The 513,816-nt window shown below is 44.4% G+C and overlaps 7 protein-coding genes across 16 annotated transcripts; 4 read left to right on the top strand and 3 right to left on the bottom strand.

The window, feature by feature from the left end:
- Nucleotides 1-112,268: 112,268 nt before the first annotated feature.
- Nucleotides 112,269-123,871, bottom strand: LOC117346360 (cytochrome c oxidase assembly factor 7). Of its 3 annotated transcripts, XR_004536571.1 has the most exons (4): nt 123,651-123,871; nt 122,046-122,186; nt 114,043-114,594; nt 112,269-114,010 (listed from the first exon to the last, which is right to left on the bottom strand). XR_004536571.1 is itself a non-coding variant. In XM_033915782.1 (3 exons), exons 1-3 carry the CDS (start codon nt 123,754-123,756, stop codon nt 114,146-114,148), a joined length of 696 nt encoding a protein of 231 aa, XP_033771673.1. In that variant the 5' UTR covers nt 123,757-123,871; the 3' UTR covers nt 112,269-114,145. The 3 variants fall into 3 exon arrangements, 2 of the variants coding, with proteins under 2 accessions (XP_033771673.1, XP_033771674.1); XM_033915782.1 differs by having other exon boundaries at nt 112,269-114,594; XM_033915783.1 differs by lacking the exon at nt 123,651-123,871 and adding an exon at nt 122,638-123,564 and having other exon boundaries at nt 112,269-114,594.
- A 6,944-nt stretch (nt 123,872-130,815) lies between these two features.
- On the top strand, nt 130,816-175,925 carry ZYG11B (zyg-11 family member B, cell cycle regulator). Of its 5 annotated transcripts, none has more exons than XM_033915780.1 (14): nt 130,816-130,966; nt 145,002-145,167; nt 147,977-148,731; nt 152,617-152,757; nt 153,262-153,438; nt 154,245-154,309; nt 158,843-158,942; nt 159,039-159,089; nt 165,347-165,508; nt 165,598-165,645; nt 168,295-168,492; nt 169,451-169,503; nt 169,863-169,960; nt 175,432-175,925. In XM_033915780.1, the coding sequence occupies exons 1-14, from the start codon at nt 130,964-130,966 to the stop codon at nt 175,620-175,622; spliced, it is 2,208 nt and encodes a 735-aa protein (XP_033771671.1). In that variant the 5' UTR covers nt 130,816-130,963; the 3' UTR covers nt 175,623-175,925. The 5 variants fall into 5 exon arrangements, with proteins under 5 accessions (XP_033771671.1, XP_033771672.1, XP_033771668.1 ...); XM_033915781.1 differs by lacking the exon at nt 130,816-130,966 and adding an exon at nt 131,090-131,182; XM_033915777.1 differs by lacking the exon at nt 130,816-130,966 and adding an exon at nt 131,181-131,294 and having other exon boundaries at nt 175,435-175,925.
- Nucleotides 175,926-185,884: 9,959 nt separating this feature from the next.
- ECHDC2 (enoyl-CoA hydratase domain containing 2) lies at nt 185,885-218,521 on the bottom strand. The gene is made up of 10 exons (XM_033916382.1): nt 218,342-218,521; nt 214,936-215,003; nt 211,195-211,282; nt 208,415-208,501; nt 201,077-201,169; nt 200,434-200,490; nt 200,160-200,347; nt 197,470-197,520; nt 188,334-188,381; nt 185,885-186,007 (listed from the first exon to the last, which is right to left on the bottom strand). The coding sequence occupies exons 1-10, from the start codon at nt 218,460-218,462 to the stop codon at nt 185,930-185,932; spliced, it is 879 nt and encodes a 292-aa protein (XP_033772273.1). The 5' UTR covers nt 218,463-218,521; the 3' UTR covers nt 185,885-185,929.
- A 4,013-nt stretch (nt 218,522-222,534) lies between these two features.
- Nucleotides 222,535-308,200, top strand: SCP2 (sterol carrier protein 2). 2 transcript variants are annotated; one of them, XM_033916238.1, is made up of 16 exons: nt 222,535-222,679; nt 240,524-240,581; nt 245,287-245,358; nt 246,764-246,895; nt 249,009-249,073; nt 253,139-253,265; nt 267,154-267,217; nt 272,347-272,433; nt 277,958-278,108; nt 283,543-283,690; nt 283,820-283,927; nt 288,464-288,620; nt 295,186-295,285; nt 297,852-297,981; nt 302,200-302,279; nt 307,311-308,200. In XM_033916238.1, the coding sequence occupies exons 1-16, from the start codon at nt 222,614-222,616 to the stop codon at nt 307,404-307,406; spliced, it is 1,641 nt and encodes a 546-aa protein (XP_033772129.1). In that variant the 5' UTR covers nt 222,535-222,613; the 3' UTR covers nt 307,407-308,200. The 2 variants fall into 2 exon arrangements, with proteins under 2 accessions (XP_033772129.1, XP_033772130.1); XM_033916239.1 differs by lacking the exon at nt 222,535-222,679 and adding an exon at nt 234,697-234,784.
- Nucleotides 308,201-323,344: 15,144 nt separating this feature from the next.
- PODN (podocan) lies at nt 323,345-376,386 on the top strand. Of its 2 annotated transcripts, XM_033915191.1 has the most exons (11): nt 323,345-323,477; nt 328,798-329,127; nt 332,461-332,554; nt 335,210-335,274; nt 341,239-341,348; nt 343,677-343,833; nt 347,151-347,266; nt 348,047-348,704; nt 360,733-360,881; nt 367,884-368,063; nt 374,116-376,386. In XM_033915191.1, the coding sequence occupies exons 2-10, from the start codon at nt 328,876-328,878 to the stop codon at nt 368,050-368,052; spliced, it is 1,770 nt and encodes a 589-aa protein (XP_033771082.1). In that variant the 5' UTR covers nt 323,345-323,477; nt 328,798-328,875; the 3' UTR covers nt 368,053-368,063; nt 374,116-376,386. The 2 variants fall into 2 exon arrangements, with proteins under 2 accessions (XP_033771082.1, XP_033771081.1); XM_033915190.1 differs by lacking the exon at nt 374,116-376,386 and having other exon boundaries at nt 367,884-368,089.
- A 15,978-nt stretch (nt 376,387-392,364) lies between these two features.
- SLC1A7 (solute carrier family 1 member 7) lies at nt 392,365-478,045 on the bottom strand. Its single transcript, XM_033915242.1, has 11 exons — nt 477,911-478,045; nt 475,383-475,462; nt 458,631-458,846; nt 446,117-446,159; nt 435,079-435,301; nt 424,272-424,371; nt 423,644-423,877; nt 411,973-412,167; nt 400,848-400,982; nt 399,348-399,447; nt 392,365-393,041 (listed from the first exon to the last, which is right to left on the bottom strand). The coding sequence occupies exons 1-11, from the start codon at nt 478,043-478,045 to the stop codon at nt 392,814-392,816; spliced, it is 1,689 nt and encodes a 562-aa protein (XP_033771133.1). The 3' UTR covers nt 392,365-392,813.
- Nucleotides 478,046-485,455: 7,410 nt separating this feature from the next.
- CPT2 (carnitine palmitoyltransferase 2) lies at nt 485,456-509,410 on the top strand. Of its 2 annotated transcripts, none has more exons than XM_033917271.1 (5): nt 485,456-485,811; nt 499,791-499,871; nt 500,067-500,173; nt 502,753-504,057; nt 508,996-509,410. In XM_033917271.1, the coding sequence occupies exons 1-5, from the start codon at nt 485,672-485,674 to the stop codon at nt 509,325-509,327; spliced, it is 1,965 nt and encodes a 654-aa protein (XP_033773162.1). In that variant the 5' UTR covers nt 485,456-485,671; the 3' UTR covers nt 509,328-509,410. The 2 variants fall into 2 exon arrangements, with proteins under 2 accessions (XP_033773162.1, XP_033773163.1); XM_033917272.1 differs by having other exon boundaries at nt 485,670-485,852.
- Nucleotides 509,411-513,816: the final 4,406 nt, after the last annotated feature.

Genomic DNA, 513,816 nt, shown 5'->3' with positions numbered 1-513,816 from the left:
CAGTAACAGAGAATCAAATACAACATGCGCCAACTACAATGGACCTGGGAAATATTTCAGAGATATTGGAATCAACGGTGTCAACAATTGAAGAAAGAGCCACTTTGCTTGTTTCCTTTATTTTTCAGCAATCACAGATTCCCTTCCTTGGGCAGCGCTTATGGATATTCCCTGATGTGAACAAGCAAACTCAGGAGAGAAGGAAACTTTTCTTAGTAATGAGGCAAGAGACAAAAGAGATTGGGGCTACCTTTTAACTAATGTATCCATGCAAGTGCCTCCTTAAATATGCAGGGACAAAGTACACCTTTTTTGTTCCCGACCATCTGCGGACTTTTCTAGACTTAAAGAAGATCTCGAGAGGCTAAAAGGATGTAATTATAGATGTAGGAGTCACCGATTAAGCCTTTAAGTTTCTTTTCTCTGTTTTCTTCATTAATTTAAGTCCCATGTAGTAGGACCTTTCCCACACAAAATTGTTGAGGTCTAAGAAGAGAATACAGTAAAACCTTGGATTGCAAGTAACTTGGTTTACAAGTGTTTTGCAAGACAAGCAAAATATTTTATTAAATTTTAACTTGATATACAAGCAATGTCTTGCAATACAAGTACATACAGTATACACACATCGCAACTGAGCCGATGGTTCTCTCTCTGACACTGCAAGAGTGTAGTATACGAGCAAAGTCTTGCAATATGAGTACATGCAGTATACACACGTCACGTGTATCACAACTGAGCCGATGGTTCTCTCTGACGCTGCGGGAGTGTAAATGAGCGAGGTCTTGCAATACAAGTATGTATAGTATTTTGTATTAAAATTTTTGGGTTGTGGAACGAATCGTCTGAGTTTCCATTATTTCCTATGGGGAAATTCGCTTTGATATATGAGTGCTTTGGATTACAAACATGCTTCTGGAACGAATTATGCTCGCAAACCAAGGCTTTACTGTAATTTGTTTCTACAACACATAGGGCTCCTTTTACAAAGCTGAGCTAGTGGTTTTAGTGTGCATGCTACATGCTAACTCCTCCATAGAGCTGGTGTTAGTATTTTCCATGTAGCACAGGGTTAGCATGCGTGGCATTGTAGCACGCACTAAAAACGTTAGCGCTTTTTCGTAAAAGGAGCCCTCAGTTAAATCTGAGTTTGTCAAATGTTTCCTTTCGTTTTTCCTGCTCAAGTTGTATGGCTTGTATATTATTTCAAATTACAATAAATAAAGAATTTTTTTTTAAAAAGAATACTGTAAGTAAAGTACATCCCTGCCTCATTATGGAACCCGCAATTATACCAGCTCTATAGGTAGTGTATACGTAGGTATCTAAAGGTTAGTCAATGCCAGGTTATGCTAGTATTCTATGTTTCAACAATTTTTATTGACAACTGAACACCACAACAGCAGAGAAAATTAACAAAGATTAAAGTACAGTCATCTGTTATTCAGAAGTAATAAAAACTAAAGTCCCCCACCCTCCCCAACCCAGACAAACGTTTAAGATTCCCAGGGTCCCAAGCTAATAGAATCCAAAAAGGATCCTAAACCTCCAACTAAGTCAGGAGTCAGGGTTCTTATGACTCTCACAAAGGGTACCCAAAGGACCAACCAATCTCCCCCCCCCCCCCCCCACCACCACACACAGGAGAGAATGGAGCAAAACTACCTAAGTGCGAGGGGACAATCCCCTAAAAAAAACAAGCCAAGAGCTCTAATAATAATAACTTAATTTTTCTATACTGCCAACAACCAAAAAGTTCTAGATAGTTCATATAATATAGAAGACTGGACATTCCAGTGATGATACAAAGCACACAGAAAAGCAGTACAATATTTCAATAGTGAAAAATACAATAAGAAACTATGACTTATGGTGCCTATTTGTTAATAATAAGTTGAAGTCTTTTTCTCAAAGTTAGACCAACATCCATATTGAAAATTCTCAATTTTAAAATTGGTTCCTTTAAGTAGTTCTATTAAGCATTGTCAAATTTCCACTACAAATATATCTATTATCGGAATCTCATTTGAATTTCCCATTCTTTCTTACATGTTCCAATTCCTCATTCTATAAATTTTCTTTTGGTTAATGGGCTTGAGTTTCCTTTGCATTTGAGGACTTTAATTTTGATGGTGGATTATTAATTACCTTTAACATTTGTTTTGTTCTGAAATTATTTATCCACCATCTATTTTATTTTAGTGTTAAACTTGGAATAAATCCTAGATAATTAGAAATAATTATAGAAGAGCAGAGGTTTGACATTTTTCCATTATAACAGAGTATCCCACTGAACTCCGTGCACCCAACAGATATTAAATAAAGCAAAGACAAGCACTGAAAAGTATAAACCTTCCTCTGAAACACTTTATAAATACAGCCTCAATATGCAAAATTTCACACAGTATGACTTGCAAATTGTAATTGAACTTTCCCCCAAGGATATCACCAGTTGATTCAAGATATGGCTGCGAATCTCGGGGCTCAAAGATTGTATGTATGCTCCCCATATCACATAAAAACGTTTTTGCCTTAGACCTCAGGCTGTACAGTTAGGGGCAACTTTTGTTCTAAGATACCCTTGTATGTGTGTTATGACATTCAGAGGTAACAGATAATAATAATAATAATAATTTTATTCTTATATATCGCCAAAGCCATGGAAGTTCAAGGCAGTTTACAGCAAGAAGCGCTGGACAATCAGTGAAGAGGTTACAATCAAAGTCAACAGTTCAATCTTACATAATGAAAGAATTGGAAAGCTATATAGTTCTTAGCAGAGCTGTATAGATTCTTAGTTTACAAATCGATTGAACAAATTCGTTTTTACCAATTTTCTAAAATTGAAGTAGGATGAGGAGAGCGTGATAACGTTACTAAGCCAATCGTTCCATTTGCCTGCCTGGAAGGCAAGGGTTCTGTCCAAGAATCTTTTGTAGTGGCAGGCCTTTATTGTCAGATAGGTGAACAGATGTATTCTTCCTGTGGGCCTAAAAGAACTTGCCAGATTAAAATGGGAAACTAGGTAAGTGGGGGCCAGACCAAATATTGATTTATAACACAGACAAGAGAACTTAAACAGGATTGGCGCCTCCAGGGGCAACCAATGGAGTTTTTGATAGTAGGTATGTGTTCTATGAGCCACAGCAGTTGTCTAAGGTCTTCTTTTACGAAAGTGCGCTAGCGGTTTTAGCGCGTGCAATACGCTAACGTCTCCATAGAGCTTGCACTAGTATTTTTGTGTAGCGCGGGGTTAGCGTGCACTAAAACCGCTAGCACACCTTAGTAAAAGGAGCCCTAAGTTTATTTCAGATAGAGAGAAATCTTTGCCTATGACATGAGTCTTGCTGTTTTCAAGATAGCTCCCCAAAAAAATATTCACAAGCCTCTTTAGTTTGCCCAATATTTAATTTTCTTGATGTTTTATTTCAGTTTTTCTTCAGCTACGTCTCCGATTATTTAGGTCTAACTATACGTTGTAATAAGGAGATATTCTTTAAGTAATTTGGAATGTTATTTTTATTCTCAACCTACATCGTATTTTTTCTTATTATTGACTTGTAAAGATTGTCAGTTGTTAAAGCTTATAAATAAAGAATTAAAAAAACGTTTTTGCCCTTTAAAGTTAAGCCTTAACGGCTCTAAGCTCCATCAACAAAAGTGTGGATTTTATTGCGCCAATGCCAGAAAGAAATAAAAACCATCCTATTCAAGACATCCTTGAAGACAAACTAACACCGCAAGACTCAGCCCAATTCTCTGTAGCAAATCGCTTTACTATTCAATTCCTCTGGAAATAATAATAATAATAATAATAATTTTATTCTTATATACCGCCATGCCCATCGAGTTCTAGGCGGTTCACAACAATTACATTAGGATCCGCATTGACATGCCGATTTACAAACAATGTATTGGATTTACAACACCTTCAGCCGAACATGGCTGAAGAAGCGGAAGTGGGAAGGAGAGAAGGAGGAAAGCGGTCAATAGAGGGGGGGGCAGGGCCGAACGGGCCGATTTACCACAATTTATTGGATTTACAACAACTTTAGCCGAACTTGGCTGAAGAAGAAGGAGGAGGGTAAGTGAGCTGGAAGACAGCGATCAATAAAGGGGGGGAAAGGGTCGGGCGTGTGGCCAGGTAATTCCGGAGAGGGGGTGTTACGGGGCTTGTTTGTTGAATAGATAAATTTTGAGTGTTTTTCTGAAGTCGAGGTAAGTGGGAGCCTCGAGAATCATTTGGGCGATCCATGGGTTCATCTTGGCTGCTTGGAAGGTGAAGGTTTTGTCTAGAAATCTTTTAAGATGACAGAGCTTAAGCGAGGGGTAGGCGAACAGTTGAATTCTGCGGGATTTCTTGTTGGTACAGTAAAGGTTAAAGAGGGGATTGATGTATCTTGGCGAGAGACCATTTACCGATTTGTAGCAGAAGCATGCAAATTTGAAGAGCACTCTGGATTCGAAAGGCAGCCAGTGAAGTTGGTGGTAGAAAGGGATGATATGCTCCCATTTCTTTAGGCCATAGATGAGGCGAATGGTGGTGTTTTGGATCACTTTTAGTCTCCTGGTAGTTTTCTTTGTGGAGTTCCAGTAAATAATATTACAGTAGTCTAGAATGCTGAGAATGGCAGATTGCACTAGAAGGCGGAACGAGGAGTCATTGAAATATTTTTTTATGGTTCGGAGTTTCCAGAGTACCACGAAGCATTTCCTGACGCTGAGGTCGGTGTGAGATTCTAAGGATAAATGTCTGTCCAGCGTAACACCCAGGATTTTTACGGTGTTTTCAAGGGGGAAAGGCCTTCCTTTCAGTTGGATTGTGGTGTCCTTGATTTTGTCGTTGGGGGAGGCCAGAAAAAATTTTGTTTTGTCGGAATTTAGTTTCAGCCTGAATGCTAGCATCCAAAGCTCAATCTGGTTGAGGATATTTGTAATGTAATCGAGTGTTTCAGGTGAGAAACTAGTAAAAGGGATGACTAATGTGATATCATCTGCATAGATGAAAAATTTGAGTTTGAGGGTGTGTAGTAGGTTGCCTAGGGAGCCTAGGTAGATATTGAACAGGGTGGGGGATAGAGGGGAGCCCTGCGGTACACCGCAGGTGTTTTCCCAGCTGTATGAGAAAGCGTTGTTCTGGTGTACTTTGTAGGATCTATTTTTTAGGAACCCCTGAAACCAGTTGAGGACCTGATCAGAGATACCAATGTGTGACAGACATTCAAGGAGTATGGTGTGGTCGACCAGGTCGAAGGCACTGCTTAGGTCTAGTTGTATAATCAGTGCACTAGAGCCCTGACTAAAGAGCGTGTGGAGATGGTCAAGATGGGTGGCTAAGATGGTTTCGGTGCTATGTTCCATGCGAAAGCCAGATTGATAGTCACTTAGGATGTTGAATTTTTCTAGGTATGTGGAGAGTTCTACCTTTACTACCCCTTCTGCTATTTTGGTGAATATGGGGATGCTTGCGATCGGTCTATAGTTGGATGGGGAGTTTGGTGATTCTTTTGTGTTTTTTAAAATGGGGGTAATCATGATGTGACCTTGCTCTGGTGGGAAGATTCCTGCGGATAATAGGGAGTTAACCCATGTCATCATGTTTGCTTTGAAGTGGCTCGGGGCTGCTTTCATGATGTTTGGTGGGCATGTGTCCAATTTGCAGAAGGAGTAGTTGTATTTATTATAGTAGGTATTAAAGGTTTTCCAGCCAATTGTTGAGAATTGGCCAGATAACTTCTTTTGTAATCCGCCTTGAACTGCAAGGTATTGGCGGAATAGAAATCACTAATGTAATATAATGTAATGTAAAGAAGGAGCAGAACTCTGCGTCCAATAGCAAAGATATGCCAGTATTCTAAAACATAACCTAGGTTCCATTAAATGGAGATGTCCTGTAATGGAATTTCCCTCTTAGAAAATTAAGTAGAATTCTTGATAACATTTTCATTGTTCCAGAAATCTTTGTTAGGAATTTAGTCTGATTTTGATTTTGCATTGTATGTTTATATTATGTGGAGTGATAATGCTGTTTGTAACCCGCCTCGAACTCCACTTTGCAAGGATGTGGCAGGATATAAGATTACAAATAACGTGTTTTAGACCAGTGGTCTCAAACTGAAACCCTTTGCAGGGCCACATTTTGGATTTGGAGGTACTTGGAGGGCCTCAGAAAAAATGTCTTATTAAAGAAATGACAATTTTGCATGAGGTAAAACTCTTTATAGTTTATAAATCCTTCCTTTTGGCTAAGTCTTAATAATAATATTGTCATGTGTAGCTAAAGAGACATTGTATGATCAAGAAACTATATTATTTTACTTTTGTGATTATAAACATACCGAGGGCCTCAAAATAGTAGCTGGCGGGCCGCGAGTTTGAGACCACTGTTTTAGAAGATTCATCCTTGGGGCCCCTTTTACAAAGCCATGGGGGCATTTTTCCTGCGCCAGACGTACCAAAGCCCACAGGAATTGAATGGGCTATGGCGCCTTTGCCGTGGGAGAATCACTTCCGTGACTTTGAGAACTGAAAAAAAGTAATCTAATAACATGAAAACCACCAAAAGAACACTGATTTTAAGCACCTTCACAAAAGGTTAATGGGGTGAAAACATTAACCCCCCCATTTTACAAAACCGTGATGTATTTTTTTAGCGCCAGCCGTGATGGTAACAGCTCCAATGCTCATTGAATTCCTATGTCTTCACTCTAAGTCAAAAATTTCTTCAATTCAATTCCATTCGTAATATTCTTTATTAAATAAATATTCTTCAATAAAATCTTCATCCTTTCATAACCTATAGACCTCAGAAACATCACTCCTCCGCCCTATATGAATTCTCTGTCAGCGGGGAGAATTATGTGTTAAATCCTTACAGGTCTAGGTTATATTGCCGATTTTTACAACATATAAATATAAGTTTACTTATCTCAATGGCTGTTAAAGTCTTTAATACTTATTAACAGACTGAGCGGCTGGACCCGACATGTTTCGTTATGGCTTCGTCAGGGATCCGCCCTAAAAAAGTAATAAATATATATTCCTTATCACACTATAATTAATTTAACAAACTACATATTTGAGAACAGATAAAAGGAATTGAATACTTTAAACCTATTGTTGCCACTGTCATCCGACCCACATACAAAGTTTTTGAATAAGATGGCGGCGGCCTTCTAAGGGCTCGTTATTAACTCCCACTTTAATTAAACCACCTGAGTTTATCAGCTCCCCATTGGAGGACTCTCGCTGTCAGTGGCTCATGCCATGCCCCTCTGGAGAGAGACGCTGACAAAATAACACAGCAAACCGACCCTACCTAGCAATAGACTGTTACATCAATGGCATTATATTTCCAAATGTACCCCCCCCCCCCGGTTCAACCATGTTGAGCCAGTGAATCCAACGTTGTTCTTTAATATTTAATGCTTTTTCTGGGTTACCTCCCACCCTCCCCTCATCGATTTTAATCAATGATCCACCATCTCAGATCCTCAATTATATGTTGAAATTGTATTGTATAACCTAAACACATAACACATAATTCTCCCCGCTGACAGAGATTTCATATAGGGCGGAGGAGTGGTGTTTCTGAGGTCTATAGATTATGAAAGGATGAAGATTTTATTGAAGAATATTTATTTAATAAAGAATATTACGAATGGCGTTGAATTGAATTGAAGAAATTTTTGACTTAGAGTGAAGACACAATATGACAAGAAGTTAAGGCTCTAGATATAGTATTAATTTTCAGAGGCCAGTGCTGGGGAGAATTAAGTTCATAGAATTCCTATGAGCATTGGAGCTGTTACCGTCGCAGCCAGCGCTGAAACCCATACTACAGTTTTATAAAGGGGAGGGGGGTAAACACAGAAATGTTACATTTTGTAAATGTCTAAGATCAGAAATCCCTTTCCCTGTTAAAATGTCTCTTTCCATGTCAAGTGGCAATATGTCTCTTTCCATGTCAAGTAGCAATAGCATGTAATAGAAAAGTTGGATTATATAATTACAGTATAAGGTTGCTATTGCTTTCTTCTGCATGCATGAGGATGCCCTGAACTAAAGGCCTTTCTTCCTTAATATTTCTAAATTATAAGTTTCCCTCTATCACATAATGCTGGTACTAGTATCCCAGCAACACTGATAATTTTATTTAACAAAGCAGAGCATTTATGGTACCTGGTAGTGTTCCCAGTAATGAATAGGTCTTGATGGATGAATGCAAAGCAAGTAAATAGATCCTTTATATTAAAAGGAAAGGTACATTTTTCTTTCTAAGGTCCATGTTTTTTATGGGGCAAAGGGAAATCTGATTTAGGGTATGGGGTCTCCTGCTCCCCTTTCCCGACAAACCTGCGCCTCCAGCAGTGTGAGCAGTACTCTACACACGCTGGATGGAGGGTCAGCAGGGGTTCAGCTGTGCGGCAGGGGCGGAGGTTTAAGGGTTCTGCTGCACGAGGGATGGGAGGGAAGGAACGATAGAAGCTGGGCAAGGGTTCTGTCGCACAGGAGGATGGGAAGGATGGAGGAACAGAAAGGTACTCTTGGTCCGGCCCCTCTGTCAAATTTAAGAACCCATTGTGGCCCATGAATCAAAAAGTTTGCCCATCCCTGATCTAGTACCACCCTCGTCATCTCAGTCTCCCCTTTCCCCTAACGCTGATGATAAAGGCGCTAAAACCTGAAACTATCAATATATTATTCAGCTAATCTTCAGTGCTATTTAACCAGCTAGGAATGGCGCTGACCACTTAAATAGCGCTTAACTGGTTAAATGTGAATGTTCAGCATGAGATCACTGGTGATCTCCATCGAATATGTGCAATTAGCGGTTAAACATTAACTGGCTATATTGCACAATAACTGGCAATTTTCAGTACTGAGCGGCTAAACTTAGCAGCCAAATTACACCGGATAAATTACACCTATCTTGGGCCGCCATAAACTTAACTGGCCACGCTGAATAATGACTTAGCACAGTTTGCACCAGCCATACATAAACCAGATACTCGATGCTTGTCATCGAAAATGGCCTGGCATTGAATATCCACGGTCAGCGCGGACTGTGGGAGTTGGCCTGCCTGCCTCCCATGGTCTGACTATCAGCCCCTATTTGCTAATTTTAGCTTGACGGTGTTGTCCCTTCCCCCACTGAGACTCCCATCATATGCTTCGAGTGCAGGCATACTTGGTCCTGGTTCATTTTTGTCTTATTTGGAACACAGGCTGCAGATGTGTGCCTGGCACTGGCCTGACTTCCCTTCTACTGGAGCTGCCATCTAAGCCACAGAAAAAAGAAAAAAAAAATCCAACAATATCTACAGTGAATGTTGAGCAACAAGAACCGAAAAAAGAGAGAATTGCAGAACTGATGTACTTGATACCAGGTTTTTGTTATAGAGCAGGGGTGTCAAACTCAATCACATTAAGGGGCCGAAATTCAAAACACAGGCTAAGTCGCGGGCCAGACCCCGCCCAATCTCCGCCCCCAAACCCCGCCTAATCTCTGCCCCAGATCCTGCCCCCATAACAATACTAATTATAACACCATTTTTTCCATTCATTTTTCATATATATATACACACAATATAATCTTATTAACACATAATGGTAATGGTTAACCACAAAATTAAACTACACAAAACACACTGTATGCTTCTCAACATTCATTCCTACCAGAACTCAGATAACCCCTATGCAAGTATGGGACCAAAAACTAAAAGTACTAATATATTTTAAAAAAAAAAACACTTTAAGATTCAAGATTCTGCATGCAATACAAGCTCCCAGAGAAAAAGAAACAAATATATTTCTTCCTGAGCAGTGCAAAAGATAGACAGCAGATTAAAATGCTCAAAATTGACACAATTCAAACACTAACTTAAAAATAAAATCATTCCCCCCTACTTTTGTTGCCTCCCTCCCTCCATGTTGCGCCTCCCTCCAGCGGGTGTCTAACCTTCTGGCCGGCTCCAACTTGGCCATTTTATGCGGCCCGCAGCCTGATGCCCCCAGTGATACCTTGTGGCCGGCTCCCTCCTCCTCACAGCCGTAGTGTGCATGGAACCCGCGTGCAGGGGCTCCTCGCACGTCCTGCACCTGAACCGGAAGCCTTTCCTCTGACGTCGCAACATCAGAGGGAATGCTTCTGGATGAGGTGTGGGATGCGCGAGCAGCTGCTGCACGCTGCTCCGTGCACACTACGGCTGTGAGGAGGAGGGAGCCGGCCACAAGGTAAAACTGGGGGCATCAGACTACAGGCCGCATAAAACAACTAGGCGGGCCAGAGGGCCAGTGGGCCTTGAGTTTGACACCTGTGTTATAGACAATAAAACGTTGTATAGAAATCGGTCCACCTGTACCCTAAAGAAACGAGGACAGCACGGTCCGTGTTCCGATTAACACATCTTCCTTGTTACATATGGATGTTTCCTTAACATATGCGGGAGCAATTTTCAATATCTTTGATGCTCCCATCGACATGACTAATGATCACATGAGGTTAATAGCAATACTTGCTGTTGCGATCCAACCTATTTTGAAAACATGGAAAGAAGCTTCTTTATTGTCTTTTCAATTTTGGCGGAACTCAGTTTGCTCAGTTGGAAACTATGAGGCAGCCAAAACGGGAAAGAGAGGCGAGAAGGCCCATGGTGGTCAGCTGTTTTAAAGCTTGTGCTGACCTCCGTGGGCTGAACCTAACCGACCCCCCCATTTTACAAAAGCGTAGCATGGTTTTTAGAGACGTCCATGGCGGTAACAGCTCCAGTGCTCATAGAATTCCTATGAGTGTCGGAGCTGTTACCGCCATGGCCGGCGCTAAAAACCATGCTACGCTTTTGTAAAGGGGAGGGGTAAATTATTTAATGTAAGGGCTATGTCATGGACACCAGCATTCTTTTTTCAATATGCCAAATTTAAACTAAACTAAACCTTAGGTTTGTATACCGCACCATCTCCGCAAGCGCAGAGCTCGGCACGGTTTACAGAGGTTGAGAGGAAAGGAACTACAAAGAAGGGATATAGGAGAGGGGCTGAGAAGATAGAGAGGGACAGGGTACTAGAGAACGGGAGGTGATTAGATTTTTGAAAAGAGCCAAGTTTTCAAGTGTTTGCGGAAGGATTGGAAGGAGCTAGAATTTCTGAGCGGGGATGAGAGGTTGTTCCAGAGTTCTGTGGTTTTAAAGGGGAAGGATGTTCCAAGTTTTCCTGCGCGGGATATACCTTTTATAGATGGGAAAGATAGTTTCAGTTTTTGGGAGGATCTAGTAGAGAGCGGGTTTGAGGAATTCTAAAAGAGTGGGATAACGGGAGGAAGGACGCCATGTAGAATCTTGAAGGCTAAGCAGGCACATTTATAGAGGACTCTGGAGTATACTGGGAGCCAAAATTTATTTTGTATTGCTTGTATTGCATTTACCATTGTCATCTTGCCCTGTTTTTAGAACTGTTTTTCTATGGTTTCTGGACTCTGCTTAGGACCATGTATGAATAAGCTAGCAATTCTTTCCTATAAAATAAAATAGGTGTGGACATGTGAGAAAATGCATTGTCTCCTTCTTTGCTCCTTCCTCTTCCTCTACTTTGCATCAAAACATTATTTCTCGTGATTCGCAAGGCTTGTTCTTGAAAAAGCTCTGCTCTGCCAGCAGTACCTCTGCTCACAAAACAACTCATTTTCAATTGTGTGGAGAGCAGAGCCTAACCTCTCGCACTCACAAAAGGAGAACACTCCACGCAGCGTCTCCTTCACCACCAGACACTCACGGTTCTAAGTAGCTGAAAGCTTCCTTAAGATATTTCTCAAAAGACCAGGGCACAAGCGAAGAATGTCAGTGGGGGTGAATTGTCCTAATCATAAACCCTGAAATTATCGGAAGCAGGTTTGGTGAGAGATTGCTGAGGAGTTTACTGCAGCGGTTTTCATCTGGAAGATTATGATTGCATAAAATTAGTGTAATAGCAATTATCAAAACAGTAATTGGGCAATTTAGGCAATCGGCTAGCGTGCATTAGTGAATGACCCAGCACTGAAAGCGCATTGTCCAGGGCTAATGGACAAGCTAGTGATGATTCATTTAGGTAATCTTACCTGCCCTCTGTATGCCGCACACTTAGCTGTTATAAAGGTGAGTAAATCCAACTTTCTGTATGGCCTAGATAGCAATTTTTGATGCAATGTGCAGTATTTTTTTATTGGTTTGCGAGAATAATTTGTTCCAGAAGCATGCTTGTAATCCAAAGCACTCGTATATCAAAACAAATTTCCCCATAGGAAATAATGGAAACTCAGACAATTTGTTCCACAACCCAAAAACTTGAATACAAAATACTATACTGTACATACTTGTATTGCAAGACCTCGCTCATTTAGAACAGTCACTACACTCCCGCAGCGAGAGAGAGAACCATCGGCTCAGTTGTGATGGTGTGACGCGTGTATCCTGTATGTGCTCGTATTGCAAGACCTTGCTCGTTTAGAACAGTCACTATACTCTTGCAGCGTCAGAGAGAGAAGAGCCATCGGCTCAGTTGTGATGATGTGACACGTGTATACTATATGTACTCGTATTGCAAGACTTTGCTTTTTTAGAACAGTCACTACACTCTTGCAGCGTCAGAGAGAGAAGAACCATCGGCTCAGTTGTGATGATGTGACACGTGTATACTATATGTACTCGTATTGCAAGACCTTGCTCGTTTAGAACAGTCACTACACTCTTGCAGCGTCAGAGAGAGAAGAGCCATCGGCTCAGTTGTGATGATGTGACACGTGTATACTATATGTACTCGTATTGCAAGACCTTGCTCGTTTAGAACAGTCACTACACTCTTGCAGCGTCAGAGAGAGAAGAGCCATCGGCTCAGTTGTGATGATGTGACACGTGTATACTATATGTACTCGTATTGCAAGACTTTGCTTTTTTAGAACAGTCACTACACTCTTGCAGCGTCAGAGAGAGAAGAACCATCGGCTCAGTTGTGATGTGTGTACACTGTATGTACTTGTATTGCAAGACTTTGCTTGTATATCAAGTTAAAATGTAATCAAATGTTTTGCTTGTCTTGCAAAACACTTGCAAACCAAGTTACTTGCAATCCAAGGTTTTACTGTATTTGAAAGCTATAAAGGGATGTTTCATGTCAGCCTTTATTTGGCAACCATCTACTCTGTATCACAAGCTGGTGAGAAAGAAGCAAGCAGCCCAAAGAGAAAAGGAAGACGTTGCAAGGTTCACATGTCAGGGGTAATTTTCTAAGTGAGTTGAGTGTGCACAGCAGTATTTCACACGTTCAGGTAAGTGCACATAAAGTTGAATAAGAAGAAGGGAGAGGAAGAGCAAATGAATCACACGTCTATTTTCTAGCGAGCCAAGCTCCGCCCCCCCCTTCCCCCCCCCCCCCCCCCGGTTTTCTTTCTTTCAAAGATTGTAGTTCTGGCCCATTTTCCCCTTGTTTGGCATTCGTCTATATGTTATGTCAAGTTACGTGTTTGTTTCACTAACAATCTCCCGAAATGTCTTGCATTGTTAATTTTATGACCTAATTTTCTTGTATTATACACCGCCTACAAGTCTGATTAGGTGGTATAAGAAATTTTAAATAAACTTGAAACTTGATTTAATGCTGGGCCCAAATGGCTCTCAGTAGCTTAAAACTGGGGTTGACGGCAGTTAAAGAATAGAATGGGAATGGTGGTTGAAGCGAATTGGGGTGGAGATGGAGGTGGGTATGGAGAGGGATAGGGATATGATGTATTCCGGAAAGGCATTTAAGATCTGGTGTTAAATGATCATAATAATTACAAGTCAAAGATCTTGATGCTTTTTTGGAGTGTGTTTCTGTTTTTGCTTATTTTTATCTCTATTTTGTTTACTTTAATTATTATTTTAATTGTATCTTTAAATTATTTATTCATTACTTGTTGGAATATTTCATTTCTATCTCTATCTCTACCTCTGTCTTTTTATTTTTATTTTTCATACTGTTTCTTCAGGTACTTTAGTTAGATTGTGAGCCTTTGGGAGAGTTAGGGAATTTCCAAGTACCTATCTTATTTATTTAGTTTTTATTTATTGTATCTTTAATGCATCATTTTTGTAAACAGCTTAGAAACCTCACGGTTATTAGCGGTATATAAGAATTAAATTAAATTAAAACTGCTGACTTCCAAGGACTGAATATTAGCCTCTTACCAGAGGCATAGCCAGACCCAGTGCTTTGGATGGTACCACAGTTAACTTGGATGGGCCCCTCTCCCCCCTTAAGAGAGATATTTAAAAAATACATGTTTTTACATCCATTCAACATCTGTAGTGTTCTGACATCTGGCCACCTGTCTCCCCAGTATACCTTAACACAGCAGAGATTCAATTTTGCTGCTGGTGCTAGCCCCGAAGACTTTCTTATGCCACATCCTGCCAGAGAGGAAACAGGAAGTGACATCAGCAAGGGCGGGATGCAGCAGAGAGAAGCCTTTGGGGCTGGTGTCAGCAGCAAAAATTAACTGCAGCAGGCGCCGGGGATGCATGTAAGGTATACCGAGGAGAATCGGGCTTGAGAGATAGGAGGGCAGATGCTGGGACACTATGGAGAGAGGGCAGTGTGGTGCCACCGCTGGGAGGGTCTGAAGAAAAACGGGAGGGCATGTGCCCACCCAGGCCCACCTGTAGCTACGCCACTGCCCCTTACATTAAGGGGTAGATATGGCAGAGTCGAAGTACCATGCAGCAGTGGTCTAAGTGTTGTTGAAGCCTTGGGCAACAGAGAAATCTGATTTGCCTTAGAAACATTGTTTTATTCCCTATATCCAAGTTGTATATTTTCAATTTCAATTTCACTTTGTCATACCCATAAAACTGCAGTGAAAGTTGTGTCATGGAACTCTTTAATGTTCTTTGGGGAAATTAGCTAACAGATTGAGTGTTAAAATGCGAATGAAGCAGTATCAGGGGTAGTGTCTAAAATGGGCTAGTAATGAACCTCACATTATATACAATATTTACTGCTAACGCTTGCTGTATTGCTTGCATCATGCCAAAGAGAGTTTGGCGTTCATAAGATGTAACATTGATAGGCACTTTACCCAGTTGTGCTCGAAAATTCCTTTTAATCAAGTCTATGGCACTGTGCGCAACTGTTCAAGCCCAGCGTCTGAAAACAAATGACTAACCCACAGCTCAGAAGTAACAAAACTCTTTACTATTATAGTTAAGTTCTAACACAATAATAGGTCTGTTTTCCTTATCAGGTTTGATAATTATTCAGTATAAACACAAGAGAGGCCTGGTTCCCTAACAAGCGAAAAAGTTTGGGCTCAGAAAGGGTCTCTTAGCAGTCTCTGGCACTCAGAGCCAGGCTTAGCAATTTCAGGGCTTGGTTTGCGAACAAGTTTGACGGTGCCCCATGATTTAAGATTTCAGATAAACCAATACTACCATCACGGTCCAGCGTCTGACCCCCCTCTCTGAACCCTCACGCCCCCCCATATTGTATCTTAAATGGTGTCTCTCCCTGAGTCTACAGCTTGCTGACAGCAGCAGTAAGGTGGTCCAAAAAAAAATCAAGTTCATGGGACATGACTTTGCCAAGTCTATTTTTGTTCTATGTCTGGCTACTGTTAACTGTGCCAAATTATAAACCTTTTAAGAAAATAAGAATAGCCTTACTCATTCAGACCAATGGTCCATCAAGCCCAGTAACCCGTTCTCATGGTGGCCAATCCAGGTCACTAGTACCTGGCCAAAACCCAAGGAGTAGCAATATTCCATGCTACCGATCCAGGGCAAGCAGTGGCTTCCCTCATGTCTTTCTCAATAACAAGACTATGGACTTTTCCTCCAGGAACTTGTCCAAACCTTTCTTAAAACCAGCTAGGCTATCCACTCTTACCACATCCTTTCCAAGCTGAATAGCACTAACTGTTTTAGTCGTTCCTCATACGAGAGGCGTTCCATCCCCTTTATCATCTTGGTAAACATTTAGAGGTCGCTCAACAGTTTTTAATTTAATCCCACACTGCTTCTTGTGACCCTGGGCAAGGTACACTAGATAGAGTGTGAGCCTGCCAGGACAGATAGGGACAAGTGCTTGAGTACCTGAATGTAAACCAGTTAAGACTATAAGTGGTATATTAATGCTTAAATAAATAAATAAAATACACAAACCACCCCTTTTTACTAAGCCACACTAGGGGTTATTATTGGGGTCGGAGCGCTAAATGATCCGATGCTCATAGAATGCCTGTTTGGAACACTTAGCACCTTGGGCTACTGTAAAATCTGTACCGTGACTTAGGGGTCCTTTTGCTAAGGCGTGCTAGCCGTTTTCGCATGCGCTAAATATGAGCGGTTATAGTCTATAGATGTGTTAGCGTTTAGCACGCGCTCATATTTAGCGCACAGTAAAATGGCTAGCACGCCTTAGTAAAAGGACCCCTTAGTAAAAAGGGGGGGGAGGGGGGAAATGCAATTCTAGTATTTATATAAATTTTCCATCTAAACCAAAATTGTCAGCAAATGCACAAGGAAAGAAGTTAAAATCCACACTGTGCTGCTTACAGCCGAAAACAGGCTCGTTGGCTTCATGATTTATTAGGCAGGGTTCAATTTTCAGTGATGACTGGTAACTAATAATAATAATAATAATAACTTTATTCTTATATACCGCCAACAATCTTGCGACTTCTAGGCGGTTTACAATAAAGAGAAACTGTACATACAGCGAATTACAGGGTATAGCAGTGTACATCTGATAATGGGAACCTTAATGATAATAACAACAGTTCGTATGCTACAGGGCCTTGAAGTGCCATGCGGCTTACAAAGAATTAGAAAAATTCCATAAATTGATTGGGCTATTCATAGTTTGTGATTGGGGTTAACGGTTTACAAATTCAGTTTTGGGGATGATATTGCAAAGGGGCTATTGTCCTGGTTCATTACCTAGGTGTTTCGAGTACAGGTAGGTTTTTAGGTGTTTCCTAAATTCTCCATAGTCGTTTGTGTGAGTAATTAGTTTTTCTAAGTCTTTGCCCCATAAGGCTGCTTGATATGATAGAAGTTGTTGGTGGTATCTCTTATATTTGCATCCTCTAATGTTACTGGCTGCCGGTGGAGGCAAGAATCACCTTTAAATTCGCTTGCCTCTGCTTCAAAACCTTAGCAGGCTCTTCACCAATCTACCTATCTGAGCACCTTGAAATTGCTGGCCCCTCTCGTACTCGAAATACCTACCTGTTCTCCTTTCCCTCCCTGAAGGGCTGCCTCTACAAAAAATTCCTTGACCGATCCCTAGCATTCCAAGCGGGCAAATGGAACAAATGCCTCTCTACTTTCATCTCCAATTCCCCCCCCCCTATCAAACATTCAGGAAATTAATCAAAACCTACCTTTTTGACAAATTCCTCTGATCTACCCTCCCTCCTCCTTTGACCTCGACTCACCCCCAGACTCTTTACCTCCGTATGTAACACTGCCATTTATAACACCGCTGTATGTAACTTATAGCGAATGTAACTACTCCGAATATATAACCTAGCTGTAAAAATAACTTCACCGTAAAGTTATCGTCTAAAATGTAAATGTAACATGACTGAAAATGTATCGTCTATTATGTAAATGTAACATTAACGAAATTGTAGCTTCGCTGTAAATGTACAGTCTCTTCATCTGTTAACCGCATAGAACTTCCATGGTAATGCGGAATACAAGAATAAAGTTATTATTATTATTCCACAGTAAATACAAAATGTTTGTTAGGTGCGAATGCTCAGTGTGGCTTTGGAGCACATTGGATAGGTCTTTCGGAGACAGCGTCTCTCAGACTGCGTGACATGGAACTACATTGCCCATGATTCAATGTTCCTCCTCCCTTTGGGCTGTGATTTTCTACAGTACACATTGTGTCGCTGCCCCCCCCCCCCCCAACTCCTAGTATCCAGCTCCTATTGCTTCTGTCACCCAAAGGCTCCTCCTTATGAGCTGTTTCCTGTGGCTCTAGAGGGGAGATTTAGCACCACCCCTACTTGGGGCCTTGATTTCCCAAGCTGTGTCCCTGAGCTGGTTTTCCTTACTTGATACTGCAGCTTGCCTAGAGGTGAATGGCACTAAGGACTACATTTCCCACAACACCTTGGGGTTTCTTCCTCTCTCAGAGCTAGAGCAGGAAGTGAGCTGGAGCTGGCTGCTTTCTGAAGCCCTTGCAACTGCTGCTCCCTCACAAATCACAAAAGTGCTTTTCAGGCTCTTCTCTATAGAGATTCTGAGTGCCGAAGAGATTCTGAGTGTGCCACGAGAGACTTCAGAATTTTACTTTATTTTAAAAAATTCCCTTCGTAAGTATACACTAGAATAGATAACATGTACGTCGCATAAGAGTGTCAATATTATGAGAGTCTGCATACGCCAGGATACAGCCGCCCAGACAAGCATGATTGGTCCTTGAAAACTAACGGCAAGTATTTTTTTTATTTTTTTTTTGTGCAGTAGTTATCATAACTGGAGCAACAAAGCAATCAAGGCTTTGTTCCCTATTTGGATCTTCTTATCTTTGCAAACTTGGATTTTCAGTTCCGACAGAAATGAAACCGAAGAAAAGAAAAACGGCCTCAGTCGGTGGAAGATGAAATGCCTGTTTATCGACTATCGAGCCACATTTTGTGTTAATTTGCACTCACAAACAAGCTCATCCATCGCATCGATTAGCAGTTCTATTCTATCTACTTTAGTTTCGCCGTTGTTACAATTATCCATACATAGCTTAAGGAATTTTAAATCAATAACTCTCAAATTTAGTTTTTTGTTGGTTTTGCAATGTTAGAGTTTCAATTATAATGTGCCGGGAAAAACATTTGCCCCGTTTAGTGCGCTGGAGCTAAAAAGGTTTGGGATACTGTTCTGTGCTGAGCAACAAGGGGAAGGAGGAGTTGCTTCTGCTCCTCGTTCTTTCTGAGACTTGAATTATACTGCAGCATTAAGCCAATTTGCTCTTTCAAAGGTGTCGTTGACCACTGTCATTGATGATGCCGACTGCTTCAAATACTGGTAGCTTGGATCATCTCTCCAGGTTGCAAGATCTTTAACCGGAAATTGTTGACATCAACTTGGTTTTCAACTGCCTATTTATCACTAAACTATGTTGTTTCTGCTTTGCAGCAGTAGGAATACAGTAGTACTAAGTTATTATTCAAATAACAAAACTGTTGTCAATAACAGCTGCAAGGAATAGCTATTTAGCATCCAACCAATATTGAGTATGTTCCAGTTTCTAACCACATTACCATTTTGTTATGAATAACCAGCTGCATTATGAGGATATTGTAGGACAAGGAGCAACCTCTACATTTGTCCCAAACTCCTTCAGATTTTAACCATATCTTATCTACACGAGGTAAAACCTATTCAGACTTGTGGAGGCATGTTCTGGTAAGGTAGATTTTTACCATAGTCTTATGGACCACCCTAAGGAGCAGCAATTCACTTGCGCTGCCAGGGGCCGGTCCCAGAACCTTCTTTCACTGCATCTCACCCCCTACATAGGGTTGCTAGATTTTCCAATTGGAAAATACGGACCTCTAGACCTGCCCCCAGGCTCGCCCATCCCCGCCCTGTAATATCCTAATCCCGCCCTAGCCCCGCCCCCCACCATCTGCTCTTGTCAGGCAGGAAGGAAGTCCGTGCATGCACGGACTTCCTCCCTGCCAGCCGCGATTTGAGGAGGCTTTTCATAACTTGGACAAAGTGCCGGGTTTTGAAAAGCTATCCGGGCCCCCGGACATGTCCTCAAAAGGAGGACATGTCCGGGGAAATCCGGACGCCTGGTAACCCTATCCGTACAGAATCAGGAAGTTTCATCAGAGGGGGCAGAATACCTCAGTAAGAAGGTTCCGGGATCAGCCCCTGTCAGCACAAGTGAATTGCTGTTACCAGTGAACTATAGACTCAGGGAAAGGGTGAGGAGGGGGGGAGGTCAGAGAAAGAAGGAGATGCCAGAATGAGAGGGGAAGGTGTTCAGAGATATGGTGGACCGTGGATAGGAGGGGTTGACAGACACGTCAAGTCACGCGCTTCAAACCTGTGTCACACACGCAGTGGCCCCCTTCTCCAGCTCACAAGCACAAGACCTTTTCTTCAGCAGTCACCTTGATTGCCCCTTCCCCTTCTTTATTTATCTAAATATTTATATCCTGCTCTATCAAATATTCTAGAAAGATACCATCCAGTACACGATCATTACCATCACAAGCAACACAGTACAAAACAAATAGCACATTTACAGAAAGGCAGCACTCCCCTCCCCCCCCCAGTTTGGCAACTCTCTCATCTCTCCCCCCCCTCGGGTCCATTAAGCCTCTCAATCTGTTGCAGAGCAGAAGTAGCAACTGTGTCAGCCAGCCTGTGGGACCTTCCCTCTGTCGGTCCCACCTCCTCTGATTCTACTTCCTGTCTGTGGGTTATTAGACTAAAGTCAAATTGTTTTTTGCCCCAGATACAATACTGAATATTGTCATTTTTAAGTGTAATACATTTGATATACCCCCTTTCTGCTGTACAGCCATATTATCTGCATTTGATGTGATATGAGCAGGATTTCATCATGGGCCACAATTTTTGATGGTGGCTCGACGTTACAGCCCCCTTTGTTACAGTTATACTAAACTAAACTAAAGCTTAAGTTTGTATACCGCATCATCTCCATAAAGATAGAGCTCGGCACAGTTTACAGGTTATTCAATAAATGAGGGAAGGACATAATAAGAAATTAGAGGTTATGAAGAGGATAGCTAGCTTTACATTTTAAATAGATAACTTTACGTTTTGGAGAAAAGCCAGGTTTTCAGATGCTTTTGGAATGAGCCTAGGTTCTGCAGCGGGGCAGGGAGGTTATTCCAAAGCTCAGTGAATTTGAAGAAAAGGGATTGCCCTAATTTACCTGCATACATGACGCCTTTTAATGAGAATGAGAAAGAGAGAAAAAAAGGAGAGAAAAAAAGAGAGGGGGAGAGAGAGAAAAAAGAGAGAGGAGAAGAGAGAAAAAAAGAGAAGAAGAGAGAGAGAAAAAAGACAGAGAGAGAGAGAGAAACTAAACGAAACCTTAAATTTGTATACCGCATCATCTCCATAAAGATAGAGCTCGGCATGGTTTACAGGTTATTTAATAAATGAGGGAAGGACATAAGAAATTAGAGGTTATGAAGAGGATAGTTAGCTTTACATTTTAAATAGATAGTTTTACGTTTTGGAGAAAAGCCAGGTTTATAGATGCTTTCGGAATAATTGGAATGAGCCTAGGTTCCGCAGCGGGGCAGGGAGGTTGTTCCAAAGCTCAGTGAATTTGAAGAAAAGGGATTTCCCTAATTTACCTGCATACATGACGCCTTTTAACGAGGGAAAAGATAGTTTGAGTATGTGTATGTATAGTTTGAGTAGTTTGAGTTAATTATGTCTTAGTAATCTTTGGGTATAACTGAATGCGTTTTTGTATGGTTTGAGTCTTACCTGATTTGTGCATTCTTCATGAATAGACATTTCCTCTTGGGTCTACAAGGCTCTGCCTGGTGTGTAGTGTTATTTATCATCTACACTGCACCAATTTGTGATTTGCTTTCTTGTTTGGGTGTCAGTTATCGGTTATATATGGATAATGTGCCATTTCCCCCCCCCCCCAATTCATTCCTTTATAACGGCGGCTATCGATTACCTATGTCTGTATTTAACAGCCATTAAAGTGTGAATGTCTGTAGTTCTTTTTGTTTAAACGTGAGCAAGACTTAAGTTTTGTTTTGCCTTCTGTCTCTGCTGCACAGTCTAGCCCTGAGAGATTTTTGATTGATGGAATCAATATTCCCATTCAGAGAGACGTGAATTATTTAGAGATTTGGGCTAGACTTGTTTTTGTCTCTTTGTTCACATTTTTTACAGTAGAGATTATATTTTAAAAGCTGAAACCTTTCTAGACTAGGATGTTAGTATCTCTCTGCTCTTCGCTATTGAGGAGGGGGATTATAAACTGGGAGAGGAGGCCGAGATTTTTATTTGTGCCATATGATGAAGGGTGGGGGGGGGGGGGCTTATTGGTAAAATCATTGATGGCTTTGTACTGTTCTTCTTAAAAACAAACAACACTGTGGGGTAGTCAACGCCAAAAGAGACGGTCCACAGCAATGGACCTTGGTGCCACAACAGTACAAATGTGTTTAGAAAAACAATGTGGCACCAGTCCCTGGACTTCTTTTATACTAGAGAAAGACACGAGGACAAATATGTGCCTGTCCCCACAGGAACACAATTTCCCTGTCCCATCCCTGTAAGTTTTGTTGCTGTTCCTGTCCCATTCCTGGAAGCTCTGCCTTAACCGCACAAGCCTCAAATACTTATGATTTTAAAGTGTTTGAGGCTTGTGTAGATGAGGACGGAGCTTAGGCATTGGTGGAATGAGGCATTATGACATCACAATCTGAGCTCTAGAATGTTGCTACTTAGGATTTTAAAGTGTTGAAACTTGTGCAGATGAGGACGGAGCTTAGGCATTGGTGGAATGAGGCATTATGACATCACAATCTGAGCTCTAGAACGTTGCTACTTATGATTTTAAAGTGTTTGAAGCTTGTGCAGATGAGGACGGAGCTTACAGGAATGGGTCAGGGACAGAAAAAGAACTCGTCTGGACAGGGCAGGAAAATGAGTTCCCACGGGGACAGGGAAAAATTGTCCCCGTCTCATTCTCTATTTTAGAGTTTTTCAACTTCTTCAAGCCAAGTACCCCCTAAGTCTAACAAATATCAACCGAGTACCCCTGCCCAAGCTCTGCCTCAGACATCTAAGCTCCACCCCTGACCCCACCTTCATAATAATAGTATTAGTTATAATGCAATTTGTTCCATTCATTTTTCAAATACACACACAATATAACCTTATTAATACATAATGGTAACCGCAAATTTTTTTAAAAAAACCAAAAGCACACTGTGTGCAGAGAAAATGCTAATTATCATTTATATATATATATATATATATATATATATATATATATATATTTTTTTTTTTTTTTTTTTTCAAAGCGGTCAAGGCAGATGACTTTAAAATATGCAATGTCACCTCAGTAACAACTATAGAAAAATAGAGAAATATAGTGCAAAATATAGACAGCAGATATAAATTCTCAAAACTGACTCATTTCGATCACTAAATTGAAAATAGAATCATTTTTCCTATCTTTGTATATAAGAGGGTTAATTTGTGTGGGACTAGTGATTACATGTCAGAGTGATTTTTGGCATCGTCTTTGATTGCTGCAGTAAGGCTCATTGGTCCAAAGATCCCTAAATTAATTACTTATTACCTGAAGCGAATTGGAGATGTATGGCTAAAGGGGAGAATGGTCCTGCTTGCTGTGCATTGCAGCTGATTAGAGAGCAAAGACCATGCAAAATGTTTCATAAGCATGAGACTGGTCTGCTCTTTTTAAAAATTTATTTTATTACTTCAGGATGTATGCAAACATTTTCTAATTTCTCTATATTTTTCTCATAACTCATTTCTAATTATGAGAGTCATCCCAGCAAAAATCTTAAAATTCTTTCTTAGTTTGGCTGTTCCTTTCCCTCCCTCGCCTGAATTGAATGTAGCTGACTAGGGAGAGACCGAAGGTCCATCAAGCCCAGTATCCTGTTTCTAACAGTGGCCAACCCACGTCCCAAGTACCTAGCTAGATCCCAAGTAGTAAAACAGATTTTATGCTGCTTATCCTAGGAATAAGCAGTGGATTTCCCCCAGGCCATCTCAATAATGGCCTATGGCTTCTCTTTTAGGAAATTATCCAAACCTTTTTTAAACCCCGTTAAGCTAACCAATTTCACCACATTCTCCAGAACAAATTTCAGTTTAATTACACATTGAGTGAAGAAATATTTTCTCCGGTTTGTTTTAAATCTACTATTTAGTAGCTTTATTGCATGTCCCCTAGTCCTAGTATTTTTGGAAAGAGTGAACAAGAGATTCACATCTACCTTTTCCACTCCACTCAGTATTTTATTTTATGGGCCTCTATCATTTCACCCCAGAGCCGTCTCTTCTCCAAGATGAAGAGCCCTAGCCGCTTTACCCTTTCCTCACCAAGAAGTCATCCCATCCTTTTTAATCATATTTACATTACATTACATTACATTAGGGACTTCTATTCCGCCTATACCTTGCAGTTCAAGGCGGATTACAAAAGAGCTAACTGGACATTTCCAGTGAAGTTACAACAGTTTTGTTTTTTGGTTACAAGGGAGGAGAGGTAGCTGGATTAATTCTGGAAGAACTTGCAAATTGGATATTAAATTGACTGTACGTTACTGTGTGATATAACAAATAGATTACAGTTAGAGTACAAATAAGATTACGTTACATTTCAGGGATCTGACTACTTGGTTGGTGTTTTGGGGAGGAAGAGTTTATTTAAGTGGAGGTTTTGGGGGAGAATTTATCTAGGAGGAGGGGGAAGGGTTGGGTTAAGATATCTGGATAAATATTTGTGCCCTTCTCTGTACCTTTTCTAATTCTGCTATATCTTTCTAATTCTGTTATATCTTTCTGCTATATCTTTCTTCAGCGACCAGAATTGCACACAGTGTTCGAGGTGCGGCCGTACCAGAGAGCGATACAAGGGCATTGTAACATTTTCATCTTTGGTTTCCATTCCTTTCCTGATAATCCCTAACATTCTCTTTGCTTTCTTAGCCGCTGCTGCACACCGAGCTGAGGGTTTCAACATATCCCCAACGATGACTCCCAGAACAGATCCTAATGTGGAACCCTGCTTCATGTAGCTATAGTTCGGGTTCCTCTTTCCCACATATATCACTTTGCACTTAATCTATTTGCTGTTCAGAACATGGTAGGTGTTTAAACTAGGTATGAAATGTTATTAGACCATGTTTATGCTTTTAGCTGTCTGCAATTTAGTGTAATATATGGAAAGCTAGTAGTTATTATGTGTGACATTTAAATGGAAGCCAGCAAGCTAAAGAGCTGTTAAGGCAAGCTTCTTTTTCATCAGTACACTACGTGGTGCTACTAATTGCTGGATGCTTCCTTTGGGTTAGGGATAAAAAAATGGAACATTTCAATCTTATGCTTCAGAGGAAAGCAATGAAAATGCATCAGAAGATGCATAAGAAAGAGACTTGAATATTGTGACCAAGTGCCTCAGTCACAAACTGCAGGGCTAGGGGCTGATGACAAGATACGCTGAATCCCTGTTTTTATTTAGAGGTAAGGGAGATAGAACGAATCTGGGGAAGCCCACCTCTATAGAGAAGAGCCTGAAAAGCACTTTTGTGATTTGTGAGGGAGCAGCAGTTGCAAGGGCTTCAGAAAGCAGCCAGCTCCAGCTCACTTCCTGCTCTAGCTCTGAGAGAGGAAGAAACCCCAAGGTGTTGTGGGAAATGTAGTCCTTAGTGCCATTCACCTCTAGGCAAGCTGCAGTATCAAGTAAGGAAAACCAGCTCAGGGACACAGCTTGGGAAATCAAGGCCCCAAGTAGGGGTGGTGCTAAATCTCCCCTCTAGAGCCACAGGAAACAGCTCATAAGGAGGAGCCTTTGGGTGACAGAAGCAATAGGAGCTGGATACTAGGAGTTGGGGGTGGGGGGGGGGGGCAGCGACACAATGTGTACTGTAGAAAATCACAGCCCAAAGGGAGGAGGAACATTGAATCATGGGCAATGTAGTTCCTGGTCTGGCCACCACTAAAAGAACTAGATATCACTGACCTGATCCCAGAACTAGGGCACAATGGGTGGAACAAGCAACTTTCCTGAACCCAGCTCGGAAGTATAATAGGTGGATTCAACTAAAAACACCAGGGCAAAAGATCTTGAAGTTTCATAGTTTATTTAAGTTTTGATTAAATGCTTATCCAAAAGTACAAAGCGTTGTACAAAGTATTTAAAAATAACTGGGAGACAAACATTTTTAAATTAATTAGACATACATGAACTAAACAAACATACTTATGACTTGAAAAAAATGGGAAAAGAGGGAAGAACTACAATTTTATAAAAAGAATACATAAAAGGAAAATACAATAGGAAAACCTGAAGAGAAACAGGACACATCAGGTGCAGGGCTGAGGGCTAGGAGGTTCCTGCATAGCCTGCCAACCCAGGAAAAAGCCATGGGCTGAAAACCCCAGGGCAATGGACGCTGAAGTTATTGAAGCCAAGAGCAGGAGAAATGAGAACCAGCCCAGAAATCCCACAGACAGGATACGGTAAACGGCAATTAGAAAGTCTGTTTTAATAGTAGATAAACTCTATTTAAGGTTGGAGTCCATGACTGATATGGCCTGCCACAGCACGTCCATATCTATTTTCTCTGGTTTCTTCATCTCCCCAAAACTGATGACATTCCTTCCTGAAGCACCTCTCACTTCCTCCTCTGTGTTACAGGGAGACTGCTGATGATTCCCATCTCCACCTTCTTCCAAAGGATTCAGTAGAAATGTCCCTCCTGTACTGGGGTCGAGTTCTCCCTCTCGGGGCTGCAGGACTCCAGACATTCCCTGCACTGAAGTACTTCCGGGTTGGGGAGGAACCAGCCTCTGTTCTGGGCTTAACGAAGCCCGGCTCACTGCACTAAGGTCCCCCGAGGATTCCAGGTTCTCCCCCGAGGTAGTTCGGGTCACTTCACCCGAACGGGCAAAGACGCTCATAAGCGTCGTCTGGACCAGTCGTTGAGGGGCAAAGTGGGAGACTCCCTTTCTCTTCCCCATATCACTGCCAGGAAAGAGACTTGCAAACGCGGCACCAGGTGAGACGAGCAGCACAGCTCGTTCAGGCATCCGCTCCCGATGCCATCTTGATCCTTGAATAAATATAGCAATTGTACTCACAATTATCAAGATTTTCTCAGAGGCTGGCAGTCTCCGGGCTCAGGTTTCTTGGTTACAATACGATACAGAAATAGGTGAGGTTTTGGAGAGCAGGGATGAAGAAAAGCAGGCCAGTGAAGTATTCCAGGTACCAGGAGAGAAATAAAGAGATTATAGGGCCCAAAAGTTAGGTGCTTATATAGCAGGGGTCTCAAAGTCCCTCCTTGAGGGTCGCAATCCAGTCGGGTTTTCAGGATTTCCCCAATGAATATGCATGACATCTATGTGCATGCACTGCTTTCAATGCATATTCATTGAGGAAATCCTGAAAACCCGACTGGATTGCGGCCCTCAAGGAGGGACTTTGAGATCCCTGTTATATAGGCACTGTTCAGCGCGATTCAAGCACAATTGGGTGCTGTTTAGTGAATCACGCTGAGCGGCACCTATTTTGGAGGCGCCCAATAAATAGGCCAGCTCTAGGCACAACTAAAAGTTAGGTGGCCATGCGAGCGCCTAAGCACGCTTAAGAGAAGCGATTCTGTAAGAAGGCACCTAACACATAGCCACGCCCACGCCTAACATGCATAGTGCCTATTGTTTTGAAGGCCGCCTAAATTTTTAGAGGCGCCTTGTTACAGAATCGCTCTTTCTTGATAGGCGCCTACGTTTCAATTATTGCTGATTAAAAAGCTTAATTGAGCTTGTTAATCAATTTAGATAGGCGTCTATCTAGTTGGGCACCTCTGAAATAGGTACCTAACATTAGGCGCCAGTTACAGAATTTGGGCCTGTGTACTTACCCTGGTAAGCTCTTTTCCAGTAGATAGGTGAGACATTCTAGACAAGTGGGATAGTGTCCCCATGACCGTATGCCATCTGCAGAAGGAATCCAGTTCGAATTTTTCTCTGTGTCTCTTCTGTACTTCACTAAGCTCCTTAGCCCCACCAAGGACCAAGAGCCACCAAACCAATGTGAAATGATAAATTATGAGGGGACTATGGTGAGATGTATTGTTCATCTGGTATCCTTTTCATGAAATTCACAGCAGTGCCCTCTAAGGTGCCCCGCTGCTCTGTTGGCATGTCTGTGTGGCCAGTCCATTACAATGTTGGGGGGCAAGATGGCGACTGAGCAGGCTGCGTGAGCTCTACCATTGCATTGCAATGTTTCTTTCCAAACCCGATTGTATACTTGCATTCAAGAGACAATGAAGGTCATAAATAACTGTTCTGCTCAAAGAAGTAGCATGAGAATATCAGCTGCAAACAGCCAGCAAAAACCTCAAGGGAGCTCATAAACTACTCCCACAGAAAAGAGGAACATATAGACAGTACACTCCCCAGCCCCCAAGGGCTGACTGGCATCCAAGGTACAACTTGGAGATGCATAAACAAACTGAGACATGCTTTATTATAAAATTGTAGCTCATCTCCCTCCCCATTTATCGTGTACTGTTTTGGTCCACCCTCCCACTTCATCTTTTGTACACTTAGACCAGGGATATAAGAACATAAGAAGCGCCATCTCCGGATCAGACCTTTGGTCCATCAAGTCCGGCGATCCGCACACGTGGAGGCCCTGCCTGGCGTAATTTTAGTCACCCATATCCCTCTATGCCTCTCGTAAGGAGATGTGCATCTAGTTTGCTTTTAAATCCTAGAACGGTGGATTCCACAATAACCTCCTCTGGGAGAGCATTCCAGGTGTCCACCACTCGTTGCGTGAAGCAGAACTTCCTGATATTTGTCCTGGACTTGTCCCCACTTAGCTTTAGTCCATGTCCTCTTGTCCGTGTCACATTGGACATTGTAAATAATTTTTTTTCCTGCTCTATTTTGTCGATTCCTTTCAGTATTTTGAGTCTCGATCATATCCCCTCACAGTCTCCTTTTCTCAAGGGAGAACAATCCCAGTCTCTTAAGTCATTCCTTGTATTCCAGTTTCTCCATACCTTTTACTAGCTTCGTTGCTCATCTCTGCACCCTCTCCAGCAGTTTTATATCCTTCTTTAGGTTGAGAGAACAAAGTTGGACACAATATTCCAAGTGTGGTCTGACCATTGCTCTATAAAGCGGCATTATAACCCTCTCCAATCTACTTGTGATTCCCTTCTTTATCATGCCTAACATTCTATTTGCTTTCTTTGCCGCTGCTGCGCATTGTGCCGACGGCTTCAAGGTCCTATCTATCAGTACACCCAGATCCTTTTCTTGTTCCCTCTTACCCAGAGTTGCTCCTGACATTCTATACTCGTGTTCCTTGTTTATTCTGCCTAAATCTCAAAGTCCCTCCTTGAGGGCCGCAATCCAATCGGATTTTCAGGATTTTCCCAATGAATATGCATTGAAAGCAGTGCATGTACATAGATCTCATGCATATTCATTGGGGAAATCCTGAAAACCCGACTGGATTGCGGCCCTCAAGGAGGGACTTTGAGACCCTTGACTTAGACCATCTGCTTGGAAATTTGGATTGGTTCCTCTCTGTGTTCTTGTTCTGGTCATACTGGATAAAGGTTCAGCATAAAATCTGTTCTATTACTTGGGATCTCACTAGGTCAGGGCTACCCAAGTCCGGTCCTCGAGTTCTACTGGCAGGCCAGGTTTTCAGGATATCCACAATGAACATGCATAAGAGAGATTTGCATACCAAGAAGGCAATGCAGGCAAATCTCTCTCATGCATATTCATTGCAGATATCCAAAAAACCTGGCCTGCCAGTAGATCTCGAGGACCGGACTTGGGCAGCCCTGCACTAGGTACTTGGCACCTGGGTTGGCCTCTGTTGGAAACAGGATACTGAGCTTAATGGACCTTTGGTCTATCCCTGTATGGTAATTCTTCTGTTCTTATACGAGCCAAGTGTAGGACAATCAAGCCATTGTGACATCGCTGATGAGGTTGGCTCTTAGGCACCGGTGGAATGAGGCTTTATGATGTCACAATCTGAGCTCTGGAATATTACTGCTCTTTGGGTTTTTGCCAGGAACTTGGGACCTGGGTTGGCCACTGTTGGAAACAAGAAGCTGGGCTTGATGGACCTTCAGTCTCTCCTGGCATTGTACAATTTGACCAAAAGCCCTATCTTGGAATGAAGGGTAGACCAAGCAATTGTAAGAACCTATGGCAATTCTTATGTTCTTAAATATATGAACTGATATGGAGTGTACTGAGTATCTAACAGAGTAACAAACCGCTGAAGATAATTATTCTGCTGAAAACCATTTGCCTCACCAAGGACAAGGTTGATGTCTTCTTTTTTTGTTTAAAAGGGTTTTTTTTTTCGTATCTTTATTTTTCATTTTAATGCAGCCAGAGAAGTACATTATTCTTGTCCTTCATCATAAGTATTTTATATCTACATGAACTCATCCTACAATTACTGAATGATCTGCATTGACTTCTTGTGCCTGGCACAGGGCGAGCTTCTTTATAGAGCATATTATGCAGCTGTGTGAAGAACAGCAGTTCAAAGCCAGGGATTCCTGTCAATTCTGCCATTCTCAAGCATTAATTTTTCAAATTTCTTCACAGCCTTTTTGATCTGTCGTTCCATGGTTAAGCTGTTAGTTACGAGACAGAGAGCAATTTTTGCTAATTTGATAGTAATCTAGAGTGAATGCAAAGTTTATTATGTATAAAAAGTGAAGTAAAGTTAAGTGACATATTAATGAATCTCTAAATGGTGCCTGAATATGACGTGACTGGCTGCTTAGTGCTAGACGAATGCATGCCTGAAAAATAAATGGCTGTTAGGTGTAACTAAAGGGTGACACATTTCGTAGGCTGAAATTGATAGTATGAGACGCTGTTCAAATTAAAGGAGTCTTTTACTAAGTCGCGCTAGACGATTTAGTACGTGCTAACTGATTTAGCATGCGCTAAATACTAACGGACCCATTATATTCTATGGGCACGTTAGCATTTAGCATGTGCTAAATTGATTAGCGTATGCTAAGGGGTCCTTTTATTAAGGCGCGCTAGACGATTTAGCATGCACTAAATACTAACGGACCCATTATATTCTATGGGCACGTTAACATTTAGCATGCGCTAATCTTTAGCATGCGCTAAATCGATTAGCGCACGTTAAGGGGTCCTTTTACTATAGCACGCTAGCCGATTTAGTGCGTGCTAACCGATTTAGCATGTGCTAAATACTAACGGACCCATTATATTCTATGGGCACGTTAGCATTTAGCATGTGCTAAATTGATTAGCGTACGCTAAAGGGTCCTTTTATTAAGGCGCGCTAGATGATTTAGTACGTGCTAACCGATTTAGCATGCGCTAAATACTAACGGACCCATTATATTCTATGGGCACGTTAGCATTTAGCATGTGCTAAATTGATTAGCGTACGCTAAAGGGTCCTTTTATTAAGGCGCGCTAGACGATTTAGTACGTGCTAACCGATTTAGAATGCGCTAAATACTAACGGACCCATTATATTCTATGGCACGTTAGCATTTAGCATGTGCTAAATTGATTAGCATATGCTAAGGGGTCCTTTTATTAAGGCGCGCTAGCCGATTTAGTGCGTGCTAACCAATTTAGCATGTGCTAAATACTAACGGACCCATTATATTCTATGGGCACGTTAGCATTTAGCATGCGCTAAATTGATTAGCATACGCTAAGGGGTCCTTTTATTAAGGCGCGCTAGCCGATTTAGTGCGTGCTAACCGATTTAGCATGCGCTAAATACTAACGGACCCATTATATTCTATGGGCACGTTAGCATTTAGCATGTGCTAAATTGATTAGCGTACGCTAAAGGGTCCTTTTATTAAGGCGCGCTAGCCGATTTAGTGCGTGCTAACCGATTTAGCATGTGCTAAATACTAACGGACCCATTATATTCTATGGGCACGTTAGCATTTAGCATGCGCTAAATTGATTATCGTACGCTAAAGGGTCCTTTTATTAAGGCGCGCTAGCCAATTTAGTGCGTGCTAACCGATTTAGCATGTGCTAAATACTAACGGACCCATTATATTCTATGGGCACGTTAGCATTTAGCATGCCCTAATCTTTAGCGTGCGCTAAATCGATTAGCGCACGCTAAGGGGTCCTTTTACAAAGGCGCGCTAGCCTTAGTAAAAGAACCCATTAAAAAGCTAAAAAAATAACAAGCTAATAAATGTCGGTCTTGACCTGAAACGGAAACATTGCGGCAATCAAAAATTGAATGAAATAAACCAATAAATGAAATTAAACCAGAACACAGTTATTGAATGAAATGTAACGACACATGATTTCAAAATATCGACAAGAGGAAGCTATAACTGAACTTTAAACAAGGCAAAAAGTGTAATAAGACAGAGAACGATGGATGAAATATAATAAATGACAAACCGCCCCTCCCCTTTTACAAAACCATAGCGCAGTTTTTAGTGCCAGTTGCGGTGGTAACAGCTCCGACGCTCATAGAATTCCTATGAGCGGTTGAGCTGTTACCGCCATGGCCGGCACTAAAAACCGCGCTACGGTTTTGTAAAAGGAGGGGGGAGGGTAAATGATGAAATATATTAGATAGAACCAAAGGAGGGGACAATGTGAAAGGTGACATAAATTAGGGGCTCCTTTTACAAAGGTGCATTAGGGCCTTAACGCACTGGCCGCTACCGCCTCCTCTTGAGCAGGCGGTAGTTTTTCCGGTAGTGCACGCCATAGCGCGCACTAATCTGGTGCGTGCGCTAAAAACGCTAGTGCACCTTTGTAAAAGGAGCCCTAAATGCCCTTAAGGGAAACTGTGATCTAAATTTTAAAAGGAACTTTAGTATATATCAAGTGAGTTGAAAGAAAATGCACCGAGGGACTGTGATGTCGTGAAACTATAATTTGAGAAAATGAACTATAGTGTGTGAAAAATGTATTCAAATTTTTTTTAAACAATTAAGGGCTCCTTTTACGAAGCCGCGTTAGCGGCTTTATCGCACAAACTTTTTTTAGCGCGCGCTAACCCCCGCACTAGCCGAAAAACTACCGCCTGCTCAAGAGGAGGCGGTAGCAGCTAGCACAGCCGACAAATTAGCGCATGCTATTACCCACGTTAAACCGCTAACACGGCTTCGTAAAAGGAGCCCTAAATAGCTTGGGAAGCTCCGATATGTCTGACAGTGCGGTGAATATAAATGTTAATGATACTTAACGAAGATATACTTACAGCATGTGTTTTTTTAAGATAATCCATTTTTCTCCTTTCATTTTTTTAACATAATTCGTCTTCTTCCATTTGGTTATTATTTTTCAATATCATCCAACATTTCCACATCATCTTTCATCTATTTTACACTCTTATCACACCATTCTCACAATCTACATATTATTACACTTTTCCAATACACTATTTATATTCACAATTTCACAATCAGAGATGTGATTCAATTACAAGCTCATCTCTTCATAAATATTTTATCATTTGATATGATTTCCCATTTTTTAGGACCCCTGATGAGGTTTACTGAAACATGGTCTTGGATTGATTTGCATTATCTATTTGCATAGATTTTAATATTTGGACTTTATATATCCTATCCTATATATAATAAAACCCTAGCCGTGCATGCGCACTCCTACCTGCATGTTCCAAGCAATTCCTACTATTGGTACAATCTCCTATCCTTGGGATGATAGACTACTGCAACATACTATACCTACCATGTCCCGCGACCATGATGAAGCAATTGCAGACAATACAGAATACAGCCCTAAGACTTGTCTATTCACTAAAAAAATATGACCATATCACAGAGGCATACCATGACTCGCACTGACTTCCAATAGAAGCGAGAGTGCACTTCAAATTCCACTGCTTACTTTACAAGGCTATCAACGGAGAAAGCCCAACCTACTGGAATAACCGACTAAATCAATCCTCCACAACCAGACACAGAAGATCCCACTCATTATTCACTCACTCATCATCCAAAAATGTCAAACGAAAAAAACTTTATGACAACCTAATAGCCTCCAAAGCAGCTAAACTGGACAGACAAATCACCACTCTGTTATCTTCAACTACAAACTACAAAATCTTCAAGAGAGATACTAAAACCATACTCTTCAAAAAACACATAAAACCTATCCAGCATGACCAATCCCAACCCAACATCCAATACTCTATTTACCCTTAGTACTCTCTAATATTCTTCTATCTACCAAACGTTATCTAAAACCCCATAATTCACCCTATTCTTATCTCCTAAAGACCTTCACTTCCCTTTGGTAACTCTTTACCCAACGTTTTATTACCTTAAAAATTTAATGTTATCGCTTATTCTATTCCTTCAAATTTTGAATGTAATTCTTGTTTTAGTTTGGATGTAATCCGCCTTGAACCACAAGATAATGGCAGAATAGAAATCACTAATGTAATGTAATGTAGGTCCGTGGTGGCAGGAGTGCACATGCGTGGGTCCCCAGCCTTACAGCACCTAACTACACTCGCCGGCAGGACTGGCCGCCAGCACTGGACTCCCTGCTCTGGTAAAAGTAAGTTCTTCGCCTTGCCACCCCCCCCCCCCCTTCTCTTCCCTCCCACGGTCCCAACTCCAAACCTGCCGACTCCAGCAGCGTCTGCATCACTCTACACATGCTGCTTCGGTGCCGTAGAAGGCCCCAAAGCAGTGTGTGTACAGTGCTGCAGACGCTGCTGGAGTCGGCAGGTTTGGAGTCGGGACCACGGAAAGGGAAGGCGGGGGGCGGCAGCAAGGGACTATGAGAGCCGACCAGACTTCTAGGACCCGTTAATGTAACGGGCTAAAATACTAGTGTATATATAATAAACTTTGCATTCATTTATCAATTTTCTCTGCGATATCCAGAAACCATAGTTCCACTTTGTTTTGGCTTTTGGACTTTCCCCATATGCTAATGTTGCCAATCACACGTGACCATTTGAAAAATTTATCACAGGATCGCTTACCTCCACCTATTTCATAGACAGGGCTCCTGTGTTACCTGTGCGCTTACCAGTTAGCGCAGGAATGCCCACTTTCTACCCATGACTTCCACTCAAAAAAAAAAGTTTAGCCTGCACCTTGCAATCACAGATTACAAAGTTACCACAGGAGGCCTGCGATACTCCATTCTTTGCTATGTTAGGCATGCAGTACTGCTTAGAGTAAACAAAACAAAACTGCAGATCTGTACAAGACGTAGGCAAATTTTTATTAATGACAAAAAATGATATGCAAAAAATAATAATATGCAAACCCTTTTACCAATTACCAATCAAGGGACCCGACACGGTCCGTGTTTCGGACACACCTTCGTCAGGGGTCCATGGTAAAAGTAGAGGGAGAAAACAAAAAAATCACAGAAATACTGTATAATGGTAACTCAAAGATAAAGCGACGTCTCAATCCGTCACTGTAAAAAGCCGTCAAACGGAGATAGCTTTTGACGGCTTTTTACAGTGACGGATTGAGACGTCGCTTTATCTTTGAGTTACCATTATACAGTATTTCTGTGATTTTTTTGTTTTCTCCCTCTACTTTTACCATGGACCCCTGACGAAGGTGTGTCCGAAACACGGACCGTGTCGGGTCCCTTGATTGGTAATTGGTAAAAGGGTTTGCATATTATTATTTTTTGCATATCATTTTTTGTCATTAATAAAAATTTGCCTACGTCTTGTACAGATCTGCAGTTTTGTTTTGTTTGCTCTTGGCTGTTTTTAACTGCAGTTTAGGTTGGACCTCCTTTTGTTCTTATGCAGTACTGCTTGCCATTTGAGGCTGGCACGGGGACAAATATGTCCCCCATCCCCGCAGGATCTATTTCCATCTCTATCCCGTCCCCCTGAGTTCTGTCCCTGTCCCTGACCCATCCCTGCAAGCTCTGTCCTCACCTGCACAAACCTGGAACACTTTAAAAACATAAAGACATTGTGAACTGAACCCCCCCCCCCACCAAAATGTTTTTTTTTTGTCATATCCTCCACAGAACTCGACCGATTCTTATGAAATTTAGTGCGTCGTGTCCTGCCTACAGGCAGTTTCTCCTTCTGCTGTACAGCGAGAGATTGGAGAAGTTGGGTCTCTTCTCCCTTGAAAAGAGGAAACTGCGATGGGACATGATCAAAACATTCAAAATACTGAAGGGAATAGACTTAGTAGAGAAAGACAGACCGTTCACCCTCTCCAAGGTAGGGAGAACGAGAGGGCACTCTCTAAAGTTGAAAGGGGATAGATTCCATACAAACATAAGGAAGTACTTCTTCACCCAGAGAGTGGTAGAAAACTGGGACGCTCTTCCGGAGGCTGTCAGGGGAAAACACCCTCCAGGGATTCAAGAAAGACAAAGTTGGACAAGTTCATGCTAAACTGGTGAGACTGGACTCATTTGGAGCACTGGTCTTGACCTAGGGACTGCCACTTGAGCGGACTGCTGGGCAGGATGGACCACTGGTCTGACCCAGCAGCGGCAATTCTTATGTTCTTATAATACCCTTGTATTACTCCATGGTATGGTCGCACCTTGAATACGGTGTGAAATTCTGGTTGCTGCATCTCAAAAAATTGAGATCAGCTAAGTTACAGTTTATGGTGGGATTCTTTATGCCATATCTTCAGAATGGGACGTGCTATAGCTATTCAACAGGGGCATTTTAAGAAATTTGAGGATGTTTGGGAGCCATTAACTAATTACTGTAAAGAATGAATATTACTTTTTCCCTTTGAATATACATATCCAAGAGGGGGGTGGGGTGGGGATGATTTAATGTTTTCTTATAATTGAAGTTAATTGTTTGGGTGTTAGGGGGTGGAATATTAGATTTGAATTAGTTTCTGATAGAATATTAAGTGATCTTAAAGTATAAACAGTTTTTATCTTATATTGCACTTATTGAAAGTTTTAAAAATGAATAAAGAATTACAAAAAAAAAAAGATATAGCAGAATTAGAAAAGGTACTCGTATAGAGAAGGGCAATGAAAATGATAAAAGGGATGGGATGACTTCCCTATGAGGAAAGGTTAAAGTGGCTAGGAGAAGAGATGGCTCAGGGAGATATGACAGAGGTCCATAAAATACAGAGAAGAGTGAAATGGGAAGATTTGGAATTCTGGTTTACTCTTTCCAAAAATACTAGGACTAGGGGACATGCGATGAAGCTACTAAGCAGTAGAGAGTTGCGGGGGACAGAAATCCCACACATCCCCGCCTGTCCCCGCCAGATCCTCTCCATCCCCACCCGCCCCGCCAGGATCCTCTCCATCCCCACCCATCCCTGTCAGGATCCTTTCCGTCCCCACCCATCCCCGCAAGGAATTACCTCCATCCCCACCTGTCCCCATAAAAAGCAGCAATTACTTCTGACAGGATCACCAATTCCAGTTTCTTTTGTGTTTGTGCTGCTGTTTTCCTTGTGGAATCTCTTTGGTGGAACCCTTTTTTTGTTTTCTGTTCAGGTAATTAACTTATAAACCTCCTCTTTTACTAAGGCTGACGTGTCCATTATATTATATGGACGAACCCTGCTTCCAAAGCCTTTCATCCCCTTGGGAGTCCCATTGGCTAGAGGGGGGTCCCCGTGGGAGTCCGGTGGGCCAGAGGGGGGTCCCTGTGGGAGTCCGGTGGGTTATGGGGATTCCCGCGATCCTCGTTCCCATGCAGACCTCTACTAAGTAGTAGATTTGAAATGTGGTGAAAGCTTTGAGATCTCACCTAGTTTCGCCACTGTTGGAAACAGGATGCTGGGCTTGATATTGCGTTTAAATCAAAATCTCAATAAACTTGAAAGTTGAAACTTGATGGCAACTCTTATGTTCTTATGTAACTAGTTCCCGGGCAAGACCTAAATCTTTTTTTTGTTATTCAGTCTCTATGAGTTGAAAATACATTGGGAGACTCAAGCCCTGGGTGATCTTGCTAGCTGAAAGATTTAGTACTGACTATTAGATGTATCTGCTCCTCTCTATAGTTTAACAAGAAATAAAAGTGATTATAACTGCTTCTTTTGGATCCAGAGGGCAACAGATGGTTCTCCATCTTTCTCCCCTGGGACTCCATGTCAGTGTTGATCTTTGTCAACTAAGACAGCAAACGTTGCAACTGCTTCGTACATTTTAATGAAAATAAATGTTTCCACTGCATAATTCACAATAGCCTAATGCTGTGGGGCTCGTTCACAGTCAGATAGCAATTTAAATAAAAAAGTACGGTGAGAATATGACTTTGCATTTATTAACTCATTATAATGTAGTTAACCTCACTAGGGTTATCCTTGCTTTGCGTTCTGTTCAATATAATGATGCAGACTGAAACACATTGATTGAATTTTTTTTTTTTTACAGTAATAACTAAAACGCTGAACTGTGCCAGCTTTTCCTGTTAAATAATTTCAGTTGCTAGAAGAGCTTCACTGCTATCTCTGGGCTCGAGTTCCTGTGGGGTCAATATTCAGGGTGACTGACGTGGACAAGAGATGCTGCTCCTCCTACCTGCCTAAACCATGCTGAGTGGGCTGCTATGTTTTCTGTACAGGCAGTCCCAGAGTTACAGACGCCCGACTTAAGTACGTCTCCTACTTAAGAACGCGATTGCGGCTTCATTTGACTTCACTGAGCAGCATTTCCAGTGGCATAGACTCCTACACTTCTGTGGTAGATTCAGGAATGATGCTTGGCCACATTAAGAACAGTATTTGATTGTGCACCTTAGAGGGAACACTTGACCTTTTTGTCCGCTGGGAGCAGAGGGAAGCTGCAAGAATCTTAAAATCTACAGGTTCTGAGTTACATACAATCCGACTTAAGAACAGCTTTAAAAACTTAACTCGTTCTTAACCCGGGGACTGAATGTATAGGAATAATCAAGCCATTGTGACATCACTGCTGAGGTTGGTTCTTAGGTATTAGTGGAATGAGGCATTATGACATCACAATACGAGCTCTGGAATGTTGCTACTCCTTGGGATCTTGCCAGGCACTTGTGACCTGGGTTAGCCACCATTGGAAACAGGATACTGGGCTTGAGGGAACACTGGTAGGGACCGTTGGCCCTTTTGTCAGCTGGGAGCAGAGGGAAGCAGCAAGAATCTTAAAATCTACAGGTTCTGAGTTACATACAATCCGACTTAAGAACAGCTTTAAAAACTTAACTCGTTCTTAACCCGGGGACTGCCTGTATTCCATATTGATAATGATACAGTGTCTATATAACATGTCAAAATAAAATAACATGTATAAAAGTAATGTTTAATAGTTTATTAGTTTTAAAGTTTTGATAAACCACCTTTCAATAATATGTCAGAGTGGGAAACAATATTAAAATATCAAATAAAAAATACAATTTAATCTTAATGACAGCTTAGTCGTACATACACACAATAGATTAAAAAGATACACATATACATTCAACTGTTTTAACCTATATTTTGCAAAGGCCTGACCCACTTCAGCGAAATCCCCCCTCCCCCATGGCCTTTTCAAATATGTTTTTAATTTTTTCTTAAAACTTGTTAATGAGTGTTCCTCCCGCAAACTTACAGGAAGCTCATTCAAAAGCTCCAGAGCCTTCCGGATAAATGCCCATTGTCTTGTATCCATTAGATGGGCATCCCGTGTTGGAGGCAGAGCTAAAGTTTGAGAGTTCAAAGACCTCAAGGCCTTTAGAGGGATATAAATAGTCAGCAAAAATGCTAAAAACTGTGGCTCCTTATGATACAAAACTCTGTAAACACAAGAAATTTATATACAGTAAACCCCCGTGACTTCACGGTTCGCGAATCGCAGACTCAGTAATTCGCGATATTTTCCAACTGCCTCTTCCTGGTACTAAAGTCAGGCTACACCAATCAGGAGCTGCTTTGACACGCCAGATAGCATGTCAAAGCAGCTCCTGATTGGTGTAGCCTGACTTTAGTACCAGGAAGAGGCGGTTGGAAAATACTGAGCATGATTTTCAGCACCTGCCGGCGCCCCAGCTGCCCTCTCCTGCCTTCAATCAGCTCCTAAACCACATTTGCGGTTTTTCAAAATTCACGGGTGTTCCTGGAATGGTGGCACCCAATGAAAACATACAGACAGAGGGGTTAGAAACATAGAAACATAGAAAAAGACGGCAGATAAGGGCCGCGGCCCATCTAGTCTGCCCACCATAATGACCCTCCCCTATTTATCTCTGTGCAGAGATCCCACTTTCTTATTCAATGATGCCTTTATCGATTAATTAATCTCTTTTTTTTTTTTTTCTTTTTCCCCTCCCTTTGTTTTTTTCCCCTAATATATGTTTTTTCCTCCATTAAGAGAAAAATTTGTAACTTTTTCCCCCCTTTCCAAGTTTGTTTTTAACATTATGTATAGAGATTTTTTCTGTTTTATGTAATTATTTAACAAATATTTATTTTGCTGTTATTAATGTATTACTAATATGATTGTATGTTCTCTTACAATTTGTTTTTTTAATTGTACATCGCTTAGAATGTTTTAAATAGGCGATTCATCAAAAATAAAGTGAACTTGAACTTGAACTGTGACGATCCCATTTCTTCTTAAAATCAGGCACGCTGCTTGCCTCGATCACCTGAAGTGGAAGTCTATTCCAGCGATCAACCACTCTTTCGGTGAAAAAGTATTTCCTGGTGTCACCGTGCAATTTCCCACCCCTGATTATAGAATCACAGTTACAGTTTCATAATGACCTATCTCCCCCTGGATACAAAAAAAACTCCCAGTAGATCAGAATGGAAGTCCAAAACTCAAGTGCAAAATTTGCTCACCACATAAACTAATGAAAACATAAATAATTAAAAGCCCAACACGACCATGCTTTGCCCTCACAAGGGCTGCATCAGTAAAAAACAAAAGGTCAAGTTTCAAGTTTATTAACTTTTTAATATACCGACCATCACCAAGTATCTGGCCGGTTCACAGTACAATTTATAAAAAGGAAAGCAAAGATAATATTTAAAATATAAAATGTGGTGAGTAAACATTAAAGACATAATTGACTAACATGAAAGTGAGGATATGAGGGGAAGGGGAGGGAAAGTTACATATTCTGGAGAAGAGAGGGAAATAGTGGGGGTAGGGAAACACATATTGGGTAGGATCGCTTTAATTAAAGCGGTTGGCTAGATAAGTTAAAACGAATCAGTTGAAAAGGAAAAAATGATAGGAAAGAAGAGTGGAATAGAGGAGATAAAGGTAGGCAGAGATTGAAAAAGTGGGGTAAGTAAAAAAGAGAGTTTAGGGGATAGAGAAAAGAGAAAAAGAAAAAAAAAAAAGAAAAGGAGGAACTAAAAACTAACAAAAGCATCGCGGAATAAGAATGTCTTCAGATTGGTCTTGAAATTATCTAGATGTTGTTCTTCTCTAAGTTCTTGTGGTAAAGCATTCCATAGTGTTGGAGCGACAACTGTAAAATTTGTTTTTCGGGTATAATAGAATTCTTTGATTGAAGGAATTTGTAGAAGTTTTTGGTCTGCTGATCTCAGAGCACGTGGAGAGTAATGGGGGATTAGTTTCTTATAAAGATATAAAGGCTGATGTGCAAGATTTATTTTAAACGTAAGCAGAATGATTTTATAGGTTATGCGGTGTGTAATAGATAACCAGTGTGCCTCTTTCAGTAATGGGGTGACGTGATCATATTTGCCTATTTTATATATGATTTTTATTGCCATATTCTGTATTAATTGTAAACGACGGGTTTCTTTTTGTGGAAGACCAATGTAGAGAGAATTACAGTAGTAGGTATCACCTATTGGCAGTTTGCAAGAGAGAAGAGAGAAGCTATTGCCAGTAGGTGATACCTGTTGAATAAGACCTTTTGGTTTTTACAGCCCCTGATGCAGCCCTTATGAGGGAGAAACATGTCTGCGTTTTAATTATTTATGCATTTATGATTTTATATGGTGAATAAGAACTTAAGAATTGTCGTACTTGGACAGACCAAAGGTCCAATAAGCCCAATATCCAGTTTCCAACAGTCACCAACCCAGATCACAAGTACCTGGCAAGATCCAAAGGAGAAAAATCATCCTAGGAACAAGCAGTGGATTTCCACAAGCCATCTCAATAATGGCTTATGGACGTTTGTTTTAGGAAATTATCCAAACCTTTTTTAAACCCTACTAAGCTAACTGCTTTCACCACTTTCTCTGCCAATGAATTCCAGAGTTTAATTACCTGTTGAGTGAAGAAATACTTTCTCCTGTTTATTTTAAATAGTAGCTTCATCGCGTAGTATTTTTTGGAAAGAGTAAACAAGCCATTCACACTCCACTCAGTATAATAGACCTCTATCTAAATTAAGACAACACTTGTTTGTTTGTTTTTTTATTCAGCTCCAGGGCTAGGTTCACGTAAAATTACTTTTGAAAACAAATGAAAATGATCAACATTTCCCTTTGTCTTTAATTATTTCTTTCCAGCAAAATTAAATGAAAATGCATCCTCGGCAGACAGATCCAGAACTGTGCGGCTGTGAATGTAAGGAGCTGCTTCTTTTATAAATGTTATTAAAAAAAAAAAAAAAACCCACACAATGGAAATAGCAGAGCAAGATCTATAACGAAATTAAATTCAGCGTAGGAAAGATAGAAAACACTGGTTACAGAATCCAGATCTGATTGCTTTGATTAGGCTTCCTTGACATCTCAAACCTCTGTGAAATTGCTGGTCATTGTAATTTTCTAAATAATGGCTCAGATAAAAGTAACTCTAATTACCCATTTACATGCCAATCATTTTCTTCTTTCAAGAGCCCTATCTGCCATCAGTTATGAGTCATCGGATTACATGCAGTGACATGGTCCAAGATCAAGGACATGGAAGAACAATAAGACATTTGCATAGGGACGAGAGATGAGGCTGCTATATATGAAAAATGATTTTCAACCCTATCTTGGAAACACTGAACAATTCCAGGGTCAACATTCAACAGGGCCCTGCCTAAAGATATCTACATAAGCCATCTGGATACCTTTAAGCAGATTTTAAGATAGCCGGTTCTTTTAATTCAATCCTACATGACTCGTAAAATGATAGTACGATTTGTACACACTGCCAAATTTAAGCATGGGTGATTCATATTATTTATTATCCAACTATAAGTGTCAGCTCTATGGGTGCATTTGACTTTGTTTGATGTATAATTGTTTGTATTATTCGGCAATACTGGATGTGATATTTGTATTTTGAATCTCAGTTTTTTTCTTGGATTTGACGTGGAACTAGCATATGTTATCTACCAGTGGTGGTATGTATGACATGTCTTATTGTATTTTTCCCCCCAATTCTTTATTCATTTTTTAAAAAACTTACAATAAGTGTAACAGTATTTATAGCATTTAAAATTCAAATACAACACTTAATATTCTGTTAAACACTATATCAGACTTTAACCCCCCTCCCCCCTAATCAATTACATTCTTAAAATTCCAGAAAACCTATCATAAACCCCATTCTTATATACCTTATTTAATGTTCGAATCAATAAAAATCCCTTCCCTCCCCTCCCCCCATCCTGGATATGTATTTTTAAGGGAAAAAGAGAAAAAAGAAAAAGAAATATTCAATCATTACAATATTTTGTTAATGGCTCCCAAATCTCCTGAAATTTTCTAAAAATGTCCCTGCTCTTTGGCTATTATCTTCTCCATTTTATAAATATGACATAAAGAGTTCCACCAAAATCCTGAAAATTTCCCAAATTTCTCTATCAATTCCAGCAAATGTGGAATGGTTGTTTCAGGATTTCTCAAATGAAGCAATATGTCATCTGCATAAGTGGAGACTTTGTATTCCCGACCTGTGAAAGGAATACCCTGGATCTCCTTTGCTTGTTGAATAGCTAACATATATTCATTAAATATTAATAGCCTTAATCACCCAATTAAAAGAAAGAAAACGCTTTCTTATCTGAAACAACAGAATGTAGATATATGCTATATCCAAGAGACACATCTATCAGCCATAGAGTCATTGTATTTTATTGGGTATCTTATAACCTTTTTTAGTTTTTATTTATTTGGTTTTCCATATATCCTAAGGGGCTCATAATCGAAAGAGAAAAACATAAAAAAACCGGCCTAAGTCGGCACTTGGACGAACATTGTCCAAATACGTCCAAGTGCCGATAATAAAAACGGCTTTTGGACGTATTTCTAAACGACCTAGGCCTTCATAGTGTCGCTGAACGACCAAAGCTAAATGGGGCGTTTCAGGAGAAGTGTCAAGGGTGGGACTTGGGCCGGCTTAGACTTAGTCATACAGCATGTATAACCAAAAGTTATACAGCCCAGGATTGATGGAACTTGGACATTGTGACTTAGACCATTTAAAACATGGTCTAAGTCACAAAAAAACACCTAAAGTCACCAGATAAGCACTGCAAACACATAAAACAGACCCCCACATACTACCCCAGTGATCACCAGCCCTCCCCTCCCCCCTAAAAATATTAATCACAACTTTAAAATTCAGCCTCCAGACCATCATCACCTGGCCGCCTGGCATAGGAAAGCCTAGTTGTCCAGCTCAGAGGCAGCTTAAGTCATCTTGGGGGTGGGTTAGGGACCCATAGAGAGGAGGACCCATGCCCATAAGCCCCTGTAATCACTGCATTGATACTGAAACATGTGCACTCCCCTATACACCCCCAAAACCCTTTTTTTACTGGCATACAAGTGGCTCCTGCAGCCATAAGTGCTATTGGGGTGCTAGATAAGTGGGTCTAGGGGATTCTGGAGGTGGTTTAGGGGGCTCACCATGACCTATAAGGGAGCTGTAGTGAGGAGAAGACATGGCACCCTTTTTGTGAAGTTCATAGCAGTGTCCTGTAAGGTACCCCCACTATTTAGGTGCCATGTCTGGGTGTTCAGTCCATCACTTTGCAAACCCCTCCCATGTCCAACAGGGCTTGTTCTAGGCGTTTTTGACTTGGACAAAAAGTTGGACGGAAATGTGGTATAAAGATGGACGATTTAGCGGCTTGGACAATCAGATCGGCAGGACGTATAGTTAGATGATTTTCGAAAGAAAACAAATTTTGGATGTATTTTTTGACTGTTTTTCACTTTGGACAACTTTCGACTTAGACGAAAACGGACTTAGACATTCCTTTCGATTATGCCCCTCCACGTATTCTATATTTTGTATGTTTCCAGATTTCTGTTATTTATTTAATTCACTTTATATCTCGTCTTTCCCAGAACGGGTTACCAGACGTCCGGATTTCCCCTGACTTGTCCTCCTTTTCGAGGACATATCCGGGGATCTGGACGGCTTTTCAAAACCCGCCACTTTGTCCAGATTTTGAATGGCTTCTCATCAACATCGCGTTGGGAAGGGACATTCACACATGCGGACACAATGCGGTGACATCATGGCGTCGTGTCCGCGCATGCGCTGATGCATCACACAGGTGGAATGGGGCAGAACTAGGCGGGCCTGGGAGCGTGGCCATGGGTCCGGGTTTTCCTTTGGGAAAATCTGGTAACCCTACACATAATAATTAACAAGGAATAGAAGACTAAGGCAATAGTTTAATTGTTCTGGATTAACAGATACTTGGAGCTTGAAGCATGCACAGGGAGAGAGTCAGTGTGTACACGGTTGAAAATCTATTAAGAATACATTGGTTTGGGAGTAACAATCGGAATGCTAGCTTGTCCTGAGGAGTCAGATGAAGAGGTAGGTTTTTATTGCTTTTCTTAAGCTCAAAAGTCCATCAAGGAATCTGATGTTCAGAGGTAGTTGATTCCAGTACTTTGGTAAGAAGTGAGAGTATGACCTTCATCTGGCACTTTCTAGTTGGAGACTCCGACCAAGGGGGTATTTGAAGATGGGTTTCCTCCTGGGAGCGGAGGGCTGTATTTGGGACATAAGGTGGGAGTTTGGCTGATATTTTTGGGGAAACACAGTACTTGCTTTCAAGTCCTTACACAACATGGCGCAAGCTACATAAGACAGTGTCTTATATTAATTTTGGGTCCAAAAACGCATTAGGGCTTACTTTCGGGGATGTTTTATTTTTTTCATGTACAACAATCATTTCTTCCTTCTTCTCCTCCACCCCAATTCTGGCTCTTTCCTTGCTGCCCCTCCCCCCAGGTGCAGCATCTTTCTAGCCCTCTCTCCCTCCCATCCCCATGTGCAGCAGAACCCCACCAACCCTCCCACCATGAGACTGATATACCTCCGCTCTGAGGCCTCCTAAAGCAGCAGGGGTGAGGGTTGCTGAATCGACGAGTCTGATTTTTTTTCAGCAAATCAGGCAGCACTAGTGTCAAGGATGGAGTCAGGGAGTGTTGGGGACATTCGGGGGTCAATCTTAACTAGGGCTTATTTTGGGGTAGGGCTTATATTAGGAGCATCTTTAAAAATCATGCTAGGGCTTATTTTTGAGATAGGTCTTATTTTCAGGGAAACAGAGCACTAAGCCTTTGTTGATGTATTATATTAGTGGACTGTATTTCAAAACACCTTTTGGCAATAGCATGTGCCGTGATTAGACCAGAGCTGTTACCGCTGTGGCCGGCGCTAAAAAAAAAAAAACCTACGGTTTTGCAAAAGGGGAGAAGGATAAGTTAGTATGATTTTGTAACTACAAAAAAGGGCGGTATACAAGTCCCAGGAGGTCAACTGACTCGGAGAGGTTAGATGTAAGAGAGGGTGCTCTGAATCTTACATCATTCTTGGAATCTTCTCTAGAAGTTGTTACCCAGATAACTATGCTGCTAGTATCTTTAACTTTTGGAAATTGATCACTATTAGGAATGGAAGTGGTCCAATATTTACAAAAAGCGATTCTTGGTTGTTTACTTTGCCAAATAAACCTACTAACCTCTTTGTCTAAATCCTTATACAAGGTAGGAAAGAAGGGGTTAGGAATCATGTTCGGATAAGGGATGGGTGGGTTGGATTGGGTGTTTTTATAACATATTTTATGCAAATTCTCAAATACCCTATGCTGTGGATATGTTTGTATTTACGAGCATATTTTTATGAGCATATGTTCTCATTTGGATTTGTTATGTATATTTCAAAATTCAATAAAAATTTGGAACTATGAAATTGATCGCAATACAGTTTTGAGACTTTCCTTTAGGCATTTAGAACTGATGATTTTTTGGTTCAAAATTAAGAGTTTTCCCTGATTTTAGCCAGAGAAAACACATGGAACGCAAGGCCTTCCTTAGTCTTCAAGTAAGAGCGCAAGCCATAGCCTCTAATTTTGTGTTATGATTTCCTTGTATGTGTATTATTGTTTATGAAGGTAAACAATTTCAATTTTTTGACTCTAAATAGCCAGAAGACTTTCTGAGAGCTATGGAGGAAGTTAAGGTCATTGTATAATCTTTTATGTTCACTGTTTGACTGGCCGGTGAGCGTGTTTGGGGGTGTCATGATCAATTTATTATTCTTAACCCCGCCTTTTACAAAACTGTAGCGCGGTTTTTAGCGCTAGCCACAACGGTAACAGCTCTGATACTCATAGGAATTCTGTGAGCGTTGGAGCTGTTAACCGCTGTATCCTGCGCTAAAAACTGCGCTACAGTTTTGTAAAACTGGAGGTTAGTCTAATTTGACTTAGGATTTCCTTAATTCTTGGATCATATTGCCTATTTATAATCAAGTCCTCTTAAGCCCTACCTCTCTATCTCCAACCAAATTGTTCCCAAGATCTCTCAAGCCTCACCTCTGTATCATGCTCTCCTGTATTTTGATGTTCTTACATTGTACCTATATTCGCTGATTGTCCAGCTCTTCTTTGTTGTAAACCGCCTCGAACTACCACGGCTTTGGCGGTATATAAGAATAAAATTATTATTATTATTATTATTATAGTTGTGGACGAAGAAAGTATACCTGTTTCTATTATTTAATTATTTTTTGTATTTCTTCTTCCTTTTTTTTGTTTTTGCTCTGTACCCCAAAATTATAGTGGTCTGTATTTGAAAATCTGAATAAATATATAATAATAATATAGATATTTCTTTGCTGCAGTCAATCAGCGCTTTGTATAGTTGGCAAACATGTCTGGAATTCAAGGACTGATTATATGATTCAGGGTTCCTGACAACACAATTTGCATCTCAAAGTCTGCTTTCAAAATTTCTATTGCTCTTTATTAGTAGCTGTAGGGCTTTAGTTTTGTTTAGACATAATGTACACAAGTGATTGAAATGTACGGCATTTTTTCACGAAGAAAAGTTATCGTATTTTTACCATGTGGAGATGATTACGATTCAGGTATAGTAGACCTAAACATGCCTGTACTCTAAGGAACACAAGGATAGATTATGTTCTTACCTAGGTAATCTTCTTTCTTGTAAATCCACACTCCATCCCTGAACAAGTGGGTAGTCAATCCCATCTCGTGAGATCACTTGGAAGCAGTGGCGTAATAAGGGGGGGAGATGGTCTGCCCCAGGTGCCGTCTTGGTGAGGGCACAGACACCCGTCTTCCTCTCCACCCCATCCCCCATCCCCGCTCCTTCCCTGCCTCCCGCTTCCCTTCCCCCGTACCTCTGTAAGGTTCCTGGTGCAAGCAGCAACACCCAAGCTGTTGTCGCCCCAGCATCAACACTTCCTCTGATGTCACTTCCTGGACTCATGCCAGAGGAAGAGCCAATGCTGGCATGCAGCAGCTTGGGGGTTGCTGCTCACGTCAGCAATGTTATAGAGGTATGGGGGGGGAGGGAAGCGGTGTGGGGGTGGGGAAGGAGCATATGGAGGTGAAGGGGGTTGGAGAAGAGGGGAAGGGAACCACTGCCCTGGGCACCTCTCACCCTCGCTACACCACTGCTTGTATGAAGCCTCATTAGCATAACTTTTTGCTCCTCTTCTCTTACCTCTGGACGACCCTCCAGCTTCCCATGTGTGACAAAGCACACAGTCATTCCTGTAGAGGATACAAAAGATGAAGGGGTATGGGGAAACTGCCCAAGAACAAGCTTAATCTGCTCATATTAATATTAACAAACATTAGAATAACAATCAAACAGGTTGTGTAAACATAAGAAACATTAAAACTTGGAAAACAAGGAGACTCAGCCTGCACTAACAGTGTGGGGCCCAATATCAAAAGACTCCTTGGAGCAAAGTGCACAATATTTGTGGAATTCGATCTTGGAAAGGCTAGTCAAAGAAACAGAAGCCCAACTTACTGATTGAGGCAGATGATTGGTGAATCGGCAACTCCCAGGGCGGGCTTCAGGAATGGCATGTGGATTTACAAGAAAGAAGATTACCAAGGTGAGAACCTAATCTTTCCTTCTTGCACAATCCCACTGTATTCCTGAACGAGTGGGACATAACAGAGCAGTCCCTGAAAGTTAGGGTGGGACCGATGAACTTGCTGCCTCCAAATGCAGAATCCCCCTTGGTCGCCACATCTATAAAATTTCATAAAGGCATGCAAAGAAGACCCTGTGGCAGCTCTACAAATCTCTTCTGGGGAAACCACAGAAGATTCCGCCCACGAGGAAGTAACTGCTCAAGTGGGGTGTGCCTTCACTGAAATTGGTGGCCGTTTCCCAGCTCGAAGATACATTTAAAATGCGCCTAAGTAGCCAGCCCAAATTTATTGGCAGTCTCCTTATCCCTTATAGTCCATCTAAAACTCTTCGCTCCATGACTCATAATCTCCTCACCATCCCGCCTTAAAACATATTAACACAATGAGATCTAATATCTTTGCCATTACAGCACCCTTCCTCTGGAATTCCATACCTAATTATTTACGTAACAAGCCATCCTTAAATCAATTCAAAACGAAACTATAAACATTTCTGTTCCATGATGCCTTTGGGCCATAACTGTTCTTTTAAGGGCCAAATACCTCTCTTCCATTTTAGTCTTCCCCCTACCTATTGTTTGTCCCTTTTTTGTTTTCTTTTTCTCCAAATATTGTAGTTCTTACCCATTTTCCTCTTGTCTATGTTCATCCATGGATTAAGATATGTCTCTCATTGTTAATTTTATAACCTAGTTTTACTGTATCTGTACTTTGTATATTTTTTTTATTATTGTACACCGTACACCGCCTAGAAGTCTGATTAGGCGGTATAAGAAATTTTAATCAAACTTGAAACTTGATATAGGCAGCTGAAATTGCCATCCTGATGCACCTGGAAATGGTGGCTCTTGATGCCGGTTGACCCTTATGGGCTGCTTCTGCCAGCACAAATAGATGAACTGGCAAATAAAACTCATCTGTGACTGCCAGATATTTCAGCAACAGCCTGCGTACATCCAGAGATTGTAACACTCTGTCCTTCTCATCAGAACCCGACGGTGCATAAGCTGGCAAGTACACCTTTTGATTGATGTGGAAGCTAGAAACCACTTCTGGTAGGAAAGAGGGAACTGTGTGCAGGGTCACTCTTGAGTCCGGAAACCAAAGAAAAGGATCCCTACTGGACAAAGCCTGAAGTATGGACCATCTCCAGGCAGAAGTAATAGTCACCAAAAATAATAATAATAATAATAATAATTTTATTTCTTATATACCGCTATACCATAAGTTCGAAGCGGTTTACAAAGAAGGTCGTGCAGTGTTTACAGCAGGAGACATATGTTTACAACAAGATACATATGTTTGGAACAGGAAATAAGCTAGGAATTGGAACCAGGGATTTGAGATACATAAGCTAAGTGGAAGAGTGTGCATGATAAGTCGGAATTACAATGAATAATATACAGGGAATTACAATTTGGAAGCGATAATGGATGGTGAAATGCATCAGAGAAATTTGGTCCAGTGGCTCATAGGGCAAATTCGCCAATGCCTGAAGAACCAGATCAAGATTTCAGACCGGAAACAGCTGACGCAGTAGAGGGCGGGGTCATAACACATCTTCCAAGAGGTGCCATGATATTCAGGACTGAATCAAGGGATGCTGGCTATCTGAACTCTGACATCCAACTGCTAGACCCTTCTCAGGGCCCTCCTGGAGAAAAGGCGATCATCACTGGGGTCGGCGCAGAGCCCAGGTCATTACCCTTCCAAGCTCACTAGGACTGTAAACACAGTCAGGCTTTCACTTATGCGGCAATGGTTGACTTATTTTAACTCAGCAAAAGGGTAGCAACAACACCCGCCGAATAGCCTCCCACCTAGACTGTTCATGTGTCGGGACAGCACCCACGCATGTGCGGATGCAACACGAATGGTGTCGCCCACGTGCAATGCGATGACATCGTGCGCGTGATGTCACCGGGTTGCATCCGCGCATGCGTAGACACCGTCCCGTCGGAAGCTTTTCAAAACCAAAAGCCATCTGGACTCCCGGAGATGTCCTCAAAAGGAGGACATAGCCAAAGAAATCCGGAGCCTGGTAGCCCTAGTACACAGCATTGCCATTCAGCAGGTGTTGAACTCTCTCCCAGCCCCAAGTGCCAAGGGAGCGCTGGTTAAGAGTTTATTTATTTGATTTTTTATTTTAAAATTTCACTACTCGCGCTCATCCTACATTTCTGAGCGAGCTACAATAAAACATACATATTAATCAAATATCTCTAACAGCACCGCATAAAATAACTAGCCCGGTACGGTAGCAAATGGTGTATGTTGGCAGCAACGGCTACAATTCTTTCCAAGCAACTGAACTGTAAGGGCTCCTTTTACGAAAGCACGTTAGGGCCTTTAACATGCGGAATAGCGTGCGCTAAATCGCCACGCACGCTAGCCGCTACCGCCAGGTGTTTCAGAGGATGGCTAATTTCACCAACTACAGAAGAATGGTCACCACCGCTGCTTCTCTTAATCGAAATGCGGCTCTGGCGCTGGGGACAAGAACAGAATGTGACAGAACGGTCCATAGGCTGGGAAACCAATCTTCATAGGAGCCAGTGAAGAGCTAAGCGTGAAAAGACAGCGCACTCGAGTTTCAAAATGCTAAGGTCAACTCTCATTCTGTAAAACAAGCATCTAACAAGTCAACACAGTTCAGAGAAAATTTTCAAAGGCCTCTTTAAACACCCCCCCTCCCGACTATCTATATATATAAAATTGGAGGTATGTATGTGTGTGTGTATGTGTGTATGTGCCGCGATCACGCAAAAACGGCTTGACCGATTTGAACGAACCTTGGTATGCAGATCCCTCACTACCTGGGGTGATATGTTCTGGGGGTCTCGCGGCCCACCTGCACACGTGGGCGGAGCTACAAACATAAAATCAGATTTCACCCATTCATGTCAATGGAAAAAATGTAAAAAGCTGCCAACGCAAAAACGGCTTGCCCGATTTGAACGAAACTTGGTATGCAGATCCCTCACTACCTGGGGTGATATGTTCTGGGGGTCTCGCGGCCCACCTGCACACGTGGGCGGAGCTACAAACATAAAATCAGATTTCACCCATTCATGTCAATGGAAAAAATGTAAAAAGCTGCCAACGCAAAAACGGCTTGCCCGATTTGAACGAAACTTGGTATGCAGATCCCTCACTACCTGGGGTGATATGTTCTGGGGGTCTCGCGGCCCACCTGCACACGTGGGCGGAGCTACAAACATAAAATCAGATTTCACCCATTCATGTCAATGGAAAAAATGTAAAAAGCTGCCAACGCAAAAACGGCTTGCCCGATTTGAACGAAACTTGGTATGCAGATCCCTCACTACCTGGGGTGATATGTTCTGGGGGTCTCGCGGCCCACCTGCACACGTGGGCGGAGCTACAAACATAAAATCAGATTTCACCCATTCATGTCAATGGAAAAAATGTAAAAAGCTGCCATTCTCACAGTAATTCAAAAACGGCTTGACCGATTTGAATGAAACTTGGTATGCAGATCCCTCACTACCTGGGGTGATATGTTCTGGGGGTCTCGCGGCCCACCTGCACATGTGGGCGGAGCTACAAACAGAAAATCAGATTTCACCCATTCATGTCAATGGAAAAAATGTAAAAAGCTGCCAACGCAAAAACGGCTTGCCCGATTTGAACGAAACTTGGTATGCAGATCCCTCACTACCTGGGGTGATATGTTCTGGGGGTCTCTCGGCCCACAACTCTATGTTGCTTGCTCAAGGGTGGGTTCACCCAAGAATTTATATGTTCTTGCTCCTGGAGGTGAAACTAAAAATGTTGTTTATAATCAAGTTTTGTGTTAGTTGTATTGTATTCATTTTGTCAAATATTTCACATTATAATTTGAATATTGTACTTTTTATAAAGCTGTAAAAAAATAATTTCATTCACCACTATAAAGTATCTTTATTTGAATCCATTTACAGTGTTATTGCTATAATTAAATACCCGTGCAACGCCGGGGCATCAGCTAGTAAATGATAATTAACATTTTCTCTGCGTACAGTGTGCTTTTTTTTATTATGTGGTTGCCATTATGTATTAATAAGATTATATTGTGTGTATATGAAAAATGGATGGAAGAAATTGCATTACAATTAGAATTATTATTATGGGGGTGGAGTCAGAGGGTGGAGCTTGGGTGGGTCTGGGGTGGAGCTTGGGCGGGGATGCTCAATTGGCAGAAGCAAGTTGAATGCATCGTCTTGCATGGACACTATGTGCAAAACTGATATATTCAATTGCTCACAGTTACTTCTATTAAAGCCATTAAATGTACAGTAAAACCTTGGATTGCGAGTGACTTCGTGTGCGAGTGTTTTGCACGACGAGCGAAATGTCTTGTTAAATTTTAACTCGATAAACGAGCGAGGTTTTGCAATACGAGTATGTACAGTAGATGTGCGTGACAACTGAGCCGACGGTTTTTCTCTCTCTGACGTTGCGGGAGTGTAGTGACTGTTCTAAACGAGCGAGGTGTTGCGATACGCGCGTCACGTCATAGTGAAAGTCATCCTACACAATAACCCTCACCCTCTCCTCTTTCTCTTGTCTCCCTCACACCAAGCCACGATTCATTTCAAAAGTGCCTGATTTTAAGGCCAAATGGGATAGACACGTGGGATCTATTCACAAGGTAAAGGTAGGGGAGGGTCATTAGGGTGGGCAGACTGGATGGGCCGTGGCCCTTATCTGCCGTCTATTTCTATGTTTCTATGTTTCTAAAGTGCAGGGCGAATGTATTAATGTTTTTGGGTTGTGGAACGAATCGTCTGAGCTTCCCTTATTTCTTAAGGGGACATTCGCTTTGATATACGAGTGTTTTGGATTACAAGCATGTCTCCGGAACAAATTATGCTCGCAGACCAAGCTCTAACTTTATTTTGCCTTTTCTTTTTGATTCACCTGCATATGGGACAGGCAATTTTATGAAAGCCCACTCCTGTGTTTAGCAATTTTACACATAGAAACATTTTTGAAAATTCTCCTCACAACATTTGTTCTGTAAACCCTAGAGAAATGACTTTTGGAAAAGCAATAGCTGGAACCGAACTTCGGTCTTTAAGATTTTACATTCTTCCAGAGGTTTCTCTCTCTAAAAAAAAAAATAGAGTGTAAACGTAAGATGATCATTATGTTTCTATAGAGAGGAGCAAACCTTGAGTATTGTGTGCAAGTCTGATTACCTCATCTCAAGAAAAATACAGCAGAGCTAGAAAAGGTTCAGAGAAGGGCCAGAACGATAAAGGGGATGGAATGGCTTACTGACGAGGAAAGGTTCAACAGGTTAAGGCTCTTCAGCTTGGAGAAGAGTCTAGCAAGGCGCTTTTGTTAAAAATGAACAGGACATTTTAACCATTTCTTGTTTCATCATCTTTTGCTTTGAAGATGAGACAAAAGAAAAAAAAAAAAATCAACAAAATTACTTTCATGTTTGCGTTAAGGCTCAGTAGTTGATTGCTGCCAAAGCCCCCTCCTCCAGAATTATGGCTGTCCCTCTCCCCTCTGCTACTACGAAAGCCAAACCAGGCTCATCCACAGCTATTCCCTGGTGACGGGACGAAAGCACGCCGGACAAACAAATGGAACCAGACAATTGAGCGCAAGACTTCAGCGCGCCGCACAAAAACCTTATTGTAAAAGGCTCCAATGGGGGGTGTGGGGGAGTGGAACCCCCCCCAGTTTACTTAATACTGTTTGCGCTGCCATGTTGGGGGGGGGGGGTGCGGGGTGTAACCCCTCACATTATACAGAAAACTTAACTTTTCCCTTAAAAAATAGGGAAAAAGTTAAGTTTCCTCTATAATGGGGGGTTACAACCCCCCAAAACCACCCCCAACAGCAGCGTGAACAGTATTAAGTAAACTGGGGGGGGGGGTTCCCCCCACACCCCCTGTCGGAGCCCTTTAAAATAAGGTTTTTGTACGGCGCGCTGAAGTCTTGCGCTCAATTGTCTGCGCCCGTTTGTCGGCGCCCGTTTGTCCGGCGCACTTATGACTATGAACCCTATTCCCCAGTACCCTGTAAATTCAAGGGAGAGAAGCAATCTCCAGAAAGAGATTTGGGGCTCCTTTTACAAAGCCGCGTGAGGGCCTCAACGCGCGAAATAGCGCGCGCTAGCTGCTACCGCCTCATTTTGAGCAGGCGGTAGATTTTCGGCCAGCGCGCACTAACCCAGTGCGTGCGCTACAACCGCTTGCGCGGCTTTGTCAAAGGAGCCCTTAGTTTCTAAAACAAAAGCTTTGGTTGAAAATGCTGCCATAAAAATGTATACAATCAGATCTTATTTAAAAAAAAAAAATAAAAAAATGCTGCAGCCATTTTGAGATGAGCTATAAGAATGTTATGAAAAATTCAGTGACGTATAACACAGGAGAGTCAAATCCGCAAACACAAAATTGCAAGTCAAGTAGTGGACATGTCCAATACAGAGTGGTGGACTCGGATATATTTAAAAAAGATCCTTTAATTCATCCAAAAAAGTAACTCAATGACTCAATATGTACATGTTTCGGCCCGAATGGCCTGCCTCAGGAGTCTTACAAATCGCGTAGCTGATACAAATAGATTGGTCCACATAAAGGCATCCCCTCAAGTCGGCACCACTTCTCTCTAGAACGCACCCAGAATTGACTGTGCTCCAGCATTCAGTACGGAGCTTCCAATTATCCATAGTTTTGTACCCACGACTTGAGGGGATGCTTTTATGTGGACCAATCTATTTGTATCAACTACGCGATTTGTAAGACTCCTGACGCAGGCCATCTTGGCCGAAACATGGACATGTCGAGTCATTGAGTTACTTTTTGGATGAATTAAATGATCTTTTTGAAATATATCCGAGTCTGCCACTCTGTATTGGGCATTTCCACTACTAGGCTTATGAAAAATTCAGTAACATGATATGTGGATCGGGGGCTATGTTTGAAGATATTTTTTATTTTTGTTACAAGTCTATAGCTCTAAAAGTGAGCTTTTATTTACGGAGGCCTTCCCATGAAGCAGCTGGATGTGAAAATATGAATTTGTGTTGGGTGGATCTCTTTGACTTCAGCTTGCACAGCTTGAAAGATCACAATTAAAAGATCAGTTCAAAGCATGTACATGATTGAAGAATGCGTATTTGGACAAATATGTAACAGAGCAAAAGTTTTCATGACCAAATTTAGTCTGCTATTGAGCAGATATGGGGGAAGCCACTGCTTACCCTGGATTCGTAGCATGGAATGGTGCTACTATTTGGGTTTTTGCCATGTACTTGTAGCCTGGCTTGGCCACCGTGAAGACGGGATACTTAACGTGATCATATGTCCCGTTTGGAACGCTACCCTTTCCCGTTGTCCCCAAGCATAGCTTCAGGATGCTGAAATGTTCCATTTTCAGAGAGAGAGAGCACTAGGGCCCGAATTTGTCAGGGGGGCCCGCTGAAGAAACAAGTACTGTAGCGAATCCAGCCCCCTCCCCCACCCAGGGTACCTTTTTTTTAATCCCGGTGGCTGCCTCCTGTCCTGATATCTTCTGGCAGTGGCAGAGCAGCGTGCCTGCCTGGTCCCATGCCGCTCACTGCCGAGCCCTTCTCATCCAGCCCTTTAGTCACCAGAATTAATATGTCATTTTACTGAAAGGACATGGGGAGGAGGAAGGGATTGTGCCAGTATTTGATGCCATAGTCTGAAAAATATATCTTTAAGATTGCTTCTTTTTTGGTAGCTCTGAAATATAGAGACCTGTGATTGAGTCTCAGATTGAAAAGAGAATAGATAGTAACATCATCTCTTTTTTTTTCCACAAAAATAAAACACTCACTCCCTTGTTACATCTTACAGGAGACAGTAGTATGATACTACGAGGGCTCATTATGCCGTATAGTCCCACAGAAATAGCATAGTCATAGCAGGAAGAGGTTACAGGAGAGAAGGGTGAATTTGGAAGGGGGGGGCAAGAGGTTCTTGGTTTGGTTTTCCTCTTAGCTCAGCTGCTAAGCCCTGGCTTTCCATTCTCCCTGTCAGCACAGTTCTGTTACAGGCTAGCTTTTGGGGACTATGAGCTTTGTGGCTGGGCAGGGCACCATGAATGAGGGGGTATGGTTTATAGTGGTGGGCCACCCCATATCCTTCTGCATAATGTGAGCCAGGATAAGAAGGGAGTGGGGGTAAAATGGTGCTGGCCAGAGAATGGAGGAGAAAGAAGGGGGAGTTGGTAAAAAGAGAAAGTAGGATGTTATGCTGGAGTCACCCCTAATAATGGAGGGGGCATTGTGCCAAAGTTGTTACCACCAAATGAGGTGCTAATTTCCACGTTGCAGAAGGCACCAGAATAAGTGCTAACCCAGCCCCCCCCCCCCCCCAAGTCAAGCACTTACTCTGTAACCACTAGAGCAGCGGTCTCAAACTCAAACCCTTTGCAGGGCCACATATTGGATTTGTAGATACTTGGAGGGCCTCAGAAAAAAAATAGTTAAGAGCATAAGATTTGCCGCTGCTGGGTCAGACCATCGTGCCCAGCAGTCTGCTCCCGTGGCGGCACTTAGGTCAAAGACCAGTGTCCTATTTGAGTATAGCCTTACCTGTGCATGTTCTGGTTCAGCAGGAACTTATCTAACCCTTTCTTGAATCCCTGGAGGGTGTTTTCTCCGTTAACAGCCTCCGGAAAAGCGTTCCAGATTTCTACCACTCTCTGGGTGAAGAAGAACTTCCTTACATTTGTACGGAATCTTTTCCCTTCTAATTTTAGCGAGTGCCCTCTTGTTCTCTTCACCTTGGAGAAGGTGAACAATCTCTCTTTCTCTACTAAGTCAATTCCCTTCAATATCTTGAATGTTTCGATCATGTCCCCTCTCAGTCTCCTCTTTTCAAGGGAGAAGAGGCCCAGTTTCTCTAGCCTCTCATTGTACGGCAACTCCTCCAGCCCCTTAACCATTTTTGTTGCTCTTCTCTGGACCCTTTTGAGTAGTACTATGTCCTTTTTCATGTACGACGACCAGTGTTGGATGCAGTATTCCAGGTGGGGGAGAACCATGGCCCGGTACAACGGCATGATAACCTTTTCATATCTGTTTGTGATCCTCTTCTTAATCATTCCTTATTAAAGAAATGACAATTTTGCATGAGGTAAAACTCTTTATAGTTTATAAATTTTTCTTTTTGGCTAAGTCTTAATAATAATATTGTCATTTATAGCTAAAGAGACAGATGATGAAGAAACTGTTTTATTTTACTTTTGTGATTATGATAAACATACCGAGGGCCTCGAGATAGCTCAGTTGTCTGTGCGCTGTTGTCTCGCGTGATTTATTCCCGTCACCGTTTTATTGTAACTCGCTCAGAAATGTAGGATGAGCGCGAGTAGTGAAATTTTAAAATAAAAATCAAATAAATAAACTCTTAACCAGCGCTCCCTTGGCACTAGGGGCTGGGAGAGAGTTCAACACCTGCTGAATGGCAATGCTGTGTACTAGGGCTACCAGGCTCCAGATATGTTCTCCTTTTGAGGACATCTCCGGGAGTCCAGATGGCTTTTGGTTTTGAAAAGGTTCCGACGGGACGGCGTCTGCGCATGCGCGGACGCAACCCGGTGACATCACGCGCACGATGTCATCGCATTGCACGTGGGCGACACCATCCGTGTTGCATCCGCACATGCGTGGATGCTGTCCCGACGCACGAAGAGTCTAGGTGGGAGGTGATGAAGGAATGGAGAAGGGTTTTGGTAGTGTGCTCAGGGGAAAGGTTGGATTTTGGTGATGTTATAGAGAAAGAAGTAGTCCGTTGGATTTGCACAGAGAAGGAGAGAGAAGAGTCAAAAATGACACTAAGGTTGTGGGTGTCAGGTCAAAAGCACGCCGGGACAAAGGCGCGCGCAGACAACTGAGCGCAACGTGGAGGTGCGTGCTGAAGAAAATGACTATTTTAAAGGGCTCCGACGGGGGTGTGTGGGGGGACCCCCCCACTTTACTTTATACAGATCACGCCGCGTTGTGAGGGCGTTGTGGCGGGTTTGGGGGTTGTAATCCCCCACATTTTACTGAAAACTTCACTTTTTCCCTAAAAAACAAGACTTATAATGCCTCTTTATTGCTTCATGGTTCAATCTCAGCTCCGTAATAACCCGCGTCTACACCCCGGACAGATGGATCTCAAAGGCACCGCCTAATATACCAAACGACATCTCTAAACTCACAGGCCACTGCAAATATAATCTGAATCAGGTCCGCCCCGGGTGCACGCCCCAAGGGGGTGCATAGCCGGCCACCCTCCCTATTCTGCTGCTGCTCCTTCTAATCACCGCATCCTGGCACCGGCTCCCCCATAGAGTCACTCCTTAACCCGGCCGGCAACTCCGTGGTAGGTGGAGGCAAAAGGTGAGGTGGGCTGGTGGGCGGGGAAAAAGTGCAGGGCCCACAAGACTTCACCTCCGGTGTCAATTCTAATGTCGGAGAGGAAGTTCTGGGCCAGCCAATCGCTGTCTGGCTGGCCTGGAACTTCCTCCCCATTAGAGCTGACGCCGGAGGTGAATTCTTGTGGCCCCGGCGCTTGTACGCGCCGGGCCTGGCTCGGGGAAAGAGCAGGGAGAAATCGGCTGCTGGCTTGGGGGTGGGGGTAGGGAAAGAATCGGGGAAGTAGAGAAATCGGCACGATGGCTTTGTGGGAGCTAGGGGAGAGAGAAAGAAAGGCAGAAATAAAGAGGGGGGCCAGGGGGAGAGAGAAAGAAAGGCAGAAAGAAAGAGGGGGAACAGGGGGAGAGAGAAAGAAAGGCAGAAAGAAAGACATATTGGCTTTACAGAAAAAGGACCAGAGACTCATGAAATCACCAGACAAAAAGGTAGGAAAAATGATTTTATTTTCAATTTAGTGATCAAAATGTGTCCGTTTTGAGAATTTATATCTGCTGTCTATATTTTGCACTATGGCCCCCTTTTACTTTTTAGTGCCGGGAGCCTATGAGTATCGAGAGCAGCGCGGGGCATTCAGCACAGCTCCCTACACTAAAAACCACTATCGCAGTTTAGTAAAAAGGGCGGGGGTATTTGTCTATTTTTGTATAGTTGTTACTGAGGTGACATTGCATAGAGTCATCTGCCTTGACCTCTTTGAAAACTCCCCCGAATATAAATGATAATTAACATTTTCTCTGCATACAGTGTGCTTTGTGTTTTTAAAAAATGTTATTGTTGGTAGATCATTTTGACTTGGTCATTTTAAAAGTAGCTCGCAAGCCTAAAAAGTGTGGGCATACCTGCTGTAAACAGTGGTGTCCGTCCAAGCTTGTGCTCCCTCCGGCGGTTGTTTCACTTCTGGACGGCTCCTCTGCTCAAAACTGCGGGCGATGGCTCCTCACGCAATCCGCAGCTGCATTGGAAGCGTTCCCTCTGATGTCACGATGTCAGAGAGAAGGCTTCCAACGCAGCCGCGGATCATGTGAAGTGTAGACGCCCGCTGCTTTGAGCAAGAGAACTGGCCAGACACGCTGGGCAGGGAAGAGATGTTGCTGCTGCACAGGGAAGGGGGGGAGAAATGCTGCACAGGCAAGGGGGGAGAAATGCTGCTGCTGCTGCACCCAATTGGGGAGGGAGAGGGAAGAAGGGAGAAGGAAGACAAGGGAGAGGAACCAGAGATGCCAAGTCCATGGGAGGGAGGGAAAGGAAAAAAGGAAAAGAGATACCAGATCATGGAGGGGGAGGAAGAGATGCCATGGCATGGGGGAGGGAAGGGAAGGAGATAGAGATACCACACCATGGTATGGAGTGGGAAGGAAGGAAGGAAAGGAGAAGAGAAAGAGAGAGAGATGCCAATGCTTAGGGGAGGGGGTAGAGACAGAAAAATGGAGAGGGGGTGAAGCTGAAATGAATCATGTACAAAGGAGAGAAGGGACCCCGGATATACAGTTTATTAAAGGGACATAAAGAGGGAAGATGCCATATGGAAGAGAGAGAGGGTGGACAGTAGATGGAAGGGGCAGAGAGAGTGTGGGCAGTAAATGGAAGGGGTAGAGAGAGAAGGCAGAAGCTGGGTGGAAGAGGCAAAGAGAGGGCAGATGTTGCATGGAAGGGAGAGAGGACAAGTGCTGTATAGAAAGAAGAGAGCAAAGAGAAGATGATTAAAGCAGAAACAACATAAGGTAGAAAGATTTTTTTTGTTGCTTTACTTAGAATCAAGTAGTATTGTAACTGTATTGATAAAAGTTTATAAATAGGAAATGGAAATAAGGCAATTTTTGGACTAAACCCCTTTCCTCAGGACAGGATAGCATAACAGCAGTATACTGTACTGTTCTGAAGAAAGATTTGGCCTCTGAAAGCTAATTGAAAAATGGATTAGTCCAATAAAATGGTATTTTCATATTTCTCATTATTTGTTTTATTTTTATTTGTTAATTTGTAAAGTGGTGATTGTTATGTACCAGTTTTTTTCAAATTTACATCTACTGTCTTTATATTTTGCACAGTATTAGAGGACATGCATTACTGTTTTTGTGGTGTTGCATTGTATGCAGAGTCTGGTTTCTTGGCAGTTCAGTTTAACTTTTGTCTACATATTTCTATTTTTAGATTGTGATTATTCCATATTGGGCAAGGGTGTATCTGTCTGTGTGTATGAAAGGGACATGGCTTTCTGATAGCATCGACTGTACAGGATCAATTGACTGTACAGGATCTGGTTTGTTTAGTTTTACAATGTATGTGCTGGTGTTCTAGTGCTCACTGCAGTGTTTAAGATGCTGCCTTTTCCTAGGTACACTCTTGTTGTGCGATATGTGGATTGTTACTAAAAATCATATTTATGATATAGATGGGGGGGGTCAAAAAGTGATGGGCCCGCGTGTCACATATGCTAGGTACGCCACTGATCTGAATTACCACCATATTGTCGACAAAAAATATACACCCATCGCTAGGAAACCTATGTTACCTCCTTGTTATACCTACATTGTAAATCCTGCAATTTAATCCATCCTATGCCTACTAAGTCTGTATGTTATGTCTACTGTCAAGTCTGTATTTCTCACTAAAGTTTGTCCTACCCATACTATGAATGTAACCTGTTCTGGGCTCCTTTGGGAGGACGGGCTAAATAAATAAATAAATAAAATAAAATAAAAAGTATTACATTCAATTCTGGTTGCATTATCTCAAAAAAGATATAGCAGAACTAAAAAAGGTTCAAAGAAGAGCGACTAAGATGATAATGGGGATGGAAGTCCTCTCGTATGAGGGAAGGCTAAAGAGGTTAGGGCTCTTCAGCTTGGAAAAGAGACGGCTTAAAAGCTTTTACAGATATTCAGGATCAATATCAATTAGAAATGAGAGATCTTTTCCCTTACCTACAGATAAAAAACTATAGATTGACATATAAGGCGAAGAGTAATGGAATTTTACAGAAATCTGAATTTGAAAAAAGGTTAGGAGAACCAGTAGTAAAAGGATGTGTCTCTTGGTTATATAAAATTATAAATGAAGATAAAGTAACTAAAACATCATATATGAAAGCATGGGAAAAAGACTTGGGGAAGGAATGGTCCATAGAAGAGTGGGGTTAATTGTATCACATCTTTTCCAGACAGCTAGGGCTGCCACCTTGGTGGAAAATGCTATTAAACTCCTAGTTTGTTGGTACACTACCCCGGTTTTAATTAGTAAATGTACCAAGCCGAGTGATACTACTTGTTGGAAGGGATGTGGTGAAAGAGGTACATTTTACCATATGTGGTGGGAATTAGAGAATGACACGGTGACAAAATTCATCACCATTCCTGTCCCCGCGGATAACCGCGGGAAATAATCCCATGTCATTTTCTAGTGTCTATTTCAACCTCAATCCTTCTACACCAGCATTCTTCAAAGCAAAGCTTGCGGGTCAGTGGTTGTGGCCATTCATACTCTGATTCTTATGGGAGCCAAGGATAATGAAGCCATTGTGACATCACTGATGTGATTGGCTCTTAGGCACTGGTGGAATGGGGCATTATGACATCACAATATCTGCTCTGGATACCAGAGACTGTCATTCTGTAGTGTCTGTTTCAACCTCAGTCCTTCTACACCAGCATTCTTCAAAGCAAAGCTTGTGGGTCAGTGGTTGTGGCCATTCATACTCTGATTCTTATGGGAGCCAAGGATAATGAGGCCATTGTGACATCACTGATGTGATTGGCTCTTAGGCACTGGTGGAATGAGGCATTATGACATCACAATATCTGCTCTGGATACTAGAGATTGTCATTCTTCAGTGTCTATCTCAACCTCAGTCCTTCTACACCAGCATTCTTCAAAGCAAAGCTTGCGGGTCAGTGGTTGTGGCCATTCATACTCTGATTCTTCCCTCTCTCCTTAAAGAATGACATGAAGATGGTTTCCCGCGGTTATCCGCGGAGACGGGAACGGTGATGAATTTTGTCACCGTGTCATTCTCTAGTGGGAATGTCAAAGGGTCAAGAAGTTTTGGGAGCAAGTATTTGAGCATGTAAGTAGATTAATTCAGACGCCACTTAAGTTGAATGCTGAAAGGGCATTTTGGGGAGTAAGAACAGAAGGTTTAGCACTTTCTCAATCTAAACTTTTGGATTTGGCTTTCACAGCTGCTAGATTGACACAAGCTCAGCAATGGCATAGGTTAAACATACCCTCTTTAAAAGATGTGAGGGAACATTTAGGAATAGTGTGTGAAAAATTAGACTCTCGGCCCCTTTAACCAATCAATGGGCAAAATTTAATGCTATATGGGAGAGATATATTGAATTGGAAAAAGAAGCTCTATGAAAGAATTATCCTATTCCTATGGAACCAGGTCTCCTGGGAGGGGGGGGGGGTAAGATAGGGAATGGAATTGTTTTAATTGTAGTAGTGATAAGATGCATTGATCGTATTAGTCTATTAAGCTTATGAATTATATTTAATGCTGATTGTGTGCTGTATGAGATTATTGTATTAAAATTAATAAATAAATAATTTTAAAAAAAAGGAAAAGAGACGGCTGAGGAGAGATATGATTCAAGTCTACAAAATCCTGAATGCCTAAGTGGGTGTTTCTACGGGCAGAGTGCTACTAAGCAAGATTCTCCCCAAAATGTAGGCCCTTAAAACGCTGACCTACATTTCAGGCACCCAAGTTTTTGAATAGGTGCCGCTAGCCACAATTCCGTACATGGTGCCTGTGTGACTGACACGCGGCCAGCGCCATGTTTCTAGGCGCCGTTTATAGATTTAGTCCCTCTCTCTATAAAATCTGGGGTATTTGTATAGGAGCTTAAAGTCTACGAAACGAGTTATGCCTTTAACAGCCATCAAAGAACATAAAATTCCATATGAATATTGGCCTTATAACCTATGATTAATACATATCTGGGACTACAACATATTTTAATAGTGTTCTTTTACTACATTCAAAATGGAAGGAAAAACAGGTACTCAAAATAACTGGTACCCACTTAGGGCCCGATTAAGAACATAAGAATAGCCTTACTGGGTCAGACAAATGGTTCTAGCCCAATCTCACAGTGACCAATCCAGGTCCCTAGTACCTGGCCAAAACCCAAGGAGTAGCAACATTCCATGCTACTGATCCAAGCCAAGCAGTGGCTTCCCCCATGTCTTTCTCAATAACAGACTATGGACTTTTTCTCATCCCAACCAAGAAGAGAATGACGTGGAACCATGAAACTTACAAGTTATTCCACACTTTTCTTGACACATATCATTTAAATATCCTATCATTGAAACAAAAAGATCTTAATACTCAGTATAGTTTGGAATCCCTATGCTTTCAGGCGTATTTTTGGGGTCACCAAGCCACGCAGTGATATAAATTATTATATGGTTATTTGAACAAAAAACTGGACTTAGGGATATTTGGAGCATTGAGATCAAGCCCCAAATTTCTGCTTCTCAATGGCCACGACGTTGGTCTTGGAGATTAAAAATTACAAGGTCAGCATCTATGAGACAAACTTGGTTCTTTTTGTTGCATAGAGCTTTTTGGACCCCAGTTCGTTTACAAAAGTTGGATAGCTCTAGGTCTAATAGATGCTGGCATTGTAATTTAGATGCTGGGACTCTTGATCATTTACTTTTTTTTTGTCCCTTTGTCAATACCTTTTGGAAGGTAATTTGGTCCCAAATTAATTCATTATTAGAAAATCATGTTGCCTTATCCTATGATACTATTTTATTTGGAACATCTATGAGATTCAAGAGTCAAATTTTGGCAAATAACAATAAACTTTTATTAATACTGACGGGGGTTGCCATTCAACATATTACAACATATTATACTAAACTTAATTATACCTTTTGGTGGAATTCAGTTTGTCATATTTATAAAATGGAGAGGGTGCTTGCTCTTCAGCAAGGAAGTTATAATAGATTCAAAAAGATTTGGGGGCCATTGATTGCATATTCTAATGATTAGACACTTTGGACACCTTGTTATTACATAGGAATATAATTAGTGTGGGGATGGGGAGGTACGTTATGTGATTTAATGAATTTATTATTAATGATTGGGTTGGGTGGGGGGAGGGGAGTCTTTGTTTTTATATGTAATGGATAATAATTTTTAAGAATGTCAAGTGATTTGTACAAATTATCTGATTGAATATTGTACACTTGTTGCAAGAGTCAAAAATGAATAAAGAATTATTAAAAAAAAAAAAAAAAAAGTGTGGAGAAACTTGTAAGTTTCATGGCTCCATATCATTCTCTTCTTGGCTGGGCCAAGAACTTTTCAACAGCTCTTCATAACTGCACCCATTCAAGCCAACTTTTCCTTTTGGTACAGTAACTGACCAGTACATAACCCCCAGAAAGCTGTGTTACTGTTGGTCCATCCAAAAAAAACAAATCCTCACAACCTCCAAGGCAGAACTTCCCAGACTACGAGTCACAAAACCCACTTCTGGGTCACGACTTGAGTGGCCTCTCGATATGTGCATCATTATTCTGCACCTCTGGGGAGGAGAGTCACAGTTTTAATTGGCTGCTACTAGGGGATCACAGCCACAAAAAATGATTGACAATCACTGCTCCTAGACTACCAAGGTAGCTTTTTTTTTGCAGAGAGATTTTGGAAGAAAGAGGTCATTGTAAGAGCATTCCTCTGTTCCCAAGGTGTTTGCACAGACCTGCATCTTAGCACAATTAGTCTGCGATGCAGTATACTTTAGAGCCTGGGCTTGAACAATGTGTTCCACAAAAATATTCTAAAACAAGCTTCCTGCCTTAGGACTGCTGGATGCTTGGGAACATCAATTTAATCATTACCCAGATGCAGGTACAATATGAATATGCATTTTATATCAGGAAGACCTGAAGCGCTAGGAGCTGAATAAACCAAAATAACCCATCACATTTATTACCAGGGTTGAATCATTTTGTGACATGATTACTTTGGGTACAGGACTTGCATAAAACTTACGAGAAATAAGTCCGGTACATCCCTCTGCGTGAGCAGAATGCAAAATCAGTTCTGGCTAATCCTGCTTTCACGAGGGATTCAAGATAGCCTTTTACGCTGATTTCATATTTCCACCACATCTTTGCTTACCCGGGGGGGGGGGGGGCATGCAGTTAAAGCCTGCTTTTCCAGAAGGATCAAAAATCTATCAGATGAAGATTTTGTGATAATACAACATCGTCTCTTATCTACTTTTACCTACATCTTTCAGCATCTGTGTAATTAGGTAATTAATTTTGGGGCCTTTTTACCACGACACATTCTAATAGCCGATTGCCCCATGTGCTAAGCCCGGATTTATTGTTGCATTAAAGCTGGGCTTTTTCTTTGCCTTTTTTGCATGTCTTGTGCCAATCTTCCCATTAGCATGCAGCCAGGGCCGGATTTTCCTATAGGCTAACTAGGCTTCAGCCTAGGGCCTCAAGATCAAGAGGGGCCTACATTCAAATTGTTAGCAAAATTAAAATTACACTATTCTAAAAACAGTGAACACTAAAACACTGAACCGAAAATAAGGAGAAATTCTACGCTTCGGGATCGGAACCGGCTCCGGCCGCAACGGGGCGCCAACTCGGCTTCTCCCTTTCTTTTTCTCGCCCTGGGAGGAGGATCGGGGAGGGAAAGACGTTAGTCCGGAAACAGCTGGGCAAAGCCCAGCCCCGTGGGGAGAGAGGCAAAACGTGGGTCCGTCAGGACAGGGAGGCCCAGACTGGCCTCGGAGGGGGGGGGGGTTTCAGTGGAAGGGGGATAGGAGGCAGGCAGGCATCGGAGGGGGGGGGGGGTGAGGTGAGGAAGGATGCACTGGGAGCACTGTGGACATAGGAAGGGGCAATGTTGTGTGTTATGTTTGATTAGTTATTGTTATAAGTACTATATATGGTGCTGAGAATAAATGTCCAAATAAGTGTTCTCCACTTTTTTTTATTTATTATCCGTGTCACATTTTTTATAAAGGTTAGTACTAATAACATGTTTCATTTAACATATTGATATATATCACAGTAATGATGTATTTTATTATCTCTCATGCAATTTACAAACTTAAAAATGGGAGGTGAAAGGGCCTCATAAGTGGAATAGCCTAGGGCCTCTTTTCATCTAAATCCGGCCCTGCATGCAGCACCTGCAAAAAAATATCACAGGAGTAATTCCCACCTCCTGTTTAGGATATCCTAAGTGATCCTGTTAACTCCGCGCTATCAATCTAGTGCCAAATTCTGTATATGGTGTCAAAAAAGTCGATGCCGACTAGAACAGCACTTATAGCGATTCTATAAAAGCTATGCGCACCATATAGAATTGCGCTAAGTGCCAGCGTGCAACATAACTTATAAGGGCACCCATTTAGGCCAAGGAAAACCAGGCTTAAATACCTGTGTCTAACTTGTGGGCAGATCGGATGTACAGTATTCTATAATGAGGTACATAAATTTTAGGAACGCCCATAATCCACCCATGCTCCTCCCCTGCCATGTCCCCTTTTCAGATTCACGCACTAGAACTGGCGTGCATCACTTTATAGAATATGCCTACTAAGTTGGCATAGCTTCTAATTAGTGACAATTAGCATCAATTATGAGGTGTTGATTGCCAATTATCAGTGCCGCTTAGGCTTGTTAAACAACTAAGGGCCAGATTCACTAATCTGCCTGATCAGGCCCGATCCGGGCAGGTCCGACGAATTCAGTAAAGAAGGAAGATGATGGATACCAGACCAAGGGGGGGTAGGAGAAGGCAGGAGGAGACAGAGTTTCTGGAAGGGTCAGACTGTGGAATGAAGGAAGAGAATGACAAGAAGATGAGGAAAAGGGGATATATATATATATATGGGTTTCAAAAAGGGCCTGGATGACTTCTTGAAGGAGAAAGGGATTACAGGGTATAGATAGAGGAGTACTATACAGGGTACATCAGGATTAGGGCATAAACAATTCAGGTGGTGGGAACTTACAGGTCAAGGACCTCGAGGGCCGCTGCGGGAGCGGGCTGCTGGGCACGATGGACCCCTGGTCTGACCCAGCAGAGGCAATACTTAAGTTCTTATGTTCTTATTTAATAAAAAACATAAAACCAAATAAGAAAGCAGGTAAATAAATGGGGTAGGGGTGGGCCAGGGGTCCAGTGTACTTGTGTGCCCAGGGGCCCTCAAAGAATTAATCCTGCTCTGCTTAAGACTTTGCTCTTTCCGCATGCTTTTGCTGCACTTTGACTTGATGGGCAGAAAGGGGGGTCTAAGATATAAGCTTAGACCCCATACTGGGGTCAACATTAGCCGCTCTTACCACAACCTCTGGCAGTTAGTTCTCTGAGTGATCTATGAATTAAGAAAGTCAGATAGGATTATATCATCTTCTATAGCTTTACACTGGCTCCAAATGGAGGCCAGAGTAATGTTGACTTGATGGACAGTAAGGGGGGTCTAAGATATATGCGGGGGATTCTGTTTTAAGGTTTTTTTTAAAGACGTGTGTATTTTTTTACTGTATTATGTATTTTGATTTTATTTTGTGTATGTTTAGCTCCTGCCCCCAACATCCCCCACAGACCACCAGGAGCAATAAATAGGTCCTGGAAGAGGGGGGGCTACCCAAATAGTAGGGGGGTTAGGGGAGGTGTCCTGCACGGGAACGGGGATCGCGGGAATCCCCCCTAACCTACAGGACTCCCACGGGGACCCCCCTCTGGCCCACGGGACTCTCACGGGGATGGAAGGCTTTGGAAGCAGGGTTCGTCCATATAATATAATGGACACATCAGCCTTAGTAAAAAAGGGGGTTTATAAGTTAATTACCTGAACAGAAAACAAAATAAGGGTTCCACCAAAGAGATTCCACAAGGAAAACAGCAGCGCAAACACAAAAGAAACTGTGGAATTGATTATCCTGTCGGAAGTAATTGCGGGCGGGGATGGAGGTAATTCCTTGCGGGGATGGGTGGGGATGGAGAGGATCCTGGCGGGGATGGAGACGATCCTGGTGGGATCGGGTTGGTACGGAGAGGATCCTGGTGGGATTGGGTGGGGACGGAGACGATCCTGACGGGGACGGTTGGGGATGGAGAGGATCCTGGCGGGGACGGAGAGGATCCTGGTGGGATCGGGTTGGGACGGAGAGGATCCTGGTGGGATTGGGTGGGGATGGAGACGATCCTGACGGGGACGGGTGGGGATGGAGAGGATCCTGGCGGGGACGGAGAGGATCCTGGTGGGATCGGGTTGGGACGGAGAGGATCCTGGCAGGGACGGGTGGGGACGGAGAGGATCCTGGCGGGGACGGGTGGGGACTGAGAGGATCCTGACGGGGATGGGTGGGGACGGAGAGGATCTTGGCGGGGACGGGTGGGGATGGGTGGAATTTCTGTCCCCGCGCAACTCTCTAGTACAGTTGCAGGCCATAGAGAAAATTCCTGAGAACAAAGACTGACTTTTTTCATGTTAATTTCTCTCCACCTGTAAAAGGACCAGGTTACCCGTACATTACCTGTACATTAATAAATTGTTTTGTTTCACTTTTGACCTGCTGTCTGGCCATGATTAATCAAGGCCAGGGGTTCGGACGGCTTTTTAAAACCTGGCACTTTGTCCAGGTTCTGAAAAGCTTCCAGCTAGCAGCGACGTCAGGACAGCGTCTGAGCATGCCTGGATGCAACATGGTGACGTCACGCGCCTGCGTACATGCATGTGATGTCATTGTGTCATACCAGCACACGCGCAGATGCCCACCTGACAAGCGAGCCGGTTGACGGGGTGGGGCTGGGGGGTAGAAGATAGCGTGACTCGGGCAGAACTGGACGGGCCTGGGGGATGGTGCCATAGGTCCGGATTTTCGTTCCGGCAAATCTGATAACCCCAATCAAGGCTCCAGGCCTCTTTGTCACTCGTTAGAGTTGCCTACCTCTAAGCGTCACGTGACAGAATTACCCCCCCTAAACCTCTGACGAACCCATGACGCTGCTAAAAAGAAGCAGTAGAAGCCAAATCCTTTGGAACTTCAAAATGTTGTAAATAGGGGAACTTCGGATTCCTGAACCACGGCGAGATGCTCCAGGGACTGCAGGGACCAGACGGACTCCACCTGACCAGAAGAGGTAGAAACGTATTTGGACATCGATTAGCCCGCCTACTCCATAGGGCTTTAAACTAGGTAAGTTGGGGGAGGGTACATACTTATATCCCAGAGCAGTAAGAAACCACCCTGAGGAGGCAAGTGGCATTCACACTACAAAGTCTAAGGTAAGTACCAAGGATACCCACAACATTTCAGGGAGAAAGATCACTGATAATTTAGGAGCCACACTAACTCACAAGGGAATCTCTTCACAGATATGGAGGGCTATGTATGTTAATGCACACAGCTTGGGAAATAAAATTCTAGAATTAGAGACTGAGATAACAAATGCCGATCTTGACGTGATAGCGATATCCGAAACCTGGTTCACGGAATCGCATGGGTGGGATATGGTTATACCAGGGTACAACCTACTTCGTTGCGACCGAGTGGGTAAATTGGGAGGAGGAGTAGCGCTATACACTAAGGAAAGCATCAAAACCACCAGAATCACAGATATTAGATACACCGGGGAATCCCTCTGGGTGAACCTGGCCAGAGGGAAAGAAAAATGCCTATACCTTGGTGTGATATATAGACCTCCCAGGCAACAGGAGGACAAAGACATGGAATTAATTGAGGACATAGAGAACATCACGCTGCGCGGAGACTTAGTAATGCTAGGAGACTTCAACATGCCAGATGCAGATTGGAACACACTCTCCGCGACTACGGGTAGCAGCAAAAGAATATTAAACTCCATAAAGGGGGCACGTCTCAAGCAAATGGTGTTGGAGCCCACCAGGGATCAGGCATTACTAGACCTGGTCCTCACCAACGGAGATAGCGTCACGGAAGTCTCAGTAGGAGACACACTGGCCTCCAGCGACCATAATATGGTATGGCTCAACCTTAAGAAAGGTTTCCCTAAGACAAACACAGCAACAAGGGTTCTCAACTTTAGAGGTACAGACTTCAGCAGCATGGGAGATTTTGTCCATCGGGAGCTATATAAACAAGCAAAATCTGACAATGTGGAGGGTATGTGGTCGTCTCTGAAATCCATACTACACGAAGCAACAGACCGATACATAAAGACAGTAAGTAAACGCAGGAGAAACAAAAGACCCCAATGGTTCAGTAAAGAAATTTCAGACCTAGTTAAACAGAAAAAAGACGCATTTATCACCTACAAACATCTAGGCAGAGAGGGGGCAAAAGAGCACTATCTAGACAGATCTAAAGCTGTCAAAACAGCAGTCAGAGAGTCCAAACTCCAAATGGAGGAAGAGTTAGCACGGAAAATTAAGAAAGGGGATAAATCTTTCTTCAGCTATATTAGTGACAGGAAAAGAAACAAAGATGGAATAGTACGCCTGAAGCAATCGGACGGTAACTTTGCGGAATCAGATTCTGAGAAGGCAGAACTACTAAACCAATACTTCTGTTCAGTATTCACCCAAGAAGCGCCGGGAGTTGGTCCACAGCTGCAGACGGGAGATAACCAGAAAGACCCGTTTCAAGATTTTGAATTTACGCCCAGTAGCGTCTACGACGAACTATCAAGACTCAAAGTAAACAAAGCCATGGGACCAGATAACCTACATCCCAGAATGCTAAGGGAGTTAAGGGAAGTCCTGGCAGAACCATTATCTGTTCTTTTCAATCGTTCCCTAAGCACAGGAAGGGTCCCCTTGGACTGGAAAACCGCCAACGTAATCCCACTCCACAAAAAGGGCTGCAGGACAGAGACAGCAAACTACAGACCAGTGAGTCTCACGTCTATAGTGTGTAAACTCATGGAAACACTGATCAAACAGAATATTGACACAATCCTAGACGAAGAAAAACTGCGTGATCCACACCAACACGGGTTCACCCAGGGTAGATCCTGCCAATCTAATCTGATTAGCTTTTTTGACTGGGTTACTAGACAACTGGATGCTGGAGAGTCACTGGACGTAGTGTATTTGGACTTCAGTAAAGCATTTGATAGCGTCCCTCATCGAAGATTACTGAACAAGCTAAAATCGATAGGATTAGGAGACACTCTAACTACATGGGTTGGGGATTGGCTGAGCGGCAGACATCAAAGGGTAGTGGTGAACGTTACCCCATCTGAAGCATCGGACGTGATAAGTGGAATGCCGCAGGGCTCGGTCCTGGGTCCGATTCTATTCAACTTATTCATAAGAGATATGACGCAAGGACTAAGAGGAAAGGTATCGCTGTTCGCCGACGACGCCAAACTTTGCAACATAGTAGGCAGAAGCTTATTACCTGATAATATGACACACGATCTACTGCTGCTGGAACAATGGTCAACTACTTGGCAGCTTGGCTTCAATGCTAAAAAATGCAAGGTAATGCACCTGGGAAAGAGAAACCCGCGTAGAACTTATGTACTAAATGGTGAAACCTTAGTTAGGACCACAGCGGAACGCGATCTAGGAGTGATCATTAGCGAGGACATGAAGGTTGCCAATCAAGTGGAGAAGGCTTCCTCCAGAGCAAGACAAATGATGGGGTGTATCCGCAGAGGTTTCATCAGCAGGAGACCTGAAGTTATGATGCCGTTGTACAGAGCCATGGTGAGGCCTCACTTAGAGTACTGCGTTCAGTTTTGGAGACCTCACTACCGAAAGGACGTGCTGAGAATCGAGTCGGTACAGCGAACAGCCACCAGGATGGTCTTGGGGCTCAAGGATCTCACGTATGAAGAAAGACTAGAGAAATTGCGGATGTACTCACTTGAGGAAAGAAGGGAACGGGGAGATATGATTGAAACGTATAAGTATATCACGGGGCACATCGAGTCAGAAGATGATATCTTCCGGCTCATGGGACCCTCGACCACCAGAGGGCATCCGCTAAAAATCAGGGGAGGGAAGTTTCATGGCGATTTCAGGAAGTATTTCTTCACCGAGAGAGTTGTGGATCATTGGAACAGACTCCCACTCCAGGTGATAAAGGCCAGCAGCGTGACGGATTTTAAGAGAAAATGGGATACTCACGTGGGATCTTTAAGGGAGTAAACTCAGGGGGGGAGGATACTTGGAATGGGCAGACTTGGTGGGCTATAGCCCTTTTCTGCCGCTTTTTTTCTATGTTTTTTCTATGTTTATCTGCTTCACTGCAGAGTCTCTCACTTAGGGAAACAATTGTCTCTCATTCATACAGCTATTTCTCTTATAATATGCCTTGGATTCAATAGCTACTTTATTCTGCTCTGAGCACTTCTCTTTCAGAAAGTCTAGTGGAAGCTTTTGCAGTATTTTTTTAAGGAATCTTGACTACTTAACTGTAATGTAAGCATTTATTCCAGAGCCAAATGCTGATGGGAGCATTAGAGAGGACTGAAGTTCAATTGCCTCTAGTCGCTCCATTCAGTTTACGAGGAAAGGCAAGAAAAGATCATTCATTGAACTTGGCGCCAACTTTAGTTCATTTAACCCCCCTCTTATACAAAGTCCCAATAACGTGGGCCGACATGGTAAATGCTACAATGCCCCTAGGGGTTGGATGGGCATCGGAGCATTTGCCTCATGGCACTCGCTCGCGCAGCTTTGTAAAAGAGGCCCTTAACCTAACTCATGAAAAAAAGTGTGCCCAAATGAATGCGTGTGAATCTAACAAGCTTATTGTTTCTATACCACTACTAATGACTGGGGAGTTGATTCAGAGCAGTTTCCACGAGCTTCTGTAACGGTGTTACAATACATGAGCTTCTGTAAAGGTGTTGCAATACATGAGCTTCTGTAACGGTGTTACAATACATGAGCTTCTGTAAAGGTGTTGCAATACATGAGCTTCTGTAATGGTGTTACAATACATGAGCTTCTGTAAAGGTGTTGCAATACACGAGCTTCTGTAACGGTGTTACAATACACGAGCTTCTGTAACGGTGTTACAATACATGAGCTTCTGTAAAGGTGTTGCAATACATGAGCTTCTGTAACGGTGTTACAATACACGAGCTTCTGTAACGGTGTTACAATACATGAGCTTCTGTAACGGTGTTACAATACATGAGCTTCTGTAACGGTGTTACAATACACGAGCTTCTGTAACGGTGTTACAATACATGAGCTTCTGTAAAGGTGTTGCAATACATGAGCTTCTGTAACGGTGTTACAATACATGAGCTTCTGTAACGGTGTTACAATACATGAGCTTCTGTAACGGTGTTACAATACACGAGCTTCTGTAACGGTGTTACAATACACGAGCTTCTGTAACGGTGTTACAATACATGAGCTTCTGTAAAGGTGTTGCAATACATGAGCTTCTGTAACGGTGTTACAATACACGAGCTTCTGTAACGGTGTTACAATACATGAGCTTCTGTAAAGGTGTTGCAATACATGAGCTTCTGTAACGGTGTTACAATACACGAGCTTCTGTAACGGTGTTACAATACATGAGCTTCTGTAACGGTGTTACAATACATGAGCTTCTGTAAAGGTGTTGCAATACATGAGCTTCTGTAACGGTGTTACAATACATGAGCTTCTGTAAAGGTGTTGCAATACATGAGCTTCTGTAACGGTGTTACAATACACGAGCTTCTGTAACGGTGTTACAATACATGAGCTTCTGTAAAGGTGTTGCAATACATGAGCTTCTGTAAAGGTGTTACAATACATGAGCTTTAAAATTCTTTCTAAAATATTAGCCGATAGACTAGCTACTCTTCTCCCGAATATTATTGCACCGGCACAGGTAGGTTTTGTGAAAGGCAGACAGGCGGTACATAATGTTCGAAAGGCCCTATTATCACTGGCCCATACACAATCTCATAATACACCGATGTTGCTGCTTAGTTTAGACGCAGCCCAAGCTTTCGATCAAGTCAATTGGAATTATTTATTTGAGGTGTTGGAATATATGGGAATGACAGGTTGGTACGCCAGAGCGATACGCACAATGTACTCGACACCAAGGGCGAGATTGCTTGTTAATGAGATCATTACAGCCCCTATTTTAATTGAAAGAGGTACCCGACAGGGGTGCCCTTTGTCTCCCCCTCCTCTTTTTGTTATACTTGGAGCCATTTCTCCGGACAGTGACTCTGGACCCCGACATAGTGGGAGTGGACTTTGGGGACTGCACTATCAAAGTGTTAGCTTTTGCAGACGATTTATTATTTACACTGACTAACCCCACTCATTCCATTGCTCATCTGCTGCAGGCGCTAAGGGAATTTAGATTCTACTCGGGCTTTACTTTGAATTATCAGAAATCTATAGCTCTAGCTAGTCTGGCGGCTCTACAGCAGACATGGGTGGGAGAGTTTCCTTTTGCATGGGCGACAACATCGATTCGCTATTTGGGAATTTGGATTCCCAGAGACCTCAAAACTCTTTACGACAGTAATATTAATTCCCTAATGCAAGACACCTTACAACATCTACAAAATTGGTCTTCTTTCCCACTCTCAGTAGCGGGATGGGTGGCTCTTTTTAATATGGTGCTCTTTCCCAAATGGTTATATCGCTTTCAGGTGTTACCAATACTCCTCTCCTATACTCATAATGCACGTTTAATTAAAGGTTTACAATGTTTCCTGTGGGGTGGTAAACGACCCCGTATGCAATTTCTTAGGATGTGCTTACCTAGGGAACGAGGGGGCTTTGGTTTATTAAATGTCCGTTGGTACGCACTAGCATGCCAGATGAGACATCTCAATGATTGGTTTAGGGGGACATCAGATTTCTCTGCTACTCCTTTGGAATTATCTTTGTTGGCTCCGTACCATGTAAGCTATTTCTTGCATGTGGCGGACCCACAGATACGTCCTTTGGTGTCTCCCTACCCGATATTTGCGCCGGCGCGGCGAACCTGGAAGTGGGTATGTAAAACAGCAAAGTTGTCTTCTGGGGTTTCCTTATATTTACCCATCCAGGGCAATGGAGCTTTTCCGCCTGGACTGCAAAATACATCCTTCCAGAGGTGGGGTAAACTGGGATTACAATATCTTTTCCACCTGTTTCTGGAGGAGGGGAGAATAGCCACCTTTGCGGAATTACGTCAGACATTTGATTTACAGCCAACTGACTTTTTTGCTTATTATCAGATCCGACATTATGCACAGTCTCTACCTGGGGAACACCTGACCGAAGATACCCGGGAGGCCCTCTCGGAACTTTTCAGTCTTTCTGCACAACAGAGGGTTCCTCTTCGTTTTCACATTGTGGGAGTCCGGGACTGTCAATCGGGCACTAATTTGGCCATCTTAGCGACAACATGGGCAGAGGACTTGCAATGCACTTTAACAGACCAGCAGTTGCAGCGGGTTTTGAAACATATTCAGAAGGTCTCTCCTAACATTACGCATTGGAAAATGCAATTAAAGATAGTCTTGCGACTCTACATCCCGCCGGAACGAGCAGCTCGGATGGGGATTACTGCATCTCATTCCTGCCCGAAATGTGATCAGGCTCACGCTTCTTTAGGCCATATGCTCTGGACTTGCACTAAAATTCTACAGTTTTGGAGATATTTGGGACATTACATTACGATGCTATGGGGGAGGCGATGGCTTCCGCAACCAAGAGCACTATTCGGATTCTACAATATAGCCACGCCCAAACCCAAGGGCATGTCGGCTTTCGTCACTAGAGCGCTTTTGATGGGGAAAAAAGCAATACTTACTAACTGGCTGTCCCGCAATCCCCCATCTTATGCACAGTGGCGATCCCTGATGATAATCCATGCTACATTGGAATGAAGACTGGTGGGAGCCTTGGATCGTAGCCTTGGTCGTAGATTCAGTCAGACCTGGGAATGTTTCTGGCAGGATCTTACTCCGCATGCCCGCAGCAGATTATTGAACCTCTAAGTTTGACTCTTGCTCTCAATTTTTGTTGTGGTACTGGACTCCTGGGGTGGGAAGGGATAGTGGGGGGGGAGGGAGGTTGATAGTTGTTCTGTTTTAATAACAAAAGCCTATGCGGTTTGTACTGGTGTGCTTTACTATTTTCATAATAAAAACTATTTGAACATACAATACACGAGCTTCTGTAAAGGTGTTGCAATACAGAGTTAGCATTTTCTGAGATGGTTTGCAATATAAGACACATTTATACCATAATAGATCATCTTACGTTCATGCCCCAGCATTGAATATTCAGGATCATCACCTACCATGAGAGGTAGCCAGGCCGCCTTCCGTGATCCGAATAGCAGGGCCTATATGTTTTATTCCATGTATGCTTTTACGTTATGTTGTCAAATCTGCTTTATATGAGTCAACTCCTTTCACAGTGCGGGGTAAAATCAAAAACAAACTTCAAAAGAAACCCAGCACTCAAAGAAAACCAAAACGTGCCGCAGTACTTGCTTAGACGTGAAAACATATGCTCCGGGGATCCTCTGTGCTGAACTAAGAATGCAAAAAACTTTGAGCTGTTTTAATTGGACCCTCTACCAAGTTTCAAGTTTTAGTGTATTTTTATGCTTCTCGAAGCATATACACATTGTATTGTTTTGCTATTTGTATTATCATAAACTCAATAAAGCTTTGAAAAAAAAAAAAATTTGATAATATCGTTTATCCAATTTCTAAGTGAGATACTAGCACTATTAAATATTTCTATAGTGCTACAAGACGCACGCAGCGCTGTACAGAGTCACAAAGAGTAAGAAAGCAGGGATCTTTTCCAGATAAGCCCCGCCACTAATGGAAAAAGTGCACGCGCCGAAAGTTAAGCCCTGCCACCTTTTGCCAGCGCACGCAACCTTAACCAGTGAAGTTCTCAGCACAACGCCCCCACAACGTGGCGCGATGTGTATAAAGTAAAGTGGGGGGGTTCCCCCCACGCCCCCCCCCGTCAGAGCACCCAAAAAAGATTATAAAAAAGAGGATATGAAACTTAACATTATAAAAAATAGACTAAACTGTCGACCATTTTTTTAAGGGCTCCGACGGGGGGGGGGCGTGGGGGGGAACCCCCCCCCACTTTACTTTATACAGATCGCACCTCTTTTTTATAATCTTTTTTGGGTGACGGGGGTTAACTTTTTGGCGGGGCTTATCTGGAAAAGATCCGAAAGCAGTCCCTGCTCAAAAGAGCTTACAATCTAAACAGGCAAGACAGACAAACAAGATGTCGTGGATACAGTTAAGAGGAACGGTTAATCAGCTGGCTGGGTTGGAGGGCAACGGAGTAGGGTTAAGGATTGAAAGCTATATCAAAAAGGTGGGTTTTCAGTCTGCGTTTTTTTAAACAAGGGAAGGGAAGGGGCTTGACGGACAAACTCGGATAATTTATTCCGGGCACAGGGGGCAGCTAGATTAAATATATACTGAGGCAGCTGCTGCCTCCCCGACCACTTGAAGAACGTAGAGAGAGAGGAGACATGATAGAGACGTTTAAATATATCACCGGCCGTATTGAGGTGGAGGATGATATCTTCTTTTTTAGAGGCCCCTCTGCCACAAGAGGCCATCCGCTGAAAATCAGGGGTGGGAAATTTCATGGCGACACCAGGAAGTTCTTCTTCACCGAAAGGGTGGTCGATCGTTGGAATGAACTTCCACCTCAGGTGATTCAGGCCAGCAGCGTGAAGGATTTTAAAAGGAAATGGGATACACATGTGGGATCTCTAGGGGGGTAAATTCAAGGGGGTAGGGTTGTTGGAGTGGGCAGACTTGATGGGCTGTGGCCCTTTTCTGCCGTCATCTTCTATGTTTCTATGAAGACAAACAAAAAAATAAAATACGCCAAAACCAATATTTTAAAAAGAGCAAAAAAAATAAAATATGGATTTAATCATTGCAAAACTTGACTACTGTAATTGTAATGTAATGTAATTCCTTGCTAATAGGAATTACAAAAAAAAAGATAAAAAAATGTCTGCAAATAATTAAAAATACCACTATCAAACTGATCCATAATGCCAAAAATTATGATCATGTAATGCCCCCTATTAGTTAAATCTCACTGGCTTCCGATCACCCATAGACTCATCTTCAAAATTCTACTTTTATCATTCAAAACCCTGTCTACAAATGAACCACAATTTATCGATAAATTGCTCATTCTGTAAAGTATCTCACGCTCACGTCGGTCAATGGGTCAAAAGCTTCTAAGAGTCCCCTCCCCAAAAATCATTGGCATACGACGACAAGACATCTTCTCAGTGATGGAGCCACAGCTCTGGAATGCTATACCACAATATCTAAGTGAGGAAGTTGATCTGACCCGCTTCAAAAGTAATCTGAGAAGCTTTCCAGTCAAAGACGCTTTCAATGTTTAACCTCTTTTCTGTCCGTACACATAATATCCTTTTACCCTCACGCGATCAATTCATCTCTCATCTCTCTTCTTCTGTACATTTTATTCTCTCTCTTTTCCTCTTTCTTTCTCTTCTTCCTTTGATTCTTTTTGAATCCTTACCCTATTGTTATTTCCATGCATGTTTCTTCTTTGTACTTGAAACCAAATTTTACCGTGTTTCCCCAACAATAAGAAAGTGTTTGAGGTCACAATCACTTGATATCAATTTGTTCTCTATTTATATGATTCATTAGATCAGGGCTGCCCAAGTCCGGTCCTCGAGATCTACTAGCAGGCCACGTTTTCAGGATATCCACAATGAATATACATGAGAGAGAGATTTGCATACCAAGAAGGCAGTGCAGGCAAATCCCTCTCATGCATATTCATTGTGGATAACCTGAAAACCTGGCCTGCCAGTAGATCTCGAGGACCGGACTTGGGCAGCCCTGCATTAGAGTGTGTCACTCTCAACTGAAGGTCCTCTCACACCCTGAGCGCCTTCTCTCACTCATTAGGAGGGTGTTACACACAGGTGAGAGAAGGCGCTCAGGGTGTGAGAGGACCTACAGTTGAGAGAGACACACTATCACACTCTCTGAACCCATTCTCTCAATCATTTGGCATATGTCACACTCATTTGAAGGCTCTCTCATACTCTCTGAGCCCCTACTCACACTCATTAGGAGGGTGTCACATTCACCTGAAGGAATTTTCACTCTCACACTCTCTGAACCCATTCTCTCAATCATTTGGCATATGTCACACTCATTTGAAGGCTCTCTCATACTCTCTGAGCCCCTTCTCTCACTCATTAATGTCTCTCTCACACAAAATCTACATTGACCTGAGACTATTTATTTATTTAATGTACTTGGTTCGTTTTATATCCTGTCCTCAATGAGCCCAGAATGGTTGACATACATAATGCATAGTCAAACAAATTATGAATCTACATGTGTGCAGTAGCGTTAGATATACAGAGAGTCAAGTTTAGCATACAATTTGGTCATTTTAAGTTAACATATGATTATTTCCATCTTCAGATAAAAACCAGAGTGGATCCAGTTCACCATACATTAGAATACATATGGTTGGAAGGGAATGACTGGATTTATGGGAAGAGGTAAGTTTTTTTTCCTATTGCTTTCCTGAAGTTCAGAAGCCCTTTGAAGGATCTGATGTGAGGAGGCGGTCGATTCCAATAGCTTGGTAGGAAGTGGGAATAGGAACAGCGTCTGGCGCTCTGGAGTTGGAGGGCACAACCGGAAGGTATTTGCAGACTTGTTTCCTCCTGGGAGTGGAGTTCAAAGAAGCGTGGGATGAACACAGAGGATCTAGAATCAGAAAATAATATTAAATATTGAACTAAGGCCAGTACTGGGCAGACTTGCACGGTCTGTGTCTGTGTATGGCCGTTTGGTGGGGGATGGGCTGGAGTAGGTTTTAACGGAGATTTCGGCGGTTGGAACCCAAGCACAGTACCGGGTAGAGCTTTGGATTCTTGCTCAGAAATAGCTAAAAAAAAAAAAAAATTTAAAAAATTTAAATTGAATCAGGTTGGGCAGACTGGATGGACCATTCGGGTCTTTATCTGCCGTCATCTACTATGTTACTATGTCTGTTTGGGACATATGGAGGAAGTTTGGTTGATAGATAGCTGGGTGCCATGTTTCATAGGGACTTGTTCTGCTTGGACGACAGTTGTGGTTGATGTTGTAATAAAGATTATATTACAAAAATAATTACCCAAATATATTCCTGAGCTGTCCCATATTGTTTATTGAAAGCTTCTATACCACTGCTAATGACTGGGGGAGTCAAATCAGAGCGGTTTATATGAGCTTTGTATTGATGTTACAATACAGAGTTTGCATTTCCTGGCATGGTTTCAATACAGACAGTATTAAGCATGCTACAGGGGTTCAAGGAAGGTTTAGATAGGTTCCTAAAGGATAAGGGGATTGAGGGGTACAGATAGAAGTAGAGATAGGTTATAGGAATAGTCAGGGACCACTTCAGAGGTCATAGGCCTGATGGGCCGCCGCGGGAGCAGACCGCTGAGCGCGATGGACCTCTGATCTGACCCAGTGGAGGCAACTTCTTATGTTCTTAAGCTATAATCAAGACGTTATTAAACCTTAATCAATACTTGTGCTTTTGTAAAGGTGTTACAATACAGAGCTAACGTTTTCTGAGCCCTCTTAAACCATATCCACCCATGACACACTCTACATCACTTCCACCTGTTTGAGAACTCCTGTGCTAATAGCATTTGCCATTGGCCATCACTAGCAACTTGTCACAGGGAAATTATCACAAACTTGAAGAAATTTGATCACGCCACCCCCCCTTACTGCCAATCCCACACCAAATCAAATATAAAATAGCTATTCTCTCCTTCAAGTCCCAAAATACTAAAGAACTGTCCTTCATTCCACATGATCCTTCAAGAGCCCTAAGATCCTCCTCTCAATATCTCCTTCATATACCGTCCTTGAAAATCATTAGTACGTGTTGAGCCTCTTCATTCGCGATTACGGCTCCCACAGTATGGAACTCCTTACCACCTCATATTAGGGCCGAACAAAATTTAGATAAATTTAAGGGAAATCTAAAATGCTTCCTCTTCCAAGACGCATATGATTGCTGAATAGGTTTAGCGACCGCCTGGGTTGTTAAATAATCTGATCTCCCTAAACTCCCTACTGTTTTTTACCCTCTATGTCTTCTTTAATTTAAAATTGTAGTTCTCCCCACTTTACTTTCGTTTTTATGTTTGTCAAGTATTGTCTAGTCCAGTGGTCTCAAACTCAAACCCTTTTCAGGGCCACATTTTTGATTTGTAGGTACTTGGAGGGCCTCAGAAAAAATAATTAATGTCTTATTAAAGAAATGACAATTTTGCATGAGGTAAAAACTCTTTATAGTTTATAAATCTTTCCTTTTGGCTAAGTCTTAATAATAATATTGTAATTTATAGCTAAAGAGACATATGGTCAAAAAACTGTTTTATTTTACTTTTGTGATTATGATAAACATACTGAGGGCCTCAAAATAGGACCTGGCAGGCCATGAGTTTGAGACCACTGGTCTAGTCAGTACTTATCTGTTCAATATTTTCCCCTTTGTATATTATTGTAAAACGCTTAGAATTTATGATTAGCATTTTATCAAAATTTTCATAAACTTGAAACTTGTCTTCTGAAAAAAGCTAAATGCTGAATTTTCGAGAATCCTGGGTCCACGCCCCCTCCCGCTTACTGAATTTCAGATTTCATTGTGATGGAAGTATTAACATAATGACATACCGCTTGTCGGGATAATAGTCCTGGTTGCACAAACTGTCAATCTGCAAGCAAGACTCCCTCCAGATATACAGTATATATATATATATATATATGTGTGTATGAGAAGACATAATAACTGGAGCTTTATAACATAGTGGAAGTTCTCCCAAGGCGTCCAACTGCCAGTTTCCTGTAAATGCAATAGGCCTACTGAGCTGTTTCATTTAAGGATTAAACTTTATCAGCCAGCAGGATGACAAGAAGTGCCTATTAACCAGTATTAAAGAGAAAGGATGTTATTACTGTGCCCAGCACATTTCACTGACAAAGGTGTTTAGGCTGTGAAGGCAAATGGAACTGAAGTGCCTTCTGCTTTTATCTTAAGATGGTTCTCATTGGTAGCAGCTGCAACTGGCATTAACTCTCACTATTCTGGCTTCTAGTCCAGACTGCACGGGTAGCCTGTGACGGCAAGCGACTAAGCCATCTCCTCTGCTGTCCAAGCGCTTTCGTGCAGAGAGAGGGGCCGTCTTCTGTCAGTCAGTCCAATGCAGGCTTTCCAGAGAGAAGGCCGAATTTTTAGACAGGTGCTATATACAGTATGTGATCGAATAACTGGCCGACTTCTGGTCGACTTTGTTTATGTCTTGCTGATTTTGTAAATTTGTACCTAAAAATGAACCTCTTTCACTTCGTGAAACTGAATACACGCCTCTGTAGCAGTTAAGGCCCAATTCTGTAAAGTATGCCCACAGAACTGGCGCCAACTAGCGTGACATTAAGCATGATTCTTTAAAAGTTAGGCGCGCTTTATAGAATCACGCTTAAACATAGAAACATAGAAGATGACGGCAGAAAAGAGCTACAGCCCATCAAGTCTGCCCACTCTGCTTACCCACCCCCTATCTATGCCCTAATGACCCGATTCCTTATCTTGACCCTCGTAGGGATCCCACATGGGTATCCCATTTATTCTTAAAGTCTGGCACGCTGTCTGCCTCGATCACCTGCACTGGAAGCTTGTTCCGATCAACCACTCTCTCTGTGAAGAAATACTTTCTGGTGTCTGCAGCAGCCACTCTCTCCTCCTCTCCCTATTGGCTAAGGCTCTTAACATTTGCATCTCCTCTTCCTATAGGCTAAGGCTCTTTACACCTGCATTGTGATGTCACAGAACTTTCTGATTATAGAAACATAGAAACATGATGGCAGATAAAGGCCAAATGACCCATCATAGAAACATAGAAGATGATGGCAGAAAAGGGCTACAGCCCATCAAGTCTGCCCACTCTGCTTACCCACCCCCTGTCTATGCCCTAATGACCCAATTTCCTTATCTTGACCCTCGTAGGGATCCCACATGGGTATCCCATTTATTCTTAAAGTCTGGCACGCTGTCTGCCTCGATCACCTGCACTGGAAGCTTGTTCCAATGATCAACCACTCTCTCTGTGAAGAAATACTTTCTGGTGTCTGCAGCAGCCACTCTCTCCTCCTCTCCCTATTGGCTAAGGCTCTTAACATTTGCATCTCCTCTTCCTATAGGCTAAGGCTCTTTACACCTGCATTGTGATGTCATAGAACTTTCTCATTATAGAAACATAGAAACATGATGGCAGATAAAGGCCAAATGACCCATCATAGAAACATAGAAGATGACGGCAGAAAAGGGCTACAGCCCATCAAGTCTGCCCACTCTGCTTACCCACCCCCTGTCTATGCCCTAATGACCCAATTTTCTTATCTTGACCCTCGTAGGGATCCCACATGGGTATCCCATTTATTCTTAAAGGCTGGCACGCTGTCTGCCTCGATCACCTGCACTGGAAGCTTGTTCCAATGATCAACCACTCTCTCTGTGAAGAAATACTTTCTGATGTCGCCATGAAATTTTCCGCCCCTGAGTTTGAGCGGGTGCCCTCTTGTGGCCGAGGGTCCCTTGAGAAAGAAAATATCATCTTCCACTTCGACACGTCCCGTGAGATACTTAAATGTTTCGATCATGTCTCCCCTCTCCCTACGTTCCTCGAGAGTGTAGAGCTGCAATTTGTTCAGTCTCTCTTCGTACGAGAGTCCCTTGAGCCCCGAGATCATCCTGGTGGCCGTCCGCTGAACCGATTCAATTCTGCGCACATCTTTACTGTAACGTGGCCTCCAGAATTGCACACAGTACTCCAGATGAGGTCTCACCATGGCCCTGTACAACGGCATTATGACTTCAGGCTTTCGGCTGACGAAACTTCTATTGATACAACCCAATATCTGCCTTGCTACTGAAGTGGGCTTAGGCATCGCTAGGTATTCTAACTTTAGGGACGCCCTTTTTATGACAAGGTTTTCTTCCCCTAAATACCTGCACCCAAGTTAGGCACCTGCCAGCGCCCAATTCACAAAGAGGCACCTAATTCGAAAACATGCCCACAATCTGCCCACTAACCACGCCCACTTTTAGGTAGGTGCTTTGGACTAGGCGCCTACTTTCTATACAATCATGTTTTTTGAGTTTGGCGCCTAACTTTCAATTGAGTCCAATTATAGCCAATTATGAGGTGTTAAAGTGCTGATTTATCAGCCCTGATTAAGACTATTGATCAATTTAGACACCCACATCGGCGAGGCACGCCGATGTAGGCACCTAACTTTAGGCAGACTATGTGAAATTTACCAGTATAATCTAAGATGCACTGTGGGTTACATTGGTGTGATACACAGGCCTCCTTCATAGTCAGAAGTGGACAAAGATTTAATTGAAGACATTCACAAGATAGCTAGGAAAGGGGAAGTACCACTGGTTGGTGATTTTAATATGCTGGATGTTGATTGGACCGTCCCAGCTGTGGGATCGTCTAGAAGCAAGGGGATCTTGGATTCGCTACAGGAAGAATTGTTCCGGTAATTAGCAACAGAACCCACACGGGTTAGAACTATTTTGGACTTGGTGCTTACAAACAGGGGAAGTGTTTCTGAGGTTAAGATGGGTGATCATTGAACATCTAGTGATCACAGAATGGTGAGGTTCAATATCAAAATGCAAGATGAGAGGACTTACTCAAGACTGAAGGTTCTAGACTTCAAAAGAACTAACTTTGTCGAGATGGGGGAATACCTCAAGGAAGAGTTGGTTGGATGGGAACAGCTGAACGAAGTAGAAAAGTAGAGGGCAAAACTGAAAGAAGCAACAAATCTTTATGTTAGGAAAGTAATGTATATAAAAGTAATAGGAAAAGAAAGCCACTTTGGTTCTCAAATGCAGTAGCTGAAAAGGTGAGAGAAAAAAGGTTAGCCTTCATAAATTACAAGGTGTCACAGAAAGAGGAAGACAGACAAAAATATGTGGAAAAACTACGAGAAATGGGAAAAGCTGTCAGGAAAGCAAAGATGCAGAAGGAAGAAAAGAGCCGATAAGGTAAAATTGGGGGACAAAACGTTTTTTTTTAGATATGTAAGTGATAGGAAGAAGTGTCAAAATGGCATAGTGAGGCTTAAGGGGACAAATATGCAGAAACTGATAAGGATAAGGCTGAAGTACTTAACAATTATTTATGTTTTGTGTTCATGGATAAAAGACCAGGGGTAGGACCACAAAAAATGAATGCAAATGGGAATGGATGTGTAGTAGACTGCGAAAGATTCTCAGAAGACTGTGTTTGTGAGGAACTAGCTAAATTAAAAGTAGACAAAGTGATGGGGCCTGACGGGATACATCCTAGGGTACTCAAGGAACTCAGAGAGGTTCTGATGGCTCTGTTGTCTCATCTTTTTAATGCTTCCTTAGAGTCTGGTGTGGTCCCAGAGGACTGGAGAAGAGCAAATGTGGTCCCTCTGCACAAGAATGGAAGTAAGGAGGAGGTTGGGAATTACAGGCCTGTTAGTCTGACCTCGGTAGTGATTAACATATAGAAACATGATGGCAGATAAAGGCCAAATGCTGCCCATCCGCAGTAACCATTATCTCTTTCTCTCTCCGAGAGATCACATGTGCCTATCCCAGACCCTCTTGAATTCAGACACAGTCTTTGTCTCCACCACCTTTTCCGGGAGACTGTTCCACGCATCTACCACCCTTTCCATAAAAAAGTATTTCCTTAGATAAGTCTGGAGCCTATCACCTCTTAACTTCATCCTATGCCATCTCATTGCAGAGTTTCCTTTCAAATGAAAGAGATTCGACTCATGCGCATTTACATTACATAGGTATTTAAACATCTCTGTCATATTTCCCCGCTCCCGCCTTTCCTCCAAAGTATACAGATTGAGAACTTTAAGTCTGTCCTCATACATCTTATCATGAAGACCACACACCATTTTAGTAGCTTTCCTCTGGACCGACTCCAACCTTTTTATATCTTTTTGAAGGTGCGGCCTCAGATTTGCACACAATATTGTAAATGAGGTCTCACCAAAGTCTTATACAGGGGCATCAATACCTCCTTTTTTCTACTGGCCATACCTCTCCCTATGCAACCAATGGAAGCACTTCTTAAGCGGGAGATAGTGATATTTCTAGAATCTAATAGACTGCAGGACCCAAGGCAGGTTTTATGAGAGGCAGGTCTTGTTAGACAAATCTGATTGATTTCTTTGACTGGGTGACCAAACAGTTGGATATGGGAGGGGCACTAGATGTAGTATACTTGGACTTGAGCAAACTTTTGACACGGTGCTGGACAGGTGACTGATAAATAAACTGAATGCATGCGGTATGGGCCCCAAAGTGACAAATTGGATTAAAAGCTGCTTAAGTGGAAGGAGACAAAGGGTAGTCATAAATGGACTTTGCTCGAAGGATAAGGATGTTGTTAGTGGAGTGCCGCAGGGATCAGTCCTTGGGATGACTCTATTTAACATCTTTGTAAGTAATATTGCGGAAGGACTGTCTGGCAAAGTTTCTCTTTTTGCAGATAATACCAAGCTCTGTAATAGGGTAGACACACAGGAGGGTGTGGATAACATGAGGCAGGACCTGGCGAAGCTTCAAGAATGGTCTGGTAATTGGCAACTAAGATTTAATGCTACAAAGTGCACTTGGGCTGCAAAAATCCAGGAGAACAGTATAGTATAGAAGGCGAAGTACTTCTGTGTGCGGAAGAAGAGCAGAACTTGGGGTGATTGTGTCCGATGATCTCAGGGTGGAAAAACAGGTAAAAAAGGTGACGTTCAAAGCCAGGAGGATGCTTGGGTGCATAAGGAGAGGAATGGTCAGTAGAAAGAAAGGAGGTGATAATGCCATTATATAAGTCTCTAGTGAGGTCCCATTTGGAACATTGTGTGCAATTTTGGAGACCTCACCTTCAAAAAGATATAAATAGGATGGAGTTGGTCCAGAGAGCTGCTACAAAATTGGTTAGTGGTCTTTGTCAAATCATATGGGGACAGACTTAGAGACCTTAATATGTATATTCTGTAGGAAAGATGGGAGAAAGGGGATATGATAGAGATGTTTAAATATCTCTGTGACATTAATGTACAGGAGGTGAGTCCTTTTCAAATGAAGGAAAACTCTGGAAGGAGAGGGCATAGGATGAAGTTAAGAGGTGATAGGCTCAGGGGTAATCTAAGGAAACACTTCTTTACAGAGAGGATGGAAGATGCTTGGAATAGTCTCCCAGAGTTTTTCTACAAAACCTCAGAAACTTATAGTTTCTCTGTCTGATATCAATGATAATGAGACAAGCAGAGACATCTATTTAGTCCTCTACAATGTATTTTCAGCCATTTCCAGCTCCATCATGCCTAACCTTCTCTATGTACATACCAGACTCATTTGTTGGCCTTTTAAAAAAAATCTATTAGTAACTATGGTAACAGACTCTTCTAAAACAAAGTTAAGTGGTCCAGAGAGCTGTTGTCTGAATTTGCCGAAAAACTGGAAACAATTTCTTGCTTTTCTGATGTTTGCAATACAGTTTTGCCCATCAACCCATGCAATTAAAAAAAAAAAAAAAAAGAACATTTTGCACACTCCATTGAACAATAACAAAGTGAGTGAACCAATATAAACATGGCAAAAATGCAGAAAATGAATGCTGGATAATAAGTGAGGGTTAAGAATCAAAATGGGAGGCAGCAGAAGCCTTAATGGAGACTGAAGAACAGGAGCAGTTTTTGTGGGGGAAAAGGTAACCATAGTAACATAATAGATGGTGGAAAAGAAAGGTCTGCATGATGCATCCACTCAACCCAATAGTCAGCATTCATTGTCAACTCATGGCTGAACCAACGATCCAACAGTATTACTAACTAACAACATTTTACTTGCTAAATTCCACTTTAGGATGTCTTCCCATGCCCCCAATGAGATATACACAGCACCTGCACTCAGTGTATGATATGAATGTGGTATAAAATACACATATTTGGTCCTGATCCATTCTTGCCATTTTCAGGGCACAGACCATAAAAGTCTACCCGGCACTGGCTCTATTTACCAACTACTGGAATTGCTATCAAGGCCCACACCGGCACATTCTGATCAGTCTTCCCGTATAAAGAATATAGTCTATAGATGAATGAAGGCTCTCGACAAAGTTTTCAAAGGCAAGGAGGTAACACTCCAAACGATGATCAGACTTTTTCCATGCACTTATTTTCTCAATGGTCAGTTACGGATGCGAAAGCTGGACACTACGGAAACAAGACAGAAAGAAGGTTGACTTATTTGAGCTTTGGTGACAGAGAAGGATTTTAGGTGTGCCATGGACTGCCGGAAGAATGAACAAATCGATTCTGGAAGAGATCAAACTGGTTATGATGAAGTTACGACTGTCTTATTTTGGTCATATCATCAGAAGAGAGAGATCACTGGAGAAGGACATCATGCTTGGGAAGATCAAAGGAACCAGGTGAAGAGGGTGACCTGCAATCAGATGCCTGGACATGTTGAAAACGACCATGGGGATGACACTGAAGGACCTTTCTGGACTAGAACAAAACCGATTTCTTTTTAGATCCGCAATTTATCAAATCGCTAGGACTCAAAAATGAGTCGATGGCACTTAAAAACAACAGTCCATAGATGTCCATCCAGCAGTAGCCTCACCTCCCCACTGCTGGAGCTGCCATCTAAACACTATTCCTGCTCATCATAGAATTAACATGTAGCTATCGATGCATTAAGTTTTGTTTTGATACTATTCTCTTTCTATTTGGGGATCCTTTGTGTCTATCCCATGCATTTTTTTTAAGTCCGTTGATGATTTTGTCTCTACCATGGGCATTCAAGGCATCCACCTTCGTCTCCATGAAAAAGTATTTTCTGATGTTACTGGTAAGTCTTCCACTTTGCAACCCAAATTTATGTACTCTAGTTTTGCCGCTTCACTGTCTCTGAAAAAGATTTGTTTGTAGGTTAATACCATTCAAGTATGAGGTCTGGCAATTAAGTTTGCAAACTCATCCTAGAAAGAGTGCTACATACCTCATTGATGAATATCACTACGGTCACCTTAAGGAAACTATGCTCCGACGCCAGGCCTAGTCCACTTTTCAAAGCAATTTTGGAACTCTTTTTCTGGAATGCCCATTAGAACTGTTGTATTGCCCTTGATGTCCTGAATGTCATCAAAATGTCTTCCTTTCAATATTTCCTTTATCTTCGGGTAAAGAAAAAAGTCACTGGGGGGCCAGATCAGGTGAGTAAGTAGGGAGGATGTTCCAATACAGTTATTTGCTTTCTGGCTAAAATCTTCCTCACAGACAGTGTTGTTTGAGTTGGTGCATTGTCATGATGCAAGAGCCATGAATTGGCAAAACGTTCAGGTAATTTTCGTCTTTTTCATGCAGCCTTTTCAGCACTTCCAAATAGTAAACTTGGTTAACTATTTGTCCAGTTGGTAAAAATTCATAATAAACAATCCGTCTGATATCAGAAAAGGTTAGCAACATTGTTTTGACTCTTGATTTGGACTGGCAGAACTTTTTTAGTTGTGGAGAATTAGCTGACTTCGATTATGCCATTTGATGCTTTGTTTCAGGGTCATATTGGTATATCGATGTTTTATCACCAGTGATAACACGGCCCAAAACATTGTCTTGCCTCTCCAAAAGGTCTTGGCAGACTTTGACTCTCCTTTGCTCATCGGTGAACTCATTTGGGACCAATTTTGCACACACCTTTCTCAAGATTTTCAGTTAAGATTTTCCTGTTTCTCTATCGATTTTTACTTGATCTGCTATGCTTTTCACAGTCAGCTGACGATTTTGAGGCACAATTTGATGAATTTTTGCAATGTTCTCATCAGTTTTGCTTGTTGCTGGCCGCCCTGACCTTTCTTCATCACTGACGGTTTCTCTCCCCTCAGAAAAACGTCCCTGATTTCACTTCCACGCTTGCCAAGTTTAACAAGAAATTTAATGCTTGTTTGTTGCTCTAATTCAAGCTCCAACATTCTTGTGACCGCACACAAAAACATGCAATAACAATAATGAACGCCACTCAGCAAGATACCGCCAGACATTGGCACGAACACAGCTGTGAGACACTGAGGCGTAACTAGGGTATGTGACACCCGGGGCCCATTGTTTTTTGACACTCCCTGCCATCATTTTTGACACCCCCCCCAATGTAAAAAAATATTTTTAGTAATGTTCCCCCCAGGTGCCAGCCATGAGGGGGTGTCCCCAGCCTGGGAGTCATGGTCCGGGAACTTCTCTTCTCACGGCCCGGTGCCAAGGCTCTGGATAGTCCCCGTGGCCCAGCATGTTCCCAGCCTTCTCTCCCTTTACCTTCCGTGAAGCTGAAAAAACTGCTGGCCTCGGCAGTGATTCAGCTCCATCGCCCGCGGCTCCCCTTCCTGCTTTCCGCGTCTGCCTCTGCAATCCACCCGGGCGGAAACAGGAAGTTGCGTCATTGGAAGATGCAGAAAGCAGGAAGGGGAGCCGCGGGCGACGTGGATGAATCACTGCCGAGGCCGGCAGTTTTTTCAGCTTCACAGAAGGTAAAGGGAGAGAAGACTGGGAACATGCTGGGCCACGGGGACGATCCAGAGCCTTGGCACCGGGCCGTGAGAAGGGACGTTCCCGGACCATGACTCCCAGGCCGGGAACACCCCCCTCATGGCTGGCACCCGGGGCAGACCGCTCGCTCCCCACCTTGGTACACCACTGGAGACACTGATATACCGAGATTATGAAACCTTACCGAGTTGCTTGTACAGTGCTGCCAACATAAGCGCACGGAGACAAGTTTGCGAACTTAATTGTCAGGTCTTGTATTTAAACATCTGTATCTTATCTTCTATCTCTGATCTTTCCTCTAGGACAGTGGTCTCAAACTCACAGCCCAGGGGCCGCATGTGGCCCACCAGGTACTATTTTGAGGCCCTTGGTATTATACAGAATGATTCTTTACGGAAAACTTATGCCTTAGGGGTCCGGCGGTCGTGTTCTGGAACATTGCCCGCCTCATTGCTGTAACCTCACACAAGCGCTTTCCTGTGTCTGTACACGGTTGTCCTCTCCACTCCACCTCACAATCACGTACAGACATAGGAAAACGCTTGTGTGAGGTTACAGCAGTGAGGCGGGCAATGTTCCAGAACGTAAGGTAATCATTGGAGGCAGTGCAGCTTGTGCGTGTGTCCGGTGGTGGAGGAGGTGAGAGCTGAAGACGGTTGCGGACGTGACCACCGGACATTTAAGGCACAGGTTTTCCATAAAGAATCATTCTTTATAATACCCAGGGCCTCAAAATAGCTGGTCCAAAATCTTGTCTTTTGCAGTTGATACTTTGATAGTTTTTCCCTTTCTGCATGTTGCACTGCTTTCAGATAATCCACATTTTGGATGTGTGGGTACTTACCTCACGCAAAGTTGTCATTTCTTTAATAAGACATAAATTACTTTTTCTGCGGCCCTCCAAATACCTACACATCCAAAATGTGGCCCTGCAAAGGGTTTGGGTTTCAGACTGCTGCTCTAGGGTTACATAGACAGGCCCTGAAGTCTGATTGATTTGATTTATTAAATTTTATATACTGCTTGCAGTTTACAATACTAATACGATTGAAATACATTAGAGACTGTCCCAGCGGGCTTACAATCTAAGTTATATTAAATACATTACATTAGAGATTTCTATTCCGCCATTACCTTGCAGTTCAAGGAAGAATAATTACTTACTAAAGTAGAAGAAGAATTGATTACTAAAGAGATATGAAGAAAATACATGTTCTCTGGTGCAAAAACATGTCTTTTTCTTTTTTTTTGTTGCCTTCCTCTGGACTTCAATCCAAAGCCCTTCAATGCCAGTTCATGTTTCCCTTTATCTTGCTACATGAAACTTGACTGGAATGATGAGACTTGACTGAACAGGGATCTGGTTTGTGCTCTTTTGGAAATCTTTTCTGTTATTATCCATTACTGCCCAACCTGTAGAAGAGTCAGAAGGTTACCAGGTGCTACAGGAATTGATAACTGACTCATTTTCAGATAGTCAGTTTGATTCCATCTTGTTTCTGCCCCTTTGCATGTGTAGACTCATAGTGTTGGTTTGGAAATTTGGAACTACAAGCATTTACATGTAATGGGAATAAACCCAGCACTGGACCAGCCTGACTTATAATAATGGAAGTGTTGCTGAAAGAAAGGATAGTGTACTTTCTTGAATCTAATGGGTTACAGGATCCGAGGCAACATGGCTTTACAAAAGGTAAATCGTGCCAAACGAACCTGATTGAATTTTTTGATTGGGTGACCAGAGAGCTGGATCAAGAACATATGCTAGATGTAATTTACTTGGATTTCAGCAAAGCCTTTGATACAGTTCCTCATAGGAGGCTGTTGAACAAACTTGAAGGGCTGAAGTTAGGACCCAAAGTGGTGAACTGGGTCAGAAACTGGCTGTCGGACAGACGCCAGAGGGTGGTGGTTAATGGAAGTCGCTCGAAGGAAGGAAAGGTGACTAGTGGAGTCTCTCAGGGTTCGGTGCTGGGGCCAATCCTGTTCAATATGTATGTAAGTGACATTGCTGAAGGGTTAGAAGGAAAAGTGTGCCTTTTTGCAGATGATACCAAGATTTGTAACAGAGTAGACACCGAAGAAGGAGTGGAAAATATGAAAAAGGATCTGCAAAAGTTAGAGGAATGGTCTAATGCCTGGCAACTAAAATTCAATGCAAAGAAATGCAGAGTAATGCATTTGGGGATTACTAATAGGAAGGAACCGTATATGCTGGGAGGAGAGAAGCTGATATGCACGGACGGGGAGAGGGACCTTGGGATGATAGTGTCCGAAGATCTAAAGGTGAAAAAACAGTGTGACAAGGCAGTGACTGCTGCCAGAAGGATGCTGAGCTGTTTAAAGAGAGGTGTAGTCAGTAGAAGGAAGAAGGTGTTGATGCCCCTGTACAGGTCATTGGTGAGGCCCCACTTGGAGTATTGTGTTCAGTTTTGGAGACCGTATCTGGCGAAAGACGTAAGAAGACTTGAGGCGGTCCAGAGGAGGGCAACAAAAATGATAGATGGCTTGCGCCAGAAGACGTTTGAGGAGAGACTGGAAGCCTTGAATATGTATACCCTAGAGGAAAGGAGAGACAGGGGAGATATGATTCAGACGTTCAAATACTTGAAGGGTATTAAGGTAGAAAAAATCTTTTCCAGAGAAAGGAAAATGGTAAAACCAGAGGACATAATTTGAGGTTGAGGGGTGGTAGATTCAGGGGCAATGTTAGGAAATTCTACTTTACGGAGAGGGTAGTGGATGCCTGGAATGCGCTCCCGAGAGAGGTGATGGAGAGTAAAACTGTGACTGAGTTCAAAGAAGCGTGGGATGAACACAGAAGATTTAGAATCAGAAAATAATATTAAATATTGAACTAGGCCAGTTACTGGGCAGACTTGCACGGTCTGTGTCTGTGTATGGCCGTTTGGTGGAGGATGGGCAGGGGAGGGCTTCAATGGCTGGGAGGGCGTAGATGGGCTGGAGTAAGTCTTAACAGAGATTTCGGCAGTTGGAACCCAAGCACAGTACCGGGTAAAGCTTTGGATTCTTGCCCAGAAATAGTTAAGAAGAAAAAATTTAAAAAAAAAAAAATTTAAATTGAATCAGGTTGGGCAGACTGGATGGACCATTCGGGTCTTTATCTGCCATCATCTACTATGTTACTATGTTACCTAAAGCTTTCTTTAAAGTGGGCAAATCAGGGCAACCATTTTGGTTCTGCACTTTGATATCATGAGGTCTGGAGCGTGGGAGATGATTTTTTTTTTTTGTTTTGCCAGTTGGTTAACTGTGATTCTACTGTAATAGGAATCAGGAACTGGTTAACAATTAGTGGTCCAATTGATAAAAGCATTATGACTGCTAAAGACGGATAAAGTAGGAAGTATCAAATCATTAATACCCATGACTTTGATGACACGTTTTTAACTATATCTGGGCGTTTTTTCACGTGACCAGCAGTATCATTCAGCTACTCAGTTTATTCGTTTCAGTTACCTTTGAATTTTCAGCCGTCCTGCCGATTTTTACACCACACGTCCGAGTTGCAGCTGTGAAATTTCTTCAGCAGCAGAGCTGGAAGGTTTCCTGGGACGTTTGCAGTAAACTGGCAGGAGCCTGGCTGTCAGCTTGTTTGAAGGCCACGAAAGCAGAAGCACGTGACGTCTCCAAATCATGAGGTGAGAAACGAAAGAACCAAATCAATGGTCTGTTATTTAAAGGTTAAGGGGGTAATCTAGAAGCTTCTGGGACTGTTTGCATATTTACCTTCATCTTCTATAACTGTACGCTTAGGACCAGAATCGTGTCCAGCGGAGCCTGAATCGACTTAGGTGCCACTAGGCACGAACAACTCAGGCATTAGCTTATTTAGCCACCTCTGCTCACATCTGAATGTAGCCCATTGAGTGGTGACGAGAAAAAAGCGTGCGAGACACCATGAACCAATTGAGTTGATGGTTCTTCACTTCTTTTCCTCCATTTTATGCTGCAGACCATGCATTAAATCCTGATGTGGAACAGAAAGATGGACTTAAAATTGAAATAGTGTCTGCCTCAGATCAACCAACAGAATAGGGGAGTAGAGGGGCAGAAGCAACTGGAATTTCCCTTGCCCTGTTCCGGAAGGCACTTTTTTATTTTTATTTTTTTTGCTTACTCAGGACACACCCAGCAAAGTCAAGTTTTCAGAATACCCACAATAAATATGCACAAGATAGATTTGCATATACCCTTGAGTACAGGCTGATCGAAACCACTTCTTTCAGTTTTGAAACCAAATCTGTGGTCTGAATTCACCACTTGGTTTTGGCTGAAACCGAGAAGAAAACCAACCCAGCCCTGTTCCCCAAACAGCAACCATTCCCTCCCCCTGCAACCAGATGGAGGCTTTGTTCTGCACCCGCCTCCCCCCCCTCCCCACCGACCAGAAAGAAGCTGTTTTCATCCCCCACTCCCATAGCCAGACAGAGTCCCCCTCCCAGACTGACCCATGAACTCCCCCCCCCATCAGGGCTGTCTGGTTAGTCAGGGCAGGAGCGATACTCAGTTGCTCCTGTCCGCACTGTCTCCATTGTCAAAATGGCTGCAGAAGCCTTCAGTGGCAGTCTCGTGAAACTTCACTGAAGGTTGTGGCAGCCATTTTGAGATTGGAGTCAGCATAGGCAGAAGCAATTCACAATCGCTCCTGCCCCAACTAGGCCACCAGAGAACCAGGGCTTTTCAGGTAGGCTCGGAAAGGGCCTACAGGTAACGGGAAGGTGGCGCTTTGATTAAGGGAGCAGGCGGCGCTTTTGGTCAGGGAAAGGGAAGTTTCAGATTCAGTCGAAAATGCACTGGTCTTTTTGCTGAAACTGAAATATGGTCGAATCTAAATTCTGGGCTGGTTTCGGCACCAAAGCCAAAACCAAAATTTGGTTGACCACGTATTCATTGTGAATATCTTGAAAACTAGACTGCCTTGGTGTATTCTGAGGACTGGGTTCAAAATACCAAGTTTATCCAAGTTTATTAGGTATTTTTGATTTATCGCCAATTCAAAATTCAAGGCGATGTACAAATAAAATAGTTGGTGATCAGTGTTCCCTCTAAGCGGGCGGGTGTTGTGAGCAAACTTTTTTCACCGTGAGCCAAAAATATCGGGCGCCAGCAAGTTATGAGCCAACTCGCCCGATTCTCCTCTCGCCGCCCTGCCATCTGCCGTACGCCTCTTCCGATCGTGCGCTGTGACGAGAAACGTGTGCGCTGCGATGTAATATTTTGTGCGCCAGCGCAGCTTAGCGGGAACACTGGTTCAAATGGTTTTATTTATTTCCCCAAATTTATTTTTGTTATACGCATTGAAAATATTTGATATTGCGTTTAAATCAAAATCTCAATAAACTTGAAACGAGTGCCCGTGAGATTGTGGGAGGGTTAAATACTCAAAACTTAGAAGTTTTTGCTACGCCAGCTTTCTGGTATCTTTACATACAGTGGCGTACCTAGCATATGTAACATCCGGGGCCCATCATTTTTTGGCACCCCCCCCCATCTGTAAGAAAAACATGATTTTTAGTAACAAACCACACGTCACACATGAGTACCTAGGAAAAGGCAGCATCTTACATATTGCAGTGAGTACATCAATACACCCATTGTAAAACTAAACAAGCCAGACCAGCACAGATCAATCCTACACCGTCAATCCTAACAGAAAACCATGTCTTTCGAACACACAGAACACAGAAAACACCTTCGCCTAGTAAGGAATATGTAATCACAAACTAACCCCTCCCTCTTTTACAAAACTGTAGTGTGGATTTTAGCTACGGAGGTAACAGCTCTGATGCTCATAAAATTCTGAGCATCAGAGCTGCTACCACCAAGGCTGGTGCTAAAAACGCTTCACAGTTTTGTAAAAGGGGGGATAAAATAAAAATACATAGACAAAGGTTAAATTGAACCAGCAAGAAGCTGGACTCTGCATACAATGCTTCACAGAAACAGTGACACATGTCTCCTAAAGCAATAAATAAATAGAAATTTTTTTCTACCTTTGTCTTCTGTGGTTTCTCCTTTCCTCATCTTCTTGTAACTCTCTTCCTTCCATCCACTGTCTGCCGTCTCTCTTCCCCTATATGGCATCTTCTCTCCTTCTATGCCCCTTCCAGAAACTGTATGCCTCCCCCTTCCATCTCTCCTTTCACCCCATTGGTCTGGCATCTCTCTCCTCGCCTTCCCTCTCCCACACCTCTCCTCATAGTCTGGTATCTCCCCTTCCCTGATTCTCTGGCATCTCTCTCCTTTCCTTTTCTTCCATCTTTCGCTCCCCCTCCATGCTCTCACATCTCCCCCTTCCTTTTCCCTTAGACTGGCATACCTTCCTCCTACGCTCCAAGCCCTGGCATCTCCTTTAATTCCCTCCCTCATCTTCCTTCTCCCTCCAGCTGGGTACCGCAACACTCTTCCCTGCAGCTCTGCACTTCCCCACAATTGCCATGCTTCGGTTCCTCTTCTTCCTTCCTTCCTCCCCCCCCCCCCCCCCCGCGGGACCCTGCGGCACCATCAACTCTTACTCCCTCTAATGTCGGCCCTGCAGCTCCAGACTTCCTCGCACCTTCTCCCCTCCCCCTTTGGATCGCTATTATTTTAAATGTTATAGCCGCGGAGCTGTATCCATCAGTGGAGATGTCTAACCTCGGCCTGCCCCGGAACTCTTACTGCAGCAGCCGCCCGTCTAGGCAGGAACAGGAAGTCACTGTTGCAGTAAGAGTTCCGGGGCAGGCCGAGGTTAGACATCTCCACTGATGGATACAGCTCCGCGGCTATAACATTTAAAATAATAGCGATCCAAAGGGGGAGGGGAGAAGGTGCGAGGAAGTCTGGAGCTGCAGGGCCGACATTAGAGGGAGTAAGAGTTGATGGTGCCGCAGGGTCCCGCGGGGGGGGGAGGAAGGAAGGAAGAAGAGGAACCGAAGCATGGCAATTGTGGGGAAGTGCAATCCCCCCAATGCGTCCCCTTACCTTACCGACGCGTGTGTGCGCTGTGAAGAGAAACTTTGCGCTGCGATGTAATATTTTGTGCGCGAACGCAGGCCAACGCAGCTTAGCGGGAACACTGTTGGTGATACACTTGCAATTATTAAATTAAGCAAACAATTATCTAAAATACAAATAACACAAATAACATTACATTTAAAGGTAGTTTAAATAGGTTATAGTGAAACAAAAGGAAAAATTATTAAATGGTTACATTCGATAATACAATCACTAATTCAAATTTAAAATATTTAATTAAATTCAGGGGAAAAACAATAGGAAGGGGGACAAAGACAATTGACCTTTTAAATTATGGTTGCGGAGAGAAAAAAAAGAAAAATCAGTTATTAAAGGCGTCTATAAATAGAAAACTTTTAAGTTCTGACTTAAATTTTGTTAAGTTTTTTTCCTGTCTTAGGTACAATGGAAGATTGTTCCAAGATTGAGGGGCTGTTATGGAAAAGATAGTGTTACGCCTTGTGTTAATAACTTTTAGTGAGGGAATAGCTAAAAGTTGCTGATCTTGAGATCTAAGAGATCTAGAGGAAGTATAGGGTATTAAAAGTCTAAATATAAAGGCAGGAGTTTTGTGTTCTAAAGCTTTAAAAATGAGTAAACATTGTTTGAATACTATTCTATGTGCTACTGCATATATGTCTTTGTAATACAGTAGCACAAATTCTGCAGAAACTGTCCTAGATTGTGGGTGTTGACATGCTTAACTGTGGACTTGCGATAGTATTCTTTGACAATCCAGAATTCACGCTTAACATGTGGCATCCTGGCCTCTAACCTTACACAATTCATATAGAATTATCCCCTTGGTAGGATTACCAGACATCTGGATTTCCCAGGGCGGCTTTTCAAAACCTGGCACTTTTTCCGGGTTTTGGAAAGCCTCCTCAAATCAATCAGGGGGTGGGGCTAAGGTGGGACTGGGGGCAGGATTATGGCATTACAGAGTGGAGATGGGCTGAACTGGGTGGGTCTGGGGGGTCTGGTCTAGGGGGGGTCCAGATTTTCTGATTGGAAAATCTGGTAATCCCTACCCTTTCGTATATAGTCCTCTGTAAAAGGATTGATTTGTTCATAAGATCTCAGTTTCTAAGAGTTTTACAGTCTTAAACCTGAGCATGGGGAGGCCAAGTGACTTGCTCATTGCCATTCAGTGAGAGGCGAGTAGGGGGGGAAAACCGCCGGGTTCTCTAGTTTGGGTGGAACTGAAGGCTCGCAGTCTACCTACAAAACCCATTTATTAAAAAAAAAAGAAGCATCAATTTGAATCATAAACGTGAGTTATGAACAAAAGCCCATCATCAAAATTTAGAGGATGCAGAATTACTCTAGCAAATATCAGTCATTACCTTCTGGACCGTCAGAATAAAATAATTATTTATATCTGCCCATAAGTGACGGTCACTAAGGAAACAAAAGCTTCTTTTTTTTTTTTAATCTCTCAGTGTTTTATTAAAGCTAAAATGAGTTCTTTTTGGCCTTTAGTAAGAACTTGCTGATCATATCCTTAATTATATAATTAACATGCTATAACATTTGCATTCCAAATATTTTATGTAGATGATTAGAATACTGAACTTAATATAATTATACGGTATTGCTTTTATAGCTCTTCAAAGACAACGTGGCCTTCATCGGCTCAAAACTTCATCACCAATTGGGATTTAAACTTCCACTTGACACTGGTCTTCTCATATCTATTAATCATACTCATACTATATCTACATTATATTTCAGGTCGTTGGTATCGTGCAACCTCTCCCTCTGCCCTCCTCCCTTCATTGCCAAAAGCTCTGTGGGCATTCTCGCCCCAGTCCTGAAATGAAATGGCAAATTTGATATGTAACAGCTTCACTGCAACTACCCTGTTTCCCCCAAAATAAGACCTGTCCCGAAATTAAGCCCTAGTTAAGATCGACCCCCCCCAAAGCACCTCCCCTCCCCGAATATCCCTGACACTCCCCGACTCCATCCCTGACACTAGTGCTGCCCGATTCACCAAAAAAAAGAAAAACCACCTGCTGCTTTAGGAGGCCTCGGAGCAGAGGTATGTCATTCTCACGGTGGGAGGGTCGGTGGGGTTCTGTTGCACAAGGAAATGGGTGAGAGGGGAGAAATGATGCTGCACGGGGGGAGGGGGAAGAAAAGAGGAAGAATTGGGGTAGAGGAGAGGAAGGGAGAGATGATTAATGTATATGAAAAAAATAAAAAACAAACAATCCAAAAATGTCAAGAAAAGGATGTCCAAAAAATCAAAAATTAACACAACACCCTCAAGACACAGGTCTACATATATTATATTCAAAAAGGAGAAAAGACCTCAGTGTCCAATAGGGGCTCTATAGGCTACCCACATAGACAAGCTGGTTTCAAACTGAGTTTGAGACCAGCAGACACATCCTTGGTCAAAAACTCCAAAAGTACAGAAGAAATGGTGTGTACATCATTTTAAATAAAAACACACTCTTAAAAATTCTATTTTATCTTTTTTTCTTTCTTTTTTCAATACAGAGTCTCTCTCACTCAATATAATTTATAGTGTTTTTCAATTCTTTTCAATAAATGTCACTTATCTGAATAGAGCTGATTAAATGTAGTCCTGGGGTTAGAAAGCAGGAAAAAAACTGCTCCGTGGAGAACAAGCTGAAAGTCATTCAAGCTTAACACACTTCCACATCACCGTGCACCCCTTCCCTCCCTGCCTCATAGAAGAAGCGTAGGTTTCCCCCTGGGCCTGCCTTGGGCACTGGTGGTCCAGCAGGGTGCGTCGGGGCAAGAGCGATCCTCTTACACTCCTGCCCTTGCAGTCTCACTGAAAAAAATGACAGCCGGGTTATAATCTGCTCAGGAAAGACAACATAGGAAGAAAAGGAGAGAGAATGGCGGAATATGCAGGGTAAGGAAGAGGTACTGTGGGTCAATCTGGAATGAGGGAATGGAAAAAGTATGTACATGGGTGTGATATACAGGCCTCCTTCGTAGACAGAAGAAGTGGGCATTCTGAATACAGCTATAAAAGGGGAAGTGTTACTAATAGGTGCTTTTAACACGCCAGATGCTGATTGGGGTATTTATTGTGGGGTCTTCTAGAAGCAGGGAGAACCTGGATTCTCTACAAGAACTTTTCTAGCAGTTGGTAATGGAACCCACATGGAATGGGGCTGCACTGGACTTAATGATTAGAAACAGGGAAAGTGTTTCTGATGTTCCTACAGTGGGTGATCATCTGGCATCCAGTGATCACTGCAAGGTACGGTTTAGTGTAAATCAGGTTTTATTGATGCACAATCAACAAATACACAATACAAAATAAGAGTACAGCAAGGTCGAGATCACCAAAAGTACAACAAAACAATTTTTCAAATAAGCCCCCATCCCAACCCCCACCCACTCCCAAGTGCAAACACCCCCCCCCCATCCCGGAAGCCCCGTAACCCCTACCCATACCCCCCAAACTAGCAAAGGCAAGGTACGGTTTAATATTAAGACAGGTGTAGCGAGGGCTCATTCGAAAGTAAAGGTTCTAGATTTTTTAAAAAACTAATTTTGGTCAGATGGGGGATTACATCAAGGAATTATCTGGATGGGAATATCTGGAAGAAGTAGGAAAGCAGTGGGCGAAACTGAAAGGAGCTATTGTGAGGGAAGACCGCTTTGGTTCTCAAAAGTAGTAGCTGAAAAGGTAAGGAAGAAGAGGTTAGCTTTCATAAACTACAAAAGATTGCAGAAAGAGGAAGACAGGCAAAAATATCTGGAAAAGTTAAGAGAGGCTGGTCGTGCAGTCAGGAAAGCAAAGATGCAAATGGAAGAAAAAAAAATAGCTGATATGGTAAAACAAGGGGACAAGACATGTTTCAGATATAGTGATAGGAAGAAGTGCAAGCGTGGCATTGTGAGACTCAACGGTGAAGGGGAAAAATATGTATGAAACCCTCCCCCATGGGTCTTGAACAGAAGTGTTTGTGAACAGAAGATTTAAAACCAGCAGTTATCTGCCTGTGTTAAAACTGAAGAGTGAGAGGGATTTCTGTCTGCCACTTAGCTGACTGCAGGAGGTTTGAATCCAATTTGTGAAAGTCACGTGGCTGAGTGTGCAGAGATTTGGCAAACATCCTGTGCAAATTATGCACTCAGGGATGAACATTCAGACACTATGGGTAAAAGTTGTGCATTTTAAGAGATTATTTCATTAGTGGGAATAAAGCTTGTGGGCTCAAATGAATGTGGGGATGTGAACTGAACAGAGCTGAATCAGAATAGGGGAAGTGGAAAGCCACTCTCCATGAGTTCAAAGGAGGGAGAAAATAACGGGGAAGCAAGCCCAGGGAGCTGAAAATTGATTCGGAAGAACCTAGACTCTATGGGCTAGATGCACTAAACGCTCCAATCGTGTACCAATGGTCACTAAACCAGCTTGACTGGTTTAGCGACTGATGGAATATGCCGACCTCATGTTGAAAACAGCTCCCCATGTGGTTTTCCACGTGGTCGTACATTCTCCGATTCTGGCATACAAATGACCTCCCAAAGCACCCTTTGGCAGTGGGAGAGATGCCCCCTCTCCCCTCCTGCCAAGCAATGCCCACTCCCTCCCGCTGCCGCTGTCAAGCAACACTCCCCATGACACCCCCGCAGCAGTGGTTTCATTGCAGTAGTATGACAAGCCCAGCACTCTGTATTTAAAGCCCAGAAAAACTCTAGTTTGCATTTTTCTTTATTTAAAGGGCTACCACCTTGCCTTTAGTACTAAATCCTATCTGGGCAGCTGTAAAAATAAAATCCCAAAAACCCAGCCCCCCAAAAAGGCAACACATCTTGTCTTCTGCAGCACTGATGTGGATTGATTTTTTTTTTTTTTTTTTTTTTTAAATCTTCATGCACCACTTCCAGAAAGCAGAGAAATAGGAATTTAGAAAGGCTTGAACAGACTCGCATCACATCGTTCATATATCCTCACAAGCCATTGGAAATAACAGGTATCCGAACTGAGAATAGGTTCAATGCAGAAATAATATGGCACACAATTAAAATATTTGCAGTTCTGCCTCTGCAAAATCTATTTGGTCTAAGTGGGGCTGCTTCACAAAAGCTTTATGGTAAATTGATGTTAGAATTTGAATTAAAATTGTCAACTGAAAGACATGATGGACTGGTTTGCTAAGCATTCCACAATTAAATAAACATTTCCTTGAAGAGAAAAAAAGCAACCTGGGGGTCCAAGAGGTTCCACAGCAAATGCTAAAAGCTAGTTAGGGGGATAGAAAGTTTAATTCCTGCTGGTCTAGTCAAGCTAAGCTTGTGCATACATAATTGAAGGCAGAGGATAAAGAGGAAATTACATCCGAGACCAGATAAACCAGATCTGAAAGAAAAATTGCAGACAAAACTCAGAGAAATATAATCAACTCTTCCCCGATTGCTTATTTGCAAACCACAGCCGTGAGGAAGGGAACTCTGCCCCTCCGATAACACTGGATAGTTTATACATGACAAAACTACCTTAAGTGAATCTCTTCATATAAGGTCAAATAAATAAATGTGTGCTCTAAAATCCGTCCACCTGATATTCAAAGCTATTTAAACAGTAAGGAGAGGCCCCTGGCCGTTTAAATAGCTCGCCTGGGGCTAGACAATGGCATTTAACGGGTTTGTACTGCTCTAGATCCCGTCTAACTGGCCATCCGTTAACTGGCTAGGTTAGGGGGTGGGCTGGGGGCAGAGCTTAAGCCAGGGCCATAACAAGCTATGTGTGGGCAGTGCGGCCGCTCAGGGTGCAAGTGAGGCAGGGGTTGCAAAACTGTGATCTGTCCATTGTCTTACCTGCCTGGGAAGGATAAGAGCTCTAGGGCAGTGTTCTTCAACCACCGGTCCATGGACCAGTGCCGATCCACAGAAACTTCCTGCCGGTCCACAGGGCCAGCACGTGCATCGGGCCCAAAACAATGTTCTTCAACCGCCGGTCCACGGTGCGATCGACGCGGCGTTACCTTCGAGCCAGCTCCCTCTTCCTAACTGATTCAGTGCACAAAGCCACGGGCATCCTACGCCTGAATCGGAAGCCTTCTCGCTGACGTTGCAGCGTCAGAGGGAAGGCTTCCAGATGAGGCACGGGACGTGCAAGGTGCAATTAGTACTATTATGGGGGCGGGGTCTGGGGTGGAGATTGGGTAGAGATGGGCGGGGTCTGGCCCACGACTTAGCCCAGTGTTCCTCAACTGCCGGTCCACGGACCGATGCCGGTCCACAGAATAATTATTTTATTTCTGCTAGTCCATAGGTGTAAAAAGGTTGAAAAACACTGCTCTAGGGGGGGCATATCGCAAGGGGCATGTTTCTGGTTCGGGACAGTCCTGGCGTAGGCGGAGTGCAAACTTAGGCAGTAAGATAACCATCTACGTAACTGCTTAAAAGCTGTCCTAACGTTATGCAGGGAAGAGAATAGGGCAGCGTCCTGAATATCAGCTAGTGGATGACTGCTGAGACCTGGATATTCAATGCCGGGAGCCGCACATGCTCTGGCATGGAATATTTGGGGGGTAGTTCAGTCCACGGCTGTGAGTGGCTCAGATGCCGCTGTTTACTGCCAAGGACTGCATATCGGTTAGGGTCTTTTAACACCATTGGTCCTTTTCGCTAGTACAAATCTTCCTGGGGGTGGCACCAATGCTCCCTCTGAAGATTGGCTGGATGTGTGCACATTTTTCCTCCTGTGAGTGTGTAGTGCACTGGTTAGAGCTACAACCTCAGCACCCTGAGGTTGTGGGTTTGAATCCCGCACTGCTCCTTGTGACCCTGGGTAAGTCACTTAATCCCCATTGCTCCAGGTACATTAGATAGAGTGGGAGCCCACCAGGACAGTTAGGGAATAATGCTTGAGTACCTGAATAATTTGTAATCCACATAGAATTGTAGGATTTGGGGAATATAAATTATGATTCAAAATGTTGTGTGATCGTGGTACCGAGGTACCCCCCTCTTCAAACCCAGCATGCACCCAAAAAGAGGGAGAAAAACCACAGACTATAGAACCAAAAGGTATAAATCAAAACTGCTTTTGATACTTTCACTGGCAAAAAAAACTCCCTCACAGAACAGCTCAGGTTTAGAAAAGGACAAAGCCACTCGGAGGCATGTTCAAGGACATAGCTGATAAAAGACGACTTGAGCTCCAACGCTGTCACGTCTTCTCCAATCTTCCCAACAAGCGACCTTGTTTCATCAATGTTTGGCTCATCAGGGGAACCAACAATGCAGCTTTGAAAAGTGCAGCCATGCTGAGACCAGCCCCAGAACAAAGGAAACAGACAAGAGCACTTAAAGCCCTCCCTCCAACACAGACCTCACGTCCGGTCTGAATCAACCAATCAGCACTGCTGGGACAAATAGGTAAAATACTTAAGAGTCCCTGATTACTATTCAATGTGTTGTAAACACTTTGAGTGAATTTTTTCATTAAAAAAAGGTGGTTAATAAATCAATAATATGATTTGATTAAAGCTCTTTACCTTTTACGTATGTCTGGTCTGCTGTATGCAGGGTCTGAAAAGGTACCATCCGCTCCTCCTCCCAATATAAAGTCCCCTTTTTCCCCAGTCCAAAAAGGTCCTGTCAGAATAGGCCTTTGACTGCATTTTAAAGCTGCAGTTTCAGCAGCTGTTCTAAAGCTATTTTATAAATACACAATGCAGGTGTAAAGAGCTATCTCCTCCTCTCCCTAAGAGATCCCACGTGCCTGTCCCACGCTTTCTCGAATTCAGACACAGTCTTTGTCTCAACCTACTCCACGCATCTATCATCCTTCCTGGAAAAAAGTATTTCCTTAGATTACTCCTGAGTCTCTCACCTCTTATGTTCATCCCATGCCCGCTCACTCTGGAGTTTCCTTTCAATTGACATAGACTGCTCATCGGTAATTTCACTCTCCCTCAGATGCACTGATTTGAATCTGATGATGATACATTGAGGAGACCGGGTTGACCACCAGACTCATGCTGTTTGGATACAACGTGGAGTGAAAAGAGGATTTAGATTTTGCTAGGACCTGTGAGGGGTTTGTGTTTTGTGAATGATAGAACTGTTAGCTCAAGCTCACATGCTTTATTAAAAAAAAAAAACATTTTTGATTTTTAATGTGTTAATATAAAATCATCCTTCTGCATCTTCTGTGGTTTCAAATGCCTAATGTTTTTGTGATAACAGTTACCGGTGACTGAGTATTGTAACCACTCTTAGAGAAATGAGAAATAAATCACAGTGGCATGTAGTCTTCCAAAGGAGACCCTGCAGATAAAAATCAATTGTGTAAAAACAAGACCATATTGTTGCCTGTGGGAGTCATTCCAAGGTCTACATGTGAAATCTGACCAGTTTTAGGCTCAAGATCATGCATGGTTGGAAGACGGGACAGAAGGGGTTGATACAGTACTTAGTAAACATATGAAGGAGTTTTGCAGCCCAACTGCATGACCCTGCATCTTTCTTAGCATTAAATCTTGGTTGCCAAATTCTGGACCATTCTTTAGGCTTCACTAGGCCCTTTCTCGTGTTATCCACACCATCAGGTGTATCTACCCTATTGCAGATTTTGGTATCATCTTCAAAGAAGCAAACTTTACCAAAAAGCTCTTCAGCAATATCACTTCCAAAAATATTAAAAGGAACTAGCCCGTGAATTGAACTTTGCAGCACACCACGGGTAACATCCTTTTCCTCAGAGTGAGCTCCATTTACCACCAGCCTCTGTCACCTTCCCCTCAACTCATAGGCGTCGGAACGGCGGAGGCCACAGGGGCCATGGCCTTCTCAAAAATTGGCGGTTGCCGGTTGGTTCCCACATTTCCTTAGGTTTGCCAGATTTTCATTTTTAAAGCCCACAATAAGTGTAACATATAATACAATCATTTATACTTTAACATCACTTAATATATCATCAAATTCTAACTCGCATCAAATAACCCCCCTCCCTTATACCCAACAGTTATTCATAAGCAAAAGAAATCATAAAATATTCCCACCCACCCTGGACGTGTATGAACAAAAGGGAAAAAATTAATATTTATGCTATGCAGTAATTTCAATCTTTACAGTATCTTGTTAATGGCTCCCAAATAACCTAAAATTTCCCTGCTGCATGGCAATTATACTTTCCATTTTGAATATGTGACACAAAGAGTTCCACCAAAAGCTGTAATTCAGCCTCTCCTAATTTTTCTAGTTATTTGTAATCTGTTGTATGGCAACCCCTGTCATAATGAGTAGAAGCTTATTGTTATTAGATGATATTTGGCTTTTAGCCCTCACTGACATGCCAAACAATACGATGTCATATGATAATGCCACTGGATTATCTAACAAATTATTTATTTGACCCCATATTGATTTCCAAAAAGCAAGTATTAATGGACACTAGAATAACAAATGATCTAATGTCCTGGCTTCGAGATGACAGTGTCAGCATCTATTAGATTTAGAGCTATCTAACTTCTGTAAACGAACCGGGGTCCAAAATGATCTATGTAACAGAAAAAACCAAGTTTGTCTCATAGATGCAGACACTGTACATCTCAGTTCCTGATTCGGTGCATCTTGTTCCCTCTCCCAACTTACACAAAACTAGTCTAATCACTCCCTTTTTAAGTCTGCTTTAAATTTTAACCATTTTCCTAATGAACAAAATTCGCTTTTGTTCCATGCTTGCTTTCGTTAGACTGTAAGCTCGTGGATCGGGAACTGTTTCTTATGTGTATTTCTGTATGTCTAGTAGTTTTATAGGAATAATAAACTGTAATAGTAAATAAAGTATTCAGTGTGCCCAAAGTCTACATTCAGAGAATACAGGTGAAATGTAAATCCAGTACGACACTGGGCCCAAGATTAGCTGTCTAAAATCATTGTTCTCTTTTTAATGCTATCACTATTAAAATACACCAATCCTATGAAGAAAAAAACGATTAGTATTATTACACTTTAAGTGTTTATGGAACTATGATTAATGAAGACATTTGTGTAATCATAGAAATGTACTGTGATATGCCGCCAGAATAGATGCAGAGTGAATTTGATCAACACTGCCACCTGCTGGTAGATCAAGTCAATGTGTTGTGTCTTTCAGTATTTGGTTTTGTGGTTTGTTTGTTTTTTTGTGGTTTTTTTTTTTTTTTTTGGGGGGGGGGGGATTAAATTAATTATGAGTTGCAGGATTCTGGGAGCCTCCTAGTTTGCCCTGGCCTTATTGCTATGGTTTTCTGTACAACCCTGACTAGTTGTGTTCCAGTTAATGACAAAGATAGATAGGCAGGATAGATACAGATGCTTTTGCTAGTACACAGTTTAATCTAGAGTTATTTCTATGCTTTTGTGAATGAGGAAAAAAAAAAGACAGCATTTCCTAAATAGGTACTGTGAGGGGGGGAGAGAGGGATATAAGTAAGAGTCCAGAGCGTGGGGATACATGAGAGGAGACTTTTCTAGGTTGGAATCTTGTTCTAAAAATAGCATCTATTGTTAATTACATCTTTTTCCAGCATCTTCCTCTGCCATCCTTAATTGATAAGGAAGGTATGACATTTACAGGAATGGTAGATGGAATTATTCTGTCTGGGTTCTTTGTCCCATTCAAGTAGCATATCTTCTTGCTAAACAGTCCAGACTGGCTAGATACTTAAGGTACGTGGATTCTGTGCAGGGGCTTTTTAGTGTTTATCTGCACTGACATTCCAGAGTCAGATTGATATAATGTCCCAAAGGCCTTTGCTGACATTGGTTAGGCCATGCTGACAACAGCCACTTTGTAGAGATATTCAGCAGCACTATATACACAGTACTGATGCATATCCTTACAGACCATCTCAGCATTATCTGGAAAGCACCAGGGCAGAGTACGGATGGAACAGGAGTGGAGCAGCAATATATGTACCGTGTTTCCCTGAAAATAAGACAGTGCCTTATATTCATTTGGGGCCCAAAAACGTCTTGTTTTCGGGTAGGGCTTATTTTTTTCATGTGCATGATCCTCTCTCCCTTCCTCTCCTTCTCCCCAATTCTTCCTCTTTCCTTTCTCCATGTGTTACATCTTTCCTCCCCTCTCACCCATCCTCTTGTGCCTTCCCTCTGTATCATCTTTCTATCCCTCCATCCCCCTGTGCAACAGAACCCTTGCCCATCTTCCATCCTTCCCTCCCTCGTGCAGAACCCTTGAGCAACCGCTGCCACCCCCGCAGCGCAGCCGAATCCCCGCTGACCCTCCATCCTTCCCTCCCAACCAATCCCCACTGTCCGTGACCATAAATATCTTCCAGCAGAGGAGCGTCAGGCCAGCAGCACTCACAGGCTGCTTCATGGCCTTCTCGCTGGGGAATTCCCTCCTCCGCGTCACTGATGTCATCAGTAACGCGGCACACAGAAGGCCCCAGCAAGAAGGCTGCGAAGCAGCATGTGATTGCTGCTGGCCTGACGTTTCTCTCTGCCGGAAGGTATTTATGGTCACGGACAGCGGGGTTCGCTTGGAAGGATGACCAGCGGGGGTTTGGCTGTGCAGTAGGAGGAAGCATGGCTGCCTACGACTAGGGCTTATTTTCAGAGGTAGGGCTTATATTAAGACCTACCCCGAAAATCATGCTAGGGCTTATTTTCGGGGTAGGTCTTATTTTCAGGGAAACACGGTATTAGCCAAAAGGTGGCAATATAGGCAGTCCCCAGATTAAGAACGAGTTGCATACAAATCTGACTTAAGAACAGTGTCAAAAATGTAACTCAGAACTTGTAGATTTTAAGATTCTTGCTGCTTCCTTCTGTTCCCAGCTGACAAAAGGGTCACGTGTTCCCTCTAAGGTACAGCGTGCACAACCACACACTGTTCTTAATGTGGCCAGGCATCATTCCTGAATCTGCTGCAGAAGAAGTGTAGGAGTCTCTGCCACTGGAAATACTGCTCAGTGAAATCAAATGAAACCGCAACCGCGTCCTTAAGTCTGACGCCTGTAGCTTGGGGACTGCCTGTATTCAGACCATGATCCAGATAAAGTTACCACTCAACCTGCTCTATCCAGATAATGGTAATGAATATGCATGATTAATTTAAACACCGACCGTGATGTTTTAAGTATCAACCTAAAAGTTAATTACAGCATGACCATGACAAAACCTCACTACATTAAACAGAAATCTCAAAAGAAGTCTAGCTAGCAATGCTGGAGAACTCACATTTAATAAAGTGCAGAGGATGTAAGCTAGACCACTTCAAACCACTATAATAGTGCAGAATTTGCAAACAGAGGTGGAAAGGACAAGAGATAGGCCCAGAAACCACCTCTAGTATGCCATGAGCCCATGGCCAACCATACATAAATGGAACTATTGGCTTAAATCCCCGGTGTCTTCCATCCAAAACCTTTTAGTGAATCTCCTATTGAGAGTGAAGATTAACAGCTTTGGAGCTCTCCACCAGAGAGAGAGAGAGAGAGAGAAAAAAAAAGTAGGGAATCCCTGATCATGACTCCAACATTTCCTGGTAACACCGATTTCTTATGGTGATGCAGCATCCAAAACGTGACTTCAATTAATATTTCATTAGAAATATCCTAAGAAAACAAAATGTTAAAGTAATTTTAACTCTTAAGGCAGAAGCAGAAGGCACCTCTCTTTGGATGTGGGATCTGGTCAGTGGAGGGAGGTCAATCAAAAGAAGCAAAGCAGTCCAAGTCTCCAAACCAACAGGAATTTATTAGCAAACGGGCAAAATAATATAGTGACTCGACTAGACATGGGCCGTATTTCGGCTGAAGATCCTGCCACAGGAGTCTAAGGCCTCCTTTTACGAAACTGCGATAGCAGTTTCTAGCATGGGGGAGCTGCGCTGAATGGCCCACGCTGTTCCTGACGCTCAATGGGCTCCCCAAGCTAGAAACTATCGCAGCTTCGTACAAGAGGGGGTTTAGAGTCTGTTAAAAAATTATTATAAACAATCGGCAAAATACAAAAAGCAATAAAAAGTTTAAAATAATTTTTTTTTAAATGAGGTTGAAAGAGTAAAAGAATAAAAAACACACTTCATAAGCTGGGTCAATTCACACATGGAAATAAAACACTAAAATTGTATAACATAATATAATAATAATAACTTTATTTTTCCATACCGCCATAATCTTGCGACTTCTAGGCGGTTCAGTATAGCGAGTCAATAACATTGAAAAAAACACTAATACAAATATTTAAATAAAAAGAGACAAATTGTGATTGGACTCCATGAAAGTATGTGTGAATAAGAATGTGAAACAAGGAAGAGATCTTGAGAATATCATCATACAGTGGAGGGAGGTGACACTCGAAATTGTCCAAACATATATCATGAAAGGATGCCTCTGTAATATTTAACCCTTTCAACAGTGTCTCATCATACCCACCCCTTACAAAAGTGCACGGGTGGGCGAGCAGCGATTCCATTTTACAGTGTTTCACAAATTCACATGCCGCCAGGCCACAAACCCTTCTTATTTTAAGGGCGGGTAGGCGCAGTCCCTCTGAGCCAGGGGTACTTGGGAGAAAATGCCAATGGGATGGAAGAGGATGAAGTAATACCTTTTATTGCTGCCCCCTCCGGCAGTCTTCTACTCTGCCTAGTGTGAAATGTGGGCCTGCTCATGGCAGTGGCCTAGTGGTTAGAACCCCTGCCTCAGCACCCTGAGGTTGTGGGTTCAATCGTCCCGTCACTCCTTGCGACCGTGGGCGAGTCACTTAACACTCTGTTGTTCCGGGTACTGTAGTTAGATTGCGAGCCCACCAAGAGAGACAGAAATACTTACGAGTACCTGAATGTAAACCACTTTGAACAGAAGTGGTATATAAGAAATCAAAGTAAATATATAAAATAAATAAACATGTCATAGAGATGAGGTACCTGAGCCTAGGAAAAACAGGACAATAAAATACTACAGGAGTGACCTCTGCTGGCAGGTGAGGGTAGCGAAGGGTTCAACTTTAGACACTTCCCTTTCACTAAGGATATATTTTTATTTCATTCTGAAAACAAAATACAACAAATATTACCAATATTTTAATTGTTTCCAAGCTGAAACAGTAACCTTCTAGTCAGGAAAATAAATAATCAGTAAAATTACAAAAAAAAAAAAATCAAGGGCCACTCCCACACCCAATCTTACCCCATTTGTGGAGCCTTCAGAGTAGAAATGATCCCTAGCTGGTCTGGTTTTTCAAAATGGCAGAAGCTCACCCCTATTTTTACTACTTCTTAGATAAACCTCAGACCATTCAGAGCCATTTTGAAAAACGGGACCAGTAGGCCAGGAACAACTGGCGATCACGCCTTCCTCTGAAGACTATTTTCCTCTTTTTTTTTAAATCAGAAAACATTTGTATAGATATTGTATTGCATTTCTGTTAGCTTTAGAAACTCAATAAAGATTAAAAAAAAAAAAAGAAATCAGAAGACAAATACAGTCAGAAAGGTCAGAGAGCAAATGAACCTTGCATTATTCAAGAAAGTATGTGTGGAATTAAAATATAATAAGAAAGGGGCTGTTTTTCTTCTTAAAAAATGAAAACCCTCAAATTGTCATACTTATATTGTAAATGTCAAACAGAGCAATGGAGCCAGCTGCTTCTCATGCATGACACAGCTCATCAGTTTGTTTGGGTTTTTTTTTTCCTATCTCCAGATTACACTTCTCCCTCCGAATATGCGAGGGTTAGGGGCAGAACCGGCTCGCGAATATGAAAAACCGCAGATAACTTTTAGGGCCGACTCTGACTCACCCCCGCACCCTCCTGCGTCCCAGACCTCCCCAGACTTTATCTGGTGGCCTAGTGGTGATGCGGGGCAGGAGCGATCTTCCTACACTCCTGCCCCGTGCAGAGTCATCATAAAAAACGGCTGCCGTGAGTGTACATTTAACAACAACAACAAAAAAATTCAATTAAATCATTAGATGTTGAAAAAGAAGATAGTTCTGTGACTGTCAGTCCCCAAATGTCAACTGGACCTTGGCTTCCTGCTGTTCCTCCTTTAGGACTTTTGCCTTGTTTATCAGGGCTTCCGCTTTCACATCGTTCTTCTCTATGCCATCCCCCAGCTTGTACATACGACTGGCATTAGCACAGCCCCACATGTGACCCAAATCGCAGGCTTTCAGAGAGTAATTCAAAGCCTGGTTCATGTCCTTCGGGAGCCCTTGAGCTCCCTGGAGGTAAAGGGCACTCAGATTAAAGCAGCTGGCCGCAAAGTTACCCTCACAGGCCTTGCTGTAGTAGTCTCTAGCCATAAGAGGGTCGGGTTTCTCGTCAAACAACCGCCCGTCGTGTGCAAGTAACCCCACGTTGTGGCAAGCGTCTCTGGACTTTTTCCCGCCTTTGCTGCAGGATGTCAGGAAGCACTCGTAGGCCGCTTTCAGATCTTGTTTCAGTCCACCTAAAAAAAAAAAAAAAAAGTAGCCTTTAAAAGAATGTACACTTCATGCAAACATTTCCAGGCACAAAGCCAGAGGACCCGTGCAGCTGATAAATGTTCATTTTGTGTTAGTTACTTGAATTTTTGTTTTATAAGAGTGTTTTTGGTCATTTTGTTGCTATGAAAGCAATGTTAGGAGAGTGCACCATTACAGGAACACATTCTAGAACGTTCCTGCACTCATATAAACCCAGCTATTTCCACCTGGACTGCACCTCTCATCTCTTGCTACCGTAAGGTGAACAGAATGCTAGGAATGATTAAGAAGGGGATCACGAACAGATCGGAGAAGGTTATCATGCCGCTGTACCCAGGCATTGAGGAAGCAGTGCGGTGGTGGCTGGACACTGAAAAGATCGCTCCTGCCCTGCACCGCGGCCGTAACATTGCAGGAGGCAAGCGAGGGAGCTGCATTATTTTAAAAGGTACGGGGGGGTCTACTAATGGGGTGGCTTATCTATGATGTCTTTATAGGCCGCCCCCATATAAGGAAGCCGCACCCACTGTTTGGATTGCAAAACTCATATATAGGCCATGGCCTATATATGGGGAAATATGGTGCTTCAGGGACCCTTCTGAAAATACCCCAGCCTAAGTGACTCCCTTCCCTTCTCACCTTAAGAAACAACCTGAAGCTTGTGAACCCAGGCCAGCTATTTCCACCTGGAATGCACCTCTCATCTCTTGCTACTTCTGACTCTCTTCAGGGACACTTCTGAAAAATGCCCATTATTAAAGTAAAGTGGAGACGATCTCTTAAGATCGTCTCCAAAGCCACACTGTGAAATTGTATGTATGTCATATATGTCAAATTGTAACCTGTCAACTATATAATATGTTTGTTTAACCTGTAAGACGTTCTGAGCTCTTTGGGAACAGGATAGAAAATGAAGAAAAAAAAAAAAAAAGACAGACTAAACGCAATGTGTGGGGGTTTTTTTTGCTTATTTTTATTTAACAACATGGAATCGAGCATGGGTGACTGGGGCCGCACAGAGTTGGAGGCAGGGCTCCGGGTACCTTGTTGGACAGACTGGATGGACTATGTGGGTCTTTTATCTGCCGTGTACCAATGAAGTGGGAAATGTCGACAACACATCACACATTTTTCAAGTCCGAGGAACTGAAAGAGGTAACGGGCGAGATACCAACGTATGATGAGCAAACAAGAGGATGAAACCTGGGGATGTTGGTCTGGTTTGGCTTTCCTTTCCCTTTGGTCCTGCCTCTCACCCCCCCCCCCCCCCACATCTAATAAATTTTAGGATATACAGGACTGTCGCTCTTTAGTCTATATAGGAGGGCCATTTTTGACATGATGTCCAAATCAAAATTTGGATATTTTGCAGAACATGCACAAGAATTCAGTGCCAAAACTGCAAAATATGGGGGGAGGGGTGTGTGAAAATTGCCATTTTTCAGATGTGTATCTATCTTTTGGAACCATTTTCCAAAAGAAAAAAGTAGAAAGCAAGCCACTGGGATGTAGGAGAGGCCAACATTTGTCGTAGACTGCTACATAGAATGGTGGTACCAGAAAAAGAGAGGCAGTAAAGATCAATCGGTCCTCAAAGAGACTGCTCACTGATCAAACACTTGTGAACACACAAACGGTGAAACTCCGAAGAGTAGTTAATATAATATAATTTAATTTAGTGAAGAAGTGCCCTCAGTGTGATAAAGCAGCGAAGGGAGCAATACTCCTACGCTCACATCATGAGACAAGGACAACCAGTCCCTGCCCCCACACCATCATGGGGTACTTCCAAGGTGTGTGATATAAATCAATAAGTGCAAAAAGTGCAAAAAATAAAGCACAAAGCAACAAACACAAGTGAGGTCAATCAACAGTCTCTTAAGAGGACCGATTGATCTTTACTGCCTCTTTTTTTCTGGTATCTTGTTAAGTTTCTTTGGCAGGTTTTTTGGAGCTTATTTTTGTTTTTGACATAGAACGGTGGGGCACCTTGGAAGCAATTCTAATGAAATGCACATAAAGAGGCCCAGAGAGTATGGTGAGCATCAAGCACCAAACTGTACCCCACACCAATAGCCCTTATACCTGCAGGTGTCACCTATATGTAGGTACAGTAAGTTTTGGAAAGCTCATATGTTCCACCACAAGTATACTAGTTACGGTAAGATATGGGCCCGAGTCCCCATCTCTGTGACCACACCGCTCACTAGGCTACTCTATTGGGACTGGCCATAACATCTAAACCTATCATATAGGCAGGTTTGTACCACCTTGTTCACACATCGCACTGCCCGATTCACTTTGGTGAATCGATGTTTCCCCCCCAATTTGGACTCACCCATTCAGTGAACAGTCCCGTCCCCCCTTCGTGAGGACAGGACAGTGAACTAACTGCAACAAGGTTCACAACAAATGCAAAAAAAAAACAAAAAAAACAAATGTAGATTCTGTAAAAAAAAACAAACCAACTATAAATGTGATATTAGAAGGGGATACACAGTTCGCCCAATGGAAACTGCAAACACTACCCCAAAAAATACTGGAATCATGAACCTAAGACAGGGGTCTGCAACCTTTTTAAAGCAAAGAGCAATTTTATCGTAGATGTTTGCTACAAAATTTACAAAGAGCCACAATGGGTACAGAAGGGGGTTTGAGATATGATTTTTTAAAGTGATATGGGTATATATGCATGTAGCATAACATCAAAATAGTTACAGAAAATAAAAATAATGAGACTTTGACACTATTTCTGCACAGAGTTGTTTCACATCCAACATTTCTCCCTCTCATATTCCCTGGACCCTGTGCAGCATCTTTTGCTCCTGCCCACAATTTCTCCTTCTATCACCCTTCTCCAGCACCATGCTGCATCTCTCCCTCCATCACCATGTCCAACATTCTTGCATCCGTTTCCATTTGTCCCACTGTTCCCTCTCCACCATCACATCCAACATTTCTCCATCTCTCTTCCCCATGCATTTCCACCTTATTCCTCTACCAGCACCATATCCAATAATTCTCTCTTCCTCCCTATGCCCAACAATTCTCCTTTTTCTTCTTTTCCCCATGTGCACCATCTCTTTCCCTCTCACTCAGACATCTATGTCCAACAATTCTCCCTTTCTGTTTCTCCCCCACCTCAGCATCTTTCCCTCCCTTCTCTGTCCTTCCATCCTATGTCTCAAGTTCATGCCCCCTCCCTCCCTTCTGTGCCCCGTCTCCTGGCATCCTCCTCCCTTTCAGGCAGTCGCAGGCAGCGGTTCTAGCATGCTGTATGCGGGTGACCCAGAAGGCTTCCCCGACGTCGGCCCCCGAACAGCTAACGGAAGGGAAGCCTTCCGGGTCAGCCGCATACAGCATGCTGGAACCGCTGCCTGCAGCCTTGTGAAGAAACACATGCGTCTACCTGAAAGGAAGGAGGAGGCTGCCCACAAGAGAAGAGCCACAGCCATGTGGTCAAAGAGCCACAGGTTGCCGACCCCTGGCCTAAGAGAATGTGATCATCTGAGATATTCTAATCAATAAGATGCTTGATGTGAGTACCCCAGATATAACAGTAAAAGAGAAAAATGGAAGAATAGCATTGTTCATAGAACTGCCAAGAATTTATTCATTCCATCAGATTGGGATCATTTAGAGATGTTACAGAAGCGTATGGTGAGGGCGGAACTACACGCAGCCACTTTGGCAGAATACTGCCGTTTAAAAAGAATTCCGCGGGGGTTGCGTATGCGCACTGAACCTAGACTATTTTTGGATAATGTCAATTTTTTAGACAAATGGAACGCCATTTTAAACAAGTGCTCCTTAGATCTAATGCTCCTAGTTATAGAAACCACTAAAAGTGAATTACAAACATATACTGCTGAGTTTCAAACAGCTAAAGAGGGATTAGAAGGTGGTTCAGCAGTTGAGGATTATAGTAAGTCTTTACAGGAGTTCAATACCAAAATAGAAGGGTTCAGGGAAGATCTCAGGAAGAACAAGATCAAAAAACTACGTCGGGACGAGTTGGATTATACAAAGGGGTTTGTCTATGCGTGGATGGACAAATCCCGATCCACCAGGCGCAGTACAAAACACCCCACCTACACTCAAACGTCATCCGACTCATCTGAAGATGATAATAGACAAAAAACCTCAGCAGGAGGCCCTAATGTCCATTTTCAAGGGGGGCCAAAACCCAGCGTAAAAAGGTCCACCAGAGCAAAACAATCCAGGAATCCTCCTTAACATCGAGCATTTTCAATTTATCTCACAGAAATCTTACTGCAGTAGAAACTTCTGTGTTGAACAAAGGGCTTTCTTTTGTACCATCTCACACTTATCAACCTGTGGACACCAGAATAGCTGTGTTCAAATTTATTAGGAAATGTAAACTTAAAAATTTTTTTCACAACAAAGAGACAGTTAGTCATGATGATAACATGGCAGATCCAGAACTTCCAGTACAAGCAAAGTTATATTTGAAGTCTACATGGTGCCCTCCTGGCACCGTGGATCCTCACATTCAAACGTTTGAGAATCTTATATTGAAGGACATTGCCCATCTAGAACATCAGCAGTCTCCCCTCCGTTTTAACTTGTCGCGTTTACAGCAAAAAGCTTTAAACACCTTAGCTGGAGATGATAGCATTATCATAAGACCCGCTGACAAGGGAGGAGGTATAGTTATTTTAGATACTGAACAGTATGTGGCAGAAGCCCATCGCCAATTATCTGATACTACATACTATGAGGTCCTTCATCATGATCCAGTAGAAGACATACAAGATGTCATTTCAAATATCTTGGTACAGGGGGTAGAAAGGGGAGTTATCACTGAGAAGGAATATAGGTTTTTACATTGCAAGTACCCTAAAATTCCAGTCATTTACTTTGTTCCAAAGATTCACAAGTCACTCAATAACCCCCCAGGTAGACCAATAGTCTCAGGTACAGGATCAATATTGGAACCTTTATCATCTATGCTGGATTCCTACCTGAATGGACGAGTCCCCCTAGCACCTTCATATGTTCTGGATTCTGCTAGTATGATACAATTTTTGGCTCAGTTCACCAACATTCCACATGGTGCCATATTGTTTACCCTAGATATCACTGCGCTGTACACAAATATACCACAAAGCGATGCCATTGATGTCATCAAGGAAGAATTGCAGAGGATGGATATTTCTGGAAGTAAGACCAAATTTTTGTTGGAGTTGGCTTCTATAGTACTAGGCTGTAATTATTTTCAGTTTGGAGAGGTGTTTTACAAACAAATTAAAGGCACCGCCATGGGAGCCAAAGTGGCTCCTTCTGTAGCTTGCCTTTACGTAGCTAAATTTGAGAAAGTTTTTCTGTATCCATCCATACATTGGCAACATCTGGTTTTCTGGAAAAGATACATAGATGACATCTTTGGTATATGGACAGGCACAGCAGACGAGTTGGACCATTTTTTAGCCTGGTTAAACAGTTGTGATGTTAACTTGCATTTCACGCTGACGAAAGACTACCACCAAGTGCCTTTTTTGGATATCAATATCCGGTTGATTGATGGGAGTTTTCAAACGAGCATCTACCGAAAACCCACTGATCGTAATAATTTACTTCAATATGACAGTTTTCACCCAAAACATCTAAGGGACAATATCCCTGCCGGACAATTTCTGAGACTCCGGAGATTGTGTACTTCTACACAGGATTACATCTCTAAGGCAGAAACCATGAAAACTAGATTTGAAGAAAAAGGGTATCCTGGCACTGTAATTAAGAAAGCATATAAGAGGGGCTTGTATGCCAATCGTACCTTACTGTTAGAACCACATCCTAGAAGGGAAGACCAACCTCTAGTATGTGTGTTACCCTACTCTCACCTGGCATTCCACATCAAACGCACTATCAAACAACATTGGCATGTGATGCAGTACCATTCGGAGTTTCAGGAGCCCCCTCGGTTTGCGTTTTCCAGAAATCAAAACTTGAAGCAAAGGCTGGTTCGTTCCCAGTTTTTATGCTGTCAACGGAACACCCCCACCGCCACGAGTGGGCATAATCCGTGTGGTCACTGCAAAATGTGCCAGTATAGTGTTCCTTTACAGGATATGAGTCTCAACATCAAAAGAAGACCAATTTCTTTTGTCTCAGATTGCAACACGAAACAAGTCGTGTACATAGTACAATGCCCTTGTGGCTTATGTTACGTGGGTTGCACAGTGCGGAGTGTCAAGACTAGAATAGGTGAACATATAAGTAGAATAAACTCAGGCATACAAGAAGCCCCCCTTGTACAGCATTGGATGCAACAGCGTCATGACATCTCTGGTTTAAAATTTTCTGTGTTAGACACAGTACATTCTGTCAGAGGGGGTAATATACCTAAACTCCTCTGGCAGAAGGAACAGAAATGGATTTTCGAGTTGAACACACTTCATCCCAATGGACTTAATAACGAGATTGAGTGGGTGGCTTTTTTATGATTTCAGCTTTTGATTCCAGCTTTGCTATGATTTCAGCCTTTTTAGTGAATCTGGCCAGTAGTTTGGACATTTTGGTGTTTTTTCAAATGAACTTTATTTACAGTGATTGCACCATAATCATTACAGTAACCTTTGACGTCAGCAGTTCAGTGACGTCATCACGTTCCGTCGGAGGTCACCCCTCCTCCTCACAGTAGTATAAAACCAGTGAGGAGTGAAGCGGTCTCCGTCGTTTGGACTTTCTAAATTTGGCAAACGGTATGTGGATAATTTTCTGCTTTCATGTTCTACTTGTTCATACACAGCGCTTCTCACCTTCATGTTTGCTACAAACAAGTATAAGTTTTTACAGCGCACTGCAAGTATATTTTGTGCGCTGTGATTGATAAATGTCTGTTGTAATTTTAGATCATCTCTTGTTGCAAAGATACGATTAGCACAAGGTCTCAGAGTGTGCAGTATCGGGTCTCCTGAAGAAGATTATCGAAACGGGGCCACGTTGAGACCCCTAGAGCCCTTACTACCATAATCCTTACAAGCTTGCACAGATAAGTGTACAGTATCGTTTAAAGAGCAAGAGAGTTCGTGTATGATAGATTTTTGAACAAAAATTTTGTCAACTAAAATTATTGAATTGATTAAGCTTTACCAGCGGTCAGAGAGTGATGCTTCAAACAGCAAATGCAATGATTGGATTGTAAACTCTTGCCCAAGGGGAGGTATTCACCCCCCTCAGAGTTTCACTTTTTCTGAGCGTTTTTCTAAGTTGTCATCAGCCCTCTTACCGCTGATATTTATTACCAATGCAGTCAGTCTTTATTTTTCATCAAGAATTTATTCTCTGCAATATATGGAGAGACAGAAAATCCCCCAAGTACAAACAAATGTAAATCAGAGACCAAGAACATGTGACAGAAAGATAAATAAATATTCCATTAGCAGCAGAGACTTCACTGGGCCAGGCTCACCTTTCCCGGTTATATAATAGGATCCTAGTTTGTAGCAGCTCTCACTGTGCTGAAACTGATCACAGTTCTTTTTTAATATTTTTGCAGTAGCTTCAAAATTCTTCTTTATTCCTTCCATATAATCAGCTAGCCGATGACAGCCTATGGAGAAAAATATTCAGTGTAGCCAAGTATTTATAACTAAAGTCACTGCACTGCCTTCATTTTGGCCAATACAGTCATATAATCAAGTTTTCAACACCGTAAAACCCATAGGTCAGCAGACAAGATGTAGGTCACCTCCTTTTATTGGACAAACCCAGGACTTAAACGTGTCCTAGTCAGTTATATGCATGAAAGAAATTTGCATGTAATGGGTCTCCAGTCTGCGAAAATTTCTACCCCTTTCTGCAAAGAAGTATTTTCTTATATTACTCCTGAGCCTATCACCTAACTTCATCCCATGCCCTCTCCTTCCAGAATTTTCCTTCATTTGAAAAAGACTCAGCTCCTGTACATTATCGCCAAGGAAATACTTAAACATCTTTCCCAAAGTATACATATTAAGGTCTCCAAGTCTGTCCCCATACGATTTATGACTAAGACCACTAACCAGTTTTGTAGCAGCTCTCTGGACCGACTCCATCCTATTTATGTCTTTTTGAAGGCATGACGTACAAAACAGCACACAGTATTCCAAACGGGGCCTCATCAGAGGCATTATCACCTCTCTTTTCCTACTGGCCATTCCTCTCCTCACGCACCCAAGCATCTTCCTGGCTTTGACCGTCATGTTTTCTACCTGTTTTGCCATCCTGAGATCATCAGACACAATCATCCCCCAAGTCCCGCTCTTCTTCCGTGCAGTAGACCAGTAGCTTCAATTCCACTGCATGTTAAACTAGCAGAAAGTGTGGTAGCAACTCAAATAACAGAATATCTGGAACACCATAGTCTACACATGCTACAGTCAGGTTTTTGCAAACATTACAACACTGAAACCCTATTAGGAACAGTGACCTCTGAGATAAAGAAATGTAAGAGAATTGGACAATTTCTCATGTTACAACTTGACCTAGCTAGTGCATTTGATGTGGTTGACCATCAACTCTTATTACTGATGCTAAACATCCTAGGGATTGGCTTCCTGGTTGGAAGGATTTAAAACAAATAGATCTTACAATGCAAAACTGAGAGAATTATTATCTATTTGAGCATCAAAGGACAAAGTATGATCTAAGATAACTCCCAGTGTAGTACTTTCTCCTTCTGAAGTCAAGCCGGGATGTTAATGAGACATACATATTTAAAACGATGTAGCCAGCTCTTGCATTTTCAAGGTTTTATGCTGTTGTGTTTTTTGGTTTTACCTTTGTGTTTGTCTTATAAGTAACTCCCATATTCGCTCAGATTGTGGTTTACATTTTCAAAATTTTGACTATAAAAGGAAATATTTAGAACAACAGAAACAGTAATCGTATAGCACCCCGCAGAGATTTGGGACTCTTGGTTATTTTAAGATAACCAGCACATTTCTATTCGCTACAGGCAGGAAGTTTTGCCCCTACATTACTACAGCACAGCTGCTGAACGCCCTTTGCTCCCACACTGCCTGCCCTTTCTCACCATCGGGATCTCTCTCCTTGTGGCACTGGTAACTATACTCTGTCCCGATGTTATCCAGAAACACCTTCACCTCCTCCTCGTTCTGGAAATCTACCGGACCAGCCATGCTGCAAACAGGATTGCACCAAAGCGCACTCCTCTTCCTCTATGACAGCACACACACACGTGTAGAGCTCAAGGTCACCTGACCTTAACCGGAAGTATCTGAGCACGCTCATGGTCCTGCCTCTGCCTCTGTCATGCAACGGCTATACGTCTATAAGGTCTCGACCAATTAGCTGACACTTTTTTTTTGTGAATGTGGGAGGAGGGAGACAAAGAGGCGCGGCTATGAGCCAGAAGGAGGCTTGGAACGCGGAATCGGATAATTTGTGTACGGAAAGGGGAGATATTAGATTTTGGATTTAGCTCAGGTCTTTCTCAGTACTAGATCAACACTCTTGGGTTGCAGGGTTTGCGACTGTTCTATGAAGGCAGAAAGATAAATCGGCCTGATTTGGGGGTGGGAGGTTTCCAGTGAATCTACAACTGTTTTTCTAAACCTTAAATTTGGTTATTATTCTAAAATTTCTGGTGCTGTAGCCTCTTGCTGCTGCATATGATGGAAGAATCGGGTTCGACACAGTATAGAAAGCAAGAAAAGAAATCTTGGGTTTTGTCCGGTGCTAGTAACCTTTAAGGTTTACAGCTTACAGTTTCTTTTCTTTTTTTCAATAAGTTTTTTTGTTATAATTTGAATAATACATTATCCATTAATAACAGGGGAAAAAAAGAGAAATCTGCAATCAAAGTACATAATTTCATCATACATAAATCCTTTTTAAGCCCACAAAAAAGGGGGGGCAGGATACTAATACAACAAGAAAAAAAGAAAAGATAAAGGAAAGATTCTCAGCTCACTTAGAACAAGAAAAAGTAAAAGAAAAGATAAAGAAAATATTCTCAGCTCGACCTACGCGAACCTTATATCAATCCTTACTATTATAGGGATACTTGTCTCCTAATAATCTTAGGGATGAAAACAATCAGACAGCTTACAGTTTCATCTCCTGCTTCCCCTGCTCCATTAGTGAAACTACAATTTTGTATACTGGTCTCCATCAGTGCAATTGAAAACAGGTGGCTGGACGATTGCTGACTGTTAAACACGAACTCTTATTTTAAAAACGAAATAGTTCTGTTTTCACTAGGGGACGCTGGTAGGAATGTATACAGAAGAGAGTTCAGTGTTGCAAATGTGGGTTTCAAGTTAACTCTCATATTTGTAGCTTAAGGGGGAGAATTCAGGAGAAAGCAGGTCTTGAGTATGTTTTGCATAGACTCCCTATTTTCTTCATTCGTAAGAGAAATGGAGATGAATTTTCCTGTTCATTTTTTTCCCACAGAACAGAAATGTGTTCGGAAATCTGTCCAAACGGTTGAGAAATATTTTCCATTGTACTAGGTTTCATCACAGGTTTGTTTTAAAAGCATTTTCCAAGCATACTTTGATAAGTTGCCTATACATATTAGATCCTATGAACTCCCAAGTACTATAGCAAGCATTCTTGGTAAATCTGAGAGACCAAGATAATATTCACATACTGTGGCTTAGGTGTGAACATAAGAAGAGCCATACTGGGTCAGGCCAATGGTCCATCTAGCCCAGTATCCTTACAACAGTGGCCTTCCAGGTTACAAAGTACAGCACCTGGCAGAATGCCAAAGAATAGCAACAGAAATTCGTTACTGTCATGTATGCACAAAACTGACATTGCCCCTGAGGAAAAATGGTGAACCAAAGACATGGACTCCTAAAAGAGGAATCTCTTATTACAGTCAGTCTGTTATTCATTTGAAAGTATTTTATTATATTTAGAAATTTGTTATTCACAACATCCAACAATTCTGTGCAAGGTACAGTAAAATATACACAATAATACTGAATTAACAAACTCTACAAAGTCATAAAAACAAACATACACAAAATATGTTTTTCTTTAATGCATGGCAAGTGGTTGATGTGGGAAAAATGATGATAATTTATCACATGGCAATCACTCTGCATTAAGCTTCTGGTTGAAAATGACGAAACTAGAGTGTACTATTTATAAAATTCAATTGTATTTGGTTTTAGAACTAAGCACAATATAGAAACGTTACTTTCCCTCTGTGATGAAATTTGTGTTGATTTCAATGATGGGAAAAAGTTTGTGCTCATATATCCTGATGCTGCTGCTTTTGACACGGCTAACCGTGTCAGTTGAGATCTTTGGGCATTTCAGGAAAGCTGCTTATTTGGATTCAGTCATTTTTAACAGACCATTATTTTTAGGTTTTTGATTGGGACTCTGAGTCAGCATGCTTTGCATTAGACTTAGGAGTGCTACAAGGTTCTTCACTCTATGTTATTTAAACACCCCCCTTCCTTTACAAAACCATAGCGCGGTTTTTAGCACCGGCTGCGGCAGTAGTAGCTCCGACACTCATAGGAATTCTATGAACATCGGAGCTCTCACCGCTGCGGACGGCTAAGGGGTCTGGTGGCCCTCTAACTCCCCTGTACGCAATCTCCCACTACCTTTTTCTCAGACTTGCTGCTGTCTTACCATCATAACATTTATTCTGCTTAATACCTATATCACACAGCTCTCAGTATCTTTTGAGCTATGCATTGACCCCCCCCTCTTCTATTAAACTGCGTTAGCAGCTTTTAGTGCAGAGAGCCGTGCTGAATGGCCCGCGCTGCTCCCAATGCTCATAGGAACTCTATGAGCGTCGGGAGCAGCGCAGGTCATTCAACGTGGCTCCCCACAGCAGAAACTGCTAGCACAGTTTAATAGAAGAGGCCCTGAGAGCATTATGCTTCTTTAATTCACTGTGAGCTATGTGGTGCTAAAAGAAAGAATAGCTGTTCAAAAAGTTTCCCTACAAACAAGCCTCCCCCAAAAAAATGTGAAGGGGGGATTAAACTTTGGAGAAGGGGGGAATCAGCTTGATATGGATAAGGTTGAAGATGGGATTGTGGAGGCTGACAGTATCTGCCCCCTCCCCCTTTGAAAACTACTGAAAATCTTTGGTCTAAGTCAGGGGTCCCCAAAGTCCCTTCTTGAGGGTCGAATCCAGTCGGGTTTTCAGGATTTCCCCAATGAATATGCATTGAAAGCAGTGCATGCACATAGATCTCATGCATATTCATTTGGGGAAATCATGAAAACCCAACTGGATTCGGCCCTCAAGGAGGGACTTTGGGGACCCCTGGTCTAAGTCATGACTACCTACCTGTTTTCCCAGGCCAGGATGGTAAAGTGATTGTTACTATCAATATGATTTGTATAGTACATAAAAAGTGTACTTCGTGCTTTAGGATAGTCCCCTTAGAGTTAACAGCGTAGACAAGACAGGTTCCAAAACAACCAATACTTTATAGGACAGTGTGGTTCAGTGGAGGATTGTAGAAACAAACATAGAAACATGATGGCAGATAAAGGCCAAATGGCATCGAGGACAGATGCTAACGCAGAGCGTCTTCACAGATGAAGTTCTGATCACCAAATTTACCTTAAAGTTATTTTTTTTCCTTTTTGAGCTATGGGGAAGCGAAAAGGAAGTTCCCGGCCTGGTTCTCCAATGGCTGGGAACTCATGGCGACTGGTTCAGACAACTATCTGTGGAATAGCACTGCACCAGATGACGGAGACATCACTGACTTCAGGAGGAATACTTGAACCTACAGCGGACCTTAGTTTGGAATGGGGTTCCCTGTACCCGGACCAGGCTCCTCGCCAACCCAGCAGTAGTGGAGGTAGCTTACTCCCCCCCCGCCCCCCCCCCCGAGGAGTTGGTGCTAAGCTCTGGAGGAGCAATGGAAGAGAAGTCAGTGGTTGTGGATTGTCCCGTGAAAGCCCTAACATCAACATCCTGTGATGGGGCTACAAGTTATGCCTTTCCGGAGAGAAAACATTCAAATTGGAGAGCTGGTAAAGCCTGACACAGTCAATTTGGACATGCTGTGGAAGGCTATTGAAATCATGGACTCCAACCTGAGGAAACCAGTAACTACATTACAAAGTGAAAATATCTCTATCAACTCAAAGGCGAATACTCGGGGTGAAACGCTGCAAGAACATGGTGAGAGTATTTAAAAGCATGAGAATATTTAAAAGCAAGAAGAACAGATTAATCAAATTAAGACTTTAGAAATGGAAATTATTAAAGAGAGATTTTTTTATCCAGTAAAGTTAGAATTCATGGAAAATAAAGGAAAACTAATTTGAGAATGTTGAATTTTCCAAAATCTCCAGTCGCGCCAGCTGTTGAAATGGTACGGAGGTATATGAGAGATATTTTTAGTTTCAACAAAAAATTTACCACCAATATTGAGAGCTCAGTATGTCTCACTTGGTAATAAATTAGGAAGTTCGCTCCTACTGTCATGGCTGGAGGGATTGATGGTGAGATGAATTTAACAGATTTTCTGGAAAATTATTTGGAAGTAATTAAACATTCACTTTGGACTTACCCCCTCTTCTATTAAACTGAGATAGCAGTTTGTAGCGCAGAGAGCCGCGCTGAATGGCCCACGCAGCTCCCGATGCTCATAGGAACTCTTTGAGTGTCGGGAGCAGCACGGGCCATTCAGCGCGGCTCACCACGCTAAAAACTGCTATCGCAGTTTTGTAGAAGAGAGGGTTAATTCTTTGAACTTATTTCAGACATATGAATGAGCAATTTCTAGGTTCAACAATTCATTTGTTTCTGATATATCTCAAGTAACACAGAAAAGAAGGACTTTTTGGCATATAGGTCTAGAGTCCTTGCTTTGGGTGCATCCTTCGTATTAAAATTTCCCGCAAAATGTTGTGTTTCAATAGGTGGAAAAAAATGTCTTATTTTTGGAACCAAAGTAATTACCAGAGGAATGAGAGGAGGAGCAAAAACCAAGTGAAAGAAGCTCTCTTCAACAAGAGTTCTCTTCAGAAGAGGTTGATTACCCACAGGCTCAGGAATGGAGTGTCTGTCCCACTCCAGGCATCTTTGGGGAGGAGGGAGGTTGGAAGGAGGAAGGGAGGGATAGAAAGAGAGAAGCACCTGCAGGAAGGAGGGTTAGAAAGAGAGAAGGAAAGAAAGAAGCACCCATAGATGGGGGAGAGGGGGGTTGGAAGGAGACAGAGAACTACCCGTGGGGGAGAGGGACTTGAGGGAGAGAGAAGCACTAAAAGGGTACAGAGGATGGGAAAGGGGGGGCAAGGAAATGGGCGAAAAGTGTGGGGTCTGGGTGGCAGTCTTTTTTTTTTTCTTCTTCACAAATATGGTAACCCTGGAGATGTGGAAATAAGGATCAACGTTAAGCTATAGGTCAGGGGTGTCAAATAGAGCAGTGTTTTTCAACCTTTTTTGGGCAAAGGCAAACTTGTTTCATGAAAAAAATCACGAGGCACACCACCATTAGAAAATATTAAAAAATTTAACTCTGTGCCTATATTGACTATATATAAAGTAATTCTCTTGAATAGGAATCAAATAAACACAAAGAAAGTATTTTATAATTACTTTATTATGAAATATTAAGTAAACAGAATAGTGAAAAATTATAAAATACTTTATTCAGTGCGAAACCTGGGCCTGTTTGGCTGAACACAAAGCTGATATTCTGGCTGGAATCGAAGAAAGACACACACGTAGCTCTTCGTCAACAGCTCTCAGTCTCTCTCTGTATTTGGTTTTTATAGCATACAAAAATAGACAAATATACCCTCCATCCTTTTTATTAAACCACAATAGCAGTTTTTAGCGCAGGGAGCTGCGCTGAATGCCCAGCGCTGCTCTTGACGCTCATAGGCTCCCTGCGCTAAAAACCACTATTGCGGTTTAGTAAAAGGGGACCATATTGTAAAATATAGACAGCAGATATAAATTCAGAACTGTGCATAGTAAGTGAAGGGAAGTTTTCATCTCTGGGAATTTACCCAGTTAACTATTAAGTTATTTGGGCAAATTCCTTTGAAAACTGTGGTAATACTGCCTCCACTTTGCTAAATTTAAAATAAAATCATTTTTCATACCTTGTCTGGTGATTTCTGGTTGCACTTTCTTCTTCTGACTGTGCATCCAATCTTTCTTCCCTTCTATCAGCCTGTATGCTTTCTCTCCTCCACACCTCATTCCCTCCCCCAACTTTTTCTTCCTCTCTCCCTGACCTTTCTTTCTTTTTTTCTGTTTCTCTTCTTTCCTTGTTTCCCTGCCTGCCCCCTTTCTTTCTTTCTCCCTGCCGTTCCCCAAGCCTCTGCCACTGCCATCGGGGAACAGGACCCACCAATGGATAACAGGCCCCAAAGCCGACGCCGACGCATGCTCTCCCTGACGTCAATTCTGCAATCGGAGAGGAAGTTCCGCCCAGCCAGGCAGCGATTGGCTGGCCCGAACTTCCTCTCCGACTGCAGAATTGACGTCGGGGAGAAGAAGACTTATCGGCTCGATAGATTAGATCGCCAAGACAAAGTGAGTCCTGGGTGATCGACTCACTTTGCCTTGGCGAGCTACTGGCGCCCCTGCCTCGGGCCCCCTGTCAGCTCCAGGCCCCTGAATGCAGGACTGGTAGTACTGCCCTGATGTCGGCCCTGCGGCACACCAGGCAACATCTCGCGGCACACTAGTGTGCCGCGGAACAGCGGTTGAAAAACACTGAAATAGAGAATGACACGGTGACAAAATTCATCACCGTTCCCGTCCCCGTGGGAAACCATCTTCATGTTATTCTTTAAGGAGAGAGGAAAGAATCAGAGTATAATTGGCCACAACCACAGACCCGCAAGCTTTGCTTTGAAGAATGCTGGTGTAGAAGGACCGAGGTTGAAATAGACACTAGAAAATGACATAGGATTATTTCGCGGTTATCCGCGGGGACGGGAACGGTGATGAATTTTGTCACCGTGTCATTCTCTAGTGTCAAAGTCCCTCCTAGAGGTCGGGTTTTCAGGATTTCCCCATTGACTATGCATGAGATCTATTTGCCTGCACTGCTTTCATTGTATGCTAATAGATCTCATGCATATTCATTGGGGAAATCCTGAAAACCTGGCCTGGCGAGGGCCAGAGTTGGGCATCCCTGGTTTACGATTACCCCCCCCCCCCTCCAAATCATCGTGAAAAAGTGCTCAGCCCTTATTTCCGCCGGGAACGACTTGAAGCGCGCTGGCCCTTTAAGGGGGCGGGTCCCTCCGATTCACTTCCAGGTCGGTGCCGGCAGCTCCTCCCGCCGCCACCCCTCCCCCCCCGGCCTTGTTTACACTCCGCCGGGGGCCCCGGGCCTGGGCGGCCGTGACACCGCAGACATGGTGAGTCCCTCTAACGCCGCAAAGGGCGTTTCCTCTCTCTCCGCAGCGCGGACGCCGGCTCCCCTCCCCGCATAGAAAGCGCAGCGGCGGCCCGCACAGGTCAAAAGAGCGTTATAACGGGGCCCGAGTGCGTGTCTCCGCCCCGCACGGGGAGCAACAGACGGGCCTCGGTTACTGTTTGGGGGGCTTTTGTCGTGGTTTACATTAAAGGCAAAGGGAAGAGGACTTTCTCTGTGCTTGCAATGGAAGCGCTTTAGGCAGACTTTATTTTGTACCGGGGGCAATGGTGGGCGAGGGCTGGATCCGGTGGCACCGGTACAGGGAGAGGGTGAGTGTGGGAAGGGATAGAGCCCGGGAGGTGCTGAATTTGTGCCACCTGTGCAGCTAAGGGAGAGCTTGATGCTTGTGGAGGGAATATTGCCAGGGAAGAGAATTGGATTTACTGCCACTTGTGCCAATAAGGGAGAGAGCCTGCTGCCGCCTGAATAGGGTGACAGTGTGGTAAGGGATTGCCCCTCCTGATAGAGCCCGGGAGGTGCTGAATTTGTGCCACCTGTGCAGCTAAGGGAGAGCTTGATGCTTGTGGAGGGAATATTGCCAGGGAAGAGAATTGGATTTACTGCCACTTGTGCCAATAAGGGAGAGAGCCTGCTGCCGCCTGAATAGGGTGACAGTGTGGTAAGGGATTGTCCCTCTTGTTAGAGCCTGGGAGGTGCTGAATTTATGCCACCTGTACAGATAAGGGAGAGCTTGCTGCCTGTGGAGGGAATATTGACAGGGAAGAGAATTGGATTTACTGCCACCTGTGCTAATGAGGGAGAGAGCCTGCTGCCGCCTGAATAGGGGGACAGTGTGGTAAGGGATTGCCCCTCTCGATACAGCCCTTAGGGGTGCTGAATTTATGCCACCTATTCAGGTAAAGGAGAGCTTGCTGCCTGTGGAGGGAATATTGCCAGGGAAGAGAGTTGGATTTACTGCCACCTGTGCCAATAAGGGAGAGAGCCTGCTGCCGCCTGAATAGGGTGACAGTGTGGTAAGGGATTGTCCCTCTTGTTAGAGCCTAGGAGGTGCTGAATTTATGCCACCTGTACAGATAAGGGAGAGCTTGCTGCCTGTGGAGGGAATATTGACAGGGAAGAGAATTGGATTTACTGCCACCTGTGCTAATGAGGGAGAGAGCCTGCTGCCGCCTGAATAGGGGGGACAGTGTGGTAAGGGATTGCCCCTCTCGATACAGCCCTTAGGGGTGCTGAATTTATGCCACCTATTCAGGTAAAGGAGAGCTTGCTGCCTGTGGAGGGAATATTGCCAGGGAAGAGAATTGGATTTACTGCCACCTGTGCCAATAAGGGAGAGAGCCTGCTGCCGCCTGAATAGGGGGGACAGTGTGGTAAGGGATTGCCCCTCTCGATACAGCCCTTAGGGGTGCTGAATTTATGCCACCTATTCAGGTAAAGGAGAGCTTGCTGCCTGTGGAGGGAATATTGCCAGGGAAGAGAGTTGGATTTACTGCCACCTGTGCCAATAAGGGAGAGAGCCTGCTGCCGCCTGAATAGGGTGACAGTGTGGTAAGGGATTGCCCCTCCTGATAGAGCCCGGGAGGTGCTGAATTTGTGCCACCTGTGCAGCTAAGGGAGAGCTTGATGCTTGTGGAGGGAATATTGCCAGGGAAGAGAATTGGATTTACTGCCACTTGTGCCAATAAGGGAGAGAGCCTGCTGCCGCCTGAATAGGGTGACAGTGTGGTAAGGGATTGTCCCTCTTGTTAGAGCCTGGGAGGTGCTGAATTTATGCCACCTGTACAGATAAGGGAGAGCTTGCTGCCTGTGGAGGGAATATTGACAGGGAAGAGAATTGGATTTACTGCCACCTGTGCTAATGAGGGAGAGAGCCTGCTGCCGCCTGAATAGGGGGACAGTGTGGTAAGGGATTGCCCCTCTCGATACAGCCCTTAGGGGTGCTGAATTTATGCCACCTATTCAGGTAAAGGAGAGCTTGCTGCCTGTGGAGGGAATATTGCCAGGGAAGAGAGTTGGATTTACTGCCACCTGTGCCAATAAGGGAGAGAGCCTGCTGCCGCCTGAATAGGGTGACAGTGTGGTAAGGGATTGTCCCTCTTGTTAGAGCCTAGGAGGTGCTGAATTTATGCCACCTGTACAGATAAGGGAGAGCTTGCTGCCTGTGGAGGGAATATTGACAGGGAAGAGAATTGGATTTACTGCCACCTGTGCTAATGAGGGAGAGAGCCTGCTGCCGCCTGAATAGGGGGGACAGTGTGGTAAGGGATTGCCCCTCTCGATACAGCCCTTAGGGGTGCTGAATTTATGCCACCTATTCAGGTAAAGGAGAGCTTGCTGCCTGTGGAGGGAATATTGCCAGGGAAGAGAATTGGATTTACTGCCACCTGTGCCAATAAGGGAGAGAGCCTGCTGCCGCCTGAATAGGGGGGACAGTGTGGTAAGGGATTGCCCCTCTCGATACAGCCCTTAGGGGTGCTGAATTTATGCCACCTATTCAGGTAAAGGAGAGCTTGCTGCCTGTGGAGGGAATATTGCCAGGGAAGAGAGTTGGATTTACTGCCACCTGTGCCAATAAGGGAGAGAGCCTGCTGCCGCCTGAATAGGGTGACAGTGTGGTAAGGGATTGTCCCTCTTGTTAGAGCCTGGGAGGTGCTGAATTTATGCCACCTGTACAGATAAGGGAGAGCTTGCTGCCTGTGGAGGGAATATTGACAGGGAAGAGAATTGGATTTACTGCCACCTGTGCTAATGAGGGAGAGAGCCTGCTGCCGCCTGAATAGGGGGGACAGTGTGGTAAGGGATTGCCCCTCTCGATACAGCCCTTAGGGGTGCTGAATTTATGCCACCTATTCAGGTAAAGGAGAGCTTGCTGCCTGTGGAGGGAATATTGCCAGGGAAGAGAATTGGATTTACTGCCACCTGTGCCAATAAGGGAGAGAGCCTGCTGCCGCCTGAATAGGGGGGACAGTGTGGTAAGGGATTGCCCCTCTCGATACAGCCCTTAGGGGTGCTGAATTTATGCCACCTATTCAGGTAAAGGAGAGCTTGCTGCCTGTGGAGGGAATATTGCCAGGGAAGAGAGTTGAATTTACTGCCACCTGTGCCAATAAGGGAGAGAGCCTGCTGCCGCCTGAATAGGGTGACAGTGTGGTAAGGGATTGCCCCTCTTGTTAGAGCCCGGGAGGTGCTGAATTTGTGCCACCTGTGCAGCTAAGGGAGAGCTTGCTGCCTGTGGAGGGAATATTGCCAGGGAAGAGAGTTGAATTTACTGCCACCTGTGCCAATAAGGGAGAGAGCCTGCTGCCGCCTGAATAGGGTGACAGTGTGGTAAGGGATTGCCCCTCCTGATAGAGCCCGGGAGGTGCTGAATTTATGCCACCTGTACAGATAAGGGAGAGCTTGCTGCCTGTGGAGGGAATATTGCCAGGGAAGAGAGTTGGATTTACTGCCACCTGTGCCAATAAGGGAGAGAGCCTGCTGCCGCCTGAATAGGGTGACAGTGTGGTAAGGGATTGTCCCTCTTGTTAGAGCCTGGGAGGTGCTGAATTTATGCCACCTGTACAGATAAGGGAGAGCTTGCTGCCTGTGGAGGGAATATTGACAGGGAAGAGAATTGGATTTACTGCCACCTGTGCTAATAAGGGAGAGAGCCTGCTGCCGCCTGAATAGGGGGACAGTGTGGTAAGGGATTGCCCCTCTCGATACAGCCCTTAGGGGTGCTGAATTTATGCCACCTATTCAGGTAAAGGAGAGCTTGCTGCCTGTGGAGGGAATATTGCCAGGGAAGAGAGTTGAATTTACTGCCACCTGTGCCAATAAGGGAGAGAGCCTGCTGCCGCCTGAATAGGGTGACAGTGTGGTAAGGGATTGTCCCTCTTGTTAGAGCCTGGGAGGTGCTGAATTTATGCCACCTGTACAGATAAGGGAGAGCTTGCTGCCTGTGGAGGGAATATTGCCAGGGAAGAGAATTGGATTTACTGCCACCTGTGCTAATGAGGGAGAGAGCCTGCTGCCGCCTGAATAGGGGGACAGTGTGGTAAGGGATTGCCCCTCTCGATACAGCCCTTAGGGGTGCTGAATTTATGCCACCTATTCAGGTAAAGGAGAGCTTGCTGCCTGTGGAGGGAATATTGCCAGGGAAGAGAGTTGGATTTACTGCCACCTGTGCCAATAAGGGAGAGAGCCTGCTGCCGCTGAATAGGGTGACAGTGTGGTAAGGGATTGTCCCTCTTGTTAGAGCCTAGGAGGTGCTGAATTTATGCCACCTGTACAGATAAGGGAGAGCTTGCTGCCTGTGGAGGGAATATTGACAGGGAAGAGAATTGGATTTAATTGCCACCTGTGCTAATGAGGGAGAGAGCCTGCTGCCGCCTGAATAGGGGGGACAGTGTGGTAAGGGATTGCCCCTCTCGATACAGCCCTTAGGGGTGCTGAATTTATGCCACCTATTCAGGTAAAGGAGAGCTTGCTGCCTGTGGAGGGAATATTGCCAGGGAAGAGAATTGGATTTACTGCCACCTGTGCCAATAAGGGAGAGAGCCTGCTGCCGCCTGAATAGGGGGGACAGTGTGGTAAGGGATTGCCCCTCTCGATACAGCCCTTAGGGGTGCTGAATTTATGCCACCTATTCAGGTAAAGGAGAGCTTGCTGCCTGTGGAGGGAATATTGCCAGGGAAGAGAGTTGGATTTACTGCCACCTGTGCCAATAAGGGAGAGAGCCTGCTGCCGCCTGAATAGGGTGACAGTGTGGTAAGGGATTGTCCCTCTTGTTAGAGCCTGGGAGGTGCTGAATTTATGCCACCTGTACAGATAAGGGAGAGCTTGCTGCCTGTGGAGGGAATATTGACAGGGAAGAGAATTGGATTTACTGCCACCTGTGCTAATGAGGGAGAGAGCCTGCTGCCGCCTGAATAGGGGGGACAGTGTGGTAAGGGATTGCCCCTCTCGATACAGCCCTTAGGGGTGCTGAATTTATGCCACCTATTCAGGTAAAGGAGAGCTTGCTGCCTGTGGAGGGAATATTGCCAGGGAAGAGAATTGGATTTACTGCCACCTGTGCCAATAAGGGAGAGAGCCTGCTGCCGCCTGAATAGGGGGGACAGTGTGGTAAGGGATTGCCCCTCTCGATACAGCCCTTAGGGGTGCTGAATTTATGCCACCTATTCAGGTAAAGGAGAGCTTGCTGCCTGTGGAGGGAATATTGCCAGGGAAGAGAGTTGAATTTACTGCCACCTGTGCCAATAAGGGAGAGAGCCTGCTGCCGCCTGAATAGGGTGACAGTGTGGTAAGGGATTGCCCCTCTTGTTAGAGCCCGGGAGGTGCTGAATTTGTGCCACCTGTGCAGCTAAGGGAGAGCTTGCTGCCTGTGGAGGGAATATTGCCAGGGAAGAGAGTTGAATTTACTGCCACCTGTGCCAATAAGGGAGAGAGCCTGCTGCCGCCTGAATAGGGTGACAGTGTGGTAAGGGATTGCCCCTCCTGATAGAGCCCGGGAGGTGCTGAATTTATGCCACCTGTACAGATAAGGGAGAGCTTGCTGCCTGTGGAGGGAATATTGCCAGGGAAGAGAGTTGGATTTACTGCCACCTGTGCCAATAAGGGAGAGAGCCTGCTGCCGCCTGAATAGGGTGACAGTGTGGTAAGGGATTGTCCCTCTTGTTAGAGCCTGGGAGGTGCTGAATTTATGCCACCTGTACAGATAAGGGAGAGCTTGCTGCCTGTGGAGGGAATATTGACAGGGAAGAGAATTGGATTTACTGCCACCTGTGCTAATAAGGGAGAGAGCCTGCTGCCGCCTGAATAGGGGGACAGTGTGGTAAGGGATTGCCCCTCTCGATACAGCCCTTAGGGGTGCTGAATTTATGCCACCTATTCAGGTAAAGGAGAGCTTGCTGCCTGTGGAGGGAATATTGCCAGGGAAGAGAGTTGAATTTACTGCCACCTGTGCTAATAAGGGAGAGAGCCTGCTGCCGCCTGAATAGGGTGACAGTGTGGTAAGGGATTGTCCCTCTTGTTAGAGCCTGGGAGGTGCTGAATTTATGCCACCTGTACAGATAAGGGAGAGCTTGCTGCCTGTGGAGGGAATATTGACAGGGAAGAGAATTGGATTTACTGCCACCTGTGCTAATGAGGGAGAGAGCCTGCTGCCGCCTGAATAGGGGGACAGTGTGGTAAGGGATTGCCCCTCTCGATACAGCCCTTAGGGGTGCTGAATTTATGCCACCTATTCAGGTAAAGGAGAGCTTGCTGCCTGTGGAGGGAATATTGCCAGGGAAGAGAGTTGAATTTACTGCCACCTGTGCCAATAAGGGAGAGAGCCTGCTGCCGCCTGAATAGGGTGACAGTGTGGTAAGGGATTGTCCCTCTTGTTAGAGCCTGGGAGGTGCTGAATTTATGCCACCTGTACAGATAAGGGAGAGCTTGCTGCCTGTGGAGGGAATATTGACAGGGAAGAGAATTGGATTTACTGCCACCTGTGCCAATAAGGGAGAGAGCCTGCTGCCGCCTGAATAGGGGGGACAGTGTGGTAAGGGATTGCCCCTCTCGATACAGCCCTTAGGGGTGCTGAATTTATGCCACCTATTCAGGTAAAGGAGAGCTTGCTGCCTGTGGAGGGAATATTGCCAGGGAAGAGAGTTGAATTTACTGCCACCTGTGCCAATAAGGGAGAGAGCCTGCTGCCGCCTGAATAGGGTGACAGTGTGGTAAGGGATTGCCCCTCTTGTTAGAGCCCGGGAGGTGCTGAATTTGTGCCACCTGTGCAGCTAAGGGAGAGCTTGCTGCCTGTGGAGGGAATATTGCCAGGGAAGAGAGTTGAATTTACTGCCACCTGTGCCAATAAGGGAGAGAGCCTGCTGCCGCCTGAATAGGGTGACAGTGTGGTAAGGGATTGCCCCTCCTGATAGAGCCCGGGAGGTGCTGAATTTATGCCACCTGTACAGATAAGGGAGAGCTTGCTGCCTGTGGAGGGAATATTGCCAGGGAAGAGAGTTGGATTTACTGCCACCTGTGCCAATAAGGGAGAGAGCCTGCTGCCGCCTGAATAGGGTGACAGTGTGGTAAGGGATTGTCCCTCTTGTTAGAGCCTGGGAGGTGCTGAATTTATGCCACCTGTACAGATAAGGGAGAGCTTGCTGCCTGTGGAGGGAATATTGACAGGGAAGAGAATTGGATTTACTGCCACCTGTGCTAATAAGGGAGAGAGCCTGCTGCCGCCTGAATAGGGGGACAGTGTGGTAAGGGATTGCCCCTCTCGATACAGCCCTTAGGGGTGCTGAATTTATGCCACCTATACAGGTAAAGGAGAGCTTGCTGCCTGTGGAGGGAATATTGCCAGGGAAGAGAGTTGAATTTACTGCCACCTGTGCCAATAAGGGAGAGAGCCTGCTGCCGCCTGAATAGGGTGACAGTGTGGTAAGGGATTGCCCCTCCTGATAGAGCCCGGGAGGTGCTGAATTTATGCCACCTGTACAGATAAGGGAGAGCTTGCTGCCTGTGGAGGGAATATTGACAGGGAAGAGAATTGGATTTACTGCCACCTGTGCCAAAAAGGGAGAGAGCCTGCTGCCGCCTGAATAGGGTGACAGTGTGGTAAGGGATTGCCTCTCTCGATACAGCCCTTAGAGGTTCTGAATTTATGCCACCTGTACAGATAAGGGAGAGCTTGCTGCCTGGGGAGGGAATATTGACAGGGAAGAGAGTTGGATTTACTGCCACCTGTGCCAATAAGGGAGAGAGCCTGCTGCCGCCTGAATAGGGTGACAGTGTGGTAAGGGATTGCCCCTCCTGATAGAGCCCGGGAGGTGCTGAATTTATGCCACCTGTACAGATAAGGGAGAGCTTGCTGCCTGTGGAGGGAATATTGACAGGGAAGAGAATTGGATTTACTGCCACCTGTGCTAATAAGGGAGAGAGCCTGCTGCCGCCTGAATAGGGTGACAGTGTGGTAAGGGATTGCCCCTCTCGATACAGCCCGAGGTGCTGAATTTATTGCCACCTGTACAGATAAGGGAGAGCTTGCTACCTGTGGAGGGAATATTGACAGGGAAGAGAGTTGGATTTACTGCCACCTGTGCCAAAAAGGGAGAGAGCCTGCTGCCGCCTGAATAGGGTGACAGTGTGGTAAGGGATTGCCTCTCTCGATACAGCCCTTAGAGGTTCTGAATTTATGCCACCTGTACAGATAAGGGAGAGCTTGCTGCCTGGGGAGGGAATATTGACAGGGAAGAGAGTTGGATTTACTGCCACCTGTGCCAATAAGGGAGAGAGCCTGCTGCCGCCTGAATAGGGTGACAGTGTGGTAAGGGATTGCCCCTCCTGATAGAGCCCGGGAGGTGCTGAATTTATGCCACCTGTACAGATAAGGGAGAGCTTGCTGCCTGTGGAGGGAATATTGACAGGGAAGAGAATTGGATTTACTGCCACCTGTGCTAATAAGGGAGAGAGCCTGCTGCCGCCTGAATAGGGTGACAGTGTGGTAAGGGATTGCCCCTCTCGATACAGCCCGAGGTGCTGAATTTATTGCCACCTGTACAGATAAGGGAGAGCTTGCTACCTGTGGAGGGAATATTGACAGGGAAGAGAGTTGGATTTACTGCCACCTGTGCCAAAAAGGGAGAGAGCCTGCTGCCGCCTGAATAGGGTGACAGTGTGGTAAGGGATTGCCTCTCTCGATACAGCCCTTAGAGGTTCTGAATTTATGCCACCTGTACAGATAAGGGAGAGCTTGCTGCCTGGGGAGGGAATATTGACAGGGAAGAGAGTTGGATTTACTGCCACCTGTGCCAATAAGGGAGAGAGCCTGCTGCCGCCTGAATAGGGTGACAGTGTGGTAAGGGATTGCCCCTCTCGATAGAGCCCGGGAGGTGCTGAATTTGTTGCCACCTGTACAGATAAGGGAGAGTTTGCTGCCTGTGGAGGGAATATTGCCAGGGAAGAGAGTTGAATTTGGTGCCAACTGTACAGAGTGGGGAGAGTCTGCCACCTGAATAGGCTGACAGTGCTAAAGGGAATAATCCTCATGTTATTCATGGAAAGTGCTTGGTTTGGTGTCACCTGTACAGATGAGAAAGAAACTGCTGCCTGAATAGGATGACCGTACAGTGAGGGAAATACCCCTCTCCTTAGAGCAGCGGAAGTGCTGAATTTGCTAACATCTGTAAGCACATAGAATCAAACGGACAACTGAAAGCGAGCCAGCATGCCTTCTGCAAGGGAAGATCGTGCCTGATGAACTTACTGCACTTCTTTGAAGGAATAACCAGCCAGATGGACAAAGGGGAACCCATAGACATCATTTACCTCGACTTCCAAAAGGCCTTCGACAAAGTACCCCATGAGCGGCTACTTAGGAAGCTGTGGAACCATTGGGTGGAAGGGGACGTATAAGATGGATTAAGTACTGGTTGGCAGGCAGAAAACAAAGGGTTGCGGTGAAGGGCCAATACTTGGACTGGCGGAGGGTCACGAGCGGTGTTCCACTGGGGTTGGTGCTCTGACTGCTGCTGTTTAATGTATTTATAAACGACCTAGAATCAGGGACGAAGTGTGAAGTTATAAAATTTGCAGATGACACCAAACTCTGCAGCAGGGTTAGAACCGCGGAGGAATGCGAAGACCTACAAAAGGACCTAAGCAAACTAGAAGAGTGGGCAAATAAATGGCAAATGCAATTTAATATAGAGAATGCAAGGTCATGCATATTGGGAGAAAGAACCCAAGGTTCAGCTACAAAATGGGGGGTTCAGTGCTGGGGGACAGTAATCTTGAAAAGGACTTGGGTGTGCTGGCGGACACAACAATGAAACCAACGGCACAATGCGCAGCAGCCTCCAAGAAAGCCAATAGATGTTGGGAATTATTAAGAAGGGCATTACAACCAGGACGAAGGAAGTCATCATGCCGCTGTATTGTGCAATGGTGCGCCCGCACTTGGAGTACTGTGTCCAGTATTGGTTACCGTATCTCAAAAAGGATATGGCGATACTTGAAAGGGTCTAGAGAAGAGCGACGAAAATGATAAAAGATATGGAAAACATTTCATACGCAGACAGGTTAGAAAGGCTGGGGCTCTTCTCCCTGGAAAAGCGGAGACTCGGAGGAGAAATGATAGAGACTTACAAGATCATAAAGGGCATAGAGAAGGTGGAGAGGGACAGATTCTTCAACCTATCGGGAACCACAAGAACAAGGGGGCACTCGGAGAAACTGAAGGGGGACCGGTTTAGAACCAATGCCAGGAAGTTCTTTTTCACTCAGAGGGTGATGGACACCTGGATTGCGCTGCCGGAGGTTGTGATAGGACAGAGCACACTACGGGGTTTTAAAGAGGGATTGGATAAATTCCTGACAGATAAAGGAATTGAGGGATACAGATAAGGGTAAAGATAGGATATAGAAAGGGTATCAAGGCGAATTTTAAGAGATCACATACAGGTCATGGACCAGATGGGCCGCCACAGATGGACCACCGGTCTGACCCAACAGAGGCGACTTCTTATGTTCTTAACACCTGTCCAAAGAGGAGAGAGCCTGTTTTCTGTATAGTGCGACAGTGCTTATGGGAATAACCCTCTTGTTATAGCCAGGGACATGCTAAATTTACTGCTACCTGTACAGATAAGGGAGAGCCAGCTGCTTGAATATGTGGGCAGTGCTTATGCTACTAAATACACATAAGGCAGTGCTCATGTACTAAATACACATAAAGCAGTGCTCATGTACTAAATACACATAAGGTTGACAAGTAGCTAGTCCTGACGGTACCACCTTTATGATGTGACAGTTGTCCTCTTTTGAATCAAACTGAAACTGCCTGCTCTTTCTTCACAGTCTGCAAAATGTCAGGGAAATAATGTTGTTTATTTAAGAATAACTATACTGGGACAGACCCAAGATCCTTCAAGCTCAGTATCCTGTTTCCAACAATGGCTAACCCAGGTCAAAAGTACCAGCAAGATCCCAAGAAGAAAAATAGATTTTATGCTGCTTATCCTAGAAATAAGCAGTCCTTGTTTTAAACCCTGCTAAGCTAACCACTTTCACTACATTCTCCAGCAATGCATTCCAGAGTTTAATTACCTGTTGAGTGAAGAAATGTTTTTTCTTCGGTTGATTTTAAATCTGTTACTTAATAGTTTCATGCATGTCCCCTAGTCCTAATATTTTTTGAAAGAGTAAACCAGCGATTCACATCTATTCTTTCCACTCCACTCAGTATTTTATAGACCTCTGTCATATGTCACCTGAGCCGTCTCTTCTCCAGGTGAATGCACTTGCCTGATTTCTAATGTGATACTGTAATTGTTAATTTCTTTGTTGTTTATGGCTTTATGTTGAACTTTGTTCAAGGAAAACATAGTAACATGTCACTCTCTATGTGTGGAGCTGGTGAAACTCTGTCTGTGTTGCAGTATTAGAATTCAGGTTCCCGCTGTCAAAAGTATAACATTTAGAATAAGTCCCATTTTTACAGAGGTCTCCAAATGATAGTTTCTTGGGTTGATCGATTATTGTGTTCATATACAAGTTGCTTTAGGCTAAAAAATAACCTTGTGAGTGGAGTATAATTTGTTATGGCGGCTTTTCCAGTTCATCTTCTTAAGGAAGAAGCATTATGGTGAATAGAACATGGCATTCAAGTTCAGTTATATTTGTTATAAAGTCTTAGCTGGTCTGGCACCCAATTATCTAATAGATTCATTCACTTTTGCTATTCTATTGCATTCCTGAAGTTCATGTACTTTTTTTTATTTTTCCATCAGTTAAAGGTTGTTAGCTCAAAAAGTACCATCAATGTCTCTTTTCCTATCAAGCAGCTTCTTGGGATAACATAGTAACATAGTAGATGTTGGCAGATAAAGATCCAAATGGTATATCCAGTCTGCCCAACATGATTCAATTTAAATTTTTTTTAATTTTTCCTTCTTAGCTATTTCTGGGCAAGAATCCAAAGCTCTACCCGGTACTGATTCCCTTAGTACAGTGGTCTCAAACACAAACCCTTTGCAGGGCTACATTTTGGATTTGTAGGTACTTGTAGGGCTTCAGAAAAAATAGTTAATGTCTTATTAAAGAAATGACAATTTTGCATGAGGTAAAACTCTTTCTAGTTTATAAATCCTTCCTTTTGGCTAAGTCTTAATAATAATATTGTCATTTATAGCTAAAGGGACCTCATATGATCAAGAAACAGTTTTATTTTAGTTTTGTGATTATGATAAACGTACCGAGGGCCTCAAAATAGTACCTGGCGGGCTGCAAAAAGAATCTCAAACCAATGATATTGTCCTCTACTTCTTACCAACATTTTAGGAAGCAATTGAAAACATATGTGTTTTCTAAAGTTTAGGGAACTGTAATATTTTATTCAACTGTTTATCCAAATTTTTGTAAATCTCATATGGTTATACTGTATGGTATAGAAATTGTAAATCTCATATGGTTAGACTGGGATGGTTGCTGCAGTCTTTGGAAGCTGCCAGCAGATGTGTTTCTGAGAACAAAGTAGATGGGCCTATTAATCATAATCTTACATTACTGTGAATTCTAAGTGTTTTCTGGAAAACAGGGCTTTTAAGACCCAGGCTTTTATCAGGGTTTAAAACAGGTTAAGATCATTTCCTAAAAGAAAAGCCCATAAGCCATTATGAGATAGACTTGGGAAAATTCATTGCTTATTTCTAGTATAAGCAGCATAAAATCAGTTTTATTCTTTGAAATCTTGCCAGGTATTTCTGACCTACTGTTGGAAGCGTGACACTGGGCTTGGTAGATCTTCGGTCTGTCCCAGGGTTGTGGTCTCGAGGGGGGACCCCTCCGATATCACAGAGATAGCTGTGGTATCATGGTTCTCTATGATCAATGGAACCTTCTAGGTGGGTTTCTGTCAGGTGACTGTAATACCTATGGGGATTGATTGCTAAATATCTCGAGTCATTGTCTTGCTGTAATACTATAATTACAGTATAATAACTAATAATTACTGGCTTGTTCCATAAGAAATGGAATTTAAAATAACGGTGTGTTGGTATCTTTGTTTGATAATGACTGCTGAATTTTGCTTCTGTTAGGTTAATGGCTTTCCAGGTTAGTTCCTTTTTTATAATCCATCACTTAGCAGCTGCTATAAGGCAGAGCAGATTGTCATTAGAGAATGACACGACAGGGACAGCGACAACACTCACAGGGACGGGGAAATTGAGTTCCTGCAGGGACTGGGATAAATTTATCCCCGTGTCATTCTTTAATTGTCGTCATGGTTTCTGAACTGTGTATGTATGCATACTTTAATGCTTCCTGCCTCCCCCTTTCTCCTTCCCTTGAATACTATGACATTTTCAGTAGGAAAAGAGCTATAATCAGGGATCTCAAAGTCCCTCCTTGAGGGCCGCAATCCAGTCGGGTTTTCAGGATTGCCCCAATGAATATGCATTGAAAGCAGTGCATGCACATAGATCTCATGCATATTCATTGTGGAAATCCTGAAAACCCGACTGGAATGCGGCCCTCAAGGAGGGACTTTGAGATCCCTGAGCTATATTGTTCTACAATTATTGATGTCATTGTAGTTCGTTTACTGTAATATCCAATGAAATCATCTGTGGATGACAATATTAACCTAATCCACTCAAATATCTTTTTTTAGGCTACATATTAGTATAGTTATGCAGTTGATCCAATTAAAAAAGGTCCCAGCTTAAGTGATGCAGGATCAGTTCCCAAACCCAGGTCCTTTCCTTTGGGCTGACAAGTATTTTTGAAAAACTACAGATGAAGCATTTACAGCCCCTGGAAAATGAGGAGTCACGATCATTGAGTAAATGCCAGTGACCCTTGGCCTGTCGTAAGGGTCAGAGAGCAAGGTTAAAGCAGATTCCAAAAATGTCAAGCTCAGAGCTGCTTGAATTTTGCTTTTAGAGTGGTCCAGTCACTGCAGGCTGTACAGGGCTTGGAAGATTGCTCGTTTTTTCTGCTGTTTAATTTACTCTTTTTCCCTAAATGCTGTGCTTTAACAGGAGGAAGCATCACCAAGGTCATTACTTGATACCTGCCTGAATTTTCTGAGTTCTAACCTAGAGAAGTTTTGCTGGGAAAGACAAGATGGAACATTTTGCCTGCAAGAATCGGCCATGTTTCCTCAGGAAGTGGCTGACCGGTTACTACAGACTATGGCGTTTCAGGGTAAAATTACTGCATTTTGCTGTCTTCACTTTCTCAATCCTTTTCTTCCGCTTACCCAGGTGCGGCCAGTGTTTGACATGCAGGGGCCCAGGGCAGAATCTGGAGAGGGGATGCCAAAGCTCACTTGCAGACTATGCCTCCTTTAGTTTGAGGTAGGCTTTGGGTCCCCTGGGGTGTGAGCCTAGGGCAATTGCCTGGTTGCCACTCCATAATGCCAGCCCTTCTTACAGGTCTCTTTTGCTGTGAGGGGACTGGATGGGATCCTGGCAGATACCTTTACCTGTGTAGGGGGTTTCAGATGCCTCACATTCTCTGATTTAGCATTTGTGCACATGAGAAATATCCTGCACAGCCTAATAGTTCTGACTTGGCTGGAGACTTGTATAACATGATAACATTTGTTTAATGAGATAGAACAGTAGGGTCATATCAGAAAAGAAAGTAATTTGAGGATGGACTGCACCTATCCTGAGAAAAGCTGTTTGACTTCATGCAACATATACGTGTGTACGAGCCATTCCACTAAGAGATTTATTTGCAAAGAACTATAGCAAAAGAAAACCAACTGAGAGATAATACTGTTATATATTTTTGGAAACGTAGATGCTTTCTTCAGAATATTGTGACATATCACCACAGTCCTGTCAGGGTGCATGGTGCTGGAGTAAATGGATCACATGGACACCAGCTCCTTGCCTTTCAGGATGCAGCTTCCTGAAGGTCTTACTGAATTGCCTAGATGGAGATATGAACCTGTTTTTTTACAGATTTTAGATCTGTACAGTACATACGACTATACTATAGATAATTGTATTTTGTTCTCAGGTTAATGGTTACCAGCAGCAGATGAATCCAGAGACAAGTGGGTTGTGTCCATCTACCAGCACGTGGAGATATGTACTGAGTTTCACTCAGCCTTATTTGATGTACAGTCTCCTGGCCACCCAGTATACTCTTATCTCCAGCAGGCTGATGGATGTGTTTCTCAGAGCTCCTGGTTTCTGTTTGTTAGCGCCTGTCCAAGCCTTAGTCAGTTAAGCTGAGGGGTGTTCTAGCTGAGTGTTGCCAGCTTTAGGGGCTACACCTGAGCCTTTCCAGGTCCCTGCCTCACCCTCTTAGGGACATACCTGATCACCCCAGGTCCCTTCCCCTCCCTCTCATTAAAGCTTCTGTGTATTTCTCCTTTCCCACGTGCTGGGGAGGAAAAAAAAGGAGGCACAGTTTAAGTAAGAGCTTTCCCGGCTATTTACCCTATCAGAAGCTAAGTCCCTGTTGCTCCCAGATGCCTGTGTTCAGCTCCTTTAGTTAGCTGCTTTTTTTTGGGTGAGTGTTTTCTTTAAACCTTTTCTTGTCATCGGAATCTCCGCAGTGTTGGTGTTATTGCAGCTGAGGGAGCTGAGAGGTGCAATGCAAACCATCCAGCCCTGTAAGGCCTGGGTTTGGGTAGCTGCACCGACTCCTCTGCTCTAGAGGACACGTTGGGCGAGAGAAGTCTCGCTGTTTTCCTGCATGGGAGAGGAGAGGCTGCATTTTCCACAGGCTCCTGCGGCCATCTTGTATCAGCAGGATGTTGCCACTGTGGGTCGCGAGCTCCCAGTTGTTGGGGTCCAGTGAATAGAGACATGCAAAATACACGTGCCCTCACCTTTCATGTCTACCCAGCTAGAGACTTGCTGGATATTTGTGGTCAGTTGTCCTGTTTCTGCCTTTCCTATATCTCATTATGTTGTCCATTGGCTCATGCTTTTAGGAAGTATAGCATGTTCAACGAGCAGTAGTTCTGGACGGTACTCTTTAAGTACCTTTATAGCCACGAATGACTTTCACTGTGCAGACCAGCTTTTCATTTGGGTTTGGAGCACAAGGAGAGGGCGGTTGTCGCCAAGTTTCTGTAGCACGGTGGTTTAATGAGGTGATTGTTTCAACTTATATACTTTCTGATAGACATCTTCTGTCTGCATTTGGGACTCATTCCACCAGTTGCATTGGCGGAAACTGAATGGATGAAAGTGGTAGAGCAGCAAATTAGTTGATGTTACATATGCCTCCAGAAGCTGTAGTCTGGAAGCTGCAGCTTGATACGACGCTGCCTTTCAGGCTTCAAATTCTTACGGTGGCAATGGTGGCACTGCTTTGTTCCAACTTGCCTCTGGATTCATCTGCTGCTGGCTCTAAGGAAGGAAAAATTATGTCTTACCTGATCATTTTCTTTCCTTTAGAAGCAGCAAATGAATCCAGAGCTCCACCCTGGCTCAGATTTTTCAGTATTATGCTTGGATTTTGGGATACCTTTTTCAGTCGGTGTTTATTCTTCTGTTATTATTCAGCTGTGTGGAAAAGGAGTTTACTGGGACTACTTTTTGATGCTTTGCGAAAAGTGATACTGATTGGCCAAGAGGCTGTACATCTAATAAGGCTAAGTGCAACTCTCTATCTCCATCTGCTGGTAGATGGACACAACCCACTTGTCTCTGGATTCATCTGCTGCATGTAAAGGAAAAAATTTTATCAGGTAAGACATAATTTTTTCTTTGTCTTGCTGCTAAAACCCCAGCATATATCAAAATCTTAGTTTATGTCAGAATTCATATGTAGAGGTTAATTTCGTAGGTTTGCAATAATTGTCAGAGGCCTGTTCTGTTTTTTTCTGTCACTTGCCTGATTGAATGTTCTTTTAATCCTGTGGCCTACCTCTAAGTATTCCAGGTACTTTGGGTTGGCCAGGCCCCTTTAGAATCAGCATCTTTTAAAGAAATCTGTAGTGAGATGCATTAATTTTAATCATATTCTTGCTACTGCTTTTCTCCAGGGCAGCTGAATGAAGTGACTGTAGGGATTTTTCGTGGCAATCAAATGCGCTTGAAGCGAGCTTGCATCCAAAAAGCCAAAATCTCTGCAATAGCTTTCCAAAAGGCATTTTGCCACCACAAGCTAGTGGAGCTCGATGCCACAGGGGTGAATGCAGACATTACAATCACGGACATTATAAGTGGACTCAGCAGAAGCAAATGGCTCCAGCAGAATCTTCAGTGCCTTGTGTTGAATTCCTTAACCCTTTCACTGGAGGACCCTTACGAACGGTGCTTCAGCCATTTGTCGGGGCTGCGCTCTTTGAGCATTACGAACGTTCTGTTCTATAACGAGGATCTGGCCGATGTGGCCTCGCTTCCAAGGCTGGAGAGTTTGGACATATCCAATACCTCGGTGACCGATATAACAGCCCTGGTGGCCTGCAAGGACAGACTCAGGTCTCTGACCATCCACCATCTGAAGTGTTTGAAGATGACAACAACCCAGATACTGGACATCATTAGGCAACTGAAGCACCTGAATCACCTTGACATTTCTGACGACAAGCAGTTTACGTCGGACATAGCGTGCCGTCTACTTGAAGAGAAGGACATCCTGCCTAACTTAATGTCGCTGGACGTTTCTGGGAGGAAACATGTTACAGAAAAGGCTGTGGAAGCCTTCGTCAGACAGCAGCCCAGGATGCGCTTCGTGGGATTGCTTGCCACAGAAGCTGGGTATTCAGAATTCCTCTCTGGAGAAGGAAGTCTGAAGGTTGGAATTAGTTCACTGATTTGTGCTCTCAGAGAAAGTTAATATTGGTTAAAATAGAACAAACTTGCAGTTAGAATATCTGTTGTACAAATAGATGGCATCACCTGTCTGAAAAACATAGCAAGAAAAGATGTGCATGTTTTAGTCAATGGCTTAATAATTAAGAAATCGCCCTTCCAACTTGCCGGCACAGCTAGCTGCAAGTGCATTGTTGTAGTTTTGGTTTGTTTGTTTTTAACACATTGCTGTCCCATTGATGAAAAACCTTGTTCTAGCACACAAAGGTCATGATTAGGCTTTGTATCATGCACTATTCTAGAAACCTCAAAACCGCTGGAACCATAACATAACATAAGATGCTTTCATATCACACACCAGATATCGAGGCATCTGTGTGGTTCCTAGTCTCTCTCCCTTGAGGTTCTTTGCCATTTGATCTTTAAATGTAGCGTAAATAAATGAGCATCCCCAGCACTGAGGAACTTTAGCCTGAACTAGCTAAATCCAAAGTTATAATAATAATAATAATAACAGTTTATATACCGCAATACCATTAAGTTCTATGCGGTTTACAGAAGATTAGTGGGGTACAAGTTATGTCAAAAGTTCAGCAGCATATATTGAAAAGGAAGGAAGGGCTGCAGCTCACTGGTTGAGCTGCTGCCTCTGCACCCGTAGGTCGCAGTCCTTATGACCTTGGGCAAGTCACTTAATCCTCCGGTGCCCACTGCTTTGAAATGCCAAAGCAACAAAAAAGCAGTATACAAGTCCCCATTCCCCTTCATCAATCCAGTATCCAAAAAAGTAGTAACATTCCAGAGCTCACGTTGTGATGTCATAATGCCTCATTCCACCAGTGCCTGAGAGGCAGCCCCATCAGTGATGTCACAATGACTTGATTGTCCTATACTCAGCTTACATAAGAACATAAGAATTGCAATACTAGGACAGACTGAAGGTCTGGCTCACTGGTTGAGCTGCTGCCTCGGCACCCAGAGGTTGTGAGATCAAATCCTAGTGCTGCTCCTTGTGACCCTGGGCAAGTCACTTAATCCTCCAGTGCCCACCGCTTTGAAATACCAAAGCGACAAAAAGGTGGATACAAGTCCCCATTCCCTTTCCCTTCCGCTCGCTCATTTTCTCCTGTGAATTGTATTTCTCTTCCAGAAAGTGCATGAGGCAAAGGCGGTATTCTATTGTTAGAGATTTATTTACAGTAACCCCAGCGAATTCGCAGTTCGCGGACTCAGTAATTTGTGGTATTTTCCCACCGCCACTTGCTTATACTAAAATCATGGTTACACCAATCAGGAGCTGCTTTGACACGCTATCTGGCGTGTCAAATCAGCTTCTGATTGGTGTAGTCTGACTTTAGTAACAGGAAGAGGTGGTCGGAGCATACCACGAGTGTTTCTGCACCCGCCGGCGCCCCAGCCTTTTGACAGGCGAAAAACTGTATTTGTGGTTTTTCAAAATTCACAGGGGTTCCTGGAACAGAACCCCGGCAAATTTCAGGGGAGTACTGTATTTATAAGTGTAAAAATTTACAAATCTAGAGAAAATCTTGTACAGCATAATTTTTACGGAGGTAAATAATTACAGAGGTATTATGTTGTAATGGAATGAGAGAACTTTCATGCAGGCTTTTTGCATTGGCCTGGCCATTTAAATCTGTTTGATTGTGTCTTTTATCCCCAAATTAGGATGGCTACATTTCCTTTCCTGTCTTCCATTTAGGTGCCTTTTAAAAGACTCTAGCAGAATTGGGAGGGTGTGAGTGATGGGAAGGATAGTGGTGTGGTTAACTCAGTTGGCAGAGGGCTGGTAAGGTATAATGTACATAGTATTGTAAATAGGAGGGATATTTTGATACACGGTTACTCAAAAGGCTCATCTATCATCAGTAGTTTTGTTTCAATTCAAATACTCTGCTAATCACTCCTGCCTCTGACTGAAAATTCTATAGAAGCACGGGCAGAGGAATAGAGAGAACCTGAATTTAAAACCATAGAATGGGGCCCATTTTTAAATAAGAAAGAGAAATACAATTTACAGGAGAAAATGAGCGAGCGGAAGGGAAAGGGAATGGGGACTTGTATCCACCTTTTTGTCGCTTTGGTATTTCAAAGCGGTGGGCACTGGAGGATTAAGAGAAAAATGTCCAAAAATTGGCATAAAGGGGGCAGATGGACGTTTTTCTCAACAAATGCTTCCAATTCACTATTTTCAAAACATAGATTCTAGATGGATATCGATGCTGCTGTTCAGTATTTCATCTAAATCTGAAGGGGGGGAGGTGTTAGAGGCCTGGTGTGGGTGGGACTAGGGCAGACTTATGACTTGGGATGTTTTTCTGCTATAATTAAACATTTAAGAATATATCAGGTAACAATTGGGTCTAGCCCCAGATGTCTAGTTTTAATAACGAATATGTGTCAAAACAGGTACAAAACTGACCAGTTGACCCCCCTCCCACCCCCATCCCCAAAGATGTGAACGAAACATTACATACCTGCTTGTATGCTAGCTTCAGATGTTATGGCCAGGCCTAGTACAGCAGCAGGCAGGTCTCTGGAGGAGCCTAGTGAGTGGTGTAGTCAACCACAGATATGGGGACTCAGGCTCATACCCCACCGACTACTACACTTAAGGTGGAATCTGTGAGCCTTCCAAAACCCACCGAAATCCCACTATATCTACACATAGGTAGACACCTACAGACATAAGGGCCGTTGGTGTGTGTACAATTGGGTCCAGTAGGTTTTGGGTGGGTTTTGGAGGCTCATCATACACTATAAGGAGGTTAAAGTGAGATGTGTACCTGACTTTTTAATGTACTACAGGACAATTGAATAGAAAGCTACCTCACCACATAGATTTGAATCACAATATAACCAAAGAAGCTTTATTATAATATCGCAATCAATTCTATTCTCCCCCTTACATCTCTAAAGAATGAATCCAATCACCACAACCTAACAATAAAAACTTATTTTTGCCACCAGAGATTCCCCTCCAGCAGCTTAGAAAACCTGGAACCTGTTTCAAGTCCAATGTGCAAAATTTTCATGATATAATACAAATTCACTTATTGTCCATTACACTTCTTGGACCAAAATCCAATGATGAATGGCTTTTTTTAATGTGACTTTCACTGCACTGCCCCTAGGGTGTCCCACTGCTCTGCTAAGATGTGTGTGTGGCCAGTCTACTAAAAATGCTGACCCCTCCTATATACCAATGGCTTGTCTTGTGTATTTTTCTTTTGGATGTGAAAAATGGCCATTTTTGAAAAAACAAGATAGACGGTTAGCATTTTTGAAAATGGCCATGTTTGATACTGGATTTTTGTTCATCTTCTGCAAAAAAAAAAAGGCTAAACTTGACTTTAGAAAATGCCCCCCCCCCCACGTCCATTCTGCAGTATTTCAGAGTATGTAGAGTTTCTGCTGTCAAGCAATGGTGTTTGCAGTGGCTCTTCTTCAGTTGCCCTGAGCCTCTGTGGTAGCCAGGCTAATAAGTTATAGGTTGGTCTCTGGATCTGATTGATCCACTTTAGATACGATCTCACATATCCACACTGTATGAACCAATCGGATTCCATTCCATTGGGGATAATTTGTGACACTTTTCCGAACAATTATAGGCAGGCTACTTTAGAGAATTTACAAAATAATTATTTATTTCCATTAAGTGTTTTAATTGGCTGATTGTTGCTGTTTTCTTTATATAGTTTTGAAATATTAAGCAATAAGAAGGGGTGTGGCTTTTTAGTTTTTGGAACCTGTTTGTTGCTTCCTGAGAATTCTGAACTTTTAAACACTAGGTGAGTACTTGTACTTGTACATATGTTAACTAGTTTCATACCACCTTTTGAACATTAAGGTGTCGGGAGAAGCAAATGTGACTCAGATTGCCGAAGCTTTAAGGCGATACAGCGAGAGGTCATTCTTTGTGAGGGAGGCACTCTTTCACCTTTTCAGTCTCACCCATGTGATGGACAGAGCAACCCCTGAGATGCTGAAGGTAAAATGAAGTGCTTCCTTCTGGGGAGGGGATAATTTTATTCATGATAAAAATAGTAGCATATAATTTCGTTAGACTGAGTCAAATGTTAGTTCTAGTGCTATGGTCTGACTCTTTGGGTCTGTGAATAGCATCCTGTGGCCTTCTCAAGGTGCCCATGTCCTACAAACCCTACTGAGGATGCCGAGTCTGTAAGAGCAAGTCCATTATTTGTGTAATCATTTCAGAGCTCCCCATATATGTGAGTGCCACCACCTGCAGCCTCTGAAGTGGTAGGGATGTGTGCTGGTTGTCTTTTCACTCTTGGAAAAGTAACATATCTTAAGAGCTTTTCTACACATAAATAGTGGACCACCACCAGTAGTTATCAAAACCTTTCATTATATTTTGGACAGTTGTATAAGAAATTCTTGAAACAGAAACTGCCTTTCTGCTATCCCAAGAGCAATCTTTGGATTTAAATCAGACAGGGACTGTAACGCGATCCTGCCAATTGTGTTTCAGCTCGTGGTTCTTGGAATGAGAAATCACCCTTCCAACTTGCCAGTTCAGCTAGCAGCAAGTGCGTGTGTTTTCAACCTGACCAAGCAGGACCTGGCAGCTGGCATGCCAGTCCGACTCTTGGCTGATGTGACTCATTTACTACTGCAAGCAATGGAACACTTTCCAAACCACCAGCAGGTAATGGGCAACCCATGCAAGCAATCTCTTCCTTTTAGCTTTTCCTACTATCCTCTAACCTCCCTGCGAACACAACAAAAAGTATATTTTGTGTATACCGAAAGGAATGTGGAGATAGGTCATTGGATTCAGTAACACAAATAGGCAGCTGGATGGCTTGCTGAAACCTGCGCCCACCACACAGTCCCAAACACTCTGGTAATCTGCGAGTATAGGATGATAGTCTGGAAGGATCTGAGAGAGCAGGAAAGCAGAAACCATGAACTAAGACAGCAAGCAAGAATCACATTTAACCTTTCTAAAAAGTCTAGAGAGGGCCTGTTCTACTGCTAGTTATCATTGCACTTGTTTTAATGTACTATTGCAGGGGTAGGCAATTCCTGTCCTCGAGAGCCAGAGCCAGGTCAGGTTTTCAGAATATCCACAGTGAATATGTACGAGATGGATTTGCATGCACTGCCTCCTTGAGATGCAAATCTATCTCATGCATATTTATTGTGGATATCCTGAAAACCTGACCTGGCTCTGGCTCTCGAGGACCGGAATTGCCTACGCCTGTACTATTGTATAAAAGTAATAAAAATTTATTTTGGGGGGGAAAAAAAGGTGTAGAGAGAGAAATCTCCCCTCTGCTTTTTAAGCCCTGCAGTCAGTAGCAGTTTAGCCTTCTAGAGATGTGACCTTCAGTGTCTGGCAATGCAGCTGGCAAGACATTCAGTACATGACATCACTTTTCTGCGGAAGGACAACTTCATTAATAATCCTTCAAATGCAAACATTAAAACCTGCCTCTCCTCTTTTGACAGCTGCAGAAGAACTGCCTTCTGTCCCTGTGTAGTGATCGGATTCTGCAGGATGTTCCATTCAATAGGTAAGTAGCAGCAGAATAAAGATGCATAGTGCACATAGTGCTCAAAATATCTCCCCCTCCCTCCTGGGTTTTGGGTAGATTTGTGTTATTGTTAGCAACCTTAGCAGAAAGGTTTGGGGTTGAATTTGAAGAGATTCTGTTGCAGTTGGCGCTGACTTACATGGGTGCATCTTGGGTTGGAAGAGAATTTTGGTGATATTCCTGCCTATCATGTAAAGCCCTGAGGCCCCATTTTCATCCTATCATGTTATGGTTTCTTTGTTTCTATCTTCTGATATTCCATCATCATCTTCATAAGCTCCATTCTAGGAATTTGTGCTATGTAAATGGAGGGGGTGCTTCAAACTTAGACTAATTTTAAGCATTGTTGAGGTGCTGGTTCTTGAGGGCCACAAAAGGTTTAGTGTTTGGAAACCCATGTATATATTCATGAAATGTGTGAGCTTTCAGTAATTTGTAGGGGTTTGGCTTCAATCCCTTGAAGATCAGTTTGTCATCCCTGCATTCAGACTTGAATAACCTGGGTCTTCAGTTTAAATTTATTCAAAGCTGTTCAATTTATTTATTCTTTAAAAAAAAAAAAAAACTTTATTAATTTTCAAATATTAACAGTGCATTGCAAAAATTTTAAACATAAACGAATCAGGAAAAGCACTTTAAATATACAAACATTCTGAAAACAATCATTTTCTCCCCCCCTTCCTCCCATTCATCCATAAGAGTATAATCACATATAGAATTTCAATAAACGAAATACAAGAAATAATGATGCCTTCCCACCTCCCTCCCACCCTGGTTGTGTAAGGAATTACACTTCTCCTTCGTCATTCGCGGGGGATACGGACAGAGCCGGACCGCGAATGCCGAAAAACCGCAAGTATCCGGCTCTGACCCACCCCCACCTCCCTGCCGCCTTCCCGGCCTTACCTGGTGGTCTAGAGGGTTTTCGGGGCAGGAGTGATCTTGCTACGCTCCTGCCCCATGCAGATCGCCATCAGGAAATGGCTGTAGGGAGTTCCCGACAGTCTCAAGAGACTACGGGAACTCCCAGCAGCCATTTTCTCATGGCGATCTGCACGGGGCAGGAGCGTAGGAAGATCACTCCTGCCCCGAAAGTGCTCTAGACCACCAGGTAAGGCCGGGAAGGCGGCAGGGAGGAAAAAAAGATGGATTTTTTTTACATTGAGACTGTTATTTTTATTTTCCCCCTCCCCAGAAAAAAATCACGATTATATGAAACCGCGAGTGCAGGAACCGCGAATGGGGAGGGGGAAGTGTAACTACAGAGAAAAGGTCCATGACAACTAATATAATTCAACAAATGATGTCAACGGGCTCCACACCCTTCTAAATGCATTACTATATCCCAAAAATTCAGCGTTCATTCTTTCATATTTGTAACTGCAACATAAGTTCGCCCACCAAAAAGTATAATTAAATCTATAATAACTCTTCGCATTGCTATTCCCGTCATTATTAAGAAAAGTCGGCTTTTATAACGATCCAAAGAAGGTTTAACAAGTAGTAAAGTACCACAAATTATGGCTTCATAAGTCATAATGTTGTACTTGGGTCATCAATTTACTTATTCAAATCATTTAGTTTGCCTGTTTCCTGTGGCAGTGATTAATAATGGTGTCAGGTCAAAAGCGCGCCGGGACAAAGGCGCGCGCAGACAATTGAACGCAGCGTGGAGGCGTGCGCCGAAGAAAATTACTGTTTTTAGGGGCTCCGACGTGGATGTGTGGGGGGGAACCCCCCACTTAATACAGATCGCGCCACGTTGTGGGGGGTTTGGGGGGTTGTAAAGTTCCCGCTAAGCTGCGCTGGGGTGCGCTGGCGCACAAAATATTACCTCGCAGCGCACAAGTTTCTCGTCACAGCGCACACAGTGTAGAGCACAGTTCTTCAACCGCCGGTCCGCAAACAAAATCTTGCCGGTCCGCGAAGGATTCGGTCCCCGCCGCAACGAAAGGCCGGCGTCAACTGACTTGCAACTTCCTGTTGCAGTCGCTGTGCCGGGACTCCTGCCTTCGCCGGGACTCCTGCCTTCCACCGCGTTTGCCTCCTGCCTTGTCTCCGCACCTCCAGACCAGCAGCGGCAGCTGTGTATGCTTTTAACTTCGGCACAGAGCTGCCCCTAATCAATAGTTTAGCGCGGTTTCATAAGGCAGCCTCGGGGCCTTTGCTAGGCCGGCCCACATCGCATCATCGAAGCGGGCCGGCTATCAAAGGCCCCGAGGCTGCCTCATGAAACCGCGCTAAACTATTGATTAGGGGCAGCTCTGTGCCGAAGTTAAAAGCATACACAGCTGCCGCTGCTGGTCTGAACTCTTGGGCCGCTGAAGGAGGGCAAAAAGCAGCTGTCCTGGAGGTTTCCCTTCCTCTCGCCTTTACAGGTTCCTTTTTTCCACCTTTTTTTTTTTCCTTCAAACGGCAACGGGCCCCAGCATCGACATCAATCAAGTAAGTTCCACTGTCAATCAAGCGGTTCTGCTCGGCCAAAGCTTCCCCTGTGACATGAGCCACCCTCAGGGGAAAGAAAGTGACCCACAAAGGTGAGGGGAAGGGGGGCAGATGATGGAAGTTGGGGGGGGGGAGAGAGAGAGAGAGAGAGAAGGGGCAGATGATGGAATGGAGGAGATGAGAGAGAGAGAGAAGGGGACAGATGATGGAAGTGAGAAGAAGGGAGAGAGAGCAGAAGGCAGATGGATGTCAGTTGAGAAGGGAGAGCAGATGCTGAATGGAAGTGGGGAAAGAACACATACTGGATGGAAGGAGGAGATAAATAAAGGGGGAAGAAAATAGTAAGATAATGGAGGGGTGAGGGAAAGGGGTGACTGACAAGCTGTGTGTAGACACAGTGAAAAGAGGGAAACGGGACTAAATAGTAAGAAAGAATTTAATTTAGATGGAGGCAGAAAATAGAGAAGGAAGACCAGAGAAGAAAAGGGAAGAGAGAGCAGAGAATGATCAGATCTGAGTGGAGGAAATGAGAAGAGAGATATGCTAAAAACCACAGGGGGGAGGGAAGGATAGAGATGCAGTTATTTTGAAGCTACACTGTTAAGTTAATATGCTGTTGGTAGAGTTGCAGTGGCATCCTAAACATATTTCTGGCAAGCCAACTGTATATGGTGACATTATTAGAAGATGACTGTGTGAAACTTTAGGGAACTTGGATGCCAATCAGTTTTTGGAAGCCAAAGGAAAACATACATTTTTTGTATGCTATACTGTATGTTTGGCTCGTTTCTACTTCAGTTTTGTTCTTGCCTTTTCGTTTTGTCTTCCTTCCACCATCTCTTATCTGCCTTCCTTATCATCCTTTTCAATGTGATTTGGCAGCTCCTGTCAATCATAGGCTGGCTGTGCAAGATTGCTAATTCTAGATGCCTGGGTGACCTAATGCCTGTGCATGTGATTTTCTGTTTTTGTGTTTAAAACATTTTGCTGAAAGCACAACAGTGCAAAAGAGTAAAACAGATTTTATGCTGTTTATTCTAGGAATAAGCAGTGGGCTTTCCTAAGTCCATCTTAATAATGTCATGCAGATTTTTTAAGGAAATTATCCAAATCTTTTTTTAATTACATGTTGAATGAAAAATATTTTCCCAGGTTTGTTTTAAATCTACTACTTAAAAGCTTTATTGCATGCCCCTTTACTCCTAGTATATATTTATTTTTATTTTTTATTTTTTAGTATATATATATTTATCTTTTGGCATGGCCCATCAGTTATAGCATTTGCTACATGATGGGCCATGCCAAAAGATAAATGTAGCATTTGCTACATGAATTGATTTTTTGTCACGTATGGTTAAGGGGCTGGAGGAGTTGCCGTACAGCGAAAGATTAGAGAAACTGGGCCTCTTCTCCCTTGAGCAGAGGAGATTGAGAGGGGACATGATAGAAACATTCAAGGTACTGAAGGGAATAGACTTAGTAGCTAAGGCAGGGAGAACGAGAGGGCACTCTCTAAAGTTGAAAGGGGATAGATTCCATACAAACGTAAGGAAGTTCTGTGGTAGAAAGCAACATATTTATTTGGCTCATAACTTGCTGGCGCCCGATATTTTTAGCTCACAGTGAAAAAAGTTTGCTCACAACACCCGCCCGCTTAGAGGGAACACTGGTTGTAACCCCCCACATTTTACTGAAAACTTCACTTTTTCCCTGTTTTTAGGGAAAAAGTTAAGTTTCCAGTAAAATGTGGGGGGTTACAACCCCCCAAACCCCCCACAACGCTGCCGCGATCTGTATTAAGTAAAGTGGGGGGGGCTCCCCAACAAAAACCCCTGTTGGAGCCCCTAAAAACAGTAATTTTCTTCGGCGCGCGCCTCCGTCTTGCGCTTAGTTGTCGGCGCGCACCTTTGTCTTCCGCGATTATGTCGATGAACCATTAATAATAGGCTTACAGTCTTCTAGCAAACATAAATCATAGGTAGGTAGTCTTGTCTGGTATATTTCTGTTGTTGTTCAACATTCTGATATTGCGAGAACTGCTTATTTTAAAATGCTATGACCTTTTAGGTTTGAAGCTGCCAAACTTGTCATGCAGTGGCTGTGTAACCATGAAGACCAAAACATGCAAAGGATGGCTGTGGCAATAATCTCCATTCTGGCTGCCAAGGTACATCATTCACAAGTCCTTAATAGCTGCATCTGTAATGTTGCAAGGGCATTCAATTTTTTAGCTACTTATATCCAATATTGTCTTTCTCTATAGCTTTCAACTGAGCAGACTGCCCAGCTTGGTGCTGAGCTCTTCATTGTCAGGGTGAGTGGAGCATCTGTTGTATCCAATGCACTAAGAGGTACATAATCGAAACGAAAATACGTCTAAAAACCCGCCTAAATCGGCATTTGGACGACCTGAAAGGTCGTTGCAAGTGCCGATAATCGAAATGGGTATTAGACAAATCTAGAGGCATCTTAGGCCTTTTGACTGCCGCTGTGCATCCAGAGCGAAAAGGGGTGTTTTTCGAGGCATGGTTAGGGTGGGAGGTGGGTCGAACAAACTTAGTCACTCTGCAGTGATAATCGAAAGTATGACGAGACTGTCTAGAAGGAACTTATATGTTGTGACTTAGGTGAAACGTATAAGTGCCCAGAAGATATCCAAAGTGACCAGATAACCACTGCAGGGGCAAAGTACAGACACACAGTGACCCCCTCCCACCACCATAAAAATCAAAATAAAAACATACATACCTGCCTCCAGAACATCAGCGCCTGGCATAGGAAAGCCTAGTAGAGCTGCACAGAGGTGACTTTAGTAGTCTTGGGGGGGGGGGGGGGCTAGTGAAGCCCATAAGCCACTCTAACCACTGCATTTATGTGGTTAACATGTTCAGCCACCCAAACCCTATTGTACTGCCATATAGGTGCCACCTGCAGCCATAAGGGCTGTTGGGGTGGTAGAGAGGTGGGTATAGTAGGTTTTGGGGGACTCATCATGACCTGCAAGGGAGTTGTGGTCAGATGTTTAGGTGGCACCCTTTTTGTGAAGTTCACATCAGTGCTCTGTAAGGTGCCCCACTACTCTGTTGCCATGTCTGGGTGGCCAGTCCATCAATTTTCTGACCTCTCCCATGACCAAAAGGTCTTTTTCAAGGCGTTTTGGACTTGGATGATTTTTTGGACAAGAATGCAGTATAAAATTAGACAACTTGGCAGACTGGATGATCAAACGGTTGGATGTTCAAAAAAAAAAATTTTAGACATATTTTTTGAGAATGGACTTTAGACACTGCATGACTTTGGGTGACTAGCCTAGGCCCAAAATGGACTTAGATCTGTGTGTATCTGTTACTGTAACCAGGGTTAAAAGTAAAAAAAAAAAATTACATTTTATTTGGGAGGGGGAGCTTGGCAGGAGCCCCGAGAGCAGTCCTGGACCCATTTGTGGGTCCAACAGTGGATCCAATATTCGGATCTGCAATTAGAATGCAGCCATTTCAGGCCAAAATACAAGAGTAGGGCCGGGAAGAGTACAAAGAGGGTCTTCTGAGCTGTCCAAGGCTCGTTTTGGCCAGGGGGTGTTGTATGCAGGGTCCTGACTCGGGGCTTGTTTGGGACAGGCCAGGGTGGCATCCTGGGGCCTCAAAATTTAATAAAATTTCTTGTGTAACAGAACTGGTAATCTTGACCATCGAGTTAAACCCCCACTAGTTGCGAGGGTTGTAGAAAACCCACTGTTTGTTTACATGATCCACCTCCCATCAACCCCCTCCCCCCTGCTGTATTCTCTACAAGTGAGGAGTAGGGAGCCTGTCTGTTCTGCTCGAGTTTAATCTTTATTATTTTCAGGTTTTTATTATCCGGTCAGAGGCTTTTGGTGCTGCAGAGGATCCCGGTCACCCCAGATCATCTCTGGCTGCAAGAAGCAAATTGATAGTGGAATGCCGGTGGACATAATTTATTTGGACTTCCAGAAAGCATTCGACAAAGTTCCGCATGAAAGACTTCTCAGGAAACTACAAAGCCATGGAATAGAGGGAGATATACAAAGGTGGATAGGCAAATGGCTGGAAAACAGGAAGCAGAGAGTGGGCATAAATGGGAAGTTCTCAGACTGGGAGAAAGTGACTAGTGGTGTGCCCCAGGGCTCGGTACTTGGGCCGATTCTATTTAATATGTATATCAATGACCTGGAAGGCGGAATATCCAGTGAGATCATTAAGTTTGCAGACGACACAAAGCTATGCCGGGAAATCAGATCGCAGGAAGATAGCGAGGAACTCCAGAGCGATTTGTATCAGCTAGAGAAATGGGCAGAGCAATGGCAGATGAAGTTCAACGTGGAGAAATGCAAAGTAATGCATTTAGGTAGTAAGAATAAGGAACACGAGTATAGAATGTCAGGAGCAACTCTGGGAAAGAGCGAACAAGAAAAGGACCTGGGTGTACTGATAGATAGGACCCTGAAGACGTCGGCACAATGTGCGGCAGCGGCAAAGAAAGCAAACAGAATGTTGGGCATGATAAAGAAAGGAATCACGAGTAGATCGGAGAAAGTCATAATGCCGCTTTATAGAGCAATGGTCAGACCACACTTGGAATACTGTGTACAACATTGGTCTCCCAACCTAAAGAAGGATATAAAACTGCTGGAGAGGGTGCAGAGACGAGCAACGAAACTAATAAGAGGTATGGAGAAATTGGAATATGAGGAACGACTCAAGAAACTAGGATTGTTCTCCCTTGAGAAGAGGAGGCTGCGAGGGGACATGATAGAGACGTTCAAAATACTGAAAGACATCGATAAAATAGAGCAGAAAAACAAATTATTTACATTGTCCAATGTGACACGGACAAGAGGACATGGTTTGAAGCTAAGGGGTGACAAGTCCAGGACAAATGTCAGGAAGTTCTGCTTTACGCAGCGAGTGGTGGACGCATGGAATGCTCTTCCACAGGAGGTTATTAAGGAATCCACTGTGCTAGGATTCAAAGGCAAATTAGATGCACATCTCCTTATGAGAGGCATAGAGGGATATGGGTGATTAGAACAATCAGGTGTATACCTGACTGGGCCTCCGCGTGTGCGGATCGCCGGACTCGATGGACCATGGGTCTGATCCGGAGATGGCAATTCTTATGTTCTTATGTTCTTATGTTCAGGTCTGTAGCCCACAGGCATATGCCTTATGGCCAGTCTGCATCAGTAGTTCTCCGAGCTCAAGGTCTGTACCCTTGAGAGCAATCTCACCCCAGGTTCTGTCCACAGTGGGCTTGAGCGCAGACTGAGCGGGTCCCACGGCAGTTTATCCAGGATCGGGGCCAACTGCATTCCTCTGCACATGATATCGCACAGCTCCAGTGGGGATCTGAGGGTCTAGTTCCATGTCGGGGACTGGACAGCAGTTGAAGAAACAAGCCATCTGTTGGACTCCAGGCTTGTCTGAGGCAGAAATTGGAGAATGACGTGGGGGAAAAAATTGGCCTTGTCTCCGCATATCTGATCCTACCAGCACAAGCCTCGAATAGTTATGATTTTATACTGAATTTATTTTATTAAAGTACAGTATAAAATAAACAATATTCTGTATAGTTGCCATTTTATAAACACAAATAATGCAAAGCAAGGATCAATAAAACCTGTCTCTCCTCCCCTTCACAAATATCTCCTCCACTATCGAGAAAACTGAATAAGCCAAATTATTACAGAAAGCTACACAGAAAAATCATGCTAACAGAATATCAGTCACATATGACAGGAATAGTGTTAGGGGAGTCCAACTAGAGCAACTTCCCCCTGGTCAGAGAGAGCCCTAAGCTAATTAGAAGCTAAAGAAACACGACCCGGGCTTTGCAGTCCCCAGTTATGATTACACCAGCTCTAGCAGGATACATATTTCAAATCTGATATATTCTAATCACAAAACAGAAAATGAAAATTTTCTTTTTTCAACCTTTTGTTGTCTCATCATTTTATTCTTCAAATCATGTTGGTCTCAGTTGCTGCTCTCTGTTTTCTTTTGTCTTCTCTTAACTCACTTGCCAGGGTCTCCTGACCATTTGATTTTTTCTTTCTCCATGTTCACCATCCATCTTCTCTTTCTGTGTATGTATTATTACCCATGTTTATCTATGTCTCCTGTGCCCACCTCCTCGCCTTCATTATCTCACCATTCTTTGATTCCCTCCCCCTGTGTACAGTGTTACTCCTCTATATCCCTATGTCCCCCCCTGTCCAGCATCTTCCACCTACGATGTTATTCTCCCCCATGTCTAGCCATCTTCTCTCTGTGTCCATATACCCTTCCATATCCAGCATTACCCCTCTGTGTCCATATACCACCCCATGCAGCATTCCCCTTTTTGTCCCTGTTCCTAAGCTCCCATCCATGCCCACCATCTCCCCTCTTTTTGTATATCTCCCAGTGTCTAGCCTCTCCCTTTTCTTACTCCCTCACACCAGTGTGTCTTTCACACTCTCTCTTTCCTCCCTCCCTACTCTGTGTTCAATATTTCACTTACTTTTCCTTCATCCCCTTGGTTCAGCTTTTCTCTTTCCCTTACCTTCTCTCTCTTCCTCCTGCAGGTCCTGCAGCTCTCTCCCTTCCCTCTAGTCCCCTTCCCATGGGTCCAACACCTGTATTCCCTCCCTTCAGCGCCCAGGTGTGGGTCTGGCACTGGCACCTCTCCCCTCCAGCTCCAATCCAGCCACATGGGCCCAGCACCTCTTTCCCTTCCCACCAATCCCCAGACCAAATCCAGCACCTGTCTCCCTTCCTTCAGCTCCAGCCGGTCCAGCAGCCCAAGCAACCCCCTCCCCCCTTTGCAGGTGCCGTAGCAGTCCCCCCTCCCAAGTCCATCCCTCATTGATCTGACAGTTAAGACAGTTTTCTTAGTGGCTGTGATGTTAGCGAGAAGGTTGTTAGAGTTGCAGGTTCTGTACTGCAGGAAACCTTTTCTTCACATCTCGAAGGCTACCGTCTCGATTCAAACAGACCCTTCATTCCTACCGAAAGTCGTTTCCAGTTTTCTCACATGAACCAGGAGGTGCGCCTCCCAGCTCTCACACCTACAGGAGTAAAGAAAACAATATGTTGAAAGTCCTGGATGTGCGACTAATTTTGATTCATTACTTGGAGGTGACCAACGAGTTCCGGCTGTCTGAGCACCTCTTTGTGCTTACAAAATGCAGCACATGGGGGAGGCCGGCGTTTAAAGTGACCATATTCAGGTGGATCAGGATGGCCATATCTTCCATCTACATTGGAAGCAGAAAACAGTCTCCAGTGGCCGTGAAGGCGCACTCCACTTGCAGTGTCGTGTCATCTTGAGCAGAGTCTAGAGCAGTCTCACTTGCAGAGATTTGCAGGGCAGCAACTTGGTCCAATCTCCACATGTTCACCAAGTTTTACAGGGTGGATGTGGCAGCTGGGCTGGACACCTCTTTTGGGTCCTCAGTACTGACTGCAGGCTCATCTTTTCCACCCTAAGAACCAAGGACTACTCTGATACAACTCAATGGTCAAGACTATCAGTCCTGTTGCACAAGAAGTAAAGATTAGGTTCTTACCTTGCTAATCTTCTTTCTTGCAACCAGAACTGGTAGTTTTGACACCCACCCTGTCTGATCTATATTAGACTGCTTTCTGTTTGACATGCCTATTTAGTCAGACATCTTGTTTCTATCAGCTGCCCAGTAGCATCAGGAATGAAGAAGAATTTATTCATAAACTATACAGAACTATTGGTGCAAATGGCACACAGGTAAGTGGTCATTACCACCTTCTTTGTTTCGTTTAGTAGTGGTTTTAAAAGCATTGTTTAATGTTTGTATTTAGAGTAGAACAGACTTATGTATTTTCAGGGAGTTTCCCTGCACCCTCTCTTATGTTTGCACTCTAGGACTTGCTAGAAGCTTTGTCACCAACTGAGGGGATGGAGCTCATCCCAGAGCGATGGGAGGTGGAGCATAAATACAAACAGTGGGCTCTCTGCAACCCTCACAACTAGTGGGGGGGGGGGGGGTTTAACCCGATGGTCAAAACCATCAGTCCTGCTTACAAGAAAAAAGGTTAGCAAGGTAAGAACCTAATCTATCCATAATTCTGAAGGTGACCACAGGAGCAGAAAAGGCCTAAAAGAGGTGAGCTAGAGAGGGTCCATTTTGGTGCCAGGAAGGGCATGTGCATGCCATTGCACTTACGCAATATGCACATATTTACATTAATAAAAGCCCCAAAGGATGTTGGGAGTTGTAGGAAGCCCAAAATGTTTAGTTCATGTATTAATAAATTTATTTATTTATTTATTCATTTTTTACCATTCTCCCAGGGGAGCTCAGAACGATTTACATGAATTTATTCAGGTACTTAAGCATTTTTCTCTGTCTATGCCAGCGGGCTCACAATCGGTCTAATGTACCTGGGGCAATGGGGGTATTAAGTGACTTGACCAGGCTCAGAAGGAGCAGCATGGATTTGAATCCATAACCTTAGGGTGCTGAGGCTGTAGCTTTAACCACAGTGCCCCAGTCATGAAATAACCGTGTGGTCATCTACTGGTTTTATTTTACAGCAACTTCTGCAAATAGTCAAGCAGAAAACTAACCAGAATTTAGTGGACACAACTTTAAAGTTTACCCTGAGCGCCCTCTGGAACCTCACAGATGAATCCCCCACCACTTGCAGACACTTCATCGAAAACCAAGGCCTGGAGCTCTTTATGAAGGTTCTAGAGGTGAGGGATTGACTTCCAGGGGGGCATCTTAACAGTCAGATTTTATTCTTGTACAGCCACTTTTACAACCATTTTATTTCTCTTTTCAGTCTTTTCCATTAGAGTCCTCCATCCAGCAGAAGGTTCTTGGCCTTTTGGTAAGATATGCAAAGCTCATGTTAAAAACCCCTCTAAGATTCTCTCTTAATGAGATGTATCTGTTCCAATAGAAATCTGCCTAAGTAAGCAATGTGTCTAGTAGTCCTGAACGCTAGGGTCTTGTATCTGAACTAGCAAGATTTTTTGCAGAAAATTGTCAATCATGTTTTCAACTCCACCTCCCCAGGGAGCTGCTCCTGCGCCACCTCCCCCAGTTTGTTTTCTGCAAGCAGGTTGCTCAGAAGTATTTCTGATCTGCTCTGCAGTTTTATTATTTTCAGGTATTTTTTTTCTCAGTGTTCTTTTGGAGGCTCGGTGCCCAGAAGTTCACACTTGTTGGGACCTCTGCCTGGGAGAAGACTCGTACCCGTGCGGTGGAAGTCTGCTGCTAGCAGAATCAGTTTTGTGACCCTGAATAGGATGTAAATAATTCTTCTTTATACCTAAGCGCTAGTTTTGCTGTCTCAGTAACACATGTTTTAATCCTGCAATCTCATTGATCCAGTGTATGAGACTAAGGGCTCCTTTTACTAAGCTGCGATAGCGTTTTTAGCGCACGCAGCATTTTAGCGCACGTTAAACCCGCGCTATGTGGCTAGAACTAACGCCAGCTCAGTGCTGGCGTTAAGGTCTAGCGTGCGTTAAAACCCTAATGCGGCTTAGTAAAAGGAGCCCTAAGACTCCTGAGGCAGGCTTTTCAATTGAAACACAGCCCATGTCAAGTCAAGACATGATACTGTCTTGTACTGTTGGTCATTAAATTCCCATTGGTTTGAAGACTTAGACTGCTTATTGTAAATAAGACGGCCCATATTCTATAAATAATACCTTAAGTTAGTCACCAGTAGGCAGGCATTCTAACTGAAATGGCAAAAGCCATTTAAAAATTGTTTAAAAACAAAAATATAGGTGCCTGGTGACACCTACAAAGCCAGTGACTAGATCGCGTTTATGGGGGCGCCTTTTAGAATGCCTAAGGTCTAAGTACTAATTACCAAAAGGAATGTCCATCAATTAAATCATATAATAGTTGTCTGAATTTTACACCATCCTACCACCAAGGCTAGCTGTTCAATATCTCATCTACTTTCTGCTTTATCTTCATTATTCAAACTTTTCTTTTGCAAGTAATTTTCTTTTTCAAATATTTTTTGTATGAACCTTCAGGTAGCAATCGGGCAAACAGAGCCGGTTGCTTAAACTCTGCATCAGTCCAATCTTTATTCATGTTTTGTTTTATTTTTATATAACTTTTTCTTTTTCTTATTGATATAAAATAAAAGGAACCTCACTTAACTTATAGGGAAATGATCCTGTACTCTCCTCATTTCCCTATAAGTTAAGTGAGGTTCCTTTTATTTTATATCAATAAGAAAAAGAAAAAGTTATATAAAAATAAAACAAAACATGAATAAAGATTGGACTGATGCAGAGTTTAAGCAACCGGCTCTGTTTGCCCTATTGCTACCTGAAGGTCCATACAAAAATTATTTGAAAAAGAAAATTACTTGCAAAAGAAAAGTATGAATAATGAAGATAAAGCAGAAAGTAGATGAGATATTGAACAGCTAGCCTTGGTGGTATGATGGTGTAAAATTCAGACAACTATTATAAGATCTAAGTAGGCATGGCTAACGCTGGAAACGACTTTAGGCGCTTCCATAGAGGCAATTCACATCAAAACATAGGTCTTGACAACCCTGGCGTATGTTTCTGGCACCTGTGTTTGAGATAGTCGTGATTGTACAAATGGTACCATTGTGTGATTGTCACATGATTGGCGGCTGCGATACCGGCGCCATTTGTACAATCTGGCCCTATATGCTGCTTTCTGTTGGGTTTTTTTTTATTTCATTTTATTGCATTAAGGAATTTTTATCTTATGAAGTGCATCTTTAGTTTTAATGTTGTGAAGTTACAGAATTAAGTGGTCCATCAGTGACTGCCTACCTTTGCAAGGCTGACCTTAACATCAGTCCCCGTATAGGGATTATGTATGATAACATCAGTCTAATACCTGGCAAATGTTTATTCGTGCCTCAACAGCCTGTGACCCAGAACAGGGGCTGTAGAGAGAGTGTGGGGGCAGGATGAGGTGCAGTGCGTCTTGCAGTACAGACTTCCTGGTGTAATATTTGCATTCCAGAAGCTGTAACAAAGGAGTGGACATTACATGTAGGATGTTTATCATATGGCTGCCATGTGATTGGCCTTCATATTGTTAATTTGTTTCGTGATTTGCTATTTGAATTGCTGCTCTCCACCACTTTGAACAGTGGTACCATATAATTTATAAATAAAATAATTCATGACTGAAGTTTTTGCTCCAGAAATTTTTCTTTCCATAAACATTAGGGAGAGATTTTTAACTGTATACTTTTATATGAGCATCAAATTCCTGTGATTTATTCCAACAGTCCCATCACTATATTTGGGGGTCAATATTTCTGTGAGATGTAATGAGACATTAAGGCCTTCTTTTACAAAACTGCAATGACGCTCATTGAGTTCCTGTGAGTATCGGGAGCCGCGTGGGCCATTCAGCGCGGCTCCCTGCGCTAGAAACTGCTGTCGCAGTTTCGTAAAAGAGGGGGGGTAAATGTTTGTCATATATTTTGGTGCTATTTGTTTGCTTTCTTTCGTTACAGAACAATATCGCAGAAGTCCAAGAACTCCATTCTGAACTAATGTTGAAGAATTTCATAGACCACATCAATAAATTACTGCACAGTGTTGAAGTGGAAGTCAGTTATTTTGCAGCTGGGATTATTGCTCACTTAATATCTCGTGGAGAGGAGACCTGGACGCTGAGCAGTAGTCTCAGGACTACTCTTGTGGAACAACTGGTAGAGAATTAAGCCCTGCTAGCATGGGGATTTTGGGGAGGGAATATGGAACAGCCATTACCATCCTCTTCACCCTTATTGCCTAGTTATAATGACTCTCCAGTGCCATCAATGAAATAGAAAAGGCTCTCTGCTACTGAAACTGGCCATAAGAAGGCCCGAGACAACTTGCTGCCCTATGGCTTATGTTTATTCTGTTCTGTGAATGACCTCATCAACAATCCCAGCACATATGTAAATTTACGCTATACGATATAATTTAAACTTTCATCTCACTATAAAAATTCTTTGGGACCAACGAAGGTGACATACTTCACATGGCTCATCACAGTTTGTCATAGGTCTAGTTCAGGGATCTCAAAGTCCCTCCTTGAGGGCCGCAATCCAGTCGGGTTTTCAGGATTTCCCCAATGAATATGCATTGAAAGCAGTGCATGCACATAGATGTCATGCATATTCATTGGGGAAAATCATAAAAACCCGACTGGATTGCGGCCCTCAAGGAGGGACTTTGAGACCCCTGGTCTAGTTTGTTTTTAATTATTTGCCTTGCACTTAAAACCATTACATACAAGTAAGTTGCTTACAATTTCCACACACAAAAAAACATTAGTTCAATATTCCATATGTTTTATTATAGCATGGAACACTTAGCTTAGACATCCAGGGACCAGCTATAGATGCACATTAATGGCTTGAATTAAGGGCTCCTTTTACAAAGGTGCGCTAGGGCCTTACCACGTGCAGTAGCGCGTGTTAAATTCCCGAGCGCGCTAGGCACTACCGTCTTCTTTTTAGGCGGTGGTAGATTTTCGGGGTAATTTTGTGCGTGCGCTAAAAACCCTAGCGCATCTTCGTAAAAGGACCCTAAATCTTAATCTTGAATATTCTTCCAGTAATTTGGAGTTGTCGTCCTTCTGATTGATATATATATATATATATTCTGTTTTCTTCACAGCACTCTGCCATTTTGAAGTGGCCAGCACCAGAGTGCGAGATGGTTGCTTACAGGTATTTTATCTTCTGCAAGTTAAACTTTGGTTTCTTAAAGCTGTAAAAACCTTTCAAAATTACTTCCAACATCCTGAGAAGAGCTCTTTTGAGTCCGTCATAAAGCTGCTCCATAGATAATTTTGCACAGTTGCAATCGACCCCGTATTTGTTCCCTTACAAAATTACAGCCTTCACGTCAAGCATTGGGTTCCAGCATTGTCCCTTAAACCCAGGAATCGTACTGGTGCAACTTCCCTGTCCTCTCACCATCGCATCTTATATTTCTGAGACCCACTCTTGTTCCGATTGTGAAAAGCAAGGGAAAGTCAATGGGTCTCAGGAAAATGTGGCTAAATATTCATGTTGATCCTTTCTAGGTCCTTCAATCCATTCTTTCCATTACTTGGCTGCTTCAGCACCCCTGGAGTCCAGTTGTGGGCTGTGTGGGCCATGCAGCATGTTTGCAGCAAAAATCGTACGTACTACCAAACTTGAAAGTGTCTTTGCTTTGTATATTGGACTTGTTTTGACTCTTGATGCCTTGAACCTGATTTATCAATAGGCATAATATGGGATGAGACTTTTCAGAACCTTGAACAAATTGTCTTAAATCTAGCATAGAACTATATATATATATATATATATATATATATATATATATATATATATATTTACAGTAAAATGTGTGTGTATAAAATCAGGTTTACTTAAATGGTGTATGTATTGTATTTTATTTTTAATATATCATACCAAATTAGCTTAACTTTGGATACTCTTCTGACATGGCTCCAGCATGTGATGAGCATCTGACTAACCACACCCTGTAGCCTTACTACATAATATATGATTCGAAGGGAAAACACGTAATAACCGTATGAAGAAGAAAGCTATTCCCAAGTATAGATTGATGTAGGAGTAAATTTAATGGTAGAAGAATACAAAAACACCTCTAGTTGTAGGTCGATAAATATTTGTATGTTTTTGCTTAGGTGAGCCACAAATGTTGTTCAAAGATTATATTATAAATAGCAAGTTGATAATGGAGTTACGGGGTTTCAGTGCTGTCGCCTCTCATATGGATGGGGTACTCTGTAGTAATGTATGTGTGGAAAGGGAAGGCAGGGTCCAGGATAGAAGTGGGATGGGAGATGGACATGAGCAGACCACAGATGGGCCTTAAGATCTGGGGCTGAAGTGGTGTTTTTCCATTAGAACTGTAAGGGTGAATGGGGACCTGACCTGCAAAGATCTCTGTAGTGCAGTCTGAGTCCCTTGTCTCCTGTCTGGTTGGATTTGGGCAGAGTGAGGGTGTATTTGCCACTGCGCAGGCGAGCTCTGCCGTGTCATTACCTACATCAGAAAAATGAATAGGCATCATTTTTCTTTGATAATATACATAGGGGGTGGGGGATTGGAAGATAAGATGTAGCAAAATTGAAATTTTGAAGGAATATGTTAGTTTTAATGAATGTATAGAAAGATGGGTGGGGGAAGGGTTTTTAAATAATTTACATATTCAGAATATAATGTATGATGTTCAAGTGTTATATGATAGTATTTCATGTTGTTCTTTTTGTGCACTTGATGTAAGTTTGAAAAAGAATAAAGAAATTTTAAAAGACAATAAAAAAAGAAAAATGAATTCAGTCAGAGCCTTCCTCTCCTACTTTGCCACTGTAAGGTGTCTTCTGGTGCAAAGGGTTCAAGAATCTTGACAAGTGGGTTATGTATCCCCACCCACAAGTTTGTGTAGAAGGAGTTAAATTTTCTTTGGCTTCACCTCCTGCTCTGGGCTGTACCCTAGCTCCTTCTCAGTTATTCCTTCTACTCACGAGTTGAAAGATGTTTTTCTGATCTGCTCTGAGATAATTTTTATTATTTTCAGATATTTTTCCGGATTGTGAGGCTTTCAGTACTGCAGATGTTCCTCCAGTGCTCCTGAGAAAGCTATCTGGATTGAGTCTGTACCTAGCAGGGGAACCTGCCTAGCCAGCATGCACTAACAATTTGGAGGCTCGGGGACCATTCCCCTCATGGTTATCCAGAGCTTGATCGCAGACAGTGTGGCTCCATGCTGGTCTTAAGGATTTTACTGGGTGCCAGCTGCATTTCCCTCCCCCTCATCAATGTGCGTGGAGCTAGGATGCTTGAGGTCTCGGTCACATTTATTGTTTTGACTGGCAGCCTGAAGATAGAAGCTTTTGGAGACACTTACACATTTGTCTGAGGCAGAAGTCTCTGTACTTCAGCTGGTGTTCCAGCTAAAGCAGACCCTGCACAAGCAGTAACTGTGGGTACAGGCTATTGTAGCCTATGGAAGACATTAGGGGTAGTTTTAAATTGTATTTTTGAGGGTTGCTGAGGCTGCTTCTAGGGTCCCTCACCTCTAAAACCCTCTTCATTGAATTTTTTTGAACTGTAATTTTGCTCTCCTGGGCTGTTTTTGGAGCTAGAATGCTACCATGCAATGGCCATCGTGAATTTTTCAGTCCAACTCAATCTGCCTCCACCTACCTCAAAACACCTCGATTTGATTCAGAATCGACACAGATGGACTCCTCAGGCTGTTCTACCCCTATATCGTCAGATTTGCACTGGATGGCCGAAAGAGGAGCATCCATGTGCCGTGGATCACATGGGTGGGCGGGAGCCATGGGCTTAGCTCCCTCCAGGGCCATGGATTTGCAGATGGCTCGGACTGTGTGTCAAAAATCCCTCCCAGAGCCCATAAATAGAAACTTGGCATCTGCGGCAGGGGTCCTTGGGGCACTCTAGACAAGGATTTACCTCTGATTTTGTGAGTCTGATGTTTGAAGCCTATCTAAAGTATAGGGGTCTGTTAGCACCGTCTGAGAGCACGCCAGGGCTTGGGCAGAAGAGTGTAGTTCCCTCAAAGAGTGTAGTTCCCTCTTCACAGTGTCATGCGCACAATCCAGAGGTCTAGTTGGAAAAGGACTAGGAAGATTAGGGCTCGGATTTGATTCCTTTGATCCCCCAAAATGAATCTTCAGTGTTGGAGGATTCAGAGTCTCAGGTGGAAGGTACCAGTCAGGAGATCATGGCCGCCCTGGATCAGGGGGAGGACACAACAGTGGTGCCACCTTTTTTAAACCAGCGAATATGCTGAAGATTTCGAGGACTGATTGAAAAGTAAGAATGTTTCTTTTCTTTCTATGAAGTAAAAGTGGCAATGCTGTGCTGGTTCTTGTGAATCTCATACATCAACAGTTGGACTGCCGTAGTCTTCATTGTTGGGTCACAGCGAGAGGAAGAATTTCATATGCTTTGTCATGGAATAAGAAGAAGACATGTCTGTGAGATTATGCCAGAGATGTATGATTGAATTTTGTGTTAAACTTGGAAAGAGCGGTAATAAGAAGCGGTATACAAGAATAAAGTTATTATTATTATTATTATTAAGAACATAAGAATTGCCATGCTGGGACAAACCGAAGGTCCATCAAGCCCAGTATCCTGTTTCCAACAGTGGCCAACCCAGGTCCCAAGTACCTAGCTATATTCCAAGTAGTAAAACAGATTTTATGCTGCTTATCGTAGGAATAAGCGGTGGATTTCTCTAAGCCATCTCAATAATGGCCTATGAACTGCTCTTTTAGGAAATTATCCAAGCCTTTTTTAAACCCTGCTAAGCTAACTGATTTCACCACATTCTCCAGCAATAAATTCCATAGTTTAATTAAAAGTGTGAAGAAATATTTTCTCTGATTTGTTTAAAATCTACTACTTAGTAACTTCATCGAATGCCGCCTAATTCTAGTGTTTTTGGAAAGAGTGAAGAAGTGATTCACATCTACCCTTTCCATTCCACTCAGTATTTTATAGACCTCATACATCTTGAAATGTTACGGCAAGCATATGATGGTGAAACAGCCGTGCTGCAGTATTTCAATGGTGGAAGCGAGTGACTGACAAAGCGCATTCTGTGAGGCCATCGACCGCAAAACAGTCTACTGCACGCCTTTGAATCGTTTTTGAAATGCTACAGAAAATGTATGGACGCTACTTTGAAAGAGAAAAATATTCAGATCCTGTGGAGTCATCTGATTCTGATTTTAAAAAAACAGTCTCAGTTTTCATTCAGCCCTCGTATTATAGAATCATTGTGGGAACTAAAGCTAGAATCCCCACAGACCCCCAGAAGCCAATGTTCTGTCATGAGCAGTTCTAAGGATCAGACCACATTCTTTCCCTCGCATCCTTATATTACCTTGATGCTGACAGAGCATAGGGAGGCCCCGGAGGGGCCCTTGTGGATGGCCAAGACTATGGCAATAATGTATCTAGTGGCTCCTGACTTTCAGCAGATGTTTGTCCAGCCTAAGATGGATTCCTTGGTAGTGCATGGTACCAAGAGGACTTCACTCCCCAGTACTAGACCGCAGAATGGACTTAGTCCTCAAAAGGCAGTTTAAGGCCTTGGCTTTGGGTATGAAGCTTTGGTGACAGCAGCGACTTCCTATGTTGCACATGCCTGTCATACCAAATTATATCAGATTCTTTTGTTGGATGACGGCGTTTACCCCCGTTATTAATTGCCGGGGTGGATTATGTGGCAGATGCTCTATATGACATTTTTAGAGTCATGAGCAAGGTTTCTGCAATCTCTGCCTGTAGAATGCTCTGGATTAGACAGTGGGCAGAAAATTTGGCAGCCACTTTGATCAGGCTACCTTTTAAGGGCCAAATGCTCTTTGGCAAAGGATTTCATAGCCAGTGTGTTAAATCGTTGGCCTAAGTCTTTGCTAGCAGACCTCTGACATTGAGAGGGTCAGGTCATGATAATTTTTGAAGTCTCGGAGATTTTGTCAGCCCTCAGCGGGCTCCTCTGCTTACATATTGTATTGTGACTTAGCCTGCCGGTTTCCGCCTAGCAGCAGCCTCCAAAAAAGCCCAATGACACCAGGTCTGTAGCCACACCTCCACTGATAGGTGGAGGTTAACAGCTTTCTGGGAGGGTTGGGCACAGATATGCTTGGACATCAGTCGGCTGGAGAAAGTGGTCAAAGTAAGAGCAACAGTGAGAAGGCTAATAGATATCTGGGCTTTAGAGCAAAGTAGGAATTCAGGTTCATCCGTACTTGGGACGATCAGAGCACTGTCTAAGACCAAGGGTGGAAGAGTAGTGATACAAATGGTCTTGCTCCTACAAGACCTGGGCTGGATCATCAAATTCAGGAAAAGTCACCTGGAACTGACTCAATCCCTAGAGTACTTGGGAGTTCAATTCGACATGGCAGCAGGTCGTGTTTCTACCAGAGCCACACAAACTGAAGCTAACCCGCCAGATTTTTAACATTCTGGCGATGCAGGCACCTACAGTGGCATATATCAACAGATAAGGAGATGCCAAGAGTGCTCCATTGAAACTAGAGGCCCAATTTCTCTCTCTCATTCCTTTGCAACCAATAGGCTGCAGGGGGAGATGAGACCAGTAGCTTAGAAGACTACCTGCTTTCCTCTGTGACCTATTGGCTGATAAAGAATGTCTGACCAATAGTGTCGCCTGAGCTACTGGTCCTGCCTCCTTTGCAGCTTATTGGCTAGCTGAGGAATATCTGTCCAATAGCCCGCAGGGGGAAGCTAGAATAGAGACATAGCCTTACTTCCTGCTGTCCCCTGCAGCTCTATATCAGGAAGATTTCAGCTCCGATGTCTGAGCAGTGTTGGAAAGGAAAATTATTGGTGCTCCAACACCCTCAGAGCTGGTGTGTGTGGATGGAGATACATAACCCACTTGTCAAGACTCCTGTACCCTTCTACCAGAAAGAAGATTATTGAGATAAGAACCTAATCTTCCCGTCTGTCTTCCAGCAGAGAGAGGGGGATGGATATGAGCAAATGGCAGAGGTCTGAATAATTCATTTTGCTTAAAATGATCATTTTGCAAAGTTCTTCTTTATAGAGACTTGTTTCTTTTATTTCCAGCAGCGAGATATTGCAGTATGTTAATTGAAGAGGGTGGCCTGCGCCAACTGTACCATATCAAGGAAAATGATCATACCGATCCAGATGTCCAACGAATAGTCACTTCCATTTTAGACAGCTTAGAAAAATATATTGTACGACATGGAAAACCACCTTTGTGTAAAAAATCTCCAGCCATGAAGCCAAACTGACTGCCAAAGTTGTGGCTGCCCTTCTGTAACAATCATTTTGAGTATGAAACTGTGTGCAATCCATTACATTTTAGAAAACTGATGGGCCCCAGACTGACCTGAATACCCATCTAAAACTTTATATTCTTTAAATGTCTAAGAAAAGAATGCAGTATTCCATCCACTTTCGTGAATCAAACTCCCTACCAGCTACAGGTGTTTGTTCTTTGTGCATGTGGGCTTCAGGTTTTTGCGTCTATAGCTAAAAGTCTATTTATTATTAAAGTGGCTTTCTTGCTTGATTCTTGCCATCCAGCACAAGCATTACTGCCTGCCCTTCACTTTTGTTCTCCCTGTGGTGGGCTAAGCTTCCAGTATTGATGCTCTTAACTATTTAAACACTTTCTAGGAAGTAGGGGAAGTTTGAGGCCATTGTAACAGAGCCCCATGTTACGATTAGCCTTGAAAGCTTACAGACTTCCTGTAGGCACCCTCGTGGGTTTGTATCAAATATATAAGCTTAAACTATGGAAGACTACTTGCCAATAAAGCCCAACATTTTTATTCCTGTTGCTACTGTAAATGAACACTAATTTGCAATTAGTATGCATCATTCTGATGTCTAATGTTAGAAGACTGGTAGAGAATTACCCAGTGTCTAGGACCGCACAATCATCATGGAATAGTCTAAAAAAGTTTTCTTAGGATGGGACTTTAGCAGTTCTTTAAAAAGAATTGTGGTTTTGAAAATCATTCCTATTTTAAAAATGCAATAAGAGTGCTTGGAATTGATTCTTAGTACAATAAAAGCTGGACCTGGTCTCGCCCAAGGCTTCATCTGTTGAATTGGGCGGCTGCTCTCACTGCAGAAGTTTCATAGCAAAAGGCAGATCTATAAAATATTTTAAAAATTACATATAAAAAAAGATCCAATTTATTTTAAGTGCCACTTCTAGAAGACACGGGCCTGGTACGGATGATTAATGTTCATTTACAGTAACAGCAGGAACATAAGAGTCTTGGGCTTTATTGACAAGTAGTTTTCCATAGTTTAAGCTTATACATTTGATACAAACCCACTAGGGTGCTTACAGGAAGTCTGTAAGCTTTCAAGACTAATCGTTATCATGGGGCTCTGTTACAATAGCCTCAGGCTTCCCTTACAAGTCCACCTTCCAAAGTGCTTAAATTAATGCCTTATGGTTGTTTACACCTATTAACAACTAATTTAACAAGTATGTATGTAACTGGTACTATTCTCTAACTTGTATGTGCAACATTGCACAGTAAGTGCCTGATTTTTGAAAACACGTGTCCCGATGACAAGCGACAGTCCCTACTGGCAGCCAGTTGGGACGCACATTTTGAAAAAAAAAACAAAAAACCACCAACTCCCTGAGGCAGGACGCCTACATTATAGGCCTCCGGAGAGCATCTACAGCAGGGGTCTCAAAAGTCCCTCCTTGAGGGCCGCAATCCAGTTGGATTTTCAGAATTTCCCCAATGAATATGCATAAGATCTGTGTGCATGCACTGCTTTCAATGCCTATTCATTGGGGAAATCCTGAAAACCTGACTGGATTGCGGTCCTCAAGGAGGGACTTTGAGATCCCTGGTCTACAGTGATGCGTAGCGACACTTAAGCCCACCCAAGGTGGAGCATGGGCGTGGCTTTGCCTGGCCTTAAGCATCGCTATGCATCTACCTAGATGCGAGACAGACACCTTAAATGTAGGCCTGAAAAATTCTGGCCTACATTTCGGGCATCTGACTGGGATTGTAGACATGATTCTCTTTTGGACACCAGTACATGATTGACACAATATTGGTGGCCGCCGATTGTCTGTGTCCAAAAGAGAATCAGGCTCTAAGTGTAAAATTGTGCAAGTGTGTTGGAAAGATTTCTGTCACAGGTCCCCTAGTAAAGGCACTGGTTATGCCTGTTTCAAGCCTTTTCTATAAAGAAAGGTGGGCACCTGCTTTATAGGACACTAGTGGAAGTGGCTGAAATTGAGTTTCCATTTAAGGCATGATCATTTACGCCAGCCTCGATGTTTGTCTGTCGGGATTTATTAACTGCTTTTTTTTCAGGAAGAGATTCATCCAAAGTGATTTACAATACACTGATTAGTAATTGGGTACTCTTTAAATATTTTCCTCATCTGTCCTGACAGGATCACAATCTAAGTGTGGTACCTGGGGCAATGGAGAAATTAAGTGACTTACCCAGAAAGACAAGGAAGGGCTTCTTCAAAGACAGCCTTGAAAACCAGCCTAGGCAGCCTGATTCCAATATGGAGAGCAGGGGGAGTCAACGGAAGCTTTTTAGAACATACATCAACAGTGTGTTACTGAGCAGGCAGATTAAGCAACAGTCGAACAAGGAAGCCACATCTAAGGAATTTTTTTTAAGCAGAGGATAGAGTGTAGCCTTTCAATGATGATGAAGATGATGCAACCCCTTCTATCAATGAAACATTGACCATAGCTGAAGGAGATGTGGTGCCTTGAGCCAACTTTAGCCAGTATGGTTGTAAATGATAGTATTTATAAGATACTGTACACATACACTTGTGAACTCGGACCATGTGCATATCTACCAGCAAAGTACGCACCATCAAATGTCTAGTCTGTATTCTATAAGAGGCCACAGATGTGTGTAAATGAATAGAATACTGCTTTTTATGTATGTTCCCCATTTAATACTTGGTGCATATCCTTACAGAACTAAAATTTCAATTTCACAAAGGCTGTTGAGAAAGGGAAAAGGAATGGGACTTGTATACCACATTCAAATTGGTTTACATGTATACAGACACTTGCAGTCCGTTCTTGTTATTTGCGGTAATATGGTTCCTGAAAACAATTCACAACTAGCGAAGCGAGTCAGTGGGAAAATAGAGGTTAGGTTCCAGCAGGACACATTGCGCCTCCTCATAATCACGGAACGTGAATAGTGGATCCTATTGAGAAAATAGGGTTAGGTTCCTGCACGGGACAGCATTTTAGATGCTTGTAATTCACTCTGTATACTTGGGGATTATATCTGGAAGCAAAAGCCAGATACCAAGTGAAAATGAAAGCAAAGGAAGCTGGTTTTTTTTTTTTAGAGCAAGTCCGCAAATACTCAAACAGCGGCATGAATGGGGAATTTTGGCCACAATAGACGCAACCAGGTATCTGTACAATTGAGCATCAGGAACGCACGATTAACAAGAACAGACTATTTTGTACCCGGGGTATTGAGGCTTTCAGGTCAGAATGTGCTCAGTTCTGGCAGTATTTTAGAAAAGCTCAGATAACATAAGAATTGCTGCTGCTAGGTCAGACCAGTGGTCCGCTCCCGCGCGGCCCCTTGGTCAAAGACCAGTGCCCTGAGATCAGCCCTGCCTGCTTACGTTCCACTTCAGCAGGAACTTGTCTAACTTTGTCTTGAATCCCTGGAGGGTGTTTTCCCCTATAACAGCCTCCGGAAGAGTGTTCCAGGTTTCCACCATTCTCTGGGTGAAGAACTTCCTTAAGTTTGTACGGAATCTATCCCCTTTTGTAAATGTATAAGAGTGTGCAGGAATTTGTGTATTTGCTGGCATGCACTGGTAGCCGTTTTTACATATTTATACATACTTAAAAAGAGTGACATCTTCATTGCATTTTGCACTTGTAAGTGCCAGCTCTGAAACTTCCACCTGAAGATGCTGACCCTTTACACGTATGGCCAGTTATATTTAAAAACCTATTCATCTAAGTACCATCAATGAAATAGTGAGGCTGTAATTTTTGTATTGTTTTTCTTGAGGCAGAAACAAAGAATGGGAGATTAAAGAGAATTAGTCCCTTAATCACTCATGTAAAACCCTGGGCAAAACAAGCATTAAAAAAAAAATCTATTTATGCCTCTAAACTGTTAAAACCCAGTGGGAAACATGTTTACATAGGAAATACACATGTAGAATTTTGATGTTCCCAAGCTTGTGTCTAAACCATAACCTCTTGAAATCTGTGTCCTGGTGCTCTCCACATATAAATAGTGGCTTTCTGAATTTACTATTTACACAGGTTACTACTTCCATGTAGAGATACGTTTTGGGCTGTTTTAAAGCAAAAATGTATTCTAGATCAGCTGTCTCAAACTCAAACCCTTTGCAGGGCCACATTTTGGATTTGTAGGTACTTGGAGGGCTGCAGAAAAAAGAGTTAATGTATTATTAAAGAAATGACAACTTTGCATGAGGTAAAACTTGTTAAAGTTTATAAATCTTTCCTTAATTGCTTCTGATCATTTCAGCTATACACAGCTGAAAGCAGTGCAACATGCAGAAAGTGAAGTTGAGATAGTTTTTCGCTTTCTGCATTTTCAGCTGTGTATAGCTGAAATGATCAGAAGCAATTAAGAAAAGATTTATTTATTTATTCAATTTTCTATACCGTTCTCCCAGGGGAGCTCAGAACGGTTTACATGCATTTATTCAGGTACTCGAGCAGTTTTCCCTCTCTGTCCCGGCGGGCTCACACTCTATCTAACATACCTGGGGCAATGGGGGGATTAAGTGACTTGCCCAAGGTCACAAGGAGCAGCGTGGGTTTGAACCCACAACCTCAGGGTGCTGAGGCTGTAGCTTTAACCACTGCGCTACACTCTCCCTCCTATAAAAAGTTTTACCTCATGCAAAATTGTGATTTAGATTCTAAAGTATCAACTGCAAGAGACAAGATTTTGGTGTAGTCGTGTAGGCTTTTTTGTAGAGGGAGAATCAATATGTGACTTGTGCCTTAAGTGTCCGGTTGTCGCATTCGCAACCGCCTTCAGCTTCACCTCCTGCAGTCGCTGCCAGGAGAGCTGCCGAATTTCACGAGAGTTCATGAGATTATGTACACACGCACAAGCTGCACTGCCTCCAATGGTTACCTTATGTTCTGGACCGTTGCCCGCCTCGTTGCTGTAACCTCACACAAGCGCTTTCTTGCATCTGTACGCAATTGTCCTCTCTACCTCACAGTTGTGTACAGATGCAGGAAAGCGCTTGCGTGAGGTTACAGCAATGAGGCGGGCAACATTTCAGAACAATGGTAACATACCGAAGGCCTCAAAATAATACCTGGTGGGCCGTGAGTTTGAGACCACTGTTCTAGGTGGTTTGGAGATAAAAGATTCCCATTCAGGGCAGAAGATCCTATTCAATGCATCTTCTTAAGTGCTGAATGGCGTAGTCCTCCACCATACAGCAGGCAAAACTTCTCAAGTTCAACTCTCCTTCCTTTAGAAGAAAAAGGAAAATAGGCCCCGGAGAAATGTTCTAATGCTTTTTTTGCTTGTTTGTTTTTTAAATAAGCAAACACCTGTTCGTAGTGTGTTTGAACAGCAAAATTCACCTTGTGCCAGCTTGGTCCTGCAATTTGGAGATCAGCCTTGCAGCTGGTGCTGCGCCACAACCAAGGCAAAAATCAGTGAAAATATCATCCAAAGCCCCCTTTTGTTTCTCTTCTGGTATGATAAGTTGCACCACGTGTGGCGCCAGGCCCCAGTCCTTTATCCTGAGCTAAATGCTGGTACCTTTAGACTTGAGATGGATGAGTAGCTGCAGTAAACGTTCTTGGAACCCAAGAAACCTTTTGCTTTAGTTTACACCATGAAAAGCTTTAACAAATATAGTACATGGGGAATTCTATAAATGGGGCTAAAAAATTGGTACCAGAAAAAAATTAGACCTAAACGCCAGTTTCTAAAGGATGCTTCTGCTTGAGTGCTCTTTCTAGAAGTGCTTAGAGCTGATTCCTGTGCCCAAAGTCGGGCATCAGTATTTGCCAATTGAAACATGTAGTAAATGCTAGCTCCCAACTTATTGCGTTGGGTACGGAAAAGGTGCTATTCTACACAATTTTCAACTTTCTGGAACACCCTTACCCTTCCCCCTCATGAGTTGTACCTAAGGGGATTTAGATATCCAGTCTTAAGGCAGCTGTGCATGTAAATCCCTTTTATTGTCTACTGCAATAAACTAAACTAAAGCTTAACTTTGTATACCGGGTTGTCAACTTAAAGCTCGACTCGGTTTACAACAATTAGATAAAAACTAAAGAAAGTATTAGCAAAAGTTTCAAAGAAATTAGTTTTCAAAATGTTTGGCAAAAAGAAAAGTTTTTAGAAATTTACAGAAAGATTGGAAATAAACGGAGGCTCCTTAGAATTAAGGGGAGTTCATTCCATAGTTGAGAGAGTTTAAAAGCCAGAGATTGACTAAAGATCTTAACTCCTTTAATTCCTTTTCTAGAAAGAAGGGAGAGTTTGAATTGTTGGATGCCTCTTGCAAAGGAAAATTTGTAAGCCTTCCATAATAAGGGAATGAGGGGAATAAAAATGGCATATAAAATTTTGAAAGAGATCCAAGCACATTTGAATTGAATGAAGACTCGGGAGCAAAGGGGTCACATGGTCAAATTTACTTTTTCCAAAGATCAGCTTCGCAGCAGTATTCTGGATTAATTGTAATCTTTGGAGACAGATCTTTGTGATGCCAAGATAGATAGCATTTCAGTAATCTAGTCAAGATAATATGATTGATTGGACTAAGACAGAGAAATGTCGATGATGAAAAAGATGTTTAACCTTCCTCAACATTCGTAAACTAAAAGAGCATTTCTTGACCAGGGAATTTATTTGGTCCTTAAAGTAAAGAGAGGAATCAAAAAGGGCGCCCAATGTCTATAATACTCCTAGACAAGCTAGTGGCTGTGCCCATTCATACTCTGATTCTTCCCTCTCTCCTTATAGGATGACACGGGAATGTGGAAACAAATTTTGTCCCTGTATCATTCTCGTAACATACACAGCCCTGTACACATTATATGCAGGTTCATTTTCTGTTCCTAGTAGACTCGCAGGTGTTGCACCCGAGGCAATGGAGAGTGAAGTGACTTGCCTAGGGTCACAAAGAGCTGCAGTGGGAATTGAACCCAGTTCCCCAGGATTGCAGTCCACTGCACTAACCATTAGGCTACTCCTCCACATCAATTAATTACTCGTTAATGACTAGTTAAAACAATGTGTGTGAACTTCTTCACTCTGTGCCAAACTTTCAGTGGCCAAATTTGGACACCATATATAGAATCCAAGGGTATGGGGTAATTTTATAATAGATCTGTTAGGGAGGAAGTGTAACTATTTGAGGGTTCTTTCATAGAGATCTTATTAACTAGCCTTCTAGTGCAGGAGGGACACCTTCTCAATTCACTTTCAGAAGGAAAAACTGAGGAGAGGGGGAGGAGTTGAAAAATGTAGATGATGCCTGGGAGGATTGCAGAAGGCATCATCTACATTTTTCAACTCCGCCCCCCCTCCTCAGTTTTTCCTTCTGAAAGTGAATTGAGAAGGTGTCTTTTTCTGCTCTGCATCTGTTTTATTATTTTCAGGTATTTTATCTTGATTTACGGGTGCCTACCGCGTGTCAATCATCGGTAGGTGCCATGTCCAGAATTGCATCTATTTTCTGCTATAGACACCTTAAATGTGTGCCAGCATTTTACAGGCACACATTTAAGGCACCGACTTGTGCCTATGAGAATCGCCTATGGTCACCTAAGGCCATTTACGGTGTGAACCATGCCCACGCTGGCCTTAGGCAACCACAGGCATGCCTATATATTTCCATACACGTGCGAACGATGCCTATATTGTAGGCATCCTTCATCTCATCGATTAAAAAAAAAATCATACATCCCGATTAGTTCATAACAGACAGGGTAGGATGCCTACTGCCACCTACAATTGGGATGCCGTTTTTAGAATCAGGTCCTTAATGCATAAGCATATTATTGTCCTTTAAGCACTGAGATTTAGGGGGTTTAAAATTGTATTTTTTGAAATATAGCCGTAGTACTAACCTTTCATTACCCTTTTTAGAGCTGCATGTTCAAGCAATAGGCCACCTCCAGTAAGGATCACCTATTGCTAGTGTCAACTTTTAGGCACACACCCACAACACCAAGTTCATGCTATGATGCTATGGGGAAGTGACACTGCCAGGATATCCTATGCAGGGGTTTGAATCATGCACAGCAACCATGATAAAACAACACAAAACACAGCACTAAGACTGATCTACTCACTGAAGAAATTTGACCACATCACAGAGGCATACCACGACTCACATTGGCTCCCAATACAACCGATAATATACTTCAAATTTTCCTGCCTACTATTTAGAGCAATAAACGGAGACAGCCCAGCCTATTGGAACAATCGACTAGTTCAATCCACCAGACATAAGAGAACCCACACACCCTCCAACTAAAAACGTCAAAAGAGAAAAACTGTATGACAACCTCCTAGCCACTCAAGCTGCAACACTTAACCCACAACTCTACAATCTATTGACCACGACCACAGACTACAAAACCTTCAAAAAAGAAATAAAAACTCTTCTATTCAAAAAAACACATAAAACCGAACTAACAATCAGAAATGTCCCAAGCATCACCTGCAGCTACTACATATGTACCTCCAATATCATGATAACTCAGATGTAATCCTTAGCAACTCAAATAAATGTACAAACTACTCCCTAAATACTTCTAATCTCCGGCCAATCCATTTGTAATCCGCCTTGAACCGCAAGGTAATGGCGGAACAGAAATTCCTAATGTAATGAGAAAAGTATGGGCAATTTAAAGAGCTTGTTCCTTTTTTTCTGTGGATAAGCTGCTTAGTATTGAATGTGCATTGTAGATTTGGAAAATGGACAGACACCTACAAAAATAATTTGCTAAAATTATACATTTGTAGATTTCTAGCTTATGATTCCTTTATGCACTAGGCAGCCAACCTACACAAACAAACCTGGGACAAGCATCCAAAGTGTTCATTCTGCTTGAGAAAGCAGATGATAGCATGCTACCTCCTTATTTGGCTTCAAGTCCAAGAGTTTTTAGTGAAAAGAAACTTCACTTGGAGCAATCAACAGCTGATCACTAATTACTCCTGGATAAAAGGCAGAGAGGGAAATAATCAGAGGAGGTTGCATTTTCAAGAAGTGCAGCTTAATTATTTTTCTATTTAATTTTTTATCTCAAATTTTTTTAACACTCAGACTATAAAAATTTTTTTCTAGAAATGTTAACATGAAGTGAAATGAAATAAATCACTTGGTGGATATGGGACAGGACCAATTGCCAGCTGTACCCAGCTCTCACCACTAGAAACAGTATTCTGCCCACTCCCCCATGTTCCCCAACATCATATTCTGCAGAATATACATACATTTGTTTATTTAAAAATATTTTTGCTAAACTGGATTTTCCTGTACTATACATTATAGCAAGTGCCGGTCAGAGTGGGTTATGTTAAAGCATGCTGCTTGAATACAGATTAGAGAATGACACTGGGACAAATTTGTCTCCTTTCCACACTGGAACTCAATTTCCCCCGTCCCCGCAAGTTGTGTTGTTCCTGTCCCATTCCTGTAAGCCCAGCCTTAACTACACAAACCTCTAACACTTATGATTTTAAAGTGTTTGAGGCCTTTGCAGATGAGGATGGAGCTTGCATGGACAGGAAAAGAACGGGATGGGAAAATATCCTCATCCTGTGGGGATGAGAAAAAATTTGTACCTATGTCATTCTCTACTTGGGAGAACACTATAGAAAACTGAATAAATAGTGTGACAAGTTTCAGCCTCTGATAACCAGAGCTGGTGTTGTGACATCATAATGCCTCATTCCACCAATGCCTAAGAGCCAACCTCATCAGTGATGTCACAATGGCTTGATTGTCCTATACTTGGCTCACTTTAACTACATTTTGATTTCTAGAGTGGTGCAGTGTAGAGAATGACACGGAGATAAATTTGTCCCCGTCCCTGCAGGAATTCAATTTCCTCGTCCTGTCCCCACGAGTTTTGTAGCTGTCCCTGTCTCTGCCTTAACCACACAAGCCTCGAACACTTATGATTTTAAAGTGTTTGAGACTTGTGCAGATGAGGACGGAGCTTGCAGGAATAGGGCAGGGACAGGAAAAGAACTCTCCGGGATGGGAAAAGGAGTTCCCGCGGGGACAGGGAAATATTTGTCCCTGTGTCATTCTCTAATACAGAGACAGAACATTCCACTAGCAGTTTCAATTCAATGGTATCTTGCATAAAAAGAAAGCTTCTACTCTCTGCATGGCCTGTAGAGACATCCCAAATGCCCAAGCACTAGGGAGACAGAAGAGTATGATAGTAAATTAGGAAAATATTTCAGAGTAAGCTTTAGGATAAGTAGGATTTTGTGCTTTGGTTTTCCCCTTTTCTTCTGGGTGCAAACAAAATTACTGCCTCTTATGAAGCCTCAGTCCTTATTCACCAGTAAAATGAGGAAGACGTTTTTCGGTGAAAGCCGCCATGCCTTCCAAACGGTCTTTTGTAGGTATGACCTGCAGAGAACATGGAAATCGAGCAGAGAAACTGATCAAAAGCCTTTCCCCGCTTGCTAGAATGAGAGAAACAAATTTCAGGTTGCGTACTGAGTCAGACCAAAGGTCCATCAAGCCCAGTATCCTGCTTCTGACTGGCCAATCTCAAAAAAGAATAAACTTCCTTAAGGCTAACTCCTAAGCTAAACGGGGATTTGGGGGGAAACAATTGTTTAACAACCAAAATAGATCCTCAAAATACACACCTAGACGGCTCCCATGTGTAAATTAAAGCTTCACATCGTGCTTGGAAATCTTTGTGGGCTAAGCAAATGAAAAAGGCATAGTGACCCCTGGATTTACCAAAGCACAGTCAAACCTTGGATAGCAAGTAATGTGTTTTGCAAGATGAGCAAAACATTTTGTTAAATTTTAACTCGATAAACGAGCGTTGTTTTGCAGTGCGAGCACATATATATGCCTCACGTCAAGTACGCACAATATACGCGCATCGCATACATAAGCTGGCGTAAATGCAGCTAGGTGCACAGATGATATTCTATAACATGGGTGTCCAAACTGCAGCCCCGTGAAGTATTTGTACGGCCCCGGTCGAGGGCAATGCAGTGTTTTCCTCTGCTGCCCCCGGGTGTTTACCGTCTTGCCGGCTCCCTACTCTGTCTTGCTGCAGTATTTGCGCGGCCCCAGAAAAAAAATTTTCGGCCAATGCGGCCCAGGGAAGCCAAAGGTTGGACACCCCTGTTCTATAACATCATGTCTAAATCCTGGGAACGCCCCTGACCTACCCATGCCCCTCTCATGAACATGCCTCCCTTTGGAGTTGTGCGCTGTGAAATTTAGGCGCACAAGTAGCGTGCAGAGCTGATCTGTACGTAACTCCTAATTCCTACCAATTAAGTGCCTCTACTAGTTATGGATGGTTAGTGCCTAACTAGCTGATTGGTTTGCACACGGATCTGCGATCAGCACCCAAATTTGTGTGACATAAACAGAATCCAACAAGTGGTGTCTATCTTTAAGCTGGGCATCCACATGCCACTGGATGTCACAGATGCTACCTGTGGGGACCTCAACACAATACAGGTTCTGCTTCCCCAACCCTATATGTCATGTCTGTCTGTCCAAATTAGATTGTAAGCTCTTCTGAGCAGGGACCGTCTATTTAATGTCAAAATATACAGCGCTGCTTATGCCCTCCAGCGCTATAGAAGTGATAACTTGGCTATTCTCAAAAATGTAATATGTCCTCCTCTTTGTTATACTAAGTCCCTCTAAACTTTCTCTATACTGTCCTGTAACCCTCATTGGAGTTCCTTCTCTATACCATTTCCTGTAAACCGTGTCGAGCTCTACGATTGTGGAGATGATGCGGAATACAAACTTAAGGTTTAGTTTAGTTGATACATTGAGATGGATAAAACAAGGTTTCCTAAACCAACCTACCATTTTACATGTTCTACATGGCAAACTATGCAGGATCAAAAAACAAATACTATGGAAGTGTATAATAAATAATGAGCAGCAAAATCGCCTCCAAAAATCAGCCACTGTACTATAGGGTTAAACGACAAGATTGATTGGTCTGCCTATTATTAATTCACACTTATTAAATAATTTTTTCAAATGAGTTCTGTTTGTCAACAATGAACTGTTAAAGGACTACATTTTGCTATTGATCTGACGTCATCACGTTTTTACGTGTATTACATCATTTAATTAATGGCCTCTGATTGGGGGCTTTAAACGGCCCAGCGTTCAGAATCCCCGGCGCCATTTTGAGAATATTCTGCTTGAAACAAGGTCAAATTTTGTTCCGTAAGTTGGTTGTTTAAGCACTGTCTTAAAGTTAATGTTTCAATTTCAAACATTCTTTAATTGTTTATATATTATTGAGACTTTGACCTGACTGTGTATCTAGCAACTCGTTGCTTGAATACTAGGTCTCTGAGGCTTGGCATTGAGTAGTTTGTGAACTAGTACAGTGGCTGATTTTTGGAGGTGATTTTGCTGCTCATAAACTATGCAGGATCCCCTTGCCCATATTCATCCCCCTATCCAGTGTGTAGTGATGAAGGGGGAGGGGGGGAGTGGAACGCCCTGGGCACTGTCTTGGAGGGGACACCGGCACCTCTCTGCCCTTCTGCTCACCCACCTCTTCAAAGCTTCATCGGCAGTCCACAGCATCTCTTACCTGCTGCTTGCGCCAACCTCAGCTCTCCTGACATCACTGCCAATATCCCTTCCCAATTTAAATTATACATCCTATATACCTAACACCTTCAGAATTATTCCACAAAACCTCACAATTATTCTTAAATGATCTTACCTGGCCATAACACAGTCTCTCAATAGCCATCCCGGAAGCAATGTCCACCTCAGTGAAAAAAAAAAAAAAAAAAAAGAAAAGGATTGCGGTTAATATCATAGAAACATAGAAATAGACGGCAGATAAGGGCCACGGCCCATCAAGTCTGCCCACCCCAATGACCCTCCCTATCTATCTCTGCGAATAGATCTCACATGTCTATCCCATTTGGCCTTAAAATCTGGCACGCTGCTGGCCTCAATAACCTGAAGTAGAAGACTATTCCAGCGATCAACACCCTTTCAGTGAAGAAGAACTTCCTAGTGTCACTGTGCAGTTTCCCGCCCCTGATTTTCCACGGATGCCCCCTTGTTGCTGTGGGACCCTTGAAAAAGAAGATATCTTCTTCCACCTCGATGCGGCCCGTGAGATACTTGAATGTCTCTAATCTAATCTAATCTAAACCTTAAGTTTATATACCGCATCATCTCCATGAGAATGGAGCTCGACAGTTTACAAGAACTTAAAATAGTGGGTAGAGAAGAAGAAAAAGGATTACATGAACTTATGTGTAGAAGGGGGGAGAGAAAGGGGGGAAGGATAGAGCTACAATTTGCTGAAAAGCCAGGTTTTCAGTTGTTTGCGGAATAACTGAAGGGAGCTCAGGTTCCGCAGCGGGGTGGTGAGGTCGTTCCAAAGACCTGTGATTTTGAAGAGAAGGGATTTTCCCAGTTTGCCTGAATAGTGGATGCCGCGTGGAGAGGGGAAGGCTAGTTTAAGCCTTTGGGCAGTTCTGGAGGAGTCGGGACTCGATCATATCTCCTCTCTCTCTACGTTCCTTGAGTGAGTAGAGCTGTAACTTCCCTAGCCGCTCCTCGTATGGGAGATCCTTGAGTCCTGAGACCATCCTGGTATCAGTCACAGAGATTTTCCGGTTATGAATTAAAAGAAAATAAACAATTTGATTTTAAACCCCTGCCTGCGGATCACAGGATCTGTTTAGAAAGGTTTACATGTAACCAGTGAAACTCTGCTCTGGACATCTCGGTGCCAATTTAAACTATTAGTCTTTGTCTTCAAAAGTGTATACAGCGCCTTACAAAAGTCTTCACACCCTACTACAAAATTATCATTTTGATGTCTAAAAATGTAGTGATTTGTTTCACCTTCTGCACAACATGCCTTACACTTTCAGCATGAAAGAACAATTACAGACATACTGAAAAAGTAACTAAAAAAGAGATTATGTACTTACCCTGATAAGCTCTTTTCCAGTAGATAGGCGAGACATTCTAGAAAGATGGTTGTGTCCCCATGACCCTCCCGATTAAGATCTAGAACACAGCGGTCTAAGGAAATTTGCTTACATGCCCTCCAGAATGCCAACAGCTGCCAATGTGCGGGGGAGCAGCTGCTGCCTTGGTGTCACTGTGACTTCTTGGGGGGGCAGGGCTGATGCAAGACCCTGAGGGTTGGCATCTGGAGCGCTCATATCTCTGGTCTGGAACCCCGATACGACCTCTGAGCGGAAGCACAGGCACAGTATTGGCGGGACCGTCATGAAAAATGAAAATTGCCTCCGCCTCCCCCCAGCGGGTTGGCGAGGTCTGCTGTCAGACAGGATGACAATCCACCATACTGGCCATGAGGTCGTGTAAGCCCTTACCAAATGCATCTACCCTTTAAAAGGCAGTCTGTTTAAGGTGGCCTTGGAGGCTGAATTGCCTGACCCAAAGCATCCTGCGGGCAGAAATAGCACCTTGCTCATTACTCCGATGATGTCGGGGCGTGGCTTGACCGACATGGCGACTGGATGCGCTGAGTGAGAGCTCTCTGGGACGGCGGGATAAATCGTTGTTAAAACTTCTCTACCCAGCTTTTTCAAATATCGCTAGAAAATTTTAAGCTGCTATACCAATCTAGCATGTCGCTTTCCAAAAGCAGTAAAGGAGAACAGTCGCCATCAGCCACTCCCAGTGGAAAGCGGCCTAAGCACGAGGCTCCTTCGCCGGAAAAACAACCACCAAAAACTGTGGACTCGCAGCTTGAATTGCTTCTCATGGAAATGCGTGCATTTAAAAACATCATGAACAAACAAGTGGAAGAATCACAATTAATTCGTGTTGAGATTGAAGCCCTGAACTCACAATTCACCGACGCTAGACACCGACTTGATACGCTTGAGCATTTCCAAACAGCACATGCTCAAAATGTCTCCCTCATCCCCAAACATGACCGGGACCTGGCGACTTTAAAAGCAGATCTGGAAGACCTTGCGAACCGAAGCCGTCGGAATAACATTAGAATCCTTGGGATTCCAGAATCAGCGGAAGGATCTGACACCATTGCATTTTTGACAAAGTTAATACCCTCTCTGCTTGGAATTCAATTTGAAGTACCGTTTGAGCTGGAGAGGGCGCATCGAGTTCCTTCAAAGATCAATCCGGCTCAAAAACAGCCCCGTCCTATTGTGGCTAAAGTCCTCCGGTACCCACAAGTGTTACAAATCCTGACAGCTGGAAAAGAAAGGAAGCAGATTCTCTTATCAGGGAAAGAAAATTCTCCTAGTGCCGGATCTGGCTAAATCAACGGCTGCCCGAAAGAAAGTTTTTCTATAACAAAGGCAGGATCTGAAAGATATTGGAGCCAGGTTTGGCCTCTTGTACCCGGCCAAAATGCTGATCACGCATCATAATAAGACCACCACTTATCTTGATCCAGAAGAGCTGCAACGGTATATAGACTCTGTTAAAATGCAATGACCCTGTTCTGTTACATCATATTGTATATGGTATAGCTGTGGCTGTGTAGGAAGTATTTTCTGATATGCTGTTATCTAAATTCATTCCTGCCGCCCTTTGGGAGCTTTATTCGGTGCGTTGGTTTGCCTTAGGAAGTTTCAGGCTCTCCCATTATCATCTTTGTTTGATATAATGTCATCTTTCTGGCGCTGTTGGCCTTTTTTCCAGATGACATTTTGGTTTGTCAGTCAGTTCCAAAGGTTTATATGTTCCTTGTTTCAGATAGTACCTCTATGCTCTGGTATTGCTCATTTGATTTTTCTTAACGATTTTCTATGTGTGTATTATATGATGCTTTATGACTAAATTGAACATTCTTTCCTTTAATGTCAATGGTCTTAATCACTGCATTAAGCGAAAAAAGGTGACCAATTATCTGCGTTCTCTACAGCCTGACATTATTATGTTTCAAGAGACACATCTTTCCCTCAATGATAGTGCAAAAGCAGTAATTAAAGGATATGCTCCTCCATACTTCTTGCCTGCGCTGCGAAAAAAGAATGGAGTTTCTATATACATTAGACCATCTCTCACGTATACTCTCATAACTAATGAATCTGATAAAGAGGGGAGATGGTGTTTGGTGCATATTATGCTTTATAAATCACCTATTTTGTTGCTAAATGTATATGCGCCTGTTGCGGATGACCCTGATTTCTACCGTTCCTTACAAAGCATATTGCTGAAGTATCCCAATGTTCCAATAGTTATAGGGGGAGATCACAACCAACCTCTGGATCTTTTTTTAGATAGGACCTCCACATGCCGTCCGGCTAAATCCAAAACATTAGAAGAAATTAAAAGCCTTATGAGAAACTATAGCCTTGTTGATCCCTGGAGAATCCTTAAACCTACAGCTCAAGAAAACACGCATTTTTCTGCTCCCCACAGTACTTATACTAGATTGGACTATTTTTTGATTTCCTCACACTTATCCACAGACATTTCTAATGTTATTAACCATCCTATCCTTATCTCAGATCATGCACCAGTTTCACCGTTCTTAACTTTCTCTTCAATACCACTTATAACTCGTCATTGGAGATTGAATAATAGTATTCTCTTTGATGATTCAATTACTGCCGAATTGAGAAAATTCACAGATGAATTTTTTCTTAATAATTCGGATCCATCTTTATCTCAAGCTACAATCTGGGAATCATACAAGGCTACTCTGAGAGGGGAAATCATTAGCCTGATGGCTTGGAAACGTAAACAATCCAATAACCAATTGAAAGCTCTTGAATCAGACATATCCCTTCTCGAATCGCAATTTTTTTCTAATCCAACAGACAAGATAACACACACACACCTTCTTAAAAAAAAATATGAATACAATGTTATAGCATCTGCTTTTGCTAATAAAGATATATTTATTTTAAAATCTGGGCATTATATTGGAGGCAATAAGATGGGTAAATCTTTAGCTCAATATTTAAAAGGAAAAAAAGAGAAGCATCATATCTCTTCTATTACTAATTCTCGAAACCAATCTATCACCGATTCGTTAGGAATTAATACTGAGTTTGAAAATTTTTACTCTGACCTTTTTCAGTCGGAATCAGACTCGTCTCTGGAGGAAATTAATAATTACTTGACTACCATTTCACACCCAAGTTTACCAATCCATCTCAAAGAAGAATTAGACAGTCCGATTTCTGTGCAGGAAATTCAGTCCACAATACAAACTCTTGCCGCGAATAAATCTCCTGGACCGGATGGCATCACTAGTGAGTTTTATAAAACATTTTCCCTCCAATTAAGTCCATATCTATTACAATATTATAATTTTATACACTCAAACCCAGACTTGCAACGTAACTTCACTGAAGCCAATATAATAATATTTCCTAAATCGGACAGAGACCCTACTAGAGTAGGTAATTACAGACCGATCTCTTTGTTAAACGCCGATTATAAGATCCTGGCTAAAATCCTTGCAAACAGAATTAATAAGGTGATCCAATTATTAATATCTCCTGATCAAGTGGGATTTATTAAACAACGTTACATTGGAGACAATCTACGAATCTTCCATAACATTTCGGGTATAGCCAAGACCATAGCAGAACCTGTGGTGGGTCTAGCAATCGACGTGGAAAAAGCTTTTGATAGGGTCGAGTGGCGGTTTCTGCTTCAGGTTCTGAGGTGGTATAATTTTGGTGAGGAATTTGTAACTTGGATACAAGCATTATATCGGTCTCCGTGCTCCAGAATATTAATAAATAATTCTCTCTCAAATCCTGATTATCTTACAAAGAGGAACAAGACAGGGCTGTCCTCTTTCGCCTCTTTTATTTAATTTATCATTAGAACCCTTTTTATCCTCCATAAGACAATCTGAAGACATACAGGGAATTCCTACATCGCTTAGTGATTTTAAGATAGCAGCATATGCTGATGATATTATGCTTTTCCTTAAAAATCCTCGACTATCTCTATCTGCCCTCATCCACACAACCAATTTATACTCTTCGTTTTCTGGCTATAAAGTTAATTGGGGAAAGTCCGTTATTTTTCCTCTTAATGAACATGCCTCACAATCTGATATACAAGATTTCCAATTCTCATGGTCTACCCTTCCTATAAAATATCTCGGTACTTTTGTACACAAAGACCCTGAGGTTATTATGGAATTCAACATCTCCAAATTAAAAGATTTAATTAATCGTACCATCAATAATTGGTCACCACTATATATTACATGGTGGGGTCGTATTTCTGCTATAAAAATGACTTTATCACCTCAAGTATTATTTAAACTCATCATGCTTCCTGGCTTATGTAAACCACAGTTTTATAAATGGATAGATAAACAATTAAATTCTTTTATTTGGCAACATAAAAGACCTAAAATAGCACTCAATAAATTAAAGGCTTCTAAATTTCATGGGGGTGTTAATTTTTCCGATTTTCAAAATTACCATTTGGCTTTTTTAGCGAAATATGGCTCCTATTGGCTGTCTTATAATGCTTTAGAAGACTCAACTAACGTTCCTTCTTGGTTCACTCTAGAATCCTCTATATGCAATCCTGTACCTTTACAGGCCCTTCCTACCATGTCATTACCCAAACATCTTAGACAATTCCCTCTTTTTACAGCGACACTTACTGCGATACGTGCGTTGGATAAAATAGCGGTTAATTCAATTTTTTCTCACAAAGATATGACACTTTGGAATAATGCCTCCTTGAAACATAACAAACGATGTTTCAACTGGAAGACATGGAGAGCTGCTGGTGTTTGGCAGGTTCGATCTCTATTTGATGGATCCGAGTTATTATCCTTTTCTAAGTTCAGTGCTCATTTCCCGACGCTAGCGTCTAAGAGAAAACAATGGTTAATTCTCACTTCTCTCCTTTCTACTTTACACTTCTCTGACTTTGCATGCCTATCCTCTTGGAGTACTCAGACCATAGCTATGGGTAAGGCTATGTCATTTTATTATAAGAAATTAAGAGAATCATGTTATACCCCCTCTTCAGATATAGTTTCTAGATGGTCTAATGATCTCAATTGGCATCTGCCAGACAAAGATTGGTGTCAATTATGGTCCAAAACTAACAGACCCTTGTTATCAGCTAGTATGTCTCAATCTCTACTGTTTGTAATGTGGAGAGCAGTTTGGACTCCATATAAAAAGAAAAAAGCAAATCTCTCTTCTGAAGATATTTGCTGGCATTGTAATACATCTCAAGGAACGCTTAAACATATGCTTTTCTCCTGTCCTAAGATTCAACCATTTTGGGTCCAAATTTGGTCCTGTATTTGTGAGATAACTGCTTGTACTGCTGATCTTTCTTTTGACATTATCATATTACGCTCTTTACATCCATGCTTTAAACTTTGTACATGTGAAAACAAATTGATTGATATCATGATCTCAATAGGCATCCAACAGGTTCTTCAGAATTGGAAATCAGCGTCTAGATTGAACTTTACCTTCTGGTGGAATTCCCTATGCTTATACAAGCGATTTGAACAGCATGCAGCAGAAAAATTACATTATCATCAGAAATTGTCCGTTCAATCTTTGTGGACCCCCATTGACAGTTACTTGCTCACGTTATAAGTGCTTTCAATTTTATTTATTTATTTTATAATCTATTAGCTCTACATTGCATCACAACCTTTTGTGAACTGTTGTTGTATACTGAATGTTTCTTTTTCTATTGTAAATGTTGATTTTCAATAAAATAGATTGGAACTAAAAAAATTACTCAGATGATGTCATAAAGAGTATCCACCACATAATCTACCCCCTCCAGCAACAGCTGGGGGCATACGTCCTCCTCTGCCACAAGACTGTGCCATAATCTAGTGTGGCAGGTGCGCACCCCAAGCACTGCCCCGATAAACGAGCACTTACAGCACCGCTTCGGGGGATTCCTCTTCCGTCTTCTGGCCAGCCTTCCATGTCGGGTGCCTTCTGCAGGTTGGAGGACCTCTGTCTGGGCCTGCGCAGCCAGGTGCCGTTCCCCCTGCGCATTGCATGTGACGCGCACAGCGTCAATCATCGGCATTGTGCGTGTCGTGCGCGGCGTGTGGGTGGGGCAACGCTCGGCTGCGTGGGGGCTCTCCAACATGCAAGGGGCATCCGACGAGGAGGGCTGGCCGGCGGATGGAGGAAGCATCCCTCTGAAGTGGCACTGCGGGTTCTCCGGCGGCTGGCACATTAAAGGCATCCCCCCCGAAGCGGCACTGTGGGATTGTTCTTCATGACAGACGGAGGAGGCGGACGGAGGAGAAGGCGCTGCAGCACCCGGCCCCGACAGTTACATACCCCGGGTTCTGGAACCAATCGTTGCTGTTGCCACTATTGTCTATGGGGAACTTTGATATTGTCTATGGGGAGCTTTGATAAACGAGCATTTTGGATTACGAGCATGCTCCTGGAACGGATTATGCTCGTAATCCAAGGTACCATTGTATTTAGACATACAATTTAAAATCTAGAATAATGGATTAGACAAATAGATTTACAGACTGACTAATACATGTTCCAGCTTTAATTCCCTGATAATGTGAGGCATGGTAACTGACTTAAAAAGCTGCCACATCAAGGGGACATCCCCCTGGTTGAGCGGACTATTGCCTCCTGATCTCCGGTCCCTTAAAGGGAACCTGAGTGCTCCAAGCAAGAAATCGCACTCTGGGACAGTAAAGGCATAGAGTTCTATCTCCAAAACTCCCAGTCCTGGTCTGCCTGGTCACTCAGACTGGGCGTCAGGTTCCTTAGTGGCAAGGAAGTCTCCTGGAGCGGAATTTTTCCCTGGACCAAAGCTGGTGTGCTCACAGGCAGCGGAGAGCTTCCCGGCCCCGTCAGAAAGGTTTTCCACAAGAGAATAACAAAATCCAGGGTAAAATCAATCCTGAACAGGATCTCAAACTGGCTTCTCTTGGGCCTCGCCACTTCCATGCATTTACGTTTTGTGGACTCACAGTTCGGGGTCTCTGGGAGGGATTTCTTTGCTGCCACCCGGATCCCCAGCTCTAGAAGTCTCCAAGGAGGCTAAGCCCAAGGCTACTACACCTTGCGTGCTGGTCACTTCTCAGCCAACAATCCAGCTCAAAGCTGGCATGATATGTGGGTAGAACAGCCTGAGGAGTCCATCCCAATCGATTTTGAGAAAAATCAAGGGGTTTTGAGGCAGATAGAGGCTTTAGAAAAAAAGATAGATTAAAATCTAAGATGGCCACTGCCAGCAAATTCTTGCCAAAAATGGCCCATGAGGGCTTCCCTGAAGTTTAAAAAACTCGGGGAAAGGAATTTTGGAAGTGGGAGACCCTGATTCTAGCTTCAAAAACCCTCAAAAATCAAAGCTTTCGCCCCCACGCCTCACCCTGCTGTACTCACTGTGCTGTGCTGGGGCCTGCCTTGTCAGCTTTCCTGCAGCCTGATTGAAGGGAGAAAATGTTCTGCCTCAAATCCTTTCCAAGTGCGTCCAAAATTGAAGATCTTTGGGCTGCCATTCGGACCAGACCTGACTGAGATCTCAACCCTCACAGATCCTCACGCTGCAATGGGAGGGGGGGGGGGAATGCAGCCAGCCTCTGAAGCCCAAAGGGACTCAAACACGGAAATGGTCCCCAAGCATCCAAAATGTACTAAGTAGGCTGGCTTAGTAGGTACACCTGGGGGTTGCCCTGTGAGCAGCAGACCGCCTATGCGGAATCTACTTCCTCTCCCAGGTAGAGCAGCCTCAAATTGGGACTTCTAGGCACTGAAGCCTCATGAAATGGATTTAAAAAAATACCTGAAAATAATAAAAACTGAACAAAGCAAATCTCTACTTCACAATTTCATCCAAAGTTTTCATTACTAAACTAATATCTGAATTACTTAAACATTTACCTGTGTGCCTCTGTTTATGGCCAGTTTTGCCATTTTCACTGCCACTGGAGCCTTAAAAAAAAAAAAAGAAAAACCACAACTGAGAGCCTGAATGTATGGTTTATGTTTAATAACATTTGTTTAGAGTTTGGGTAGAGGGTAGGGTACATTTTTATGCCAAAAAAATGTTGATTGTGATTTGGCCTTTACCATGTTATCACAAATGTGGATCACAGTGGTTTATAAATATTAATAAAATATTAAATAAATGGGAAGGGGAGAAATGTGGAGGAGCTGAACAGACCTGGAGATGTGTGTTTCATCCATCAACATGCTCCCCCCTTGATTCCAGCATCAGCCTGCTGATAGCATCAGAGTGGGCCAACGAGGTACAAAGTGTGGCAGACTCCTGCTGCATGGCCACAGGGTGCGGCCAAAGGGGGACACACCAAGCCCCTTTGGAGCCCCAGTGAGCAGGACATACTGCTCAGAATTGTAATTTCCACATCACTGTTTAATTTATCTGTGATGGGGAAGCAAAAGGCCAAACTTAGACAACCAATAAGTACATCGTTGGCCTCTAGCCCCACAAAGAGACATTTTCACTTGTTGAATAAGGATATCTCCTCCCCTTTTAACAAGTTTGGACTGATGCCTCATTAAGCTCAGGGGAAAGGCATACCCCTGTACCACCTATGGTTTTCCCTTTAACAAATGCTAATGATGCAAAATTGTCATTTCTTTAATAAAACATTAACTATATTTTTTGCGGTCCTCTAAGTACCTACAAATCCAAAATGTGACCCTGCAAAGGGTTTGAGTTTGAGACCACTGTTCTAAGTGAATTATTAATTTCTGAAATGCGAACTATATTTTCTTTGAAGCAGATCAGCTTTAAAACTGGAGCACTGCAGGACAGGTTCAGGCATCCTGCGGTAACTCCAAAATGTGTGAGGCTAACCCCGTGCTAAAAAACATTTCAATTTTTTTTTATTTTTTTGAGGGGCATGTCATGGGCAGAGAGTAAGCGTTCCTGCACTAACCAATTAGACAATCTACATCAACATGGGTGGCAGTAAGTGGTCATGCAGTTGTTGTTTTTTTAAATGGCTGCACGCTAATAGCAACATTGGTGCGTGGTCATTTTATGGTTGCAGTGAAAATGGCCTTAGCGTGCAGGAAAGACCTGCATAAGGGTGCGCTAAGGCCACTTTTTATCTCAGCTTTGTCCCGTTTACTTTGCTGGTATCAGTCTATCACCGGAAACCAGATGAGTAATGCCGGCTGGTATCAACACAATTCTCGAAATGCACGTCCTAATTGCAGGTGGCGGTAGGCGCTCAACCGCCATCTGACAGCCAATCAGAACGCATATTTTTAAAAAAATAATAATAAAGTGTCCGAGCCAGGACGCCTTCATTGTAGGCCTCTGTGGCGCATCTAAGGAGACATGTATCCATGCTTAAGTATGCTCAAGGTGGGGCTTGGTTTCGGCTGGAAGTAGCCTTGGGCAGGCTTAAGCGTCGGTATGTGTCTTCTTAAGACACGAGACAGACGCTTTAAAATGTAGGCCTGCTAAATGCTGGCCTACATTTAAAGCGTCTGTGTTGGAGTGTAAACACATTTCTGAATAGGATGCCAATGTGTGATTGACATGTGATCAGCAGCTGCTTCTTAGTAGAGAATGACATGGAGACAAATTTTTCCCTGCTCCCCACGGAAACTAATTTTCCCGCCCCATTCCCGCAAGTTATTTTCCTGTCCCTGCCCCATTCCGGCAAGCTCCGTCCTCATCTGCACAAGCCTCAAACACTTGAAAATCCTAAGTAGCAACATTCTAGAGCTCAGAGTGTGATGTCATAATGCCTCATTCCACCAATGCCTAAGCTCCGTCCTCATCTGCACAAGCCTCAGACACTTTAAAATCCTAAGTAGCAACATTCTAGAGCTCAGATTGTGATGTCGTAATGCCTCATTCCACCAATGCCTAAGCTCTGTCCTCATCTGCACAAGCCTCAAACACTTTAAAATCCTAAGTAGCAACATTCTAGAGCTCAGATTGTGATGTCATAATGCCTCATTCCACCAATGCCTAAGCTCTGTCCTCATCTGCGCAAGCCTCAAACACTTGAAAATCCTAAGTAGCAACATTCTAGAGCTCAGATTGTGATGTCGTAATGCCTCATTCCACCAATGCCTAAGCTCCGTCCTCATCTGAAAATCATAAGTGTTTGAGGCTTGTGTGGTTAAGGCAGAGCTTATACGAATGAGACAGGGACAGGGACAGCGACAAAACTCACAGGGACAGGATGGGGAAATTGAGTTCCCTTGGGGATGGGGACAAATTTGTCCCTGTGTCATTCTCTACTTCTTAGGTGGCCGCCAATATTGGCACTCTATACAGAATCAGGCCAAAAATGTATAACTGCTGCAGTTGAATATCGACTCAAATGTTTTAAGGTTTCAGCCTAGTCTGATGAGCCAGAAAACTTCCTGAGAGTTGACTGCAGCAATTGATTTTTTTTTTTTTTTTTAAATTGCAAATCATAAATCATATATCAATTTCTACAACAGATTCCCTCCAACTAATCGAGGTCTGAGCCCAGTAGCTGCTGGATTAATATTGAGGACTTCTTATGGATCACCAGAACAGTATCGCGAACCACTGAATTCCGAGGCAGATGACAGAGCCTGTGGAAGGCAGCACTTACCTGAGGGAGGATCTCTTGGGCCAGAGCTAGTGCTCTTTGGTAGGCCGCATCCCCCTTGTCATTCTGCGGCACCGAATGGTTCACCAGTCCTATTGTGACCGCTTGTTCACCATCAATTTGTTTACCGGTGAAAATGAGTTCTTTGGCAACGGCAAGCCCTACAGCGCGGGGCAGGCGCTGACTCCCTCCTGCAGGCAGAAAGAAACCCTATAAGCAAACTGTGTTATCCTGAGAACATAAGCTCCACTGGGTGGCTCTAATGGAATTATATTACCTGCACCGGGAAGAAGCCCTCTGGTGGTCTCAATAAGGCCCATTTTAGCAGTAGAAGCTAAGTGAGAGGACAAATTAAAGAGTCAGACATTTCAAGAAACTCACAGCACAAACAGCCAAACTTAAGGGCGGGCAGCCCTTGTACAGTTGGACAAAAACACTCACAGTTCCTCTGTTAATTTTAGAGTTTAAAACTTATGGAGATTCTTCTTTGTTAAGCTTGTGAAGGAGAAGGAGATAGAGGAGGAACATACTGTTTTGTTTTTACTCGTTGTATGTGTGATGGGTCCACTGAAGAATCCCTGTGCATCTGTCCTGTGGGTTATTGCACTGTTGTTTATGCTTGTTTGCTGTGTCATTTCTCTTTTTTTTTTTTTTTTTATTATTTTTTGATCTTAATAACAATATGTACAATACAATAATAATTATTATTATACACACATTATCACAACTTAATGAGAACTATGTCTATTGTAAAATAACAACCTAAAATAAAACATAGAATAAAACAAAATGCTGTGTCATTTCTTAATTTAAAAAATTTTCAAGTTATAAAAAAAAAAAACACCAAACTTATGGAGATTCATTCTTTGAGGGCCAGGAACTGCTCCATAGATAATATGCTGGGTGTGCTCTGAACGTACCTGCTACTCGAAGATCACAGGCTAATGCCAATTCCAGGCCACCGCCTAAGGCATAGCCATCGAGTGCAGCAATGGTGGGAACCGGCAGAGCAGCTGGTGAAGGGAAACACATTTCAAAGTTAAGGACTATAGCAGTAAATTATTTTACCAATTATGCTTTTTTTTTTTCAAGTTCCAATCTGTTTTTTTACTATTTAATTTTTGTGGAAAGTGCCCAGGTAAGATACTCTACAAGCTCCCTAAAGCATTTTTGATGAAACATGAACCATATCAGGTTGAACTTTCCTAGACAAGTGCTTACTTATTTAGACAAGTGATTTATGTGATTTTTTTCAATGACAAAAGAAAAGACAACAACAAAAAAGGAGAAATTAGGTTCTTACCTGCTAATTTACTTTCTTTTAGCTTCTCCAGACCAGTAGAGGTTAACTTTACGAATGGGTATATATCTAATCATGACCAGCAGGTGGAGACTGAAAACAAAACTTTGGGACAGTATATCCTAGCCCCTCCTCTCTATTTCCCTCAGTCTGCCGAATAGCCAAGCAGAACCAAGAACTGGAAAACAACAGAGAGAAAAAAACAATACTCCAAAAGGAGTAACAAATAACATACCCAAAATGCTGTTGGAAAATGCAGAGGAGAAATTCCCGAAGGAAGAATGTCCCCACAGCTCGCCAGCTAAGCCAGCCGAGCCACAGCCGCTGTTCTTCAATTCTCCCCGGCCCTAGAAAAATACTAGAACCCGCAGCAAAAAACAAAAACTGCCCGCGCAACAGCCCCAACAACAACAACAACAGACAGGGTGGGGACCTCTACTGGTCTGGAGAAGCTAAAAGAAAGTAAATTAGCAGGTAAGAACCTAATTTCTCCTTCTTTAGCACTCTCCAGACCAGTAGAGGTTAACTTTACGAATGGGACGTACCAAAGCAGTCCCTCTCACGGGCGGGACCCCCGAAGGGCCGATACCAGTACACGCTCACCGAACACTGCGTCCCGACGCGCCTGCACATCAACCCGATAATGACGAACAAAGGAATGCAAGGAGGACCAAACCGCAGCCTTACAAATATCCACTGGAGGCACGAGCGACGACTCAGCCCAAGAAGCCGCCTGACCCCGAGTGGAATGAGCCTTGAGAAACTCCGGAACAGGCTGCTGTTTCAGAAGATAAGCGGAAGCAATCGTCTCCTTGATCCAGCGCGCAATAGTAGCCTTAGAAGCGCCCGCTCCCCGACGAGGACCCGCCAGGAGGACAAAGAGATGATCGGACTTCCGGAATTCCTGGGTCCGCTGCACATAAGAGCGAAGGACCCGACCGACATCCAACTTGCGCAGCTGCCGTTGCTCAGAAGAGCCCTCCCGACCACCCAAGACCGGGAGAACCACCGATTGATTGACATGAAAAGGAGAAACAACCTTCGGCAGAAAGGAAGGAACAGGCCGCAAGACGACCCGCTCCCTAGAAAACTCCAAGAAGGGAGCCCTACAAGAGAAAGCCTGCAGCTCAGAAACACGCCTAGCAGAAGTAATGGCCACCAAAAAGACCGCCTTCAAAGTAAGGTCCTTCAAAGAACAGTCGTCCAAGGGCTCGAAAGGCGGACGCACCAAAACAGAGAGAACCAGATTAAGATCCCAAGAGGGAACCGAGGGCCGTAGGGGAGGCCTAAGCAACTTGGCCGCCCGCAAAAACCGAATCACATCAGGAAGAGCCGATAAACGCTGACCTGACACCAACCCTCGAAAGGCCGACAGGGCCGCAATATGAACCCGGAGAGAAGACCAAGCCAGGCCTCTATCCAGACCATCCTGCAAGAACTCCAGAATGTTAGGCAGAGAAGCGCGAAAAGAGGTCACTCCCCGCGCCCGACACCATTCCTCAAAGAGACGCCAAACCCGCACATAAGCCCGAGAGGTAGAAAGCCTCCGGGACCCCAACAGTGTAGAGATCACCTTGTCTGAATATCCCTTCTTGCTAAGGCGACCCCTTTCAAGAGCCACGCCGTAAGACAGAAGGGAGACGGGTCGAACATGGGAATGGGACCCTGCATCAGAAGGTCGTCCGAGAGAGGCAGAGGAAGAGGATCCGCTACCAGGTGCCTCACCAGATCCGCATACCACGGACGGCGAGGCCAATCCGGCGCCACCAGCACCACCAAACCCGGATGGTGAACAATGCGAAGAAGCACTCTGCCCACCAGCGGCCAAGGAGGGAACACATACAACAGCCCCTCCGTTGGCCACTGCTGGACCAGAGCATCCAGATCCTCGGCCAGACCGTCCCTGCGACGACTGAAGAAGCGGGGCACTTTGGCGTTGCCACCCGTGGCCATCAGGTCCATCAGGGGCTGCCCCCAAGCCTGCACTATCAACTGAAACGCCTCGGCGCCGAGACTCCACTCTCCTGGATCTAGAAAGTGACGACTGAGGAAGTCTGCCTGAACATTTTCTACTCCGGCTATATGAGAGGCCGAGAGGTCCAGCAGATGGGATTCCGCCCAAACCATGAGCAGAGCCGCCTCCTGCGCCACCTGAGTGCTCTTGGTGCCCCCCTGACGATTGACCTAAGCCACCGCCGTGGCATTGTCCGACAGCACTCTGACCGACTTGCCCAGCAACAGGGAGTGGAAAACCAACAGCGCCAGACGGACCGCTCTGGTCTCCAACACGTTGATCGACCAGGCGGCCTCCTCCGCGGACCAGGTGCCCTGAGCTGAGTGACCCAAACACTGAGCCCCCCAACCCAGGAGACTCGCATCCGTCAGGAGCACCATCCACTGCGGGAGATCCAGACCCACCCCCTGAACTAGGTGAGGGGTCTGGAGCCACCAACGCAGACTGCAGCGCGCCAAGCCTCGCAGGGGGACCGGAACATCCATCCCGTGCCTCTGGGGAGACCACCTCCGGAGCAGAGCATACTGGAGAGGACGCATGTGGGCCCGCGCCCACCTCACCACGTCCAGGGACGCCGCCATCGACCCCAAGACCTGGAGGAAATCTCGCGCCCGAGGACACCGGGACGCCAAAAGCAGGCGAATCTGAGATTGCAATTTGCTCACCCGGCCCTCTGGGAGGAAGACCTTCCCCAAGGAGGTGTCGAACAGCACCCCTAGGTACTCCAGACGCTGAGCCGGGACCAACCGACTCTTGGAAAGGTTGACCACCCAGCCCAGCGACCGGAGAAACTCCACCACCCGAGCAGTAACCCGGGAGCTTTCCTGCAACGACTTTGCCCGAAATAACCAGTCGTCCAGGTAGGGGTGTACCAGGATGCCCTCCGACCGCAAGGCTGCCGCGACGACCACCATCACCTTGGTGAACGTCCGAGGAGCCGTGGCCAGCCCAAAGGGAAGCGCACAGAACTGAAAGTGCCGACCCAAGATCGCAAAGCGCAGGAAACGCTGATGAGAGGCCCGAATGGGAACATGCAAGTAGGCCTCCGTCAGATCGAGAGAAGTGAGAAACTCCCCCGGCTGAACCGCCAGAATGACCGACCGCAGAGTTTCCATACGGAAAGAGGGAATCTTGAGAGCCCTGTTGACCCCTTTCAAATCGAGGATGGGCCGAAAGGTCCCCTCCTTCTTGGGCACCACAAAGTAAATGGAGTACCTGCCCGTGCCCCACTCCGGAGGGGGAACCGGAACAACTGCCCTGAGATCTAGCAAGCGCTGAAGGGTCTGGCGAAAAGCCTGCGTCTTCCCCGGAGTCTGACATGGAGAAGCGAGGAAAAAATCCGGCAGAGAGCGGGCGAACTCCAGGGCATAACCGTCCCGCACCATCTCCAGGACCCACTGATCGGACGTGATCTCGGCCCATTTGGGGAAAAATTCGCGCAGCCGGGCCCCCACCGGAACCAAAGGGGGCGCCGGCAAGGCGTCATTGTGCAGGACGGGAAGCGGGGGAACCGGCGGAGGGATTCCCTGCCCCCCGACGGGCCCCCCGAAAGGGCTGCATGCGCTGGAAGAACCGACCCCGGGAAAATCCCGGAGACTGGAAAGAAGCAGCCCCACGCCCAGGGCGATACTTGCGAAAGTCCCGCAAACGCCCCCGGGCCGCACCCCCCCGAGACGCCGGGCGGGCACGGTCCTCCGGCAGACGGGGAACTTTCGAGTCCGACAAAGTCTGAATCAACTTATCCAAGTCCTCTCCAAACAAAAACGACCCCCGAAAGGGAAATTTAGTAAGCTTAGCTTTGGACGCAGCATCCGCCGCCCAAGCGCGCAGCCACAACACACGCCTTGCGGCCACGCCAAAAGCCATAGACTTAGCCGAGATCCGCACCAAGTCATATAGAGCATCTGAGAGGAATGAGGCCGCCATCTCAATCTTCGCTACCTCCTGATCCACCAGAGACCAGTCGTCAGACTCTCGATCCAAGATCCGCTCCGCCCACCGAAACACGGCGCGAGCGACCAGTCCCCCACAAATAGCCGCCTGGACCCCAAAGGCAGAGACCTGAAAATTTTGCTTAAGGATGCTCTCCAATTTGCGCTCCTCAGAGTCCCGCAAGGCAGAACCGCCCTCAACAGGCACGGTATGCCGCTTGGAAATTGCCGAGACCACCGCATCCACGACTGGCGAAGCTAACGTAGCCCGATCCCCTTCCGGAATGGGATACAGGCGAGCCATGCTGCGCGCCAGCCGAAACGGCGTCTCCGGCGTTTTCCACTGCTCCAGAATAATATCCCGAATATCCTGATGCATAGGAAAAGAGCGGGAAACGGAACGGATCCCCCGTAACAGGGGGTCCCCCACACGCGGAGTCTCCGGCGGCGCGTCCTCAAAACGCAAAACCGAAGAAACCTGCTGAATAAGGTCAGGCAGCTCATCTTTCTGAAAAAGGCGCACCACGGACGCCTCGTCACTGGAGAACGGGAAATCCGACAACCCGCCGCCAGCTTCCGTCCCCTCCAGAGAGTCCTGGAACTCCTCAGAAGGGTCCAGGTCCTCCTCCAGACCGACCCGTTCCTCCGACCACAAATTCTCGTCCCACGACACCCGCGGACGCTTGGACAAGGGAGGCGGCGGAGGGGACGTCACGCCAGACGAAAGAGGCAAAGCCGCAGGGAGCGCGGAGGAAAACCCACCCCCCGAAACCCCCTGGGCGCAACCGGGACCCCCAGCCGCCTGAAAATAGGCTCAGCATAAAGAAAAGAAAAATTCAGGAGAAAAACCCCCCGAGGGTCCCAAGGGACTCCCTGCCACAGCAGGGGACCCAGCAGAACCTTGCCCCTGCATAGTCAAAACAGGGGGAAGGTCACCTGAGGTGGAAGACAAAATGGAGGGGCCAGACAGAGAAGATGGCGGTTTTCCCGCCAAAAAAGCTCCCTCCATAGCCTGAAGCGGCTGAGAAACCTGAATAGTCTCAGCCGCTAAAGCAGGCAAGCCGGCATCAGCTGTCAAAAAATCAGCTGAGAGGGAATCCTTCGGGGAATCCCTCCGTGGGCGGTTGTGGAAGACCGGGCTTCCCCACTGCTCCAAGCCGACTCGCGAGGCACCATCGGCGGGGAGCTCTGGGCGCCTGCAGCCGCTGCCGACGGAGCTCCACCACCTCACCGACCCAAACCGCCGAGTTCAGGCCGGCCGCGAGTGCCTCGCGGCTGGACTAAATTGTGTCCTACTCCCCCGGAGAAGGGCACAATTGCTCCATACGCGACCTAGCTATAAAAAAGTGCCGGTTACATGAAAAAATACAGTAAAATACAGATTTCTTAAAGGGAAACAACCCTTCAGACCAGCACTACCTCAGGATTTTTTTTTTTTTTTTTTTTACAGAACAGACTCCACAGGCTCTCGAAGCAATATGCCTTGCTTGACTTAGGGGGCAAGGCTTACTGCTGAGGCTCCTCTAAAAAAATGTGGGGAGGTGGAGGAAGTGGGGGGAGGGACCCCGCTCGTGACCCGCCGGGTTTAACACCCCCGAGGTCGGACGAACCCCCAAACAGAGTCCGCCCAAGCTCCGTCCGGCTAAAAACAGGGACAATAAACCCCCTAAACAAATTCCAACAGCCCTACCAAGGGAGATGGGTACAGATCACTCAACACCTGCTGGAGACTGAAAGAAGACTGAGGGAAATAGAGAGGAGGGGCTAGGATATACTGTCCCAAAGTTTTGTTTTCAGTCTCCACCTGCTGGTCATGATTAGATATATACCCATTCGTAAAGTTAACCTCTACTGGTCTGGAGAGTGCTAAAGAATGAATATTTAGCATGTAATTTAAGAAAATGAGATACGTGGTTGGACCAATGATGAATTATGGTGATGGATCACATTTTCTGAATGGCTCCGCAATAGACAAACGAGGACATGTCAGATTTAGATTGTAAGCTCTAACAAGCAGGGCCCTTCTCTTAAATATGTTGTCGTACAGCACTGCATATGCCTATCAGAGCTATATAGTAGTAGTAGACCAAACTATAAGCCATGACTCCGAAAACAGTATGGTGGGACATTGCCAACCTATTTTTTGTGCCTAGCACTCTGACCGGCCCTGCTGTGCCCAACCCTCTTGCATGGGTTTTCATGGGAATGGAAAATTCAAGCAGGAGGAGTGACAGGGTGACACAGGACCTGTCGGGAGTTCTAAGCCATAGGTTGGTGGTGAGAGAGAGCCAAGGGGAGGATCCGGGTAGCAGCTGTTGGAGGATGGGAGGGCACGGGCACTCCCCCCCATGCATATGGACACTTAAAAGTTAAATCCAAGTTTATTCAAAGCTTGCTATCCCACACAAATAATTGTCCGAGCTGAGAAAGAGAGATGAAGGAGTGTAAAGAGAGAATGGATGTGGCAGGGTGAGAAGAAAATAAGAACTACAATAATTGACAGGACAGGTAGAACAGGAAAGTCAGGGGTAAAAGAGTGTATCTGAAATTGTTTCAAGGTCCCCCACAGAAGGGAGAAAGAAAAGGAAATTAAATTAAAAAAAATAAATATATATATATATATATATATATATATATATATATATATATATATATATATGAAAATTAGATTCAAATCTAAAGAAAAGTAATGTTGAAAAGAAAAGTTTTAAGGTCGGTTTTGAATCTTTGCAAGGAAGTCTGGAGGCACAAATGGGAAGGCAGGGAGTTCCATAAAGGAGGGCCAAAACCAGAGTAAAAATGAGTTCCGAGTGTACTCGTGCATAATTTGTCTTGAAGTTGGGACTGTAAATAGATGTTGTTGGGCAGAATAGAGGGTTGATAAGTCTGGCAGTAGAATCAGGGTGTTATCAGCGGAATCCAGTCCAGCTCATATTTGCTACATCTCTACTGCAAATATTTAAACAAGACTGCAAAATATACCATTTATTTCTTTTCAAATGGCTACACTTACCAACGTTATCCATTAAACTTCTCAACTTTTGCACAAAATCATCCACTTCCCAGTTGCTCATCTTTGCACGCTCTTTCAAGTCAGCTCCTAAAAGTAAAAATTAAAGACGCACAACAGCAAACAGAACAGTGGATGAGGGTCAACAGGTTATGCTACTGTTGAGTGATCGTAAGAAACTATTGGAGTCAAAGGTGAAGCTCTTTAGCTCCAACTTTCAAATGGTTTTGGACAATAGACCAGATGTGTGTGATCTCTTTTCAAAAGGACTGTGGGAAAACAAACAAAACTGGTGAACGGGTGACTGGGCCAGCTCAAGTGATTATGGTGCCCTGAGACAAATTAAGTGGTGTGCAACCTCCCCCCACCCTTGCATTCCAGAGTATCTCCCTTCTCTCCTCACCCCCAGTTCAATCTCTCTCTCTCTTTGCAGCTGCCTCTCTCCCGGTGGATCTGGCATCACATCCCTCTCCAATCCCTCATGATCCTGTAAAGGTTACCACGCTTGCTGGTAGCAGCAGCATGAACAAAAGATCCTGCCCAATCTTGCCTAATGGTTAAGCTGGCTCTGATAAAGTCAGAACATTTTGTATAATGGCATATAAAGACCATAAGGCCTGTTTAATTGCCCACTATCTACTCCTGACACAATGTCACCGAGATCACTCGTACACAGACACACAATCCACGACACTGAGCTGCGCTAGCCGTGCTGCTTCCTTGGTACCAGCAATACCCTGTCACAGATCGGCTGGAGTAGCCTGAACGGACACTTAGGGCCTCTTCTACTAAACTGCGCTAACAGTTTTAGCGCGGGGAACCGCGCTGAATGACCCGCACCGCTCCCAACGCTCATAAGAACTCTATGAGCGGCAGGAGCAGCGCGGGCCATTCAGCGCGGCTCCCCGTGCTAAATCCGCTAGCACGGGGAGCACCCGTAGAAGAGGGGGTTAGACTAGGCTTTACATGAGGGAAATCTTTTATTTTTTTGCTACTTCAGCTTGTCTGCGGTGTTCTTTGCTCACAGGTTTAAAGACAATAGACTGTTTTCAGTCCAATTCTTTATATGTGAGGTTGCAAACCATTAAACCCCTGAGGCAGGCGTGTTCACCGAAACACGGACCGTGTAGGGTCCGGTTGGATTTTTATCACAGTATTTTTTTATCATTGTACTTTTTTAATTGAATTTTCATGGTTTTATATGTCAGTGTTTAAGAAATTATCTCCAGAACATCTGTATTCACAGTTTTTTGTTTTTATCGGTGGATTGTTTTCACTGTGGATCATCGGATCTCCTCATTTTAATTTGTTGGTCAGACTAGATGAGCCATTTGGCCTTTATCTGCCATCATGTTTCTATGTTTCTATAACCATAAAGCTCTATGACCTCACAATGCAGGTGTAGAGAGCCTTAGCCTATAGGAAGAGGAGATGCAAATGTTAAGAGCCTTAGCCAATAAGGAGAGAGATAATGGTTACTGCAGATGGGCATTTTTTTTGCTACTTCAGCTTGTCTGCAGTGTTCTTTGCTCACACGTTTAAAGACGGATTGTTTTCAGTCCAATTCTTTATATGTGAGGTTGCAAACCATTGGACCCCTGAGGCAGGCGTGTTCGCCGAAACACGGACCGTGTAGGGTCCGGTTGGATTTTTATCACAGTATTTTTTTATCATTGTACTTTTTTAATTGAATTTTCATGATTTTATATGTCAGTGTTTAATAAATTATCTCCAGAACATTTGTATCCACAGTTTTTTGTTTTCATCGGTGGATTGTTTTCACTGTGGATCATTGGGTCTTTATTATAAAATCATCACCACTCGACAATAGAGAGGCACTTTCGGAACTTTTTAGCCTTTCTGCGCAACAGAGAATTCCTCTTCGCTTTCATATTGTGGGGGTCCGGGACTGCCAACCTGGCCCTAACTTGAACATCTTGGCGACAACGTGGGCAGAAGACCTTCAGTGTGCACTTACGGCTCATCAGCTACAACGGGTCTTGAAACATATTCAAAAGGTATCTCCTAATATCACCCACTGGGAAATGCAATTGAAAATTGTTATGAGACTCTATATCCCGCCAGAGCGAGCAGCTCGAATGGGGATTACCCCATCTCACTTGTGCCCAAAATGTGATCACGCTCATGCTTCCTTGGGTCATATGCTTTGGGCTTGCCCCAAAATTTTCCAGTTTTGGAGTCACCTGGGACAATATGTTACACTGCTTTGGGGGAGGCGTTGGCTTCCGCAACCGAGAGCATTATTCGGATTTTACAATATTGCCATGCCTAAACCCAAAGGAATGTCCGCATTCATAGCCAGAGTTCTCTTGATGGGGAAGAAAGCTATTCTCACCAACTGGCTGTCTACTACTCCCCCGACTTATGCTCAATGGAGATCCTTGATGATAATTCACGCAACGCTTGAGCGGAGACTGGTGGGAGACCTGGATCGTGGTCCGGGTCGTAGATTTCGCCAGACCTGGGAATGTTTCTGGCAGGATCTCACTCCACATGCCCGTAGTAGACTCTTAAATATTTAGGAAGATTCCGGACTCTCAGTCTTTTGACATGGCATTGGACTCCGGGGGTGGGGAGGGTTGGGAAGGGGGGGGGATGTTGCATTGTTCTTTCTTGGACTAAGTTACTGATTGTATTGTTTGTTTGCTGTTGGAACAATAAAAATCATTTGAACATAAAATCATCACCACTCAATGTCCGATACAACTCAGCAAAAGCATTTTCTTCTATTTCTTTGTTAACAGAATCTTATTAGCTCTTACCTGCACAGAACAATCCTTTCACTTCACTCTTGATCACTACAACCCGGACGTTAGTATCATGACGAAGCTCTTCTACAGCTTTAGAGAACTGACAATAAAACAGATGAAACAATGACGCTCTAGACAGCTGGAATTTTCCAAATGCCATAGTCATATGGGGGTGGGGGGGAATTCAGTAAATGGCGTCCAAAGTCAAGTGCTGGAAGATCCATGCTAAGATGGTATTTAGCAAAAGGCGCTCAGTACAGAGCGTTCTTTGCTGAATCTCGCACCCTGTGCCTGCTCAACCCTGTCCTAGGGGACCCCTCAGCCAGTCGGGTTTTCAAGATACCCCTAATGAATATGCATGAGAGAGATTTGCATATAATGGAATTGACAGGTATGCAAATCTCCCTCATGCATATTCATTAGGGATATCTTAAAAACCCGACTGGTTGGAGGGTCCCCTAGGACAGGGTTGAGAACCACTACATTAGTGACTTTTATTCCACCAATACCTTGCAGTTCTAGGCGGATTACAAAAGAGGTAAGCTGAACATTAACAGGAGAGTTACAGGATCAGATATTAAATTATAAGACTGGGAACTTAGTCCTGAATTTACTAGATTGGGAATAATTAAGGCAAGGCATTAGTTTGTCTTGACAAATTGTCTGAATATCAGGGTTTTGGTTTCCCTTCGGAGGGTTTTGCAATCGGTCGTTGTTATCAGCATGTTGGAGAGCTGGTGGTCTAGTTTCACTGCTCGAGTTGCTAATAGGCCATCGTACATCTTCTTGTGCGGTGCGCCTTTGATTGGGGGGAAGTAAATGGGGTCCGAGTCCTCCTTGGCCTGGTTGATTTGTTCCTGATAAGGCGATCGTTCAGATAGGTGAGGGCACTACCATTCATAGCTTTGAATAGTAGACAATAAAATTTTAATAGTATTCGTGCTTGCATAGGGAGCCAGTGTGTGTCCAGGTGTGCGGTGGTGATGTAAATGCTGATGCACAACTAATGGAAGTTGGGCGTGTCCTTTGACATCATGACTAAATCCTGGGAACAGTGGTGTGGAAAGAACGAGGGGGGCAGTCCACCCTGGACGCCATCTTGGTGATGGCGCCGGTACAGGAGATATTTGGAAGTGGAAAAGGAGGACCTGGGGTATAGAAGGGGATGGGGCAGTGGGGGGTAGGAATGGCTCTTCTATGGGGTTTATGTTTGTCTCTTTTCTCTCACTGGTGATGTTGGGTGTGGAGATCAGGTTTTATGGGGGGGGGAGAATCAGGGAGTTGTGCAATGTTTATTTAGTTTTGTAGATAAGACATTGGTTACAGGGATAGTTCTGAAAGCTGAATTTGGTGGTATTCGTTCTGATGTTGTGATACTGCTTTGATGGTTGTTTATTAGTTTCTGTTCCTGATCAAAAATAAAGAATTATTAAAAAAAAAAAAAAAAAGCTGTTCATTTTTTTTTTTACATAGAAAGAGTTTATAGGAGCCAGTAAAGCTCTTTTTGAGGTTCCAGTCTTCCTCTGAGGCAGCGGTTTGTATATTGCAAAACAGGATTTTCTGTCGGGATGAAGATCTGTGTGTCGGCAGAAAGTTAAGCACAGTTGTGCGGCATGTTTGAATGAACACTCACCTAACTCGGAACAACTCTTCCAGACCAAAGAGAACTCAGACACCCTTCACTCACCCCCCCCCCAATCAAAGGCATTCAGCATTAAAAAAAAAAAAAAATACAAGACTGACTACTCGCCACGCAAGCAGCGAAACTAGACAGCCACATCTCCAATTTATTAATCTCAGCACCAAACTACAAAACCTTCAGGAGGGAAATAAAAACCAGGTTATTCAAGAAATATATCAAGACAAACTCCTGATACAGCCCTATAACCTCACCCCATCAACAGGGTGTTCCAACCAACAGCTTCCCTGTAATCTTCTGGATATGACCAGAATCTCATCCTTTTGTAATCCACCTAGAACCACAAGGTATTGGCGGAATAAAAAAAACTAATGTAATGTAAGAGAACAAAGTGAGATTTCAGCTTGCAAAGTGAAACTGTGAACTGTATAACGTATTACTAGAGACACTATTCGTGGGATAGGACCTAACACAACAAGCATAACAGACACAATATAAACCAATGGTCTCAAACTTGCGGCCCGCCAGGTCCTATTTTGAGGCCCTCGGTATGTTTACCATGATCACAAAAGTAAAATAAAACCGTTTCTTGATCATGTCTCTTTAGCTATAATTATAATATTATTATTACGACTTAGCCAACAGGAAAGATTTATAAATATAGAATTTTACCTCATGCAAAATTGTCATTTCTTTAATAAGACGTTAACTATTTTTTTCTGAGGTCCTCCAAGTACCTACAAATCCCAAAATGTGGCCCTGCAAAGGCTTTGAGTTTGAGACCACTGATATAAACGATCGATGAAAAATGACTGTTTGGTGGATGTGTGCACGAAACTGTGGCCTTTTTTTATGCCTATGATTGAATGCGAGTCAGTCCTCCTTTTTAGTAAGGACTGTTCTCCTTGAAACGGAGGGCTCCTGTTACTAAGCTGCGTTAGCGTTTTCAGCACGCGCTAAACCCGCGCTACGCGTCTAGCGCGCGTTGGCAATTTAGCACGCGCTATTCCCGCGCGTTAATGCCCTAACGCGGCTTAGTAAAAGGAGCCCCGAGTCTTTTTCTCTACCTTTTGTGAGACATTTGTGATAAATTAGTATGGCACCCAGGACCTTACTGAGGACTTTCTTTGTGGCTCAGGCCCAAATACCAAATAAGGAAATGAGGCCATAACAGTTCAGCTCTTCAGGATGCCTTAACAGAGAGGCTCAGTCACAGGCTCACCATAAACGCGCGGGACAAAGGCGGGCTGACATTACGGAGAAGACAATTGAGTGCAAGACTCCAGCGCGCTGCCGTAAAAGTTTATTTTAAAGAGTTCCAAGGGGGTGTGTGAGGGGGAAACCCCCCCCCCCCCGTTTACTTAATAGTGTTTGCACTGCCATTGGGTAGGGGGTTGGAAACCCCCCCCCCCATTATAAAGGAAACTTAACTTTTTCCGTATTTTTTAAGGGAAAAGTTAAGTTTTCTGTATAATGTGGGGGGGGTTACTCCCCTCCAAACTAACTTAGGATAGGGACACAAATAATCACCATTTACCTCAAAATGCGCCCTAAATAGAACATTCAAGGGTCTTATGGGACACTGCAAGGCCACCCACACATCACACATACACCCACAGTGCTACTGTGCCTCATTTTTTCACCATTATTTTTGATATAGTGAAGACATATAAGTGGAGTTTTTTTTTAGCCATATGAAGCTTAACTGAGGCTTTTTCTCCACTTTTTTTCAGACTGTGGGTGTACATGTGATGTGTGGGTGGCCTTGCAGTGTCCCATAAGACTCTTGAATGTTCTATTTAGGGTGCATTTTGAGGTAAATGGGGGTTACACCCCCCCCAACGGCAGCGTGAACAATAGCGCAAACACTATTAAGTAAAGTGGGAGTTCCCCCCCAACACACACCCACACTCAGAGCTCTTTAAAATAAACTTTTAGGGCAGCGCGCTGGAGTCTTGCGCTCAACTGTCTGCTCTGTAATGTCGACGCGCCTTTGTCCGGCGCGCTTTTGTCCCATCACCCTCTCAATTACACCCTAACAAAATTCTTGGCCTCGCTGGCTCTAAGCTTTATAAATATTTTTGAAGTGAATAAAATATAAAAGCTAGGCTTACCTCACTAACAAATACTTTTCCTAGTGAATTTCGGGCATGAACTCGATTCATAAGGATTTCAGCTATTCCTATATTAAACAAAATTAATAAGTTAGACATTTTTTAAAAAGAGTTTGGCAGTTCAAAAAGGTTACTATAATAAATTTAAGGATGTGTGGGGGCCATTTTTAAATTATTATAATGAATAATTTACACTTTTCCCAATTTTAATTCTTACATGTGGATCGGGGGGGTTGGATTTCTATTAATAATATATATGAATGATAAGATATTATATTCATGTGGTATATTTTTTTTTGTATATGGAAGTGGGAGGGGGTGGGGGTTATATCTTTTTGTTGTATGATATGGTAGATTTTCAAATTATATTGTCTTCTAATTGTTTGATATTTACTGTACACTTGTTGTGAATTATAAAATGAATAACGAATTAAAAAAAAAAAAAAAAGAGTTTTACACACTAAATCGACTGGCTCAGTGGAACAATTGTTATTGGATAAACCTGGTACCTATAGGTAGAGGTGGGATAAAGGGGCTGTGTTCATATTCTGCAAAATGTGTCTTGTAGCCTTGAGCTGAGAGCTGTCCCTTGGTAGTGGTTGGGAGAGGGGGAATGGCACGCAGCTTAAGGTTTGCCTAGGGCAGGGGTGTCAAAGTCCCTCCTCGAGGGCCATAATCCAGTCAGGTTTTCAGGATTTCCCCATGAATATGCATGAGGTCTATTAGCAACGGCTGGGGCCGTTACTCTTCAACATATTTATCAATGACCTGGAAAAGGAGGCAAAGTGCGAGGTTATAAAATTTGCAGACGATACCAAACTGTGCGGCAGAGTTAGGTCCAGGGAGGAGTGTGAGGACCTGCAAAGGGACCTGGACAAGCTGGAAGACTGGGCAAACAAATGGCAAATGTGCTTTAACGTGGAAAAATGCAAGGTCATGCATATAGGGAAAAAGAACCCGTTGTTCAACTACAAATTGGGGGGGGGCATTGTTGGGAGACAGCAGACTTGAGAGAGACTTGGGTGTGCTGGTGGATGCATCACTGAAGCCATCTGCACAGTGCGCAGCAGCCTCGAAAAAAGCCAACAGGATGCTGGGCATCATAAAGAGGGGCATAACAATCAGGACGCGGGAAGTCATCATGCCATTGTATCGAGCGATGGTGCGTCCACATCTGGAATACTGCGTTCAGTATTGGTCGCCGCACCTCAAGAAGGACATGGCGGTACTTGAGAGAGTCCAAAGGAGAGCAACGAAACTGGTAAAAGGGCTGGAACACTGCCCATACGCCGAGAGGTTGGATAGGCTGGGTCTCTTCTCTCTGGAAAAAAGGAGGCTCAGGGGAGATATGATAGAGACCTTCAAGATCATGAGGGGCATAGAGAGGGTGGATAGGGACAGATTCTTCAGACTGAAGGAGACAACAAATACGAGGGGGCATTCGGAGAAACTGAAGGGAGATAGGTTCAAAACAAATGCAAGGAAGTTTTTTTTCACCCAAAGGGTCGTGGACACTTGGAATGCGCTACCGGAGGAAGTGATCAGGCAGAGTACGGTACAGGGATTCAAACAGGGATTGGACGGATTCCTGAGGGATAAAGGGATCGTGGGATACTGAGGGAGGAGCTGGGATGTAACACAAGTATAGAAAGCTAACCAGGTAATAAGTATAGAAACCCAACCAGGTCGTGCATGTGCAAGACCAGAGGGTTAGGACTTCGATGGGAAGATAGGACTTCAATGAGAAACCAAGGTGGCAAGGGAGCCCCTTCTGGTGATTCAGACAGGTCGTGACCTGTTTGGGCCGCCGCGGGAGCGGACTGCCGGGCAGGATGGACCTATGGTCTGACCCGGTGGAGGCACTGCTTATGTTCTTATGAAAGCAGCGCATGCAAATAGATCTCATGCATATTCATTGGGGAAATCCTGAAAACCTGACTGGATTGTGGCCCTCAAGGAAGGACTTTGACACCCCTGGCCCAGGTCAAGGGTCGGCAACCTGCGGCTCTTCTTGCATGTGGCTGCAGTTCTCCAGGCCCATACCCTATAATCTCCCTCCCAACCCCACGATCCCCCCCCCCCCGGGCCTACCAAGGTACCTAGTGGTCCAGCAAGGGTCTTTGTGACAGGAGCACAGCCCTCTCGCTCTTGCCTCCTCACAGCTGCCTTCTAAAACACCTGCCATAACCTCTCGCAGCTGCTCACAGCATTTTCTGTAGTAACACGAGCTGCCGTGAGAGGTCCCGGCAGCCAAGAGGAGGCAGGAGCGAGGGCTATGGGTTGATGGAGGGTTGAGAGGTGTAGAGATCTGCAAGGGATTGGAGGGGAGAGAAGCCACACCTTGCGGCTCTTTGTAAATCTTGAGTCAAACATTTTGAATGAATTGGCTCTTTGCTGTAAAAAGGTTGCCAACTCCTGGCCTAGGGCATCAGATACTCTTGGAGTGTAAGAAACAATGGGCGGTCATCATTCAAGGAAAAACAAATGCTATAATTACATTTTCAAATCACCACGGGAATTTTGCACTCACAGCGATGCACAAAGCCTGAGAGCAGTTGTGCCATGCCATGTCTACCTGAACTTACTCAAAAATGTTTTGCTTTGAAAATGAGTCTTCACTGCAAACTCCCTCTCCCACTCTAATGAAAACTGCCCTCTTGGTTCCTAGTGAACGCTTTAAGACAGTGTTCTTCAACCACCGGTCCATGGACCAGTGCCGGTCCACAGAAATTTCCTGCCGGTCCACAGGGCCAGCATGTGCATCGGGCCCAAAACAGTGTTCTTCAACCGCCGGTCCACGGTGCGACTGATGCGGCGTTACCTTCGAGCCAGCTCCCTCTTCCTAACTGATTCAGTGCACAAAGCCACGGGCAGTGGCTCCTACGGGCGTCCTGCGCCTGAACCGGAAGCCTTCTCTCTGACGTTGCAACGTCAGAGGGAAGGCTTCCAGATGAGGTACCGGAAAGGTGCAATTAATAGTATTATGGGGGCGGGGTCTGGGGTGGAGCTTGGGTAGAGATGGGCGGGGTCTGGCCCACGACTTAGCCCAGTGTTCTTCAACCACAGGTCCACAGAATAATTCTTTTAGGTCCATAGGTGTAAAAAGGTTGAAAAACACTGCTTTAAGACACTAATATCATTTGAAACGAAATGTGCTTCTCAAACCCCCTCCTGGGAACCTCAGTAGTCCACTTTGAGACTGTTCTTCAATGAATCTGCAAGCACTATATGCAAATCCGTCTCATGCATATTCATTAAGGATGTCGTCCTGAAACCGGACTGGTTCGCTTGTTACCAAAGTCAGCCCTTAGTCGCTCGGTTACTCCTAGTTCTTCGCCGACCCATCGCCCATGTTCCTTTTCCACTTCCACCATTTAAGTTTTGCTGGAAAGGCAGCGAAACTCACCCCGGTGGTCTCCTCGCAGGTGGCTGAGCCTGACCTCGCTGTCCCCCGCGCCAGCGGTGACCCCTCGCGCAGCGGCGGCGAGCGGCTCACGCGCCAGGCACAGTCTCCTCAGCGCCAACATGTTGCCGTCGCGCGGCCCGGCTCCCCCTCCAGCGCTCGCGCCGCCCCCACCCAACACGCCCTTTCCGTCGCTGAACTTTGCTGCCCGTCGGCCACTTCCTTTTCTTTTTTTTTTTCCTGGCACGTTATCGTTGGGCTTTCAGGGAAGCAAGAAATAGGCTCAGTTTCTTACACCTAAGCACCCCACTCTTTTATTATTACTATTACTATTTTCGAGTGTTTGAAGCTCCAAGCAATAGGAATAGTGCAACAGCTATTTTATAACATTTTATTGAAGAAATGCAATAAATACATAATAATATAACACAGTAAAATAGTTATTACATTTAAATTGACCATATTAGTATTCTATCCCGCCTGTCTGATTTGGGGGTGTGGGGTTGGGGGGAGTGGGGTGCTGGGCGGGGTTTTTGGGGGGTATGGGGGGGTTGGGATACTATGTAACCTGAGAGGACATCAGAGTCCAGTCCTCTTGGGGGTAGGGGGGCAGTGTTCCCTCTAAGCTGCGCTGGCGTGCGCTGGCGCACAAAATATTAGGTCGCAGCGCACAAGTTTCTCGTCACAGCGCAGGACCGGCAAGATTGACTCATTTGAACTTCCTGCCGGTCCGCGCAGGACCGGCAAGATCAGCATCGGAAGCGTGCGCTGGGCCGGAGAGATCTTGGGGAGCCTCCGACAGTGGCTTTCTCCCCTCTCTGCAGCTCTCCTTTACTTCCCAGCGCAGCGATTCACGAAGGCAGCCTCGGGGCTTTTGCTGAGTCGCGGCTGCCTCTGATGATGCAACTTCCTCTTTCCTCAGAGGCGGCGCGACACAACAAAGGACCCGAGGCTGCCTTCGTGAATCGCTGCGCTGGGAAGTAAGAAGAGCTGCTGGGAGGGGAGAAAACCACTATCAGTCTGGGAAGCTGCTGGGCAGGGGAAAAAAGGGACAGCTGCTACTGGAAAGGGAGAAGGAGAGATGCTTCTGGGAGGGGAGGAGGGAAAGGAATCTGGGAAGCTGCTGGGCCAGGAAAAAAAAGGGACAGCTGCTACTGGAGAGGGAGAAGGAGAAGGAGAGATGCATCTGGGAGGGGAGGAGGGAAAGGAATCTGGGAAGCTGCTGGGCCAGGAAAAAAAAGGACAGCTGCTACTGGAGAGGGAGAAGAAGGAGAGATGCTTCTGGGAGGGGAGGAGGGAAAGGAATCTGGGAAGCTGCTGGGCAAGGAAAAAAAGGGACAGCTGCTACTGGATAAGGAGAAGAAGGAGAGATGCTTCTGGGAGGGGAGGAGGGAAAGGAATCTGGGAAGCTGCTGGGCAAGGAAAAAAAGGGACAGCTGCTACTGGATAAGGAGAAGAAGGAGAGATGCTTCTGGGAGGGGAGGAGGGAAAGGAATCTGGGAAGCTGCTGGGCAAGGAAAAAAAAGGGACAGCTGCTACTGGAGAGGGAGACGGAGAGATGCTGCTGGGAGGGGAGGAAGGGAAGAGAGTTACTGCTGGACAGGAGGCTGGGAGAAAGAAAGAAAGGGGGCAGGCAGGGAAACAGAAGGAAAGAAGAGAAACAGAAAAAAAGAAAGAAAGGTCAGGGAGAGAGGAAGAAAAAGTTGGGGGAGGGAATGAGGTGTGGAGGAGAGAAAGCATACAGGCTGATAGAAGGGAAGAAAGATTGGATGCACAGTCAGAAGAAGAAAGTGCAACCAGAAATCACCAGACAAGGTAGGAAAAATGATTTTATTTTAAATTTAGCAAAGTGGAGGCAGTATTACCACAGTTTTCAAAGGAATTTGCCCAAATAACTTAATAGTTAACTGGGTAAATTCCCAGAGATGAAAACTTCCCTTCACTTACTATGCACAGTTCTGAATTTATATCTGCTGTCTATATTTTACAATATGGTCCCCTTTTACTAAACCGCAATAGTGGTTTTTAGCGCAGGGAGCCTATGAGCGTCAAGAGCAGTGCTGGGCATTCAGCGCAGCTCCCTGCGCTAAAAACTGCTATTGTGGTTTAATAAAAAGGATGGAGGGTATATTTGTCTATTTTTGTATGCTATAAAAACCAAATACAGAGAGAGACTGAGAGCTGTTGACGAAGAGCTACGTGTGTGTCTTTCTTCCATTCCAGCCAGAATATCAGCTTTGTGTTCAGCCAAACAGGCCCAGGTTTCGCACTGAATAAAGTATTTTATAATTTTTATTTCATAATAAAGTAATTATAAAATACTTTCTTTGTGTTTATTTGATTCCTATTCAAGAGAATTACTTTATATATAGTCAATATAGGCAGAGAGTTAAATTTTTTAACATTTTCTAATGGTGGTGTGCCTCGTGATTTTTTTCATGAAACAAGTGTGCCTTTGCCCAAAAAAGGTTGAAAAACACTGGTCTAGAAATTGAAAGCATCAAACGTATTGTCTTCTGGACTGTTTTTAATTTACAGTTTACACATATGGATGTAACAGACATAACTACATTTGTTGTAAAACATTTATTAAGATATCATTTCATCCCTACAATTTCTGTGTTCTTAAAAATATTATTTAACGTTATTTAATTTAGCGTGTAGGCCTAAAATTCCTTTGAATACCTCGTCCTCATGTATCAGCAACTTTGACAACATATTTATTTGGCTCATAACTTGCTGGCGCCCGATATTTTTAGCTCACAGTGAAAAAAGTTTGCTCACAACACCCGCCCGCTTAGAGGGAACACTGGTAGGGAGCTCTGTTTTCTATATTTGAAATGTTTTTGCCCTGCTGTTTCTTTGTGATCTGGTTGTTGCTTAATAAAAACAGATTTCACATAAATTGACCATATTAACTTCTAATAAATGTTTATCATTGCTTCAAAATAAATTTTTTAAACAGGACTTATTCATAGATTTTGTTTAGAATTATAGGAATTTTGATTGAGCGCAAATAATTTATAACATTTTTGAGCACAATTAAAACAATGTTTTACCATGAATTCAACTGCAAAGAACATCCTCCTACATCACATTTTTCATTTGCATAAACATTTTATCATTCCTCCAACATATATTTTAATATATCTAAACTATTTTTTCAACAGCTATTATTATTTAGTTTTGAGCAGTGCTGAGGGACTATTGACAAAAACATTTGCAGTCTGATGCCACCTGACTACACTATGGATTAGAAAGGGAGATTTACTGTTACTCTTTGCAAACCTTAGCAGCAAGACAAAATCAAAAACAGAAACCTTGGCTTTGTGTGGGACTCAGGCTATCTCTCCCCAAAAGCTGCCCTCCTAGGCTACTGCCAGACTGGTACTAAATTTCTTTTGGTCCAGATATTATAGGGCTCATAATTGAAACTTTAAAACGTCCAAAAAATAGTCTAAGTTGGCACTTGGACGTTGTAATAGCAGGGACGTCCAAGTGCCATTTGGACCGTGCGGCAGCACTTCTAAGCTGCTGTGGGTCCAGAAGAAGGCGGGCCAAGCGCAGGCATTGATATGCGGGACATAGATGGGGCGAGATCTGGCGGAGGCGAGACATAGATGGAGGGGATGGGGTAGAATCAGACAGAGGCGGGACATAAATAGCGAAGAAAAGAGCTGTGAGCGAGACCATAGAATAGATGAAGGGAGGAGACCAATGGGGAGGGGGGATCCCCAGTTAGAGGAGGGACATAAATAGGGAGGACAGAGTAGTGGGCGAGACTATAGAATAGAAGGAGGGAGAAGGCCAATGGGAAGGGGGAGCCCTAGGCAGAGGCGGGACATAAATAGTGAAGGGCAGAGCAGTGGGCGAGACCATAGAATAGATGGCGGGAGAAGGCCAATGGGAAGGGGGAGCCCTAGGCAGAGGCGGGACATAAATAGAGAAGGGCAGATGGAGGGCGAAGACCAATGGGGAGGACAGAGCAGTGGGCGAGACCATAGAATAGATAGAGGGAGAAGACCAATGGAGAGGGGGAGCCCTAGGCAGAGGGCGAGACCATAGAATAGATGGCGGGAGAAGGCCAATGGGGAGGACAGAGCAGTGGGCGAGACCATAGAATAGATGGAGGGCGAAGACCAATGGGGAGGGGGGGAGGACAGAGCAGTGGGCGGGCCGTGTGTCACTCTTTCCCCGCCGACTCCGAACGCCTCGGTGTCTTTGCGCTGTGTTGGCGGCCAGCGCGCGCGCGCTGGAGCTGCGGTCTGTGACGCTATGGGGGCCAACGCAGTCGGCGGCAACGGCAGGAGGGTGTTCGTGGTGGGGGTTGGGATGACCAAGGTAAGGCGGCAGCGGTAGGGAGGACGTCGAACGTCGCCTGGTCGTCCCTGACGTCCTGGGTCTGCTCCTCTTGGGAGTGCGGGAGGAGGCTGCGGTGGCTCAGGCTAGGCCTCTTCTTTTCGCTGCTCCCCAGCCGGCTCCGCATTTGGCGGTGAATTTGTCAAGGGAAAGCCCGGACTGCTCTGATCTACCTTTGAAGTAAATGTTGGGAGGGGGCGCCTTAGAAAACACCAACTAGTGGAGAAGTAGCCTAATGGTGGAAACCAGGGCGCTGACCCTCTTGTAATCTCGAGGCAATGGCGGGTTAAAGTCCCAAGTTTTAGATTATAAACCCTCTAGCGACGAGAAAAGATTTGCTGCGCTTAACTACCTCACTTCCGGCTCACCACATATTAGCTTCCCCACGTATTCATCATTATAGGACCCCCCAGGGACCCCTGAAGAAGACCTTTTTTTGTCGAAACGCGGACTGTGTTGGGTCCTGCATCCCTAGCGGACTAGGTCCTTTAAGATTTTTATGTGGATGATATTAGTGTATCTTTGGAACTTTGACAATTTCAAATAAAGTCCATTTAGGACAGGGGTCTCAAAGTCCCTCCTTGAGGCCTGCATGAGATCTATGTGCCTGCACTGCTTTCAATGCATATTCATTTGGGAAATCCTGAAAACTCGACTGTATTGGGGCCCTCAAGGAGGGACTCTGAGATCCCTGATTTAGGAACATTGTCATTCCACAGAGTTTCTTTTGGTTCCTTAACTATCCCCCGACAGGTTGCTTGGGGAGAGCAGGTAAAGTCTCATAGTAAATGACAGCAGATAAAGAGACCTCAACTGTCCCAAGTTTATTTCAGTTTTGATATAAGCTCATTCTATAACAAGGGGGGGGGGGGAGAGTGTGGTGCAGTGGTTAAAGCTCCAGCCTCAGCATTCTGGAGTTGTGGGTTCAAACCCACGCTGCTCCTTGTGACCCTGGGCAAGTCACTTAGTCCATTGCCCCGGGTACATTAGATAGATTGTGAGCCCACCAGGACAGCCAGGGACAAATGCTTGAGTACCTGAATAAATTAATGTAAACTGTTCTGAGCTCCCTTGGGAGAATGGTATAGAAAATTAAATAAAAAAATAAAAAAATTTTTTAAAAATGGGGTAAAAATAATTTAGATAGAATTACTAAATTATAAAATACTTACAAAATGACAACAAATATGATACAAATGGACATGTAGAAGAGGGAGCTGGGAAGGATACATGAAGATAAAAGGGGGAGGGTAGAGAAAAGTTCTTGGCTCAATCAATGATCATTAATCAGGCTGCAGAACCAATTAGATCTCAGAAAGGATTTATCTAGTCATATGCATTACTAAATAAAATTTTAAGGTTGGTCTTAAATTTTTGTGAGGGTATGTTTCATGTCACAGGTAGGGCGGAAGAGCATTTCAGAGTTTTGGCACTATTATGGAAAAAATGGTCTTTCGTGTAGTAGCATATATTTGTCTTGAAGAGGGAACAAGAGGATTTGTTTACTAGAACATAAAGATCTGGTAGGAATGCCAGGAATAAGTAAACATTTGTTTACTAGTCCATAAAGACACTACATGCTAACCACTATTGCATGCCAATGCTCATGCTGAGTATTTGGTGCTGTTTATTAAGCAGGCCCTTAAATACATAATCTGTAATTCTAGTCCTGTTTGTGGAGTAGGTCATCATATGGTCACTTGCAGTAACCTAAGCTTAAAGCCCTGTGAAATTTCTCTGTTCTATAAATGGCCAAGTGGAGTTTGGCCCACTGTCTTTTGTTTGGGTCATAGAAAAGGCATTTGGGGGTCCTCTTTCATGTGGAGAGTTACATCTGCAAGTGACCCACTACTTTAAAAGTGAAAAATAGTTTATACACGTAATTAGTATTTATATAATTTTTTTAATTTGGAATAATTTTACTCTTTTGCTTATATTGTTTTGATCAAAGGAAGAAAGTTCTTTCTGACTCAAAAAAGCTAGTAAAGAATGTAAAGTTCAATAAAAAATTTACTTATTTTTTGTGTGTATTTTTTCTCTGCATTAATGTGTAGTTGGCATCTCCCTGGGGAAGGGAAGCAGGGGAGGTGAGGGTAGTCCTGGAGCTGCTGCAGAAAAGAAATGTGCAAGGATGCCTGCCTGCAAAACAGTTCCACTAACTGTTTTTTTAAATTGCACCTCCTTAAATAATTAGTTCTCAAATAATAATTAGTTCTTAAATAGTAAATTCTTAAATAGTAAATTCTTACATAGTTCCTCAGTATGCCACACTTAAACTCTCAACAAATGAGCCTGTGTGGTGACTGTCCTCATCAGAACTTAAAAACCGGTGTTTATCAATTAATTTATATCTATATCTAACTATAATTTTGTAAATTTTGTATGGTTTTTTGTTTCATTTCATTTCCTTATTAAAGTGCCAGTGCTTTTCTTGAAATCAGTCTTATAAATATATTCATAAGTTTATAAATTCTTATGAAAACTAAGACTTAGCTTTTGAATCATTACTGTTTCATTCCCCACTGATGTGTTTTCATTCTTCAGGGTCGGGGAAAGTACAGAAATGTTCAGGTTATCGGCGTTTAGCTTATGCCAACCAAAATCATACCAGGATTACTAACAAAACGGGGCACCTGCAGAAAAACACAGATTTATTGAAAATGGTTTAGGCAGGACCAAACAGGAAATATCTTATATTAGCTACAAGCCATAGTTTTTCAGTGGCAGGCCCTGGAGACCTCTCGGGCAGCCTTCATCATTCTGGCTTCTCCTTACCCAAGTTCATGACAGAAAAGGAGAAATGGATGATGGGAGAACCGCATGCTTGAAGGACAAGGTGTTTCTCAATAGATGAAGAGAGTACATTTTGGAAATGCTTACCACCTTGAGGATACACCCTTTAAAGTTTAAACGGTTTGAATGCAGACTGGTGGGGTGGATGTCATTGACACACTCATCAGCAGAATCATGGCTCACATGGGAAGATATTTGGCAGCTCTTCTTCAGCTTATTTGGATCCAGTGTGGCCCTGACTTAAAAATGAGTGAGACCACTGTGTAGAGAGACTTAAGGTAAACATTGCCACATAGCAGTGGGGGCAAATTACCCTTGCAAAATAAGTCTTCCCATTTCTGAAACAAAATGCGGTGGTTCAAAGTCTTTCGCATGGAGCTCACCTACTTGCCCTACTTCTCTTTGATAGTTTCTGGTGGTCACACTCCTCTACTCTTTTTATGCTGAAGTCCTCCTTGGACAAACAGTAGCGTCCCCTTCAATAATTGGGTTAAACTCCTTCAGAAATGGGTAGCAGACATCTCAGATCAGTGAGACTGAAAGAGACCCCTCCCCCCCAAACATAGAAATATGATAGCAGATAAAGGCCAAATGGCCCATCCAGTCTGCCTATCCACAGCATCCACTATCTAAGCTGGTGCACAAACAGTTTCAGTGGGGGTCTGTGGCTAAAACTATATAACTTGCCCCCAAATCCTCTCCCAACACACAGGGATCCCTTATCAGACTTTAATAGTAATAAATGATATTGGACATAGTAAAATCAAGTAAAGGGAGCAGGGAGGCTGATTTGAATTTTAATGAAAATTTGCATTTATGGGCTCTCCAAAAATGTTCAGATGTATACAAATGAAGGGATAGGAAACAATGAGACAAATAGTCTGTAATAAGAGAGTGAAATAGTAGCAAGAAGTATTGGTTTCATTTGATGTTATAATCACAGATCTCCTTTGTACATTACTCTTTATTCGTGTATACCTTTCACCTATTGATAGACTACTTCCTCATAGTCCTTCACAGTTAATCTATAACCAGGAGCTAGAATACATAAGAATTGCCACTGCTTGGTCAGACCAGTGGTCCATTGTGCCCAGCAGTCCGCTCACGCAGCAGCCCTTAGGTCAAAGACCAGTACCCTAACTGTGACTAGCCTTACCTGTGTATGTTCTGGTTCAGCAGAAACTTGTCTAACTTTGTCTTGAATCCCTGGAGAGTGTTTTCCCCTATGACAAACTCTGGAAGAGCGTTCCAGTTTTCTACCATTCACTGGGTGAAGAACTTCCTTAAGTTTGTACAGAATCTATCCCCTTTTAACTTTAGAGAGTGCCCTCTCATTCTTTCTACCTTGGATAGGGTGAACAACCTGTCTTTCTTTAGCACTCTCCAGACCAGTAGAGGTTAACTTTACGAATGGTATATATCTAATCATGACCAGCAGGTGGAGACTGAAAACAAAACTTTGGGACAGTATATCCTAGCCCCTCCTCTCTATTTCCCTCAGTCTTCTTTCAGTCTCCAGCAGGTGTTGAGTGATCTGTACCCATCTCCCTTGGTAGGGCTGTTGGAATTTGTTTAAGGTGTTTTTTTGTCCCTGTTTTTAGCCGGACGGAGCTTGGACGGACTCTGTTTGGGGGTTCGTCCGACCTCGGGGGTGTCAAACCCGGCGGGTCACGAGCGGGGTCCCTCCCCCCACTTCCTCCACCTCCCCACATTTTTTAGAGGAGCCTCAGCAATAAGCCTTGCCCCCTAAATCAAGCAAGACTATTGCTTTGAGAGCCTGTGGAGTCTGTTCTGTAAAAAAAAAAAAAAAAAAAAAAAAAAAATCCTGAGGTAGTGCTGGTCTGGAGGGTTGTATCCCTTTAAGAAAACTGTATTTTACTGTATTTTTTCAACTAACCGGCACTTTTTTACAGCTAGGTCGCGTATGGAGCAATGAGCACTTCTAAAGGGAAAAAGTGCTCATTGTGCTCCAGACGCGAGGCACTCGCGGCCGGCCTGTGCAAGCGGTGTTCAGGCCGGGGCGGTGGAGGAGCTCCGTCGGCAGCGGCTGCAGGCGCCCAGAGCTCCCCGCCGATGGTGCCTCGCGAGTCGGCAGGGAACGGTGGCGAAGCCCGGTCTTCTCCGTCCGCCCACGGAGGGAATCCCCAGACCGCCGACGGTCGGGTTGTAGAGGATTCCCTCTCAGCTGATTTTTTGACAGCTGATGCCGGCTTGCCTGCTTTAGCGGCTGAGACTATTCAGGTTTCTCAGCCGCTTCAGGCTATGGAGGGAGCTTTTTTGGCGGGAAAACCGCCATCTTCTCTGTCTGGCCCCTCCATTTTGTCTTCCACCTCAGGTGACCTTCCCCCTGTTTTGACTATGCAGGGGCAAGGTTCTGCTGGGTCCCCTGCTGTGGCAGGGAGTCCCTTGGGACCCTCGGGGGGGTTTTCTCCTGATTTTTTCTTTTCTTTATGCAGAGCCTATTTTCAGGCGGCTGGGGGTCCCGGTTGCGCCCAGGGGGTCTCGGGGGGTGGTTTTTCCTCCGCGCTTCCTGCGGCTTTGCCTCTTTCGTCTGGCGTGACGTCCCCTCCGCCGCCTACCTTGTCCAAGCGTCCGCGGGTGTCGTGGGACGAGAATTTGTGGTCGGAGGATCGGGTCGGTTTGGAGGAGGACCTGGACCCTTCTGAGGAATTCCAGGACTCTCTGGAGGGGACGGAAGCTGGCGGCGGGTTGTCGGATTTCCCGTTCTCCAGTGACGAGGCGTCTGTGGTGCGTCTTTTTCAGAAAGATGAGCTGCCTGACCTTATTCAGCAGGTTTCTTCGGTCTTGCGTTTTGAGGACGCGCCGCCGGAGACTCCGCGTGTGGGGGACCCCCTGTTGCGGGGGATCCGTTCCGTTTCCCGCTCTTTTCCTATGCATCAGGATATTCGGGATATTATTCTGGAGCAGTGGAAAACGCCGGAGACGCCGTTTCGGCTGGCGCGCAGCATGGCTCGCCTGTATCCCATTCCTGAAGGGGATCGGGCTACGTTAGCTTCGCCGGTCGTGGATGCGGTGGTCTCGGCGATTTCCAAGCGGCATACCGTGCCTGTTGAGGGCGGTTCTGCCTTGCGAGACCCTGAGGAGCGCAAATTGGAGGGCCTCCTTAAGCAAAATTTTCAGGTCTCGGCCCTTGGGGTCCAGGCGGCTATTTGTGGGGGACTGGTCGCTCGCGCCGTGTTTCGGTGGGCGGAGCGGGTCTTGGATCGAGAGTCTGACGACTGGTCTCTGGTGGATCAGGAGGTTGCGAAGATTGAGATGGCGGCCTCATTCCTCTCAGATGCTCTCTATGACTTGGTGCGGAGCTCGGCTAAGTCTATGGCTTTTGGCGTGGCCGCAAGGCGTGTGTTGTGGCTGCGCGCTTGGGCGGCGGATGCTGCGTCCAAAGCTAAGCTTACTAAATTTCCCTTTCGGGGGTCGTTTTTGTTTGGAGAGGACTTGGATAAGTTGATTCAGACTCTGTCGGACTCGAAAGTTCCCCGTCTGCCGGAGGACCGTGCCCGCCCGGCGTCTCGGGGGGGTGCGGCCCGGGGGCGTTTGCGGGATTTTCGCAAGTATCGCCCGGGGCGTGGGGCTGCTTCTTTCCAGTCTCCGGGTTTTTCCCGGGGTCGGTTCTTCCAGCGCACGCAGCCCTTTCGGGGGGCCCGTCGGGGGGCAGGGAATCCCTCCGCCGGTTCCCCCGCTTCCCGTCCTGCACAATGACGCCTTGCCGGCGCCCCCTTTGGTTCCGGTGGGGGCCCGGCTGCGAGATTTTTTCCCCAAATGGGCCGAGATCACGTCCGATCAGTGGGTCCTGGAGGTGGTGCGGGACGGTTATGCCCTGGAGTTCGCCCGCTCTCTGCCGGATTTTTTCCTCGCTTCTCCATGTCAGACTCCGGTGAAGACGCAGGCTTTTCGCCAGACCCTTCAGCGCTTGATAGATCTCAGGGCAGTTGTTCCGGTGCCCCCTCCAGAGTGGGGCACGGGCAGGTACTCCATTTACTTTGTGGTGCCCAAGAAGGAGGGGACTTTTCGGCCCATCCTCGATTTGAAAGGGGTCAACAGGGCTCTCAAGATTCCCTCTTTCCGTATGGAAACTCTGCGGTCGGTCATTCTGGCGGTTCAGCCGGGGGAGTTTCTCACTTCTCTCGATCTGACGGAGGCCTACTTGCATGTTCCCATTCGGGCCTCTCATCAGCGTTTCCTGCGCTTTGCGATCTTGGGTCGGCACTTTCAGTTCTGTGCGCTTCCCTTTGGGCTGGCCACGGCTCCGCGGACGTTCACCAAGGTGATGGTGGTCGTCGCGGCAGCCTTGCGGTCGGAGGGCATCCTGGTACACCCCTACCTGGACGACTGGTTAATTCGGGCAAAGTCGTTGCAGGAAAGTTCCCGGGTTACTGCTCGGGTGGTGGAGTTTCTCCGGTCGCTGGGCTGGGTGGTCAACCTTGCCAAGAGTCGGTTGGTCCCGGCTCAGCGTCTGGAGTACCTAGGGGTGCTGTTCGACACCTCCTTGGGGAAGGTCTTCCTCCCAGAGGGCCGGGTGAGCAAATTGCAATCTCAGATTCGCCTGCTTTTGGCGTCCCGGTGTCCTCGGGCGCGAGATTTCCTCCAGGTCTTGGGGTCGATGGCGGCGTCCCTGGACGTGGTGAGGTGGGCGCGGGCCCACATGCGTCCTCTCCAGTATGCTCTGCTCCGGAGGTGGTCTCCCCAGAGGCACGGGATGGATGTTCCGGTTCCCCTACGAGGCTTGGCGCGCTGCAGTCTGCGTTGGTGGCTCCAGGCCCCTCACCTAGTTCAGGGGGTGGGTCTGGATCTCCCGCAGTGGACGGTGCTCCTGACGGATGCGAGTCTCCTGGGTTGGGGGGCTCAGTGTTTGGGTCACTCAGCTCAGGGCACCTGGTCCGCGGAGGAGGCCGCCTGGTCGATCAACGTGTTGGAGACCAGAGCGGTCCGTCTGGCGCTGTTGGCTTTCCACTCCCTGTTGCGGGGCAAGTCAGTCAGAGTGCTGTCGGACAATGCCACGGCGGTGGCTTATGTCAATCGTCAGGGGGGCACCAAGAGCACTCGGGTGGCGCAGGAGGCGGCTCTGCTCATGGTTTGGGCGGAATCCCATCTGCTGGACCTCTCGGCCTCTCATATAGCCGGAGTAGACAACGTTCAGGCAGACTTCCTCAGTCGTCACTTCCTAGATCCAGGAGAGTGGTGTCTCGGCGCCGAGGCGTTTCAGTTGATAGTGCAGGCTTGGGGGCAGCCCCTGATGGACCTGATGGCCACGGGTGGCAACGCCAAGGTGCCCCGCTTCTTCAGTCGTCGCAGGGACGGTCTGGCCGAGGGTCTGGATGCTCTGGTCCAGCCGTGGCCAACGGAGGGGCTGTTGTATGTGTTCCCTCCTTGGCCGCTGGTGGGCAGAGTGCTTCTTCGCATTGTTTACCATCCGGGTTTGGTGGTGCTGGTGGCGCCGGATTGGCCTCGCCGTCCGTGGTATGCGGATCTGGTGAGGCACCTGGTAGCGGATCCTCTTCCTCTGCCTCTCTCGGACGACCTTCTGAGGCAGGGTCCCATTCCCATGTTCGACCCGTCTCCCTTCTGTCTTACGGCATGGCTCTTGAAAGGGGTCGCCTTAGCAAGAAGGGATATTCAGACAAGGTGATTTCTACACTGTTGGGGTCCCGGAGGCTTTCTACCTCTCGGGCTTATGTGCGGGTTTGGCGTCTCTTTGAGGAATGGTGTCGGGCGCGGGGAGTGACCTCTTTTCGCGCTTCTCTGCCTTCCATTCTGGAGTTTTTGCAGGATGGCCTGGATAGAGGCCTGGCTTGGTCTTCTCTCCGGGTTCAGCTTGCGGCCCTGTCGGCTTTTCGAGGGTTGGTGTCAGGTCAGCGTTTATCGGCGCTTCCTGATGTGATTCGGTTTTTGCGGGCGGCCAAGTTGCTTTGGCCTCCCCTTCGGCCCTCGGTTCCCTCTTGGGATCTTAATCTGGTTCTCTCTGTTTTGGTGCGTCCGCCTTTCGAGCCCTTGGACGACTGTTCTTTGAAGGACCTTACTTTGAAGGCGGTCTTTTTGGTGGCCATTACTTCTGCTAGGCGTGTTTCTGAGCTGCAGGCTTTCTCTTGTAGGACTCCCTTCTTGGAGTTTTCTAGGGAACGGGTCGTCTTGCGGCCTGTTCCTTCCTTTCTGCCTAAGGTTGTTTCTCCTTTTCATGTCAATCAATCGGTGGTTCTCCCGGTCTTGGGTAGTCGGGAGGGCTCTTCTGAGCAACGGCAGCTGCGCAAGTTGGATGTCGGTCGGGTCCTTCGCTCTTATGTGCAGCGGACCCAGGAATTCCGGAAGTCCGATCATCTCTTTGTCCTCCTGGCGGGTTCTCGTCGGGGAGCTGGCGCTTCTAAGGCTACTATTGCGCGCTGGATCAAGGAGACGATTGCTTCCGCTTATCTTCTGAAACAGCAGCCGGTTCCGGAGTTTCTCAAGGCTCATTCCACACGGGGTCAGGCGGCTTCTTGGGCTGAGTCGTCGCTCGTGCCCCCTGTGGATATTTGTAAGGCTGCGGTTTGGTCCTCCTTGCATTCCTTTGTCCGTCATTATCGGGTTGATGTGCAGGCGCGTCGGGACGCGGTGTTCGGTGAGCGTGTACTGGTATCGGCCCTTCGGGGGTCCCGCCCGTGAGAGGGACTGCTTTGGTACGTCCCATTCGTAAAGTTAACCTCTACTGGTCTGGAGAGTGCTAAAGAAGGAGAAATTAGGTTCTTACCTGCTAATTTACTTTCTTTTAGCTTCTCCAGACCAGTAGAGGTCCCCACCCTGTCTGTTGTTGTTGTTGTTGGGGCTGTTGCGCGGGCAGTTTTTGGTTTTTGCTGCGGGTTCTAGTATTTTTCTAGGGCCGGGGAGAATTGAAGAACAGCGGCTGTGGCTCGGCTGGCTTAGCTGGCGAGCTGTGGGGACATTCTTCCTTCGGGAATTTCTCTTCTGCATTTTCCAACAGCATTTTGGGTTTGTTACTTGTTACTCCTTTCGGAGTATTGTTTTTTCTCTCTGTTGTTTTCCAGTTCTTGGTTCTGCTTGGCTATTCGGCAGACTGAGGGAAATAGAGAGGAGGGGCTAGGATATACTGTCCCAAAGTTTTGTTTTCAGTCTCCACCTGCTGGTCATGATTAGATATATACCATTCGTAAAGTTAACCTCTACTGGTCTGGAGAAGCTAAAAGAAAGTAAATTAGCAGGTAAGAACCTAATTTCTCCTTATCTACTAAGAGCAGGATTCACTAAACCTCCAAACTGTGCACAATCCGTTTCCATTTGCATGCCGGGCCGACTGATTCAGTAAAGGCCTGCATGCAAATGGGGATGATCGTTAGCACGCCCACTACCCACGGCCAGAGCGATCCCCACTCATGCGCACACCCTGACAGTAATGACAAGAGCCTCCTGTCACTGCTGTCAGGGCTCAGCCCAGCCCAGATCTCTCTTGCCTGCTCCCAGACTCTCCTGCTCTCTGCTGCCGTTCCCTGCAGTGAAAGACTATGGTTTTAAAGCTGGCCTGCACTGTGAAGAACGGTGGCAGAGAACAGGAGAGTCTGGGAGCAGGCAAGAGAGATCTGCCTGAGACCCCCCCAGGCCACGATCTCTTCTGCCTGCCCTGCCATGCCCCCCCCCCCACCCCGGAGAAAAAAGCAGGAGGGATACCAACTCCCTCCTGCCATCAGCGTTTTAAAAAAAAAAAATGCATGCATGCAGCACGGCCCTCCTTCGCCCCCCCCTCCCGGCATGGCCCACATCCCCCTGGCACCAAAAAGTTGGGAGCAGGAGGGGTGCTCAGTCCCTCCTGCTCCTAGGCCAGGCCAACCACCCCTGGTCGGGCCGGCCCGGCCCACCTACCTGGTACCTGTAAAATAGTTGGGAGTAGGAGGGGTGCCCGGTCCCTCCTGCTCTTTGGGCAAGGCTCCCCAACATCTTCGGGAGCAGGAGGGGTGCCTGGACCCTCCTCCTGCTCCTACGTGCTGCCAAAATCTTTGGGAGCAGGTGGAAAGTCATCCTGCTCCTACTCTTCGGCTGGCCGCTGCCCAATTGCGGCCTTAGGCCCCGCCCTGGCACATCATCTGATGCACTGGAAGAGACCTAAGGCCCTAATTGGCTGAGGCGCCTCAGGAGGAGTCTAAGGAAGTCCCTGATAGGCCAAAACAATTTTTAAATTTGGCATTCTCAATTTGCATCTAATTAGCCTTGTTTATCTTCACAAGATGAAACAGCTCTCACAGAACTTGGACCTAGGGCTAGATTCACTAAAGGATAGTGAGTCAGTCGCTGTTGGCCCATTCCTGGCTGATTTTAAAACAGCGATTGATTCACTATCAAGTTTGCATGCAAATGATTTGCATGGAAACTCTGATTCAAAAACGATTGAGTCGGGGCAGACCCTGATTGTAGTGACAGGAGAAGCAGCCTCCTGTCACTGCTGTCAGGGCGTAAACCCGGCTTAAAAAAATTTTTTTTTTAATCGGGCAGATATTATGTGTGTATTACATATGCAAAATAACTGCTCGATTAAAAAATAAAGCCCCCCCCCAACAAAGTGTTTCCTCCCTCCCCAAATGCGGCTCTGCTGAAGACAAAAAGGCAGGAGGTATGCCAATTCCCTCCTGCCATCGCAAACCTGGCCTGGCCCGGCCCACCTCCCTCCCCATAGCTTTAGCTAAGCTGGCTGGCTGGGCCTGGCCCACCCCTCCCCATACCTTTAAAAATGGGAGCAGGAGGGGTGCTCAATCCCTCCTGCTCCAGACCTCAGACAACGAACTGTGGCCTTAGGCTTCAGTTAGAAACTGACTCCCACTCCAGGTGATAAAGGCCAGCAGCGTGACGGATTTTAAGAGAAAATGGGATACTCACGTGGGATCTTTAAGGGAGTAAATTCAGGGGAGGGGATACTTGGAATGGGCAGACTTGGTGGGCTATAGCCCTTTTCTGCTGCTTTTTTCTATGTTTCTAGGCCAATAACCCAGTTCATCATGTGATGCACGGGGAGGGGCCTAAGACCCTGATTGGCTGAGGCACCTCGGACTCCTCCCTTGGGAGGGGCCTGGGGTGCCCCAGCCAATCAGGGACTGCCTTTGACTCCTCCCTAAGGAAGTCTCTGGCTGAGGTACCCCAGGCCCCTCCTAAGGCCCTCCTAAGGCCAATTGGGGCCTTAGATCCCTCCCCATGCATCACATGATGTATTGGGGTGTGGCCTTAGGCTGCAGTTCGTTGCCGTCCGAGGCCTGGAGCAGGAGGGACTAAGCACCCCTCCTGCTCCCAACGTTTTTAAAGGTACGAGGAGGGAGGTGGGTCGGGTTTACGATTGCAGGAGGGAGTTGGCATCCTTCCTGCCATATTCATTTGTGTGTTGGGAGGGGGTAGGTGGGCAGTGGCGGCGGACATCAGTGCGTGGAGGGGATTTTATTTTGGTTCAGGAAGGGGGGCACTGTCGGGTTAAAACCACGGGCTCGCAATGCGTTTTGCAGAATATACAAAAAAGGAAAAACTCCTTTTTTTATATATTCTGCTAAAAGCATTGCGAGCCCTTGGTTTTAAAGGGCAGGAGATTCAGCAAGGATAGAAGCGACTGGTCTTCAGCAGTGACTTCTTTTCTGATTGGCAAGCCCAATCGGTGTTGGAGAAATTGTTTAGTGAATCGCTGCCTTCCGAAATTTGCATGCAATTTCCCTCATTTGCATGATCGGATCAGGTGCTGATCGGATGGGGAGGAAGGTTGGTGAATCGGGTCGCAAACCGATCGGTAAACAATTGGTTTGCTTAGTGATTGTAGCCCCTAGTATAGTGCAGAATCCTATTGCCATCAAGATTAGAACTCTCAAAACAAAGAACCACTTCTGCGAGTAAGATCTTTTCAAGAAAGAGGAAAACTGAAAATTTGAATCCATATAATGAGCAAAAGTCCAAAGTGATACTATGATGTTTGCTGTTGTCCGGGTCTCGCAGCATCTGGGTAGGTAGAACTGACGTTTCAGCCATCTTGCTGTGGCTTTCTTCAGTATACCCTCAAAGCCACAGCATAATGGCTGAAAAGTATGTTCTACCTACCCAGATGTGGCGAGACCTGGCTAACAGCAACAATCATGACGCTAGCTGCAGAAGCCTAAGAGAACAAGTTATATTATTTTTAAAAAAATTTTGGCATTCATACCCCACATATACCTCAAAGATCAGTTTGTTTACAAAACAAGTAAAGATACATAAGTTTCTACTTCCAATAAAATTCCTGAACAAAAATGTTTTAACATTCTCCCAAAATGTAGACAATTTAGTTTGAATTCTAATATACAAAGGCAAGATGTTCCACCAATTTGTAGCTTGCAACCTAAAATCCAACCAAAGACTTTTTACGAATGGCAAATGCAATCATAAATTTCTTTGTGTGGCAGAAACATTGCATACTAGTAATTAATCAAGTGTAGCATGTAATTAAACATTGTAGGAGGAGAGTGTGGCTTAGTGGTTAAGAGCTACAGCCTCAGCACCCTGAGGTTGTGGGTTCAAGTCTGGTGCTGCTCCTTGTGATCCTAGGCAGGTCACTTAATCCTTCACTGCCGCAGGTACATTAGACTGTAAACTTGCCGAGACAGATAGGGAGAAATGCTTCAGTACCTGATTTGTAAACCACTTAATACACCTTGTCGAAGCAGTATATAAAACCCCCATTCCCTTTCCCTTCATTGATTGTGCCTCAAATATAGTTCTTAAAGATCTCTAAATTGCCATCCTGTACCTGAGTTGGCAGAACTCAAAATGCCAGAAGAACTCAAGTGTGTAACATCATGCTTGTGGTTATGGTTTATTCAACTTGTTATACCGCTCGTTCATTTTACTGGTCCAAGCGGTTTACAAAGTATAATAAAAATAAAATGAAAAATAAAACAAATATAAAAAAGAACTCCATTATTAGATAATATAGAACTTAAGAATTGCCATACTGGGACAGACCGAAGGTCCATCAAGCCCAGAATCCTGTTTCCAACAGTGGCCAACCCATGTCCCAAGTACCTATAGTAGCTAGATTTTATGCTGCTTATCCTAGGAATAAGTGGTGGATTTTCCCAAGCCATCTCAATGATTGCCTATGGACTTCTCTTTTAGGAATTTATCATTTGCTGAGAGTGGCGCACAAGGGTTGCTGGCTGCCTGATCCCCGCCGCTTCCGCAGAGAATGGAAGACGCGGCTGCCTCTTCTGGTCTCTCGCAGCATAGCAGCGCACCAGGCTCACCAGAACTCATTTCTCGCGAGAAGTGGCGCGGGACCGGGCAAGCAGCTTGGTGTGTCGCTATGTCACGAGAGACCAGAAAGTGAGGTGCCAGAAGTTAAAAAAAAAGGTACAAGTGGGAGAGGAGGAAGAGGGCCGGGGCCTGCCTGCTGCTTGCCACCTGCCTGGGGAGTGAGGAGAGAGAGGCCGTGGCCTGCCTGCCCGCCCTGCCGAATTAAAAATAGGGAGGGAGGAGGGAGAGGCTGGGGCTTTCCTGTGGCCTGCCTGCCTACCTACCCCCCCTGTCCTTTCCTGCCCCTTCCCTACCTGCCAGCCACTAGGCCTGCCCTGTGCCCTGTCCCGGCCTACCACTAGACCACCAGAGGTGGACAGGGTACAGAGCCTGGCAGGGAGGGGGGACAGGGTGCAGAACTTTGCAAGGAGTGTGGGGTTGGGTGCAGAGCCTGGCAGGGAGAATTTGGTTCAGAATGGTTTTTTTCTTGTTTCCTCCTCTAAATTTAGGGTGCGTCTTATGGTCAGATGCGTCTAATGGAGCGAAAAATACGGTAGGTGCGCTAAATCGACTAGTGCACCTTAGTAAAAGAACCCCTTAATCTTATAATAAAAGTTATTTTTAAATGTTCATAATGTCCTTATGATTGCTGTAGAATGTATATTGCATCTACAGTGTGTAACTGCCCTGGATGCAGCCATTTGAATGTCAAAACACATTGGATATAAATTGTAACATTTCTGTGGTAGGACAAGATTGATTTATACCATGGTCGGAGGGTGCTCTTCTAATAAAGTTGTATACATCTGTAACCAGTGGTTGGTTGTGTTGCTGTTTCTGCTCTTAGATGAAACTTTAATAACGTTTTTCCATGTGTTTTATAGAGCATTCATGTGGAAACTTTACACACTTTAGTTTTTAATTTTGTATGCAGGAATCATCTCTAAACATTGCTCCTCAAGTTACTTTGAAAGTTTTCAGCAGAGATTTTCTTAAGGCAGAACCTTCACATTTTTGACATCTAGTCTATTGGGTTTTAAAGCAAAACCTAGGTGCATGACTTCCCCTGTTCCTGTATACTTTAAAACTTATTCTTTACAAGATGCTAGGAATATAAATTTCAGTCCCTTAGCAAAATGTTTTGATTATAGGGACTAAAACTTTGCTCAGTACCTCACAAATATTGCTTAAATGGTTCCAAAGGTGGAATAGTTTTTAATCCAAAGAAAACTAATGATTCACAGGATTTTTGCCTTTGAGCCATTTTCCAATTGCTCTGCTTTCCGCAAGGACAGAGTTCTCTGGTATGACATGCTTCACTGCCAAAACCAATAGGAAATACCCAAATGTGAAAACTCTGGAAGAAATCCTCTGTTCAGCCTGTCCACGTTAGAATATACAGTATGACTGCTTCAAGCTGAAATGTGACCACTAAAGGCTTCATTGACCACCATTATCTGATTTGGTGCCCAGTTGTTGCTCCAACTTTGTGACTTTGCTTAGCTCTGTAGGTTAGTCAGTCATAGAAACAGAATCGGCAACTATGGCAGGGAATGAGATGGTCAAATAGCACTTAATTTTTCCTATCCCACAGACCAGAAGGAAGGTGTTGCTCTGTACAGCCTCTTCTGTCAAGCAATTTGGAAATGCACAAGAGTGAGTGAGGAGTGAGGGTGGATGAATGCTTTGGAAGGTCATAAAACCAGTAGAGGGTGCTTATGGGGAGGACAAAATTGTTTAACAGCCACCAGCAAGGGTTGGTGACTGCACTCTTGAGGTCACAATATTTTTTTGTGAGAATATCTATTCAATAAAGGTATTATTGTTGGAACCGATAAGAAATAAGGCTTTTCATCTTGCCTAGCTGGTGTATGGTATGGCCATACACTTTCTTCTAACTGGTCTCCTTCCACCACCTGGCTTCAATATAGGCTTATCTGCAGAGTTCTGAAGCTGCCACACTACAGAGGTATCCAGGGCTCTCAGATATTCTATCACCATTCCTGCTGCACTAACACATCTGAAGAAATCCTGACTTGTTTTCCCTTGGCAGAAAGGATATAGTGTGAGACAATTGAATTTTGGGGCTTAGAGATCTATACGGCAGATGAGACTTGTTCCAACCCTAGTTCTAATACTGATGCTGGAACAGAAGCAGGATTAGCATCAGCAAAAAATACAAACTGCTCATTATTTCAAGGTTTTCAGAGCTCTGAGGGGCTTCTTACTCATTCAGTAACATCAGTCTTGCCACTCTTGTAAGGTATGTGCATTTAAGGGGCAGTTTGAAAGGCTTCTGGATTGGCAAAGTAATGACTTTGAAGGGGATTCAGATTGGGGGAAAGGCGTGTAGACTTACTGTTTGCAGATGGCTATTTTTAGACCAAGCCCCGAAACATTTGCCGGTGGCCTTGAAGATAGTCCAAGAATTTGGAAGAATCTCAGGCCTTCAGGTGAACTGTGATAAGTCTGAGCTACTGCTGTTTTCTGGAGCGGGGTCAGAGCCCTGGCACACTTTACTGGCTATTCCCCCATTTAGAAAACATATGTGATATTTGGGGATTTATTGCCATGGGAATCCAAAGGTTATATACCAGTGCAATGTATTAGATCATGTTGAAAAAATTAAATGACTGTGCTGTACCTGGAAAGATCTTTTGCTCTCATTAGTGGGTAGGGTGGCTTTGGTCATAATGGTCATGGTTCTGAAAATACCATACCCACTCTAAACATTGCCAATTTGGATCCTGAGGAGAGATGAGACAGTTGCGTTCTATACTGTTCTTCATATGAAGGTACAAAATGGCAAGAAAGCAGTGGCTATCACAAGCTTTATTTTTCATAAGGGACAAGGGGGCTTAGGAATGCTGGATCTGAGACTATAATGTGGTGGCCCTGATGAGATTCCTCCCATAAAGGCATAGATATTTATTTAAAAACTTAATATACCGTCTGGAGTCACGGCGGTTTCCATATGAACTTGTAGATATTCCCCTCCAGGGTGGATGCATTTACTTTTACAAAAGAGCCAGGACTAATCTAATCTAATTCTTAGGGCTCCTTTTATTAAGGTGCACTAGCGTTTTTAGCGCACGCAGGATATTACCGCGCACTACGCGACTAGAACTACTAATGCCAGCTCAATGCTGGCGTTAAGGTCTAGCGCGCATGGTAATTCAGTTTGGTAAAAGGAGCCCTTAGTTTTATATACTGAATCATCTCTGTAACTTCAAGTGTCCCCTAATCTTTGTAAATCTTGATGCAGTAAAAAAATCGATCCACTTGTACCCGTTCTACACCACTCAGGGGTTTGTAGACTTCAGCCATCTCTTTTCCAAGCTGAAGAGCCTTAACCTCTTCTTTGCTCATACAAGAGGAGTTCCATCCCCTTTGTGATCTTGGTTGCTCTTCTTTGAACATTTTCTAATGCCGCTATATCTTTTTTGGAGATAAGGAGACCAGAACTGAACGCAAGACTTTAGAGCCATTCAGAGACACTTAAACTGTGATTAGGGAAACAATCCATGAAAATGCAACAAGCGGAACATTTCCAGAAGCTTATGAAATTTTAGCAGAATGGAATCCCAAGTCTGTTTAAATAACACAGCAAGCCAACTTGTAGCATTTGCTGAATCTTATCCTGTCCCAAAGTTGTATGCTTCATGTATGCTTCTATGAGTAGTGCCGAAATATATGGCATTTCTACTCATTCAACTAACAAGATCTGTATAGTCTGTTTCAAGTAATGAGGGAATTGTACCATATACTGATTTGTAAATTCTTTTTCTTTACCAGTTTGAAAAGCCTGGTAGACGGCTGAATTTTGACTACCCAGACATGGCTAAAGAGGCAGGTAACAACTTTTTTTTTTTTTTTAATTCAATATTTATTGAAATTTATACTTGTGTACTGTTTCTTTTCTTTTTCAAATTTGATGCAATTAAAAAACATCCAATTTATAGATTGTATATAAAACAATGCGTTAATTCATTATATATCTAATTACATAATAAATACTGAGAATTTCCAAATTATTTATAATTCTAATGTATCTTATCCTTCCTAACCCAGTAACCCCCCTCCCCCCCAACCCCACTCAACCCCTGTGGTAGGATGTGTGCACGAGATTCATAAAATGCTCTTACTGTTTCTTTAAAAAAATAAAAAAAGAAGGAAGTCATTTAATATTGCGCATGAGTTACAGGTGCTCGACTAGTAGGCTTTTCAGAGTTCAGTTCTTGAGCATTGCAAATGGGCCAGATTTTCAGAATATCCCTAACAGATATGCATAGAAACATAGAAGATGACGGCAGATAAGGGCCATAGCCCATCAGGTCTGCCCACTCTACTGACCCACCCCCAAGTCTACTATCCTAGGGATCCCACTCCTGGTGACAGGTTCCCTTGGCTTAACCCTCTAAGGGATCCCACATGGGCATCCCATTTGCTCTTAAATTCTTGCACGCTGTTTGCCTCGATCACCTGCACCGGGAGCTCGTTCCAAGGATCAACCACTCTTGGTGAAGAAATATTTCCTGGTGTCGCCATGAAATTTCCCGCCCCTGAGTTAGAGCGGATGCACTCTTGTGGCTGAGGGTCCTTTGCATACGTATTCACTACTTCCACTGAATGCATATTTCTCTCATGCATATTCATTAGGGCTATCCTGTCCTGGTTGCATCCTTGCCTAAATTTGAACAAGACTGGCCTACAGGGAAAGACCTGAAGATGCAGTGGCATTTTGATCTTTAAAAATAAAATCCAGATGTACTGATATTTGTAAGTTGAAACTGATAGAAATATATTACTGTGTTTTGATAGTATGCACCCTGTGCACTTGAAGTCGAGTATACCATTTGCCGTTTTTAAGGCGTTGGAGAATCTGTAGCACTTCTCAGATTTGGGGGGAAGAGGCTCAGAAGTTGCAAGTTCAGCTGATGGATTGTAGATATCCGTTTTCAGATATTATTCCTTGTATATTAAAACAAACCTAAATATCTAGTAAGATTTCTCAGATTTTTCAATGTCATTTTTCTTTATAGAAAACTTTATCATGTTTTTTTGTTACTAAGAAATGTATAATGTCTTACTCTAGAAACAAGAGTTTTGGTGATATTTTGTGTTGGACATCTATGGAAAATGTTGATATTGCACAAGAAACCATTCATGGAGGTCACAATCCTGTGTGGAAGGTTGTGCACTACTGCTGCTTTTATAGATCCTCCGTCGGTTAGGAAGTACAGTAAAACTGGTTTGCGAGCATAATTCGTTCCAGAAGCATAATTGTAATCCAAAACTCGTATATCGAAGCCAATTTCCCCATAGGAAATAATGGAAACTCGGATGATTCGTTCCACAATCCAAAAACTTTAATCCAAAATACTATACCTATTTGTGTTGCAAGACCTCGCTCATTTAGAACAGTCACTACACTCTTGCAGCGTCAGAGAGAAGAGCCATCAGCTCAGTTGTGATGATGTGATGCCTGTATACTCTGTGTACTCGTATTGCAAGACTTTGCTTGTTTAGAACAGTCACTACACTCTTGCAGCATCAGAGAGAAGAACCATCGGCTGTCGTGATGATGTGACGCGTGTATACTGTGTGTACTCGTATTGCAAGACTTTGCTTCTTCAGAACAGTCACTACACTCTTGCAGCGTCAGAGAGAGAAGAACCATCGGCTCCGTTGGGATGATGTGATGTGTGTTTACTGAATGTCTTTTTTATTGCAAGACATTGCTTGTATATCAAGTTAAAATTTAATCAAATGTTAAAACACTTGCAAACCAAGTTACTTGCTTCGGTATCAACTACTCATTGTCTTATGTGGGCCTGATATCCAGGCAACTAAAAATACATTTAATAGAACAATGAATGCAAAGAAAATGTTGCCTCTGTTAGTATCTCATGGTCTGAATAGATGACATAGCTTTGAGGAACTACAGAGTTTGGTTTTGGAACAAGTAACCTATTTCATGAGATAGGGGAACAATGGCTCTTAGTTTGAATACAGTGTATTCTGAGGGTCTCAATACTGTCTTGGAATGGCAAGGATTTAAATGTGATACCTCGTTGAAATGAACGCAGAATTATGACATCTACGTTGGAAGCTTGTGTGCTGTGCTGTTTGCTTGTAGCCTCTTCACTACTTGCATTTTTTGTGACTTACATTTTTATATTTAAGATAGTCAAGGACCTCATAAGACCCCTGAGGAAGGCATTTTTATTTTGCTGAAACATGGCCCGAACACCCCAGAACTCGAACGCTTTGGAATCCGAACTTTTTTTTGTAGTAAATTTTGCCCCAGAATCCGAACTCTGCTTTGGAATCCGAACACCCTGCACATTGTATGTGTGTGTTTCTGCCCCTAAAATCCAGTGTATTTACTGTTAAAATTTAAGTTTGTGGGACCCAGGAACGGATTAATCCAGTTTCTATTATTTTCAAGGGGAAAACTTGTCTTGGAACTTGAACGGGGTTCTGGAACGGATTAAATTCGGATTCCAAGGCATCGCTGTATTTTGGTTTTCATCTTGTGACTGTATACACCCTTTGTGTGATGGGATTCCTACTCACCTTGTTTGAGTACATTATTGCTGGAAGAAAGATACAGAGTCAGTATAACTTTTACAAGTGATATTTTTGCATTTTGTGAACTGATTAATTTTTTCAAGATTATACATCATGTGAATTAAATTGAAGTGGATATTTTTTTTTTAGACCAATGAATACTGAAGTTCCAGGGTTAAATACTGTTTAAAAACCAGGGATCTCAAAGTCCCTCCTTGAGGGCCGCAATCCAGTCGGGTTTTCAGGATTTCCCCAATGAATATGCATTGAAAGCAGTGCATGCACATAGATCTCATGCATAGTCATTGGGGAAATCCTGAAAACCCGACTGGATTGCGGCCCTCAAGGAGGGACTTTGAGATCCCTGGTTTAAACCCTGTAGATACTTAGATATTGAGGACTTTTCTCCACTTTTGATTTTGAATTTGTTTATAAATGCTTATAGGGTCTAATAGTACTTTCACAAATACACACGTGTTATATTTTTATATATTTGTCTGGACACTTTTGACATGAACATATACCACATTCTCCACCAAGAGATTTATCCAAGTTCCAAATGCCCAGAACAAGACCTTTCGGACGTGGGAGGATCCAGCATTGTGATGGACTGGCCCCCAGACATGGCAACAGAGCAGAGGGGCACCTTACAGGGCACTGCTGTGTACTTCACAAAAAGGGTGCCACTTAAACATCTCATCAGAACTCCCTGATAGGTTGTGGTGAGCAGGGCTGTGGAATCGGAGTTGAGGAGTCGGAGACAGTTTTGGGTACTGGAGTCAGAGTTGTGGGTACCAGAAAGAAACTGAAGAGTCTGAGTCGAAGGATTTATCTACCAACTCCACAGCCCTGGTGGTGAGCCCCCCAAAAACACACTGTACCCACCTGTCTACAACCCCAATAGCCCTTATGGCTGCAGGTGGCACATATATGGCAGTACAGTAGGGCTTTTGGTGGGCTCATATTTTCCACCATGAATATAGTGGTTAGAGTGACTTATGGGCCAGGGTGGGTCCTCCTCTCTATAGTTCACTAGCCCACCCCCCAGACTACTTAAGCTCTACTAGGCTTTCCTATGGCAGTGCTGATGTTCCGGAGGCAGGTATGTACGTTTTTATTCTGAACTTTGAGGGGTCAGTGAACACGGGTGGAGAATGTGGGGGTCTTTACTTTGTATCTGCAGTGGTTATTTGGTCACTTTCGATACTTTTTGGGCACTTATACCTGTCTTTACATCATCTAACTCACAACATATAAGTTTCACCTACGGAGTCTCATCAAACACTCGATTATCCCTGCAGGACGACTAGTCTAGGTCGACCCACATCCCGCCCTAACCACTCATTCAGCTCTGGGCACACAGCAGGATTCAGAGGCCTAAAATGTCCCTGGATACATCCCAAAAGCCTTTTTTTATTATCAGCACTTGGACGACCTGACATTTAGATCGTCCAAGTGCCGACTTGGGCAGGTTTTTTTAGACGTATTTAAATTTTGATTATGAGCCCCATACTGTATAAGTCTGTGCTGGCTTGTACTTAGGGATAACCTAATTTAAGAGATGAAAATGATATAAATTTTCCTCTTGCTCTTCATCTGTATTATTGCAAAAAGCAATTTCAGTAGTTGGGGTGAATCTATGGAACAATTTGGTTGTATAACTGAGGTTAGTGGATAACATCCAGCATTTTAAGAAACTTTTGAAAGCATCGTATTTCTGGAAAATGTCTTAAATAGACATGAAGAATTGTTTAATAAGAAACAGAAGATGTAAGATGTGAAATTTGATATTGTTATTGATTTAATGTTGATTTTTATTTGTTTTATGTCTGTATTATTGTAACCCGCTTAGGTCTAGGCAGGATATAAATAAACCAATAATCCTGGACGATCCATGGAGTTCTCATTTTTGCTTTTTCTAGTTCCACTATCACATGTGCACAGGCTTTGGTTAACTTAAAAACCTATTTCATTCACTTCTCTAGGTCAGAAGGCTTTGGCTGATGCAGGCATTCCGTATTCTGCTGTGGAACAAGCATGCGTAGGGCATGTTTACGGTAAAGTCTTATGTGCTTTTTTTTGGGGGGGGGGGAGAATTTAACTGCCTTAAATGACTTTTTCTAAGTCATTTCTATGGGTAGAGCAATACACTCTTTGAAATGGCTTTTTGAATATGTCCCATTCCCCTGTCTCCCTTGGTGTGTGGGGATAAAAGCATCCATGTAGTATTAATACGTGGACAATTTCACCTATAAGAGGGGGAGGTATTCAGGGGCTGGAGTTGGGGCTAAAGTTTAGAAATAATCACCTACACTTCCCTCTCCGCGCACAATTTTGATTATTCACGATTTCCTAAAACCCGTCGTAGTCTTGAGAGACTACAGGAACTCACTCCTGAGGCTCTGAAGAAGACTGTTTAGGAATTCTTGAAGTATCTCAAGTGCTTAAGATTATGTAAGAGTTTTGGAGGTATTTGGGATTTTAAATGTTGGTTCTGGTCATGTTCCTCTCTTGTGAATACCTTTTGCATTTATATGCTGAGGTACACCTGAAAATTTAGGGCCCGATTATTCAAAACAATTTAAATGGGCAGGAGACGCTCTTGGCCATCTAATTAGCCTGTCCAGGGCTAAGCGGGCATTTTCCGTGGCATTTAACCAGATAGTACTGCTGAAAATGCCTGGCTAGTACCCAGGCTATTTGGGGGGCATTCCAGGGGTAGAGTTAGCACTTTGCCAGTTAAGTGCCGACTTTCCACACTTAATTGGCTAAGAAAACTGTGTAAATTGCGGTTCTTTGCTTGTTAAGTATCAAAGATCACACTTAACCAGCTTTGTTTTTTTCTCTGGCTCCGTATGTCCAGGAATTCAATGCTGGAGTCCAGATGGCCTGGCATTGAATTTCTAGGTATAACGCCAGCGAAACATTGATCAGTGCCGGCTGAATATTGGGACCCTTATAGAATAGAAGTTATCTGCATAAGTGTGCACGTAAATTTATAGAATATTAGCAATTGGTGTGTAAATTTAAGTGTTCTCTTATAGAATAAGTTACCTAATGCTTAGTACTAGTGCTGCCCGATTCAAATCGATTCATCGATTTACAATGGCAAAACATTGGCCTCCCGATTCGGTGACTGACCCTCCCTCCTTGCCCCTAAAGCTTGAGGACCTGAATAAATGCATGTAAACCGTTCTGAGCTCTCCTGGGAGAACAGTATAGAAAATTGAATAAATAAATAAATTGAATAAATAAATAGTTCCCTCTAGAAGTCCAACAAAGCAGGAGGTGACTGCTGAGCTTGCAAAACGCCTCCATATTGGGACAGATTTATTGAGGATTTTCTCTGGTTTGGAAGAACATTTATTCATTTGTCATGGTCTCCATCCAAAGGACACGAACAAATGGTTTGAGTTGAGTGTTTTGAGCAGTACCTGATTGTATCTTCTCTTTTGCTTCAAGGGGACTCTACATCTGGCCAGCGGGCCATCTATCACAATCTTGGATTAACTGGGATTCCTATTATCAATGTGAACAACAATTGCTCTACAGGATCAACTGCATTGTTCATGGCCCGGCAGCTCGTCAGAGGAGGTCTGTCAATTAGTGTCGTGTGATCATAGTCAAGGACTGATTGAAGTAATGGATGGGCTGGGCCAGGTGGGCATCATGGATTAGAGGTGGGAGGGTGGGCAATGAGCATTTCTGAGATTACATAGGACTCAGAGGAGGCAACATTGGGCTGATGAATCACCAGAGCCACCTTGGCCTGCTGCCTTTTGGTCAGCCTATCTTTTGAGTGCATATCTGAAATACTGTACAACATCCAAGGGGTAGAGCTGTCTTTTTTTTGTGAGTGACCTGATTCTTTCTCGGTCATGAGGCTTCTTCCATTGTAGGCAGTACCAAAGGTTTTTATGCATGTAAATTCGGGAGTCTACTCTGCTTTGTAGTTAGAAGCTTCATGTCTGACGGCTTTTCGGGTTGGTTCTCCTTCTCTTTGGCGCTTCATAACACTTCTCCGCAGGCTGGAGAATTCATATACTCATCTTAAGATCAGCCTGAAGACATAGCTTTTCAACCTTGCCTTCAGGCTCCACTCTCCTAGTTGACAAATTAGGACCAGGTGTTGGAAATTACCTCAACCCATACTCAGGGTGACATGGACGGATCCACCTGCAACAGATAGTTTGAGAGTTGTAGGGACTTAACCAGTGAACTGCTCCTTCTGTAGGGTGACATGGACGGATCCACCTGCAACAGATAGTTTGAGAGTTGTAGGGACTTAACCAGTGAACTGCTCCTTCTGTGCGTTTCTGTATTGAAGCTTGTAATTCTGGTTTTGTAAGGCTGAACAGTATATCGAGTATACAAACAAACTGGGCAGACTAGATGGGCCCTATGGTCTTATGCTGTCTTGTCTAATCTGTTTTGCTTATGGTCACTTTTTTTTTTTTTTTTCTACGTCTTTGCCAAGTTTTATCATTTTAGTTTTCAGCTTTTATGGATTATTTATTTAATTATTTTTTTTTAAATCTAAATGGACCCTATGGTCTTATGCTGTCTGTCTAATCTGTTTTGCTTATGGTCACTTTTCTATGTCCTTGCCAAGTTTTATCATTTTAGTTTTCAGCTTTTATGGGTTATTTATTTATTTTTATTTATAAAAAAAAAATTTATACCGTCAAAAGTCTCAGCAGTTTCCAAAGTAACATACATAAAAGCATAAAAATACACACACACTGAAACACAATAATCCAAAATCGTCATTCATATAGCTAATCACATAAGAAAAATGCTCTTAACAAACTTTCAGCAAGTACTCAACTACAGTAAAGAGAAAGCAAAAGAATTTCAAAGGAATGATTGTCATACCGTTATAATTTACCGCACATAATATCTTGTCTATAAAATGCATAAGCGATTTACAAATTATAGCATACAACACCTAACAATGAACAAAACTATTTATTTAAAAAATACCAATTGTTTATACAGGGTGCCCACAAAAACACTCTTTGATTTTAAATTGTTACAAAATCAAAACTTATTGGAATATGTTTATAAATAAGATGACGGCAAATACAAGTCCCAAAAAGCACGGTTAGCAAGATCACCCTTATAAGCTGCGATTGGTGCAGAAGTTACAACCTTCCGACAATGTAACATGACAAAATGACCAGGTGTTGCTCAAGTGGCCCCCGAGATCACTGGACTTTACTGTTATGACTTTTTCCTTTGGGGGTACGTACCTTCACTACTCGCAACTATGGATGATCTGCAGGAACGCATCACTGAAGCTATAAAGCGATCACGCCGGATATGCTTTGGAGAGTCTGGTCCGAGCTCAATTATCACATCGATGTTTGCCGAGTAACGGGTGAGGTGCACGTCGAGCGTTTGTAATCAACAGATACCATATGAAACTTTATGAGTTGATGAAACTGTAGCCTCAGAGGTGAAAGAATATTCCAATAAATTTTGGTTTTGTAACCATTTAAAATCAAGGAGTGTTTTTGTGGGCACCCTGTATAATAAAACATCTGTAGAGCATGTCTCCGTGTATCTAAATATACTGTTTGATATAGCTGCGGCTGAGCGTTTGAACTCTGCAGATGTTTGGATGGCTTCTGTCATGTTGAAATGCTGCTGCTGCTCCCCTCTCCCAGGGGGTCAATAGGATAATACATGCTGTCTTTTTCTTTAGGTTTGGTCAATTGTGCCCTCGCTCTTGGTTTTGAGAAGATGGATAGAGGATCGATTACTACTAAGGTAAGTGGCACTCATATTGAGCATTTGTAATGGCATTTCAAGTTTAATAGAGATTTGATTAATCGCTTAATCATAATTCTAAGCGATGTACATAATAATAAAATTACAAAGTATGGGGACCAATACAACGAATACAATACAATGAATTTCCTACTATCTTCACTGCTTCTGCAAATGGGGGATGTTACAGAGCATCTTGTGTTGGAATGCAGCAAGGGCTGTTTGGTTAGTGCAATGTTTGTTTCTTTTGAAGTCGCTGCTGTTTCTGTTACTGTATTAGGCTGCTTGGAGCCTCTTTGTTCCTTGGTGAGATGGACTATGCTCTGGCTTTATAGAAGGTAAAATATTTGGGGCACTCCTGTTTCAGGTACTGCTGGGTGGGAGGTGAGAATAAAGTATCGGGTCCTTGCAGTGTCATGAATATGATTTGGTAGTGTACGCATTTTGATCAAAGAACAATAACCTTTTAGGTCCATAAGCCTTTAAGATGAGAATTGAGCCATTGAGAAAATCCACTACTTTTTTTTCTCTAGGAGAAGCAGTACAAAATTTATTTTACTCTCTTGGTATGTTGCTTAGTATTTGTGACCTGGATTGGCCACTGTTGGAAACAAGTTTGATGTACCTTTGATCTGTCCTAGTATGGCATGGTTTACGTTCTTATGAACTGAATTAAAATGACAGTCTAGGATACCTGAATATGTATATGTGTATATACGTCTATGAAAAAAGAATCTAAAATACTGTGATCTTACTCCCTCCCTGTAATGTGAGCGTTTTCCCTCAGGCAGTATTGTCATTTAATAAGAAATCTATTGATCATTTTATAATTTTAGTATTTGATATTCTGTTCTTTCTACTATATATTTCTAGAAATATTATAAAATCTACAACTCCAACCCCCTCCACAAAACCAATATAAAAAATTACCAGCAATTAACTCGCTGTCTCTACCCTTTGTGCCCCAAAAGTGCCCTTGCCATCCAAACAGATGAGATCTGCTATCAAGCCGTGCATAAACATATAGAAGAGTTTCATAACAGTAGGGAATCGCAAAACATCACTTCCTTAGCATCCTTACCAGACCAGACCAGAACCTAGGGGTGTTGTGCTTGTTAACCAAAATGCTGGTGGTGTTTCATTGGCATGGGGGGAGGGGGAGGGCTGTGGCACTAGTGGGCAAGTTGCACAAGACACAGTATAGCTTTGTACAGTCCAGGCTTTTGGATGTTACTGCTGGTTATGCTATACAAGTTCAGACAGAAGCCAAGTAGTAAGTGTTCCAGGATCATTGTATGGATGCATTGACATAAACAGTATTTTGATTACATTTTAAAAGTGTACATGTGGTGTTTTTCTTTGGTTATATTGGTTATAGGCCTAAAAAGGCCCTACATAATTTATAAAACTGTAGAGCTTGTGGAGTTGGGCAAGCATTTGCCCCCTTGTCATTCTCTAGTCCTGGGCGTAGACTTCTGGACCATTTCTCCCTGGTCAAGCCAAGCTATAACTTTTTTTTTTTTTTAAACATATCAAAAATACTGAAAGAAAAAGTTGCCTATAACTTGGACTGATCTTTTCCTTTTCAAACTCCCTTTTTTCGGCAGAGATTCTTGGGGTCAAAGTCTCTCTTTGCCATATGCATGAGGTTGTCTGAGGCAGGCTCCTGGACCAGTTTAAAGGTTAGGTTCCAGTTGAGCATGGGGAGGGCTGCTTCTCTAGAAAGCCCTGTCTGAGTCTTGTCCCTTCTCCCCTCTCCCCGTCCCCAAAAAAATCTTGTGGTTACCTTTTCATTCTGTAACTAAATGATTTGTCTTCAGTAAAATAGCATGTATTTCTTTTCTTTTTTTTTCTATTATACTGTGTGGCTCTATTAAGAAGTCTAGATTTCTGTTGGCTCTCTCTTGGTGGGATCTCAGGACTTTCAATCTCCTGATTTTTATTTTTTTTTGTGTGTGTGCTTGCTTCACTGTTCTCCCTAATATCTCATTTGCAGCTGATTGTGCTTGGCCTTATTTTAAGGTCATACTTGGCACAGTTTTGTATGAGGTATTTTTCTTGCAAGGCTGAGAGAGCAACATCACTGTGATACCTCTATTTTACCTATGGCTGGGGAAAGCAATGCTTTTAACGCCCTTAATGAGCTGCAACTTACTGTGCTCCTAGAGTGTGTTAGACCATGGAGAAAACAAGCCTGAGTACCTAATTGAAGCACGGCAGCAGCGGTGCTGTTATAAGAAAAACTCATACTTATGGAGTCAAAATGACCCCGTTGTGAAAAAACCCACTGTCTTTGAGCGTTAATTTTATGCTTTATCACAACAGGAATGAAACTTGCTCCCATTCCAGGGTATGCTGGAGATTCTTGGTCTCTCATTCACTGCTATTATGTTCCTCAAACACTTCCTAGAATTCATTTTGCTGGGCCATGTCATTGGTGGTGCTTCACATTGTCTGTGGCTCTCAGTACAGTGGAGACTTTTTCAAAGGTATTTCTACAGGCAAACCTGTGGTTTTATCCTGTGGGGAATAGACAGCAATGAAGGTGGGTTAGGGCAGGCTAGATGCTTTGCAGTGCTGTAAGCCTTCATGGTTCACTATGTGGGGGTTCCCCTCTTTATTTATACCCCCCCAAACACACAAGACTTGGCCACAGAACGTGGCTCGGTATTCAGACACCTTTACTCCAATCAAACAGGTGTTACTGTCAGGCAGTTGCCAAAACTGCATCTCTGCAGTAGCTGGACTTTGTAATCCTAGATCTTCCGCAAGCAATAGAAGATCGGAGAAGGTTATCATGCCGCTGTACCGGGCCATGGTGCACCCTCACCTGGAGTAGTGCATTCAGCACTGGTCGCCATACATGAAGAAGGACATGGTACTACTCGAAAGGGTCCAGAGAAGAGCGACTAAAATGGTTAAGGGGATGGAAGAGTTGACATACAGCGAGAGATTAGAGAAACTGGGCCTCTTCTCCCTTGAAAAGAGGAGCCTGAGAGGGGACATGATCGAAACCTTCAAGAAAATGAAGGGAATAGACTTAGTAGATAAAGACAAGTTGTTCACTCTCTCCAAGGTAGAGAGAACGAGAGGGCACTCTCTAAAGTTAAAAGGGGATAGATTCTGTACAAACGTAAGGAAGTTCTTCTTCAGCCAGAGAGTGGTAGAAAACTGGAACGCTCTTCCAGAGACTGTTATAGGGGAAAACACCCTTCAGGAATTCAAGACAAAGTTAGACAAGTTCCTGCTGGACCAGAACGTATGCAGGTAAGGCTAGACTCAGTTCGGGCACTGGTCTTTGACCTAAGGGCCACGGCGGGAGCAGACTGCTGGGCACGATGGACCACTGATCTGACCCAGCAGCGGTAATTCTTATGTTCTTTGGTGCTCAGTTGGACTGACCTGGCCTGGTTTTCTCCATCATTGAGCATTATGCTTGATTTTGGTCAGGATTAATGAAATTCATTTTCTTTGGAACTGGTATGTGTTAAAGGCTATTTTTTATATGAAATCTGACAGCTTACTTTTAAGTACTGTTTAAAAACTACTAAATTATCACTGGCAACTTCAGTTTCTCATTTTTTTATTTATTTTTTAATTCTTTATTCATTTTAAAACTTTCATCAAGTGTACAAAAATTTATAATAAATAAAATAAATCTAAGCACTTGTGCATCTTATCATTATATCTTATAATTATAAATATAACCCTCCCCCTCCCACCCTCGAATCCCTTTATTTATTATATTTTCATATAATGGAAACCCACCCCCCACCCAACCCTAAATCTTACATAATTAATAGAAAAATATTAGAAAAATGGCATCAATCATGACAAAAGGACGTTAATGGCTCCCAAATTTTAATAAAATTTTAATAATTTCCATTCTGTACTGCTATTGATCTTTCCATTCTATATATGTGACATACTGAATTCCACCAAAACTTAAAATTGAGCCTACTATGATCTTTCCAGTTATTAGTAATATGTTGGATGGCAACTCCAGTCAAAATCAATAAAAGTTTGTTATTACATATTGATATCTGACTCTTTTTTCTCATTTAGTATGCTGATCGGACTAATCCATTGGACAGACACGTGGAGGTGATGGCTAACAAATATGGTATTGCTTCAGCTCCTGTGGCTGCTCAGATGTTTGGTGCTGCTGGGAAAGAGCATATGGAAAAATACGGTATTATACAGATGTGAAAGCCATGTTATAGAATAAATCAGATTAGTCTTTTGAAACAAATCTTATTGGCAACGAAATATTTGCAGACTGTATAAAAATTTGTGACACTTAAGGATCAGACATGCTTAACTAGGGTTACCAGATGCCCGGGAAAACCTGGGGAGAGTGTGGTACAGTGGTTAAAGCTACAGCCTCAGCACCCTGAGGTTGTGGGTCCTTGTGACCCTGGGCAAGTCACCTAATCCCCCCATTGCCCCAGGTACATTAGATAGATTGAGCCACCAGGACAGACAGGGAAAAATGCTTGAGTATCTGAATAAATTCATGTAAACTGTTCTGAGCTGTCCTGGGAGAACGGTATAGAAAATTGAATGAATGAATAAATAAATATCCTCTCTTTAGAGGACTGTCTGGGTTCCCAGATGGACTTTCCTAAAACCGGCAGTTTGTCTGCATTTTGGAAAGCCCTGAGCTCTGGTTGCATCTGGAGAGCTTTCAACAAGCATTCATGGATGATGTCGCATGCATCTGTGCATGCTGGAGGCCCTCCAGATGCAGCCTGGAGGTTGGGAAAAGAGACGAGGCGGATTGGGGTGGGGTGAGGCCATGCGTCCAGGTTTGTCTGTCATTAAATATGGTAACCCTTTGCTTAACCACTGTTTGCACTACAGAATGTCCTCTTTAAGTGCACAGAGGGCTAGATTCACTAACCTGCCCGATCGTGACCGATCCGTGTCCTATCCGGGCAGGTCCAATGGATTCTTCAACCTCCAATATTCAAATGGGGGCAATTGGAAGAACGCCCCCATCTGCCGGCACAGATTGCTAGTGTGCGATCTCGACGCATATGCAGACCATCTGTAGATGGTCTGTGCATGCATCTAAGCCCTGTCCGAGCCACGACTTTAGTTTTGTTTTTTTACTTTTTTAGCCCAGTGAGCCCGTGATTTTAACCCGCTTTAAACCCGTGGGTTAAAACCATGGGCTCGCAGTGCGGGGAAGGACAGGAGAGATTCGGGGACGAGCAGGGCGGCGATTTAGGAGAAAGCAGGGTGGCAATTCGTGGGGAAAACAGAACAGAGAGATCGGGGAAGAGCATCGGAGCGGCAGGTAGGAGAGATTTAGGGCAGCAGAGAGCAGGGCGTGCAGAGAGCAAGGCTTCAATGGAGCTGGAGAGTTGAAAAGACATTTGCGACTGGTCCCCAGCAGTCGCTTCTTGGGTTGATCGGCCAGCCCAGTTGGTTTCATAAATTTCTTTGGTGAATAGCGTCCCTGTCTACTTTGTATGCGTTTCCCCTCATTTGCATCCACAGATTGGAAGCGGATCGATTGCAGGAGAGGTTAGTGAATTGGGCCGGAGGGAAATCTGGTCGCAAACTGATCAGTACATGATCGATTTGCTTAGTGAATTCAATTGAATTCAATATCTGAATGGAATGAAAATGTTAAGTCATATTAATTAGAGAATGACAAGGTGGCGGTTTACCCGCGGCTACCGCATTTAGCCGCGGATAACCCGCCGAAACGGTGAAAGAAATATAGCAGTGGCTGCGGGGACGGGGACAGGCCATTCACCGCCCCATGGAGCGGTGAATGGTCTTGTCTCCGCAGTGAGGCATCAAGGATCGCGCGGTCCCCGCAGCCCCCGCACGCGCGGCTGCTCGGTATTCAATCTTCTGCTCTGACGCAACCGGAAACAGGAAGTTGCAGCAGAGCAGAAGATTGAACACTGAGTAGCCGCACGTGCGCTGCTCTTTGAAAGCGTGCAGGTCGCCGAAAAAGAAAGCCTGCAAACTAAGGTGAGCTGGAGGGAGGGAGCAGGCTAAACGCTACCATCGGGCGGGTGGGGGCTGTGGGGACCGCGCGATCGCTCGTGTTCCTGCCTCTGTTTAGCATTTCTTGTAGGAGTATGTTGTCCCATTTTGTTGTTTTATTTTGGTCAGATTGGTGATCTGATTTTTATAACCCCCCCCAATGATTCTGGAATCCTATAATTCCTTCTCTGACCTTCATCCCTCAGCGTGACAGCAGTACTGTATTTGGGTTTTTTTTTAAATTGTGAAATAGTTTTATCTAATCAACGTGCTCTTTATAGTGGTGAGACGAGGGTTTGAGCAGAAAGCAGGAACAGGCTTTCCTCATTTAGGTCCTGAACCAGGCCTGCTCAAAGATCTGTTAACCAACCTTAGCCAACACCTCAAACAAATTAGTTATTCAAAATATAATATTGTCAGCCAGTTCCAGCTCACACTGGAAGGAGGGAGTGAACGGGAAAAGGATTCTGGGCCAAGGGGATGAAGATAGAAAGAAAAACTCACAGCAGGAAAGAAAGGGGAGGGCAGGCAGGTGAGCCAGATGCTGGAAGCAGGGGAGGGGGAAGAAAGAGGGAGAGAAGCTAGATGGGGTTGAAAAGCAGAGACACACTGGTATGGAAGAGGAAGATAGGGGAAATCTGGACACAGGAATTTAACAGAAAGAGGGGAAATTATGTGCATGGGGCATAGGGACAGTGACATAAAGGGGACATGCCATGGGGATGGTATATGGACACAGGGGGGGGCAATGGCACATATATAGGGGAGATATTAGAAATGGGGAAAATAGGAGCACAGAAGCGAGATGGTTTGTGGGGATGGGACAGGGACCGAGCTCGCAGGCTCCAGTGGCTTGCACAAATTACATTGTAACGTGCCATGAAAATAAGAGGGAGGAAGGTAGATAGATAGGCCATGTGAGAGGAGCTGAAGGGTAGTAGAAAGGAACAGATGGTAAAGGAGGGAGGGAAGGGTTTTGGTGGAAAGGAATAGAACAGACATTGAAGGAGGGTGGAGAGGAACAGACCCTGAAGGGAAATGTGGAAGACAGAGTGGGGAGAAGATGCTGGAAGGGAAGAAGACAGATGCCAGACTATGGGGGAGCGGAGGGAAGAAGATGGGTGCTAGACCAATTGGTGGTGGGGGGGGGGGTGAAAGGAGAGGCACAGTAACAGCAAATGGAAGACACACAGTGGATGGAAGGAATTGAATGAGAAGATGTGGAAAGCAGAAACCAGACAACAAAGGTAGAAAAAAAAATTCTATTTATTTATTTATTTTTTGCTTTAGGATAAAGTAGTATATTAGTTGTGTTGATAAAAATTTGTAAACAAAGCCCTGCCAGCTGAACATCTCTTTCTCTAGTTCAGCAGCAGGAACTTTGATTTATAAGAAAGGAATAAGCTAAATATTACAGTACTAAGGCTTATATGGATGCAGCGGGGACGGTGACGGGGCGATGAATGGGATGGAAGTGGCGGTGACGGTGCGGTGAAAGGGATGGCGGTGACGGTGACGGTGCGGTGACGGGGCGGTGCAGAGGATGGTAGGCCGGGAACGGTGCAGTGACGGGGACAGATTTTTTCCCCGTGTCATTCTCTAATATTAATTGCTTGGACTTGTCGCAGATTGGCTGCTAATCACAAGTCTTGAACAGCTGAGGAAAGGCTGTTTCAAAACCGAGTGAACTTCTAGATGACAATGCCAGCATCTATTAGACTTAGAGCTATCAATTCTATGCAAACGTGTAGGGGTCCATAGAGCTCTATGTAAAATAAAAAACCAAGTTTGTCTCATAGATGCTGACAGTGTACATCTTATCCTCCAAGACCAAAGTCGTGGCCATTGAGATGCATTAATTTGATGCTTAATCTCAATGCTCCAAATATCTCTAAGACATTAGATCATCTTTTATTCTATTGTCCATTCATATTAACATTTTGGAAATCAATTTGGCCCCAAATAAATAGGATGTTAGAAAATCCAGTAGCCTTGACATATGATACAATTCTATTTGGTACTACAATGAGAGCCCATAGTCAAATCTCATCAAATAACAACAAACTTTTATTTATAATGACTGGAATAGCAATACAGCAAATTACACGTAATTGGAAAAATTGGGACAGATTGAACTATAATTTCTGGTGGAACTCAGTTTGCCATATATATAAGATGGAACATGCATTTGCAACACAAAAAGGATATATGAATAAGTTCAAGAAGATTTGGGGACCATTAACAGAATATTGCAATATTTGAATTTCATTTTCCCATGATAAGAAAATAGTATAAAGAAGGAGGGGGGGGAGGGGTTAAGGGGAGGGAATTATTCTCTTTATCATACATTATAAATAAAATATTATAATAGATGATATTCTTACATGAAAATAACGTAATAAAGGGAGGGGGAAAAGGTTCATATTTAAATAATAATTGATAAAATCATTACAATATATATATTGTATAACTTTATAAGAAAAATAATTACAATTATATGATATATAAAACCATAAGAAAAATAAGACAAGAAATGTTATATATAAAATATATTATAAAAATATCAAGTGTATTGTTAAGATAATTGTATGAAAATTTAAGACACTTGTTGTTAAATGGAAAAAAAATTCAATATTTAAAAAAAAAAAAAAAAAAAAACCGAGTGAACTGTCTTTACAGCACAAGTTCCTCCTGTGAGAAGGAACTCATGGGGATATGAAAAAAGATGTGTAATTTTTTTTTAATGAAAAGTCTATATTTCATAGACCACTGAAATGTCAAATGTTTGTGGATTACAATGTAACGGGAGACAAAATTCTCCTCACAAAACAGAAATCAGGCATTTGCATCAAATAAAACCACTATATAGTATTCTGCATAAGAATAGCCTTACTGGGTCAGACCAATGGTCCATCAAGCCCAGTAGCCCATTCTCACGGTGGCCAATCCAGGTCCCTAGTACCTGGCCAAATCATTCCAAAACAAATTCTATTCAGACTTCAAAAATCAATGATAAAATTAACTAAATAAAATGTGTCCACACCAGACTAATCTAGAACATGGAAACATGATGGCAGATAAATGCCAAATGACCCATCCAGTCTGCCCATCCGCAGTAACCATTATCTCTTCCTCTCTAAGAGGCCCTCTTGAAATCAGACACAGTCTTTGTCTCCACCACCTCTTCCGGGAGTCTGTTCCACATATCTATCACCCTTTCTGTAAAAAAGTATTTCCTTAGATTACTCCTGAGCCTATCACCTCTTAACTTCATCCTATGCCTTTTCATTCCAGAGCTTCCTTTCACATGAAAGAGACTTAACTCATGCACATTTACATCAAGTAGGTATTTAAACGTCTCTATCATATCTCCCCTCTCCCACCTTTCCTCTAAAGTATACAAATTGAGATCTTTAATTATCCCAGGACAAGCAGGCAGCATATTCTTAACGCATGGGTGACATCACCGACGGAGCCCCGGTACGGACCTTTTTAACTAGAAAGTTCTAGTTGGCCGCACCGCGCATGCGCGAGTGCCTTCCCGCCCGACGGAGGAGAGCGTGGTCCCCAGTTTCTTCGTTTCCGCGGAGCGAAGAAGACGCATGTGTTTTCAACGGCCGTTGAAAAACTAATTTTTGCCTTCCTGCTCGCGTATTTTTTCACTTTTTTTCCTTTTTTCTTATCGGATTCCCTTTATTTTTGTTTAAAAAAAAAAAAAAAAACTCGTCGAGTTTTCCTTATTTTTTCAGGCCAGCCCCGGCGGGGCCTGTTGCCACCTTACAGGCCTCCGGGTTCATTTTGCGGAGGCCGTGTTTCCATTCATGCCCCCTCAGCCGGGTTTTAAGAAGTGCCAGCGGTGTGCACGCCCGATCTCCCTCACCGACCCACACAATTGGTGCCTCCAGTGCTTGGGTCCAGAGCATCGGGCTGACACCTGCACCCGCTGTGCTACGCTTAAAAAGCGTACTTTGAAAAATCGGCAGATCCAGCAAAATATTTTGTTTGGTACCGGATCTGCCATGGAACCGGCTGCGAAGTCGACGGCACCACAAAAGTCGGCACCGACGACATCAACACCACCAGACCCTTCCTCGGGGTCGATGGGCCCAGGTAAGCCGGCTAAGAAGCCTCCCACTTCCCTTGAGCGCCCTCCTGCCACGGTTGCGACACCGGCCCTCCCGGCACCGCACCGGCCCCGCAAACGCTCCGCTCCGATCTCGGTGAGTGCCTCATCATCGGCCTCCTCATCGCCAGAGCGTAGAGCGGCTCCTATGGTACCGAAGAAGAAAAAAGCAGTACCGGTGCCTCCCCTGGACGACCGCATCGCGGCCATACTCCAAACACAGTTACAGGAGCAGCTGCACCAACAACTCCAACAACTGTTGCCGGCGTTGCTGGCACCGCACCTTCCGGTACGGGACCGATCCGAGCCTCACACTGTCCCATCGGTGTCGACCCTCTCGGTACCGATTAATACTTCCATGCCGGTGCTCTTGGCAGAAACACCTACAGTACATACCCGTGATGCTGCCGACCCTGTCCGGTCCCAGGAACGACATCGGTCTTACTCACCCGGTACCGCCTCGGTGCGCTCAGGCAAATCTCTTTCAAAGACCCGCCATACCGAGCCCTCCACACCGATGCCCAAACGTACGCACCCCGACGTTAGGGACCCAGATTTGTGGGAAGACTCCCCTCACGGTACCGAGGAGGACGCTTCGTCAGCCGACAAAGAACCCTCCATGACCGACACCGTCTCCAAACCAGAGCAATCCTCTTTCTCCAAATTCCTTAGGGAGATGTCAGCAGCTCTTTCCATTCCCTTAGAGTCCGACTCTAAAAAGTCTCAGGCTTTCCTCGATGCCCTAGACTTTGAGCAACCTCCCAAAGAATTTCTGAAGTTGCCCGTCCACGACATCTTACGGGAAACTTTCTATAAAAACTGGGAAGCTCCCCTCACGGTTCCTGGAGCACCTCGTAAATTGGATAGCTTGTACTGGGTTATTCTAATCCCAGGGTTTGATAAACCTCAATTGCCCCACGAGTCCCTCCTGGTGGAATCTACTTTGAAAAAATCTCAGGGTTCCAGTGTATATGCCTCCACCCCTCCTGGCAGAGAGGGAAAAACCATGGATAAATTTGGTAAGCGCCTTTTCCAAAATGCCATGTTAGCCAATAGAGCCAACAACTACACCTTCCACTTCTCCTTCTACATGAAGCATCTGGTGCAACAGTTCTCCTCCTTACAGAAATACCTCCCTGAACATAAGGTCCCTCTTTTCCAGCAACATATTTCCAGCCTCCTCCAACTCAGGAAATTCATGGTTCGCTCCATCTACGACTCATTTGAGCTGACCTCTCGCGCATCTGCCATGGCGGTGGCCATACGACGTTTGGCATGGCTGAGAGTCTCTGACCTGGACATTAACCACCAGGACCGCCTGGCTAACGCACCTTGTCTGGGTGATGAACTCTTCGGAGAGTCCCTGGACTCAACAACCCAGAAACTCTCAGCACATGAGACCAGGTGGGACACTCTGATTAAACCTAAAAAGAAGACTCCACCTGCTCGCACCTACAGACAGCAGTCTTCCTACCAGCGCAGGTTCTCGGCCAGACCTCTCAACCCCGCCTCAACAGCAGCCTCGCCGACCTCGTCAACAGCATCAATCTCAGGCTCGCTCACAGTCCCACCAACCTGCCAAGCCTCTCCCTCCGTCAAAACCATCTCAGCCCTTTTGACTTTTTCCTCCAGGGCATAGCCAGTCTCCCATCATCATTGCCTCTTCCTCAGCCTATCGGAGGTCGCCTCCAAATCTTCCTCAGCCGTTGGGAGGTCATCACATCAGACCAATGGGTCCTCAACATCGTTCGCCATGGCTACTCTCTCAACTTCCAGACTCTTCCACCAGACAATCCTCCCATAGAGTCTGCTTCTCACTCCTCCCAAATCCCCCTCCTCCTGAGGGAGGTCCAATCCCTCCTTCTTCTCAATGCCATTGAAGAGGTGCCTCCGGACCAAAGGGGTCAGGGATTCTACTCCCGCTACTTCCTGGTTCCCAAGAAGACAGGAGACCTTCGTCCCATCCTCGATCTCCGGGACCTCAACAAGTGTCTGGTCAAGGAGAAGTTCAGAATGCTCTCCCTTGCCACGCTTTACCCTCTTCTCTCTCAACATGACTGGCTATGTTCCCTGGACCTCAAAGAGGCCTACACTCACATCCCAATCAATCCGACTTCACGTCGCTACCTACGGTTTCAGATACAGCACCGTCACTATCAGTACAAAGTGCTACCTTTTGGCCTCGCTTCATCGCCCAGGGTGTTCACCAAGTGCCTTATTGTGGTGGCGGCCTTCCTCAGGTCTCACAACCTCCAGGTGTTCCCCTACTTGGACGATTGGTTGGTGAAAGCACCTACGTCTCCACTTGTGCTACAAGCCACTCATCACACCATCTCTTTCCTCCATCTCCTGGGGTTCGAGATCAACTACCCCAAGTCGCATCTGCTTCCCACACAGCGACTTCAGTTCATTGGAGCAGTTCTCGACACCACACTAATGAGGGCGTTTCTCCCCTCCGACCGTCAACGGACCCTGCTCCACCTCTGTCGTCAGGTGCTCCTTCATCACTCCATTCCTGCCCGACAGATGATGGTCCTCCTGGGCCACATGGCCTCGACGGTCCATGTGCTTCCTCTGGCGCGATTCCACCTCAGGACACCTCAATGGACTCTTGCCAACCAATGGTCACAGACTACGGATCTTCTTTCTCATCCCATCTCTGTGACATCGTCTCTTCAGCAATCTCTTCAATGGTGGTTGAACTCCTCAAATCTTTCCAGGGGTCTACTCTTTCATCTACCCCCTCACTCCATGATCATAACCCCGGATGCCTCCCCCTATGCGTGGGGAGCTCACCTGGGAGATCTACGCACCCAGGGACTCTGGGCCCCTCAGGAGCGTCAACATCACATCAATTTCCTGGAACTCAGAGCCATGTTCTATGCTCTCAAGGCCTTCCAGCACCTTCTCTGCCCTCAGGTTCTTCTCCTGTGCACAGACAATCAAGTCGCCATGTACTACATAAACAAGCAAGGCGGCACCGGATCTCGTCTCCTTTGTCAGGAGGCTCTCAGCATCTGGACCTGGGCCACGGCCCGCAATCTCTTCCTCAAGGCTGTCTATATCCAGGGCGAACAGAACTCCCTGGCCGACAATCTCAGCCGCATCCTTCAACCTCACGAGTGGACTCTGGACCCTTCAACACTCCACTCCATCTTTGCTCGCTGGGGCACTCCGCAGGTGGACCTCTTTGCAGCGCCTCACAACCATCAGCTGCCCCAGTTCTGTTCCAGACTCTTCTCTCCTCATCGCCTCACCCCAGATGCATTCCTGCTCGACTGGACGGTTCGGTTCCTCTATGCCTTTCCTCCACTACCTCTGATGTTGCGGACGTTATCCAAACTCCGCAGGGACAGGGCCACCATGATTCTCATCGCTCCTCGGTGGCCTCGCCAACACTGGTTCTCCCTCCTGCTTCAGCTCAGCTCCAGGGAGCCCATTCCTCTTCCTGTGTTTCCTACTCTACTTACGCAGCAACGTCAGTCTCTACTGCATCCCAATCTGTCTTCGCTCCACCTGACAGCTTGGTTTCTCTCGGGCTGACCTCTCCAGAGAATCTGTCTCAGCCTGTCCGTCGCATTTTGGATGCCTCCAGGAAACCGGCCACCCTCCAATGTTACCATCAGAAGTGGACCAGGTTCTCCTCTTGGTTTCTACTGCATCATCACGATCCCACCTCATTAGCGGTGGAAACTGTACTGGACTATTTGCTCTCTCTGTCCAACGCTGGCCTCAAGTCTACCTCAGTCAGAGTCCACCTCAGTGCCATCACTGCGTTTCATGAGCCTATCCTCGGAAAACCTCTCACGGCTCATCCACTGGTTTCCCGGTTCATGAGAGGCCTCTTCAATGTCAAACCACCTCTGAAGCCTCCTCCTGTCGTCTGGGACCTGAATGTGGTTTTTATCAGCCCTCATGAAACCCCCTTTTGAGCCTCTTGCCACAACTTCGCTTAAACTTCTAACATGGAAGGTGCTTTTCCTCATTGCCATCACCTCTGCCAGGAGGGTTAGTGAGATGCATGCACTGGTCGCCGATCCACCGTTCACTGTTTTTCACCATGACAAGGTGGTTCTGCGTACCCATCCTAAATTCCTTCCCAAGGTGGTCTCGGCTTTTCACCTCAACCAGTCCATGGTGTTGCCTGTCTTTTTCCCTAAACCCCATTCTCTTCCTGGGGAACAGGCGTTGCACACGCTGGATTGTAAGCGTGCCCTTGCATACTACCTTGACCGTACCAGGGCTCACCGCTCGTCCCCTCAGCTCTTTCTGACCTTCGATCCTAACCGTCTAGGTCGTCCTGTCTCTAAACGGACGCTTTCCAACTGGCTTGCTGCCTGTATTGCGTTCTGTTATGCTCGGACCGGTCTCTCACTGGAAGGTGCTGTCACGGCCCACAGGGTCAGAGCTATGGCTGCTTCTGTGGCTTTCCTCCGTTCCACGCCCATCGAGGAAATCTGCAAGGCTGCCACTTGATCCTCAGTTCACACATTCACTACTCACTACTGTCTGGATGCCTTCTCCAGACGGGATGGACACTTCGGCCAATCTGTGTTACAAAATTTATTTTCCTAATGGCCAACCATCCCTCCTCCCTCTCTGTTAGCTTGGAGGTCACCCATGCGTTAAGAATATGCTGCCTGCTTGTCCTGGGATAAAGCACAGTTACTTACCGTAACAGGTGTTATCCAGAGACAGCAGGCAGATATTCTTACGTCCCACCCTCCTCCCCGGGTTGGCTTCTTAGCTGGCTTATTTTAACTGGGGACCACGCTCTCCTCCGTCGGGCGGGAAGGCACTCGCGCATGCGCAGTGCGGCCAACTAGAACTTTCTAGTTAAAAAGGTCCGTACCGGGGCTCCGTCGGTGACGTCACCCATGCGTTAAGAATATCTGCCTGCTGTCCCTGGATAACACCTGTTACGGTAAGTAACTGTGCTATCTGTCCCCATACACGTTATGATGAAGCCCTTCCTCTGGACTTTTTATATCTTTTTGAAGGTACGGTGTCCAGAATTGTGTACAATATTCTAAATGAAGTCTCACCAGAGTCTTATACAGGGGCATCTCCTTTTTCCTACTGGCCATACCTCTCCCTATGCACCCTAGCATCCTTCTAGCTTTTGCCGTCACCTTTTCAACCTATTTGGCCACCTTAAGATCATGACATACAATCACACCCAAGTCTGTCCAGTGAGTCACAAGCAACCAAAAAAGCAAACAGGATGCTAGGAATAATTAGGAAACAGATAATAATAATAATAATAACTTTATTCTTCTATACTGCCATAGTCGAGAAACTTCTAGGCGGTTCACATTCGAAGAAGGCTGGACAATCAGCGAATTACAGGAAGCAAGAAGTGAGGGTTATATAAGAAATATTTGTATTTGCAACGTATATTCCCGTCCGTCCTTTTCCTGGGTCACAAACACCCTTACACCCAAAGACAATGTTCGCAGCCTAGGAATAACTCTTGACTCTAATTTATCAATGACAGATCACGTATCCAAACTAGTTTCATCCTCCTTCTACTACCTCCGCCAGCTAAAAACCATACGTGCCTACTTCTCAGAATCTGAATTGCCCAACTACTCTACGCTTTTGTTCTATCCCGCGTAGACTATTGTAATACTCTACTAGTGGGCCTGCCTACCAAAACTCTCTCCCACCTCAAAAAGGGTGCAAAACGCTGCAATCCGCCTTCTGAAAAACCTAGGCATCCGCAACCATGTTACCCCTGCATTAGCTTCCATGCACTGGCTGCCCATTCAAAAACGCTGCACCTTCAAGGCCCTGCTCCTCGCTTTCAAATCCTTCCATGAAACGATTCCGTACTACATGAAAACTAAACTACAAATCTACTTCTCAAAACGACCACTGAGGTCCCAAGGAGAAAAACGACTGACCATACCTTCTGGCCGCTCCCTCAAAACTGAAACCGCCCGCAAACGCTCCTACTCACATTTCATACCCAAACTTTGGCACACAATCCCTCCATCTGTCAGATCACTAGATGGACTCTGGAACGTCAGGAAGGCCGTGAAAACCTTCTTCTTTACTAACCCAGCGCCTTAAAGTAATTCACCCTGAAATGCCACCCAGTCAACGCACCTATGTCACTTAATTTCACCAGATGCTACTTAGTACATATGTTTTATTGTCATGTCTATATTGTAATTTATGTAAACTGTCATCTCTGCTCTGTCTGGATTATTATGGATGTACTTTGTAACCCGTTCTGGGCTCCTTTGGGAGGACGGGCTAAAAATCGAATAAATAAATAAATAAATAGATAGATAGAGGATATCAAATTACATCGTGAAAGATAGAGAAAATAGCCTTGAGAGTGGAGAGGCTTCTGTTTAGGAGATGAATTTGTCAAACAGAGCAGTTTTAATTGATTTTCGGAATGTGCCGTAGGTCAGATTGGCTCTATTTATGTAGTTATTCAGCCAGGATTGCTGTCTGCCTGCTTGGAACTTGAAGGTCCTGTCCAAAAAAGGATTTGTATTTGCAGCCTGTGATCTTTGGGTACGAAAAGATGTTTCGGTTTCTGGTTGGTCTTGTGGGGTTGTGTAATATGAAGTGAGGTTGTAGGTAGGAAGGTGCAAGACCCCAGGCCTGCTTGAAACAAATACAGGCAAATTTGAATAGAACTCGCGCCTCCATTGGTAACCAGTGCAACTTTTTGTAATAAGGGCTAATGTGGTCGTTTTTTTTCAGTCCAAAGATTAGATAGACTGCCGTGTTTTGCATTATTCTTAATTTTTGTACTGTTATTTTGGGATACCTAGATAAACAATGTTGCAGTAATCCAATGTTGATAGGATCAGAGATTGCACCAGTAGTCTAAAGGACGTGGCGTCGAAGTATTTTTTGATGGTCCTTAGTTTCCAGAGTGTACAAAAGCATTTCTTCATCACTAAGTTCGTGTGGTTTGCCATGGCTAGGTGTGTGTCCAGTGTGATACCCAGTATTTTTATGGTTTTGGAGATTTGGTAATTGTGGCCGTTTAATTGTAGTGATGTACTGGAGATTTTGTCTTTGGGGCTTGTCAAGAAGGCTTTTGTCTTTTCTGTGTTTAATTTCAGTTTGAAGTTGGTTGTCCATTTTTCGATTTCGGTCGTTATGTGAGAAAAGGTTATCAATTGTTTTGCTTGTTAAGGGGATTAGGATGGATATGTCATCTGCATATATATAATGGTTTAAGCATAACTTTTTTAATAGATGGCCTAGGGACGAGATGTAGATGTTGAATAGTGTGGGTGATAGTGGGGAGCCCTGTGGAACTAATGGAAATAAGATCAAGAATATTATAATGCCTCTGAATTGTTCCATGATGCAACCTCACCTTGAGTATTGTGTTCGGTTCTGGTTGCATTATCTCAACAAAATAGTGGAATTAGCAAAAAGCTCAAAGAAGAATGACCAAAATAATAAAGGGGATGGAACTCCTCTTGTAGGAGGAAAGGCTAAAGAGGTTAGGGTTCTTCAGCATGGAAAAGACGGCTGAGGGGGGATATGATTTGAGGTCTACAAAATCCTGAGTGGTGTAGAACTGGTAAAAGTGAATTGGTTTTTCACTCTTTCAAAAAATACAAAGACCAGGAGACACTCAAAGAAATTACATGAAAGTACTTTTTAAAACAAATTGGAGGAAATATTTTGTCATTCAGTGAAATTACATGAACTGCTTCCTTTACCCTTGAGGATCTTCTTCCCATTAGCTCGGTCAGAATGGCCAAGGAACCAAGCTTTAGGTTATGATCATATTCCTGGTGTTCTTGGAAAATGATGGGAAACTGTAACTGTCCCATTTAAGATCGCTCTAAATTGTAAATTTTATGTTAAACTGTACCTGCTGTACATTGCTGTGGGTAAATCCCTCCTTCATAAAGGCAGTTATTAAATCTCAATAAATAAACTTATTGCAGTTTTACTCTACCTACAGGTACCAAGCCAGAACATTTTGCCAAAATTGCCTGGAAAAATCACAAGCATTCAGTAAACAACCCGTAAGTACTCTGAGTGGACTATGACACTGCTGATGGGCTAATTATCCCGCTAGCAAATGGACATGCATATGAAAAGTCTCAAAACTAGGGCTGCACATCAATTATTTATTTATTTCTTTATTTATTCAATTTTCTATACCGTTCTCCCAAGGGAGCTCAGAATTGTTTACATGAATTTATTCAGGTACTCAAGCATTTTTCCCTGTCTGTTCCTATCTATCTAATGTACCTGGACCAATGGGGGGATTAAGTGACTTGCCCAAGGTCACAAGGAGCATCGTGGGTTTGAACCCACAATCTCAGGTGCTGAGGCTGTAGCTTTAACCACTGCGCCAGTCTAGAAATCAAAATGTAGTAAAAGTGATCCAAGTGCAGGACAATCAAGCCATTGTGACATCACTGATGAGGTTGGCTCTTAGCCATTGGTGGAATGAGGCATTGTGATGTCACAATACCAGCTCTGGTGATCAGAGGCTGAAACTTTTCACACTATTTATTTATTCAATTTTCTATACTGTTCTCCCAAGGGAGCTCAGAATTGTTTACATGAATTTATTCAGGTACTCAAGCATTTTTCCCTGTCTGTTCCTATCTATCTAATGTACCTGGACCAATGGGGGGATTAAGTGACTTGCCCAAGGTCACAAGGAGCAGCGTGGGTTTGAACCCACAACTCCAGGGTGCTAAGGCTGTAGGTTTAACCACTGGCTAAAAATTTTAATCGCATAAAAGCATTCCCCCCCCCCCCCATTTTCTTCTATTGTCATACATTGGCCAATATATACAGCGGAAGTAAATTATCAGAACGGACATGTTTTAATTACTAAAATGAAAATACATTACATTATTATTTGCATACCTTATTTAGTTCTATGTGGTTCACAGCTTAAGAATCTGAGACATTCTCAGGAATTACGACAAAATAATGGATTGTTAAATCCTAATCTTATGTTACAAAAAATTGTCAAATAGATTAAGTTTTGAAGAGTTTTCTGAAATGTTCATACTTTACAGCATTGGCTATCAACCAACGAATGGCCTCTTTTACAAAGCCGCACTAGCGGCTGCTCTGCGCTAACGGCCCCAAAGCCCATAGAGAATTAAAGGGCTTTGGGGCTGTTTCCGTGCGGCTTTGTAAAAGAGGCCGTAAGTTCCTTGTCTTTGACTGCTGCCTGAAATGAGAATAATCTATCAAAGTATTTTTTGTATCGACATTCCTAAAATCATCTTTCTTACCTTTGTTGCTTGGTAACTTTTTTCTATCATTTTGTTCCGTCTTTAAATCACCAGGCAGCAAAGGTAAGAAAGATGATTTATTTTCATTTTAGTAATTAAAACATGTCGGTTCTGTTAATGAACTTCTGCTATTTGCCACTGTACAAGTATAGAAGGAAATTTGAGGGGGGCGGTGCTTTTTCTGTGATTAAAAATTGTAACTGCAATTAATCTGTATGCAGCCTTGCTCAAAACGGATCTGAGATTGCCAACTAAGCATTAGGATGCCTCTTAGCTGTACTGCTTGACTTAGTCTATTAACTGCCTTTTCTGGGTTTGCTACACAGAGCCAAGTCAGACCCTGTTCAATCCTGCAGTGAGTGTACTTTCCTCATGCAGTGTTCTGACTTGCCTGGTCTTCATTCATTACCGCCAAATTCTGCCAGATTAAATATCCTTGCGATGGTAGTGGAAGATTATCCCTGTTGATTACTGCTGCTGACCAAAACTCCTGCTTTATTTTTGAGTTCCTGACAGAGCCTTTGGGTACACTTACCCCTCCCTATTCGCGGTTTCGATTATCCGCGTTTTTTCCCCTGGCCGCCTCCCTGAGAATCGCTCGTTGGCATAAAAAAAATGGCCCCGGGACTTGGAGGGAGGCAATCAGAGGCAGCGGGGGGAGGGGAGGGCAATCGGAGGCGGCAAGGGGTGATCGGAGGCAGAGGGAGGTGATCAGAGGCGGCGGGGGGTACGATCGGAGGCGGAGGGAGGCGATCAGAGGCGGCAGGAGGGCCAATCGGAGGAGGAGGGGGGCAATTGGAGCATGGACCTTACCTGGTGGTCTAGCGGTGATGCGGGGTAGGAGCAATCGTCTTACACTCCTGCCCCGTGCAGAGCCATGCTGTGAGTTCCTGTGGTCTCACGAGACTACAACAGGGAGTTCCTGTTGTAGTCTCGTGAGACCACGGGAACTCAGCAGCACGGATGTGATCACATGTTCTGAAGAAGCAGGTTTAGAACAGATTGTCTTAATTAAATGTTACTATAGTTTGGACAGAAGACAGATGGGATGAGCTGGTGGATGTGGGATCTTCAGCGAGTGCTAATTTAATAGCATTCTTGGAAAATTTCATAGATTCAATTCCCGCCAGGTCGGCTCTGAATTACCGCCCTGAATGAATCTGATAAATCATTGAGGGCCGGATTCTCAAAACTTAGGGCTCCTTTTACTAAGGTGCGCTAGTGGTTTTAGCGTGCGCTACAATATCGCATGCGCTAAATGATAACGCCTCCATAGAGCTTGCGTTAGTATTTTTCATTTAGCGCGCGCTGAAAACGCTAGCGCACCTTAGTAAAAGGAGCCCTTAGTGTCCTTAGCAATGATTGCTACGCCACTTCCAGCCAGTTTAGCGTGCCAGTGTTTTACCAGCCGATTATCAGAACGGCCTTTTCCGAGCTTCCTAGCAGTCTCCAACTCTGCCATGCAAATGTAGTACATGAGGTCATTAATATTAAAATGGCCTCATCAATAATTAAAGGAGTACTCTGGGTGATTCCTTGGCCTCATTGTACCACATTTGCAGCCAAATTTTCCGGCAGGGTCTGAGCTGTCGTAGCCTTACTTTTCTGGTCAGTGCCTGAGCGTTAATTGGCTCAGGCACTGACAAGAAAGTAAGGCTATGACAGCTTAGACCTACACCCCCCCCCCAAATAAAAAAAAAAAGACCCCCAAATTAAAGGACAGCAGGAGGGATGTCCATTCCCTCCCACTGCCAGTGATCCTGACAGCACCCCAGCTGGAGGAATGCTCACTCCCTCCTGCCACTGGTGATGCCTGGCAGGAGGGATGCCCACAACCTCCCACCGCCAGGGTCCCCCGCTCCCCCCATATCTTTCTGATGAAGGCCGGCCAGCGTGATACCTACTCCCTCTGGCAGGCAGGCCCGCCTCTTCAAAATGGCAGGCCTTCCCCTTCCTGGTGCATCCTGGGATGTACCGGGGAGGGGTCCGAGTTCCTGATTGGCCCAGGTGCATAAGGCCCCCCCTATAGGCCAATCAGGTGTCGGAGGAGGGACCCCAGTGGCAGTAGGGAGTGGGGGATCTCCAGCGACAGGACGACCTGGAGTCTGGGGAGTCTGGGGCAGGGTTATCAGTGATGTTGGGGTGCTGTGGGGAGGTGGCAGGAGGGAATGGGCATCCCTCCTGATTTTGTACAGGGCATTGGCAGGGAGGGTCTGGGCAGCAGTGGGTGAGGGGGGTGTATGGGCAGTGGTGGGTGAGGTGGGGGTGTCAGCGAAGCGGGGAGTCATCTTTCTGCTGCTTTCTCTGCCAGTTAACCAGCTGAGCCGGCAGGGAGAGCAGCTTTGACAGGTAGGAGCTGTGCTCAGCGATTGCTTTTCTGAGCAAGCGCCAAGCACAGTTCCTCCAGCTCTTTACTGACGATTCTCCACACAAATAGCATGCATATAATTTACATGCTGAGAATCACCTGTAAAATAAGTTGCTCCCTCTATGGGCACTACATCAACTCACTGGATTTTACTGGCGAGTTTTGAGAATCTTCCTCTAAGATATTATTTTAAGACATCAACATTCTGCAGAAACTATGCAAATCTTTCCAGATGTATCATGGAAAGCTTTTCTTCATCTGAAGGGTAATAACTTTGGGACCCAGCTGGAGAAGATTTTACAAGAAAGTGAGAAATGAGTGGCTGAATAGGGATTTGGGAGTTCATTTTAAATAAAGCATAGAGTGTTAAGAATTTTCTTACTAACATACAGGCTGGGATCAATGGAACTTGAACAAAAACCCATCTAAAGTCACCAGATAAGCACTGCAAACACATAAAACAGACCCCCACACACTACCTTAGTGATCACTAGCCCCCCCCCCCATAAAATATGAATCACAACTTTAAAATTCAGCCTCCAGACCATCATTACCTGGCCGCCTGGCAAAGGAAAGCCTAGTTGTCCAGCACAGAGGTGGCTTAAGTCATCTTGAGGGTGGGTTAGGGACCCATAGAGAGGAGAACACATGCCCATAAGCCCCTGTAATCACTGCATTGATACTTAAACATGTGCACTCCCCTATACACCCCCAAAACCCTTTTTTACTGGCATATAAGTGGCTCCTGCAGCCATAAGGGCTATTGGGGTGGTAGATAAGTGGGTTTGGGGGATTCTGGAAGTGGTTTGGGGGGCTCACCGTGACCTATATGGGAGTAGTAGTGAGGAGAAGACATGGCACCCTTTTTGTGAAGTTCACAGCAGTGCCCTGTAAGGTACCCCACTATTTAGGTGCCATGTCTGGGTGTTCAGTCCATCACTTTGCAGACCCCTCCCACGTCCAACAGGGCTTGTTCTAGGCGTTTTGGACTTGGACGGAAATGTGGTATAAAGGTGAACTTGGACTTAGCAACTTGGACGATCAGATTGGCAGGACGTATAATTAGATGATTTTCGAAAGAAAAAAATTTTTGGCCGTATTTTTTGAAAATTGTCTTAGGCTGTTTTTCACTTTAGACGACTTGTGAGTTGGACGCAAATGGACTTAGACGTCCCTTTCGATTATGCCCCTCCACGTATTTGGTGACAACTGTAGGCTTTATACTTTTCTTGTTAATATGATACTTTGAAAATTTTAATTTAAAAAAAATTATACTTTTTGGATGAAAGGGGTAAAAAAATGGCAAAATAGATCCTTTTTTCTGCATTTGTTAAAAAAAATGCTATAAAAATATTCTTACCAACACCTCTTCCTGCCTTTTGCAGAAAAATTCTCCTTTTAAGCTTGATGGCAAAGGTGTCCATGAAATGATAGCCCATGCTGAATGCTCATATATTATACTCAAGTTGAAAACTGTTTTGCCTTGGCTTTGAGATCTTTCTCCAAATTTTGCATCTCTTTACAGGAATTCCCAGTTCCGGGATGAGTATTCTGTGGAGCAAATTCTAAGTTCAAGCAAGATTTATGAGTTCTTGACCCTGTTACAGTGCTGGTAAGGAAATGTCCTTGTCTTGCTGGGCAAAGGCTGATGGCTGAATATTTGCACACCCATTTGACAAAAGTTAGGTGACTTGTTATGTATTAGATCTACGCAACCCATCTAGTCTGCCTAATCTGATTTCAGCTTTGTAGAGCTTTACCTACACATTCTGAGAAATAAAGATTTAATAATAATAATAATAATAACTTTATTTTTGTATACCGCCATACCCAGAAGAGTTCTAGGCGGTTCACATTGGTTAGAACAAATTACAAGAAGTTACATGCCAAATTGATCATAGAGTTGCGAATAGCAAGGAGAAAGAAGTTACAAATGGGTACATACCAAATAGATCATAGAGTTGCGAATAGCAAGGAGAGAGTAGTTACAAGTGGTTACATTCCAAATTGATCATAGAATTACGAACTACAAGAAGGAAGAAGGGGGAGAGGGGGGAGACGGGGGGGGGAGAAGTTTCGGTAGGAGGGAGGAGGAGGATTGAGGGAAGGGGCATTGGGACTTTAAGGGTCTTGCTCTCGGAATAGGTGGGTTTTAAGTGTTTTTCTGAAGTTGAGGTAGTTGTGGGCTTTGAGGACCATTTGGGCCAGCCAAGGGTTTAGTTTGGCGGCTTGGAAGGCATAGGTTTTGTCAAGGAATTTTTTTGAGTGGCATAGTTTTAGGGAGGGGTAGGCGAATAGTTGGATTTTGCGGGAGGTCTTATAGTTGTGGTTTAGGGTAAAGTGAGGGGTGATGTAGCTTGGGGATAAACCAAATATTGTTTTGTAGCAGAAACAGGCAAATTTGAATAGGATTCTGGATTCTAGTGGGAGCCAGTGGAGTTTGTGGTAGAAGGGGGTGATGTGGTCCCATTTTTTCAGGTCGAATATGAGGCGGACAGCCGTGTTCTGGATTATCCTAAGTCTCCTGATGGTTTTCTTTGTGGTGCACAAGTAAATGATGTTGCAATAGTCCAATATGCTTAGGATGGAGGATTGTACTAAGAGGCGGAAGGAAGTGTCGTCAAAGTATTTTTTTATGGTGCGAAGTTTCCATAGTATCGATATACTTTTTCTGACTGTGATGTCGGTGTGTTTCTCAAGGGATAGATGTTTGTCTAGTATTACTCCTAGTATTTTTAAGGTTTGTTCGAGGGGGAAAGTGGATCCTTTAACTTGAATTGAGGTGTCTTTGATTTTGTCTTTGGGGGTTGCTAGGAAGAATTTTGTTTTGTCTGGGTTTAGTTTTAGTCTGTAGGATAGCATTCAGAGTTCTATCTGATTCAGTATGCTTGTGAGGGAGTTGAGGAGCTCTTGAGTGAAACTAGTTAGAGGGATGACTATGGTAATGTCATCTGCGTAGATAAAGAATTTTAGCTTGAGGTTTTGCAGGAGGTTACCTAGGGAGGTGAGGTAGATATTGAACAAGGTGGGGGACAGGGGGGAGCCCTGAGGCACACCGCAAGAGTTTACCCAGGAGTAGGAGAGGGAGTCGTTTTTAAATACCCTGTAAGATCTGTTCCGTAGGAATCCGTTGAACCAGTTGAGGACCTGGCCGGAGATGCCAATACAGGCGAGGCAGTTTAGGAGAATGTCGTGGTCGACTAGGTCGAAAGCACTGCTCAGGTCCAGTTGTAAAATCAGAGCACTGGATCCCCGGCTGAAGAGTGTGTGTATGTGGTCTAGGAGGGAGGCTATGATGGTTTCGGTGCTGTGATTGGAGCGAAAGCCTGATTGGTTGTCATTGAGGATATCGAATTTTTCTAGGTATTTGGTTAGTTCGGCGTTTACCATCCCTTCTGCAATTTTGGTGAATAGCGGGATGCTTGCGATTGGTCTGTAGTTGGATGGGGTGTTGGGTGGTTCATTCTTGTTTTTTATGATAGGAGTTATTGAGATGTGGCCTTGTTCTGCTGGAAAACTGCCCGTGGTTAGTAGGAGGTTTACCCAGGCCAACATATTGGCTTTAAAATGGATTGGAGCAGTTTTCATAATGTTGGGGGGGCAGGTGTCCAGTCTGCAGAAGGAGTTGGAATATTTGTTAAAATATTTGTTGAAGGTTGGCCAGTCGATAATTGTGAATCGATTCCAGCTTAGGTCTGTTCTGGATCCTGGGTCAGGATTGGGCCTGTCCGAGTTTGGGAGGATTGGGAAGTCCTCGTGGGGGTTGGCTGGGGCAGTTATCGATGATCTTAATTTTTGTATATTTGAGTTAAAGAAGTCTGCAAGGGTGTTAGCGGTTAATGTGGATTCGTCGACAAAGATGTTGGTGAGAGTTTCGAGGTTGTAGAGGTCATTGACCAGTTTGAAAAGGTTGCTGCTGTTGTTTTGTAACATTTCCGATTTTGTGGGCATAGAAATTTTTTCGTTTGACCTTGGCGAGGTTTTTGTATTTTTTTTAGTTTAAGTCTCCATGTTGCTCTGTGGTCTTGGGCACCAGATTTAATCCATTGTCTTTCTGATCTTCTAAGGTCTCTTTTTGCCTGTAGTAACTCCGAGTCAAACCAACCGTCCTGGATTGGAGATCTAATTCTGCGTGTTTTTAAGGGGGCAATTTCGTCTAAGATGTTTGTGCTGTTTTTGATCCAGGAGGTCATAATTAGGTCCGTTTCTTCGTTTTGTTTTGAGAAAGATTCGTAGAGGGGCCAGAATTCAGCTGGGTCGATTTTACCTCGAGTGGTGTGAGTTTTGGTGTTTTTAGGTGTTTTGTTTTTAGTGGGTTTTTGTTGGCATTGAATGGAGAAGTGGCACAATTTGTGGTCGGACCATAGGGAGTCTGTCCAGTTGTCTTGTATCCAGTAGAATTTGGGGGTGGAAGGTTCTTTGGCGGAGAATGTCACCAGGTCTAACTGATGGCCTCTTTGGTGGGTAGTGGTGGGCGGGGGTTTGAAGTAGCCTAGTTGCGAGATTAGTGACCAAAAGTCAGATGTGTCAGGAAGGTCTGTTTGCTCTAGGTGGATGTTGATGTCTCCACATAGAAGGTTGTAAGGACTCACTAAAGAGTTGGATAGTAGAAATTCAGCGAAGTCCTCCTTGGCTAGGGTCCATTTTTTTGGAGGGATGTAACATAGTGAGATTGTTAGAGAGGAGGCTAAGGTTTTTGAGGTTAGTGAGGCGGCTAGCATTTCTAGGTTGGGGGAGGATTCGGTGTTGAGTGTGGTGCAATTAAGGTGGTCTTTGAAGATTATTGCTAGTCCACAGTGAAATGAAGTGAAAGCAGTTCCAACTGGTGGTACTCTGACCACAAACAAAGCAGTTTTCAGGCCTGTTTCACTGATTTCACCCCTTAAGTCCTCTTTCAGGAAACACCAAGAATCATCACATTCCCAATCAATAAATTTATACCTTTATCCAAATAGAATGTAGTTCTTTGTATTCCTTGTCTAAGGAGTAGCCAGACTGCCATTTTGGGTAGACCCAGAGTAAAAAAAAAAAAAGGGTGGATGCCAGATCCCCTATGCCCCTCTTATTGGGGGTTGGCCCTGGATCTGGTCAATTGGAATCTTAGGCTATGCCCAGTGCATCCCAGAATGCACTGGGAGTTAGGCCTAGGATTCCAGTTGGCCCAGGAGCCTAAGGCCTTAAGCGCCTGGGCCAATCAGGGCCTTAGGCCCTGCCCCGGGGCAGGCCAGCCATTCCAGCGAAGGTGGGCCTGCCGGCCAGATGCAGATAAGAGCCGTCCAGCCATCTAAAACAGGTTAGAGGAGGGTGGAGGTTGGGGGGTCTGGGTGGCTGTGGCCTTGGGGGATCTGAGTGAGCAACCTTGGAGAGTGTTGGCAGGAGGGACTGGGCATCCCTCCTGCTGCAATGCTTGTGGGGGGGGGGAGGGTGTTCGTGAGTGTCATCAGGAGAGATTGGGCATCTCTTCTGCAATAATCATTTGGGGGGGGGTTGCAGCAGCTTTGGGCAGGAGAGATTGGGCATCTCTCCTGCTGCGATCATTTTGAGGGCGGGTGGACGGGTTGCCTGAGCCACTTAGCTGATCTGGAACTTATACCTGTTTGGTTTAAGTCAAAACGTATAAGTTCCGTCCGGGCAACCTGTCAAACTTTTCAATTATGGCTGCCTGCCGATTAAGGGTTCCTTTTACTAAGGTGCGCTAGCGTGTTTAGCGCACGCAGCAGATTAGTGTGCACTAATCCCACGCTACGCGGCTAAAACTAACACCAGCTCAATGCTGGCATTAGTGTCTAGCGCGCGGGGCATTGTAGCGCATGCTATTCTGTGCATTAATGCCCTAACGCAGCTTAGTAAAAGGAGACCTAAGTGTAGGCCGTCCCACCTCCTGCCCTAATCATTCCTCCAAAAACGCCCCTTTACATTCTGGGCACACAGAGGTAGTGAAAAGGCCTAAGCTGGTTTTAGATACGTCTAAAACCCTGTTCAATTATCGGTACTTAGACGGCCTGTCCTTTTTTTTTCTGAAATTTTTTATTTATTGAAAAATCAGAGAAATACAAATACAGCAAAAACAATTGTAACATGACTTTGTCATAAGGCAACTAACACATCAATATACATATTCTCCACCTCCCCCCACCCCCGTGGTCCTGGAAAAAGCGTGAATGATAATAGGAAACGGCTAAACAGCAGTCTCCCTACATTCATACCAAACAACATATGGTTTCCACCTTAACATAAACCTTCCCAATCTATGGTATTTCATAGCTGTTAACTTTGTCATACGATATACATAATCCAATTTTTGTACTATTTGCTCCTTGGAGGGGATAGTCTCCTGACGCCAGGCTGCGGCCAACACCAGACACGCTGCGGTCACCAAAGAAGCAATGATAGGAGAAAACTTAGATGGTACTCCTCTTGGAGTCATATTCAAAAGTGCACATCCCACCTCTCTCACAATTATAACCCCACAGATATCAGACATGATGGAAAATACCATATCCCAAAAAGGACCCACCTTAGGGCAGGTCCACCATATATGAGCAAATGTCCCTTGGGCTCCATAATTACAAATATCAGCCAACAAATATCAGGCAGGTTGGAATTTATCCGATGGAGTCGCTCCGGTGTGTAATACCACTGATATAAAACTTTATATCCACTCTGCACCATATTGCTAGCAATAGAGACCTGAAGCAAGGCATGCAAAATGGACTTCCATTGCCCCGGGGTAAACGTGTGTTGCAAAAATGACTCCCAATAATGAAAGTAATGTACCGGGGGATTATCATGTTGCACCAATAATTGGTAGAGTCTGGATATTCAACCCCTCCCACTAGAGGCCTCCCAAGCCTTATCCTAAGCAGTGTTATCTTTAAGAAGGTCCGGTAGCACCTTCCTGCAGAGGAAATCAACCAGGACAACCTGTCGTTTTGATTGTCCAAGTGCTGATTTAGGTGGATTTTTAGTCTTTTTTTTTTTATTATTATGTATCTCATTAGGAGGAGCCTTAGGCTCCTCCCCCTGCTAATTTTGTGACCAGAACCGTGCTGTATGCAGCCCTCTTTACTGCCATCCCCCTGTGGTCTTTGTAGTGGTGACTTTTTTTATCAGCGAATCTCTTTGGCTTCCCACAGCCCGACTTCAGATGGTGCAGCGGCTGCGATCATAGCTAGTGAAGAATTTGTCAGGAGCCACGAGTTGGAGCACAAAGCTGTTGAAATCTTGGCGCAGGAGCTGGTCACCGATTTTCACAGCTCATTTGAGGAAAACAGTTGTATGAAAGTGGTGCGTACTGATGTATTTTGATTCTCCTTTCATCCTTTCCTAGGAGACAGTAAGAAGGGCTTGGTTATAGAGCAATCTCTTCATATCTAAACTGATGGTGCCTCTTTTTTCTCTGATAAAGAAGTAAGGAGAAATGCAAATATTTCATGCATTTGTTTCCTTAGATACGGAAATTTGCACTTTACTCATCGCACACAAATGTTTTAACGCTTAAGGGCTCCTTTTATCAAGCGCTAACCCCTGCGCTGGCCAAAAACTACCGCCTGCTCAAGAGGAGGCGGTAGTGGCTAGCGCAGCCAGCGGTTTAATGCGTGCTATTACGCACGTTAAACCGCTAGCCCGGCTTGATAAAAGGAGCCCTAAAACATTACACTGGGTTTCCTCCTCAGTACCTGTGATCACAAAACTGACTATGGCAAGGACTGGAAGGAACAGCAATAGCTGCAGGCATAATTTGGGAGGGAGAATGGGGGGGCCAATGCTGCTCAATGCTCTTCAGGGGTGTCAAAGTCCCTCCTCGAGGGCCGGAATCCAGTCGGGTTTTCAGGATTTCCCCAATGAATATGCCTGAGATCTATGTGCATGCACTGCTTTCAATGCATATTCATTGGGGAAATCCTGAAAACCCGACTGGAATACGGCTCTCAAGGACCGGAGTTCCCTACTCCTGCTCTAGGGTATACATCAGGGGTAGGGAACTCCGGTCCTCGAGAGCCATATTCCAGTCAGGTTTTCAGGATTTCCCCAATGAATATGCCTGAGATCTATTTGCATGCACTGCTTTCAATACATATTCATTGGGGAAATCCTGAAAACCCGACTGGATTGTGGCCCTTGAGGACCGACTTTGACACCTGTGCTCTAGGTGCTGGTGCTAATTTGACTCCTCACCAATGTGACCACCTTGTAGGCCACTCCCCCCTCCCCTCCCAAATTAAGCAGGCAACTCTGCCTCTAGTGTTGGAGTGAGGGAGGGGATCAGAGGGGCATTAGGGGGTATTGGTAGAAAAAGACCTGGGGGTATTGGTGGGTACAACAATGAAGCCAGCGGTGCAATGTGAAGCGGCCTCAAAGAAAGCGAACAGAATGTTGGGCATTATCAAAAAAGGTATCACTACCAGAACGAAGGAAGTTATCCTGCCATTGTATCGAGCGATGGTGCGCTCACATCTGGAATACTGCGTCCAATACTGGGCACCCTACCTTAAGAAAGACATGGCGATACTTGAGAGGGTCCAGAGGACAGCAACTAGGATGATAAAAGGAATGGAGAACCTTTCATATGCCAAAAGGTTAGATAAACTGGGGCTCTTAACCCTGGAAAAGCGGAGACTGAGAGGAGACATGATACAGACATATAAAATCATGAGAGGCATAGAGAGGGTGGAGAGGGACAGATTCTTCAGACTAGCGGGGACAACAAAAACAAGAGGTCACTCGGAAAAAACTGAGAGGGGACAGATTCAAAACGAATGCAAGGAAGTTTTTCTTCACTCAGAGAGTGGTGGACACCTGGAACACGCTTCCAAAGGAGGTAATAGGACAGAGCACAATACTGGGTTTCAAAAAGGGACTGGATGACTTCCTGGAAGCGGGGAGGATTGCAGTGTATAGATAGAGGGTTACTCTACAGGACATTAAGCGAAAAGCGTATGAGAGTTTTAGGGTATGAGCACTATCAGGTCATGGACCTGAGGGGCCGCCGCGTGAGCGGACTGCCGGGCACGATGGACCCAACAGGGGCAATACTTATGTTCTTATGACTTGTTCCTTCCTTGCCTGATCCCAGATTTTCCTTCCTGATTCAGGATCTCCTCTTTCTTTATAGTCCAGACTAGTGCTGCCCGATTCAGGAAAAAAAAAAAATCGATTCAGCCTATTGAATCGATTTTTCGATTCGATTTTCCTGCTCAAATGGGTGTTTTTTGTTGGGTTTTTTTCAAACATTCTAGTGGGTTTATTTTATAGCCTTTTCACCCCCTATGCCCTCTCCTACCCACACTGGCGCTGTGGTGTAAACAAAATAAACAAACAAAAAAGACTTTTCCTCTCTGTTAAATCCTAGCTCACGTTCACGGTCTAACACCAGCTCTGGCAGGATACACGTTTCAAATTTGACATATTGTAATCGCAACAAACAAAACAAAGGAAGACTGCAACAATGAATGTACAAGATGCCAAGTTCTTGGTTAAAAAGCAAGACTTTTAATCGCAATCATTAAAACATTGTATCCAAACAAATGATCTAATTTGAATAATCGCCTATTTCAAATTCTAGGCGATGTACAGATCGATAAAAATTACAGAGTTAGGGGAAACAAACGTAACTGACAAAACTAAATCTACTAAACATAATAAAAAAACAACTTATACAAACATAATAAAACACAAGGAAAGGCTAGGAAAGAAATACAATCTGATTATAAAGAAAAACAATTAAGGTTAAAACCAATAGGAAAGGGAAAGAGAAAACTATCAAAAGATATAAAGATAAAATGAGAGTCATAAGCAATTCATTTAGTCATTGAATGCATCTTTAAAAAGAAAACCCTTAAGTTTGCTCTTAAATTTTTCCAAGAGTGGAAGTAAAAAGGAACACAACCTGTTGTAAATATAAAGCATGAGCAGGGCAAGTGGGGTATATAAAAAGCATAAAATCCAGAAGACTTACCGGTCTGATGAACAGAAAAGCGGGATAGGTAAACTCCTCTGCAGTGCAATACGAAAGCGAAAGTAAAAGACGCCGTGGGAAAGCTTAAAGGGGAAATCAAAACGTGGATAGCCAGCAAGAGGCAGCGCTGCCGCTCCTGCTTGAGGGGGGAGGGTTGATAACCGAACCGGCGAGGCTGATTTTTTTTTTTTTAGACAAATCGATTCAAATCAATTTGAATCAGAAATCGGGTAGCACTAGTCCAGACACTTGAGTTTGTGGAGGTCTGCCAGCAGATGGAAATTGAGAACTACTGACCTGTGATGTCATTTAAGAACCCATGCAACCCCTTCCCAATCAGAATTTCTCAGCCTTCAGCAGGTGGTAGGCAGCCTTTGGTGATCTGGTAGGACTTTTATTTCCATTTCCTTGGTCTGCCTTAGTTCAGCCTCCTTTTGAGCTTTAAAGCAGGTTTTTGGTCGGTTTTTCAGCTAGGCAAACGTCAGAATTGCAGGCCTTGTCAGTAGGATCCTTTTTTTTTTTTTGGCCTTATCAAGGAAAAGGTTTTGCTTAGATAGAAAGGATGGAACTATCTGAATTGCTCTTTGCCTATGTTTTTTTAAGGATCTTAAATATAAGGGTCAATGTATTTGAGGAGCAGAGGCAAAATTGTCAAATAAGCACTCTGTTCTTTTCAGAAGAAGTCATAAAGGGAAGCGGCATCAAAAGTGAGTCTTTCAGTGGGTTAAAGAGGATGAAGTTTTGAAAGCTCATTCTAAAAGGGGTCAATCTGCTTCTTGGGTGAAGCTCTTCTTAGTTCTTCATTAAATTTGCAAAGCAGCAGCCTGGAAATGTATGCTTTCATTTGTCTACAGATTGGATGTTCAAGCTTGAAGTGATGTCCCACCCTAAGTAAATACTGCTGTGGTACATCCCAAGTGTCTGAACTGGTCTGATTGGATGATTAGGGGCGGGTAAATTAGTTTACTGCTAATTTTATTTCCTTGTACCCGCCAGACCAATCTAGAACCCACTTGTGGTTTAGGTGTTTTGTTTTCTGTCTCCTGGAGCAGCACTGTTTACATCTAACAGCACTATAGAAATAAGTAGTAGGAAGAGCAGAGTGTAAAGATTTGAACTTGGCTTGTTTGTTTTGATTTTTAGTCTGGAAGGCTATATCTTTGTTCTCTATTCACCAATTTTAGTTCCTGGGGAGAGTTTTGCTTTTACAGTAATTGCCTTTGTTTTACTGCTTTACGATTGATACTGACTGGTCAGAGGGTTGCAGATGGCATTTTAAGCGATGGCTTCACAGCTCAGTAGTTCAGTCTGCACCTGCTGACAGAACAGCACAGATCTGAACTACTCTGGAAAGACTTGGGAGGAAAGAAAATTAGCAGGTAAGAACTAATTTGCCCTTTGCATGTCTCCTCCCAAAATGCCTAGTGAGTCTTTGTCCGGAAGGGTAATTCTCTCCCTCATTTATTTCATTCTATTCATCACTCCTCAGTCTTTAAAATGCTGTACCAGAGCCATCAGAACACCAGGCACAAATACTTGCAAAGCTTGTTTCAGAGCAGTGTATGGATCAGCCACTTGTTCTATCTAGAGCAGTGGTCTCAAACTCGCAGCCCGAGGGCCACATGCAGCCCGCCAGGTACTATTTTGAGGCCCTCGGTGTGTTTATCATAATCACAAAAGTAAACTAAAACAGTTTCTTGATCATATGTCTCTTTAGCTATAAATTGCAATATTATTATTAAGACTTAGCCAAAAGGAAAGATTTATAAACTATAAAGAGTTTTACCTCATGCAAAATTGTAATTTATTTAATAAGACATTAACTGAGTTTGGCTGAGGGAGTAGGAGTGATGACGGTTGAGGGCTGGTCACGGAAGTTTTTGATGGTCTAGTTTGTCTTATTTGGCATAAAGTTGTTTTTCATTGAGGCATCTTGTGTGACTTATCTATTTTACATTTTGAAGTAGGATAGGATTGGTTAGTATGTTTTATGCAATCTGATTTTATATGTATGTATGTAGTTGTTATAGTGTTGGTCATGATGTGTTTTGTACGATAAATGTTAATGTTTTATTTTGTATGTTAACATGTAACTTACCTTGGATAAGGGCGGGCGATAAATAAACAAACAAAAAAACCTATTTTTTGAAGCCCTCCAAGTCCTACAAATTAGAGAATGACACGGTGACAAAATTCATCACCGTCCCCGTCCCCGCGGGAAATAATCCCATGTCATTTTCTAGTGTCTATTTCAACCTCGGTCCTTCTACAATAGCATTCTTCGAAGCAAAGCTTGCGGGTCAGTGGTTGTGGCCATTCATACTCTCATTCTTATGTGAGCCATTGTGACATCACTGATGTGATTGGCTCTTAGGCACTGGTGGAATGAGGCATTATGACATCACAATATCTGCTCTGGATACCAGAGACTGTCATTCTGTAGTGTCTGTTTCAACCTCAGTCCTTCTACACCAGCATTCTTCAAAGCAAAGCTTGTGGGTCAGTGGTTGTGCCCAATTATACTCTGATTCTTCCCTCTCTCCTTAAAGAATGACATGAAGATGGTTTCCCGCGGTTATCCGTGGGGACGGGAACGGTGATGAATTTTGTCATCATGTCATTCTCTACTACAAATCCAAAATGTGGCCCTGCAAAGGTTGTGAGTTTGAGACCACTGATTTAGAGCCTCTGGGTATTAGTTGTGGCTTAAGGTGCTGTTGCTAATGCTCTGCAGGTGAGGTCTTGGTTGCTTAATTTCTGTAGGTGGGTTATGATATGAGCCAAGAGGCTGCTAGAAGATGCTACGAGAAGACGGGGCTGAAACCAGAAGATGTGGATGTGATTGAACTTCACGATTGTTTTTCAGCGAATGAACTCATCACATATGAAGCTCTGGGGCTCTGTGCAGCAGGTAAGGATTATTTTATTTTAAATAACTTTAGCCTTTCAGCTTTCTTCATCTTCTTAACAAATTTTTATTTTCACTGCAGTTTCCAACAGTTGCCCAAGGTGATTCTTTGTGCTGTCTTGTGTTTTACAGGGAAGGCTGGTGAACTGGTTGATAGAGGAGACAACACCTATGGAGGGAAGTGGGTCATAAACCCCAGCGGCGGTTTAATTTCAAAGGGACATCCGTTAGGGGCTACAGGTAAAAAAAACAACAAAAAAAACCTCATTGGATCTGGGGGATTCTTGGGTTCCGGGTCAGGACAGTCCTTATCTGACTTATTCTTGCTATACTCTGCCTTGAGTGAATTCCTTCAAAAAGGTGTTAAATAAATCCTAATAAATGTTCTCTTCCCTAGAAAACTTAGTGTGAAGCTGTACCTTAGACAGTGGTGGACAGAGCATCAGTGGAATTTGAAACCTGGCCTTCTGGTTTTCAGCCTGATATTGTAATCACTAGACTGTCCCCACTGGTTTTCATCTTTCAGTGTCTGTTTGATATTTTCCTTTTTATTATGGACTTTCTTTCCAAATTTGTACACTGCTTTGCTATACTCAATATACCGACTTTCTAAAATTTTAAATAAACCATAAACCATCTACACTATTCTTTAGGGAAGTGTGTAAGTGCTATATCACATAACTACAAGGGGGTATACGCATTGGTAGAGCATGGGCAGATCTCCTACTTATGTATGCACCTTATAAAATACTATAAGTTGGGTTTATTGCATGGTGCACTTGTGTGTTTGTGTGCCAACTTGTAACAAGTGCATTCCTGGCATAAGTGAATGTGTTTAATTGTATACATTCTGATGCCAACTTCCACTAGCATTCCAGAATAGAATCTTGGTGCCAAAATGCCCAGCTCATGGCATTAAGACACCCAACTTGAGGCGCCAGGTTATAGAATTACCCTGAATAGGTGAACAGCTTGATCAGAGCCCATTAGTCTCTTACACAGCTGAACTTTTTTGCCCTATGTTCTTTAAGCTTTTATTTTAATTGGATTTTTCTCACCTTTTTCAGTAGTAGCTCAAGGTGAATTATATTCAGGTACACTCTTGGAACTGGCAATATGTTTAATGCTATAGTCGGGAAACGGGATGGGATTTGATAATACCCCTATCTGTGCTTACAATTGAAGCAGGTTATATATTATGTACAGGTATCTGGGGCAATGGTGGGACAGGTGGCTTTTCCAGAGTCACAAGTTGCTGCCTTGGGGGATTGAACCCAGTTCCCCAAGTTTTCAGGCTGCTGTACCAATTTTCCAGGTGACTTCTTCACCCAAAAACATTCACTATATTTTCTGTTGTGGATAATTGTAGTTGGGGGGGTGGGAGGGCTGCAAGGGTGTGGCTGCACAGCAGCACATGACGCTATGGGAGGGGACTTGGAGCAAAAATGCATGTGTTTGTGCTCCTTAGTGTTGCTTGGTGCTCTCTAGAGGGAAATGCCAACGCATGTGCAGACATAGTGGCAGAGCCATTTGTATAGCCAGAAGATCTTGCCTACGGCATCTGTTTTGCAACTGCCTATTAGGCTAATTTAAAAACCAATGGGTAGGTATTTAAAGCAATTTAAATGTTCAGAAGCTGCTTCTGGATGTTTAAATTGTTTGTCTGGGGCTAACCGGGAATATTCAGTGGCACTTAACCATTGCTGCCAAAATGTCCAGTTAGCGCTTAAGCTAGAACTGGCTATTATGAGCATTCTTGGTATGGAGTCAGCACTCGTGTTCAAGTCCTAGCAACTTGATGAATTACAGATCTAAAAAGGAATTAGTTTTGTGCTAATTTGGTAAGGCCCTTTTCCACAGGTCAGGACAAGATACCATAACTACTGTACTGACCAGTGGAAGGAGGTTTTGGTCTCTAAAAGGTAATATAAAGAAATAAAACAAAGGTGCTACTCCTTGGGTTTTGGCCAGGTACTAGTGACCCGGATTGGCCACTATGAGAATGGACTACTGGGTTTGATGGACCATTGGTCTGACCCAGTAAGGCTATTCTTATGGTTCTTATTAAGATGCAATTGACAGCCTCGTTCAGTCTTAGCTCCTGAAGATGGTTTGCAGCAAAACAGTCTTGTGTCAAGCTTAAGGTGACCATACGTCCCGTTTTGAACGGGATTTTCCTCTTTTTAGATCCCCTGTCCCGTTGTCCCAACGCACAGCTTTGAGATGCCGAAATGTCCTGTTTTCAGGGACAGCGTCCCGAAACTGTCCGTGGGGACAACGGGACAGGCGATCACTTCCCCTTCCTCCAGCGCTGAAGCCTGCCCCCCCCCGGACTGGCCCCCGCTGTTGCTGCCTACCACCGCATCAAACACTCCCCCCCGGTCCACTGCCGACCGTCACCGCCGCAACTAAAGCAGTAAGATCCAGGTGCCGGCCCACAAACCTACCCAACGTCAATTCGGATGTCGGAGAGGAAGTTCCGGGCCTTCCTCTCCGTCAGAATTGATGTCGGGAAGAAGGTTTGTGAGCCGGCACCTAGACCTTGCTTTGCTTTAGTTTCGGCATTCAGTGGTGACGGCGAACCGGGGGGGGGAGGGTTTGAAGCGGCGGTAGGCAGCAGCAGTGGGGGCCGGTCCAGGGAGGGGCAGGCTTCGGTGCTGGAGGGAGGGAGGCAGGCTGGCTGGCTTTAGCTTGGCAGGGGGGGAGGTAGGCTGGCTAGCTTCGAGGGAGGGGGTGGAACAAAGGCTGGAAGGCAGTGAGGGGGACATAGGAAGGAGCACTTGGGGTACTAAGAACATGGGAAGGAGCTACTGGGGGCACTAAGGACATAGGAAGGGGCACTAAGGACATGGGAAGGAGGCACTGGGGGCACTAAGGACATAGGAAGGGGCACTGTGGGCACTAAGGACATGGGAAGGAGGCACTGGGGACACTAAGGACATAGGAAGGGGCACTGTGGGCACTAAGGACATGGGAAGGAGGTACTGGGGGCACTAAGGACATAGGAAGGAAGGAGGGAGGGAATAGAAAGGGACAATTATTGTGCCTGAGTAAAGAAAGAAATGAAAGAAAGGATACACAGTCAGAAGGAAACGCAACCAGAGACTCATGAAATCACCAGACAGCAAAGGTAGGAAAAATGATTTTATTTTCAATTTAGTGATCAAAATGTGTCAGTTTTGAGAATTTATATCTGCTGTCTATATTTTGCACTATATTTGTCTATTTTTCTATAGTTACTGAGGTGACATTGCATATTTTAAAGTCATCTGCCTTGACATCTTTGAAACCCCCCCCCCAAATATAAATGATAATGAACATTTTCTCTGCATATAGTGTGCTTTGTAGTTTTTTAAAAATTTTATGGTTACCATTATGAATTAATAAGATATTATGTGTACATGAAAAATGAATGGAAGAAATTGGGGGCGGGATGGGGGTGGGGCTAGGGCAGGATTGGGGACTAACAATTAATAGATGTCCCTTTTTTGATGAATAAAATAAATGGTCATGTTAGTCAAGCTAGACTGTTATTAACGAAATGAAAAGGTCCTTTTGAATTTGAATAAAAGTGATTATCAGATGGAATTCATCGAACACATTCTTTACTTCAAGATTTGAAAAAATCTCTGAATTTGCAAAGATTGTGAATTGCAGACTGCCATCATGATATTGGGGACAGTGCACATTTTATCTGAACATTATTACAGTGGTCACTGAATTTTAATATGGAAGGTAGTATTTGTATGGCATTATTTCTATATGTTCTTATGTTATTTAAGAAGCATAATTGATTATAATAAGATTTACAAAGAAAATATATAATAAACATTGTTAGATGTTTTTGTATCAATAGCTTCTCTTGTTTTTTACAATGAATATCCATGAGACAAAATTTGCATACCAAGGAGGCAGTGCATGCAAATTTCTCATGGATATTCATTGTGGATATCCTGAAAACTTGACTGGCTATTGAGAAGCACTGCTATTGATGAGGGAATGAATATCAAAAGGCAAAGGAGTACTTGGAGTCGGGAATGAAAAGCCTCAACATGTCAAAGTTGGTTCATTTATATCAGTGGTTCCCAACCCTGTCCTGGAGGAACACCAGGCCAATTGGGTTTTCAGGCTAGCCCTAATGAATATGCATGAAGCAAATTTGCATGCCTATCACTTCCATCATATGCAAATCTCTCTCATGCATATTCATTAGGGCTAGCCTGAAAACCCGATTGGCCTGGTGTTCCTCCAGGACAGGGTTGGGAATCACTGATTTATATAATGAGTTAAATTTAGGCCTTTGTGTGTAGTGAACATGCTGTGTGTATGATCTGTATACAAGTGCTCTGTTTGATTTCTTGGGTCTGAAGCATTTTTCTTTTGATTTTGGTTTGGCTATTTGTATGTATGTGTCTCCCGGTTTGATGTGGTCTAATTTCTCATGAGCCTTATACCCTATTACTGTTTATTTACGTGCTCTGATCTCAGCTTGCTCGCCCTGTGCTCGATTTCTCAGGTCTAGCTGTGCGCTCAGCTGCCTGTCTTTGATTTCTCGGGTGGGAGGGGTTTAGGCTCTTGTCTACTGTACTTGTGCTTTGATTTCTCGGGCCTGGCTCCGTTCTCAGCGTTTCTGTCTTTGATTTCTCAGGTCTAGCTGTGCGCTCAACGTTTCTGCCTTTGATTTCTCGGGTCTGAGGGGTTTAGGCTCTTGTGTACTTGTGCTTTGATTTCTCGGGCCTGGCTCCGTGCTCAGCGTTTCTGCCTTTGATTTCTCAGGTCTGGCTCAGTGCGCAGAGCTCTGCTGGCAGCTGCGGGGTGAGGCTGGCGAGAGGCAGGTTCCCGGGGCCCGGATCGCGCTGCAGCATAACTTCGGGATCGGCGGCGCCGCCGTGGTCGCTCTGTACAGGATGGGCTTCCCCGAGGCACCCCGCAGGTGAGAGCTCCCGCTTCAAACTTTCACCCCCGCCCCGGCTTCGGGATTTTCCCGTCTTCTGGCCTTTCTAGCTCTGCCTTTGGACGAGCCTTGCAGTCAGTGCTCTCTCCTCAGCGCTTTTCAACTCTAGGAGCTTCCAGACACATTTGCAGATCACCAGGAATGTCATTTTGGTGGGAATCGGATGCGTCTGCCTAAAGCAGGGATGTCAAAGTCCCTCCTCGAGGGCCGCAATCCAGTCGGGTTTTCGGGATTTCCCCAATGAATATGCATGAGATCTATTTGCATGCACTGCTTTCATTGTATGCTAATAGATCTCATGCATATTCATTGGGGAAATCCTGAAAACCCGACTGGATTGTGGCCCTCAAGGACCGACTTTGACACCTGTGGCCTAAAGCATTACACTTTCAACCTGCTTTTACAGCTCTAGGGGCCAGCACAAAACCCAGACCTCAAATCTGAGTTTTGCAGATCCTTTAGGGCCTTATTTACCAAGACTTTTCCCATTCTTCATGGCAAAGGAATGTTTAGTAGATAAGGCTTCTAATGTTTATGAGAGCTGAAGAGCACTTGCAAAAGCCATTAGCAAACAACCCCCCTCTCACAAGCATGCTGAGAGCAGCATGCCAGGGTCATTTCATACTCAGCTGTGATACAGGTCTATAGCAGTTTATTCTCTTATCTCCTGCCTTCTCTTTTTTTTCCTTCCATCCTGTTGTCTGCTATAGTTTCTCACTCCCTGTTTCAAGTTCCTCAGTTTGTTTGCTTTTCTCAGCAACCCTGCACTCATTAACTTCCTAGCCCCCTCCCCCCCCTACACACACTAATGAATATGTAGTTTCTCTAGACTAAGAGAAACACATTCCTTTTACTGTCTGCATAAACCAGCCCAGCTGATCTAGTGGTCTCAAATCTTGTTACTTTTGCAGCCTCAGATCTTGTGTTTCAATAGTACACCTCACTTGAGCTGAGTTAACACTGTGAAAACAGAAAAGGCATGCCCTTTTTCAATGTCAGCAGCAAATAGAAAAAAAAACAAACATCATGCATGCACAAAATCCTAGACACAGAGGTTTAATTTCTAGGCACTATGGCATCCTAGTGCCTGGGATTTGTCAAGCCCTGCGTCAAACAAGTTTTTGCTCTCAAAATGTTCATATACGCAGATGTGTTTGGTCCTTGCTGTTATTTAAGCAGTGTTACAGTATGTTGACCAATAAACACCATTCTGACATATTGGTTTTCCACTGTTTTTAGTGTGCTCCTACTTAACTGGTTTGGAATTTCTTGCTTCTCCTTTTGCTCTCAAAATACATGAATTTCTGAAATCATCAGGAGCAGCGGCATGGAGAAGGAACAATATATACAAACAGAAACTGGAACTTCTTTAACATGACGAAGTATCATAACTTGGATAAGTAGCTCCCAGTAAATGAGGAGGCAGGTGCTGCAATGTCTTATGTTTTGGAAGAGACAGTGTGACTACTGAAGAGGGATTTGACCTATGGGGTCGAGATTGAGAGAAAAAATAGTCAAGCCAAAGTGAGCACAGGACTTAAGCATTTATTTATTTATTTTTTATTTCTTAAGAACATAAGAATTGCCATTCTGGGACAGACCGAAGATCCATCAAGTATCCTGTTTCCAACAGTGGCCGACCCAAATCCAAGTAGTAAAACAGATTTTATGCTGCTTATCCTAGGAATAAGCAGTGGATTTCCCCAAGCCATCTCAATAATGGCCTATGGCCTACTTTTTAGAAAATTATCCAAACCTTTTTTAAACCCCGCTAAGCTCAATACCTAAGTGGATTACAGATGACACAATAAAATAAAACATAAAAAAAACTAAAGCATCTCCTTAGCAACAGTTTTTATAATTTCTGAATTATAAACTACCCCCTCAAAGGCAGAAGCCATTAAAAGAATGCCTCAACAAAAGGATGCATTTCCGAAAGTTTGGGGTTTTTTTTTTTTTTTCAATTGTACATTATTACCACATAAATGCATTGCACCTGACAAAACATTCCATAAATGTAGCCCTGCCACTGATATGGTCAGGTTTTAGATCTGCAGGCATAAATTGCAAAGTCCTCGGATACTTTGACGCTCAGGTTTGAACAAATTCTCAAAGAGAAAGTTTGAGCATACTTTCTGAAAATAGTCCGGGGGAAAAGTGTTCAAATAGATCTGCATCTGCTGTTCTTTTCTCTTGGAAAATGCAAAGCTGTCCCCTCAAAATTCTGTCCTAGAAATGTCTGAACACTTTATCCACAGAGAGGGTGGGCAGTTTTCAAAGGTTTTTTCCCCAGCTAAATTACTTTTGGAAATAGTACTCGTGCTATAAGTCAGGGCTTTTTGTTAATTTGATGACTAACTTTAAATGGTTTAGCTGTTAGAACTAGCTAATTCAGATTTTAATAAACATATTGTAATGCTGTCTGAAATAAAAACATAGGGAAACTGACTTTCAAAATGAGCACACTTCGTTTTGGTCTGGTTGGTTGCTGTAGGTTAACCCTTTCAGGACCATAAGGATCGTAGGCCAATTTTTGTGGTTTTGACGACATTTTTATGGTAAAAAGGGCTTGCAGATGCCAAAAAATTGATTTTTTTTGTGAAATATCATTATTTTTATTTAAAAAAATCACACTTCTGGCTTATGGACAGTGTGGCAAGTGAATCTTCTCGTCAATCTGGCAACGACGCTAATGAATGAATGTCGGAACCAGTTTGTTTACATAAAGGCAGTATCATATGGAATCCGTACATATCAAATTTAGAACTGTAGACTATCCCAATCAAAATTTATAGGATTTTAAAGTTATGGGACAAATATGTCCCTTGGTCCTGAAAGGGTTAATGAGCAGGGCCTTCCGACGTGGTTTAATAAGTGTGTAAAGCAGAAGCTTGGAGTGTATGTGTCTTTTGATCTGTTTTCAGCATAACAGTTTGTCACAACCTCCCCGTAAACCCTTCCTCATGAACTCCATGCATTGGGGTGACGGGTCACTCTTATCTCTGCTCTTTCCTTCCACTGCCAGCTCCAACTATGCACTTTGTTCAGTCATATAGTTCAGCAAGACGTAGTAGACTGAGTGAATGCATTATTCTCCCCTTCTAACAGAATTCGAATCCAGGCTAAAATCCCACTTTTGAGGCTACTTTGAATTTTTAATCTGTTCATAGCCTTGTTTTTAACCATTTTTAACATGACTTTTCAGTATCTCTTGTGTCTGGAATATTTGGCTGGATTAACTTGCAAGCTGTACAAAGCAAGGACTGTCTCTTGTGTAATTGTAAAAGTGCTGGGTGTACCAGATTTCACAATTGGAAGTGAAGGCGCTAGTAGGAAGGCTTGAAACTTCCCAAACTTTGAAAGACATGCTTCCCCTGATTTCCAAATAGGCTTTCTAGCGGTATTAAAAAAAATAAAGCCTTGACAAGTTTTCGTTGAATCTTGGAGCCAGCTCAAAAAACTTGTCTTGGTTGCTGGTGCTATCTCATTGTCCTCTTCCTCTAAGGATCTACCACAGTCCCTTTTAAAGCCCATTTTTACCAAATTTATTCTCTAAGTAGGGGAAGGTAGCTTTATTGGGATTTATTTACTGCTTTTTGAAGGAATTCACTCAAGGCTGTGTACAGCAAGAATAAGTCAAACATAAGCAATAGACAATTAAAGCACTAAAAATATTCAACTTCAAAGTACACTTCTCCCTCCGTATTTGTTGTTTCAGCTTCACGGTTTTGATTATTCACGGTTTTTAGCTTGTTGGCTCCTCCCCCCCAAATTACATCAGCTTGCATAGAGAAATCGCTGATTCCAAGCATTTACAGAGAAAATCGCCGATTCCCAGCACTTTCTTCACCGTGTTTTGCCTCTCCTTCAGAAACAGACCAGGTCTCCCATCATGTTATTCGCGGTTTCACCATATTCACGATGGTTTTTAATAGAAAGCAGCAAATAACATATGAAAGTTATTTGCGGTTCTGTTAATCCCCTATCGGAGCAAATACGGAGGGAGAAGTGTATGACACAGTATGCTACATTAGTGTCAACGCAATGCACAAAAATAATGGTTATGAGTGGAAACATCTTCCTAAACCTCAAAGACCTCAAGGGCTCGCAGCTGCCTGATTTTAGAACTTGTCTTACAGGTCAGCCCCTTGTGAGATTTTGTTAATAGATGTATTTAATAAGAAACTTGAACTGTGATCATTGCATTATACACGGTGAAGATTGACAACATATAATTCCCCCCCCCCCCCGTTTTTGACGCTATCTTTAGTGGATTAAGTTATTATGTGATTGCACTGTAATTGAAAGTATTTTACATTTGTACTGTCTCTGAAGTATTGTGAATGTTTCCTCTGTTAACCGCTTAGTCCTAGGCGGTCTAGAAATTTTAGAAATAAATAAATAAATTAGTCAAACAAACCCCCTGATTTAGGCGTTTTCAAATAATCACAATTAATAGACACATTTTTTTAGATGGTTGTACTTAGCTTTATATCCGAGCTTAATGCTAGTGCTCACGGCAGTGTTTAATGGTCAGTTGCTCAACGGAGCGTCCCTGTTTCACTCTATTTAATTTAATTTAATCCTTATATACTGCTAATAACCGTGAGGTTTCTAGAGCTTCATCAGGAGAATAACTGTCTTACTATCAGCCTGCACTGTCGGAAGAGAAACCACACATTACTGGAACAAAACAGGCTGCTGTTCTGGATAATTAATTTTACATTGCATGTAAATATCTATAAACCTAACCCCCGCAGGGGAAATTTCTAAATGCTCAAAATTTATTAAATCTTTTAAGAACGCAAAGTCTCTTTTTTTAAAAAAAAAATTTATTTAATTTTTTTCTTTTTTTGAGAACACTAAATCCTTTACCATTTTCATAAGTCCTCTTATTACAACCATGCAATACTAACCTGACGAGAAAATGCTCCTTTTCTCTCGGTGCGGTGTGTCTGATTAAGAAACGGCTCTTAGAACAGGGACGCCGATATATTTAAACTTCCCCACGCCGCTTACGTGATTACGTTTGCTTTTCATTGGTGGATGACTTCAAAGTTAAAAATTGCTCAAGAGCTTAATGAATATTTATTAATCTATAATTTAGTTCCTCAGATAAGCTGCTTTTAGCTGTACCCTTTTCCTTCACTGCCAATCCCAGACTTTGTTCCTTTCATCTAGTTGCCCCCTTTGCCTGGAATAAACTACCTGAGTTTGTCTGCCACACCTCTTCCCTTCCCTTGTTTAAAAGCAGACTGAAAACCCACCTTTTTGATATAGCCTTCAATCCATAACCCTACTGGCCACCAACCCAGCCAGCAGATTAACCGTTCCCCTTAACTGTATCCATGACATCCTGTTTTTCTGTCTTGTCTGTTTAGCTCAGACATGGGCAACTCCAGTCCTTGAGGGACGGAATCCAATTGGGTTTTCAGGATTTCCCCAATGAATATGCATGAAATTTATTTGCATGCACTGCTTTCATTGCATATTCATTGGGGAAATCCTGAAAATCCAATTGGATTCCGGCCCTCGAGGACCGGAGTTGCCCATGTCTGGTTTAGATTATAAGCTCTTTCGAGCAGGGACTTTCGAGCAGGGACTGTCTTCTTGTGACTCTGTACAACGCTGAGTACGTCTGGCGCTATAGAAATAATTCATAGTAGTAGTGTAAAGAGTTTCAGTCTTTGGGAAGCATCGCTGAGCTTGTGATGTCATAATGCCTCATTCCACCAATAAGAGCCAACCTCATCAGTGATGTCACAATGGCTTGATTGTCCTGTACTTCCCTCTGCCCTCCAACCCAGCCAGCTGATTAACTGTTCCCTTTAACTGTATCCACGACATCCTGTTTGTCTGTTTGTAAGTTCCTTCAAGCAGGGACTCTGTCCAATGCTGCATACATCTGGTAGTGCTTTAGAAATAATAGCAGTAGAGGTTAATGATGCTGAAAGGCTAGCTGTTTTGTCTCTTTGTCTGTAGTGCGTGCTAAGATTGATTGATAATTTTTTTCCTTTTTCTTTATATTTGCTTCCTCCTAATTTGATATTTTGAACTAGGTTCACATAATTGTTAGTGAGTTGTAATAATTAAAATGCATAAATTAAGTTAAAGAATTTTCTGAATACTGGGCAATGTCTGCCAGGGCTCCTTCAGATATGAGAACGTGCCCTGCTGTCCTCGGAACACCTGCTACAGGTGAGTAACTTTGCTTTGTGTGCTCTGCTATTCATGTGGGAATAACATGGCAACCTTTCCAAAATTGCTGGAAATGCCCTAAGAGTTGACTTTTGCAATTACCACACATAAAAACACAAGGCACCTTAACTATGAAAGACAAGACCCATGAAGGAATGACAGTAGAAAATGGGACTTTCACAGGTTTCAAGCTAGGAAAACTTGTTTCTACCTAATACAGCTTGGAAGCTTTATTCAAAATCTTAGCTGCTTGTTTGCACCTCCATGTTGGCTGTATTCTGTGTAGAGAACTGGAAGGACAGATCTTGGCTGTAGTCACATTCTTTCTCTGTTTGTTTTGATGTAGGACTCCACGAATTGATGCAGTTCCCACACATGCAGCAGTGGATGTAGAGAACTTTAAGGCTCACCTTGTTTTCAAAGAGATTGAGAAGAAACTGGAAGAGGTAGAAGGCATATATTCACTCTGATGTAAATTTTATTTGTGTGTGTATGTGTAGATAGAAAAAAAGGAAACGGTATTTCTATTGCAAAAGGCATATGAGTCTTGAACCAGTGGATTATTCACCACCTCCCCTATCTCTGCACTGTGCTCTGCTCCTCTGTTTTTCCTTTTACACAAGAGTTGAAGGTGACTTTCTGATCCGCTCTGCTCTTTTTATCATTTTTGGGCTTTTTGCTCTCATTTTAGGGGCTTATCGATGCTGCAGTAGGACCCCAGGTTCCCTAGGGCAGCTCTGCCTGGATAAAGACACAGATTCTCACTGTCGGAGAGCTGTAGCTGAGAGGGCAACCCTTTTTTTCAGGGCATCTACCTAGCGAACCTGCACTAACACTTTTGGTGACTTGGGGACCATTCCCCTGGCAGCAAAGCTTGCTCCTGGTCATTACTGGAGTTTGAGCACAAGCTGTGTGGCATCCGTGTTGGTCCTGATGATTTTTATTAGTTATTGGCTGCATCTCCCCTCCCTACCCGGGAAGATGCATAATTTGCTGTGGGGGGTCTGCGGTCTCGAGCTTTAATACAGTCTAACTGGCGGTCCGAAGGAACAAAGCTGGAGCTGTTTTTACATGCTTTTCTGAGGCAGTGGTCTTCACCATCTTCCAGCTGTTTCAGCTGAAGCAAGCACAGCACCAGCAGACCAGTTCTGATACTGTGCTTCAGATGTGCAGTCTTAAACTGCTGGGTCTGCAAACTCATTTTCCTAGTGACGCTCCTTGTATAATAAAACAACTACAGACCGTGCAGAACACTGCCCTCAGACTGATCTATTCCCTTGGAAAATTTGACCACATCACCAACGCCTTCCTAGATTCACACTGGCTTCCAATACAAGCCCGCATCCAATTCAAACTCTACTGCATATTATTCAAAACATTAAACGGAACGGCACCCACCCACCTAAACAACCGCCTAAACAGGAACCTCTCATCCAGACAGAGGAGAACCCAATCCCCTTTCTCCCATACCCCTTTTAAAGGAACAAAGCGCAAAAAGATGTACGACAACCTACTAGCAACACATGCAGCTAAATTGGACCCCTCAATCACCAACTTACTGACAGCATCAACTGATCTCAAAGCTTTCCGAAAAGAAATCAAAACCCTGCTATTTAAGAAATTCATCCAAATGTACTAACCCCCTTTTCTTTTCCCCTCTCTCCCCCTCCTAGTATCCTCCCTTTAAAATTGTTTCAGACCTAACGCTTTTAATTGTATTCCTCTTCCTGGAAACGTCCAGCTATCTTCTTGATTTATTAGACCCAATGTCTTTAATTGTATCCCTCTTCCTGGAAACGTCCAGCTATCTTTTTGATGTGATCCGCTTAGAACTGCAAGGTACAGGCGGAATAGAAGTCACTAATGTAATGTAATGTTATCTTGACCAGATTATAAAAAATACAGAGCAGGGACTCTGTCATCTGTATTTTGTACAGTGCTGTGCATATCTAGTAGTGTTGCAGAAATAAGCAGTTGAAGCGACAAATGAGAGAGGTTTAAGGAGTGAGATGCAGTTGGAGCACATAATTTTGTTTAAAGGACAATGCACAATACTGATAGTATGTGCCCATGACCCATCCACATGAATGAGCAGCGAGTGGAGGGGTAGTGAGGGGCCCGGTTCCAAATTCCATTGCAGCTTCTTTTGATCTTGAGCCCTCCAGGGACAGAAAATTACCTACAATACCTGAATGCACACTGCTTTGACAGCCTTCAATCTTGCAGATGGTATATAAGAATTCATGAGTTTCTGCTGCTTGAACTAGAGGGGATCCAATATACATACAAAAAGTCTGAAAACCCCTCCTCCTCTCTCTTCATCCTATGACTCAGAAAACAGAGTGAAGAGATCTCTTGGTGTTGGAGGGATTTATGTGCAAATGTCGGGATGGGAGGTCAGCATTAGAAACATTGCCTTATTTGGTAGGCTGCCCTCTAGTGGTGCATGAGGATGCCCCATAGGATTCAGGAGGTGCCATTTTAGAAGATGACTGCCTCAGAGGCAAAAAAGTAGGCATTGATTAGTTTTGTTTTTTTTTAATAGTGGATGAATGGACCAAGGGTCACTGTGTAACACTTTTAGGGTCAGGGAAGGGTGGGGTCCAAGGGGTCCCTGAGCTATCAGGGAAATCTTGTGGGTTGGGGAGTAAGGAATGGGAGGTAGGATCATACTATCCAGCAGGGTGACATTTTTTAATGTCTCCCTTCCTGTCAGTGCATGAGACAGTCCCCACTCTTACTGGAAAGGAGACATTTTGGGTTTTGAGGCAGCAAATGGCTACGTATAACCGCAGCAGTGTGCTCTCGTCTGACAGCACAATTTTTTTAATGGTTACGGTTATTTTCATGCTGTTGGGCGTGAATTTACCATGTGTGCTAGAATGCTCCATGTACCATACTGCTTACTGCATCAAGGCCAGAGAATAAAGGTTTGAACCTCTCTTAATGCAACCATAAAGAGTGCAGAGGAGAGCAGCTGTCATTCTGTCTAATCCTGCTTATACCTTTTAGGAGGGAGAAGACTTTGTCAAGAAGATTGGTGGTATCTTTGCCTTCAAAGTGAAGGAAGGCCCTGATGGGAAAGAGGCACTCTGGGTGGTAGATGTGAAGAATGGCAAAGGCTCTGTGGCTTTGAATTCAGGTTGGTTCTGTGATTTCTTCATTCACAAAATCTGGTCGCGGGTGAGACTGGGAGGGTTGTACCTTCTGGAGGTGATGGAGTTGTGTGACATAGGGAGGGATATGGGGCGCTCTGTCCCAGGGCTTAATTTCTGGGGAACAGCCTGGAATGCAGTTCTTTTCATACTCCTAGGGTTACCAGATTTGTTTGTGCAAAAAAGAGAACATGTAGCCCTGCCCTATTCAGTCCCCCAACCACGCCCCATAAACCTCGTATCTTCCCCCCCCCTAGTCTGGGCCACGTCTGGAAGTCCTCTGAGCATGTGCAGATGTGATGTAATGATGACATCATATGCATATGCATACATGTGTGATGTCATCGTGTCGCATCCACACATGTTTGGTGGCTCTCCAGATGCAGCTCCAAACTCGGGGCCTTCCAAAACCCGGACACTACAGTGAAACCCCCATTATCCCCAGTTTGAGAATCTCTACTGCTGGAGAGTGTGAAACTGATTTGGGCCAAGTGGTTTGTGGGGCAGACCTAGAATCTACAGATTTGGCCAACAATGTTGATCTCAGGGGTGCAGTCAGTGATTCTGTTTCAGAAATGGTATCAGAGTCTCAGAGACTTTAGAACTAATGTCTTCTGAGTCACATGCTGGGGAAGAGGGACCAGGCCAAATCCTAGAGCTCACCCAGAACAGCGGTCATCCTAGCCTGGAAAAGGTTTGACTTTGCTTTGGAACAGCTTCTTAAAACTAAAATGAGGGTTGGTGATATAATTATTGTGGAAAGAACTTTGGGAGACCTGGAATAAGAAGTTAAGACTTTGGAAATATGTTCTCGCTTTCTAGAAGAATCCATTTAGGATAACCTGGATATTTTTTTTCTTTCTGTAGAACAGGGGTGCCCACACTTTTTGGGCTTGCGAGCTACTTTTAAAATGACCAAGTCAAAATGATCTACCAACAATAAAATTTTAAAAAAACATAAAGCACACTGTACACAGAGAAAATCTTAATTATCATTTATATTCCAGGTTTTTTTTCAAAGAAGTTAAGGAAGATGACTCTATGCAATGTCACCTCAGTAACAACTATACAAAAATAGACAAATATACCCCCTCCCTTTTTACTAAACCACAGTAGCAGTTTTTAGCCCAGGGAGCTGCGCTGAATGCCCCGCACTGCTCTTGACGCTCATAGGCTCCCTTCACTAAAAATCGCTATTGCGGTTTAGTAAAAGTGGGCCATAGTGCAAAATATAGACAGCAGATATAAATTCTCAAAACGGACACATTTTGATCACTAAATTGAAAATAAAATCATTTTTCCAACCTTTGTTGTCTGGTGATTTCATGAGTCTCTGTCTAGTTGCACTTTCTTCTGACTGTGCATCCAATATTTCTTCCCTTCTTTCAGCCCCCTGTATGCTTCCTGTCCTCCAGACCTCATTCCCTCCCCCAACTTTTTCTTCCTCTCTCCCTGCCCCTTCCCTTTCTTTCTTTCTCTCTGCCCCCTTCTTTCTTTCTGTCTCCCTGCTTCCCTTTCTTTCTCTCTCCATGCCCCCTTTCTTTCTGTTTACCTTCTTTCTTTCTGTCTCCCTGCCTCCCTTTCTTTCTTTCTCTCTTCATGCCCCCTTTCTTTCTGTCTCCCTGCCTCCCTTTCTTTCTCTCTCCGTGCCCCCTCTCTTTCTTTCTCTCTGCCCTCCCCCAAACAACTTCCGCCGCCATCGGGGAACAGGCCTCCAAGCCCCAAGCGCTCCCTGCTTCTCGACACAAAAGCGTCAGGCCGACTAGCATTCCTCTCCCCTACGTCAATTCTGACGTCGGAGAGGAAGTTCCGGGCCAGCCAGGCAGAGATTGGCTGGCCCGGAATTTCCTCTCCGATATCAGAATTGACATTGGGGAGAGGAAGGCTGATCGGCCCGGTAGATCGCAAAGGCAACATGAGTCTATCACGGAGCCCAGGATGGGCTCCACAATTGACTCACGTTGCCTTCGCGATCTACTGGTCGATCACGATCGACCTTTTGGGCACCCCTGCTCTACAACCTGTTTTGTGGGTTCTCATGGTGTAAGTTGTATGTGTATGTTCTTGGACTTGGACTTGGTTCACAGGTTAAAGTTGTGAAGTTAATATCTGTTAGGATGAGGGATCATAACAAATCATAGAGTAGACTCAGAATCAGCAGTGGTTCCTCCTAGTCAAATGGAGTATGTCAAAACAAATCCAAGCTTTCCTTGTTAGGAATACCTTATTACTTAATGAGGGGGAATATAGTTGTTACTCTGGGATACTTCTTGGAATAAGATTTTGGGAAATATGTTCTGTTTCTTTAAGAATTCTTTTAGGATTGTCTGGATTTTTGGTTAGGGGAAGCTTTCAGTCAAGTTTGTATTAAAGGTGAAACCTTTTTGAGAGTGCTTATGGAGAGCAGGTTTTGAGAGTGCTTATGGGGGCAGGTTGTTTAATGGTTCATAAGTTTATAATCATATGTCCTTGGTCTTGGCTTGCAGGTTATATCTGTTTAGATAACACAGGAGGTGAAGATTCTTGGCACAATACCCGACTTAAAATTTCAGCTGTGCGTCAGAGAAACCTTTGTCCCCCTCCCTTTTCACAGAGCTGGAATTCAGCCAGGTCTGTCAGAGACCCAGAGTTGTGCAGAAACATGACGCAACAGGGAAAGTAGTCTGCTAGGGATGAATATTAAATAAATCATTGTGGTATCTGTTCTACAAATCTGATTGGAAAAAGGGATTTGAAAATGGTTCATTAGTTTTTCCGTACTGAGCCAGGTGCCTGGTTTCTCTTCAGAGGCTTTTCTTTGGGGAGTTAGCATACATCCAGAAATGTTTTCTTTTCCTTCTCTTCTCCATTGCATGCTTCCTGAATACTAGGAGATAGACCCAAGTCTCGAACTCAGCGTCTTGTCAGCTCTGTCCAGTCTTGCTCAGGAAATAGGGACCCAGCTGTGGCTCATGTCCATGATTTACTAACAGACATGGTTATAAAATAGGCTGAGTTTAACTGTATGGTGTGTTTCCTCCAGAGATACTTGCATTTATTTTCAGTTATATTAGACAATCATGTTTCAGGCAGAACCTGAACTCGCTTAATTATAAGAGATTTGGGAGTCCTACTGGATTGGCAGCAGCATGTTCCCTGAGCTCAGTGAACAAGAAATCTATTCTAAACCTTAAAGCCAAAAGCAATTTTAGTTTCCTCAGAGCTACCACATATTTTTAAATGCTTCTGTTTTTCTGTTGCATTGACAATGACTTTAATTGTACCTGCTGGTTGAAGAAATCATGAAGGTTTTCTGAAGATCTCAAACCTTCCCTCCCCCCAGACTTGCTAGCTGGAGGGGTGACAAGCTCTTGGGGTACCTCTTGGCCTTTGATTGAATTCAGCTCAAGCCTGCTCTGAGTTCCAGGCTGCACGCTGCTGTCTTGCTGGTGCATTCCCATCTAGCAGTATAAACGTAGGGTTACCGTCAAAAAAGAGGATACTTGACCCCCCCTCCTCATACTCCACCCACACCCCACCCAATGCACCCCCACAAACACTTTTCACTCATTTCCTTGATCTCTCTTCCCATCCTCTGTACCCTTTTAGTGCTTCTCCAACCCTCTTCTCCCTCACTATCCTTAAACCCCCTCTCCTGTGAGTGCTTCTTTCTATTTTCCTTCTCTCTCTCCTCCCATCCAGCACTACCCAATTCCATCCTCTTTTCTCCAGCACACTCTCCTTTCCATAATCCTTCTTTAGCTCCCACCCCTCCTGTTCCGATATTGATTCTTCAGCCCTCCATCCTCCAACCCCAGGTGCTGCTTCCCCTCACAACCTCTCTCTCTAGCTTCTGATTCCTCCACCTATCTCCTTCCAGGCTGCTGCAATTTTAAATCTTTGGACAACTGGCAGTGGCAATGAAGGGAGCCTGCTGCCGTTGGCCTGCCCTAGAAGCCACCTCTCTGCAGGTCCCGCCTACTCAGGAACAGGAAGTCACTGCAGAGAGGCAGCTTCTGAGACAGGCCAACAGCAGCAGGCTTCCCTGCAGCAGCCAAGGAGGAGGTATTTTGGGGAGTTGGGAGAGCCGACTAAACCGAGATAGACTCCCCCATTGAAAAATACTGTCTGGACATCCGGACAGTCCTCTAAAGATGACATGTCCAGGTTTTCCTAGACGTATGGTAACCCTAAGTAAACATCTTTCCCTTTGCTCTGTCTCACAGATAAGAAAGCAGATTGCACAATCACCATGTCAGATGCAGACCTCTTGGCTTTAATGACGGGCAAAATTAACCCCCAGACGGTAAGTGGGAAAAGTCTGCATCACACTGTTGCATTTGAGGGGATATCATGTTCGTTTCTTCCTTTTACCCTGTGAATTTGCTTATTTATTTCCAGAGAGGACTTTCTTCTTATGTAATCATTCCTTGAGTACCTGCTAAACCAGGGGTGATTAGGTTTTCATGATTTCCACAATGAATATGCATGAGATTGATTTTTGCATGTACAGCTCTCAATGTATGCAAATAGATCTCGTGTATAGTCTAATCTAGTCTTCGATTTATATACCGGGTCCTCTCCCAAAGGAGCTCGACTCGGTTCACATGTGATTAAAGACTTAATTGTTACATAAGAAGAAGAGCATGAGAGAAGTAAGAGCTGGATTGTTGTCATTTCGTTGATACTATAGTTAAGCCGTTTAAATATTGTGTGAACAGCAGAGTTTACAGAGCTTTACGAAATTGTTGTAGCTGGCCTATCAGTCTAATAGAATCGGGAAGTCCATTCCAAATCTCTACCATCTTGAAGACAAGAGATTGACTAAGCTTCCCAGCTGATTTAATTCCCTTAAAGGAGGGGAAAGATAGCTTATATCTCCTCGATTGACAAGATCTAAAGGTATTCCAATATAAGGGGACTAAAGGGTCAAATGTTCCATAGAGAAGCTTGAAGATTATGCATGCACATTTAAATTGGATCCTAAAGTGGACTGGTCATTGTGGAGATCTTCAAAATTGTGGCTGTCAGACAATGGTTGCCTACCACTAAATTAAACAGTAGAAAAACAAGACTTGGAGAAATTCATAGCTTATTCCTAGGATAAGCAGCATAAAAATCTGGTTTTCTCCTTGGGATCTTGCCAGGTACTTGTGACATGGGACGGCCATTGCTGGAAACAGGATACTGGGCTTGATGGACCTGTGGTCTGCCCCAGTATGGCAACTCTTCTGTTTTGAATGCAGTGTGGAGATATCCCCCGTTAGTAATTATTTTGTGATTGGGCTTGATCTGAAGAGATCTACTGTGCCAAAGCCCAACATGTTAAAAGTCCTCTAGGAACTCCATAATCCTTATACTTTAATCAGTGGATAGATTGTGCTCAGAGACATGGAGGAAAAAGGGGACAGAAAGTCCCCCAAAAACCTCACCACCCAATCATAGCATAACTTCCACCTTAACACACTTTTATATGTTCATGACTCGAAAGATTATATTATTGAAAAAGCATTTATCTTTTGTATATAATTCTTTGGCCTCGACGTGCCACATTTCAGAATTTCTTCAGGAAGCCAAATGGTAACAGCGAAAGACAACAGATATCGGAAGTTTACTGAAAGCTGAATTGCAAGCTAGACCAGAGACTGACACCCATTCTGGAAGGCTTAAGAGTCTTTCGCTGTTACCATTTGGCTTCCTGAAGAAAATGTTAAGTTGCAATGTTAATGTTAAGGTAGTTAAATTTAACGCAAAAATAAAAATGGGGAGACCAGTTGTATTCTTACCACTGTATTTTTTATCATTGTATTTTCATGTTTTTATATGTCAGGGTATAATAAATTATCTCCAGAACATCTGTATCCACAGTTTTTTTGGTTTTGTTTTCAAGGTAGTCAAATTAGACAGTGTAGATCAGTGTTTCACAAACTTTTTAGCCGGTGCCCCAGCCAGAAGGCACTTGGATGTGTGCGGAGGCCCATCTGGCCGCGATCCATTTCCATGGAGGGATCGGGGAGGTGCGGGGAGAGGAGGAGAGATGCTGGCCAGGAAGAGAGACGCTGGCCAGGAGGAGATAAATCTGTGCCGGCTGACGTCCCGTAGGTAGTCAGCCGGCGTGGATGACTCTCCTCCTCGCTAGTGTGTCTCAGCACACCTGAGATCTCAGGAGGCACACTGTTTGCGATACACTGGTGTAGTTGCAGTGAAAATGGTTAAAGAAAAACCACTACAGTAATATTTCTTTAAATTGGGAGAATGCGATAAGACTAGATTGGTCAGAAAAAAAAAAACAACTAAAGGAAGCATTTGCAAAAGTTGTTTAACATGAGGCATGGAAGCCCAAATGAAATGTACTTTGTGCATTAAATAGACAAAGGAAGAGCAAATAACTGCCAGCATGGTGAAGTGGTGAGGGATATGAGGTAAAGCCAAAAACTCCTATTTCAAAAAATGGAAAGCAGATTCAAATGGTAAAAACCCCCCATAGGAATGAGCATGTTAACGTGCAACATTAAGGCAGGTCAGTCAAGAATTTCAAAACAAGCTTGTCAAATTCATAATAGCTTCAAGTACACTTAAAACAAGAAATTAGTGAAGAAGTTGGTTGGATCAAGGGGCAAAGGGAGGAAAAGGCCATAGCACAAAAACTGAATGAGTTCTTTTGCTTTAGTCATGGCGGAAAGAGTTTTGAACTGTGATGCAGAAAGAGGCCGAAGCATTACAAATTGGCAGGACTGGATGGTTTTCACTTCGGAGTACTCAAATAACTTGTATGAAATGATTACAGATTATTATTAACAATCTGCAGAACCTGATGATTTAACCAGTTTTTAAAAATGCACCCAGGGTGATCTGAGAAACAATAAACCAATAAGCTTGAATTGCTGATGGCCAAACTGGTAGATGCTCTTTTAGAAGACGGGCTTGCTGACTGCACATGGATAGAAATGGCTTAATAGGGCCAATGGGGTAGAAGCAACATGGGATTTAGCAAAGTGTGCATAAAGGGGAACCAATTGCTCTGCTGTGTCAAGTGACGACCCTAGAGAGCATCCTCAGGAAACTTAGACTTATGGCACGGGATGCAATGCCATAATGTGGATTGTAGCATAGGACTGAATGGTCAGTTCTCTCAGTGGAGAAGGGTAACTGACTAACTAGTGACATGCCCCGGAGAATCCATTTTGGGAACACTAGACTTTAACATGTTTATAGATGATCTGGAAAACTGCAGTAAGTTAGGTTATCAAATTTACCAATGGCACAAAATTACTGTATAGCATGAGCAGGTGATTAGGAGTTTCAAGTTTATTTTTCATTGATATACCCATTTAAGTGGTTCGCTTATGTGTTTAATATCACATATAATACCAGAGGGAAGGGGGAAGGAGTATATCTCAGAGGGAGGGAAGGAATGAACAGAAGTATGCCAGAGTCTGTATCTGTGTGTCCCCCAACAGCTATTTCAACGCAAGTCTCGGGAAGGCCTTGTGAAATTAGATGAAACTTAACATAAATAAGTACAGAGCAGTCTACATGAGGTGGGGGGGGGAGGAGCAGTCCACATGAAGGGGGGAGGGAATCCCAACTACAGATTTGCATTGTTGGGCTCTATGTTGGGCATTGCCACCAAAGAAAAAGATCTTGGAGTTACTGTGGACATGTTAAAATTCTCAACTCAATATATGGCAACAATCAAAAAAGCAAATAAAATATAAGAGAATAGAGGGTAAACTCGACAATGTCATCATGCATCTGTATTCATGGTGCAACTGTGTCCTGTGTAAATAAGAGCATAACTGGAGAAGAGAGAGAGGCCATCATAAAAAGGGATGGAATGGTTCCCTACTGAAGAACGGCAAAGAGAGCGCTTTCAGCTTGGAGCGGACACAGCTAAGCGGCGATATGATAGAGAACTATAAAAACATCAGTGGGCTTAAAGAACAAGGAATGGTTGTACTCGCTTTTCACACCGTGCTAAAATTAGGGAACTGTCCCCTTCCCTCTCTGTGCTGGGCTGTCTTTGGCAGGGTGCCTGGGCCATTGGCCTGATGCTGGCAGCCAAAGTTTGACGGGGGACCTCCCCTCCCCTGTACAGCATGAGCCCTCTGTGACCTCCCTCATCTGGATGGGGATGCTGGAACTCAACGTTATTTGTGAGGCTTGATGCACAGGACGCTATGTAGCTGGTGCTGCTTTTGCATCTGTCATGTGGGCCCACAGGTCCTCCTCCAGCTTGTTTGCCATGGCCTAAACCTCTTTGATATCCTTCAGTCCTCTACCTCACTATCATGGTGCTGCACCAGCACAGTTCATTAGCTGCATCCTGGCTTCTGGGACTGTTGTCTTCCATCTGACAGCAGCTACTAAAATAGCAGGATATGGTAATCCAAGATAAAATGCCTCTGTCATTGCCTCCCTGCTTCCATGTGCTCCTCATCTCAATCTATAAGCACACTGTAGTTTTGGTATGTGCACACAAGACAGTCTGACCCTCTAGTACAGGAAAGGCCAGTAGGAAAAAGGAAGTATTGATGCCCCTCATTTAGAATATTGTGTCCAATTCTGGATACCGCACCTTCAAAAAAATATAAAGCTACTAAAATGGTCGCTGGTCTATGTCATAAGGCATATTGGGACAGACTCAATATGTATAATTTGGAGGAAAGGTGGGAGATATGAAGAGATTTTAAATACTTACATGGCATAAATACTTATGAGGTGAGTCTCTTTCAATGGAAGGAAAACTCCATAGTGAGAATGCATGGGATGAAGTTCAGGTGATATTGAGTAATCTAAGTGGAGACCACACTTTCAAAAAGATTTAAGGAAGGAGTCTGTCCAGAGGAAGGCAACTAAAATGGTTGGTGGTCTACATCACGAGGCGTAAGGGAACAGTCTCAAAGATCTCATTATATGTACTTTGGAGGAAAAACGGGAGAGGGTAGATGATAGACTTTTAAATACCTATGTGGCATAAATACGCATGAGGCAAGTCTTTCAATTGAAAGAAACTCCAGAATGAGAGGGTATAGGATGAAGTTAAGAGGCTCAGGAGTAATCTAAGGAAATAACTTTTTTATTTTTTTACAAAAATGGTGGTAGATGCATACAGTGGTCTCAAGAAAGGGTGGAACAGGCACCTGGGATCTCATAGGGAGAGGAGGAGATAGTGGATGCTGTGGATGGGTAGACTGGATGGGCCATTTGGCCTTTATCTGCCAACATGTTTCTATTGCATGTTATAGATGTAGCTATCCATACGTGGCATTATGGAACAAGTAAGACGATCTGCCCAGTTTTCAGGAATTAATTTCAACTTTTGTTTCCTTTACAGGCATTTTTCCAGGGCAAACTGAAGATTAATGGGAACATGGGCTTAGCCATGAAATTACAGAATTTGCAGCTCCAGCCAGGCAAAGCCAAGCTGTGAGGAAGCATTTTTCTCTTGACTGTTTCAGTAGAGGCCTAGACCTGGTCCTTGGATGTCCCATTGGCTTCTATGAATAAGGACAGTTAACCTTCCTCTCTTAAGCCCTTTGTATGCCGGGAGATTTGTGGTGCTGCCTAAATGACCTCCGTCTCCATCTGTGCATTACAAAGTTTAGAATAGTTATTGATTTTGGCTAATTTTTGAGGCACGCATAATGGTTAAAACTAAAGTTGGAGCCAAGCTCAGGTGCTGTAGAACACCAGAAAGGTATGGAAACTTGCTGGAAGAATAATGATGAGCCATACTGTACCAATAGGTTTGCAATACTAATAACTTGATTTATCTTTTACATTTTTGATTTCAAGTGCTGCGTAACACTTGTTTGGGAATCCTCCTGCATCGTGTCCAGTTTGTCATTTTTATTCTTAATTGTAATCTATAGGTTGTGTTCCAGTTTTCTTTAAGAAAACGTTAAATGTTGGGTCCCATTTACTTAACACCTCTTTACCCCAACTACAGAAGTAACATTAAAACATTTATAACACGATAATAAAGCAAATAACTTCATGTGTGTGACATGAAACCAGCCCTGCTTCAGGGAGGGAAAAACATGGAATTTTTTTTTTCAAGAAGCTTGATCTGTTTCTGTACAGATGATATAATTCATTAACTAATTGTCAGTTCTTCAGAATACATGATAACATCACTGTTTTAATTAATATTTACATAATTTTCCATAAATTGTATTTTCTGCTCGTTATTCATTTGAGAATTAAACTCCCTCTGACACTTTGGACTCTGTTGTGCTTTATTTATATCCCTGCACTGCTGCAATCCTCATTTGCTCTTAAGACCAATTTCACCTTGAGGAATTGAGTTGATAGAGTATCTCAGTTGTTAATTGGTAGCAAAAAGATAGGTATAAGAGCAGAGGACAACACTGAAAGATGTACTGTAAGGGCAATAAATTATTTCCCTTGGGAAGAAGAGTAAAAGCTGTTGTGCTTTTTCAAAAGAAGTGGCTGAAAAGATAAGGGCAAAATACATGACCCTTCATGAACTACATAAGAATTGCCGCTGCTGGGTCAGACCAGAGGTCCATTATGCCCAGGAGTCTGCAAGGACCAGCGCCCTAACTGAGACTAGCCCTATAACATGTGGTAGGAAGAGGGAGAAACATCTGGGAAACGTAGACAGGAGCACAACTTTCATTTTTTTGCCAATCTCCCCCCCCCACACACACACACACTTAACCTTTTCCTATCGTAATAAATTTTACGTTACGCTGGTTCCAATTGTAATTATTTTAGCAAAGTTTTGTATTATTCACCGTTATCATTTACGGCTGTTGTAAACATAATGTAAATAAGTCATATGTCTGTAAATTCAAATATTTTGTGTTCCTGGCTCTTTATTAGTTCATACAGACTGTTTATCCATTGTCTATGTCATTTTTGGAATGTCCCGTCATCCGAGACACACGATAGGAAAAGGTTAATAAACTGCAAAAGATGATTGGCAGTGGTATAATGCAAAAATTACAACAGGGTGATAGAGGAATTTGATTTAAATCATGGTTTTCTCATATTCACTGCCACACAGTGCTACCCAGTAAAAAAGAATATTTGCTTGTTTCAACTCTTTATTTCAAAACTGTATCAAAATGATAGTAACATGAAACAATAACAAATATATTTTTGCTCAAATATGACAATTCCTCGAGGCAGTCTATTAAAGAAATATGATGAAATCAAAACATTTACCAACTTGAAGATCCTGCCTATTCAAACATGTTTTTATCATCGTCGTCAAAGCACTTCTCAAGATGTTTCATTTGGACCACCAGGCCTTGCATTTTGCATACATGCCTGGCTTACCCAAAGGTAGAGGAACTTAATTAAAATATTCCCAAACTGGGTCTCTTTTATGGCCTGCTGCCATTATAGGTTTTCTCCTCCAAAGAAAGAATAATATGATAAACCTCAGGCTATACATACAAAGATCCCAAGACTTCTGAAGCATTCTGATCAAAAGATTTTACGTTCATTTTTACTGTTTAATCCTCCCTCCTCCCACTTAGCTCCTTGTGCAGATATACAAACTTCAGAGACCAGAGGTTGATTCATTTCTGTGTACATCAATTTTCAACTCTCTGTATTTTATATAACATTTTTGCTGTGCAGCAGTATGTTATCTCTGCAGATACAAATTCACAGTTTTGAGAAATGCAAAACAAGCATCTGTAATATTATCTTCTACCGTAGATTAAAAAAAATTGTCCGTAACATGAATGGATTAATGGAATTCATTTAGGAAAAAAATAAACATTGCGTGGATAACTAAAATAGTGAAGGAAACGATAGGCAATAAGAAAAATTCATTCAGGAAATGGAAAAAGGACAAAACTGAGGGGAACTGGAAAGAGCACAGGAAGTATCAAAAAGAATGTCAACGAGTGGTTCGAAAAGCCAAAAGAGAGTATGAAGAGAGGCTAGCCAGGGAAGCACAAAATTTCAAACCGTTCTTTAGATATGTTAAAGGGAAGCAACCGGCTAGGGAGGATGTGGGACCGCTGGACGACGGTGACAAGAAGGGAGTGGTGAAGGAAGAGAAAGAAGTGGCAGAAAGACTTAACGTGTTCTTTTCATCTGTATTTACAAACGAAGACACATCCAACATTCTGGAACCTGAGCAATTCTTCAGTGGAAATCAAGCAGAAAAATTAACAACCATGGAAGTGAGCCTTGAAGATTTACACAGGCAGATAGATAAATTAAAAACAGACAAATCCCTGGGTCCGGACGGAATTCATCCAAGGGTTCTGAAGGAATTAAAGGAGGAGATAGCGGAGCTACTGCAGCAAATTTGCAATCTATCCCTGAAAACAGGCATGATCCCGGAGGACTGGAAGATAGCCAACGTTACGCCCATCTTTAAAAAGGGATCAAGAGGTGACCTGGGAAACTACAGACCGATGAGTCTGACCTCGGTTCCGTGGAAAATGGCAGAAGCACTGATAAAAGAAAACATCGATGAACATTTGGAAAGATACGAACTTCTGATAACCAGCCAACATGGTTTCTGCAAGGGGAGTTCGTGCCTTACGAACTTATTGCACTTCTTCGAAGGAATTAACAAACGGATGGACAAAGGAGACCCCATAGACATCGTATATCTAAATTTCCAAAAAGCCTTTGACAAGGTTTCTTTCTATAAAAATTGTATTTCCTCCCCTTTTCCTATTGTTTCAAAGAATTGAGTTTGTCTGTTTAGTCTTGGTTTGTCCAATAATTTAATATATATATGTTTTATATTGCAGACACGTCTGTCTTTCTGTAATTTTTAAATTTTGTTCAACGCTTTGTACTGCTGGATAAGCGTTTAATCGAATACTTTGAATAAAGAAAGCAATGGGTAGCAAAGACAAAGATGCAGCACTCTGAAGTTGTCTGAGTTAGTAAAAATGTACCGACTCCAACTTCAAAATAAAAAAAACAAATATATGGTGAAATTTATTTTATATATCTTTGTCCTCAATCTAAAGTTTACATTCAGAACGAGACATTTAGGGCTCCTTTTACTAAGGTGCGCTAGCGTTTTTAGCCCTCGCACAAGATTAGCGCACACTAGCCGAAAAATGACCGCCTGCTTAAAAGGAGGTGGTAGCGGCTAGCACGGGCGGCATTTTAGTGCACGCTAAAACCGCTAGCACACCTTTGTAAAAGGAACCCTTAGTAGTAAATCTTTTCTTTATTAAAGAAAAAAGTACCAAGGAACAGTACAAAAGAGGCAAAGTGAAGACTGGTTTAGGCAACAAAAATATATACAGGCCCTACATCCCCTCCCCGCCCCCCCCCCCCCCACAAAACCAACAAAACAGCACATTCAAGACGATATGTAGAATATGACACAGTGTCAAACGTGCCCCATGAACAGCAAGGAATCCAATGCACCCCAGCTTGGAGGCATAAAAAAAAAATAAAAACACACCTAACCCCCTCAAGCGATCCAACGAGAAGAAAAGAGACCTAGACATAGACACCCCTAAAGGGAAGCATCGGAACAAGATATTTAAAACCTAGTATCAGTAGGAATAAGAGTTGAAGTTGTACAGTAGAAAAATAGTCTTGAGTTGAAAGTGCCTGAAAAGTTATGCTCGGATTACAAACTCTCCAAAATACTGCGACTAGATTGTTATGCAATAGAGAATGACACGGTGACAAAATTCATCACCGTCCCCGTGGGAAACCATCTTCATGTCATTCTTTAAGGAGAGAGGAAAGAATCAGAGTATAATTGGGCACAACCACTGACCCACAAGCTTTGCTTGAAGAATGCTGGTGTAGAAGGACTGAGGTTGAAACAGACACTACAGAATGACAATCTCTGGTATCCAGAGCAGATATTGTGATGTCATAATGCCTCATTCCACCAGTGCCTAAGAGCCAATCACATCAGTGATGTCACAATGGCTTCATTATCCTTGGCTCACATAAGAATCAGAGTATGAATGGCCACAACCACTGACCCTCAAGCTTTGCTTTGAAGAATGCTGGTGTAGAAGGACTGAGGTTGAAATAGACACTACAGAATGACAGTCTCTGGTATCCAGAGCAGATATTGTGATGTCATAATGCCTCATTCCACCAGTGCCTAAGAGCCAATCACATCAGTGATGTCACAATGGCTTCATTATCCTTGGCTCACATAAGAATCAGAGTATGAATGGCCACAACCACTGACCCGCAAGCTTTGCTTTGAAGAATGCTGGTGTAGAAGGACCGAGGTTGTAATAGACACTAGAAAAAGACATGGGATTATTTCCCGTGGTTATCCGCAGGGACAGGAACGGTGATGAATTTTGTCACCGTGTCATTCTCTATTATGCAAGTAAATTTGAGAAAGTTACTCTACTGCTTTTGTAAGCTGTTGGTTGTCTGTAGGGCTACGTTTAAAATAAATTAATGCAGTATTCATGATACTTCATGGTTGGGCTCCCGAGCCAGTTACGATCTGTCTTACCCTACTCAAAACAACCTGCTACGTTTTTCAGATGCAAAAGGGATTAAGTATAAAAGTCTTAAACGTTTGGGTATTGAGCAGCCTTGACTTGGGAATGCATTGCTGTTTGAAATGAGATCTCTACCTAACAAAAGCAAGCCTCTTGCTCCACATGCCATGGTCTCCTGCTGTGAAAGGCCTACTAAACTTAAAACTACCATTGAAGTTTTTGCTTCTGGGGGGACGCTGGTCCTTCGTGGACCGGCGGGAGATTTTTGCGGACCGGCACCGGTCCACGGACCAGCGGTTGAAGAACACTGCCATAGACTGTGAAATATCAATCTGCCCTAGGTGACAGACCTTCTAAGATTGTAATTTCCAATATAAAATGAATTTGTAACTTTTCCCCCCTTTCCCCCTTCAATCATGTCTGTCTTTAATCTGATGGCAAAAATGTTAGTCGATTTATTTAATTTGTATGTTGTTTTTTTTTTTTTTTATCCAATTGTATGTGAGACCACTAACTAGTGGCTTTTTAAATTGTTCATCGCTTAGAAAATTTGTATAAGCGATTTATCAAATGGTAATAAAACTTGAAACTTGTTATTTTCTGTGTGTTTTTTTTTTCTCTTTTTGAGGCAGAACAGTTTTAAAGTGTCTTTCATAGTCACTTTTTTACCTGCCACAATTGGATTGCTTTTGTTAATAATAAGCTTCTTGCTAGTGATTTTTTATGATATTATTTAATCTACAATAATAGACACAACTACAGCACAAGTTTGAAAGCAGTGAAGTATGATGTCTAAAGGGGAGGGTTTTTTTTTCAGCATCTGTGTAGATAGTGGCTCGTTTTGCACTTTGCTAGTGTCCTTGAGCCGAAAGATTGAGGTCTGGTTTTCTCCACTTGTCTTTGTGCATATTGATGTTTTTTGCCTTAGGTGGATGCATGTGAAAAGCCTGGCAAAAAGTTGAAACAATGCATAGTAGTTTTTATATTTTTTTTATATTGTTTTACGGCTGTGCCTTACTAAACAGGGAGATATGAAGAGACATTCAAATGCCTACATGGTATAAACACGCATGAGATGAATCTCTCAATTGAAAGGAAACCCCAGAGTGAGAAGGCATGGGATGAAGCTAAGAGGCGATAGACTGAAGAGTAATCAAAGTGGAGACTGCACTTTCAAAAAGATATGAACAGGATAGAGTCCATCCAGAGAAAGGCAATTAAAATGGTTGGTAGTCTATGTCATAAGACGTATGGAGACAGACTAAGGTGGGAGATAAGAAGAGACATTTAAATGCCTACATGGCAAAAATACACATGAGGCCAGTCTCTTTCAATTGAAAGGAAAGAACATGGGATGGCTCAGAAGTAATCTAAGGAAATACAGTGGTACCTCGGAATCCGAACGCCCCAGAACTCGAACGCTTTGGAATCCGAACTTTTTTTTGTAGTAAATTTTGCCCCAGAATCCGAACTCTGCTTTGGAATCGGGACGCCCTGCACATTGTATATGTATGTTTGTGCCCCAGAATCTGAATGCTGCTTTGGAATATTTGTTAATATTTTACCTTAAAATCCAGTGTATTTACTGTTAAAATCTGAGTTTGTGGGACCCAGGAATGGATTAATCCAGTTTCTATTATTTTCAATGGGAAAAATTGTCTTGGAACTTGAACGGGGTTCTGGAACAGATTAAGTTCGGATTCCATGGCATCACTGTACTTTTTTGCACAAAGGGTGGTAGATGCATGGAATAGTCTCCCTGTAGATGTGGAGATAAACTGTCTGAATTCTGGAAACCATGGGACAGGCACGTGAGTTCTCTTAGGGAGAGGAGATAGTGGATGCTGCAGATGGGCAGACTGGATGGACCATTTGGCCTTTTATCTGCCTTCATGTTACAATGTTTCTATAATCATAAAGTTCTATGACATCACAATACAGGTGTAAAGAGACTTAGCCTATAGGAAGAGGAGATGCAAATGTTTAGAGCCTTAGCCAATAAGGAGAGGAGGAGATAATGGATGCTGCAGATGGATCATTTGGTCTTTATCTGCCATCATGTTACAATGTTTCTATAATCATAAAGTTCTATGACATCACAATGCAGGTGTAAAGAGCCTTAGCCTATAGGGAGTGGAGATGCAAATGTTAAGAGCCTTAGCCAATAATGAGAGGAGGAGATAGTAGATGCTGCAGATGGGCCGACTGGATGGACCATTTGGCCTTTATTTGCCATCATGTTTCTCTGTTTCTATTGTTTTGTCCATACGTGGCATTATGGAACCAGTATTAAGATGAGCTGCCCAGTTTTCAGGAATTAATTTCAGATTTGTTTCCTTTATAGGCATTTTTCCAGGGTAAACTGATGATTAATTGGAACACAGCCTTAGCTTTGAAATTTCAGAATCTGCAGCTCCAGCGAGGCACAGACAGGCTGTAACAGATCACTTTTCTCTTGCCTGCATTTGCAGCAGAGGCCTAGACCTGGTCCTTGGGATGTCCCATTAGTTTCTATGATAATAATGATAATAATAATAATAACAGTTTATATACTGCAAGGCTGTAAAGTTCTATGCAGTTTACAATGGTTAAAAATACAACAAAATTGAATAAAACTAAAAAGTTAAAAGCCAATAACTACAAAACCCTAAAAAGATCTGATTATTGCATGATAAAATTTTACAAATCAGCTACTTAAGTAGTTCAAAAACATATGTTTTTAGATGTCTCCTAAATTCCCCACAAGTATCAGTAAGCAGAAGCAATTGTTCTAGATCTTTGCCCCATAATGCTGCCTGATATGAAAAAAGATATTGATGATGTTTTTTAAGTTTACATCGTCTAACTGGCGGAAAAACAAAATTCAGGTGTGAGCTGCTCTTATGTCTGTTGGTTGCAAAAGAGAAAAGCTCAGTTATGTATTTAGGAGCTAAACCAAATAAAACCTTAAAACAAAAACAACCAAACTTAAACTTCACACGCCCCTCCATCGGCAACCAATGCATCACTCGATTTGTAAGTCGCGCTAGGCCTAGCCAGGTTCAAGGCGACGTACAATTCAAGTGATTGGTAAAAAATGGAAGAAATGGGTGAGAGGGGAGATATAGCAGGGGCGGGGTGAAGTTCTGTAGTTCCGCACCAAACTACAGAACCTTCAGGAGAGGAGTGTGTGATGCAGTGGGGTTGTGTGTTCAAATCCCGCACTTGTGATCCTGGGCAAGTCACTTAATCCCCCAGTGCCCCAGGTACATTAGATGGAGTGTGAGCCGACCAGGACAGATAGGGAAAAATGCTTGAGTACCTGAATAATTTGTAATAGGATATGCAGAATTAAATAAACAAAAAACCAGGCTGTTCAAGCATTTTGTCAAGACAAACTCCTGATACAACCAATATCCTCACTCCCTAACCTCTCTCACTACGCCATAAGCAAAACAATGAATGCTGCCAGATGCCTATCGACCCCTACAGGTTCTTTGTTCAGCCCCATGATTTAGAGTTGTATGATCAAGGACTATCTCATTTTTTTCTCTCGGACTTTTCCAAGTCCAGTCTGTGATCTGAGTCCAGCAGATCCCTCTGGGTTGTAATAACCTCGATTACATAGAAACATAGAAATAGACAGCAGATAAGGGCCAAGGCCCATCTAGTCTGCCCACCCTAATGTCCCTCCCCTACCTTCGCCCTGTGAATAGATCCCTCCCCTACCTTCGCCCTGTGAATAGATCCCATGTGACGATCCCATTTGGCCTTAAAATCAGGCACGCTGCTGGCCTCGATCACATGCAGTGGAAGACTATTCCAGCGATCAACCACCCTTTCTGTGAAAAAGAATTTCCTGGTGTCAGCTCGTAGTTTCCCTCCCCTAATTTTCCACGGATGCCCTCTTGTTGTCGTGGGACCCTTGAAAAGGAAGATATCTTCCTCCGTCTCTATGCGGTCCGAGAGATACTTGAACGTCTCGATCATGTCCCCCCTCTCTCTGCGCTCCTCGAGTGAGTATAGCTGCAATTTGTTTAGCCGTTCCTCGTATGGGAGATCCTTGAGTCCTGAGACCATCCGGGTGGCCATTCTCTGAACCGACTCCAGTCTCAGCACATCCTTGCGATAATGCGGCCTCCAGAATTGCACACAGTATTCCAGATGGGGCCTCACCATGGATCTATACAATGGCATAATGACTTCTGGCTTTCGGCTGACGAAACCCCTGCGTATGCAACCTATGACTTGTCTTGCTTTGGATGAAGCTTGCTCCACTTGATTGGCAGCCTTCATGTCCTCACTGACGATCACCCCTAGGTCACGTTCTGCTTCAGTTCTTGTTAGGATCTCGCCATTTAGGGTGTAAGTCTTGCATGGATTTTGGCTGCCCAGGTGCATAACTTTGCATTTTTTGGCATTGAAGCTGAGTTGCCAGGACCTAGACCAGCACTCCAGTAGGAGTAGGTCGTGCATCATGTTGTTGGGCATTGAAACATCATCTATTGTGCATTTGCCCACTACATTACTTAGTTTGGCGTCATCGGCGAATAATGTTATTTTACCCCGAAGTCCTTCTGCCAAGTCCCTTATAAAGATGTTGAATAGGATTGGGCCCAAGACCGAGCCCTGTGGCACTCCACTGATCACCTCCGTCATTTCAGAGGGTGTGCCGTTCACCACCACCCTTTGAAGCCTACCTCCAAGCCAGTTCCCAACCCATTTCGTCAATGTGTCACCTAATCCTATAGAACTCATCTTGCTCAGCAACCTGCGGTGTGGTACGCTATCGAATGCTTTGCTAAAGTCCAGGTACACGATGTCCAGGGACTCCCCAATATCTAGCTTCCCTGTCACCCAGTCAAAGAAGCTGATCAGGTTGGATTGGCACGATCTCCCTTTTGTAAATCCATGTTGATGGGGATCCCATAGATTCTCCTCATCCAGGAACTTATCCAATTGGTGTTTTATTAGAGTTTCCATTAGTTTGCTTACTATCGATGTTAGACTCACTGGTCTGTAGTTTGCTGTCTCCATCTTGGAGCCTTTCTTGTGGAGTGGAATGACGTTAGCCGTCCTCCAGTCCGACGGGACGCTGCCTTTCCTAAGGGAGAGGTTGAAGAGCTTGGACAGTGGCTCCGCCAGGACATCACACAGCTCCCTTAGCACCCTGGGGTGTAAGTTGTCAGGCCCCATTGCCTTGTTAACCTTGAGCCTTGATAGCTCACTGTAGACACTGCTGGGCGTAAACTCGAAGTTACTGAACGGGTCAACTGAGTCAACCCTTGTCTGTAGCTGAGGGCCAAGCCCCGGCGCTTCTCGGGTGAATACTGAGCTGAAGTATTCATTTAATAGTTGGGCTTTTTCCGAATCCTTTTCCACATAGTCTTCTAAGACTTAGGTTTCCTAAGACGTACAATCCCGCCTGAGTTTTTACTTCTGTCACTGATATACCTACATGCAGGCTGAAAAGGCGGTCCTTTGCGAGGATCTCTCAAGGCTCTGTTGGACCATAAGTGATACTGATAAATCTCTGGCTTTCAGGTGGTATAAAAAACAAATTAAAAATAAATTCTATGAAGCTTTTTCTGCATGTAATACTTGTTTTGCATGGGGAAAGGGCTTTAATAAAATTGTGTGAATAAAAAGTATGTACATGGAAAGTGCATACTAGCATTTTTTAGGTGATCTGCACAGAGCTCGTTGCAGGGGGTGTCATAGAAGCATGATGGCAGATAAAGGCCAAATGGCCCATCCAGTCTGCCCATCCGCAGTAACCTTTATCTCTTCCTCTCTCTAAGAGATATCATGTGCCTATCCACGTGTCGTTTGAGAAGAGCAGAAGTGGAGTTGCAGCAGTGGAGTACCAAGGTTGGGGGGGGCGGTGGTCTGCCCCAGGTGCAAGCACTAAGGGGGTACAGCTGGCACACCGGCACCTCCTGTCCTTCTCTGCCACCACCGCTGATTTCCCGACCAGGAAGTGATGTCAGAAGGAAGCTGAGGCTGGCCTAAGCAGCTGGTGGAAGATGCTGATCATGCTGGCAAACGTTTGAAGAGGTACACGGGGGGGGTGGGTGGGGGTGGAGGAGATGAGAGGGTTGACACCCCTGTGAAGATCGGAGCAATCCGCCCCCTTACCACACCACTGCAGTCACCTGAGTTCTAAAACAGCTGAAACATGAAATCACTAACCTAAGGACTGAAGCATGGCCAGTATCTGTTTTTAACAGGGGGGAGGGGGAAAGCATGTAGAGTGTGGCTCATGAATTTTTTTTTCCAACCTCTACATTTGTACTTCTACAGGCATGTATCTGGGTTTACATGTGTGTGAGCACATGTAGTTGTAGGTATCTAAGTTAAAAGGGAAAAGGAACACTTCTGAAACACTCTTATGGTGATAAGAAAAAAATAAAGTACAATAATATATTTAACCCTTAGATACCACCATCAACAGATTTCAAGGGACAGATTTTGCAGTTCACCCACAGAATGTTGCTGTCTGTACTTTTCCATTGGCAGATCTCATGACTCAGGCACTAGGGGAGTAATATATGAAGAAGATGCTAACATTTTTGTTCTGATTATTGGGGTAAATGATTGGAATTTAGGCATATATGTTGTTAAATGCCAGATATGTGCCTATGTGTTTCTTCTTTAACACATCTCTCTGATAGCATTTATTTACAAGTGAGCATGAACATGGGCAGGTTTAGGGCACACAGCTGCAAACATGACTTACACTAGAATAGGTTACGAAATTTCCCTGTAAGTGTTTGGTAAAGTTGCAGGATGTTGAGTATGTTTTTTGGGACCCCATTCAATGACAACAATTTTTAGTTATGAGAGAACAAAAATGATTTGTTTCAATACTTGAGAATATAGAGGAGAAAATTTAGTATCCCATTTAGTAAGGAATGGTTCAAGGTTCATTGAGATGAACTGAGAGCTATTGTCCTTTATCTTTTCTTGAAAATTTGTTTTGTTTAAAAATTGTAACAAGTTTCCCCATAATGTGGGCTTGAAAAGGAATTTTGTATGTACGAATGATTATGTATTGTTTGAGAGATTTTCCTTTTGAATTATTGGATATTGTAAGTATTCAAATTATAATTAAAAAAAAAAAGAATAGGTTACAAGCATATCTCCCACAACTAGGCGTGTATCATTCTTACACCAGCTCCGACTGCTATAAATGCTTGCGCTTTGCACCTTAACATATATGCATGCATACACCTGGTTATGGCACATTTTTCAATAACCTAACTCGATGCTGAAAGATTCAATACTGGATGGTAATTAGAATAATCCATGACACTAAAATTCAGATAACTTTATTGCAACGTTCCCCATCCATAAGCTGAGCAGTCCTGCAGCAGAGGGTGTTGTTTCACAGTCCTGCCAGTAGAGGACGGCGTTTCACTATCACATTCTCTATAATGAGGGGCAGGCAAGCGCTGCGGGAGTCCAGGGAACTTGCTGAAGTACCACCTCCCACTGTGGACAATTCAGTTGGAGGACTCCTGTTCAGTTTTATTGGCATGACAGTTTTACATGTTAAGGCTAAGTGGAACCCCCTCTCCCTCCAACAGAAGTAGATAACTTACAAAGTAGTAAAATTACAACGAGAAGACAGGACAAAGCCAGGCCAAGTCCCTGGTTCTGGTCTTCTTTTGTACTGTCGTCAGGATATGACAGACTTTGCTGCTACAGCTGCTGTTTCTCTTCTTTCTCCCAGGATTGTAGGGGTTTTCCTGCTCATTGTCTTTGATTTTTCTATTTGCTTTTGGAAAATTTGTATCACTAAAAACATTTGAACTTCTGCACAGTGCAATTAACTGCAATAATTAGTCGTTAGTGTCCAATCTAGTTAATGGCTCATTAATTAGTTGTGGGCTCATCTTGGGTGCATGCCCAAAATTCAGTCTCTACAGCAAATCTGTCCCAATTTTGTGATCGCTAATACCTGAGATGGCAAATACTTCACTTTAGAGCAAAACAAACAGTGGAACCGATGTCCTGGATGGTAAAGTTTATTATGAGTATAAAGACAAATGTTGAGAGCAGTCATTATGTATAAATTCAAAAAGATACAATCAACGCAAAAAAAAAAAAATCCCCCCCTTATACAAAACCACGCAAGAGGTTTTTAGCAGCGGCTGGTGCGCTGAATGCTCTGCTCTGATGGTCAGAGTTCTAATGAGCATCGGAGCAGCGCCACAGAACATTTAGCATGCCGGCGCTAAAAACCTCTTGTGCGGTTTTGTAAAAGGGGGTTAGATTATCAACCAGTATAGCTGCTATGTACAAAAATGCAGATCCTTTGTCCAATTGTCCAACTAAACAATACAATGTGACTGATGTCAATATAACTGCTGTTGCGGACCCGACAAGGCCGGTGTTTCGGCTATGGATAGCCTTCCTCTGGGGTCCAATACATGGAGGAAGTTTTGATTAATAATGGATGAAGCGCCAAGATTATAAGCAGCACTGATCAATTATAGCCAGGAATAAAACCAGAACAATCGAATCCAAAAGCAGTCACCATCATCACCTTGCCTAAATATCACAGCTGGGCATGAATTACCCATTATATGTACATTCTAATCAAGTCTTTAATAAATTTTTCCCCCCTTACCCCAGAAGGGGCATTAATGGAAAGAAGGTGGGAGTTGGAGATTTGGGGTTTCATTGCTGTGATGCACTAAGACGGATCTATCAGCATTTTGCCATCACACATTTTCGTCTGTATGAATTTCTTCCCATTAACCAAAATACTAATAATTCCTGAATCCTGGTGTTAAAAACAAAATGTATGGTTAAAATAAACCCGAGGTGCAGACTCGGTTCCAAATCTGTTCTGGATCGGATTCTCAGATCTTGGTGTTCCCGGACCACAACCATACTCAGGGCCTTTATTTTTAGCTGTGGCCCAAAGTCACAGAACCCAGCCGAGAGGGGAAAGTACATTGTCGACCCACTCATGTGGGACACCTGGGCCCAAAGCTAGAAAAAGAAAACTAGATTTCTCATAGGGACGACTGTGAAACCTGCTCCAGACGGGTCCGTGGGCTTCATGCAGGATGAACTGGGCTTGAATTAAGTCACCCCTTAGCATGGGCCAAAACGGAAACAGCTGAGAAGAACTGGAGTTCGTCGCAGGTAGGGCTGCGGCTATTTATTGGGAAAGGGTAAAACGCGGGCCTCACGGATATTAATTGCCCGTGCTTAAAAAAATCTGAGGTCCGTGCCACTTTTAGGGCTCCTTTTATTAAACCGCGCTAGCGGGGTTTACGCACGTGACTTTTCATCACGCGCTAACCCTCCCGCTGGCCTAAAAACTACCGCCTGCTCAAGAGGAGGCGGTAGCGGCTAGCGCGGCTGGCGGTTTAGCGCAGTATTACACGCATTAAACTGCTAGCACGCCTTTGTAAAAAGAGCCCTTAGTCTCAGTCCAGGTTATGGCTCTGACAGACCTCTGACACTTTAGCTCTGACGGATCCTAATGCTTTTCCCTCCCTAGGCTGAGACTAAAAGTAGCAAAATTTTTGCTCTGAAGTCCGTGCCACTTTTAGTGTCAGCATAGGGAGGGAAAAGCATTAGGATCTGTCAGAGCTAAAGTGTCACAGGTCTGTCAGAGCCATAACCTGTTTAAGGATGAGCCCTATTTATCAAGTGTACTGAAAGCTACTGGTATCGAGGCATTTCCCCCAAATGTTGCACTTTAGAGAGTATGGAACAAGAACAGCGTCAAGCAAATAGAAATCATAATTATCCCTTCCCAGCTGATCCTGTTTCTAAAGGCGATGGGCTATGACCTACCGGTGAGGGTGATTGACTGGGGCTAGGGATTTTGGAAAATGACGGTGCCCTTACTAATTTCAGCATTTAGCCAAAGCTTAGTATTAGGACAGTGGTCTCAAACTTGTGGCCCAGGGGGCCACATGCGGCCCGCCAGGTACTATTTTGAGGCCCTCGGAATGTTTATCATAATCACAAAAGTAAAATAAAAGAGTTTCTTGATCATATGTCTCTTTAGCTATAAATGACAATATTATTATTAAGACTTAGCCAAAAGGAAAGATTTATAACCTATAAAGAGTTTTACCTCATGCAAAATTGTCATTTCATTAATAAGACATTAACTATTTTTTCTACGACCCTCCAAGTACCTACAAATCCAAAATGTGGCCCTGCAAAGGGTTCGAGTTTGAGACCACTGGCTAAACTGTAACCATGACATCCTTTTTGTCTTTGGGAAGCAGAGCTGAGATTGTGATGTCATAATGCCTCATTCCACCAATAAGAGCCAGTCTCATCAGTGATGTCACAATGGCTTGATTGTCCTGTTCTCCCCTCTGCCCTCCAACCCAGCCAGCAGATTAACTGTTCCCCTTAACTCAGTGGTCTCAAACTCACGGCCCGCCAGGTCCTATTTTGAGGCCCTCGGTATGTTTATCATAATCACAAAAGTAAAATAAAACCGTTTCTTGATCATGTGTCTCTTTAACTATAAATGACAATATTATTATTAAGACTTAGCCAAAAGGAAAGATTTATAAACTATAAAGAGTTTTACCTCATGCAAAATTGTCATTTCTTTAATAAGACATTAACTATGTTTTTCTGAGGCCCTCCAAGTACCTACAAATCCAAAATGTGGCCCTGCAAAGGCTTTGAGTTGGAGACCACTGTAATAGAATGACCTGGAGCTTTAGTGAATCGCCTCCAGCTCCCCAAGGCCCTGAACTGGGACGAGAGTAGGAAGGCGTGAAGAAATGAAGAAACTCCTTCTTTGATTTCAGAATCTAGCTTATGCTCAGACCCAGTTCCTTCTCCCCCCCTCCCCCTCTCTTTTCCCAAATTCCCTTCCGCATCTCGCTGGAGAGGGCAGGAAGCTGTCTTTGGGAAAGCATCGTCGCTCAGGTTTTTTTTTTTTTTTCCCTCCCCTTGCACATCTGGAAAGGATATATATGTGCTGAGCGGGAGATTAACGTGGAAGTGACATGGCATGAGCCGGCTTTCTCTGGGGGAGAAAGTGAAAGCGGGTTTGCCCCCCTACCTTCCTCGGATTTAGCATCGAGGTAAGCGTTTCCTAGCTCAATTAAGAGGCTGGATGCGACCGCCTTGCCTTCTTATCAGGATAGAGGGAAAACGTGTTTCTCCTTCATTTAAGTCTCTTTCCACTATCCAGCTTGCTGAATTGAGACTATCTGCTATTCCCTTCACCAAAATGGGATGGGCAGCTGGAAAAGGAGGGCTACTACTACTACTACTGTTTATTATTTCTAAAGCGCTACCAGATGCATGCAAGAGATGGGGGTCCCTGCCCAAAAGAGCTTACAATCTAATTATGACAGGAAAACAGGATAGATCAATATTTACTGTCCCTGAAGGGGGATACAGAGAGAAGGGGTGGGGGTGGGAGCTGCAGAGGGAATGGGAAACAGATATGGTGCATTTTAGATGTCTCACAGATGCTGCTTAAATAGAAAATTCCCATCTGCTTCTGTGGACTGGTTTTAAAGATTCTGGTTTAACTGCAGAAATCTACTGCTGCCTTTAGGGAAAGCCTCAGTAGCAGGGGACACATTGGACTTCCCCCCCTTCGTGTAGGGTTTTGTGCAATCATTCAAGGATAAACCCCCAACCCCTGCCACTGCTTGCTCTTCAAGCCGAGTTAGCCTGGAACCAGTTGAGCTGTCGATTGAATGAAGATACTCGGAAGTTTAGGGTTTCGGTTTAATCTCATCCTGGAAGCAGGACGTGTCTTCCTGTGGCATCTTTTCTTTTCTTGTGTCCCAGCAGCATGTTGACGCCGGTGGTTTGATCTTGGCAACTTTTCTTTGCCCCCCTCCCTCATCTGGAGGTTTGTAAACTGGTGAAGTAGTTATTATATTAAAGTCCCCAATTTTTGCTGCATATTAATCTCACGACGGATTAACCAAAGGAAGAAACGAATACACTTCTCCCTCCGTATTCGCTGTGCCAGGGGATTAACAGAACCGCAAATACAGAAAAACCGTGAAGAACTTTTTCATATGTTATTCGCTGTTTTCTACTAAAAAAAAACCATCGTGAATATGGTGAAACCGCGAATAACGTAGTGGGAGACCTGGCCTGTTCCTGAAGGAGAGGCCAAACACGGTGAAGAAAGTGCCGGGAATCGGCGATTTTCTCTGCAAACGCTTGGAATCAGCGATTTCCCTATGCAAGTTGATGTAATTTGGGAGGAGGAGCCAGCAAGCTAAAAACCGCGATTGCTGAAATCGCGAAAATGGAGGGAGAAGTGTAAAGCCGATGGTCAAGTTTAGCATGGGTTAAATCGCTCTTGTGCTTGCTAAATATCTGATCTGTCAGACACAGGGCAGTGACAGTCAGCAGTCCCTCTCGGGGTCAGAGTCTCAAGATCCGTGCTCGCCGTCACTTTAATATACTTTTATGGGTTGCAAATGGCATCGCCTCCATATCCAGCTCGATTTTCCTCGTTTGAAAGCGGCCTGTAAAATGTAACCTTGATATTTTTTAATCACTAGGCCAGCAGCGTGACAGATTTTAAGAGAAAATGGAATACTCACGTGTGCGATCGCTAAGGGAGTGAATTCAGGGGGGCGGATACTTGAAATGGGCAGACTTGGTGGGCTATAGCCCTTTTCTGCCGTCATTTTCTATGTTTCTAGTTGAAAATCGTATGCGACTTTTATTGGTGCACTAAATGGGGGCCCTTATGCTGGTTGTCACTTTGACCTATAAGGCAGTTGCTGGGTGACGTGCTGTCTCTTGTACATTTCCAAATTCACATGCGTATGTCAGGAGCACTTAAAAAACGGGAGGGGGGTGAAGCTAGGAGCCACTAGAAAATACACTTCTTGGGGAGAGCTCCGGATGTTTTACTGCTGGATTGATATTAAATCCGAAGTGGGTGGCAGCAAAGCTGGAAACACTGCAAAAAAAACAGAATTCCCTTTGCCTTGCCGTTTCAGAAAATAGTTTGCGGGCTAAGTGTAATCTGCCCTTCCTTGGCGTGACATTTTCGAAATCCCTCTTGTTTATATAGTAAGGCAAAACTTTCCTCTAACTCAGGGGTGTCAAAGTCCCACCTGGAGGGCCGCAATCCAGTCGGGTTTTCAGGATTTCCCCAATGAATATGCATGAGATCTACTTGCCTGCACTGCTTTCATTGTATGCTAATAGATCTCATGCATAGTCATTGGGGAAAACCCGACTGGATTGCGGCCCTCCAGGAGGGACTTTGACACCCCTGCAAATTCTAACTCGTGATGTCTTTTAATAGAGAGAGGAGCCTAAGAGGCCATCCCGGGTGTCCCTGGGTTAAAATGAGACTCTTCAACATGAACCATGAAAAAAAAAAACAACAACCAAAAAGTGGGAAGGGGTAAAACACGGACCTCGCGGATCTAAAACCGCACGTCCTTAAAAATCTGAGGTCCGTGCCACTTGTAGTTTCTGGCTCTGACAGAACTCGATGACGATTTAGCTCTGACGGATCCTAATGCTTTTCCCTCCCTTCGCCGAGACCAGCGGCAAAACTTTTGCCCCGAGGTCTGTGCCACTTTTAGGGCTCCTTTTACTAAGGTGCGCTAGCGGTTTTAGCGCATGCAGGAAATTACCGCGTGCTACGCTGCCCGCTACGCTTCTAGAACTAATGCCAGCTCAAGGCTGGCGTTAAGGTCTGCTGCACGCGGCAATTCAGCGCGCGCTATTCCACGCATTAAAGCCCTAACGCACCTTTGTAAAAGGAGCCCTTAGTCTCAGCATAGGGAGGGAAAAGCATTAGGATCCGTCAGCGCAAACAAAAAGTGAAGAAGTCGGTTATGAAATCAGAACAGCCAGGCTTACACTAGCTCATGGGAGCTGAATGGTGGCCAGTTGGCCAAAGGCTCCCTCATGTGACGCGACAGAAAGTGGGAAGAGCGGCCAAGGGTCTCGGGGGAGGGGGTGTCAAAGAACATGTGTCAAAAACAACAGGACGCCCAAATACTTTCGATCCACTTATTTGGAAATGTCTTCACTTTCTCAAACCAAGTTGCACCGAGGAGCAGGCTTTTTTTTTGGAGGGGGGAATTGTTGTTCCAAACACTGCGATAGATTCTAGAAAGGATTCCAGTCCATAAGATCTATTTCTTTAGTTTGTTATTTTGCTTTTTAAAAAAAAACTAACAGAGTTCCCCTCCGCAAGTTTCCAAGTTTCATTAAAAGTTGATTTGATCGCTTAACAAAATTTTCTAAGCGATGTACAATAAGTAATTTTTTTTTTTTAATTAAAAAAACATACAATTAAAATTTATAACAGGTACTATATAAAATAAAATATGCTGGACAGACACATTAGCAAAACTAATACAACAGGGTAGAAGGGGCAGAACTACAATTTCTTTTAAGGGCTAAAGAGATAACATATATGGGACGTAAGATAAGTATCATCATTCTCTTTTTTATTCACAAAAGTTTGGAATGACCTTCCTTCTATAATTAGAGTTCTCTCTTATCTACCGACTTTTCGTAAAGTACTGAAGACATATTTATTTCAGAAATGTACTAAAGATTCTTCTTTTTCAAATCAATCATAAAAGATATAGGGCTCCTTTCACCGAGCCGCGTTAGCAGCTTTAGCGCACGGTGGCTTTCTATCACGCGCTAACCCCCCACGCTGGCTGAAAAACTACCGCCTGCTCAAGAGGAGGCAGTAGCGGCTAGCGCGGCCGGCACATGAGCACGCGCGCAAAACCACTAACGCGGCTTTGTAAAAGGAGCCCATAGTTTCTGCTCTTATCTTTTGTATAATTTTATTTCATTTTAATATTGTAATTTAAGCTGCCCTTTTCCCTAATGTTTTAATGTTAATTAGCAGTATATGTGATACACGTGGATTTTATTATTTTATCTGATTTTTATCTGATGTAAATCACATTGAAATGAGATTTTGCGATCTAATCAAAGAATTTATTAAACTATTAATATTTTGGTAACTGAGTCGAACCCTCCTGTCGGGCTGAATCAGTATTAGAGAATGACACGGTGACGGTTTACCCGCGGCCACCGCATTTAAGCCGCGGGTCACCGCCGAAAACGGGGAAGAAAACTAGCAGTCGCTGCGGTGACGGGGACAAGGCCATTCACCGACCGCGGAAACGGTGAACAGGTTTGTCCCCGCGGGCCAATGTACCCCCTTCTAGGAACCGCTATTTACCTGTGTTTCACCGTGCTCCTCATTTGTCAAATCAACCCTTCCTGCCAATCGCAGCAGAAGGGTACCCAACCCCTCCTGCCGGTCCTCCCAATGGCCTCCCCTAAGATCGCCGGCAGGAGGGTACCCAACCGCGGTCACTATGCTAATCACGGCAGGGAGATCTTTGCCGCGATTAGGTACAGCGGCCGCGTCTAATTACCATATAGGCTAACATTGCAAGCATTTAAAGTACATGTCGTGTTTGTTTTTGCATTGCTAGCCCCAGGGGTGGTGGAAGATTAGTGATTGAAAAACTGTATGAAAAATAACTATTTTAAATTTAGTGATCAAAATGTGTCAGTTTTGAGAATTTATATTAATTAATTTTTTCTCTGCGTGTTTTGTTTTTGTATAGTTATTAACTAATATTTAACTAAGTTTTAAAGTTTTAAAGTTTTAAAGAATGTTTCCTTTATACGTAAATAAAGAAAAGTGAATGGGATTGCAGTGGCGGTGACGGGGCGGTGAATGGGGTGGCAGTGGCGGTGACGGGGCGGTGAAGAGGATGGTGAGACGGGGACGGGGCGGTGACGGGGATGGTGAGACGGGGACGGGGCGGTGACGGGGATGGTGAGACGGGGACGGGGCGGTGACGGGGACCAATTTTTTCACCGTGTCATTCTCTAATCAGTATATAAAATCAAAGATTAGATTAGAGTACAGTGGTGCCTCGCATAAAGAACGCCTCGCACAGCGAACGCTGCACACAACGAACTTCATGTCATGATTCATACAACGAACTTCGTTTCACACAACGACGTCGCCCGAGCTTCCACGATCGCTGCCGATGTATTGCATCCTTCCGCGCAGGCACGGCAGGCAGTCGTTAGTCACTGCGCTTAACGCGTTTCACATAACGAACTTTTCGCATAACAAAACTTGCTCCTGGAACGAATTAAGTTCGTTGTGTGAGGCACCACTGTACTTTATTATAAAAATGCACCACAAAAACCTTGTGACGCTTGAAAAGCCCACGTCCCTTTTAGGGCCACTCACATACAGTATGGTTTAGGAACGCTAGCTACGGCATTTTCCACTTGGCAGCGATTCGTGTAGTTAATAGCTGGATTGAGCAAGGAGCAGTAGGTTGGTGTCATCAGAGTTGGTTGTATTTTCCACTAAGACGTTTCTCCATTACCTTTGCAATTCTGCAGCTCGTTTGTGGCTCGTGGGCGCAGCACGGCAAGCCTGGATTTCAGCGCTGGCTCTTGTGCTGCTCACTCCTAGGGAAGATGGCCCAGACCGGAGAGCACCTGCTTCTGCTCTGCCTCCTCTTGCTCAGCTCCAGGGATGGCCGGGGCCAGGGCGACGAGGACAACGAGTTCCTTCACCTTCCCTGGGGGAGGCCGGAGCCCAGGCTCTCCGTCGCCAACTGTCCCAGGGACTGCAGCTGCTCCCAGGAAGGGGTGGTGGACTGCGGGGGGGTGGATCTGAAGGCGTTCCCTGTGGATTTGCCCGAGTTCACCAACCACTTGTCCTTGCAGGTAAGAGAAACCACGGCACCGGGCGCCTCTTTCTGGTTTTGGCACTGAGCTCTTACGCTGCTGTTTTCAACCAGATGTGATTGTTAATAAGCCAACCTAGTGCTATCAATTACTCTCTCACATATTTAACCCAATTCTAATAGGTAGGAAATACCTAATTGAAGATATGGAGGTCAAATAAAGAGGCTTTTATCCAGAGAAATTGTTTGGCTGGGTCTGTCTGTGGATATTGTGCCGCAGTGGTTAAAACTACAGCCTCACCACCCTGAGGTTTGGGGTTCAAACCCACTCTGTTCCTTGTGACCTTGGGCAAGTTACTTAATTCCCCCCCCCCCCCCCCCACTGCCCCAGGTACATTAGATAGATAGGAACAGACAGGGGAAAATGCTTGAGTACCTGAATAAATTCATGTAAACAATTCTTTTTTTTTTTTTAAATGTCTTTATTAGCAATTGCAAAGGAACACACAGTCAGGAGCGGAACAAGCATAGAAAAAACATAGCAGGCAGAGAAAACAACACTGGAAACTGAGCTCCCTTGAGAGAACAGTATAGAAAATTGAATAAATAAACAGTGTGAAAAGTTTCAGCCTCTGATCACCAGAGCTGGTATTGTGACATCACAATGCCTCATTCCACCAATGCCTAAGAGCCAACCTCATAAGTGATGTCACAATGGCTTGATTGTCCTGCACTTGGCTCACTTTTACTACATTTTGATTTCTAGACTGGCGCAGTGGTTAAAGCTACAGCCTCAGCACCTGAGATTGTGGGTTCAAACCCACGATGCTCCTTGTGACCCTGGGCAAGTCACTTAATCCCCCCATTGCACCAGGTACATTAGATAGGTAGGGACAGGCAGGGAAATATGCTTGAGTACCTGAATAAATTCATGTAAACCATTCTGAGCTCCCTTGGGAGAACGGTATAGAAAATGAAATTAAATAAATATTTAGGACACTATCCAGAGAGTGACACACTAATAGAAGCCAGTTCTGATTGAGCTGGAAATTCACAAAGACATCAGAGGAAACTGATAAGCCAAAAGTACAATTATGGAGGGAAACCAAAAAATCCCCACATCTGCAGATTGCTCGTCTGCTCCCGTCTCCCTTCCACCCCCCCATCCGCGCTTCCTGGCACACGTGTTTCTGTTAGAGTCCAAAGCTATCACTCTGCTTATCCCTTTTGTCTGGCACAAATACCCATCTGACAGTTGAAAAATCTCACCTCTGCCATCTGAGCAGAAAGCTGATTAGTTCACGATGCAAGGCTGTGTGGCAGAAGACAAGACATTTATCCAGTTCTGTCGTCGTCCTGCGTGCACAATTCTAATACAAAAGAAAGCAGAAAAGTACTGTAATAACCAAACGCACCATGATGTCAGTACAGGGGGCAGTTTTGCAGAATTCATTGCCAGTGGAAATTCAGCAATCTGCCACTGTGATGCAGTTCAGGAGAGGTGTGAAAACGTTGTTATTTGAGAAGGAATAGAAGTAGGCTTTTTATTTATTGCAGGCACATTTTTGCTTCATTATGTTTTTGTAAAATGTTTAGGGGAAACAGGAATAGAATGCAAATTTTATAGGCGTTTTAATTTCTATGTTGGTTTGGATAAATTCCTGGAGGAAAAGCCCATAGTCTGTTATTAAGACATGGGGGAAGCGGAAGCCTCTGCTTGCCATGGATCGGTAGCATGGAATGTTGCTGCTCTTTGGGATTCTAGAATCTTGGTATTCTTTGGGGATTCTGTATGGAATGTTGCTACAATTTGGGTTTTTGCCAGGTACTGGCGATCTGGATTGGCCACTGTGAGGACAGGCTATTGGGCTTGATGGACCTTTGGTCTGACCCAGTAAGGCTATTCTTATGTTCTTATGTGAGCCAAGTATAGGACAATTAAGCCATTGTGACATCACTGATGAGGGTGGCTCTGAGGCACTGTGGAATGAGAAATTATGACATCACAATCTCAGCTCTGGAATGTTGCTCTCATTGGGGTTCCGGAATCTTGCTATTCTTTGATTTGCTGGAATGTTGCTACTCCTTGGGTTTTGGCCAGGTACTAGTGATCTGGATTTGCCACTACTGGGCTACGGGCTACTGGGCTTGATGGACCATTGATCTGACCCAGTATAGCTATTTTTATGTTCTTGTTTGTTTGATTTCTTAGAAATTGATTGTGTGTGTTTTACCGGAACCTGCGCAGAACTGTGGATGCTTCAGGAGACCAATTTTTTTAAATAAATAAATAAAATACTTGTCATCGGAACGAAAACTGGTACTTACGTGTATCACACCCACCAATGCGGGGGCACTGCAAAAAGTGCTCAGAAAAGCAGAGCAACCAATAAGATGAAAAGCTTCATATTTGAGGGTTCTTCAAAAGGTTTCCGCGCTTTCCTATTTTCGCGAAAGAAGCGGTAAGATGGCGGGTCGTAGAATGTCATGTGACTAGTCCGTCGCAAATCGGGGTGATTATGTGGAAAAGTGATGTCATTTGCTTTTTGAGATATTTAATAAATAGTATTTTTTTTTTTTTTTTAAATAAAAGGGCGGAAACGTTTTGAAGATCCCTCGCACAAATTAAATCGGTGTTCCGTGCAATGCAAGGAAATCCACTGAAACGCCAACGATTGGCAACTGAAAGGCTTATCTGCGTCACATTTTATTGGTTGCTCTGCTTCTCTGGGCACTTGTTTCTGAGAAGTGCGTTTGGTTATTATTTCCTTCTAAGCCAGGAGTTCTTCTTAACATGTTTTGGTTTTTGCCCATCCTTAACTGATCACTTAAACCAGGGGTGTCCAACCTTTTGGCTAAAAAAATTTTTCCGGGGCCATGCAAACGCTGCAGCAAGACAGAGGAGGGAGCCGGCAAACGCCCGGGGGCAGCAGAGGAAAACATTGCATCGCCCATGACCGGGGCCGCACAAAATACTTCACAGGGCCGCACGTGGCCCTCGGGCTGCAGGTTGAACACCTAAACCTTTGCACCTCCTTCCTAAACCACATCTCCTCTAGTAATTACTGAAAGCCACTAACAGAGCCATTTGTTACTAAAATTATAGCAGTAAACAGATGTGCTATCAAGAACTGTCCTAATAACTGCCTCAGATTTCGAGACCCTTCTCCGCATCCCTTTTGACCTCTTCCTGTACCCCCTTGGGGATACAGGCACCACTGGCCAATAACTTCTGCTCTACGAGCCTTTTTCCCATTGGATTTTCTGTCTTTCGTATTTCATAGACCAGGAGAAACTGAGGCCGGGGTGCTAATGCGTCATGCTTTATTACTGTTATTACACTTCACTAACATTGATATTCTTTCCACTGCAGAATAACCAGATTGAGGAAATCCCTCCAGAAGAGCTGTCCAGGCTCTATAAGCTGGAAACACTCAACCTGCAGAACAACCGACTTACTTCAAATGGTAAGAAAGCCCAAACTTGCCAACAGCCGCAAAGAATTCTCAGGCGTGGGAACAATTAACGTGTGAAACTGGAGAGCCTCAGGAAAACTGGTCAGTTCAGACACATGGTAGGTCCATTGACCTCTGGCTGGAATCTGATCTTTAATCCAAGTCTTTGATCGTGCTAGGCCCGAGGAGGAGAGGGCTCCGACAAGTACTGCTGTCACGGTCACGCCCACTCCTGGACTCTCCATCACCCCAGGATGTTGCTGAGTTTTGACCTGGATAAGTTGGGACAGCTGAGTTTCTACAATCCTTGGATAACTATTCAGATAAATGAGGAGAGCTTAATATCAGATAGGTATCCTGATAAATTAGGACAACTGAGTATCAGCAGGATAACTATTCAGATAAATTAAGGCAGATACTCAACTCCGTCAAAAATCACAAAGACTAGGGGACACTCGATGAAGTTACAGGGAAATACTTATAAAACCAATAGGAGGAAATATTTTTTCACTCAGAGTATAGATAAGCTCTGGAGCAAGAGTTTGTGGTAAGAGTGGATAGCATAGCTGGTTTTAAGAAAGGTTTGAACAAGTTCCTGGAGGAAAAGTCCATAGTCTGTAATTGAGAAGGACATGGGGGGAAGCCACTGCATGGAATGTTGCTACTCTGAAATTCTAGAATCTTGTGTAACTCTTTAGGATTCCGAATGGAATGTTGTTACTCCTTGGGTTTTGGCCAGGCACTAGGGACCTGGATTGACCACCGTGAGAAACGAGCTACTTGGCTTGATGGATCATTGGTCTGACCCAATAAGGCTATTCTTATCTTCTTATGTTTTATCTAAGGTAAACCGCTCAGACATTTGATGTGTGGTATAGCAAGATTTAAATAAACTTGGAAATTTGGGGAGTGATAGCTCCCACACCAGTCCTGGTAATGTGGCTGTGCTAACTGATCTGCCCCCCAGGCCCGCTCCCTCCGTGAGAAATTCAGAAATATTTTAGCAATAAATTTAGTAAAGGCATAACTTAGCTTGTCCTTGACATCTTGGAGCCATCTGCTTACCCTATATATCCCATATTGTGGCTGTATATATTTTCTCTCTACTCATGAGTATTTAACTTATCCCTTACTTTTCAATCAGTGTTGACAGCCCTAGCGAATAGATTATAGGCATTAGGTTCAGAGCACAGCGGATAATCTGGCTTTTAATTGGATGATGGTGACCTCGTCTGCAGCTGCTCAGTAATTTAGGTGGCCACCAGCTGAAGACGAATTCACTGAAATGTTAACCTTTTTTTCATTTCCAGTATTGTCACATGGAGCTGAGTTTGGATAGTCGTCTTGTACTCACAGACATTCCAGGTTATGTTTAGTCTAGGAAACTCTGACTCCCTCCTACCGCTGAAGGATCATCCCCTAATTTCTCCTTGGCCAAGTAAATCAAGAAAATGCAGTTTATCTGCAGCCTGTTGCATTCCCACTAAAACTGTAGATGTTTCCATTTAACTGGAGCTATAGACTTAATTACATACATGAAGAAAGACACGGTGATCCTCAAAAGGGTCCAGAGAAGAGCAACTAAAATGGTTAAGGGCTGGAGGAGTTGCCGTACAGTGAGAGATTAGAGAAACTGGGCCTCCTCCCTTGAAAAGAGGAGACTGAGAGGGGACATGATCGAAACATTCAAGATAATGAAGGGAATAAACTTAGTAGATAAAGACAGGTTGTTCACCCTCTCCAAGATAGGGAAAATAAGAGGGCACTTTCTAAGGTTGAAAGGGGATAGATTCTGTAGAAACATAAGGAAGTTCTTCTTCACCCAGAGAGTGGTAGAAAACTGGAACGCTCTTCCGGAGTCTGTATAGGGGAAAACACCCTCCAAGGATTCAAGACAAAGTTAGACAAGTTCCTACTGAACTAGAACATACGTAGGTAAGGCTAGACTCAGGGCACTGGTCTTTTACCTAAGGGCCGCTACGATGGACTACTGGTCTGACCCAGCAGCGGCAATTCTTATGTTCTTATGAAAGGGTCCAGAGAAGAGCAACTAAAATGGTTAAGGGGCTGGAGGAGTTGACGTATAGTGAGAGATTAGAGAAACTGGGCCTCTTATCCCTTGAAAAGAGGAGACTGAGAGGGGACATGATCGAAACATTCAAGATAATGAAGGGAATAGACTTAGTAGATAAAGACAGGTTGTTCACCCTCTCCAAGGTAGGGAGAACGAGAGGGCACTCTCTAAAGTTAAAAGGGGATGGATTCCGTACAAACGTAAGGAAGTTCTTCTTCAGCCAGAGTGGTGGAGAGCTGGAACGCTCTTCCAGAGTCTATTATAGGGGAAAACATCCTCCAGGGTTTCAAGACAAAGTTGGACAAGTTCCTGCTGAACCAGAACGTACGCAGGTAAGGCTAGTCTCAGTTAGGGCGCTGGTCTTTGACCTAAGGGCCGGCGGCGGAGCGGACTGCTGGGCACGATGGACCACTGGGTCTGACCCAGCAGCGGCAATTCTTATGTTCTTTTGACAGTGGAGATGACAACAGCCAATATGACAAATTGTAGGATCTTCTCTGACTCGACACGGGCCAAATCCTTTTGATTAAACAGCACCTCGGGGCCTCTCTTTCGAAAAACTAGCTAACTGAATTCTTCCTCTTGTTTTGAAGGGCTTCCTGAAGACCTCTTTGAACATCTGGAGAACCTGAACTACCTGTACCTTGCTAATAATAAGGTAGGGGGAAGGTAAGGTTGAGCACAGATTGCAGTTGCCAGTTGCCTTTGCACTGAAATAGTTACCCTGTTTATTTACAAAGGCACGTCAGCCTGACAGGAAAATGCCACTTCAGATGCTTGGGAGGAATGCAAGGTGCCCTTCACCTGCATGAGAAAATTGCTTTCCAGTTGCAGGTTCACATGGCCCCTTAACATTTCAAGGTTTCGTCTGGGTGCAGGTCAGTGACCTCCCACATTCTAAAAATGGCACCCAAAGTTAGATGAGCAATTGGCTGTCTGGTAGGTTATAGAATGGGGTCAGTTATGAGGAAAACAATTGACTAATTACCCCTAAATTGGCATTTAATTGGTGATAAGTATTAATAATTGGCCTTAACAAAAACAAATTTGCAGTGATTTGTAGTGACGACGTGCCCCTATTCTATAAACCAAGCACCTAAATTTTTTATGGTGAGCCACTTAAAGGGGATGTGGACCAAAAAATTTGGAGTCCTGGAGCGGGTGTAAATCTCACGCCTAAAGTTAGGTGTGAAAATGTAAATTTACACAGTGGCGAAGCAAGGGTAGGAGGTGCTCGGGGTGGTGGCACCTCCCCCTCTCCTTCCCCGCTCCCTACGTCACACTTGTGCCCTCCCTTCACCCTCCGTACCTCTTTAAATCTTCGCCAGCACGAGCAGCTTCTCTGGCCTGCTCCTTGTGCCGGTGTTGGCTTTCCCTCTGATGTCACTTCCTGGCCCCACGACCCGGAAGTGATTTCAGAAGGGAGCCAAGATGGTTGTTGAATAATTCTTTCTGCTGTGGGGAGCATTTCCATTTAGCAGTCGTTACGTGTGACATAGCCTGGGGTATCTTATTTCTCCCTTTTAGATGATGCCAGTGGGTTCGATTTCTGTTTGCAATTGCCAGGTCACAAATCCTGTCTATGTTAGGGGTGGACAAGAAGAGATTATTGCCACATTTTCAGGGTCTCTGCATTTGTTGACACTTGAGGATCCCTTTCTCCACCCATAGTAGAGATTAGTCAGTTGGCGTGTGGCCAGATCTTGTAGCAGTAGCAAAGTTTCCTGCATTCTTGGCTCAAGCTTTCTATGGATGGGAATAGAAATGGCCCAGGTAATCACAACTTTCTCATTCTCCACAGTTCTCTCCAGTTCGCGATTCCAGTGGCTTTTTTGTTACACTTTATGAGGTCAAGCAAGTCCATAGGGAGCAATCGATAATCAAATATTAAATTCTCAGCACTGCCAAAGAAATTAATAAGGACCATAAAACTATAATGACACCAGTGTGGCTTAACTTGCTGCAATGAAGTTGTCAGAAAGACCTTGGTGGCGACTCATTTCACTTGAGCACTGACTTGAGCTTATGACTCACTAATATTGTCAATGGTCAAAAACTTCACTTTACTTGTGCAAAAATTTTTAAATATTTTTTCAAAATATTTTATTTTAAAAAAATTCAAACTTGTCTTAATAGAAGCATATTATTTCCTGCATAGGGCTACATAGCCAGTGTGTTTTTGGTGCTCCAATATTATAGGGGGTCAATATTCAAAGCGATTTAACCAGACACAAAAGGCTCCTGGCTTGTTAAATCGCTTGTATGGGCTGCCAACTGATATTTAGCGGCAATTAACCAGTTACTAGTACTAGTTGTCTGACATGAAGCTGGCTATTTTGTAGCTCTGTCAACCAGTGTTCTCTGCTTCACGTGTGGCCCCCAGCTGTGTATGCCAGTGCCCAATGCTTCCAGTGTGGCTCCAGCTGTGTCTGTCAGCGCCCTCTGCTTCCAGTGTGGCTCCAGCTGTGTCTGTCAGCGCCCTCTGCTTCCAGTGTGGCTCCAGCTGTGTCTGTCAGCGCCCTCTGCTTCCAGTGTGGCTCCAGCTGTGTCTGTCAGCACTCTCTGCTTCCAGTGTGGCTCCAGCTGTGTCTGCCAGCATCCTCTGCTTCCAGTGTGGCTCCAGCTGTGTCTGCCAGTACCCACTGCTTCCAGTGTGGCTCCAGCTGTGTCTGTCAACACCCTCTACTTCCAGTGTGGCTCTAGCTGTGTCTGTCAGCACCCTCTGCTTCCAATGTGGCTCCAGCTGGTGCTTCCAGTGTGGCTCCAGCTGTGTCTGCCAGTACCCTCTGCTTCCAGTGTGGCTCCAGCTGTGTCTGTCAGCGCTCTCTGCTTCCAGTGTAGCTCCAGCTGTGTCTGTCAGCGCCCTCTGCTTCCAGTATGGCTCCAGCTGTGTCTGCCAGTGCCCTCTGCTTCCAGTGTGGCTCCAGCTGTGTCTGCCAGTACCCTCTGCTTCCAGTGTGGCTCCAGCTGTGTCTGTCAGCATCCTCTGCTTCCAGTATGGCTCCAGCTGTGTCTGCCAGTGCCCTCTGCTTCCAGTGTGGCTCCAGCTGTGTCTGTCAGCATCCTCTGCTTTCATTATGGCTCCAGCTGTGTCTTCCAGTACCCTCTGCTTCCAGTGTGGCTCCAGCTGTGTCTGTCAGCACTCTCTGCTTCCAGTGTGGCTCCAGCTGTGTCTGCCAGCATCCTCTGCTTCCAATGTGGCTCCAGCTGGTGCTTCCAGTGTGGCTCCAGCTGTGTCTGCCAGTACCCTCTACTTCCAGTGTGGCTCCAGCTGTGTCTGTCAGCACTCTCTGCTTCCAGTGTGGCTCCAGCTGTGTCTGCCAGCATCCTCTGCTTCCAGTGTGGCTCCAGCTGTGTCTGCCAGTACCCTCTACTTCCAGTGTGGCTCCAGCTGTGTCTGTCAGCACTCTCTGCTTCCAGTGTGGCTCCAGCTGTGTCTGCCAGCATCCTCTGCTTCCAGTGTGGCTCCAGCTGTGTCTGTCAGCGCCCTATGCTTCCAGTGTGGCTCCAGCTGTGTCTGCCAGTACCCTCTGCTTCCAGTGTGGCTCCAGCTGTGTCTGTCAGCACCCTCTACTTCCAGTGTGGCTCTAGCTGTGTCTGTCAGCACCCTCTGCTTCCAATGTGGCTCCAGCTGGTGCTTCCAGTGTGGCTCCAGCTGTGTCTGCCAGTACCCTCTGCTTCCAGTGTGGCTCCAGCTGTGTCTGTCAGCGCTCTCTGCTTCCAGTGTAGCTCCAGCTGTGTCTGTCAGTGCCCTCTGTTTCCAGTATGGCTCCAGCTGTGTCTGCCAGTGCCCTCTGCTTCCAGTGTGGCTCCAGCTGTGTCTGCCAGTGCCCTCTGCTTCCAGTGTGGTTCCAGCTGTGTCTGCCAGCATCCTCTGCTACCAGTGTGGCTCCAGCTGTGTCTGCCAACATCCTCTGCTACCAGTGTGGCTCCAGCTGTGTTTGCCAGTGCCCTCTGCTTTGAAACCAGCAATTTTAAATGATACCAAAATATCAACAATATTAGTTATATAATTTTATGCCATTTCCCATCTGAACTGACAAAAGAAAACCCTAAAGAAATTTGTTTCTTGTCACTATGTAATTTTAGCATGCAAAGTACATACGTTGTGAAAACGTGGCCCATGCTGAAATGAAATGATAAACAGAGGAACATGAACCTGTGGACTAACTCCTACCTATCTTTTATCTCATTTCGTGGGTGTCAGGTCAAAAGCGCGCCGGGACAAAGGTGCGAGCAGACAACTGAGCGCATCACAGAGGTGCGCGCTGAAGAAAAAGACTGTTTTTAGGGGCTACGACGGGGGGTGTAGGGGGGGAACCCCCCCCACTTTACTTTATACAGATTGCGCCGCGTTGTGGGGGCGTTGTGGGGGGTTTGGGGGGTTGTAACCCCCCACATTTTACTGAAAACTTAACTTTTTCCCTGTTTTTAGGGAAAAAGTTAAGTTTTCAGTAAAATGTGGGGGGTTACAACCCCCCAAACCCCCCACAACGCCGCCGCGATCTGTATTAAGTGAAGTGGGGGGGCTCCCCAACAAAAACCCCCGTCACAGCCCCTAAAAACAGTCTTTTTCTTCGGCGCGCGCCTCCTTCTTGCGCTCAATTGTCAGCGCGCGCCTTTGTCTTCCGCGTTACTGTCTATGAACCCATTTCGTGTTATATAGTCCTACAAGGATAACCAGAAATTGTAATTTATTTGCATACCCAAGCATTACTGGCTGTAAATACAAATCCTTTTTGGATAGGACTCTCATGTATCAAGCAAGTAAACAGCAGTCTTGGTCGGTTCATAGACAGTAACGCGGAAGACAAAAGCGCGCGCCGACAACTGAGCGCAAAACGGAGGTGCGCGCTGAAGAAAAAGACTGTTTTTAAGGCCTGCGACAGGGGGTTTTGTTGGGGAGCCCCCCCCACTTAATACAGATCGCGGCGGCGTTGTGGGGGGTTTGGGGGGTTGTAACCCCCCACATTTTAGTGAAAACGTAACTTTTTCCCTAAAAACAGGGAAAAAGTTAAGTTTTCAGTAAAATGTGGGGGGTTACAACCCCCAAACCCCCCACAATACCCCCACAACGCGGTGCGATCTGTATTAAGTAAAGTGGGGGGGTTCCCCCCCCCCACCCCCGTCGTAGCCCCTAAAAACAGTCTTTTTCTTTGGGGCGCGCCTCTGCGCTGCACTCAGTTGTCTGCTCGCGCCTTTGTCCCGGCGCGCTTTTGACCTGACACCATCTTGGTTAGGTAACTATATTAATGGAGCTAGGCCTTTAGGAAAGAAATTAAAACGGCATTGTTTAATAGATTTATCTCCTAAACAGAAGTTACACTAAATCTAATAATTTTATTATGTCTATTCTTGAGTAACATGTTGTACTTTTATGTTCAAATGATTTTTATTGTTTCAACAAAACCAGCAAATACAAAAATTGGTATCAATCAAGAAGTACCAGTACAAATACAGCCCCCGCTCACCCCCCAACCCTTCCCACCCCAAGAGTCCAGTGCCATAACAATAGCTAAGAGTATGGGTGAAACCTAAAGGTTCAAAAGTCTACTGCGAGCACGTGGTGTAAGATCCTGCCAAAAGCATTCCCAGGTCTGACGAAATCTACGACCCGGGCCATGATCCAAGTCTCCCACTTGTCGCCGCTCCAGCGTTGCATGAATTATCAATAGGGATCTCCATTGAGCGTAGGACGGGGAATCACGGGAGAGCCAGTTAGTAAGGATAGCCTTCTTCCCCCTCAAAAACATGTTGTACTTTTATAATTTGTATATTGTAATTCGCTGATTGTCCAGCTCTCTTCGGTGTGAACCGCCTAGAAGTCGTCTGGTTATGGCGGTATAGAAGAATAAAGTTATGTTATAAAGAGTTGCCCTACTGGGTCAGACCAAAGGTCCGTCGAACCCAGCATCCTGCTTCCAACAGTGGCCAGACCGGGCTACTGTACCTGGTCTGGCCAATGGCCACCTGGCACAGCCCCCCAAAAGTAAACAGAGTCGCGAGGTCTACTTGAATAATAACTTGAAAATAGAATGACATAATAACATGAAACAAAACTCCCCTGCAGCATGCCCTAATCGATGCCTGACTGTGTTGCTGGTTTCAATTCCTGTTCTGGGCTTGTGTTGGGCTTTCTCATGCCAAGTACCCCAGAGCTGGTTACGATTTTGGTTTATGCAAAAACCGTAATGCGAGTGCTCTCTGACTTTCCAGGGAAAACAAATGATGTCAATTTTTCTGGAGCTTCTACTTATGCGGCCCCTTTCTGTAAAAAGCAAACTTGTACTTGGTTCATTTTAGACCTTCTAGGCCAGGGCTGCCCAAGTCCGGTCCTCGAGATCTACTGGCAGGCCAGGTTTTCAGGATCTCCACAATGAATATGCATGAGAGAGATCTGCCTGCACTGCCTTCTTGGTATGCAAATCTCTCTCATGCATGTTCATTGTGGAGTTCCTGAAAACCTGGCCTGCCAGTAGATCTCGAGGACCAGACTTGGGCAGCCCTGTTCTAGGCTCTATGGGGTTTGTCACAGTCTTTGCCCATTGACTTTGACTGCCAAATAAAGAATTGTACATCAGGGCACAATGCATTTCAATGGTCTTCTTGTCATTTTCCTCAGCTCACGCTGGCTCCGAAGTTCCTACCCAATACATTGGTCAGTGCAGACCTTGCAGCTAATTATCTCACCAAGATTTACGGACTCACATTTGGACAGAAACCAGAGCTAAGGTATTATTATTTTTTTAGTATTTATACCACTTTTAACCTAAGTGGTGTACATTCAGGTGCTCAAATATTTTCCCCTTTCTGACCCAGTGGGCTCATACTCTATCTAAGGTACCTGGGATTAGGTGATTTGCCAGGGTCACAAGAAGCAGCATGGGATTTGAACCCACAACCTCAGGGTGCTGAGGCTGTAGCACTAACCACTGCACCTTACTGTCTGTGGTCACATGTTCTAGCTATGGCTGTGGGCTCTGCTCTTCAGCAGGGTTGTCCATTGGCTTTATTTCCGCTGGGCAGGCAGATTCAGTCCTGTTTTTAACTGCTTCCATGCATGGATTTACATAGCTACATAGTAAGTGAAGAGAAGCAAAACAAAGAGATTGACCCGGTGACTCCACAGAAGAGTATTCAATCCAAAACAAAAGACGCTGTGGAGAATTGATGTTCCTGGCATAGACTTTATTATTGATTCAACTTGATAATCCACAAAGAAACATGTAGGCCCCAACACAGTCCGTGTTTCGACAAAGTCGTCTTCCTCAGGGGGTCCCTGGAGGTCCGTTTAAAAAACTCGTGGATTATCTAACCAATCCGTTTGCTGCTGTAGCCGTGTTGGGTCCTACATGTTTCTTTGTGGATTATTAAGTCGAATCAATAATAAAGAGTATAACAGGAACATCAATTCTCCACAGAGTCTTTTGTTTCACATAGTACATGACAGCAGATAAAGATCTGATTGGTCCATCCAGTCTGCCCAATAGTCACACACATTTGATTTAGCTGAGAAAAGAATAACTTAAATATTTATATGTACAATAGTGTAAATCCAGTACTGGATCAACTTGATGAGCAGGAAGGGCAATCTTAGCTTCTCCCAGGGCTGGCCTAACTATTAGGCAAGACTAGGCAGTCACCTAGGTCAGAAGCTTCTTGGGAGCAGCAAATGTAGACGTGGTGAAAGCATAACAATAACTGCACAAAGTCAAAGAGCCTTCAAAATAAACTTTGCCCTGGATTTTATAGGATATTTGTGTGATGATCATGATTGTTAAGTTTAATTACCAAAATCTTTGGGGGGAATGCAGGCTGGGGGGGGCCTAAACTTTTCTGCCCATTAGTTATATCCATTAAAAAATGCATGAGTAAATTAACTTGTCTCTTCTTTGGTATTTCTGGGTCACAGACTGTAAAGTCCACCTGGTATTGTCCTAGGTTGCAAATGCTGAAGTTGCCGTCTGAGCTTACTCCAGCCTCTCCAACCATCCTGTGTGCAGGATATCTACCATAAAGTCTGGCCAGTAACATCCTAATGTTTCAAGTTAGTGGAGTTCCCATAGATGCCCTCCCCAGCCCATCCTACATCAAATCACCATATATGGGGCACAGACCATGCAAGTCTGTCCAGTACCGGCCTTAGTTTTTTCATTTACATCCTTCATTTTCTAATTAGAGATCCCAGCACATACGGTTCCCTTGGATTTCTACGCCCAAAATGCATCACTCTGCACTTCTTCGCATTGAATTTTAGTTGCCAGATGTTAGACCATTCTTCTAACTTTTGCAGGCTCTACTCCCTCCAGGATGTCCACTCTGTTACAAATCTTGGTATAATCCGCAAAGAGGTTAACCTTACCTTCTAACCCAGGGGTCCCCAAAGTCCCTCCTTGAGGGCCGAATCCAGTCGGGTTTTCAGGATTTCCCCAATGAATATGCATGAGATCTATGTGCATGCACTACTTTCAATGCATATTCATTAGGGAAATCCTGAAAACCTGACTGGATTTGGCCCTCAAGGAGGGACTTTGGGGACCCCTGTTCTAACCCTTCGGCAATGTCACTCACAAACATATTGAACAGAATCGGTCCCAGCACCAATCCCTGAAGCACTCCACTACACACCTTTTCCTCCTCCGAGCGAATTCCATTAACCACCACGCTCTAGCACAGGGGTGGACAACTCCGGTCCTTGAGGGCTGGAATCCAGTCAGGTTTCACCCATTGAATATGCATTGAAAGCAGTGCATGCAAATAGATCTCATGCATATTCATTGGGGAAATCCTGAAAACCCGACTGGATTCTGGCTCTTGAGGACCGGAGTTACCCACCCCTGCTCTTGCATCTGTCTGTCAAACCTAATTCATCTGGTCATTTATAGATTTGCAAACCAACCCCATACCCCTGCCATAATTTGCTTCCTCCTTGTTGAAACAAGGTCCAGTGGGAAACGTACATTTCTTTCAGACTCATATGGTTGCAGAGGTGCTCCCTGAATAGATGGAAGCACCGTTCTATTCCTCTCCCCATCCAAGCCCTTCTCTTCTTTCTTCTAGATCTGTGTATCTCCACAACAATAAGCTTGCCGATGCTGGCTTACCAGACCAGATGTTCAATGGCTCAGACAATGTGGAGATTCTGATTATGTCCAGCAACTTCCTGAAGTATGTGCCAAAGAATCTACCCCCCAAGCTCTACAAACTGCATTTGAAGGTAAGGACGCTGATGTTCAAGCATGGTGGGAGAGACTCTGACCCTCTGCTCATCCTAGAATTAGGGTGCACAAACCCAGTCCTTGAGGACCATGTCAAGGTATGGTATTCAGAACATCCACAATGAATATTCGTGAGACCAATTTACCTTTGGTCCAAAACTAGGCTCAATTGCCTGTTTTGGTTGGTTATCCTGAAAACAAAACCCATTTGAGTCAGGGGTTCTCAACCTGGGATACACTTAGCCAGTCAGATTTTCAGGATACTCACAATGAATATTTATGAGGTAGATTTGCATGTACTACCTCCATATTGATTATGGGTATCCTGACAATCTGACTTGCTAGATGTGTCCTGAGGACTGGATGAGACCCCCCTGGTCTGAGATCTGTTTATCAAAGGCTGTTCCCATAAAGACAGGAACGGAGGACTACTGAGATGAATCAAGCCATGTCCTTGATCATTTCGTTTGCTGACCAAGAGAGCTGCCATTTCAGTAACTGCCTACGGTCAATGGCAGAGGCAAGTCTGGTGTCCAGAATCTCCTGTTGTGGAGAGATAAATGATAAAGCAACATCCAGGTTTATTTTTTTTTTTAGTGTTAGAGCTTTATCGTGTAGTGAAATCCTGGTCACTAATAATAATTTCATTTATTCCCATCCTTTCTGTGAAATCCCGCATCTCTCAAGTTCTATGGCATTTGTTCATTCAATCTGTAACTCTGTTTATTCACTCAATCTGTAACATTTCTAAGCATTGTAAACCGCATAGAACTTCACGGTCCTGCGGTATATATAATAAACTGTTATTATTATTATTATTATTATATGCCCAACTAATTACTAAAGGGAATTACTTTTCAAATTAAGTGATATCATCAACTGTTTCTCATTGTCACCATTACATATATTAAACCATTCTTTTAAACATACTTAAAAATATTTGAAATAAAAATGTGAAGTGCTCAGACCCTCAACTAAAATGCTTAATGATAAAGCACAGCACTAGTTGCCAATAAGACCATCATAGCCTTCACTTGTCTTAAGTGCCCAGATATCACATGGAGAAACATTTAGTTAAACAGATGTTAATCACACTTCAGCTTATCTGTATCTCCTTGGCGGTCAGTCCGTCTGCTTCAGCAACCTGGTGATAAATAAAATTGTGCTAGCGACCTCTATGTGTTGTGATTAAGAAGGGGATCACGAACAGATCGGAGAAGGTTATCATGCCGCTGTACCGGGCCATGGTACTCCCCCACCTGGAATACTGCGTCCAGCACTGGTCGCCGTACATGAAGAATGAAGCAGTACTACTCGAAAGGGTCCAGAGAAGAGCGACTAAAATGGTTAAGGGGCTGGAGGAGTTGCCGTACAGTGAGAGATTGGAGAAACTGGGCCTCTTCTCCCTTGAAAAGAGGAGACTGAGAGGGGACATGATCGAAACATTCAAGATAATGAAGGGACTAGACTTAGTAGATAAAGACAGATTGTTCACCCTCTCTAAAGGCACTCTCTAAAGTTGAAAGGGGATAGATTCCGTACAAACGTAAGGAAGTTCTTCTTCACCCAGAGAGTGGTAAAAAACCTGAACGCTGTTCCGGAGGCTGTTATAGGGGGAAACACCCTCCAGGGATTCAAATAGGGGGAAACACCCTCCAGGGATTCAAATAGGGGGAAACACCCTCCAGGGATTCAAATAGGGGGAAACACCCTCCAGGGATTCAAGACAAAGTTAGATAAGTTCCTGCTGAATCAGAACGTACGCAGGTAAGGTTAGTCTCAGTTAGGGCACTGGTCTTTGACCTAAGGGCCGCCACGTGAGTGGACTGCTGGGCACGATGGACCACTGGTCTGACCCAGCAGCGGCAATTCTTATGTTCTTATGTCCCTGTGTGGACGACCCCCCCAACTCAAGTTTCACTGTAATTGCTTCTTCAGGAGGGGCACACTCAACTCAGCCAGACTACCCAAGGGCACACCAAAACCAGAACTGAACTATATGCCTAAATCCGGGAGCCACACAGCAAATTACGCAGAAGTAAACAGAATCCTGCCACAAAAAGCATACAGTCTAAGTGTGTACATGACAGGGTTACCAGATTTTCCAAACAGAAAATCCAGCCCCATAGCCCCGCCCCCCAGGCCTGCCCCGTTCTGGCTGGCCACTTCCTGTTCTGCCCTAGGCCTGCCCCAGCCCCGCCCCCCTCGGCCTGCACAAGCAAGGAGCGACGTTGGACGGCATTTGCGCACGCCCTGGTGTGACGCAGTGATGTCACACGCATGCGCCTGATGTCACCGCGTTGCCTCCGCACGTGCGCGAATGCCGTCCCGACGTCGCTTGTTGCCAGGAGCTTTTCGAAACCCGGACAAAAGCAACAAGAGAAAGTGATTGTGCTGGCTTAACAACTAGGCAAAAAGATAATAAAAAAGAAAAATTAACCACAAGTAAACAGATCCACAAAAGGTTAATCAAAGCAGAGAGAGAAAAAAACCATATAAATAAATGATTTAATTGCTACCAAAATGAAGGAAAGAATCTCAGAATTGCCACTCCAAGGATCCATATAAGGAATTGTGGCTAGGGTTTCTTTCATAGATCCAAAAACTTCATATATTAACTTGACTTATTCCGTCATTCATTTATAAATATATAACTTCACTACTCAATAATTTAAATTTAGATTTTTAACTTTTTTAAGCTTTTTTTTAGCTTTTTAAATTCAAAACTGTGCAAATAGCATTAACATTAGTGCAAAAATGCAAAATTGTGCAAAATAGCTGTGCAAAAGGCCAAATAACTTATGTAAAAAACTTTTCAGCCTTTGCAAAGCACTTATCTTTCAGCTTGACATTAGCAGTAAAGCAGCAAAACATAGGTCCAGAAATCCACTCAAAGAACCAACAGCTTTTACCTGTAGGGACAGTGGGTAACTTTCAAATAGCTCCTTTCCCTGGGTAAACAGCTTTGGAAGATTATCCTCATATGTATACTGTTTGTAAGAAATTTAGTTTAATATTTAAATGCCGAAGTCTATGCATTTTTACAAGTTTATTTAGTATTGGGGTGATTGTTGCTCAGTTTAATTATTAAATTTTCCAAGGGCTAAGTTAGGAGCATGACTGCTAATAAAAGGCTGCAGAAAACTGAAGGTTCACCTAGAATGCCTCATGGTCAAGGTATCTATGACTGGTTCCTGGCCCTTTCTTCTAGCTTTCCCTCCCTCTAACTATCCTGTAAACCTTTGGTGAGGGCTCATCTTACTACAAACGGGGCTGACCTTGCTTCAGAAAAAAATGTGTCGACCTTTGCTTTCAGAACAACCGACTGGAGAAGATCCCTAAGGGCGCCTTTATGCACCTGACCGACCTACGGGAGCTGTACCTGCAGAACAACTGCCTCACCAATGAAGGGATGGACAACGAGACCTTCTGGTGAGACACTGGAATTGCACTGAAATTGACTTTTTTTTCCATTATTGATGGGCCTGGTTCAGGATCAAAAGGGTCAGAGTTCGTAGAGCCAGACTTGCTCTGAATATTTTCCTAGAACCAAGTTCTCGTAAAGGGATGGCTTATCTATTAGGCAAACTAGGTGGTCACCTAGGATGGTAATTTCTGTGGGGTAAGAGCTGGCTTAACTAGGGTAATCAGATTTTCCATCACCAGCCCAGTCCCTCCTGCAGGACACCCCCCCTGCTAAGGTAGGCCGCCAGACCCCCCCCCACCCCCCAGCCCAGTCAGAACCCCCCCAGCACAGCTGGAACCCCACCGCCTAGCCCAGCCAGAGCCTCCTACGTTTTGTAGTTGGTCAGCTGGAGGGATTTTTTCAGCCTCCGGCTGGCAGGCCCGCCTTCACCAAAATGGCAGGCATCATGGGATTCACCAGGGAGGGGCCTAAGGACCTGATTGGCCCAGGTGCCTAAGGTCCCTCCCATAGGAATCTTAGGCCTGACTCCCAGTGCATTCTGGGATGCGCTGGGAGAGGCCTAAGATTGCATGAGATAGATTTGCCTACAATGGAGTTGGTTCATGCAAACTTATCTCATGGATATGCAGCGTGAATATCCCGTAAACCTGATTGACTGGGTGTTTCCTTGGGACTGGGTTGAGAATCCCTGCATTAGATTAACAAGAATTTCAAAGAAACGAAGGGTAACTAGCTGAGACTGGATGTATATCAAGTGACTTAACTTACTGTTTCTGTTTTGTTAGGAAGCTGTCCAGCTTGGAATACTTGGACATGTCCAGCAATAACCTTACGCACATCCCCAGTGGCCTGCCTCGGAATATTGTCCTGCTTCACCTGGAGAAAAATGCCATCAAGACTATCGCCACAGATGTCTTGACACAGATAAGGCAACTGGAGTACCTCCTTCTTCACAACAATAAGCTAAAGGCAAAAGGGATTCACCCAGATGCTTTTCTTGGTCTGAAAAAACTGCATACGGTCCACATGTATAATAATATGCTGGAAAGGGTGCCCAGTGGACTGCCCCGCAGAGTGAAGACGCTCATGCTTCTTCACAATCAAATAACAGGAATCTACAAAAACGATTTTGCTACAACTTATTACTTGGAGGAGCTCAACTTGAGCTACAACAAAATCACAAGCAGCGAAATCCACCGGGAAGCCTTCCGTAAGCTGCGACTACTGAAGTCTCTGGATCTTTCTGGTAACAACTTAAAGACCTTGCCCTGGGCTCTGCCCAAGAACCTGGAGATCTTGAAATTGAAAGAGAATGAAATCAGCTCCATCCCGAAGGGCTCTCTCACAGGGATGGCGAAGTTGAAAGAGTTTTATCTGAGCAATAACAAACTGAAGATTAACTCTGTGTACACAAGAGCATGGTCAGAGCTCAGCGGTCTGCAGGTACCACTTTTTATGAAAATAATTATTTACGTTTACCAAAGATAGGAAACTCTTTTGGCTAATTATAGAATGCCTGTGTTTAGATTTAATCAAGGCAAGGGGATTATCCAATTTTAGGGCAGAGGAACACAAAAAGGGTTATTGTGGGAGTAGGGGACACAGATTGAGGACCAGTAGGAGGAAGCAGGCTGATGGCTGTGTTGGGTCGCTGCTTTAGGAGAGTGTACTCCATGATAAAAGTTCAACTTGGTGATTCATTCTACACAAGTGTTCTCGCTACTTTCAGGATGTATATAGAAATGTAGTTCTTTATAGGTCTTTTGGTCCAGGTTCTTTCCATTCATTTCTCAGCCTTCAAGATACTGAGACCAACTTCTTCATTCCCAGTAATATCATGTACTGGAATGGAGAACAGGGTGGGTTAGATTGGTTGTCCATTCACGTCAACATTGAAGAAGCCGAGAGGCGAAACACGTCGAATTGACAGGTCCTTTCCCGACATAGACGAAAAGCTTATACAGAGAAAGACTAAGCCATTTAATCATAAATTATAAAATTATAAGTTATATACAAAAAAATAACAAAGAACACGGAGCGCATTGACAAAAAGCAGGTCTGATGACGACGCTCGTGCCGGTATTGTTGCTTAGTCATGGAAAATGTTTGGCCGGCAGGAGGCACTTCTGAAGGTTCTGCAAAACACTATATGAATGAGTTGTTTTGAGTAATATTGATACTGCCTTTATATGTGGAATAGATTTTTTTTTTTTTTTAATCTTTATTCATTTTCATATCTTACAAGTGTATAATATTCAATCAAAAAAAATTTTACAAATCACTTGACATTCTTACTTATAATCATCAAAGCATAAAAAGAATCCCTCCCCACCCATCCCATCTATTAGTAATAAACCAATTAAAACAATATCATATATCTCAATCCCACCCTACTTATCTATACAGTGGTGCCTCGCATAACGGACGCCTCGTACAGCGAACACTGCGCATAACGAACTTTTTGTCTTGCTCCCTATAACGAACTTCGTTTCACACAACGAAGTCGCCCGAGGGGCCCGGGGGGGGGGCGGAACTACTCTCGCCGCTTTCTAATGTGAGCCGGGAACAGCAGCACCCTCCTGTCTGAATGCAGTGTTCCATCATCTCCCTCCACCTTACCTTAAAAACCGAGTTTTCCGGCTTTCTTTTTCGGCCAGCCACACACTTTCAAAGAGCAGCACATGCGCGCATGCTCTGTTGTTCAATCTTCTCCTCTGATGCAACCGGAAACCGGAAGTTGCAGGAGAGAGAACATTGATCAACTCCAGCAGCTGCGCGTGCACAGCTTTTTGAGATCGTGCGGCTGGGTGAGGGAGAAGGCTGGCAGGCTCTGCATGTGAGGTGAGGTGGAGGGAGGGAAATGTAGGGCTGCAGAACGAATTATTTTGTTTTACAGGTATTCTTATGGGAAAACGCGTTTCACACAACGAACGTTTCACATAACAAACTTGCTCCTGGAACGGATTAAGTTCGTTGTGTGAGGCACCACTGTATATATAAAATCGGAGGTATGTATGTGTATGTGTGTGTGTGTATGTGCCGCGATCACGCAAAAACAGCTTGACCGATTTGAACGAAACTTGGTATGCTGATCCCTCACTACCTGGGATGATATGTTCTGGGGGTCTCGCGGCCCACCTGCACACATGGGCGGAGCTACAAACATAAAATCATATTTCACCCATTCAAGTCAATGGAAAAAATTTAAAAAGCTGTGGGACCGATTTGAACGAAACTTGATATGCAGATCCCTCACTACCTGGGGTGATATGTTCTGGGGGTCTCGCCGCCCACCTGCACACATGGGCGGAGCTACAAACATAAAATCATATTTCACCCATTCATGTCAATGGAAAAAATGTAAAAAGCTGTGGGATCTCCAGTTATTTTACTTAGCAACCTTGACCCACCAAAACTTTGCAATGGCACAAGGCTTTGTGTAAAGAGGTTACTGTCCAATGTAATTGAAGCGACTATCTTAACCGGAAAGGGACAAGGTGAAACCGTATTTATCCCGCGGATACCACTTATTCCAACAGATCTTCCTTTTCAGTTTAAGAGATTGCAAATTCCAGTGAGACTTGCATTCTCTATCACAATCAATAAATCACAAGGACAGACTATTACATACTGTGGAGTGGATTTAAGATCCCCCTGTTTTTCCCATGGACAACTCTATGTTGCTTGCTCAAGGGTGGGTTCACCCAAAAATGTATATGTTCTTGCTCCTGGCGGTGAAACTAAAAATGTTGTTTATAATCAAGTTTTGTGTTAGTTGTATTGTATTCATTTTGTCAAATATTTCACATTATTATTTGAATATTGTACTTTTTATAAAGATGTAAAAAAATAATTTCTTTCACCACTATAAAGTATCTTTATTTGAATCCATTTACAGTGTTATTGCTATAATTAAATACCCGTGCAACGCCGGGGCATCAGCTAGTATCCTTATATAATAAAAAGGTGTTTAAGTTGTCTGATCATTAGAATATGTAATCAATGGCCCCCAAATCTTTTTAAAATTATAATAATTTCCTTGCTGTATAGCAAGCACTCTCTCCATTTTTGGTGTGGAACAGATTTTGAATGGACAGTATTTGACAAAACTTGGCTACACTGAACATGACTTTTCCAGGCTAACCCATGCGTCTCTTATCTGCTCTTGCACTTCCCAGACACAGCTGTGTCCATGCCTGCTCTGCGCCTGTTACAGCAGCCCGTAGGGTTGACGGCGGGTGAGGCCGTCTCGTTGGGTAAAGATTAAAATCCTTCCTTCCTCTTCACCATAGTTTCGTGGCGTAAGACCTAGAGCAAGAGCAAAATGAAAAAAGTCAGGGGAGTTCCCACAGTGACACCAGTTGGTGGCCACCATCTTAATTCCACCCCTTAACCTCCTGACCAGGACTTCTTTCATGTGTCCAGTGACCACCTTAGAACATAAGAACATAACAGTTGCCGCACTGGGTCAAAGGTCCATCTAGCCAAGTATCGGGCTTCCAACAGTGGCCAAACCAGGTCACAAGTCCATATTTCCGAGAAGTAGCAAGATTTCATGCTACTGACCCCAAAGATAAATACATGATTTCCACATGTCCACTTGTAATTTATTGCTTGCTTCGAATAATGTTCAATTGTTTTAAACCACTTGTAATTTTTTTTGATAAACAAATGTGAACCACCTAGAACTCCTTGGGTATGGCGGTATGCAAAAATAAAGTTGTTATTATCAGTGTTCCCTCTAAGCGGGCGGGTGTTGTGAGCAAACTTTTTTCACTGTGAGCTAAAAATATCGGGCGCCAGCAAGTTATGAGCCAAATAAATATGTTGCTTTCTACCACAGAACTTCCTTACGTTTGTATGGAATCTATCCCCTTTCAACTTTAGAGAGTGCCCTCTCGTTCTCCCTGCCTTAGCTACTAAGTCTATTCCCTTCAGTACCTTGAATGTTTCTATCATGTCCCCTCTCAATCTCCTCTGCTCAAGGGAGAAGAGGCCCAGTTTCTCTAATCTTTCGCTGTACGGCAACTCCTCCAGCCCCTTAACCATTTTAGTTGCTCTTCTCTGGATCCTTTCGAGTAGTACCGTGTCCTTCTTAAAGTACCAGTGCTGGACGCAGTACTCCAGGTGAGGGCGTACCATGGCCCGGTACAGCAGCATGATAACCTTCTCTGTCTCTTCAGTCCAGCATCTGCCCCTTCCATTCACTGTCTGTCTTTCCCTGCCATCTCTCCTCCTGCCCCCCCCCCCCACCCCCCAATTTGGTCTAGCATCCATCATCTTCCTTCTGTTCCCCTCATGGTCTGGCATCTCTATCCTTCCCTCCCCCCTGTGGTTTTTAGCATATCTCTCTTCTCATTTCCTCCACTCAGATCTGATCATTCTCTGCTCTCTCTTCCCTTTTCTTCTCTGGTCTTCCTTCTCTATTTTCTGCCTCCATCTAAATTAAATTCTTTCTTACTATTTAGTCCCATTTCCCTCTTTTCACTGTGTCTACACTGTGTTGTCACCCCTTTCCCTCACCCCTCCATTATCTTACTATTTTCTTCCCCCTTTATTTATCTCCTCCTTCCATCCAGTATGTGTTCTTTCCCCACTTCCATTCAGCATCTGCTCTCCCTTCTCAACTGACATCCATCTGCCTTCTGCTCTCTCTCCCTTCTTCTCACTTCCATCATCTGTCCCCTTCTCTCTCTCTCTCATCTCCTCCATTCCATCATCTGCCCCTTCTCTCTCTCTCTCTCTCTCCCCCCCCCCAACTTCCATCATCTGCCCCCCTTCCCCTCACCTTTGTGGGTCACTTTCTTTCCCCTGAGGGTGGCTCATGTCACAGGGGAAGCTTTGGCCGAGCAGAACCGCTTGATTGACAGTGGAACTTACTTGATTGATGTCGATGCTGGGGCCCGTTGCCGTTTGAAGGAAAAAAAAAAAGGTGGAAAAAAGGAACCTGTAAAGGCGAGAGGAAGGGAAACCTCCAGGACAGCTGCTTTTTGCCCTCCTTCAGCGGCCCAAGAGTTCAGACCAGCAGCGGCAGCTCTGTATGCTTTTAACTTCGGCACAGAGCTGCCCCTAATCAATAGTTTAGCGCGGTTTCATGAGGCAGCCTCGGGGCCTTTGATAGCCGGCCCGCTTCGATGATGCGATGTGGGCCGGCCTAGCAAAGGCCCCGAGGCTGCCTTATGAAACCGCGCTAAACTATTGATTAGGGGCAGCTCTGTGCCGAAGTTAAAAGCATACACAGCTGCCGCTGCTGGTCTGGAGGTGCGGAGACAAGGCAGGAGGCAAACGCGGTGGAAGGCAGGAGTCCCGGCGAAGGCAGGAGTCCCGGCACAGCGACTGCAACAGGAAGTTGCAAGTCAGTTGACGCCGGCCTTTCGTTGCGGCGGGGACCGAATCCTTCGCGGACCGGCAAGATTTTGTTTGCGGACCGGCGGTTGAAGAACTGTGCTCTACACTGTGTGCGCTGTGACGAGAAACTTGTGCGCTGCGAGGTAATATTTTGAGCGCCAGCGCACCCCAGCGCAGCTTAGCGGGAACGCTGGATTATTATTACATATCTTAAGTTTATGAACTTCAAATCTTGTCTTAAACTGGCAACTCACTTAAACCTCCACTGCCCCGGGTACATTAGATAGACTTTGAGCTCCTATTGCTGACCTACAAGTCTGTTCATTCTGCTGCCCCTCAATCTCTCCTGATACACCTCCCAGAAAAACTGCGTTCCTCAGATAAGCCGCTCTTAGCTAAATCCTTCTCCTCCACTGTCAATTCCAGACTTTGTTCCTTTCATCTAGCTGCCCCCTATGCCTGGAATAAATTACCTGAGTTTGTCCACCAAGCTCCTTCCCTTACCTTGATTAAAAACACCTTTTTGATATAGCCTTCAATCCTTAACCCTTCTCTTCACTGCCCACCAACTCAGCCAGCAGATTAACCATTCTCCTTAACTGTATCCATGACATCTTGTTTGTCTGTTTAGGTTGTAAGCTCTTTTGAGCAGAGACTGTCTTCTTCTTTGTGACTCTGTACAGCGCTGCGTACATCTGATAGCACTATGATGGCAGATAAAGGCGAAATGGCCCATCCGCAGTAATCATTATCTCTTCCTCTCTCTCTTAAGAGATCCCATGTGCCTATCCCAGGCTTTCTTGAATTCAAACACAGTCTCTGTCTCCACCACCTCTTCTGGGAGACTGTTCCACGCATCTTCCACCCTTTCTGTAAAAAAAAGTATTGCCTTTGATTACTCCGGAGCCTGTCACCTCTTCACTTCATCCTATGCCCTCTCATTCTAGAACTTCCTTTCAATTGAAAGAGACTCGACTCGTGCGCATTTATGCCACGTAGGTGTTTAAACATCTCTATCATATGTCCCCTTTCCCGCCTTTCCTCTAAAGCAGTGGTCTCAAACTCAAACCTTTGCAAGGCCACATTTTGGATTTGTAGATACTTGGAGGGCCTCAGAAAAAAAATAGTTAATGTCTCATTCAAGAAATGACAATTGTGCATGAGGTAAAATTCTTTATAGTTCATAAATCTTTCCTTTTGGCTAAGTCTTAATAATAATATTGTAATTTATAGCTAAAGAAACTGTTTTATTTTACTTTTGTGATTATGATAAACATACCGAGGGCCTCAAAATAGTACCTGGCGGGCCACGAGTTTGAGACCACTGTGCTAAAGTATACATATTGAGATCTTTAAGCCTATCCCCTATACGCCTGGGACAGATAGGGAAAATGCTTGAGTACCTGATTGTAAACCGCTTAATACACCTTGTCCAAGCGGTATATCAAATCCCATTCCTTTTAAACCCAGCTATGCTAATTGCTTTTACCACATCCTCCAGCAACGAGTTCCAGAACTTAGTTATACATTAAGGGCCTGATTCTATATATAGCACCATATATAGAATCTTGTTTTGTGTCCTTACGTGTCGCTAATATTCAGGCACATCTATTTAGGCCAAGGAAATCCAGGCCTAATTACCTGCGTCTAAGTTGGGCGTGGATTGGGTGCATTCTGTATCATTGCATGTAACATTTAGGAACACCCATGATCCGCCCAAGCTCCTCCCCTGGCCGTGCCCCCTTCTGAGATTCACGCGCCAGAACTGATGCGCGGTAGACTGCGCCTACCAAATTGTGCATATAACTTCTAACTAGCGTCAATTAATTAATTGCCAATTATCAGTGCCGAGTGGTCTCGTCAAACGATTTAAGTTCTGTGCCTGTATCGGCCTAGCGCATCAATTTACGCACACAACTTCTGGCACGATATACAGAATTTTGGGGGGGGGGAGTGAAAAAATATTGTCTCCTACCTGTTGTAAAAGTGCAATTTCATGGCAGGCGTTCCTGGTGTCAGGTCAAAAGCGCGCCGGGACAAAGGCGCACCCAGACAATTGAGCGCAGCGCGGAGGCGCACACCGCTCTAAATTACTGTTTTTAGGGCTCCAACGGGGGGGCGTTGGGGGGAACCCCCCACTTTACTTAATAGACATCGCTCCGCGTTGTGGGGGCGTTGTGGGGGTGTGGGGGGTTGTAACCCCCCCATATTTTACTGAAAACTTCACTTTTTCCCTGTTTTTAGGGAAAAAGTTAAGTTTACAGTAAAATGTGGAGGGTTACAACCCCCCAAACCCCCCATAACGCCGGCGCGATGTCTATTAAGTAAAGTGGGGGGGGGTTTCCCCAACAAAACCCCCCGTCGGAGCCCCTAAAAACTGTAATTTAGAGCGGCGCGCGCCTCCGCGCTGTGCTCAATTGTCCGGGCGCGCCTTTGTCTTTCGCGCCGTTGTCTATGAACCGCGTTCCCTAGTCTTTATACTTTTCGAAAGAGTAAACTATCAATTTGTGATTACCCATTCCCCTCTACTCAGGATTTTATAGACCATTATCATATCAGATATCAACTTGTACGCATACGGTACCATCATTACTGGAGTTAATGTTCATATTTCCATCATAGCTGCTCATGTGAACCTCTCTGAATTTACTTCATAGTCATTAGTAGCAGTATAGAAGCTTTAAATGAACAATAAACATTGAACCTTATTTGATACGTTGCAAATAATTCAAAATAACTAAGTGGTTGGCATACCTCAAATTGTTCAAAGGGCATCGTAGGCCTGGAACAAACTGCCCGACGTGATACGTCTGTCTCCGTCTCTGGCAGTCTTCAAATCCAGACTCAAAGCCCGCTTCTTTGAAGATTTTTCAATTCCAAACTCCAACCCACCTTCTAAGCACCAATATCATTCCCTCTGTAATTCCCCCACCTGAGCACCGTGAATCGATGCTCCTCCTTGTCCAGTTTATCAGTCTTGATTAGATTGTAAGCTCTTTTGAGCAGGGACAGGCACAACTACACGCGGAGAGCTTAAGCCTTCTGGTATGAGATTTGAGACAATTCTGGCCAGCTGAAATAGCTGGAAACGGAGCAATGTATTCTCAAGGAATTGTCAGGCTTAGGCCTGAAGCGACTACACAGAAGCTTTACTCAAGCGTAACTGGCTGCGCAAGTCCTATTGCGCCTTTCAGGATCTCCTTTTCTGCCAGCAGACCTCCTACATGCCTATTGTATAAAAGGGTGCTTCGCCCATGGCCTCAGGGTGAGGTCAGCCACTCCCACACACTGCCCCTTCTTGATTAGGGTTACCATTTTGTGTGCCACAAAAATCCGGACACATGACCCTGCCCCATTCCTCCCCGGCCCTGCCCTGTTCTGCCTTCGGCTCTTTCCCATTCTGCCCCAGCCCCTCCCAGTTCAGCCTCCAGCCCTGCCCCCACAAACTTCCTCTCTTCTTCCCCGACAAGCTCTGATCGCGTCTGGAGGGCCTGGAGCTTGTGCGGATGCGTGTGACATCATCCGTCCATGCTCAGATGCCCTCCGGACGCGGCCGGAGCTCGTCGGGGCTTGGCAAAACCCGGACAAACTGCCGGGTTTTGGGAAAGTCCGTCTGGGACTCTGGACAGTCCTCTAAAAAGAGGACATTTCCAGGTTTCCCCAGACATCTGGTAACCCTATTCTCAATGAAAATTAATGTCTAAAAATGCCTGGTCTGGATGGCTGTGGTTGTTCAGGTCTTGCTGCGTCCAAGTAAGCGGAACTGACATTATAGCCATCATGCTGTGGCTTTTTCAGACTATGCTGAGGTCTTCAGTTGGTGTTTATATAGTGGGTTCTCAACCCTGATTGCTTGGGATTTGAAGTGGGGGGGGGGGGGTTTCCCCAGGAAGTCAGGTGAGTTCAGCGAGAAATTGAGGTGAGATAGTCCGTTGGTCACAAGCTTGAATTGTGGCAGGAAAGTTCATTGGTCCCTATTTTAAATTTTGCAGGACAGGAGGAAGGAAATTTGGGGAAAAGTTCTGACTCTGAAGAATTTCTCTAGGTCATATTCTTAAACTCTGGGAGGGAGGAAAAGACATTTGTCCTCGGCGCCGGCCTTTTTTATGCTACATTATATTTGAATGAGCGGTAGCTATGCTTTGTGTAAGATGAGTCCTTTGTTTCCACTGAAATTATTTGGGTGTCTCGCGATCTCTAGTGCCTCTTTGATTCTTCTCAACCGCCAAAGAAGCAATAGAGACAGTTAATGCCGAGAGACGAGCCCTGAACCCAGAAGCACTCTGGCATTGCTGGAACCAATGGGAACTACTGCGTACAAAGTAGGATGGGGTTGGTGTGGCAGTTCTTCTCCTGAAAGCCAAAATTCTTCGGGTACAGACTGTGGCAGTGAAGAGGTTGACAATCATGTTTTAGATTGTCGCTATGCAAGAAATTAGCAAGTGCCTTTCAAGGGCCCAAAAATATTGGGCAGATTTAATCCTGTTGCCTGATTTGGTAATTTTGCACAAACTTTAACTACCCACTTGGACTGGAAGAATTTTATTTATTCAATTTGCTATACTGTTCTCCCAGGGGAGTTCAGAACGGTTTACATGAATTAATTCAGGTACTCAAGCATTTTTCCCTGGTGGGCTCACAATCTATCTAATATGCCAGGGGCAATGGGGAGATTAAGTGACTTGCCCAGGGTCATAAGGAGCAGGGTGGGTTTGAACCCACAACTTCAGGGTGCTGAGGCTGGAGCTTTAACCACTGTGCCACACTCTCCCCATTCTTGGTCTTAGAACTTTTCAGTGGCCCCTCCTATTGTGATGTCATAATGCCTCATTCCACCAATGCCTAAGAGCCAGCCTTATCGGTGATGTCACAATGGCTTGGTTTCCCTATACTTGTGCCTATTTACTAGATACATTTTCCTCATTGAAACGAAAAATTTGGAATAACTTGTAAGTTTCATGGCTCCACATCATATTTTTTCATTCATTCAATTTTCTAATACCATTTTCCCAGGGGAGCTCAGAACAGTTTACATGAATTTATTCAAGTACTCAAGCATTATTCCCCCTGTCTGTCCCAGTGGACTCACAATCTATCTAATGTACCTGGGGCAATGGGGGGGGGATTAAGTGACTTGCCCAGGATCACAAGGAGCAGCGTGGGATTGAACCCACAACCTCAGGGTGCTGAGGCTGTAGCTTTAACCACTATGCCACACTCTCTCTGGGACTCTGAGGTTTCTATGTAAATAGTAACAACAGAGAAATCAGAGGGTTCCCTATGCAAGGTAGCAAAGGCACCAGGACTCTTTTGATAGTGCTAGAGAACGCTAGTCATACAACCCATCTTGACTAAGATATGTAATCCACCTGGAGCCCAGATTGAGAAAAGGCTGGTAATGTAAATCTAAAATCCAAATGCATTAATTGCAATTCTGAAACTTCAGCTCATAACTGAAGATGCCGTGGGCGTGCAGGGAAGTATTTTTCTCAACAAATAGGATGTGAGTAGGAAGGTACCTCTTACGGGATAAGAGTGTCACTGCAGCACATTGGGCATATGGATACATCGTAACATAGTAAATGAATGGTCCATCCGGTCTGCCCATTAGTTATACTCATTACGAATACATGATTAAATTAACTTGTCTCTTCTTTGATATTTCTGGGTCATAGACTGTAAAGTCCACCTGGTGTTGTCTTAAGTTCCAAATACTGAAGTTGCCATCTAATTAAGCCATTGTGACATCACTGCTGAGGTTGGCTCTTAGGCATTGGTGGAATGAGGCATTATGACATCACAATCTTATCTCAGCTACTCTGGGTTCCTGCTAGGAAACATAGTAACATAGTAAATTACGGCAGATAACGGCCTGAACGGTCCATCCAGTCTGCCCATTAGTTATACTCATTACAAATACATGATTAAATTAACTTGTCTCTTCTTAGATATTTCTGGGTCATAGACTGTAAAGTCCACCTGGTATTGTCCTAGGTTCCAAATGCTGAAGTCGCCGTCCAAGCTCACTCCAGCATCTGTTGCTTTATTCCACTTGGGGGTTTCTTTGCAAATATGCCTTCTGTAGCTCTTACATAGTTCAAAGGAAATCAGTGCTAGGTATTCTCTTCCACGATTTTAACTGGATTTATGCAGGGCCTCAGTTCCAGTTTAATGTTTCTCAAAGCCAGATGCAGACATCACTGAGATGGATGGATGGATGGACAGTTGAATGAATCGGCAGATGAACGAATGGATTGGCAGGGGAATTGATAGGTGGATGGATGGATGGGTGAACAGAAGGATGGATGGATGGATGAAAAGGAGGATGGATGGATAGATGGATGATGGACAGATGAATTGATAGGTGGATGGATGGATGGGTGAACAGAAGGATGGATGGATGAGCAGGAGGATGGATGGATGGATGAAAAGGAGGATGGATGGATAGATGGATGATGGACAGATGGATAGGTGGATGGATGGATGGATGAAAAGGAGGATGGATGGATAGATGGATGATGGACAGATGGATAGGTGGATGGATGGACAGGTAAATGGAAGGAAAGTCAGATGGATGAATTGATGGGAAGTGAACTGATAGACAGGTAAATGGATGGATGGGTAGGTAGGTGGATGGATGGATGAATGGATGGTTCCAGAGCCCTCAGATGTGGAGATAGTTCAATGTTGTTGTTTATTAGAGGTATTGGTCTTATTTCACTTTTGGAGAAAAAAGAGGGGAAGACCTATAAGCCGGTTTTCTGTGCAGTTTTGAAATGGCCTATCTTCTGGCTTACAAAGTTTAGTTTTCTACAATAGAAATCCATAGCGAAAAATTCATGCAAGGAAAATTTTCTGTAGGACTTCTGTCTAAAAGTGTGACATTAAAATGTTTTGGCACAAGGTCTCCAGACCTTTTTGACCCCATTCTTGTTTCAGGAGCTGGAGTTTTTTTCCCTTTCCAGAACTTTCAGGACACACCGTTGCAAAGCAGTGCCAGAAACCCCAGCTGCCCATTTTCTTCCTTCTGTTTGCCTCAATCTTAAATCAGATCCTGTATATATTAAGTAATCTAAAAGTCTTGAATTGCTACTAAAGGACATTTCTTTTCCCCTTCTTTTAGTTGCTAGATTTGTCTGGCAACCAGCTATCCCACATCCCTGCAGACCTGCCAGAATCCCTGGAGTACCTCTACCTACAGAACAACAAAATTACGACAGTGCCAGAGAATTCCTTTGACGCCACTCCAAATATAAAGGGAATCTTCCTCAGGTACAGTACCCTAAAAAGCAAAGCACCATAATTGAGGAACATGGGCTTTGTTTAGATAATAGACGAAAGATATTGAGCATTCATCTTATGTTCGTAGGGTTGCCAGACATCTAGATCTGCTCCATTCTGTGCCCCAGTGCTGCCCCGTTCTGCCCCCACACAAACGAGCTCGGGACCGCATCTGCACATGCGTGAACATCGATGCGATCATCATGTCGATGTCCGTGCATGCACAGACGCCCACCAGACGCAGCCCTGAGGTCAGGGCCTTCCAAAAACTGGACAAACTGACGGGTTTTGGAACCCCCTTCGGGACCTGGACAGTCCTTTAAAAAGAAGGCATGTCTGAGTTTTCCTGGACATCTGGTAAACCCTATATGTTTGACCAGGTTTTGAAAAGCAGTCCCAACACCCGGACATGTCCTCTAAAAGGAGAACGTGTCCGGGGAAATCCGGAAATCTGGTAACCCTACCTATAACCAGCTAATTTCTCTCATTAAGGTTAAAGGTCGGAAGGTGAAAAGGGAGAAGTGATTGCTAGAAGGTAGTAACCTGAAAAGGGAGGAAGTACTGCCCAGAGCTTAAACCTGGAGAAGGGAGATAGGGTTCTCCCAAAGAAAGGAGTCCCAGCGAAGTCTGGTCAGTCGGGGTGAAGGTACTAATACCAAAGAATTATTTAAAATTTTTACCAATATATTTTTTTTTTTTTTAAATTCAATTATCTATACCATTCTCCCAGGGGAGCTCAGAACGGTTTACATGCATTTATTCAGGTACTCAAGCAGTTTTCCCTCTCTGTCCCGGCGGGCTCACAATCTATCTAACGTACCTGGGGCAATTGGGGGATTAAGTGACTTGCCCAAGGTCACAAGGAGCAGCGTGGGTTTGAACCCACAACCTCAGGGCGCTAAGGCTGTAGCTTTAATCACTGCACCACTCTAGAAAGCAAGCCAAGTACAAGACAATCAAGCCATTGTGACATCACTGATGAGGTTGGCTCCTAGGCATTGGTGGAATGAGGCATTGTGATGTCACAATACCAGCTCTGGTGATCAGAGGCTGAAACTTTTCACACTATTCAATTTTCTATTTCTATAGTGTTCTCCCAGGGGAGCTCAGAACGGTTTACATGCATTTATTCAGGTACTCAAGCAGTTTTCCCTCTCTGTCCCAGCGGGCTCACACTCTATCTAACGTACCTGGGTCAATGGGGGGATTAAGTGACTTGCCCAAGGTCACAAGGAGCAGCGTGGGTTTGAACCCACAACCTCAGGGTGCTGAGGCTGTAGCTTTTTAACCACTGCGCCACACTCTCCCATATCTTTGACAATCAGCTGAACCAGCTGGTGTTCCTCTTCCTAACTCTGTAGCCCTAGCCAGCCACTTTAACAAAATAATTGACATTTTACGAACATCGTGTCCACTGGTTGTAAGCAAGCATCAGTGTCCTTGCTTTTGCCAACTGGCATTTGTTATGTTAATCTAGAATGGGGTAGTTTTGCTAATTTATATGCTGTGTTTAGCTTAGTGCAAAATGCTGCATTTCTCTCTCACCCTATATTGTACTCCAGAGTGGTCAGTGGAGTGATCATTACTGTGTCAAGCATCATTTTTGCTTTTTCTTTGGTACTTTTGCTAACCCAGAGTGGGATGATTTTAGGAAATTCTATAGCAAAATATGTGAAATCATACTGCCCATGGGACTTGTGTCCCCCGGCAGTAATGAACGTAGCACCTTTAAAATTCCAACTAGATCTATTCATCTGGATAACTTACTTGCTTGGTAGGGCATTTTCCCTTCATCAGGTGGACATATTACATTACATTGGTATCTTCTATCCCGCCAATACCTTTTAGTTCTAGGCGGTTTGCAACAAGAAATTAGCCTGGGCATTCCCAGGGAGATTACAAGGTTGATAGCTATAGTATGCGTCGGGATCTGGGAAGGGTCGATATGGTTTGGTTGGATCATCTGACAAATTTCTTAAATAGTATGGTTTTCAGTTCTTTCCTGAGGGCTCAATATCTTTGATGGCCAATCTCATCGATTCCATTCTTCATGAAAATTATGGAAGGTTTAGTATATAAACAATTGCTGAATTACGTAGAGCACTTCTTCATTTTACATGGATCACAGTCGGGTTTTAGACCATTATATGGTACAAAGACTGTTTTGGCATCGCTGATGGATAATTTGTGTCATCTTTTCAGCAAGGGTACTAGTGCTCTAATTCTACAATTGGACTTGAGTAGTGCTTTCGATCCAAAAATGGTTTGAAGGTTTTCTTAAAGTTTAGAACAGGGGTGTCCAACTTGCGGCCCCATGAAGTATTTTGTGCGGCCCCAGTCGAGGGCGATACAGTGTTTTCCTCTACTGCCCCCGGGGTGTTTACCATCTTGTCGGCTCCCTCCTCTGTCTTGCTGCAGCGTTTGCACATTTGTGCGGCCCTAGAAAATTTTTTTTCGGCCAATGCGGCCCAGGGAAGCCAAAAGGTTGGACACCCCTGGTTTAGAACGTACCAAGTAAGGTTTAACAACGAGGTTTCAAAAATTGGAATACCCTTGCAGAGTACCCCAGGGGTCTTCCTTGTCTCCTTTACTTTTTAATATCTATTTGGCCTCCTTAGGTAATAGACTATCCCATTTCAAGATCAAATTATTCAGTTATGCAGATGACATCATAGTATTAATCCCTATACCTACTTCCTTCTCTCAAATTAATCAAACTCTTGTAGAGATTCTGCTGGCAATTGAATCTTGGATGGCGGGATTCAAACTGAAAATTAATACAGACAAGACCAAATTTTTTTTTCGCATCTCTGAATTTAAAGAAAGACGTTACATCCATCGGTTTAAATGCTAAAACACACAGAGGAGCATAATCGAAAGGAACGTCTAAGTCCGTTTTCGTCTAAGTCGCAAGTCGTCCAAAGTTAGAAACAGCCTAGGACACATTTTCAAAAAATAAGTCCAAAAATCTTTTTGTTTTGAAAATCGTCTAACTATACGTCCTGCCGATCTGATCGTCCAAGTCGCTAAATTGTACATCTTTATACCACATTTTCGTCCAACTTTTCGTCCAAGTCAAAAATGCCTGGAACATGCCCTGTTGGACATGGGAGGGGTCTGCAAAGTGATGGACTGAACACCCAGACATGGCACCTAAATAGTGGGGTACCTTACAGGGCACTGCTGTGAACTTCACAAAAAGGGTGCCACATAAACATCTCACTACAGCTCCCTTATAGGTCATGGTGAGCCCCCCAAACCACCTCCAGAATCCCCTAGACCCACTTACCTACCACCCCAATAGCCCTTATAGCTGCAGGAGCCACTTATATGGGTATCTGTGCAGTCGCCTGCGTCTCGTCGCGTTCCCCATACAAATCATGATGATAACAGAATTGAGGCAGCATGGCAGAGACAGAAAACAAACCTACTAGGTAAAAAATGTCCATTTGACTGCTGCATCCGTGTTTCCTACATCTTTGTTCTCAGTGAGGAAAACACTGTACCCAACATACGCATCTCTAGAGTAATTAAGAAAACAAATGACCGAACACATCATAAACGTTAACAAGCCATAACTTTTCAATTAGAAGCATTTAACTCTGAGGACTGAGAGGAACACTCCGCTGTTCCCATCCTCCTTCTTACAACGCCTTTGCCCAGACGTTTTCGGTAGGATGTGAAATCAGACACAGATGCTGGAATGTCATTAAAAACATGTTCCAAGGCAGGGCAAGGCAGGCACGCCGTAACTCCGTAGTGATCCTTCTGAGAGGGGCGTAAGGCAAGAACGAGCTTTCAGCTGCTCACGTCGGCCTCTGCTTTGATTTTCTTCATAGCTGAGAGGACCTGGCCGGGCTTTGCCACTCCTTCATAGAAAGCCATGTGTACAGCATGTGTGTGTTGTCTACTATGGATGTAGCTGGTAGTTCTTTCTGCCTTCTGTTTGCATTTCCATAGGGAGGTGTCCCACATAGAGAATGACATGGGGACAAATTTTTCCCCATCCCTGTGGGAGCTCATTTTCCCGTCCCATGCCAGAGAGTTCTTGTCCTGGCTCTGCCCCATTCCTGCAAGCTCTGTTCTCATCTGCACAAGCCTCAAACACTTTCAAATCATAAGTAGCAACATTCTAGAGCTCAGAGTGTGATGTCATAATACCTCATTCCACCAATGCCTAAGCTCCGTCCTCATCTGCACAAGCCTCAAACACTTTCAAATCCTAAGTGTCCGAGGCTTGTGCAATTAAGGCAGAGCTTACAGGAATGGGGCAGGGTCAGTGACAAAACTCACGGGGACGGGATGGGGAAATTGAGTTCCCGCAGGGATGGGGAAAAATTTGTCCCCGTGTCATTCTCTAGACTCCCACAAACTTTTTAAAGCCGCGGCACACTAAACAGGGCCGTGGCTGAGGAGCATCTGGAAGTGCGCAAATATTGATATGATGATGTCATGCGCATGTGTGACATTGTCACGTCAATGTCTGCGCAGGCACGGAGTCCCTCCAGGCGGGGCCTTGAGCCTGCAATAACCGCCAGTGGGGGGGGAGGGGGGGAGGCGCTGGAGGAAGAAAGGTGCAGAGAACAGGAGAGGTGCCAGTGCCAGGTGACTGCCTACAGCAGTGATTCCCAACCCTGTCCTGGAGGAACACCAGGCCAATCGGGTTTTCAGGCTAGCCCTAATGAATATGCATGAGAGAGATTTGCATATGATGGAAGTGATAGGCATGCAAATTTGCTTCATGCATATTCATTAGGGCTAGCCTGAAAACCCAATTGGCCTGGTGTTCCTCCAGGACAGGGTTGGGAACCACTGGCCTACAGAATGCGCCTCTCACCATGAGAGGCACTTCCTGTAAGCAGTAAGCCGGCGCCTCTCCTCCTCGCCATCATCTCACGGCACACCCGGAATCTCGCCGCGGCACACAGTTTGCGATACACTGCCATATGGTCTATGTGTGGTTTGGCGGCATTTTTCTGCTTTATTTTTTACCTTGTCCATGTCTGCTCCAGAATTTCTTCTCTGAAGAATGGTTTAGATTGGACCAGCATCTGCTTCTTATCTGTACGCTGAGTCCGGACCTGATTATTCTCAGCAGACTGTTTTTCTAGTGCTGATTTCCTGGTGTCGATTGTTTACTTTGTACATTCTCTTTGAGCACTAGTCTGGAAAGGCAGATTATAAGCATCAGAATGAAACAAAATCAAAACATGGTTTGCCTTTGAAGATGTACGGTGAGGCACTAAGCTCCAGATGGGAATCTCCAACGTGGTTTTCAGATGTCGCCGTGCTAATGTGGGGCTTTAAGTTATGAAGTCACCCGAAACAAAGACAGTGTTAATGGTCAGCTGATATATATGATATATATGATATATATGATATATTAGCTCAGACTGTATGTACAATTTGAAAACTTGATATAGCATGTGTAATGCTTTGTAACATATTTAGCTCTATACAAAATTCTGTAACCCACCTAGAACTCTAATCAATGAGGATGTGGTAGTATATAAAACTGCGCATAACGATTTCCCTGGATAGGTCTTCCTTTTCGAGGACATGTCCGGGGGTCGAGACGGCTTTTCAAAACCCGGCACTTTGAGTTTTGAAAAGCTTCTGGTCAAAATCCGTGTCGGGAAGGGGCGTTGGCGCATGTACGGACCCAATGCAGTGACATCATGCACGCGCGTGCGTGTGCATTACATCATTGTGTTGTGTCCACACATGCGTTTGGGGGCGGGGCTGGGGGGGCATGACACAGGTGGAATGGGGCAGAACTGGGCAGGCCATGGGCCCGGATTTTCCTTCATTATTTATTTATTCAATTTTTTATACCATTCTCCCAAGGAAACTTAGAACGGTTTTACATGAATTTATTCAGGTACTCAAGCATTTTTCCTGCCTGTCTCTATCTATCTATTGTACCTGGGGCAATGTGGGGGGATTAAGTGACTTGCCCAGGGTCACAAGGAGTAGTGTGGGGTTTGAACCCACAACCTCAGGGTGGTGAGGCTGTAGCTTTAACCACTGCACCACTCTAGAAATCAAAATGTAGCAAAAGTGATCCAAGTGTAGGACAATACAGCCATTGTGACATCACTGATGACGTTGGCTCTTATTGGTAGACTGAGGCATTGTGACATCACAATCTGATCTCTAGAATGTTGCTACTTAGGATTATAAAATGTTTGAGGCTTGTGCAGATGAGGACGGAGCTTACAGGAACGGGACAGGGACAGGAAAATAACTCATCAGGACCGGATGGGAAAATGAGTCCCTGCAGGGACAGGAAAAAATTTGTCTCCATGTCATTCTCTACTTGGGAGTACAGTATAGAAAATTGAATAGAGTGAAAAGTTTCAGCCTCTGATAACCAGAGCTGGTGTTGTGACATCATAATGCCTCATTCCACCAATGCCTAAGAGCCAACCTCAGCAGTGATGTCACAACGGCTTGACTGCCTTATACTTGGCTCACTTTTACTACATTTTGATTTGTAGAGTGGTGCAGTTTAGAGAATGACACGGGAACATATTTTTCCCTGTCCCCGCAGGAACTCAATTTCCCCGTCCTGTCCCCCGCAAGATTTGTCCCTGTCCCTGCCCCATTCCTGTAAGCTTTGCCTTAACCGCACGAGACTCGGACGCTTACGATTTTAAAGTGTTTGAGGCTTGTGCAGAAGAGGATGGAGTTTGGAGGAACTGGGCTGGGACAGGAAAAGAACGCACCGGGCCGGGAAGGGAAAACGAGTTCCCACGGGAGCGGGGAAAAATTTGTCCCCATGTCATTCTCTATGCTGAATCAGCACTTAGCCAGATAAATGCCAATTCCACCTTCAAGATTGTCCATAAATTAGCTGGTTTCAGCTTAGGCGCTAAGGGCCTGAGTCTATAAACAGCGCCTACTGAACAGCTCAGAACTCTTGTCCTGGACCAGCCAGGCTTTCATGAATCTTGCACGCACTGATTTCTCATTGTAATCTTAAAATTGCAGGTTTAATGCACTGATCGCAGGAGCAGTGAAGGATAATGCCTTTAGAAAGCTCCGGAAGCTACAGGTGCTGGATATTGAAGGAAACTTTGAATTCTCAAAGAAGGCAGCGAGTTCAGAAGAAGCAGAAGAGGATGAGGAAGAGAAGGATGAGGATTACCAGGAGACATAAATTGTGCAAAGGTGAAGATATACTCTATGATACTCGGTAGGTAAGAGCCAGAATACCCTCTTGGCAACCCAAAAAATATACGTTTCAGACTTAGTCATAAATATGAGGCCAAAAAGTGCTCCGCCATTGAGAAGGACACTGTTTAATGTCCGCGTCATTGGCAGCATGAGATGAGAGGGGGCTGCAGCAAAATATTCAAAAATGCTGACAGGAATTCAGAGTACCCAGTGTTGTACCATGGAATAGATAATGAATGGTGGGATACTAGAACCATAGCGATAAGCACAGTGCTGTGTTAGTTAAAATCTTAGTTCCGTTCTAAATAATAAATCATAATATGAGTACCGTATATACTCGAATATAAATTGACCCAAATATAAACTGAGGTAACCTTTTCCCCGCAAAAAGGAAGAAAAAAGGTTGGCTTGAATATAAACCAGGGGGGTTTATATTCAAGTGCCGTGCTCTGCCAGGCTCTGCATTCAGCCCCTCTCCTGCCCTGACATGGGCCCAACCCGACCATGTGCCTCAGGCCGCGCCCCCAGGTGGGACCTAAGGCTCCAGGGCCTATTCTGATTGGCCCACGCGCCTTAGGCCCCACCAGTAGGCGGAGCTTTGGGACGGATGGGCCAATCCGGCCTCATTCCGTCGTTGGCTGCCTGCCGGACAGGCAGGTTTGGCTCCCGTCTGTCCGGCCAACTAGCAAAGGTACGGGGAAGGGGGGTGGGGGTGTCGTGGGGGTCGGCCAGGGGGGTCGCGGGTCGGCTGGGGGGGCGGTCGGAGGTTCTTGGGGGGGGGCGGTCGTTGGAGGGAGGGAGGGGGGTTTGCGTCGAGGGCAGGAGGGCCTGGGATCCTTCCTGCCCGTAATGTAGTGCGGGGTGGGGGTAGGGGGTCGCCGTGGCCAGGAGGGTTTGGGCTCCCTCCTGGCCCGATATTGTCGGGGAGTCGGCCGGGCAAGAGGGCTTGGGCTCCCTCTTGCTCCGATCGCGGGTGCAGGTGGGAGCGCGTGCGAGCGGTCGTTCGGGGTGGGGGTGCGAGCGGTCCTGCTGGGGGGGGGGGTGAATCGGGCGTCGGGCGGGGTGGGAACTATGTAGAAAAACGTTTGTATCTCATGGGCTCTTATTAGACTCTCTGCTGTGTCTTCCAGAAGGGAGGATATTTAGTGGGCAAGTCATAAGCTTCTAATAAAAGCATTTATGAGGGGGCGGTCGGAGGTTCTTGGGGGGGGGGCGGTCGTTGGAGGGAGGGGGGTTTGCGTCGAGGGCAGGAGGGCCTGGGATCCCTCCTGCCCGTAATGTAGTGCGGGGTGGGGGTAGGGGGTCGCCGTGGCCAGGAGGGTTTGGGCTCCCTTCTGGCCCGATATTGTCGGGGAGTCGGCGGTCCTTCGGGGTGGGGGTGCGAGTGGTCCTGCCGGGGGGGGGGGCAGGGCAGGGCAGGGCGGGTAAACGGAGAGTCAGGACAGCGCCCGGAGAGTCGGGGAGGGCGAAAGGAGAGTCAGGGTGGCCAGAGGAGAGTCGGGGCGGGCGAAAGGAGAGTCGGGGTGGCCAGAGGAGAGTCGGGGCGGGCGACAGGACAGTCGGGCAGCATGCGCGTTATACCCGTGAGCGCGGTATACAAAAGTTTTTATACATAATATTGTGGTTTCTGCGCGCTATACCCGTGTGCGCGTTATACACGGGTGCACGTTATCTGCGTGAAAATATGGTACTCATGGATTATGTCCCAAAAGAAAACTCATTTGTCATTATTAACATGAGGCCCCATCATCAAAAGAGGTAAACTGGTACAGGGTTTAGCAGATTGCTCTCTTCATATCATAAATCTGTCTCCCAGTGAGTAAGGGTGGTTAATAAAATTGGAATCAATAACGTACACACCTTTCCTGCCTCCAGACTCCAAGGTCACCTACACGCAGCTGTGCTTGCAGTGTGAAAGATGGATTACCTATAAAGCAGGGATTTTTTTTTTTAATCATTTTAATTAAATTTTTCATATATATAAATACAAGTCACAACAAACCAACAAGAGGAAGTGCGGAAACAATCGGGTTTTTTGCATCAGTCCTTCACGAAGACCCACAGAAACCAACCAACCCCCCCCCCCCCCGCCAGAACCGCACCTCAACCTCCCCACCCCCAACCTATAAAGCAGTTTTTATCCGAAGGAAGACATACTGCATTAGTTCTTTCCAAGGGATACAATGGAGAAGGGGAGGTTATGCTGAGTATCGCTCTTTTAGTTTAGGATAATGAAAACCAGTTCCTTCTCCTCTGAGTTTTGAATTTAAAAAAAATAATCACTCTTTGGCTCTGGAATTAAACTAAAACCCTTTGCATCACGCCTAGGTCATGTAGTCCCACTAGAGATACAGTTCTATTGCCAGTTGGAATAGCAAGTGTTGTTGAATTCTAAGCCCAGCTCACAAAAAAATATCTGATTTTTCTCCACACGTGCATTGCTGGTGCTGAATTCAATTCAACAGGAAAGGCATGTTTGAAACTTATCCTCCAGAATGACTGCAGAAGAAGCCAGGACTTTGCTAAACACGAAGAGCCTGTTATTGGATACCAAGAGTTCTTGCCTGCTTAATTCGTGGTCAGTGGGCCTCCCACCAATATTCAGTGGTATTTAACTGGGCAGTGCCATTGAATATCAGCTCTGATCGTCCATCTTTAAACCAGGCAGGAGAGGGGCATTATGGGGGCAGAGGTGGGGGGAGGAGCATGCAGTATTCAGTTCCAGTGCCCTCGTAGTTAAGTGGGCAGCTAGGACTGCACTTAAAACATTAATAACTATGCCCATTTTGCCATACGGGGGCTGGCACTGACTTTCTGCTGGCATCCACACAACTTCTGAGTACTGGCTTGAACATCAAAGCTGATCTCCCCTCCCTCCCTGCCCCCTTGACAAGATCTGATCCTCCTCCTGGCCCATCAACAAGGTCTGGTCCCTCTTCCCACCCCCTGACAATATCTGATTCCCCTCATTCCCCCCTCCACATGGTCTAATCCCCTTCTCAGTTCCCCTCCCAAGTCCCAGTAGATACTCCTCCCAGGCCTACCTCAACAGGCCTAGTGGTCCTTTGGGTAGGATCAAACCTATTTGTTCCTGCCCTCATGGCTCCTGATTGAAAATGGCTGCCATGACCTCTAGTGGTAGTCTTGCAGTATTACCACTAGAGGCTGATCCCTAGTGTCACCAGTGGAGTGCAGTCCAGTGTTCCAAAATTAGCAATCATGACACCTGAAATAGGCTCATAAGCATCTGCCTCTGTGTACTGCTTGCACGAGTAATTGTCTAGAATTCTATCACTTACAGGTGTAAATGTACACTTACCTGTGAAAGAGCCAGCAGGGCACCTATGTGCTATTCAGTAGCAGCACACCTAAGTTACATAGCTCATAAAGGCAAGGAACAGACACAGGGGCGGAGCATGAGCAAGACTCTCCCACATTAAGATTGGTGTGACTATGTTATCTGTAGCGGGTGTAAAGCTGTGGAACGTCCTGCCAGATTTTGCGTTTGTGTGCTGCTAGAATGAATTTTAAGAAAATGTTAAAAACTCAACTGTTTGTTGTGGCTTTCTTGAGTTGAAATTTTATATTCAAACTGGATTTGAAGATTTCTGATGTTTGCCGACCAGTTTTTAGGAGTGTTGTTTTTTTTTTTAACAACTGAATTATGTTTGTTTGTTTAACATTTTATGCTTGTTACTATGGAAACCGTATAGGTAATATACGGTATATAATTTTTTAAATAAATTTTTTAAAAATAATACTATAAGTTAAGCACGTTCTTGCCGCTTTAAGCATCAAGCATTTACGCCATTTTCTTCTCCTAAGCCTAAAATCCATATGGCATACTTGAATTCCTATTCTGTTAAGACCAAAATGTAACAATCTTCATACAAAAATTTTACAAAAAATTGTTTTTCAAACATTATTTTCTAGATCATAAACTTGTCATTGAAATATATTTATTATATAAATATTAATATATATTACACAAACGTGCCCATCGTTCTGAAATAAAGCCTAAGGACCATGGCCTAGGGAGGCAGAAACAACACCATAAACCAATTGCAGAAGGTTCCAGGAGACCCAAGTTTTCTTGTTGCTCGCCTCAATATTAATGGCTCCTCTGTGAAAACCAATTGGTGAGCAATGGAATTTTGTTGGTTGTGTGTACATAAGAGCCATGGAGTCCTGAGTAGAAGATCAACCATTTTCTCATGTGCTGAATTTTGTTCAGTATTGCTAGTCATTTTGGCATTAAATGTTCTTGCAGACTCCAAAACAAAAAAAAAAAAAAAGAAATATATTTATTAATATTTGTACCATTGTACACACTTTTTGTATTCCTTTGTCATGAAGGGAGATGTACCCACTTCCCTCTAACACAGTGGTCTCAAACGCGTAGCCCAAGGGGCCACATGCGGGCTGCCAGGTACTATTTTGTTATCGTTGTTCTGGAACGTTGCCCACCTCACTGCTGTAACCTCACGCAAGTGCTTTCCTGCGTCTGTACGCGATTGTGAGGTGGCATGGAGAGGGCAATCGCGTACAGATGCAGGAAAGGGTTTGCATGAGGTTATAGCAGTGAGGCGGGCAACGCTCCAGAACGAAAGGTAACCACTGGAGGCGGTGCAGCTTGTGCGTGTGTACGTAATCTCGTGAACTCTCGCGACTGCTTGATGTAAGATGACGGTTGGATTTGGTGCTGGAGGACGTAAGAGCTGAAGGCGGTTGCGGACACGACCGCCGGACACTTAACCCTTTCAGGACCAAGGGACATATTTGTCCCATAACTTTAAAATCCTATAAATTTTGATTGGGATAGTCTACAGTTCTAAATTTGATATGTACGGATTCCATATGATACTGCCTTTATGTAAACAAACTGGTTCCGACATTCATTCATTAGCGTCGTTGCCAGATTGACGAAAAGATTCACTTGCCACACTGTCCATAAGCCAGAAGTTTGATTTTTTTTAAAAAAAATAATGATATTTCACCAAAAAAATCAATTTTTTGACATCTGCAAGCCCTTTTTACCATAAAAATGTCGTCAAAACCACAAAAATTGGCCTACGATCCTTATGGTCCTGAAAGGGTTAAGGCACAAGTTTTCCAGGCACAAGTCGGATATTGATTCTCCCCTCTACAAAAAAGCCTAGAGGACTGCACCAAAATCTTGTCTCTTGTCTCTTGTGATTTAGAATCTAAATCACAATTTTGCATGAGGTAAAACTCTTTATAGTTTATAAATCTTTCCTTAATTGCTTCTGAAGTTTAGATAGTTTTTCACTTTCTGCATGTTGCACTGTTTTCAGCTGTGCATAGCTGAAATGATCAGAAGCAATTAAGGAAAGATTTATAAAGTATAACAATTTTTACCTCATGCAAAGTTGTTGTTTCTTTAATAAGACATTAACTATTTTTTCTGTGGCCCTCCACGTACCTACAAATCCAAAATGTGGCCCTGCAAAGGGTTTGAGTTTGAGACCGCTGATCTAACTAGATAGACTCAAAAAATGACCTCATCTTTTCATACAACTAAAAGCTGTACACAAATGTGGGTCTTTCTTACTTCATTGTACTGTGCTTGGTACCCCCCCCAAAAAAAGCTGTATATCAGGCTCTTTAAACATTATCATTCCATCACAATATTCTGTGCCACCCAATTTTTGTAAGAGACCTTTTCATTTTTATGTACAAACATTTTTATTGAAGGAACAAAAAGAAAATACATTCATATAATATATAAAAATTTTTCATACAAATAAATTCATATATCTAAAAATTCCACTCCATATAATCTATATATATTAAGTTTTGAAGGCTCCAAATTTTTTGTTTTTTTTTTAATTCATTATGGAGAATACTTGAATTCCTACCTTAATAACTGATGCTACACTGGAACGAGCACTACCAGTCATGGGATGACTCTGGCGAGGTTATAGGCTTGGCAAACATCTTATACTTAAAATGTTTGTACTGTGTCAAAAACATAATTTGAGCCAGCGAACATTCGTCTAATCTGGCCTGTTCTCATGTTTTTCAGGAAAAACCCATAAGGCGAGTGGCTCATGTACCTGTTTCATTAAATATATTCAGACTGCACTTAGCGGGGAGGAAGGGGGCGAGCAGTTTGTCATGGTGGCACGCCAGGCCCGATGGAGATGGACGTTATCCCACTAAAGACCCTGAACTCCAGTTCCAAACCATCTGAAGAAGGCCTGGACTGAGATGCATCAAAGCCTATTTCTGTGGAGTCAGAATGGAGCAATTCTTTCTGAACCCTGAACCCTGAACTCTGAACCACTCACAGCAATCTCTCTGGGACACACAAAAGCTGGCTTTTGGATTTTTTTTTTTTTTTCTCTTCGGTTTTTGTTTCTAAGTGTATAAACAAGGAGCCAGATGTACAGAAGGGTTTTTTTCCCCTCCCATTTGGTCTCTCTGGGGAAAACACTTTGGTACACAGGCCCAAAATGTGTCTGTTTTGAACATAAGCTTTTCAGCTGCTGCTTTCTGTGTAATGTATTATTCTGTCTAGAAGTGGGTTGTGTGTCACAGCATTTCTATGGTGATAACTCCAGTTTTGGTATTGGCTGAGGGATGCCATGCACCTTTTCTTCCAGGACACGGGGTGGAAAATTGTACAAGGCCTGATTCTATAAATGGCTCCTACCTGTGCCTAACCCGTAGGCGCTGGTTGGCGCAGTTGTCAATCAACCATTAGACACTGCTTGTAGGCGTGCTTAGGTATCACTAGGCATCCTTGTGGTAGGTGCCGGTATATTAGGACAGGGCTTTCCTGGCACCTAAGTCAACCAAACCTATTCTCCACCCCCTAACCACGCCTACTTTTCGGTACACCCACGAAAGCGCGCAGGACGTTGTCACGCTGAAAATCCCACGGCGACATCTGCCCACAGGATGAATGCGCACTGCTGGTTCCGCCGCTTTCACACCTTACCGTTAGCATTCTGAGGAGGGTGGGGGATCCCCCAGTACACTCCCATGGGGGAGGGGGGTTGAGAGGAGGAACCCCCCCCCAGTACACTGAAAACTTCCGTTCTCATGCTTTTCGGGAGTTTTCAGGGTAGTGGGGAGTTCCCCATCACCACACCCCCTCCTCAGAACGCTAACAATAATGCGTGAAAGTGGCAGAACCGGCGACGCGCATTGGTCCTACGCGCAGATGTCAGTGCGGGATTGTCGGTGCGCCAATGTCCGACGCGCTTTTGACGTGCCGCCCTACTTTTCAGGTAGTCATCGTTAAATGCTGGTAGGCACCTCGACTTAGGTGACACTAGGCACCGCGCAGTATTCCGCGCACAACCCTTATTCATTTTTTAAAAATTGGTTTGAAATGGCATGATCAATTACCATGCCAATTAAAAGAAATTGCGCACCAATTTTAATTAGGCATCACTAGGCATCAGTGATTAGAACGCTTAGTTGCGCCATTTGTACAATCAGGACCACAGTGGTCAATATTCAGTGGTAGAGACACCATTTAATTTCAAATGTATAGGTTATGCATTTAGGGGGACATTCGATAAACAGCACCTAAACCTAGGCGCCAGTAAGCGCCCTCCGGTGCCTAAGTTAATTGAGAGATGCCATTTAAAACGGCAAAAACAATTAACGTGCCTACTTAGGCACTTTATGGCGCTTAACGTCACTGTGGGCGTGGCTAACGCTGGAAGCAGCATTAGTCACCGTAAAGCACGACAAAGATAGGCGCTGGAAATGTAGGTGTGAAAAACCCTGGCATACATGTCCGGCGCCTGTCTTTTCCGGAGCTGCGATTCTCTATACTGCACTGTTGTATGATTGACATGAGACTGGCGGTCGCTTTTTAGGCAGCCGCTGATATCGATGCCATATAGAGAATCCAGGCCTTACCTCTTAATTCTACAAACTTCTGCACGCCATTTATGCTTAGCACGCAAAGTTATGTACGCAAATTATGGAATACTGTCAGGTTTGCACATAATATAATTAGTTGTTAATCAGTATTAGCAACCAATTTATTGGCTATAATTGGTGTTAATTGACAGTAATTAGCAGTTATGCGTACAACTGCCCTAAGCTGGTATTCTACCAACTGTGCATGCAAGAGAGATGTGGACCTGGGAGGGGCATGGATGGGTCAGGGCTTGCCTGGCATTTCTGCGTACTGGTACGCAGAACATTGTGCTTCTAATAGAGAATGACACGGGGACAAATATTTCCCCATCCCTGCAGGGACTCATTTTCCCGTCCCAGAGAGTTCTTTTCCTGTCCTTGCCCTATTCCTGCAAGCTCCATCCTCATCTGCACAAGCCTCAAACCCTTTCAAATCCTAAGTAGCAACATTCGAGAGCTCAGATTGTGATGTCATAATGCCTCATTCCACCAATGCCTAAGCTCCGTCCTCATCTGCACAAGCCTCAAACACTTTCAAATCCTAAGTAGCAACGTTCTAGAGCTCAGATTGTGATGTCATAATGCCTCATTCCACCAATGCCTAAGCTCCGTCCTCATCTGCACAAGCCTCAAACACTTTCAAATCCTAAGTAGCAACATTCGAGAGCTCAGATTGTGATGTCATAATGCCTCATTCCACCAATGCCTAAGCTCCGTCCTCATCTGCACAAGCCTCAAACACTTTCAAATCCTAAGTAGCAACGTTCTAGAGCTCAGATTGTGATGTCATAATGCCTCATTCCTCCAATGCCTAAGCTCCGTTCTCATCTGCACAAGCCTCAAACACTTTAAAATCATAAGTGTTCAAGGCTTGTGTGGTTAAGACAGAGCTTACAGGAATGGGGCAGGGACAGCGACAGCGACAACATTCGCGGGGACGGGGAAACATTTGTCCCCCATGTCATTCTCTAGCTTCTAACTGCCAGCAGTTAAGCGTGAGCATTTACTCAAGTCTAAAGTCAGGCGCCTACCGGAGACTGAACTTAGTATTCTGTAATGTCACTTGCGTGTGCAACTGCTGATACAGAATTCACACATGGCATGCGTCATCTCGATGTCTAACTTTAGAGAGTTGCCCCCTTAAAGTCCTCTGTCTTTTCAGCCAAGCTAAGTGCTGCCATTGAAGCTCCACGTACACATTAGCCAGCCAGCTATACATAAGAACATAAGCAGTGCCTCCGCCGGGTCAGACCATAGGTCCATCCTGCCCGGCAGTCCGCTCCCGCGGCAGCCCAAAAAGGTCACGACCCGTTTGAATCACCAGAAGGGACTCCCTTGCCACCTTGGTTCCTCACTGAAGTCATGTCTTCCTATCGAAGTCCTAACCCTCCGGTCTTGCACATGCACGACCTGGTTGGGTTTCTATACTTATTACCTGGTTAGCTTTCTATACCTGTGTTACATCCCAGCACCTCTCTCAGTATCCCACGATCCCTTTATCCCTCAGGAATCCGTCCAATCCCTGTTTGAATCCCTGTACCGTACTCTGCCTGATCACTTCCTCCGGTAGCGCATTCCAAGTGTCCACGACCCTTTGGGTGAAAAAAAACTTCCTTGCATTTGTTTTGAACCTATCTCCCTTCAGTTTCTCCGAATGCCCCCTCGTACCTGTTGTCCCCTTCAGTCTGAAGAATCTGTCCCTATCCACCCTCTCTATGCCCCTCATGATCTTGAAGGTCTCTATCATATCTCCCCTGAGCCTCCTCTTTTCCAGAGAGAAGAGCCCCAGCCTATCCAACCTCTCGGCGTATGGGCAGTGTTCCAGCCCTCTTACCAGTTTCGTTGCTCTCCTTTATACCAGCTACTTCCCCATCTGCACGCCAGTGGATAACTTATACAGTCAATGGTTGATTTCTAACGCTGAAAATACACGTTTTTGTTTCACCCTGCCCCTGCCCCAAAATTCTCCCCGTTTTCAGATGTATACGGTTGGATGTTTTGCAAATAAGGGAAAGGGGATGAGAGCATTATATCACCTTCATGTGCTTCCATATATACAGGTACATATCAGTCATCTAGAATTTTATGTAAACCTGCCAAGGAGGTGTTTTCTTAAAAAGCATTTTTGTAACTGATGCTCCTGCTGACCCCATAAATGATATTCAATATTGACCTCATAGAATTTATATGAGGCAATTTTCAATCTACGCACGGGCCCGCAATATAATTTTCCACAGATTAGCGCTTGGAAGAAGGAGAGTATTTTACACCTTTCTTGAAACACAAGTTTTCAAAATGATTTTCTTCTCTTGACCTAAAACTTTCATCTTCTGCCCCACCCCACCCCCACCCCCAATAAAATCACATGTACTGTGATAGCTGGGGGAGAGGGGTTTTACTTCTAAAGGCCTTTTTTAACACTGGTAAACTCCTGTTTACCCAGGTAAGATGTTTTTTAAAATGACCCTCAAAGGATATAAGAGAGAAAGGGAGATGCTAAATGATACCAGAACATACCCCATAGCTCGAAGTGGTATAGCACACGATCATTCACCAACTCAACGTACTTCTAAACTGCGTGTGATGTTTATCTCGGAGTTAACGCATAAGCAAATATCATTAGTGCAATTAATGCTGGGGAGGAAAAAGCCTCAGATAAATCAAAGAGCTGAGTGTCTTTAAACACCACAATTCCAAATATAATCATTGGTATCACATGAACATCCACACTACGTTTCTCTGATGGACAACACAACTCTTTTTTAGCTAAAGTTAACCTGGTAACAACCAAACAACCATTCTCCCTTGACAGCTGATCTATTCAGCCCCGCAACATGGTGACATCACATGGACGGAGCGAACCTTGGTCAGTCTAAAGCTCAGAAAACTCTAGAATGAGTTTTCTGTGCGCGTGTCAGCCTTCCTGCCTACCGTAAATACTGTACGTCAGTCCCCTGCTCCTCAGAGACAGGTGGAACGTGTATTCAGAACTACTATTTGCCCCCATTAACATCCTGCCAATCATTCTGAAAAATTTACAATGGTGGCTCAACCTGGACAACCTTCTTGTGGGAAGCTCATTTCAGCCACCGATTCACACAATCACATTGACAACAGATGCCTTCAAATAGGGATGAGGAGCACATCTCCAGTCTTGGTCCATCCAGGGCCTGTGACATAAATCAGTACAACACAGGAATATACATTTTCTAGAACCACAAGCAGTGAGGATGGCTATACAAGATTTTCAGTCTCATCTACAGGGACAGCACATCAGACTCCAAACAGACAATCAAGTCAATATGTTTTATCTCAACAAACAGGGAGGTATGGAGTCTTGGCAATTGTGCTGAGAAGCAGTTCAGATTTGGAACCTCCTTCCACATCTTCACTCTCATCTAACAGCGGTATACATACCTGGAAAAGACAACAAGATAGCAGACCACCTCAGTAGTCAGACAGTGTCGCACAAGTGGTCTTTAAGTACTATGATTATGCAAAATCTGTTCTACAAATTTGATGGGGAGAAGGTCCTCATCTAAATCAGTTTCCATCCCCAAAGAACACCAAATGCAGGAAATTTTGTTCAAGGCATTATGATCCAGCTAGGATGGCGGAAGACGCATTCCAAATTCCTTGGACCCATCATCTCAAGTATGCATATCCACCCATAGCACTCATCAACAAAACTTTACTGAAAGCAACAGAAGAGAATCTACTTCTCATACATGTAGCTCCTTACTGTCCAGACAAGCTTGGTTCTGTTCTCTAATCAGCATGGCTCAACATCCTCCTCTTTTTCTTCCAAATGAACCCGATTTGGTATCACAGGACGGGGGTTGTCTTCTTCATCCCAACCTTGTCTCCCTCAACCTAGTAGCGTGGCTCATTCTTCCCAAATAGCTTCCTCTGAATTATTTCCACCAGAAGTCCTTCACAGCCTTATGGCATCCAGGGCTGAATCCACTAAACTCTCATATGCATTTAAATGGACAAGATTTTCTCAATGGTGTATGAAATATTCCTGTACGCCCTCCACCACAATGATTCCTTAGGTACTTAAGTATTGGACTTAGCTCACAATTCAGTCACGTTTCAAGTTTATTAAAAATTTGTTGTACATGCAATTTTAAGTACTTCAATGCGTATTTCATGACACGGTGGACAATTTATTCTTGATTAAACATCCAGTAGTAAAATGATTTGTAGAGGACAAGGAATCTTAACCTTGTCCTGCACAGTCTCACATTATTTCCCTTTGAATCACTGGAAGTGACTGACCTAAAGTATCTCACACGGAAGACATTATTTCATGTAACCATTACTTCAGCCGAGAGCATAGGAGAGATTCAGGCACTAGTACATACACTCAGAGAACACTTTCCATTTGGATAGCCAGATTAATCAATTTTTGCTATCTCCAATCAAGATCTCAGGATTCATCCTCTATACCACATGTTATGGCACATGCGTTGCGATCTATGGCCACTATTGGAGTTCATCTACATGGTCCTCAGCTCATACTTTCACAAGACACTGGAATGAGAGGGCATAGGATGACGTTAAGAGGTGACAGGCTCAGGAGTAATCTAAGGAAATACTTTTTTACAGAAAGGGTGGTAGATGCGTGGAACAGTGTCCCGGAAGAGGTGGTGGAGACAGAGACTGTGTCTGAATTCAAGAAAATGTGGGATAGGCACGTTGGATCTCTTAAGAGGAAGAGATAATAGTTACTGCGGATGGGCAGACTGGATGGACCATTTGGCCTTTATCTGCCATCATGTTTCTATAACCACAGAGTTCTATGACATCACAATGCAGGTGTAAAGAGCCTTAGCCTATAGGAAGAGGAGATGCAAATATTAAGAGCCTTAGCCAATAGGAAGAGGAGGATATAATGGTTACTGCAGATGGGCAGACTAGATGGGTCATTTGGCCTTTATCTGACATCATATTTCTATGTTTATGTGTATTGATATTGTATCATGAGCTGATTCCACGTTTGAACAGGTGCTATTGCAAGCTGTAGTATGAAGCGTCAAGTCTCCTCCTCCACCTTGGAAGGTTACAATCCTTGATTTTCCATATATTATACTTTTCCATATTTTTTACCTTCATAGCTTGGGAGTCACCATGGTGTGGAGTGGAACAGATGAGCTGTCAAGGGAGAAACAGAAGTTGCTTATCTGTAACAGTAGTTCTCCGTTGACAGTTGATCTTTCAGCCGCACAAACCCTCCCTCCCTTCTGAGTTGCTGCCAGCTATGTAAGGAATAGAGGAGCACTATTTACAGTTGGTGGGAAGGCTAACCCATGCTCAGAAAATTCATGTGATGTCACCATGTTGTTTGGCTGAAAGTTCAACTGTCAACGGAGAACTACCGTTACAGGTCAGCAACTTCTATATCAAAAGAGCCTGGGTCCTCCAAGATATTCCTCGATTGGCTGCTGAGGTAGGAGAATCCTGGGCTCAGCCTATAATCAGGAGGCACCTTTACTGCTTCAGATTCTTGAGGTTACTCCTAAATTGAATAGGGTGGAAGCCTCTTGTATATGCACCCTGGGCCCTGCAATGCGATATCACTGTCCTAGAACAGCAGAATAATTCAGCACATGAGAATGGAATCGTTTTTTAGCTATGTCAGCTCCATGAAAGGATCATCTGACTCTTTGATGTGTTTATTAATTCAAATTATATCTCTATAATTACAACAAAATGTATTTCTACCATGTAGAGATTTGTCTCGTTTGGGCAACTGTTCCATATGGCATATGATTAAAAATCTCAGTATGATTCACATTAGATATCGTAGACCATTTTATTGAACTATAAAATGTCTTAGTTCTTGTTTTACAGAATTAGTTCTGAGAAAGATACCTGGCAACGCTAACGATACATCTGCTGGGCCGAGGGTTCTCTCGGGCCTATGACTGGGCTCGGGCCTATGTCACCTGTGCCTGGAATATGTGTGACACCGCCCCAAATAATGCTCCTAGTTTGCAGCAACTATTGCTTCCAGAACAGCTTGTGCCGTCGGACACGGTGTGTCTCTCAGCGAGTTTGAACCACAAAGTGCCTGAGCTGCCACACCATAGCGAAATTTATTGAAAAGCATGTTTCTGAGCAAAGGTTGGATTTCTTTGAAGCAATGAAGGCTTTTCGATCTAGGCAGCCTCATTCTGGAAAGGACAGTGTTGGTGTCAGGGCCACTTTTACCTATGAACAAAAGGGGCTGCTTCCCTGGGCCCAGCTTAACAGGAAGTGAGCTATAGGTAAAAGTGACCCTGAGTACAAGGTCCATTTGGTCCATCATCTTCCTTCCCCCCCACAGAAGCTTCTTGAAACACCCCCCCCCCACCCCCAATCTGTCGAGTTGCTTCCCAGTGGGAAAAAAGCAGCATAAAATTATGGAGCCACTGTCTAGGCTGTGATGCTGATGGCTCTTCCAGTCCCATCCCTTCTGAAGTAGGCTTCATGTTTCTGAGGCCTGGAACTGGCGAAGCTTTCAGTGACAGGTCTAAAATGATTTAGCACAGCCAGTTCAGCACGGCTGTTTCTGCCAGCCCAGTCCACCACATTTATTTGCATATCCCACAGCCATCCTCGCTCTCATGCATGGTGCACCTATTTAAATCTTTAAGGCCGACCTTAGAGGGCTTAAGATTCAAATTCTGTACCTTGTTGGGATCCATTTAGAATGATAATAACTTACCGTAGTTGCCTTGCGGCTCCCATCCATGTGTTCCTCAGGGACAATAGTTAACTTTTTGGTTAATTACGTACATTAAAATTCTGCCTCATGGTTCCTCTTGCCCTTAGGTGTATATCTTGGCTGTTTTACAAATGAAATTAAGAAAGTACCATTCCGTAAATAAAAAATGTTATAAAATATAACAGAAATTAGATCCTGAAAGCAGATTTAGAGAACATACTGTTTGTTTTGGATAGATTTTATGTAGAGAAACATTTGTTTAAAGTTACGCAAGTGATTCATGCACGGTGCCACAAGTGGAACAGACAGCTGTAAGGTATTAGCATTGGAGTAAAGAAGCAAATATCTTCCAGTCTGTCAGCTTTGCAGAGCCGCCTGACAAAAATCTCGTAAACTTACTGTACATTTCATCCCCTTGAATCTGAAACAGAAGGTCTCCAAGCATTATTGAACAACCGCTTTATCCAAACTGACACAAGCAGGCAAAGGAGAACCCAGACACCACTTACACCCCCCCCCCCAAATAAGAGGTGTCAAATGCAAAAAAAATGTATGATGGCCTAATGGCTACGCAGACAGCGAAACTTGCCCACCAATTATCCAATCTACTGATGACGACACCAGACTACAAAACCTTCAGAAAAGAAATTAAAAACCCTGCTATTCAAGAAATCCATCAAGACAAACTAACTCCACAGGAAGTATCTCAATCCCCCAAAGTAACCTGCTCAACTATGTAACTCTTCTGGAATTGTCCAGATAACCTCTAATGTAATCCGCCTTGAACCACAAGGTAATGGCGGAATAAAAGTCTGGAATGTAATGTAATTATATCCTCTTTCACCTTGAACGTTTACAAATAAATATCTGCATTGCTGTTGCAGGAAGTACATGGCGGAAGGAGAGAAATTATTCATGAACAGGACAATTCTAGAATCAAGGCGCCATTGTTTATTTGCCCCTTACGCACATGCCCCGACAGCTGAGTGGCAGGAGGCCGCTTTGGGGCTTCCCCAAACCAGCTCCGCACATGTGTGGAAGTCACTCTCAGAGCGACCGGTGGGACGGGATTACGGCGCACCTCCGCACAAATCATTTGCATGGAAACTTGGAGCGTCGATCACTGTTCCACAATCAGCCATAAAAAATCGGCCAAACAGCGACTTGCACGGTCTTAGTGACCGTGTTTAGTGCATCTGGCCTTTAGTCACGAAAATGCCATTGGAACACTTAAGTGCTATTTTTCAACAATGCGCATGACTTACATAGCAGGTAAATGCAAAGGGGTGTGTAGAGGGGGGGGCGGAGCATGGGTGTGGCTTCATGCATTGTTTACAGAATACTGTAAGTTACATGTGGCCCTGCTGCATTGAGATGACCTGCAGTTACGGCAGGTCTATGGTTGGTGTAACTGGGCGTGCCAATGTAAGATGCACTTAAGAACATAAGAACATAAGCAGTGCCTCCGCCGGGTCAGACCATAGGTCCATCCTGCCCGGCAGTCCACTCCCGCGGTGGCCCAAACAGGTCACGACCTGTCTGTATCACCAGAAGGGGCTCCCTTGCCACTGATATCGGGTTATGTTGGCATTCTTTAACAGAATCTACATGACCAAATGCCATTATTGGATCATCTCCCAGCACCTGTTTCTATACATGGCGTCTAACCATGCCTAACTCGGAGGCAGTTGTGTAGTAAGGGGGAGCAGGGGACGGTCTTTTTGAGGCCCCCCTCCGCTCCTTCCCACTCCCCTCTTCCCCCCGCCTTGCACGCGCCTTCAATTCCCTCTCACACCGTACCTCTATCTCTTTGTTGGTGGGCGAGCAACAACTCCAACCTGTTGCTTGCGCCAGTGTCGGCTCTGCCCTCTCATGTCACTTCCGGGGCCTGTACCTAGGAGGCGACGTCAGAGGGAGAGCCGACGCGAGCAGCGAGTTGGCAATGCTGCTTGCGCCGGGGAAGTTAAAAGAGGTATGGGGTAGAGAAGGGGGGGTGTGCGGAGGGGGCAGGGAGGGAGTGGGGTGGAGATGAGGGCAAGGATGGGCACCAGCACCCCAGCCACCTCTCACCTCGCTGTGCCACTGCATGTAGGTGCCAGCCCGCAGGTTACAGAGTCACACCTAGCAGTGCCTAGATGTCCTTAGGTGGCACTACCTAACTTACATGCCGAAGTTTACCACGCCTATTCTCCACCCCTAACCACACCTACTTTTCAGGTAGGTGTTGGAAGGTGCCTTGACTTGGGCGTTGCTAGCCGCTTGCACGCACCCTTAATTAGTAATTTCAAAAAATTGTTTTTTAATCGGTTGTTAATGGCATGGTCAATTACCACGTCATTTAACCAATTTTGCTGCGCACGGGGGAAGGGTAGGGGCGTGCATGGGCACAGGAGGAGGCAGGGAAGGAGCGGGTGGGGGTGAAGAAGAGGATGGGGAAGGACGCCATGGCCCCGGGCCCTGGGCTTCTCTCAACCTTTGCTGCACCACTGGTTATATGGAAGCGCCTAGTTGTTGAATTGCCCTTCTGCAGCGTGCCATTAAATTTTGATCGCATTACCCCTACTTCTATGTGCAGAACGCTGGTTCCCAGTTTCCCATAGGATCTTCTACAAGGCTCTTAATGAAATTCATTATACCTCTCCTGACTTTTCATACTCTGTTCTCTGGGGCATACCATGCGAACTCCCCAACTCAACCAATTGTGGTATCTTCCTCCAAACACATCTGTTTCGATTCTGTCAGATGTAGAGTTTTCAGAGTCGTCGGCCTTTCTTTTGGGGAATGCTCTGCCTTCCAATTTATGTCTTGAGAGATCCTGTAATAAGTTCAAGATTGGCTTAAAGACTTTTCTGCTTCCAGGCGTTTTGGGTTAACATCATAAAGCCTGCGTTTCTGCTTGCCTGCTGTGGGTGATCCTAAGGTTGCAACACCTGGAGTAAATCTATATTAAAGCTGTTCTTCTCTGTCCTATTAGTTATGTGCTTCAGATTCTTGTTTTTTTACTGTATCTTATTTTAAATACGTAAACTCCTCTGAAAGGCCCCTCTAAGAGTACAAATAAACACGACAATGAAAAATTACAAAGGGTTCATCCCAGTGTTGGTAGTTATCATTTATTTTTGGTAGCAGGATAATCTATTTCCTGGAATCTGCACATCCTATGTATCATTCTAACTGACCTCCCCCCCACCCCCCCCCACACACACTTTTTACAAAACCGTGATAGCGGTTTTTAATGCAGGCCGGCGCACTGATCCTATGAGCATCGGGAGCAGCGCAGAGCATTCAGCACACCGTCCTGTGCTAAAAAACGCTATCGCAGTTTTGTAAAAAAAAAAAAAAAAAAGGAGGGGTAAGGTAGTTTTCAATAGGCATGAAGTAAATGCATATTTTAAAGAATCTTTATATTATATAATTATCCCCATAGGATTGGAAAATCTGGCAACCGTAGGCATAGCCAATGGACCCGTCAGGGGTGTTCTGAAAAGTTGTGCGTGGAATTTCAGAATACCGCCTAACCCATGTCTAACTTGGGCGCCGGTATTTACACCAGGTTTCATCAGTTGTAAGTCCGGCAGCCAAAGGTTAGGCGCAGGATCTGCGCTAAATGTGTAAGAAGCATGCCTTTTATACAATCGTTTTCTGCACTGAATTTTTCGGCGTCTAACTTTTGGTGTCATTTACTGAATTCCCTCCACGTTGTAGAAAACAGAAATCTTTCAGACTTAACAAACCTCTTTTACATTTTGGGATATTCACAAGTGGTCATCGTCCTAAGCAAAGCCAAAAGCTGAGTCCCCCAAAACGCAGCGGGCTCACTCAGTTCAGAGTAGCAACTGCAGAAGCATCGGATCTATTTCAGCTGGGATGGTGGAGGGAAAGCCACAGAATCACTGGCAAGTTTTAACGGGTTCCTCACAACTGTGGTTTCTCAGTACAATTCGGACACATAACGTGACCCGTTCTACAGTCCTAGTGGTTTTGAGGATGTTGTCTTTATTTTTTTCCCACTTTTATCTTTATTGAAATTTATGATATAACAAATCAAGCTTCCACTTGTACAAAAAAAAGTACATTAGTTACAAGAGAAAAGGATCCAAAATATCCATGACTACAAAGAAAAATGAACCAAATTCCTGTCTTCAATAAAGCAGGGATCCAAGACTTAGTATCACTACGAAACATGAGTAAACCTTATGGGAAAAAGAGGCTAACATGTGGCTCCCAAAAGGAAGATAGCTATACCTTATGAAGTTCAACTATTACAGTCACGGGAGAGAAGGTTCTCCCCTCCCCCCCACCCCCCAACCCTGGTAGATATAAAGATAGAAAGCTGCAAAGGATCAAAGAAAACATTCTTATGAGATCTATGAGTACTTGATAATACATTTACACAGAAATGTCAGACAGAACGTAACACCTCAGGATGCAATAGAATAAATTGTCTCCTTCTGTGAAACATCTGGAAATGAAGGATGTCTTCTTTAATTGGTTCATTTCACAATTTCCTTTTAATTAAAAAAATGTTAGCGTGCAATAGAACTATTTAGCATGTGTACTAAATTTGTTGAGGTGCAGTAATAAACTGAGTACACATCCCTAAAACACAGAAATGCAATAGTAACATAGTAATATAGTAAATGACGGCAGATAAAGCCCTGAACGGTCCATCCAGTCTGCCCATTAGTTATACCCATTACAAATACATGATTAAATTAACTTGACACTTCTTTGATATTTCTGGGTCATAGACTGTAAAGTCCACCTGGTATTGTCCTAGGTTCCAAAGGCTGAAGTTGCCATCTAATCAAGCCATTGTGACATCACTGCTGAGGTTGGCTCTTAGGCATTGGTGGAATGAGGCATTATGACATCACAATCTCAGCTCTGGAATGTTGCTACTCTTTGGGTTTCTGCCAGGTAACATAGTAACATAGTAAATGACGGCAGATAAAGACCTGAACAGTCCATCCTGTCTGCCCATCAGTTATACCCATTAAAAATACATGATTAAATTAACTTGTCTCTTCTTTGATATTTCTGGGTCATAGACTGTAAAGTCCACTTGGTATTGTCCTAGGTTCCAAATACTGAGGTCGCCATCCAAGCTCACTCCAACCTATCCTGTTTGCAGGATATCTATCATAAAGTCTGGCCAGTAACATCCTCAAGCTCCGAGTTAGTGGCGTTCCCATTGATGTCTTCCCCAGCACATCCTACACCAAATCACCACATATGGGACACAGATCATGCAAGTCCCTTAGTTCTTTAATTTACATTCTTCATTTTCTAATTAGAGATCCTCTCTGTTTATCCCCCTTCCCTCGTGAGGGCATTCCAGGTATCTACCACCCTCTCCATGAACATGACCATGTGGCCTATCCAGTCTGCCCATCCGAGGCCTATAATCTTTCTCTCTCTAGGAGATCCTCTATGTGTGCCCCACACTTTCTTGAATTTAGATAATGTCTTCATCTCAACCTTCTCTATGGGGAAGCTGTTTCACACGTCCGTCCCCTTTTCCTAGATCATTCTTGAATCCGTCCCCTTTCACTTTCATCTTATGCCCCCTTTATTCCAGAGCTTCCTTTCAACCAAAAGAGACTCATATCTTATGCATTTATGCAATGGAGGTATTTAAATGAAGGGCTGGTTCAAGGAATTATGGTACCCTAAGCCAGCTTGCTACAGTGGTACCCTCCAGGTGTCATCCCCCCAATTGCTTCCATCCCCAGCATCCCCCTTGGGTCCAACGTCTCTCCCTCTGTCACTCGCTCAGTCCAGTGCCTCTCCCCAACCCCTGGTCTGGTTTCTCCCTCCCTCCGTTTTCCACCGCAATTCTGTAAACTCTGCCTTGGAAGCAACAGCATGAACAGACAACTTTTGGTCAGCTCTTGCATCTTCCCTCTCCCACATTCCACCTCCTCCTAGTAAACGAAGCAGGGGCTGATGCAGGAGTTGGGAGAAGGGCAGATACAATGTGGGGGAGGGGAGAACTACAGGCATATGAGGGTAAGGTGGAGATGGAGGGATTGAGGGATGGATGCTGGACTTAAGGTGGATGAAAGATACAGTAAATAAATACTGGAAAGGGAGGTAGATGAACAGATGCTGAGGGGGAGAAGGGAGGGTTGTGAAAAGAATGAGGGAGTAAGGAAGGAGACAGATCTTTGAAGGAGATGAAAATCGGGAAGGCAAAGGGGAAATGGGAGCCTGAAAAAGGAGAAATGATATAAAGAGACTGGAGCTGGAGAAGGGATGAAGGAGTTGGGGGCTGGAAAGGGGGGAAGAAGCAGAGAAGATAAGCTGGGGAGGCAATGAATACAGAGGGTGGAATTGGTAGACTAGAACGTAGGTGAAAGTCAAGACATGAGACTGAGGGAAGAATAAGATAAAGATAAGAATGGGAGAACTAGGGAATTAAGTGCAGGAAGTAAAAAGCTAGTAAGTAGTATTGAGGATTGAGGGGGGGGATGAGGAGTAGAACTTCTTCAAAAATATGGTAAATAAATACAAATAAAATGTAATATAGTTTCAGGTAGGTATAAAAACATGAGAAATGGGAAAAATGATACAGAAGAATCAGTCAGATATAAGAAAAGAAAGAAAAAAGAGAGAATGAACAGCAGAAAATGGAAATTAGATCCTGAAAAAGAACTTAGGAATAAAAAACAACAAGAGTATGGAGTATAGAGAGACCAGGACCAACCCAAGTGGAAAATCAAAATGGTCAGATAACACATTTGATTTTTAATATTTAAAGAAATTATGGGGTCTTCCTATTGCTTGCTTGCTCTCCAAGAGTTCTGGGCTAGTGCAACCCCCTAGGGTTACCAGATGTCCGGGTTTTGGAAAGCCCCGACAAGCTCCAGCTGCATCTGGAGGGCATCTGAGCATGTGCGGATGATGTCACACACATCCGCGCATGCTCCAGGTCCTCCGGACGTGGCTGGAGCTTGTCAGGGAAGAAGAGAGGAGGTTTGTGGGGGAGGGCCTGGAGGCTGAACTGGGAGCAGCTGGGGCAGAACAGGGTGGGGCCATGTGTCTGGATTTTTGCGGGCTGAAAAATGGTAACCCCCCATCTCTTTTGTCTTCTCTCAGGGTTGTAGTAGAAGCAGTTCTCTGACCTAGCTGTGCATACCTTCAAGACCACAATCAGTCTATGAAGTCTTTTCACCCAACCTATTATTCTTCACAGCGTCCTCCTAGCCCTATTGCGTACCACAGCATTACCACTCAGTGTGTCTTTGCAAGTTTATTAAACATTTGATTGAACGCCTATCTTGGATTCTAGGCGTTTTACATTTTTTTTTAAAAAAGGGTTACGAAAGTTACAAATTATAGATGAGGACAAACAAGATACGCGGACTTGACACACAGTTAAACAAAATGGATGAGGGGAGAACTACAATATAGCGAGGAAAAGAAGACAATGAAGGGGTAAACAATAGGGGCAGGGTAGGAAGACCTTCTTTGTCGCTGGACACCTTAGAGAAGCAAAAAGGGAAAAATCATTGTTCGAAAGCATCTTTATACAGGAAGCTCTTTAATGCTCCTTTATATTTATCTAGATATGAATTGGCAGTGTGTTCCAGATCGTAGGGGCAGTTACGGAAAAGGTAGTTGCACGGCGGGTACCAATGATCTTTAGTGAGGGCACCATGAAAAGATGATGAGTAGCAGATCTTAACGCTCTTAAAGGGTCATGCGGAATTTTCTCCCAGTCCCCTGAGCCTAGGGAGCGCTGGTTGAGCATGGTCTGGTAGAAGAGGCTACAGTTCTTTCTAAGCAACTGAACTGTAGGTCAATTTCTCTTTTTTTTTTTTTAGTTACTGCATTAAAGAATTGGTTAAGAATTGAGAGTTTATCCTGGTGATGTTATATGCTTACGGTATTGGGTTTAGACTGCTCACCAATCCCCCCAGGGAGAGGGCGGTACAACATGTGCTAGCTGTTACAACTACTGATAGCACAGTGGTAGTTAATACCACCTTTTGGGGTGACATTAAGTGTATTTGCACTATCAGCAGTCCGATAGTGCAGACAATCAAAGATGAACAGATACAGCTCTTTCCAATTTGCCCTGACACACCTCCCCTTCTGATCCCTGCATCCCAGTCCCTCCCAATCCCCCAACATCCCTTTCCTTTCCAGTTCAATATTTTTTATTATTATTTTTAAACCAATTACAAAATACAAAAACTAACCTCCCATCCCACAAGACATGATTCTCCAGCAACTGAGAATGCTTTCAAATACCTTTCCCTTCTGATCTACTTTGAAAGTGACATAACTCACCTCCTGCCTGATCCCATCCCTTCCACAAACCTTGCCTCCCTGAAAACAGGCTCCACCACGTGCAAAAGAGAACTATAACACAAGAATAAAACGTTAGATTAAAGGTCCATCTCAGCTGATATCCTGTCTCCAGTGGGTGCTTAGAGAAAGTGCCCAAGAAAAATGACAGGGGTAGGCAATTCCATTCCTCAAGAGCAGGTCACGTTTACAGGATATCCAGAATCAATATATATGAAATGCATTTGCATGCACTGCCTCCTTGAGATGCAAATCTATCTCATGCATATTCATTGTGGATATCCTGAAAATCTGACCTGCCTGTGTGCTTACCCCTGTGTTAGAGAGAGTCATCTGTTTCAGATGGGAGTGGTTGTGGTAGAAGGATGCAATAATCCTAAGGTCACCTCCCCGACTGTTACATTAATCAGTTTTTCTTACTTTTCTACATTACTTTCCTTCTGCAACTAATCTGTACAATTACAATGGAAAATGTTACAGATAAACAAAATGTGTGTGTTAGGAAAGGGGTCCAATACTATCCTGGAGTTGATCTTTTCATTACATTAGGACATTTATATTCCACACTCACCTCAAGAGTGCATTGTGGCTTACAAAAAGATTAAGAAACTGAGCATTACCCAGGAAATACAATAACACAGCTAATTGTTAAAAGTTGTCTATAAGAACAAAATTATGAAATACTTATCTTAAAACCACTAACCTCTGAAATAAGTCTTTAACGGCTTATGAAATTGGATATAACTAGTTTGACATCTTCTCAAGTAGGGAGGTTCCTTCCATCACCCAATAACTTGATAGAACATTGCTGAAAAATTGTTTTATAAATAATTTTCCTTGGACTTTGGATAATGTAAAACTAGGAAATCCCTAGAAGTTGGATCAGAATTTCTGGTGGATACATTAATAAGCTGCAACATATAGCTAGGGCTTATCCTTGTATATTGCAAAAAAATTAAAGTAGATCCCACAGTAGTTTCAAAACAGAGAGGTGTGAGTGACCCTTTGAAACTTTGTATATCATTCACATTGCTGTGTTTAATATTGTCTGAAGTTTCTTCAGACTAGTCTCCTTATATCCCACATAAATGATGTTACATTTTGTCCAATACCATCATCTGAACAATAAAACAGAATGTATCAGGAGTAAAGTTTGATCTAATATGCCTGAAACATAGAAACATGATGGCAGATAAAGACCAAATGGCCCATCCAGTCTGCCCATCTGCAGTAACCATTATCTCTTTCTCTCTCTAAGAGATCCCATATGCCTATCCCAGGCCCTTTTGAATTCAGACACAGTCTCTGTCTCCACCACCTCTTCCGGGAGACTGTTCCACACATCTACCACCCTTTCTGTAAAAAGGTATTTCCTTAGATTATTCTGGAGCCTATCACTTCTTAACTTCATCCTATGCCCTGAGTTCCTATAATAAATAATAACCTATAAACTTTAATTGCAATTGGCTGTGTTTGGGGTTCAAATGTAAGACATTTTTCAAAAATCACCCCAAGAATATTCAAGGTGGACTGTAAGGAAAAAAGAATCCCATTGACACACAAATTGTCGATGCATCGAACCTACAAAAAAGCAAAACCAAAAGTTTGTCCTTTCGCTGCTTAACACATACAAAAAGCATGCACTGGAAAGAAAACTAGTTCTCTTTCTCAGGTGACGCCTGTCGTGATAATTCACGGCCGGTTTCACGTCTCTTGGGAAAATGCACGAGGATTATTATTTAATTTTCTGCAGTCAAAGCTACAGGATACTGGCTGTAGGGTAGCCTAGTTATCAGCTCTTCCCCTGGATTAGGTTACAAGTTGGTTTCAAGTTCACTGATTTCGATGGTACAGTGACTCTTGTCATTGGCTTTCGTGTTGTGGTTGTCCACTGGGTTGTCTTTTGGTTCCACCTCTATGTGGTGAAACCCTTGCTCTGGTTTTGCTGAATGCGCATTGTTCATGATCTCTGGGCCTGCGCTGCCCTGAGAGGCCATCGTCTGCGGGATGCTGATGGGTTTGGTTTCACAGGTGATGGGGACCTAGAAGCAGGGAACAAAAACACCAGATCTGAATACTACAAGGCTTTATAACAACAGAGACAAGAAGGCCTATTTAGAAACATGCTCCAAAAGGCTTTATCAGAAGCAGAAATGGAGAGAACAGTCTTTAATAAAATCAAGTTTTCATTCAAACTCCATTTCTAAATGCTGTAATTCCCTTTATAGAGGACCCTTTTGGTAAGGTAGTTAACTTTGAGCTTGTGTGATGACATCACCCTTGGTTCAAGATATCTGACTTGATTTATAGATACTTATAACAGAGTCCTCTTACCTGAGGGATCTTAATTAGCTGGTGTTATGGTCTATCAAAAATGGTGTTTAAAAGGCATTTACATGGGTATAGTCACTCACCCGACCTCCCTTCATTCCTTTTCTCTGCTCTGGAATAGAGGCCGACTGAATTTTGGTTTTGGCACAGAAACCAGACCAAAATTCAGATTTGAGCTCAGCTAAAAATGTCAGCACATTTTTGGCTGAAATTGAAACTCCCCCATCCCCCGCTGTTTCCCCCTCAACTCACCCCCTACCATTGTCTCCACCGCCATCAACATCCTCCTTTCTAATCTCCTAAATCCACCCATCAGATAGTGTTCCCGCTAAGCTGCGCTGGGGTGCGCTGGCGCACAAAATATTACCTCGCAGCGCACAAGTTTCTCGTCACAGCGCACACAGTGTAGAGCACAGTTCTTCAACCGCCGGTCCGCAAACAAAATCTTGCCGGTCCGCGAAGGATTCGGTCCCCGCCGCAACGAAAGGCCGGCGTCAGCTGACTTGCAACTTCCTGTTGCAGTCGCTGTGCCGGGACTCCTGCCTTCGCCGGGACTCCTGCCTTCCACCGCGTTTGCCTCCTGCCTTGTCTCCGCACCTCCAGACCAGCAGCGGCAGCTGTGTATGCTTTTAACTTCGGCACAGAGCTGCCCCTAATCAATAGTTTAGCGCGGTTTCATAAGGCAGCCTCGGGGCCTTTGCTAGGCCGGCCCACATCGCATCATCGAAGCGGGCCGGCTATCAAAGGCCCCGAGGCTGCCTCATGAAACCGCGCTAAACTATTGATTAGGGGCAGCTCTGTGCCGAAGTTAAAAGCATACACAGCTGCCGCTGCTGGTCTGAACTCTTGGGCCGCTGAAGGAGGGCAAAAAGCAGCTGTCCTGGAGGTTTCCCTTCCTCTCGCCTTTACAGGTTCCTTTTTTCCACCTTTTTTTTTTTCCTTCAAACGGCAACGGGCCCCAGCATCAACATCAATCAAGTAAGTTCCACTGTCAATCAAGCGGTTCTGCTCGGCCAAAGCTTCCCCTGTGACATGAGCCACCCTCAGGGGGAAAGAAAGTGACCCACAAAGGTGAGGGGAAGGGGGGCAGATGATGGAAGTTGGGGGGGGGGAGAGAGAGAGAGAGAGAGAAGGGGCAGATGATGGAATGGAGGAGATGAGAGAGAGAGAGAAGGGGACAGATGATGGAAGTGAGAAGAAGGGAGAGAGAGCAGAAGGCAGATGGATGTCAGTTGAGAAGGGAGAGCAGATGCTGAATGGAAGTGGGGAAAGAACACATACTGGATGGAAGGAGGAGATAAATAAAGGGGGAAGAAAATAGTAAGATAATGGAGGGGTGAGGGAAAGGGGTGACAAGCTGTGTGTAGACACAGTGAAAAGAGGGAAACGGGACTAAATAGTAAGAAAGAATTTAATTTAGATGGAGGCAGAAAATAGAGAAGGAAGACCAGAGAAGAAAAGGGAAGAGAGAGCAGAGAATGATCAGATCTGAGTGGAGGAAATGAGAAGAGAGATATGCTAAAAACCACAGGGGGGAGGGAAGGATAGAGATGCCAGACCATGAGGGGAACAGAAGGAAGATGATGGATGCTAGACCAAATTGGGGGGTGGGGGGGGCAGGAGGAGAGATGGCAGGGAAAGACAGACAGTGAATGGAAGGGGCAGATGCTGGACTGAAGAGACAGAGAAGGTTATCATGCTGCTGTACCGGGCCATGGTACGCCCTCACCTGGAGTACTGCGTCCAGCACTGGTACTTTAAGAAGGACACGGTACTACTCGAAAGGATCCAGAGAAGAGCAACTAAAATGGTTAAGGGGCTGGAGGAGTTGCCGTACAGCGAAAGATTAGAGAAACTGGGCCTCTTCTCCCTTGAGCAGAGGAGATTGAGAGGGGACATGATAGAAACATTCAAGGTACTGAAGGGAATAGACTTAGTAGCTAAGGCAGGGAGAACGAGAGGGCACTCTCTAAAGTTGAAAGGGGATAGATTCCATACAAACGTAAGGAAGTTCTGTGGTAGAAAGCAACATATTTATTTGGCTCATAACTTGCTGGCGCCCGATATTTTTAGCTCACAGTGAAAAAAGTTTGCTCACAACACCCGCCCGCTTAGAGGGAACACTGCTTCACCACCCCCCTTGGCCTACCTCAGGCACCTGGTAGTCTACTTGCCTAACAGCCAAGAGCGATTCACAGCCACTCTTGCCCTAGCTATCTCCACTGCCAAAATGGCCACTGTGAGCTTTAGCAGCAGTCTTGCAAGATTTCCACTGATGTTCTCGGCAGCCATCTTGGGACTGGAGTCAGTATAGGCTGAAGCTCATGGTGGCAGAGATTTGGGTGGCAGAAATGGCTAGGGCGAGAGCAACTGTGAATTGTTCTTGCCCTGGTTAGGCCAGTGAACCACCAAGGCACCTAAGGTAGGCCAGGGAGTTAGCTGACTGATGGGTGGGCTAGGAGGGGGCAAGGAAGGATGTGTAGAGTGGTAACAGAATGGGGAAGGGGGAATGGTTAGGCTGGCAGTGTGCTCTGGCGGTAGGGGGAGGTGCAGTCCTGGCCAGTTTCCATGGAAACCGAACAACTAATATTGGTCTTGGATTCGGTTTCAGCAGGAACCAAAAATCCTGGGTCCAGCGACACTGGAAAACATGTATACTCGTACATAGCACATGCACGTATCTTGGTGAGTGGAACTACACAAGCATTTTATTCAGCAGAAAAGGCCCACCACTTCTAGAAAGTACGAAGTAAATGTTCACACAAAGAGATATACAGGTCATTTATCCATTTATCTTTATGCGGATTTTTAATAGAGTTACGTGCCCAAGTATGAATACTGAATATTCTGGCACAAAACTTCGCAAGGGGACGTCTATAACAAGTCACTGATATTTACACACCAATTGTACACCTATACATGGTACAAAAACTAACACTTTCACACCTAAGTGTACATTCGCCTGTGAAAATGCCAGTAGGGCTCCTAACTGGTGTTCACAACAGGCATATGCTGGGCTGACACTGAGGCGGGCAATTACAAATTACAGAAAATTGTCTTTGAGCCTGCTACATTTAGACACCTCTATGGCAGGTACATGAGGGCACCTAAATATAGATATGCTAATACCAGGTTTATGCTGGTATTTGATAAGGACAAAAGAACATAAGAATTGCCATACATCATTGCATTGTATCCACGCATGCCCAGAGGCCCTCCCAGACACAACCACGAGCTTAAGAGGAAGTTTGTGAAGGGGCGGGGCTGGGATGGAATGGGGAGTTGCTGGGGGCGGGGCCAAATGTTCAGGTTTTTACTTCATGAAATCTGGTAACCCTACTACATACTCACTCCTAAAGTTTGGTGTGCTGTATCAGCAGATCTATGTAGAATCCACATTTAGCATGCATCATCCCAGCACCTAAAGTTTGGTGCTCTTTCTTGAATCTACCCCCAGTGACCTTGATGTCCCATCAAGATTATATGGATACTCACTGCATCACATTTACAGATAACAGGAGAGTGACTGTCCCTGATGGTTATCAGATAATTAGTATCACAGAAGGAAAAATCACTTTAGAAAAGGGTGCAAAAAAAAAAAAAAAATTGAACAAAAGACCCGGTATGGATAACCAATGAAGTGAAAAAAGCGATAGGAGACAAGAAAAAATCATTCCGAAAATGGAAAAAGGACCAAACCGGGGAAAACTGGAAGGAACACAGGAAACACCAAAAAGAATATCACCGAGTGGTTAGGAGAGCAAAAACCGAATACGAAGAGAGACTGGCCAGGGAAGCAAGAAATTTCAAATTGTTCTTCAGATATGTTAAAGGGAAGCAACCGGCGAGGGAGGAAGTAGGACTGTTGGATGATGGAGACAGAAAGGAAGTGGTAAAGGAGGAAAAAGAGGTAGCTGATAGGTTAAACAAGTTCTTCTTGTCAGTCTTCACAAGTGAGGACACACGAATGTACCAGAACCCGAAGAGATCTTAAATGGAGACCAAGAAGAAAAACTGTTGACAACAGAAGTAAGCCATGAGGATGTCCTCCAACAGATAGATAGATTGAAAAGCGACAGATGGAATCCACCCAAGGGTATTAAAAGAACTAAGAAACAAAATAGCTGAAATACTCCAACGAGTTTGCAACCTATCCGTGAAAACTGGGGAGATCCCGGAGGACTGGAAAATAGCAAATGTTACAACTATCTTTAAAAAGGGATCGAGAGGTGACCCGGGGAACTACAGGCCGGTAAGCTTGACTTCAGTTCCGGGCAAGATGGTAGAAGCACTGATAAAAGACAGCATCTGTGAGCACATAGAAAAAAAATGGACTAATGAAAGCGAGCCAACATGGCTTCTGCAAAGGAAGATCGTGCCAAACGAACTTACTGCACTTCTTTGAAGGGATAAACAGCCAGATGGATAAAGGGGAACCCATAGACATCATTTATCTCGACTTCCAAAAAGCCTTGGACAAGGTACCCCATGAGCGGCTACTTAGGAAGCTGTGGAACCACGGGGTGGAAGGGGACGTATACAGATAGGTTAAACACTGGTTGGCAGGCAGGAAGCAAAGGGTTGGAGTGAAGGGCCACTACTCGGACTGGAGGAGGGTCACGAGCAGTGTTCCGCAGGGGTCGGTACTCAGACCGCTGCTGTTCAATGTATTTATTAATGACCTAGAAACAGGGACGAAGTGTGAAGTTATAAAATTTGCGGATGACTCTAAACTCTCTAGCAGGTTAGAACTGCGGAGGAATGTGAAGACCTACAAAGGGACCTGAACAAACTGGAGGAGTGGGCGAATAAATGGCAGATGAACTTCAATGTAGAGAAATGCAAGGTCATGCATATAGGGAAAAAGAACCCGATGTTCAGCTACAAAATGGGGGGATTAGTACTAGAGGGAAGTAACCTTGAAAAAGACTTGGGTGTGCTGGTGGATACAACAGTGAAGTCAACGGCACAATGCTCAGCAATCTCAAAGAAAGCAAACAGAATGTTGGGTATTATTAAGAAGGGTATTACAACCAGAACGAAGGAAGTCATCATGCCGCTGTATCGTGTTATGGTGCACCCGCATCTGGAGTACTGTGTCCAATATTGGTCACCGTACCTTAAGGACATGGCGATACTTGAGAGGGTTCAGAGAAGAGCGACAAAAATGATAAAAGGTATGGAAAACCTTTCATACGCAGACAGGTTAGAAAGGCTGGGGCTCTTCTCCCTGGAGAAGTGGAGACTCAGAGGAGACATGATAGAGACTTACAAGATCATGAAGGGCATAGAGAAGGTGGAGAGGGACATATTCTTCAGCCTATTGGGAACCACAAGAACAAGGGGGCACTCGGAGAAATTGAAAGGGGACGGGTTTAGAACCAATGCTAGGAAATTCTTTTTCACTCAGAGGGTGGTGGGCACCTGGAATGCGCTTCCGGAGGTTGTGATAGGACAGAGTACATTAAGGGGATTCAAAGATGGATTGGACAAGTTCCTGAAGGATATGGGGATTGAGGGATACAGATAGAGGTAGAGATAGGATTATGAAAGGGTATAGATAGATGGATAAAGGGGTTTGAAGAGTTTTAGACAAAGGATCACCTTACAGGTCATGGACCTGATGGGCCGCCACGGGAGCGGACTGCTGGGCATGATGGACCTCTTTGTATGTACTATAGTTCATCTGTAGTTTTCTTTTTTTCTTTAAAAAAAGTATGTATTAATTGTAATATTGTTTGTCTAAAGGAAAAAATTTTACTCTGTACAACGCTTTGTAGAATCGATAAGGCGTTTAATCAAATAATTAAAATAAACAATAAACAATAAACCTCTGGTCTGACCCAGCGGAGGCAACTTCTTATGTTCTTATGTTCTTACAGACTATACAGATGAATGAATTTAACTAATAAGTGGAGCTACCATGCCTGGTAGTGAGCAGTGAAACCTGAGGGTGCAGGAGGTCCTGGTTACACAGTGACTTTTGGCAATGCCAGTGAGCACGGTAGACATCTCACCTCATCGCTCTGCGCTGCAAAGTCTTTTCGGCAGATGTGAGCCATAATCCCCGCTGCTATGGCATCTCCCAGCACGTTGATCATTGTTCGAAATCTGTCCCTGACAAATGAAAGAAGGTATTTCAGCACACAACAATTTCACCTAACAATTTTACAGTACAATAAATTAAGGATCTTAATTTTACTTCTCCAGTTTATTCCACTCTATACTGTACATGATTTATATCCAGTCACATAACCGTAGCCCCTTCCCCATGGGCTCATAGCATTTACACAGCCTCAATTATTAATGTACGAGGGATCTTCAAAAAGTTTCCACACTATTAATCCCCTCCTTTACAAAGCCCCGTGTCATTCTCTAGTGCCTTAATGTGTCGCTTGAGTGTGTAAGTATATGGCGGACTGGTACTTTTGAAGGTATATGTACAGGGACGTAGCCAGAAGTTGATTTTTAGGGTGGAATGATGGGGGGGGGGCAACCATTTTCCTCTCAGTTCCCACTCTCCCCTGCTGCTGTCACTGCAATGCTTCCCTCCTTCCCATGATTATACATTTGCTGGCGGGGATGCTCAAGCCCTGCCAGCTGAAGTTTTGCTTCCGGAATCGTCTGAGAAGCAAGGAAGCAAGCAGGCTACTCCAGCCTCCAACTGAGCATGTGCAGAAGTGCTGGCGTCAGCTGCTAGAGCACCCTGTGAACTTCTTGCTGCTCAGGCAGGATGGGATTCCATTCAAGTCCACAGGTAAGGCGCTTCTATATTTAACTGCTATCGCTAAATGTACAAGTCCCTTTCAATATTGATCTGCTAGCGCAGTATATCTCAAACTGTGTGCCGCGGCACAGCCGACTTCCCTATGCAGTACAGCGCTGCCTGATTCGCCGAAGGCCTGCATGTTTCCCCCTTCTCTCTAGCGTGCTACGTTTCCCCCCCTGGCCTCCCAGTCTCACCTTTAAAGCTAATTACAGCAGCCTGCAGAGGTTCGTCGGCAGGTAAAATGATTTTATTTTCAATATAGTGATTGAAATGTGTCAGTTTTGAGAATTTTTATCTGCTGTGTATATGAAAAATGAATGGAAAAAATTGCATTACAATTAGTAATGGGGATGGGATCTGGGGCAGAGCTTGGGTGGGCCTAGAGAGGTCTGTGGTTGGGGTACTCAGTTGATATTTGTTAGACTTAGGGGGTACTTAGCTTGAAGTAGTTGAGAAACACTGCAGTAGGCAATCAGCTGCCGCCAGTGCCTCTCCTTCTCGTCGGTCCTCTTCCCTGTTGGCACCTACTGGTGTCTCAGGGCCCATCTGGAGGACCTCTGCATGTGCGCGGACGTTGACGTGATGATGTCACGCATATGCACGATGTCATCATGGCGACGTCCACGCACTTCTGGGTGCCTCAAGCTGTGGCCACTACCTTTAATGTGCCCCGGCTCGAGAAAGTTTGAGAGACACTGTGCTAGTGTCTAGCTACGCAGAAGTGTAGGATAAACAGGTTTTAACTCACAAGGCCCAGTCCACTGCAATAATTAAAGTGATGTCATCGGTAGGCAGGCCAACGGAGGTCAGCACAATGACCATCGTTACCAGGCCAGCTTGTGGGATCCCTGCTGCACCAATACTGGCCGCCGTTGCTGTGATGCTTAGAACAGAAAGGAAAGGGACACAAATAAGACAGAATTCCTGCAAATATTCTCAATTCAGCATAGGGACTGAGTTTAGGGAGGGGGGGACACTCTATCAGCCTTGTTCTCTGTGGCAGTTTGGTACCAGCACTGGTTGGCAACGAGGTTCTGGAAAGAATTCACCTCCCTCCTGGAAATAAACATTCTCCCAGCGATTTCGCAGAGAATTTTAACATCAGCTGAAAAATTAACATAAGAACATAAGCATAGCCATACTTGGACAGACCCAAGGTCCGTCAGGCCTAGTATCCTATTTCCAACAGTAGCCAATCTAGATCATAAATACCTGGCAAGATCCCAAAACAATCAAACAAAACTCTGAGGGCTGGATGCACAAAACTCCGGACAACCCTGCAAAGAAAGCTGGGTTGAGAGTGATTTTGTTTTGCTGGGCTTTGCTCAGCATAATAGTGTGCAAATCATATGCCTGCTAATTCTACAGAATAACCCAGAAAAAGAGGGAAGGAACTGTACCTGGTGCCTGCTCAGAAAAGCAAAACAGCAGGCAAGCTCCTCACCCCATCTCTCCTGTGAGGCTGGTTCCTTCTCCTGCCATCAGTACAAGATTACAATGCAAGTTTTCATCCTTGTTGGCATATATTAGGTCCTTACGTCGTACAGACTGGTTCAGTTACCAATATACAATTCTTTGTAGTCCATGGATCAAGGGCAGGGGGGGGTCAGGTGAAGAGGTATGTTTTTATTGCTTTTCTGAAGTTAAGGAGACCTTCAAGAGATCTGATCAGTGATGGCAGTCGATTCCAGTGGCTCGGCATGAAGTGGGAGTAGGACCGTCGTTTGGTGGTTTGTAGTTGAAGGGCACAACCAAGGAGGGGGGGGGTGTTTTGAGGCGTATTTCATCCTGGGAGTGGAGGGACCGGTTTGGCACATGTGGGGGAAGTTTAGCCATCACATAGCCTGGTGCCATGTCATGTCACTGTAGAACTGATTTCTCCAAAGGCAGTATAAATGGACCTATAGGGTCAGAGCCCTACAAATATTTTGCCCATCAAAGAGCATCAGCAACTAGAGTGCTTGGAAGAGAGCCAAAAAATTGGTTTGTTTGGCCCCTCCAAACACAAAGACACTCCCCTGCCCCTGGATTTCTCTACAAAAAGTATGACTCTATCCCTCTACATTCAGTGGGGCTAATCCGAATTGCATCAGCTTTTCTCTCAGTTGACCTGGATGAAGTGGCGTCCATAGTTCATCGTGATGGTCAACACTGGTAACCGAGTGAGCCAAAGATGTTTGCATGATTGTCGCTCTTTTCCCAGGTCTCATCACTTCTAGGTAGGTAGAACCGACATTTCAGCCATCATGCTGTGGCTTTCTTCAGGGTACGCCAAAATTCAAATTCATGATTTACAATTCTCCCTGTTCTCAGTCAGGTCAGTGGACCCACTATATATAAAGACAAACTGAAGGCCTCACAGTATACCCTGAAGAAAGCCGCAGCGTGATGGCTGAAATGTCGGATCTACCTACCCAGACACGGCGAGACCCAGAAAACAGTAGCAATCATGAAGCCTACGAGAACATGTTTAAATGCATTCAGGTTAATAGTTAAAAATTAAGAATCAGAATATTACTCATACTTCCAAAATAATCTTGAAAAAGTCCATCTCAGAAAAAAAGGAGCTGTTCTTAATTGAACTGCTGGTTTTAAGAAAGAAAGGTTCCCTGGAGGACCTGTTGGCTTTAAGGAAGGTTTTCTGGAGGAAAAGTCCATAGTCTGTTATTGACAAAAACATGGGGGAAGCCACTGTTTGCCCAGGATAGGTAGCGTGGAATATTGCTGCTACTTGGGTTTTGGCCAGGTACTAGTACCTGGATTGGCCACCATGAGAACAGGTTATTGGGTCTGATGGACCTTTGGTCTGATCCAGTAAGGCTATTCTTATGTTCTTTTGTATGAATTGCAACCACAGGCTACAGTAGAGGACCCTACAGTGCGTTGGGTTTTGAGCATATAACGAATATGTATGAGACATATTTGCCTCTACTGGATTACTAGTGTGTGCAAATTTCTCAGACATAGTTATTGTGAAATATCCTGAAAACAACTGTCTGTGGGGTTACCAGAACAATGTTTTTATGGTACTTTTTGAACATTGGTAAATACATATATTTACTAAATATATATTTTTATATTCTTTTATTTTTTTGGTGCCTTTCTATTATTTAATACTTTCAATATTTGTATTAGTTATGGTGTGTGCACTTCACAGTTTTGTACATTATAAGTTACATGCTGCATGTTTTTGTTAATTTTTATTACAATATATATTTTTTGGTGTACAGTTTTATAGTGTGGATTAAAGATGATTTATTTTATTTTATTAATTGTTATTATTGGCATTTTGTTCCTGTACATTTTATCATTTAATTATTGTATATGATCTTTTGATTTGACATTATTAAGTTAATTTTTTGCTGTCTCAAATTTTCTTATTTATATGTACATTAAGTTTTTCATACTATTTATGTATACAGTGGTGCCTCACACAACGAACTTAATCCGTTCCAGGAGCAAGTTTGTTATGTGAAACGTTCGTTGTGTGAAATGCGTTTTCCCATAAGAATACATGTAAAACAAAATAATTCGTTCTGTAGCATAAAATATGCTAAGATGACATAAAAAAAAGATAAATTTATCTTGTTAGAGCTGTTAGCATGATATAGAGGGGATATATGTGAAGGGGAGGGGAGACAGGGGTTTTGTTGATCCTTGCTGTGTATTATAATCACCCCCCACATACTCCCCAGTACCTTTTTTAATTCCTCCCATCTTTCCCAGCCAGTGGCGTACAGGCCAGAAGCGCAGAGATCAGGAGCAATTCCTCTGCACGCCTGTGTGGGCCCATGCCGATCTCCGAATGGCTGCAGTTAGTTCTTGTGAGTCCCGCGAGAGCTGGCTGCAGTTAGTTCTTGTGAGTCCCGCGAGAGCTGACTGCAGCCATTCAGAGATCAGCGCAGGCCCAGGCAGTAGCACAGAAGGCTTGCTCTTGATCTCTGCGCTTCTGGCTGGGAAATTTGCTAGACCACCAGTTCGAGTGAGCGGGTAAGAAAGTTGCAGCAGTGGTGGCTTTTTTAAAAAAAATATGTGGCGGCGGTGGGAGGTTTAAAAATATGTGGTGGCGGCGGGGGGAGGTTTACAAATATGCGGTGGCGGCGGGGGGAGGTTTAAAAATATGCGGTGGCGGCGGCAGGGGGGTTTAAAATATGTAGCGCCGAGAGAGGGCAGTTAAGGATGCAGCTCGGGCGACTTCGTTGTGTGAAACGAAGTTCGTTGTGGGAAGCAAGACCTGAAGTTCGTTGTGCGCAGCGTTCGCTGTGCGAGGCGTCCGTTATGCGAGGCACCACTGTATATATTTTTAGACTCCTGAGGCAGGCCTGGTGGCCGAAACAAGTACATGTCGAGTCATTTGAATCACTGATTGTACCAAGACGATATTGGAAGAATAAAAATCTTTTCACCTTCGGATGAGTTTGTGGACACTTGATTGGTGCACATCACTCTTTTTTGGACAATTCCATTTCTTGTCTTTTGGGTTACCAGAACATACATACAAGGTTAATGACTATTCATTATGGATAGGGTTACCAGATTTTCCGTCTGGAAAACCAGGACCCTTAGACCCACCACCACGCCCGCCTGTCCCACCAATCCCCTCCCTGTCACGCCCCCAGTTCTGCCCCCATCACACCCCAGCCCCGCCCCCCACGCTGCCTGTTCTCATCAGACAGCACAATTGCACATGAGCCGATGAGACACAATGACGTCACACGCGCGCACGTAAGCACTTGACGTCATCGCGTCGTATCCGTGCACGCTCGGATGCCCTCCTGCACGAAGGAAAGCTTTTCAAAACATGGACAAAGTGCTTGGTTTTGAAAAGCCGGCCGGACCCCTGGACATGTCCTCATAAGGAGGGCGACGAAAACGATAGGAGGCTTGCGCCAGAAGACGTATGAGGAGAGACTGGAAGACCTGAATATGTATACCCTAGAGGAAAGGAGAGACAGGGGAGATATGATTCAGACGTTCAAATACTTGAAGGGTATTAACGTAGAACAAAATCTTTTCCAGAGAAAGGAAAATGGTAAAACCAGAGGACATAATTTGAGGTTGAGGGGTGGTAGATTCAGGGGCAATGTTAGGAAATTCTACTTTACGGAGAGGGTGGTGGATGCCTGGAATGCGCTCCCGAGAGAGGTGGTGGAGAGTAAAACTGTGACTGAGTTCAAAGAAGCGTGGGATGAACACAGAAGATTTAGAATCAGAAAATAATATTAAAGATTGAACTAGGCCAGTTACTGGGCAGACTTGTACGGTCTGCGTCTGTGTATGGCCGTTTGGAGGAGGATGGGCAGGGGAGGGCTTCAATGGCTGGGAGGGTGTAGATGGGCTGGAGTAAGTCTTAACAGAGATTTCGGCAGTTGGAACCCAAGCACAGTACTGGGTAAAGCTTTGGATTCTCGCCCAGAAATAGCTAAGAAGAAAAAAAAAAAATAATAATAATTTAAATTGAATCAGGTTGGGCAGACTGGATGGACCATTCGGGTCTTTATCTGCTGTCATCTACTATGTTACTATGTTACTATGTCCGAGAAAATCCGGACGTCTGGTAACTCTAACTATGGATATCTTGAAAAACAGAAGGTGACCCTCGGTGACAGGGTTCGACTATGCCTGGGTTGGTCAGAATGAAAGCTCTGACCGTCCTTTTCCCTCCATGAAGCGACAAAATGCTTCTGCCCAGGCCTTTACCTGAACATGAATCTAGGTTAAGAGTCCCAGCATTGGGCTCCTCTTTCCAGTATTTCACTTGTTGCAGTTTCTACACAGCACAAGTGTTATGTTAATCATTTCCCATTTCCTCTGCTGAAAACGCCCTTTAATTCTCCAAAGTGTTCTTTTGGCTGAGAGGGGAACAAATCCTCCAGCAAACATGCAACAGGATTGGTCCACAGTTGGTGTGTTGTGGCCAGAGACAGGCCAGCATACAGCCGGCCAAAAGAGATTGGCGTCTGGCCATTTTTAAAATGCTTGAAGCAATAATTGATCTATATTCCGTGCTAGGGCTGTACTGGGAAGGCGAATGAACACAGGAAACTGCTAACAATTGCTTGGAACAGAAGGCCACGATGTGACAAGTGAGATAAAGCACACGGAGCAAGTACAAAGACAGCCATGCCTTGCTGTTTGTGATCCTCCAAAGGATTGACTCGCCCACGCTGGAGGTCTGGAGGACGCGGTGTGTTTGAACGCCAGGATAAGCACCATTGTCAAAGACTGATAGTGCAGGGTGATTTTAACAAATGCTACCACTTATAAGGGCTGTTAGCTCCATGGCTGAAAGCGGAAATGATAAACTTAAATAGCTATATTATAAATCCCGTAGTGGAAAAATAACAATAATAAAGACTCCTGAGACTTTCTCTGTGTAGAGACACTAACCGGCCCTGAAGCAGTGGGTTTAATAAGTTTCCACGAAACGCTGGCCACGTTGGCATGTTTTGAAGCAATTTGCTGTGAATATATAGTCTGGAGCTAAGTAACTTTAAATTCTACTATGTACACTTGGATGTTAAAATTTAGTCTCATTTCAAGGAAATAGTGCATTTAAATCGTAAACCGAATAGTATAGGAAGAATTAACAATTTAGATTTTATAAAGTGTTATTAAACTTTTGGATGAAAATTAGAAGAAAAACTTTTTAGGAATTTACGTATAATAAAATCTAAAACTTAATTTTAGTGGAGGTTAGGGACTGGAGGGTTGCCGATGATTGGAGCAAAGGAGCTGGAAATCTACGCAGACTTGTGCGGTCAGAGTCTATGACTTGCGTAGGCTCCTTAACTGAGGCCCCTCTAGTTAGGAATTAGTATTGCTTGCACTTTTTCTTATATAGTGGGAATTTAGGAGTCTTTATTATTGAAACTTAAATAGCTCCCATACTAAGTCCAGTCCAGTGCCAAAGGGCTCCAGTGTGGAAGGTTGTCTGTGCCAGTAATATCTGTCTGCTGAATGCATCAAGATTTGCTCTGACATGGAACCAGAAGGTGGACAGCTTTTACAAAGTTATTGTAAGGTCGTCAAAACCGTAACCATAGGCAAAACGGAAGCTCACAATGAATCTCAAGAGTTGTCAAAAGGCATGCAGCACATTAGAGCAGTATTTCTTGAAGCCAGGCTTGGAGTTGCCCATTAGCCAATCTGATTTTCAGCTTAGCCATAATAACTATGTACGAGATATTGCATACAGTGCAAATCAGGCATATTCATTCTGGATATGCCGAATACTAGACTGGCAAGGGAGTGTGTGGCACAGAGGTTGTGGGTTCAAATACTATGCTGCTCCTTGTGACCCTGGGCAAGTCACTTGATTCCCCATTGCCCCAGGTACATTAAACAGAGTGTGAGCCCACCAGGACCAGTGGTGTAATAAGGGGGTGTGGACTGCCCCGGGTGCCGAGTCGGTGGGGGCGCTGGCTCCTCTCTGCCATACCCTGCCAGGCTCGCACCATCCCTCCCCCCACACCGTACCTCTGTATTATCTTTGTAGCGCGAGCAACTTCTGTCTGTTGCTCATGCCAGCCTGGTTCCCCTCTGAATCACTTCCGGGTCACGGGGCCAGGAAGTGATCTCAGAGGGAAATCTAATGCTGGTGCGAAGAGAATGCTGCTGAAGCCACTTGCGCTGACGAAGATTTAGAGGTACGTGGGGGTGGGGATGGAGAGTCCAAGTGTGGAATGGGGGGTGAGAAGGAACGGGGGAGGGGGGATGCGTTCCAGAGCTTAACTATTCTCTGAGTGAAAAAAAATTTCCTCCTATTGGTTTTAAAAGTATTTCCCTGTAACTTCATCGAGTGTCTCCTAGTCTTTGTAATTTTTGATGGAGTGAAAAATCAATCCACTTGTACCATTCTACTCCACTTAGGATTTTATAGACTTCAATCATATCTCCCCTCAGCCGTCTCTTTTCCAAGCTGAAGAGCCATTTTAGTCTTTCCTCATATGAAAGGAGTTCCATCCCATTTACCATCTTGGTCGCTCTTCTTTGAACCTTTTCTAGCGCCACTATGGGCTCCTTTTACCAAGGTGTGGTAGGGGTTTAACGTGCAGAATACCGCAAGTGAAACCACCTGCCGTGCTAGCCGCTAATGCCTCCATTGACGAGGCGTTAGTTTTTTGGCTTGCCACAGGGGTTAGAGCCTGATGAAATGTCCGACGCCCTAACCCCCATAGCGCGCCTTGATAAAAGGAGTCCTATATCTTTCTTGAGATAAGGAGACCAGAATTGAAGCAATACTCCAGGTGAGGTCGCATCATGGAGCAATACAGGGGCATTATAACATTCTTATTCTTGTTAACCATCTCTTTTTTAACAATTTCTGTATTTCTGTGGTAAATGCTATTTTGAAGTGTTTTATTATTGATTTTGTTTCTAAGGAGTCCTCTTGGACAGAAATCTTACTATGCTAGTACAAGTGGATGCTGTAGTAAAAAAAAGGGTTTCTCTGTACTTTAAAAATTACGCCACTGAGTGAAGTAGAGGGAATGCAAAAATACTTAAACTCAAAAAACTCCCCACTATTCTGCTGAGAGTTTCTCTAACACAAAAGAAAAAAACCTCAGGTCTCTGGTGAGCTGTCAGTAATGCTCAACCACCTCCATCCACATCATCGGCAAAAAAGATTTTCATCAAAGGTGACTAATCGCCACAAAAAGAGTCATATAGGACCAAGATTCTTTGTAGCTTCAGCTTACCATGCCAAAATTATCATTTTGTTCTTCAATTTTATATGGTCCTTATCCTTGAAGCCAATGTTTCACGCTTCTTCAGGGCAAACTAGAACTCACAAAAACAGACAACAATCCAAGCTACTTGTTTTTGCTGAGAGAAAGAGGGGAGAGGCTCAGAAGAAAAAATGAGGAGTCAAAGCATTTTAACCTGGCAGGAGAAGCTTCTGCCCAGTTAAATTATGTTCAGCAGGTCAGCTTCTAATGTTCTGCTGAATATCGGCTAAGACCCACAAAGCAAAACAGGGCAGTGGAGGAACTTTCTGGGGTGGAGCTGGGAGGGAGCACATACTGGTGATATTCAGTGTCAGTGGGCCCACTGGTAAGTGACCAGATCGGACCATGCAAAAGGTTGTCATAACGTTGGCTGCCTAACGATTAGGGTTACCATACATCTGAGAAACCCCAGACATATCCTCTTTTTAGAGGACTGTCTGGGTGCCCAGAGGGATTTCCAAAACCCGTCAGTTTGTCCAAATTTTGAAAGTCTTGAGCTCGGAGGCCGTGTCTGGAAGTCTTTGCGCATCCGTGGCCCTCACTGTGATGATGTCATACGCATGCACACATGCATATGACTTCATTGCGTTGAAGTCCATGCGTGCGCGAAGGCTTCCAAATGTGGCCTTCGAGCTCGGGGAGGTTCGTGTGGGGGCTGGGGAGGAACAGGGCGGAGCCAGATGCGGAATAAGGCAGGACTGGGGAGGAACAGGGCAGAGGCCAGGTGTCCTCTTTTTTCAAAGAGGAAATCTGGCAACCCTACGAACGATGCCGGTGCAGGGGCTCTTTTCATCCGTCACCCATATAAATTCTGGATCATGGCCAACACGATGCTGATCCTATCCCACCTCCCACATTAGTCCTCAAACTCTTTCCCCAGATCTGACTGTCCGCAATAGCTCCTCCATCCAACCATCACCCATTCTGAACTGACCCTTCCCACTCAAAGCCCCCTTTTTTTTGATCCCTCCTGACCCAGGGCAGGATGCACATAGCTCCGGCAAACCAGTATTTTTTACCGGGATGGGAGTGGTCTTGATTTTCTGGGGCCTGCTCAGCACATAGCGCGTGCAAATCATACGTACACTATTTGTGCTGAGTAGCCCGGTAAAAGAGGGAGGAACTGTGCCTGGCTCTGCGCACAAGAGCAAAGTGGTAGGCACAGTTGTTCTGGGCAGGTCCAGTACAGTTCCTGATCGTGGGAGCTCCGGAACAACGTATTTTTGTGTTTCCTTTTTTTCTATCGCACGTGATATGGACGCAGTTGTTGTGCGTGTGGATCCCACGCCTAACAGCTGCATGGCGCAGGAAATACTCTCACACAATAGATGCACAAAGAGTTACTGGCAGCCCAGTCCTGCCGGAAATTATTGCCAGGTAAGAGGTGGGTGTTCCCTTCTGTGCATTTCAAGGGGAACTCATTGTAATAGTAACGAGCTCCTTGTAATGCGTCTACGTAGGGTTCTCGGTGGCTGCTACCACGATTGGTAAAAGCCCCTGAGAACTCTTTTGAGCATTAGAAGCAGAGCTGCCTTTCAAGGCTACAACCATTAAAAAGGGTATCACGACCAGGACGAAGGAAGTCATCCTGCCGTTGTATCGCGCAATGGTGCGGCCGCATCTGGAGTACTGTGTCCAGTACTGGTCGCCGTACCTCAAGAAGGACATGGCAGTGCTTGAGGGAGTCCAAAGAAGAGCAACTAAGCTGATAAAGGGTATGGAGGACCTCTCATATACTGACAGACTAAAAAAGTTGGGGCTGTTCTCCCTGGAAAAGCGGAGACTTAGAGGAGACATGATAGAAACCTTCAAGATCATGAAAAGCATAGAGAAAGTAGACAGGGACAGATTTATCAAATTATGGGGAACCACAAGTACAAGGGGGCACTCGGAGAAATTGAAAGGGGACAGGTTTAGGACAAACGCTAGGAAGTTCTTTTTCACCCAGAGGGTGGTGGATACATGGAATGCGCTTCCGGAGGCTGTGGTAGGCAGGAGCACGTTACAGGGCTTCAAAGAAGGCTTGGATAGGTTCCTAGAGGACAAAGGGATTGAGGGGTATAGATAGGAGTAGAGGTAGGTTATAGGGATAGGAGTAGAGGTAGGTTATAGAAATAGTCAGGGACCACTGCTCAGGCCTGATGGGCCGCCGCGGGAGCGGACCGCTGGGCGAGATGGACCTCTGGTCTGCTTCAGCAGAGGCAACTTCTTATGTTCTTATGTTCTTAACCAGTCTTACTTCAATGGCAAGCTTTTGAGCATCTCACCCCCCCTGCCCAACCCCACCTCAGATATCTTCCACCCAGAGAATTTCCAAAGCACCCCCCCAGGCTCACACAGGGACCATCCATGGTGGTCTAGTGGAAGGGGCAGGAATGCTCCTCTCAGTGACATAGCGAGGGTGAGTGATGCCCCTGCCCTGTCCTCTTCTCTGATCCCCGCTCCTTCCCGATCCCCCCGATCCCTTTCCTTTCTCCGTACCTCTTTCATTTTCTCGGTGTGAGCAGTATCAAGCTCTCTCTCTCTCTGATGTCACTTCCTAGGCGCGGGACCTGAAAGTGACATCAGAGACATAGCCAACGCTGGCGCGAGCAGCAGGTTGGAGTTGCTGTTCATACCAGCGAAAAACTATAGGTGAGGTGGGGGAGAAGTGAATGCGCGAGCGTGGTGGAGGGAGGAGTGGGAAGGAATAGGAGGCAGAGAGGAGGCGCCAAGACAGCGCCCGGGGCGGACCATCCCCATGCCCCTCCCTTACTATGCCACTGTGTCACATTCCGCTCCTGTTCCTTTTGGCTCCAGGTATAAAATGATACCCATTGACCTTTTCCAAAAGGCAAATGTAGTTGAAACTTGGTAATCAGTTGTTTGGTTTGGGCATTTCTGAGATTGTGCATTAGACCAATGAGTTTGTTGTCTAGAACCATACTGAACCCACTGGGTGTTCTTTTGAACACAAAGCACATACAGCAACTGGTTTAACTACTCACCCATAGTGGGGCGTACATGGCCATTTGAATGGATCTTTTATTTTTATTTTTTTTATATATCTGTGTATGTAATAAACCTTTCATCGTTTGACTGGAAATACCTATGTCTGTTTTATTTGCACTTAGATTTCTTCTGGTCCTTGCTTAACTTTACCTTATGGTAATGATTTGCCCAAAGTCTAGGTCATAATTGTTGACTTGAGCTATGAAGATTGTAGCCACGGCTTCGTAGAGGGCGGTTCCATCCATGTTGATCGTGGCTCCCACAGGAAGGACAAATCTGGCAACCCGTCGATCGATGTGGTTGTTCTCCAGTAAGCACTTGAATGTTATAGGCAGTGTGGCAGAGCTACAAAACACAACACAATTACTCAGTTCCAGAGAATGTGAATAAAGTTTACATAACAAATGGGATTCTTTTGTTATTGTCGCAAGTCTGGGTTTTGGCTAGGTGCTAGTGACCTGGATAGGCCACCATGAGAACAGGCTACTGGGCTTGATAGACCTTTGGTCTGATCCAGTAAGGCTATTCCTACTTTATTATGTCTCTTGCTGTTATCCCCTGATGACGCACTAAGCGAAACAGGGTATACGCCTGTGGTTTTTGGGGGGGACTTTTGCATTGAAAAGATTTATGAAGACTCATGTTGAGGAGATATGAAGACTTTCTTCAAGCTCAGTACTTTCTTCTGTCCCTTTGTTATTTGAAAGACTGAGAGAGATGATTTGTAAGTTTTCCCGGAGTTGGTTTGAGATTGTTTGTACTGACAACTATTGGGAAGTTTTTTAAAGACCAATGATTTACTTAACAAATTTCACTCTTCTGTCATACCCAGAAAGCAGACGCCCGACTTAAGTACAACTCGTACTTACGAACGCAGTCGCGGCTTCATTTGATTTCACTGAGCAGTATTTCCAGTGGCAGAGACTCCTACACTTCTCCTGTGGCAGATTCAGGAATGATGCATGGCCACATTAAGAACAGTGTGTGGTTGTGCACGCTGTACCTTAGAGGGAACACGTGACCCTTTTGTCAGCTGGGAGCAGAGGGAAGCAGCAAAAATCTTAAAATCTACAGGTTCTGAGTTCCATACAAATCCGACTTAAGAACAGCTTTAAAAACGTAACTCGCTCTTAACCCGGGGACTGCCTGTATAGAAATAATCAAGCCATTGTGACATCACTGATGAGGTTAGCTCGTAGACGTTGGCGAAATGAGGCATTATGACATCACAATCTCAGTTCTAGAATGTTGCTACTCTTTGGGCTTCTGCCAGGCACTTGTGACCTAGGTAAGCCACTGTTGGAATTAGGATGCTGGGCTTGAGGGACCTTCGGTCTGTCCCAGTAGGGCAAGTCTTATGTTCTTATGTGAGTCAAGTAGAGGCTGTCCCCAAGTTACAGATGCCCGACTCAAGTATGACTCGTATTTAAGACCGCGATTGCGGCTTCATTTGACTTCACTGAGCGGTATTTCCAGTGGCAGAGACTCCTACACTTCTCCTGCAGCAGATTCAGGAATGATGCCTGGCCACATGAAGCACAGTGTGGGTTGTGCACGCTGTACCTTAGAGGGAACACGTGACCCTTTTGTCCGCTGGGAGCAGAGGGAAGCAGCAAGAATCTTAAAATCTACAGGTTCTGAGTTACATACAATCCGACTTAAGAACAGTTTTAAAAACGTAACTCGTTCTTAACCCGGGGACTGAATGTATAGGAATAATCAAGCCATTGTGACATCACTGCTGAGGTTGGTTCTTAGGTATTGGTGGAATGAGGCATTATGACATCACAATATGAGCTCTGGAATGTTGCTACTCCTTGGGATCTTGCCAGGCACTTGTGACCTGGGTTAGCCACCATTGGAAACAGGATACTGGGCTTGAGGGAACACTGGTAGGGACCGTTGGCCCTTTTGTCAGCTGGGAGCAGAGGGAAGCAGCAAGAATCTTAAAATCTACAAGTTCTGCATTACATACAACCCCAACTTAATAACAGCTTTAAAAATGTAATTTGTTTTTAACCCGGGGCTGCCTGTATTTAGTTTTATACCCCGTCCTCTCAGGGAAGCTCAGAACGTGTTACAGCATTACACACATAATTCAGAGTGATATAGCAGATGACCTGCTGGTTCTAAGTTACACACAGAGTACAGAAAGGATCTTAGAATTAGAGACTTGATGCATTCAGTAGAGTTTCAGGGGAAAACTGCAAGATGACAAGGGAAGAGGGAGAGGAGCAGGCGGAAGGGAGGAGGGGGGGGCAGGAGAGGTGCTGCCGTAACTAACTAATGACAATTGAGCCAGATTGGCTTACTTGTGTTGCAAAGTGACAACTCGATTTACATATGTCATCACGATCCAGTAGAAGAGTAACATGTCGAATTACTTATAACATCATGCTCTGGCCTGAATTGCATTTAGGGTCCAGGTTCTATTGCATTTAAAGTTACAGTCCATTTGCAGTTTGGATGCGTGTAGTAAATAGGTAGGTTTACACCGCCTTCCTGAAGTTTAGTATTGATTCGAGGGAGCAGATCGATTGAGGTATTTGTTCCCATAATTTAGGAATGAAGTGAGAGCATGAGTTTCTACTGGCTTTTTCGTTGAGCAACTAGTTGGGACTGTCAAGTGTTTTCTCTTTGTGCTTGGCTTCCTTTATATATCAACTTATTGACTAACCAGAGCGTTTGTAACATCATTCCTACCGTTGGAAGGTCTTCAAATGGATTGACCAATAGATATATTCAGCACTTTTGAAGTTTGTGCTCTTTGAAAATAAGTGAGGCGAATCGACGATGCTAAGGACTTTGGAACTTTTGATGTTTGTATATACAGATCTCTATATCTCTATCTATCTGTGACACCCCCCTTAGGAGGTTCCTGAATTCTGAGCCTGACCTGGATGGAGTCCCCTTGGGCAAGTTCTGTTGGTCCCTTGAGTGGTTGGTGCCTGGTGCCTCCACCTGGTGGGGAAAAAACATTCCTGGGTAGGATTCCACAGTTCAACCCCCTTCCCCAGGAAACTTCAAAAAGTCCACTGTGAACAAGGCTTTCAAAAATGGTTACAGTTTTATTGAACTATGTACAGGTTCTGCTATACAGATATATAAAGGTTTTGAAAGATTAGCAATGTCTCCTCTGCTCCTGGACATGGGGCCCAATCGGGCCTGAGTCAGGAGTCACTCGGTCCAAGTTATAGTCTATGTTAACAGCACTGTTTTTTTCCTGTGGTTTTTTTTTGGGGGGAAGAGTTTGCTTCTATTACTTGCTATTATAGATGCTAATACAAACTTACTGTCTTTGTGTAGCAATTTTTTAATTACAAGTAGAGACTTGCTATATACAGTATAACCATGTGACAATAACTTTGGACTGAGTGACTCCTGATGCAAGCATCATTGCCGAAACATGGCCATGTTAAGTCCTTTCACTTTCCAATCCTTCACATATAGAAACATGATGGCAGATAAAGGCCAAATGGCCCATCCAGTCTGCCCATCTGCAGTAACCGTTATCTCTTTCTCTCTCTGAGAGATCCCACGTGCCTATCCCAGGCCCTCTTGAATTCAGACACAGTCTCTGCCTCCACCACCTCTTCCGGGAGACTGTTTCACGCATCTACCACCCTTTCTGTAAAAAAGTATTTCCTTAGATTACTCCGTAGCCTATCACCACTTAACTTCATCCTATGCCCTCTCATTCCAGAGTTTCCTTTCAGATGAAAGAGACTCGACTCATGCACATTTACGCCATGTGGGTATTTAAACGTCTCCACCACATCTCCCCTCTCCTGCCTTTCCTTCAAAGTGTACAGATTGAGATCTTTAAGTCTGTCTCCATCCTCCTTATAATAAAAACATAAGAACATAAGAATTACCACTGCTGGGTCAGACCAATGGTCCATCGTGCCCAGCAGTCCACTCCCGCAGCGGCCCTTAGGTCAAAGACCAGTGCCCTAACTGAGTCTAGCCTCACCTGCGTACGTTCTGGTTCAGCAGGAACTTGGCTAACTTTGTCTTGAATCCCTGGAGGATGTTTTCCCCTATAACAGCCTCTGGAAGAGCGTTCCAGTTTTCCACCACTCTCTGGGTGAAGAAGAACTTCCTTACGTTCGTACGGAATCTATCCCCTTTTAACTTTAGAGAGTACCACTATGACTTCCTTGGCTCGTAGCCACTTGTTTAACTGCTGATATCTCGTTCTTTTATACTCTTATGTTCTTTTTATGTATGCTTCCGTATTTTGTATTGTATTTTGGCTCATTCTAGGGGTTGTAACTGGAAGGAGGACCAGGGGGAGGGGGTAAGGGGGGATGGTTTGAGGGGTTTGTTGGGGGTTATGGTGTTGTGGCATCTTTGGTATAACTTAAGCTTGTCTCTGCTTAACCCTGTGCATGTGCTTGTTTTACTGATGAGCTCAATAAAATATACTTGAACATAACTTTAGAGAGTGCCCTCTCGTTCTCTCTACCTTGGAGAGGGTGAACAACCTGTCTTTATCTACTAAGTCTATTCCCTTCATTATCTTGAATGTTTCGATCATGTCCCCTCCAGAATTGTACACAATATTCTAATTGAGGTCTCACCAAAGTCTTATAGAGGGGCATCAATACCTCCTTTTTCCTACTGGCTATACCTCTCCCTATGCACTCTAGCATCCTTCTAGCTTTCGCTGTCATCTTTTCAACCTGTTTGGCCACCTTTGGCCATCACATACAATCACACCCAAGTCCCGCTCTTCTTTCGTTCACATAAGTTCTTCACCCCCTAAACCGACTCCTTTACTCCTCCCTCCTAATAGGAAAAGGAAAGGGAAGAGAGATCATCATACCACTGCTTTGCTCAGTTACCAGTGATATCACTGAATACACAATTCAGTGATATCCTATTGGTGGAGGCTGTGGGAATTTTCTAGCATGCAGTAGAACTAGTGCGAAAATCTCAGACTCTACGCGAGGAAGTTTTCTTTAAAGACTTGAAAGGCATGGTTGCCAAACTTTGCAGGATTAAGCTGAAATGGAGGGCACAAATAGGCAACGCCCTTGAAAAAAATGCATGACATCTGGATGTGAACTTAAAGAAACCCCTCTAAGTGAGCATGGAAACGAGCTAATGCTGCAACTTGAATCTTTAGAGAGGCCAAGGCTAATCTCTGCAGGAAACGGTGTCTGCAGAAGAAGAACAAATGCTAGAGAAATTCGCCGAAAGATTACTGGTAAACCAGATCGGGCTCTAACTCAACATCCTCCTCTAAGGGCTATGCAGGAAATGGAAAGATCTCCGAGGAGCCCTGTGAGGGAGGCACAACAGTTCATCCAGACCTAGAGAGATAAAAACTGCCTCTCACCCTGTTTTCTGCATGTCGGTACCCATCTTGTATTTCCCTATATCTGATTTAACTGACTTCTTTGCAACCATGTCGAAAGACAAGGAGGCTGAAGGTGGGTCTCCATGGCAGTAATCAGATTGCCCAAACTGCTGTGGCGGTTCCCCATAGTGGGAGCACCTTTTAAGAGATTCCATTTAAGCATTTTAACATCAGGGTTTGAAACACTCACCCTCCTCTCCGCCAGCCAAAGATAAACCCAGCTTGCAAGAAGTGCTTCGATCACTCATCTCCCACAGCCTGGAAGTGCTCCACTCCATCTAAATAACAATCACCCCATGAAACAGAAATGCTACAAGAGACGCTGGCAAGAAATGGGATAAAGAAACCAGGAAAATACTGAACAGGATAGATACAGCCCTGAAGAACTTAAACACTATTTTCAGGAGGGGGTGTGGGGGGTGTGCAAGAAGAAAAGCAGTCTGAGAAGGAGCTTTCATTACAGCCTCTCTGACCTCGTAATAATGTTTTTCAGTTATTAAAAATCCTCTCTTTTTTTTCAAAATTTGAGAAGGACTATTCAACCGAAAAATATTTGGAAGAAGTGAAGGGAAGAACCTCGACTGCTCCAGGTAACCCTTCATGTGCAGTAGTCCAAGTCCTGAATTCTCCTCCTACAGCCAAGTTCAAGTAGGTGACTTGCTCTCCATCTAGGTCCAAGAATTACCTCGCCAGCCAGAATTGCATGGGATATGTGCTACCATCTTCTGGAGACAGAGAATACTGGAGGGCTGTGCTTATGCAGTTCCTTTGTATACTAGAGCTTAGTCTCTGTCTCCATCTGCTGGCTGACGGATACAACCTTATGTTCTGGCCTAGACTGGTTGGATTAAAAGTAATTTCTTCTGTTAATTTCCCCCCGCTGACATATATATTTTTTTATTATCGCATATGTAATATGAAATGGAGACAATACTGCCCACTGCATTCCTGTGCTCCCTCTACAATTCTATCTGATCTTGCCAGGAACATCTGGTTGAGAAAAATTATATAAGAAAAAAAATCCAAACTTGACTTCAGATTCCAGCTTTCTGAAAAATCTTGTCACTCCACATCATGAATGATACAACATTCCTGTGTTATGGATTATATGACCACAAGAAGAAGCTTACAACTTTGATTTTTATAAAAGTTTTTACAGTAATAATTGAGCCATTACATATAAGACAACTCCAAAACAGTCAAGTGAAATGTTAAGACATCTCTAGCAGAGTAACAGAGTATCAGGAAACCATATCAAACAAAGAAGAAAAATCTTGGCAAACCCAGAACATTACAGGGCTCAAGGAAAACATGACTGTCTCCTCTCTCTCATTTCTTATTCTGCTTGAATAACTCTTTAGTATCATCACTCCTACTGTGAAAAATATTTATTGCACAGCAAGCATGGAAAACAACCTCACGCTCTCAGCGCAACCAAAAGCCAAAGACAACCCACTCCCTCATACCACCATCATTGGATCTTTGAGTATAGCAAGACATAAATTCTGACATAAGAAAATATGGCGCTATAGGTGCACAGAAACAGACACTCTGAAAGCATGGCTCCTACTTTTGTGTGATATACTTGTAAGGGGTCCTGGGGATGAAGAATGGGAACGTAATGGGACGATTCATCACGGAACATTTAATCACGGCTAAGATGAAACGGCCACGATGAATCATTCCATTTAAAGGAAGGCTCGGCTTCTGAGACATGCAGCTAAAAGCTCCAGCTGGGTCTCCCTGCCAGCCACTGCCGACTGCTTGTTGTGAAAAGCAGCTCTGGCAGAAGCTTCATCCTCCAGGGCTCTATCTGCGACACAGCTGAAGAGCAGCTCCAGCCCAGGGCCAGGGCTCCCTGCCAGCCACTGACGCACGCGCGTTTCCTGCCTCACCTTGCGGCCTGCTGCCCACTGTCACCTGCTTCTCCCTCTTGCCCTGAGGCCTGCTGCTAATTCTGGGAATGGGTATAATTTTTGGAGGTGGGGGGACATCACCCCCCCATGCTGAATTGGATTCATCTCGGCCAGTTCATCACATGAAACAGCCATGATGAACTGGCTTTGATGATATGGCTGCGATAAATTGTCCTAGAGCTGAATGGGATTATTACTACTTATTGTTTCTATAACACTGGCGGACGTACCCGATGTTGTACATTAAACATGTAAGAGACGATTCTCGTTTAAAAGAGCTTACAATCTAATCAAAACAGACACACAGGACAAGTAGGGGTTAGGGAATTTCTCTCAGAGGGAATAATACAAACGTGGATACTTTCCAAGTGAGTAGGAGTTAAAAGCAGCCTCAAAAAAAAGTGGGCTTTTAGTGGGATTTGTATAGATTCGGCACTTATTGCTAACATGTTATCTTTTGTAGATTATAAACAATTTAGACATCAATTTAAGACATATTTGTTTAGAACGTTTCTGTTGTCTACAGGGCAGGATTAACCAATAGGCCCAGTAGGCACATGCCTAGGCCCGAAATGGTCAGTGGGGCCCGATGAAGGAGGGCATCAACATTATTTTTTTCCAAATGGCAATGGGCCCCTCCAGCATCGATCGGCAATGCGGCCCCCCCCCTCCGATCAGCAACGCCCCCCCCCATCGACGGAAAGTAAGACAAGCAAGTAACGCGGGTAAGAAAGGCAACGGGAACTGTAACTGTGCAAGCGGTGCTGCTTGCCCAAAGCTTCCCTCTGACGCAGCTTCCTGTTTCCGCCTGGGCGCATGGTGGGGTGGAACGGGGCAGGGGGCCCAGTGTACTTGTGTGTCTAGGGGCCCTCAATAAATTAATCCTGCCCTGGTTGTCTAAAAATAGATATTGATTAAAGCTAAGTCTAGCTGGTCACCAGTGTTTTGTTATTACACTTTAATTCTAGCACGCTGCTAGATGATACTAACGGGGGGCTTGAAAGACCTCAAGGGCCCACAGCTACTTGTTGTTAGAACTTGTCTTAGCAAGTTAGCTTTATGCGCGCTATCATTGGTCAAAATCCCCCTTTTTTATTTTTAATCATAGTTTGTGAAACTTTTTTTATATAACATTTAATAAATTTGTTTTAAACTTCTTTACTTTTTTGTTTAATGTTCATCAAAACATTCACATGGAAATTATGCTAAGTTTAAAAAGATTTGGGGGCCATTGATTGTACAGTGGTGCCTCGCATAACGAACGCCTCACACAATGAACGCTGCACACAACGAACTTCATGTCTTGATTCACACAACGAACTTCGTTTCACACAACGAACTTCGTTTCACACAACGAACTTCGTTTCACACAACGAAGTCGCCCGAGCTGCCGATGTATTGCATCCTTCCGCGCAGGCACTGCAGGCAGTCGTTAGTCACTGCGCTTAACTGCCCTCTCTCACTGTATACAGTCGTCCTTTTAAGATAAACTCAATATTTTTTATATATCATGGCTTCTAAAAAAAGCAGGAAGGTGATTTCTGTTGAAATGAAACGGGAAATAATTAGAAGGAGTGAATGTGGGGTAAAACAGTGTGACCTCGTCAAAGAGTTTGGCCTCAGCAAGACCACCATTTTCACCATTTTGACAAATAAGGATGCAATAAAATCAGCCAAAGTAGCCAAAGGAGTATCAAAACTATTTCATGAAAAACATAGGTCTTCAATCCACGAGGAAATGGAGAGGCTATTAGCAATTTGGATTAAGGACAGGCAGGTGAAAGGTGACGTAACAACCCAAGATATTATCTGTGTGTTTTTTTTAAAAAAAATTATGTGTTTAGATGTATCTAAATAAAAATAATAACAAAAAATTTATCTTTTTTTATGCCATCTTAGCATATTTTATGCTGCAGAACGAATTATTTTTTTTAACATGTATTGTTATGGGAAAACGCGTTTCACATAACGAACTTTTCGCATAACAAACTTGCTCCTGGAACCAATTAAGTTCGTTGTGTGAGGCACCACTGTATATTCAAATGATTAGACACCTTTATGTATTAGAAATATTATAATAAAAGGGGGGTATAGTATATGATTTGATGGAATTCATTGATGATGTGGGGAGAGATGGGAGGAGGGAGGGATTTTTTTAAATACTTAAGGCAATATTGGTTAGGATGTAAAATGATTTCTGTGTATTATATATTATAATATTGTATACTTGTTGAACGAATTGAAAATGAATAAAGATTAAAAAAAAAAAAAAAAACCCAAAACATTCACATGTTCGTGTATATATATTCCTTATAGGAACCCTTAATATAACGTAGATAGTACTTTGTTTAAGGTTTTATGCTACCCCATTAAATAGGTAAATCTGGTAACTCTATGTGTGGGCAAGGGCTGGGGCAGATTTGCTTCAACAAATCTGGTAACCCTAATTAACGTCCTTTTAGGCCAAGGATCCTCCCACCATCCACCCTTTGGTGCTCAAAAGTCCCCCCCCCTCCTCCTAATTTCAAAATAGTTGAGTAAATACACTTCCCCCTCCGTATTCGCGAATTCTGTATCTACAGATTCGCTTAGTCGCGGTTTTAGATCAAAAAATACATTTTCATTTTTCAGGCTATTTTAAGCCCTGTAAGCCCCCCTCCCCCCCTTAAGCCTTACCTGGTGGTCTAGTGGGTTTTCGGGGCAGGAGCGATCTTCCCACGCTCCTGCCCCCGTGCAGATCACTCACAAGAAATGGCTCGAGAGACTACGGGAGCTCAAGGCAGCCATTTCCTGTGAGAGATCTGCACGGGGCAGGAGGGTGGGAAGATCGCTCCTGCCCCGAAAACCCACTTGACCACTAGGTAAGGCTTAAGGGGGAGCTTTCAGAGCTTAAAATAGCCGGAGGTTAGGGGCAGAACCGGCCCGAATATTATTTAATATTCGCGGGCCGGCTCCACCCTGAACCCCCGCAAATGCGGAGGGGAAAGTGTAGACCTATGATTTAAACAACAGGCAACAGTGCAAGCGGGAGAGGCGGCACTGAGGGATACCAGTTAGGAGTAGATTGCAGTAATTTAAGCGTGAGGTTACAAGAGCTTGGACAAGGGTCAGGGTAGTGTGCTCAGAGAGGAAGGGGCAAATTGTGGTGATATTGAAGAGATAGAAGCAGCAGGTCTTAGCAGCTTGCTGGATATACGTAGAAAATGAGAGCTCAGAATCGAAGACGGACTCCAAGGTTGCGGAGCAGAGGAGACTGGAACCATGAGAGTATTATTTACAGAGATGGAGAAGGAGGAAGAGGAAGAGGAGCAGAGGGTTTAGGAGGAAAGAGAAGCAGTTCTAAAAAAACATTTGTGACCGAACACTCTAGGACTGAGATACCATCCCAGAAAGTGAGATTTACCACCTCAATGAATGATATTGACAGCCGATGAGTAAGGTTTTGCATTTGGAATATAAATCTCATGTGGTAGTGTAGGGACTAAGGCCTAAGGATGTTCTGCTGTGTACCTAAAAATGTGATAGTTCTGCTTCGTGGATGACACTTTGCATATTTTAAACTCAATCGGGTCAATATTCAGTCGGCAGCGATCAGTGGGGTTTTTTATTTTTATAAGCACTGACTGTAGCTGGCTAAATTAGCCCTGGATGTTCAGTGAGGGGTCATGACTGGCCATGGCATTGAATATCTAGATGTGCTAGTGTACAGCAGGAAGAGTCTACATCAGGGGTGTCCAACCTTTTGGCTTCCCTGGGCCGCATTGGCCCAAAAAAATATTTCTGGAGCCGCACAAACGCGCAAATGCTGCAGCAAGACAGAGGAGGGAGCCAGCAAGGCGGTAAACACCCGGGGGCAGCAGAGGAAAACACTTCATCGCCCTCGACCGGGGCCGCACAAAATACTTCACTGGGCCACATGCGGCCCTTGGCCCGCAGGTTGGACACCCCTGATCTACATGGCCGGAAGAGAACCCATTGTAAACGTACATTGTTTTATATCACATCCAGCAAAGAAATGCTGTATATACTCGAATATAAACCTAGATTTTTTGGGCCAAAAAAAATGGCCCAAAATGGGGGTCTCTGATTATATTCCAGTCTTACTACTACTTGTGCTTTTGTAGCGCTGCTACACGTTTGCAGCGCTGTACATTAAACATGTAAAAGACAATCCCTGCTCAATAGAGCTTACAATCTAATTAGAACGGACAAACATGACAAATAAGGGTTAGGGAATTTCTAAAAGGAATGATAAAATAGACACGGACCCATCGCAGGCCTCTCCCCAGACCTACCTTAAGCCCTGCTGGTGATTTAGGGCAAGAGTGGTCCTCCTATGCTCCTGACCTAAGCAGTCTTAGTATTCAAAATGGCTGAGCTGAGTTCCCACAGTAACCTCGCGAGACTGCCACGAGTTAGGTTTATATCTGAGTCAACCTTTCCCCCCCCCCCCTTTTTGGAGGGCAAAAGGTTACCTCGGTTTATATTTGGATGGGTTTATATTCGAGCATACACGGGACACTGGAATCTAGATCAGTACCTGGAAGATGTGGCCAGAGCTATGAGCAAAGCTTGAAGGACCCCTCGGATGAAGACAATAGGGTTCTTCTTGGTGATAAACAGATATGTCAGTGGCAAGATGAACAGTCCATGAACCACCAGGCCACACACCACTGTAATCGCATAAAATCCCAGCTTCTTCCCAATGGCTGTAGGATCATCCATTTCCAGTATCTTGCCAGCAATGAGGAACACTATGCCGAATGGAAAATACCTGAATAAATAACAGATGGAATATTTGTGATGGTTAGTAGGTCTACCTACAAATGAATATGTATTTCAGTTGTTGAATTCAAAAGTCTCATAACGTCATGATATTTATGTACTGTACACATATGTTGGATGCAAACATATTATAGAAGCATTAGTGTATTTTATATGCTCGCAGATTCTATACGCCCTGTATCTGTTTTTGTAATTTAATTAATGCCACAATTATATCTATATTCACACGGATGATGGTACCCAAATGGATGATGTTCATGTTATCAACGTATGATTTCTAGACATATCATTTCCATACCAGAATGCATCAGTTTGAGATTTATAAATCCGATGGTACTCAGGTGGTAGTTTTTTTGGCTAGCACAAGTAGAGCGGCTGCTTACCAGACGGCAAAACCAACAATCTTCATGACGGATTCGTTCAAACACTGACAAAAGCTGACCACAGGGACTCCGCTCGCCCCCATCCTCCCCAGCATGATACCTGCGCGGAAACAGCATAACAGGACTTACGCTCTGTAGTCATGCAGGAGTAAAGTTTGTGGGGATTTTTTTTACACGCATAAACTAACACAGTAAACAGTCAATGACGGCAGAGAAAGACCCTCAGGGCCCCTCCAGTCTACAAGGGGCTGGTCACTAACCTGCCTGATCGGGCCCGATTGGGTCCCGATCCCGGCAGGTCTGACTGATTCAGTAAACTTAAACATGCAGATGAGGGCGATCGTAGGAACGCCCCCATCTGCCTGCACGGCTCGCGCATGCGCAAACCATAGGAGCAGCAGTCTTTTTTTTTTTTTTTTACTTTTTAACTTTTGACTTCGGGGAAATGCCGTCACCTACACTGACCCCCCAACCTGCGTGGCTGCTATAAGCTGGTCCCACTTTTGCCAGCTGCCGCCCTCACAAAAAATAATTGGAGCCTGTGGTTTTAACCCGCTTTAAAGCTACGGGTTAAAACCATGGGCTCGCTGGGCGGGGAAGAGCAGGAGAGCTTCGGGGAAGGGCAGGAGAATGGCGGTGCGGCAGGAGAGATTCGGGGAAGATCGAGGCAGAGCAGGGCAGCATTCAGGGCGAGCAGGCAGGAGAGATTGCAGGGCAGAGAGCAGGGCTTCCAGTTGGAAAGACGCTTTCGACTGGTCTCCAGCAGTCGCTTCTTGGGTTGAGCGGCCAGCCCAGTCGGATCGGAAATTTGGTGTAGTCAATCGGGTCGCTGTCCAATCTGCATGCGTTTCACCTCATTTGCATGCAAGGATTCCAAGCGGATCGCAGAAGAGGGAAGTGAATCAGGCCGGAGGGAAATTTGATAGTTAAGTGGTCGCAAACCGATCGGTGCATGATCTCTTCCAAAATCGATTTATTAGTTCTTCTGGCAGTCCAAGGCACATAACATTCTTCTCTTGCACCAAAGTTCAAATGAGTCAATCTTCTTTCTATCTTTATTCTATAACGTCCATCTTTCACGTCCATAACTGATCACTGAGAAAACGAGTGCGTGGATCAGCCTGATCCTCGTTTTAAGTGTTGTTTCACTGCTGTCAAGAGCCTTCATTATAAAACAACCAATTGCTATTCAGTGGAGTATTTCTTCCCTACTAGTTGCTTCCCTGTTTACAAAAGAGCCCAGGAGATTAAAATTCTTTACAACTTCTATTCTGTTGCCTTCAAGCTCATAATCGTCATCATTTTCCACGTTCATAACCTTTGTTTTATTTATGTGCCAGTTGTGGTTTATCAAGAGCCTATTAATAAATTCATAATTTTTGTTCAAAGACTAAGAATTTATTAATAGCTCTTGATAAACTGCAAGACGTGGCATAGTAAGGGGGATGGGGTGGACTGCCCCGGGTGCCATATTAATGGGGGTGCCAACACCCCTCTGTTCCCCCCCCCCCCCACATGCCACGCTCATACCCTCCCTATCCCACCCCCTCGTATCTCTTTAAATCTTAGCTAGCATGAGCAACTACTCTGGCCTGCTGTGCGCACCGGCCTGGTTCTCTCTGAAATCACTTCCGGGTTGCAGGGCCAGGAATTGACGTCAGAGGGAAAGCCAACGCCGGTGCAAGAAAGCTCGCACTGGTGAAGATTTAAAGAGGTATGGGGCAGGAAGGGAGGGCACAGAAGGAGCAGGGAGATGGCGTGGAAAGAGAGGAGGGTGCAGGGAGGGGGAGGTCACCACCGCCCTGGGCACCTCCTACCCTCACCACGCCACTGACTGCAAGGGCCAATCCTGGCTTCAATGTGGTTTACAATGATAAGCAAGAAGACAGGAGGAGGAAGAGATAAGGAGAATAGATGGAGGAGAAAAAAAACCTGAACATGAGGAAGGTATAGGAAGAAAGGTAAGTTGTAGTCTAGGATACCCTTAAAAAATGTTTGAGAAAAGAGAAGCATCTTCAGGGTGGTTTTGAATCTAAGGTAAGAGGCTTCCATTCACAGCTGAAATGGAAGGGAGCTTAAGTTTTGGACCAGAGTAACCATTAGTAAGTCGGATGACAGCGCCGGCCATGGGAGACCCTTGATAAAGCACGCTGTGCGAAACATGTTGGGTCTGATCCTATATATGGGGAGGGGCATAATCAAAAGGGACGTCTAAGTCCGTTTACGTCCATCTTGCAAGTCGTCCAAAGTTAAAAAGAGCCTAAGACACATTTTCAAAAGATACGTCCAACTTTTTTTTAGTTTTGAAAATCATCTAATTATACGTCCTGCCGATTTGATCGTCCAAGCCACTAAATCGTCCATCTTTATACCACATTTTCGTCCAACTTTTCATCCAAGTATAAAACGCCTAGAACAAGCCCTGTTGGACGTGGGAGGGGTCTGCAAAGTGATGGACTGAACACCCAGACATGGCACCTAAATAGTGGGGTACCTTACAGGACACTGCTGTGAACTTCACCTCCAGAATCCCCTAGACCCATGTATCTACCACCCCAATAGCCCTTATGGCTGTAGGAGCCACTTATAGAAACATAGAAAATGGCGGCAGAAAAGGGCCATTGGCCCAAGTCTGCCCACTCTAAGAACCCTCCCCCCTAAGCACTTCCTTGAAGTGAACCCACAAATGCTTATCCAATTTTTTTCTTAAAATTGAGCACGTTGCTGGCCTCAATTACCTGAGGCCAGCAACGTATAGGGGAGTGCACATGTTTCAGTATCAATGCAGTGATTACAGGGGCTTATGGGCATGAGTCCTCCTCTCCATGAGTCCCTAACTCATCCCCAAGACAGCTTAAGCCGCCTCTGAGCAGGACGACTAGGCTTTCCTATACCAGGCTGCCAGGTGATGATGGTCTGGAGGCTGAATTTTAAAGGTGTGACTACAATTTTTATGGGGGTTGTGGGGGGTCGGTGATCACTGGGATGGTGTGTGGGGGTCTGTAGTTTGTGTCTGCAATGCTTATCTGGTGACTTTAGGGGGGGTTTTGTGACAGACCATATTTTACATGGTCTAAGTCACAACGTCCAAGTTCCGTTGATCGTGGGCTGTATAACTTTTGGTTATACATGCTGTATGACTAAGTCTAAGCTGGCCCATGTCCCACCCAACTCCCGCCCTTGACACTCCTCCCGAAATGCCCTGTTTAGCTTTGGTCGTTCAGCGGCACTATGAAGGCCTAGGTCATTTAGAAATACGCCCAAAACCCGTTTTTAGTATCGGCACTTGGACATTTTTGAGAAATGTTCGTCCAAGTGCCAACTTAGGCCGGTTTTTGGACGTATTTCTCTTTCGATTATGAGCCCCATAATATTTAAACAAATTTAATTATTTATAAAAAATTTTATCACTAAAAAAACACTAATATATATTTAAGTATTTATTGTGAGAGTCAAATGAAATATATATATATTTATGGCTGAGAGCAGGCAGGCGAACGCAGAGGCTTCAGGGCTCGTTGCCGATTCCAGCGGCAGCGAGCAGGAAAGCAGAGAGGCGAGGGGGACGCGGTGAGCCAGGGGCGGGCGAGAGTTAGCTCCGCCCACCCGCATCGCGTCAGCGGCTTCAGCCAGCGGGCTCCCCCTTAAAAGGCAGGGAGCCGCGGCCAGGACAGCAGAGCAGGCAGGCGAACGCAGAGGCTTCAGGGCTCGTTGCCGATTCCAGCGGCAGCGAGCAGGAAAGCAGAGAGGCGAGGGGGACGCGGTGAGCCAGGGGCGGGCGAGAGTTAGCTCCGCCCACCCGCATCGCGTCAGCGGCTTCAGCCAGCGGGCTCCCCCTTAAAAAGCAGGGAGCCAACGGCGTGCAGCCGTTCGGCGCGCGGCGAAGGCGAGCGGCAAAGGCGCTCGCCTTAGCGGGAGCGCCTTTGCGGAGGAGCCTTAAGAAGGAGCCAGGAGCACAGGCAGCCCAGTAGAGAAATTCCTGAGGTACATTTTCTCTAATTTACTCTCGATTCATTCTCATTCTCTTTCTCGCTCTTCTCTTACAGAACACAGGAAAGAAAACAGAGAAATGGAGGCTGCAGGAATCCAGCAGGGCTATCCAGTATACTGCATCGCATGTCATATGTATGACTACCTCCCCTTTGGGAGGCGGGCATACATATGCAATCGATGCCAGGAACTGGATAGCCTGAAGAGGGAGGTCGGAAGGCTGCAGGTTAGAGTCCAGGAGCTGGAGGGACTCTGCTCAATAGAGGAACAGTGTGGGGAAACGGAGGAGACTACCAGAGAGAGCCACATCTCAGAACAAGTCAGAGAGCTCGAGAAGTACATAGAGGAAGCCTGGCAGATGGCAGAGGCACAGGACCACCAGCGTATCAGACGGGAACCGGCAGCTGGAGGTCAGGAACCAACAAACACCATGGGAGTGGGACCTAGCGTAGGGTCTGAAAATGCAGATGATGGTACCCAACAGGACCTGGCGGAAGGACCAGCGGAGATCCAGCAGAGCCCGGAAGACACGGACCTGAGACCAGAGAGACATCTGAGGAAGGGGAAATCTGCTGTTGTAGTAGGAGACTCAATCCTGCGAGAAGTGGACAGTCACATTGCCGGAGGAAGGGAGGACCGACTAGTGACATGTCTCCCGGGGGCAAGAACAACGGACGTCATCAGCAGAATTGATAGAATCCTGGAGGGAGCCGAGACAGAGGAGACGGCAGTTGTAATCCACATTGGAACCAACGACGTCAGCAGGAAAAATTTCAACCGGACTACACTGACTGAGCAGTTCAGGATCCTGGGGCGGAAACTGAAGCTGAGATCAAATAGGATAGCCTTCTCGGAGATCCTACCAGTACCGAGAGCAGACGCAAGAAGACAGAGCGAACTACAAGTAATGAACGGATGGCTGAGGAGATGGTGCGAGGAGGAGGGATTCCACTTTGTTCGAAACTGGACGACCTTCTTGGGGAAGAACAAGCTCTACAGGAGAGATGGACTGCACCTGAGCACAGCTGGGACGAGGCAGCTGGCAAGAAACATCCAAAACGCCATAGACCTAGCTTTAAACTGAAGAGAAGGGGAAAGCCGGAAGTCGATCTGGCCTCGACACACCGGACATTGGTATCAAAAAATGATACCGAACAAGGACATTGCAAAAGAGAGCTTGGGACCGAGTGGGATCTTTTGGACAAAGGGACTGAGAGAAAATTCTTGGGCAAAGGGACTATGAGAGGCTTCTTGGATAAAGGGACTGAGGGGACACTTTTGGGCAAAGGGACCGAGTGGGAACTCTTGGACAAAGGGGCTGAGAGGGACTTTTTGGACAAAGGGACTGAGGAGACACTTTTGGACAAAGGGACCGAGTGGGAACTCTTGGACAAAGGGGCTGAGAGGGACTTTTTGGACAAAGAGACTGAGAGGGAACTTTTAAACAAAAGGGTTGAGTGGAAATCTTCAGAAAAAAGGCCCACAGATGCAATGCAGGGGCCCAGTGCACAAACGAGCCTAACAGACATGGTTGAAAGAGAACAATGGGAGCAAGAGGACCATCCAAAAAAGGAGATACTGGATGGGGGCAAAACGGACACGCCACGGGAGGTGGATGACCGAGTAAAGACAAGCCAGGTGGGAGCGCCGAGCCATGGAAAGAAAACAGCAGGGCGGGCGACAAATCAGGACCTATATTGCCTCTACACAAATGCGAGGAGCCTCAGGGCCAAAATGGGAGAGCTGGAAATTATAGCCAGTCAAAAAGCCCTGGACATAATTGGAATCACAGAAACGTGGTGGGCTGAGGATAATAAATGGGATGTGGTCATACCAGGGTACAAACTTTACAGGAGAGACAGGACACACAAGAAGGGTGGAGGAATAGCGCTATACATAAAAGACTCCATACCCTCAACCAAAATGGAAACAGCAGTAAGGTCGGAGGGCTTGGAATCAATATGGGTTAAGCTACCAGGAGGATCTGGAGCAGACATCAAATTGGGTCTATACTATCGACCGCCTGGCCAATCGGAAGAAATCGACCGGGACCTGGAGACGGAACTGCGGCAGGTATGCAAGAATGGAAGTGTGGTGGTGATGGGAGACTTCAACTACCCTGGGATAGACTGGAGTATCGGGCACTCAAGTTGCGAGAGAGAGACCAAATTCCTGGAAGCCACGATGGACTGCTTCCTGGAACAGCTGGTCATGGAACCTACACGAGGAGAAGCTACTCTTGATCTAATCTTCAGTGGACTGGGGGGACCTGCAAAGGAAGTAGCGGTATTAGACCCACTGGGAAACAGCGATCACAACATGATCCAGTGCAGACTAGAACTGGGATCATCCAGGGTGAAAAGAACCACAACAACAGCGCTCAACTTCAGAAAAGGGAATTATGATGCAATGAGGAAAATGGTGGGGAAGAAACTCAACGGCAGCACAAGGAAGGTAGAGTCCGTAGAAAGCGCCTGGACCCTGCTCAAGCGTACGGTGCACGAAGCACAGAACCTGTACGTCCCCAGGTTCAGAAAAGAGGGCAAGAAAAATCGAATAAAGAACCCAGCATGGATAACGGCAGCTGTAAAAAAGGCGATCAGTAACAAGAAAGCATCGTTCAAAAAATGGAAACAGGATCAAACGCAGGCCAACCAAAAGGAACACAAGGAAAGCCAGAAGGAGTGCCACCGAGTGGTTAGGAGAGCAAAGAGGGAATATGAAGAGAGACTAGCGGGAGAGGCAAAAAATTTCAAATCATTCTTCAGGTACGTAAAGGGGAAGCAACCAGCGAGGGAGGAAGTGGGGCCCTTGGATGATGGGGATAGAAAGGGAGTAGTGAGGGAGGAAAAAGAAATAGCTGACAAGTTAAATGACTTCTTTACGTCGGTCTTCACGAGGGAGGACACATCCAACATTCCGGAACCAGAGGAAATAGAAAATGGAGATCAAGATAACAAGCTGGTCAAATTAGAGGTGAGCCAGGAGGATGTCCTCAGGCAGATAGACAAGCTAAAGAGCGACAAGTCGCCAGGTCCGGATAGCATTCACCCAAGGGTGCTCAAGGAATTAAGGAATGAAATAGCAGAGACACTTCAGCAAATATGCAACCTATCCCTAAAAACTGGAGAGATCCCGGAGGACTGGAAAATAGCTAATGTCACGCCCATCTTCAAGAAGGGTTCGAGGGGCGACCCGGGAAACTATAGGCCGGTAAGCCTCACATCGGTCCCGGGAAAGATGATGGAGGCACTGATTAAGGACAGCATCTGTGACCATATCGAAAAAAATGGACAGCTAAGGTCGAGCCAGCATGGGTTCTGCAAGGGTAGGTCGTGCCTCACAAACTTGTTGTACTTCTTTGAGGGGGTAAACAACCAGGTGGACAAAGGAGAACCCATAGACATAATTTACCTAGACTTCCAGAAAGCCTTCGATAAGGTACCACATGAGCGGTTGCTCAGGAAGCTATGGAACCATGGGGTGCACGGGGAGGTCCACCGATGGATCAAAAACTGGCTGGCAGACAGGAAGCAGAGGGTTGGTGTAAAGGGCCATTACTCGGACTGGCAAGGGGTCACGAGCGGGGTTCCTCAAGGATCGGTGCTGGGACCGCTCCTGTTTAACATATTCATTGACGACCTGGAGGAGGGAACAAAATGCGAGGTCATCAAATTTGCAGATGACACCAAACTATTCAGCAAGGTTGAAACCACGGTTGACTGCGAGAATCTCCAAAGGGATCTTACGACATTGGAAGAATGGGCGAAAAAGTGGCAAATGAGCTTCAATGTAGGGAAATGCAAGGTCATGCATATAGGGAGAAGGAACCCGATGTTCACTTACAAAATGGGGGGATCAATGCTAGGGGTCAGTAATCTGGAAAGAGACTTGGGAGTGATGGTAGACACGACATTGAAGGCGTCGGCACAATGCGCCACAGCCTCGAGGAAAGCAAACCAAATGTTAGGTATCATTAAGAAGGGTATCTCGACCAGAACGAAGGAAGTCATCCTGCCACTGTACCGGGCTATGGTGCGCCCGCATCTGGAATACTGTGTACAGTACTGGTCACCGTACCTCAAAAAGGACATGGCAATGCTTGAGGGAGTCCAGAGAAGAGCAACTAAACTGATTAAGGGTATGGAAAACCTTACATACACTGACAGACTGAAGAAGCTGGGGTTGTTCTCCCTGGAAAAGCGGAGACTCAGAGGAGATATGATAGAGACCTTCAAGATCCTGAGGGGCATCGAAAAGGTTGACAAAGACAGATTTTTCAATTTGAAAGAAACCACAAGAACAAGGGGTCACTCGATGAAATTGAAGGGGGACAGGTTTAAAACAAACGCAAGGAAGTACTTTTTCACACAGAGGGTGGTGGACACATGGAACACCCTTCCGGAGGCCGTGATAGGAAATAGCACAGTACAGGGTTTCAAGGAAGACCTGGATAGGTTCCTGGAAGACAAAGGGATTGAGGGGTACAGATAAGAGCAGTGGAAGGTTTAGAGATAACTGTAGAGGTAGGCAATAAAATTAGTCAGGGACCGCTGACCAGGCAATATGCCTGATGGGCCGCCGCGTGAGCGGACCGCTGGGCTGGATGGACCTCTGGTCTGCCCCGGCGGAGGCGACTACTTATGTACTTATGTACTTATGTACTTATAAGATCCCACGTAATTCTTCACCCTAAAAATTTCTAATAGTGGCGGAGTAGTGGGGCTGAAGTGGAAATAAAATATTGTAAGGTGAACATAAGAATAGCCTTACTGGGTCAGACCAATGGTCCATCAAGCTCAGTAGCTCATTCTCATGGTGGCCAATCCAGGTCACCAGTACCTGGCCAAAATCCAAGGTGTAGCAATATTCCATGCTACTGACAAAGGGCAAGCAGTAGCTTCCCCCATGTCTTCCTCAATAACAGACTATGGACTTTTCCTCCAGGAACTTGTCCAAACCTTTCTTAAAACCAGCTACTCTATCCACTCTTACCACATCCTCTGGGGAGAGTAAGTGGAGCAGCATTGGTGGAGCAAAGCACTCTGGGGAGAATATAGGGAATGAATAGTCTTTTATTGTAATCAGGAAGGAAGGCTCCCCTTAGAGAGCAGCATTAAAATCTTAACATTTTATAAGAGCCCTTTTCTGCAGGTAAAATAGACTTTACCCATGAATAAAAGCTAATAAAATTAGCCCCCAAAAGGCAAAGGCTTATTTTAAGTAATTAAGAAATATTTTCTTCGGCCCTACAGATACATTAGCAAACTAATCCCCTTGAAAGGGAGGCAGAATAGAAAACACATTTGTTTTCAAGAGACAGTAAGATACAAAAAGAGAATGGTGGGGGGGGGGGGGGGGGGGGAGGAAGCAAAACATATTTTCAAAACTACAGAAGATGAATTATCTCAAAGCTTACTGCAAGTGCAAGTTGAAGGGGACGATTTTCCATAGAAGGAAAACGCTGCCAAGGTCTCTGGTGTCCACACACACACACATACACGCATAAGCCAGGCAAACTAAATGACTGTTTGCTTCTAAAGAGACATTTAGGAGGAAGTTGTGAAAGATGAACTGCAGGCCCGTGTGACATTTATTGCATACACATCTCGACTCGCGTTTTGAATAAGAACCTGTGTCTGCTTCTTGGATCACACAACTGCACTTCTGATCCAAATCCCAGAGCCAAACAATTCCATGGCAGCCCCTCCAAGCCTGAGTCACAGAGCCAGTCGTTCACGGGTCACATCCCGTGATTTCACAATACGAGTGCGTGCAAAGCAAGGCTCAGATGCACCGTCTCTTGGAGGCGGCCTTGCGTTTGCAGAATGTGCTGCCTCGTTAACAGTCATACAGCATTTCTGCTGCCTTGCCAAGCTCTCTGCAGCCTAGTAAGCTGAACTGAGGTGAATTAAGGGGCTCTCTTACTAAGCCATGGCAAAATCTGGGTTTAGCACACCCTAAAGTGGCACATTCTCAGTTGTTAAGCCCATTTTTACGGCATAGCAGAAGAGGTCTTTTTTCTTTGTTAATTGTGCAGGCAGTGGTGTAGCAAGGAGGGTAGTGGCACCCTCTGCCCTACTTTCTGCCCCCCCCCCCCCACTCCTTCCCAAACCACCCATCGTGCACATGCCTTCCCCCCATAGCTCTTTAATTCTTTGTGGCAGAAGCAGCATCTCCAACCTGCTGCCCACACCAGCCTCAGCTCGCCCTCTGAGGTCACTTCCTGGTCCCGTGACCCGGAAGTGACTTCACAGGGAAAGCCAAAGCTGGCACAAGCAGCAGGTTGGAGATACTGTTCATGCCAGCAAAGAGTTAGAAAGTTCAGAGGGGCAGAGAGGAGGAGAGTTGCTGGCACTCCCACCAAAACGGCACCTGGAACAGTCCGCCCCCCCCCCCCCTTAGTACTCCACTTTGTACAGTTTCCAGAACTGCGCACAGTGCTCCAAATGAGATCTCATCAGAGACTTATACAGAGGTATTATTGCCTCTTTTTTCCTGTTGACCTTTCCTTTCCCTATGCACCCAAACATCCCTCTGGCTTTTGCAGTCACCTTTCTGCCTGTACGTTTTGATAATTCTTAAACTGCTCCAATTAAAGGTCCTTTTACTAAGGTGCGGTAGCCAATTTAACGCGCGCTAAAAATTAGCGTGTGGTAAATGCTAATGCATCCATTATATCCTATGGACAAGTTAGCATTTAACGTGCGCTAAATCGGCCGCCGCACCTTAGTAAAAGGACCTGTAAATGTATCAGCAAAGAATCCAGTTTAACCCCTAAGCTGGGTTTTTAATGCCCCACACCCTTTAAACCTACCCATTGTTGCCGAGAATACGACAATCCCTAGGACATTCATGCCTTCGCTGGCACCTGGTTCAGATCTGTAGATTACTACCGGCGTAGGAGTCATGTCCAGTGAAAAGTTCTGCATATTTAATCCATTTTCATCCTGGATCCCATAGATCATGATTCGATTCCTGGTGCCCTCAGAGGACAAGGGATCACTGGGATTAAGAACGGGGACACTCTTAGTTCGGTACTGCCAAAAGAAAGAAGAGAAAGTAGGTAAGGCAGAGCAGTCTGAAAGTCATGTTGTACTCAGCATCCATAATGCACAGAGGGGTCCTTTTACTAAGGCAAGTTCCTAGAGGAACAGTCCATAGTCTGTTATTGAGAAAGACACGGGGGAAGCCACTGCTTGCCCTGGATCAATAGCATAGAATATTGCTTCTTTTTGGGTTTTGGCCGGGTACTGGTGACCTGGATTGGCCACCGTGAGAACGGGCTACTGGGCTTGATGGACCTTTGGTCTGACCCAGTAAGGCTTTTCTTATGTTCTTATGTGAGCCAAGTCTAGGACAATCAAGCCATTGTAACATCACTGATGAGGTTGGCTCTGAGGCACTGCGGAATGAGGTATTATGACATCACAATCTCAGCTCTGGAATGTTGCTCTCATTGAGGTTCCGGAATCTTGCTGTTCTTTGAGATGCTGGAATGTTGCTACTCCTTGGGTTTTGGCAAGGTACTAGTGACCTGGATTGGCCACCATGAGCATGATGGACCATTGGCCAGACCCAGTAAGGCTTTTCTTATGTTCTTAAGGCGCACTAGCCGATTTAGCGCGTACTAAATGCTAACGCGTCCATAGACTATAATACTTGCACACCTTAGTAAAGGACCCCATTATTTCTTATAAAAAAAATCATAATTTTCCCTCACATAGTGCCTTTCTTTCAAACAAGATTCTGGCAGGCTTTACAGATGTTTCACGATATATATGGACCAAAAAGTCATGTTTCTCTATAGCTGGACCATTTATGTGGAATGCATTGTCTGGTACCCTACGGTTTTGTAGAAATGTATTGCAATTTAGAAAGTTGATTACGACCCATTTATTTGTTCAAGCTTTTTAAAGCTAATATTCTGTTTCTTGAGTTAATATTTTACTTTCTAATTTGCAGGTTATTAGATTTATGCATCTTGATTGAAGTAACGTTGTAAATGAGCGTTTAAAATGTAATTTATAGGTTGAGATGGTATAATCTTAAGATTTTTGCTGATGTATAGGATCTTTGTTGTGTAAACCTAGAAATATGTATGTAATACTGTGAGCCACCTTGGATAAAGGCGGATTAGAAATGTTTAAATAAATAGACATACTACTTGAAAACTGGGAGAAAATTGCCATGTCACACTATGAGGGATTCTGTGGAGATGATGATGTTCAAGGAATCCTCATCCAGTTACGATTCATTATTGTTTTCAGTTTTTAATCCAGGTTTTTTTTATATCAGGACTTTTAGGGACCCCTGAGGAAGACAACACTGTCGAAACACGGACCGTGTTGGGTCCATAGTTCCCAACGGTTTGGGTCCTAGATATATTTTATGTGGATTATCAATTTGTATATTTTTAAATAAAGCCTGCATCTTGAACATCACCATCTCCACAAAGTTTTCATTTTCCACTGGATTTGCATTTTCTGTGGGATTAAGGGTCAATCTTTTGTTTTACTATGAGGGATTCACCACCCAGAGGCACTGCTTACATTCAAATAAAGAACATCTTCCTTGGCAGCCATTTGATAAAAGAAAATGCCAATGATTATTCTTGCACTGTTCCTACTGCTGTTTAAAGGCAGGGTACCCATTAGAGAATGACACAGGGACAAATTTTTCCCCATCCCCGCAGGAACTCGATTTTCCCATCCCATCCCTGCGAGTTTTGTCACTGTCCCTGTCCCATTCCTGTAAACTCTGCCTTAACTGCACAAGCCTCGGACACTTATGATTTTCAAGTGTTTGAGGCTTGTGCAGATGAGGACAGAGCTTAGGCATTGGCGGAATGAGGCATTATGACATCACAATCTGAGCTCTAGAATGTTGCTACTTAGGATTTTCAAGTGTTTGAGTCTTGTGCAGATGAGGACAGAGCTGAGGCATTATGACATCACACTCTGAGCTCTAGAATGTTGCTACTTAGGATTTGAAAGTGTTTGAGGCTTGTACAGATGAGGACGGAGCTTAGGCATTGGTGGAATGAGGCATTATGACATCACAATCTGAGCTCTAGAATGTTGCTACTTAGGATTTTCAAGTGTTTGAGGCTTGTGCAGATGAGGACGGAGCTTAGGCATTGGTGGAATGAGGCATTATGACATCACAATCTGAGCTCTAGAATGCTGCTACTTAGGATTTGAAAGGGTTTGAGGCTTGTGCAGATGAGGACGGAGTTTGCAGGAGGTCTGCCTGCCTCTTTGCATCTGCTCTCGGTACAGGCAGGATCTCTGAGAATGCTATCCTCCGGGTACTCCGCTTCAGCTTTCGTCTCAGGGCCCTGGGACGAAAGCTGAAGCGGAGTACCCGGAGGATAGCATTCTCAGAGATCCTGCCTGTACCGAGAGCAGATGCAAAGAGGCAGGCAGACCTCCAGGCTGTGAATGCATGGTTGAGGAGATGGTGCCAGGAGGAGGGCTTCCACTTTGTGAGGAACTGGACGTCCTTCTGGGGAAAGAGCAAGCTCTACCGGCGAGACGGCCTGCACCTGAGCACAGCGGGAACTAGACTACTGGCAGCAAATGTGAGGAAGGAGATCGAGAGGGCTTTAAACTGAGGAGAGGGGGAAAGCCGACAGCTGATCTGATGTTGACGCTTCAGACAACAGTATCCAGAACAGATGCTGAACGGGCTGACTGCAAGGAGGAAGTAGAGAGACCAGTGAATCTTATGATCAGACGGCGAGGGAAACATCAGGTAAAGGGAGCTTGCTGGGAGGAGACTAAGGGGCATAGAGACACAGGGGGACTGGGTGGCACGAGGGCGAAAACTGAGGGCAATATAGGGGTGCCACAAGGCGAGGGGGATCAAACAGAGCCTCAAGGGATGATAGCCCAGGAGGAGACCGGTAGGGCTAGAAAACCCAGAGGAGAAGCTGGGGAGAGGGGTGGCGGAAATGTGGGGAAACCGAAAGCTGCGAGAGTAAAGGCTAAGGGCAAAGCAGAAGCACAGGGAACAGGAGAACTGCCCGAAATTCAAGGGGAGGCGGCCCAGGTAAATACGGAGGTGGAGGAAAAACGACGGGACCTGCGATGCTTATACGCCAATGCAAGAAGCCTCATGGCTAAGATGGGTGAACTAGAGGTCGTAGCCAAGGGGGAGGACCTGGATATAATTGGAATTACAGAAACATGGTGGACAGAGGAGAATCAATGGGATGTGGCGCTGCCAGGGTACAAGCTCTACAGGAGGGACAGGACCCACAAGAAGGGGGGAGGCATAGCACTATATATAAAGGACTCTATCTACTCGGTCGGGATGGATATGGCAAAGAAGGCAGAGGGGCTGGAATCGCTATGGGTCAAATTGCCGGGAAACAAGGGTACAGGCATAAAACTGGGGCTGTACTATCGCCCACCTGGTACGCCGGAGGAAATCGGACACAACTTGGAAGCTGAACTGAGACAAGAATGCAGGAATGGAAGTGTAACAGTGATGGGGGACTTCAACTACCCGGGGATTGACTGGAGTACGGGTCACTCCAACTGCACTAAGGAAACAGGATTTGTAGAAGCTGTGAGGGACTGCTTCATGGAGCAACTAGTCAAGGAACCGACGCGAGGGAGTGCTACTCTTGACCTCATCTTAAATGGATTAGGGGGGCCTGCAAGAGGGGTAGAAGTGGGAGGACCACTAGGCAACAGTGACCACAACGCGATCCGATTCACATTAGAAAGGGGGATACCCACAGTAAAGAGGACCGCAACAACTGCGCTCAACTTCAGGAAAGGGAACTATGTTGCTATGAGAGAAATGGTGGGGAGGAAGCTCAAAAACGTCCTTAGGATGGAGACTGTAGGAAGCGCCTGGACCCTATTCAGGGACACCCTGCAGGAAGCACAAAGAATGTACGTCCCAAGTTTCAGGAAAGGCGGCAAGAACAAGCGGTCAAAGGACCCGGTTTGGATCTCAACAGAAGTAAAGAGGGCAATAAACGACAAGAAAGTGTCCTTCCGGAGATGGAAAAAGGACCCAACGGAGGAAAATCACCAGGCGCACAGGAAATGCCAAAAGGAATGCCACCGAGAAGTTAGAAAAGCAAAAGGGAAATATGAAGAGGGGCTGGCCAGAGAGGCGAAAAACTTCAAGGCATTCTTCAGTTACGTAAAGGGGAAGCGACCAGCGAGAGAGGAGGTGGGGCCGTTGGACGATGGGGATAGGAAGGAACATAAGAACATAAGAACCGCCATCACCGGATCAGACCTTCGGTCCATCAAGTCCGGCGATCCGCACACGCGGAGGCCCCGCCAGGTGTACACCTGGCGTAATTTATAGTCCACCATATCTTTATATGCCTCTCTTAAGGAGATATGCATCTAGTTTGCTCTTGAAGCCTAGGACGGTCGATTCCTCAATAATCTCCTCTGGGAGGGCATTCCAGGTGTCAACCACTCTCTGAGTGAAGCAGAACTTCCTGATATTAGTCCTGAACCTGTCCCCCCTCAGCTTCATTCCATGTCCTCTAGTCCGTGTCAAATTGGACAGTGTAAATAATCTTCTCTGCTCTATTTTGTCGATTCCTTTCAGTATTTTGAAGGTCTCGATCATATCCCCACGCATTCTCCTTTTCTCAAGGGAGAACAATCCCAGTGTTATAAGTCTATCTTCATATTCCAGTCTCTCCATACCCTTCACCAGTTTTGTTGCTCGTCTCTGCACCCTCTCCAGCAGTTTTATATCCTTCTTTAGGTAGGGAGACCAATGTTGGACGCAGTATTCCAAGTGTGGTCTGACCATTGCCCTATAAAGCGGCATTATAACTTTCTCCGATCTACTCGAGATTCCTTTCTTTATCATGCCCAACATTCTATTTGCCTTCTTTGCCGCTGCCGCGCATTGTGCCGACGGCTTCAGGGTCTTATCTATCAGTACACCCAGGTCCCTTTCTTGTTCACTCTTCCCCAGAGTTGCACCTGACATTGTATACTCGTATTCCTTATTCTTATTGCCTAAATGCATTACCTTGCATTTCTCCACATTGAACTTCATCTGCCATTTCTCCGCCCATGTTTCTAACCGACACAAGTCGCTCTGGAGTTTCTCTCTATCCTCCTGCGATCTGATTGCCCGGCATAGCTTTGTATCGTCTGCAAACTTGATGATCTCACTGGATGTTCCTTCCTCCAGGTCATTGATATAAATATTAAAAAGGATCGGCCCAAGTACCGATCCCTGGGGTACACCACTAGTCACTTTCTCCCAGTCGGAGAACTTCCCATTTATGCCCACTCTCTGCTTTCGGTTTTCCAGCCATTTGCCTATCCATCTTTGTATATCTCCCTCTATGCCATGGCTTTGTAGTTTCCTGAGAAGTCTTTCGTGTGGAACTTTGTCGAACGCTTTCTGGAAGTCCAAGTATATTATGTCCATAGGCTTCCCACTATCAATTTGCTCGTTTACGGTCTCAAAAAATTGGAGTAAATTCGTCAAACATGATTTCCCTTTCCTGAATCCATGTTGACTGGGTTTCATCAAGTCGTGTGCGTCCAAGTGCCGGACTATGCTATCCTTGATCAGTGCTTCAACCATCTTGCCGGGGACTGACGTAAGACTCACAGGCCTATAGTTGCCCGGTTCCCCTCTCGATCCTTTTTTGAAAATTGGCGTGACGTTCGCTATCCTCCAGTCGTCCGGTATCTGTCCAGTTCTGATTGTCAGGTTTGCAAGTTTGTGCAATAACTCTCCAATTTCAACCTTCAATTCCTTTAAGACTCTCGGGTGAATTCCATCCGGTCCAGGGGATTTGTCACTTTTAAGTTTGTCGATCTGATAGTATATCTGGTCTAAGTCCACTTCAACTGTGGTGAGGCTGTCCTCTATTTCTCCTGGAAACACTTTCTCTGCTTCAGGTATTGTTGAGGTGTCTTCCTTCGTAAAGACAGACGCAAAGAAGGAATTTAGTTTGTCTGCGATTTGTTTATCTTCCTTGATGTACCCTTTTCTTCCCTGGTCGTCCAGGGGTCCCACTGCCTCTTTTGCAGGTTTTTTCCCTTTCACGTATCTAAAGAAGGGCTTGAAGTTTTTGGCCTCCTGGGCTATTTTTTCCTCATAATCCTGTTTGGCATCCCTCACCGCCTTGTGACATTTCTTCTGATCATCTTTATGTTTGTTCCAGGCTTCGGTTGTCTTTATGCATTTCCATTTTTTGAAAGAGTCCTTCTTTTCTTTTATGGCTTCCTTCACCTGTATGGTAAGCCATGCCGGTTCTCTTTTGCTCTTTGTTCTCCGATCTTTGGAAATCCTCGGAATGTAGAGATCTTGTGCTTCTGTGATAGTATTTTTCAGTAGTGACCATGCCTGATCTACCGTTTCAAGTTTGTCCACCATCTTCTCTAGTCGTTTTTCTACCATGGCCCTCATGCGATCGTATTTACCCTTTTTAAAGTTTAAGGTGGTGGTTAAGGTTTTGGCATGTTTCCCTTTCCCGATGTCAAGTTTAAAGTTGATTACATTGTGATCACTCGTTCCCAGTGGAACCACGACTTCCACTTCTGTTATCGGTCCCGTGAGGCCATTTAGGACCAAGTCCAAGGTGGCGTTGCCTCTTGTCGGCTCTTTTACCATTTGTTCCAGGAAGCAATCCCCTAGCACATCCAGGAACTTGGCCTCCTTGCCGCAGTTGGAGGTTGCTAGTTTCCAGTCTATCCCTGGGAAATTGAAGTCTCCCAATACAATTACATTGCCCGTTTTGCATTCTTGTTTGATTTCTTCCATCATTTCTGAGTCAGTTTCCTCCGCCTGTCCTGGGGGACGATAGTAAAGGCCAATTTTCGTATCTGCACCATATTGACCAGGAATTTTGATCCAGAGTGACTCAAGCTTCTCTTTCATTTCTGTTGTAACCATTTCAACAGAATCTATTCCCTCCTTAACATATAGAGCAATACCTCCACCCTTCTGCCCTACTCGATCTCTTCTATACAGTTTGTATCCCTGTAGTACTGTGTCCCATTTGTTTTCTTCATTCCACCATGTTTCTGTTATGCCAATGATATCCAATATGTCATGTCTCGCTATTGTCTCTAGTTCCCCCATTTTGTTACCTAGACTTCTAGCATTCGTATACATACATCTAAATTCCCTTTGTGTTACCTTTTTGGACCTTCTACTCTTGGCCGTCCCTATAGTTTCAAATACGGTATCCTTTATTGCTCCTGTGTTATCACCCTTGTTTGCTGTGTGGTCGTCCTCTCCTGTGTCTGAGTTGTCCCTTCCTGCTTTTTCTCCCTTATTGGCTGTGGGGTCGTCTTCTCTTGTGTAGGAGTAGTAGTCCTTGGCTTCTTCGTCGGGGCATCCTGCTATCCGTGCCATCGACCGGTGGTCGACTGTCGGCTTTCCCCTATCTTTCAGTTTAAAGCCTTCTCGATTGCCTTCTTCATGTTGCCTGCCAAAACTCGTGCTCCTTCCTTGTTGAGGTGTAGTCCGTCCCTTCTGTAGTACTTGCTTTTTCCCCAGAACGCCGTCCAGTTGCGCACGAAGTCGAAGCCTTCTTCTTCGCACCATCGTCTCATCCAGGCGTTGATTACTTGCAATTCCCCTTGTCTCTTTCCATCCGCTCTTGGTACTGGGAGGATCTCAGAGAAGGCCACCCTCACCTCCCTGATCTTCAGTTGTCTTCCGAGTGAGCGGAGCTGGCCCTTCAGCTCTTCCCTGTCATACTTCCGCCCGCTCACATCATTTGTTCCCACGTGGATAAGCACAGCGGTGTCCTCTCCCCCTGCGCCATCTATGATCCTGGAGATCCTGTTGGTCACATCCTTCACTCTTGCTCCAGGCAGACAGGTGACGACTCTGTCCTCTCTTCCTCCTGCGGTGTGGCTGTCCACATGTCGTATAATGGAGTCGCCTACGATGATCCCCATCTTCTTTATTCGGGAGTTCCTTGGGGGGCGTAGGTCCACGTCCTTGGAGTAGGGCCAGTCTTCTTCCTCCAATGATACTCTTGAAATTGTTTCCTGTTCTTTGGGTGGGGGGATGTCTTCCTGTGCTCTCACTATTTCTCCTGGTGTGCGGTTGTCTCCTACCTCGTCTTCGGTTTCTTCTGTGTTTGCATGGGTGTCTTCTCTCCTCACATGGGTTTCTTGAGTACAGTTTTCCAGCCCTGGACTCTCTACGTGGTGCTGATGAGCTTCCTCTATGAACATTTCTAGTTCCTTGACCTCGTCGTTTGGGCTGTACTCCACTAGAATCTTCTCCTGTGCTCGGATTCTGTCTTCGAGTTCCATCACTGTTCCTTCCAATAGTCTTACCTGACATTTCAAGCTATCCATCTCCATGCATCGATTGCAAATGTATGCCTGGATCCCCGAAGGGAGGTAGTCATACATATTGCAGCCGATACAGAAGACCGGAAAGCTCACCTTCTGACTTCCTTGGGCTTCCATTTCTTGCTTCCCTCGTGTGTGCTTGTGTTCCTTGCCTGCTGCTTCCTTATGTTACTTGCCTTGCTGTGTCTTTTGAGTGATCAAGGAGGATAAAGAGGTAGCTGAGAGGTTGAACACGTTCTTCTCGTCGGTTTTCACGAGAGAAGACACATCTAATATACCGGACTCAGAGGAGCTCATGAGTGGGGAACAGGCTGAAAAATTAGAACACATAGAGGTAAGTAAGGAGGATGTTCTCAAGCAGATAGACAGGTTAAAATGCGGCAAATCGCCGGGCCCGGACGGGATCCACCCAAGGGTTCTGAAAGAACTAAGACAAGAAATAGTGGGCACAATCCAGCATGTTTGCAACCTATCCTTGAAAACTGGAGAGGTACCAGAGGACTGGAAATTGGCGAATGTCACACCTATCTTCAAGAAGGGATCGAGGGGTGACCCCGGAAACTACAGGCCGGTGAGCCTGACTTCAATTATAGGGAAGATGGTGGAAGCTATGATCAAGGATGGTATTTGCGAACATATCGAGAGATATGGCCTACTGAGAACAAGCCAGCATGGATTCTGTAAGGGAAGGTCATGCTTAACGAACCTTCTGTACTTCTTTGAGGGAATAAGCAGTCGGGTGGACAATGGGGAACCTATAGACATCATTTACCTTGATTTTCAAAAGGCTTTCGACAAGGTGCCACATGAAAGGCTGCTTAGGAAACTGTGGAACCACGGGGTGGGAGGGGATGTGCACAGATGGATCGAGCACTGGTTGTCGGGTAGACTGCAGAGGGTCGGAGTAAAGGGACAATACTCTAACTGGCGGGGAGTCACAAGCGGTGTGCCACAGGGATCGGTGCTGGGGCCGTTACTCTTCAACATATTTATCAATGACCTGGAAAAAGAGGCAAAGTGCGAGGTTATAAAATTTGCAGACGATACCAAACTGTGCGGCAGAGTTAGGTCTAGGGAGGAGTGTGAGGACCTGCAAAGGGACCTGGACAAGCTGGAAGACTGGGCAAACAAATGGCAAATGCGCTTTAACGTGGAAAAATGCAAGGTCATGCATATAGGGAAAAAGAACCCGATGTTCAAATACAAATTGGGGGGGGGCATTATTGGGAGACACCAGTCTTGAGAGAGACTTGGGTGTGCTTGTAGATGCATCACTGAAGCCATCTGCACAGTGCGCAGCAGCCTCGAAAAAAGCCAACAGGATGCTGGGCATCATAAAGAGGGGCATAACAACCAGGACGCGGGAAGTCATCATGCCATTGTATCGAGCTATGGTGCGTCCACATCTGGAATACTGCATTCAATATTGGTCGCCGTACCTCAAGAAGGACATGGCAGTGCTTGAGAGAGTCCAAAGGAGAGCAACGAAACTGGTAAGGGGGCTGGAACACTGCCCATACGCCGAGAGGTTGGATAGGCTGGGGCTCTTCTCTCTGGAAAAAAGGAGGCTCAGGGGAGATATGATAGAGACCTTCAAGATCATGAGGGGCATAGAGAGGGTGGATAGGGACAGATTCTTCAGACTGAAGGGGTCAACAGGCACGAGGGGGCATTCGGAGAAACTGAAGGGAGATAGGTTCAGAACAAATGCAAGGAAGTTTTTCTTCACCCAGAGGGTTGTGGACACTTGGAATGCGCTACCGGAGGAAGTGATCAGGCAGAGTACGGTACAGGGATTCAAACAGGGATTGGACGGATTCCTGAGGGATAGGGGGATCGTGGGATACTGAGAGAGGTGCTGGGATGTAACACAGGTATAGAAAGCAAACCAAGTAATAAGTATAGAAATCCAACCAGGTCGTGCATGTGCAAGACCGGAGGGTTAGGACTTCGATGGGAAGAAAAGACTCAATGGGAAACCAAGGTGGCAAGGGGGCCCCTTCTGGTGACTCAGACAGGCCGTGACCTGTTCGGGCCGCCGCGGAAGCGGACTGCTGGGCAAGATGGACCTGTGGTCTGACCCAGCGGAGGCACTGCTTATGTTCTTATGTTCTTAATAGGGCAAGGACAGGAAAAGAACTCTCTGGGACGGGAAAATGAGTCCCTGCAGGGATGGGGAAATATTTGTCCCCGTGTCATTCTCCAGTACCCATCCCATCCCAACCCACAAAACCAAATTCAGTAGTGTGCAGTTAGCTAAGGTTATACCCAGGAGACTGATGTTTCTAGTAGGCAGGGTCTACTGAATGATCACAGAAAGTAAGAGAAACCATGAAGGGCAGGGAGAATTAGCAACAGCCTCTATTATAAATGGGGATAAATGGATCCTGCATGGATTGCAATCACTAGTCACAATGTTTCAGCCCATCTCTATTAGAAATGTCTATTTTTTTATTTTTTTTTGCCTTACAAATCTGTAATTCCATACCAGTGTTTGAGTGTTTGCGCATAGACAGTGTCTAGACTCACCTGCTTAAATGTAGCTTCTACCAGGTTTGCAGGAAACATGTTCCTTACAAGGAAAAGAAAGAAAAGAAGGAAATGAAATAATTTGGCAGGAGTAAAACAGCCATTACACAGTATCAGCAACCTTCTGATCTGATTAGCAAGAAGAGAGAAATCCTACTCTCTTTTTCACTGTGATTATGCTCACTCTTCAGTGCAGGCGGTTCATCGTAGGCACACTTAGGAAAGCGACTCTGAGAATTGAAAATATTTCAAGAAGTAGCTGAACTGAACTATTTTTATTCCACACAGGAGACTCATAAGCAAACTGAACACCCTTGGTGTGGGCCCAACCAAGAAGAGAATGACGTTGATATGGTTCAATCAATGATCCGAAACAATGTCAAAAACACCAAATTTCATTTTTGCACATTGGCACTTAACGAGATAAGATAACACTCTCTTCAGCTACAGTGGTAAAATCTTCCTCAGAACTTAGGAAGTTGGTCTGTCGGGCTGAGAACTTTTCAGCACCCCCTTGCATGGAATAAAAATGAGCCGAGTATAGGACAATCAAGCTATTGTGATATCACTGGGTCTCTTTTCCCTGGAGAAGAGGAGACTTAGAGGGGATATGAGAGAGAAAGAAAGAGAGAGAGAAAGGGAGAGAGACAGAAATATAGAGAGAAAGGGAGAGAGAAAAAGAGAGAGATAGAGAAAGATTGGAGAAACTGGGTCTCTTTTCCCTGGAGAAGAGGAGATTTAGAGGGGATATGGTAGAGACTTACAAGATCATGAAGGGCATAGACAGAGTAGAGAGGGACAGAAAGAGAGAGAGAAAGGGAGACAGAGAGAAATATAGAGAGAGATAGAAAGAGAGAGAGAGAGGGAGAGAGACAGAAAGAGAGAGAGAGAGAAAGGGAGAGAGATAGATAGATAGATAGAGAAAGATTGGAGAAACTGGGACTCTTTTCCCTGGAGAAGAGGAGACTTAGAGGGGATATGATAGAGACTTACAAGATCATGAAGAGCACAGAGAGAGTGGTTCATAGACAACCCCGCAAAAGACAAAGGCGCGCGCCGACAACTGAGCGCAAGACGGAGGCGCGCGCAAAGAAAATTACAGATTTTAGGGGCTCCGACGGGGGTTTTTGTTGGGGAGCCCCCCCCCAGTTTACTTAATGGAGATCGCGCCGGCGTTGTGGGGGGTTTGGGGGGTTGTAACCCTCCACATTTTACTGTAAACTTAACTTTTTCCCTAAAAACAGGGAAAAAGTGAAGTTTTCTGTAAAATGTGGGGGGTTACAACCCCCCACATCCCCCACAACGCCCCCACAACGCGGCGCAATCTCTATTAAGTAAAGTGGGGGGATTCCCCCCATACCCCTCCTCGTCGGAGCCATAAAAATTAATTTTCCGCGGCGTGCGCCTCCGCGCTGCGCTCAATTGTTTGCACGCGCCTTTGTCCCAGCGCCTTTGTCCCAGCTGACACCGAGAGAGTAGAGAGGGACAGATTCTTCAAACTTTCGGAAAATAAAAGAGCAAGAGGACATTCAGAAAAGTTGAAAGGGGACAGATTCAGAACGAATGCTAGGAAGTTCTTCTTTACCCAACGTGTGGTGGACACCTGGAATGCGCTTCCAGAGAGCGTAATAGGACAGAGTACGGTATTGGGGTTCAAGAAAGGATTGGACAATTTCCTGCTGGAAAAGGGGATAGAGGGGTATAGATAGAGGATTACTGCACAGGTCCTGGACCTGTTGGGCCGCCGCGTGAGCGGACTGCTGGGCGCGATGGACCTCAGGTCTGACTCGGTGGAGGTATTGCTTATGTTCTTATGTTCACTGATGAGGTTGGCTCTTATTGGTTGAATGAAGCATTATGACATCACAATCTCAGCTGTTTGCCAGACAGAAACGCTTCACAGTGTGAAGGGGTGCTGAAAAGTTCTCAGCCCAACCAAGAAGAGGATGACTTGGATTTGGTTCAATCAGTGATCTGAAACAATGTCTAAAACACAGAATTTCTTTTTTGCAAATTGGCACTTAATGAAATAAGATACCATTCTTTTCAGCTACAGTGGAAAAATAATGCTAAGAATTTAGGAAGTTGGTTGGTTGGGCTGAGAACTTTTTAGCTCCTCCTCGTATAGTGACTGACTGAGTTAGCAACTAGTTAATTTATTTAGGGCTAGGATTAGGATTTATTTATTGCCTTTCTTGAAGAAATTCACTCAGAGTGGTGTACATCAAGATCAATCTGGACGTAGACAATATCATTAAAAAATAGTCAAATAACAGTACAATAGGATAATACAAAAATACATTCAATACAATAAGAATTACAATAATATTTCATACAAATTTAAATCATTCTTTCAAATTTAATTTCCGTATGAATTAATTCAATCTTATCTACACCCCCCTTAATTCCATCCCCTACCCACTAACTTCCCCTAAATGAAATCCCTCACCCTGGATGAAAGTTGACAAAAATAAAGAATTAAAATAAATAACTGGAATGTAATTATTAAACCTAATTTTCATAATAAATCATTGATAACCAAACTTCGTATTTTTGGTGAAAGATTCTGAATATAAGGATCCCAAACGTCCATAAAAAGACGAGTTTTTTTAGGCGAACCTCGAACCTCCCAACTCTCAAATAAAAATAAGCGATGTAATTGATTCCTCCAATGCCAAAAACTTGGAGATTCTTTCTGCAATCAAAATTGCATAATACATTTATGCCCAATCATACAGGCTTTCTGAAATAAAAGACATTTTAGTTGGCCAAAAACCCCACAAGCTGATGCTTTACTAAAAATTATTCCCCTAGGACAACCCACTATCGAATTACCCCATAAAGAACCCAAAATAATACATCTTAATAGACAGCGTAGGGCAGCGGTCTCAAACACGCGGCCCGCGGGCCACATGTGGCTCTCCAAGTTTTTTTTGCGGCCCGCGGTCTAGACTGGATCATTCCCTTCCTTTTGGAGCAGCAGCGTGTCTGGCCAGTTCGTTCCGTTCAAAGCCGCGGATTGGCGGCTCCTTGTGCTATTCGCTCCTGCATCGGAAGCCTCTCTGACATCACAACATCAGAGAGGCTTCAGACGCAGGCGCGGATCTCGCAAGGAGCCGCCACCCGCGGCTTTGAATGGAATGAGCCGGCCAGACACGCTGCTGCTCCAGTGGCGTACCAAGGGGGGGGGGCGGTCCGCACAGCTGGTCACCCTCCACTGTTCTTCCTAGTGTGGCTCGCGGCTCCTCTAGAGCAGGGGTGCCCAACTGCTTCCCTTCCCTTTTCACCGCCGGCACCATGCTCTTTAAGCTCCCTGCTTCTCTCGCCACCCGACCTCAATTCTGACGTCAAGAGGACGTTCTGGCTAGCCAATCGCTGCCTGGCTGCCCGGAATGACCTTTCCGACGTTAGAATTGTAGTCGGGCGGCGAGAGTTGGTCGGCCCCGTGGAGATCTCGGCCTGTTCCCGATGGCGGCAGCAGCAGCAGCAGCAGCCTATTCCCCGGAGGCGGTGGTGGCATGGGGGAGGGCAGGAAGGAAGGAAGAAAGAAAGAAGAGGGGGGACAGGGAGCCAGAAGGAAAAAAGAAAGAAGGGGGGGGGGGACAAGGAGCCAGAAACAAAGCAAAAAATGGGACAAGGAATCAGAGAAAGACAGATATAGAAAAAGAAAGAAAAAGTTGGGGGAGGGAATGAGGTCTGGAGGAGAGGAAGCATACAGGAGGCTGAAAGAAGAGAAGAAACATTGGATGCACAGTCAGAAGAATAAAGTGCAACCAGAGACTGATGAAATTACCAAACAAAAGTAGGAAAATGATTTTATTTTCAATTTAGTAATAGAAATGTGCCAGTTTTGAGAAAGAAAAGATATTAAACTTTAAATAGAAACATAGAAACATAGAAATAGACGGCAGATAAGGGCCCACGGCCCATCTAGTCTGCCCACCTTAATGTCCCTCCCCTACCTTTGCCCTGTGAATAGATCCCATGTGCCGATCCCATTTGGCCTTAAAATCAGGCACGCTGCTGGCCTCAATCACCTGCAGTGGAAGACTATTCCAACGATCAACCACTCTTTCAGTGAAAAAGAATTTCCTGGTGTCACCTCGTAGTTTCCCGCCCCTGATTTTCAACGGATGCCCTCTTGTTGTCGTGGGACCCTTGAAAAAGAAGATATCTTCCTCCGCCTCGATGCGGCCCGTAAGATACTTGAACGTCTCAATCATGTCTCCCCTCTCTCTGCGCTCCTCGAGCGAGTATAGCTGTAATTTGTCAAGCCGTTTTTCGTATGGTAGATCCTTGAGTCCCGAGACCATCCGGGTGGCCATTCTTTGCACCGACTCCAGTCTCAGCACATCCTTGCGATAATGCGGCCTCCAGAATTGCACACAGTATTCCAGGTGGGGCCTCACCATGGATCTATACAATGGCATAATGACTTCCGCCTTACGACTGACGAAACCCCTTCGTATGCAGCCCATGATTTGTCTTGCCTTGGACGAAGCCTGCTCCACTTGATTGGCAGACTTCATGTCCTCACTGACGATTACCCCCAAGTCTCGTTCTGCTACTGTTTTTGCTAGGATCTCGCCATTAAGGGTATAAGACTTGCATGGATTCTGGCTGCCCAGGTGCATAACTTTGCATTTTTTGGCATTGAAGTTGAGTTGCCATGTCCTAGACCATCGCTCCAGTAGGAGTAGGTCGTGCATCATGTTGTCAGGCATTGAATCTTCGTCTGTTGTGCATTTGCCCACTACATTACTCAGTTTGGCGTCATCGGCGAATAATGTTATTTTACCTCGAAGCCCTTCTGCCAAGTCTCTTATAAAGATGTTGAATAGGATTGGGCCCAAGACTGAGCCCTGTGGTACTCCACTAATCACCTCCGTCATTTCGGAGGGGGTGCCGTTCACCACCACCCTTTGGAGCCTACCTCCAAGCCAGCTCCCAACCCATTTCGTCAATGTGTTACCTAATCCTATAGAACTCATCTTGCTCAGTAACCTGCGGTGTGGTACGCTATCGAATGCTTTGCTAAAGTCCAGGTACACGATGTCCAGGGACTCCCCAATATCCAGCTTCCCTGTCACCCAATCAAAGAAGCTGATCAGGTTGGATTGGCAGGATCTCCCCTTAGTAAATCCATGTTGTCGGGGATCCCGTAGATTCTCCTCCTCCAGGATCTTATCTAATTGGTGTTTGATTAGAGTTTCCATTAGTTTGCTCACTATCGATGTTAGACTCACTGGTCTGTAGTTTGCTGTCTCCATCTTTGAGCCTTTCTTGTGCAGTGGAATGACGTTAGCCGTCCTCCAGTCCAACGGGACGCTGCCTGTACTAAGGGAGAGGTTGAAGAGCGCGGACAGTGGCTCCGCCAAGACATCACTCAGCTCCCTAAGCACCCTGGGGTGCAGGTTGTCCGGCCCCATTGCTTTGTTAACCTTGAGCTTTGACAGCTCACCGTAGACACTGCTGGGCGTAAACTCAAAGTTACTAAACGGGTCAACTGAGCCAACCCTTGCCTGTAGCTGAGGGCCGAGCCCTGGTGCTTCTCGGGTGAAGACTGAGCAGAAGTATTCATTTAATAGTTGGGCTTTTTCCGAATCCTTTTCCACATAGTCTCCATCTGGAGTCCTAAGACGTACAATCCCGCCTGAGTTTTTTCTTCTATCACTGATATACCTGAAGAAGGATTTATCTCCCTTCTGGATGTTCTTTGCTAGAGACTCCTCCATGAGGAATTTAGCCTCCCTGACTGCTGTTTTGACGGCTTTTGATTTGCTTCTGAGTGCTGAGTGCTTCTGAGTGCTGCAGAAAAAATAGAGTACTTGGAGGGCCGCAGAAAAAATAGTTAATGTCTTATTAAAGAAATGACAATTTTGCATAAGGTAAAACTGTTAAAGGAAAGTTTTATAAACTATAAAGAGTTTAACCTCATGCAAAATTGTCATTTCTTTAAAAAGACATTAACTATTTTTTTCTGCGGCCCTCCAAGTACCTACAAATCCAAAATGTGGCCCCGCAAAGGGTTTGAGTTTGAGACCACTGGCGTGGGTGTAAATAGAGCTGGACCATATAGATAGATAAGAAAGAGTAACAGAAGTTAGTTAGAGAATAAGGGAAATAACTTAGAAAGTTGAATGTGGAGTTTGAAAGGTGTATGAAAATATCTCAGCTAGGGTAGAAGCAGATAAGCAAATCCTGCTACAGTACAGCCTAAGCAGTCGGAGTTAGTCCTTGTGAGTGTGTGACTAGCAAGTTAGTTTCTTCCTCCATTATAGGCCTGGGAGAAGAGCCAGCTGTCACCTGCTTCCTGAAGTAGAGATAGTCTTGCGTTGAGTGAAGTCTTTCTAGAAGTGCATTCCAGAGCGTGGGGGCTACTCCGGAGAAGACTCGTTGGCGGGTGTCCGCCAAATTGCACAAAGTGCTGCTAGGCAGTGATTGATAATAAAATATAAAATGGAAAGATAAGGAAGGAAGTTACAGTCATTACAAAAGAGTGGGAGAAGCAGGAAGAAATTAGTAAGAGAGGGAGTAGACGCAGAACGCGATGGATCCAAATGCGCAGGAGTGGTGTTCAATAGAAACCCAGCAGCAGGGAAGGAAGATGATGCTGGACAGACTTCTATTGTCTGGGTCCTGTATATGGCAAGACGCAACGAGGGTAGGGTTAGAGTTAGCTGTTACGGTAACTCCAGCTGTGGGGCGGTGTAGCCAATGCCGTACAGACTACTCAGGTATTCAGGATATCCAGAATATGCATGAGATAGATTTGCATCTCAAGGAGGCAGTGCATGCAAATCCATCTCATACATATTCATTGTGCATATCCTGAAAACCTGACCTGGCTCTGGCTCTCGAGGACTGGAATTGCCTCCCCTGGGCTAGATGGACCATTGGTCTGACCCAGTAAGGCTATTCTTATGTCCATATTATGTTATTGAGAGAGACATGGAGGAAGCCACTGCTTGCCCTAGAATAGATCAATAGCACGAAATATTGCTACTCCTTTTGGCCAGGTACTAGTGACCAGGATTGGCCGCCGTGAGAAAGGGCTACTGGGCTTGATGGACCATTGGTCTGACCCGTTGTTCTTATGTTATGAGTCCACCTTTGAGTTCCAAGGCCCTAAAATTTGCAAATGTCTCCCGACCTGCTTACATCAGGTCTTCTTCTACCTTCCATTCAGGAAAGCACTAAAAACACATCTATTCTAATTAGTTCAGGACTGAAGCTCTATACTGCATGATCCATGATGTTCCTGTTTAAATCTTATTAATCTTATGTAAACCACAATGATCCATGATAGTCCTGTTTAAACCTTATTAATCTTATGTAAGCTGCAATGATTCCCAGTAGACAACTGTGTTGTATAAATAGTAGGGTTACCATAAGGCTCCAGAAAAAGGCGGATGGATTAAGACATCCGGGTTTTCCTTCTATTTAAAGTAATGGAAGTAAAACCCAGATGTCTCAATCTGTCCTAGTTTTTCTGGAGCCGTATGGTGAGGATGAAGAGACTTTCTTTTTGGAAGAGGATCTGGGAGTTGTGAAGAAGAGGGCCCCCTACTCTAGAGATGGAGGCATAGGAAAACTAAAATAGTTGATATTGGTCCTAGTTTTTTAATTAAACTTAGAAACATGATGACAGATAAAGGCCATATGGCCCATCCAGTCTGCCCATCCGCAGTAACCATTATATCGTCCTCTCTCTGTCTAGGAGATCCCACGTGCCTATCCCAGGCTTTCTTGAAATCGGACAGTCTTTGTCTCACTATCTCCACCGGGAGACCTCTTCTACTTTTTAGATTTTTATTAAACATTTTATTAATTGATAACAAACATTTTGACTGGACTGTGCATTTTGTGGAGTAAAGAGTGAAAGGAACAAGTGGTCTCTATGGTAAAGGCTTCTCAGCGTTTTTGCTGGTCCCATCCTAAGAATTTTGCATCCCAAGCTTGTAGCTTGAGTGAGGAGCAAGCTACCTTCATGGAAGTGCCCTCGATTTCCCTCCAGAATGAGCTACCCAATGAGGGGTAACAGACCCAGGGAGGCTTATCTTGCATCCAAGAATGTTTGACTCATAGGCGTCTGATATATATATATATATCCCTTGGGGAGGAAGCAATAAAATGAGCATCTGCAGGACAGCATAATTTCATCAATCCAAAATGTTTTCTTGGCTTGAGTTTGGGAATTTTTAATAACTTTTATTTAAGAATAAGCATCTGCAATACAACAGTATAGAAACTGAGATTACATTAGTGACTTCTATTCTGCCAATACCTTGCAGTTCTAGGCGGATTACAAAAGAAGATAACTGGACATTTCCAGGAAAATTACAAATTAGGGTGTTGTTTACATGGTTGAGACTTTGCCGGGAAATTTACAAGAGTGGGGATAGTCATGGGGATGTGTTAGGATTCCTTGAAAATTTTTTGAATAGCAAGGTTTTGATTTCTTTTCAAAATGATTTGCAATCGGTCGTTGTTGTCAGCATGTTGGAGAGGTGGTGACCAAGTTTCGCTGCTTGCGTTGCTAGTAGGTTGTCATAAGCTAGCACAATGCAAAATGGGGAACCTACTATTTAATTTAACAAACTTAAGAGATGTGCAATGCAGTCATAACACATACCAGTTTTTTTGTTCTTATGTACACTAACCAGAGTACTTACCGTATTTTCACGTAGATAACGCGCACCCGTGTATAGCGCGCGGGAAACCGAAATATATGTAAAAAAATTTTTGTATACTGCGCACACCCGTATACCGCGCATGCTGCCCCGACTCTCCCGTCGCCGCCCGACTCTCCTTTCGCCCGCCCTGACTCTCCTCTCCCCCTTGAAGTCCTGTCCCCACCCTGAAAGCCTGATGCCCCCCCCCCCGACGTCCGATTCACCCCCCCGCAGGACCGGGGTTCAGCTAAATCCTTTTGTAACATCATGAGAAATTCGGCAAGTTGAAGTTACCTGAATTCTCACTGCTGTTCTATAATTCATGTCAGTGTCGGCGTTCTCACTGCTGTCCTCTATAGAGCATGGGGGTGTAGCCAGATACCCAATTACCCCCTTTACCTTAAAAAAGTTGGCCGGACGGGTCCCAAGCCCCATTTCCAACACTTAAACCTAAGGGGTTCTTAGCTTGCTAATATAATTGTAAAGTCTTTTTCTGTAACATCGCTGTCTGTGTACAGTCTCTTCCTCTGTAAACTGCTCTGAACTGCTTGTGGTATTGTGGTATACAAAAATAAAGTTATTATTATTATTATTATTAATCCCAGCTGGTAAAGTGCTGTGGCTGGAAATGCAGTATACCGTTCTTCTATACTAAAAACAAATCAGTTCCTTCCCATTTAACAAGAAACGCAAAAGCTGGGTAAAGCTTTTTATCAATTTAAATTGGGCCATTGCATAGTGGAGTGGAGAAATGGCCTAGTGGTTAAAGCAGCTACCTCCGCACCCTGAGGTTGTGAGTTCAATTCCCACTGCAGCTCCTTGTGGCTCTGGGCAAGTCACTTAACACTTCATTGCCCCCAGGTACAAAATAAGTACCTGTCTATTTTAGATAAACCACTTTGATTGTAACCACACAGAAAATGCAGTATATCGAGTCCCATTCCCTTTACCTTTCCTGCTTGTCTTGTTTAAATGCCCACCTTGTTCAGGAAGGGCAGTATATAGAAACGTGATGGCAGATAATGGCCAAATGGCCCATCCGCAGTAACTATTATCTCTTTCTCTCTCCGAGAGATCCCACGTGACTATCCCAGGCCCTCTTGAATTCAGACACAGTCTATGTTTCAACCACCTCTACTAGGAGACTGTTCCCTGCATCTACCACCCTTTCTGTAAAAAAGTATTTCCTTAGATTACTCCGGAGTCTATAAACTATAAACCATCATTCCTGTCAGCACCGTCAACAGGTTTGTACAGAGCTCATTAAAACACTGAAGCACTTGCTCTGACTGGGATTTTTTTTTTTTTTTTAGTCTTGACCTCCTCTCACACATTTTGTCCAAGTGGCACCAGCTGTAAGGCTTCACAGAAACAGTCATGGCATTACAAATAGGATGCATTCAACCATTTGTTTAGTCTGGAATAGTTCATTTCCCAAGTTAGACCAGATAGATCCTGGTGAACACTGGATTATTTCTGTAGGTTCTGATATTTTTCATTGAACAAACAGAAAAATAACCTGAAAACCTAAGCGGGACCTTTTCCAGTCTGAAAAACTTGTAAGCCTTGTAGTGCTTCAATAAAAGAGATTAAAAGCTGCAAAGAATTCAAACCTGGGTCCCTGATTATTAATCGATAATAGGGCAGTGCAAGAGAAAAGAGTTTTGATTCCATTTGTCCTTCTACAGTTTTGGGGGGGTTTTTTGTAGCCTTGTTTCATGGTATGGGAAATACAGAGGGATCTTCGTGATGGGCAGAAGAGGAAGCTATGGGCAAGACAAAAGGGATTTGAGTGATGGTGGAAGGGAAAAGATAAGGGAGAGGCACAAGGGGATCAAAGTAGTGGAAGAAAGGGAAGATATGGGACAGACACAGATAATCAGTGGTGGAGGGGAAGGTATGGGTCAGATATAAGAAAATGCTAACACACATTGACCACAAAATGAGGAAGCTTTTCTTTTAAAAAAGAAAGCCTTCAAAATCATAGATTTTCCTTGGTCAGACAATAAAAGGAGGCCAAGAAGCTAGCATGAGTCTCAATAACATTTTACGACTTTAAGAAAATTGGTTAAGATTAAATGATTCAGATTAGAGAATGACACGGTGACAAAATTCATCACCGTTCCTGTCCCCGCGGATAACCGTGGGAAAACATCTTCATGTCATTCTTTAAGGAGAGAGGGAAGCATCAGAGTATGAAGGGCCACAACCACTGACCCACAAGCTTTGCTCTGAAGAATGCTGGTGTACAAGGACTGAGGTTGAAACAGACACTACAGAATGACAGTCTCTGGTATCCAGAGCAGATATTGTGATGTCATAATGCCTCATTCCACCAGTGCCTAAGAGCCAATCACATCAGTGATGTCACAATGGCTTCATTATCCTTGGCTCACATAAGAATCAGAGTATGAATGGCCACAACCACTGACCCAAAAGCTTTGCTTTGAAGAATGCTGGTGTAGAAGGACTGGGGCTGAAATAGACACTAAAAAATGACATGGGATTATTTCCCGCGGTTATCCTTGGGACGGGAACGGTGATGAATTTTGTCACCGTGTCATTCTCTAATTCAGATGACAGATATGGCCCATCCAGTCTGCCCATCTGCAGCATCCACTATCTCTTCCTCTCCTTAAGAGACCCTTGCACCTGTCTTTATCTCCACCACCTCTTCTGGGAAACTGTTCCATGCATCTACCACCCTTTCCGGAAAAAAAACTGTATTTCCTTAGATTTAGGGCTACCAGACATCTGGGAAAACCCAGACATGTCCTCTTTTTAGAGGATTGTCCAGGTGTCCGGAGGGATTTCCAAAACTCGGCAGTATGTCCGGGTTTTGGAAGTCCTGAGCTTGGAGGCCTTTACGCATGTGCGACCTTCATTGTCATGACATCATATGCACACGTGCATGCATGTGATGCCATCGAGTTGGCGTCCACACGTGTGCAAAGGCTTCCAAATGAAGCCTTCAAGCTCGGGGAGAGGTTCGTGTGGGGGCTGGGCTGGGGGAGGAATGGGGTAGTCTCATTTCTACATAACACCCGTTGAATGAAGAGAGTGAGAGTGGTTCTTTTATGGGTTTTCTGAAGCAGCAGTCGCAAAAGGTGTCAGAACCCAAAGACAATCAATTTAAAGAAAGCAGCTACATGAATTCATTTACTACGTAAGATTTAAATTCATTAGACAGGATCAACCGAGCGGATGTGTGGAATGACCGACGTTTGTGTTCAGGCTTGACCTGCCATCTGGGCTGAGATCTAGAGCTCTGAGCACTGTTTGAGGAAAGCTTTAGTTCGTTATTTGCCAGATTATTTTGAGCTTTGTCTACGGTGGCCCAGGATCTGGCAATTTCTCAAAATCAGTATATTTTTCCAGGTGTTTCAGGCACCTTTTTATGAGAGCATTTTCCTGAATTGTCATCCAGAGTAGACCTGTATTGTTATGTGTGGGGGGGGGGAGGGGGAGGCAGAGAATATTAACTGCAAAGCATTCTTTGTTGTTTTGTTATATCAGTATTATGAGTATGCATTTTTAATTTATTATAGGGGTCTTTTTATGAAGGTGCGTTAATCGATTTAGCACGCGCTAAATGCTAAGATGCCTACAGGATGTAAAGAATGCCTTAGCATTTATCGTGCGCTAAATCGGTTAACGCAACTTCATAAAAGGACCCTTATGTGTGTTGTCTTGTAAACCGCTTAAGGTGTTAAACGGGTGCTATATTTTAGAACAAAATAAATAAGAAAAATACTGGCTATCACTAGTACCAGCACACCAAGCGGCCAGTCCCCCTTGCTCAATTATGCATATAAAGCATGAAGATGAAATACACTTACCGAATTAAATCTAGCAGCGCATCAGCCGAGCTCATGATCACTTTACCATTCTGTCCCGTGTTCTCCTTCTGGGCAGCCCCTCCAGGGTGGATAACGGAGACCATGACAATGCCAACAATTACAGCCACAAAGGTCGTCCACAGGTAGTAAGCAATGGTGATAAAGCCCAAACGGCTGGAAGTTTTGGCATCAAGAGCTGCCAGCCCGGACATTAAACTGTTCACAGGAGGGGGGGGGATGAGAAAAAGAGAAAACAATAATCCATGATAACAATCTGTGTGAAAATTTTTCTCTTCTAAAAATATATAATAATAATAATAATAATAATAACTTTATTTTTCTATACCGCCATAGTCAGGCGACTTCTAGGCGGTTTACAATGTAAGAAGGCTGGACATTCAGCGAATAACAAAGGTCTTAGTACAGTACAATGCTAATACAATACAATAACTCCACATATAATACAATACAGTAAGTCTAAATACAATACTATACAATAAGTTTAAATACAGTACCGAACAAAGAGTCTAGATGCCGTACAATAGTCTAAATGGTAAACTTACATATTAATTGGAGATCTAAGGGTAATGAGTGTCTGAAAGATTTAGAACATCCATGAGGGGGGTCTTAGTGGGGGAGGGGACCGTTTTAGTCAATGAATTTAGCGAATAGGGTGGTTTTGATCGATTTGCGGAATGTATTATAAGTCATATTTGGTTCGTTTATGTGGTTTTTCAGCCAGGTTTGCTGTCTGTTCGCTTGGAACTTAAAGGTTCTGTCCAAGAAGGATTTGTATCTGCAGCCTGTGGTCTTTGGGTATGCAAAGATGTTTTTGTTTCTGGTCGTTCTTGTGGGGTTGTGTAGGGTGAAGTGAGTTAGTAGGTATGAAGGTGCTAGTCCCCAGGCTTGTTTGAAACAGGTGCAAGCGAATTTGAATAGAATTCGCGCTTCTATTGGAAGCCAGTGCAGCTTTTTGTAGTAGGGGCTGATGTGGTCGTTTTTTCTAAGTCCGAAAATTAGGCGAACGGCGGTGTTTTGTATTAATCTTAGTTTTTTTATTGTTTTTTGTGGGATGCCTAGGTAGATGATGTTGCAGTAGTCAAGAAGGGATAGGATCAGTGCCTGTACCAGCAACCTGAATGATGAAGGGTCAAAGAATTTTTTTATGGTTCTTAGTTTCCATAGCGTATAAAAGCATTTTTTCACAAGTGAGTTTGTGTGGTCAGTCATAGTTAGGTGAGTGTCAAGAGTGATACCCAGTATTTTTATGTTTTTGGAAATTGGGTATAACCCCCCCCCCCCAATGCAGAGAGAAACATCTTTGCCTCGCTCCTTACCCTTCCCCCCCCCAAATAAAATGTTAGAACATAACATAAGAACATAAGAATTGCCGCTATTGGGTCAGACCAGTGATCCATCGGGCCCAGCAGTCCGCTCACACGGCGGCCCTTAGGCCAAAGACCAGGACCCTATTTGAGTCTAGCCTTACCTGCGTACGTTCTGGTTCAGCAGGAACTTGTCTAACTTTGTCTTGAATCCCTGAAGGGTGTTTTCCCCTATAACAGACTCCGGAAGAGCGTTCCAGTTTTCTACCACTCTCTGGGTGAAGAAGAACTTCCTTATGTTTCTACAGAATCTATCCTCTTTCAACTTTAGAGAGTGCCCTCTCGTTCGCCCTACCTTGGAGAGGGTGAACAACCTGTCTATCTACTAAGTCTATTCCCTTCAGTACCTTGAATGTTTCGATCATGTCTCCTCTGTTCGAGGGAGAAAAGGCCCAGTTTCTCTAATCTTTCACTGTACGGCAACTCCTCCAGCCCCTTTTAGTCTGTGAAACTTGGAGATGTGTTATCGTAACCTGGACAATAAAACATTTTCATGTAGGAAAACAGTAGCTTTACTTACTTCTACACTTGTCCAGAGATAACAGCAACAGGAAGTACCACAACAAGAACTTAAAAATGAACTTGCGGAACTATTGTTAGTAATAAGTAATTTATCCGTAAAATCCAGCATAGTACTAGATGATTGGAGGGTGGCCAATGTGCAGGGCAAAATGGTAGAAACTATTATAATGAATAAAATTACAGAGCATAAACCTAGACATGGATTAATGAGACAAAGCCTACATGGATTTTGTCAAGAGAAATCTTGCCTCACCGATCCGCTACAATAAACATGTGGATAAAGGTGTGCCAGTTGATATTGTGTATCTGGATTTTCAAGAGGCATTTGGCAAAGTGCCTCACGAGCAATTGAGGAAATTAGAAAGTCGTGGGATAGGAGGCAATGTCCTATTTTGGATTAAGAACTGGTTAAAAGTCAGAAAATAGAGAGTAGGACCAAATGATCAGTATTCTTAACGGAGAAGGGTAAATAGTGGGGTTCAAACACTCCGTAATCACACAACCCCGAGGAAACCAACAATTCAGTTCTCCAAACGCCTAGGGGATATATTCACTTGTTCCCTAATTAAAAAGAATTAACTTTCAATATGCTAACACTATATTGGAAGTTAATTCCTTTTAATTAGAGAACAAGTGAATATATCCCCTAGGCGTTTGGGGGGTATTAAATAGTGGGGTTCCACAGTGGTCTGTGCTGACTCCATCACCGACGCAGATTGCATTTTGCAGCACTCACACCGCTGCAATAGAGTTTTTCTTTTTTCTTTTTTAATTTAATTTTATTCATTTTATCAACATATTTTACAAGTATCCAACTTGTTCTGGCAATACAGAGAATAGGATATAAAAAAAAAAATACAATGTAAAGGGAATAACAAATCCCATTATGTAATAAATGTTATCTCTTCCTTAGACCTCAATATTAAAACCTGAGAGGGAACAAAAAAAAGATAAGGAGATCTTCTACTAAGAAATATATCCCAAATGAGCTTAACGGGTTACTCTTCATCTGTCTTTCTTTCAATTATCCCTTCATTTCCTGGCTGAGTTTTTAAAAAAACTTCCGCTTCACTCTCTCAGGATAAATTGTCACATAATATGAATCCACACCATGGTCCATGTCTAACCAAACTGTTACAACACGCCAGCTGCTCGTTTCACCTCAGCAGCTAATGACTTTCTCGTGAAGAAAAAAATAGCACCCCCCCCCCCTTTTACAAAACCATAGCGTGGGTTTTAGCGCTGGCTGCTGCTATTACTGCTGCAGCTGGTGCTAAAAACTGCTCTACTGTTTTGTAAAAAGAGTGGGGGGGGGGAATAAAAAAATGTATAAAAATAAAAAGAGGAGGTTTTTATAGCCTATGATTGAAATGTATGAGCCCAGTGTAATGCCTGAATGAGCTTTGAGGCTCTAAAGCTCTTTGGCTTTTCCCTACCCCTGCTTAATACAAGATGACAAGTAGTACAGATAAGCTGTTGTTGAAAAAAAATTTTGTTTTGACAAGTGAGATCAAGGCTGGATTTACAGTGCAGTTTGTTGTGTGAAGTGTGTATTTTTACCACTGTCCCTGATTATCTACTGAGTCATGCACTAATGTTTATAATTTATAGGGCTAGATTCGTTAACCTCCTTTCCGTGTCCGATCCGTGCTCGACTGCATGCAGGCTGACGAATTCACTAAAGGCCCGCATGCAAATGGGGACGATCGTTGGCACGCTCCCCACCCACCGCACGGATCGCTAGAGAGCGATCCTTGAGCATACGCAGACCATCTTCCTTGCCTGTAGATGGTCTGCACATGCTCTCAGTAGGAAACCTTTTTTTTTTTTTTTTTTTTTTGCAAGCCCGTAGTTTTAACCCGCTTTAAGCCTGCGGGTTAAAACCACGGGCTTGCACTGCGGGGAAGGGCAGGAGAGTCGGGGCTGAGAGCAGGAGATTGGGGCAGAAAGCAGAGAGCAGGGCGGCAGGCAGGAGAATCGGGGCAGAGAGCAGGAGACTGGGGCAGAAAGCAGAGAGCAGGGCGGAAGCAGGAGAATCGGGGCAGAGGGCAGGAGACTGGGGCAGAGAGTAGGGCGGCAGGCAGGAGAATCGGGGCAGAGGGCAGAAGATTAGGGCAGAGAGCAGGAGATTAGGGCAGAAAGCAGAGAGCAGGGCGGCAGGCAGGAGAATCGGAGCTGAGAGCAGAAGATTAGGGCAGAGAGCAGGGCGGCAGGCAGGAGAATCAGGGCTGAGAGCAGGAGATTAGGGCAGAAAGCAGAGAGCAGGGCGGCAGGCAGAAGAATCGGGGTAGAGAGCAGGAGACTGGGGCAGAAAGCAGAGAGCAGGGCGGCAGGCAGGAGAATCGGGGCAGAGAGCAGGAGACTGGGGCAGAGAGCAGGGCGGCAGGCAGGAGAATCAGGGCTGAGAGCAGGAGATTAGGGCAGAAAGCAGAGAGCAGGGCGGCAGGCAGGAGAATCGGGGTAGAGAGCAGGAGACTGGGGCAGAAAGCAGAGAGCAGGGCGGCAGGCAGGAGAATCGGAGCTGAGAGCAGAAGATTAGAGCAGAAAGCAGAGAGCAGGGCGGCAGGCAGGAGAATCGGGGCAGAGGGCAGGAGACTGGGGCAGAGAGTAGGGCGGCAGGCAGGAGAATCGGGGCAGAGGGCAGAAGATTAGGGCAGAGAGCAGGAGATTAGGGCAGAAAGCAGAGAGCAGGGCGGCAGGCAGGAGAATCGGGGTAGAGAGCAGGAGACTGGGGCAGAAAGCAGAGAGCAGGGCGGCAGGCAGGAGAATCGGAGCTGAGAGCAGAAGATTAGAGCAGAAAGCAGAGAGCAGGGCGGCAGGCAGGAGAATCGGGGCAGAGGGCAGGAGACTGGGGCAGAGAGTAGGGCGGCAGGCAGGAGAATCGGGGCAGAGGGCAGAAGATTAGGGCAGAGAGCAGGAGATTAGGGCAGAAAGCAGAGAGCAGGGCGGCAGGCAGGAGAATCGGAGCTGAGAGCAGAAGATTAGGGCAGAGAGCAGGGCGGCAGGCAGGAGAATCAGGGCTGAGAGCAGGAGATTAGGGCAGAAAGCAGAGAGCAGGGCGGCAGGCAGAAGAATCGGGGTAGAGAGCAGGAGACTGGGGCAGAAAGCAGAGAGCAGGGCGGCAGGCAGGAGAATCGGGGCAGAGAGCAGGAGACTGGGGCAGAAAGCAGAGAGCAGGGCGGCAGGCAGGAGAATCAGGGCTGAGAGCAGGAGATTAGGGCAGAGAGCAGGGCGGCAGGCAGGAGAATCGGGGTAGAGAGCAGGAGACTGGGGCAGAAAGCAGAGAGCAGGGCGGCAGGCAGGAGAATCGGAGCTGAGAGCAGAAGATTAGAGCAGAAAGCAGAGAGCAGGGCGGCAGGCAGGAGAATCGGGGCAGAGGGCAGGAGACTGGGGCAGAGAGTAGGGCGGCAGGCAGGAGAATCGGGGCAGAGGGCAGAAGATTAGGGCAGAGAGCAGGAGATTAGGGCAGAAAGCAGAGAGCAGGGCGGCAGGCAGGAGAATCGGAGCTGAGAGCAGAAGATTAGGGCAGAGATCAGGGCGGCAGGCAGGAGAATCGGGGTAGAGAGCAGGAGACTGGGGCAGAAAGCAGAGAGCAGGGCGGCAGGCAGGAGAATCGGGGCAGAGGGCAGAGAGCAGGGCGGCAGGTAGGACAATCGGGGCAGAGAGCAGGGCGGCCAGACAGGAGAAATGGGGGTTTTAGCACAAGTGGCTGGTCCTCACCAGTCACTAGTTTTTTGATCGGCCAGCCAGTCGGTAAGCTTAGTGAATCGTGTCTTTCCTGCTTTGCATGCCGATTCTCCTCATTTGCATGCACGGATCGGGACTGGATCGGAAGAGAGGTTAGTGAATCAGGTCGGAGGGAAATCGGGTCGCAAAGGGCTTGCAAATGAATCGGTACACGATCAGTTTGCTTAGTGAATCTAGCCCATAGTCTATTTACTTGTATCCCACCTTCCACAAAGCGGGTCACAACAAGTTGCCCTTAGTATGTGGCTATTAAAAATAATTACAACATAAGTATTACTGGCACTTATTTTGTAGGTGGTAAGCGCTCACACGATAAACCTATGCTAACCATAAAGCACCCGGTAATGTGGACATTAGCACAGGTTCGCCCACTTTCCATCTCCCTGACGCACCTCTCTAACAAAAATTTAGAAATCATTTTTAGCGTGCAGTTAGGGCCATATTCTCTAAATGGAAGTTTATTTGTTTTAATTGAGCTTAATTGGCGTTTTAATTGAAAACATCATTAAAACAATTCAAAAATGATTTTAAAAACATCAATTAAAGTTCCATGTAAATAGGGTTGCCAGATTATCCTTTCGGAAAATCTGGACCCCCTAGCCCCGCCCTCAGGCCCTCCTAGTTCCACCCATCCCCGTCCCCAAGCCCGCCCTAGCTCTCTGCTCTTGTCGGGCAGGGAGGAAGTCAGCGCGTGCGCGGCCGTCATGTGATGACATCACGCGTGACGGCCGCGCATGCGCGGATTTCCTCCCTGCCCGACACAGCTTTTCAAAACCCCGGACAAAGTGCCGGGTTTTGAAAAGCTGTCCGGACCCCGGGACATGCCCTCAAAAGGAGGACATGTCCGGGGAAATCCGGACGTCTTGTAACCCTATGTGTGAATTTCAGTTCGGCATCACGAGGCGCTTGGCGACACTTACACCCAGGCACCTGGCCGTGACTAATGATGCCCAACTGAAAGTAGGCGAGATTAGCTAGGTCTGGTTTGAATGGCACCTAACTTAGGTGCAGGTAGATGCCTGTATTGTAGGCCACAAAATCCCTGGCTTACATTACACTGTAGCCGCTTATGGTGGACAAATCTACAGTCAAATCTCGGTTGGCGAGTGTTTTGCAAGACGAGCAAAACATTCCCGCAAATCGTGCCTCACAAACCGAGCGTTGACTCGATTTGTGAGTGCCCCCCCACAATCTGGCATCCCCCCCACTCACGTCGCACCCCCCTCTTTGATCTGGCATCCCCCCACTCGCGTCGCACCCCCCCCCTGCGATCCGACATCCCCCGCCGAGCACCCAAACTGCATCCCTTACCCCGATTTGGCACCAGCACCAGCACCAATTCACAGGACATGCTGGTGCCGGTGCCCGAAGATCCTCCCTCTGGGCTGGGCTGGACTAGGCATCGAAGATCCTCCCTCTGGGCTGGGCTGGGCTGGACTAGGCACCAAAGATCCTCCCTCTGGGCTGGGCTGGGGTGGACTAGGCATCGAAGATCCTCCCTCTTGGCTGGGCTGGGCTGAACTAGGCACTGAAGATCCTCCCTCTTGGCTGGGCTGGGCTGAGTATCTGCGCAAGCTCAAGGCCTTCTGGTCTCGCTCTCTCCGAGAATCAAGCGAGTTTCCATTCATTCCTATGGGGAAACTCGCTTTGACATATGAGCAATTTGGTTTACGAGCATACTTCTGGAGCGAACTATGCTCGTAAACCAAGGTTCCGCTGTACATTGTTGAATTATTCCAAGTTTATTTAAAATTTTCTATCCCGCCCTAGGGAAACCCTTCAAGGCGGCTTACAATCGAAAACACATTTAAAATACACAGTATACATAATAATGGTTCATAGTCATTCGCACGCGAGACTTCAGTGCGCCGACATTGCAGCGCCGACAATTCGGCGCAAGACACCAGCGCACCACCTAAAAAGTGACTGCACACATGGGCGGAGCTACAAACAGAAAATCAGATTTCACCCATTCATGTCAATGGAAAAAATGTAAAAAGCTGCCTTTCTCACTGTAATTCAAAAACGGCTTGACCGATTTGAACGAAACTTGGTATGCAGATCCCTCACTACCTGGGGTGATATGTTCTGGGGGTCTCGCGGCCCACCTGCACACGTGGGCGGAGCTACAAACAGAAAATCAGATTTCACCCATTCATGTCAATGGAAACAATGTAAAAAGCTGCCATTCTCACAGTAATTCAAAAACGGCTTGACCGATTTGAACGTAACTTGGTATGCAGATCCCTCACTACCTGGGGTGATATGTTCTGGGGGTCTCGCGGCCCACCTGCACACGTGGGCGGAGCTACAAACAGAAAATCAGATTTCACCCATTCATGTCAATGGAAAAAATGTAAAAAGCTGCCATTCTCACAATAATTCTAAAACGGCTTGACCGATTTGAACGAAACTTGGTATGCAGATCCCTCACTACCTGGGGTGATATGTTCTGGGGGTCTCGCGGCCCACCTGCACATGTGGGCGGAGCTACAAACAGAAAATCAGATTTCACCCATTCATGTCAATGGAAAAAATGTAAAAAGCTGCCATTCTCACAATAATTCAAAAACGGCTTGACCGATTTGAACGAAACTTGGTATGCAGATCCCTCACTACCTGGGGTGATATGTTCTGGGGGTCTCGCGGCCCACAACTCTATGTTGCTTGCTCAAGGGTGGGTTCACCCAAGAATTTATATGTTCTTGCTCCAGGAGGTGAAACTAAAAATGTTGTTTATAATCACCTTTTGCGTTAGTTGTATTGTATTCATTTTGTCAAATATTTCACATTATAATTTGACTATTGTACTTTTTATTAAGCTGTAAAAAAATAAATTCATTCACCACTATAAAGTATCTTTATTTGAATCCATTTACAGTGTTATTGCTATAATTAAATACCCGTGCAACGCCGGGGCATCAGCTAGTACTTAATAAACTTGAAACTTGAAAACTAAAACCATTTAGGAATTCCAGGGGTGGGCAACCACAGTCCACGAGGGCCGGAATCCAGTCGGGTTTTCAGGATTTCCCCAATGAATATGCATGAGATCTATTTGCATGCACTGCTTTCAATGTATATTCATTGGGGAAATCATGAAAACCTGATTGGATTTCGGTCCTCGAGGACCGGAGTTACCCACCCCTGAATCAGAAGGTATAGAAATGTTTAGAATAAATAAATAATGGCTGTATTCTGCACTATTTTTGGAGGTCCTTCTGGCATAATCCAGCATAAAGAGAGTTGCATTAATCAATTTGTTCAATAACAAGAGAGTGTACTAAGATGTTCAAAACCTCTGGAAATAACAGAGAATGGATCAATCTAGTCCAGGGGTGTCCAATGTCGGTCCTCGAGGGCCGCAATCCAGTCGGGTTTTCAGGATTTCCCCAATGAATATGCATGAGATCTATTAGCATACAATGAAAGCAGTGCATGCAAATAGATCTCATGAATATTCATTGGGGAAATCTTGAAAACCCGACTGGACTGCGGCCCTCGAGGACCGACATTGGACACCCCTGATCTAGTCAGACGTAATTTCAAGAAAGAGTTCTTCAATACCCTCAAAATTTGTAAGTGATATGATAAGTTAGTATCCAAAATTACCCCTAATATTTTGGTACTAGTCACAGATGGAATCGAGGTACGTCCTAATTTAATTTCTAACATCAAAGTTACTGGATCACGGTGGCTGAATATTATAGATGTCAGCTTATCCGTATTAAGTTTCAATGTCTGAATATGTTCTCTGAAGGGGTTTTCAAGACACTGAAATGCAGTGTGAGACTGGCAGCGACGCCAAAAAATAAAGAAAAAAGGGGGCGGTACCTTGAAACAGCTAACGTGAAACATGTCAACATGAGAACCCCGTAGTCGACAGAATATTAAGCTAAGTGCTATAGTTTCTAACTATATTTATACACAAAAATCACAGATATGAACTTCAAAAATATCATAAGAAGAAAATAAAATGTTAATAGATAAGTTGAGGATTGGTGAAGATCTGATGCACGTTACTCTATGCGCTGCGGAAGTGGCGGGTGTGGAGGAGGTGCATTATACCGAGATCCAGAAATTAAACTTACCTCCTCTTTTACAAAGGTGCGCTATGCTTTTTAGCGCGTGCTAAATATTATCACGCACTAGATGCGCGCTCAACGCTAACGTGTGCATGTTATCCTATGGGCGTGTTAACGGTTAGCGCACGTGTTGATTCAGCGCGCGCTAAATCCACGCTAAAATGCTTAGCGTGCCTTTGTAAAAGAGGGCCTAAGCATAGTGTGTGTATGCGAGAAAATAATTTGAAACTGCAAGTGGAAATTAGATATCTCTGAAGAAGTGTGGCATTGGTGGAGAGTGGGCATGGAAGCATTAGCCGGCTAGTGCTGACGCTAGTGCTGACGCTAGTGATTAACCCGCAATTAAAAAAAAATAATAGAAGGAAACCCCCCCCCCCCCAAAAAAAAATGCTGTGTTAAAACTGGGTTTAGCGTGGTGGTGGTATTACAATGCATTAATTCCAGAATAGAGAGTTGCGCGGGGACAGAAATCCCACCCATCCCCGCCAGGATCCTCTCCGTCCCCACCCGTCCCCGTCAGGATCCTCTCCGTCCCCACCCATCCCCGCAAGGAATTACCTTCATCCCCGCCCGTCCCCATAAAAAGCAGCAATTACTTCTAACAGGATCATCAATTCCACAGTTTCTTTTGCTGTTTTCCTTGTGGAATCTTTTTGGTGGAACCCTTTTTTGCTTTCTGTTCAGATAATTAACTTATAAACCCCCTCTTTTACTAAGGCTGACGTGTCCATTATATTATATGGCCGAACCCTGCTTCCAAAGCCTTCCATCCCCATGGGAGTCCCGTTGGTCAGAGGGGGGTCCCCGTGGGAGTCCTGTGGGCCAGAGGGGGGTCCCCGTGGGAGTCCCATGGGTTATGGGGGTTTTCCGCAGGACCCCCGCAGGACCTGCGGGATTCCCACGATCCCCGTTCCCGTGCAGACCTCTAGTCCAGAATTTAGTGCACTTCAGTAAAAGGGCCCCTAATTTCTTGAGAGGCAAGCTTTGCCTCTTTTTCCTAACTTATGATTCCCCGCAGGCATGCTAGAGTGATGAGAAGCAATCTCCATTTATTAAAAGCTTTCTTTCCCATAAGCAGAAATGGTGCCTTTTGTCAGAATTTAAGCTGAGATACCACGTGGTTTGCTCTCTGTATGAGCTAATCCGATTTTACCTCAAGGACACTCGGATTTAGGACTAATCTGCTCCTTGTTTCTATGTCAGTTTAATTTTTTTTTCTCTTGTATTCAGAGCAGCTCATTCATTAGAGTGAAAGCAAATGAGGCCACTCATTCTCATCTCTTCCTTGAAACATGTTCTTTGATTTTAAGAATGTACAATTTGATGACAACTAGAATGTACAATTTACATATTAAGCACCAGAGAGCAGTAAGACTAGGGGACACTCCGTTAAATTATAGAGTAGCACATTTAAAACAAATCTGAGAAAATAGTTTTTCACTCAAGGTATGGTTAAGTTCTGGAACAGAGAATGACACAGGGACAAATTTTTCCCCGTCCCCGCGGGAACTCATTTTCCCATCCCATCCCCGCGGGAACTCATTTTCCCGTCCCATCCCCGCGAATTATTTTCCTGTCCCCGCCCCATTCCTGTAAGCTCTACCTTAACTGCACAAGCCTCAAACACTTATGAAAAGCTTCCTTGAAATCGCATCGGGGAAGGGGGGGATGGGGCGGGACTAGGTCGGGATTGAGGGTGGGACTGGGGCGTAAAGGGGCGGGGATGGATGGAACTGAGCGGGCCTGGAGGCAAGTCTAGGGGGTCTGAATTTTACTAAAGTAAAAATCTGGTAACCCTAAGTATGACAACTCTTATGTTCATAAGGATTAGAATTCAGGCATGCAGAAGAATGGCAGTTAGAATGTGCCATTCCAGCCATGAGGAAATCTATTCTTTAGGCACTTTTATCAAACAAGTACCCTCCCCAAAAAAAACTTACCATAAAACACCTGCAAATACAAAATTCATAGATGCTTTATAGGTTAGCAAGCATGGCTGCTGGTGTATCTTCCCATATGTAGATTTGACTCTCTTCACTTGGCAAGAGATAGACAAACAAACCTGCCTACTACAAAAGTCTTACAGAAGAAGATATGACCAAACTCTTCTTCTAGGCACTGTTTTGACGTCTTCATTTGGAGGGGATGTACCAAGTCCCAGAACTGGAGCAAGCTTGTGCGACGATCTCTCTGTGGTTAACAGCAGTACTGTCTGCAAGCCTGGGAGATTTGGGGTTTGACATACCACCTTTCTGTGGTTGCAACCAAAGTGGTTTTTACATTATCTACAGGGAGTTATTTTGCAGTGTTGTATAGCAAGTAAATGTCACTTAATTACTGTACTTAAGTAAAACTTTACTTTTATTTGTAAAGAAATACAGGACAACATTTGTTACTTTTACTTAAGTAATAGTTTCACCAATTTTCACTACTTTTACCTAGTTACATCTGATGCTTTCAGTTAAAAGTAAAAAGTCCAAGCAGAAGCAAAAAGTAAATGATGATTCGTCAGTAAACCAAATCCCACAGCAAAACCTGGAGCAAGATTTTGCTATTGCAAACCTCATCATGCAAATAATGGATCATTTCATCTTAGATGTTGCAGTTTGGCCTATAAGAGCAGTGCAGTTGCTTGTGTATGCTGAACTGGTTGCTGGTCTCCAGCCAAACAGAACAGTGATGAGTTGGGTAACTTTGAAGTAGAGATGAAGCTGAAGTTGGTAGCAATTCTTAGTGAACAGACTTAGTGAATGTCTCTACCACAACAGACTGCTGGTCATCTCAAGGAAAATTTTACATTAGGGTGACTGTCTACTGGATTGATAAGTCTTTAGAAACTGGCCCAAGACTGAAGAATTTCCACACATTTGACATTCCTGTATCAGTTCTTAAAGATATTCAAGTAGAATTTGCCATCACTTGAAAAATTGTTAGAGCAATAACAGAAAATGATTTCAATTTTGTGAAAGCTTTCTCTGTAATTGACCAGTATGATGATGATAACGAAGATTAAGAAGAAGCAAGTGAAAGGGAAGGGTGAAAGATGCATCTGAGGTATTTCCGTAGACCCTCATGGGAGGGAGAGGGGAAAACTAATGAAGTGAATATAAATGCATAAATACAAGAGGCCACTGAAAAGTTCTCAGGCCAACCAAGAAGAGAATGATGTGGAGCCATGAAACTTACAAGTTATTCCATATTTTTCTTGACACTTTTCATTTCATTACACATCATTGAAGCGAAAAGTGAAATGAAAAGTGTCAAGAAAAGTGTGGAATAACTTATAAGTTTCCTGGGCTCCACATCATTCTCTTCATGGTTGGGCTGAGAACTTTTCAGTGGCCCCTCGAATTGTGATGTCATAATGCCTCATTCCACTGATGCCTAAGAGCCAACCTCATTGGTGATGTCACAATGGCTTGGTTTCCCAACACTTGTGCCCATTTGCTAAATGCATTTGCCTCATTGAAATGAAGTGTCAAGAAAAGTGTGGAATAACATGTAAGTTTCATGGCTCCACATCATTCTCTTTTTGGTTGGGAATGAGAACTTTTCAGCAGCTCCTCATAAAGCTAAGATCTAGCATCATGTCTGAAGGAAGGCATTGTTGAAAAGAAAGGGAAAAATTGCATTCCTCAGATTAGGGACCATTTACAGATGCTGTTGTGCAGAGCAGAGAGAGCAGGAAGGCTGATAAGGGGTCAGGTGTTGTGCCAGAAAGAGTGAAAAGCCAGTTGTATGCATTTTAAATATCAGGAGAATGATCTTATACAGTACGTTATTCTGTGGGTAACTAGCACCACATGTAAACTGTTTTATGAATTATGTTTTATGGGAATCATTTTATCTCTAATTACATACAGTAAACTAAACTGATAAAGTGCTTGAAGAGCAGTATAACATGTCTCAAAATAAATAAAGATTCTTATGCACTACTTTAAACAGCACCAGGAAGAAATACAGGATAAGCCAGAGTAACTTCAGCCTACTGGTCATTTGATCTGTTACTTCTGCTCTGGGCCTATTTCATCCTTAAACCCTAGGCCTAGGCCAATTTCTCATTCCCCATTGGTGGGTGGTAGTTTAAGCTACCAGGAAAAAAAGTGACAAATCATATACTTTGGGGTTTTCTGGGAGTATAATTTCATACAGAGAAACAGACCACCAGCAAGGATGAGAGAAACCACAGAGTTTCATAATAAACTTTTATTAAAATCATCCACGAGTCCTTTTTTTTCTTTTTAAAGTAAAAGCTATCCATTTTGAGGGGAAAATTGGCTTAAGGATAATTTTATATTTACATTGGGGGGAGGAGCAGTGAAACAGTTAGAGCTATAATTTAAATTAGGAAGTGAGTCTCTTCAATGTGTGACGAGAGAGCAAACCTCTAGGAAAGCACTTTACTCCCCCATGTGGTACAAAATTATTAATTTGTTAAGCAGGAAAGTCAGGCCTCTTTTCAGCTGTGCCCTAGAGACAACAGCGCTAAAGAGAAAGACATGGAGAGCAACACAGGGGTCTTTTTACTAAAGGAAGTTAAACCCTAACACATACATAACATATATACGGTTAGGGTTACCATATGGCTCCAGAAAAAGAAAGACGGATTGAGACATCCAGTTTTACTTTCATTGCTTTCAGTGGAAGTAAAACCCAGGCGGCTCAATCCGTCCTCCTTTTTCTGGAGCCATATGGTAACCCTAACCGTATATATGTTATGTATGTGTTAGGGTTTAACTTCTTTTAGTAAAAAAAACCCCTGTATTGCTCTCCATGTCTTTCTCTTTAGCGCTGTTGTCTCTGGGGCCCTATAATATATAGTACATTCACCATTTGTCCTGTATGTCTGTCTTAATTAGATTGTAAGCTCTTTAGAGCAGGGACTGTCTCTTGCGTGTTTAATGTACAGCGCTGTGTGTGTTTGGTAGAGCTATAGAAATAATAAATAGTTGTAGTAGTAACATGCTTAGTGCATGGGTAGGATCACCAGATGTCTGGATTTCCATGGACATGTCCAGGGGTCCAGATGGCTTAAAGCCTCCTCAAATCGCGTCAGACATGGAGGAAATCCGCGCATGCGCAGATTTCATCCCTGCCTGACAAGAGCAGGCAGCGGGGACAGGCTATGGAAGGGAGGTTAGGGCGGGACTGGGGGCGGGATTAGGGCATTACAGGGCGGGGATGGGTGGAACTTGGCGGGCCTGGGGCGGGTCCAGGGGTCCAGATTTTCCGATTGGAAAATCTGGCAACCCTATGCATGGGAAAAGACTTGCCACAAAATGCATTAAAGCAGGGGGAGGCAATTCCGGTCCTCGAGAGCCGGAGCCCGGTCAGGTTTTCAGGATCTCCACCATGAATATGTATGAGATGGATTTGCATGCACTGCCTCCTTGAGATGCAAATCTATCTCATGCATGTTTATTGTGGATATCCTGAAAACCTGACCTGGCTCCGGCTCTCCAGGACCGGAATTACCTACCCCTGCGTTAAAGCATACTGTGGTAATCTGCCTGTTAGCATACACTAATGCAGGGGTAGGGAACTCCAGTCTAGAGGTCTGCATGGGAACAGGGATCGCGGGAATCCCCCCTAACCCACGGGACTCCCATGGGGCCCCCTTCTAGCCAACGGGACTCCCATGGGGATGGAAGGCTTTGGAAGCAGGGTTCGTCCATATAATATAATGGACACGTCAGCCTTAGTAAAAGAGGGGGTTTATAAGTTAATTATCTGAACAGAAAACAAAAAAGGGTTCCACCAAAGAGATTCCACAAGGAAAATAGCAGCGCAAACACAAAAGAAACTATGGAATTGATGATCCTGTCAGAAGTAATTGCTGCTATTTATGGGGATGGGCGGGGATGGAGGTAATTCCTTGCGGGGATGGGTGGGGACGGAGAGGATCCTGGCGGGGACGGGTGGGGATGGGTGGGATTTCTGTCCCCGCGCAACTCTCTACTCCAGTCCTCGAGAGTCATATTCCAGTCGAGTTTTCAGGATTTCCCCAATGAATATGCATTGAAAGCAGTGCATGCAAATAGATCTCATGCATATTCATTGGGGGAATCCTGAAAACCCGACTGGAATACGGCTCTCGAGGACCAGAGTTCCCTACCCCTGAACTAATGAAATATTTTTCATAGGAGGCGTGGCATGGGTGGGAAATGGGCACGCCACCAAAGACTTAACACAGGAGTACCTAGCTTCTCCTACATAGGAGGAGGCAGTGCTTCTGGATTAACTTTTTTTTTTTTCAGGTAACACACCTATTGTGAACATTGGCACATGACCTGAAGACAAAGTAATTGACCAATGCCTTAACTAAGGCTGCATTAAAAATGGTCTTAGCACATGAGAAATCCCACATTACATTGTATTAAGGAGGGATTCATCAAGGGTGCGCTATCAGATTTAGTGCACACTAAGGGGGATATTCTATATACGGCACAGAAACTTAGGCACTTATAGGTGACCTATCAGCGCCTAATTTAATTAAGAAAGGTAAAAATAAAGTGCCCACTGGTGCCTAAATAAGAGGCACTGGAATCACACCTACATAGGTGCTTTACGGCGCTTAACGCCACTAAGGCCATGGCTAATGCCGGATGTGGTGTTAGACGCTATAAAACACCTACGTAGGCGTGATTCACAGCATAGACAGGCACCGGAAATATAGGCCTGGGAAACCCCTGGCCTACATTTCTGGCGCCTATCTTTCACGGAGGCGTGATTTTCCCGTAAGTGATACGCGATCAGTGGACACTTTTTAGGTGGCCACCAATATCGGCGCCCTAAGGAGAATCCAAGCTTAAATGCTAAGACACCCGCAGGAATATAACGGCCATCTTAGCTTTTAGGACGCACTAGATCCATTAGCGTGCCTTGATGAATTCCACCCCCCCACCTCGAGTCTACTTTCTAATGCCCTGTAGTAAAAGGGCCCCTTGGAAAGGTAAATGTCACAATCCTAAAAACGTTCCGACAACCAGACTCGCTATTGTACCCTACGTTACCTTGAGACGACTAGTGGCAGAATCAGCATCTTCAGGATCCTCATCAACAGCTCCCCTGGGAACTGGAAATAATTTATTTCCTAGAAAAGAAGAAGAAACGTTTATCATTGCAATGGTGGTTTTAAACAACATTTACTTTATTCATAAGAAAAACATAGGGGCCCGATAGTCCGAAGTGAAATGGCTTGTTCGGGGCTAGCGGCTAATGTCCGGAGGTACTTACTTGGCTAAGCGCCGCTAAAACATCACGGCTAGTGCCTATATCAAAAGCGGTCACGTTGGGGTGTTCCTGCGGCGGATTCAGCACTTGGCTGGAGGAAGGAGGGGCCTAGTGGTTGTAGCTGCAGCCTCAGCACCCTGAGCTTGTGAGTTCCAGCCCCACGTTGCTCCTTGTGACCCTGGACAATTCACTCAATCCTCCATTGCTCCAGGTACATTAAATAGATTGTCAGCCCTCCAGGACAGATAGGGAAAAATGACTAAGTACCTGAACGTAAACCACATAGACAATTAATAGGTGGTATATAAATAACTACCCCCTCCCCCTTTTATCAAGGCATGTTAGCTCCGACGCTCATGGAAATGGAAATTTTATGAGAATTGGAGCTTTTAAACTAAACTAAACTAAAGCTTAAGTTTGTATGCCGCATCATCTCCATAAAGATAGAGCTCGGCACGGTTTACAGGTAATTCAATAAATGAGGGAAGGACCTAATAAGAAATTAGAGGTTATGAAGAGGATAGCTAGCTTTACATTTTCAATAGATAGCTTTACGTTTTGGAGAAAAGCCAGGTTTTCAGATGCTTTCGGAATAATTGGAATGAGCCTAGGTTAAGCTCAGTGAATTTGAAGAAAAGGGATTTACCTAATTTCCCTGCATAATGAGGGGAAAGATAGTTTGAGTTTGTGGGCGGATCTGGTAGTGTCAGGTCTCGAAGAATTCCAGGATAGTGGAATTAGGGGAGGAAGAATGCCATGTAGGATCTTGAATATTAGGCAGGTACATTTAAAGTGAATCCTAGAAATCACCGGAAGCCAGTGAAGTTTTGACAGAAGCGGGTAAACATGATTGAAGTTGCTTTTTGCAAAGATCAACCTAGCCGCAGCGTTCTTGATCCGCTGAAGTCTTTGAAGATTTTTCTTGGTTAGACTTAGATAGATGCAACCTGTGATTTAAAAAAAACCCTTAATGTGGCTTGATAAAAGGGGGCCTAAAATAAATAAATGAACGCAACTCCCCTTAAAAAAAAACCACAACCTGTAGTGCGGTTTTTAGCGCCGTCCACAGCGGTAACAGTTCTGACGCTCATAGGAATTCTATGGATTCCACACAGTTATCGAGATTTATTTTTGAAAAGGAGGTGACCACTGAAAGTAACCCTATCAATAGCCTGGAATAATGCTCGTAGTTAATAACTTGGATCCACTTCAGGTTGCCTGACCTTTTCCTTTAAAAAGTAGATGGCGTAAAACAACCTTCGATTTTATTGATACTCCTCCCCCAATGATTGTGGACTAATTAACAGCTGTTTAATTTCCTTGTTATATTATTCCTTATATGTAATTGTTTAAGTTTTTTTTATTGAATTTTTTTTCCATTTAACAACAAGTGTCATAAATTTTCATACAATTATCTTAACAATACACTTGATATTTTTATAATATATTTTATATATAACATTTCTTGTCTTATTTTTCTTATGGTTTTATATATCATATAATTGTAATTATTTTTCTTATAAAGTTATACAATATATATATTGTAATGATTTTATCAATTATTATTTAAATATGAACCTTTTCCCCCTCCCTTTATTACGTTATTTTCATGTAAGAATATCATCTATTATAATATTTTATTTATAATATATGATAAAGAGAATAATTCCCTCCCCTTAACCCCTCCCCCCCTCCTTCTTTATATTATTTTCTTATCATGGGAAAATGAAATTCAAATATTGCAATTCTTATATGTAATTGGATATATGTTGGGAACTGTTTAATTTCATTACGATTGTTATTATCATTAAAAAATTGACATTCAATAAAGATTAAATTACACACAATAAAAGGAATTCTATGAGCACTGGAGCTTTTACCGCTGCGGCCTGTGATTAAAAAAAAACCCAACCCTAATGCAGCTTGATAAAAGGGGGCCAGAAAGTATTGAGTTTAAAACATACTCGGACATGAAAAGCCGTCCATGTCCTCGTATTTTTTAATGTCATGCCAGGCATTTTTTTTAAAAAATGGCTTGTCGCCAGGTCTAAATATGGACCTGGTAAAATATAAATAAACAGAAGCTAAGACATTGGGCTCCTTTTACTAAGGTGCGCTACTGGTTTTAGCGTATGCAGGGTATTACCGTGCGCTACCGTGGCTAGAACTGACGCCAGCTCAATGCTGGCGTTAGTGTCTAGTGCGTGCGGCAGCGTACCGCGCTCTTTTTCGCGCGTTAATGCCCTAACGCAGTTTAGTAAAAGGAGCCCGTTGTTTTGAGTGCAAATCAGAAAGCTCTTCTACTGACCTGCTCAGAAAGTCGTTTAGTCCTCAAGAAAAACCCCAGAAGGCATCCCACTACGACAGACAGTACAGAAAGGATGAGCAAACCATTCCTTTTACAGACATCCCTGGGCCGAGCCAACATTGCTCCCAGTGCCATGGCTGTGGTGTGTTTCATGGGGAAGACAGCTGTATCCCATGGAGAGAAAACTGCCACCGGTGCTCTTCATCAGACGCTGAGAGCAGCCCTCGCCCTGGAGGAGATCAGATCAAACTGTTCCCAACAGCTGCTGAGCCCACCTGCCAAGGGCACCCTTCAACTGATTGCTAGCACGCCTGCAGCTAGCATCACTCTTCCCAACTAATACCTACTGGCAATCCTATTAACAGTGACATCAGGAAGAACCCAGGAGATTACGGGGCTCTGGGAAATTAGAAAAAAAGTGCACTTGATCCACTATGCAGTACAACATTGTAACACATGAAGTGAGACCTGCAAATGTACTGTGTGGCATGCCATGGGGCAGTCACAGCACTTTTAGGGGAAAGATTTTATTTTAGACCAGTTTTTGGACCTGACAGTTTTCCTCTTTCTCCTTTATATTTCCAGCTCAGTCAGAACCAGGGCAGGAAGCTGGCGCCATCAATTGCAGCTGACAGGAGATTCTTCCCTTTCCCGCCAAAATTCAAATTCATGACCAACAGACTTCCCTGTTCTCAATCAGGTCCGTGAACCCACTATATATATATATATATATATATAAAGACACCCTGCAGACCGCACAGCATACCCTGAAGAAAGCCACAGCATGATGGCTGAAACGTCAGTTCTTTCTACACAGATGTGGCGAGATCCGGAAATCTACTACAATCAGATTCTTCACTTATTTCTACCTTCTTTTAATTTAATTATACTTGTGTACTACAAATCATAAGCACTGTACATCCATGTGGTTAGTAAAACCACATACATACAATATAGACAAACAAATATCCCTTTTCATATACATAGTGCTATATACTAAAGTTTCAAATTTCAAGTTTATTTAAATTTTGTTATCCCATCTTTTCAAAGTTTCAAAGCGACTAACATTCATAATACATTTGAGTAGGGGTAAAAACAATTAAGACAAATAACAAAATGACATCAAAGTTTAAAAAAAAAAAACAAACAACAATAAAAAAACAACTAAACTTTAAAACAGATGAATATGCTAGCACATAAAGGAAGGGGAAGAACTACAATATTTTTGAAAGGAAAGAACAAAAATGGAAAAAACAAGCGAGAGGGTGGACACTGCAGTTTTTTTCCTGAGCAGAAAGGCTGGTCAGAAGAAAATTCTTTTTTTTTTCTTTTTTTAATTCTTTATTCATTTTCAGACTTACAATAAGTGTGACAATATGTCCAAACAAATTAACAATAAATATATCACTTAATAATCATCAATGGTAATATGCTCTTATCACTCACCCTTCCCACCCTTTCCTATCATATAATCAAATATCTTGTACAATATGTAATAGTAAAATTACCCCCCTCCCCCCCTCACCATTGAACTTGTAAATTTAAGGGAAACAATGTCAACTAATCAGTACAATACTTTGTTAATAGCACCCACACATCTTTAAATTTCCTGAAACATCCCCGCTGTATTGCCAGAAATCTCTCCATTTTATATATATGACATAAGGAATTCCACCAGAAATTATAATTTAATCTACTCCAGTTTTTCCAATTATTCGTAATTTGTTGAATGGCAACACCAGTCATTATGAGTAAATTATGAGAAAATTCTACTATTTGGTTAAAAGGGAACAATAAATTATGAGAAAATTCTACTATTTGGTTAAAAGGGAACATCCTTACAAGGACGGTTGCACTGCAAAAGCATCTTCAAAAAGCATAGGGCTTCTTTTACAAAGGTAGCGCATGCACCGGATTAGCACGTGCTAGCTGAAAAACTACCACCTGCTCAAGAGGAGACGGTAGCGGCTAGCGCGCACTACTCCGTGTTTTAGGCCCTAACGCACCTTAGTAAAAGGAGCCCATAGTTTTTAGGTTGGATTTAAATTTGTCTAATGAATGAATTTCTCGTATAGAAGCTGGCGCTGAGTTCCCTAGTGCGGGAGTGGTGGCGGAGAAAATGCCATTTCTCATAGTATTAAAAACCCTTAATGATGGGATTACACGTAAGTTCTGGTACGATGAACGGAGTGTACGATGGGTGGAGTGGGGTATAAGGAGTCTATTAATGAATTCTGGCTGCCCGGTTTGTCTAGTTTTAAATATCAACAATATTATTTTATAAGTGATACGATGCGAGATTGGGAGCCAATGGGATTTACCCAGTAAAGGTGTTACGTGATCAAATTTTTTTGCATTATATTTTGATGGTTGTGTTCTGAATTATCTGTAAGTGTCTGACTTCTTTTTTTGTAATTCTGTTGTAAAGAGCATTGCCGTAGTCCAGACAGGAGATGACTAAACAGCAAAAGAAATGGAATACTTAAAATAATACAAAGGAAACTCAATAATCACATATCGGTAACTTCCCTCTAGCCCAATCACCTTAGTTATACATACGTCTTATTTGCATGGTAAGTTTTTGAGCCCTGGGGCCTAAGTCCTGGTCCTTAAGAGCTCTGAAAGATTGCTTTCCCCTTACTCAGACAAACTATTAAGGCAGCATTAAGTGGGGTCATTCTCAGCAGCTTTTACAGCCGGAAACCTCTTGCCAGTGAAGCCACGGGAGGGCTCCTGCACACACTTGCAACTGAATCACAGGCTAGCTTGAGGTACAAACTGTGCCAGAACCCAGTACCAGTGCCTTGCTGATGAAACACAGAAAACAGAAGTTCAAAACACGCAAACAGATTACCACATATAGGGAAACCAGACGTCCGGATATCCCGACATGTCCAAGGGTCCAGATGGCTTTTCAAAACCCAGCACTTTGTCCAGGTTTCTCACCTATGCAACTTCTCTGAAGATAACTCTTCTTATAGTCTTGAATTATTATTATAAGTGGATCTAGCACTATCATTATCTCATTCACCACCACTAGTGTAATGGCACTCTCACAATGACAAGACTTCTTACCCTAGATTTATTCAAAAATTGTCTGAAAATTTTTTTACCAACAATCCTCAAGTCAGCTCCCAAAGTTTCAAGTTTCAAGTTTAATAAGATTTTTGATTAATTGCTTAATCACATTTCTAAGCGATGAACATTTTAAAAAATTACAGTATTTGGGAGACAATACAATACTTTAACGATTTTTACATACAAGCGGACTAAAAGACATACTTAACAAACAATGAACACAAGGAAAACGGAGAAAGAAATACAAATTCCTTAAAGAAAAGTAAGACAATCAGGGTAAAAAACGAAAGGCAGGGAAAACATAAATCATAATATTAAACAATAAAATAAAAATTTTAACCAGCGGACTGTTAACTAATTATCAAAAGCATCCTTAAAAAGAAAAGTTTTTAAATTACTCTTAAAGACCAGATACAAGGAGCATTACAATATCTGGACGTTCTGAAGAAGTTGTTTTCTCTTCCAATCCAGAGTCTTATTGGACCTTCAAAGAAAAAATTGGTCAAAGCCAACTACCGCGTCAGTCTGTTGAGGTAGAGTCTGATCCGTGTAGAATTCAGAATTCGCAAATGCACTCTAGTACCCCGCCAAGAAAAGATTCAAATTGTTTTTTAATTCTTTATTCATTTTTTATATCAAATATAAAGTGCAAACACATGAACATTCAAGTAACGTACCATATTGCACTCTATTCCAACAATAAAATATAAAACTGTTTTATCCCCCCTTCCCACCGTAACCCACCCCCCTCCCACCTGGATATGTATAATGTTCATTCATGAAACAAAGGGAAATAATAGTAGTAATAATAATGATAATAGTTCATATTCATATCTTACAATATTTTGTTAACGGGCCCCAAATTTCCTTAAATTTACTATGATGTCCCAACTGTAAAGAATCAATATTTTCAAACTTATAAATCTGGCATAGGGATTCCCACCAGAAACTATAACTGTGCACAGCAAGCTGCTTTCTGCCAGCCCTGGTTCTCCTCTCTGTCGCAACTTGCCTGCAATTTCCTGTTAGCAGGACAGCAGAAGGAAGACCCAGGGCTGGCTGAAAGCAGCTTGCTGTGCACATTATTGCTATCAGCAAGCAATGTAACATTTAGAGCAGGGGGTTCTCAAATTAAGGCTGTCCTGGCCCCCACCATGAACATGACATACAGCTTTTCCGGAACCCATTTTCTGTTGACATTGAAATTGTTCATCGGATTTACCAAATGGAACTGGCCGAACTACAGACTTGTGACTCTTTGAAAGACACATTCAAATCAAGCAGCCTTACTAATTTCTATGCATCTCTCCCCTCTGAGACATATCTTAATCTCAGGAACCATGCACGCAAAATGGCAACATCTTTGGCAGCACCTGTCAAGTTTATTATAGATTTGATTAATCGCTTATTCAAAATTCTAAGCGATGTACAAAATAGTAAAATTACAAATTTCAGGGGGAAACAAACCAAATAAATACAACTAGCCTGACAGAACATATAATACAGAAGGAAAAAATGGGGAAAGAAATACAAGTTATTGATAGTAAATAAGACGAGTAAGGTAAAAAAAACAATAGGAGGGGGGAGAGCACTGGTTTTCAAAAAAGTTAGGAAATAAGATTCAATTGAGGCTCCTAATCTAGCTTTCTAGCTGTCAAATGCATCTTTAAAAAGAAAGCATTTTAACTTGCTCTTGAATCTGTCTAAATTGCATTCTTCCCGAACGTAAATAGAGAGAATTCCATATTGGGGGGGCTGTAACAGAAAAGATGAATTGCCACCATGTATTGATGCTTTTGAGTGAGGGAACTATTAACAGATGTTGGTTGTTAGACCTGAGTAATCTTGTTGGAGTGTGGGGAATCAATAATCTATGAAGGCGGGAGTTTTATAAAGAAGAGATTTGAGAGTCAGCAGACTTAATTTATATGTTATGCAGTGAGCAACTAGGAGCCAACCAGATCGACCAATTGATGCACACTTGCATCACTTGATACGACTGGCAGTGACAAACATGGACCCGGACAATGACTATCTCATCAGTCAAAAGCAGGCCCACACTTCCCATTGAAATAACAGTAAGTTTATGTTGGATAAAATTGTTCTTCATTTTAAATATTGTATTGTTCTTTCATGGATTTTTTTTGCACAACAAATATATGTGCAGTGTGCATGGGAATTCGTTAATGTTTGGGGTGTGTGTGTGTGTTTTTTTTAACTATAGTCTGAGGGACTGTGAACTGGCCTCTTTTAAAAAGTTTGAGGATCATGGGGAAGGAGGGAGAGCAATGATTAAGGTGAACATACGTCCCGTTTTGAATGGGACGGTCCCGTTTTCAGAACTCCTGTCCCGTAGTCCCCACAGACAGCTTTGGGACGCCGAAATGTCCTGTTTTCAGGGACAGCGTCCCGAAGCTGTGCTCAGGGACAACGGGACAGGCGATCACTTCCTGTCCCTCCTTGCTGCAAAAAACAAAAAAAGCCTCCCCATCTTTCCCCCTGTCTGCTGCTCTTACTGCCCTGCTGCTACAGCTGCTAAACCCGACAGGAAGTCTTCTTTCTGACATCAATTCTGACGTCGGAGAGGACGTTCTGGGCCAGCCAATCGCTGCCTGGCTGGCACAGAACGTCCTCTCCGACGTCAGAATTGACGTCGGAAAGAAGACTTCCTGTCAGTTTAGCAGCTGTAGCGGCAGGACAGTAAGAGCATCAGACAGGGGGAAAGAAGGGGAGGCTTTTTTTTGTGGCAGGGAGGGAAGGAGATAGGTAGGCAGGCAAGCAGGCAGGCTTTGGCCAGGGAGGGAGAGAGGTAGACAGGCAGGCAGCCTGGCTTTGGCCAGGGAGGGAGGGAGAGAGGTAGACAGGCAGGCAGGCTGGCTTGGGGGTGGGACAAAGTGTGGAAGGCAGTGAGAGGGACATAGGAAGGAGGCACTGGGGGCAATAAAGACATGGGAAGGAGGCACTGGGGGCACTAAAGACATGGGAAGGGGCACTAAGGACTTGGGAAGGAGGCACTGGGGGTAATAAAGACATGGGAAGGAGGCACTGGGGGCACTAAAGACATGGGAAGGGGCACTAAGGACTTGGGAAAGAGGCACTGGGGGCACTAAAGACATGGGAAGGAGGCACTGGGGGCACTAAAGACATGGGAAGGGGCACTAAGGACTTGGGAAAGAGACACTGGGGGCACTAAAGGCTTGGGAAGGAGGCACTGGGGGCACTAAAGACATGGGAAGGGGCACTAAGGACTTGGGAAGGAGGCACCGGGGGCACTAAAGACATGGGAAAGAGGCACTGGGGGCACTAAGGACATGGGAAGGAAGTACTGGGAGCACTAAGGACAGGAAGGGGCACTAAGGACATGGGAAGGAGGCACTGGGGGCACTAAAGACATGGGAAGGAGGCACTGGGGGCACTAAAGACATAAGAAGGGGCACTAAGAACAGGATGGAGGCACTGGGGGCACTAAGGACACAGGATGGAGGCACTAGGGGCACTAAGGACACAGGATGGAGGCACTGGGGGCACTAAGGACATGGGAAGGAAGAAGGGAGGGAATAGAAAGGGACAATTGTTGGGCCTGAGTGCAGAAAGAAAGAAACAAAAGAAAAGATACACAGACAGAAGGAAACGCAGCCAGACTCATGAAATCACAAGACAACAAAGGTAGGAAAAATGATTTTATTTTTAATTTAGTGATCAAAACGTGTCAGTTTTGAGAATTTATATCTGCTGTCTATATTTTGCACTATACTTGTCTATTTTTCTTTAGTTACTGAGGTGACATTGCATATTTGAAAGTCATTTGCCTTGACATCATTGAAAATCTCCCCAAATATAAATGATAATTAACATTTTCTCTGCGTATAGTGTGCTTTGTAGTTTTAAAAAATTTTATGGTTACCATTATGAATTAATAAGATATAATGTGTACATGAAAAATGAATGGAAGAAATTGGGGGCGGGACTAGGGTGGGATTGGGGACGGGATTGACAATTAATAGATGTCCCCTTTTGATGAAAAAAATAAATGGTCACGTTAGCAATGATGGACTAGTGGCTTTGAGAATGGAAAACTTACTTTTTTTTTTGGGGGGGGGGAGGGAGGGGTGCTGCCATTGAAGTTGGTTCAGGACATCATAACCCTTTCAGCTGGCCCTGATAAGTTGCTCATATTTGGGGATTGATTTAGTAAACTTTTTATGGAAGTGGGGGTAATTAACTTATTGCTGTTGCCACTTTGGTGCTGTGAGGGCATTAGAAAATTAAATAAATCCAACTGTGCGCCTGTGAACTGGGTTAATCTTCACATTTTGGTTGTCCTGAGGGGATTAAAAAAAAAAAAGCTAAGGAGTTTCGCCCCTTGACGCAGCACACTCGACCCCCCCCCTTCCCGGAATTGCAAAACACCCGAAGCGAGTTGCGGCCGGACTTCATTGGCTATCGCATCACTATGACGAGGAGACGTGGCAGGCGAAGAAGGCGACGCCCGTGCGCAACGGACACTTCCGCCAGCTGGAAGTCTCTCGCGCAGGCGTCGTAGCCGGCTGTCGATGCGCTCGCGCAGTTGCTGCTTTCTGCCGGTTGGCTCGTCCCTGTACATGCGCAGTAGCTACGTGTGCGGCACGGCTAAACTTTGCGCGAGGAGGAGGGGTGTGTGCTAAGTTTAGGCTGGTGTTCGTCATGGCGCAGCTGTTGCGAGTGTCTTCCCGGCAGAAATGTGCCTGTCCTCTGTTGAGCAGGTGCAGCAGCAGTCGGGCGGACTCCGAGTATCTGCACAAGAGCGTGGTGCCCACGATGCACTTTCAGCCGAGCCTTCCTAGGTGAGAGGAGGCGCTGGAGGAAGTTCTGGACTGGAAATGCTGTGAGTGGGCTCGCCCCCAAGATGTGGGTGAAAGGGCACCGCACAAGGAGGAGGAGGAGGAAGGAGAAGTGTGTGTGTGGGGGAGGGGGGACTGAGCTGGCACGAGGAGGAAAGGGGGAGGGGGCTGGGCTGGGCTGTACTTTTTTCTTCACAGATTCCTAAACTAAACCTTAAGCTGATATACAGGAAATTCTCTATAAACATAGAGCTCCACACGGTTTACAAAAATTAAAAGGGAAGTACAGTGGGAGTTGCTGGTAGGGGGAGGCAGAAATTTACATTTTTTTTTTTTTTTTTTTTTTAAATAGCCCAAGTTTTCAGGTGTCTTCGGAATAGTTGGAAAGAGCCCAGGTTGCGCAGCTGGGCAGGGAAATTATTCCAGAGCTCTGTAGTTTTGAAGCGAAGAGATCTTCCTAATTTTCCAATGTAGGTAACGCCTTTCTGTGAGGGGAAAGATAACCTTGGGGGCTGGCGGCCTGGGTAGTGAATTGATAAAAAGTTAATTAGTGGAGAATTAGGCTCTGCAAAAGTTCCACTCTCTTGGATCTTGCACTGGACTCTCGACCTTGAGCTCAAGAACATGCTGTTGCTCTTGTGGAAATGGAAGTGTGGATTGGCCGGCTCAAGGAATGGCGGCGCCCCTTCCCCCTGTCCAGTCTCGCAGTTCTCCTCCCCGCAGGTCTGGAACTACTCCTTCATCTCTCTCAATCCCTTGCGGTCCTATCAAACTTATGTCGGTCTCCAGTGGTAGCAGCATGATAGGATCTTCCCTCTGCCATGTCCCACCCATAGGAATTTGCATCAGAGGAGTTAGTAGGAAGACCTGAGAGCTGGCCAAAGGCACTCTTATCATGCTGTTGTCCATTGACATAAACTTTATCCCAGGGCAAGCAGGCAGCATATTCTATACATGTGGGTGACGTCACCGACGGAGCCCCCTAGCGGACGTTTTCACAAGCAGACTTGCTCGAAGACCTTCAGGCTTGCGATTGGCCTGCGCATGCGCGCGCTCCCGCCCCTCCCTCCCTGCCTAGGACATGCGTCTCCTCAGCGTGTCCTCAGTTCAATGTTTTCTGCGGAGCCAGAAGCACTGCTCCCTTACTTCGCACGTTCTCTTTGTCCTTCTTGCACCGCGGCTTATTTGGTTTGTTTCCTTTGAGTCGCTGTGCTCGCGTCTTAATTTCTTTATTTTCATTTTTTTCTGTTTGTGTATTTTTTACCAGGTTCCCGGTCTTCCTCTGGCCGCCTAGCCTCGCAGTGCCGCGGCTTTCTTTTTCTTATGTCCCGGCCTCTTTCCAGCTTTAAAAACTGCACTAAATGCAACTGGATTTTCTCCATCACCGATCCTCATCGTTGGTGTGTGGAGTGCCTGGGTGCAGAGCACTGCGCTGAGTCATGTCCCCATTGTGCGACCTTGCAACCACAAGCTCTTCGTCGGAGGGTGGCCAAGATTCTCCAACTCTTTGGCCCCATGGATCCTGCGGGACAGGCCTCGAGCTCGGCCTCGAAGTCCCCATCGGCCTTGAAGGCTCCGGCCTCGGGTAAGTCTCCACTTTTCTCCTCAGAAGCCTTCCTCAGAGTCTCATCTCAGTGCCGCCTCGTCGGCGTCTTCGAAACATCACTCTAAGCGTGCCTCCTCAAGTAGGGAATACTCTTCTTTGAGGTTGCCCACAAAGGAGCGCACTGCTGCACCTCTGACCCAACTACCTTTGGTCTCGGTGCCTATGTTCGAAGACATGCTTAAGGCTATTATTACCACGCAGTTTTCCTCGGTGGTCAGCCAACTAGTCCTAACCTCGACGCCTTTGACCTCGGTCTCGACCCAGTCGCGGTCTGACCAGCCTGAGCGTCCTCTCGTCCCTCGAGGCCTTCCTTGTAAGACCCATAGGATCCCCTCGAGCAGGTCTTCCTCCCCTGAGTTCCTGGTGACTTTCCGGGGGTCCAGACCGGGGGCCAAATTTTCTCCTGCTACTGCGGCGAGACTCGCCTCTTCTAAGAAGCCCCGGTCTTCTCCGCCCTGTCGGGGCAGGTCTCCGACCTCGAGACCCTCTCGACACACACTTGTCCTCAAATTGGACTCTAGTGTCCGTTCCCCTTCGAGGCGCTTACCGGCTTCTCAGGGGCATCCTTCGAAGCCGGGTGGGGATTTTACCGATACCCCGTCTTCCCCGAGGCTTCCCCAGCGGTTTCCTCGGACTCCGGGGTCTTCCCCGATTCACCTGGCGCGGGGCCGTTCCTCGACGCCCCCGACACGCCTTAGTTGAACCTCTTCAGTCTCCCGTTCACGGGACTCTGAGGCCCCGGCTTACTATTCCAGGGAGGTTTCTCCCTCATTCTCGGCTGCGCTCCAATCTCGGTCGGAGTCTCCCCCGGAGGAAGAGTCTTCGTCTCGGACCTCCTCCTTTTCTCGTTTCATCTCTGACATGGGCAGAGCTCTGAACCTAGATCTTAAGAACATAAGAACATAAGCAGTGCCTCCGCCGGGTCAGACCATAGGTCCATCCCGCCCAGCAGTCCGCTCCCGCGGCGGCCCGAACAGGTCACGGCCTGTCTGAGTCACCAGAAGGGGCCCCCTTGCCACCTTGGTTTCCCATTGAGTCCTATCTTCCCATCGAAGTCCTAACCCTCCGGTCTTGCACATCCACGACCTGGTTGGATTTCTATACTTATTTCCTGGTTAGCTTTCTATACCTGTGTTACATCCCAGAACCTCTCTCAGTATCCCACGATCCCCCTATCCCTCAGGAATCCGTCCAATCCCTGTTTGAACCCTTGTACCATACTCTGCCTTATCACTTCCTCTGGTAGCGCATTCCAAGTGTCCACGACCCTTTGGGTGAAAAAAAACTTCCTTGCATTTGTTCTGAACCTATCTCCCTTCAGTTTCTCCGAATGCCCCCTCGTGCCTGTTGACCCCTTCAGCCTGAAGAATCTGTCCCTATCCACCCTCTCTATGCCCCTCATGATCTTGAAGGTCTCTATCATATCTCCCCTGAGCCGCCTCTTTTCCAGAGAGAAGAGCCCCAGCCTATCCAACCTCTCGGCGTATGGGCAGTGTTCCAGCCCTCTTACCAGTTTCGTTGCTCTCCTTTGGACTCTCTTTGGACCGCCATGTCCTTCTTGAGGTACGGCGACCAATATTGAACGCAGTATTCCAGATGCGGACGCACCATCGCTCGATACAATGGCATGATGACTTCCCGCGTCCTGGTTGTTATGCCCCTCTTTATGATGCCCAGCATCCTGTTGGCTTTTTTCGAGGCTGCTGCGCACTGTGCAGATGGCTTCAGTGATGCATCCACCAGCACACCCAAGTCTCTCTCAAGACTGCTGTCTCCCAACGATGCCCCCCCCAATTTGTAGTCGAACAACGGGTTCTTTTTCCCTATATGCATGACCTTGCATTTTTCCACGTTAAATCGCATTTGCCATTTGTTTGCCTAGTCTTCCAGCTTGTCCAGGTCCCTTTGTAGGTCCTCACACTCCTCCCTGGACCTAACTCTGCCGCACAGTTTGGTATCGTCTGCAAATTTTAAACCTCGCACTTTGCCTCCTTTTCCAGGTCATTGATAAATATGTTGAAGAGTAACGGCCCCAGCACTGATCCCTGTGGCACACCGCTCGTGACTCCCCGCCAGTCAGAGTATTGTCCCTTTACTCCAACCCTCTGCAGTCTACCCGACAACCAGTGCTCGATCCATCTGTGCACATCCCCTCCCACCCCGTGGTTCCACAGCTTCCTAAGCAGCCTTTCATGTGGCACCTTGTCGAAAGCCTTTTGAAAATCAAGGTAAATGATGTCTATAGGTTCCCCATTGTCCACCCGACTGCTTATTCCCTCAAAGAAGTACAGAAGGTTCGTTAAGCATGACCTTCCCTTACAGAATCCATGCTGGCTTGTTCTCAGTAGGCCATATCTCTCGATGTGCTCGCAAATACCGTCCTTGATCATAGCTTCCACCATCTTCCCTATAATTGAAGTCAGGCTCACCGGCCTGTAGTTTCCGGGGTCACCCCTCGATCCCTTCTTGAAGATAGGTGTGACATTCGCCAATTTCCAGTCCTCTGGTACCTCTCCAGTTTTCAAGGATAGGTTGCAAACATGCTGGATTGTGCCCGCTATTTCTTGTCTTAGTTCTTTCAGAACCCTTGGGTGGATCCCGTCCGGGCCCGGCGATTTGCCGCATTTTAACCTGTCTATCTGTTTGAGGACATCCTCCTTACTTACCTCTATGTGTTCTAATTTTTCAGCCTGTTCCCCACTCATGAGCTCCTCTGAGTCCGGTATATTAGATGTGTCTTCTCTCGTGAAAACCGACGAGAAGAACGTGTTCAACCTCTCAGCTACCTCTTTATCCTCCTTAATCACTCCCTTCCTATCCCCATCATCCAACGGCCCCACCTCCTCTCTCACTGGTCGCTTCCCTTTTACGTATCTTCAATCCGACTCCTGCTTTACTCAGGAATACCTGGCGGAATTGGGAGTTGACAATACCCCTCGTGAGGTGTTTCGCCTCCCATTGCATCAGGTTCTCCGGCAGACATTTCTCTGGAACCTGGAAACACCGTATGTTACGGCTATTCCTTTAGTGGGAGTCCCGTTACCGGACTGTCCCTGTGAAAGGGTTTGAGGGTTCTCAGCTTTCCCACCAATCCTTGGTGGCTGAGTCTTCTTTGAAGAAATCAAACCCCACGAGGGTTTACGTTGCTGTCCCTCTGGGCAGGGAGGGCCGCACGATGGACAAATTTGGACACCGTCTTTATCAGAATTCGATGATGGCGAACCATGTCCCTAAGTACAACTTCTTCATTTCTGGGAGGTCGTTCCAGAACCTCGGCGTCGGGAGTTTCGTCTCCTCGAGGAGACCCTCTCCCAACTCCGCCTGTATATGTTCCAGGCCTCTTACGACGCCTTTGAATTGTCCTCAAGAGTTACAGCCTTTGCCATCACCATGCGTCGCCTCGCTTGGCTCCGGATTGTGGACATGGATCTGAATCTGCAGGATCGCCTTGCCAATGTCCCGTGTGTGGGTCATGAGCTCTTTGATGATTCCATCGAAGCTGCCACTAAGCGCCTCTCAGACCACGTCTCTGGTGAAACTTAAGCCGAAAGCTCCTCCGGCTCGCCAATATAAAATTCCTCTCCGGAGGTACCCGCAAAAGTCTACTCCTGCTGTCTCGAGGCCCCCTGCCAAAAGGCCCCTGCAGCAGCAGCCACGTCAATCTAAGACTCAGCCACCGGCCCCGGCGAAGACCGGGCCGTCCTTTTGACAATTCCATTCCGAGCTTGCGGGCTTCCTTTCTGGAGTCTTCCCCTTTCCCCATCGGGGGTTATCTCCATCATTTCTATGCCCAGTGGGAGAGTCTTACCACCGACAATTGGGTGTTGTCTCTCATCCGGGAGGGGTACTCCCTCCACTTCAGTCGTGTACCCCCGGACATGCCTCCAAGAGAGTTTCCTTCTGCTCGGTCTCAGCTCCCTCTCCTTTTGCAGGAAGCTCAGGCCCTGCTTTGCCTTCGGGCGGTCGAGGAGATTCCCCCGGAACAGTGGAACTCCGGATTTTATTCCCGGTACTTTTTGGTACCCAAAAAGACGGGGGATCTACGTCCGATCCTGGACCTCCGTGCTCTGAACAAGTTTCTGGTCCGGGAACGATTCAGAATGCTCACCCTTCCCACATTGTATCCCCTTTTGGATGAGGGGGACTGGCTGTGCTCACTAGACCTCTGCTCCCCAGCTGTTCCTCTCTTTCGATCCTAATCGCTTGGGTTGCTCTGTTTCTAAGTGGACCATTTCTAACTGGTTGGCCACTTGTATCTCTTTTTGTTATGCTTAGGCTGGTCTCTCCCTGTCGGGTAGAGTCACAGGCCACAAGGTCCTAGCGATGGCGGCGTCTGTTGCTTTCCTCTGCTCTACTCCTATCGAGGAAATCTGTAAAGCTGCCACTTGGTTCTCGGTTCATACGTTCACCTCGCATTACTGTCTGGATGCTTTCTCCAGGTGTGATGGCCATTTCGGCCAGTCCGTTTTGCGAAATCTTTTCTCCTGAACTTGCCAACTCTCCCTCCATCCCCTTTTCAGTTAGCTTGGAGGTCTCCCACATGTAGAGAATATACTGCCTGCTTGTCCTGGGATAAAGTAGTTACTTACCGTAACAGGTGTTATCCAGGAACAGCAGGCAGATATTCTCGCAACCCACCCACCTCCCCGTGGTTGGCTTCTTTGCTTGTAATATGAACTGAGGACACGCTGAGGAGACGCATGCCCTAGGCAGGGCGGGAGGGGCACATGCGCATGCGCAGACCAATCGCAAGCCTGAAGGTCTTCGAGCAAGTCTGCTTGCGAAAACGTCCGCTAGGGGGCTCCGTCGGTGACATCGCCCACATGTAGAGAATATCTGCCTGCTGTCCCTGGATAACACCTGTTACGGTAAGTAACTGTGCTTTATAGCACTGCAAGGGAGTGAGGGCGTGTTGCTAGACCAGCAAGATGGGGGTGGGGTAGAGAGAAGGGCTGGCTTAAGCTATAGGACCAGGAGCAGTCAAAGGACCCTGGGTCACAGCCTCATCTAGTTCAGTAGGCTGAGTTCACACTATCTTAAGAGATTTCCTAGAGCACACATGTCAAACACAAGGTCCTTGGGCCAAATCTGTCCCGCCTGGCCATTTTATGTGTTCCTCGGTGACTTTGTCGCATCTAAGTGCCTGACTATGCAGCCCCGGTCCAAGTGGTGCTCCAAGCTCCTCCCCATGCTGCCTCTACCCATTTTTAAGCAGAAGGACCCAGTCCTAGTGTAAAAGCTAGATTGGAGCAGGGCACTCCACCAAAGTGCCTGACCCGCACCACAGGTGTCTCAGGGCAAGGAAGGATCTATACTTCTATTAAGACTAAGTGTCTTAATAGAAAATTCGGCCCTTGATTTAGCCTGTGTTTTAGATTTCGGCCCCTTATATGATTGAGTTTGACACCCCTGTCCTAGAGGTAGCTTGTAGTGACTAACTCTGCCTAAATTCAGAGGCAGTGTATTCTGTCGATGCAGGCCTGCAGCAATAAGAAGGGAGTCTCTATAGTCTTCCAATCTAATATACCTGAATGAAGAAGCATAAAACAGGCATTTATATCTATTTACCTTATGGCTCATGGTGGTGTGTAGATCTTAAGGGATGGCAGCAATACATAGATGAGTCTTGTCATGATTTTAAGATGTATTCCACCATAAAATGGGAAGCCAGTGTAGTTGTATTAAAACCAGAGAAATATGGTCATAACAGGAGGCAACAGAAATTAATTAGGCAGTTGCATTCTGTGCCCAAAATGACTACATAGGAAGTCCCAAAAACAAGGCCTGCTGTTAGTGATCTGTAACCTGTTGCTAAAATCGTCTGTAGTACCTGAAGATTGGAGGGTGGCCAATGTTACACCAATTTTTTAAAAAGGGCTCCAGGGGAGATCTGGGAAATTACAGACCGGTAAGCCTCACTTTGTGCCGGGCAAAATGGTAGAAACAATTATAAGAACATAAGAATTGCCGCTGCTGGGTCAGACCAGTGGTCCATTGTGCCCAGAAGTCTGCTCTCGCAGCGGCCCTTAGGTCAAAGACCAGTGCCCTAACTGAGACTAGCTTTATCCCAGGACAAGCAGGCAGGTTTTCTCACATATGGGTGACGTCATCGACGGAGTCCGGATGCGGACGCCTCACAAGCAGACTTGCTTGAAGAAACTCGAAGTTTCGAGTTGCCCGCACCGCACATGCGCGAATGCCTTCCCGCCTAGCGTAGGGCGTATCTCCTCAGTTCTCAGTTTTCCGCGGAGCCGAGAAGTCAGTCTTTTACTTTCTGCGTTTAGCTCGCGTTTAGCTTCATTCACTTTGTGTCTTCTCTCAACCGCGGTTTGTTTTTTTCCTCACAAATCGCTGTTCTTATTTTATTTCTTTCATTTTCAGTTTAAAAAAAAAAATTTTTTTTCCTCTTCCGTCTGTTTCTCAGGACAGGCCAATCGGCCATAGCCCGAGGGCTTCGATCTTGCGGCGACTATTTTTCCTTCTATGTCCCGGCCTGCCACGGGCTTCATGAAGTGTCAGCGCGTGATCTCTCTTACGGACCCACACCGTCGCTGCCTTAAGTGCCTTGGGCCGAATTATCATCCTAGGTTGTGCCTGCCTTGCCAAACGCTTCAGCCTCGTGCTTTCAATTGTCGTTGTATTTTGGTGGACAAGCTCTTCGAGATGGAATCTTCTAATGATCCCTCGACTTCAAATGCGTCCTCCGCCTCGACTCCTACCGAGGTTCCTACTGCTTCCACCTCGAGCCTCATCAGACCTTCGTCGTTTGCAGCGGCTCTTTCTTTGACGACTTCTGCTGTATTTTCCCCTGTTTCCTCAGGTCAGATAGCTCAGCAGTCGGTTCCACCGGTAGTGATTAAAGTGCCTAAGACTCCCAGGTCGAAGCACACTCACACTACCTCGAAGGAACCTCCAGTCAAAGCAGGTGGTCCGGTTTCAGACGCGGCTCCATCCTTGCCGGCTTCTTTTCAGACCATGTTAGAGAAGCATTTTATTTAGTTCCTTACAAATATGGGACCCAGACTGCTTCCTCTTATCCAGCCTGGGCATTCAACAGACTCCGAGGTCGAGCCGCTTCCTTTCCCTCAGTCTGAGCTTACACACTTTGCAGGGAGCAGAGTCTCTGCGAGTGTCTGGTCTGGTATCCAAGCACGTGAAACAAGGAGCAGATTCTTTGCGAGTGCCTCGGCAGGATTCCTCACACTCTATACAAGGAGCAGAGTCTTTGGGAGTGCATCGAGGTTCCTCCATCAAGCCTCTGGAGCTTTGATCTACAGCCTCCAGTCATATCCATTCTTTGATAGCATCGGCTGCTTCCGTCTCCGAGGCAAAGTCTCCTCAATCCTCGAGATCTGCTTCCAGGCAGCCTTCATCGAGGCATCCTTCCAGGCATAGTTCTTCTTCTAAAGAACGACCCTCTTCAACTAAGCCTCGATCTACTCCAACTTCGACTAGCCCACCGACTCCTCGTTTGAGGTCTCCAATGCCGGACCTCGAGGATATCCCGGTTTCGATTGCCTTGTCCAAGTCACCATGTTCCTTCGATGCCTTTTTTCCTGCCGAGGCTTCATCTTCGACCCAAGCTGCCTCGATGTCCTCGAGTCCTTCTCGAGGCAAAGCATTGGCAGATCAGCTATCTTTCTCATCTTTCCTTCGTCAGATGGCTGTAGACTTGGATCTTCAATTAGACACTGGCTCTAAATACTAGTATTTCAAAGTCATGCATCTCCCTCAACCTCCGGCGGAGTCACTTAAGCTTCCTCTTCATAAGCTTTTGAATCAGACTTTTGGTCGATGCATGGAAACACCTTTTTCCATACCAGCTGTTCCAGGCAAATTGGACTCTAGGTATAAAACTGTGCATTGCAAAGGGTTTGACAACTCACAGTTATCTTATCAATCCCTGCTTGTCGAGTCCTCCTTAAAGAGGTCCCATCCTTCCAAAGTTTATGCCACCGTTCCTCCTGGAAGGGAAGGGAAACTATGGACAAATTTGAACGTCGCATCTATCAAAATGCTATGATGTCCTCTAAAGTCCTCAACTATAATTTTCAATTCATTACTTATTTTGAATTCCTTATTTCTTTACCACCAAAGTTCTTGAATTATTTGGATACTCAAATGCACTTTGAATTTCAAGAAGTCCTTGCTTCTTTGTCTCAACTCCGTTTGCATCTCCTCCAGTCATCTTATGATGCCTTCAAGTTGTCTGCCCGAGCAGCTGCTTGCTCTGTAGCTATGCGTTGTCTTGCCTTTCTTTGTACCATTGACATGGACCCTAATCTTCCTTGTGAGGGCAATGACCTCTTTGATGAATCTATCGAGGCAGCCACCAAGAAATTGTCTGACCATGAAAAATCCTTCACTTCTATTGTCAGACCTAAGCCAAAGCCAGCTCCTGCCAAACCTGCACGCCCTACTCTTATCTATCAATGATGTTTTGCTCCGGACTGAAGCCGGCTCCTTATACTCGCCCTCCTCTTAAGAAGTAGCAACCTCAGAAGCAACAGAAACCTCAATGTTCTGCACCTAAGGCTTCTCAGCCTTTTTGACTGTTTACAACAGAGCATAACCTCCACTGTTCTGTCTCTGTCTCATTTTCCCCCTATAGGAGGTCGTCTCCATCATTTTTACCACCGATGGACGTTAATTACATCCGACCTCTGGGTCCTTACCATCATCAGGGAAGGATACTCTCTTCATTTCATTCAGGTTCCACCAGAGCTTCCTCCAAGAGAGTATCCTTCCAATCCTTCCCAGACCGCCCTTCTTCAGGAAGCTCAAGCTCTGCTTCATCTCCATGCCATCGAACCAGTTCCCTTGGAACAGCAGAACAGGGGTTTTTACTCCCATTACTTCCTTGTTCCGAAGAAGACGGGTGATCTGCGACCCATTCTGGATCTCAGGGCTCTCAACAAATTTCTAGTCAAAGAATGTTGTCCCTGGCATCCTTTTAACCCCTTCTCGAGCAGAACAACTGTTTATGCTCTCTGGATCTCAAGAAGGCGTACACTCGTATCCCTATTCACCTAGCCTCCCCCGTCAGTACCTCAGATTTCGGGTGGGGAATCTGCACTATCAATACAGAATACTACCATTTGGCCTGGCCTCGTCTCCCAGAGTGTTCACCAAGTGCCTGGTAGTGGTAGCAGCAGCTCTAAGGAATCATGGTCTTCAGGTGTTTCCCTACCTCGACTACTGGCTCATCAAAGACTCCACATCTCAAGGGGTTATTGTAGCGACCTGTCAGACTACCTGGTTCCTACAAAGTTTGGGATTCGAGATCAATTTTCCCAAATCTCAGCTTCAACCCTCACAGACTCTACAATTCATTAGAGCTGTTCTGGACACTGTCCAACTCAAGGCATTCCTTCCACAACAACGACTGGAAGCTCTTCTTCTACTCTGTCAAACAATGTCTTCCCGCTCTTCCATCTCAGCGAGACACTTGATGGTACTTCTAGGTCACATGGCCTCTACAATACACGTTACTCCTTTTGCCAGACTTCACCTCAGAATTCCTCAGTGGATCCTGGCATCTCAATGGACGCAAGTTTGTGATCCTCCCTCTCGACACATTTCAGTCACTCTTTCATTGAAGAAGTTTCTCCATTGGTGGATGCTCTCTTCCAATCTTTCCAGAGGCTTGCTTTTTCAAACACCCCCTCATCAGAAGGTTCTCACGACAGACTCTTCGACCTAGGCTTGGGGCACTCATCTCGATGGTCTCCGTACACAAGGCCACTGGACTAGTACGTATCGTCAATGTCACATCAATCTGTTGGAACTCAGAGGGATTTTCAAGGCTCTCAACACTTTTCAACATCTTCTTCACGACCGGGTAGTCCTCATTCGGACACACAACCAAGTCACCATGTATTACGTCAACAAACAGGGAGGGATGGTATCTGCCTCCCTTTGTCAAGAAGCTCTGAAAGTTTGGGACTGGGCAATCCGCCACAACACCTTCCTCAAAGCTGTCTACATTCAAGGGGCGAAGAATTACTTGGCGGACAACTTGAGTCGTCTCCTGCAACCTCACGAATGGACACTCCATTCCGCCCCTCTTCATCACATTTTTTCACAATGGGGAACGCCTCAGATAGACCTCTTTGCAGCTCCCCACAACTACAAACTGCCTCAGTTCTGCTCCAGGATATACTCTCCTCATCGCCTCGAGGCAGATGCTTTTCTTCTGGAATGGTCGAATCTTTTCCTCTATGCATTCCCTCCATTCCCTCTCATTCTCAAGACTGGTCAAGTTGAAGAATGATCATGCCACCATGATTCTAATTGCTCCTCGGTGGCCAAGACAACCTTGGTACTCCCTTCTACTTCAACTTAGCAGCAGGGAGCCATACCTTCTACCAGTTTTTCCTTCTCTGCTTACATAGAGTCAAGGATCTCTGCTTCATCCCAACCTGCAGTCTCTACACCTGACAGCTTGGTGCCTTTCAACATAACCCCTCTTCAGTTTTCTCAATCTGTAAGAGATGTTTTAGAAGCTTCTAGGAAGCCTACCACTAGACAATGCTATCACCAAAAGTGGACTAGATTTTCTACGTGGTGTTTTTTCTCATCATCCGAGTCCATCTAAGTGTAATTGCGGCTTTCCATCAGCCTATTGAAGGGAAACCATTCTCATCCAATGGTTTCCAAATTCATGAAAGGACTCTTCAATGTCAAACCTCCTCTCAAACCGCCTCCTGTGGTTTGGGACCTCAATGTTGTCCTTACTCAACTAATGAAGCCTCCATTTGAATCAATTGATAAGGCTCATCTGAAGTATCTCACTTGGAAAGTGGTGTTTCTCATTGCCCTCACTTCTGCTCGAAGAGTCAGTGAGATGCAAGCTTTAGTTGCTGACCCACCATTCACGATGTTTCATCATGACAAAGTAGTTCTTCGTACTCATCCTAAATTCCTACCTAAAGTGGTCTCGGAATTTCATCTCAACCAATCCATTGTTCTTCCAGTGTTTTTTCCAAAGCCTCATTCTCACCCTGGAGAATCAGCTCTTTATACTCTGGACTGTAAACATGCTTTGGCCTTCTACTTGGAACGCACCAAACCACACAGAACTGCTCCTCAACTTTTTGTTTCCTTCGATCCAAATAAGTCGGGCCATCCTATTTCTAAGCGTACCATCTCCAACTGGATAGCGGCTTGTATCTCATAAGAACATAATCTCTTTCTGCTGTGCCCAGGCTGGATTATCCCTTCACAGTAAAGTCACAGCCCATAAGGTCAGAGCTATGGCAGCTTCAGTAGCTTTCCTCAGATCTACTCCTATTGAGGAAATTTGTAGAGCTGCTACTTGGTCCTCGGTTCATACCTTCACTTCTCACTATTATCTGGATATTTTCTCTAGACGGGATGGACAATTTGGCCAAACAGTATTACAAAATTTATTCTCCTAAATTGCCAACACTCCCACCATCCCATTCTGGTTAGCTTGGAGGTCACCCATATGTGAGAATACCTGCCTGCTTGTCCTGGGATAAAGCACAGTTACTTACTGTAACAGGTGTTATCCAGGGACAGCAGGCAGCTATTCTCACAACCCACCCACCTCCCCTGGTTGGCTTCTCTGCTAGCTATCTGAACTGAGGAGACGCGCCCTGCGCTGGGTGGGAAGGCACTCGCGCATGCGCGGTGCGGGCGACTCGAAACTTCGAGTTTCTTCAAGCAAGTCTGCTTGTAAGGCATTCGCATCCGGGCTCCGTCAATGACGTCACCCATATGTGAGAATAGCTGCCTGCTGTCCCTGGATAACACCTGTTATGGTAAGTAAGTGTGCTTTACCTGCGTACGTTCTGGTTCAGCAGGAACTTGTTTAACTTTGTCATGAATCCCTGGAGGGTGTTTTCCCCTATAACAGCCTCCGGAAGAGCATTCCAGTTTTCTACCACTCCCTGGGTGAAGAAGAATTTCCATACGTTTGTATGGAATCTATCCCCTTTTAACTTTAGAGAGTGCCCTCTTGTTCTCTCTACCTTGGAGAGGGTGAACAACCTGTTCTTATCTACATTAGCTTGAATGTTTCGATCATGTCCCCTCTCAGTCTCCTCTTTTCAAGGGAGAAGAGGCCCAGTTTCTCTAATCTCTCGTTGTACGGCAGCTCCTCCAGCCCCTTAACCATTTTAGTCGCTCTTCTCTGGACCCTTTCGAGTAGTACCGTGTCCTCCTTCAAGTACGGCGACCAGTGCTGGACGCAGTATTCCAGGTAGTTATACGTCTGTCTTATAAACTCCAGGATAGTGTTCAGCAAAAGCAATTCAATTCTTTCATTAACCAGCTTGACACTAGAATGCGGAATGTTGATGCAGCCAGTTATATTTTGTATAGTGAAGCTTAATTGATTTTTTGGTTTCAGATTACCCATTCCCAAACTAGAAGATACTATGAGAAGGTACCTCAATGCCCAAAGACCTCTGTTAAATGAAGAGCAATACAGGTACAGCAATACAAAATACCTTTTATAACAGGTTTATATATTGCCTATATGTAATTCTAGGGGGTTTACAAACGGCCTTATGGTGGCGGAACATTTCTTATGAACCTTTTCTTCTCTTGCATTTCTGTATAAAAATTAATACAAGAAATAGATATGTGGAACCATTACTGTAATTGGATCTTGTGATCATTTTAGGAAAACTGAACAGCTAGCACGCAACTTTGAAAAGGGCATTGGAAAGCAACTTCATAAGCAACTGGTTGCCGAGGACAAACAGAATAAGCATACTAGTTATATCTCAGGTAAATCCATATAGAAGCCTGAGGTACTATGTGTGTCTAAGTACTTTGAAAATGATCCTCATAGACATCTAAAACTTGAATTCACTTTTTCTGAGACCTGAGCTAAATGCAAAGTGATTAGAAAAGGAACATATACTTTCTTGGTACCATGTTTCCCCCAAAATAAGACCTACCCTGAAAATAAGCCCTAGTATGATTTTAAAGATGTACCTAATATAAGCCCTACTTAAGATTGACCCCTGAAGCCACCCTGACACTCCCCGACTCTAGTGCTGCCTGATTTGCCAATCATCTCTCCCACCCCAATTCTCCCTCCTTCCTTTCTTCTCCCCTCCCCCCATGTGCAGCATCTTTCCTTGCCTCTCACCCATCCCCCTTGTGCACAGCTCCCGAGACCTCCAAAAAGAGTGGCAGCACTCTGAACGGCCCTTTCCTCTGCAGCGTCTTTCTATCCCTCTCATCCCTCTGTGCAGCGGAACCCCACCGACCCACAGTGAGCCTGATATACCTCCAACTGAAGCCTCCAAATCAGTGGCGGCGGCAGCAGCAGCAGCTCTGAATGGGCTGCTTCGCAGCTTTCCCTTCTGGGGCCTTCTCTGCTTCAATCACATGAAGAAAGACTCAGAGGGAAGGGCTGTTCAGAGAGCTGCTGCTCTTTTTGGAGGCCTCGGAGCTGCTGCACAAGGGGATGGGTGAGAGGTGGAGAAAGATGATGCACAAGAGGGAGAGAAAGGAAAGAGGAAGAATTGGGGTGGAGGAGAGGAAAGGAGAGATGATTGTTGTACATGGAAAAAAATAAGACATTCCCCGAAAATAAGACCTAGTGTGTTTTTTGGAGCACAAATTACTATAAGACCCTGTCTTATTTGGGGGGGAAAGACAGTAGTTAGACACTGCAAACAAGACTTCTTGTTTCTTCTGCTTCCTGGGTGATTGTATAAAGATAATTTATCAAACTTCCTGGCCATCAAATTTGTTTTGTTGATTCAGGATTTATGCCTGAATCAACCTGAATATATCCAAAACCCCACCCATTTAGCTGGCCATATACTGGATTTAGTTATCTCCAGTTTAGAGGGTGACTGAAACCAAATCAGCTGAAATTCACCCTTTACGAAAGTCCGTCCATCCCTCTCACTAACTCTGCCCTCCCCAGGCCTGCCTTTGAAGCCCTGGTGATCTAGTTACCTCTTTGGTGCAGAAGCAATCCCAACTGTGAATTACTTCTGCCTATGCCAGTTCCAGTCTCAAAATAGCTGCCATGGGAAGTCGCAGCAGCCATTTTGACTGTGGACCCAGCGGGTTCAGGAGCAACTCACAGCTATTAAAATAATTCAGTTTTGTATTTTAACCATTTAGGATTTCAGCTTTGCTTGAACTAGGAAAACTACCAAAGCAATGGAAATTAACCTATAATTATCCCAGAATGAAAGACAAATCAAAAGATCCAACTGGTGACACTGGGTGTATTGTATGGAACCAGAGGAAATGAGAGTACCCAAAGAACATAAGAATAGCCTTACTGGGTCATAGCCAATGGTCCATGAAGCCCAGTAGCCTGTTCTCACGGTGGCCAATCCAGGTCCCTAGTACCTGGCCAAAACCCAAGAAGTAGCAACATTGATCCAGGGCAAGCAGTGGCTTCCCCAATGTCTTGCTCAATAACAGACTATGGACTTTTCCTCCAAGAAACTGTCCAAATCTTTCTTAAAATCTGCTACGCTATCTGCTCTTACCACAGCCTCTGGCAATGTATTCTGGAGCTTAACTATTCTCTGAGTGAAAAATAATATTTCTTCCTATTGGCTTTAAAAGTATTTGCCTTTAACTTCGAGTGTTCCATAGTCTTTGTAATTTTTGACAGAGTGAAAAATCGATCCACTTGTACCTGTTCTACTCCACTCAGAATTTTGTACACTGCAATCATATCACCTCAGCCGTCTCTTTTCCAAGCTGAAGAGTCCTAACCTTTTCAGTCTTTCCCATCTAGTCTGCCCATTTCAGATGCAGTACTTCAAAATGTGCTGTTTCAGGAGGTGCCATCACATCTTTGCATCTTAAGAATCAGGCATGGAAAACTTAGACACAAATCAAGAAGTTTTAGAACCCAGGACTGCTCTTCTCTTGAGCTTGTTTTGCTTCCTATACTGGCTCTGATTGCAGAATGCCACTGAGGGTCACAGCAGCCAATCTTGCAAGACTGCTGCTGAAGGTTATGGCAGCCTTTTAACGGTGAAGGTATAGGCAGAAGTGACTTGGCATTATTCCTGCCTCTGACTAGGCCACCAGGATTTGAGGTAAGCCCGAGGAGCTTACAAATATGGTCCAGGAGGTGGAGTGGGGCCTTGCAGGGACCTAGCATAAATTTGGGCTAGTAGAGCCAGTTTGGCCAAAACCAAGTGGCTAATGTTGGCCACAGATTCAGTTTTGGCCAAACCAAAAAATAAACCTTCCAAAAAAAAGTATAAAGGGTGGTGTTCGGCCCCTTTTGGCAAGTCATTCTGTGATTATATGTATGTATCTCTCTTTACCTGTGATACTTCCATGATTAATCTGTTCTATTTTCTGCATTTTCCTAGGTCCTTGGTTTGATATGTACTTATGTGCCCGTGAGCCCATAGTGCTAAATTTTAATCCGTTCATGTCTTTCACCCCTGATCCAAAGCCTGAATATAATGATCAACTAATCAGAGCTACTAATATGATAGTGTCTTCGATGCGATTCTTAAAGACACTGCGAGCTGGTTATCTGGCACCAGAGATTTTCCATCTCAATCCAGCCAGGAGTGACACGCAGGGTTTTAAGAATTTGGTCAAATTTGTGCCTTCCTTTCTCTCATGGTATGCCGCTTACATGGTCGATGCTTATCCCCTGGATATGTCGCAGTACTTCAGACTTTTCAATTCTACTCGTTTGCCCAAACTTGACCGAGATGAACTTGTTACAGATGAGCAGGCCAAGCACTTGCTAGTGCTCAGAAATGGGAACTTTTATGTGTTCGATGTTCTTGACAAAGATGGAAACGCGGTGAAACCTTCAGAAATACAAGCACACCTAAAATATATTCTTTCAGACAGCAGTCCTGTCCCAGAATTCCCGCTTGGCTATCTGACCAGTGAAGAGAGGAACACTTGGGCAGCGCTTCGATGGAAGCTGCTTGAAAACGGAAACGAGGAAGCCCTAAAGAAAGTGGACTCTGCCGTCTTCTGTCTGTGTTTGGATGATATTGTGATTAAAGATCGTGCTCACTTGTCACACAATATGTTGCATGGCACTGGCCTGAATCGTTGGTTTGATAAATCATTGAGCCTCATCTTGGCTGCCGACGGCACGGCAGGAATTAATTTTGAACACTCGTGGGGCGATGGAGTTGCTGTCTTAAGGTTCCAGAATGAGGTGTTCCGGGATAGCACAGAAAACCCTGCCGTTACACCACAGAGCAGCCCTGCACCCGTGGACTCTTCCAAGGCAGTGCAGAGGCTTCGTTTTCACCTGGATAGCGTCTTGCAGGCTGGGATTGCCGAGGCCAAAGAAAGATTTGATAAAACTGTGAAGTCTTTGACCATAGAATCTCTGGAGTTCGATAAAGGAGGCAAAGAGTTTTTCAAGAAGCAGAAAATCAGTCCAGACGCTGCTGCCCAACTCTCCTTTCAAATTGCCTTTTTGAGGCAGTACAACCGGATAGTGCCCACCTACGAGTCATGCAGTACTGCCGCATTCAAGCACGGGCGCACGGAAACAATTCGGCCAGTATCCGTTTACAGTAAGAAGTGTGCAGAGGCTTTTGTTAGTGAAACTGCCAAACACAGTGTGGCTGAACTTCAGAAGATGATCAATCAATCTTCCAACTACCACAATCAGCTCACAAAGAAAGCTGCAATGGGTAAGTGATAAAGTAATGGGAAAAAAAACCCTGAGCATTTATCAAGCATTGCCATCTTTGTAAATTAGAGCCTTTCTTAGAGCTATAGAGGCTCATTTTCAAAGCACTTGGACACACAAAGTGTCATAGAAATCTATGGCAGTAGAGGCTCATTTTCAAAGCACTTAGACCAGTGACTTTCAAAACTGTGTGCCACGGCACAATGGTGTACCCTGAAGAGTGTGCCACGAGACATTCCAGAATTTTACTTTATTTTTAAAAATTCCTTTCATAAGTATACACTAGAATAGATGAGATATACATTACTTAACGCAAGAGTCTGTCAATGTTATGAGCATAAGGATACAACTTATTTATTTAAAAATTTATATACCGCATAAAAACTATACGGTTTACAAAATTACAGCATTCATATTAAAAATACTAAAACATGTTTCGATAGAACAAACACAATAAAACATTAACTAACAGTATCATTATTAAAACCTTTTTTCAAATTCATCCAACAAGATGGAAAGATAAAATCCCATAAAAACATGTATAGGACGGAAAGGCTTCAGCAGCAAATAGCACATGAAGGCATTAACAAATAATTGTGTTTTCTTAAAATTCAGTATCCAATCACAAAATCACAGAATACCAGGCAGCTAGACAACCATCATTCTTTGACGTGCTTGGTCCTTGAAAACTAACAAGTAATTTTTTTTTTTTTTTTAATTTATGCAGTAGTTATCCTAACTTGAGCAACAAAGCAATCAAGGCTTTCTTACCGTTTGGATCATCTTACCTTTACAAACTTGGATTTTCAGCTCTGACAGAAATTTCTCTAGGTCCTTAGTTTGATATGTACTTATGTGCCCATGAGCCCATAGTGCTAAATTTGAATCCGTTAAATTAAAAAGAGAACGACTACTGGTGGTGGATGATGAAATGCGTGTTTGCTTGTTAACTATTGAACCACATTTTGAGTTAATATGCGTTCAAAAACAAGCACATCCATCGCATTGATTAGCAATTCTATCTACTTTAGTTTCACTGTTACAAATACCCATACATAGATTAAAGAACGTTAAATAAACAACTCTTAAATTTTAATTTTTTGTTTATGCAGTTTTATAATTTCAATTATAATGTGCCATGGAAAACATTTGCTCCGTTTAGTGTGGTAGAGCTAAAGAAAAGGTTGAAATCTATGGCACTTTGTGTGTGTGTGCTTTGAAAATGAGACTCATCGTGTTACAAAGTATTATGGCGTTTAATAAACTGTGTAAATCCACAAGAACACGTCAAAGGAACAATGATAAATCCATTGCTTATTTATTTAAAATCTTCCAAAACAGGTAATTTTTCCTCATTTGCTCTGACTGTATGCTAATCCTAAGGTAGTCCATTTCTCCTAGTGCTTGTGCTCTTTAAATCCAGCAGAATTCCTTGAGTATTTTTGGGATGACTGCTTCACCAGCTGTTCTTATTACATTGTAGTATCGTATCATAGCATAAACCATTGCTGGTGTAAAGGTATTTTCAGGTGCAGCACTGTAACAGTAAAGATTAGAATGGCTCATCTAGTTCAGTGTTTTTCAACCGCTGTTCCGCGGCACACTAGTGTGCCGCGAGATGTTGCCTGGTGTGCCGTACGGTCAGGGCCGCCATCAGGGCAGTACCACCAGTCTAGGGAGAGGGGCGGTCCGCCCCACGTGGACGGGAGAGAGCTGGACGGGGAACCCGCGGAGTTCAATACATCTCGAGCCGCGAGGCTCGTCTTCTGTTCCTGCCTGCCCTGCAGCTAACATATAGCCGATCGCAAGTGTTCCCCGATGTCAGCGCTGACGTCGGAGGGAGGGCTTAAGCAAAGCCTGCCCTCCGATGTCAGCGCTGACGTCGGAGAATACTTCCGTTCGGCTATTTGTGCGCGGCAGGGCAGGCAGGAAGCAGAAGACAAGCCTCGCGGCTTGAGCTTCGTTTTGCTGAGAAAGTTGCAAAGATGGGCTTGGAGGCAAACACGGAACACAAAAGGGTGGAGGGAGTGCGTTTTGGACACAAGGCATGAACTTGGGAGAGAGGAAGGGAGGGAAAGAGATGCTGAGGTGGGGGAGGGAATGGGTTTTTGGACACAGAAGGCATGGACTTGGGAGAGAGGAAGGGAGGGAAAGAGATGCTGAGGTGGGGGAGGAAATGCGTTTTTGGACCACAGAAGAAATGGACTTGGGAGAGAGGACGGGAGGGAAAGAGATGCTGAGGTGGGGGAGCGAATGCGTTTTTGGACCACAGAAGAAATGGACTTGGGAGAGAGGACGGGAGGGAAAGAGATGCTGAGGTGGGGGAGGGAATGCGTTTTTGGACACAGAAGAAATGGACTTGGGAGAGAGGAAGGGAAGGAAAGAGATGCTGAGGTGGGGGAGGGAATGAGTGTTTGGACACAGAAGGCATGGACTTTGGAGAGAGGAAGGGAGGGAAAGTGATGGTTGTGTACACGGGGAATAGAAGAAAGGAGAATTTTTGGTCATAGGGAGGGAGTGAGGTACAGATAGTGGCATACCAGGGTAGGGGGGGGCCGTCTGCCCCACCCCGGGTTTACGTCCCAAGGGGGTGCACAGCTGGCCACCCTCCAGTGTTGTCCCTAGGCCGGCAAACTGCGGCTCTTTAGCCACTTGAGTGCCACCGCCGCCAACGGTGTTGTTGGCGGTGGCAGCATTATAAAATGCTTTTTGTGTTTATTTGATTCCTATTCAAGAGAATTACTTTATATATAGTCAATATAGGCACAGAGTTAAATTTTTTAACATTTTCTAATGGTGGTGTGCCTCGTGATTTTTTTCATGAAACAAGTGTGCCTTTGCCCAAAAAAGGTTGAAAAACACTGATCTAGTTTGCCTAGTAAAGTGTTTCTACCGTGTTTCTCCAAAAATAAGCTCTAGCAGGATTTTCGGGGTAGGTCTTAATATAAGCCCTACCCCCAAAAATAAGCCCTAGTCGCTGGCAGTAGCAACAGCAGTGCTTCCCCCCTCTCCCTTCCATCTGAACCGTGAGACCAAAATAAATACCTTATAACAAACTGGCAGTGTCGGCAGCAATCTAGACAGGCTGCTTCGCGGCCTTCTATCTTCCAGGCGTTCCTCTGCCACGTTGCTGCAACGCCTGGGCGATAGAAGACGGCGAAGCAGCCTGTCTAGATTGCTGTCGACACTGCCAGTTTGTTATAAGGTATTTATTTTGGTCTCGCAGTTCGGATGAGAGGGAGGGATTGGGTTGGCGGTGCGCGCGCAGCGGGGGGGATAGAAAGATGCTACATGGGGGGATGGGAGGCAGGGAGGGATAGAAACTTCAAGGGTTCTGCACAAGGGATGGGAGGGAGGGATAGAAAGATACTGCACAAGGGGATGGGTGAGATGGGAGGAAAGATGCACATGTGGGGGAGAGAAAGGATATAGGAAGAAGTGGGGTGGAGGAGAGGAAGGGAGAGATGATCATTGTTTATGAAAAAAATAAGACATCCCCGAAAATAAGACCTAGTGCCTTTTTTGGGCCCAAAATTAATATGACAGTCTTATTTTCGGGGAAACATGGTAGTTGTAGCTGCTGCTTTATGTACATTTCTTTATCTCCCCCCCCCTCCCCCAATTTCATTGTTTGGCTTGTTACCGCCCAGGTCATTTCTGAAGTGCAGACAAGTTATTTCACTACTGCTCCGAGCCGAGACATCTGTGTAGTAGTTTTGTTTCCATATCCAATAAAGGAACCACCTAAAAAATTTCATTTTCTTCATTATGCGAAATGTATAGTTCTTTGGGGATCTCATACAGGATGGGCTCGAGTGCAACCTGAAGAGCTTCATGGAGGTTTTAGCTAGGAGCGGGGCTAACAGCATTTCTCCCCTCCCTGTTCGTGTGCACACCAGCTCCATTGGGAGCATTCTGAAGAAACAAGCTGTCAGCGTTTCGGGCTTGTCTGAGGCAGAACTCCTTCCTTTTTCTCTCTGGATGCAGTTCTAGCCTAAGCAACTCTTGTGAAGACCCCACTGAGGAAGTTAGGACGGCCAAGTAGCAGGAACAGCACTTTCCCATCTCCCTCCTACCGCCATCATGGCCGTTTTGCTGGTTCTCTACATGAGCAGCAGCGCCAAAGCAGGCTGCTTTACTCTCCTATTGACTGCACTCATAGCCTTTGTATGATCAACTGTTGATGCTTACCCAGAAGAAGACATCAAAGGGGTGTGACCAGCAGCTGTAGACCAAGGCTGCAATTGCAGCTCCGCAGGAGAGTGAGGTAGGCTGTTTTACCAGTGCTGCTGCTTCAGCAGAGGCTGGAGTGGCCATGAGATTTAGAAGGGGAAGTGCTGCTCTTGGTGCACTGGATGGAAAGAGAGAGGGGGTGGGGTGGGGGCGGATGCTGTATGTATAAAATACTGATTGAAAGGAGAGGGGGGCATATGCTTTATAAAAGGGGATGGGAAAGACATGCCTGATTGCAAGATACCTTGTTTCTATCCTGCAAAATATCTTGTTTCTATCCAGCAAGGTCCAGGATGGAGAAGAGCATTGCTTTTGTAAAGGGATCACGGAATATCATCCAGAGCTCTGGGATTGTTTGTACCCAAGTAGATAGCTTGTTTGTTCCACCTCATATGTGTTAAATAATTAATTATTATTTCGTGTTAAATGTTTTGATATGAGAACAGACTTGGTTTCTTGGAGTGTCCCTGTACCCTTCTCCCTGTTATGTTTCTGCTCTAGGGCTGACCATATGCTTTGATACGAACTGAAGACTTGCAGGATGGCCCAGAGTGAAGGGAGGTGGAGCGGCAAAATGTAAATTAGGCTCTTGCAACCAGGGATTGACTACCCATATGTTCACTGGAAAGAAGATTATCAAAGTAAGTACCTAATTTTCCCTAGTAACTGGGTTTTTTTTTTATTTTTTCTGTCTTTACTGTGGTAGGAGAAGGATTTGACCGTCATCTGTTTGCTCTGCGTTATCTGGCTACATCTCTTGGCCATTCCATACCTGATCTGTTCCAAGACGAAGCTTATGCACAGATAAACCACAATATTCTTTCCACTAGTACACTGACCAGCCCAGCAGTGCAATTTGGGGGCTTTGGACCAGTTGTCACCGATGGTTTTGGGGTGGCATATGGGATGCATGACAACTTGATGGGCTGCATTGTCTCTTCATACCCAACCCGCAATGCACAAGAATTTCTGCAGTGTCTGAAGCGCTCATTGGAGGACATTTTTAAGGTGCTAGAAGGGCAGCCTCTAACTAGCTAGAAGTACAGATATGTCTTTTGAAATACAGAATGTGATTTAAATGTTTTGCTAATTTGAAATACAGAATGTGATTTTAAATTTTAGGGTGATTTTTAACAAGTAATGTTATAGTGATTGGGGGACGAGTCGTTTAGAGCACTGGTTCCCAACCCTGTCCTGGAGGACTCTAGGCCAGTCGGGTTTTCAGGATAGCCCTAATGAATATGCATGAGAGAGATCTGCATATAATAGAGGTGCCAGGCATGCAAATCAGCTCCATGCATATTCATTAGGGCTATCCTGAAAACCCGACTGGCCTGGGTCCTCCAGGACAGGGTTGGGAGCCACTGGTTTAGAGTACATGTGAAACATAGAAACATGATGTTAGATAAAGGCCAAATGGCCCATCTAGTCTGCCTATATGCATTAATCATTATTTCTTGATTTCTCCGAGAGATCCCACGTGCCTATCCCAGGCCCTTTTGGATTCAGACACAGTCTCAGTCTCTACCACCTCTTTTGGGAGACTGTTCTATGCATCTACCACCCTTTCTGTAAAAAAGTATTTCCTTAGATTACTCTGGAGCCTAACAACTTCATCCTATGCCCTCTCATTGCAGAGTTTCCTTTCAAATTAAAGATACCCGACTCATGCGCATTTACATTACATAGGTATTTAAACGTCTCTATAATATCTCCCCTCACCCGCCTTTCCTCCAAAGTATACAGATTGAGATCTTTTAAGTCTGTTCCCATAAGCCTTATGACGAAGACCATGCACCATTTTAGTAGCCTTCCTCTGAACCGACTCTATCCTTTTTATATCTTTTTGAAGGTGCGACCTCCAGAATCGTACACAATATTCTAAATGAGGTCTCACCAGACTCTTGTACAGGGGCATCAATACCTCCTTTACTGGCCATACCTCTCCCTATGCAACCTAGCATCTTTCTAGCTTTCGCTGTCACCTTTTCAACCTGTTTGGCCACCTTAAGATAATCACATACAATGACACCCAAGTCCCAGTCTTCTGTCTTGCACATAAGTACTGAAATGTGGGTTTTAAGGACATGAAATATAGTAATGTGGTTCGTTACCAGTGTCAGGACACCCTTGTGTGGCACCAAATATTTTGACGGACAGTAAGCCCTTGCTTTTCCTTAACTACCACTGGTTCTTATTTATGCTTCACTATTACCCACAATGATCACTGCTGCTACCAGCCCTAACTGGAAATGTTGCAGGTCTGCTATTTCTACCACCACTGTCTCTATATCCGTTCTGGCAATAATGCATGATATATAAGGGATTTTATTATCATGTTTAGCCATGAACCATGTTTACCGTATTTCCTCATACATGGCCTATACATGGGTTTTACAAACCCGTGTATGGGAGACGGCCTATATAAAAAATTTTAATCTTCCCCAGCCCTGGTACCTTTTTTATAAACCCCCTTGCTGGCGTGCGGCTTGGGTCTCCAGCTGTACAGGGCAGCCAGGATCTCTTTTGCATCTGGCCTGCCCCTGCACCGCTTGCTGATTGGCTGAGGTCAGCATCGGGTTACAGCGGGGGGCTTGAAGGCATCAATTTTTATAGTTTTAGTCCTAATTGGCTACCATTGCTATGTGACTACGTGCAAGATCTGCTCGTGTCAGTTAGGTATCAGCATCGTAATGAAGAAAGCAGTGCTCCCCATCCCCTGAGTGGGCTAACACTGATAACAAAGGATGGGGGGTAGGGAGCTGAGGTTCAAACCAATGCTTTCAGTTCCAGTGCTATCACCTGCTCCATGGGCCACTGCAGTGGCAGGTAACGTTACAGAGAAAACACAACCAGTCACTATATAAACAGTGTGAAGCTGTGTATTAGGCCAGGGCAATTGTCATTTCTCAAACTTTGGTGCCTATCTACAGGCATACCTCAAGGAGGCTACAGGAAATGTATGAGAGAGTAAAGGGGGGAGGGATCAGTTGGAATGAATGCAGGGGTAAGTGTTGTAGGCTTTTTCTAGGCCAAGGTAAATATAGAACAATTCAGCCTATATAAAGGATAACTTTTTAAAGCAAGTCATCTAAGCCGGAGAGGCTAAGTAGGCTTTCTTTTTTTTTTTTTGTAAAGATGCATATGCATCTTTTATAAAACACAAGTACAAAAGCTGTAGTCATCGCAGCTAAAATGTGACTTGTAGCTAGTATAACTATATATGGCTGAAGTATATATTTTACAACCTACATATATACTTAGAGGGAGACCAAAATCTGGCTGAAATTGGCTGCTAGGGCCTAGCCTGGCCTCCAAATCGGGAATCCACCCCCACCCCATAGGTCTCCTTGAGCCTTCCCTGACTAGCCATTAGACCAGGGATCAACAACCTGCGGCTCTTCAGGCCCCAGCCTTTTAATCTCCCTCCCAACTCCACAATTCCCCTCCCCCCTCGGGCCTACGGAGGTACCTGGTGGCCCAGTGGGAAGTCTTTGCGCCTAAAATGACTGTTACGATCTCTTTAGGCAGCTTGCAGTACTACAGGAAATGCCACGAGCAGCTGCGAAAATCATGGCAGCCATTTTAGAAGACAGTTGCATGGAGGCAGGAGAAGGCCATGATCCTGCCACAAAGACCCCACTGGACCACCAGGTACGTTGGTAGGCCTGGGGGTGGGGGAGAGGACTTAGGTTGGGAGGGAGATTAAAGGGTTGGGGCCTGGAGAGGGGAGAGAAACTTGCCTATTGGATGGGGGAGGGAGGGAAGAGAGGTGCAGAGACGTGTGAGGGGTTGGTGGGAAGAGAGAGTGCTGAACCTCTGCACTAGACTACCAGCAGTTGTGGGCGGGGGGGACCCCAGTATAATGTTTTGGTTTCAGCCAAAACTAAAACAATAAATACAAATGAGCTGTTTTTGGTGCTGAAACTGAAATTTGGCTGGTCTGTATTAGGGTGTGACTATCTGTACTCCATCACATTCCTGCCTGAAACATGCCTATACTCTGGTCATGTACACATACATAACTGTTTGTCACAGCATATACTTATGTGGGTGGAATTTTTATAAGACATTTTATGCGTAACAAATACTTCATAAAATTACCCTTTAAAGTTGAATTTCTAACTAATCCAGTGTCAAAGAATGTATAACACAATGGCATGAAATTATATACTTCTCCTGGCTTCCTAAACCATTAGAAAAACTGACTAATTTAGAACAAACAGAGGCTTACAGAACTTGTCTCTCTGTCCAAGTAACTTATATCATGACCCCATTTCAATTCTCTCTCTAGGAGGAGGAAGAAATATAATTAAAATTTAGCTAGAGCCACTTGTTACAATACAACCTATTGGGTTCATAAATAAAATATATATTTTTTCTATGTTTGGTCCAGCCCGATGGCTTCTGACCCCGTTCCAACAAGCAGAGGTACAGAATTTGAACACCACCATTGTAAGAGTGGCTACAGTCTAGAAACCTACAATGTCTTTTCAACTTTCAGTAGATGATGTAGGCTGAGCTGGTGTAACAGATTTGATTCCTGCATCTGACTCTTCAAGGCATTTTCCCTTCACATTCCTGAGTCTAGTCCACAGGCTTTGCTTGGTGCGATGGCCTAGCAATGGACCCTGTGAGGCCACGCCTAGTAGGTTGTATGTGTGAAGAACCCTTCTGTTTGGGAAGAAGTAGCTGGCAGCAAAGGATTGCTGGCTGGGCAAGCAATAGTTCCCTCACGAGATGACTGTCCCATTAGCAGAGAGATCTGGGCCCAGGAGCTGTGGTAACCAGCAGAAAAGTAGCATCACGAAACTAAAACTTGAGGTTATAGACAATAAAATAGAAAAGGAATAGTGAGGTGAACGCTTTACAATTTAGAAAACAGCCAAGTTACAAAAAGTTTGAAGAGAATCTAGGTCTCTCAACCACAGAGAGATATCATTCCATAATTCAGTTATTTTGAATGAAAAAGAGAAGGGAAGGACAATTGTAAGTTTTTTGCATAGTTCTAACCAGACTAAGGGTTCCTTTTATCAAGGCGCGCTATGGGGGTTAATGCGTTGGACATTTCATCACGCGCTAACCCCTGCGGCAGTCTAAAATCCTAATGCCTTGTCAATGGAGGCGTTAGGTACTAGCTACTGCGCATTTGTAAAAGGACCCCCAAGTCAGAATTCCAAGACTGAGGAATTAGTAAAGGACAGAAGCCGAACATGATTTTAAAAGCCATCCAGGCACATTTGAAGTGTATCCTGGAGAGTATCGGAAGCCAGTTGCTTTTGTCGTACAGGTGATAGGGTTGGCACCAGGTGCATCTCGGTGTGCATTAGGAGCTTCTATGGTGAGGCCATGAGTCCACGAGGTCCCCTGTTAGCTGCAGCACTTCCACTGTTGGAGGGAACGGTGACCAATGTTGGACCTAGCCCTTCACAATCTGGGCCAGTTAGAGTAATGAAGTAGCCCCAAGTCAAAGGTTCCTTCCCCCACCCCAAAGCAGTGGTGAGGGGGGCCTGAAAGACTTAAGGCT

This window comes from Geotrypetes seraphini, chromosome 12, assembly GCF_902459505.1.
Source record: "Geotrypetes seraphini chromosome 12, aGeoSer1.1, whole genome shotgun sequence".
NCBI classification, from domain to species: Eukaryota; Metazoa; Chordata; class Amphibia; order Gymnophiona; family Dermophiidae; genus Geotrypetes; species Geotrypetes seraphini.
The sequence above is the reverse complement of the archived record's forward strand: the minus strand, read 5'-3'. Positions and strand labels throughout refer to the sequence as shown.

Coding starts and splice junctions, on each gene's coding strand:
- LOC117346360 (XM_033915782.1), bottom strand. CDS start 123,756: ATGGCTGGTCCGGTAGATTTCCAGAACGAGGAGGAGGTGAAGGTGTTT. Junction 122,187..123,650: donor CAAGGAGAGAGATCCCGATG/GTGAGAAAGGGC, acceptor TTTTCTCCATAG/GCTGTCATCGGCTAGCTGAT. Junction 114,595..122,045: donor CTATTATATAACCGGGAAAG/GTGAGCCTGGCC, acceptor TTTTTTTTTTAG/GTGGACTGAAACAAGATCTG.
- ZYG11B (XM_033915776.1), top strand. CDS start 131,250: ATGGTGGGCGAGGGCTGGATCCGGTGGCACCGGTACAGGGAGAGG. Junction 158,943..159,038: donor TCTCCATTCTGGCTGCCAAG/GTACATCATTCA, acceptor CTTTCTCTATAG/CTTTCAACTGAGCAGACTGC. Junction 169,504..169,862: donor TGCGAGATGGTTGCTTACAG/GTATTTTATCTT, acceptor GATCCTTTCTAG/GTCCTTCAATCCATTCTTTC.
- ECHDC2 (XM_033916382.1), bottom strand. CDS start 218,462: ATGTTGGCGCTGAGGAGACTGTGCCTGGCGCGTGAGCCGCTCGCCGCC. Junction 208,502..211,194: donor GAAAGGATTGTTCTGTGCAG/GTAAGAGCTAAT, acceptor TTTTACTTTTAG/GAGCTGACTTGAAAGAGCGT. Junction 200,491..201,076: donor CTGTGATCTTCGAGTAGCAG/GTACGTTCAGAG, acceptor CCTCTCACTTAG/CTTCTACTGCTAAAATGGGC.
- SCP2 (XM_033916238.1), top strand. CDS start 222,614: ATGGGGGCCAACGCAGTCGGCGGCAACGGCAGGAGGGTGTTCGTGGTG. Junction 283,928..288,463: donor ACATCCGTTAGGGGCTACAG/GTAAAAAAAACA, acceptor TTGATTTCTCAG/GTCTGGCTCAGTGCGCAGAG. Junction 295,286..297,851: donor TTGAGAAGAAACTGGAAGAG/GTAGAAGGCATA, acceptor TATACCTTTTAG/GAGGGAGAAGACTTTGTCAA.
- PODN (XM_033915191.1), top strand. CDS start 328,876: ATGGCCCAGACCGGAGAGCACCTGCTTCTGCTCTGCCTCCTCTTGCTC. Junction 329,128..332,460: donor CCAACCACTTGTCCTTGCAG/GTAAGAGAAACC, acceptor TTTCCACTGCAG/AATAACCAGATTGAGGAAAT. Junction 343,834..347,150: donor TCTACAAACTGCATTTGAAG/GTAAGGACGCTG, acceptor CTTTGCTTTCAG/AACAACCGACTGGAGAAGAT.
- SLC1A7 (XM_033915242.1), bottom strand. CDS start 478,045: ATGGCACTGGGAGCAATGTTGGCTCGGCCCAGGGATGTCTGTAAAAGG. Junction 475,463..477,910: donor CTAAACGACTTTCTGAGCAG/GTCAGTAGAAGA, acceptor CTTCTTTTCTAG/GAAATAAATTATTTCCAGTT. Junction 458,847..475,382: donor CTGCCACTAGTCGTCTCAAG/GTAACGTAGGGT, acceptor TCCTGTGAACAG/TTTAATGTCCGGGCTGGCAG.
- CPT2 (XM_033917271.1), top strand. CDS start 485,672: ATGGCGCAGCTGTTGCGAGTGTCTTCCCGGCAGAAATGTGCCTGTCCT. Junction 485,812..499,790: donor TTTCAGCCGAGCCTTCCTAG/GTGAGAGGAGGC, acceptor TTTTGGTTTCAG/ATTACCCATTCCCAAACTAG. Junction 499,872..500,066: donor TTAAATGAAGAGCAATACAG/GTACAGCAATAC, acceptor TGATCATTTTAG/GAAAACTGAACAGCTAGCAC.